This window comes from Balaenoptera physalus, assembly GCF_965194825.1.
Source record: "Balaenoptera physalus genome assembly, chromosome: 5".
Lineage (NCBI taxonomy): Eukaryota > Metazoa > Chordata > Mammalia > Artiodactyla > Balaenopteridae > Balaenoptera > Balaenoptera physalus.
The window spans coordinates 37528414-38022660 of NC_138884.1; the positions used below are offsets into that span (position 1 = coordinate 37528414).

General features: G+C 39.3%; 1 protein-coding gene, 4 long non-coding RNA genes and 1 pseudogene across 17 annotated transcripts; 4 read left to right on the plus strand and 2 right to left on the minus strand.

The window, feature by feature from the left end:
• Positions 1–15283: 15283 nt before the first annotated feature.
• LOC309661648 lies at positions 15284–53055 on the minus strand. Its single transcript, XR_014264136.1, has 2 exons — positions 44957–53055; positions 15284–44717 (listed from the first exon to the last, which is right to left on the minus strand). It is a non-coding gene; the product is annotated as an uncharacterized lncRNA (long non-coding RNA).
• A 162325-nt stretch (positions 53056–215380) lies between these two features.
• On the plus strand, positions 215381–220800 carry LOC309661652. Its single transcript, XR_014264140.1, has 2 exons — positions 215381–217004; positions 219195–220800. It is a non-coding gene; the product is annotated as an uncharacterized lncRNA (long non-coding RNA).
• On the minus strand, positions 219693–423615 carry FBXW7 (F-box and WD repeat domain containing 7). 12 transcript variants are annotated; one of them, XM_082463371.1, is made up of 15 exons: positions 422695–423597; positions 422512–422602; positions 363835–363874; positions 357070–357171; positions 308743–309315; positions 248830–248912; positions 245709–245850; positions 236760–236894; positions 231428–231551; positions 229517–229653; positions 228452–228565; positions 227020–227201; positions 224774–224999; positions 222385–222595; positions 219693–221615 (listed from the first exon to the last, which is right to left on the minus strand). In XM_082463371.1, the coding sequence occupies exons 4-15, from the start codon at positions 357118–357120 to the stop codon at positions 221347–221349; spliced, it is 2247 nt and encodes a 748-aa protein (XP_082319497.1). In that variant the 5' UTR covers positions 357121–357171; positions 363835–363874; positions 422512–422602; positions 422695–423597; the 3' UTR covers positions 219693–221346. The 12 variants fall into 12 exon arrangements, with proteins under 12 accessions (XP_082319497.1, XP_082319502.1, XP_082319505.1 ...); XM_082463376.1 differs by lacking the exon at positions 357070–357171 and adding an exon at positions 309964–310013 and having other exon boundaries at positions 422512–423597; XM_082463379.1 differs by lacking the exon at positions 236760–236894 and having other exon boundaries at positions 422512–423598.
• On the plus strand, positions 311313–315569 carry LOC309661613 (oxysterol-binding protein-related protein 9 pseudogene; annotated as a pseudogene). The gene has a single exon. The product of its transcript is annotated as an oxysterol-binding protein-related protein 9 pseudogene (transcript).
• Positions 422726–432522, plus strand: LOC309661617. The gene is made up of 6 exons (XR_014264100.1): positions 422726–422839; positions 422951–424062; positions 426162–426242; positions 427513–427688; positions 427936–430145; positions 430709–432522. It is a non-coding gene; the product is annotated as an uncharacterized lncRNA (long non-coding RNA).
• Positions 432523–449069: 16547 nt separating this feature from the next.
• On the plus strand, positions 449070–486488 carry LOC309661686. The gene is made up of 2 exons (XR_014264160.1): positions 449070–463934; positions 473767–486488. It is a non-coding gene; the product is annotated as an uncharacterized lncRNA (long non-coding RNA).
• Positions 486489–494247: the final 7759 nt, after the last annotated feature.

Here is a 494247-nt window from a genome sequence, read left to right on the forward strand (position 1 = left end):
GTGCTTCCTGGACTTGATTAACTATTTCCTTTCCCATATTAGGAAAGTTTTCAACTATAATCTCTTCAAATATTTTCTCAGTTCTTTTCTTTTTCTCTTCTTCTGGGACCCTTATAATTCAAATGTTGGTGCGTTTAATGTTGTCCCAGATGTCTCTGAGACTGTCCTCAATTCTTTTCATTCTTTTTTCTTTATTCTGCTCTGCAGTAGTTATTTCCACTATTTTATCTTCCAGGTCACTTATCCGTTCTTCTGCCTCAGTTATTCTGCTATTGATCCCTTGTAGAGAATTTTTAATTTCATTTATTGTGTTGTTCATCACTGTTTGTTTGCTCTTTAGTTCTTTTAGGTCCTTGTTAAACATTTCTTGTATTTTCTCCCTTTTATTTCCAAGATTTTGGATCATCTTTACTATCATTATTCTGAATTCTTTTTCAGGTAGACTGCCTATTTCCTCTTCATTTGTTAGGTGTAGTCGTTTTTTGCCTTGCTCCTTCATCTCCTGTGTGTTTCTCTGTCTTCTCATTTTACTTAACTTGCTGTGTATGAGGTCTCCTTTTCGCAGCCTGCAGGTTCGTATTTCCCATTGTTTTTGGTGTCTGCCCCCAGTGGCTAAGGTTGGTTCAGTGGGTTGTGTAGGCTTCCTGGTGGAGGGGACTAGTGCCTGTGTTCTGGTGGATGAGGCTGGATCTTGTCTTTCTGGTGGGCAGGTCCACGTCTGGTGGTGTGTTTTGAGGTTTCTGAGGCCTTATTATTATTTTAGGCAGCCTTTCTGCTAATGGATGGGGTTGTGTTCCTGTCTTGCTAGTTGTTTGGCATAGGGTGTCCAGCACTGTAGCTTGCTGGTCGTTGAGTGGAGCTGGGTCTTGGCGTTGACCTAGAGATCTCTGGGACATTTTTGCCGTTTGATATTATGTGGAGCTGGGAGGTCTCTTGTGGACCAATGTCCTGAACTTAGCTGTCCCACCTCAGAGGCACAGCCCTGATGCCTGGCTGGAGCACCAAGAGCCTGTCATCCACATGGCTCAGAATAAAAGGGAGAAAAATAAAGAAAGAAGAAGATAAAATAAAATTAAAAAGTTATTAAAATAAAAAATAATTATTAAAAAAATGTTTCAGTAATAAAAATAAAAAGAAAGAAAGAAGAGAGCAACCAAACCAAAAAACATATCCACCAATGATAACAAGCGCTAAAAACTATACTTAAAAAAAAAAAAAAAAGACAGACAGAACCCTAGGACAAATGGTAAAAGCGAAGCTATACAGACAAAATCACACACAGCAGCATACACATACACACTCACAAAAAAAGAAAAAGGGAAAAATACATATATATCGTTACGCCTAAAGTCCACCTCCTTGATTTGGGATGATCGTTGTCTATTCAGGTATTCCACAGATGCAGGGTACATCAAGTTGATTGTGGAAATTTAATCCGCTGCTCCTGAAAAAGCCTAGATTTTAAAACATTATTTTTAATTAAAAAAAAAAAAGTGAATGGATTTGTTCAAGATTACTAAGTCACCAAACTAAGTAAGTGTCAGGGCCAAGAATGGAGCCTGGGGCCTGTCCTGTACCGTGATGAGGAACATTATGTGCCAGTAATAGTTTTATTCTTTAGAATAGTGATGGGAATGTTGTAAAAGGACTTAGCAATGAGCCGGCCCAGGCCTGTGGGATGTGTCCAGACTGTCTCAGAGGCTGCTGGACATTTGCTGGGTTGACTATGGGCAACTTCTCCTTTTGTTTTGTGAAAGGATTTCAGGGGAGGAAAAATGGTTGGATAACCTGGGACCTCTTCCTAGCGACTGGGCAGTGGAATTTGTTCTGGCTGATTTGGAGGAGGTGAAATCCAAGCTGCAGCCACTCTAACAGGTAGCTCTGGCTGAGGCCACCTGGGAGGGCCTCTTCTCTCGAACAGGTGAGAGCAGTGCCTGGTTAACCCTCTTTGGGGCTCTGGAGGGGACCTCACACAGCAGGACTCTGCCAGCACACCTGGCCATATTCCCCTTCTGGTTTCCGGGGGAAGCTTTCCCAACGATATCCAATCCCAGCTCAGCGTGTTTCTGTCCAGGCAAGAAGTCAGGACATCTAAAGCTTGTTCCCCTGTCTCTGTCAATAAAACACATTAGAGTGGAGAAAATCAGTCAGACATGGGAGTAATTGTGGAAGGGACTAGGAGAGAACAAATAGGCAATGAAGGTGTGCATGAATCCATCTCTGTCACCTTTTTTGCCCTAGAAATGGCCTTTACATCCTTGAGGTGATGGCACTTTGAACATTCCATGGAATTCCAATACTGGAAAGAGGAAAAGAGACCTTAAAGGCTCAATAGAAAATGAGTTGTCACCAAAGTCCTGATGTCACCAGGGTCCATGGCTTCCTGGGCATTCTATGGGAACAAGGGACTAACCCCAGGAAAGGTCCCAGTAGTGTTCCTTCCAGGCACTGTTGCAAAAGGGGAACCCCTGACTGTGGGTTCCACAGTCTCAGATCAGCCCCCCAGCCCCAAATTTCACTGTGGTACTCTACCCCCCAGGGTCTTCTCTACATCCCTAGGATTTATCTCTGGCATCAGGGAGATGGGCCGCTTCTCTTTTCTTTCCCATTCTCCCAACTTTTTTTCCCGGAGCAGAGCGTGGGCTCAAGTGTCTGCAAGGCCAAGGCTTGACTTGAGGGGTCACAGTGAAGGGCTTCTTAGTGGAGGAGCTGTGCCGTGAATCTCGATTTTCTGGTTCCCAAATCAGATAAGCGTATCCATATGCTGGCATCTCTCTTTGGGTGTGAAATGGGCACCTCAAACATAAAATGTCCAAGTGAAATTCCTGATGCCCTGCCCTCCTCTACATCGGCTCCTCCTCTCCTGTTCAGGTCCCAAACCTAAAATCGTTCTCAGGTTCTCTTTTCTCAAACTCCTGCTTCCACCGACAGAATATATCTAGAAGCCCATCGTTTCCAAGCTGGGGCCCCAACACCTGAAAACTTACTCCCGGCCACCATCCCCTTTTACCTGGATTACTGCATTAGCCTTGTCATAGATCTTCCTGCTCCCACTCCTATTTCTGTATGTTTATTCTCTATGCAGGGAAATAATATGTTTAAAAATGTGGCTGGATCATGATTTGCCCCTGTTCACAGTGCTCCAATATTTCCTGCCGTACTTCCAGTAAAATTCAAACTCCTTACTGGGGTCCACCACCGGTTTCCTGGCACCTCACTGACTGAACCCCTCTCCCCCTCACTCTCTTGGCTCCATACACACTGGACTTATTGTTGCTCCTCAAACGTGCCAAGCTCGCTCTCTGCTTTGCATTCCCTGTGGCCCCTGCTTAGAACCACGGGTGTCCTTGACTTTGGATGGCTCACTTCCTCCCAGCAATCAAGTCATTGTCCAAATGACCCCTCAGGGAGGCTTCCCTCACCCACTGCCTTGCTCATACCCAAATAGAGATGCTGGCATATGGATATGCTTATCGGGAACGGGGAGATCTTTGTGAGATTTTTATTTGAAAATAAATTTAGTATTACTAAAATAACACACACACACAAACCCACTGTATCATACTGACCTGTCTACAGCTGAACTTTTACATGTTGTGGAAATTCAGCCAGAGATTCTATAGGAAAATAGTAAAAGTGCTCTCAGACCACTGACTCTAAGTTGGAAAGAGTGGCTGGTGGATAAACAAGGTCCTACTATATAGAACAGGGAATTATCAGCAATATCCTGTGATAAACCATAATGGAAAAGAATATGAAGATGAATATTTATGTATAACCAAATCACTTTGCTATAGAGCAGAAATTAACACATTATAAATCAACTATACTCCAATAAAATTTTTAAAAAAGAAAGAGGGGCTGGCCAGCTACTTCCAAGAAGTATTTCCATAGGGCAAGTCTGGGCTTTTTTTAAATTGAAGTATAGTTGATTTATAATATTATACTTATTTCAAGTGTACAACATAGTGATCCAATATTTTTATAGATTATACTCTATTTAAAGTTTTTATAAAATTTCGGCTATATCCCTCATGTTGTACAATATACCCTTGTAACTTATTTTATACATAATATTTTGTACCTCTTAATTCCCTACCCCAGTGTTGCCCCTTCCCCCTTTCTCTCTCCCCACTGGTAACCACTAGTTTGTTCTCTACATCTGTGAGTCTGTTTCTGTTTTGTTAGATTCATTCATTTGTTCATTTGTTAGATTTCACATGTAATAACGTACAGTATTTGTCTTTCTCTATCTGACTTATTTCATTTAGCCTAACGCCCTGCAAGTCCATCCATTTTGTTGCAAATGACAAAATTTCATTTTTTATGGCTGAGTAACATCCCATTGTATATATACACCACATCTTTATCAGTTCATTTGTTGATGGACAGTTAGGTTATTTTTATATCTTGGCTATTGTAAATAATGCTGCTATGAATATTGGGGTGTATGTATCTTTTCAAATTAGCATTTTGGTTTCTTTTGGATATATACCCAGGAGTAGAATTGCTGGTTCATATTGCTCGTGCTATTTTTGGTGTTTTGAGAAACCTCCATATTGTTTTCCACAATGGCTGCACCAATTTACATTCCCACCAATAGCGTCCTAGGGTTTTCTTTTCTCCACATCCTCACCAACATTTGTTATTTGTGTTCTTTTTGATAATAGCCATACTGAGAGGTGTGAAGTGATAGCTCATTGTGGTTTTGATTTGCGTTTCCCTGATGATTAGTGATGTTGAGCATCTTTTCATGTGCCTGTTGGCCGTGTGTGTGTCTTCTTTGGCATAATGTCTATTCAGGTCCTCTGCCCATTTTTAAATTGGTTGGTTTGTTTGTTTGTTTAATTGAGGCAGTTGACTTTGTTAACAAGCCAAGAGTGGATTTCTCTCACGGGGTGGATTCACATGATCAAGATCAATGTGATCAGGCTCCCAAGAGACTGATAAAACAGAAAGCCTATTAGTTTACCTTGAAAAACACATTAATCTTACAATCATGTAACCAGTCATACCCATTCTTTCCCTATAGGTAGAAGCATATGGGAAAACACATTCAAATCAAGTGATTTGCTTGGTCAGCTGGAATCAGAGAAAGAGAATGAATTGAACGATTCAAACATGTAAGCTATTAAAATAATTCTGAGCCGATCAGTAAATAGCTTCTGCCCTGAGCCTCTTATATGCTCTTACTCATTGCTCTTCCCACATGAGGGACTCCACAGATGTCCCAGCCACTAGAGGATAAATGATGGGCATAGTGGGGACACTAGGTCCCTGTTCCAGCTGTTGCTGAAGCCCTTAGTGTTTGGCTGGTGCCTGTACCATATGGGTTATTAATGATATGGACTATCATCTCACTTAGGGGTCCAGTCCTGAGGCCCTGAAGCCCCTACCCATCTCCACCACAGAGCCTTCTAACGTGTGGGTACCCAGCCCCTTGTACCCCAGCCTTGCCTTGGCCAAATCTGGAATAAATCCCGATGCACTCACATTCTCAGTCTCCTTTTTCTGTGTGCCCGTGATGCTCTGTCATGTCCTGACAGGCCAAGCTGTCCCTGGGGATGTTCCTGCTGTCACTCCAGACCGCTCTGGTCTGAATTCCATGCTGTCCATTTAAGGAGACTTTGAATATCTCTCCTTTGATCTGGTGCCGGCTGGCTTTGTAATTCTTCTCTCAGAGGAAAATTACATCCCCCATTTCCAACTTCTTGGGGGATGCCTCACAGTCAAGCCCCATAGACTACCTACCCCGAGGAGTTTAATTTTCATAGAATCCAACAGAGCTAGAGCTGAAAGAGACCTTAATAATCATTGAGTTCAACCCTCTTGTTTTGTAGACAAGGTAGTTGAGGACCAAAGAAAGAATGGCGGGTTGAATGATTGTTTATAATGAATATACTATTTACTGCCAGTACAAATCACAAAGACGTTAATAAACTGAACCATACCAAAGAGCCGTTCACCTGCTTTTTTATAGCTGTATAAGCCTAGTGACTTTCCTGAACAAACAGAGGCCAGCGCCTCCACTGGGGGAGACGCTGGGGAGCAGTCAAAGGCCAGTGCAGCTCCACAGGCAACAAAGAGTCAGGAGTGGAAGTACCAACACCCCCCTGACAAAGAAAGGGGAAGAACTCAAGAAAGAAGTGGTGGGGAGCTTTAGTAAATGTTTCATGAAGACAGAGTGTATAGATCATCTGATGTAACCCCTTTCTTCCAAGCAAGGAAATAAGTGATGTGATAGAAATTTGTATTGGTTTGGTCTCCCAGCCTCCGTTCCCTCTCTTGACAGCTGCTGCCCTTGAGGACTCACTCCCTCCAATTTGGCATGTGAATCCTGGTCCCCGACCCCCATGACTGAGGCCAAAGCTCTGGATCCCTCTTCCTCCTGCCCTAGGACAGCGGCAAACCCGGCAAGGGAGTGGTCCTCCTCCTCAGAAACTCAGCCCACCTGGTCCACCTAGCCCTGACTGGAGTGTTCCCAGCACAGCACAGTTCCTGGGTGCCCGCTTCCCATCACCCAAGGTGTCAGGGTGACTGCCTGGGTCTAGAGCCTTCCCATCTTGTTGGTGTCAACTGAAAAAAAAAAAAAGGCACTACCTAAAAGTTGAGAATTATGTTTCATTTGGTGGACTTGCTGAGGTCTTAAGCCTGGGAGGCAGCCTCTCAGAGAGCTCTGAGGGACTGTTATGAAGAGTTGAGGCAGGAACCGGGATGTACAGGAGATTTTTGCAACACAGAGAAGGCGGTCGCATCCTCAAAAGATCACTGTTAATTAAAGAAAACTAGACATCTCAAGTTAATGAATTTAGCACTTTTCTAGCTTTTCTATATATGGGAAGATGCAAGAGTCTAGGCTCATTGAATCATTCCTTTGATATCAACTTAACTACCTAGCACCAGTCTTACTTTTCTTCATCCTGAATCCCCTCAGGGTGCACAGTCCTGATGGCTGCAGTGGCTGATGCTTGCTGGCTGCAACATCCTTTGTTTACTGATACGGACCTTTTTCGTCCACACTGGTGTGCTCTCAACAGCATCTTGTCCAATTCCCTTGTTGCTCAAGTGAGCCTGCATTGCTTCTGTGGCTGACAACCTAAAACCTCCAACCAAAGTCACTTACCCAGAGGCAGAGTCAAACCCAAGTCTCTCCTGAATCTTAGACAGGGCGCTGTTATGGGCTGAGCTGTGTCCTCCCAAATCCACATGCTGACGTCCTAAACCCCAGTATCTCAGAATGCGACTGTATTTGGAGACAAGGTCTTTACAGAGGTAATGAAAGTTAAATGAGGTCACGTGGGTGGACCCTAATCCAATAGGACTGGTGTGTTTATAAGAGGAGGTTTGGATGAAGAATGTCACCTGCCCTATCAATAAACAAAGATGTTGCAGCCATCAAGCCCGCAGCCACTGCAGCCACCAGAACTGTGCACCCTGAAGGGATTCAGGATGTTTTCTCCAACACTGGCCCTAGATAGTTAAGGTGCATATCAGAGGAATGATTTCAGTGAGCCCAGACTCTTGCATCTTCCCATACATAGACAGGAGCTAAATTCATTAACTTAAGATGTCTGTTTTTCCTTAATGAACAGTAATCTTTAGATGTTCCAACTACCTGATTTGTGTTGCAAAAACTCCTATATATTCTGGCTCCTGAGAGCTATCCGAGATGAAGCCTCCCTGGCTTAAGTCCTCAGCAAATCCGCCAAATGAAACATAATTCTCAGCTTTTAGCTTGTGCATTTTTTTTCAGTCAACAGAGGTGATTAGGACACAGTCATGAACAAGAGGGAAGCCCATGTGAGCACATACTGAGAAGGCAGCTATCCACAAACCAAGGAGAGAGGCCAGGAGAACCCAACCCTGTCAACACCCTGATCTTAAATCAAACCTCTGTTGTTTAAGTCACCAGGGCCATGGTGCTTTGAAGGGGCAGCCCTAGCAGACTAAGAAAGGACTTCCCGCCACCGTGAGGCCACTCTTTTTGGCCATTATGCCAGATTCATCACACCAGATAGTCTTGAAGAAGCTCAGATTAGCAGGCTGTTCTTAGAACTAAATTTCCTGGACAGGCTTCAAAAAAGCATTCTCCCTGGTGATACAGAAACAGAGAGCCACCAAAAACAAAAACAAAAACAAAAACAAAAAACCACCCTGGCCTCAAAGTGGGTCTTTCGGTGCCTTCCTTTCCTTAGTAATGGACAGTGCCCAGGCAAGCAGGAGAGATGGCTCCTTGGAGAGGACTGCATCATTTCCTAATAAATAAATGAGAATTTAAGGCCCAAGCTGACAAGGAATTTTATCCTGTTCTCCCAGCATCTGCATGGAGGAGGGGAAGCAAGCAGAGGCTTGATTCTGACATTAGATTGGAGGGGGAGGGGGACGATCTGCAGGAAAGACCCCCTTTCTCCCTCCCACCCTCCCCTCCTTGAACACCACTCTAAGCAAAGCATCACCAGTGCCTCTGCGGCAGGCAGATACTTGCAGAAGGTTCTCAGGGAAGAGAGTCCTGCCGTTCCCTCTGGAGGGTCAGCGGGGAGTGCTTGGGGCTCAGGGGATGGAGGCCAAAGGGCTTAATATTAAAGGCGGCTATCATCACCCACTCCTCACGTAATGGAAGAGCCCATCGAGGGTCAGGCTGGGGCCACCTCCCCCAGCAAAGCCATCTCCCGGAACACAGAGTGGGCGGTGACAAGCAGTTTATCTTCCATTACCCTTAAATCATTATCCAACCCAAAGCCGGCAGAGGAACCAAACCACTGACTCCTGATGAGGAGGCTGCCTTATCTTCCTGGCAAATGCAAATATGCATGACTGGAGGCTCTGTGTTATGAGCTGGATTGGTTCCCCCCGTCCTCAAGAAAGATAGGTTGGAGGCCTAACTCTTGGTACGTCAGAACGTGACCTTATTTGGAAAGCAGGTCTTTACAGAGGTAATCAAGGTAAAATGAGGTCCTTAACGTAGACCCTAATCCAATATGACTTGTGTCTTTAAGGGAAGGGGACATTTGGACACAGAGACACACATAGGGAGATCGCCACGTGGAGATGAAGGCAGAGATGGGAGTGAGGCTTCCACAGATAAGGAACATCGAAGATTCCCAGCAAACACCAGAAGCTGGGTGGCAGCCTGGAACACATTCTCCCTCCCAGACCATCGAAGGAACCAAACCAGCCTACATCTTGATCTCAGACTTCCAGCCTCCACAAGTGGGAGACAGGACATTTCTTTTAAGCCACCCAGTTTGCGGTACTTGCTACAGCAGCTCTAAGAAACTAATATCCACAGGAAAACCCCAGCCCACTGAGGGGAGAAAAAGTGGTCCCATCTCATCGTAGAATAATCATTCACACTAATGGATAGAGGAGAGAGAGGCCGAGTCACTCCTTCCATTATGGGTTTGCCTGGTCACATGACCTCAACCTAGTGGAGGTCCCAAATCAAAGTTATTCTTCAAAGTGGCATTTCCTCTTTTGAAGAGGGCCTTCCAGCCCCAGGCCACAGGAGCAGCCCCGCTGGCTGAATGGGGATTATAGGTGGTGGCAGGAAGTAAGGAGTCTGCCTCCCAAGGTGGTCATGGCCTTCCTGGAAGGGTTGCCCGATTCAGCAAATAAACATATGAGATGCCCAGTCAAATATGAATCTCAGATGAATGAAGAATAATTTTTTTATTGTAAGTACATCCCAAATACTTGGGATGAAATCCCTCTGTATTTTTCCTGGCAGCCCTACCCGGGTCCCCCTGGTTCATCCTCCGTGTCTGTTCTCCTCTCATCCCTAGTGGAGGAGGGTGGTCCTTCGACACACCAGTGCACCAAGGTGAAGAAGGTGAGATGAAGTGTCAGCAAGAGGCAAGTTGGTGTGTCTCCTGGGTGCTCCCCAGCAGAGGCATGGCCTCTGCCTCCGACTGGAGGAGGGGAGGGGAAGGCTTCACCACCGTGAGGATCCACCAGCAAGGCCAGCAAGAACAGCCTTCACTAGATGGGGCTCCAGCCTGGGGGTGAGCGGAGGGCCAGGAAAGAAAAAAGAGAACAAAGCCAGAAGGAAAGGGGCTTCTGGGCACCTATCCAATGACTGTGGGATCACAAGGTCACCTTATCAGCCAACTTTTGAACTGTGCTCTGGACTTACAAGTTTGCATGATTATGTATTATCTGTAAGCGTGTGATCTTTCTGGTGAGCTCTGCACCTGTGCGTTTGGGGAAGCCCAGACTTGCCTGGGCTCTGTTTGTTCCTGAGCATGAGGTTGGGCAGCCTCCCAATAGACTTTGCACCCTGTGCTCTACCTGGCACGTGTGCTGATGGTCAGTGAACATCCATCAGGCAACGAAGGAACGATGGTCACTGCAAGAGAGAATTCAGCCACTCCCTCCCTAGAAATAAAAAGCCAGGGTTCAACCCCGAGGGTCTCCCTTATCCCAGGCACTTTGGAATCGTCAGCCTGCTGAGTGCCGAGAGCCTGGCTTACAGAGGTTGCAGATGACCTAGTAGGGATGTGAGCTGCAGGTGTGAGCAAGGCTCAGCGTGGGAAGCGGGCCTTATTCATGGTTAATTGAGGTTTTCGTGGACATCAATATCAGCGTAGCTGGAGGAGAGTCTGATTTGCAAGCCCAAATGTCCAAGACTTTTCTCATAGGCCAGAGAAAGCAAACTGGTGGGCTTCTGGTGGCCAGCCAAACCCCAGGAGGTTTGAAATCCAAACACACTGCCTAGGTGATCATTTCTCTTGTAATTTTTTAGAAGTTGAACTTGGAGCAATTGATCTGGTGCCCGCTGCCCATGACAGAGAATGTCCTGCTTCCGAGACAGTACACGTGCGGAGGGCAACAATTAGGAAGAAAGGGAGAAAGGAGGGAAGAAAGGAAACAAGGAAAAGAGAATTGAATGGAAATTTAATCTGGCAAATATCCAAATCTGGCTTCTTCCATGAAGTGCCCTGATTGGGTAAGGAATTCAGTGCAAGCCTTTTCAAACTGGCTAGTTTCTTTTCAGAGGAAGAAACTAGCTTAGTTGCCCATTAAAACATAGGGAAGGGGCTTGGGTGAGGAAGAGGATAGGACAGTTAGAGCTGGTAAAATGCGAATAGCTTCCCTTCTGAGGCTCACAGAGCTCTTTTTCTTTTTTTTTTTTTTTAAACTGACTCATAGATCCTGAGTTTTTTTTGTTTTTTGGGGTTTTTTTTAATTAATTAATTTATTTATTTATCTTTGGCTGTGTTGGGTCTTTGTTTCTGTGCGAGGGCTTTCTCTAGTTGTGGCAAGCGGAGGCCACTCTTCATCGCAGCGCGCTGGCCTCTCACTATCGTGGCCTCTCTTGTTGCGGAGCACAGGCTCCAGACGCGCAGGCTCAGTAGTTGTGGCTCACGGGCCTAGTTGCTCCGCGGCATGTGGGATCTTTCCGGACCAGGGCTCGAACCCGTGTCCCCTGCATTAGCAGGCAGATTCTCAACCACTGCGCCACCAGGGAAGCCCTCACAGGGCTCTTTGAACCCATTGTTCCCCTGTTCAAATCCCAGTGCCACAGAAACAGGTTTAATTACTAAATCCACATTGACTGGGTGGATGTAGTCCAAACACATTTATAGAGCACCTATTAGGTGTGAGCAGGCACCCTGCTAGGCCCCAGGGACACAGAGGCAAGTGCTGTAGAGACCCTCAAGGCCCTCCCAGCGCAGAGGGTTGCACATTTCATAAGACAGCATGTTCAGCTGTGCACAGGGACTGCTCTACGGGCACGTGAAGGGCACCTGACACAGCCTGGGGACAGGTGGGGAGGCTATGACACAATCCACAGAATCCACGTCCCTTCACCTCTTTGGCACTTACGGCAAAGATGTCAGCACCGTAAGCATCCTGCCCTTTCCAGCTTAATCTGCCATATCCCTCTGTTCTGGTTATGCCAGTGGTGAGGGGCCAATAGTGACTAATGGACATCAGGCTTCTCTTCACGCGGTGTGTGTTATTACACCACAAAACCCCTGTGCACTGTATGTGCTTGACCGTGTTAACAAAACATACAGTGTGAGGTTCCTGACCTCTCTTCACTTCCCATTTCCTTGATCCACTGTCATTGGTAAGTGAGGTGGGATTGTTCTTCCTTTTAATTTCCATAGAAACCTGTAACATGTCTCATGAAGTTTCAATCATTCATTCATCCAGTAGTCAATAACTATCCATCTGAAGCATCCATGTTCCTAACACTGTGCTGGCGCCAAGGATACGATGACGGGAAAGGTAGGTGTGGGCCTGCTTCCTGGGGTTTATAGCGGCTCTCAAACTCAGCCGTGCACGCAGTTACCTAAGTAAGGAACTTGTTCAAAAATGCTCATGCTTTTAGTTAAAACTGTCGAGACATGGAAACAACCTAACTGCCCATTGACAGATGGATGGATAAAGAAGATGTGGTACATATATACAATGGAATATTACTCAGCCATGAAAGAACAAAATTTTGCTATTTGTAGCCACATGGATGGACTTGGAGGGCATTATGATGAGTGAAATAAGTCAGACAGAGAAAGATAAATACTGTACGATATCACTTTTATGTGGAATCTAAAAAAACACAACAAACTAGTGAATATAACAAAAAAGAAGCAGACTCACAGATATAAAGAACAAACTAGTGGTTAGCACTGTGGGGGGAGTGGGAGGTACAAAGTTGGATGTAAGATAGGCTCAAGGATGTACTGTACAGCATGGGGAACATAGCCAATATTTTGTAATAACTGTAAATAGAAAATAACCTTTAAAAGTTGTATAAAAATAAAAAATTTAAAACAAACATAAAAAAATGCACATGCTCATCCTGATCTTGAGGGAAATTTGACAAAAATATCCCAAAGAAGGGATAGACCAGTGCACAGTGTGAGGGTGACGAGCCCTGCCGTCTAGCAAGGGTTGCATGAAGGTTCGGCGGTTGATTCCAGGGACCCCGAGTCTGCAGGAATGTGGTGATGGAGAGGAGCCACCAACTTCAGGCGCATCCCAGCAGGAAGGTCCGGGAAGGGAAAGGAGCGTGAGAAACACAGCCACCTATGTGAAAACTCCTTAGTACTTTTGCCTGATTATTATTCCATTTTGTCTAATTGCATTTTAAAATGCACAGTGGGGAAAAAAATGCCAAGTCTTTTAATAAATTAAAAGCAGGTCTGCTTTTTAACGTGTGGCAGGTTTTTTAAAGGTCCTGCTGAGGGCACGCTGCTCAGACAGACATGGTCTTTGCAGATGAAGGTAATTAGTGAACACCTTCACCTCTGGAGTTGGGAGGGAGAGTGCGGGCGCTTGCTTGCTGTAGTAACCTCTTCCTGATCAGGAGGCAACTGCACCTTACAAAGGATGCCTGACGATTCAGACACTATTTTCTCTGGCAGCTAATCAGGAGGCAGAGTGTGTTCAGGAACTAAAAGCTGGTGGGACCCCGGGATGCAGCTTTTCTTGGCTCTGAGACTGAGAGATTGTGTCTGATGTTTCCTCTGACGGGCCATGATCAGGGACACTTGGAGGCCCAGCGGAGCGGGATTCGGGGCAGAAGAGCTGGGCAGCTGTCCCAGTTGCCAATCTACGAAGGGCGCTGAAAGATCACGGGGATCAATCAGAAACACTGAGCCAATTAGCTCAGGCTTCCACGCGTGACGCCTGATACAATTGGCAAAATACAAACTTCAGTCAAATTACACCTCCTCCGGAGTGAAACCTAAAATACATTCTTATATATATTTATGTATATGTATAACTGAATCACTTTACTGTACACCTGAAACTAACACATTGTACATCACCTATATTTCAACAAAAATTAAAATTAAAAAAAAAAAATTCCTGAAGGGCACAGAAAGGTTTGGTGGCTTTAGAGCCTGGAATCTGGAGCCAACCTGCCTGGGTTCAAATCCAGATTCTGCTATTTACCCGTGTGAGACCCGAGGCAAGTTCTCCGTGTTCCTGTTTCCTCATCTATAAAATGAGGATTGCAATAGTGCCAGTTTTGAGGATTAAGTGGGCACACGTGAAGCACTTAGAACTCAGCCTGGCACGTAACAGTCACTATATAAGGATTAGCTCTTTCTGATTTTTATAACTAGCTCAAGCAAGTTGCCTGGTGCTCTTTGAGTCTGCACCTCTATCTGAGACCAGCCAGCTGAATGTTTCCTCAAGGCGGAGGCTCCATTAGCTGAAACTCTGAAAGTCAGTCCTGCATAAGGGGTATTTATTATGTATAAGCAATTAATTTTACTCTCTGAAAAATGTAATCCCCATAGTATGTTTCTAAAGAAACCATCTGATTTAGAAACTACAAAAGCAATCTGAACAAAATCAAACATTACTGAAAAGTTTTGCCCGTATGAAATCCCCACCCTACCACCACCCCATCCATAACCCCAGCAAAGAGTTATGTTAACCAGGACCACAGCTCAGCGTTAGACAAAGTGGGATTGAGAACAGTCAAGGCCTAGTTACAATTCACCCTGAGATGTTTATATTTCCTTTTAAATTACATTATCATACATTTAGTTAAAATCTATTGTCTGCAGTGTACTCGTGGGTAACTGATCTGTCATTATACTGTTATCGAGCAGTTAATTCTTCTACTTTATTTCAGTTTTAAAACGTAGGTTAATTTAAATTTTTTTCACTTTAACGGGGATACATGACTATTTTCAAGAATGTGCAAAATACAGAATTGTGTAAGACCAGAAAAATCACCTACAGTCTCACAACTCAGAGGCAAAGACAGTTAATCATTGGTATATTTCCTTCCAGTATGTTTTCCTTTTCTGAACATATTTATTTATGTACACAGTTGGAATTGTGCTGCTTTCTGGCCTGACTCAGCCCCTATCCTCATATATATAGCAAGCATCTTTTTTTCTGCACTGCATCAGTGCAGGTCCTCCAGGAAACAGGTTTCCCTCTAACCTCGTGGTTAACTGGTGAAGGGACCAGGAGGAGTGCTGACCTAGACCGAGCACCCAGAAGAGGTCCTCCTGCTAAGCCTGCAGGATGGGGAGCGGGGTGGGAGCGGCAGTCATGGACCTGGAGGGGAGAGGGTGGGAGAGGGAGCGGAGGTGCTGCCTGACACAGTCGATGCCTCAAGTAGAGAAGCAGCCCAGGAACCAAAACCCTGCCTTCATGTGCCTCCTGCTGTGTCTCCCACTGGACAAACCCAGAGGGAGGTCAAGGGCAGGCAGCCTGGATGCTGAAGAGTGATCTGGAAGGCAAAGGGAGAGAATCCATGATTCATATCATCATATATGTTTTAAGTACACTTTTTTTAAAAAATTAATTAATTTATTTATTTATTTATTTTTGGCTGTGTTGGGTCTTCGTTTCTGTGCGAGGGCTTTCTCTAGTTGTGGCAAGTGGGGGCCACTCTTCATCGCGGTGCGCGGGCCTCTCACTGTCGCGGCCTCTCTTGTTGCGGAGCACAGGCTCCAGACGCGCAGGCTCAGTAGCTGTGGCTCACGGGCCTAGTTGCTCCGCGGCATGTGGGATCTTCCCAGACCAGGGCTCGTACCCGTGTCCCCTGCATTGGCAGGCAGATTCTCAACCACTGTGCCACCAGGGAAGCCCCCTAAGTACACTTTTTAAAAAACGACTGCCTAGTATTCCTCTATAGGAAAGTACCATAAATTATTTAACACAGTCCCTGTGGATTCTTTCTGATTTTTTTACCATTATAACCAGCACTGCAGTAAACATTCTTATACATACATTTTTTGGCTGCATCTCTGATTATTTTCTCAGGATAAACCCCCAGGTGTGGAATTACTGAGTCAGGGGAATCTATATGTTTAAGGCTTTTTATGTATATTGCCAAATAGCCTTCCCAAAGGCCATTACACCAATTTAAATTCCCACATACAATGCAACTGGGAGAACCCGCTAGTTAGTCTAGGATGTGGTGTCTAAAAGCACCACCTTCGCCCGGAGACCTGGTGTTAGCTGCTCGGGTAGGAGGAGAAGCCAGGAGGAAGAAGCAGCCCCACCTGGCTGCCCTGGAGACCATGTTTGTGAAAGGTCATGCCTCCTGAGCTGGGAAAACTGACCTGTTGTCAAAACAGGAGAAGGCTTCAGAGTCAGTTCACTTGAGGGTCAGCTGGGTGTCTGAGAGAGGGAAGGGAGGTGATGGGCATTGACTTGGAGTTTTGTTTCATTCGACCTCATTTACCTCTGGCCAAATGTGTAGTAAACAATGTGGATGGTCATATAAGGCGCTATGAGGGGTTATCTCCTTGGGGAATAGTTCCACCCAGCCAACAGAAGGTCAAGTCTGGAGCGGGGTGCAAATGAGAAGCCAGGACATTTAGGACATGAGGGTGAGAGAAGGAAAAGGAGGGTGAACCAGGGCTGGGGCTGTGAACCCATGAAGCTCTTCTCCCATAATTACTGCCCCCATAAGGGTCCCTAACTTTAAGGGGCACAGAGCAGGGATGGTGGTCCCTCACTGAGGAAGCCCTGGGCTGGATTCTATTTTGCTTCCTCCAAAGGAATAAACAAGTGCCTGAGGGGCCAGAGACCACCCTCCCCTTCATGCATCAAGGAAAGGGGATGGAGGGACCTCCCTGGTGATCCAGTGGCTAAGACTTCGCCTTCCAGGGCAGGGGGTGAGGGTTCGATCCCTGGTCGGGTAGCTAAGATCCCACATGCCTCGCAGCCAAAAAACCGAAACATAAAACAAAAGCAACATTGTAACAAATTCAATAAAGACTTTAAAAAGTAGTCCACATCCAAAAAAAAAAAAAAAAATCTTAAAAAAAAAGAAAAGGAAAGGGTATCGAAGTTCAAGGGTCCCGCCAGATAAACAATAGGATCATAGCACTGTAAGTGAGGCTGCCTGTATTTGTTCCTTGGCAGATAAATAACATGAATATTTGATGGGTGATTTATAAATTAAATACAAAGAAACAATAGGCCAGGTCCAAGTGGGCATAGACGTATAGGTTTATGGTTTATTATTGATTGGGAAGAGCAGTGATATTAATAATGACCAACTTTTAGAGCATACTCTTCCCCGTGGTGCTAGGAAATTTACAGACAGTAAGTAATTTCATCCTCTTGACACCTGGAGATGACTAAGGTAACCTATCCTGTCCCCACCACGTCCCTCATCCTGAAGCTGCTCCTGACTGTTCCTTCCGATCTGACCCCTGCCCCCGACAGGAGGCACGTGGGAAGGGCTGCAGTGAAAAACAGGGCCCTGCCCTGACTGCCAGTCGGACGCTCGCTCATTCTCTCATTCAACTAGAGAATATTTGTGAGCCCAAACATGTTCTAGAAACACTGGGTACAGCAATAAACAAAACAGACAGAATCCCTGCTCTCAGGAAGCTATGCCAGTGGGAGGGATAGAGAGATGACATATTTTCTTTTGGCCTTAGGCTTTTGGTACTTGGGTTCCCTTGACTGCGAGGCTTTTTCCTGGGTATCTGACTCAGCAGCTCTCTTGCTGCGGTCAGACCTCTGGTCAGCGCTGCTGGTCCTCTGAGCAGGCTTCCTTGCTCACCCTGCCTGAAATAGAGCCCATTCAACTTTCTACCCCTTTGTTGTACTTTTCTCTTCTCACCATCTGATATATATACCTATGTGTATTTATGTATAAACATTTGTTTGTTTATTCTCTGTCGCTCCCACCAAAAGGATGACATTCTGAGTTCCTTGCAGGAGGGTGACTTTTACACAGTGTTTGCCTCTCGGGTCCAGTGAAGCCCATTTCCCAGGTCCTGAGTATCTCTTAACTGTACCACATTGGGTCAAGGTTCTTGGTTGCAAGCAACAGAAACTCTGTCCGACTAACTTGGGTGAAAGACCAATTCACTGCGAGATAAAAAGGCTAGAGGGCCAGGCCAGGCCAGGGAAATATACAGAAAGCAAAGGAGCCCAGGAAACTGGAACCAGAGCTGAGAAGCTCTTCTACGGGAAGAAGCGGTTAGGACACTGCATTAGGTATCACTACACTGGATATTTGATGCTTCCGCCTCTAGGCTTTCCATAACTGCCAATAATTTATAAATGGCACCCATTTCTTTCTGCCTCTCTTGCAAGATTCAGAGTCCCTGTGACTGACTGAGCCTGAGTCACCGCCCCACCCTTGCATCCGTCACCCCAGCTGCAGCTTTCATAGTGGGAGGCGGTGCATTGAGACCCTCTAAGATAACACATGTGGGAGAATTCCTCCAGAATGACAGAGGCACGGGCTGCTGGAAGGCCCGCACTCTCCATAAATAGCTACAACACTACTATGTATGAAGTAGATGGCTGGTGAGGGCCTACCGTATAGCACAGAGGTAAAAGAAAAAAAGAAGATACAATCTGTTTGCAGGACATACATTAAGCTAACCTTAAAAATGCATTCCAGTATACATTAGGTGCAGACAAATACTGTTTGATTCCACTTATACGAGGTACCTAGAATAGTCTAGGTACCTAGTCTAATTCATAGAATCAGGAAGTACACTGCTAGATGCCAGGGGCCCGGGGTGCGGGGTGGGGGGAGTAGGGTGGGGAGGGGGAATGGGGAGTTAGTGTTTAATGGGGACAGAGTTTCAGTTTAGGAAGGTGAAAAATTCGGGAGATGGATGATGGTGAGAGTTGCACAACAATGTGAATGTACTTAGTGCCACTGAACCGTACAGTTAAATATGGTTAAAATAGTATGTTTTCTGTTATGTGACTTTTACCACAATAAAAAAAATTTTTTTTAAAACATACCAAAAAAAAAAAAAAATAGCTACAACATGTATCAGGGGAAGTGGCCTCCCCCAGAACGGTGGTGGAGACTTGCTAACCTCCTCTGGTAACAAGTGACTTATCCACAGGCCCCAAATCCAGACTCTGGACGTTTCTCCTTCCAGGAGCTGGTCAAAGCCAGGGCGTATGTTTTTAAAACACACACAGGTGGCTCTGGCAGCATCTTGGCGGCTCGACTTGGGGGGTCAGGGGGGGCAGTCCTGGGAGGTGAGGCTGGGCTGGTCCGGGGAGACTTTCCCACCGCGGGCGGTCGAGTTCCTGCTGTCCCCAAACCAAGATAATCGGGCGTCCTAGGGCACTGTCACATCCCCTGTGGGACTTCTTTCTGTTTGACAGCCTCTCCTGAGGAAAGATCAATTAACCTCATCTGTCTTCGAAAGGACAGACTTTTTTCTTCTGAGGAACGTAAAAGGGACAGTGGAAACTGACACGTCCCTTTGTTTATTATTCATGTGCCTCTATCAGGGTCCCGGAAGAACAGTGCTTCCTGGTCACCCCAGGCTGGTGCCTAAAACCAGGCTCAAGAACAGTCTAGAAACCACCAAGCCAGTGCTTGCCCTCTGGGGTAAGCTGCGCTGGGCCGTGTTGAAGGCGGGCCTGGTTTCGGACTAACAAGTGCCTCTAGATGTACAAACTAGCGACTCCTCAGCTCCCCCAGCGAGGACACATGCCAGGATTTCTGGCTTCCGAGGGAAATCGTATTACTAACACCCACGAGAGATCTCAGGTTTGGGCTCCCCGTAGGCTCCAGAGTCCATTTCCTGCTTCCCAGAAAGGAGACCCTTTCCCCATCCCCACACAGGGGGCCTCCGTCCTATTTTTAAAAGCTCTCCAGAAAATACACTTGTGCCACACTTCCTCACCACCCACTCGCCTCCACCGGCTTCTGATCTGCCTTCTGCCCCGTCTCTCTCTTCTCCTGATGGAGCCGCAGGAAGCACCCGGGGACCTCCTCCTTGGCAGCCACGGCCCAGTCCTAATCCTCAACCGGTTCAGCATTTGTCAGGAAATCTCTTGGTTTCTGGGACAGGAAACCTTCCTCTCTTCTTAATGTGCCCATCTCCTCAGGGATCTGAGCTTCTGAGCTTAGCTGCCCACCCCCTGCTGTCCCTTTACTATCCCCCTTGCTCTGGGGCCTCACCTGACACCTCCACATGGATGGTCCTTACATCCAATCTCTCTTGTCAACACCCCCCGATGCCATTCCCCCGAGGGATGTCTCTTCCCAGGCGCCTCTCCTGGACGTCCAAATATTCCAGGCTGAACTGGTCATTTGCTGCTCCAGATCTGTTCCTCCCTTCACATCCCCCTCTCTCAATGGCACCACCACCCTTCCGGTATCTACTCTCCAACCTTAACATTATCTCTCACCTACCTATTGGCCTCACCTCCCAAATCCAACCAGTTGCCAGATTCTCTCTTTGCAATGTCTCTTTCCAGTCCCATCAAGTGTTTACTTTCTACTCTTTTCCAAACCATTGCCCAAATCCTCACTGATCCAGCTCTATCTTCTCCCCCTCCCACACCTCTCTCCACACAATCTACATAGTGTGCTTCTTCAAGGGTACTTTTCTTAAAGTCCAATCAAGAGGACAGAATCTTGTCACTCCCCTGCTCTAGAACCTTCAATGGCTCCCATTGCTGTTGCTGTATTTCTACCCAACTCCTAAGCCTGACATTCCACACTTCATAATTCAAGTCCCTCCAGATCCACTTCTCATCACTTCCTCTTTAGCATAAATTTTTGCAATTTAACTCAAATTCCCATTCATCTCCGAATACCTTGTGTCCTCTTATCTCTGGGCTTCTGCTCAAGCTGAACCTTTCTCATGTAATGCTTATTTTCTTCCTATTTGTTTTCACCAAAATCCTACCTTCCCTTCAAGGCTCATCTCAAGTGCTACTTCTTCCCAGAAGCCTTCCTGGGTTTCCCCAGCCAGGAGTGCTTTCCCTTCCCTGTGCTCCCTGGGTTCCCTGTGTTTCTCTCACCACACTCATCACACACGACCTCACATCACAGCATTTTGAGTATGTGCCTCATTGCTTCCACTACCCTTTGGGCAGGGATTGCATTCTTCCAAAAGAGTAATTTGCTCATGGTTGATGTTTGTTGAATTAAGTCATCAGGCTAGATAACCATACATTTGTTTACTTTTCACTGTTTGAAAACACACATCCAAAGGAGAGTCTACTTATCAAAGGCAGGAATATGGAAATACGTTCTGCTCACATCCATGAATGCAAATCAAAAAAGTAGATCAAAACCCAGTACTTGAGTGACTAGGACCATTGCTGGATAGATTTTAATTAATCTTATGGAAAATATTCAAGGGACTTAACAAGTCTGGGAAAGGAGGAGGAGGCAGGTGAGACGGAGCCAGAGCCATTGCTGTCAAGAAACGCTTTCTTCCTGTAACCGTATCCCCCGGGGCCGGGCCAGGAGCTCTGCTTAATCTCCCTCTCTGTGGTCACTCAGGATATGATTACTGGCATCAGATGCAAGCACATGTTTCTGTTCCATTAATCTGAGAGAGTCTAAGAGGCTGGAAGGGGAGCCTCAAGGGCATTGCTGTGTTGGTTAGTTACCACCTCAAAGAGGAGCATGAGAGAGGGGGAGAGGAAGGATCTAGCAGATGGGCTGGGAGGGAGGCCTGACGGAAGCAAAGGGAGATGAGAAAACCATGCAGAGAACAAGTTCCTGTAGTGGGGAGTCCGATCCCTTTCAGCTGTTACACCGTGGGGCCTGAAAGAGGGATGTACACACGTACACACACATGGGCACATACACATGCACACACAGTCACCCCCAAAGCAACCGATAGACGCAGAGCTTCTGCACCTTGAGGTCTGGCAATCGGCCTGACACCCCCTGGTGAGCGTCACTGCTCGGTGTGTACAGTAACCCACGCGACATAAGTCTGTCTCACACAAGGTAACCGCCTCAGTGGGTCCTGCAGCACAGTAATGAAGACGTGAACAGCTGAAACGCGATGTCAGATGGCAGTGGTGACATCTGAAAGCCATTCTTTGCGGCTCAGCATATTTTGTTCCAGGTACCAAAGCTGCACAAAGGCTCACCGCCTTGTCTCCCGTGTCTGCCACGCAGCATCTCTGCTCGGCTTGGCGGGGGGCCAGGTGATGTTTGCCTTGCCAGCAGGTTTCTGCTGTAGAAAGCTCGGGAAGCCTTTCCTCTGTCATCTGTTGGGGAAGTGGAGGACCATAGGAGCTTTAAGCACACACCTTATTCCTGCAGGGCGGGCTCTTAAAGGACCCCTTTCCCCTCTGTCCTACCAAGCTGTCTTGGCTAGACATTTTGAAGTGTGGCCAGAAAGGGCCAAATCGTTTTAGCCAAGTCAGGGCTTAGGGGCAGTTGGAAAGATTATCCGTGATAGAGACAGAAGCATCAGTTCAGGTCCTTCAGCTGTGACTCTCCTTTCTTTTAATCTGTGACTACTCCATCCTTCTTTTCTCTCTTCCTCCTTATTGCTACCTTCCTAGAACCTCAGCAGTACAAACACACAATTTCTCAAAGTACAGGGCTTCAAATTGCAGGTCCCACTTTCAGTTCTAGCTAGTTACCTAGCAGTTAAATGGAATCAGTGCATGAGGAAAAGTTTATAAATGCAAAGGAAGAGGGGCTTCACGGAGCAAGCAAGGTTATGCTTAACCCCAAGGAAGCAGGGCCGTTCAGCGCTGTGGGCAGACTGGCCTTCCCACTGCCTTCATCCTACCCGCTGGGCCTCCGCTCAGCAGCCTGTGTACATCTGTTGCCTGCTGCTCCAACTGCCTTCCTGCCAGGCTCCATGGCGTGGGCAGAGAGGATAAAGTGACTGTTAACAACAGGGTCTTAACTCCTGGCCTGGCCCCTGAAAGCACAGGCTGCGCAAAACGGTTTACGCTGATCAAAACACCCCTCTGGTGGCTTTGGGATGCTTTCACGTGCACTGAGGGTTTGCCTCCAGGAGCTAGGAGGAGAAGCTTGAACTTCACTTTGGGTTTGGAGACTGGTGGTGGTGTGGCACCCACAATGGCAGGTCACGAGTGTATCAGAAGGCTGCTCCGAATCCCCCAGATCGGCGTACTGCAGGAGCGGGCATGGGGGGATCTCAGCTCCCAATGGGCACCGGTCAGAAGGCAACTTGCAAGCATTAGCGAGGGGAGCAGTGCTGGGCCCAGAAACCTGCCCACCCCCAAGAAGCCCGTCCAATGTCTGCTCTGCAGGGAGGTTATCTGACCCTGAGCCCTTTGGATCCCACATTTTCCCACCCAGAAAACAGCACCCAATCTTCATCAGTGGTAGACATCAGATCACTTGGGGAACTAGTTTGGTTAACCATTTTACTTTATTTTATTTATTTAATTATTTATTTTGGCTGTGTTGGGTCTTTGTTGCTGCACGCGGGCTTTCTCTAGTTGCAGCGATTGGGGGCTACTCTTCATTCTGGTTCGCAGGCTTCTCATTGTGGTGGCTCTCTTGCTGTGGAGCACGGGCTCTAGGCACGCAGGCTTCAGTAGTTGTGGAACGTGGACTCAGTAGTTGTGGCTCGTGGGCTCTAGAGCGCAGGCTCAGTAGTTGTGGCACGCGGGCTTAGTTGCTCCGCAGCATGTGGGATCTTCCTGGACCAGGACTCGAACCCGTGTCCCCTGCAATGGCGGGCAGATTCTTAACCACTGCACCACCAGGGAAGCCCTGGTTAACCATTTTAGATTTCTTTCAGATTTACAATTTATTGGATGTAATTTATATACAGTGAAATTCGATCTTTTTAGTGTACAGCTCTATCTGTTTTAACAAAAGCATACGGCCATGTAACTACCACAATCAAGATATAAAACATTTCCATCATCCCCAAAATTTCCCTTAGGCCCCTTTGAGGTCAACCCTGTTGGCTCAGCCTCAGGCCCTGGCAACCACCAATCTGGTGTGTCTCCATAGTTTTGCCTTTTCCAGAATATCATAGAGTTGGAATCATACAGTATGTAGCCTTTTGGATCTGACTTCTTTCACTTAGCGTGATTCACTTTGAATAGACACAAGCTGCACACATCCGTAGCTTGTTCCTTTGTATTGCTGAAAAGTATTCAAGTGTGTGGATGTGCCACAGTTTATTTATCCATTAAATAAATGTAAGGACATTTTGGGTTATTTCCAATTTTTTGGTGATTACTAATAAAGTTGCTATAAACATTCAAATGTTGGTTTTTATGTGACCATGAGTTTTCATTTTTCTCTGATCAAGACCTAAGAGTGAGATTGTTGAGTCCTCTAGTAAGTGTATGCTTACCTTTATAAGAAACCACCACACTGTTTTGCAAAACGGCTCAATCATTTCACTCCTACCAGCCCTGTAGAAAATTCCAGGTTTTATAGACACACACACACCAGCACTTATTATCATTGGGTTTTCTTTTCTTTCAGCCATTCTAATAGATATGTAGTTGTAGCTCATTGTGCTTTTAATTTACATTTCCATAATGACCAATCTTTTTACGTGCTTATTGGCCATCCATATAGCTTCTTTTTTGACATGTCTATTAAAATTTTTTGCCCATTATTTTATGAAGTTATTTGTGTTCTTATAATTCAGTTGTGAGAATTCTATATTCTTTTTTTGATTGAGATACAATTAACAAATAACTTTATATTAGTTTCACATGCACAACATAATGATTCAATATATGTAAATATATAAATGATCACAATAAGTCTACTTGACATCCATATTCTAACATCTATATATTCTACATATAAGCCATTCATCAGATATCTGTTTTGCAAATATTTCTCCCAGTCTGTGGTTTTTTTCTTTTTCTTTAATTTTTGTAACACTGTCTTCCAAAGAGCAAAGTTTTCAATTTTGATAAAGTTCAATTTATCAGTTGGATGGTTTTTGGATTCTGTATCTAAGAAGTCATTGTTTAACTCAAGGTAACAAAGATTTTTCTCCAATGTTTTCCTCTAGAAGTTTAATAGAAGTATGGGTTGAAGTTATTATTACCATTATAGTTATTATTATTATTATTATTGTTATATAGGTGTCTTGATTCTTCCAGCATTAGTCACTGAAAGTCATCCTTTCTCCATCGGATTGCCTTTGTAATTTTGTTGAAAATCAACTTAAGATATATGTGTCGTTCTATTTTCAGACTCTCTATTCTGTTCAGTTGATCTATCCTTTCACCAATAAAAGAATATCTTGAGTATTGTATAATAAGCCTTGAAATAGGTAGCAAAGCTTCTCAAACCTTTTTTTTTTAATTGCCTTGGCTATTCTAGTTTTCATATACATTTTTTAAAAAATTATTTATTTTATTTTTGGCTGTGTTGGGTCTTCATTGCTGCACACGGGCTTTCTCTAGTTGTGTTGAGTGGGGGCTACTGTTCGTTGCAGTGCACGGGCTTCTCATTGCAGTGGCTCCTCTTGTTGTCGAGCAGGGGCTCTAGTAGTTGTGGAGCCCCTTCAGTAGTTGTGGTGTGTGGGTTTGGTAGTTGTGGCTCACAGGCTCTAGAGCGCAGGCTCAGTAGCTATGGCACATGGGCTTAGTTGCTCTGCGGCATAAGGGATTTTCCTGGACCAGGACTCAAACCCGTGTCCCCTGCATTAGGAGGCAGATTCTTAACCACTGTGCCACCATGGAAGCCATTTCATTTACAGTTTGGAAGCAGCTTGTTGATTTCTACTAAAATTCTTACTGGGATTTTACTTGGGATTGCACTGAATCTATAGATCAGTTTGGGGGAAATTATTGTGTTAACAATGTTGAAACTTCCAACCCATATGCATAGTCTATCTCTTCACTTATTTAGGTCTTATTTGATTTCTTTCATCAAAGTTTTATAGTTTTTAAAATATAGATCTTGCACATATTTGTTAGATGTTAACCTATGTAATGTTTTTAGGTGTTATTGTAAATGGCACTCTATTTTAAATGGTGTATATTTAATTTCAATTTACAAATATTCACTTCTAGTGTATAGAAATACAATCACTTTTGGTATATTGATGTTGTAGCCTTCATCCTTTACTTACTAATTCTAGTAGCTGTTTTGTAGATTCTTTGGGATTTTCTATATGGACTATTATGGTACTTACAAGTGGAGACAGTTTTATTTCTTCTTTTCTAACCTGTATGCCATTTTTGTTTGTTTGTTTTCTTGTCTTATTGTACTGTCTAGGACTTCTAGGACAATTTTGAATATAAGTGGTGAGAATGGATATCCTTACCTTGTTCCCAAATTATTGGGAAATTATTCAGTCACTTATCGAGTGTGATGTTAGCTGTATGCTGTTTGTAGATGCCCTTTATCAGATTGAGGAGTCTATTCTTAGTTTTCTGAGAATAGATAGATAAATGATAGATAGATAAATAGATAGACAGGTAGATAGATAGATAGATCATGAACAGACTTTGAATTTCATCAGTTGCTTTTTCTGTATCTGTTGAAGTAGTCATGTATTATAGTTTTTCTTCTTTAATCTGTTTATGTGGTAAATTACACTGAACAGTTTTTAAAGTGTTGAATGTATCTGCATTCCTGGAATAAACCCCACTTGATCATAATGTATTATCCTTTTTATGTATTGCTGTGTTCAATGTTTCTAATATTCAGTTGACAAATTTACATTTATATTCGTGAGGGATATTAGTTTGTAGTTTTCTTTGCATGCAATATCTTTATCTGGTTTTGGTATCAGAGTAATGCTGGCCTCATAAATGAGTTAAGAAATGGTTGCTTTTCTCCTATTTTCTGCAAAAGCTTGTGTAATATTTGTACTATTTTTTGCCAAAATCATCGGGTGGGATTTTGCAGTAAAGCCATCTTAGGCTTGATTTTTCTTTATAGAGAGGTTTTTAACTATAAATTTCTTTAACAAGATATATGATGATTCAGGTTATCTATGGCTTCTTAAGTATACCTTTTAAGAAATTTGCTCTTTCATCCAAGTTGTTGAATTCATGGACATAAAGTTTTTCATAGTATTCCCTTACTAGCCTTCTAATGTCTGTATGATTTGTAGTGATGTTCCCTATTTCATTCCTTATGTTGGTATTTGAGATTTTTTTTCTTAATCAATCTGGGTAGAAGGTTATCAGCCTTATTGATCTTAAGGAACCAACTTTTTGTCTCATTGCCTGTCTATATTGTTTTTCTGTTTGCAATGCTACTGATTTCTGCTCACATTTTTATTATTTCTTTCTCTGCTTATTTTAGGTTTAGTTTTTTCTTCTTTTTATAGTTTCTTAAAGTGAAAGTTTAGATTGATTTGATTGATTTTTAGACCTTCTTTTCTAATTAGATATTTATAGTGATGTATTCCTTTTAAGCACTGTTTCAACTCTACCTCACATATTTCGATATGCTGTGTTTTCATTCCGTTCAAAAATTTTTCTAATTTTCCTTGTGACTTTGACCATAGGTTAAATAGAAATATATTATTTAATTTCTAAATATTTGTGACTTTTCCAGATAATCTTTTTGTGGTTGATTTCTAGTTTAGTTCTATTGAACTAGAAATCTGATCAAAGAATATACTTTGTATTATTTCAATTCATTGAAATTTGTTCAGATTTTTTAATGATCCAAAATACGATCTATCCTGTGAATGTTCCATGTGCACTTGAAAAGAGAATGTTTATTATGCTGTTGCTAGGTGGAGTGTCTATGAATGTCAAGTAAGTTAAGCTGGTTGATAGTGTTCAATCTTCTATCTCCTTACTGATTTTCTGTCCACTTGTTCTACCTAGGAAATAGGAAATAAGAAAGCTGAAATCTCCAATTATAATTTTGGATTTATCTTTTCTCTTTTTATTTCTATCAGTTTTCATTTCATGTATTTTGAAGCACTGTTGTAGGTACACATCTCTTTAGGATTGTCATGCTTTCTTGATGAATCAACCCCTTTATTATTATGTTACATCCTTTCATAATCCTGGTAATATTCCTCGTTCTAAAGTCTACTTTGTTTGATATTAATATAGTCACTTTAGCTTTCTCTTGATTAACGTTTACATGGTATGTCCTTTTCTGTCCTTTCACTTTTAACCTCCCTAAATCTTCATATTTAAAGTGGATTTCTTGTAAAAAGTGTCTAGTTTGGATACTGCTTTTTTATACAATTCAATAATTTCTGTCTTTAATTGATGTATTTAGTCATTTAAATTTAATGCAATTATTAATATATTTGGACATAAATCTATCACTTTGATACTTTTTAAAATTTGCTCCATATGTTGTCTCTTTATTTCTCTTTTTGCCTGCTTTTAGATTGAATAATTGTATTCAATTTTATCTATAGTATTGGCTTATTATTTAGACCTCTTTAAAGAAATATTTAGTGGATACCCTTAAGTTTATAATATATACCTTAATTAATTACACTCTACCTTTAAATTATATTATAAGGCTTAACGTATAGTGTAAAGACCTTATAACAGTAAACGTCCAGTTCCTCCTTCCCATCTTTTGTTCTGTTATTGTCATATATTTTGCAGATGCAATAAAACCACAATACATTCCTATTACTTCTGTTTTAGAGAGTTAATTATTTTTTGTTTTAGAGAATGATTAAAAATAAGGAAAAAGTATTTTTATCTTCATTTTAACCATTTCCAGAGATCTTTACTGAGGGGAGGTAAATCTAAGTTTCTGTTGGATATCATAGTTCTTCTTCCCAAAGAGCTTACTTTAGTATTTCTTGAGGTACAGAATTGCTGGTAATGAATTCTCTCAGCTTTTGCCTGTCTAAATAAGTGTTTATTTCACCTTCATTTTGAAAAATATTCTCTCTAGGTATAGAATTCTGGATTGACAGGGGTTTTTTTTCTTTCAGTACTTTAAATTTTTCATTCCACTGTCTTCTGAATTGTGTTATTTTGGAATAGAAATCAGTTGTAATTCTTATCTTTTCCTTTATATTTGGTTTTCAGGTGTTTGCATGTGATGTGTCATGTGTATTGTTTACCCTCCTCCTCTTCTTCCTCCTTTTTCTCTCCTCCTTCCTCCTCCACCTTCTTCCTCACATCCTCCTCCTTCTTTTGTTTTTCCTGCTTGAGGTACTCTGAGCTTCTTGGATGTGTCAATTGATGTTTTTCTTTACTTTTGGAAAATTCTATGCCATTATCTCTTCAAATATTTCTTCTACCCTTTTCTCTTTCTTACCCTGTGAGATTTCAATTACAGGTACATTAGACCATTTTATATTGGCCCACAATTCTATTCTGTCTCTCTCACTTTTTTTTTCTTTTGGTGTTTCAGTTTGTGTAGTTTCTATTGACCTGTTTTCAAGTTCACTGACTCTCAGCTGTGTTAATTATATTTGTGTGCCCTCAAAGGCTTTCTTCATCTCTGTTATCTTGTTTTTTCATTTTTATTATTTTCATTTGACTTTCTTATGGTTTTCATCTCTCTACGCAAATTCTCCATCTGTTCATGCATGTTGTTCATTGGCCCACTAGAGCTTTTAAATATTAATCATAGTTTTTCCTGTCTGATAGTAACAACATCCAAATTGTCTCTGAGTTTTAGTCTGAGGATAAATTTGGCTCCTAACAATGAATTGGTTTTTCTTGCTTTTTTGTCTGTCTCAGTATTTTGTGGAGTGCTAGACATCATGTGTAGAATAATAGAGACTGAGGTAAATATTATCTAAGTCTGGAAACGGGTATGCCTTTTCTTCCAGACCTTTAGTGTGAGGTTGAGTCAATCTAGTCAGAAGTTAAGATGAGTTTGAGTTTTATTAAGCTTACGGCCATCTTCAGTACACTAACTTGAAATTTCTCTAATGCAGTGGTCCTCAACAAGGAGTTATTTTGCCTCCAGGGGAAATTTAACCATGTCTAGAGATGTTTTTGATTGTCATAACTGGAGGAGGTGGATGATACTGGAATCTAGCGAGTAGAGGCCAGGGATGCTGTTAAATACCCTACAATGTACAGGACAGCCTCTCACAGCCAAGAATTATGTGGCTCAAAAAGTCAATAGTGACACTGTTAAGAAACTCTGATCTAACTTTGCCTTAAGCTTAGGGTATCACGTACTCTAGCCTCATTTTTCAGCCTTCTTTATGCGCCTGTGCCTCAAAAAGTGTCTCTTTCAATGCTCTCGCCTCTCATCCAGAGGAAGATAACTGTTGTTGTTACTTGAGGTTTGCTACCCTGGTGGTGGAAGATGGGTGGGTGTGGGGGGTGGTTTCTTTGTTGTCCTGGCTCACCCTCGACCTTAGGCAGGCCTTATGTTTTCAGTTTCAGTTTGGGGGTTTTCTCAGTGATCCTGCTCCTCCTTTCTCTGGCAGCCAAACTCCACCTTGTATCTTTTGTATCACATCCTGTATGGGCAGGAGCTTTCTGCCCTCCTCCAGCAGTAGGAGACCTCTCCTGGTATTGGTGTAGGATCCTGGTCCCAGGAGTGCCTCCTGACTAGAGGTAGAGGTGCTCTTCTTTACCCCTTCCCTATGTCCTGAAGGTGTCAGGGGTTTGCTGCTCACCTTCAGGAGCTCAAGGCTTTTGCTCCATAGGAGAGAAGGCTTTGTACCTTCCCTGCAGTGGCCACTGCTCCTTCCTCCAGGTCTGCTTTCTCAGGTCTCCCACCCCATCCCCAATCTTACCCAAGAGATGAGCACCCAGAGAAGTTCATAAAGACATGGACGCAGTGTCCCTAATGTGTGTGGCTCCCTCGTTTCTATACCCTCACACTAGCCCACCTCATTTTTGGCAATTCTTTAACATTTTAGCTAAACTCTTCTTACCCAAGAGGACGGAACGTGAGACTTCTTCTTCCCGTGCTCTGCCAAGGGTGAACCAGTGTTCATGCTCATCTTTTTGGGAAAGAAGCCCATCTTTCCTTAGATTTTAGGCTTCTTGGCTTTTCCTGTATGGTTCAAGAAAAGTTTTAATTTTTTAGTTTTCCAGACTTTTCTTCTTACTGCTCTTTACAGCTCTCTACAGTCTAGGCACTGCAATGACCGGGCCTAGAATTTTTAAACACTCTGTTCTGTGGCCATGCATGTTTCTGTCATATAAATTAGCTCACAAGTGATCAACAAGTACGGAATGCAGTCAGTATAATGCAGAAATAGCGTTGGGTCTTATGCAATTTCCCCTGGCACATTAGCACTTTGAAGCAACCTCAGGCAAGCTTTCTCAAAAATTAAAGTCTTACAAATGTACGCCAAAATTCAGGAAAACACTGGAACTCTCCAGTCTTGACTTTTCTGTAGTACACATATTGTCTGGTTCAGTGACTCAGTACCTTATGTTTCCACTATCTTAAGCTATTCTGAGCAGGTTGAAAGTGAAGGTAAAGAAGCTGCCAAGATATTATGCTGTATGTTAAAACAATGAATTCATGAAGAAGGCTATACCTTAAATCCAAATTTTAATATTGATGAAAATGTTCTCTATCAGAAATGAATGTCCTCCAAGACATATATTGCAAAAGAGGAAGTATATGAACCCCAAGCTTCATATATTCACCTATGCCACTCTTTTTATTAGGATTGCTATTGATTTTTATAAATATTCTGGTTTCAGACTTCCATAGGTTTGAGTGATCTGCTCCAATCCTATTTTCCCCATAAACTCTGTTATTTTAGGTGCATGAATTTGCAGAATGGGAATTTTTAAGAATGCAAGAAGGTCATGTAGCAAAAAATACCTGTAATATGTATTTTTTTTCTGATCATGGAAGCCATACACACTCATTACTGAAAAATTGGAAGCTACAGAGGAAAAGGGAAATATTCAATACCCATTAATTATCCCATTCAGAGATAATTTTTAATTCACATATACTTATTTTAAACATAATTGGAATCAAGATGGTACATTTTTCAAAACTGAAGAAGGCAAATCATTTAAAAAAATAATTTCTGCACCAAAGAGGGAGAGCATACATGTAGAGAAACTTAACACACACATATATGTACTAAAAGTAACCCCCTCACCCCAAGAAAATAACTGTGGCAGAGAATGGGCACATTCATGCTTTAATCCGATTGAACTTAAAACAGATGGAATCTAGTTCATGATCATTTCAAAACACTTCTCTGTTCTCCTAACCAATGACCTTGAGATTTTGGACCTTTAAACTTTAAAAGATATTTTTCTGAATCAAGGGTATAAAAATTTATGATTTATTCAGAATCAATTAAAACTATTTTTGGCATGTACACCATGGGAAGTAATCCACACTGCCATTTTACAGCACAGTTCAAACACTAATTGTATAATTGTGTGTTAACACTGACCATCTTGCTGAATCTTCTTCAGAACGATCTTCTGCAATACCCTCTCCTCTCCAGTCTTGTACTCGGGAATTCTGCAAAGGACCAGGAAGAAACAAACAGGGCAAAGCATCTAGGGTAATTCAACAGGAACGTAATGTGAGGACCATGTAATGGTCCACACACTACAAATAGGCTTTTGAAAAATTTTTTTTGCCCACAGGGAAAGACCTTCCCTGTTCTATTTTTCCTCCCCTTCGAAGAGACAAGTGTCACAAAACAGAAGCAAATACTCTGGGAAATTCCCTCATCTCCAGATGAAGGCTGGTGATAGTTTCATTTCTTGTTAGCAAAATAAACTTCAGTCAACATGCTCACTTGGATGGACAAGCACAGGCACACACAGTTACTGCCAGAAAAAGGAAAGGTGCCATTGTGCATAAAAACAAACCACCCGACCACTAACCCAGAGGTCTAAGGGCAATGCCATGGGAGGTAAGTGAACACAATCACTGGGCTTAGAGAGTCTATTTTTGATTGGTTCCTAATTTAATTTGATTTGCTAGAACTAATTTGCAATAGCGACTGGCAGTCAGCCCTTGGAAAGGGTGCTTCTAAATTTAAAATTCAATTTTACTTCATTTCCAAAAATGCTTATTGGGCCCTTTCTAAGTGCCAGGTAATATGCTAGGGCCTGGGGATGGAGATGCAAACAAGAAATACGGTGGCTTTGCCTACAGTCCAGCAAAATGTCAGAATTAAGTTTATCTACTGATTTCCCTCATAATATGTTGACTCTAAAACACTTTCTGGGATTCCAACCCATGCCCTCCACTTGGCCAAACATCTGGGGCTACCTCATAGGTCTCTGGTAGTGGCAGGGTTTACAGAAAACTGGAGCTGCTGGACTGGCAGTGCTCATGCTGGTGGTGTGGGTAGGACTGGCCACTTCATCTCAGGCTCAGCAGCAACAGTGCCCTAGCCAGGCAAGCTCTGCAGCCTGATTGGGGATATTGTTCTGAATGCACAGGCCCTGTAGTGCCTCAACAACTCTGTGAGCTCAACGTTATCCCTTTTATATGTTTCTTTTCTGCTTAAGTCAGCCAGAATCTGTTTCTGTTGCTTGCAACTCAGAATCCTGACTGAGACACATGGTTAACCATCTGCCCTCTGAAAGTGTTCTGTTCCATTTCAAATCACATGTAGAAAAATACTTGGAAAAAAATTGTATTATGTTCTATATGACTGACATATTTTATCAAATTAAGACAGTCCTCTTAACCAATGGTTCTCAGCTGCAGTACTGGATCATACGGTACCAGCATCAACTGTAGGTCATGCCTCTATGAGTCTGTTACAAATAAAGAAATGAAGTTTGGGGATTTTATTTTATTTTTTGTATCAAATTAGAACAGATTTAATGGCACCACTGTCACTCACTTGCATTCATATATGTTTACTTGAGTTGGAGAAAAAGAGTGGAAACTAAGGTGCCAGAAATATTTTCAGAAACTACAGTTCATTCTATTTGGGCTGCAGCTTGAGAAGTATCTTAGGTGTAGGTGCCAGCCATATTAAACTACAGGTGTGGGAAAAACTGAACAGCCCCATCTCTCAGAGGCTGTATTTGCAGAACTGTGTCCACTCAGGATGCACGTGCTCCAGCAGGTGCCCACTGCCAGCTTTGGTGGCCACAGTCTCAACCCATCCATCAGCAGCCTTTCATATTAAGTTACAGAACACACATCACAAGGGCTGGATTTAACTCAAGGACAAGGAAATGTTTTAAATTCTAGAGCTGCTCCAAGCCATAGGAGACCGATCATGTTGTGTAACCTTTTTTGACTCTTTCTAGGCGTGTTCCAGGCACAGCTGTTGCAAGGTACGCTATTATAATTTGCCCAGACTTGGGCACCTGTTGTAGGCAATTTGAAATAAAAACAAGTCAGTGGGGAACATGATAAGAACACATTTCATTCACTCGGAATACCCCACAGACTATTCCATTTCAGTAAACTCTGCAACCATTCTTCTTTGTCATTATTTGCCAAGAGAAGAGGAAAAGAATAACACATCTCTTTTTATAAGAAACAAATCAGCGTTCCGCTGGTCCAGGGGCTACAGACACAGACTCCTTTTGCTTATTCTCCTGCAGCCTTCTCCCCTCTCTTGTCTGAGCTAGTATTTCCTCCACCCTTTCAATTTGTCACGGTTGCCTTTCCCAAAAGAGCTTTCATTTTCTCTTGTTTCCCTGGTCTGCACTTCCTGGCCCCTTGCTTTTTTATGAGAGGACATTGAGGCCCTGGCAGACCAGGGCAGGGAAACAAATGAATGTCATGGCCCCTCAGGGCAGACCTGTCTGGCTCCATGAACAGAGAGGAGGCCTGGCATCAGCGTCCACCTGGGGAACCCTGAGGCCTGGAGCTCACCCACGCTCCTCACACTTTGAAATTGTCTCCTTGATGGTAAGATTGCTTAGGACTGCTTTGAGAAAGCTTGGAGGTCAGCGATGTCTACCGGGATTGGGAAGGGAGATTTGGAAATCTCAAGAAAGTTCAGTCATACTGTGTACTTCTGACCCTGCTAGAGTCTTCCTGATTCCAAAGTCGGTGCCCAGACTGCTTTTTGATATTTTTGTTTCTGTTCTGAAAATGCGAGTGCTATACCTAAATTCTTTATCAGCTAACATCGTATTTTACAACCTGTTAGGAGGCTGGGATGTAGGGGCAAACAAAACCCGGAGCAGGACACAGAAAGAAGAGATTCGAGACAAGCAGGTGGCATCTAACAGAACGGGGCCTGGGGAAGGAGTAAGCAGTCTGCCAAGGAAGAAAGAGAACTGCGTTTTGATCTGGACACGTCAAGGTTCAGTCCCAGCAGCTCTACTTGCTAAGTACATGGTCTTGGGGGGTCACTCTGGTTCTCTGAGCTTCGGTTTTCTCATCTGTAGAATGCGGATCATAATGACTTCCTTGCTGGGCAGGTGTATGGATTTAAATAAATAATGTGTATAAGGTGCCTAACACAATGCCTGACTATTCATAGCTGCTCTATAAATTATAGCAAATATGTTCAATACATATAATTCCGGCCAATGGGAGGAGTGATTCTAACTGGAATTGTTCACCTCCTTGAGCACCAATGTCTGCCTACTGTTAAGGTATCATTTTGATAAGCCTTTGCCCTAATCCTACAGTCTAAGTAGGTCAGCTCTGGGTCCTGCATTGAGCCGATTGTTCCTGAGGATCTGCGCATCGTTATCACAAACACCACAGTGATGTCTTTTAATGGAAAATGCAGACAAGCGAAGATGAGGAGGAGGAGGGGGCCCCTGGGACCTCACCTCCACAAACCCTGCATCCCAGGGGCCCACGACAGGCAGAGATGGCGCCTTCTCTCCACAGGCTGCCCTCAGTTTCACCTCTCCCTGCTCTGATTTTTCCCTCTGCTTCTCTTCAGGGAAGATGTTTGGCCTCTGAGAACCGCTTCTTCCCAAGGGAGAAAATCTCCTCCCAGCACCTGAACTCCTGCTCAGCATCTCAATGCGCACAGCTGCCACTCACTTCATCAGAGCTCCCAGAGCACGAAGGAGAGAAAGGACAGCTGGACAGTGGCCAGCCCAGGCACAGAGGGAGGCTCCCGCCTTCAGCGCAGGCTGAGAGTTGGAATCCTTGAAATGACCAGGAGCTGCAAATGGGACCAAGCAAAACAGAAAAGACAAATTTTATGTCTTCACCAACCTGTGTCTCTACAAGTCTCCTTATGCCCAAGCGTCTGGAAAATAGAAAGGACTTACTGACATGACTTGTGGGGTTAGTATGGAAACATAAACCTGCAAAAATAGCTGTAAAATTATAAAGAACAAATTCCTTCAAGAATGATGATTAATCATCTTGTTTGAAAATTTTCAGCTGAGAAGGTTCAATCTCTCTTTTCTTCCTGTTGCTTTTTCTTTTTATAGCTTCATTTACATAGAATTGAGCCACAATAAATTGCACACATTTAAAGTGTAAATTTGATGAGATTTGACGTATGTATGCACTCGTGAAACTCTCACCACCGTCAAGATTCTCAATGGATCCATCACCCCTGAAAGTTTCCTTGTACACCTTGTACTTTGTCCTTCCCACACATCATCTCTAGACAACCACCATATTTTTGGTCATAGATTAGTTTGCATTTTATAAAAATGGAATCATATACAATATACATCCATTTTTCTGGTCTGGCTTCTTTTACTCAACAAAATTATTTTGAAATTCATCCATTTATTTGCATGCATCAATATCATAGTTTTGGTGCTGTTGTTGAGTAAAATTCTACTGGATAGATATACCACTTTTTAAAAATTGACTGTTTCAAAACTTCTTTAAAAATTTATTTTCTTGGAGTATAGTTGATTTACAATGTTGTGTTAATTTCTGCTGTACAGCAAATCGATTCAGTTATACATACATATATATTCTTTTTCATATTCTTTCCCATTATGGTTTATCATAGGATATTGAATATATTTCCCTGTGCTGTACAGTAGGACCTTGTTGTTTATCCATTCTATATATAATAGTTTGCATCTGCTAATCCCAAACTCCTAATTTATCCCTCTCCCTTGGCAACCACAAGTCTGTTCTCTATGTCTGTGAGTCTGTTTCATAGATAAGTTTATTTGTATCATATTTTAGATTCCACATATAAGTGATATCATATGGTATTTGTCTTTCTCTTTCTGACTCACTTCACTTAGTGTAATAATCTCTAGGTCCATCCGTGTTGCTGCAAATGGCATAATTTCATCAAACCTCTGTTTCTTTTTCAACCTTGTTCCCACTTGCTCTTCAGTGAATGAGATGGTGGACTTTCATTCACAAGAGTTCTTCACCCTTTCCACCCTTTTATATATGAAATGACTCCCTTTAATGTGTTTTATTTCAGTGGCAAAGAAGTGGGCTTCCTGTGTTCAACCAGGATATGTCAGCAACTGAACCATAAGCCAGGTTTCCAGGAAGCAAAGCAATGAGTGGGGACGTGTAGGGACTTTCAAACATGGAGGACAGCTACAGAGCCTGACTCAGCCTAGAAATCTTGGAAAGAATAGAAGTGGTCAGATTGGAGATGGTGCTCATAAAATATTGCCTAAAAACAAACAAACAGGTAAGTTTGTCAGAGCTTTTCCTGAATGTTTTTTTAAAGAATGTTTCTTAAATTCCTACTATTCATGAAATTCAAGGATTTTCATTTTAACCTTTCTGCTGTTCATTCATACGTTCTATTAGAGTTTCAGCAAAACATTAAAATTTATTTTATTTAGAATACAATGCAATAAAAATGAATACAAGCAAGCAATTTGAGAATTCAAATATCTTCTGGTTTAGTCCAGGCTCCTTAGTACGCACTTTTCTTTGTTTTCTTCATTTAAACATTAACATTTTATTTAAATCAAATTAGCCCCACATGGCCCCTCTCCTTATTTAGATTGTATATGGATGTTTCCTCTCCAGCTGACATGAAATGGATTTATTCCTTTTTCCTGCAGACAAAAACTATGGTGTGTAAGTTCAGTGGAAGCCTGGTTTTTTATGACTGTTCTTTTGTGATGACAGATGGTCAGGTGTGGGCAGAAGGGAGGGTTAGGAAACCATGAGCATAGACAATGCTGGAACATTCAGCTTTAGGAGGGACAGGGGGATTGGATAGGGAAGTTGTCTTCCTCAGCCAGAAAGCTAATGACAGAGAAGAGGGAGCTGTTGAGACAGAATCCTCCAAGCTAGACACTGGGGAGCCACTTCAGGTCTTTCTTTTAATTCAATTAGAAGACAAGCCCTGGGAACCCTCCTACACTGTTGGTGGGAATGTAAGTTGGTGCAGCCACTATGGAAAAATGGAATTACCATATGATTCAGCAATCCCACTCCTGGGTATTTATCCAGACAAAACTATAATTTAAAAAGATACATGCACCCCTATGTTCATGGCAGCACTATTCACAATAGCCAAGACATGGAAACAACCTAAATATTCATCGACAGATGAATGGATAAAGAAGATGTGGTATATATATATATATATATATATATATATATATATATATATATACAATGGAATACTACCTAGCCATCAAAAAAGAACAAAATAATGCCATTTGCAGCAACATGGATGAAACTAGAGATTATCATACTAAGTGAAGTAAGTCAGAAAGAGAAAGACAAATACCATATGATATCATTTACATGTGGAATCTAAAATACGGCACAAATGAACCTATCTGTGAAATAGAAACAGACTCACGAACATAGAGAACAGACTTGTGGTTGCCAAGGGGAGGGTGTTGGGGGAGGGATGGACTGGGAGTTTGGGATTAGCAGTTGTAAGCTATTATATATAGACTAGATAAACAACAAGGTCCTACTGTATAGCACCAGGAGCTATATTCAATATCCTGTGATAAACTAGAGTGGAAAAGAATATTTATAAAAGAAAGTATATATATGTATAACTGAGACACTTTGCTGTACAACAGAAATTAACACAACATTGTCAATCAACTATACTTCAATTTTTTTTAATTTTTAAAAAAAGAATCCAAGCCCTGTTGGCTTTGTATCCTTAGTCTCTTCCTGCCCTGTCTTGCTTTCTCTCTCCAATGCTGCTTTGACTTGACAGCCATCACCTGTCGGCCGTGTCCCACCTGATGGCGACTGCATAGGTGCTCATCTGATGTCCTACCGGACCAAGTCCAAGTCCTAAACTTGGAGCCCCAGCTTCACCCGACCGCTGCCCGTATCTGCAGCCTCTCATCCAGCTGCACCAACTCTCCAAACATGTCAAACCCCTTGCATTTTCCTGTAAGAGCTTTCTGAGAAAAATTAATTCCCAGGCCACTGTTCTGATTCAGTGGGTCCAAGGTGAGACCAACGACTCTCTTTAGTTCAAGGTGATCACCAGGTGATGGGGATAATGGAATGGTCAACTAGGTTTTGGAGCCCCTAGACTGCATCATCCTTTGGGGATTACCTAAGCCAATATATGTGAAACACCTTGTAAACTGTTACTCTCCATGCAGATGTCAGGCAGTGTGACTGAGGAGAGGAACCATGTTGAAGAGTGGGCCGCAGCCCTGAGGCTAATGAAGGCAGGAGCTCTCCCTTCCCTCCCCAGCAAAACTGGGGCAAGATCAGCAAAACTAACTTTCCACATAAACAGCCCCAAGGCCGGCCCAGGAAAAGTTCTCAATACTCCTAATTTGTCCAACAAATTTTTTTTTCAGTAGCAAAATTATGTTATCTAATGATTCATATAAGAAACCCAAATCCTAGAAGGCACTGCTAGTAAGGGTCCCAACAGCCTTTCTGTCCTACGTTCATGCTGGCAGGGCCCCAGTTTGGTTCAGGGTCCATGATTCAGGAAAGGCTAATGATGGCGGGCCTTCCCCTTGCCGTGACTGGTTTAGACAGGTTCTAGGCAATGAAATGCCAGGGGATACCTGTTCAGGGGCTTCTAAAAATTACTTGCTCCTAAGAGGAGACTCTTTGCCCCTTCCACCCATTGGATATTTCCATGTGTACATGGGATACTTAAAACTATGGCAACTATCTTGCCATTTTGAGGGGGGTTAGCCCAAAGTCAACACTCTGAGGAAGGCAGAACAGAAAATGGGAGGAACCTGGGTCCTCCACAATATTGCTGAGCCCTGAAATCCACCAACCCTGGAATTTCTTTTTATGTAAGATGACAAATCCTCTTATTGTTTTAAGCCATTTTGAGTTGGGTTTTCTGTAATTTTCAACGGCAAGCATTCTGAAATACTAATGTAGAAAACAGATTAAAATGGTCAAATTTTTATTAAACATTTATTTTATAGGCTTTAATTCATAACTTTTATTTATTAGAAGTCAATCAGGGAGATAATGGAGAACTTTTGCAACGCATAATTTAAAATGGGGAGTTAGGGTCATAAATCAAAGTCATACCAGTCTAAGCATCCAACTTATTTTAGCATTTTGTTTTGATTGTATAATCCTGAGGAAAGACTGATTCCCACAAATGAGGAGCTGCAAATGTTAACAGGTTTTGAAAAGAACTGTTTGCCTTGCAAACTCAAGACACTTTTTAGTTAACAGTGATAGCGGGAAAAGCTTTATTCCAATATCTGGGCTCAGACACATGAAGTTAGGTTGGCAGGCACGAGGTTATGTGGTGATTGTTAAAAGCTGGTATAGAATATATTATTTGTTTACAATTTAAAACATACAGTATTAAAAAATTTTCAATAAAACATTTGCAAAATTCCCCAAAGATCTTCATACAAGCTTAGGTTCCTTAGAACACACTTTGAAAACTTCTGTCCTAAGTGTAATTAAATTATGCTAATCATGTATAATTAACTTAAAATCCAGGTTTCAAATGTGGTAGACAAGATCCTTCCCTCCTGCTCTAATTCCAATTTCCAAGAGCTCAAGGCCAGACCCTGTATAATGTCATTCAAGTCTGGCAATAAGACAAACGCTCCATTAGCATAATAGGAGATGCGCTCCCAGGAGATTATGATTCACTGAGGGAAAGGGCTGCGTGTGGGGCCAGACCACAGAGAGGGCCTCTTTTCACTGACCTCCTCCTCCCTCCTGGTCCAAAGCATCCCTACCCTCATGACCATCCCCAGCAGCAGAACCACACTGAGAAGAGACTGACAATCCACACTGAGGCCAGACAAGAGAAAGCAGAAGCTGGACAGGGTAACTGTGGGGTTGCTGGGGCAAATGAGTCAAGGACCAGAATGAAAGAGAGAAGAAGGAAGGAAGCTGGACCAGGGGATACTGTCTTTGCTGGCTGTGCATTTGGCTTCATGATGCATCTCTGGAACCCAGGATGAAGGCCTCCATCTGGGAAAAAAGATGAGTAAAATGAGGAAAACCACTAATCTCCAATACCCACTGTGATGGTTTTAAAACAAGTCCATGAATTCTTTGTTCTCTCTCCCTTTAAAAGGTGGAATCTAATTCCCCTTGTCCTTAACTGTGGGCTGTATTTAGTGACTTACTTCTAACAAACAGAATGTGGTGGAAGTGATGGTATAAGACAACTAAGATTAAGACATAAAAGTCATGGTGGCTTTCTCCTTGTTCTGGCTCTTGGGTCACCCACTCCAGAAGAAGCCAGCTGCCATGTCAAGAGGACGCTCAAGCAGCCTTGTGGGAGGCCCACGTGGTGAGGAACTGAGGCCTCCTGCCTATAGCCACGCAAGGGAGTCATCTTGCCAGGGGATCCTGCAGCCTCTGCCAACATCTTGGCTACAACGTCATGAGAGACTGCAAGCCAGAACCACCCGTCTAAGCTGCTTCCACATTCCTGACCCACAGGAACTATGAGATAATAAATGTTGGCTGTTTTAAGTCACTAAGTATGGGGTAATTTGTTATGCAGTAACAGATAAGTAACACACCATGAATATCAGATGTGACTGAAAGTCCAAGTAAAGGACTCACGGAACCCACTCTGGGGGTTCATGTGTGAGCTGGCTGGCAGGGCCATTTTCTTATAGAAGCCCACCCGCCGCCTCCATAATAAGTTGTGGTGTGGCAATCAGAAGCCTACAGTGGAATCACACGAGAGCCTTTAAAAGCTGTACTGTTGGGGTCCCTCCCCCAGAGAGTCTGCTTTAATAGTTCAGGGAGTGGCCTGGACTTTGGGAGGCTTAAAATGTCTCAGGCGTGCAAGGTGCTGCCAAGGTAAGAGTCTCAGGCGCGGTGTGAACTGTTCCCTCGGCCAGTGCCCCACCGCCTCTGGTTTGCACCCCCCTACCCCTTTCCCCCACCCCCTTCGTTCAAGTTCAGGCATCTCATCGCTCACGTGGTCATGTTTCCCTTGACAGGGTTTGGACAAAGTTTGATGAGTTCTTCTTTGAAAGGTGCCTAGGACATTAAAAGAACTAACCATTAATGTTGTTTTTGTAGTGGAATGTTTTCTTCAATAAAGTAAGAACACAGGCAATAAAGAAAATAGGGAGGGAGAGAGCAGATTGAAAGACCCAGCATTCCTTTTAGCACTGGGCATTTTTCAGTGTCAGATGAATCAATAATCAGCAGATACTCGGTATGCAAAATGAGAAGCAGATCTTGGGTGACAGAGCCCGGAGCTTATGAGACAAGGTGAAAAGGAATCGTGCTTCTTAGGAGCAGAAGCATAACTCCTGCTGAGGTGCTAGTACAGGTTTTCCCACCACCAGCACCACCCCCAGAGGGATGATAAATCTGAAGACCCTCTCTTTTCCCTACTCAGTAAGTAAAAATGCAGGTGCCCATAGCTGAGCACCAGTGAAGATATCCAGGGATCCAGAAGGAGAAGTTTCTGCTCTCAGTGATCCCTGATAAAACTCTTAAATTGATTCTAAACAAACGTTTTATTGGAAAATGGCAAAGCAGGCTAGTGCCATGGGTGAGGGCTCAGGCTCTGGAGTCATACTCCTTGGGTTCAAATTCCTGTTCTCTTATGTCCCGTTGCCCTCAACTCTGCCTCAGTTTCCTCATCTGTACAATGGGGATAAAAGTGGCATCTACCTCATAGGCTGGCTATTAGAGGAGATCATTTTTCCCACCAATAGCAGCAGATGACAATGTGGAGCACAGGAGGTGACAAAGCCCAGCCTGACTGTGTCCTTGTTGGAGAACTGTGGCTAGTACTTAGGGAGAAGATCTTTACATAACTAGACTCACACTTGCCTAATTTACTGATCATTATGAGGTAAGTCAGCCGTATCTGCTTCCTAAATCTGGCTAGAGATTTCCTCCTATCGCATTACTGAGGAGAGCAACCACAGAGCGGGCCGGGAGTGTGCTTCCCACCGGCCTTACACCTCAGCTCTTCTCTTACTGAGCCAGATCTCCCCAGCTCCCACCGCTGTCGATATGCCCAACCCCCACCCTCTGCTCTGACTCTTTCAGAAGGAGACTTTTTTTTTTTTTTAACCACTGACTCTGCCTATTGAGATGGGCTTTTTAATTTACCTCCAAGGAGACCCTATGTTCAAGAGGGAAAGTTCTGGCTTGGGGCAGAGCCACCAAGAATACAGTCTACCCCAAGGAAGGAAACCGATGTCCCTGTGCCATCTCCTCCTCGGTTCCAAGAGAGCAGTCCCACTCCACGGGCTTTGGATGCCCAATCAGAGCAGACAGCAAGTGCCACCATGATGAGTGCCACATGGGGAGACGAGGGCTGCAGGGGGCTGTGGCTTGCTCCGGGCACCTTTCCAACCATTAACCTGTGACCATTAAAGATGGGGAAATGTGTTAGGGTGATATGTCGCTATGATCATTGTTAGAATAGGATAAACCAACCTCAGAGGAAGCAGTGAGCATTATGAGATGATTACCCTAGTGGCCAGACCGTTGGACAAGTGAAAAAGGGCTTCAAAGGGCAGAGCCACTTTTCTGTGCGGGTTCCCCCACCAGCCCCCAGCGTGGCCCTGCCCTCGGAGCTGAACCGCCCTCAGCCTCAGCCTCCCTCCCTTTGTGGTCAGAACCTGGCCGTCCCTCTGGTCCCCCTGTGTACATTCACTCATTTTCTACCCAGACAGAGCTAACAGAGCAGGCCCCTGGCCAATTATTGAAGGAGGTTGCCTTGGTCTTTAAGCTATTTTCTCTGCAACTTTCTCCACTTCCGTCTCACTCCTCCCTCCCTCCCCTCTGGGCAAAAGGATTTCCTCCTCTCTAGTCTCTTCAAATGATCCCAACAGGAGAAGATCTGGTCTCAATACTGTTCTCAAGTGAAAACACACCCAGACACTCCAAGGCATTTATTTATTGAGACAGTGAAAGATAGAGATGTCTATTGAGGGAGACCAAGACAAGAGCCACAAATGGGGAGACTTGAAAGGAAATTGGGAAGCCCTCTGGTCCTGGAAAACGTGTTACACTTGAGAACTTATGTCATTTTAGAGCCCTGGAGACAAGTTGAAGAGGGACAGAGAAGGCTCTGAGATGATCCTTTTCCCAAGCCCTAAGCTCCCCATCTTTCCAGCCTGATGTTAAGGATCCAGAACTGAGTCACAGCATACAGATGTGAGGTGCACAACCTATACAATTGTACAGGGCAGCCTGCCAGCACTCTTTCCGTACTGCCACCTCAAGGTGCCATTGTTCTCATTCAGCAAACCCCTTTTAAGTGTCTACTATGTGCCAGGCACTGTGCTAGGCTTAGGACAAATCAAGAGAAACAAAATTTGCCCTTCAGAGTCCACAGTCTAGTGGAGAAGACAGGCACCTGGAGATAAACATCCAGTGCTAATAAAGTTATATACAAAGTACTAGAGAGGCAAAGAAAGAAGATTTAATGTTACCAAAAAAGATTAGAAAACTTCAAAGAGGAGGTGACAGTTGGGGCAGAATCTTGAAGGAAGAAGACTAGTAACTCGCTAGGCCAACAAGAACGTTCTAGACATAAAGTACAGTCGAGGCCAAGATATGGAGACATGAGGCAGGGCGAGGTTTGCACAACAGTTTGGCTTCACTTCTACCCTAGGTCTCCCCACCACACCTAGAGTCCCTGTAGTTCCTCTTCCCCTAGATCTCCCCACCACACCTAGAGTCCCCATAATTCCTCTTCACTCACTGCCTCTCAGGCAACTCTGCCTCGCAGGCTTTCCTTCTCAAGGTCTTTTCTCTCCAAATCTGTGAAGTCAAAGAAGTGATTCCTTAAGTACACGCAAAGCTGGGAGCAGGGGGTGGGGATGGAGTCCCAGAAGAGAAAGGCTGTTTGCTTTTTTTTTTTTTTTTTTTTTTTTTAACTCAATAATGTTTTATTTTTTAAGAGAAGAAAAAATTGTACAATATATGTAGACATTTGAAAAGGGGCTTTCATCTAATTCATGAGAAAACTGTATTCTGTAGTTTCAAGTCAACTGGAAGCAGCATACACATTATTTTTTCATTAATTTAAAAAAAAAGATTATTTTTTAGAGCAATTTTTGGTTTAGGGCAAAATTGAGCAGGAAGTACAGAGCCTGAATATATCCAATGGTGTAGAGGAGCAGTAAGCTCTCAGCTTCTACATCAGACTTCCTCTGACTACATTCACTCATTCCATTAACAAATATCAGGTATCTTTTACTTCCCAGGGGCTGTGAGAGGAGATACATGGATAAACCAGGCCCACAGGAAGCTTCTTGGCATGTTCCCTGGTATGTTTTACATCTGTTCCATCTTCCTGGACCCAGAACAGTGACTGGCTTTGCTGAGTCTGCAAAGTGGAAAAACCATTCCTTCCCAATCCAGGAGCAAACCCCACCTTCTCTACCAGCTCTAAAACTTCAAGAGCACTTCCCAGAACTCCTTAATGTGGATTAGAGACCCCTAAGTGTTTGGGGGAGCCCTGATGGGACATCAGAGATAAAAGAAAGGAAGGAGAGATGGAAGGGAAGGAAGAATAATCACCATTTTGCATAATTCTGCCCAGCATCTGTTCAGAAGACAAAATAGGACTGAATTTGCAGCCATAGGCCCCTGTCTTCAACCACCACAGACTAATTCGTGTCTATTGGCACTGACTTTTATTTTTGTACATTCCTCCTTATTATGCTTTTTCTCTTTGACTTTAAAAATAGTCTCTTCTCTTAGGAGAGAAAAATATGTCCTTAATTCTTACAAATCAAATTTGACACATAGCTATCCAAAGTTTGTATTTTATTCAAATAAGAGATATCAATAAGTTCTAGGTCAATAAAAAGGGAAGATATGATTTATTAAAATCAAATATTTTTAGACTACGAAGGATTTCCCTAGATGGTATCATGGGCTGGCATTCCATAGGCCTATGGCAAATTAAATAAGGGTTCAAGCCAGTCCCAAGTGAAACAGTATTTAAAAGGGTTCATTTTTAGAAGGAAGAAGAAGAAGGAGTGGGGAGGAAGAGAAGGAGGAGGAGAAGAAAAAGGAGAAGCAGCAACAATTGCCAAGAGACAGTTGTTCAATCCAATAAAGTAATGATCTGTGTGAACTCTAATTATTGCATCTGCAAAACAGTACATGTATAATTTGTGGACATTCCCCACCCCAAAAATAAAAAAAGACTCATTTCATGAAAACCTTTTGTGTTTTCTTTAGAAGATTTGGACAAAAACAATACATCTTTAACTCTGAAAGCAGAATAATGGATCCTTGAAAGATTTATCTGGAATCCAGTGCAGTTATCTTTCTATATTGATTATCTTTGCTATTCATTATCATACTCAGCCCATCATTTATACGCAGATGACACTATCATTTATGGTAGTAGATTATGCTGGGAGAAAGCTTAATATTATCTTCAAGCTGAGTTAAATGAACTTTAAGATCATCTGGCACAATCTAAATTACTCTTAAATATTAATGAAACAAAAATCATGTTATTTGGCTCAAAACAAAAAGTTGGGAGAACTGAAAAACTGATATGTAGCATGATCTTGGAAAGAGTAGACAGGTGTTAAAGAAAGATTCAAGATTTGGGGATGCATTCTGCCTTCACCTGTGACTGATAATATAACTGATCAGCAGGAAAGGATAGAAACATCCCAACTCCTCATTCTCGTATGTATCATTCTTTTATTTTTTTTTAAAAAAAGATTGTTTTCCATCTCTCCAATGTTGCAATTATGTGCCTTGGGTTTGGTTGGTTTTATTTATCTGAATGCAGCTCAACATTTGTTAGCCAAGTTAAAGATGCTTTATCTTCTCTATCTGGACAGATTTGCCTTGAATTATACATCTCATAAACATTACCATCTGTCGTCTTTTAAACAATTGGCTAAAAATTAGAAGACTCTCAACATTTTGTTGGCATAATAGCTTCCCTCACACTCTATTCCCCCAAATCAGACCACTTATTTCTTCTTTCTCAGTCATCCACATTTTCTCAGTAAAATTTAGTGAATGGAGAGAAAAAGCGATAGCCGAGAGAAGCAATCCTCTGACAGCCCTTAGTATTCCAGCTCTGTGTGTGCATGCGTGGATGTGTGCCCATGCATGCACGTCAAGAGGAAAATGTCTTAAATTATGTAGATGACCTTTCTGGACCCCTTTTACTCTCAAATGTCTCACTAATGGATGGGAAATCCCTCAGCTGCCAACCCAAGGTATGATGGGGCTCATGAGATGCCACAGTTGAAGCAGAATATGGCCACATCCTTGGCTGGTTTCCCTGGAGAGGATGTAGATGAGCCCCAGGCCTGGCTGGTAGAGACAGCTCAGCACCTGACCAGTGATGGGATAGAGCCATCTTCAGGGTAGGAGCTGGGGGTGCTCAAGATGAAAATGATGAGAGTTGGGGCAGACCTCCATCTTTGCTATTATTATTGCTAATGGTTTTCCTTTACTACAACCTGCCTGACTGTTGAAAACTTCATCCAGTCATTGAGATACATCTCTACTGCCTCATCACACCCACTAGCAGCTATGGCTGCCTTTGGTGGGCAGAGATTTCATTTACCGGGGGTCTCCTGAAGGGGTGTGTTTGTGTGTCTCATGCTTATTCTGTACATTGCCTCTCATTTGCCAAATTTCCTCCATCTCTGATCTTCCAAGAGAAGGAAGTTGAATCAAAGAAGGATTGAGTGTGCAGGGAGGTAGATAAATGGATGGATAGATGGTGACCACATGGAGCAAGAAATTAGGGATGTGTTTTGCTACTGGTTCAAGAGACCCCCTCTCTATCTCCTTAGAGAAAAAAGAAATGAAAGAGGAGAAGAAGAATAGCTTGAGAAAGCCACAGGATGATGCCATCATTTCTCTGAAGAAATTTACATGTAGAGAAATGTGGACCACCCCCTCACCTACTGGCAGAGCTTAGCTCGTCCATGCTTGTGTCAAGTGACTATTTTTAATCTCATTTTTCAAGGCTCAGTTCAAAAGTTATCTTTTCTAAATCTCCTGGGAAGACTTTACCACTCCCTCCTTTGTATTCCCAGACCACTTTATTCATAGGTCATTTAGACCCTTTATTGTTTGTGTGTGTTAGAACTGCATACATGTTAGAATCTATGCTGGGCCAGCCCTTGCGATTTTCTACCCAACCCGTGTTCAGTGTCAGCAGCCCAGCCATGTGACTCCAAAGTGAACCCTGCTGCCTCCATCCAGTGATGGCCATTCAGTCATGTATCCATCTTAGAACCAACATGTGATAAATCTCATCAATGACACCAGAGGGGAAATGCTGGGGCAGTGGCAGCAGGGGCTTCTAAGAAGTGTTTATTCTTAGCAAGAGAAACACAGGAAGAAAACTCTCACACTGATGCTGTTGTGGGCAGAGATGTGGCAACTGTCTTGTGGCCATGAGGGAACAAATTGAGGACAAAGCCAACATGCTAAAGAAGGCAGAAAGGAAAGATGGAAGAAACCTGAATCCTTGATGCTGTTTGTATTGAATCAATCCAAGGACCACCCCATCTCTAGACTTCCTGTCCATTCTGATCTGTGTCTTCTGTGATTCACAGCCAAAGCATCCTAATCAATTTCTCCTCTAAACCTGCTCTGTCCGATACAGTAGCCACTCATGTGTGGCTACTTAAATTTAAATTTGAATTAAATAAAATTTAAAATTCAGTGCCTCCATTGCATTAGCCATATATCAAGTGCTCAATAGCCCACATGTGGCGAGTGGCTACCATATTGGATAGTGCAGAGTTAGAGAACATTTCCAGCACCTCAGGAAGGTGCACTGGACAGCACTGCTCTGAACTGCAAACTCCCTGAAGGCAGAAACCGGACTGTATATGTCTCCATTCCTAGTTCCTGGTGGATAATCATGCAAAATAAATAAAATTGCCGAATAAAAGAATGAATGGTCTAAGTATCATCTTTTCTGAAGGGACTGGCGCTACTGAGTTCTGACTAATGTTTGCCCCGGTGATTCTTGAGTTCACACAGGTGGCAACGTCTGTGGTCCGGTCAGCATCCCCACCCACTCCTCCCCCAAACAGCAGCTCCCTTCAAGCTGCTTCCTTTTCTCCTTCTGCTCCAGGAATCCGACTTTCTCCAGATTCACTCAAACTTCCTAAGCCCTCACCACCTTCCTCCTCTGAAAGATGCAGCTGCAAATAAAACAGTCATCGGACCCAGGCTTGCTCCACGCTTAAGGGTAGTGTAGACACTAGAAGTGTGCCCATGTAGACAGAAGCTGCCCACACACTGGCCAGAAAGGATGATGTTCCAGCCAAGCCTGTTAAGAGGCAGAGGCTCCACAGGGGTGGCGCTCCCCACCCCACCCCAGCCTGGTTGGTATTCATTCTGTTGCCAGATGCTTCCTCACCAAAGCCCAAGGCGTTCTCCTGCCTCTTGGGCAAGAGTGCTCTTGGAATAAAGCCCGGGTGAAGGTCAAGTTCACAGGTAACACGGAAACATCTGCAGAAGGGTCCTGCTGCTCCTTTAGAATCCCACAGTGGCCCTTGGCACAGTGGCCTGGATGAATGCCGCCCTCTCCTTCAGACTCTCCTTCAGGGAAGGGGCTCTGCCCTTCTCCCCTGGAGAAGTCCACCTTCTCTTGTTCAAATGGTGCTGGGAAGAGTCTCACCTGAGCCTGATCTGCCACAAATTAGAGTTTCTCCTGCCCTGTACACTCCCACGACCTCTCACCCCAGTGAGGTGTTACAATTCTGTACCCAATTTCAGTGTGTGTGTTTTTAACACACTGAGCAATACTCTGGGCACCAGTTAGATGTCCTGCAATTCAACTCAATTCTGACACTGTCTCCCCGGAGATGGCACCAGATCCCACAGGTTAAGTGCTCAGTCCTACAACACTGCCCCCTCTCCCACTTCAGATAACAATCACGAGTCCAGGTTGTCCCCTGGGCTTCTGACCAGTCAGCTACAGGTCAGGGGTTCCCATGCTTGGGTTCGATTAATTTGCTAGAGCAGCTCACAGAACTCAGATAAACATTTTACTCCTGATCACCGGTTTATTATGAAAGGATGTAACTCAGGAACAGACAGATGGAAGAGGTGTTTAGGGTAAGGTGTGGGAAAAGGGTGAGGAGCATTCCTGCCTTCTAGGCTCACCACTCTCCCTGAATCTGCACGTGTTCATCAACCCAGAAGCTCTCAGAACCTTATCCTTCTGGGTTTTTATGGAGATTTCATTACATAGGCATGATTGATTAAATCATTGGCCATTGGCAATTGATTCAACCTCCAGCCCCTCTTCCCTTCCCAGTCTTTGGGGAGGGACTAAAAGGTCCAACCATCTAATTACATGGTTGGGTCCCCTGGCACCCAGCCCCCATCCTCACGTTACCTGGGTGCTTTCCAAAGGTCGCCTTATTAACATAACAAAAGACATCTTAATTATTCTCCCTACTTAGGAAATTCCAGTGGTTTTAGGAACTCTGTGCCAGCAATGGGAACGAAGACCAAATACATACATCTTATTATAAATCACAATATCACAGGTGCAGAAGCACTTTAAATGTAATGAAGCTTTTGCTCTCATAATTGCTTAAAAGTCTTGGGTCACAGAGTCGCCCATCAGAAGAGGCTGCAAAATGAAGCCCTTTGAGTTTGTCCCAGCTCCTCACCACACCTTCCTCAGCACAACTGCTTTTTTCAAATTCTAACCCTCAACTCTCCCAGCCCTTATTTAAACACTCACCTCACAAGCACACACAAATGGCTCTATACGGGCCAAGCATCACTCAGTAGACCATGTTTTAGATTTAGAAGGGACCAGTTTAAGACCAGTTTAAGCCACTTGGAGAAGGATGCTGGGATACTATGAGAATCTGAGGCGTACCGAGAGACTTATGATCTGCCCTTCTTTCTGGAGTGCTAAGGAGGTCTCCCTCCCAAGCTGGGTCAGTCAGATAGGAACAGGGTGGGGGAGGGTGTCATATGTGTACCTCAGGGGCCTATTGACCCATAAGTTTCAAGAGGCATTCTATTAAGCAATGTTCACATGCTTGGCTTCAATCAGTGCCTTTGTGGTGAACCGACTTCATGGGCTTGGGCTTATGAGTATGAAATTTGAACTACAATGGGTCACATGTGAAGGAGAAAGATTTAAATTCAGTCAAGTAGGGGTGAAATGTCCTTCATGCAAAGACAGCACAAAGAGAACTGAGGTTGGGTCCCATTTTCACTTCCGGCATTGTGCTCTTCAGAATATGACCAACAAGGTGGCCGGAGGGGGCATGGAAGTCTAATGGGTTCAACTCATGGTGAGTCCATCCACAGCCTCCCCAAGGCACAAGGAGGTGGTCACGGGTTCTAGCTTTGGAGTCAGGAAGGCTGGGGTTCAACCAGCCCCCTTGACTTCTTAGCTAAGGCCATGTTTCTTAGTTCTCTAGTCTGTTTCCTCACTTCTTAAAGTTTAGATTATAATAATAGAATCTTGCCCTAAAAGTTGCCGTGAAGATTGGAAGAATAGTGCATGTAGAGTGTTTAGCATAATTCCTGGCACCATCCGAAGTGTTCAATAAATTAAAAGTGTGGTTCTCTCAAAATATAAGTCAGATGACATCATTTGTCTGTTCAAAAGCTGGCCATGGCTCCCCATCTCACTCAGAGTAAATGCCAAAGTTCTTATAAAGCCTACCACCCCCATGACCTGGGACTCTCCATGACCCGGGACCCCTGCCCATCCCTTTCTGATTAATCTCCCCTCAGGCATTCTGCTGCAGCCATTGGCTTCCTTGTTATCCTTGAATGCCTCAGGGCCTTTGCACTGGCCCCTCTAGAACCATCTGCCTAGAGCACCTGCCCCAATATCTGCATGAATTCTCCCCCTCACTTCCCTTAAGTCTTTGCTCAAATGTCACCTTCTCATTAAGGCCTTTACTGAACGCTCTTACTAAGAGCCTAGCTTGCAGGCTCCCCAGCGTGCCTCAATGCCCTTTCCTGCCCTCCTAATTCTCATTAGCACCTACCATCTTCCATCTGCTAATTAATTTGCTAATTTATTATGTTTAGGACCAGTCTCCCCCTCCCAGTAGAATAGAAGCCCCATGAGGATGGAGATTTTCCTCTGTTTAATCTACTGATATATCCCTAGGGCCTAGAAGTCATGGAACACAGCACATTGTTGGTGTTCAATAAATATTTATTCAGTGGAAGAAATATTTGTTATAGTTATGAATAGGGTCACATAACCTCAAAGAGCCTGTTGTTTTGCCTTTGCACAGTCCTTCCACCTTTTCTTCCTTTTCTAACTTATTTTAATTTTAATTTTTTTTTTTTTTTTTTTGCTGGAGTGATGATGCTTGTTTACTATACAAAGGACTTAGCAAATAGCTTCTAATAACATGGTTTCTGCACAGCATCCCTTCTAGACCTTCGAGAGTTTAAGGCTCTGTTCAGCAGTGTCCTGGGAGCCTGGATCGGAGCCTGGGGACAATTTTCTACAGCAGGGTCTTCCAGAGTGTCAAGGTTACAGGCCAGAGTTAGACAAGCCAGGGTTGGGTTGTCTTGTCCAAGAGAATCAGAGAGAAGGCCTACAAAGAGGCAAAACTAAAGGATCAGAGACAAACGGGAGCTGGTGGGCAGGAAACAGTTTTGGAAGCAGATGAAACCCAGAGGATCCTGTGCTTTGGGGCCACAGGAAGGGGTGTGGCCCTAAGTCAGGGTGCAGACTGAATGGAATAGTTACATTCTAATGCAATATCTGAGTGCAGCGTTCATTTGCCTTGGCCCCATCCAAAGGGGGAGAAGTGACTGACAAATGGGCCCCATAATGAGGCTGTTTTTTTAATCGGTAATGTAGCTGGGGGTGGAGGAGAAGGCTAGAGGCACTTGTGGGAGGGGGGCTTCACCGTCATCCATAAACAGCTGATCTCTCATGGACTGAAAGGACCAGATGGAGCATGGCCAAGGTGGCTGCAGCCCAGAGCTTTGAAGTCAGCCGTTCTGAGGTTTTCTCCTTCTTTCTTTCCCTTCTTTCTTTTTCTTTTTCCTTCCTTTTTTTTTTTCCTTCCTACTTTGCTTTCTTTTCTTTTTTTTTTTTTTTGGTTTCACTTTTTTGTTTCTGGTTCACGTGTATATGCATGTTAGTGGGTTTTTTGTGTGTTTTTTTTTTTCTTGGTGCATTTTCCTTTTGATTTCCCTTATTTTTGAAGTCAATTTCCCTTTGAGAATCCCAGTTTCCCTTTGAGAATCCCAGTTTGTCTGGCTTGAGTGAAAGCACCCAAGGCAAAAGAATTGTGGCTTTGGGCTTCCCTGGTGGTGCAGTGGTTGAGAATCTGCCTGCCAATGCAGGGGACACGGGTTCGAGCCCTGGTCTGGGAAGATCCCACATGCCGCGGAGCAACTAGGCCCATGAGCCACAACTACTGAGCCTGCGCGTCTGGAGCCTGTGCTCCGCAACAAGAGAGGCCGCGATAGTGAGAGACCCACGCACCACGATGAAGAGTGGACCCCGCTTGCCGCAACTAGAGAAAGCCCTCGCACAGAAACGAAGACCCAACACAGCCAAAAATTAATTAATTAATTAATTAATTTAAAAAAAAAAAAGAATTGTGGCTTTGTCAGTGTTGGACCCTAAAGAGTGGTCCTCTGGGGCTAGGGGTGGTGATGTCAGGGCCTCCCTCAGGGAATCAGCCTCCAAGTGTGGGAAAGAGCAGGCTCACTCACACAACAGCTTTCTGTCACCAGCAGATCCTTCTTCAGGGCCTCCACATGTCCAAACCTCAGAGGGCTTCTGTGTCCTCCAAAAGTACAGCCAATTCCCTAGGACCAAGCTATATTTTTAAATATAAGGGTTTATTATTATTATTATTCAGGTATGGCAAGACCAACGTATCAGGAAAGAACTGCCATTGAAAAGAGAATTTGTTACACTCACAGATCCCAAGAGGAGGGGGCCACGTGGAGAAGCACCAGGGTCACTAGGCAGAGGGAGGGAGGGAATCTGGGGCTGGAGCTTTTAATGTGGTTTCCATGGGAAAGAATGGGTGAGGCAAGTAATCAAGCTTAAGATTGACTGTTTGAATAATTTCAGCAGGCTCTAGGGTACAGGGGTGTCCCTAGTTGCCTGGGATATGGCTCTGGGGTATTAGGAATGTGGATAGTATCCTGGAGTATGAGAGTCTGATCTAGGATGTGGTTGGGCTGTGAGCTCTGGATTGGTTGGTTTACGAGGCATGTTTGCAAGACAGGTGAGTTGTTTGCTATCTCTAGGAATTAGCTAGCCCTGGGAGAGGCAGTCTCTCTGGGTTATCAAGGCCCCAAATGTCAAAGCATTAAAAATACAGAATAAAAAGTTCTGATTAATAAGTCCTGGGGGCAGCTTAGTTCAAGGAGAAAAAGCACTGGCCTGGGAGTCAGCAGCCACTAACATGTCGTTCACCCCTCTTCTTTCTCCTGAATTACGAAGCAAGTATGGATGAGCACGAGGACCCCTTGCATCACAAATATTCTATTATCTTCAACCAAACCATATCAGTGACCATCCAAACTGACCTGAGAAAGAAGGGGATGAGGAAGGGGAGACCAGGCAGAAAGCCAGAGAAGCCCACCTTTGCCCATACTGGGTGGGCTGGAGGACACAACAGATGGACAGAAAAGTCAGAATTTTGGTAATTGAGGAAACACAATAAGGAATAAATTGGAAGGTTGGTGAGGTGAGGTGGTTCAGGAGCCAGGTCTCCCCCATCCATCCCTTCCAATCACCACTTTCATGCAACCTGCCAGGCCAAGCCCAGGCAGATGGTCAGGATGAGATGGAAAGGAAGAGAGGGTCTTTGGGCAGCAAAAACCCAGAGTGCTTGGAAAGTAATTGGGCTAATTCTCCCTAAAGTGATCATGACTTGATATATATTTCCTTCCAGAAGTACTTCTTTATTTTTTACTGAAGTATAGTTGATTTACAATGTTGTGTTAATTTCTGCTGTACAGAAAAGTGATTCACTTATACATATATATATTCCTTTTCATACTCTTTTCCATTATGGTTTATCACAGGATATTGAATATAGCTCCCTATGCTATACAGTAGGACCTTGTTGTTTATCCATCCTATATATAATAGTTTGCATCTGCTAATCCCAAACTCCTAATCCATCCCCCTCCCACCCTCCCTCCCCCTTGGCAACCACAAGTCTGTTCTCTATGTCTGTAAGTCTCTGTTTCATAGATAGGTTCATTTGTGTCATATTTTAGATTCCACATATAATTGATACCATATGGTATTTTTATTTAGAAAGAAGACACCTAGAAAGAGAAAGAGATACAGAGACAGAGACAGAGATCACAAGAAAAAGTCAATCCCTAATCCAGCAATACGTTCCAGTCCCAAGCACTATGCCTCAAAAAAATGAGTTGATGATTACATAATATTGGGAAACTGCTTCACACTTTCTTTCTTGAAGGTTCACAGTTAACGTCAACACCTTAACAGCTCAGAGAAGATTTGGGGTGAAGGGAACCTGTCTAACCATGGTTAGCCCAATGTTTCCCAAATGATTTCATCATGAAACTCTTTCCCCCTCTCCAAGTAAAAACTGGTACCATCCCAAGCTCTATAACTTGGGCTAAAGCAATGTATCTTTAATGGCGAGATGTTAGCTATCTTCAAATAAACAAGGCAGATCATCTCCATCTGGGTACCTGCCCAGGTACATACACACATTAACTGGCCCAAGCAGAGCTACTGCACAGAGCCAGAATCCAGGAGAGCGTGGTCAGGGATGAGAGCATCAAATCTAGGGCAAAACGGCAGGTAACATGAGGGAGGTGCCAACTGTTCAGGCCGAGGATAAAACTTGAAGTCCAAGGACAGCAGCTGGGTATGGGAGACAGGCACAGGCCATAGGACCAAGAGCAGGAGATAAATTTGGACTGTTTGCTCACAGTCTGCAGTGAATTTTATTGTGCCGGTCCCATGGGTGGCATCCCTGGACTTGGGGTGTCTTAAAAACACCACATGGCCTTGGAGACAGGTGCCTCCCAAGGGGAACCATAAAGCCAGCCCACGTGTAATCACATATTTGGTTAGATGCCCACAGTTGCCAAGAGTAGTAAGAAGGTACTCAGTAATGATTGCTCCAGCATCACTATTCATAAACATGGTACGATGGCACTAATTCTAACCATATAGAAAATTGAGCTCCCAGATACCAGGGGAGCTGACTTTGCCACATGGGCAGAGCCACACTGTTTATTAGAGTGGGAGACAATCCGTCAGGATGAAATGACCCTGTGTGGACCCATTCTCACCACCAGCTTTGCAAGGGAGGATGAAGTCTCTAACTGGCCAGTCAAGATCAAGTGTATGCAATGCAAAATTGGGTTATCACAGACCTGTCCGAATGAGGAAATGAGTCAGCATGTGTGTGCAGAGTCACCACGGTCACCGGGAGAGTGGGTGAAGGAGTTTCACAAATTCTCCGATCATAGAGACCAACACTTATTGAATGCTCACCCTGTGACCAGCACTGAGCTAAGCACTTTACCCGGATTATCTCATTTAATCCTCACGGCAGCTCCATGAAGCTCAAGAAGGTTAAGAAGCTTGCCCCAGGTCAGGGGAGCTTTCAGGGCTGGAACCTGCCTTTAGTTCTGGCAGTCAAACATGTTCAAACACTGTGTTCTTTCTGTCCCCCCATTGGGCCCTCTGACACTTCCTCATCTCACGGCGTTTGCCAAGTCCCCCTTCCTTCCCCACACAGCATCCTCTCCCCAAAACCCCGGCTCATCTGTTTTTGCTGACAGTTATGCCCTTAAACCAGAACTCCCCAATGGATCTAACACCCAATGGGCTATAAATATGCTGAGATTTGATCCCCCACCCAGACAGACAGAAGGGTGGGACCTAGGGTAGCCAGACACCTTGGGCTACCAGACCTGGGAGCCCTGGATGTCTCCAGATTCCAAAGCCACCCTCCGTACTCTGCCCCATGACGCTGGTGCTGGGGAGCTGCAAATATGTGTCTCCTTTTACAGGTGACTGCCTGGAAGGTTCTAACCCCAAGGGGCATGAGAGGGAGACCCGAAGGCAGGGGGAGGAAGAGGACTTGCTCCTGCCTGTTTGCTGGCTGTTTGGCCAGTGATGACCTAGCATTGGCTTCTGACCTCCACCCTGGCAGTGGGAGCCAGCTTCTGCTTGCCCACCCGCCCAGACCGCGTCTTCCTGCCCACTCAGAAGGACCAGTGGCAGCAGCCAGGCACGGCCCCTCCAGGAAGCAGATTCCCAGCACCCTGGCATCCCTCCTCCGAGCTCCTCGGCTGCCAGCACCTGCTGATCTGCAGCCCCCTCCTCTGAAGACTGGTCCCAACGCTCGGGGACTCTCTTCCAAGCGCCAGGTCTGATCATCGCAGCATCTCTCCTCCTTTCCCCAGCCTGGAGGTAGCAGCAACAATTCCCCCATGTGGGTTCCCTTCTCAGTCCTAATGCCTGTTTAAGCAATTCCCTATATTGTAACAGAATAACTCTCTCTGTTACAGTAACTAGAGCAGTTTCTGATTTCCTGAACTGGACCCTGATTTACATACCTGGTTATCCCAGGGTGCCCTACAAGCATCATTCTCTCTATGTGTCCTGACAGTGAAAAGGTGTTGAAAGCACTACCCAACCCTCCACCCCCTGACCCATACGGGCCCAGGGAAAAGTGGCCAGTGGACAGCACAGAGTTCATCCACTCATAGACACACCCAAGAAAATAATTCCAAAATCAGAGTCGAAAGGGGTGCTCGTGAGCATTGAACTGTTCTAGACACATGGGTGAGTCCTCCTAGGACTGGACGTACAGACTAACCATGACTGTCATTAACTCTGAGTCCACAGGCTTTCTTGAGTGCCAGGGGGTGTCTTCCCTTTCCTGCTCTAAAATCAAGCTATTATGACACAGGAAGGTTTAGGTTCAGACTTCTTTAAATGTGAAAAGCAAAATGTCTCGGTTTGCAGCCCCATATCCAGTTTATCTTTTTCTATTAATCAATCACCCAGCATTTATCAAGCACAGTAGGTACCGGCCCCAGGCCCCAGGAAGACATGCACTTGCAGATGCAAGCAGAAGGTAGCCTCTCAATATACATTTATTTCCCTTCACAGCCCCACTAGCTTTCAATGAGGACTCAGTAGACACTTCTCATAATTTCCCATTGTTGTTGGGATATTTTTATCCTTCCTGTATGAATCGAAGTGTGACGTACTGTCCCACTGTTCAAATCCTGACTCTGGAAAAGCCATTATTACTTATTTGATATCTTCCAAAAAGATTTTATGACTTGTTCCCCCACTTCAAAATCAAATTTAAATGGTCTCATCACGAAATACCTTATGCTGGATGGACAGGTGTATGACATCAGTGCATGGAGAATTTACAAAACCAGCAACTTGCAAAGCCAGGTCATTATACTCTCGTGACCTGGACTCCTCTTACAAGGGAGGTGCTGACATGCTCTCCACTCCAGGCTTGGGCCAGAATTGGCTGGTTCTGTTCTGGAAACCTAGAGATCAGCATTCCAGATGGCCAGATTAGAAATTAATCATTTAGGACAAAATGCATCCTAATAATGGCAACCTTATAATAGTAATAATAACAATAATAATGCTTAGTAATTCTTCAGTATAACTCAAAGTTCTGTACTCATATTAACCCATTGTTATGGGCTGAATTGTGTCACCCTAAAATTCAGGTGTTGAAGCCATAACACCCAGTACCTCTGAATGTAACTATATTTGGAGCAGGGTCTTTAAAGAACTAATTAAGTTAATACAGGGTCATTAGAGTGTGCCCTAATCCAATCTGACTGATGTCATTATAAGAAGTGGAGATTGGGACACAGAGAGAGAGACCTCATGGGAACACAGTGGGAGAAAGGCCATCTGCAAGCCAAGGAGAGAGGTTCTAGAAAAAAACAACCATACCTATGCCTTGATCTTTGTCCTCTTGCCTCCAGAACTATGAGAAAGTAAATTTCTGTTCTTTAAGCCGCTCAATGTGTGGTCCTTTGTTATGGCAGCCCTAGCAGACTAACATACCCATGAACTTTCAAAAACATAAAAAACTCCCTATGGAGAAAACCATAATTCAAAAAGATACATGCACCCCCAATGTTCATTGCAGCACTATTTACAATAGCCAGGACATGGAAGCAACCTAAATGTCCATCAACAGATGAATGGATAAAGAAGATGTGGTACATACAATGGAATATTACTCAGCCATAAAAAAGAAAAAATAATGGCATTTGCAGCAACATGGATGGACCTAGAGATTGTCATACTGAGTGAAGTAAGTCAGACAAAGATAAATATCATATGATATGCTTATATGTGGAATCTAAAGAAACGGTACAAATGAACTTATTTACAAAACAGAAATAGAGTCACAGATGTAGAAAATAAACTTATGGTTACCAGGGGGGCAAGAGGGGGAAGGAATAAATTGGGAGATTGGGATTGACATATACACACTACTATATATAAAATAGATAACTAATAAGGATCTACTGTATAGCACAGGAAACTCTACTCAGTACTCTGTAATAGCCTATATGGGAAAAGAATCTTAAAAAGAGTGGATATATGTCTATATATAACTGATTCACTTTGCTGTACAGCAGAAACTAATACAACATTGTACTCCAATAAAAATTAAAAAAAAAAAAAAATACTCCCTAACACAAAGGAAGGAAGCTGCAAATATTTTCCCTATTTTTCAGTTGGTAAAAGTGAGGCAGGAAAAGACTGGTGGACTTTGCCTGGGTCTCTCAACTCACCTGTGGACAGATGGGATCTGGCCCAACTCTGTCTCTTGTCTGCTGGCCATGGCTCTGTTCTTCAGCCAGAGTGACTGGGGAAACAAGCATTAAGCAGATATTTTCAAAAAGCAATCAACTCCAGATTGCCCATTATTAATGTGGAATATAGCCTACATAGAAAATGAAAATACACATATATTTCAAAACCCAATATTAGCCATTAATGTCAACCCATACAAACATTCCAGATTTCATCAACCCCTGCTGTTTTCCTTTGAGGAAAATCCTAGCAGTGTTATGGATTCATCTATTACTTTAACTATTCATAAAATATCCTGGGCTTGGAAAAGCCCAAAATTCTCTTTGATAGAAACATTCTAAATTTTATCCGTATTCTTCTGGGAGAAATGGAACTTCTAGATCCTTGGCTTGTTTTTAAACTGCAAATGTTAAATTAACATTTTGTAAGATGGATCTGATGTGCAAAGTGGCTGGTGTAGTTTTTCCTAATCTTCTGTTTTAAAGAGAAGAAGACATATTTTCCTAGGTCAACCAACTGGGACCCAGTAAAACGTTTCCTTAAAATCATAGCGCAAGGGATCTTATAGATTATCTAGTCTAATAGTTTGCTTTTATCTTTTTTTAAAAAAGCAGCAGACCTCTTTTTTCAAAAACAACTTTTTAGTGGAAGTGTGATGTATAAAAAGATGAAAGCTGAGCTTCTCTGGTGGAAGAGAAGCTCTTGAACCTTGACCACTCAGGCTCCTTCTCGCCCCTTGATTTTCCTTGACTCTGAGGAAAATAGTATGAAAACCACAGACCTATTCCAATCCTTTCATTTTACAGATTTGGAAACTGAGGTCCTGATGGAAAATATGGCTGTCCCAAGATTGAGCATCTGATGACAACACAGCCAGACTGGGAACCCACATCTCCTGATTCCTGGTCCATGATTTTTGCTTGTATCACATTGTATTGGTAATACAGTTGCAGGAAGAGGGACCCCTTCCAGGGCCTGAGAGTGGGCTCTAACACTTGTAAATGAATTGCCCGAGGAAATACACGTACTGACAAAGTAAAAAGACTTTATTGGGAAGGGGCACCTGGGCGGAGAGCAGTAGGGTAAGGGAACCCAGGAGAACCTCTCTGCCACGTGGCTCACAGTCTCAGGTTTTATGGTGATGGGGTTAGTTTTCAGGTTGTCTCTGGCCAGTCATCTTACTTGGCCCATGTTTGGTCTGACTCAGGGTCCTTCCTGGTCATGCACTCATCTCTCAGCGAGAAAGATTCTGGGAGGTTGGTAGCACAATATTATGGGCTGGCATCTCTTCCTTTTGGCCCCTCCTGAATTCTCCCAGCTAGTTTTCGGCAGCAGAACCATGTTCCTTATCGGGACGTCCTGGTTGTGAGACAACTCATGCAAGAGGTTATCATCCCGCCTGGCCGAGGGTTCAGTCAATTGTTCCGTAACAATGCTGAATTTGTTTGTCAGGCTGGGTCCCAGGACAGCTTCAATGCTTCAACCAGATGCAGCTCTCACTGCCAAGAACACACACGTGTGGTGAGACACGTATGTCAGCATCAGTTACATTAAGCAAGTCTCTTAAGTGCCCAAAATCTGTAGGTAGATTTCCAGACATAGGGTCCCAAACCCTTAGGTTAGGGTTCTTTGCTTGATGAAATATTCCTATACTCTAATTCAGTGGTTCTTCAACTTTAGTGTGCCTTTAGAATAACCTGGGGGTGGGGGGAGGGTGTTAAAAAATACACATGCCAGAAATTCTGACTCAGTAGTTTCAGGGTAGGACCTCAGAATCTGTATTTAACAACAGTCCCAGGTGGCGCTGATGAAGCCGTCCACGGACCGTGCTTTGAGATATGTGAGCTTGTCTTTGGTCTTTGTCTTTCAAGCCTTCACCGGATAACTAAAATTTGCTCAAATTGCAGGAACCACAAAATTGTCAACACATTTTCAACGTGACAAGAGCATTATCCTCCCTCCCCAGATTCAGAGCATCGAACCCCAGGAGGTGACTTGCTTCCACTGTGGCATCCTGGTGAATTCCACAGCAACTGGACATCAGCTCAGGTGGTCACGTTGGGAGAAGAAGCAGGAGCAGATGTAAGAAGCAAAGCTCTGTTTTCATGCAAACGGTTTCCACAGAAAATTAAACAAGCAATAAAGCCCTACAAAAAGGTATTGTGCATAACCGCAACAACCACAAAAAAGTCATCCCTTAAGGGATAGCTCATCTAAATTTGAAAGTAGCATTAACTCTCAAAGGTCCTGTGCTCAAATAGTATGGTGGTCAATCTAAGGGGCTGAGAAACCAAGCAAAGGTTAAGAATTCATGGTAGAGATCAGACCTTGCACTGAGAAATCCCTGTGTTGAGCTGTGCCCAAACCAGATGTTTTTACTGGTAATTATTATGATGATAATTCATTTAACTAGGAATAAAATAGGGCATGATTGTTTACTTCTGCCTGTTTCCCCAGACAAGCAGAGAAATGAGAAGAAAAGTCTCAGAGGTTTTACTCTTGGCTAAATGAAATAATTTTCTCAAATAACCAGGAACAAACATAGCAAGAAAGTAATTTGCCTTTACATTATACAATAGTTGTAAATAGACTTCTTACACTTCCTTGCATGGGAAAGTCAAGGTGGAGACAGCCTGCCAAAGAATTAGAAACATCTTGAGTTTGGTTTCCATCTGAAAAGACACAGTCCTTAGAAACCTACTCACGTTGTCAGCCTTGTCATGAGACTTCCAAAAGCTATTCTTGGTTTCTCTCCTCCGTACTGAACCCATTCCAAGGCCAAGAGATTGCAGGTTGAATTGTGGTAAGATAAAAGATGACTCTGAGCGCTTAGGGAGAAAGCTTGCAGAGACTCAAGGAAGAGCAGAGTGCATATCTGAGAGGAGGTAGACAGTTTGGCTGGGTTTTTTGGTTAATCCTTAATATAAACTAAGAATTGCTGGTGGTCCATGAACATTCTCATGATCACGGCAAACCACACCCTCAGTAAGGGAGTTACTGTCACTGTGTCAGGCTGCTGGGGTCCAGGACCGGAGCATAGAAGGGTGTGACACCTCACACACATCCCAGAGGAAAAACAATTTGTAACTGTCAAATTTACATGAAATCACCCAGATATTATACAACATAAACCACCCTGTAAAGCATAAAGTACAGCCATGTTTCTTCAATAGCAGGACAGAAACTGATTTTTTTTCCCTTAAAGAGGATATTTTTAAAAACAAATTATCAACACTTTTGTTCAGATAAAATCTTTTTCTATCACTCTAAGTAAAAATCCTTTTTCCCACCCTATAGTTAAATCTCTTTGATGCCCTCTCTCATTCTGTGCTACCACTGCCTCTTCCTTGGCCTCACCCAGAATTTCTAGAAGAGGCTGCACAGGAGACATTAGCATCTCCAGGTTATGAAATGTGACCATGCCCGAACGTGGCACGAAGTTCATGTTCAGGACCAAGGACAGTGGTCCATGCGCGGTAGCTACCACTGCTCCTAGCCCCCCTTCCTCTCCCCAGCCCAGTATCTTAGCCACATCACACCTGTGAGCAGAGGAATGTCAACCACATGGTTAAGATTAGAAACCAAAATAGGGTTGAACTGCCATATAAGAAAAGGGGCTTTCTCCACCCAAGTTCCATTTTTATCAGTCAACAAACACATCCAAGTTCAAGGATGGAACCTGTAAAATTCAAAGTGTTTATTCACTGCTTCCTTGGGTAAGTCTCCCCTGATGACTTAGTTCTGAAGATGGCAGTTGCTGTGTTGGGAGAAGTGTTGGCTGAGAACCTTTGTTTGAGCCCCAAAGCCACAGTGGCTGCTGCGTGCTCCCTTTGTTCCTCATCCACTGCTGGGCCAGCTCTGCCCTGCCTCAGTGTGTCTCTGAGATCATGGCCTTTGAGAGAAGCTCAGTAATATGGACCTAACCAACAACCCCATTGGCCAAATCTGGGCCTACCAGTATCTTGGACTGAGAGGTTCAATTCTCAAGAAGCCATAAGTGGTAAGAAATTTGCTTCTTTTTGCACCTTCTGGAGTAATGTCAGAACACAGGCTACTCTGGGACTAATGTGCTTTTGCAAAATAGAACAGAAGGATGCAGAGGATATAACTACCCTACAATTCTGTTAAATACCTTTATTTACAGAGATGAAAGTTAGAAAGCAGGATTAATTGCTACAATATGAAGAAAGTAGAAACTAATTTAAAAAGAGCAATTTAGCATGCTAGCAAAGGGCTGGGGTTCTCTTTGAAGGTGCCCTTTACAAACCAAAAGAGGTTACAGCCTGGAGGAATTATTCTGATTTGGTTACAGAATCTCTCTCTCTCTCTCTCTTTCTCTCTCTCTCTCTCTCACACACACACACACCCCATACACCTCAGTATACTTAGAATATTGAGGTCAGAGGAGAAAGATAAAAAGATGGCAGATCCTAGCTAAGCCCAGCTTGCTACATACATTTTCTCTATTTTAAGGGTGAAACGAAACATGAGGGAGTTGAAGTGAGTCCCAGAACCTACATCAAACCTAACAGGGCTTCCAGGTGCCAAGGTTCATGTTCCAGGTCTTGACAGGGTCAGACAAATCCAACAGCAAATAGTCACTGCCCAGCAGATCGTGGGGGAGAGGGGCCCATTTGGAGGGGTTGAGGGAAGGGAGAGACAGTCATGGCAGCCCAGGGAGCTACCCCGGCTGGCTGAGCACAGCCTTCCTTCCCCCTGAACATGTCCATGGTTACCATTTGCTCCTTGGAAATCCTCCCAGTGAAGAATAGAGCATTTATTCTGCACTGCCCATGTATTATGCACCCTTGACACCCAGGTTATAGTGATACATAAGAATGGAGATAATAGGAAAGGAGGCAGACCCTAACCCTAACCCTAACCCTAACCTGCATGCCAGGATCTTTTTATTATTATTTGAATAAAGAAAACATTGATTTGATTAAACAAGATAAAAACATTTTTAGAAATAAAGCCCACACTTTATGGCTATTTTCATCATTGATAATAAAAATTGACCCATTATTTTGTGCCACCTAATTGCTCTTAAACTTACTTCTCTGTATTCCCAGGCAACTTTATTCTCTGCTCCCTTGGGTCTGCTTTATTGGATAATTTGGTCTCTTGGGTTGAGAAACACTGACATTCATTTTCCTCCCAAACAGAAAACATCTCTCACATTTTTCTTATCCCCATTGCACCAAATCTTTCACAAATCCTACATCTCTCTCCCCAAATTTGGTTCTTCCTGAAAAGATTACCCTCTAGCTAAACAAGACACTACACGGTCTGCTTGGGGGAAGTTGTCAGTTCTTTGCTTTTTCCAAACTTATTAACTTGGGCAGGACCTTAGGAAAAGGGAGAAGGGAGTGGGCCCAAGAATGAATATGCTCTGAGCGTGGTGGGTCTAGAGAGGGGACCTGGCACTTGGTTTGTTTAAACCCCTGCTATTTCCACCCCTTGGAGGGTCCATCTACTCTGGCCAAATCAACCACGCTAAACAGTTTTAGCAGCAAAATGCTTGCATCTACAGTACCTTTCTGCATGATAAGAATTTTGCTATCAATTCCCCCACGTACTGGGCGCATAAAGTTAGTTGGATTTCAATATTGTCTTGAAAAGCTGTGGTCTTCTGGAAATCCTTATGTATTGACAGATACCCTCGCCTAATGGCTCTTGGTCACTCCCACAGAGGAGACTGATTTCCTCCCCTAGGATTTGCTCTGAGGAATTTCTCTCCAGCTCTCTCCTTAGGAACTCAGCTCCTAGGGATGGGTTGAATCAAAGCCCAATCATAATTACTGTTCCCTTCCAAGGGAAGATGTCCCCCTTAGGTCTCAGAGGCACAATTAACAGGTATATCTTACAGGTATATTAGTTTCAGATGGTCATTTTTTTTCTCAGAGATGCAAAGCTGTTTTCAGCCTCTCAGAGTGTTCTAAATAGATATATATATAGACAGACACACACATATATATGCATGTATGTGTATGAAGTTTAAAAAGCAGGTCAGGAGGGGGCCTCTGACATCCGCTAACATAACACAATGATGCTGCTGAGGGCAGAAATCACAGAGAAGCACAATGGCTCTTCCCCTCAGACAAAGCCCCCATCTGACCACTCACAAAATCCATTTCCCTAAAGCCCCAGAATTCCCATGCCTGCCTTCTTCTCTGTCCTTGGAGGCATTCTCTCCACCACTGTCACACTCCCTTCACGAGGAGTTGGAGATAAATCATCGTCTTGGAGAAATGACTTTCAGTGGGGCTGGCTAAGCGCACAGAGGCTCTCAGTTGGTGGGAGCCCCTCCCAGCCTCAGAGGGAATTATATGAGGACCTGTGGAAATGTTAAAATCCTGGATGACAGCTATGGGGGCTGAAATGAACCAGCCTATTATCCAGCGCCTCTCTGACAGTGAGGGTTAATTTATCATACGGAATCCAATCACTTCTTATAAAACCAGTACAGGTTTCATTTAGTTTGATGAGGTATATTGCAAGATTTAAGAAAATCAATTTTACTGAGAGCCATATTAAGCCCCAGGGAATATAGCACTACATGTACCTCACATAAGTTTTTGTTATTACTCAGAGGATCGCTGGGGAAATTATATACTTAGCCCGATGAAGGGTAATGGCTACCTTCATTGTCTCGGGCAATTCCCACCCTGCTTACCTCTGTAAAATAACAAATAAAAATGGTAGAGTTCCAAATTGGTACTTACCTAAGCTCTGCAGAGCCAGATGCATGATAAGAGTGAGCAAAAGTGACTCGATTTCCCAGAGATGCTAACTCCCTACAGTATGGGATGTTACTAACCCACGCTCAGGCATTATGGGTACTATTTATTTTGACCAAAGCCCTATTCTGATTTGAGTTCTCAGAGCAGTATTTGCAAAGGAAGCCACAATGGGCTTAAAATTGCTTTCAACTGATCTGCCAGGTTAATATTTCCAGAGAGGTATATTTCTTAGTGAGAAACTTTCCAACAGTGGCTAAAGAACATTGCTATCTACAGTCATCTGGTCTCTTGGAGACTTTTGTTTGCAAAGCAATAAACCAAGCTAGCTTTTTATGGGGTCCCCAACTTGAAGCTGGGGTCAGGGAGTGAATACCCCAGCTGAATTTGGCAATAACTCCTTTCTTCAAAGGCCATTTGAATTGATAGCGAAGGGTATGGGGAGTGTGTGTGTTGTTGGGATGAGGTGGTGGCTTGCGATGCTTCAATCCTACTGCATCCCACAAACACCAGAGCTGCTCTTATTTATCCGTGTTGTCCAGTGTGGCTGGGATTATACCCATGTGGCTATTTAAATTAGATTACTTAAAACTAAATAAAATTAAAAATTCAATTCCTCAGCTGCAATCGCCACATTTCAAATGCTTAGTACTCATGGTGGTTAGTAGCTACTATAGTGGACAGCACAGATATAGAATATTTCCACCATTGCAGAAAGTTCCAGTGGACATTGCCGGGTAGCCCTTCAGTTCTCAGGACTTAGTAGCTATTACTTGGATCTGAGAGTTTAGTTCAGACTGAAGTCATTGCCCATATACCACGTGTCCTCCTTTTCCAGATCCTCTTTCACCAGCATAAATTGGGGCCATAAGTGACCTCTTGATGGTCTTTGAGTCAGAGAAACTCTCTTCCATCATACCAGAAACAGACTCAGGAAAAACTCAGAACTCGTTTTGGAAATTAAGGAATGAGGATGAAAAGTGTAAGCTGTAGGACAAAGCCGGTATTTAGGAATCTGGAAAAAAAGGTTTTTATCAGCTGAATGGATGCCCTGTCCCAAGAACAAAATTTCCCACCATCCCTTTGTGTCGTATTTTAGATTCCACATATAAGTGATATCATATGGTATTTGTCTTTCTCTTTCTGACTTACTTCACTTTGTATGATAATCTCTAGGTCCATCCATGTTGCTGCAAATGGCATTATTTCATTCTTTTTTATGGCTGAGTAATATTCCATTGTATATATGTACCAGCCATGCATCTGTCAATGGGTATTTAGGTTGTTTCCACGTCTTGGCTATTGTAAATAGTGCTGCTATGAACGTTGGGGTACATGTATCTTTTCAAATTATAGTTTTGTCTGGATATATGCCCAGGAGTGGGACTGCTGGATCATATGGCAACCCTATTTTTAGTTTTTTGAGGAACCTATCTATGAAACAGAAACAGACTCACAGATACAGAGGACAGACTCTTTCTGGTTGCGGGGGGGAGTGGGGCAGGGAAGGACTGGGAGTCTGGGGTGAGCAGATGCAAACTAGTATATAGGATGGATAAGCAACAAGGCCCTACTGTACAGCACAGGGGACTATGTTCAATATCCTGTGACAAACTATAATGGAATATGAAAAATATATATTTATATATATTTATATATATATATATATTTATATATAACTGAATCACTTTACTGTACACCAGAAACTAACACAACATTGTAAATCAACTTTATTTCAATAAAATTTTTTTAAAAAATCTCCACTGTCACGAGAGGAACTAGCTTCCTCTTAAATTCATATGTTGAAGTCCTAACCCCCAGTATCTCAGAATGTGACAGTATTTGGAGACAGGATGTTTAAAGAGATAATTAAGGTTAAATGAGACCATTAGGGTGAACCCTAATCCAATGTGACTGGTGTCCTTATAAGAAGAGATAAATAGGACACCAACACACACAGAAGGGAGACCATGGTGAAGACGCAGACAGATGACAGCCATCAACAAGCCAACGAGAGAGGCCTTGGAAGAAACCCACCCTACTGACACCTTGATCTCAGACTTCTGGCCTCCACAACTCCGAGGAAATACATCTCTGGTGTTCAGATGCCTCAGTCTGTGGTCCTGAGTTGTGGCAAGCTCAGCGAACGAAAGCAGCTACCATGCAGAGTCTTCTAGAGCAGACCAGAGGCCTATGCAACAGGGACCATCAAGATTTCTTCAAACCATTGGGAGCTCCCTGGTGGTCCAGTGGCTAGGACGTGGCACTTTCACTGCAGGGGCCTGGGTTCAATCCCTGGCCGGGGAACCAAGACGCTGCTACCTGCATGGTATGGCCAAAAAAAATTTTTTTAAAAAGATTTCTTCAAATCAAGCTGGAGATATTTTGAGGATATATTGCCCATCATCACCATTTTTACCTCAAGCGTAACAAAGCAGCTGTTTGAACAGAGGATTATTGTGCCTTTACCTGTAGGGAAATTCAGGCTTTGATGCTGCCCACAGAGCCAGTGGGGAACTGGAACTCAGGAGGTGACAGACAAATTACCCACAAAAAAGGGCGGAACATTTCAGAAGAGTGTTTAAAAAATCATTTTGCCTTCACTGATATTAGGCTGTGACATCCGTTATTGATTGCTACATGTCAACTCTAAATTAGATCTGTATGTGTGTTTACACACATCAGGTAGAGTTAAGCACATCCACAATATATAGATTTAGCAGCTGTTCATACAGTCACTTGTTTTCAAGGTGTTTAACAAAACTTAATTAATGCTACATGCAACCTACCATATGTTCAACATAACATGCAACAGCCCACAGGGAATACGATGCAAACTTTAAAACCCAGTGAAGTTCTGATGCTAATACTTTTTGTTTGGTAGGATGCCTGGGGGAAAGGCCCAGTCATCAACTCCTGGATGGAGATTGGAATACCTAGTTAACAGAAGGGTTTAGTATTATCCAATTAGTTAGCTGTATATCTTAGCTTTTATCTGTAATAGAAATTTTCCTCTTAATCTTTTTTGCCTATTTTTTTTCTGGCAGCATTGCAATTTTGCATTTTAAAAAAAATTTTCTGCCAGATGGAGCAAAAGAAACATCATTCAAATCACAGTTTGAAACAAATCATTTGCATGACATTTGAGAATTACAAAATGCTTTTAGAGTCAAATTTTTCATATGATGCCCACCATACTTCTTAAGGTTAGGTTATTACTCCCATTTTACAGATAAGGAAACTAAAGATCAGAAAGGTTAAGTGACCTTCCAAAACGTTCACAGTTAGTTCCATAGGGAGCCAAGCCAAAATTTTTAACTTGGGACTTTACCCAATCTCTCACGTGCCTCCAGGTACCCTGCTCCTTCTACCACGACACACTGCAAACTCTAGCAGAGCTACCCTGCTCCTTCTACCACAACACACTGCAAACTCTAGCAGAGCCATCCCAGAAAAATGTCCCAATGGTGCTTCTCCGTGAACCTGCCTTCGCCCTTCATCGGTGCTGTAGATAGTGTGCTTCTCTTGCCTGAGAAGGTGGTTCTAAAAACAGATGGGGGTACACAGGGTGAGACCCAAGTCATCTCAGCCGAGACCAGAACCTGCCCACAGCGAATCGCTGGCCTCAATTCTCCTGCCTCATCCCACTGACCTTCTCCTAATGAATGAGGTGGGGTCAGGAACAAGGGATCTAGAGTGGGGAGTGGGCTTCCAGAATCCATAGGTAGGAACAAAGAGGCCAAGGTGAGAAAAAGCTGGGATGAACTTCCTTCCCCTGCATCACCTGCAGTCTTTACCACCTGCCCCACCCGTCTGGAGTTAGCGATGATGATGTGTCTTTCACAATGCTCACCCACCCTGCGCCAGGGAAAATCGCAGAGCTCTTCTGGAGCTGGTCTATAATATAGTAAGGGCCTGCCCTGCCCTCAGCCCCCTTCTGAAGAATGCTCTTCTAGCACAACATTCCTGTGTCCCCAGCTTGGTACTTTCATTTAGTGGACCAATCATGCTACCTGAACCACATCTGATGCTACCCAGGATTGGTGTCCCAACCAATGCAGGCTGGTAAGGAGAATGATCAATCACCTCTGAGGAGGCTTGAAACAGATTCAGCCCAATAGAGCTCTTCTGTATTAGACAGTGACAGGCGGACCCAATCTTGGCGAATATGAATGCTGGGTGTGTGCTCAAACTATAACACAAATGACTCGGGTTCTCTACTCTCTAGTCCTGACAGAGCTGAGGCCCTGAGCATCTGTGGCTAATGAGGAAAAGGCGTCCTATTCTGTTCCTTTCCCTTGTATCCTAGAATCAGTCCCCATCACCCAAGGAGGCCTGTTAAATAACGGTAACATTAAATAACCCACCTGATGGAGAGTGACGCTGGTCTCTTAGAAGTAAGTCCCAGGGGCCCACATAGAAATGTGAGACACACAAAAATAGCATCACCAGCTCACCAGAGGGACACGGGCCCAAGATGCCAGTTTTTAAGTTATTCTTTCTCACGTTTTGATTTTCTGCTTCCTTGCATCATTGGGCTAAGAAAAAAAGGTCCTGAATATTCTCCCCAAAAGACTCCCGTGGAAAGTAGCTGAAAACTGTAAGAACAGATAAAGCAGAGATTATTGCTTTCTTTCGGGTCTGTTGCCTGATTTCCCTTAGGGCCCCTGCTGTGGACAGTGGGGATTGGCCTGGAAACCAGGCGTGTGTTAATTTGCATGATTGTGTTCACTAACCACTCCATCCCAGCCCCAGTATAACCTAAATTAATTCAACAGGAGCAGGTGGTTTAATTTGTACATTACTCATATTTGCTAATAAACAAGTAATTTGGGTTTTAGCTCAGATTTTCTCTTGGGGACAGAGCCAAATCTCTGCTGAGGATCTGGCCTGGGAAAATTCATACTGTGGTTTCCTCTCATCCCAGATACCAACTTTGACCCACCCTTCAAGCTTTTCATACTGAGACAGTCTGGTTGAACTTATCTCCAGCAACTCCACGCCCTTATTCCTCAGGCTCAGTCCTGACTGGAGAGGTAAACAGCCCTTTTTAACCCAGGTTACAGTTCGGGCTCACCTTTGCTACCAGTGGGGCCTGGCTGCACCTGACCTGTAAGACCTCGGCTTCCGCTGAGCTGAGACACGGAGCGCTGGAGCCCCAGTTCTCAGATGGGGCTTCTGCCTGGGTCCAATTCTTCTTGGTTTCTTTCTGGCTACCTGCCTGGTGGGTCATTTTTCTTCCCAAAATAGGGCCCATCCACTCTGGCCCTGATAGCCCCTCTTTCTGAGACTGACATCTCATCATGAACTTAGCCCAGGAGCTACCAGATGTTGTCACCCCTAAATGGACTCCAAAAAAAAGGATCCTTGGAGTCTCCACCACTGCATTTTTCCCACCTATTAAGTGTGACCACAATAACAATACTAGTGATAATAGGCAGAGTTTATTGTGCTATTTCGATGTGTCAGGAATTTTGCAGAAGTTAGTGTTCAGATAATTGGATAGTTGAGGAGACAGGCTCAGAAAAGTTAAGCGTCTTGCCCAAAGTCACACAGCAAGTCATGAAGAGCTGGAATTTAGCCCGCATCTGTCCTCAATCAGGGCCCACATCAAACCATGTTCATGTTACTCACCTCCCATACCCATCTGATTGTTGTCCAGTGTCGCCTCCTGAGCTCACTTCAGGGCGGGGAGAGCTGGCACAGCTGGCACAGCTGACTAGCTTAGTTTGGGTGTTAAGGACCAGGGCTGGGCGGCAGGAGACTCCCAGATGTAACTACAACTGTGCAGAGCCCAAGAGAGAATACCAAGTCCAGTCAGATAGAAGCCTGAGCGCCAAAGCCAGAGAAGCGTGCTGATCGACCGAAATACCTTACAAGACATTCGCCACCCTTATGTGAAAAGAGTATAAAAATCCAGTGAGTTCTGTAGCTATCCTCTTAGACACAGCACCCAAGGTACATCCCCTAAGTGGCCAGGACTGCCATTGAGTTGGGGGATCTGGTTGTCTGATGCCAACTAGAAAGACAGTAGCATCCTGCTTTCAGGTTATTCTCCCACTGCTTCAAATGAACTATCATCAAAGGTGACAGTTGAAGCACTTAAGGGGATGATTTCTGGACTATCACTCAGCTTTCAGAAAAGGTTGTATGGTCTGTTTCACGACAGTTGCTAATAAATGCAGGGAGGTCATGGGGCATTATGAGACTTACCCGCCTCAAACCTCTTAATTCTACCAAAAGGAACCTAAGAGTTGTGCGTGACCAGTTTCATTTGGGTCGCTTCTCTGCGTGCCTCCTTTGCAGCACCTTAGGTTGGTCCCTGGGCTATAACATCTTTCCTTGGGCATATCATACCATAGGAGAAAAGAGGCCAGTTCCATCCACGCAGCTCCTTGAGCTGCCCTTCTTTCCCTAATACCTCTTCTCTAAAAGGTCGTGGAGCCTCCACTGTGCAACACTCCCAGCCCTGCCCTTCACCCCAGTTCCCGGGGCCGGCAGTGGGCTCTTGACCTTGAGGAAAAGTCAGTGACAAGGAGAAAGTAGGAAGCTGTTAAGGACTGAATGTTTGTGTCCTCTGAAAATTCATATGTTGAAACCCTAACCCACAAGGTGATGGTAATTGGAGACAGGGCTTTGGGGAGATAATTAGATCATGAGGCTGGGCCCTGGTCTGTTGGGATTAGTGCCCTTATAAGAAGAGACACAGAGAGTTCTCTCTTTTTCTCTTTCTCTCTCTCTCTCTCTGCCATGTCAGGACACAGAGGGAAGCAGCTGTCTGAAAGATAGGAAGAGAGTCCTCACTAGAAACCGAATTGGCCAACAGCTTGATCTTGGACTTCCCAGCATTCAGGACCATGAGAAAATAAATTTCAGCCCCCCAGTCTATGCTATTTTGTTATGGCAGCCTGAGCAGACAGAAGCCATAGAAGGAGAGAAAACCCAGTAGGAAGGTTTAGTCAAAGTGGCCAGCCTACTCATGAGAAGGCAAAGCTCTGCTAGTCCCTCCTTTTCATGCCAAACTTCTTCAGGCCATTCCTGCCATGTTTACAGACAGAAGAAGCAGCTGCCTTCATTGGGTGACTTGAAGGACTCTGAGAGTTCCACGTGCCACATACGTCTCTGTGCCACAGTGCTGGGGCTACCTGCCCCTTGCCTGGCTGAGAAGTCTCCCCGCCAAATGTGCTAATGGGTTTGGAGAAAAGAAGGCCCTGGGGTACTGACCTTCTTAGTTGTTACAGGGATTCTCACCGTGCTTCTCTGTGGCTTCAAGGACTTTTCTTTAGAGTAATTCAAGCGAGGCAGGAGCTCATTGGCTGGCACCTTGACAAGATCACCAAGGTCTTCAGATCTTAGGGTTCAGGAGCTCAATTTTGTGAGTTCAACGAAGTTCTGGATGATTGGTTCAGGCTAATCAAACTCATGAGACTGGCTGACAGCTGCTGGGTACATTTTTTTCTAAAGTCGGAAGTATTTTTGAAAAACGAAATTACTAACTCAAGGCAAGGTCACAGAGGAGGGCATGGGAAGATTTTTAATGGTTGATGTCATCAAGCTCTAATGAGCCTCTGCCCTAATGAGTGGCACCCCCCAGTGGGCCAGAAGACCCCTGGAGCCAATCAAGGCACCCACCACTCTGGCCAGAGCCAGAGACAAGTGGTAACTCTTCAACTCATTGTTTATTTTTATGCTTTTAAATATCCCAAGCAGAGCAACTACTCGTTCCTATCATTAATACAGTACTGTTTCCATGATTACTATTTATCTCAGATCAATGACATTCAGATGTATCTGGGGAGCCTCTCTCAGCTAATCTGAGCACACTTCAAGTCATCTCTCCAGCAGATGGCTAGTCTCATCCATGGCATGGTAGGTTTTGGGGGCTTTTTTCAGATGGTGCCATTTCCCAACCCTGTCCCCATTCCATCCACTTTGGGTTACAGGATTGAAATAATGCAAAGTTTAATGAATATGAGATTGACCGGAAAGAAAATAATTGGAGAGATTCTGGTTGGACTTGAGGTAGGTCAGCCCAAATTCCTCTTGTCCCAGTTTGGAACTGGGCGCCAAGGTCTCTCATTGGTCAGGGTTGGGTCTTATTGCTGATCTGTCCTGCAAAACTACAGTTGTTTCCCCCCGCTGCCAGAGAGAAATGAAGCAGATACACATAGATGAAGAAGCAAGAAACTCTGCACATTCCTTGCAGACAGATGGCCACCCCCATTGGTGCTGCTACATGAACAGCCCCTGGGTGGGGGGATGAGAAGGTGACTTCTCTCCCAGGTCGTCCTGTTCTGGTTGCAGGGCCATGCAAGGCCCAGCTGTGCTGCCTGCTCTTGGGGACTATGAAATTATCTATCTCTCTCCACTTAGTTTCCCTCTTTTCTTTAACTAGTTTTGATGGATTTCTTTTTCCTGAAATCAAAGGGCTTGATTGGGATGCTTTGGGATTCCTCTGGGCCTCTCCTGTGACCAAGAAAACATCAGATTTGTTTGATGACACATTAAATAAGCATAAGATCCAGGTAGGGTGACTCACAAGGAAGTAAAATCATCTAAGGACCATGCAGGAATTGGAAGCCAGTGAAAAAGGATCTGGAGTGAAGGAGTCCATGGGATGAGCCCTGTGAGGTTCACAAACAACACTCAAGTTCACCTTTATGTAATTCATAACACACCTGGGTACCAGTCGGGTCTATAGGAAATGACCTATAAGGTCATTAAGGGCATCGAAAGTACTGACTATTTTACCCTCAAAGATTGGCAATTCCAGAAAAGTTTGACACTTTGGAGCCTGATCTAGACGGTCCCTTAGCACTGTTCACGACCTCTGTATCACTGCTCAGGCCCCTGCTTCACTGTACTTTGCATATTGCTTAAAGAGATGCTCAAATCTCCATCCTTCTGCCACTCCTGTATTGAATGAGAGCCGAAGTGATTTCTTTTTCACTCCAGTCCTCCGTTCCTGTAAATGCCTGTCTATTCTCTGAAAGTATAAGTGGATTCAGGGATTTTTTGACCCACCATAGCTCTGAGAAAAACTCAGTATTTGTTATTCTCAGTCTTAATGCCTGCTCATGGTGATTTTAATGCTGCGTTTTAAAACTACTGTGGTATTTTAATAATACAACATTCTTTCTGGTATTGTTGAAACATTACATTATTCAATGTATCCAATTGCAGTGCATTTTTCTTTGCCCTTGTGGTGCATTATTACTGTGTACTCTTCACAGAAGTATAATTTGGGGAGCAATTTTCTAGCAAACATTGAAGGTGTCGCATTACAAATGCAAGGTGATATGCCACTCTGCTCATGGAACCATATTGCAAGGCCAAGAGCCCTTTTTCAGGGTAAACTCTGTTGTAGTGCAGTCATCCCAGCAGGACCCCACCTCCCACCTTGCTCTCCTCAGTCACCCCCACTCCACCTCAGGGGTCTGACTTACAAATTCAGTTTCTGGTGCCCAAGATGCGTGGCCACGTACAGGGACCTGGCTGACTAATGCATTCACATTCTTCCTGAAGCTATTTTGTCTTTTGAGTGGGGTTTCTCCTTAGCAAGGTCAAGTTTGTTATTTCCGGAAACTGGGTTTGGCTTTCTCAATACAGAATTCACACACATGGTCAACAGATTGCCTTTGACCCACAGCTGTGGGTTGTTTTTTTTTTTTTCTAATTATGAAATTTTAAAACCATTTTAAAAATGATGGTCCAAATTCAAAACTCAGGCGTTTTCACATGAAAACCAGGACTTCCAGATGATCTTAGCAGTCATTGTGGCACTAAGTCAAGGTTTTCCTCTTTGAGGAAGCTGTGTCCTCCCCAGTTCCCCATAGACCCCCTAGTCCCTCCTAACAAACCCCAGGAGCTTCGTAGGTTATCATGCCTGACTATCTTTGTAGGGACTTGAGACTGCAACCTCGGCTTGAATAGCTGTGATAGGCAGAATTCTAAGATGCCCTCCGAATTCTTGCTCCTTTTCATACACACCCATCCCCTTGCAGAAAACTCTCTTCTAGAGTGTGGGCAGCACCTGTGAGAACAATGGTATATCCCTCTCTGATTGATGGCAAAGCAATTTTGCAGATGTAATTAAGGTCCCTAATCAGTTGACTTTGAGGTAATTAAAAGGGAGATTATTCTAGGTGAGCCTGTCCTAATCAGGTGAGCCCTTTGAGAGAAAGAAATGTCATCAGATGCTCTCGTACTGGCCTTGAAGAAGTTGGCTTCTGTGCAAGCACTTGAGGGCAGCCTTTAGGGGAGTGACCCCCAGCTGAGAGCCAGCAAGAAAATGGGACCACAGTCTTACAACCACAAAGGACTAAATACTGACAACAGCTTGAATTAGTTTAGAAGAGGACCCCAGCCTCAGATAAGATCACCACCCCAGCTGACAGATTGACTTCAGCTGGAGAGACCCCAAGCAGAGGATCCGGCAGAACTGTCCTAGACTCCCAGCCCACAAAAACTGCCAGATTTGTGTAATTTGTGTTGCTGTAAACCACTAACTTTGTGGCAATTGGTTATGCAGCAATGAAAAACTAATACAATAGCTTATATGTTAGATCATTTGCTTCCATACCTGTACTCATATCCTAACCAAGCCAGAATTATAGGAACTGCTTTCACTGAAGACCAGGAAACACATTATAGAGAATACTTTGTTGCCTCAACAGGAAAGCGGAGGAGTTGCAAACTCAAATGTCTGAGAAAATGCCTGGAGGACAAGCTTGATCTAAGAGAGACTCAGGGAATATCAGTGCTGTAAAATGTTCTTAGCTATCACCTGGTCTAGCTCCCATACCATTTTCAGATGAGGAAACTGAGGCGCAGAGAAGTTAAATGACGTATCCAAGGTCCCATGCCTTGATAAATCATACTCACATTTCCTATAGTTGGCATAAACCTTGTAAATTCTTGATTTATCAGAACTTGTGCACCTGGTGGTGGGTAAATACGGGGAGGTTGGTTAAAGAAGGTCACCCTTTTCTTGAGGAATCAATATGTAAATGGTTGACGCTGCATTACATCCAAATGGTTATTAATTTAACAAATATCTATTTCCCAAGCATTGTCAGGAGCAGCTGAGAAAGCAATGAAGAAGGATGCGCGATCACTGTGTTTAAGGCCTTTCTAATCTTCTCCAAGAGAAAGCTCACAGTTTAGACAATATACGGGCTGAACAGCAATGCAGGACAAGCAACACACATCTGGCATATCTTGTCTTCTGACTGCTTTGCTACAGGCTGGGACCCCTCAGTTACCCCCACTCCCAAACTCCCTCAGCCACTGCAGTGCCTAACAACCAAAGACACTTCCTGATCTGCGTTCTGCCGCCATGTTTTCAAACGCAGGATACAGCTCAGTAGTGGTCACGAAGTGCGTTGTGCCAGAGGTCTGAGAAGCACGGATCCAGCAAAGGGCAAGCTGTGGGTGGTGCTAAAGAAGACGTGGTGATAAGCCCGCGATGGACCCTCTGCAGATGCCCACGACCCGTGGAGAGAACTGAAACGTGGACATCGTGCCGGGAGCCTTGATGGTGAGAGAGATTCTCAGCACTCCCAGCCACCAGCTCCTGCTTTGTTTTACCTTTGAAACGCTCAACCGTCTGTTTAAGGAAAAGCTGTTTCACTTCGCTGCCTGGTTTCAGGCAGAGCCACACCCTAAACAACAGTGACAGCTGCCTCTATTATTAACCATCTCTAAGGATAGAGACTCTAAGTCTCCCTTGGCCACCTCTTCTGCCCACCCCGCCCCAGCACACCAGCTGTCCTGGTTTCCCCATTTCCATCCCGGCTCCACTGTTTGCTGACCTACCATCTCCAACAACTTGTAACCAATAACCAAATGCAGTTCTCTATAGCTCTGTCCCTAGGTCCAAACAGTGACACAGTTGGGTCAGTTCTGTCCCTAAATGACTGAGTCACGGCCGTCATGGATCCTGGGTCCCCGTGACCACCCCGGGGGTGGAGGCACCCCAACTCTTTCCAGCATCATTTTCCCACTGTACTCGGATAGACCCCCATTCTCCGGAATTTCAGCGGGTCACATGGCTTTTCAGCTCAGATCTGTAGTTCTCAGTCTTTTCCGTCACTTTGTGACCCAGTCTGGGCCTGTGGCATTTGACTAGTGATGTGTCCAATTCCAAGTCAGCTTCCACCTAAAGATGAGCCACCTGCCTTGGGTTTCCTCCACCCTCATCCCTCTTACTACGCAGCAGAGATGGAGGTACATGTTCACAATAGCTGACTGGCCACGAAACAGAACTGAACTACCCACCTCTGGACTATTATAGCAAAGAGAAATGAACGTCTATTTGTTGTTAACTGAGGTATAATTAATGCCCCCCACATGCACAGATATTAGGGGTTCTCTTCACTAAGTTTTGGCATTTGTATGTCCCCATGTAACCATCACACCAAACAGGATATAAGATACCACATCTGTGTTGTTTAAGCCACTGTGTTTTGGGATTTCATTATTACAGCAGCTAACCTCTAGCCTAAATAACACACCTCATAAATGGTCTCTCTGCCCCCAGTCCTCCAATGTGTCTTCAAGAAGATCTTCCTTAACAGCCAAGTTAGGTATTCTGATTCCTGCTCCAAAGCCCAGAGTCTTCCTCACTGCCACTCTCATAAAATCAATCCACCTGATCTTTAATAGAATTGTCCCTTTTTTCTCTTAGCTGGGAACTGTCCTTTCTTAGGCTGGACGGGATGGTTTCTAACTTGATCCCATCCGCAGTCAGATTTTGATAGCATTCCAGGAGGTCTTTGGTCAGTTATTCAGTGTGGTCTGATGCCCCTTTGATACCATACGTTTTAATTCCCTCTTGGGAAAAGATGGAAAGTGATGTAAGTAACTGACCGAAACTTTTAACTACTATTTTAGAGTCACACCAAAATTTGTGTGCTCTATCTCTGAAGGCTAAATTTTATTTTACTGCAATAAATGGTCTATATGGTGCTTACAAATTTAATGTGTGAAATCGCAGTTGGAAAATTGCTTACTGTTTAATGTCGTTACAAAAGAACAGGGAGTGACCTGCCCAGGAAACCCTTCATTGAAGTAATGGGTTGTGAGCAAATGCCACACCCACCAATTATTTCTGCCCTAAAGATGATAAAAGGGGTCAGATACTCTGAAACCAACGTCCCATTGTGACCAAAGCCTATGTGTCCACCTCCCAAACAGAAGGGGAGGGGTTAAAGCTTGCTGAGACCTATGAAAAAACTTTAACTCAGAAGTAGAAGGCAGAAACAAATAAGCTAAGTAATTGTATCATTTTGTTTTGCCTAGAGAATAAAGGAGAGGAAGGTCTGTTCCATATAAATCTCCTGGAGTCATGAAATTTTTAAATCATGGTTTACTACAAAAAGAACAAGCTACTAGGCCTGATGCAGAGGAGGGAGTCACCCCTGATTTTAGCAAGCGCCTCATCCAGTAGGGCTACAGGCCACCCAGAGCATGAATGTGTTCTGTCTCTTTGGTCCTGCCAGGCTCCCAGCTTGGGGCTTTCTCCCACACCTGCCTCTGCTTGCCTAAAGCAAACCCCACGCCTCCACTGTGACCAGAGTTGGTAACAGTTACATTGTTCCTGGATCCGATCTATCCCAGCCTCACTTCTCTGCCAGGCTGGCGCTCAGAGGAGGGCAGAAAGCTCGCTCCTGGCCTAGAAGGAGAAATGGAGCTACTGTTTGCCCAGATGTCCATAGGGACCAGCCAGGTCTGCTGTCGGCTACTCCCAGGGCAGAACTAGGGCATCTGCATAGATGGTCCCCAAAACACATTTCAGCTTAATATGGAAGAATTTCCCATCATTCTGAGTGATGAGTGAGCCCCTCATCCCCGGACGTGTCCAAGGAGAGTCTGCATGATCTTCTGCCAAGAGATTTACAGAAGGGATCGTCACACTGCATGGGAAGGTGGATTATAATTTCTAACACCTCTTCTTGCTGAGAGTGGGCTGCCTCTCTGCTCTGGAAGCCCTCCTCCCCTCAATCCTGTGGTGCTTTGACTGTCAACGAGGGGCCCACCCCAAGCTCAGTCCTGGCCCAGACTCAGGACAAACTGTGACCTCAGCCCCGTGATCATTCGGGAGCTGGAACTCACTGCACAGAGACTTGGAGCGAAGAAGCAGAGCTGCTGGTCCAGGCTAGACATCACAGTGGTGAGATCTGGGATGCGCCCTTGTTTCCACCCTCGTGAACTCTGGTCTTGAGTATGGAGTCCTGGTCTCGTCTCTATCCGATCACTGGGGAGGCCAGGAGGGGAGCCTGTGCAGGGAAGGGGGTGGGGCAGATACCTTCAACCTACTCCCATGATACAGGACGGGGCAGACAGGAACTAACACTGAGTCCACACGCCCACTTGTACACACACACACACACACACACACACACACACACACACACACGGAATCCATCCGCCAAGTCCAGGCCCTGGGTCATCACAACCTAGAAGAGGTTCCATGAACCCACCAAGATCATACTAGTACCCAACTCAAAAGTCCAACAGATAGAGGGAGGGGATATGGGGATATATGTATATGTATAGCTGATTCACTTTATTATAAAGCAGAAACTAACACACCACTCTAAAGCAATTATACTCCAATAAAGATGTTAAAAAAAAAAAGAAAAAAATGTCCAACAGTTGAGCCCACTGGCCAGAAGGTCAAGGTTGAGAGAGGCAGACAAAGCAAGCTGAGTTCCAACGGACCTGGCTGTAGAAGTGGTGTCATCTCAGGATCCACAGCAGGACACCAGCCAGGGGCTACCTAGAAATAGTTCTACACTGACAGTGACCATGGCCTCTCCCAGCAGGGAGATACCTGTCCCCAGCCACTAAAGGCCCAGCAGGGAGCAGACTTTTCTCTAACTGCTCTCAGGCCCCCGTTGTAATAACCTGTCTGCAATCCCAGACCCCTATGAAGCAAAAGTAAACACAGGATGAGGGGTTTGGACCAGGCTTTTCCTGACAACAAAGGGATAAAGATGCAAAATTTTATATTCGCTAATGTACACGTGCACAGGCAAAAAAAAAAAAAACCTAGAGGCATAACTACATCAATGTGGTTATTTTGGGTGGTGGGATTATGGGTAATTTTTATTTTTTGTCTGCTTTTCTGCACATCTCAAATTCACTGCAATGAATATGTATTACTGTTATAATCTGTAAAAGGTTAGTTTTAAAATTCATATGGAATTACAATTTTATGGTAGTCATTTTGCAATCAAAGCTATTTTGCTTACATGTAGAATTCTCGTTTTTACTGTTCTTCCTTTGTGCTTTTCCCCATCTCTATTTTTACTGCCCCGTATTCAGTGCTCTGATAGACCAGCTATCTTCTCCAGTCAGGCACTCTGGGTGTGCGGGTTTAAGTGACGTGTGCATAGAAAACGATTCGAACAGCACAAGACATGCAGGTGCCGTTTCCTGACCCCACACACACTCTGCTCCTTGGCCCCTTCATGCTGTTCCCGCGGGCAGCTTCCCCATTTTCCTCTGACAAACCCAATCTACATTTTCTTCCACTCTCTTTCAAAAATTCTGTTCCTGTAAGAAGCCTTACACAACTCAGTGCATCCATTCATTAATAAAATAATTATTAAGCATCGAGCCCATCCCAGGCGCCGCCATGCTCAGAACCAGAGACACAGCCACAAACCAGCCTGGCCCCTGCCCTTCCCCTTTAGAAGAGAGTCCCCCAAACAGCAGGCCGTGGGGAGTACGGGCAAGCTGGGTGTTTATCGCCAGCCCTTGGGAGTGGTTGCTGCAGCTTGCTCAATGGGGGAGCAGGGGTTTACAGTGCTGAGAGAGATACAAACCAGTAACTGTTGCAGTAATAGCTAAGATTGTTTTGCTATAACACAACATTCTATGTTATAGACATGTATGTGTACATATATGCATGTCTGTACATATATGTATACATATCGCAAATCATTGCAATTACCTTAATAAGCAAGCTTTATCTTAAAACAGCTAACGTTTATAGAGGACTGAGTACATGCCAGGCCCCAGTCTAAGTACTTTCACATGTACAATCTCATCTGTACATCACAGTAGCCCCTCACTGTAGATACCATAATTATCCCCATTTTACAGATGAAAGAATGGTGACACGGAGAACATAAGCAAATTACCTTAAGATTACAAAGCTAGTCACAGGGAATACAGCCAATATTTTTTTTTTTTTAATTTTATAGCTACTTTATTTATTTATTTTTGGCTGTGTTGGGTCTTCGGTTCGTGCGAGGGCTTTCTCTAGTTGCGGCAAGCGGGGGCCACTCTTCATCGCGGTGCGGGGACCGCTCTTCATCGCGGTGCGCGGGCCTTTCACTATCGCGGCCCCTCCCGTTGCGGGGCACAGGCTCCAGACGCGCAGGCTCAGTAGTTGTGGCTCACGGGCCCAGCTGCTCCGTGGCATGTGGGATCTTCCCAGACCAGGGCTCGAACCGGTGTCCCCTACATTAGCAGGCAGATTCTCAACCACTGCGCCACCAGGGAAGCCCCCAGCCAATATTTTATAATGACTTTAACTGGAGTATAATCTGTAAAAATATTGAATCACAATGTTGCACACCTGAAACGAACATAATATTGTAAATCAACTATATTGCAACAACAACAAAAAAGATTACAAAACGAGTCAATGATGGGTCTTGGTTTCAAACCCAGATGTCTGACTTCAGAGCTCTTCTCACTTTGTTGATTCCCAGTTACTGACTCTGAGGATGGTCTGTACAGAGTGTAGGCAGGGGGAAAGTTCCAGAGCCTGGGGTCAGTAGGGAGCATAGCCCAGTCTCAGGGAGTTAGAGGAGCCTTCCTAGAAGGGGGAAAGCCTTTGCTGAAATGGAAGAGGAATTGGAGGTTGGGGAGGAAGGGGGTGAGGACAGGGCAAGTGGAGAGAAGATCAGCTCTGAGTGGGGAGGAAGCAAGCCTGCTTTTTTGAGACAAAGGCAGGCCCTTCTGCCGGGGGGGTTGGACTTTGTACATGAAGCTACAGGGCTTTTTCTCAAGTTCAAGGGAAACAGCGTAGTCAGATTTGCCTTTACAGAGACCCTCTACTATTTCAATATGGAGAATGGGTTGGAAGGGGCCAGACTGCAAACACGGAGATGGGGGACCCACGTCACAGCGTGGGATCTGGGGGGAGGGGACAGGAGTGCAACCTGGGCAGGGCAATAAGGGTACAGAGAACAATCGTCTTCTCTTCTTGCATTTCTTCTGCATCTCCAGTGTGAGGGCTCAGCCGCACCAGCCTGTACTTGCTTAAACAATGCCTCCGAGCTGGTTGTTCTCTGGTTTTTCCTGTTTATATATCTTGTCTCAACTAAGCTGTGAGATGCCCCGGGGACAGGGACCACTTCTGCCAGATACACCCATCGGTGCTCGCACAGCACTGGACACAGAGATCAGTTATTAGTGCTCTGAGTAAATCAGTTATCATGTTTGTTATTGCGTCGGCCTTATGATCAAGGGATTTTATAATCTAAATGTACCTTGCTGAAATCGAAGACTAGTTCTGTAGCTCTTTCCTTTGAGTTCATAAGCAATCACATGCAGAATGGAACTAGGTGACTATATATGTAAAATGCCTGATAAAACAGCGCTAAGGATCAGTAGGAAGAATCATATAGGCAGATGGTGTGTGTGTGTGTGTGTGTGTGTGTATTGAGAACACAGGGCACTGCAGGATGAGTTCATCTTATCTATCTTTGCATCAAAGCTGGAGTTAGTTTCCTAAAGTCCGTTTTTCTCTTCTTTAGACCTTCTGAAGGATTCATGCACCAAATAACTAAATTATGTCTTGGTAGCTAAACAAATTATGCAAAATTATACGCCATGAATATTTTATCATTCTAAACCCCGAAGCCAGGCTCCAGACAGTTTTATGTCTGCAGCAACCCGTGTCATACCCAGATGAATTCGGCTAAAGACAAATGACTTCTTTCAAAAACTTAACTTTCTTTTTCTTGTTGCATTTCTCCTTAAGGATGTCTCAAAGGTATTACAGTACATAGGTCTTGAGAGTAAATGAACTTCACCCTCCTCTTAGCTGGCTAAAGCCCGAGATTGTGCCTAGCATAACTTAACTCTTGAAATATGCACAAAATTGATCAAGGTTAGCAGTGGTCTACCTCAGGCGTGCATTGAACAGCTATAATATGAATAAATAGCTGACAGTGGTCCAAGGTTCAACTGGTTCCACACACTTCCTTTTGTCTTAGAATGTTGAGATTGCCTACAAAACACATTTTTCTAAATAATGAGGTTTTAGTCACCCAGGAATAAAAGCTGCAGCTGGGCATGATGTCGGTGTGAAGGAAAATCAGAATTGCTAGGCACTTTCCTTCTCCTTTCTCAATTACCTTTGCTAGTTTTGAGCTGCCTTTTCTGGTTTTAAAAGAAAGAGCTACCTTACGAAGATTCATGGCTGCGTTCTCAAAGAGGCCAGCAGAAGAAAATGAGGAAGCTGTAAGTTAAGGCTCTGCTGGTCCCTGTCCTTGGCTCCTGGGATGCAGAGTCTTGCAGGTTAATGCTTCAGGTTGAGCAACTTGGCCGGGCATCGGAGGAGGAGGAGGAGGGCACATCTGTCTCTCCTCACTCCTTCCAACGGTTCTGTAGGCTCAGAGAGGAACCGAACAGAACTGGAAAACCAGCACGTGCCTCCAGCCAGGGGCTGACAAGGAACGCCGAAAAAAGGAGACTGCTGATTTTGTTGGGGTGATGGAATTTTGGGAGACTGCCTTTTAAAAAAAAAAAATGTCTGTTAGTCTTACAATTTCATTCGTGCAATAAACAAATACAATTTATTTTTCAAAATACGGCTGACTCACGGGAGCACCACGGAAGTCATAATCATCTTTGCTGTCTAATCAGCAGGCTGGGTTTCCAGAGAGAGCGTTCCCACCTTCTTTCCCAGGAAAGGGCGGGAAAAAAAAAAAAAAAGGAAGCAAAACAGTCTTGTTACTCAGAGGCCACTGGGCAGATCCCTGACTGCCCTCTGAGATGACCCAGCTCTGGGCACGAGCCCCAGAATGTGTCCAGGAACAGGCCACACCGGAGATGGGAAAGCACCCATGTTTGGGGGGGCCACCTCTCATCTCCCCTGTCAAGCCAGCCCAAAGCTGGAAGCAGGAATCCTCGGTGCTGCCTTTATGAGCCACATGACTTTAACCAGTTACTTAAGCCTGGCTGAGCCTCAGTGTTTTTATCTTTAAAATGGCTATAAATTCTACTCACTTCCCGGAGTTCTTATAAGACTGAAACAAAATAATTGCTTGAAAGCACTGAATAGGGTGTCCATAGCACAGTAAATGCTTCATAGCTGAGGCTGAGCCCCATTGTAACTGATTGTGTCCCGATAGTGATACCACCGTCCCCTGGATATGAAATGCACACCGCTGCCCATGTATTTTTCTCACCCACATCCCTCTCTCCTCCCTCACGTTCAGAAACTGGCTCAGAAAAGGACTTCATAAAAGCATTCATACTCAAGAATAAAAATCTAATTAAGTTTTCCCTTTTCTAGGAGTATTGTCTTTTAATTGGGAATTAAAACAAAATCATTTCTAGCAGCACAATTTTAGGTCTCAGCAAGCTAATAGGAGAGGCATATTGTTTTTGTTTGTTTTGCTTTGTTTGTTTGTTTGCAGAATGGGTAATAAAGAATTTTTCAGTGAGCTCTTAAAATTATGCAGAGATGTATATTTTTTTTTAAAGATTTATTATTTATTTTTATTTATTTTATTTATTTTTGGTTGCATCGGGTCTTAGCTGCAGCAGGGGGGAATCTTCGTTGAGGCGCATGGGCTTCTCTCTAGTTGTGACGCAAGGGCTTCTCTCCAGTTGGGGCGTGCAGGTTTTCTCTCTCTAGTTGTGGTGTGCAGGCTCCTGGGCGCATGGGCTCTGTAGTTTGCAGCATGCAGGCTCTCTAGTTGAGGCATGCGAGCTCAGTATTTGTGCCGTGCAGCATGTGGGATCTTAGTTCCCTGGCCAGGGATCGAACCCGCATCCCCTGCATTGGAAGGCAGATTCTCTACCACTGGACCACCAGGGAAGTCCCAACATGTCTCTTTAAATGGCCGGTTGAGCCTCTAAATGTAACTACCAACTTACAAAAAACACAGAGGATAGAAGAACATAATGAATGACACTGAGAGAATGCCACCAGCAAAATCCAGACTGTGAGAGCTTCCATAGGACAAATAATATATTTTTTTAATTAACTGCAAGGAAGAAAGAGAAATGTTAGGTGAACCTGTAGATTAAGAGATGTAAAATACATACTTAACCAATCACAAGGTTTAGATCTTAGTTGGATCCTAACTAAAATAAATTGTAAAAATAAAAAGTATGACGTGTATGAGACAACTGGAAAGTTAAACATTTGTTTAATTGAATGATTAATGATGATTTTAAGATAATGGTTAATTTTATCTTGTGTGATAATATTACGGTTGTTTAAAAAAAGAGTTCTTATTTTTGATATACATACTGAAATAGTTACTAATAAAATAGTTCGTGATAGTAAATTTTATGCATCAACTTTTCTAGGCTATGGTGCCCAGCAGTTCGGTTAAACACCAATATGGATGTCACTGTAAATCACATCTTTAGATGTGATTAACATTTCAATTAGTAGATTTTGAGTAAAACTGATTGCCTTCCGTAATGTGGGTGGGCCTCATCTAATCAGCTGAAGCCCTTAAAACCAAATACAGAGATTTCCAGAAGAAGCAATTCTGTCTCAAGCCTCCAATATAGAAGAAACCCTGCTTGAATTTCCACTCTGCAGACTTTAGGTTCAAGATTGCAATGTCAGCTCTAGCCCTCACAATTGGACAAGCCCATTTCTTAAAATATATCCAGATAGATAGATAGATGACAGATAGATAGATAGATATGGAAAGATATTAGATACAGATATCCTATTGGTTCTGTTTCTCTGGAGAACCTGGTCTTTTGTCTGAGATTTGTTTCAAAATGACATGAGAAGTCCTGGTGGGTGGGTCAGTAGATAGTCGGGGCAAGACTGACAATAAGTTTATGATTTTGGGTGCTGGCTGATGGGTACTTTTAAAAATAGGGGCAGTACAATCTAATTTTATGTATGCTCAAAATTCTCCAAAACAAAAGCAAAAAACAAAATAAAACAAACAAAAACCCTCTCTTGATCCATGTAATTATTCCCCAGGGTCATTTGCAAGGCACAAAGGGTTATGTAAGCAAATTATTAACTTAACTCTGTCCAGTATTTATAAGCCCACTCCGCCCACCCCCACCCTGTATCTTGAGCAGCCAACACCAGTGGGACTGACTCCCCACAAGGCTGCCTCACAGGACCTCCTGGGACGGCTTCCAACAACCAAAGACAGATAGAATTGGCAAGATCCATTCCAAAGGAGGGACCTGGGAAAGGCAAGGGCTCATTGCCCATCTCTCAGATCCTGAGAGAGACAGAACTGGTTCTAGAATCTTGTTCTCTGCACTTCCATCCAGAGCTACCCAGAAGCACTCTTGTTTTCCTAAAAGGGTACTTGACTACAGCTCAGTGAGGAGAAAAGCCATAGGCTCTCCTCTCCTGAGATGTTTCCTGTCACCCTACCCCATCCCCAACAAACAGAGGCCCCAACTCTCCTCTGAGACCCCCTGCATTTTTAATGAATGATTCCAGGCACACGAAAAAGTACAGCTAATAATACCATGGGAACTCCCCATGAATTTACCACCCAGCTGAAAAAAAGCAAACAGTACAGACTCAACAGAAGACTGTGAGCCCTGCCCAGACTGACTCTTTGTCCCCTCCCCAGAGGTGACCACTCTCCTGAACTTAATATGTGGGATTATCATGCATTTTCTTTCTTTCCTTTAAAAAGAAAAAAAAATGCATCTGTTGGGGTGTTTTTAAAATTTGATTTACTATGAATTTTTAAAATGCTGGTACTTTGTATAGGCTATTCATAAATAATACACAGTATAATTATCATTGATGTTTTAAATTTTTACTAATGTTTTCATATAGCAGGTATCCTTGTGCAAGTTGCTTTTTGCACTCAGCAATATGTTTTTGAGATTTACCCACATCCACACGCATAACTCTAGTGCATTCATTTTCACACAGCTGAATTGTATTCCCTTGTGTGAATGAATGTACCACAATAGATAGACCCGTTTTTCCTGTGATACACGCTCAGGTTATTTTCGATTTTTCTCTTTTACAAACAAGGGTGGAATGAACACTCTTGCAGTTTCCTGGTGCAGAGCTGAGAACATCTAGGCCCCTTCTTCACTCCGTCATTTCCGCTCTGTCCTCCATCCGCCAAGTTCACGGGTGAGACCCCTGCAGAGCTGGCCTGTAACCCTCCGTGGGTGAAGGGTTTGCTCTCTGCTTCCTTGGGCAAAGTGAAGGAAGGCGCGGAGCAGTTAACTAATTAATTCAACGAGGAATCACTGGATAACGGAACCGTTCCTTAGAGTGTCTTACTTTAAGAATAAGGTTTGGAGAACTTAGTTATCGGAACAATTGCCCTGTCTAGACTCAGCGGTCACCTCCCTCAAGTTCTTGGCAGTTTCCAAAAGGGGTCAGCGCTAACAGAGCACAGTTAAATATAGACATCTAGGAATAAAAGGCCTAATTAAGAACCAGGAAGTTGCTCTTGGGAAATTTTTAAAGTTTGCCAAGGCACCCTTAGCTGTGCCAAAGCCTAATTTGGCAGGAAAATGCTGACGAGAGCCCCATGTTGAGGTGGGGGGGAAGCAGATTTATCCCCCAGATCACCAGGACTTGCGGGCTAGCTGCTGCTTGTGTAGCACCCCCTGCCCCAAGTCACACTTTCCAGGACGGGGAAGAAGGAAAACCACCACAAGGCAACAGGATCAGATTCCCAACCATGTGGGAGATGCTCTTTCTAACGCTCTAAACTAGTAATTTACCAGAAGGAAGAATTCTGGACCCTCAGAAGTCTTTCTAATTCAAAATGCATTTCTGACCCTTCAGACTTGGGAAGGATGTTTACCTTTATGCTGTGTATGAGAGCAAAATTCAGCTCCCCATGTGAGGTCTCGGAGCAGAAACACCTTTTTCGTCCTGATCTAAGGGAGCAGGGGAAGAACAGTTCTCTAGGAATATTTATTCTGCATACAAATAGAAATGAGATTCTTAAGACTCTATAACATACCCTCGATACAGAATATAAAGTTGTCATTTTTATGTCTCCAGCAGCAGCCGACGCAGGCTATTTGGAGCAGCGCGGACCTGGTTCTGTACCGTCTTAGACGGAACGCTATCTGACCTCGCCTGTAAAATGGGGTTGTCTGTTTCCTAGGGTTCCGGGGTGGATCAATGGAGATAATGTACTGGAAAGCACTTTGAAAAATACAAAGTGCAATTCAAATGGATTACTGACAGCCCTTTGTTAAGTGTTCGTTTGATTGCCGAATGTCCTTGAACGCAATGAGGCATCATTCCTTATAAACCATTTTATAACTCAGACCTTTCCACTAATTCAGAATGACCTTCCCTCCAATCAGTTCGGCTCCTGTGGTTTTACTTCAAAGCCCTGGAAGCTGCTGCGTGGAATCTCATAGAGAAGAGAAAAGGGCTTTTAGAGGTCATCTCGCGTCACACCTCCTGCCCCAGTCCCCCAGCGGGGGTCTCCTCTATAACCTCCCGGAAAATCCCCGGACCTCTGCTTGGAAATCTCCCGTGAGAGCAGCTAGGACACGAGTAACCCCTCCTGTTGAGGGTGATGAGGCCGATCTGAACTCCATGGACTCAAAACTCACTTCTACCACGGGGTCCGGGCCTCTGTGCAGAGCAGGCGTTGGCAAACTATGGCCCGAAGGCCAAATTCACCCCAATGCCTGGTTTTTACAGTCTGCGGCCTAAGAATGGTTTTCACGTTTTTAAATAGTTTTTTTTTTTAATTTTAAATAGTATTTTATGACACGTGAAAATTATACAAAATTCAGACATCAATATCCACAAATAAAGTTTTATTGAGATATATGCATTCACTTTCATATTTTCTGTGGCTGCTTCCACATTATACGTCAGAGTTGAGTGGTTGCTACAGAAACCTCACAGCCTGCAAAGACTACGACAATATTTACTCTCTGTCTCTTTATAGACAAATTTTGCTGACCCCATACTTTTGGGTTAAGTCAGCAATCCCAACCCCTCTTAAAACGTGTGAACAATGTTTTCATATCATTGACTCACCCTAGCCAACCTTTTTAAGGACTTCTGATGGTCCAGCAGCTGTGCTGGGCACTGGGAAGGTTTTTTTTTTTTTTAAAAATAAGAGACTGGATCTTGAATGTTCTCACCACCAAGCAACAACAAAAAATACACAGAGACATGGTAGGAATTCAGAGGAAGGGAAGGAAGCATTTCAGAAAGATTTTACAAAAGGAAATTTGAACTTGAACTTAAAGAACGGGATAGGTTTGGGAGAGTTGGAGAGAATTAAGAGGGTTTTTTTTCTTTTCTTTAGCATTTTTTTTTTAAATTATTTATTTATTTATTTTTGGCTGTGTTAGGTCTTCGTTTCTGTGCGAGGGCTTTCCCCAGTTGCGGCGAGCGGGGACCACTCTTCATCGCGGTGCGCGGGCCTCTCACTGTCGCGGCCTCCCCCGTTGCGGAGCACAGGCTCCAGACGCGCAGGCTCAGCAGTCGTGGCTCACGGGCCCAGTTGCTCCGCGGCACGAGGGATCCTCCCAGACCAGGGCTCGAACCCATGTCCCCCGCATTGGCAGGCAGACTCCCAACCACTGCGCCACCAGGGAAGCCCCCCTTTAGCATTTTTTTAGCATGACTCCTGTTTACAGCCCTGGGGTCAGGAAAGCTCAGCAAATGTTCAGAAAACAGTGGCTCATCCAATACTTAGAGTGTAGATGATGCAGCAGGCTGATTTCAGGTGTCGGGATATATCAGTGGACAAAACAAGGATCTCCACCCTGATGTAGATTACATTCCAGTGCCCACGTGCCTGCACGAAAAGGTTCAGAGAGGAGAAGAAGGGACCCCAGGTTGAGGGCAGGTTACAGGCAGAGGGCAACACCCACCTGAGGAGGCCTCCCTGTGCCACTCACTCAAGCGCACTGGAATCATGATTAGAAACAGGTGGCACCTGGTCCTGCCCTTCAGCATCGCACTCACTCTGGCCTTGGGCATTTCACCTTTCAGGAGGTGCCTCAACTCCTCATCTTTAAAACTAGGGGGTAAGACCAGATCTAACTCAAGAATTCTATGATAGTAGTTACACCTTGATTTTCAAACAAACTTTGGGGGATTTGTAGGGGGGAGAAAAGATCTAGATAACTGCTCATTTTGTTTTGTTTATAAGTTGCAACTGTGTTTATTTTTCTTATTTTGTTAATTAAAGCTCTCAAAATGTGTTTCTTTAAAAAAGAAAAAGTACTATTACGTAGTTCCGAACTTCAAGGATCTACAATCCAGGGAAAAACAGTGGATGCACACAGTGGTTAAGAGCATGGACCCAGGAGCCAGATTGCCTGGGCTCTTGGATCCCAGCTCTGCCCGGACAAGCAGTGACCCGTTTGCTGGGGAAGTTACCAGACCTGCCTGTACCTCAGTTTCCCAGTGAACTGGAGGGGGTAATGGCGTTGACCATAAAGGTTGCCGTGAGGATTAAATGAGACAGTAGTTGTAAAGGGTGTAGAGCAGTGCCTGGCTGGCAGACTGCTCATGAGTACTCTTATTATTATAGGCAAACAAGTAAGTGTGGTTGAGGCAGTGATCAAAGTTTGCAAGGGACGAAATTGGGCTACAGAGTGGGGAGTGCGTCCGTCTGGAAAAGAGGACGGTTAAGACAGGCTTTGTGGGTGTTGGAGGAGAAGCAGGTGTTTCCCCAACAGACAAGTGGCATGGTGGTATTTTAAGGAGATGAAGCTACATGAGCAAAGATGCCCCCAACTGACCTCGTCTTCTCCCAGCCACGGCTCCGTCTCCCCTGCTCCCCATCTCCGTGAATAAGACTTCTTCCCTCCCCCACCCCACCATCACCACCAGCTGCTCAAGATGGAAACACAGGGGTCTTCCTTGTCTCCTCCTTCCAGCCCATCCTCACACCTGGTCGTGCTGATTCTACATCCCACACATCTCTCAAATCCATTGTCTCTCTCTCTCTCTATTCCTCCATCTCTCCATCTCTCTTTATATCTCTAGATCTCTCTGTATCTCTGTGTCCCTCTGTAGCTCCATACCACTCTCATGGTTTCCCTTTGCTCCCAAGATCAAATCCCACTTCTTGAACTTGTGGGGTCAGTTCCCCCCTCCCCCTCTGCATCCCGGCAGCCTAGATTTCTTTCATATCCAAGATGCTTGCTGTTCCCTTCCCAATCGTCCCTCTTGCTCTCCTTGTAACTAGCAATACTCACCATTCAGGTGGCAGTTCTAATGTCACTTCTTCAGGGATACATCCCTGACTCTTGCGCTTAGGTAGCACCCTTTCTGACTTCTCTGTACTTACCACAATCAGAATTGATTGATTATTTGTGTGCTTGTTGTGTACAATCTGTAAATTCCATGAGGGCAGGGATTTTTAAAATATATTTGCACCGATGCACTGACACATCCCCAGACCCTAAAGCAGTAACTGTCAGATAGGCACTCAAAAAATATATATTGAATGATCATCTCTTCCTCACTAGACAGTGAGCTCCTTTAGACCTGGGCTGTGTCAATCTTATATTCCCAGAGCCCAGTTCGGTGCTTGGCCTGTACTAGACACACCATAAATATTTGTTGGACAAATGAACAAATGAGTGAATAACTTCAAAAGTATATCTCCAAGTGAGATCCCAGACTGGTTCTGATACTCCGATTTGCAGTTTTAATAGCAGAGAGCAGTGCCTCCTTCACCTCCTGAGAGACGTACACCGTGCTTCTGTTAATGTGGCCTGAAACGGCAGGAACTCTTTAGCAGCCAATCCCAACTACGGCAACTATGGCACTCACTAATCCAACCACAGCATCTCAGACACAGAAAGGATCTGGCGGATGATTTAATTCAGTCCCCATTTGATGTTTGAGTCCTTTCTGCACTGCTCTCATCATGCCTTCATCCAGCCTAAGTTTGGATATTGTGAGATGACAAAACGTCATCTTTTGTCACCTCCGCCTGATAGAAGTTCTTTGTGATCCTGAAGCAATAACTAACACCTTGTAGCATCCATCTGTGGGCCCCAGCTCTAGTGCCTAAGACATGGACTTTTAAGCTATGAATTTCAACCCATTAATAAGTCAGGAAATCAATTTATAGGCTCAACAAACATTTTTTTATGAAAAGGAATAGACTAGACAAGACCAGACTAGAATAGAAAACACTGAAATAAGTTGAACATAGTAAGAGTACTAATGTTTTCTGGAATGATTATTTCAGTAACATATGTGGGTTGTGATATAAAATGTAATTCTTACTATAGGTAACAGCCAGGCAAGTTGAAAGTGAGTGAGTCCCGGAGAGTGAGTAGACAGGTACTCTTACCTGCCGGCCTTTCCAGTGTGGAGACCAGTCAAGGTGGCCTCTAACGTTTCATCTTGCCAGCCGAACAGTCCCTGCTTCTTTCTTCCCTTGTTCCCCGTATGATGTGGTAGTTGGCTGTGTGCCCTTGGAATTTTCTCTGCATCTCAGGAAGTGACAGTTACCGACATACTCTGTTGCCACGTTTCTCTCTCACCAGTTGATGTCTCAGGACTTTGGCCCAAGAATGCCAAAGGGAAATGGAGAAAGAGGAGGAGAAGGTGTGGGAGGAGGAGGAGGAGGAGGAGGAGATGAAGGAGGGGTGAAAGTGGGTGGGGAGGAGAAGAAGAAAGAGGAGGGGAAATGGGGGAGGAGGAGGAGGAGGTTGGGGGAGGGGGGAGCTCCTTGTCCGTCCCCCCCACCATGTTCCATTGATCACCACATTCTCTTCAAGGTGCTCACAAATTAACCCTTCCATAACCAAGTCCAAGATGGACAACATGCTGACCTGTCCATAGTCTGTAAAATCAACTTCCTCTCCATTTCGAAAAATGAATGCCTGTAGCTGGCCAGCATTTTTTTTCCTAACACATCTTCCTTTCTCTAAGATTCTTCTAATTTCAACCAGTCACAACTTCAGAGTCTCACGTGCAATTTGCCTCCGTAATTTGCAGCATAATTCGTTTATTCCTGAGATCTGAATTCAGAGTAGCTGCACGTTTCTTAAAAGCTCATCAGCTTCCACTGTCACTTAGCAGTGCTCATTCTTTCTCTGCATTGTTCCACCCTCCTCCTTGTCAGAGGAAGCAGACAGAAGCAGGTCTCTCCCAACTCTGCCTTCACTAGGCCGTCGAGCTTCGATTTCACCATCTACTCCAAGCTCTGGGTCTCTCTCTCCCTCCCTGATCTTGCCTGAGACAGCTGTAAGCCCTTTTTGTGGCTTTTGAAGTGTTTTGCACACCTCAGCTCCTCTCCCCGACATGCCTCTTGTAGTCACTCTGGGTAGTGTGCTTTTCCTCAATTTTCTGCAAGAGTCTTTTTTTTTTTTTCTTTTTTAGGCTGCGTTGGGTCTTCGTTGCTGCTTTCTCTAGTTGCAGCGAATGGGGGCTACTCTTTGTTGCGGTGCGCCACCCTCTCATTGCGGTGGCTTCTCTTATTACGGAGCACGGGCCCTAGGGCACACGGGCTTCACTAGTTGTGGCATGCGGGCTCAGTAGTTGTGGCGCACGGGCTTAGTTGCTCAGTGGCATGTGGGATCTTCCCGGACCAGGGCTCAAACCCCTTGTGCCCTGCATTGGCAGGCAGATTCTTAACCACTGCACCACCAGGGAAGTCCCTGCAAGAGTCTTTTTAAAGCTTGAGCTCATTCAGTCCACAGCTACCTTAGAGTCTTTAAATACTCCCCCACTCCCTCCCTCCTTGGAACCTGTTGTGATGGCAGGGACGAGTTTGTTTTGGAGAGCCTCTCACTGTCAGGAGTGGTCCTCCCTGGAAAGGTCACATGTCACAGAAACACAGTGGGCTGTTTTCTATCCAGGTTTCCTTACATGTGCCTTCCTCACAGTATGTGTCCAATCAGATCCAGGTTTTCATTTCTTGCTGATCAAGAACGCTGGGATGACACAACCCCTTTCTTTTTTGGACGGAATATCAGCTTTAAAAGTAATGATTTACCTTGTTGCCTCTTATTCCCCTGCGAGAGCAGTATCCAATCTAGTGAGCTTATCAGAAAATCGCTGAATACAGCTGGGCAAGCTATAAAATAAAAGTTTGAGATCTTCCTTTTTTGCTTTTTCTAAAAGAACCCTTTTTGAGTAATAATAATAGTTGTTAAATCCTACTGAGTGCTGATTTTTTGCCAGGCAAGTCTCCAAGCTCTTGAAATGTACGATTTCATTTAATCCTCCAACAACCTTTTCAGACAGAACCCATTATTACTTCCATTTTACAGAAGAGGACACTGAAGCAGAGAGGTGAAATCTGTCCACGATCATAGAAGAAGCAAATGGCAAAGGCAGGACTGGAACACAGGCCACTCAACTCGTGGTCTGTGCTCTAGCCCACCATGTCATATCAACAGATACCCTTGATCTTGAAATTTATTTATTTCCATTCAATATTATGCCTGCTGGTCTCACCTAGGACTTGGAGCATATAAATGTCTTCTTGAGTTTTGATTATCTCTAAACTCATGAACACTTCTACTTTTATGCCAGAAATGTCTGCTTTCTCTATCTACCTCTATTATGCTTCTTATGACCCCCTTGCACTTCAATCATCTGTGGCAATCACATGTCTGTGAGCTCCTGGGTTTTAAGGTCCATTACTTAATTCATTTTTGAGTCTGTTGAATGAATGAATGAGCAAATGAACTCTGTGTATTCATTCACATTAGCAACTTTAAACATGTTGGGTAAGTTGACTCTAAGGGGGAAAGAACAGCACCTGTGTTTTTCAAAAATGTTGCTATCTTTTCCTGATGGGGTTGACCTTTCCAAGTAGGCTGCCTGGTGGAATGTTGTAAAATTCCCTCTTCCCACAAATTCTCACACATGCCTGTAATTTCACAATTAGAGATTCATTCCTTGACCTATGTCTTACCAGCCATTTGTATCTTAGTGACCCCTCCTCCAAAGGAGAAGGATTTCATAGAGCCTGGAGGAGAGCACATGAAGGCCATGAAATCTAAGCAAAGGAACACAGGGGCCTCTGAGAAGGGCTGGGGGCTGGGCAGTGTACTGGGAGTGGAGACCCTGAGTTCCACAAGCAGAAGACCCTTGAATAATAAAAGAAAGGACCCAGAAGTGTCCTGTTAGGTGACTCTCAAAACACTTTTCGATAAGATGTTGGCTCATAATTTTAAAGCAGAGAAGAAACTTAAACCAAATCAGCTTCTTTAAAAATGAAAGTCTTTATCAAAGCAGTTCTTTACGAAAATGGCCTCAAGGGTCCGTGAGCCACAACTACTGAGCCTTCGCGTCTGGAGCCTGTGCTCCGCAACAAGAGAGGCCGCGATAGTGAGAGGCCTGCACTCCGCGATGAAGAGTGGCCCCCGCTTGCCGCAACTAGAGAGAGCCCTCGCACAGAAACGAAGACCCAACACAGCCAAAAATAAAATATATTTTAAAAAAAAAGAAAAGAAAAGAAAAGAAAATGGCCTTAAAGGCCTCAGTTAAAGATCTGAGGAATTAGACCAAATGAGGTCAATTTCGTATGTGCTGTGTGTATCTATAAAGACGTGGACCAAATTGCTGAGTCGGCAGAAGAGGCTAGCTACACTCCAAGTGCCCACTTCTGAGAGCCCGTCCCAGCTTTATCTCGGCTCAGTGCCCACTTCTGAGAGCCCGTCCCAGCTTTATCTCGGCTCAGTGCCCACCACTCCTCTCAGCACATTTCTGACTTTCCTGCCATTCACACCCAGTGCTGGTTTAGAAATAAAAGTTTGCTGTTATCTTGAGTGAGTGATTTAGCCCTTCTTTCTTCATTTCCTTAAAAAAAAAAACGGTTCCATTAGCTTGCTGGGTGGCAGCCTTCCATTCCCCACCCCCACCTCCGTCCCGCTTCTGCTGCCAACTCTCTCTGGGCATCTTGGGCCAGCAATTTCAGCTCCCTCTGCCTCAGTTTCTGCATCTGGGCTTGGGGATTGGGAGTGGGGCAAAGGAAGTGATTATTTCATTAGCAAAGTTCATTTCATTACCATTAGCATCTTCCTTCCCTTCTTCCTCACTGGGATATTTTGAGAACTAATGAGATAATGGTCTGCAACTGGTTGGAGCCCCTCAGAGGGAGTTAGATTGTACCCAGGACACTGGCCCCACTTCCTCCTAAGTACTTCTGGTCGTTAACAATGCTCATGAGTTTAGATCCAAGGAGTGATCTCAGCCACAGCCGCAAGGCGCACACATTGTCTCCCGGTCAATTACCACAAGAAACATCCATGTTATTCATCGGTTTCATTCTGATCTCCAAGCATATGAATAAAGTAAATCTATAGCAATCCTGCTTGAGACCAAGAATTTCGTATTTTAAAATGACAAGTAGTAAATAAATAAGAAACAAAAACCTACTCAATTCTGACCTGGAAGAAAGAGGTGGCACAATGTACTTGCAGTTAAGTGTGCTTAAAAAGAAAAATCCAAATTCACATTGAATAAAATCCATTTGTGTAAGGGATGCTCATCTTCCTGGATGCCTCTGAGAAGCACACCACGGTAAAGGGAGTTCACTGGGGCCACGGAACATGAAAGGAAAAGACATGGTTCTCTAACAAGCACACAGAGATCAACCTAATTAACCGATCAATTTGGAGTGGGGGCAGATTAGGAAATCTGTTCCAGTGTCTCTTTGATGAAATTGATAGGCAAGTTTGGCGTAAATAGGTGGGGAGAAAGAGAGGGGGAGAGAGAGAAAGAGAGAGAAAGAGAGAGAGAGGAATGAATCTCAAGCAAGCAATTCCTTCCATGTCTCTGGTTGGTAGATTTTGAGGACAGCCCCCTCTCCAGTTTCACAGCTTTGCAAAATTTAACTGTTTCTCTGTGTTCCGCTGAAATACTTCATTTTAGAATCCCACAAAATGATTTTGTCTCCTGTTCATTTGTATTTGGAATTTAGAATCTGACATCCATCCGAGCGGCGCAGGCTGTGGGAATTAGGGAAATAATGTTAGAGAGCTATTTAGATTTCTGCTTCTCATTCTACAAATATAAGGGGAAGATTTTAAATATTAGATAGAGAAAATAAAATATGGATAAAGAAGTATTCACACTCAGTCTTTATAGAATAATCATTGCAAACCTTTTCCAAATCTTTCTCCTAATTTTGCTTCAAATATTGTAGTAGCCTCTCTTTAGTTTCTATGGCTACATTCACTCTGTAGGGTTATGTTGGGCAAAGAATTTGAGCACAAACAGCTCCCACTATGGCTTTCAGCCCTGGGATCCTGACAGCTGGGAAGTGCGTGGCAAGTCATCTATTACAAATAATGAAGAATTGAAGTTTATCAATGATTTATTATATGGTATGTAAGCAGAATATTTCAAGATTATTACCATAACGGTATCTCTCACTCACCCAAGTTCCAATTTGATTTTACTTCCTTTTCTTCTCTTTCGTATCACAGAGTTGAATTAATTCTACTCAAGTTCTGATGCAATCATCAATCCCCAAAAGGCCCCTCTTTTATCTTATAATGGTTTTCTCTCCTACTTCCTGATCCCCACTCCAATCTCCCCCACTCCAGACCCCCTGACTCCTATTTTTATTTAGACATATGCATATACCTACTTGAATAATACATGGTATTGCTTTGTGTGTGTGTGTGTGTATTTAATTACAAAAGGCAATGTGCTAAAAATCTCATTCTCTTTCTTACTTTTATCCAACTTGATGCTTTTGCAATCCATCCTTGTTGTTGTATGTAAATCTAAGTATTACAGCTGACAGCTTACATATAACCACATCTGCCCTTGTCCTAGAGATGGACTCCTGGTTGACTCCAATTCTTTGCTGCTAGGAACACTCTCAGAGCTGTCCCCTCATGGATTATCCCCCCTCCAGTAGTTCGGGAGGTTTCCCATTTCCCTGCATCCCTTTCAGCACTTGATATTAATAAGATTTCCAATTTTTGATAATCTGATGATTTTAAAGTGGATTGCATTGTAATTGAAATTTGCATTTCTCTGATTACTAATGAAGTGAGTATCTCTTCATATGCTTATTAGCAATTTGGATTTCTCCTCTGAACTGCCTAAATCCTTTGCCTACATTTTCCCTATGTGGGTTTCCTCTATTTTTCTTGCCAACCTGCAAGACTTTCTTGGGGCTTTAATTTCTTATTGATTTTTGGACACTGCAAACATCTTTCCCCAGTGCTATCTGCCATGTAGGTTAACTGTTTTGAGCTGAAATCTTTACTTCTGATGTAGTCATACCCATCAATTTTCCTCTTATGGTTTATGTTGTTTGGGTCTTGCTTAAGAAATTTTCTTCAGACCCCAGAGCCACAAAGATATTCTCCTACATACTCCTGATAAAATATGTATCTCTTCCCTTCATTCTTAGGTCTTTAATCCATTTGGATTTTATTTTTGTATATGATGTAAGATGGGAATCCAACTTTTTTTCCCCATGGTGAGTCAGTTCTCCCAACACCATCCACTAGATGATCCATCTTCTCCCCACTGGTTTGGGAAGAAGTTTTATTATATACAAGTTTCCCATGGAAACATGGGTCAGTGGATAAGCTCTCTATACAATCTCTTTGGCCAGTTTGCATGTTCTTGCACCTCTACCCCACAGTTTTATTATGGTAGTTTTGAAATATGTCTTAGTCAATATGTTTTCTTCAATGGGAGAGAAGGGTAAGGCAGCAGGTGGTAGACTGGGAATTTTATATAATCCCACAATCTCTCTTATCCTTGTCCTAACCCATTATTCCTACACTAAGTCACCCATGGGAGGGTATCCTACATGTGAACGTCATCTGCAATGTACGTCAAAAGGGGGAAAAAAAGACTAAAACATCTAAGCGATCACCTGTTTGCCCTGCACAATTCTTTGGAATTCAAATCATATGTCCTTCGAAGATAAGAGAGTGAATATTTTTTACTCTTAATCTTGAAAGATATTACTTCAAAAACCTATAAAACAATTCTTCCATGGAAATGAAAGATCTTCAGGGATGATTTCACTGTGTCTCCAAAATTTACGAAGAGGGTAATATGTATGAAGCCACTGAGGGACAAAGTTGCTAGTAATTTGTTCGTTCCAACAGCCAATCTGTAGTAGAACTGAAAGTACGACCCAGATTTCCTGAGACTTCCTTGTCAGCTTTACAAATTGGTATCCAATGTCTCCTGTGTGCTTAACATCACTGCATGGAGTAGAAAAATGAATAAACAAACATGGTCTCTGCCTACATATTAATCAATCAGTGACTTGTCAGGAACCTGGGTTGTACCCTCACTCATAAAAGGATGGACCTATTATGAAGCTGGACAGTTTTTAGTCCATCCTATCAGCCAGAGGCCAATTCAAATACATTTTACACAGATCAGCTGGCAATCAGCTAAAAATTCTAACTAGATCCTGCCATGCTGGATTTACTGGCCAAATATAGACCTTGTCTCTAACTCAGATGAGACAAAATGGCATGCCAAGAATATCCTTCCAGAACAGGAATGAGATTGAAACTGCACTAAAGTTTCTGGATACTTGTAGTTGAAAAATTTCCAGATGAAGGAAAGCACAGAATATTCAGGCACAGAGGGGAAGGAAGGAAAGAAGGAGGGAAGGAAGGAAAGAAGGAAGGAAGGGAAAAAGGGAGGGAAAAGAAAAGAAAAGAAGAAAGAAAAAGAAAACAAAAAGAAAAAGCTGGTGCTCCGTCAAGAATAACTAGGAAAAGAAGACAGAATACAGCAGGAAGAGACACCACAAAAGAGCCTTGTCCCTTCAATGTCCCTGACTTCACCAGAACCTGAATTACGTGGAATAAATATCAGCACTTAAACAGCAAAAATAGGGGGCGGCTGACACACAGAAAGTGTTCAATAATTATTAGTGATTCTAAGAATTCTCTGGTGGCACAGTGGTTAAAAATCCGCCTGCCAATGCAGGGGACATGGGTTCGAGCCCTGGTCCGAGAAGATCCTACATGCCACGGAGCAACTAAGCCCGTGCACCGCAACTACTGAGCCTGCACTCTAGAGCCCGTGAGCCACAACTACTGAAGCCCACATGCCTAGAGCCCGTGCTCCACAACAAGAGAAGCCATCGCAATGAGAAGTCCACGCCTCAACTAAAGCCCGCACGTAGCAACGAAGACCCAACGCAGCCAAACATAAATAAATAAAATAAATAAATGTATTTTTAAAAAAGCTTCATTCTGAGGATTAACCAAGATGGTGGAGTAGAAGGACATGCTCTCACTCCCTCTTGCGAGAGCACCAGAATCAAAACTGGCTGCTGGACAATCATTGACAGGAAGACCCTGGACTTCACCAAGGAGGATACCCCACATCCAAGGACAGAGGAGAAGCCACAGTGAGACGGTAGGAGGGGTGCAATCAGAGTAAAATCAAATCCCATAACTGCTGGGTGGGTGACTCACAGACTGGCGAACACTTATACCCCAGAAGTCCACCCACTGGAGTGAAGGTTCTGAGCCCCACGTCAGGCTTCCCAACCTGGGGGTCCGGCTACGGGAGGAGGAATTCCTAGAGAATCAGACTTTGAAGCCTAGTGGGAATTGATTGCAGGACTTTGACAGGACTGGGGGAAACAGAGACCCCACTCTTGGAGGGCACACACAAAGTAGTGTGTGCATCGGGACCCAGGGGAAGGAGCAGTGACCCTGGGGGAGACTGAACCAGACCTACCTGCTGGTGTTGGGGGGTCTCCCGCAGAGGCGAGTGGTGGCTCTGTTTCACCGTGGGGATAAGGACACTGGCAGCCGAGGTTCTGGGAAGTTCTCCTTGGCGTGAGCCCTCCCAGAGTCTGCCATTAACCCCACCAAAGAGCACGGGTAGGCTCCAGTGTTGGGTTGCCTCAGGCAAAACAACCAACAGGGAGGGAACCCAGCCCCACCCATCAAGAGTCAAGTGGATTAAGGTTTTACTGAGCTCTGACCGCCACAGCAACAGTCAGCTCTACCCACCACCAGAGCCTCCCATCAAGCCTCTTAGATAGCCCCAACCACCAGAGGGCAGACAACAGAAGCAAGAAAAACTACAATCCTGCAGCCTGTGGACCAAAAACCACAGTTACAGAAAGATAGAGAAGATGAAAAGGCAGAGGGCTATGTACCAGATGAAGGAACAAGAAAAAACCCCAGAAAAACAATTAAATGAAGTGGAGATAGGCAACCTTCCAGAGAAAGAATTCAGAATAATGATAGTGAAGATGATCCAGGACCTCGGAATAAGAATGGAGGCAAAGATTGAGAAGATGCAAGAAATGATTAACAAAGACCTAGAAGAATTAAAGAACAAACAAACAGAGATGACCAATACAATAACTGAAATGAAAACTACACTAGAAGGAATCAATAGCAGAATAACTGAGGCAGAAGAACGGATAAGTGACCTGGAAGACAGAATGGTGGAATTCACTGCTGCGGAACAGACTAAAGAAAAAAGAATGAAAAGAAATGAAGACAGCCTAAGAGACCTCTGGGACAACATTAAACGCAACAACATTCGCATTATAGGGGTCCCAGAAGGAGAAGAGAGAGAGAAAGGACCAGAGAAAATATTTGAAGAGATTATAGTCGAAAACTTCCCTAACATGGGAAAGGAAATAGCCACTCAAGGCCAGGAAGCGCAGAGAGTCCCATACAGAATAAACCCAAGGAGAAACACGCCGAGACACATAGTAATCAAAGTGGCAAAAATTAAAGACAAAGAAAAATTATTGAAAGCAGCAAGGGAAAAACGACAAATAGCATACAAGGGAACTCCCATAAGGTTAACAGCTGATTTCTCAGCAGAAACTCTGCAAGCCAGAAGGGAGTGGCATGATATACTTAAAGTGATGAAAGGGAAGAACCTACAACCAAGATTACTCTACCCGGCAAGGATCTCATTTAGATTTGATGGAGAAATCAAAAGCTTTCCAGACAAGCAAAAGCTAAGAGAATTCAGCACCACCAAACCAGCTCTACAACAAATGCTAAAGGAACTTCTCTAAGTGGGAAACACAAGAGAAGAAAAGGACCTACAAAAACAAACCCAAAACAATTAAGAAAATGGTCATAGGAACATACATATCGATAATTACCTTAAACGTGAATGGATTAAATGCCCCAACCAAAAGACATAGACTGGCTGAATGGATACAAAAACAAGACCCATATATATGCTGTCTACAAGAGACCCACTTTAGACCTAAGAACACATACAGACTGAAAGTTAGGGGATGGAAAAAGATATTCCATGCAAATGGAAATCAAAAGAAAGCTGGAGTAGCTATACTCATATCAGATAAAATAGACTTTAAAATAAAGAATGTTACAAAAGACAAGGAAGGACACTACATAATGACCCAGGGATCAATCCAAGAAGAAGATATAACAATTATAAATATATATGCACCCAACATAGGAGCACCTCAATACATAAGGCAACTGCTAACAGCTATAAAAGAGGAAATCGACAGTAACACAGTAATAGTGGGGGACTTTAACACTTCACTTACACCAATGGACAGATCATCCAAAATGAAAATAAATAAGGAAACAGAAGCTTTAAATGACACAATAGACCAGATAGATTTAATTGATTTATATAGGACATTCCTTCCCAAAACAGCAGATTACACGTTCTTCTCAAGTGCGCACAGAACATTCTCCAGGATAGATCACATCTTGGGTCACAAATCAAGCCTCAATAAATTTAAGAAAATTGAAATCATACCAAGCATCTTTTCTGACCACAACGCTATGAGATTAGAAATGAATTACAGGGAAAAAAACGTAAAAAAGACAAACACATGGAGGCTAAACAATACGTTATTAAATAACCAAGAGATCACTGAAGAAATCAAAGAGGAAATAAAAAAATACCTAGAGACAAATGACAATGAAAACACGACGACCCAAAACCTATGGGATGCAGCAAAAGCAGTTCTAAGAGGGAAGTTTATAGCTATACAAGCCTACCTAAAGAAACAAGAAAAATCTCAAATAAACAATCTAACCTTACACCTAAAGAAACTAGAGAAAGAAGAACAAACAAAACCCAAAGTTAGCAGAAGGAAAGAAATCATAAAGATCAGAGCAGAAATAAATGAAATAGAAACAAAGAAAACAATAGCAAAGATCAATAAAACTAAAAGTTGGTTCTTTGAGAAGATAAACAAAATTGATAAGCCATTAGCCAGACTCATCAAGAAAAAGAGGGAGAGGACTCAAATCAATAAAATCAGAAATGAAAAAGGAGAAGTTACAACAGACACTGCAGAAATACAAAACATCCTAAGAGACTACATAAGCAACTTTATGCCAATAAAATGGACAACCTGGAAGAAATGGACAAATTCTTAGAAAGGTATAACCTTCCAAGACTGAATCAGGAAGAAACAGAAAATATGAACAGACCAATCACAAGTAATGAAATTGAAACTGTGATTAAAAATCTTCCAACAAACAAAAGTCCAGGACCAGATGGCTTCACAGGTGAATTCTATCAAACATTTAGAGAAGAGCTAACACCCATCCTTCTCAAACTCTTCCAAAAAATTGCAGAGGAAGGAACACTCCCAAACTCATTCTATGAGGCCACCATCACCCTGATACCAAAACCAGACAAAGACACTACAAAAAAAGAAAATTACAGACCAATATCAATGATGAATATAGATGCAAAAATCCTCAACAAAATACTAGCAAACAGAATCCAACAACACATTAAAAGGATCATACACCACAATCAAGTGGGATTTATCCCAGGGATGCAAGGATTCTTCAATATATGCAAATCAATCAATGTGATACACCATATTAACAAACTGAAGAATAAAAACCATATGATCATCTCAATAGATGCAGAAAAAGCTTTTGACAAAATTCAACACCCATTTCTGATAAAAACTCTCCAGAAAGTGGGCATAGAGGGAACCTACCTCAACATAATAAAGGCCATATATGACAAACCCACAGCAAACATCATTCTCAATGGTGAAAAACTGAAAGCATTTCCTCTAAGATCAGGAACGAGACAAGGATGTCCACTCTCACCACTATTATTCAACATAGTTCTGGAAGTCCTAGCCACGGCAATCAGAGAAGAAAAAGAAATAAAAGGAATACAAATTGGAAAAGAGGAAGTAAAACTGTCACTGTTTGCGGATGACATGATACTATACATAGAGAATCCTAAAACTGCCACCAGAAAACTGCTAGAGCCAATTAATGAATATGGTAAAGTTGCAGGATACAAAATTAATGCACAGAAATCTCTTGCATTCCTATACACTAATGATGAAAAATCTGAAAGAGAAATTATGGAAACACTCCCATTTACCATTGCAACAAAAAGAATAAAATACCTAGGAATAAACCTACCTAGGGAGACAAAAGACCTGTATGCAGAAAACTATAAGACACTGATGAAAGAAATTAAAGATGATACCAACAGATGGAGATATATACCATGTTCTTGGATTGGAAGCATCAACATTGTGAAAATGAGTATACTACCCAAAGCAATCTACAGATTCAATGCAATCCCTATCAAATTACCAATGGCATTTTTTACGGAGCTAGAACAAATCATCTTAAAATTTGTATGGAGACACAAAAGACCCCGAATAGCCAAAGAAGTCTTGAGGCAAAAAAATGGAGCTGGAGGAATCAGACTCCCTGACTTCAGACTATACTACAAAGCTACAGTAATCAAGACAATATGGTACTGGCACAAAAACAGAAACATAGATCAATGGAACAAGATAGAAAGCCCAGAGATTAACCCACGCACCTATGGTCAACTAATCTATGACAAAGGAGGCAAGGATATACAATGGAGAAAAGACAGTCTCTTCAATAAGTGGTGCTGGGAAAACTGGACAGCTACATGTAAAAGAATGAAATTAGAATACTCCCTAACACCATACACAAAAATAAACTCAAAATGGATTAGAGACCTAAATATAAGACTGGACACTATAAAACTCTTAGAGGAAAACATAGGAAGAACACTCTTTGACATAAATCACAGCAAGATCTTTTTTGATCCACCTCCTAGAGTAATGGAAATAAAAACAAAAATAAACAAGTGGGACCTAATGAAACTTCAAAGCTTTTGTACAGCAAAGGAAACCATAAACAAGACGAAAAGACAACCCTCAGAATGGGAGAAAATATTTGCAAATGAAACAACGGACAAAGGATTAATCTCCAAAATATATAAACAGCTCATTCAGCTCAATATCAAAGAAACAAACACCCCAATCCAAAAATGGGCAGAAGACCTAAATAGACATTTCTCCAAAGAAGACATACAGACGGCCACAAAGCACATGAAAAGCTGCTCAACATCACTAATTATTAGAGAAATGCAAATCAAAACTACAATGAGGTATCACCTCACTCCTGTTAGAATGGGCATCATCAGAAAATCTACAAACAACAAATGCTGGAGAGGGTGTGGAGAAAAGGGAACCCTCTTGCACTGTTGGTGGGAATGTAAATTGATACAGCCACTATGGAGAACAATATGGAGGTTCCTTAAAAAACTAAAAATAGAATTACCATATGACCCAGCAATCCCACTACTGGGCATATACCCAGAGAAAACCGTAATTCAAAAAGACACATGCACCCGAATGTTCATTGCAGCACTATTTACAATAGCCAGGTCATGGAAGCAACCTAAATGCCCATCAACAGACGAATGGATAAAGAAGTTGTGGTACATATATACAATGGAATATTACTCAGCCATAAAAAGGAAGGAAATTGAGTCATTTGTTGAGACGTGGATGGATCTAGAGACTGTCATACAGAGTGAAGTAAGTCAGAAAGAGAAAAACAAATATCATATATTAATGCATGTATGTGGAACCTAGAAAAATGGTACAGATGAGCCAGTTTGCAGGGCAGAAGTTGAGACACAGATGTAGAGAATGGACATATGGACACCAAGGGGGGAAAACTGCGGTGAGGTGGGGATGGTGGTGTGCTGAATTGGGCGATTGGGATTGACATGTATACACTGATGTGTATAAAATTGATGCCTAATAAGAACCTGCAGTATAAAAAAACAAACAAAACAACTAATACTAAACTTTCATTGGGTTATTTGTATGGAAATATGTTAATATAAATGTTTCAGACATTACATGAAATTTCTAAAAATCTTATATTTGTATTTGTATGGCAATATGTATGGAAATATGTTAATATAAATGTTTCAGACATTACATGAAATTTCTAAAAATCTTATATGTTCTGGTATAATGTTATAAGTAATAATCCTAGTTATTACTTTAAAATGTATATCTCAGAAATAACTAATTTTCTTGTCAACTGCATTATTATGAACTTTCATCAAATCTTTTACCATGGTCATTTTTAAGTCTTTTGTCATTTACAGACAGTTCTGGGTGTACTCTGATGATTTTGCAAATATGTTCCTATAAAAGGGTTTCATCTTCAAGAAATTCATGGAAAAGACTCTGACAAGTACAAGTTTCTGGTAACTGACTGCACTGCTGAACTGAATGAATAAGCATTTTCAGAACTCTGATGAAAAACTGATGAACTCATAAAAGTGCTAACAAAAGATCAAGATGAAAAAAAAACAATTAATTACATGGGACTGGGTGAACTGATGAGGATGAGTATAATTTTTGTGACTTTCTGTCTGAATTTAAAAAAAAAAAAAAATCCCACAAGGACTCAGAGGCAAAGAATATACAAATCAATTTTCACTGCAAAGTAAAGGAGCTGTTACAGTGGAGGATTACTGGACTGAATGTCAATATTATGACATAGTATGAGTGTGTTTCATGTTTGGTAATTGCAATCATTGTTGCTTTTGTTGTGGTCATCCATGTACAATGCTTGGTGTCAGTCTATTTATCTCTTGTAAAAATAAAATACAGTGTGTGTGTGTGTGTGAAAAATAAATAAATAAATAAATAAATAAATAATAATAATTATTAGTATTTTTTATAGTAGATAATTATCACTTAGAAATAATGGAACCAATGAGTGAGTCAAACTATCACTTACAATCATGAAATAAACTGAATATTGTTCACATTATTTGTTATTTTTTGTTTTCCCTTAAGTCATATTCCTGAAGGAATTATCCCATTTAAAAATAATCCATGTGTTGTCAATCAGAGCAAAAAATAAACCTAAAGCTAAGGAAAGGAAAACCACTCTATTGTTTGATTTTTTTAAATTTCAGCATATTCATATTTTGAATTCAAACTCAGTCTTCATAATTATTCAAAATTGTCTGGTGGACTAAGAGTAACAGGAAAGGATATTGATAGTTTATTAAAATTTAAAAGCAGGTTAGATAACAGAATAATGTATCACTTAAGATTTCAGAGCCTAGAGCCAGACTGCTTGGTTCAAATCCCACCTCTTCCACTGAAATAGCTATGTAGCTTTGGGCAATATTTTTAACCTCTCCATGCTTCAGTTTCCTCATCTGTAAAATGAGAATAGAAATTAAACCTACCGCATAGGATTCTTGAAGTTATTCAATGAATTAATACATGGAAAATCAATCTGAACAGTGTCTGTTACATAATAATAAGTCAAGAAATATTAGTTATGATTAACATCATAACAGTATCATCCCATACCTATCTGTCTGCATAGAAAAATCTGTAAAGGTAGACCATCAAATTTTAACAGTGTTATCTGTGAAAGGTGAGATTATAGATTTTTCTTTTCTTTCTATGTATCGGCATTTCTCTAATTTTTCCAACCATGAAAATACATTTATTTTGTAATAAGGAGAAACAAGTTCTTTTAAATTTTTGACAAAAGATCTGTGAGATGGGGAGAATGGCACATGCACATAATCAAGAGTTACCAGCAAATAAACAGTCTAGCAAGGAGGTAAAGTTTTGAGTTCTATCCCAAAATAATCAGGGGGTTAGGGGGCTGATGAGGTTAAAAAAAACAAAGTGGAGGAGAGTGACATTCTTCTCCAAATTTTTGTTTTGTGCTTAAGGTTAAGGTTCAATACAGCAGTAAAATGAACAAAGAAATGAAGTACTGTGAAGGGTCACAGGGACAAACAAGGGCTGGCTCTGGAGTTTTGAAAGGCATTGGATAATTTCATGACAATTAATAACATCTGCAGTCCTTCTGGGCAGGCTAATGGCAGGGGTAATTAGAGCCTGTGCTCCAAGACAGATGACTGCTTGTCAGAGGGAAGAGCAATTCCACCTGGGGCCACATTGCTCAGGCATAGGCAGGGCCAAGAGGGGGTGGGTCAAGGGGTGGGGCCTTGCCTGGAAGAACCCTACCTGATCACAGCAAAGGAATGACCTCCTCTGGCCTTTGTGGGCAGATTCTCATCTCACAAAGGAAACAGTGGATGCAGGTGCTGCTCAAGTCTTGGATCTGGATGTAAAACCGGCCCACCCTAATATCCTACAGTGAAATATTTCACACTACACATACCCAGGATTTAGGCTTAAAAAATACATTCAGTTCAAAGAAGTTGTGAAATCCACAAATTCTATTATTAACCCAGCAGTTACCCAGCAATGATTATGCACTGGGGGGATGATGTTCCAGTTACTAAATTAACAAGTGATCATTTCAAGACATAATCTTTCTTCAAGGACAAAGAGAACAATGGGTTTCATGTGAGTATTTTGGTCTCTCCTTGTCTCTAAACCAGCTTACGTTGTTCAGTTCTTTAATCAGGATGACTGATATATCTTTTCTAAAATCTTTATTATAAAATGAAAACATGTATTTTCAAAGTGATGGTTTCCATCTAGATAAGTCTCAGAATGAATCCTTCCATCCACAAGATGGTTCACCGTAAAGAATGTTAAAGGAGAACACTTGTAATGCCACTTAGGAGTTTGTCCCAATAATTTTACCTAAGCAAAAACTAAATTAAACAACTACATCAGTAGACTTCTTTTCTTTCTCAGAGAATGTTAGACCTCCTAGAGTAATGGAAATTAAAAAAAAAAAAAAAGGGACCAAATCAAACTTACAAGCTTTTGCATGGCAAAGGAAACCATAAACGAAATGAAAAGACAACCAACAGAATGGGAGAAAATAATTTGCAAATGATGCGACTGACAAAGGATTAATCTCCAAAATATATGAACAGCTCACACAGCTCAATATCACACACACACACAAAAACCAAACAACTCAATCAAAAAATGGGCAGAAGATCTAAAAGAACGTTGCTCCAAAGAAGACATACAGATGGTCAAAAGGCACATGAAAAGATGCTCAACATCACTAATTATTAAAGAAATATAAAAGAAAACTACAATGAGATATCACCTCACACCAGTCAGAATGGCCATCATCAAAAAATCTACAAATAATAAATTCTGGAGAGGGTGTGGAGAAAAAGGAACACTCCTACACTATTGGTGGGATGTAAATTGGTACATTCACTATGGAAAACAGTATGGAGGTTTTTAAAGAAAAAAAAAAACTAAAAATAGAACTACCACATGGTCCTGCAATCCCACTCCTGGGCATATATCCAGAGAAAAACATAATTTGAAAAGATACATGCACCCCAGTGTTCTAGCAGCACTATTTACAATAGCCAAGACATAGAAGCAACCTAAGTGTCCATCAACAGATGAATGGATAAAGAAGATGTGGTATATATATACAATGGAATATTACTCAGCCATTTAAAAAAATGCAATAATGTCATTTGCAGCAACATGGATTGACCTAGAGATTATCATACTAAGTGAAGTGATCCAGAGAGAGAAAGACAGGTATCATATGATATCGCTTATATGTGGAATCTAAAAAAACAAAAAGAAAATGATACGAATGAACTTATTTACAAAACAAAAACAGACTCACAGACATAGAAAACAAACTTATGGTTACCAAAGGGGAGGGAGGGAGGGATAAATTAGGAGCTTGGGATTAAAATATACACTACTATATATAAAATAGATAACCAACAAGGACCTAATGTATAGCACAGGGAACTTTACTCAACATCTTCTAATAATCTATAATGGAAGAGAATGTAAAAAAGGAACATACGTATATATCTGAATCACTTTGCTGTACACCTGAAACTAACACAACATTGTAAATCAACTACATTTCAATAAAAATTTTTAAAAAAGAATGTTAGACCTCTTCATGCAGTGCTACACAACTCTAAAAAAAGAATCCTAACCAACTTCAATTTAAACATTTTAGATCCAACAAAAGCATTTATCTCAAATTTCTCCTGGAACCCCTCTAAAATGACAGAAAAGGAATTGAAAATGTTTAAAAGCAAAAAACCAAGAAAGTTGATGACAGCCGACCAGTGATGTCAATGAACCATTACAGGAAAGAAAGCATACGTATGGGATCTGGGACTTCCTTTTCTAGCAATATGACAGACTAGACATTCTGACAAACTCTATAGCCAAAACACACTGATGTGCTAGGTAAATTACATGCAAGCAAGAGACAAGGAGATGGAAAATATGAAGACAGGTTAAGAAAAGTGGAAGACCAAGTGAGAAAAAAAGAAGAAGAAAATAGAGAAAGCAGAGGAAATGCAAATGTTATTGAACAAATATTGATGAAAAGCATGAATCTACTGATTCGGGAAAAAATCCATCTCAGAAGAAATTCACCAGGTTAATAATCTCCTACTTTTTTTAGTTGGGTGGTAAATTCATGGATGTTCATTGCATTATTGTGCTTTTAATATACATGTATGTTAAATAAATTCTTCAAAATGTATTCATAATGACATATGTTAGTAAGTTAAAGTATTTTGAGCAGCATGAACCACTTAGGTCTCAGCTTTCCAGTCTTTGCTAGGTTCCTTTAGAAGAGTGAGGAAGGTTGGGGAACCAACAAAAAGCAAGTCTACATATGTGCAGGCGCCTGGAAAGCCTCAGAGGCTGGATGCACAACATACATGTGAATGCAGGGGTGAAGGATAAGGCCGAAAACTCGAAGACTGGTTAAACGTCTGTACAATGAATAATTAGACCCAGATTCCAACCCTCCACATACATAGCCAGAAGCCTGTCCTTTCTTTACCCGAGAAGATTGGAGGATTTCTCTCTGGAAAAATTGAGTCAAAAGGGATGCCTTGGGGACACCAAACTTAGCTGAAAAACTTCTTGAAAGCCTCCTGGCTTTAACGAGTTCCTTCTCCCTCCCCCATAACCCCTCACCTTGTTTAGCTCCTATAATTCTAGCTTCCAGAGCTCTAATCACTCCCACTCTTACTCCAAGACCAGAGAAATGAAGAAATGAAATGACCCAAAAGAGAACATCTACATTCTCTTATTTCAATAGAAAGGATTGATGATAAACTTGAGGAACTCTTCCAAGAAGTAGAATAAACAAGGTGGAAAATTGCAGGGAAAAGATAAGAAAATGTGAATATCAATCAAGAGGTCCAACATAAAAGTAGCAGGAGCTCCAAAAGCAGAAAAGAGAAAAACAGGAAGGGGAGAAACTATTAAAGAAATAACACAAAAAATCCTGCAAATTAAAGGACACAAGTATATAGCTTGAAAGGGCCCATTGAGTACCCAGTAAAATGAATAATAAAAAAATCCACCCCAAGTCATTATGAGTGAAATTTCAATAAAGTAAGAATAAAAAGAAGATCCTAACAGCTTTGGTGCAGGGAGTAGGAGGAAGAGGTACATAGAAAAGAACCAGGAATATTATCAGACTTTTCAATGGCCCCGATAAAACCTCATTGACAGCAGAGTGATGCTTTCAAATACACGGAAGAAAAAATATTTCCTACTTAGAGTGTTATACCCAGCCAAGTTATCAATCAAATGTGAGCATAGAATAAAAGATAATTCAAGCACAGAAGTTTATTTTGCATGCACTCTTTGTTAGAGGTTGTGCTCCAGTAAAACAAGGAAGCAAACCAATATGGGAGCCAAGAAAAAGTGGAATCTAACACAGGAGAGAGATCAAAGGAACTCCTAAAATGATGGAAAGATCAAGCAATAAAAATAGAGGCATGTTATTTAGAAATTTGGGGATGAATACCAGAAAGAAAAAAAAAAGTACAAAAACCTGAAAGTGGTTGCCTCAGGAGAATGGAACCTGGGATTGAGTAAGTGTAGGGCATGATGGCTATTTTTCAATGTGTCTTTGAGTACTATTTGATTTCTGAAAATCTATATGCATATATTAAGTGAAATTTTAAAATATTTAAATAAAAAAAAATCTAGCCTAGGACACCTGGGAACCCAGTCCTTTTTTAAAAGTATCAGCTATAGCTTATTTTTATATATTCAGTTTTGCCATTTAAGCAATGAAGCACATTAGAGAAAAACTGGAAACAATAAAGAAATGGAAATAAAGAAATATATTACCCATAATCCCATAGTCCCACTTTAATCATTCCCTTAACAGGCTTTTCACATGTAAATTTATAGTTGCAGTTGTGGCTTCCACACAGCTATCCTGCTTCCCCCCTGCGACATTATATCATGATTAATTTCCAGCTTGCTGCATAGGCTCATAACCATCTTTCTTAATGGCTTGATGACTTTTTGATCTGAGTGTCCAATAACATGGATCACCACCCTCCCTCCCTACCTCATGTTGTTCTTTTCTCTGTTCTTTAGACTCTCCAAGCCCGTGTTCCTCTAAAGGCCTCAGCCCTGGGATGCTCTTCCTCAGGATGGCTGCTTGGCTGTCCCCCTTCGAAAATCAGCTTAAATCCAGCTCCCACAAGACCTTCCTTTACCCTCAAACTGAAATAAGTCTCTTTTTCTTTTCACATCCTGTTTTCATTGTGGCAGTTTTTACCCAGTCCTTTCCTTTTTTATTTCTTGGTTTATTTATTTATTTATGGCTTGTCTCTTCAATAAATTGTAAGGTCCATGAAATCAGGAATTATATATGTCCTTTTTCCCACTCCATGTCCAGCACAGAGAGCAGAGAATGGCACAAAGAAAGTACTCAGTACCTATGTGAGGGGATGAATGAATGAGTTAATAAGTGACTGACCAATGAACAGATGAAAAGCTAACTGCTTCAGGCCACAGAGAGAAACCTGAGGCCAAACAGGAATAAACAGTGAGTCTGGAGATCTGCTGCTAGGCCTGGCCACCACTAACCAGGTGCATGACTTGGAATAAGGCACACTTAACCTCTCTGTGCCTCGTCTTCTCACCTATGAAATGAGAGGTTGGAGAAAGTGGCCTCCATCATCTGTTTCAACAAGTACTGAGGTCTGCACCTTTGCAAGTCACTTTAGTAAAGATTTCTGTTGTGAGTTTTGGAAAATAACTTTTTGGTTCCATTTCCGAGGATGATGGATGAGTAGGAGTTTCAGTCAAACAACTATACTTTTTTCTGCATGACAACAAGCAATTAGTTTTAATAGTTCTTGTCTCTGTCTTTTCTCTCATGAGAGAGAGAAATGCACTCATTGATCAGGTAAATGAGGCAGCCTGCAATTGGAGAATGCCTTGACATACAGAAAGTTTCTTGATAGGCAATGATTCTTTAGGGAAACCGTATGGAATGGTGGTTGTCTTCATCCATTTGGGCTGCCATAAGAAAATACCACAGACTGGGGTGGCTTATAAACAATAGTTCAGGAGGCTGGGAAGTCCAAGCTCAAGGCACTGGCATATTCGGCATCTGGTGAGAGCCCACTTCCTGGTTCCTGTCTTTTTGCTGTGTGCTCACATAACGGAAGGGAATGAGAAAGCCTCTCTGGGGCCTCTTTTAAAAGGTCACTAATCCCATTCATGAGGGCTCCACCCTTTGATCTATCACCTCCCAAAGGACCTACCTCCTAATACAATCACAGTGGGGGTTAGGTTTCAACATATGAATTTTAGGGGGACACAAACATTCAGACCATAGCAGTGGTTAAGAGCACGTCTGATGTCAGGCAGACTAAGGTTCACGAACTTGGGCAGGTTACTTAGACAGAGAAGGTAGCATAGTGGTACTAAAAGCTAGAGCTAGACTGTTGGCGTTGAGTCCCAGCTCTGCCGCTTAGAGCTGTGAAACCCCTCATGTCTCAGGACCCCATCTGAAAATGGAGTTGAGAAAGTTCCTACTTCATAAGGTTGTTGTGAAGATCAACAAATATCAAATTTATAGGACACTTTGGACAGCAGGAACTGAGAACACACAGTCACCACTATTTGAGTTTGCTGCTGTTGTTGTCTTATTGTTGCTTAATCCCTCCAAGTCTGTTTCTTCATTCATTCATTCAATGAATATTTACCAAGTGCATTTGAAGAAGCATCGTATCACTTCATTAACTTAGGACAGAGCTTCTGAGCCTCAATTATATTGCCATTAGCGTATAGGACTGGGCTTAGGAGTGCTAATCTCTCTTGCAATAGTTCTCAAATACACCCCCAGCAGTATACTTGGGGGAGAATTGCCTTTTGAGTGCGCTGGTCATCCATGGGAGCACTCTCCTCCACCACTCTGCAGCACCCCCACCCCTCCATCGTCCTATCAGAGGTCAGCCCACTACGTGCTCAAGGTCAACTCTCCTGATTCCCATCTGGGCCGGAACAAGCAGGGGAGATAAATGATAGGGAGAAGGGAGACAGCAACTCAAAGGTGCGAAATACATTCAGACATTCAGAGAAAGAAAGAGGTGGGTGATAACATACCAGAAGATATGAATTTGGAATCTGGTGTTCATCTCAACTTTCACTCTGTTATTTCCCTCATCTCCATTCCTGATCATGTGACAATACTTCTGGAGCAAGGATTTGGACCAAGGATCAATGATCAGTGAGTGAAATATAAAATATTTAGAAGTAAATAATGTCAAATTTATAAGGAAAGTAGTATAAAAATTGCTAAGATGATATTTATTCACTTGCACATAGAAGAATTAAAAATTTAAGCTTATAATTAAATGAAAGTAGAGCTTGAGATTATAGCCATTGAATAATTCTTGGATCAATAACTAAAATTTATCATTGTGGACTATTTCTATTTCTCCTATTCCATATTCAGAATTAACATCAATGATTATGTTCTGTCCAACTGTTTGAAGTAGGATTTCAAAATTCAAACAGAACTCATAATTTTCTCCCACAAGCCTGGTATTTTTCCATGTTTCCTATCTCCATCTAAATAAGTCATAAAACCTAGAAGTTATTCTTCACACTTCACCAAATCCTATCAAACTGAGCACACAAATATCTCTCAAATTGGTTGATGTTTTTCTTAGTTCAAAACAGTTATGTTTAGGGACTTCCCTGGTGGTCAGTGGTTAAGACTGCACACTCCCAGTGCTGGGGGCCTGGGTTCGATCCCTGGTCAGGGAACTAGATCCTGCATGCATGCCACAACTAAGAGCCCACTTACTGCAACTAAAGATCCCGTCTCCTGCAACTAAGACCCAGTGCAGCCAAATAAATAAATAAATATTCTTTTTAAAAATATTTATGTTTAGGATATTAAAAGAAAAATATAAAAAATAAAATCTATAAAAATTAAGAAGGAATCATTAAACAAAAACGGGCAATGCTATAATAAGAATAGTAAGAATATGCTATAATAATGCTATAATAAGAATAGGTGGATGGGGAAACCAATTAGGAATCTCAGAAATAAACAAAAAGTCACTAAAATATAAAAAAATCAGTAGATGCAATTAAATTTAAATTGGATATAGTCACAAAGATATTTAGTGAGCGGGAAGACAGTCCTGCAGAAATCACCCAGGATACAACACAGACAAACAAAGAAATACTGAACGTGAAAAGAGGAGATAAGAGACGTGGTGTGGTAGCCTTTCTCCAAAGAGGGCCGCCATTGATGTCTTCTCCCCCTGGAAGCACATGCTACTCTCCTATCAAGAAGTGGGTTTTCCCCTTCCCTGGAATACCAGCTTTTCATTGCTTTAAAAACATAAAAGATCTCAAGCAAAATAATAAAATGTTAACAATTTGTTAAATTTGAATGGTGAGTTCTTTTGTGGTTTATTTGAAAATTTTAAACGTTAACAAAATGGATTTTTTCACCAATAATTTATGGAAATCAATTCCTTTGCTTTCCCTTTCAGTCACAACCCATATGTAACTCAGCCTGTGTGTGGGTCAGTGATAGTCCCTTGTTTGGTTTGGCCCTGTGGGAGGAGAAGTGAGATCCCACCACTCCCTGAATGTATGCATCAGCATTTGGGTCTCCGATGCTGCCAGATGGAGCTGGGCTGTGTCCCCCTCCTCACTCACAAATTTATGCAGGGCTGGAGAAGAGGTTCCCAAGTACCTGACTATGTTTGATGAACCAAGTTCCCAAATGAAACCAAATTGCACTTTTTAAAGAATGCAGTCCTGAGAGGAAATTTACTTAAGAAGGTGACCCATACTTGGAAGTTGAAGGGATGTGGGGGACCAGAGGCAGAGGAAGTTGATGCCGAGGAAAACGGGCAGAGATCTGTAGGAGTAACAAAGGAGCAACGTGCACATGAACATGAATCTGGGTCCGCCAGGGCTTCTCCTGACCATAAGCCTCACCTCAGAGCCAGCCTGCTAGGCCAGGGCAAAGGCCAAGAAGGTTGGCTGTTCCCAGCCCCCAGGGACCAGTGCTGGTCCCCTCTCCTGGCAGGTGGCAGCAGGCAGGCAAAACGGGGGCTGATTGATGGACAGATCTAATCCATCCCAGTGATTCTCAGGAATATTTGGGGAGGAAAACCCAAGAAAAATCTGCCCTTTCTGCTGACTTGGCAGGTAGGGTTTGGGCTTTTGTGATTTAGGGATTTGAGAGGAATCATGTCTTATTTTGGAGATACAGATAGATGATGGCTGGGCTTTAGGCTATTGACTTTATCTCCATCATTCGTACACTCAGCGAAGGGGAAGCAGAGGTGGAAATATTGCAACACAGCAACTTCCCCAAACTCCAGTGCAGTCAGTGAAGGCTCCCGGATCGCACTGTTTAATACCATCCCCCTCATCCTAGCGCTCCCCATCCCCCTCCTTGCCGTATGTCCTCAGTAGAACTAGTGCCTTCATTTTTAAAGTACTTAACTTTTTTTCTCTCTCCAACTAGAATATAACTCCATGACATCCAAAATTAACAGTTCTTTTCACTTCTGGTTCATAAGTTTTAGAGCAGCACCTGGTACAATGTAGGAGCTCAGTAAATATTTGAATGAATGACTGAAACTGTGCTAGGTTTAGGAGAGTCAGACATCACATATGTCACCAATACCCTCACACACACACACACACATACACACTCACACACATACACACACTCTCACACACATATACACACACAGACTCACACACATTACACACATACACATACACACACACACACTTCTTTCCCATGGCTCAGGTTCTTGGAAAGGAGGATATCCAATTGTGGACGATGGAAATTTGACCATAGGTAGTCATGTCAGGACGGCCTAGGTGAGAGTAAAAACCTGCCCAGTAGCCTCCCAATGCTCGCCCTTCCCAGGCCTCAGGGCCTCACACTTGCTGAATTTCAGGGGGATCTAGAGGGTAGGAGGGCCAGAAGGAATACGAATTGCCACCAACTTTCTGGTTTTAACAACAAGCTGTAACCCTGAGGGGGTTGGAGGGAAGCAGGGCCCTGCATCCACTCCCAACATTCCCTAAGGACCAGAAATGAGCCGAGCCGAGGTCAGCAGCAGGGGTGGCACCCGGAGCAGGGGGCTGGGTTGACTTTCCACTTTGCTCTCTGTGGCCCCTGGAGAAGTAGTCTCCCCTCCTGTCCAAATCCCAAACTTCCAGCAGCTTCTCTAGCTCCTTACACTAGTCCAGGAAAGAAAAGAGTTTGGGGAGGAAGAAAGGAGGGGCAAGGAAGTGGGGCAGGAAGACCGAGAGCATCTCGCCAGGTGCAGGCAGGGAGGGGCTGCGGCCGGGGGAGGAGCCGTGATGGGGAGGCAGGGCAGGACTTCACTAGAGCTTTGATGCCATGTCGAGTAAGCAAATTCACTTTTCTGCCCTTGGAGGGGCTAGGAGGGGGGATTCCCAGAACAATGTCCACGGTGGACTTCTGAAGCCTGGCTGGGCCCCGCTTCTGAAAGGATTTTGAGTCGTAACAGCGACAAGAACATGGTGGCTTTTTGCATGGTCCCTGGACCAGCTTATCTGACTTCCTGACCTTCAGGAGACGAGCCAGGTGACTTGTTCACCTTCTCTCCCCTTCCTTGACAGGCCCAGGTAACAGGAGAGGATCTGAGGGGGAGGTGTTCCCTCCCTTTGGTATTTCCTATTGTACAAGCTGCCAGAGGCGATTACACTGGCGGAACTAATAACTCTGTGTACAAGCTTCTCATTCTGGTACAACAAACATAGGTTATGAGTTTCTCTCCCTATTTTAATCCTTGCTTAAAGTCTTTTCCTCACCTGTGGAATTCGGCACTTGCCCTGCTAAAGGCCTCTGTCTTTGTTCAGGCCAAAGGCACAAACGTCAAGGCCAACTCCCCACTTCAGGCCTTCTTTCTCATGTTTTCTGTTTCTCCTTCCCTCCCCCTCTCCCCGCTTCCCTTCTCCCCACCCTACCCCCTGCCCCAAACCCACTTTATTCCTCTGAAATTACTGACGCGGCCTTCCCCACTGGCAGCCTGAGTTTCCAGGCCACTGCCCAAACAACTCACAGTGTTTATTCTACATGCCTCTTCCAGGCAGAAGAGGTGGCAACAAATCCTAAGTAAAATGCAAATTTGCTGCAGTGAGCTCATGCTTCTGCACAGACAGATTAGACCCACATCATTAAGTGCACGTGGACCTTCCGTGGTTAGGGGTGCTGGCCCCTGGTTTAGGGGCTGAAGGCAAGGCTGGCAGGCAGCAGAGAAGCAAGGAGGGCTGGCCAGTCAGCCATGCCCCTCTTCTCGGCCTCCCCCTATCAGGGATTTTTGCCACCTGCCGCCCGGGCTCTATTAGCCAGGCAGCCACGCCTCCGAGCATCTCATGCCCCGCAGAGGAGGAAGGTGGGAAGCAGAAATGATCACTGCCTAGTTCTGTGCCTCTTTCAGCAAAACTACCTTAGTTCCAAACTTAAAAAAATACTCCCATATGTAAGCAGGACATTTCAAGTACTGGTAAATTATCTCCTTCCCAGCCTTTATTCAGATGATCTTTTGACTTAAGATGTAAGAACCTACAGAAGAACCTTTAGATGCAGATTTCAATTAATTTTGCTCCAGATGGCTAAGGGATGGTGGGTGACCCGCAAGACTAATAATTCCTCAGTTTAAATTGAAACCACCAGAGAATAATGTGAGGACATATATTTGTCTCCAAGAGCTTACCTCTTTTTGCCGGTACCATAGTTGTATCTGTAGCTCTGTGGTCTCAGCCCTGGCTGGGCTTCAGCTCACCGCATGGGTGTGGCCAAGCCACTTTCCCTCTGGGCCCCAGTTTCCTCAGCTGTAAATTAGGAATTGAACTAAATTATTTCTAAGGTCTCTTTCAAGTTTAGAATTCTATGAATCTGAGATTCGATTTGACTAGTATTAATCCAAGTGCATTAATGATAATTAACCCTTAAACATCCCCACAAAGTTGTGAGTTATTGGTGACGTCAAATACTTTTGTTTAAAAAGAACATTTTTTGTTTTTGTTACTTTACTTTTTTTAATTGAAGTATAGTTGATTTACAATCGTGTTAGTTTCAGGTGTACAGCAAAGTGATTTAGTTTTATATATATGTATACATATATGTTCTTTTTCAGATTCTTTTCCATTATAGGTTATGACAACATATTGAATATAGTTCCCTGTGCTCTACAGTAGGTCCTTGTTTATTTTATATATAGTATTGTGTATCTGTTATATATAACAGATACACAGAGAGTGTGTATCTGGGAGATATATATATATAATGAATATTACTCAGCCATAAAAAGAATGAAATAATGCCATTTGCAACAACATGGATGGACCTAGAAATTATCATGCTAAGTGAAGTAAGACAGAGAAAGACAAATATCATATGATATCATTTATATGTGGAATCTAAAAAAATGATACTAATGAACTTATTTACAAAACAGAAATAGACTCACAGACATAGAAAACAAACTTGCGGTTACCAAAGGGGAAGGGAGTGGGATAAATTAAGAGTCTGGGATTAACAGATAAAAATAAAATTTTCATTGAAATATAACATACCTACAGAAAAGTGCACCTAGGGTACAGGTTGCTGAATTTTTCCCAGGCTGAACATACCTGTGTGACCAGCTTCCTGATGGGAACAGAACCTTTCCAGCTCCCACAGAAACCTGGCTCACGCCCCCTTCCACTCTGAGGGTCTCTCCCAGTGCCGCACAAATAACACATTTTGACTCTACAAGTAATCTGCCTCCAAATCTGTTACTTAGGCAAATTCATAAAGAGTTCACACCTGCATTGTAATGAAAATAGGAACAAAATAAGTGATTTCAGAGAGCTAGAAGTGGCCCTTTATTACCCAGAGAAAGAGGTTGTCAAACACAAAAGAGATACACAAGAGTGTGAACTAAAGGAGAAATGTCTTAAAATATGACAATTGCAGCGCTCAACAGTATCGACGGATTGTATGTTCCTGCCTAGATGTGGAAATTGGTCCATTACTGAAGGGAAAATTGCAGCAATCAGACACATTTCCACTACACACACACACGTATACACATGCTTACAGACACATACACACATACACACATGCACACACACATATACACACATACCCATACACATGAATACACACATATACAATACACACATACACACACACATACATACACACACACACACATACACACATGCACACAATACACATACACATACTCATACACGTATACAAATACACACAGAGACACATACGCATATGCATACATACACATATACACACATACACACATATACATACATTCATGCACAATACACACATACATGAAAATATACATACATACACACACACACACTGGCGTGGTTCATTTCAGTCACTGAATCTAACTCCTTTTAGAGAAAAACGAATTTTTATGCCTTCACAAGTCATGCAAATTCACGCAAACAACATTACAAGCACAGTGTAACTTCTACAAAACTGTGTTTGTAATTCCCATATCAGCTTGTTGAGGAGTCACGGCTGGATCTGCCTTATTTTCACCACCCCTGACAGCAAATGTGGAGCCTGACTCCACTCTTGGGAAAGGCTCAGAGGCGAGGGAAGGGAAGGGACAGCCTGTCCTCGGAGTTGCTGGGCTCCTGTCCCCCAGCAGGGTGGGAGGGGGGACAGCAGTTCCCGAGCTGGAAGGGTCTTCAGAAAACAGGCAGCGCAAAACCCTCCATTCACAGATGAGGAGACCAGGCCCAGGACGGGAAAGGAGTCGGCCGGGTCCCTCATCCTGTGCCCCCCACCCCACCCGAGCTGCTCCCTGTGCCCCTTTCAGAGCGCCCAAAGCAGGGGAGACAGAGGAAGCTGGGCCTGTGGCCACAGTGGTTCCCCCGGCCCGGCCTGGGCACAGCGTGCAGGTGGCCAAGACCGTCTTCTGCCCTTTCTCCTCGTTGGACGTGGGTGCAGGGGGCTGCGGCCACCCTCTCCCCAGCTCAAGCACACCAGCGTCATCCATCCGCTCCAGTCCCCTCTCTTGCTTGGGCGAGGTCTTGTCTGTTTTCTCCTGCATTCCAGCCCCATCTGCATTCCCGTCCTCCGCCCTCCACCAAATCCGATACATGCACATCCTTGAAAGCCTATGTCCTTGTAAAATGTGTGATTTGGCTTCGCGAGTGTATACATTTCTACACGACATAAATGCTGCTGTGCTTCTCTCTGCTTCTCCCCTTTTTTTACGCACTGTGGATGTTTCCGTTCTCTCCATGTAGCTGTATTCACACTCACTTCATTGCTTCTAGCTGCTGTAATGTACTCAAGGGCTGCATGCATCACATTTTCCTTGTGAACTCTGCTAGCAAAGGATGAAGTTGGTAGCTCCCCTCCCAATGGCCTCCTCTTGCCCAGAGCCATGCACGTGCCCTGGCCCTGTCCTCCCCTGCCCCAGACCGTGCTTCACCTTTGGGCTTCTCCTTACCTTCTCTATCCATCAGAGGCCAACATCCAGGGGCCTGGTCCTCAGGGGCCTGTGAGGTGAGACAAATCTGATGAATTGGGTCTCACGTGTTGAGGCTGCCTCTCTCCAGTTCTCATGGAGTTGCCGAGTCTGCCCACACATACCCACCGCCACCACCATCTCCTCACCCCCGGGACTGACTTACCTCTCTACCTCCGTTCTCTCCTCTCTGAGGGTTTGTTTCCTGCACCTCCACAGGACTAAAATTTCTAAATCTCTGCTTTCCACAGGTTCCTCCTCTAACCAGTAACTCTGCCCCGTGAGCAGGAACAGTTTCCCTGTCTGTATAGTTGTTAAGAGAATGAGCCAAAGCCAGAATCCCTGCGTGTAAACCGCAGCTCTACCATTGACTGGCCGTGTGACCTCTGGCAAATCAGTTAACCTTTTATACCTCGATGAGAATTAAAATGAGTTAAAACATGTCAAGCATTTAGATCGGTGTCTGGCACATATTAAGTGCTCAGTAAATGTTAGCTCTTTTTATTATTACTGTTCAACCTACTGCATCTCAACACAGACTCTGGTTTATCCCCACAGAGGCCATATTACCTTCTATGCATAGTCCCAACTTTTTTACTGGCAAAGTAAAAAAACTTTTAATCAGCTGGGTTTTAATCAACCCAATCCTCTGCGTTCCTCAGTATCAAATCCAGGTTTTTCCCACTCCCCACAGACCTCAGCTCCTAAACCACCAGAACACACTTTGTCCATATAATTTTCTTTCTTGGTTCTTGACTATACCACACTTCAATTTGTTATATACCCTGAGTAAAACCCAGAGCTCCACATGGCTCATTCTCAGCTCAGTGTCATGTTCAGAGAAACACAACAATTTAATTACTAATGCTTCAATTCTTTCCTTCCTCTCTCTAGCAAACGTTGAAGGAAAGACTAATGGCAAACATCATTGCAAACAATGCGAAGTCTCTCTCTATATATAACAGCCTCAGGGCTTCCCTGGTGACGCAGTGGTTGAGAATCTGCCTGCCAATGCAGGGGACACGGGTTCGAGCCCTGGTCTGGGAAGATCCCACATGCCACGGAGCAACTGGGCCCGTGAGCCACGATTACTGAGCCTGCACGTCTGGAGCCTGTACTCCGCGACAAGAGAGGCCGCGATAGTGAGAGGCCCGTGCACCGCGATGAAGAGTGGCCCCCGCTTGCCACAACTAGAGAAAGCCCTCGCACAGAAACGAAGACCCAATGCAGCCAAAAATAAATAAATAAATTAATTAAAAAAAAATAATAATCTGTTATATATAACAGCCTCTCTCAATATCTTCCAGGAGGAAGGCAAAAGTTCTCCACTTGGCTCTTTACCACCATCTCTCCAAACCAGAAATGACCACCATCACTTCCTGCTCTCTACTCAGCCACCAGGCCGGTCCGTCAGGATGGGTGAAGAGGGGCCTTCACATCTCCCGGTCCTTGTGCTCTGTGAATGGACGAGCATAGAGACCCCCGGTACGTCTGATTCTATCACGTCATTTCTCTGAGGAAATCTGATGAACATAATTCTCTGCTTTATAACAGTTATTTAACTGTGTAGCAGCCTTGTGGTTTGGGTAAGATTAACCACAGCCCCAGGCCCACAGTATAATCTCGTTCATGAGGCCATGGTTAAGGGATGGGCCTGAGCCACTCACCATAAGGCCTTCCCGTCCATGGTAATTGTTTAGTCCCATCCAAGAGAACTGCAGGACTTGCTTCTTAGTTGGGAAGACAGGAACTTTTCTTGCCCTGAATGGTATGTTATGCAGGTATGAGGCCTGTTGCTAGGAGGGTAGCCGGTCTGTGGAGGAAACTAGCATGAAGGAAAGCAAAATTTGGAGAATCGAGACACAAGAATCAAAACCGTGATAGAACTGTCCTTAAAATCTGCTGCATTTACCAAGGGGCTAAGCCAATAAATTTCTTTTGTTGTTTGAAAAGGTTTAAGCTTAGTTTGCTATTAATTTGCAGCCAAAGATATTCCAAGCTATATAGACCAGCAAGTTCATTAACTTCTCCAACCTCAATATCCTCCTTTGCAAAATGGGATTTTTAAAAATCACTTCACTTCACAGGATTTTAAAAATCTTACATCTCACAGGATTCCAGGGCATCCATATGTTAAGTGCCAGCTCTTTATCTAACACTTAATAAATAAATATTTAGTAAATGGTTTTCTTTCTCATTCCCCTACTCCCTTAAAGGATTGGCAATTTGTAGGGAGATAACAGTGCTACATATACAGCCCAATTTACAGAGAAGAAAGAAGAAAAGAAAGGAAAAAGAGTGTCGATGTAAACCAAGCTCAATGGTAGGAATGTGGCGTCTAATACAAGCAAATGGGGAAGAGGTCCCAGCGGGGCTCTGTGAGTTTCCTCAATTCATTGTGCAAGGACCCTACCCTGTATCTCCGCCTGCAGGAGCCCCGGCTCCTGTACCTTGGTCCACCCCCCTGCTGCCCGAGCAGGCTGTTGTGTCAGGGGGTTGATTCTCCTAGTCAGTGTGGCTGGAACAGAAAACCATGGGCTATACAACTAGACACAGAACCTGTAGGCGACCTGCTCTCACAAAGAGACAATAACTCCTGTACACTCACTCCTCTACTCCAGGAAATGGGTAGAGGATTCTTCAGTAAAGAATACAAAGACAGCTTTTTTTATTTTTTTAAAGAAAAACTTTCTGTTATGGAAAATTTCAAACATATGCAAAATAGACACTAGTATACTGAACTCCCAGCTTCCTGGCTGGTCTTACTTCACCCAGGTCCCTCCCCACTTACTCAGGTTCCACATTCTTTTTAAAGCAAATCCAAAACATATCATATTTATCAAGAAATATTTCATTATATATCTCTAAAGGACAAGGACTCTTTTTTTTTTAAGCATAACTTATTGCCATCATCACATCTAAAAACTAACAATATAAGGACCAGTTTTCTGTGCTTCAAACAGTGTCCAGACCTGGTCATTCTATGATGTCAAAATGCTTTATTGTCACCTTATAAGTAGACAATACATAATAGACTGACAAGGAATTTCATTAGATGAAGATAAATGATTCATCAACAAAAATATTATTTTAGGGACTTCCCGGTGTTCCAATGGTTAAGACTCAGAGTTTCCTGCAGGGGGAACAGGTTCAATCCCTGGCTGGGGAACTAAGATCCCACATGCGGCACAGCACAGCCAAAAAATAAAAATAAAAAGTTAAATAAAATTGATATATAGAACTTTAAAAAAAGAAAAAATATTATTTCATTGAATTTACTACTCTTGGAATAAAGCCTTTAAGAAAATTTCTTTACTGAGTTTTTAAACGTGGAAAAGGAATGTGTTAAAAATTAACCTGATTTAGGGGTCACAATGGCTGTTTGATAAACTGTCGATGAAAGACAATATTTGCCTCCAAACAACATATTAGAATTTTCCCCTTAAAGTGCCCATCTGATATTACATTTTCAAGGATCTCATAAGAGGTGAGGAACGTACCATCACTGGCTTTCGCCTGCACCTCCTGTCTTGGTGGGGGCATCACTGCTGCATCGCGGATGTTTCTGTACTCAGTCTAGAGCAGCTGCTTGAAGTGTGGTCGAGGGTAATGCACATTCCTTTCATTTCTCCCAGCCCTGGGCATCTGTGCTTAAAAAGACTTCCTATCATGGTTGTATTACCATTCTCCCAAATGGGTACTAATTTTAGGGGAAGGGAAAAGATCTTTGCTATCGTGTATCTTTTTGAACATATTTTTAAAAATTTATTTATTTATTTATTTTTTTATTTTTGGCTGTGTTGGGCCTTCGTTGCTGCCCGTGGGCTTTCTCTATTTGCGGCGAGCTGGGGGTTACTCTTCGTGACGGTGTGTGGGCTTCTCATTGCGGTGGCTTCTCTAGTTGTGGAGCATGGGCTCTAGAAGCACGGGCTTCAGTAGTTGTGGCACGTGGGGGCTCAGTAGTTGTGGCTCGTGGGCTCTAGAGTGCAGGCTCAGAGGCTGTGGCACACAGGCTTAGTTACTCTGCGGCATGTGGGATCTTCCCGGACCAGGGCATGAACCTGTGTCCCCTGCATTGGCAGGCGGATTCTTAACCACTGCGCCACCAAGGAAGCCCCTCTTGTACCTTTTTAAAATGTAAAGTTGAAGAGCTACTCATCTTTATTTCCTATTCCCAGGAAGCCTGCTTTATAAACTTGGGTATTTCACATTCTTTTCTACTAGAAAGTGTATTACTTTGCCTTGAAAAAATTTTCTGAAAAATCATTTGAGATTTTTATACAGCGATGATGTACTTCTCATTTCTTAATTTCCTTCTCGAACATGTACCTGTTTTGATCTCTGATTTTCTTTAAACTTACTGTGAGGCAAATGTAGTCTCCAACCATCACCTTTGATGCATCCCAAATTATACCCCTTGGAATTGCTTCAGTATTATTCATTTCAAAATGGTTTCTGAACATTTCTTGAATTTCATTTATACAGGTAAAGTCTTTAAGCAAAAGGTTATTTGGGGGCCAGCGCTCACAGAATCCCGAGCTTACCCAGTCTCCTGAGATGATTTCCTTTGGAACTAGCCCAGGGAAGAATTCAAGTTGAAAGCTACAAAGCACAGCAAAATGGGCAGAGAATTAAATATATATCTGGACGCATTTGCACTTAACAAAATCTGGAGTGGAATGCCTGATTCTTTCCAAAGATTTATTAGACTGATATGTTTGTTTATTTCATAATTTAATCTTTCAATTGCAGATTTAATCTCCAATTAAATCCCCCTTTTAAAACAAAGCTCGCTTCAGAGACTAATTAGCATTTTAAGAAAAGAAGTTTGCTCGTGATTTGGATTCTGTATAGAGCTCAAGCAACAGCAGCCGACCTCACTAAAAAGATGATTTCCAGTAGCCAAGTAGATGATTGTTGAAGCAATTATGTTATTTAAGGCCCTTCTCTAGCGCTGAAAGATGAATCACATTTGCATAGGTGAAAACAAAGCCTCATGTGGGAGAAAATAAAGCAAAGTTGTTCTGCAGAAACAAAGAAAAATAATGCTTCCGTGGTTTCTCTTTCTGAAACATTTTCCTGGTACTGCCAGTCTATGCAGGCTAGAAACCAAATCCTCAGTGGAGGACTGAGTGTGACCCGGGGAAGGTCCCTGTGGCTCCAGGCTCCACAGAGCAGCTGCAGCCTCATTGCAGTCTTATGTGCAGGTTTATTCAGTGATAAAGGAACCAAGTTTAAGAAGACAGTAAATGATACCCCCACATCACAGCAACAGTATTCATAATATCTGAAACGTGCAAGCAACCCAGCTGTCCATCAGCAGACGACTGGATAAACACAATGTGGTCTATACCTACAGCGGAGTATGATTCAGACTTAAAAAGGAAGGGGATTTTGACACGTTACAATATGGATGAATCTTGAGAACACTACGCTAAGTGAAATAAGCCAGTCACACAAGGGCAAATACGGCAAGATTTCACTTATGTGAGGTCCCTAGAGCAGTCAAATTCATAGAGACAGAAAATAGAATGATGGTTGCCAGGGGCTGCGGGAAGAGGGGGGTGGGGAGTTATCATCTAATGGGTACAGAGTTTGTTTCACAGGATGAAAAAGCTCTGGAGATGGATGGTGATGATGGTTGCACAGCGTGAATGTACTTAAGGTCACTGAATTGGGTAATACTTAAAAATGGTTACACTGGTAAATTTCATATTATGTATATTTTACCACAATAAAAAATGCATGTTCAAGAAAAAAAGTGTAGGATTTAAGCAGATGGACAGCCCCTCTTAGGTGTCATTCGGAGGGAGCACACATCTTCAGGGCTCTTCAAAGTATTTATATCCCCACCCATTCCCTTCAAGCTGGGGTGTTGACAGACATTCCCCAGCATCATGGTCAGTAGTTGAGAACAAGGCCAACGTCAAGGGCGTGCAAAGCTCTGAACTCGGGATTTAATGTTCTGCCGTTTTGACTTAATAGCCTTACTCATTTTATCTTTGAAGTTGTGATTTCTAAGTGATTTCTAATGGGACTATGGAGCGTGCGTCGGGGGCTTAGACCCTGGGCTGGCACACCGGTCTGTCCTCCTGCCGCCCCCGACGCCTCCCTGCGACAGGTTCTCAGCACTCAGACCCCCACCCCTTCTCAGTGACCACCACCCAACGCCCAGCAGGCTGGCGGTTCCGCGATGCTATGCCTTAGGGCGTGACTCTGGGGAGGTAACTCACCAGCCGCTGGTGGGCGGGCAACGGACAAGCCCCAAGAGCGCTGAAGTGTTCCCCCTGGTCTGTACTTGCTCCCGGCCCTGAGGGACCCTCTCTTCCTCCTCCCCACCTTTCTGAATCTGGCTTGTGTTTGTCACCTCTGGCCAATTGAAGGCACCCTCTAGGGATAAGCCAGGAAATACAAATTGCGTAATTTCAGTGATTCTGCATACAAGTTAAAAGCTCTTATATTTGAATTTAAAAGAGATACTGTACAATGTGAAGATGAAAGGTAAAATTCATGCTAATAATTTTAATTTTTAATTTTCCTTTTCTTAGAATGACATTAAATAGCATATAAAAATAACATGGCAAATCGAGACGCAAAAAGAAAAAGCTTTATATCTGAGTTCTTTTGACAGCACTTTTTTTCCTGCTTTTTGAACGAGAGGTCTGAACTTTCATTTTGCACTGGGCCCCGCAGTAGCAGGTCCCATTTAGGACATAGCATTATCTCTAGAAGACCTGTTAGGATGCCAGTGTGTTATCTCAAGGCAAGGGTCTGGAGACTTCTTCTGTAAAGTGCCAGAAATAGTATTTTAGGCTTTGCCAATCATACAGGATTTATCATCACCGTGACTCAACTCTCCCACTGTAGTGTGAAAGCAGCCACAGACAACATAGGTATATTTCAAGAAAACATTATTTACAAATGAATTTGGCGGTGGGCTGTAGTGTGCCGATTCCTGTATTAAGGCTCCCATCAATACCTTCCCTCAATCCCACTTACTAAATCAAATCAGTGAGGTGCCTTCTTAGAAAACAGGCTTAGGACCCTGAAAAGAGAAATAGAGGTAGGTACTCACTCAGAAGTTTTGTTTTAGCGAGAATAGCCTGGAAAACCCTGAAAACAAAGGGCGTATTGTAGAGCTTCCATAATTCAAACAGTGCAGTATTGGCACATGAATAGACAGAAAGATCAATGGTACAGGAAGAGGCTCAATCACATGTGGAAATTTAATATATGATAAAGGTGCCATCCCATATCAAGGGGAAAAAGATGGGCTTTTTAATAAGTAATGTTGGATTAAATGAAAAGTCATGTGGAAAAAAGATAAAATTGGATCTTTTCTTCATCCGGACACAATAAGATAAATTTCAAATGGATCAAAAATTTAAATGTAAATAAAAATGAAACTATGCATGTGTTAGAATAAAATATGGATGAATTCTCCTATAAATGGGAGTGGGGAAACCTTTTCTAACTATGACTCAAAACTCAGATGCCATAAGGAAAAGACTAACAAATCTGACTACTTAACAATTTAAAATAAAATAAAACACTTTTGTTTGGCAAAAAGCACCATAAGAAAAATATAAAAGAAAGAAGAGAAAAAATAAATGACAAACTGAAAAAAATATTTGCAATGAAATCACAGATAAAAATATACTATTGATTAAGTAAAAATCCTGTGGTCCTGAATTTTAATTGGATGTATCAGTATGAGCTCAAAATATATTTCATCTTAAAAAAAAATACATATTTACCCTGAAAAGGGCCAGAAATGAAAATCAATCCTGTACCAATGAACATCCTGAGCACCCAGTCTGTGGTCTTTAAATGTATTTTCTATTGAAAGGAACCAGGAGGAAAAGCTGACCCCGGATCTAGGGTAAGAACCTTGCACTATGATCCCGGAGCATCTTGTTATATAGGCAGCAGGGAAGACCTCAAAGACCACATGAGCCAGGTCAAAAACTCAGGAGCCAACTTGAAGACATTCCTAGGATCCAAAGGTAGAACATTATGATCATCCATAAGAATAATAACTGCAATGGATCAAAACATCTCAAATACATTTAAACCCACGCGTTCAGAATAACCCTTGACAAAGAAACTCATTGGTCACATCCAACGGATGCTAAGAAACAAACAATTTTGAATCAAACATTTACCTTGCCTTTCCTATGAACTATAGCTCAGGGTAAACAACCAGATGATGAGAAGTGAGAAGCAGTCTTGTTAATAAATGAAGAGGAATGATAAAATTAGGACCTCGCCACTTTGCAACCCCTAATGGTCTAATGGATCTAGGCAATGATCATCAATGGCTTCTGACATCAGAAAAACAGAGACAAAAAGACATTGCATGGCACCTGATGGAGGTGCACAATATTGCCTTTACAGTATTGCCAAAAAGTTGAACCTGAAACTGACTGTGTTTCTAGTCTAAAACTAAACAGCAATTTAAGGACAATAGAGTGGATAAAGGAACATTTTTAAATAACAACATAAAATGTGGTCAGCAAAATCCAGACTGTGGAAAACTACAGGACAATGACCCTCTTTCTTCAACAAATAAATTGCAGGAAAAGAGAGAGAAAGGGACTGAAAGAGGGAGAGGAGGAAAAAAAGGAGAAGGGGGAGGAGGAAGGGAGGGAGAAACTTACAAATTAAAAGAGACTTAGACGTATCAGCCATTTTAAGGTGTTAAGCTTATTGAATATGATTCGTATAAGGACATGATAAAAAAGTCATTGATAAGACAATTAGGGAAATTTGAGCACTGATTGAATACTTGATAGTATTAAAGAATAATTATTATTTTAGCTTAGTTGTAATGATGGTATTTTGGTTACTTTAAATTTTTTTCTTTTAGAAATATACACAGCAATATTTATGAAAAAAATAATATGATATTTTAGATTTGCTTCAAAATCAGGAGGAGAGGAGAGGAGACGGGGGAAATAAGTGAGTACAGAGATTGGTCCTGAGTTGATTACTCCTGAATCTGTGTCATGGATATATGGCAATTCATTGTATTATTCTCTCTACTTTTTATGTTTGGAATTTTCCATAGTAATATATATATTTTTTTTAAGTTGTGTTTTCTTGAGTGAGGAAATGGCTTTGAGGAGTTCTGGTTCATTCAGGTGTAGCAGAAGCATCCCACAAAGCACTTAATAAGCACTTACTGTATACATAGCATAGTGAGACCACCTAGGAGGATACTGCAGTAGTTCAGGTAAAGGACAAGGTCCAATTATGGTGGCAACAGTGGAAATATGGAAAAGAAAAGGACAGAAAGTTGTTTCCTTATTAGGAAAAATGTTAGCCACTGTGAAATCTCTGCAGACTGCAACAAAGGAACATTCATATGTGTTTTATTTAACGTCCTTGGAAGGACCCGATGAACAAGCCAATTGTCTAAAAAGATAATAGATTTCTCTATTTGAATGCAAGTTTAAAAGTCCTTTGAATTTCATTAGAATTAAATATCTTGAGAATTTACATCTTTTTATTCATTTACGTTCAGAAACCAAACATTCTATGACAATTTACAAGGTCTGCACTGTTATCTAAAAAATAAATGGATGACAAGACTCCTTGTAGAATAATGAACAATGCTCCATATTGTTGCTGCTATTTATCAATCCCTACCTTTATTTTACCTATTTATTCCGCCCTCTGCTTTCTTACAGCAGCCCACGCTGGGCTTGAGGTGGTCTCTTGTAAGTGCCCAGGAAGGGTCCATCCTCAAGTTGCCTCAAGGAACAGGGGGTCTGTTGAAATATGGGGGGACTGTGTCTGGAACTGGAAAACCATCATCTGACCCTGCGCTCCCTGTGCAGACTCCCTTCTCTACTCCCAACCGCTCCCTCTCCTTTCTCTTAGTTTCTGTGCAGTTTTTTTTTTTAATGTTGTTTTATTGTGGTAAAAGTCACATAATATAAAACATGATATTTTAACCATATTTAACTGTACTGTTCAGTAGAGCTAAGTACATTCACATTGTTGTGTGACTCCTACCATCATTCATCTCCGGAATTTTTCACCTTCCTATACTGCAAGTCTGTCCCCATTAAACACTAACTCCCCATTCCCCTTCCCCACCCACCACCCCCCGGCCCCTGGCATCTACCAGTGTACTTTCTGACTCTATGAATTTGACTATTCTAGGTACTTCGTGTAAGTGGAATCAAACAATATGTATCTGCACCTAATGTATATTGGAGTAAGTCTGTGCAGTTTTAACTTCAGATTACACAAAGCCCATTAGGGCCTCTTCAGCCCCATGCCTTTACATGATTTTTAGTTTCAATTACTGAGTGAAGAACTATAACTGGCCAACCCTGGGGGTTGGGCAGTCTGAGGACTGCCCTGGGCCAAGGCCATGTGCCTGTCCAATCAACTGTGGCCTGGGCAGGGGGTGGGCTGAGTCACAGGGCACAAAACATGGCTGCCTGAGACTGCCCCTTGAGCAGCGCCTGTGGAAAGGGCAGAGTTCCTTAGAAGGGGCCTTGGGAAGACTAGTACCATACAGATTTATAATGCATTCTGCCAACCCTGGGTCTACAGTTGCTAATTTCTTTTTAATTTTCATTTCATATTGGAGTATAGTTGATTAACAATGATGTGTTAGTTACAGATGTACAGCAAAGTGATTCAGTTATACCCATACAAGTATCCATTCTTTTTCAAATTCTTTTCCCATTTAGGTTATTACAGAATATTGAGATACAGCTGCTAATTTTGATATGAGTCTCAAAACCAATTTGGGCCAAACCAAATTTACCAAACCCCGAATTTTAACTCACCTCAGATGAAAGACCATTCATTTAGGGTTCAACAACCTACTCGGTACAACCCATCAAGAAATGACCTTGGGTGCCAGAAATAAAACCATTGTCAACTCCTGCCGCTCTCTCATCTCCTTAGAAGATACAAATGGAACAAACTACCATCTTGGCCACTGGAGAAAATGCTGGGGTGGGAGTGAGTATCAGTTTTGCCCCTTCTGATGTTTATCAATGTTTAAGGCTACCAGTAATTATTTGACTAAATGCAGATTGTTGTCCAATTGCTAGCCTGGCACACAAGCCACCTCATCATACATACATAAGCCACCTCATCTAAATGTCCCAAGAGTAGGCACTATCTCTACTTGACAGATGAGTAAACTGAGGCTTAGAGAGGCTGAGTAGTTTGTCTAAGGTCACACAGCTGCTAAGTGGCACATCCAGAATGTGAATCCAGAACCGACTCCTTAATCAATCTGTTATGTCGTCTTCTGTGCTGGATTCATTGGATTCATTGCTGCCCTGTGACCACTGGTCATGTCACTTAACTCATTGGTTCTCATCACTTCTTCAATGAAGAGGAACCAAATTTTGATGATTGAATGTCTTTCCCCAACTGGCTTGGACATTGCTAGGTGCCCAAGCTGCAGCATCAGAGAGTGACCTAGCTCATTCCAGGGACAAATGTCTCTGATTTGACAAACTCATTCAATGGCTACAAGATTTTCTGAGAGGGGGGTCTTGGCCTGCACAACATGCAAGTGCATTTCAGAATGAACTCATTTATGATCGCATTAGGAAAAACTCCAACATAATGAGTTTCTGGCCTTGTTTATGAAAAGGGAACATTTAGACTCTGCAGTTACCCAAAGCAGTAAAGCAGCAAAGAAAGTCAGCATGTTAAATAATAATTGCAAATGTTATATAAATGAGAGTGGTTTGATTGAATTTATTAGATATGTGTTGCTGGCATTTTAAGATAAAAAGCATTTATCACAAAACGATGATTTCCTCACTTACGCTCATTAGGAAATCACACATCAATTCACACATAACTACAGAGGAATTTCTGCTGCTCCCCACAAGTCATTACCACATTAGCTAAAGTTGAATTGGTTTTTACATAATTTGGAAAGGCGGGGTTCTCCACAAGAACGTATGGAGAGGAGTACACCTCACTGGGGGCCACATCTCCTTCAACCAAAGGAAAGAGTGGCCCAAGGACTGAGACATCCCTAAGCAAGACCTGAGGCTTCCTCTCTTCCCATCATAATCTCACTATGTGGATCATCCTGCTCCAGGTACTTACGAAGAGTCTGGAGATAACTATTTGCACCAAATAATCACTATTTGGAAATAAATTGGAAGGAAGAGTTAGAAGAAAAACAAAAAATAAGAGGGTAAGTTTAAGAAGTTTGTTGAATTTGAACATAAATTTACAGTCAATGAGCAAGATACAAGGTTACCAAGCATCCATCAATCAGTCTTCAAAGAGGAAGAGCAGTCTTTTATTTATTTATTTACTTTTTTAAATTGAAGTATAGTTGATTTACAATGTTGTGTTAGTTTCAGGTGTACAGCACAGTGATTCAGTTATACACTGAATTATAACTGAATAATTGTTTCAGTTAAAACAATAATGAGATACAACTTTTAACCTATCAGGTTGACAGAGATCAAAAAGTTTGGTAATACAGCATGTTGATAAGGATACCAAGGAACACTCATGTAATTGGTGAAGTTTAACATGCTACAACTTACTTGGGGAGCAAAATTTGCCAATGTATATCAAATTTTAATATGCACACATTAAAATATTCTTTGACCCAGCAACTCCACTTTTACAATTTATTCCATAAATAGACTTAAAACATGTTGACGATTTGTACAGGGATATTCATCATAGCATTATAATAGCAAAATACTCGAAATGCTAAATTGTCCAACAGTTAAGAACTAGTTAAAGAATGCCATGCCATAGTTAAAGAAGGATGAGATAGGTTTATTCCTATATATTGAAACATAAACTTGTATGTATTGATACAAATCCAAGAACTATCACAAAGTTTTAAAAGGGAAATACACTATATAATATGCTAACATTTACATAAAAACAAAATGATATATATGTATATGAATAAAGGACATTCTTATAAAGAATATTTATACCTGAAAATAACTATATATGAAAATATATATTTATATATGAAAATAGAAATAACGCTTTTCCCATTGAGAATGAGTAATAGAATTTATCATTGTCCATGCCAAATCAACAATAAAAATTATAATATTTTTTCAATATATCTCTGAAGCCTTTTTTTTCCTCTATGGGAAAAGCAGTCTTTAAAATGTAAACTCTGTGTGTGTGTATGTGTGTGTGTGTGTGTGTGTGTGTACATACAAACACATACGCTTGGAAATAGAATATTTCTAGAAGGACACTAAGGAAACTGTAGTAGCCTCTGGGAAAGGATGGGTCTGGGGGACTCGAATTGAGTATTTTATAGTAAATTCATTCACAGAATTTTTTTTTACCAAGTTCCTATATTACAGTTTTAATTAAAAACCAGACTTATGGGAGGAGCTCTTTATGATAGAAAGAGAAATGGCATCTATGAGAATGACTTAAACCAAGGAAAATCACAAGTTGGGTTCTTGGGAGCAGAGGGTCTTCATCTAGAGAAAACAGACAAGGTCAGATGGAGGGGGCAACCCTGAAGCTGGACACTTCCGATCATCACTGGACACAGGGGGATTCAATTTCCCTGCTTCTAAAAGCGAGCAAGTCTTGGAGGAGGAACGTACTCTCAGCTCCTCCCCCTACCTCTCAGGAGATATTTCCAGGGTGAAGGAACTATTATACGGAGTGCTTCCTAATGGCTTTTCTACAATATGTCTTCTCAGAAAAGATGTGGGAGATAAATGACAGACATCAGTATTAAAATTCCCCTTCGGAGGGCAAACCATCCTTAGGAGGGAAATTGCTTTGGAAAGTGAATGAACTTCTTCAGGGAATTAAAGTCAAAAATCTTCAAGAAAATCACTTAATTGAAACCTCAAGACCTTTTCCTGTGGGTGGTTCGGGGAGCTGGAATTCTCTTCAACTCGCCTTGGGCCTCGTAAGGCATTTGGTACCCAAGATCCCACATCTCCACCAGCAGAGCAGAGGCAGTGGCTAAAAGACCATGACCCATTTGCCCTTGGTCCCTCTGGGAAGTCACAGATACAACATTCCAGTGCTCTGAAGGTATACTCTGAATCAGGCCACCCCTCCTCCTGGACCTTACCTAATTCCTAGGTACCAGAACCGAGTCTCTCCCAGACCTCCTGGAAGCATTCAAGGTTTTGAATGATCTTACCCCAATACTAGTGGGGCCAGATACTGCCTGGAACATGCCATTTCAGAGCTGTAGGAGACCAGTTAAGAAAACAGAATCAGAGGTTTTTAAAAAACTCTCTCTGGGCTGAGACCCAGGCAGTTGAAGGCATTTTCTCCTGTGAGTGAGCTTTGCATAATGAACTCAGCATGCTGCTAGCTTGGGATCTGAGCAGTTCAAATCCAAAATTTGCTAACCTAATAGCCAATGAAAACAAACAAAAAGAGAGAGAGGGAAAAAACAAAAACAAAACCACCAACGTCTTCTTGAAGGATTAGTTGAAGAATCACACTCTGCTTATTTTTTTTTATTGAAGTGTAATTGATTTGCAACGTCCTGCCAATCTCTGCGTACAGCAAAGTGACTCAGTTATACACAAAAAGATATTCTTTTTTTATATTCTTTTCCATCATGGTTTATCACAGGATATTGAATATAGTTCTCTTTGCTATACAGTAGGACCTTGCTGTTTATCCATCCTATATGTAATAGTTTACATCTGCTAACCCCAAACTCCCTTTTTTTAATGCTCAGATTGCCAGATAAGTGAGAGCAGGAAAGAGATTCTCTGGTTAAGAATGAAAGGGGGTGGGGGGGTAATTCACCTCTCTTTTTAAGTGCTGGAGGAGAAAAGCCATGAATAGAAAAGTGAGATGATTTTCTCCTTTTTGGGAAAGAAGAGTTTTAACCTTCAAGTCACTGCAGAGGTTGTCGGAGCTTATACAAGGAAACTCTTCAGAAAGACAGGGACGTGAATCATGAGTCGTTTTATCTCCACTTTAAAGCACTCGAGCAATCAAATTCCCTAGAGAAAAGAGGTGGTGTGAACCATCCAATCTAACGGATTTATTAATATCCCCGGCACCAGCCCAGGAGGTTCCTTAGTTTTTTTGGTGATGCCAGCAGTGTTTTTTTCCTGCATTTGAGTAACAGCTTCCCCGGTCATGAGGCTGAGGTCACTGCAGAGGGGAAGTAGGTGTGCTTTTTATTTTTAACGTACTAGTAAGAAGTCGGTAGGACCTGGTTACAGGAAGTCACGTGCTGGAACATGGCTGCTTGATGTTGGGAGTTTGATGAATGTCTAAAGAGTGTTCTGTTAAGAGTATGAAGGCTCCAGATGGGAAGAAGCAATCCAACCAAGTGCATTTCAAAGGGCCATGTGCATGCTGCCCAGTGCAGTACCAGGCCCCCCCAGGTCAGCGAAGAAATAAGAATGGATGGGAAGTATCTGGCTCGCCTTTCCCAGTGATATATGAAGGATCACAGGGCAGAAGTCTTATGATAGGAATTTATTTGCTCTGGGAAAGGGCTGATGCATTTCCTTTTCCAGCAACATACATCAGGGCTGACATTTACTTGACACCCTCTCATCAGATATTCATGAGCACACACCCTGAGCTGAGGCTGATGCTTGGAATAACATGGTGACCACGACGGGTGAGACCCCTTCCCTCAGGATGCTGGCAGGTTTCTGGATGGTACCCATGGGAAAGAGGCAACTACACAGTGTGTGGTGAGGACCACGATGAAGGTAAGCATGGATGCCTGGGACACACAAGAGTGGGATTTGGGGGTCAGAAGAAGTGCTTTGGAAGTAGAGGCATTTGGCTCTAGCAAAATGTGACAAAATAGAAAATATATATATTGGTCTCTGCCACCAGTTTCTGATATAGAGCTCTTAAAACTCTTGCAACTTCCTAAGCCATAAGAACACTAGGAGCATATTTTGTTCTAATATTTGGTCCTTGATTCTGGCTCCTGACTCCCCTGGAATCTCCTGGGTGATAGTGTCTTCTGTTCTAATGAGGTGACTTCTCAATGGCTTCTGGATGGGGGCTGGCCACCAGAAAGACCAAGCCATGGTTAGCAGCTTGGAGGTGTCAGCCCTACCCCCATTCTCTCCCCAAAGGGGAGAGGGTCTGGAAATTGAGTTAATGACCAATCAAGCCTATATGATGAAGTGTCCATAAAAATTCCAAAAGTACAGTGTTTCGAGAGCTTCTGGGTTGGTGAACACATCTATATGAGGAGAGAGTGATGCACCTCAGCTCCACAGGGACAGAAGCTCCTGTACTCGGGACCCTTCTGGGGTCCCATGTATCTCTCCATCTGGCTGTTCATCTGTGTTCTTTATCACATCCTTTATTACATGATAAACTGGCAAATGTAAGTAAGTGTGTCCCTGAGTTCTGTGAGCTGTTCTAGCAAATAATTGGCTCCAAGGGGAGGGTCATGGGAATCTCCAGTTTGTAGCCAAGTCAGAAAGAGGTTGCGGGTCTCCTGGAAACTACTACCTGCAATTCGCAGCTAAAGTGGGGGGGCAGTCTCCTGGGACTGAGCCCTAAACCCGTGGGGTCTTCGCTAATTGCAGTCAGCGTCAGAACTGGGTTGAACTGTAGGACACCGAGCTGGCGCTGCAGAGAATTGCTTGGTGTGGGAGAAAACCCACACATCTGGCGTCAGAAATGTCGTGAGTGTGATAGTGGTGGGGGAATAAAGGAGACGCATTGGAGGAGTGTAGATTTTTCTTTACACAAAACAAAGAGGAAAGTGGCCCAGGTGGAGAAATTCGGGTGCGCAAGCACCAGCACCAAGAGGGAGCAAACAGAGACCCCTCCATCCCCTTGCCCACTCTGTATCTTTCTTCTCTCTCATTCGCTCCTTCTGGACTTTGGTCTCTATGCCCTTCAGAACCAATGCAGCCCCACCCATCTCTGCCCACACCTCACCCCACCTCACTGTACCTACATATGCGGGACTCCTGGTCCAGCAGTTCCCTCCGCAAGCAGCCCAGAGCCCACCTGATGCGCCATCCCCGCACCTGATGCCAGTCCCAGCTCAGCCCGGCTTGTGGTCCTGGCTTTTTGAGCTCCAGCCTCAGCTACTACTCAAAGCTTTCTCCACCTTCCCTCCCTTTCCCTCTCCTTCTCCCACTCCATGAAAATGATGGAGAAGAATGGGGGGAACACATAAGTAGAAAAAGACTAGGTGAAATAGAATCCACGAATGGTTTATACCAGGAACAGAAACAAAACCAAAAAGTCCCTCAATGAAATAAGTCCCTCACAAAGAAGCTTCTTGCCTTATCCCACCTACCTCAAGCCCTAGTGTGTGAGACCCCATGGAACTGACAGAAAAGGAAAAAATTCAATCTGACAACTAATTTTTCCACACACTGTTCAATGTCCCTTTTGAATGACTTGTCATTTGATTGTCCAAATATCTTTGTCTTCTATTATAGATCCTTGGACACGTGATATTTTCAACATCATAGTAGACTTTCATAATGGTTTGGTGCCTTTCTTTTTATTCCCATAGTGCCTAAGCTACTCAATAAATTAATTTTGAGGGAATGAATGATTTAAATTGCCCTTGGGTTAAGTTTGAAGTTGCTCAAAGGCAAAACCCAAAAAGAAAAGCTCTCGCATCCAGCCAAGGTTAATTTACTCTGTAGAAATCACAAGTGGTCTCCATCACCCAGGACATGGAAGAAGAGTGAGTCTTCACTTTTCTGTTTCTCAGTAATCAGATCAATACCCAGCTGCTCACTATGAACAGAATGCATCCAAATAATATCAGTAAAGCAAACTCTGCCCAGAGGTATTTCATCTGTTTAAACTTTCAAGGCCTTGTTTATATGTCGGAACAGAACCGTGGGAGAGAAAGAGAGAAGTACTTTCTGGAGCAAATGTCTGAGCTAATAATGTAGAATCATCTCACAGCTCACTCTTGGGACTTCGCCCCCTCCCTCTGCCTCCTGTTTGAGAGGCGCATCACTTTGCACAGATTTATAAATCAATCCACCGGATCCTCCCTACAGTCCGACTCACCATAATGTATATTTAATGGAATTTGGTTCTGGGACCCCATCCAAAGTCATTACCAGAGGACCAGAAAAATCTCATTAGGACATTTGCACCCGTGGTATGAGCCCATGCCAAGTGCCCCAAGACTCCCAATATTTTCTATTCAAGACCTCAGGTGTGGGTTGGGCATGGAGGGATGTGTTTGCTTGGTTGCGTATTTTTTGCAAAGACTGAGAAACAATACAGTAAACTTGTATGTTATGAGACTCTTAGGAATCCCCCAATTCATAATTTTCCCCAGAAACTCGGGAAGTAGACAGCAACATACGGGCTGCCATGTGGATGCCGGCTGGCTGGGCAGACTCGCCATCCTCACCAGTGCCTCAGTGACATTCGGTTTGGAACCTCAGCAAAATGGCAGTCTCTACGTGCAATGGACTTCAGGTTGGAAAACAGACAAACCAACCCTGAAAGTGAGAATGTTCATCTATGGATACCAAGACTCTGTCATAAAATAACCTCGGAGATTTAGGTGCCTCCCAGTTCAACAGGACTTCGCATCATTTTCCCTGATGATAATGAGATGGAGACAGAAAAGTATCCTAACGAGTCTGAGGAAGCGAGGTCTTTCACTGCATAAGCCGTTACAGAAAGAAACTAAACCATCAGGAAGAGACCTACCAGGCATGTTCTCTCTTTCTCTGAATTTTCTGGGGGAGAAGTAATGATACCTGGAGAAGGAAAGGGTGCACAAGAGAAGTGGCACCACAGGAAATTCCCCTTGCCGGTGCTGGAGACAGAGCTGGGCGGCTCACTCGCATCTGCTCCCCGGGATTTGGCTGAGGCTCCTGTGGACCAGCAGGTAGGAGGGGTCGGCTGAGCGCAGAAGGCAGAGAGAGCAGCGCTGGAGAGCCACTCTGCCATTTCACCCTCACATTTCCCTTTTTTCCCGGGAATGTTACTGCTGACGACACCGAGCCTCGCCTGATCCCGTAACTTCCATGAGAATTAGGGAGTGTGGAAAGGAGGAAAAAGCAACTGCGGCTCCAGTTGAGCATGTCATCAGTGTCCCAACACCCAGGCTCAGTAGGAGGCTTACTCACTCCTGGGTCTGAGGCTTCCCACTGGCATCGCTGGTTGGCATCTCACCAGACACACAGCCTTCCCCAGAGGGGCCTCGGCATCCCACACGTTATAGGGCTCAGGAAACGTAGGAGGGCCACCAGGGGCCCAAACAGGCCAGGAACTTGGGGTCCTTGGGCCAAGGCCCCGAGGGAAGCCAGGCCAGCTTGCAGCAGGGGACGCCTGACCCTCCTCCTCTGAAAATCAGAGCCACAAGGAGAGAGAGGGCCCCAGATGTGTCCTCTTTACTGCTTCCTGGCTAGTTCATCCAGTGGCCCTTTTCCCAAATATCCCCTTAAGCAAAGGCAGCGTCTCCCAGCTCAGAACACAGGAACAAGCCATTCACCTGCAGCCAAGGCCCCCGCAGCCCCGGGACCAGCCGGCCAACTTGAGTGGAAACTGCTCAGCCTGGCAGCATCTCTCCTGCATCCCAAGCCCAGAGCCAGAGCCTATTTGCAGAGGCAGCAGATGCTCTCCCTGGGGCCCCGGCTGGGCTGAGCGCTGTCTAGGACCAGGTTCCCTGAGACCATGGGCTCCCTTTCTGGCTGAATGAGGAAGAACAATCAAATGGGCCTCTGCCCATGGGCCACGCAGGAGGGGAGTTCTCATCCAGCGTCTGCCCTCAAGGTGCCAGGGGTGCTTGTACCAGCGCCGGGGTGCTGAGCCCCTTGGTTCTCAGCTGGGATTTCCTTCCAGCCTCCGGGAGCCAGTTTCTGGGAGCTCACTGTGCACCGCTCACATCGCAGAGAGCTGCGACCTACCAGGATGACTGAAGCTTTCAGGGGAAGGAGAGCAAAGAGATGGGGCGGTAAAAGGAAACCAAGAAAAGCAAAAAGCAAACACTTAAGTAGGGAACTATGTACATCTAAATGTATGTTTATATTTACATACTCAAATGAACCAACACAGAGGCAAAAGGAAGTGGTCTGTTTAGCAGATCCATTCATTGATTCAAGGATAATTTTTTGAGCCTTGTAACGTGCCAGACCCTGCTCTGATTTACCCTCACGTGATGGGCGTCAGACTGGAAGCCACACTGGGCGGGCATCTCGGGGATGTTCCTGTGAGTCTCGGATGCACATCCACCACCCGGCTCTGCCCTACAACCTCCAGAGGAGCAAGTCCACGGGAATCTCTGCGTGGAGGCTCCGTGTCTCCTACAAAGGCCACGGCAGTCACGATTGGACAGCAGAGGGACCTGTGCCAGGTCAGGGGCTGGGGACAAACCATGAAAGCTTTCTCAGTCCCCCTCGGGCTCTAGGTCATCTGCTCAGTTCAGTTTCCTCCATGTGGTTCATCAAATCCCCTCCGATCAACAGGGCCAGAGGCAAAGAACATGTTCCATGCTGGAGGCTGTGCAAGAGGGTAACTTCCAGCAGCCTTGTGAAGACAGCTGAGGTGGGACAGATCCCATGCAGATGAAAATGAAGGGATTTCATAATTCAGTAATATTTGCTGATATATTAAGGTGTTTTTATAGGGCTGTCTGTGCTGTTACTCATAAAGAATATTAACTGATTTTGTGCATATTTGAAGAGTAGGTGTAAAACAACCATTAACCATCATTTTCTTTTATTAACAAAAATCAAATAAGGTTCTGTGTGTACAGTGTATTCTATTTAGCTCTCACAGATGTACCTGCCTCTTTCGACTCCCAACCCCACTTAGCTACCCAGACCTTACAGATGGACTCAGAGGATCTCTCTGTAGGGTGGCTTGGGTCAGGAGAAGCCACTCTTAACAAAGAAGGATAATGACGAGGATGATGACAGTGGAGAGGTTGTGAAGGCGGCGATGGTAGTCCTGGGGAGGTGATGGTGGAGACGGTGGTGGAGATAGTGATGGTGTAATTGAAGCATGGAAGTAAGGAAGGTAAATCGGTTGCAACGAATGCCTATTTTAATATTTTAAAACAATATCCTACAAAGTTATAGAGTAGTAGTGTATATATGGACATATATACACTACCAAATGTAAAATAGATAGCTAGTGGGAAGCAGTCGTATAGCACAGGGAGATCAGCTCTGTGCTTTGTGACCACCTAGAGGGGTGGGATAGGGAGGGTGGGAGGGAGGGAGACGCAAGAGGGAAGAGATATGGGGATATATGTATATGTATAACTGATTCACTTTGTTATAAAGCAGAAACTAACACACCGTTGTAAAGCAATTATACTCCAATAAAAATGTTAAGAAAATAAATAAATAAATAAATAAAACAATATCCTATAGATAGTTTTAGGCACACAATGAAAGATTAAATTCCACCAGCAGGCCTCAGTCCTTCCAGGTTTTTCTCTCTTACACCTAGAGGATAACCAGTCTCTCAAAGTTCAATTCATAAAGGTAAATTATTTTATACCTCCAGGTGCCAGGGTCATTGCAGGATTTAAAGTAAGACTCACTCTGCTCCAGGCGCAGGAGATCGGCCACTCATTCTTTGAGGCGTTGCCCAGGAAAGCAACTTCTAAATTATTTATAAGTCTCCTATGTACTTGTTAAAGACACTCTCCTATTGATCGTGGCATTTCTTCTATTTTCTTCTAGTCCCCGAGATACTAAGTCACCAAGACCCAAAGCAAATATGCTAAAAAAAAAAAAAAGGGGGGTAAACAGAGTAGAAGCAGAGTCTAAGAATTGTGCCTTTGTTCCTTTGCACTTTTGATATGAGAGCTTCCACAACATTCATTCATTCATTCGTTTGTTCATTCATTCAACAAGCATTTACTCCTGGCCCTCTGGGCTAGGCCCTAAGAGAAAGTGAGAAACCAAAGATTCCCATCCTTCCCTCCAGTATTTTAGACTCCAGAAGATATTAGATAGAATTACTAAATAGAATTATTAATATAATTATTAAATAGAATATTCCAATTTGAAAGAATAGCCAGGGCTGGGAGGGTTTTAGACACCCAAAGAATATGGGAAGAAAAAATGAAACAGTTTTTGAAATATAACTTTCTAACTGCCCTGTGGCAATCTTTTTAAAATCTCCCTTAAGGGCTCTAGGACTCCATAACAACTAAGAAGCTAGAAGGATATTTCTTAAAATTGGCCCATGAACAAACAGCACTACAGTCACCAAGGGCTTGTTAAAAAGGCAGATCCTAGTGTTCCACGGTAGGCCTACGAAATCCCATATTTCTGGAAAGTGGGATCAGGGAACCTGCTTTATGAACGTGCTCCGTAGTGATTCTGATGCATACAAAATGATTAAGCAAAATATAAGGAAAGTGATTGAAAAACTGAGATGAAGATGGGCTTCCTACAACCGAGGTCTAAGATGCCAAGGAACAGTGAAAGGGACATTGCTTTTGAACAGCAGAACATTTGAGAACCTCTTTGGATTGGGAGCCAACTCTTTGGGCTGACAAGCTAAATGGTCTTTGCCATTTCATGTCTTTCCCTCTAGTATTCAGCCCCCTCATCTGTAAACTGGAGGGCATGGTCTAGATCCGCACTGTCTGATACAGTAGCCACCAGACATATGAGAATATTGGGAACTTGAACTGTGACTATTCTGAATTGAGATGTGCTTCAAGTGTGAAATACACACTGGGTTTGAAAGATTTAGTGTGAATAAAGAAGGTAAAATGCCCCAACATTTTTTATATTGACTACATGTTGAAATGGTGATATTTGGGACATACTGGATAAATAAAATTAGGTTAAATTAAAATTAATTTTACCAGTTTCTTTTACTTTTTTCAAGTGTGCCTACTAGAAAATTTTAAATTACATATGTGACTTGTCTGTGTGGCTTGTTGGAGATTTAGACATGCTATATGACCTAATGTTGGATCGTGCTGGGCTCGATGATCTCTAATCCAGCATTGAGATTCCGTGCAATTTTTAGATGGATTAATGGAGAATTAAGTGCCACTTGAATTGGTGCTGAGTCAAGGCTTTATCCCCAACCAAAAGCCAGCCAACCTCTAGCCGGAAGTCCTGCCCACCCAGAGCAGGAGGAAGCTGCCGAGAGAGGACATAAACTGTGAAGAGCTGGCCATATCACAACCTCCAACACTTTCTATGACAAATTCGGGCTGTGTTTAGCTATTTTTTTCATCTTCATTTTCCATCCCTGGGGCTGGTGTTAGATCTCTTCTGATCTCTGGCCAGCACACACAAACTGAAGGTTTTCTATGCCATTTGACATTCCTGGAATGATCCTTTTGAAGTGAGTTTTCTTTCTTCTGTGCAGACTATATCTTGGAGACCATATTTGACCATATTGAGTATCAGGGACCTTCTTTTGACTTGCCAATATTGAAAATAAAGTCTATTTTTATCTCTTCCTTAGGAGGGAAAGTAATTTTTTTTTTAAATTTCTGCTCTATCTTTGCTAATTGTACTGTGTTAAGTATGCCTAAAACAAATAGATCAGCTTCCTAAAAAGTTCTCATACACTCTTAAGTCCCCACGATTTTGCCTTTCACCTCCAGTACTGATACTTTTCAGGACCTCTCATTCATCTTGGCATTTCTCTCCCTCCTTCTAACCCCTGCTTATCACCTTGTTGATTCTCCTGTGACCTCACTGGCTGCTCCTTCTCAGTCTCCTTTGCTGGGTCCTCCTCATCCCCCCAATGTCCTCCTGCTGGGATGCCCCAAGCCCAGGACAGGCCTCTTCTCTTTTGTGTCAGCCCTTCCTCCCTAGGTGACCTCATGAGGTCTCACAGCTGCCATTACACCTGTGTGTAAATGACACCAAACTCCCATGTCCAGCTTGAATCTCTCCCCTCCCCTCCCCACTTGTCTATCTCACTGCCAACTCACTGCATGACTTGCATGCCTATAACACATCTCAAATTTAACGGTCCAGGCTGAACTCCTGGTCTTCCCACGGATCCGCTCATCCCAGAGTCTTCCCTCTCAGTCAATGGTAACTCCATCCTTCTGGTTGTTCAGGCCAAAATCCTTGAAGTCATCTTTGCCTCCTTTCTCTCACACACCCTATTTCTTATGCATTAGCAAAACCTGTTGGCTCTCCCGCCAACTACATCAAGTATCTCACCATTTTCCACTGTCCCCCACTGTTACATCCCAGTGCAAGATGCTGTCATTCCTAATCTCCTGACTGCTCTTCTGCTTCCACCCTTCCCCTCACAAACTGTGTTCAACACAGCAGCCAGACGGAGCCTTTTATTTGTTTGTTTGCTTATTTGTGTGTATATTTCACCAATGATTAACTTTTAATTTATGACTTTTAAGATGCAAAAGGAACCTTTTTTAAGGCTGTACATAGTTGTTTTTTTAATGATATTATAGTAGTTTCAGGTGTACAACATAGTGATTTGATATTTTGGACATTACAAAATGATCACCATGATAAGTCTAGTTACCATCTGTCACCATAAGAGAGATTGCAGTATTATTGACTATATTTTCTATGCTGTACCTTTAATCCCCTTGACTTAACTATTTTATAATTGGAAGTTTGTACCTCTTAATCTCCCTCACCTATTTTACTCATCCCCTCACCACTCCCCTCTGGCAACTACCAATTTGTTCTCTGTATCTATGAGTCTGTTTCTGTTTTGTTATGTTTGATCATTTGTTTTGTTTTTAAGATTCCACATATAAGTGAAATCATATGGTATTTGTCTTTCTTGGTCTAATTTATTTTGCTTAGCATAATACCCTCTAGGTTCATCCATGGTGTTGCAATGGCAAGATTTCATTCTTTTTATGACTAATATTCCATTGTGTTTGTGTGTGTGTGTGTGTGTGTGTGTGTGTGTGTGTGTGTATCATATCTTCTTTATCAAATCATCTATCAATGGACACTTAGGCTGCTTCCATTTCTTGGTTATTGTAAATAATGCTGCAATGAGCATAGGGGTGCATATAACTTTTCTAATTAGTATTTTTGTTTTCTCTGGAAAAATAGCCAGAGGTGGAATTGCTGGACCATATGGTAGCTCTATTTTTAATATTTTGAGGAAACTCCATACTGTTCTCCAGAGTGGCTGCACCAGTTTACATTCCCACCAACAGTGCACAAGGGTTCCCTTTTCTCCACATCCTCTCCAGCATTTATTGTTTGTTGTCTTCTCAATGATAGCCATTCTGATAGATGTGAGGTGATCTCATTGTGATTTTGATTTGTGTTTCCCTGATGATTATTGATGTTGAGCATCTTTTCATGTGCCTGTTGGCCATCTGTACGTCTTCTTTGGAAAAACATCTATTCAAGTTCTCTGCCCATTTTTTAATATGGTTGTGTTTTTTTGATGTTGAGTTCTGTAAGTTCTTTGGATATTAACCCCTTATCGAACATATCCTTTGTAAATATCTTCTCCCATTCAGTAGGTTGCCTTTTTATTTTGTTGTTGGTTTTCTTGATTGTGTGAAAGCTTTTTAGTTTGATATAGCCCCATTTGTTTATTTTAACATTTGTTTCCCTTGCCTGAAGAAACATATCCAAAAGAAATATTGCTAAGATTGATGTCAAAGTTTATGCTGTGTTTTCTCCTAAAAGTTTTATAATTTCAGGTCTTACGTTTAAGTCTCTAGTCCACTTTGAGTTTATTTTTATATATGGTGTGAGAAAGTAGTTCAGTTTGACATTTTTTATTTTTTTGCATGTAGCTTCCAACACCATTTATTGAAGAAGCTATCTTTTTCCAATATTCTTGTCTCCTTCGTCATACATTAATTGAACATATAAGCATGGGTTTATTTCTGGGCTCTCTATACTGTTCTATTGATCTATGTGTCTGTTTTTGTGCCAGTACCAGACTGTTTTGATGATTGTAGCTTTGTAATATAGTTTGAAATCAGGGAGCATGATAGAAAGTGAGCCTTTTAAATGTAAAAGAAATCAGACTATTCCTCTCCTCACTCAGTAACACCTAACAGTGGTGACCTAAGATGCCTAATGATCTGGCCTCTGACCTTGCTGTTTTTTCCCTGACAAACATATATCAAAATTTGACATAGCAAATATTTCCTTGATTATCTGTTTCTTCCTTTTGTCTGTTCAGGCTGAATTCTCAACAGCTAAGACAGTGCAAATTGTTTTGAATAAATTAATGAGTGAGTAGTAGTTGTTCCATAAGGATGAGTCAAAAGATGAGTCAAAAGATGAGTGATTTCATGAGATGAAATTAACTAGTACATGTATGCTTGAAGTTGTATCTACAACCTTGGGAACCCAGAACTTAACCTCTTTGCTTGGGCTAATGTGGAGGGGAGGGGGTATTTATGCAAGTATAGCATGATCATTCCCCTCCCCTTTTCTCTCATCCAGGCATATATTCATTCAATTGGCATTCACTGACGTGAGCTTATGCCACGCTACATATGGGGCATATACTCAGAGTCTTCCATGAGCTATTGTTTGCCCAGGAGACATGCAAACTTCTGGCCTTAGAATTGAGGCAGGTGGTGAGGCAGAGCTGATGTAGAGGGGCAGTGACATCACACAGGGAAGCCATGGGAGGCCAGCAAAGGCTCCTCCAAGGGGAGGCAATGGAACTGATTCGTGAAGGATAAAGAGGAATTCTTCATATGGACAAGGATAGAAACATTCCAGAAAACAGCATTCCAGGAAACAGAAACAAAAGACAGGGGACAGCGTGGCACTTGGAGGAACTACAAATTGTTGGACATGCCCACAGTCCAGACCAAAAATCAGAGAGTTATGAGTTGCAAATCAAGAAAGGTCAGCAAGGGTACGTCATGAAGGGCTTGTCAGCACATTGGGACTTTATTCTCCAAATAACATGAAGGCTTGTTAAATAGCAGATGAACACAATGAGGCCAGAAAACAGTGATACAGCATAGCCCGGTGAATGCAAACTCTGAGCTGTGTGGTGAGTTCTGTGGGCACAAGGAGCTGGGCAGAGCCTAAGTCAACAGTTTAGAGGATTGGGGCAGGAAGGACGAAGGAAGTGACAAAGCATCCCCTAGGAGGGGACACTAGGACAGCTCTGACAGAACAAGGAGGAATAAGGCAGGCAGGCAGGAAGGACGAGGTTGTGAGGGAGCGTGAGGCACAGCTGAACGCCCACATTAATACTCACTCCTTTTCAAACCTAAAAGTGTCGCCTAAATCCTTTTAGAGTTCACATAGTGATAATCCTCCTTCTCCTTGATCTTCATCGTAAAACCAAAGAATCATAATGCTAAGGAGCCGGAGGGCATCTCAGAGCATATCTGATCCAATGCTTTCCAACCCTCTCCACCCAAGTACCCTGAATAATAAGGGAAAGACCATGAACCAAGTTTGTTGACGTTGCTTATTGAATCCTTTTCTCTTTAAGTACCAATTTTGCATTCTGAGCCAAAACGTCTATATTTGTTTTAATATAAGAATAACATTATTTTCCTCAAAAAAGATTGATCCTCCACAGGAAGTTGCATCATCTTTATTCACAGACCTCCCTCACCATAGCCCCCAAGTGTGTGGACACCACTGGGGAAACCCTCATTTACAGATGAGGACACAGAAGCCAACAGAGAGGTTATATCATCTGCCTGAGGTCACACAGCGGGTTAGGTGCAGCGTGAGGCCTGGAACCAGCGCCAGAGCTCTCCTTGGACCCTCTTTCCTCAAGGGCCCTGCATTTGACACTGTGACACCCTCTTCCTTCCTGACTCTCGCCTTCCTTCCTCCTCTTCCTGTTTCAGTGATCCCATCTTGCCCCTCCCCCTCCAGAGGGCTCAGAGGGGAGAGGGGTGAAGGGGAGGCCCACCAGGAGAGGAGCTCACAGAACACAGTGCCTTGAGCAGCCCTGGCCTGATCCTCCTCAGCTACATCTTCTCATTCCTCCGGGATCAAAGGTTTAGGAGAACTTTTCTGTCTGTTCTTGATTAATTATACCTTTGCTTCCTGGAGGCGCTTAGAACATATTTCTGAGAGTTGGCTTAGAGCACAGAAGGGGAAACCGACAGTCCCGGTGCCTGTCTCTGAAAGCCTCCTGCCAGCCATGTCCACCTGTGTTGAAAGTTTTACGAGCATCTCCAGCAGGACAGTGCCCAGACCACCCCCCCCCCGCCACACACACACACACAAAGGCAGAGAATTGCTATTTGGAAAAAGCCAGAGTCACTGTACAGTCCCCTGAGTGAGCCAGTGCAGGAGAAGAAGCTGGGAAGCTTGTATGGTTTCTCTTCAAAACACAAATCTGATCTGGTCACTCCCTCTGCCTAAATCATGTCAACAGCTCTTTTCCCAGGATAAGGCCACCTCCCTGAGTGGCCTATAAGGAAGCGAGTCTGTCCCCTCCATATTGTTCCAGACTCTCCCTAAATCCCTCTCTTTCTTCTCTCTGCTCCAGCCACACTGATTTGCTCCCCCATCCATGCCCATCTCCCCACCACGAGGCTTTGTACCTGCATTTTCTGCCACAGGGCCTTTGCACTTGCCATTTCCTCAGCCTGGAAGGTTCTTTCACCCACTCTGTGCCTAGTTTGTGCCTCATCAGACTTCAGCAATCAGCTCAAATTTTTCTTCCTCCAAGAAGCCTACTCTGACCTCCAGATAGCCAAACCTCCCAATGTAGGTCCTCAGAGCACAAGGTGCCTTTCTTCACAGCACTTATCACAATCACACATTTACACTGATTTGTTTGATTGATTACTTGATTACTATTTGTTCTCCCATGAGGCTGTCTGATCCACAAGGGCAAGGATTTGCCCATTTTCACATCCTCATCTCTTAACATTATGCCTGATACATAGCAGATGCTTTAAAAATCTGTTTAAATAAAAATTAAATAATGAACAAATAAACAAGTAGTAGATTTGGTAAGTCCAAAATGTGAATTGGTGGATGAACGAATACCTGGAATTTTTTATAAAGGTCTTAGGAACCCAGGATTTAATCCTCGAACCTACATGTCTGTCAGGCAGTATTTATTGTGGTCAGCAGCAGTACCCTTCAATGTTTCACACTGCACCATCTGTAAGTGTCTTTTAGGGGCCTCTTTGCGGGAGTGCTCTGCTAGAACCTCTCCTGACTGTCTTGTTTCCCTCACCCTCTATACCAGCCATCTGCAAATCCTGCCAACTCCATTCCGAGGTATATCAGATTCCATCAGACACCTAAAAACTGAGTTTATCACCAACAAATTATTATAAAAGGAACTTTAAAAGATACATTTTTGAAAGAAAGAAAATTCTCTCTCAGGGAAGATCTAAGACGCAAGAAGAAATGTAAGCCAAGAATAGGCAAACATGCAAATAAATGTAAATGAATAGTTACTGTATCGAGCTACAATAATAGTACATAGTTTAGAGATTTTAAAAAAGCAGTCAACAATAGTATCTAAGATGTGAGGGAGTGGTCAGATTTAAATGTGCTAAAAGGTTCAGAAAAGAGTAAGAGATTCTATGTAACTCTAGGCTTTGTTAAGTACAGTTGACCCATGAACTTTGCAGGGGTTAATCCATGTATAATTTATGGTCAGCCCTCCATATCCATGGTTCTTCTGCATCCGCAGATTCAGCCAACCACAGACCATGTAGTACTGTACTATTTACTATTGAAAAGTATCCATGTATAAGTGGACCCATGTAGTTCAAACCTGTGTTGTTCAAAGGTCCACTGTACAATTAAACTTTTAAGGGTAACCACTAAAATAATGAAACTAGAGTTTATAATTTCCAAAAAGTAATAGAAAAATGTTTTATTAAAAAAATTATCAATCCAAAAAAGGTACAAAATAAAGAAAAAAGGTGTTCAAATATCAAACAAATAGCACAGGATGGTAAAAATAAGTATAAATCACAATAAGTGTAAATGGGCTAAAGTTGCCGATTAGAGACTATCAGATTATATTTTTAATATCCAGCTATATGCTGTTTATAAGAGGCATATCTAAAATATAAGGAATGGAAAGACTGAATTGAAAGTAACCAATTAGGTATGAATATTATACAAATATTAGCCAAAAGAATTCATATATAGTTATATTAATATAGATAAAATAGACTTTAAGTCTTTTAAATATTAGGGAGCCACTTCATAATGATAAAATGTTAAATTCACTAGGAAAAATAACAATTTAAATTTTGTATGAACTAATCACATAGCATCAAATATATAAATCACATCTGATAGAATTATAAGGTGTCATTGACAAATCCATAAACATGGTAGGAGAGTTTAACATACCTCTCTTTGAAACTAATAGATCTAGCAGGCAAAAAAATTAATTAAAGTATAAAAGGTTTGACCACACAATTAACAGTTTGATTTAATACACATGTAGAGAGTCCTGGATTAAAAATCAGAAAACACAAGTATGACTAAAGGTCAATAAGTAAGTCTCAATATATTTTGAAGAATCTATTCTATATGCAGACCATATTTTATAACTAAGTGCAATTAGCTTTAAAGTGAATAATAAAAAGATAAACTTTGTAAAACATTCATTTTAAACTAAAATCTTATCTCTACGTTATTAGTGTGTTAACAATGAAATAATGATGAAACTATAGTAAAATCATTATGAACTGTAACAATAATACTACATGTTAAAACTTATAGGATGTAGATAGCGGTACTTAGAGGGAATTTTGAAACCTCAGGGTTTAGCAAAGCTTTCCTTCATTTCTCCAATTATGCAGTTCATTGATTTATATATTTGTTCAATAAATGCTTAATCTGGCATTGTGGAAGTCATTCAGATGGAAGCTGCAGAGCCCTGGGCTCCTGTGAACAGCTGTAGTTGTTAATAGCTCCAACATGGAAATCCTGAGCCAGCCTGGTCTGTTCTCTAGTTGCTGATCTACAAGAGCTGCCCAGAACTTAGCTTCTCCTGCAATCAGGACATCACAGCCTATCCATTTCCCATGGTCATTCTGCTCAGAGTCAGAGGCATTGGGCATAATCTCATGCTCAGAGGGACGACAAACACTGCAATTCTTCAAACCAAAAGGTGATACAGAGCATCCCTGGGTATTTTCTTGTCTTCTTGACTTTCTACTTCATATACTGTATTTTCCATTCTCTCTTTTAATGGGAAAGGTCTCCTCCATATTCTCTCCACTCTAAAGTGAAAAGTCTCATAGGACTAAAGGACTGATTTTTTTTTCTTGTGTAGAAGATATTTCAAAGATCGTGTGGGAGATATAAGAGAAAACCAATAACATCCATGGGTTTCCCAGAAGCAAACTTCAAGTGGAAATGTAAGGACAATAGCCACCAAAGTTTCCTTGGAACTGCAGTGACAGAACAATATGATACAATTAGCAATGGTAGTAAAGTTGATTCTAAAGAGCTAAGCAAAGTATGTTTGTTCTGATTTTGATTTTGTTTTATTTTGATGTTGATGTATCGTTATTTTTTAAAAAGCATTATCAGATTCTACAGTAGAATCAGAATAGATTCAATCTCTAATCCATTTCATCTTTCCAGGTTGTCTCAGATGACCAGTTTTTGTCAAGTAAATTGTGTTCTCTATATCTCTCCAACAGTTGTCTAAACTCCATGTTGGAAAGATGTCCCTAATCTTGTTTTCTCTGCTATCAAAGGCTGGTCCTCATTTCTCAAATGCGGATTTTAAGGCAGCCTAAATCCCAGCATTTGTTTGTTCTGAAACATAATACGTGCTGTACTTTATTTATTAGATGTTCTCATTATGCAGGACATTTTAATTACAGCACTATATAGATTACATTAGATATGGCTCCTCTTCTTATAGTTAAAAATAGTGAGCATGATACAACTGACTTTATAGATGCTGTATCTGGGCGGATAACACGGAGTGTGTCACTGTAAATGCAATCCAGGAAAGATAAATTCTGCTGCTAATCATTGGAGCCCGCTGTGTAGCTATTATAGTTTGACTGTTCAAGTTAAAACAGTGGCTATGAGTCAGACTGTTCCTCCCTCAGGCTTTAGAAAACCCGTGTCTTTAACCAAGATGGGTTTACACAGGAGGTTGTGCATAACAAGTTTGCTCCAAATGACTGATCGGGGCACAGGTTCCAAGACGGGACTGGCAAGCAGGAGGATATAAGCAAAAGTAGGGTCCACAGGTCTCCTCCTCGTAAACCTCCTCTCCCCAGAGTTTTTCTGCTATTTACTTAAAGATGAGATTCCACAGGTTGGTCTTCATTCCTGGGCAGACGTGATAGATGACCAGCCTTGAGCAATGCACAGTTTATGGATATGGAAAGCACATGCGTTGCCTACACATGCCGGTTCTTTATAGACAGGCTTTAGGGCAAGTGAGAGATGCCTGGATAATGTACAAACCAGCATTAATAAATATCTGCAGAGAAGACACCACCTACCTTTTCCTTTTGAGATTAAATTAAAAGCAACCTTTTAAATGCCTACTTTAAAGACCATGACTGTACAGTTCCTCTTTTCCCTTTTTTCATCTCTATTAGCAGATGCCCTGAGCTAGTCTTTAATATAAACTTCAGATACAAAACCCCACCTGGAAACAACCAAAGGGACTATCCTTCAAAATAGCATATTTTTTTAGATACAGAAGTAATAAATGTTCATTGTAGAAATCTTGTTAAAAACAGAAAAGTCACTCATGATCTTCCCATTGAGAAATTACTCACTGTATCCTTTCAGTCTTTTTTTCCTAGGCATGCATAGTTTTTTATAAGATTAGATCATATATTTGTGTATGTATGTGTACGATCTGCAGGTTTTCACTTAATATATCATATCCACTTTCTCATATTATTAACTATTATCCTGAAATACACTTTTGATAGCTATAGAGTATTATATCATATGAATATATGATAATTTTCTAGACAAGGCCCCTATTGTTGAACATATAGGTTGTTTTCAAGTATTCACTATCATAAATTCTTTTTTTAACTTTATTTTTTATTGAAGTAGAGTCGATTTACAATGTTTCAGGTGTAGAGCAAAGTGACTCAGTTATACATACATATGTGTATATATGTATTCTTTTTCAGATATTTTTTCATTATAGGTTATTACAAGATATTGAGTATAGTTCCCTATGCTATTAGTAGGTCCTTGTTCTTTACCTATTTTATATATATATATATATATATATATATATATATATATATATATATATATATATATATATATATTAGTGTGTATCTGTTAATCCCAAAATCCTAATTTACCCCTTCCCCCCGCTTTCCCCTTTGGTACCATAAGATTGTTTTCTATGTCTGTGAGTCTATTTCTGTTTTGTAAATAAGTTCATTTGTAACATTTTTCTAGATTCTTCATATAAGTGATATCATATGGTATTTGTCTTTCTCTGTCTGACTTACTTCACTTACTGTGATAATTTCTAGGTCCATCCATGTTGCTGCAAATGGCATTATTTCATTCTTTTTTATACCTGAGTAATATTCCATTGTATAAATACACCACATCTTCCTTATCCATTCGTCTGTTGATGGACACTTAGGTTGCTTCCCTATCTTGGCTATTGTAAATAGTGCTGCTATGAACATTGGGGTGGACGTGTCTTTTCAAATTAGAATTTTTTCTAGATATATGCCCAGGAGTGGGATTGCAAGATCATATAATAACTCTATTTTTAGTTTTTTAAGGAACCTCCATACTGTTTTCCATAGTGTCTGCACCAATTTACATTCACACCAAGAGTGCAGAAGGGTTCCCTTTTCTCCACACCCTCTCCAGCATTTATTATTTGTAGACTTTTTGATGATGGCCATTCTGCCTGATGTGAGGTGATACCTCATTGTGGTTTTGATTTGCATTTCTCTAATAATTAGTGATATTGAGCATTTTTCATGTGCCTGTTGGCCATCTGTATGTCTTCTTTGGATAAATACCTATTTAGGTCTTCTGCCCATTTTTTGATTGGGTTGTTTGTTTGTTTGTTTGTTTTGATATGGAGCTGTTTGTATATTTTGTGTATTTGATATGGAGCTGTTTGTAAATTTGTTTTGTATGAGCTCTTTGTATATTTTGGAGATTAATCACTTGTCAGTTCCAACGTTTGCAAATATTTTCTCCCATTCTGTAGGTTGTCTTTTCGTTTTGTTTATGGTTTCCTTTGCTGTGCACTAGTATAAATTCTAAAATCCTGAATATTCTTGTACATAAGAACCATCTTTGCATTCTTGGCTATGTGTATTAATTATTTAATACACTATTAAATAATACATTTTCCAGCACTGTATTTTATAAAGTTTTGCATCTATGAATAGACTGTTCCTAAAACCTGTGGAATGCATGCAAACAATGTCACTATGTCCCATGTTTCAAAGAGAATTGTTTTGGGGAAGAGGGTCAGAATGGGTGGCAGCTGATGCTATATAGGAACCGTCCTGGTCCCACAGCTATTTAACACTGTGCTTGCTACAGGTCCTCCAAAGAATGCAAAGCCAAAGTAATTCAATTGGCATTGGAATTAGAGCAACTGTTCTATTATTGTTAGCAAACTCCTGCTATAAATAACCTGACAGTATCCATCTGCATGGGATGCAGAAAAACAAGAAACATGCAAAGAAAAGACCAAAATAGACCTCAAGTCCATCTGGTACACCCTCTCCATGGGGCCCCAAACAGATGGTGCAAATTCCCAAGGTACACCTGCCTAATGGCATTGTCCTATCTTGGGGAGGAGGGGGGATTCCTTCCAGCAAATGGCAAGGGAAATGAGCCACTGAGATTTATCCCTTGATTCAACAAATAATTTTTTGTATGCCTGATATGTTCCAGGTATTTTTCTTGACCCTAAGAATACAAAAATGAACAAGAGAGCCAAGTTCTCTGAACTCATGGTCCAGTGATGGTTACTATTTTCCAACCTTATTTTGTCAGATTTTCCTCCTCTCTCCCCAGTTCTCCCAGTTGGATGACCCGGGCTGAGTGTCCGCTTTCCACTGAGTCTTTTCTCTAGACCAGTTTGCGACAGCTGGTACCGACTCAGTCATTTGCAATGTCTTCAGCTTGATTCCTCACCCACTAGACTTATTGGTCAGTCCTGGAGGTCAGAAGCTATGGCCTGTTCATCTCTGAACCTCTGGCCCATCACAGTGCCCGCCACCTAAACAGTGCTCCGTAAGTAATGAACTTCAGAAGAGTTTTAGCCTTTCAGAAGAAGACGCTCTCCAGGAATGGGCATCATCTTCTCTCCCTGCCCTCCTCTCAAGGACTACAAAAGATAATAATCCTCTCCCAAGGAGGTGTGGTGGAGGATCCAGTGTGGGTTCAGGTCTACACTGAAGTGTATTTGCTGTACATTAAACTGGGAGGGGCTATTTCATTATGGGTCTTGCTGGCATTTGTCAACTCTGAACATAGAGATGGAGACACATAGAGAGAGAGACAGGTAGATATATATAACCAGGCCGGTAGATAGAGATAGATGGATGAGAGAGGAAGTGGGAGCTGGCAGGGAACACCATGTGTCACAGACAGGAAAGACATGAAAGGTGAAGAGTAAGACTGATTATAGCCCAAAGCACCAAAGCTCAGAGTGATCCACAAAGAGGCTAGAATCATCCGGACACTCAGGAATTAACACTTTCCTGTAGACAGTGGCAGGGCTTTAAAGGTTTTTAAATAGCAAGGACTCCTCACTTTTACTGCTTGCAGCCAGAGGGAATAAAGAAAAGAGGACAGTCTGTGAATGCCTTCAGCAAAGGGAAACGAAGACACGCACACATATACCCAGGCATTTGAGTCACACGTACTAAAACGTAAAGGGATGACTTCAGGTCATCCATTTCCAAACAAACCCAAGCCCTGGATGTGTCTCAGAATATGTTTCTTGCAGCAAAGTTGCCTCGATTCCTGTGGGAGAAAGAGAGCAGAGAGAGCAGACCTGCAATCCTTCCAAAGGCTGGGTGCTGGGGTTCCACAAGGCAAGTTCAGAGAATGATGACTTTGAAAACAGGGGGCCCTGTTTCCACCCCTACTTATTCACTGCCTGAGCCCCGCATAGCATTTTCCCACAGTGAAGGGATGCTACCAGCGGTGGTGAAGCTGCTATGTGACTTCCAAAGAGGTAAGCTAATGAGAAATTGAGGGCAGATCCAACAGGCCATGTGCTTGGTCCAGAATCTCTGAGCTTCCTGGCAAGCCATGACTCATGAGAAATCAAGCCAAGTAACTGAGAATGAACTCAAGTCTGAATGTGGTCCTTAATCCAACCCAACCGTCAGTGCCAAGAGTGATAAAATCAAGTAGAAAAACTTCTCACCTGCCAGGGGGAAAAAAAATTGCAAGAAATGTCCAGTTTGCCCTCTTGTAAAACAGCTTCATGTGGGCTCTCAGCTAGGCTACTTCTGTTGCCCCATCCTCCTTTTATGAAGTCCACATTCGAATATTCTGTGCTGCACATAGTGGGATTGAGAGTCTGGAGCACGTGGAACTGATTCCGTTCCAAACACCCACCTACTCATTTTTATTCCTAGGAAACTCTCCGGCCAACCACTGGGTCCATGGAAATCTCAAGCCTAAGTGAAAGCCTCCCTTTGGAGGCTAGTTCCCTCTAGTTCCCCCCTTTCTCTTTCTGAGATTAACAGGAGCCATGTCCTGCTATCAAGAGAAGAATAAGCCACTCAACAAGCCCAGAGAGACAGGCACAAAATGCTTATTAAATATGATCCATCGTCACCATGTTCAGAAGACATCAGAACCATTTCCATTCACCCCTCCACGAACACTGTTTCAATGGCCTTACTGTGGGGAATCACCGTAACTGTCAATCCTGCTATTTCACCTCCAAAATTAACAAGGCTTTCTGGAGGCTGCCTCCCCTCACCTGTCAAAACCATAACTCGGCCGAGCATGGAGCCCACAAATGCTGGGAAGGACGAGCCCTTCTCAGGTGGGAAAGCGATGGTATCAGACCTAGACCCCTTCTCGGCAAATACTGGGACTTGCTGTCAGGTCTAAATATATCCTTTTAAGAAAATAGCTTAGTCCTTTCCTTGGCAAGTAGATATTGGCCTATATTTTTAATCTACGTGGGGGTGTGTGTAGATCATATTTATGCAGTCGTTTTCTGGCTGCAGGTTGAGCCTTCTGGCAGTGTGACCGTGTGTGCACAAGTGTGAACACAGAATCCACTAAGCCCCTTGGCCATTCCCACGGGTATTTGAGGGAGCTCTCACGTGGGCAGCATGGCTGGGCTGTCTTGGAATATGTGGTCCCAGAATAGGAATCTTTGAGATTGACTTTGTGGGTTTCATTCAGTCTCTGCCAGCAAGGAGCTCACCTATTCATGAAGAATGGGGAAAAGAGATACAGTCCCTACCACAGGATTAAACTAGGATGACTTTTCCAGAGGGAATGATAAACTGTACCCTGTCCTACAAGATTCATGAATGTGATTAAAGACATATTGATTGAGTACTAGGTGTATTCATGTACAGCCTCTCATTTATTTCTCACATGTCAACCCCAGAGGAGGTATGAATTACTAGTTCCATCTTTGTGGATGGGAGAACTCAAGCTTGGAAAGGCTACATGCCTTGCTCAAAGTGACCCAGGGAGTAGATGGCATAGCTGAGATTTAAATCCAGCATTCTAGGGCTCCTAATCCCATTCTTATCACTACTGGCCATTGATTTATGCACGGCCCTAGCCACACAGTGTTCTGAGAGCTTCAGCTGGTGAAAAGGATGCAAGCTGAGGTCAAGCATGTGGCTAGCATGGGGCAGTGGTTGGAGGAAATCGACTAGGGCAGCTGGTCAGTCCTCTAAGGAAGGAACCAACAGTCTCCTACAATGAGTACAGTTCGAGGACCTACAATGTCCAAGGTTGACAGCAGAGCCCAGAGGACTTCTAGACAGTGTGGTTCTCCATGAACAATGGGATCCTGAGTCATCTGCAGGGTGGAGTCTTTTCAAGCTGCACACAAAGATAGCAGATGTCAGGGCCAGCTCTGGCTGGGGCTCACACTGGCTCAGCTCCCCCAGGGAAGACGGAGAGAGACAAGGCTCCATGGAATTAAGCCCTGGTGTCCTGTTTATTCCTCCCCAGGTGCACCCAAGCCACCTGTGACTGGTACCTGAAGTAGCAGCAGTACAATACCAGCTCCAGGCAATTGCTCTTGATGGCTTCCCAAGAGTTCCCCACCCCCCATGCTTCCTGCATTTTTGTCCTGAATTCCCCACCCCAGCGGCATTCTTGGGTCCCTTTGCCTCAGAACCCACTAGATCGCTCTTCTGCTTCTTAGACCTTAAATTCCCCCACCTGCTTTCTTGCTCTCTGCAACTCCTGACTTCAATCTCCTGTTGTAATCATCCATTTCGAGCTGGAGCCATTTAGAAGCAAAAATGGGAAAAAGAGAAATTATTTTCCTGGCCTGGTGCAAAAATATCAATATTACTAAAACTGCAGCCAGTGGGAATATTTGTGATCCCATGTCCTGTGGGAAATTCACTGGAATTGGAATTGTGGGACTTGGTAATAATGATGAGAGTTCTTCTCGTGGGTTTAAATGTTTGAGAGGATGGGGTTGGATGTTATAACTTACAATGTATGTCCAATTTCAGGGACACAATAAAGTGACATGGTGGGTATACTTTTATAGGAAGTTAAATCGAAGTTGATTGAATGAGGTTTAAGGTGAGGGAGCATGGTGTCAAACACTGCTCGATTGGTTCAAGAATGAGGTATTTAAACACTTGATTGCCTAAGGCTTCACATTGTTCTTTTTGACTCTTTGTATTGAGAACAACAGCTAAGTCAACTGAGCCAGACGTGTCAAAGGGAGATGGGGGCGTCTCCGTTCAGAGTGAGGTGGTCTTGATTTACAGACCCTCCTGGGCAAGAAACCTAGAAGAGCCTCTGCAGTCAGCGAGACCCTCCTGGAGACATCCGGAGAACGAGACACAGAATCCTCTCTTCCTGGGAGATGCCGCTCCAGCTAGTTCCGTAAGGAGCAATGATCAGACAAACAGTGAACAGAGGCAGGACAATAGGGGCACTGATACAGTCAGAGGAGCATTTGGAGGAGGGCCTTTTCGGGAAAGGGCCCTGGGAGGGGACATAACTGCTTGCACACAACCTTGTGAGCTCTAGTTGCATCTGGTCCAGTCCCAGACTGTCAATGTCAGTGCTAAATTCCAGACGAGCATTCATGAACTGGTCTTGTCCCTGTCTGCCCTGAGCTCCCACTGCTTTCTGGGCTGACAGACCGGAGCCTGGGGACTAGCTGCCTGGGTATTTCTACTGTCTTGGAGGGCCTGCTCCTCCCCACCCCTCCAACAGAACCCAGCAGGTGGGGAAGGGGGTTTCTGTGCTGTGCTGTGAGTGAAAGACTACTTGGAGACAAAGGGGAGAGATAACAGGACGCTATACACAGGAAGCTCATAGCTTAGTTTTCCAGAACTTTCTTTTATGGTCATTTTCTTCCAGAATAATTTTCCCAATAATTCTGTAAGGACTTTACTTGACGTTACATTAAGTCAATACTGTACATTATTCTGGGCAGAAGGGACAACTGTATGGTAGATACCAGTTGTCCCTCCAAAAACAAGGCACCTGGTCACTCCTTTTCAAGTTTTCTTTGACCTTTTGTAAAGTGTGTCATTTTTCTTCATATAGGGCACACACATTTCTCTAAAGAGAGACGTTTCCAAGGAATGTTCTGTCTTGTTAATTTTTTAATTCATTCAAGAATATTGTGCAAAGCCCTAGGAATTTAGCAGTAAGCAAGACCCCTCTGTCCTACCCTCAGGATACAGTCTAGTGGAGAAGCTTAGAGTCTAGAAGGAAAGAGACACTTAAGCAATAGTTGGTAATTCCAATGAACAAGATAAGTATGGGGTGCCCAGAAAGCACACTACAGGGGGGACCTAGCCAGTCTAAGGATCTGGGAAGCCCTTTCTCAGGGCATAACATCTACGATTCTATCTGATTAATAGGTAGGCGGTAGCTGGACAAAACCCCACAGAGAAGGAACAGGCCAAACACTTTTTGCTTGTTTGTCCTTTGTATTTTTCTGACTGAGTATTCCAAGTACACAGGAATGTTATTGAATATCATTGATTTTTGTATCCTCTTCTTTTACCTGACATTTATATGAAATTATTTTATTAATTCTAATATCTTTTTAGTTAATTTCTTTGGATTGCCCTGGTAAATAAGCATACTATGTGCAAACATAATCTTTTTAAAGGCTATTTATAACTTTAAATTTTCCACCACTTGGGGCAAGAAGTTTGAAAAGTTTATTTTCTGGTGAGCAATATGGCATTTCCTCCTTTTGTCCTAATGTACAAACTTTACATGTTACCTACCTACCTGGCATTCCAGAATATGATGAATAGGCCCATGGCCACCCCACTTCTACCTTTCATGGAAGGAACAATGCGTTCACAGACTAAAAGTGAAAATGCATGGAGTGAAATAAACTGGAAGCCCTCCCCCTCTTCTTTCATCTGGGGAATCCAAAAGAATATCATCCAAGCGGGTGCCATCCCTCCTGGGTACCACAGAGAGAGCCATTTTATTGTCAAAGTGAGGCTCTTGTAATGTAATACAATAGCAGATTCAAGAAAAACCCAAATGCTTCTTAGTACAATAAGGGCAAGGGCTAATGTTATGGAAAGGACAAGAAGAAAGCTCTTCTAATAGGAGCAATGTAATTTCCTTCATACACGTTAAGACTGGGTAGTCTCCAAGACAAGTTAAACCTTGCCTAGGTGAGGCTTGCTTACCTCTTAGGTGAACCACTGAGGAAGCAGCCACTGCAGACTGAATTAGCATCAACACACCCTCCATCACTCTCGCTGGTGCTTCTGGAATCTATTGTCTCTATTGTCTCCCCAGGGTCGGTCAGCGAGACTTGGGAAGGGATGGGGGAAGAACCTCTTGCTCCTGTGAGGAGGCATGGGGTCTCCCAAGTAAGAGGATGAAGACGGAAGACCAAGCGACTTGAAAGAGAGGACTTCATGGGCAAGGGGGTAACAAAGAGAGTGTTGGATGGGAAGGAACATCCATGGTAGATACCCTTTTTCCATGATTCAGGTCTGGTTCCCTTATGTTGGGCAAGGGTGTTGGTTGAGTTGATGAAGTTTCTCCGACTTCTGGTCCCCCATACTGCTTACTCATCTGAGAACTCTCCTGACAGTTCAGGAGAGAACTTCTTTTACCTCCCTGGTGTTCTTGCCTGTCTGGTCTGGAGGATAAGGAGCTGGAGTGGCTCCAAGACAGCCTGGGCTTCACCTCCATCACTCTTCCTAAAGATCATAAAGCAGACTCAACACTGGAATCAGGAATGAGCCGAGATTGCACCATTTGCTGGCTGGAGACACCGTTTGAGTCAGAAAACAAGGGGCCCTGCCATATTCCAGTTACATGATTCACGAACACATTAGAAAAAGTAAAAGGCCACAGGAGGCAAGTCTCCAGGCCACCTGGAGGACCCACCAAGGCCAGCCACGTATCTGGTGGGAGCATTCAGCACAAAGTTCCATCATTGGTAGAAGCCTGATTCTCTGGCCCTCTTGGGACTGAATAAGACGCAAACCCATGTCTACCAATGAGCCTCTTCGGGAGAAGATGGCCAACCTCAAATCAGCTCTCTATCCTGCTAACACTCTGCCTATGACAGAAAAGTCTGGTGTATTATTCATCTCTTTGAATCCCCACAACAGGATTTTTAAGGTAAATATTTATGATCCTAGTTTTACAGATGAAGAAACAGACTCAAACAGGTTGTGGCAGATACCATCAGTTGCCCACCCAACAACGTCACACCTCTCATCTTCTTTCCTAATAGAACCCTGGTTTTACTTAAGTATCCTGTCTTCTCTGCATGGCAGGCACTTCAGGGGTCCCATGACCAGCCTGGCAGGGAGGAGGAGGAAACTCTGATTCATCCGAGCCAATCATAATGATTCCCTTTCTTCCCTTTGCCAGTGATTGGTTTAGAAGTGGCATGAGACACACTTCTGGCCAATAGGATGTGAGGCTGTGTCTCCTACAGAGTTTCCAGGAAATGCTTTCTTGCTGATGAAAGAGACAGGCCCTCTGCTGCTGCTGCGCGCTGTTGGGTCTGCGTGGGATTCCTGGAAATGAGGCAGCCATCTTGCAAACATAGGGCGAGGTTAGGAGCCCGGGCCAATCCCTGGAGGAGGGCAGAGGAAAATGTTGGAAAGAATCTGGGCTCCTCATTTACATTGATAAGCTGCTGAATTCAACATCCCTGGAGTTACCTCAAATCAGAATTTCTTATTATAGGATCATAAACATTTTCTTTAATGATTTGGTCATTCTGGAAAGGGATTTTTCTTATTTCCAGCCACAAGCACCCTGACAGATACAGAAGTGAGCGACTGACCTGAGGTCCTACAGCTAAGCCGTTGAGCTTAGATAAAATTCCAGGTCTGTAGGTTTACAAATACCATACACGTTCTACTCTGCCGGGGTGGAGAGCAAAGTGAAGAGCAATTTCACAGGATTCTCTAGAATCCTTCCCCACACAAGGCTCTCGCTGTTAGTCAGGCATCTGTCAGCTTGTCAGTCCTAAAATAAGACTCCGTGAAAATGATTTTTCAAAAAATACAAAACAAATCTCCTTCTCTCTCTTCCCACAGTGTCTTTCCTCTCTGAAGCATCACAACTGCTTCTTATTCTGCCCATCGTGTCAAGATAACAGGATTTAATTACCAAATTTATACACCACCAGCATGGCATAAATGCACTGGCCTGAGCTAAAATGAATGCAGTTATTAAAAAAGGAAAAGAGTTGCCGCATCACACGGTGACAGCAGACACAGAGACGACAGTTTTATTTACTTTATCTCCATGCAGGAAGCAGTTAAGCCATTTCAAAGCGATTATTGGGTTTTAATGATCCAGGACATTAAAACACATTTCTCCTGGCGACAGTGACATGGTACCTCAGGTAAAGGAGGTGATAAATTCAAGAAATAATGGCCTGTTTTGGACAACCCCTCCCCACTCATTTGCGATGGGCTCCACGGTAGCCATTCTCCAGGTAGTGTGGACCGCTGGCTGGGGTCCTGGGAGAACGCTGGTTAATCTTCTCGGTAGGACTGGGAGATCTTTCCAGATTAAGATTTAGCAGCAGCTTTTAGGGTCCACAATGCAAACCACAGCTGGTGCTGAGCCCTGCCTCCAGGTGCCCAAGGGAGAAGGAAAAGAAGTGGGAAAGTGGGAGAAAAGGTGAAAGGAAAGAAAGGGAAAAGACCACCAAATGTCGTGCCATAAAATTCTATCCACAGTGCACTCCAACTGCTTCGCCCAAATGTCGTGCCATAAAATTCTATCCACAGTGCACTCCAACTGCTTCGCCCATCCAAGGCCAAGTCCAAGTTCTCTGGGCTAAGTCCAAGCTCCAGGAACCAGAGTCTCCTTTGTTTTCCCTGGAGCTGATGGGTACCTAGAGCTCAGGTAGGGAGAGGTTCCCAGACTGACCTGTCAGATTTCCTAGGGCCCTGAGGGAACCATCCCCAGAAAACTCAGCCAAAGCAGCTGCTCTTTGATCTGTCTTATACTTTGGACTTTCACAAGAGATTTTTTTTTAAAGAGAAGCCATTGCTGTTTTAAAAGTTTGGAAACTGAAGATATAGGCCTACCTCTTCATTTTGCAGAGACTGAGGACCAGAGAGGGGAAGTTGAAGAGAGAGAGGGAGCTGGAAGCAGGTCTCCATCATTCCCAAGCTGCTCCTGGAATTCTCCAGACAGAATACGGATGGCACTTGAATGGGCGATTTTTGAACTTCTAACCTCCCCATCAGCAACCTTGCTGACCAATAGCTATGCCCTGTCCAGGTAAATAAGAATATGAATATGTGGCCTCCTCTTCCCAGGTGCTGTCTCTTGGATTTTCAAAGAAAAATTCATCCATTCCTTGGGTCCTCACAATACAGTCAGAATCAACCGAGCCTCCTCATAGGTCACAAGCTCCTGACGTTTTGGGTAAGAGCCCTACTCTAGAGCTGTTTCCTTGGAGATAAGAGGAAAATAACAACTTTGTTCGCCATTTTCCTAACGATCTCCCCCCACTCCCCAAGCATGGCTGAAGTTTTGCAGAAATTTCTGGACCTTTCTTCTGAGCTTGGTGGGAACACCACACTTGGATGCAGTTCTAATAAGGTCATGGTCATCAGAGGTGATTTTATGACTTAAGTGGGGCCTTGATTCTTCATCCCTGGGGGAAAAAACTCACAGACTGCCAAGCCCAGAGTGCTCTCCAGAAATTGCATTTTTCTGGGAGGTCAGGGCCCCAGCATTGGGGCTGGTGAAAGGGGGCCTGGGGTGGAGCCTGTGTGAGCAGGTTTTATGACGGTAACATGGAAGGAGGAGGAGAAATCTGGGTTGGAGCTTATGAGAGGGGAATCGCTGTGCCCTTGGCTCAGAGGTGCTGAGATGCCTGGTGGGAGGGGTTGATTAGCCACCCCTATAGATAAGGGCGCCCCAAGGTCAACTCAAGGCCTCAGATCTATAAGCGAAGCCAAAAGAAATAAAGACCATTGCTCGCCACATACCCAAATCGTGCTTACAACACAGATATGGAGACAGGCAGATTCTAGAAGGATTCATCTCTTGAGCCAGTCACCTCTTACAGAAGAAAAAGAAAAGAAAACCCAGTTGTGAGAAAAATGCCTGTAGAGAAGTAGTCCAGCAGCTGGTAGCAGCCAGTGTCTGGAGCCAGCCTGTCTGCGTCACCACCAGGCTCCCCGGCGTAAAAGCTGAGCCACTGGGGGCAAATTCCTTAGCTTTTCTAAGCCTCACTTCCCACAGCCGTGAAATGGGAATAATAAGAGCACTTACCTCTTAGGGCAGCTGTGAGGATTAAAAGAGCGCGTGTACGTAGAGCACTGAGCACACTGCTTGGCGCGCTGGGCCGTGGGAGCCAGCCTCAGCCAGCCTCAGGCCGCTCTTCACGCTTCCCAGGGGGACGCTACGGACCCAGTCAGGTGCTGGAGGAGAAAACCTCAGAGAGCCCTGTGTCAGTGGCTCAGAGACACTCTGGTGCCCCACCTTGTTCTGGGGCAAGAGCAAGGTGCTTGGTCTAAGCAGCTTGGGTTGAGAAGGCGCAAGAAGGGAGCACATCCTGACATTTTTCCTGGGCTCTCGGAGAGAAGGGGAGCTGCGGGCTGCAGGACCCCAGACACCAGACTCGAGTGCACTTGCAGGGAGCTGAGGGGCCGCCCAAGGAAGTCCTTTCTCCAGATGAGAGCCGAGCACAGCGGCCAGCTCCTGGAAAAGCTCTGAGCTCCGTTCTAAGGGTCCTTTAATGGGGTTATCAGGTGTGTGCTGGGAACAGCCCTCAGGAGAACAGGAGTGAGCCTCCGTCTCAGGGAATGTTGGCGCCGAAGCCGAATGATGCCGTGCTGGCATGGGGATGCCCCGCACTGGGCAAGGCTGGGACCAGGTGACCCACACCTGGGGTGGGATGTCTGCAGCTCAGCGGCAGGGAGCACAGTCTGTGCCAGGCAGGCCCAGGGCCAAGGGCTCCACACGCAGTCGCTGGCCTCATCCCCACACCACAATGAGGCAGGCACTCTGGGTCACTCTGTTTCACAGAAGAGGACACTGAGGCACGAGGGTGGCCAGTCACTTGGCCAGAGTTGCAAAGTTACTTAGAATACAGAGCCCAGATCCCGATCCAGCACAGTCGGCCTCAGAGCCCGTGAGCTAAACGCTGCTCTGCACAGCCTCACCTTCCCCTGTCTCCATGCTGCGCGTGGCTGGGCCTCTGGTGACAGAGCGGGCAGGAGCTGGCAGATCTGGGAGGCAGGCGAGGGCTGGGGCGGGCAGGCTGGCAGGCAGCTGCTGAGTCTGGTACTGCCCCTCAGCCGGGGCTGGGGGCCACACGTCCCACATCACTACCAGAGAGGAGATCCTGCTGGGCCTGTGAGGAATCCGGAAGTTTCTTTAGCATCATTGGCTGGTTTGTTGCTTTGCATGCCTACTGCTTTCTGCACCTAGTAGATACCTGATCTTCCACACCTGGGCTGCTTCCCCGTTCTCACACACACACACACACACACACACACACACACACAAACACACACATATACACACACACACACACACACACACACACACATATACACACACACACACACACACACACACACACACACACACACACACACACAGAGATCGGAGTCATTGACAGCAAGTGGGTGAGAAGAAACAGAGAAAGCAGAACCAAGAAATGAAAACCCTAAGGGCAGCAACAATTAATATTTAAGTTGAAAATTGCCTGGGAACCGAAAGCGCAGGCTATTCATGTGCAAATCATATGCAAATCATATGCAAACAGGCTCCACACCTCCACACCAGGGCCCCTGTAATTATTCCGTAAACCTGTCCGGCCAGCTCTAAGGGCAGCTCGAGACCCTCTCCCTGTCCTGCCCCGGCTGCAGGAGGGCTCCCATGCCAGGAATGAGTGAGGCCTCTGGGTGGCACCCTCGGGTGAGCATGGTGGCCCTGGGTCTCCTCAGGTCAAAGCCCCTTCTGCTTCTGCGGTCTCCCTCCCACCTGCGAGAGTTCCTGACGGTGCGTCCCGGCTCCCCTCACCCCACCCCAGAAGGCATTCCTGAAGGTCTCCCTAGGCGGCAAATCTTGATGCCTCTGCGACGCTGCCCACCTCCGCCCCTGCTCCCTCCTCTCCGGCACCTGCTCTGGCCCTGTTGATACTAATTCCAGGGTCAGGGAGAGCCTGAGCAGCCCCCCATGAGCCTCCCTCTGATATGGGCTGGGTGGGCCATGGGGCTCCCCTGACAATGCAAGCAGGGCCTTCCTGAGCTTTCCATTGTTCTGCCATGGCAGGAAAACCGTTCAGGTCACCCAGGGCCAGCCCCAAATTGGGGAGCCAAGAGTCTAGAGTTCACCTGCATGGTTGGGTGACCTGGGCCTTCCAGGCATGAGACCACAGACTTGGGGTGAGGGGCAGGAAGTAGCCCCCTCAGGCCTGTGCTCGTCACTGCCCCCAGCCCCGCAGCTGTGACAAGAGAGGAGAAGTGCCTCAGACAAAGGCCCGGGAGCGGTTCCCAGCCAGCTGGCCCTGCAGCAGAACACTTTAGAACATGAACTTGCCTCTATCTCTGCCTGTATCCTTCACCCTGACTCTTCAAGTCCCAGGAGGGCAGGGACCGATCTTATTGATTCTCACCCTCAGCCTCCAGCATGGCAGACCATGACTCGCACAGATGGAGAGAAGAGCCTTGCAAGAGTCCCGCCCACGTGCGGCACCTCATCGGTGGTAACTGCCCTTGAGGATAAATGTTGACATGTCTTGTCCTCCGCTGGGTGCCCTGCTGGACAGCCAAGACAAGTTCTTTTTTATTTAATTGAAATATAGTTGATTTACAATGTCTTGTTAATTTCTGCTGTACAGCAAAGTGATTCAGTTATATATATATATATATATATATATATATATATATATATATATATATACACATTCTCTTTTATAATATCCTTTTCAATTATGGTTTATCACAGAGTATTGAATATAGTTCCCTGTGCTATAGAGTAGGACCTTGTTGTTTATCCATTCTATATATAATAGTTTGCATCTGCTAATCCCAAACTCCCACTCCATCCCTCTCCTACCCCACCCCCCTTGGCAACCGCAATCTGTTCTCTATGTTTGTGAATCTGTTTCTGTTTCATAAAAGTTAATTTGTGTTGTATTTTAGAGTCCACATATAAGTGATATCATATGGTATTTGTCTTTCTCTTTCTGATTTACTTCAGAAAGTAAGTCAGAAAGACTTAGCATGTCTTTAGTAGTATGATAGTATGAAAGTCTCTAGGTCCATCCATGTTGCTGCAAATGGCATTATTTTGTTCTTTTTTATGGCTGAGTAATATTCCATTGTGTATATGTACCACATTTTCTTTATCCATTCATCTGTCGATGGACATTTAGGTCATTTCAGTGTCTTGGCTATTGTAAATAGTACTGCTATGAACATTGGTGTGCATGTATCTTTTCGAATTAGAGTTTTCTCCAGATATATGCCCAGGAGTGGAATTGCTGGGTCATATGATAGTTATATTTTTAGTTTTTTAAGGGACCTCCATACTGTTCTCCAATGTGGCTGCACCAACTTACATTCCCACTAACAGCGAAGGAGGGTCCCTTTTCTCCACACCTCTCCAGCATTTCTTATTTGTAGACTTTTTAATGATGGCCATTCTGACCAGTGTGAGGTGGTACCTCATTGTAGTTTTGATTTGCATTTCTCTAATAATTAGCGCTGATGAGCATCTTTTCATGTGCCTATTGGCCGTCTCTGTGCCAAGACCAGTTCTGATCCTGCCCCCAAAGGGACTGATGATCCGCCTGGTGAAGTACACAAGGACCGGCCTTTCCTGGCCAGTGGTGGTGATATGGTGACCTCAGGGCGAGGGCAGCAATATTGTTAATGCACTGAGGGGTGGGTTTCTCTAAGAAAGCCCCCAGAGGAGGGCGAGCAGAGCAGAGATTTAAATGTTGGAGTGGGACTTTACAATAAAGGAAGAGAGAAGAAAGAACATGCTCAGGGTTTGGAAAGAGCTTGGGCCAAGATACCGACATGGCAGTAGAAAGTGCAAGGTCAGGTCTGGAGGGGAATGAGCTGGGGCTTGGGAGCTGAGTCCTGGGCGGCTCGTCCCGTGGCCCCCAGGTAATCATTTCTTGATTCAGCAACACCCGGGACTAACTGGGTCCCTTGCTCCACTGGACATTTACTGAGCATCTGTGTGCCCAGGACTGTGCTGGCCCTAAAACAAAGCCCTGCCCTTGGGCAGCTTCTGTACCAATAGAAGAGAGTGGTCACCAGACAAAGCCCTGATGGACCACCCGCTTTGAGAGGGAAAAATATAAAACATCTACCATACCAGACATAAATAATTAGGTAAAAAGTCAGATTAAAGTGCATACCATTTTCAGAAATATTAAATTGCTGGGGGAAAATGTGCATCTGAGATCTGAAGAACTATAATAATATAATTTATAGTAGTATAATAATAGTAATATAAAGTAATAGATACAGTAATATAAAAATAAAGGGCACTGTATTTTAATTACAATTCACCTGGTTGCAAAGAAGAGAAACTCAGTCTTAGTAGTGAAAGGACACAGGACAATTTTATGACATCGAACAGCAGGATACACCCGGAGCTCTGCAGGAACTGTGCCTGGGACTGGGGTGCGGGGCCTGGGGTGCCATCGAGAGGGCCAGCAGCCCCCTCCCTACCTTCTTTCTTCTCCACTCTTTTCTCACTGCACCTCGCTTCATGCTCCTCTCTCTAGCTTCCTCTGCTTATCCAGGGTCTCTGTTTAGGCTGGCCGTGGCTCTGACGGTGGCCATGACCTTTGGGCCCCGTGACAGCTAATTCCCAGGGTATCCATTCCAAATTCCTGGGAAAGAACCTTAGTGGGTTCAGTGCATTTGTTTGGGTATCAGCTGAACCACTGCAGCGAGGAGACCGCAAATCACAGTTATACAAGAGCATCTGTTTTCTCTCCTGAGAGTCTGCCATGGCAGCCCTTCTCTGCAAAGTTCTCCGAGATCCAGGCTCCTTGCATTTTTTTACTCCATCATCCTAGGGTGGTGACTTTGCCTAAATGGTCCAAGATTGCTCACCACCACACCCATACCGCAGGAGCCCTGGAATGGCATGCGTCACCTCCACTCCCAGGGCCAGAATTTATCCACATGACTAAGCCTGGCTTCAAAGTTGCCCAGGAAATGCCTCTTTGCTAGGCTGTCAATGGGTGGCAAGCAGCCGTCTCAGGTACACGGTACACGCAGGTGCCTTAGTCATGGTGGCGGGAGGGAGGGAGAGCCTAGGAGGCCCGCATGGTGGAAACAGGGCAGCCTGGGCACTCCCTGCAGCAGAGGCCAGTGAAGAGAGCTGGGACCCAGTGCTCAGCCAGGACAAGTCCACCCCCTGCTGAATCCATACCTGGCCCTACTCTACACATGGTGCGGTTATGCAGCCAGACCTCCCACCTGCTGAAGCACTGAGGATAAACCTTTAGGGAAGGGACCAGGAGAGAGGACAACCATGGGGCCAGGGGTGTGGGAGAGTCTTGGGAATTTCATCTCAAAGGAAACACTTTATCTATGTGTGCCAAGGTTTGAGAAGGAGAAGAGAAAACAGAAGATAGACAATGGACAGTTTACAGGGGTCAAGTTCAAATAAAAGGACTTCTATGTGAATTCCAGTAAACCCTCTTACTCTGTTTCCTCATCGAGATAAAAAGTGCCCTGGAAGGGTGGTAGAGAAGATTATTTGAGGTAATGGATATACAGCACCAGGGGTATGCCTAGCACACAGTAGGCACTCAATAAATGGCCGTTGTTTTAGATTGGAGTGCACAAAGATGGGGCGCCCACTCCAGGGGATGTGTCCCTCTGTACTTCTTAGTCCAGACCCTGGGGCATTTTTCTTCCCGGTTTCCAGTTCTTGGGGAGGCGGTTCTCCAATTCTAGGGCGCATAGAATTACTCCTGACTCCCAGAGATTCTGAGTTTGGTAGGTCTGGGGTGGACCCAGGAATGTGCATTTTCTAGCCAGGAAATTGGGGTCAGGTGGTTGAAGGGCTGAACTTTAAGAAATCCTGCAGAAAAGGAATGTCCATCTCTTAGGCTGACTTTTCTCATTGGCACCATCATAGTCTTATTGTACATGATGGTCCGCATTGCACTCCTAGGGATACAGCTTCTCTGATTACCTTTTATGTGGTGCTCCTGGGTCCCGGAAGATGGAAAGGGCATTGTGGGAGAGAGGGCGAGGTGATGGGTGGCTTATTTGGTCATAAAGCTTCATGTGACGCTTCCACAAGCCCAATAAAGCCCCCCAACACAAACCCACAAACTTCCATGAGAAAACTGTCTCCCGTTCGGGCACATCTGCCATCGTCTCTGGGACCAGAATGTGCAGACCAGTCAGAGACACTGAAACACTATTAACAGTGGGGCTGGGTAAAGCCAAGCTCAAGTGTGAAAGGCTTCCTCAGGGAGCTGACAGATCCTTTGAGAGCCCAGGTCATCTCAGACTTGAACCTAAGTCATCTCGGCTGACACCTCAGCCGTGACCTCTGGTGCCCTGAGGGAGGTGGGGGCCTGGCCACAGATGACCCAACTGCAGCACCCCCCCACCCCGCGAAGTCCTTCCTTCTCATGCCTCAGACACAGAGCAGGTCCTTGGTTCTCTGCATATGATATTCATTGGATATTTTCCCCTGATTACAGAAGAAATATGCAGTCATCATAAAAGGTGTTTTTTGAGAGAATGGCACAAAAGCAACGAAAAGCCACCTGTACTCCTATCATCCCAAAATAACCATTAACATTTTAGAGTAACACACTGCTAGTTTTTCCTATGCATATATTTGCATAAAATTGCATACATCGAATTCAGATTTTACCAGATCCTTGCTCTGTAACCTACTTGTTTCACTTAACAATGTATAATAATTTTCCACATCATCAAATGGTCTTTGACCATCTCATTTTTAATAGTTCATCATATTCTAACATAAGGATGCACAACAATTTAATTCAGACATTTAGCTTAGTTCTATTGTTTTTGTTTTCATTTCTTTTATTTTGCTATTATAAATCTGATTGCATGTCAGTTATGGTTTTTCTCAGGATTGGTTATGGGAAATTAAATTCTTAGATCAAAGTTTTTTGTTTTGTTTTGTTTTAAGTTTTAGATAGATACACATCACCAAATTGTGAATATTCGAGTAATGCTTAAAGAAGGGACCATGAGGGCCAGGGATCCACATTAGGCATCAGGGGATGAAGAAGGCAGTGTCACCTGAGGGCTGTCTCACCCTTGCTTCTGACACCACAAAGGGGACTTTTGTCAAGCTTGGAATGTTAGGTGGACCCCATCCCCCTCAACTCCCCCAGATCTGGAGTCCCTTAACGATCTATAGACGCTTTCTCTTCTGTGACTATACTCAACCCATCTTAGGGATTCTATGCAAATCTTTATCTGGCCTACAGCAATTATTTCTGAAAACCAGACTTTTGACAGAAGTGCCTTTAACTTTTTTAAAAATAGCATTTTTAGTGCATGCTGTTATCATTGTTACTTATTCAAATGTGTTGACGGGGGAGTGGGTGGAAGGTTTGCATTGGCATGGCAACCAGTGACTAACTGAACTCCCTTCACAGCCCAGGATGGCTTCCCTGACTTACCAGGGCCAGAAATGGATGTTTTTCCCTGTGTGTCCTTGGCTTAGGGTAGAGAAAATGTTATCCACTCCTGAGCTAACCTTTTTCTATTTTATTTATATTTTCAGTTTGTACCACCTTTGGGGCTAATAGGTTTAGCAAGTTTACTTCCCACCTGGGAAGTAAGCTTTCTTTTCATCTACAGTTACCTCGTTTAGACTGTACAACATGTTCCCTAATTAAAATAGCTAGTACCGTGGTACAATGGTACCAGGCCCTCTGCAAGGTGCTTTATATATGTCACTTCTTTTAATCCTTAAAGAAACTCTGTGATGTGGGTACTATCATTACCACCCTTTCTTAAACAGATGAGGAAACTGAGGCAGAGATCAAAGGGCTTGCTGAAGGGTAGACGTTCACAAGATGAGGATTTGAACCTGAGCAGTTGGAGTCCCAAGGCTAGAGTCCACCCCCTCCCTCACCCTGGTATCTTCTCTCTGTTGTGGGGACCTGGGATTGAGTGGACCAGTCCATGGTCAAGCACAAGCTTCTGTTTCATGTTCTAGCCCTTGAACACACTCTTCCTCAGAGTTTCTAGGCTGGAGACTGTGAGTGCATCAGTCTGTCTTCATGTATAAGTTCATTCTTTTATTTGCCTGGTTTAACAATCCCTGGAAATAAAACAAGATATCCCTCTCCTTTCTTTTAGTCACACAAATAGTACCCAAACCTCATTGACTCTCAGTTCCTTCAACTATAAAATGTAAAACCTAAAAGCTGTCTCACACGAGGACCATGAAGATGACATGGGAAGGGCCCAGCACACAGTAGGTGCTCAATAAAGCTTACTTCCTTCCCTCCCTTGTCAGACTTCCAGTGGTAACCTGACTCCATTGCTGAGCTTCTGGTGTACGGGAATCGCTGACATCTCTGTGCTCCTCCTAATGGCAGGGGGCAGATCTGACATTCTCCTTTGGAGGGCTCTGCCCAGGCCCCATCAGGACCCATGGTGGTGTGGATCCTGGCGTGGTTCTCCCATGAGCCATGAGGCCCAAAGTTGCCGGGTACAGGCAGGAAGCTCAGGCCCAGGAGAGAAGTGGACGTGGGTTCACGCCAGCATGAGGAGCCCTCCAGGGGCTACTGAAAGAGCAACTCTAACTCCTGGGCAATGGCCTGTTAGTCACCTGCTGGCTTCGTAGTATGAAAACAAAGAACACTAGTGACCAATGCCTGATGAAACCCTTGGGGAGAACTGTACAAATACAAAGCAGGAAATGATTGGACAAGAACAGTTATGAGTAAAGGGAAGTAAGAAGTCTGAATGAACCATGACCTGAACCTGGGCTGGTACTCTGTGCAACTCCGCTGAAACCGTGGGCAACACAAAACAGAAGGATATGTACCAAAATTTGACAGTATCTTCCTCTGGGTGATTCAACTGTGGGTTGTTTTTTACTTTTGTGTTTGACATAAAATTTTCTCCAATGAACATTTTCTTATTGTGTAATCAGGAAAAAAATTAGCATACTTTTTAAAGATCACAATCATTTTACTGGGATTATAAGGCTAGGAAGATCATTTTTCCACTTGAGCTGGTAGATTAGGTTCTGTCAAGAACACTGGACCATATATTCATTCAGCAGATCCATTGAAAACATGTCAAGCACTGTCCCAGGCTAAGCTCTGGATTCTGTGATAGGAGGGACATGAACAAGTTGGGAAAGTTTGAGAGAAGGGTCACCGGAGAATTAAAGTTTTATCAGTTAAGATAAGCCAGGTCAGTGCTACTCACACTCCTAGATGAGCCACATCAGCATAAGCTATTAGAAATGCAAATTCTCAGCCCACGCCCCCCCAAAAGCACTGAATCAGAATCTCAGGGGCAGGGCTCTGAAATCTGTGTTTTAACAAGCTCTCTAGATGGTTCCAGAGCGAGCTACAGAATCGGAGGAGCACTGGGCTAGGATGTGCCGCAGTAACAAATAACCCTCACATCTCAAAGGCTCATGGTGACGAAGATTGCTTTCTTGCTCACAAAACTTGTCCACCGTGGGCTGGTTGTGCTCTTCTCCAAGACCCAGGCTGGCCCAGCCGGCAACCTCTGTCTGAACCTTGCCAGTCCTCATGGCAGAGGGAGACGAGAACATGGCAAACAATGATCTCACTCTTAAAGCAGCAGCTCAGCGCTGTCTTTGCTCACATTTCATTGGCCGAAGCAAGACGTGACCAAGTCTGCCATCAATGGAATTGGGAAATAGAAATTTTTCCCAGGAAAGGGCAACAAATTTCTTTCAAAGCTTTTTATTCTGAGATAATTGTAGATGCACATGCATTGTAAGAAATAATACAAAAGAGAGCCTGTGTACCCTTCATGCAGTTTCCCTCAATGGTAACATCTTGCACGACCATCTGAACCACAACCAGGAAATTGACATTGAGACCATCCACCAGCCTTATTCAGATGTCACCAGTTTTACATGCTGTCATTTGTGTTTATGTGTGTGTTTACTTCTATGCAATTTTATCACACAGCAAATATTTTTGAAGATTAATCCAGTCAACTCCACCAGGTAAAGAGTTAGGACAGTTTAACTAGGAAGGTAAGGCAGATGATCTCTCTGCTTAATAGGATTCCTGTCTTTGAAAAAGTAGTTTATGGAGAATAATGGGACTAACCCGGAAAAAACAAGAGGTTTTTAATCTGTCCTGAGGAGTCTGTAAATGCAGTACATATGTGTAGATTTGGCCTCCCAGCAGCCATGCCCCCTTCTGGTGAACTTGTATTTCACTTTGGGAAACCATCTCTCCCCCACTCTCAGGCCACACGTGCAGGTGGTTGACCCCATTCTGAGCTCTGAGGGTGGGTACCTGGCTCAGCCCTGGCCTTGCCACATGTTCTAGCCCCCTATCTATCAATGCTGATTCAGGGACGGACACTGTATGGTCAGACCACTCAAGACGGCTGTTCTCTTGTTGTCCAACCAGTACATCCCCTGCCCAACCAGTGCCTGCTTCACCTACACCCTACTCACATGACTGACCTTCCGCCGTCCTTGCCCCAGGCCCCAGCTAGTGATTGTTCTTATCAAAGGGGTGGTGAGGGGCGTGCCCCTCTGCTGGTTTCCCTGGTAACTAATGAGCCCACCTGATGTCAGTTCCCCCTGTAACTGGTAACCCCCTTCTCCCTGGGAGCAAAGCTTGCCTGCCATGTCCTGCCCGCCATCCACCACACTTGGTAGGGTGTCACTCCAGAACCTTGCTCCAGACAGGTAAGCTCCCGCTTCCATTAAACCACTGATGTCTCTGTTCCTGACTCCGGGCTCTTTCTTCAATCTTGAAGCTGGGCAAGCACAGGTACTGTAGGCCTGTGGGGTGTAGCCCAACAGATACATAAACCAAGTTGACTGCTGACCCAGGACTTTATACCAAATCTATTGAGGAGGACCACCAGATAAAGAATGTCTGGCTGAGAATGAAATCAACACTAAAAGACCAAGAAAGGAGACCAAGTCCTGTGGCATTGTATGATTATGATCCCCTGGATCTAGCCATGCCTGAAGCTTCCCTACTTGTAGACTCTTCGGCTAAACGAGCTAAAGAAATCTAACTTTTTCTTTTCATTGTTGTTTAAACTGGTTTGAATTGGGTTTCCTGACACATGTTCCTAAAGTCTTTGAGTCCTGACTTACCTTATTCCCAATGCTAGACATGGTAGCCAAAGGAGGGTGGGGGTAGTTCTCCTCTTCCGGAGGGTTTCAATGAAATAGGTACATAGAGAGGGGCACTCACACACATACATACGTGTGTGTGTACATCTGTATTTTCCCCATCTACCTAAGCCCTGTTCAGAAACTACCTAAAAAAGTCAGACAACAAACCCAAGAAAATGGAATAAACCCTCTTTTCACCCTTTTTTTTCTTGGGTTTCCCCATACCTGTAAGAGAACTTTCAGATCCGAAAAAAACTGTGTAGAGGGACTCTACATTACTGGATGTTTATGATGGTAAGACTGATTTTACTGGGCAAATTTTGAGTCTAGTAACTAGGAAGGCTATAGAGCAGGCTCTAAAATGAACACTATTCTCAGGGTTTTGCAATGTTATTTTGCCTCCCAGGGGTTTCCAAACCAGTCTAAGTGTTCACATGGTGATGCAGGTAAGGGCCGCCAGATTGACGCTTTTTCTTTCTTGAAAGAAAGGTGCGTGGGATCAATAAAATATGCAAATGAAGCCTCAAACTTTGGCTCATGTTAGATGCAGGTGTTTTAACTTCCCTTGACGCGGACAAATGCAGCTCTGAGAGTTGCTTTGGGAGTTTTGTCGTGGGTCGTTTGCAGAAGGCGGGAAGTTGGGCAGGAATTCGTCAAGGAGGGGTAAGTATTAGCCACCAGCCCACGAAGACCTCTTCTCACAGTTCAAGGAGGCTGTAAAGTGCCAGAACGTGTCAGCACCAGCCACCCCCAAAATGCACAGATCCTCCCAGAAAGCTACTTGAAAAAATATAAAAAGTGAGCTCTAAATTGTGAAATTACACTTAGTTCTTCTGCTTACTCTAAAGGGCAGCCATTTGGCTGCTATTGTGTTTCTGAAACTCACAGTAAGGAACGTTTATGCCAATGGAAACTTAATTGTGGCCTGTATGGAAGCCTTATCCTTTTGTGGGAAATTACAGGTGAGATTTCTGAGTCCTGCTTTCAATGGTCTATCACTTCAGCAGTGCCTTTCTCCTCAACTGAGCTGTCAGAGCAGAGGCAGCGGTGCTGGTGCTGTCTCGGCAGCTGTGCGGGGGGAGCCCGTGGTCTGAGGACACCCGCGCCCAGCTCAGCTTTGCCACTTAACAGCTGTGTGAGCACGGCATGTTGCTTATCCTTTCTGAGCCTTGGTTTTCTTATGTGTAAAATATAATGCTAATACCTATCTCACAGCTTTGTGGTAAGATTAAAAGTAGATAATGGATTCATGATCCCTTTGTAAACAACAAAGCACCATAGACACATGAGATGTTATTTTCCAGACCCCTAAAGTCATGTTTTAGAAGGTGCATAGTAGGTTTTCATGCACACACACACACACACACACACACACACACACACACACACACACACACACACAACCATGAAAGCAGCCTTATGTGGGAGAATGTGATTCTCTATTATGGAATAAGTTTATTAAAAATATGATGGGTAAGCTTTTACACCTAAGGGCTTATCTATTGAAAATAATCAGAAGGGACCCAATTTTGAAGGAGGGTAAGAATGCAAAAAATTTTAAGTCCCTCCAAATGCTGAAAAGGACAAGAGGAAGTTTTGGCATTGACTCTTGTGTTCCTTGTTGTTGGCTAGCTGTAGCATAGTTGTGAGCACACAGTTTTTGGAGCCAGAACAACCAGAGCTTGAATCCTTGCCTATGTGGTCTTAGGTACATTTCCTTCTTTACGGCCTCTGAGCTGTTTTCTCATCTGTAACATTGGAATTCAAATACATACCAGGGAGGGTCAGTATGAGGATTAAATGAGATAATGCAGGGAAAGCTTTTAGCCCAGTGTTTGGCCAGAAGTAAATGCCAAGGATGGCTATTATGTGAGGAAATTTGGAATTCCAGGAGAGTTAAAGAAAAGTAGTTTTCTCAAGGCAATGGAGAAAATAGAGACACATAAAATCTATCCAAGGGTTGTCAACAGATTAGGCTGTATCTTTTCAGTAGCTTTCAAGCTACTGATTATTTTCTCTCTCCTTCATTGTCATCTCAACTGTGTTTTGCTCTGATTTTCTATAAACCCTGGATCCCAACAGGGAAACCCTATGGAAATGAAACACTTAATGATATGTCCAACTTTCAGAAAGATTCAGTAAGGGCAGCTCTGCTGTGGGTGATGCTCTGCATTAATCCACCCAGTGAAGAGTCTATTCCTAGCACTGAGACTGTTAGAGGAGAGGTTTGAACAGAGGCGCAGGCTAGGGAAGCTGGATGGATTCCCAGATCCAACCGAGTCAAGTTTTTCCAGTTCTGCTTCATCGTGCTGCTTGAAATAAATTCCCAGAACATAAGATTCTGCCATCTTTTAAAAAAAGAAATCCCATAGCCCCATATAAATGTTATTTGATTGATCAGCTTCTTGAAGATAGTCAAAGCTGTTTTCCTCGCCATCAGGGAGGAAATAATCAAGAGCTGATGCTGGTTAAATGGGGACTATTTTAGAAATTCCATAAACAGTATTTTTAGTGTTCAATCATACCTCATCTTAGGATGGGAAAATATCATCTCACTTGCTTTCTTTCTCACTCCAAGCATGAGCTACAAATCACATTTATATAGTAAAATGACAGATCTCTCCAATGGTTTGAGGGAGGAATGAAGACTGTATCTTATTCAACATTATATGCATAGCCCAACACAGTTGCTGGAATAGATAATAATCTGGATAAGCATATAAATATAAGATTTCTCAAAAGAATAGTTTTGCCTTCAACAAAAATACTGACTAGTTAGAAAGAGTTGTACACAGGTAAGCCTGTATAGATGACTAAAGCACTTCCATAAACATTTATTGAAACCCTACTCTGTGCCACAAATGTGCTATGTGCTAAGGATACAAAAACAAACATGGCTTGGTTCCTGCCTTCGTGAGGTTCAGTCTGATAGGAAAAAGGTCAAGGTTCTTGGTTGCAGACAACATGATCCACTCTAGCTAGTTTAAGCTGAAAGGGGTTAATTAAGGTTTATAAATATCTCACAAAATCATTGGGAAGAAACAAGCTCCAGGCTGGGCTTCCAAGACTACACCAAAATAGCTTTTACCAAAAGACAAGCTATCCTTGCCACAGACAAGAACCTCTGAATTGGAAAGCCATCGCCGCCACGGCTGGCTCTGTAACCACATCACATCTGCCATTATCAGAGCCAGCAGAAAGAATGGTCCATGTCCTGCTTCTTTTCCCATGAAAGTTAGATCTGAATCCAAGTCTTGCATGAGTGTATCCGACTGGCAGATTATAAATCAGTATTTGTACTCTAGCGCAAGAGTCTGGGAAACATAAGGCATTCTTTGATGGGAATTTGAGATTTATACCATGGGGAGCCAGCAGAATATGGAGAAGCAGTTCAAAAGATTTGAGGTCTCTGTGAACGACAGTTGTTCACTACGATAAAATAAACCACTACAGCATAAGGTGCGAGCATGAGACTGACGCATACCTAGAATGCTTCATGATTCCAGAGAAGTTGAAATAACCAAGTATGGTGGAGGCAGCATGGAAGTTAATCTGCTGAATTGGGCCTCAACTGAGTAGGACTTAGCCAAGCAAAGAAGTGCAGAACAAAAACCTTTCAGTGACACTCAATATTCCAAAAAATATTCTGATAAATGTGAACCAACTTTATACTATAAACTGAGGAGCAGCTGAGAGCTGGAGGACATCTGCCTGGTCCTGATGGACCTCAGTCCAGGATGGCAGGAGAAAGGCTAGGAGCATCTCCCTAGAAGCCCAGGTGTTCCTGACATGGACTTGCCGTCATGGTGCTGGGCTTAGGGAGATGCCAAAGATGGTCTTACTGTCTTCCGTCCTAGCTGTGGCGTGGGCACTGGCCAGAGGACAGCTAATCCATATGTTGTCCTGTGACCTCCGAGTTGGCACAGAGCAGCACGTGTCCCAGGCAGAGACAATGGTGATCAGCTGCTGAAATCTGAGTCTCTCTTTCTAAGGATCCAACTGGGGGGAAAATGAGATAATTCATCAGTGGAGTAATGGAACTGATGTCGAATCCGGCCTCTGTACCCCGACACTGAATTAAATCTAATCTCAGAGACAGAGTTTTGGGTGAAGTAGAAAAGAATAGCTTTACTGCTTTGCCAGGCAAACAGGGCCACGGCAGGCTAATGCCCTCAAAACTGTGTGTCCCAACCTGGAGGGGGTAGTGAGGAGTTTTATAGTAATGGTTCAAAGGGGCGTGATCAACTCGTGGCCATTCTCCTGATTGGTTGGTGGGGAGGTAAGCGGGAGTCAACATCATCAACCTTGTGGTTCCAACTGGTCAGGGGTCTACGTGCTTGTGGGCAGCATACAGTTAACTTCTCCCACCTGGTGAGGGTGTCAGTATCTGCAGAACAGCTCAAAGATATAGTTATGTGTATCCCTTGAGGGGGAACCAGGACCCTGCCCCAGGGCTGCACTGTTGTTTCTTGACTGCTCCTCCCTTGTCTCTGCATCCCCTCCCTTCCCCGATTAGCAACTGTTTGAACCTGCCCATTGGAACTCAGGGAAGGTCATGGAGGCTGAATGAAGCCTATTTCCTGTAATCAAGAAATGAGGGACACAGAAAGGCTTCTGTGCCCAGGAGCCCCACAGGGTCCTGCTCAGTTTCAGAACCAGAAGCAGAAAAGATTCATATGCACATCGAAGAGCAGGGGCTAAGAGAGGCCCAGGTAAAACCCACATTAGCACAAAGAAGAGACGCAGAATCTATGAGGTGTAGGCCCTCCTGGCCACAGGGTGTGGGAGTTCATGGTAAAGGCAGGAATAATAGAAGCCAAGGCAGAGTGGGGCTGCCAGTAAGGGCAAAGGAGCAAGAAACTCCTAAGGAAGCAGCGAGAGAACCCAGTCTGAAGAGCTGTGCTGGATCGTTCCATGTCCTGGGCTGTCTTCCAATCTCTGCAAGCCCTGGCTGTGTGGCTGGGCCTGTGCTCCTGGGAGGTCCTGTCTTTTTAATTCCCACCAGCATCCTTCCCTGGCCATCCTGGGAGGTCGCTTTCCGGCATCTCTGTTCCTTGCATCGATGAACACAGTGGAACTGTGGAAGTTGAAAGGTTTGAACTTGGTCCAACCAACATGGAAGTGTGAAAAGATTTTTGTTCAAATGAAAAAGGAAATCAGAGTTAAATATTAATTGACAACAGCTTACATTTAGTTTAAACTATATTGAATTGGTACCTCTATGTTTATTTTGTACCAAAATGCTGTATCATGTTTATTGACTTGAGTTGATATGAAAATGTTATTAACAGGAGTCAAATCCTGTGCTGTGATCACACTTTCCCACTCCAATATCCTTTGACCCCCTGGTTTCCTTCCTAGAGGTGAAGTTTGAGCGTATAAGGGAGCTGGGGTCACCAGTAAAGCAGAGAGCAGAAAGGCATGTTTTATTCTAAAATTGTAAGGGAAACCTTCTTGATATTCACAACAATACAGTTTGTCTTTCTTACTCTCTGCATGTAGTGAAATGTCAAACACGTATCTGGTGCTTTTAAATGCACATTGATTGATAATGTTTAAAATCGAAGGGCCTTCAAATAGAAGTTCTTCCTTCTGTGTGAAGTTAGATTGGGGAAGGACAGGCTCCGGGTTACCGTCCTAAACAGCACAGCCTTATCCCATTACTGGCTCTTTTTTCTTGGCAGAGGGCGTGCCTTGATCCTCTGCCACCGCTGAGCTCAGCCTGGCTACCTGGCGCCTAGTGTTCCCGAGAAGGGAGGGCATGCAGGTCTAGGCGGAAAGGGGAGAGGTGTGCATGGGCAACCAGGAGAGGAGAGAGCCCCCTCCCTGGAGGAACCAGAGCCCAAGGGACAGGGGAGAGCAGAGCAAGGGGTGACCCAGCAGGAGTTAGAGAGGATGGGGAGCTGGGCAAGGTCGCTTTTGTATTCATTCATTCATTCATTCAGCAAGAACTAAAAGGCATCGTCTCTGTTCTCGAGTTGTTAAAAGCCAGGAGTCTGGCCATCAGGCTGATCTATACAAGGTGACAGAGGGGAAGAGTCTGGCTTCACGAAATGGACTGAGGATTGTGTGATGTGATGAACACCCCTCCCCACAGCGGGACTGCTGTTTTCATGCACGGGCTTCAGCATCTCTGACAGGAGCAGGTTAGAGAGAGGTGACTGGCAAACAACAACAACAAATGGGTACCAGGGATCCTGGGCAGAATGTCAGTTACCGTTAGAATTATTAGCTAAAAGCTATCTTTTATTGAGTGCCTGCTATGTGCTAGCCACTGTGCCAGTCCTCACAACCACCCTTTGAGGTAGGGATTTTACAGGAGAGGCACCCTGAGCCAAGGGAGGTGAAGCTACAAGTCAGTGGCACACAGCCTGCAAATGCTCGGGCAGGAGCCAACCAGGTCAGACAGGCTCCCGTGGATCTCCAGAGTCCACAGGCATCCAGAGGCACAGCTGGTTCTGGTCCCCACTTGTCTGGTGGAGACAACTACAATTTGAATGTGCTATTTTCACAGAGCCTGGGATCAAGGGCAGCTGCAATTGGAGTGGACGGGAAGGATGGGACAGTTCTCTGACATCTCGCCTCCCACCAACATTCTGTGCGAGGTGTTTTGGATGTTCTGGCGTTGAACGAAGTTCAGCGGATCAACGCAAAACAGGGGGGATGAGGTGGAGCCTAAAACAAGGAAGGCTGATCTAGCTTTGCGGGATTCAGAGGCTGCCTTTCAATAGTTACATTCCTGAAATGAAAGGTCAAAGTGACCGAGAAGCTGGGGAAATAAGGACGCACCTTACTGAATGGTGCACGGTCAAGTGGCCGAACATTAAAGGGCTCACTGTTAATCACACAAGGGAGCAACCTGCAGTGGTAGCAGAAAGAAGCACGGGGATGACGCCCTTGGAGACGAGGGAAAAGAGTCTTAGAGAGAGATTTGTATGGATGCAGTTGGTTTTACCTTTAGTGATGCCCATCTTCACTGAGCCTTTCTTCTTTTCTCCTATATTCTGTTCCACAGGGATATTTTATTGAATGCCCACTGTGAAGAAATAGGCTCATTTAAATAAAATTTAACATTAATGTGATAATCGATCTTTAAACTGGAAACTAAGGGGCCAATTTGTCTTGGTCTTCATGTCAGCATTCAGATGCTAATTTATTTCTGTGCCTTTTCATTCTCCTTCCCTCAAGGTCCTCCACAACCCTCTATGCTACGATTTCTTATTTGCTGTTCCTGCATCCGAGGTGTGTTCATCCTTTCTGTGGCAGGCTCCACTGAGGGTGTGGCAAAGTGACTCCAGCTCACATCTCCTTTCGTGGTGGTCCAAGAGCTTAGAACAGGATTCAGACAGAATGTCGTGGGAGTTGAGCAAAGGGAGCAGGCCTTCCCACTGGGGAGAGTCAGGGAGGGCTTCCTGGAGGGGGAGCTGGTCATGAAGTCATGAAGGGGATTCTCCAGGGCAAGAAAAGAAAATGTTAGGGCGGGAGGAGAGGGATGGGAGAAGAGTGGGGAGTTGGGAGAGAGGGAGGCGGGAGCAAGAGTCCAGGGAAGGATGAGTTAGTTCTGCCAAGGTGAGCCTATTAAAGCAGCCATTTGCTCTGGCCATTGTATTCTGACTATGCCCTTGGGCCCCTGGGGACAGAGGGGTCAGCAAGGTCTTTCTACCAAGTCTTCCCCAAATGGAGCTCCGTCGGAATGCTTTTTGCTTTCAGTCACTCCTAGTCGCATCCACGTGGGTGTCTTCTAAGCAATGGCTCTCAAATCTTAGCAGACACCAGAATCGCAGACTGCTGGGACAGGACGTCTGATTTTCAGACTCAGTAGGTCTGGGGGAGCCGTGATTTCCACTTCTGACAGGTTGATGGTGCTAGTCTGGGACCACACTTTGAGAAACACTGCTCTAAAGTCTTCTTAAGGAGGTTAAAGGACCAATAAAGCATCTGAGTAAAAACTACCTTTGTTTTATCAGGATAACAACTTTATTATTCTTTTTTTTAATTCTTTTTTTTTTTTTTTTTTTAATTTTTTGGCTGCGCCGCACGGCATGTGGGATCTTAGTTCTCCAACCAGGGCTCAAACCTGCACCCCCTGCAGTGGAAGCATGGAGTCTTAACCACTGGACCACCAGGGAAGTCCCTGACAACTTTATTATTCTTTTTAAAGAAATCTCATCAAATTGGATGAGCCAACTGAAGTTCCAGAAGTCCCCCCTCCCAAAATTCTCCGGCTTCAAATGACCAAGTTGGACCCAGAGCTCATCTACCAAGTAGAGAATACCTATTGGCAGGAGCCTTTGAGCCACAGGGGTCAGGAGGTGAGGTGCCCTGGGATACAGCAGTTCTCAGCAGCCGCTATAGCTGGGACGTCCCCATCCGTCCTCAGGGCATCATCAGTAAACTTGCACTTAAACACCTCCAGCACCCAGGAGGCCAGAGCAAGGGGCACCAAAGAAGATACCAGAACCAGTGTTGCATCTGGGCTGCCAGGCTACACTGGGTCCTGAGCGAGGCCAGTGGAGGCCCCCTAAGCTTGTCTGAAAACCGCCCTGCCTGCTGCCCGCCAAGGGGGGGGACCCCTCCTCTCGGCTACCTGGCTCTCTGCTCCTGTCCACACCTCATTCTCCCAGGGATCGCTCAGCCTCGGGGACTACCCAGCTTGGAACTGATTTTCCATTTACGACTGTTAAAGAAAAGAAAGAATCTCTTTCACAATAACATTCTGGAAGCTTAGAAAGCAGGGGACATCTGACAGGTCATATTTGTAGAAAAGAAAATCTCTGAAATGTATGTTAAGCTGGTCATTTCCTTCATGTTTATCACAGGGAATGTTCTCTAAAGAGTCATGTTCTCTCTTTCTCCAATAAGCTCATGAGTCTGCTGCACACAGTTTATTCAGAGCAAATGGGTAAAGGATGGGGAGGGGGAGGACTCGGGAAGAAATTTCCTTTAGAAATCACATTTTGAAAAGATGATATTTATATGCTAAGGAAAACCACTAAATATGTGGATTATCCTATTAGTCGTCGTTATCTCTGGTGGTGGAATTATGTGCGGTTTTTATTTATTTATGGCTCTTGTGCTCGTGTGTATTTTGCAGTCAGTAAAAAAAAAAAAACATGTGTTTTTAAAATCAATCTTAGGTCCCAATGCCTTTGGGGTGTGGTGTGTGTAATAGCCCAAACCCACAGGCAAATGGTGACGAGAAAAAAAGTTTCAAATAGGAAAAGAGGGGCTGCCGGCCAGGGCAGAGCCGTCCAGGAGAAATGCATATCGGTATGTTCCTCAGATGAACGACAAAATGTATACACTTTTACTTCTGAAGTGAGAACTGGCCTTTAGTCCAGGAAAGGCAGGAGCAGAGTGTGACGTCTGGGGGGGGGCCGGGGGCAGTAGGCTGGAGACGCCCTCTGACCCACAGGCTGCCCTTTCCTCCTCTGGAAAGGACTGAGTTTTTTTTTCCTTTTCTCTCTCTCTTCCTCTTCTTCTGTCCTCTCCAGGTCTCTGTAAGGAGAAACTGCACCTGATGCTGATACATCCTGTAAAGTCTCCCCTCCTTTGTGTCCTGCCCTTTCCTCTTGGGCTCTTCCCTTGCACGTCCCAGGCCTGGCTCCAGACCCCTGGGAGGCGATGCTCTTACCTGACTCACCTTCTCAGCCCCCAGGTGCCCCTCACCACGGGCTTCAGGGTAGGGCTCATCTTCCTCTGTGTATTTGTACTCGGCGTCCTTTGGGGACCTTTCCTAATTCTTGGACTAGAGATAACCTATACAAGTCCATGTGGCCAATTAACAATAAAATGAAGGCACATTAAACAATGAGATCCTATCTCCTACCTATCAACTGGCAAAGATTTTTTTAAATTTTATTTGACTGAGGTATAGTTGATTGGCAAAAATTTTTAAATGGCCACGTGTGGACTCATGGGCATCTATCCTCTTATGTGTGTGTATTGGGCATGTAAATTAATGCAATGTTCCTGGAAGGCAATTGGCAATGGTATATAAAGATTTAAGACCACATCGTACCACCTGACCTAGCAATTCCATTTCTGGTAATTAATCATAAGAAAATAATCAGAGATAGACATGAACAATTATGCACAAGATGTTCATCATAGCATTATTATAATTATTTTTAAAAGGGACAAAAATAGGGGGCTGGTTAATTAAATGGATAATAAATGCATACAATGGAATACTATGCAGCAATCATAAATCATGTTGCAGAAGTATGTTTGATGACATAGGAAATAGTTCGTGGTAAATTGTCAGATAAAATACTTAGGAATACAGCCAGCCTGCCATGACCACAGCCCTCTCCTGAGCAAGTTGTCATCAGCCATCAGCAGCCACGTGCGTTTGTGACATGTGACACCTCCTCCCTCCTCCACCACCCTGGCCCAGGGGTCTGTGGTCTAGAAAACTAAGACAAAAATCAGCTTCTCCTAGTTGGCTTTTTAAAAAAAATTGTTGGTGAAAGAAAACCCAAACCAAACAGGCCTAGGAACAAAAGATATTTAGCTGGCAAATAACACAAGTCAGGGCTGGATTCAGCTGAGAAACCATCAGTGGTTCAACAAGGTCACCTGGTTTCTTTCTAGGGAAGTTATTTTCTCTCCCCCCATTTTTCCTTATGAATGGCCTCTGAGTTGATCGTTGATGGGGATAATTGCCGTTTTTTAATCTCTGCTGGGAGGTTGCTGAGTCATCCCTTATTTCATTACCCCTTAGATGGAGCAGGGCGCAGGTACTTTCTTCTCTGCCCTTTGGGGGAGCTGATGGCACCGTTAAGCTTATTTTCACTTTATGGCTGCAGTAATTTTGTCTTTACCTCATCTCTTCCAGAGGAGGAGAGAGAAAAATCTTTGGTAGCTTTTGTGCAAGTTCTGGGATCAATGCCCTCATTTGCCCCAGTTCTATCACGTGACCATCGCTGACCCAATCACTGAGTTCAAGGGGATGGGAAGGGATGCCCCAGTTGGCTGGAGCCAGGTTGCCAGGGGTAAAAGGAAGAATCCATGTGGAAAAGGAGTCCACCAAACACATATTACATACAGAAAAAATAGTCAAATGAATATGGAAAATGTTAAATAAAGTTACTCAGATTTCTTCTCAGCCTTTAATAGGCTAATGTGCTCTGTAAACCACCAAGAAAGAGGTAGGAAGAGGGAGTATATAATATGTAGTGTTTCACACACAGCACATTTGGAAAATGCTAGAGTAGGGTGACCATGCAGCCCAGTCTTCCCAGCCTAGTCTTGGTTTATACCTGTTACTCCAGCTCAATTATGATCAGCCCTCATGTTCACTCTCAAGAGTGTCCCAACTCGAATGACAAATCATACGGTCGCCTCCAGTGACCTGGATGGAGGATTCCATGTTGTTTCATGTTGAATTGTGAAACACCAATCAGATCTTCTCTTGGAGCATTGTGAATTTGTGACTTAGGAAAAGAGAGACATTAGGAAGAAATCCAAACAGAAGCAGAAGCAGAAGCAGAAACAGTAGTGGCAGAAACAGAGGGAGGCTGAATCCCAAGTCTGGTGGGTCACAAGAGGAGGAGTAACATGGGTGTGCTTTTCTAAGAATGACAAGAGCAGGAGGGTGGGGACGTGTGAGGGAGACCAGCACTTCACATGCCCTGACTCCCTTGACAGTTGGGCTCCTGGGATGCCGTCCTGGGACACTTACTCCCTGGGATGCTTGTACAACTCTCATCACCAGAGCTTATCTGAGCACATCTGCACAACCCATGATGGCCTTTCTTGGTGTGGTTCTCAACTCTGGCTGCACATCAGAATCACCCTCTACCCCCACCCCCAAGGTTTTTAATTTACAAGAAAAAATGCTTCAAATTTCAAAAATTTTGAAATCAGGTTTTGAAGATCTGGTTTGCTCTAGAGGATGAGATTTTAGCATGTTTTAATATAGTCTCTTTTGTTGTTGTTGTATTTTCCAAAACTTCTGCAATGAACAAATATTGTTTTTTGTAATAAGAAAATATGGTTATTAAAAAACAAGGAAGTAGAAATAAACCCTTACATTTATGGTCAGTTGATCATCAGTAAGAGTGGCAAGATAATTCAATAGGGAAAAGAATAGTCCTTTCAATGAAGGATGCTGGGGCAACTGGATATCCACATGCAAAAGAATGAAGTTGGATCCCTACCTCACACCATACACAAAAATGCATTTAACTTAAAATGGATCATAGACCTAAATGTAAGACATAAAACTATAAAATCCTTAGTAGAACACATAAGCATAACTCTTCATGACCTTGGGTTAAGCAATGATTTCTTAGACACAACACATATAGCACAAGAGATTAAATAACTAACTAAATAAATAGGACTTCATCAAAATTAAAAACTTTTGTGCTTTAAAGGACACCATTAAAAAAGTGAAAAGACAACCCATGGTATTGGAGAAAACATTTGCAAATTGTATGTCTGATAAGGGACTCATATCCAGAATATATAAAGAACTCTTATCACTCATCAATAAAAAATAAAAAGACAATACAATTTTTAATGGGTAAAGGATTTTAATAGACATTTCTATAAAGAAGATGAACAAATATCTAATAAGCACATGAAAAGGTGCTCAACATCTGGTATGATGGATGTGTAATTAGCTTGACCATGGTCATTATTTTACCATGTATACATAAATTAAAACATCAAGTTGTACATGTTACATATATATAATTTTTATTTGTCAATTATACCATGATAAAGCTGGGGAAAAAAGGTGTTCAACATTAATAGTTACTAAAGAAATGCAAATCAGAATCACAATATGATTCATATCCACTAGGATGGGTAAAATAAAAAAAGACAGACAATAACAAGTGTTGGTGAGGAGAAATTGGGACCCTAATACATTCCTGGCGGGATGAGAAAACAATGAAGCCACTTTAGAAAACAGTTTGGCAGTTTCTCAAAAAGTTAAACATAGACTTACCACATGACCAAGTAATTCCATTCTTAGGTATATACACAAGAGAAATGAAAACATATGTTCATACATAACTTGCACATGAATGCTCATAGTAACATTATTCACAATAGCCCAAAAGTGGGAACTACCCAAACATTCATCAACTGATGGATGGATACACAAAATATGGTATATCCATACAATGAGATATTATTCAGCCACAAAAAAGAATGAAGGGGACTTCCCTGGTAGTGCACTGGGTAAGACACCATGCTCCCAATGCAGGGGGCCCTGGTTTGATCCCTGGTCAGGGAACTAGATCCCATATGCATGCCTCAACTAAGAGTTCGCATGCCACAACTAAAGAGCCCACGTGCTGCAACTAAGAAGCCGGCGAGCCACAACTAAGGAGCCCACCTGCTGCAACTAAGAGCCGGTGCACACACACAAAAATAATTAATTAACTAATTTAAAAAATTTTTTCACATTAATAGGTTATTAATTTACTTTTATTAAATTGACTTTAAACCTCCGTCTAATGTGTGGCTCTACCTTCAACACCACACAAGATTACCAACACCATTTCTCAAATAAACTAAACTTACAGCATCCTACGCTTAGAGGTAAAGGTATACAGATTTCCAGTTAGTCTGATAGGATTTACATGTGTTACTCTGTAAGTAATGACACTCTCTATTGAAATTTTTTTGAATTTCTGAATTTTATTTATCTTTTATACAGCAGGTTGTTATCAGTTATCTATTTTATACATATTAGTGTATATATGTCAATCCCAATCTCCCAATTCATCACACCACCACCACCCCACCCCCGCGACTTTCCCCCCTCGGTATCCATACGTTTGTTCTCTGCATCTGTGTCTCAATTTCTGCCCTGCAAACTGGTTCATCTGTACCATTTTTCTAGGTTCCCCATATATTCGTTAATATATGATATTTGTTTTTCTCTTTCTGACTTACTTCACTCTGTATGACAGTCTCTAGATCCATCCACATCTCTACAAATGACCAAATTTTGTTCCTTTTATGGCTGAGTAATATTCCATTGCATATATGTACTACATTTTCTTTATCCATTCATCTGTCAATGGGCATTTAGGTTGCTTCCATGACCTGGCTATTGTAAATAGTGCTGCAATGAACATTGGGGTGCATATGTCTTTTTGAATTATGGTTTTCTCAGGGTATATGCCCAGTAGTGGGATTGCTGGGTCGTATGGTAGTTCTATTTTTGTTTTTTAAGGAACCTCCATAATGTTCTCCGCAGTGGCTGTATCAATTTACATTCTGACCAACAGTGCAAGAGGGTCCCCTTTTCTCCACAGCCTCTCCAGCATTTGATGTTGGTAGATTTTCTGATGATGCCCATTCTAACTGGTGTGAGGTGATACCTCACTGTAGTTTTGATTTGCATTTCTCTAATAATTAGTGATGTTGAGTAGCTTTTCACGTGCTTCTTGGCCATCTGTATGTCTTCTTTGGAGAAATGTCTATTTAGGTCTTCTGCCCATTTTTGATTTGGGTTGTTTGTTTTTTTAATATTGAGCTGCATGAGCTGTTTATATATTTTGGAGATTAATCCTTTGTTCGTTGATTCATTTGCAAATATTTTCTCCCATTCTGAGGGTGATCTTTTCGTCTTGTTTGTAGTGTCCTTTGCTTTGCAAAAGCTTTTAAGTTTCATTAGGTCCCATTTGTTTACTTTTGTTTTTATTTCCATTACTCTAGGAGGTGGATCAAAAAAGATCTCCCTGTGATTTATGTCAAAGAGTGTTCTGCCTATGTTTTCCTCTAAGAGTTTTATAGTGTCCAGTCTTACATTTAGGTCTCTAATCCATTTTGAGTTTATTTTTGTGTATGGTGCTTGGGAGTTTTCTAATTTTATTCTTTTACATCTAGCTGTCCAGTTTTCCCAGCACCACTAATTGAAGAGACTGTCTTTTCTCCATTGTATATCCTTGCCTCCTTTGTCATAGATTAGTTGACCATAGGTGTGTGAGTTTATCTCTGGGCTTTCTATCCTGTTCCATTGATCTATATTTCTGTTTTTGTGCCAGTACTATATTGTCTTGATTACTGTAGCTTTGTAGTATAGTCTGAAGTCAGGGAGTCTGATTCCTCCAGCTCCGTTTTTTTCCCTCAAGACTGCTTTGGCTATTCGGGGTCTTTTGTGTCTCCATACAAATTTTAAGATTTTTTTGTTCTAGTTCTGTAAAAAATGCCACAGGTAATTTGATAGGGATTGCATTGAATCTGTAGATTGCTTTGGGTAGTATAGTCATTTTCACAATGCTGATTCTTACAATCCAAGAACATGGTATATCTCTCCATCTGTTTGTGTCATCTTTGACTTCTTTCATCAGTGTCTTATAGTTTTCTGAGTACAGGTCTTTTACCTCCTTAGGTAGGTTTATTCCTAGGTATTTTATTCTTTTTGTTACAATGGTGAATGGGATTGTTTCCTTAATTTCTCTTTCTGATCTTTCATTGTTAGTGTATAGAAGTGCCAGATATTTCTGTGCATTAATTTTGTATCCTGCTACTTTACCAAATTCATTGATTAGCTCTAGTAGTTTTCTGGTGGCATCTTTAGGATTCTCTATGTATAGTATCATGTCATCTGCAAACAGTGACAGTTTTACTTCTTCTTTTCCAATTTGTATTCCTTTTATTTCTTTTTCTTCTCTGATTGCCGTGGCTAGGACTTCCAAAACTATGTTGAATAATAGTGGTGAGAGTGGACATCCTTGTCTTGTTCCTGATCTTAGAGGAAATGCTTTCAGTTTTTCACCACTGAGAGTGATGTTTGCTGTGGGTTTGTCATATATGGCCTTTATTACGTTGAGGTAGGTTCCCTCTGTGCCCACTTTCTGGAGAGGTTTTATCATAAATGGGTGTTGAATTTTGTCAGAAGATTTTCTGCATCTATTGAGATGACCATGTGGTTTTTATTCTTCAATTTTTTAATATGGTGTATCACATTGATTGATTTGCCTATTGAAGAATCCTTGCATCCCTGGGATAAATCCCACTTGATTATGGTGTATGATCCTTTTAATGTGGTGTTGGATTCTGTTTGCTAGTATTTTGTTGAGGATTTTTGCATCTATATTCATCAGTGATATTGGTCTGTAATTTTCTTTCTTGGTAGTATCTTTGTCTGGTTTTGGTATCAGGGTGATGGTGGCCTCATAGAATGAGTTTGGGAGTGTTCCTTCCTCTGCAATTTTTAGGAAGAGTTTGAGAAGAATAGGTGTTAGCTCTTCTCTAAATGTTTGATAGAATTCACCTGTGAAGCCATCTGGTCCTGGGCTTTTGTTTGTTGGAAGATTTTTCATCACAGTTTCAATTTCATTACTTGTGATTGGTCTGTTCATATTTTCTATTTCTTCCTGGTTCAGTCTTGGAAGGTTATACCTTTCTAAGAATTTGTCCATTTCTTCCAGGTTGTCCATTTTATTGGCATAGAGTTGCTTGTAGTAGTCTCTTATGATGCTTTGTATTTCTGTGGTGTCCGTTGCAACTTCTCCTTTTTCATTTCTAATTTTATTGATTTGGGTCCTCTCCCTCCTTTTCTTGATGAGCCTGGCTAAAGGTTTATCAGTTTTGTTTATCTTCTCAAAGCACCAGCGTTTAGTTTTATTGATCTTTGCTATTGTTTACTTTGTTTCTATTTCATTTATTTCTGCTCTGATCTTTATGATTTCTTTCCTTCTGCTAACTTTGGGTTTTGTTTGTTCTTCTTTCTATAGTTCCATTAGGTGTAAGGTTAGATTATTTGAGATTTTTCTTGTTTATTGAGGTAGGCTTTTATTGCTATAAACTTCCCTCTTAGAACTGCTTTTGCTGCATCCCATAGGTTTTGGATCATTGTGTTTTCATTGTAATTTGTCTCTAGGTATTTTTTAATTTCTTCTTTGATTTCTTCAGTGATCTCTTGGTTATTTAGTAACATATTGTTTAGCCTCCATGTGTTTGTGATTTCTAATCTCATAGCATTGTGGTCAGAAAAGATGCTTGATATGATTTCAATTTTCTTAAATTTACTGAGGCTTGATTTGTGACCCAAGATGTGATCTATCCTAGAGAATGTTCCGTGTGCACTTGAGAAGAAAGTGTAATCTGATGTTTTTGGATGGAATGTCCTATAAATATCAATTAAATCTATCTGGTCTATTGTGTCATTTAAAGCTTTTTTTCCTTATTAATTTTCTGTCTGGATGATCTGTCCATTGGTGTAAATGAGGTGTTAAAGTCCCTCACTATTATTGTGTTACTGTCGATTTCCTCTTTTATAGCTGTTAGCAGCTGCCTTATGTATTGAGATGTCCCTATGTTGGGTGCATATATATTTATAATTGTTATATCTTCTTCTTGGGTTGATCCTTTGATCATTATGTAGTGTCCTTCCTTGTCTCTTGCAATTTTAAAGTCTATTTTATCTGATATGAGAATTGCTACTCCAGCTTTCTTTTGATTTCCATTTGCATGGAATATCTTTTTCCATCCCCTCACTTTCAGTCTGTATGTGTCCCTAGGTCTGAAGTGGGTCTCTTGTAGACAGCATATATATGGGTCTTGTTTTTGTATCCATTCAGCTAGCCTGTGTCATTTGGTTGGAGCATTTAATCCATTCACGTTTAAGGCAATTATCGATATGTATGTTCCTATTACCATTTTCTTAATTGTTTTGGGTTTGTTTTTGTAGGTCCTTTTATTCTCTTGTGTTCCCACTTAGAGAAGTTCCTTTAGCATTTGTTGTAGAGCTGGTTTGGTGGTGCTGAATTCTCTTAGCTTTTGCTTGTCTGTAAAGCTTTTGATTTCTCTGTCGAATCTGAATGAGATCCTTGCCGGGTTGAGTAATCTTGGTTGTAGGTTCTTCCCTTTCATCACTTTAAATATATCATGCCACTCCCTTCTGGCTTGTAGAGTTTCTGCTGAGAAATCAGTTGTTAACTTTATGGGAGTTCCCTTGTATGTTATTTGTCGTTTTTCCCTTGTTGCTTTCAATAATTTTTCTTTGTCTTTAATTTTTGTCAATTTGATTACTATGTGTCTCAGCGTGTTTCTCCTTGGGTTTATCCTGCCTGAGAGTCTCTGTGCTTCCTGTCTTGGGTGGCTATTTCCTTTCTCATGTTAGTGAAGTTTTTTATTATAATCTCTTCAAATATTTTCTCGGGTCCTTTCTCTCTCTCTTCTCCTTCTGAGACCCCTATAATGCGAACGTTGTTGCGTTTAATGTTGTCCCAGAGTTCTCTTAGGCTGTCTTCATTTCTTTTCATTCTGTTTTCTTTATTCTGTTCTGCAGCAGTGAATTCCACCATTCTGTCTTCCAGGTCACTTATCCGTTCCTCTCCCTCAGTTATTCTGCTATTGATTCCTTCTAGTGTATTTTTCATTTCAGTTACTGTATTGTTCATCTCTGTTTGTTTGTTCTTTAATTCTTCTAGGTCTTTGTTAAACATTTCTTGCATCTTCTCGATCTTTGCCTCCATTCTTTTTCTGATGTCCTGGATCACCTTCACTATCATTATTCTAAATTCTTTTTCTGGAAGGTTGCCTATCTCCACTTCATTTAGTTGTTTTTCTGGGGGATTTATCTTGTTCCTTCATCTGGTACATAGTCCTCTGCCTTTTCATTTTGTCTATCTTTCTGTGAATGTGGTTTTCATTCCACAGGCTGCAGAATTGTAGTTCTTCTGGCTTCTGCTGTCTGCCCTCTCTATTAAAATTTTAAGAGCAACTTTATATTCATGTTCTAACAATGTTTTTTATATTCATAATGTTTATTATTTCCAACCATCAATTATCCTTCTGTTTCCACGTCTTGCTAGTGTTGGAGGGTCTCCTGCAGAGGCGGGGGGTGGCTGTGGCTCACCGCAACGACAAGGACACTGGCAGCAGAAGTTCTGGGAAGTACTCCTTGGTGTGAGCCCTCCTGGAGTCTCAAATTTTTTTTTTAAAAAAAACGGAATGGAGTTCTGATACACACTACAACATGTATGGACCTTGAAAACTTTATGCTAAGTAAAAAAAAAAGCCAATCACAAAAGATCATTTATGGTATGAGTTTGTGTTTATGAAATGTTCAGAATAGCCAAATCCATGGAGTCAGAAAGTAGATTAGTAGTTGCCCTGGGGTGGGGGTTGTAGGGGGTGACTGCTGATGCGTATGGGGATCTTTTTGGAGTGATGAAAATGTTTTAAAATGAGTGGTGATGGTTGTGTAACTCTGTGAATAAATTAAAAACAACTGAATTGTACATTTTTTAAAACAGTGAACTTTGGGTTACATGAATTATATGGCAATAAAGCTGTTACTAAAAAACAAACCATCCATCAAAAAGTCAGTTGTAAAAGATTGAACTGAGGGCATTTCCAGATGTGCTGAGGTTGTGAATGTGGGAAGGGCTGGGAATGGATAGAACTGACTGGAGGTAAGGGTGAAGGGGGATTCCATCCTGCCTCATGTGGTCCACTGGTCTGAATTCCTTTAACTGTCATAGTGCTCTGGGACACTTTTTAAAATCAAAAGATAATTGAGGGGCCAATTATATCTTGCTAATTCATCTGCTTCTATTTTTTTTAAAGTTTTTATTGGTGTATAGTTGATGTACAATGTTGTGTTAGTCTCAGGTGTTCAGCAAAGTGAATCAGTTTATATATATGAATATATATATATATATATATATATATATATATATATATATATATTCATTCTGTTTCAGATTCTTTTCCCATATAGGTCACCACAGAATACTGAGTAGAGTTCCCTGTGCTATACAGTAGGTATGTATAGTAGTGTGTATATGTTATATACTCTTATATATAACTAGTGTGTATATGTTAATCTCAGTCTCCCAATCCGTTACTTCTCCCCACGTTTCCCCTTTGGTAACCATAAATTTGATTTTAAGATCTGTGAGCCTGTTTCTGCTGTGCAAAAAAGTTCATTTGTATCATTTTTGTTTTATTAGGTTCCACATATAAGTGATATCATATGATATTTATCTTTTTTTGCCTGGCTTACTTCACTTAGTATGATAATCTCTAGGTCCATCCACGTTGCTGCAAATGGCATTATTTTTTTTGTGGCTGAGTAATATTCCATTGTGTATATGTACCATATCTTCTTTATCCATTCCTCTGTCAGTGGGCATTTAGGTTGCTTCCATATCTTGGCTATTGTAAATAGTGCTTCAATGAACATTGGGTGCTCCTATTTTTTAAAAATAAACTTTTTTTTTTAAGTGTTGTTAGATTTACAGAAAAGTTCTGAAGATGGTACAGAGAGTTCGCATCTACCCTGCACATCTTAGTAACACCTTAGATTATTGTGGTACATTTGTCACAATTAATGAGCCAATATTGATACACTACTATTATCTCAAGTCTGTACTTTATTCAGGTTTCCTTACCTGATGTCCTTTTTCCATTCCACGATCCCACACAGGATCCCACAGTTCATTTAGCCATCAACTCTCTTAGGCTCAGTTTCTCAGACTTTCCTTGTTTTTGATGACCTGGACAGTTCTAAGGAGCACTGGTCAGTTGTTTTGTAGACTGTTCCTCCGTTGGGATTTGTCCAATGTTTTTCTCATAATTAGACTGTGGTTATAGGATTTTTGAGGCAGATCACAGAGGTGAAGTGCTGTTTTTTATCATATATCAAGGGTACACAATTTCGGCATGATTTCTCACAGTTGATGTTGACCTTGATCACCACCAGGCTGAGGTATTACCTATTGGGTTTCTCCCCTTGTAGAGTACTCCTCTCCCCCTTTGCGTATGTGCCGTACTCATTGGAAGGTAGTCACTCTGGCAGCTCTCACTAAGGTGGAGGGTTATGCTCCACTCGTGGAGGACAGAGTAGACATTAACACGTGAATTACTTGGAATTCTTCTGCACAGAAGATTTGTCTCTTCTCTCCCATTTATTATTTATTCGATCATTTTTAATATCAGTATGGACTTAGGGATATTTATTTTATACTTTCTGTTATAATCTAGTGCTACTTTTTTTTTTCTTTGCTCAAATTGTTCCAACTTTGGCTACTGGGAGCTATTTCAGTTGGCCTGCTCCCATAATTGATGGTGTTTTGTTTTTCTGAGCCCTTCCTTACTTTCTGGCAGTACAAGATGAGATCCTATTTATTTTTTATTACAAAAAAATCTCAAACAGAAAAGTGAATAGTATAAAGAAACTTCAGATACTCACCTTTTAGACTTAACAACTGTTAACATTTTTTTGACATATCTACCCCATCTGGTATTTTTCTTTCTTTTTAATGTAATATTTATTTTTTAAATTAATTAAGTAATTTATTTATTTTTGGCTGCATTGGGTCTTTGTTGCTGTGTACAGGCTTTCTCTAGTTGTGGCGAGCGGGGGCTACTCTTTGTTGTGGTGCACGGGCTTCTCTTTGCAGTGGTTTCTCTTGTTGCAGAGCACGGGCTCTAGGCTTGTGAGCTTCATTAGTTGTGGCTCGCGGGCTCTAGAGTGCAGGCTCAGTAGTTGTGGCGCAAGGTTTCAGTTGCTCCATGGCATGTAGGATCTTCCTGGACCAGGGCTCGAACCTGTGTCCCCTGCCTTGGCAGGCGGATTCTTAACCACTGCGCCACCAGGGAAGTCCCCCCATCTGTTTTTCTATTTTTACGTCTAATAGATAAAGATTGAAAAAACATAACCATAGAATCACTATCACACCCAACAAAAGTGAATACTAATGCCCGAATGTCACCAATTACAAGTCAGTGTTTATTTTTCTCTGTTAAAAAAAAGTATTTTTACAGTTAGTTTGTTCAAACCAGGTTTACAGTGGATTTAGCTAGTTGTACCTTCATGTATTTAAGATGATCGATAAATCCATCTTCAGTGTTTCTTATAGAGTTAGATCTAGGAGTTTGATTATATTTCCCCCAAAGATGAAAACATTATTAAGGATGCCTTCACCCTGACTCAGACTTTTCATTTCGATGACACTTATCTCCAGTGGAAGCGAACACCCTCCAGGACCCGGGTTTAGAAGAAGGAAGTGAAAGCCCCGGGGGAAGGCTGCAAGGAATCACAGCCAGTGATGCTGTGCAAATGCCAGGAGATGTAGCTGGGCTCGTATTTTATGAGGGTTGTGATTGTTTTTGCTAATGTTCTGGTTACCAAGTTCCACAGATTTTTACAGACTGCCCCAACTCTATTTTTCCCATAAGACCTATCATTTTTTTAGTGTGCCACTTTGTAGAACTCAGGGTTTTTAGCAATGCATATATGACGATAGAGCAGAAATGCCGGCACATCTTTACTGAAAAGAATATAATAGTGAATCAAGACAGCCCTGGGTATCTCAGAAAGTTTGGCATCCGTATGACCAAGGTGCCTCCTATTTCATTTCCACCTCTGCAGCTCCTAACTGTCCTCTTGAGGGGACTCCTGGGCCAGTGGCTTTCCTTCTGGTCCCCAGGGAGGGGTCCAGGCTGGTGACGTTCCTTGGGTCCTTCTTGGGGCCTCTGTCCCTAGCTTCCCTGGTCCCTCCTGGTTCTGCATCGTGTATGCCCACAGATTCCCGCTTCTCCACCAGAGCTGCAGGACTGGTTTCTTTTACAAAATATGATGGATCAGCTGCCTGACGGATATGCAGGACAGCAAACTGAGCACCCTCATCGGTGCATTGAAGGGCTTTTCAGAAATGTTAGTTGATGTGATGAGGCCAGGCACTGACAGACCCAGCCCGCGAAGCAGCTCGTGCGTGTTAGGTGCACTCTTCCCAGGCCAAATGGCTGATCTATTGCTGCTTGGGGAATTTTTTTAATGATTCATGTATAGAGCTGGGAGAAAGGACTATTCTTTTCGTCTCCTCTCTCTGTGCTTCATTCCCCCACCCCCACCCCCATCAATGTTTCAATGAGTGATTCCAAAGTCTTGGTGCAAGGATCTTAAGAGCCACTGAGAAGATGAAATTTTTGTGTGTGTGTGTGTTTATAGTTTTTATATAATTATAAAGCTAACAGATTTACAAATTAAATACCAATCAAATTAAAATAATAAAGTTCAAATGAACATTAAATTAACGTGATAGATGGTGTGGTTTTGCTGAAAATAAATCCCTGGTATTTTTTTTTTTTTTCACACACACACACACTGTATTTTATTTTACTTATTTAAAATAAACACTTTATAAAACAAACAAACAAAAAAACACTTTATGGTGCTCTTAAGAAGACGGACATTGGGTGGAATCAAACCACCATTAACAGACAGAGCTCCAGAAAAAAACTGCTTTCTGTGATCTGGCCCTGGCATTACACACACTCTCCCACCTCATCTCCCCTCTGTTCCAAAGGCCAGTGTGGCCCCACCCCAGGGCCTCCTTTAGAGCAGGGAGTCAACAGGGACTGGTGTCAGGACCACTTCCTGCTGCTGTGGGAGAGTGTCGCCAGGGAGTGCCCTCCTGCCCTCTGGCCAAGAGAAATTCTGGGGAGGGGTCTCGGGCTCCAGCTGAGGTTGTTGCCAGGCCACTGGTTGCCCTACCGCCCCATATTCCATGATGGAGGAATTTCTGGGGTGGTTTGTGCCATGTCCCTCCAGATTCCATCCTGGCCACTGTCCCCACACTCAAGGCTCCAGGAAGTTTCTGAGGTTCTTGACTCAAGCAAGATGAGGAGCAGAAGTGGAAAGCCTCACTCCTCACTGCCCAGAACTTGGGACCATGAATTTCCTTCCATTCCTAACACCCTGCTCTCTCCTTCTTGGGATCCCTCTTTCTTTTTATTCCTTCCCTGCTTTCCTGAATCTCCACTTCCTCCATTTTTCTGGACATTCTACTCCCTCCCTCAGAAATCATGTCCCCAGGACTTCCCTGGTGGCTCAGTGGTTAAGAATCCGCCTGCCAAGGCAGGGGACAGAGGTTCGAGCCCTGGTCCGGGAAGATCCCACATGCCGCGGAGCAACTAAGCCTGTGCACCACAACTACCGAGCCTGCGCTCTAGAGCCCGCGAGCCACAACCACTGAGTCCGCGTCCTGCAACTACTGAAGCCCACGCGCCTAGAGCCCGTGCTCTGCAACAAAAGAAGCCACTGCAATGAGAAGCCTGCGCACCAAAATGAAGAGTAGCCCCTGCTCGCCGCAACTAGAGAGAAAAGACCGTGCACAGAAACGAAGACCCAACGCAGCCAAAAATAAATAAATCAATAAAAAAAAAAAAGACATTGAGTCTCTAAACAAGGAAAAATAGAAATCATGTTCCAAGTTTCTTCTTTTGTCTTACACATTTCCCAGATTTCAGAACTTTCTGGAACTGGGCGGGGGTGGGGGGGCCAGCTTTAGTTTCCTAGGTGGAGGCTACTCTTCAATCTCTCCCATCCTCTGTTTGGGTGACTTTAGGCAAATGGCAGGCGTGCACTTCGCTTCTGTTCCCTTACTGGTGAAACAGAGGTAAAACCAATTCACTTCTCAGACTCACTGTAAAAAGGGGCTCTGGGAGAGGCGGCTATGATGACTGACATTATCTTAGTTTCCAAAGCGGTGTTGCCGTTCCCAGCCCATTCAGTCACAGCAGCATCTTTCCTAGCAAGTCAGACCTGGAGGCGGCTGGTCAGGGATGGTCTGGATGCAGCACACCTGCTGAGCGAGCCCCAACTCCCCAGCCCGCTCAGGCTCCTCTCTCAGCCCCTGCAGGGAGCCGCCATGTTGCTGCTCCTCTTTCAAGGATGCATTTGGCTGCCGTTGCATCCACGGCTTTCCCTTTCAATCCAGACCCAGGGGTGCCCTTCCCCGCCCTGCAGACCCAGGGAATTGGGGTCCCAGTCCATGGCCTGCCCACCTGGCCTTGCTGATCTATGATTACCTTCCAGATCCAAGGGAGGGCCTTTCCCGAGCTCTTTCAACTCCCAGTACCTGGGGAGGGATGGTGGGAGGGGGTGTGGAGTGGGGCATGCTCTACAGACTCAAATGTGACTCCCTCAGAATTTCTAGTTCAGCTGCCTGACAATAAAGTGTTTCAGGATGGGGCGAGGGAGAACTGGGTATTTCATTCCTTACAAAACTCCTCTTGGAGCTGCAGAGTTGGTGCTACACTATGTCTGATGAGATTTATTTTCCTCTGGGAGTTCAGTTCCTTTGTCTGTTTCCCTCAAGTTGTGCCTGGGACCTAGGCCTGGTAGGGTAGCCCCCAGGGTGTGTCAGGAGTCCTTGAGAACCACATTACTTCAGGGTGCCCAGATTCGGGGGACGGGGAGCAATGCTTTTTTCCCCAAATCGATTTTGCTGAAGGATGGCATGCCTTCCCATCCTCTGACTCCCAGGAAGCTTCTGTCGTGTGCTGCAGCAATTCAGCGTCCACTTGGTAAAAATAGCTTTTTTATTTATTGACTGGCAAAATACTCTATTTATCAACCCATTCCTGGTTCCTCTAAAGATAAAATGGAGGTAAAACCCAAAAGGAAAATTAAAGCTTTAATGCCGTCTTGCCGGCTTCTGCTTCATTTCATTGTAAATTGAGTGCGATAAAACACAGCATCAGCAGCCTGCATAAAAGCAGCTGTATGATTTTCTTTTGTGCAAGGAACTAATTCCAAAGTATAAGATTCTCATCTAAGAGAAGTCAAACGATGGTGGATGGCTCCGGTACACTAATTATGTCTTCCTTTATACCTTTGGCTTGAACTCTAATTTGCTTACAGTTTCATGAACATCAGTTTCCCGCAGGGAAATATCTAAGTCCCTGGGAGATTGACTACTTGGGAGTCAAACGCTCTCACTGCCAACACTCATCTTCAAACCCTCTGCATTCTCAACAGACTTCTAAAGGAGAGTGGCTCTTCAAAGGCTGGCGACTCACTTTTGAGCAGCAACTGTACACTTAAATTAAAAGCCATGATCGGGCAGGAAACGGGCTTTGCTGAAAAAAATAATAATAATCATCATTACAAATGGCTTTCTTAGTTTAGGTGCTGGCAAGAGTTGCCAGCTGCCATCATTGCCGGTGCACAAGCTGCATGTTTTATGGCTGTTTCCCCGACTTTGGTTTCCCCAGAAAGTCTCCATTACTTTCTTCAGAGGTTTTCTTTTCATCGCTGAGAATTTAGAAAATGAGGAACAGTAGAGGCAGGGGAGGGGGTTTCCAACCTGGGCCTTGTGGCTCATTCCCGAGGTCCCGCCTGTCTAACACTTTCTTCCTGGAAGGGTGACGCTGAAGCCACTTGGATGGCAGATGATCTGACTTTATATAATTACAACTAATAGCGATCATGTGTTTCACTTCACTGACTTATCAGTCTTTAGTATTTGCGATGAAGGGCCCACCATTCAGGTGAATGGTCTGGGATGGGGCCTGAGAGCCTGCATCTCTGAGAAGCTCACCGGTGATGCTGCCGCGGCTGGTCTGAGGACCCCACTTTGAGTCTCTTTACCATGATTATCAGAGTTCATCTTCACGATAACCTATGAGGTAGATACTCTTTTACAGATGAGGCCACTGAGGTGCGAGATTAAGGAACACACCCCAAGTCACCTGGCTGTAAGCGGCAGAGACTGGGTTTGATTTAGTTCAGTCTGACCCTGCAGCCCGAACTCACAGCTGCTATACACACCTCCTCTCTTCTTTAGTGAAAAGAAAAACAGAAAGTGAATTTGGTACCTTGATCTTCATCCAGAGAATTCTGTGGTGAGCCCAATAAGTCCCTTCTTCATCATCCACGCTGTTGATCAGGGCCTGCATCCATGCAGCCCTGGCTCTGCTGCCCTGAGGACATAGGCCAGCCCAGGGCTCCAGGAAAGGCGGGAAGAGTCAGCCGGACATCAGATAGCTCTGGTCATATCTTGGTAATACTTTTGGCAGCCCCCAAAGAAACCAATGATCTTTTTGATTACTTTGGGTCAGATTACTCAGAAGTGATGGCATGCAGAAGAGGTTAACTTTTGCACCTCAATTTAAAGTTTACAAGCGACACAATATACCTTCTAGGTGTTGCTTCTCCATTTTGTTGAAATAACCCACTATCCTCTAATACTGCAAACCAGAGTTGGGGCCCAAAGGGAGAAACAATAGCACATGGTAGTTAAGTGTGGAGGCTCTGGGGCCAGATTGCCTGGGTTCAAATCCCGACTTAACTAGCTGCTAGGGGCTTGGCCAGTTTGCATAATCTCTCAATGCCTCCGTTTTCTCACCTGCAGAGGAGAGATGATGGGAATGATAGTATCTACTGTCTGGGAGAAAGACGTATTCCTCTACCCTTCTAGCATCTTCTGGCTGGTCTAAGAATTAAATTGACATGAGACAGATGAATAGGAGAAAATCACACCAAAGTTTAATAACATGTGTACATGGGAGAGACCCAGGAAAAACGGAGTCACTCGCCAAAATGACCGAAGCCCTTGCCTCAAATACCATCTTCAGCTAAAGACAAAAGAGAATGTTGGGGTTACAGGTTTGAGACCTCAAAGGGGGGGAAGGCAATTCGCATGGAGATAGAAAAGCAAATATTTGGTAAATAAATGTTTGCTGGGCCCTGCAGAGACTGGGACACAAAGCGGACTCTGATTTCTAGGCCATGCCCAAGTTTTCCCACCACACCTCGCCCATATTCCTAGCAGATCTCTCTGGAGATAGCTCTCTTCCGGGAACCGGCCCTCTGTGTAAATTCTTTTAGGCAGTTAGGGGAAAGGTCAGAGTTTCTTCCTCTCTTGGACGTTGATTGTTTTTAACTCGAAATAGTCAAGGTCCAAAGAGACATTTTGGGGTGGCAACTTTGGCTCCCCTACACTACCTCATAGGCTTATTGTAAAAACTACACAAATTAATTCATGTGAGGTGCCTGTCATGGGCCAATCATCTCTCAAAAAATGTAAGCTGTCATTATTCACAGAGACCTGGAACAGGCTTGCTAAGATTGTCCCCTGAAAATGTAGGTGACGTTTCTTTTTTCTGTACATATATTTAAGGCCAAGTAGCTAATTTTACTGATTCTTCCCAATAGGGAATAATGAGAAAAGACCTGCACTCTCCAATCTACAACATCTGGAAAGAATTGACAATACAAACAGTCTAAAGCAGAGAGAGGGGAAAAATGTATAGGTGGATGTTAGTACTTCTACGAATTACGTTTCTGTTTACACATCGAGTCTTGAGGCTAAGACCCTGTTAAAAAACAAAATTCAACTGAGTAAATTTTAAAGATCTTATTGGCTTTTGGATTTACTCAACAATTCATGAATTGGGCAGTACCCCATCTAGCAAATAGAAAGGAGCTCTGAAGAGCTGCAAAAATGAGACTTTTATAGGCAGAAGGAGGTGGGCGAGGAAGTTATTCTAGCAGAGTGGATTGTTCCAGGCAGGGTCTCCTTCCTCTGGGGGACAGCCAGGGTCTATCAGGTGAATTACCTCTCTAGGGCTGACCAGGAAATTCCAGACTGACTGGTTAAGATTACTTTGCTGGGAGAGGCTGAAACTGCAATTAGGTTAGCTATTAAGTCTCAGTTTGGTGACGTGGGCTTAGCACAAGTGACTCCATTTAGGGCCTGTTGTCTCTTTTTTTAACAGCCCTCTCCTTTGACTACAGTGGTGTGTACAGGTGATACTTACTAAGCTCAGTTCCTGTGCTTTCAATGCAGGACTGAAATGCAAACATTCTTGTAAAGTGGAAACACACTTTTATTTCCTAAGGGCCCTGTAATCAAGGCAAAAGCTATTACTTGATCGCATAATTAACTTTAGGACTAGAAGTGTAAACAACACAATTCATGAATTTGTTAATTGGTCTTCACTGCTACTGATATTAGGCCAAGTTGATCTGTTGTTCTCCTCTGTTGATTATCTTAAATAGGAAGTTTTCTAATTTGGATTTCTCCAACTTAGGGTAAGCAAGGGAAAAGAGTGAAGTAAGAGCTTTTCAACAATTTGAGTATATTCTGTAGGTAAGTGATTTTTTTTTTCTTAGAGATGGATACAACTTGAATTGCTGTATGCCACTCTCCATCTTAGCAGATTTGGACCTCTCTCCAGATTTCTGTTCTGTGCACTGATTAGCCAGATTGCCCGTTACTGATGTGGGAAGCCACCCCCCCCCCACCCCCCCACCCCCCCAGGCAGTGGAGAAAACAGTAAAACAACCAGTAATGTTCATCAGCAGTCATGCTTCCAGGACTCTGAATGTCCGTCTAATTTAGTTCTAATTTATTTTCCCCATTGCAATGACTCCTTAGCTCAGTGGAAATAAACAGAAACAGTAGGGTGTGTGTAGGCTCAGGCCCTGCGGATGGAGGGTGTGTGTGTGATCAGGGTGGGGAGGCTTTTGCAAGCAAAGTACCAGAATCCCTCTCCTAGGAGTTTTAAAGAATTGTACTCACCAAAGCAAAGGACTTGGGTTCTGAGAGAAGAGGAAATGTCACAGCATTTCTCTCCTTGGTGTTTCTTTTCCAACTAGAACTAGGTGTTCCCAACACCTGTGTGGGAACTTGGGCCAACTTCCAGAAGCAGCAAATCAATACTGAAGAGAGTCTTTCATTGGAGCCCTGGCCATGAAGCCGAGTTGCTTAATTAAATTAGACCCTGGGTCTCTGATGGCTGCTTTAAATTAAAAACAAAACAAAACAAAACCACAACACAAAACCTTCACTGAGGGTAATGATACTAGGCCTGATCTGTTCACACATCCTTAACATTCGAGGATACATCTTATGAAGTCACTGATGACTTCAGAAAACGAAGACACCGCCCTCTTCAACCAACAGCTGATTTCAGTTGTCAAGTGATGGTTATATAGTCCTCAAAAAAGACAAGCTTGCTATCGGTCCCTCTAGTTGCCTTGAAACCTACAGGAATCTTGTTGGGTGAGAGTCTAGATCGCCAACCAGAAAGCCACAGTGAAACGTACACGAATGACTAGTCTGGCACTCAGGACCCAGGCGCCACAAGGAAGGTCTGTGGTTGGGGGGCTTTCTGGCCATCTGGGATGTGTTCAAAAGGATCAGGTGGCTGCAGCCTGTCACATGGTTCTTAGAACTCAGCCTGGAGAGCTGAGCTGACAGCAGCAAGCCCACACCGACCCCCAGCCCCAGTCCCCAAATCCTGTGCACCTCTGAGGCTTCCACTGGTTCTAGAGCCTTTAGAGAGAGCAGCCAGGGCAGATGAAGAACTCACGGCACTGCTGCTGTCTGTTTTAGGCAGGCTTGGAAGGTCAGGAGTAACTCACAGTGACAGCACACCTGTCACAGCTGTGCTGTGCTGGGGACCAATACGCACCCAGACTAATTCATGCTGCACATTTCCCAGGTGGGAAAAAGCCTTTTGGCTTGGGAGGAATTGTGCACTCACCCTCAGTGCTCCATTTAGCAGGACCTAATGCAGACACAAAGGAAGTCCTTCCAATTCATCGCTTCTGCTCTTCTACTCACCCCTCTCTGGCCTTTTTGAAATTTTGATCTAGAATTTTAAGGGAAAGACAGAGTGTCCAAAAGAGATACTCTGGACTTCACATTACAAAAAGTTTAGTCATTTTCATTTGAGAAGTACTTCCAAGTAGAGGAAAAAGCTTAAGATAGCTTGTGGGAGAATTTGGAAGTAAAACCCAAAGCTAGTTAAAAAGAGATGATTGAATGGCCATCATCAAAAAGTCTACAAATAATAAATGCTGGAGAGGGCCTGGGGAAAAGGAAACCCTCCTATACTGTTGGTGGGAATGTAAATTGGTGCAACCACTGTGGAGAACAGTATGGAGGTTCCTTAAAATACTAAAAATAGAGCTAACATATGATCCAGCAACCCAACTCCTGGACATATATCCAGAGTAAACCATAATTCAAAAAAGATACATGCACCCCAATGTTCATTGCAGCACTATTTACAATAGCCAAGACGTAGAAACAACCCAAATGTCCATTGACAGATGAATGGATAAAGAATATGTGGTACATATATACAATGGAATATTATTCAACCATAAAAAAGAATGAAATAATGCCATTTGCAGCAACATGGAGGGACCTAGAGATTATCATACTACGTGAAGTCAGACAGAGAAAGACAAATATCATATGATATCCTTTATATATGGAATATAAAAAAATGATACAAATGAACTTATTTACAAAACAGAAACAGACTCACAGACTTTAAAAACAAACTTACGGTCACCAAAGGGTAAAGTTGTGGGGGAGGGATAAATTAGGAGTTTGGGATTGACATAGACATACTACTATATACAAAATAGATAACCAACAAGGACCTACTGTATAGCACAGGGAACTCTACTCTGTAATAACCTATATGGGAAAAGAATCTGAAAAAGAATAGATATATGTATATGTATAACTGAATCACTTTGCTGTACATCTGAAACTAACACAACATTGTAAATCAACTACACTCCAATACAAAATAAAAATTAAGTTAAAAAAAAAGAGATGGTGGCAAAACAGGTTGGGGAGGGCCTCATCATCCCGAGGCCTATATCCTTGGGGCTCCACAAGTGGCTAATCCTCCTGATATAAGATACATGAGGTTACAACTCAGTTTACCCATCTATCCATGCTCAAATCAGAACGTGAAGTCAAAAGTACTGGATCCTACTAGTTCCAGATCTTAATGTAAGTTAGCTTTCACCCTGAGACTGAGGGGTGGTGGTAAAAATAAAGCTCCCTTTATTAAAAACTCGTGAGCCAGAGACTATGCTGAGCACATCACATGCATCATGTATTAAGGAGGGGGCTTATCATTGGGCCCATTTTACAGATGAAAAATGGGGACAAAGAGAACCTAGGTCATTTGTGCCCACACGGCTCTCACCCTGTGGAGCTCCTCCAGAGGAGCACACCATGCCCCTCTTTTTTGCCATTAGACTAGTAACTCATGGTGACTAGCTTGATCAGTGCCTTGTTAATGGATGCTGGCTGGCATGGGTAAAGAAGTGCCATTAGTTCTGAAATTTGCCCTACTAATTTTTTTTTTTTTTTTTTTTTGGCTCCGTTGGGTCTTTGTTGCTGTGCATGGGATTTTCTCTCCAGTTGCGGCGAGCAGGGGCTACTCTTCATTGTGGTACGTGGGCTTCTCCTTGCGGTGGTTTCTCTTGTTGTGGAACATGGGCTCTAGGCATGCAGGCTCAGTAGTTGTGGTGCACGGGCTTAGTTGCTCCGCAGCATGTGGGCTCTTCCCGGACCAGGGATCGAACCCATGTCACCTGCATTGGCAGGCGGATTCTTAAGCACTGTGCCACCCGGGAAGTCCTGCCCTACTAATTTTTATTTGGCCTTCCTTTAAAATATATATTTTTAGCAAATTAATGCAAAAAAAGTAAAGCATATCAAAATGCTGCACCCCTCTCCTGTCTCCTTAAGCACAAAGGCAAACATTTCTAACTCTTTTAGCTAATTCTGTGATGGCTATCTATCTCCCATCTTTTCATAATGTGCTTATCCTCTTATTTTTAGCTTTTTTTTTTTCATTTTAAACATTAATAACTTCTAATTATGGTAGAGGAGGATTTAACTCTCCCACCATCCCACATCCCTCCCCTCCCTCACATACGTTTTAGCACAGTCTTTAATCAGTATTTACATTTTTATAGCTGCATGAATATGGTTTACTCCAGGGCTACACAGTGTACTAACTATGCTTAAGTTTTTTCACATACTATTTTGAATTAATAATTGCCTCATTTTGATGTGTTGCATAGCTTTTAATATATTGAAGCTTTTAAAAATTTTTCTGAATTTATCATCTGATGTCCTGAATTCTGAGAAGTGTTTTTCTCTAAATGTTGTACCATGACTGTGAGATGAATTATCATTTCCTTTGTATTCTTAGGGCCTTTCTCCTAAGGCCCTCCCTGCTCACACCTCGACTGGTAGTTCTTGAGTCCAAATGCCCATCCATCATCCTAGAACTCCCTCTCCTGTATTGAAATCTCAATTTTCTGTATACCATGTTTTCCTCTTCCGTGGTTTATTTCATTGTTCTGTTGGACCATATTGTCCACAGCCTCTTAAGAAAGAGTTTGTGAGAGGTAGTGTTTGGAGTCCTTTGTCTGGGAATGTTTTTAATTCTCCCTCTCACTTGGTCAATAATTTGGCTGGGTGTACAATTATAAATTAAAAATAATTTGCCTGTAGAATTTCAGAGACCTTCAGCTTCTAGCATCTGATGTTGCTATTGAGAAGTCCAGAATTCCATTTCTCATTTTTTTAATCCTGATTTTTCCCTCCACAAATTTTTAGGGACTTCTTTTTAGCCCAGGTGTTCCAAACTTTCATAATAATAAATCATGGTATGGATTTCTTTTCATCCATTTATTCAAAGGACACTGAGTGGCCCTTTCAATCTAGAGGTTTTCTGTCCTTCAATTCTGCTAAGTTTTCTTATATTAATTTTTGAATAATTTATTCTGTGCTATTTTCTTTTTTGACACTGTTATTAGGTATAAGATGTCTCAGACTGATCTTCTAAGTCTTTTATGTTTTCTCTGCTAATTTCCATCTCTTTTTTAAAATTTCTGTTTGATTTGTTCAATTTTTATTTTCTATTGAAGGTTTTTCTTTTTCTTTTTGAATTTCTACCACATTTTAGTTTCCACAAGGCCTTTAAAATAGTGCATCCTGGCCCTGTATTGTAAGATAGTATTTTATCTTTCTACTGTTCTTTTTCCAAGTTTATTTCATATGTTTTTGGCTTAGTCTTTCAAATTGGAGGTCTTTCTCAGATGTTTGGTGATTCTTGACTATCTGTTCATATTTAAGAGACAGACACTAAAAATCAGAGAGAAGGCTCTCTGTATTGGTTGGGGTTCACTGGAAGAGGAGTTTCTCCTTTGATTGGGAGGGAAGCCAACTTTCATTGGAGGAACTCTCGCCTCTCCCACCAACACCAGTACATGGAAACTTTTTTCCCTGTTGTTCGCTTCTCTGGGAAAGAATCCTCTGGTATATGCCAGACTGTTGGCCTTCTGCGACAGAGCTGGGGAGAACTGCAGACTGTAACTTAATCTCCATTTTCATTTCTGAGCCTCAACCCCTGCTGCCTCTGCCTAAGCCTGGGTATGCAGTTTGGGTCACATCCCTTCATAGTTCTTGTAAATGGCGAGTGTGTTGGGCCCAGAGAGGGGTGAGTTCAACACAGATGGTCCCCTGGCTGCAAGAAGATGAGAAAGAGAGGTAGGTCCCACTCACCCCTGCTCTTACTTTCAATCAGTCCCCAGCTCTGAGCCCTGTGTCTGGCCTCGCCATCCACATAGAGGGGTCAGCTCACTTCCCATTAGTGACCCCCTCTTTATGGGCACTTTAGGTTGTAGTTTCTCTAACCTACTCATCTAAAGGCCACCCCTCCATCTGTTTTCCTTCATCCAAAGCTGGTGACATCTTTGCTCTACTTGGCTCTCCTCTCCTGCTCCCCTTTTGGGATTATGCCTGTTTAATTTCTCTCCTATTATTTAATTAAGTCTTTGGAAAGAAAGAGAATTGTCATTTTAAACTGGATTACTTTCTAACAGGGGAGACTGCTCTCTGGCATATCTATTCCTGGCATAGTTTGGAAGGTAGTTGGGGCACTGTGTTCCAGAAGTCTTACAGGTCTGCTGTTCCAGATTTAGCTTGAAATGATGCCCTGAAACGCAGTCACCACTATCTCTGTTGTTAGTGGTGGTGATGATACTAAAGATGACTACCATTCATTGAGTATATAATTAGCCAAGACTGTACCAGGTGCTTTATGAGTTCTCTTATGTAACATTCACAACTTTCTCCTCTACAGATGATGACAGAGGTTCAGAAAGATTAAAAAAAAAGTCTTCCAGAGTCACACAAGTGGCTGAGATGGAATTTGACTACAGCTGTATTTCTTGATAATAATAACAACAACAAAGGCTGCTAACATTTATTGAGGATTCACCATGTATCAATCCTGAGAATGCAAAAGCTTGCTCCTCATTTGCCTAGTTGTTTTGGGGGCACAAGTGCATCAATGGGATTTATAAAAAAAAAAAAAAATTCTTGTATAACTAAAGCGTCCATCTTTTGTAGAAATAGCATATATTTTTCCCTAAATGATCTGGAAGCAAACTTTCTTTTAATAATACACTATTTTACCCATTATTCCTATATTTTCATTGCTATGCCTTTCTTTTTAGGCAACTCACTCTCTTTTGACTCTGCAACTGGAAAAAGTGATTCCAATTTTCCAACAAAAGAGGATTCATTACAGCCAAACCATAGCAGGAATCTACTACACACTGTTCTTCAGGGCTCCCTAGTTGAAATCCAGGCCCATGCCTGCTTCTGTGGCTTTGTCAGCTCCCAGGTCGGCAGGTTGGGACTGAGACTGCGTCATTTTCTGGTATGATCTACAACATACTACATGTTCCTATATTTGCAAGGCAGTTGTGAATCAATGCATAATAAAGTGGGTAAGAGCTTGGGCTCTGGGGCCACAAGCCCAGGTTTGAATCCCAGTTTCTACAAGTTTGTTTTTTTTTTCTTCTTAACTTCGTGGCCTTGAGCAAGTACCTTGACATCTCTGTACCTGTTTCCTCATCTGTAAAATAGGGCTAATAATAATATATCATGGGACAGTTGAGAAGATTAATGAGTAATAAATGATTTTAAAGTACTTGTCACCATGCTAAGTTATAATAAGTGTATGATAGCAGCTAGCTACCATTATTACTGTTGATATCTACAGCCCTTTAATGAATACTACTGCATACCAGGCACACTGCTAAATGCTCAACATACAGTGTCTCATGTAATCCCCATGACATGTTAGAGTTGGGAGAACAGAGGAGGATTTTCCCTGAAACTGATGAAGCTGAGCTTCAGGCCCCCTCCTTTAACAGATCCCTGTGAGAGCTGGGGGTGCTAAGAGGTGCAGGGGGGAGCAGAAGCCAGCCTTCAGTCAGAAGCACTTCTATTAAGCAACTCTGGTAATTGCCTAAAGAGATCTCAGAGAAAGGGATCTGAATTACCAAGGCCTCAGTAAGTTGTCATAATCTTTATCATTCTAAATGTTCACTTTGGGATCTAATTTTGTAAGTTTTTTCTTTTCTTTAAGAGGGTCCTTAAGTTTATGAGCTTCAGGTCTCCCAAACTCAGATCTGACTCTTAACAGAGGTGCACCCGGTTTTACTTTTAATCTCTACACCGTATTATGTCCTTGCTAGATTGATTTAAGATCATGAAGTCACTTTATAGGAATGGTGAGAATCCTCAAACTGAAAGGCTCATGGTAGCAGGGGACTAGACTGTCTTGCTGCCTGCGTTTAGTAAGGCATAATGGTTTGGTGAAGTCTTAATGGGCTTCATTAAAATATGTTTAAAAAGTCTTGCAAGTAACCTTCCTTCCTCTTATGGGGAATAGTGGTTTGATGTCTCTTTTATAATCTATGAATCTCCTAGAAAAGCAGTAAACTGGCAATATATTTCTGTGCTCTATTATGTTTGAACCTTTGATTTGCAAGAGTGATTCCAACATAATTTTCCTTTTGCAGAGCACGACCGCTGAAGCAAAGCAAAACCCAAAGATAAATAGCCTTGGTAAGTTTGGCCACGATAGATTTTCCAAAGCGAAGAATAAAACATCAAAATGTCTGCTCAGTGGTTCCTTGTCCTTAAGAATCCTGGGGAGAATCAGATCATCTGAAATAGAAACTCTGCTATTTTTATACCCAATTGCAAACTGGGAAGTCGCCAGGCTTTAATCTCAGCAATGAGTCTTCCTAGGAACTGGGTCTAGAATTTATTTACACTTTGGGGAAAGGTGCATTCTGAGTCATTTCAGCTTTTGGTGCTTTTCCTTTTTTTGAAGAACCTTTGAAATTACCTTTTAATATTTCTGATCTCCTCCACCTAGAAAGAGAAGGTGGTAGAGGAACGAAGTTGGCAAGAACCTCCCTCCTTTGGGCATCACTAGTATTAATCAAATGGACGAGACGTGTTGGCTAGTGAACTATGCCACGCTATGTTTGTTTGCAATTCAAATCGACGACTGGCACTCCCCAAAATGGGGAGCTGGGTGCAGCCACTTTGGACCAATTTAAAATCCATCTCCTTGGCAGGCCATGCCAAAATAAAAAACCGTGCACCCACTTTTCAAATTACCATATGGTAATTACCATTTGCTTAATGCAGAACATTGTGTGAAAACACACCCTGTTCACACAGAGGCCATTGATCTGTCACAGAAAAGACTTGGGAAGTCTCTTGGCCACCAACACCTTCCCTTCATATGGCCCATTCCTTTTTTCTTCATGGATGATGAGGGGAAAGGCTTAATGGAAATGTTATATAAACAGGTTCCAATATATTCTTGTATATGCACGTTGTGTACACATGCACACACATAACCTATCTCCAAAACGCAGTGAGTCAGGGAACATGAAAACAACCTGCGTCAGAAGCATTTATTCAAATTCATTCACCAGCAACACTAAACCACTTTGACTATCGGTAGAATTCCAAATGGCTTTACAAACTAGGAGTTTCTCCTCGAATTGCTGCAAGGGACGACAAGGTCGAATCCTCTGTTGCCGATGAATCTGATGGAGTAGAGGTTACAACGCTGACTCGTTTTCTTGGGGGTGAGGATGACTAATAGAAGGAAAATGAATAAAGTTGTACCTGAGGGAAGGAATCAGAATCAGTGTGATGTGAATCTAATCTACTTGTGCCAAGCAAGCCGCTTGTTTCTGGTTTCTATTAATATGGGATGTTAGGAGTTATAGGAGCCAGGATAGAGCTGGGCAGGCTCTGCCAGGTGGTTTCTCTGTCCACCCTGGTGTCTTTGTTTCACAGAGTGCAGTGAGTGCATCGGGGAAAAGTGTGCAGAAAACAAGGCACAACCTGGGTCTGGGGAAGCTGCCCTCTATCCTGTTTCACTTCAGGGAAGAGAAAGGCACAGAGGTCTTTGTTGTTATTTGATTGTAGCCTCCAATCAGTTCAGAGAAGTAGAAAGAAGACTTTATAACAGGCTAGCCCAAAAGGCATAGAGAAAATGGCTTAAAAACAGTTAATACACTTAACTAAATGTCAACTACCTTTTGAAATTAAACAGATAGGTAGGTTGAAACATTTACTTAACCATTTGGCATGTACTAGCTGTTGCAAATTAATGAAATAGCTATGCTTCTTAAACAGCAGGAAGGGAGTTTCCAAGTGGCAAAATTATGAACAATTCCAATTAAAAAAAAAGAGAGAGAGATAGTAAACTCTCTTTGCTCAGTTCAACAGGTATTTACTGAGCTTTTATGGGTTACTCTGTGTCCTAAGTTTAGTTTCAGGCAATGTTTGATCTTTGGGAAATTGTAACATCTAAATGTGGGGACTGCCTTTACTCCAGTATAAAGAGTTGAAAATTCACAGTTATATAAGGTGGTGAATTTCTTCATTAAGGAGGCCACAAAGCAGGGTTTCCCTTTGTGACCTTTCTTACTTCAATGACAATACGTTAATTCCTTTAGGATGAGGGTAATATTTTCCCTTTCAGGAACAGATCCACTGTAATAAAGATTATTCATTTATTCATAAATAATATTTAATGAACATATATAAAATCACTCCTAGGTGCTCCATATCTGTCTTTTACAAGGTTTCCATAAGACTCAAACGAGAAATCTATGTGACTCCACTTAAAAAATGTAAATTGCTACATATAGAGAAATACTATTTTTATTTCATACCTGAATGAGTCACAAATACATTCAATTGCTCCCAAATATAGCAAGTTACAATTATCTGGGTCTATTTTCTTAAAGTTGTAATAGCAGCTACCACTTAATTGAGCTACAAGAGCCAATAGTGTGCTATGTGCTTTATAACATTGCGTTTAATCCCTACAATAACCTTAGGAGGTGGGTATTCTCTACCTCCTAGAAGATGAGGAAACATGAGGTCAAGTAATCCGATGAAGGTCCCATAAATAGACAGAACTGGGATTTGGATTCAAGCGTATTTGTCTGTGAACTCATTCTATTCTATACTGTACATTTATTTTTATTGACGATGTTGTTCTTCACTTGTATTAGAGTCAAGCCACATTTACGTTATGAAAAATCAAGCAGTTTCAAGACTACCAAGTAGGACTACAACTTCTTCTTGATCCCTGAGTTGTCCGTGTGAACAGCAGTCATGGCTCCGGGCTTCGCCCCGGTTCTCCCCAAAGCAGGCCGGGCCGCTCACCTGCACTTCATTGCCTAATACGATTTTTGTCTTTAACCATGTGGTTTTTTCTGTCTTTTCCCTTAACCTGTCACTTCTTTCTGATGTTCTTGTGCCTGTAATGTGCTGTGGACTAAAAAACCAAATAACCAAACGTACTGGAAGGTCTCTAGGGCAGTGGTTCTCAAAGTCGTGTCCATACCTCACCTGGTGAGCTAGCTTAAATGCAGATTCTTGGGTCCCATCCCCAGATGTTCTCATTCAGCAGTTTTGGGAGAGTGAGGCCCAAGAATTGCTGCCTTAGGAGTAAAGAACACATGCTTTGTGACTTTCATTCTCTAAGTAGCATCAATATTTGTTAACTTTCCAACGTTCACCTCAGTCGGGCCTGGATAGTTGAGATTCCTGGAGATACACACACGGCAGGAACCTGCTACTTGAGAGGCTACCTAATTTGAGTAACTGAACTTCATTTTTTTCCCTTACTTTATAAAATGCTAGATTTATTCAATAAAACAGCGACAAAAGAGCCTGAAATTACCACAAAAATGATCCCCCCCCGCCCCAAATCTTGCTTTAGTCTGTCAAAATTCTAGGTTTCTTTCTCCTTAAAGGGCATGAGTGTGAATCCTGGTGCTTGGCCAGGTACCTGACTCCTGACAAACACCTAACCCGTGTGAGCCGCAGTCCTGCCCTCATCTTTAAAGTGGAGAGAATGGTGTCTACTTCTCAGGATGGTGGGAGCTTCAGAGAGAATGCATAGAAAGTTCCTGGTAAGTAGTCGACATGTGGTCACATTTTAAAAATGAACTTCCTATATGAATTCTAGTTGTAACTACCATAAAAGTCTGGTGGCTCTTTGAGGGACCAGATTTCACACATATATACCCCAGTGTAATAGAGATGAGCACAGTGCCACATCCTCCTGCACTGTCTAAATAGATACAATTTGCATCTTGCGGCCCACTGTTCTTACTCTGGCTGTGGACAATAGGCCTGGAAGCATCAATTTCTATGCCGCACTACAGGGGATGCGAAGATTAAAATATCAGAGACAAACCCTAAATATTGATAATGAAGTGTTATTACCTCAGTGGAAGAAACAGGCATACTAACATGAAAAAACACATTTTATTGCACTTAAGTTATAAGAAAATAAAATTTCTAAGTGAATCAAACCATAGACACAATCCCTTTAAAGGTTGTTTTCCTCCATCATGTCAGGTTGTTACATAACTAAAATTAACCAACTTGAATCTGATTGTTTTAAATCAGACTATAAATAAAACAAACAAAAAAAAATAAACAGGAGGAGGAAAAAAAGATCACCTAGGATACAGTGTTAAACCACTTTCACAGTTCAGCTTGAGTTGTGGCTCTTGGAGAATGAGGCAAACCATTTGACTTTTTCATTCATTTTGCTTGTTTGCATGTGACGCCTTTACTACAAAAACTGGATAGTTTCTGCTTTGTCAGTTACTCAGAGCAATAAAACTGTAACAGTTGTTTTCCCAAATACTGTAAAACACTAAGACTGACCAGCAACTTTATTTTAATTTTGTGTTTTATATATTTTTAAAATATTTTGTCAGTTTTATCATGTATGTTCATCCATTCACCACAGCCCTCAAAAAGAAAAGTTTCTCCGCAGAACAGGCGGCAACAGCTCTGTTCCAAGGAATGTGTTTTAATTTTTGCCCAGATAAAAGAAAATAAGCTTTGCACACACTCTCAATTCTTTACTTGCAGGCAAACTTCACTCTTTATTTTCTGAAACTCTCCCATTCTCAGCCTCTTAGAGGCACAGATGGTTCAAGTTTCAGTGGCAAAAAGTCTTTTTTTTTTCCGTAACCAAACTAGAGCAAATTTGGAATTCAGTCTGGGACTAAAACGTCACAGCAGAAAAAAAATAAAAAAAAATAATTTGCTTTTTTTTTTTTCTTTCTTTCATTTAGCAGCATAAATAAGTTTGGCCACTGGGAGTACAGTACAGGGGTGGGACACAATCCCATATTTGAAGACCTACTTCTAGCACCAGCATCAAGAATTAAATCCATCTCGGGACTCACAGAACCCAGGACAACTTGCCACCTTTGAGCAACACAGGCATTGCAGAGTGTATGTGGAAGCGACAGGAATAGATTAACAGAGGCTAATACTGTGATTGATTGACATTGGCAATGGTTGGCAAAAAAAAAAAAAAAAAAAAAAAAAGCTTTTCATGGTAACTGTACAAAAACAATTCACAGTAATTTTTTTCCTTTTTAGCTTTTCCGCTCCAGAAAAATGACTTTTTGTTGCAGATGCTCTCTGGTGAGAAAGTCCACCGGTACTGTGTGGATGTTACTGCAGCTTCTTTCTAGGTCTCAGTGGTAAAAGAACAGGCTAGCAGAATCTGTAACGACGTCTCTGCAGTAACGCTGCCCAGCGACCACTGGAGAAGAAAATAAAGAAATAATTGCACCTGGTTTGATTTCGAAAGTCTCGTTTTGCAAAGCTGCCCTCAGTCCAAAGTGAAGCTTTTTCCGGGACGAGCCGGCAGGCGCCTCTCTTGTCAGTTGCGGTTTGTCATCGCTTCCTCTTTTCCTTCTGAGTCTGTAGGTCTTTTCACTCTGTTGCCCCAAGCCAACATCCTGCACCACTGAGAACAAGGGATTTTTTTTCTTTTTCTTTTCTTTTTTCTTTTTTTCTTTTTTTTTCTTTTGCAGGGGGAAGGGCAGGGAGTATGTCGTCTACACATTGGGACGATGCCACCTTTCCTGCTCCTCACTTCATGTCCACATCAAAGTCCAGCACCAGCAGCTTGGTTTCCTCCGTCCCGTTGCGACTCCCGACTGCACACACCAGCTTTGTGTTTGAGGCTCTGATCCGCCACACGACTCCCCCGCTCCCCCCACTCTCCAATGTGACTAGGTTGCGAATAAATTCACCCGTTTTCAAGTCCCATAGTTTTACAGTTCCATCATCTGAGCTGGTAATTACAAAGTTCTTGTTGAACTGTAAACAGGTCACAGCACTCTGATGCTTGTTGGGACCTAGGCAAAACCAAAGGAATTTCGTTACTGGTTAGAAATCATGACTAAGGGTCAGTTATACTGTAATTTGTGGAATCTATATTGGAACACACAATAAATGAAATATTTAAAACGCTGCACATTTAGAAACTGTGTTCTGAGTATTTTAGGATCGGCAGGGATGTAAGAAAATCTGGTAGCTATTTGTAACTGAAACGTTAATCTCTGAGGGTTCTGTGTTCCAGGAAGCGTGGTTAGCTACCAGGCATACATTTTGTGTCCCGGTTGCATGAATGAGCACTTCTCTCGGTGGTGATGTAGATAGACCAGCATCACGTATTCTGCTCATGGACAATCTATTACCCTACCACTCTGAACTAACCAGTCAAAGGCAAAGGCTGAATGGACACTATTCCAAAACTCTGAAGAAGAGACAAAATCAATGAGTAAAAAAGCTGCAGTATAGCCCACCAGATGGCCTCAATGGAAAAAACACTTTCTAAGGGCTATGACTAATAAAAAGAAGTTAATCATGATATAAGGAGTTAACACTGCTGTGCCTCATTTAGTATTAGTGGCTTTCACATGTTTCTTCCTCTAGTTCAGTGGGCACTGTGAATCCTTCCCATCCTACTCAAGTCAGAGTGGAAAGGCTCATAAACTTATCCAAAATAAGTTTTCATTTTGTATGAGGTTAATTCTTTCTGTGACACAAAAGCTCCATATTTCTCTTTTGACCAACAATCTCATTTTTAAGGAACACAACTAAAGGTGGGTAGCCAATATTTACCTTGCAATGTTTGTAAACACTGTCCTGTTTTGATATCCCAGATTTTAACTGTAGAATCTGCATTCCCAGAGACAAGAATGTTGTCTTTGAGTTCCATGCCGCTTGTTAACGACTGGTGTCCTGTTAACGTGTGAATGCAATTCCCTGTCTCCACATCCCAAACTCGGATTGATGTATCAAGAGATCCACTCACCACATGGATGCCATCAAACTACAACAGACACAGTTTATTAGACTAGAAGTGTACATATTCTTGATATTATTTATTGACCTTAATCCTAAAAGGGGACGGGAGTAAAGCATGAGACACGGGTAATGCCAGGAACAAAATGAGGTACTAGGACAAAGTGCATGCAATCAAGCAACTCTACAGGGCATGTTCTCAGAAGCTTCTACCAGAAATGCTAGTTTTTTATGGACAGTGGCTTCAAACTAGATGCAGAAACAATTTTCAAAAAACCACCTAAAATGAAAATATTGTTTTCAGATCATCTGGCCACACTTACTAGTTACATATCATGAATGATTCAATATGGATTGCCATTTGAGTTTTACTTCCCAATAGGAAGCTGAAACTACTGACGTGGTTTATGAATAAAGGGTGTGCTTATCAACACCTATAGCATGAAAAGGGCTGGAGATAGCTTTCATGATACTTAAAAGTAAGTTCCATTAAAAATTGTATGTAAAATAAAAATTTCATTTACAAGAACCTAATGCTATTTAGGAAATGTGCCAACAGATAATTATATCTGGAATTAGAAGTGGTGGCATTTTGAGAACAAAAGCAAACTATATACAGCATCTCTTCTCCAGCTTCCCAGCTATACCCAAAGTCAACAAATATCTACCAATTCCCAGATCTATAATAATGTTACCACCTCTTTTCTCAATCTAATGGCTTATTTAAATAAGATTATTATACTCATTAAGGTTCGAACATATCACAAAACATACAAACAATTGCAGCCAATTCCCTCTCCTCCAAATTCATAACCTTTTCTAAGTTAACAGACATCTTTATTATATGTCAATATTTCATGACATAGACAGTATTCCATCAGTTAAGATACAAATACCCCAACGACAGAACTGTGAGCCCTGGGACTACATACTAATTTGCTGATTACTAATGGGCAGTAACTGGTAAACAAGCTATGTAAGTAATAGGAAATACAGCTGACCCTTGAACAACATGGGTTTGAACTGGGAGGGTCCACACCTATACTCGAATTTCTTTTGCTAAATACCTACTACACAATCCCAGGTTGGTTGAATTCTTGGATGTGGAACTGCAGATACTGAGGGCCAACTGTAAAGTTATTCAAGGATTTTCGACTGGAGTTGGGGGTTGGGGGTGGTGGTTGGTGCCCCTGACTCCTAAGTTGTTCAAGGGTCAACTGTATTTTTGAATTGAAAATGTTGTCTTTCACGAAACGAAACAAGATCTATTTTCTAAACTTGCTATTAATCTAGTTATTTATGTCAAAATATGGCAATCTATTCTAGGATATCAGGTTCAAATGAAAACAAACCAAAAATCAGTTTAAGTCAAATTTACTTCTTCATGACTACAAACCAGCAGCCCTGTGACGGCAGAGCAGCTTTGTGCAGAAAGTTCCACTTCCATTTTGGGGACGGAATCACAATTACATGGTCCATCAACTTCCAGCTATCAAGGCAAAGGGGCAGCCTTTGGCCAAATTAATCCTCTAAGGAATTTATTAAAATCCAGGTTATTCTCCTGTGAGACTATCTACCCATTAATTAACACAGCAAAATTTAGGGCCCCGAAGTCTCAGGTTCCAAGACAAATATTTGTATTTTAGAGGGAAATGAATCACAGAAAAATTGAAACAAATCATTTAAATAATTTCAAAATTTATGCTTTCTTCATGCCAATTTTAAAGTATATGTAGGGACTTCCCTGGTGGCACAGTGGTTATGAATCCACCTGCCAGTGCAGGGGACATGGATTCGCGCCCGGGTCTGGGAAGATCCCACATGCCACAGAGCAACTAAGCCCATGTGCCACAACTACTGAGCCTGCATTCTAGAGCCCACGAGCCACAACTACTGAGCCTGCACTCTAGAGCCCGCGAGCCACAACTACTGAAACCTGTGCCTAGAGCCCATGCTCCGCAACAAGAGAAGCCCGCGCACCGCAACGAAGAGTAGCCCCTGCTCGCTGCAACTAGAGAAAACATGCGCACAGCAACGAAGACCCAATGCAGCCAATAAATAAATAAAGTATATGTAAACAGCAGAATAATTTGATTCATCTTTTTTTGGACTGTGTTCGATCAGCAATCTGGCAGTGATTATGAGTAAGACAACCTTATGACTCATCAATAGAGCATCTCAAGAGCAGGAGAGATAGGTCTCTTACCTGTAACGAGTAGACCCTGTTGGTGTGCCCCTGCAATGTGTGCAGACAGGTCTCCGTCTCTGGGTCCCACACCTTCACCATAAAGTCATACGCTCCACTCACAACCCTTCTGCCATCATATTGAACACAGCGGACCGCTGCTACATGACCCATCAAAACATGTAAACACTGGCCTGTCTCAATATCCCAAACCCTAAGGGTGGCATCTCGAGAACCACTAACAACTCTGTAGGGGGGAAAACAGAAAAAAGAATGTATTAGAATTTTGATATTGTGAGAAAACATGATACATAAAAAGTCTGTGGTTATTAAAACTTTTTTTCCTTTTCTTAAGCAGGAATACCTGTTTTCAAAATAAATACATACTATGTAAAACCTTGATATATAAACATGCAAAAGTTGAGTTACTCTGATTGGGATGGGAAGTTGGAAAGCCTAGAATTCTGCCTGTTTGATTCCTCCACCTATGAGGGACGCAGGAGCACCTTGGGGTCCTGTGGAACAGTTTGAAGACTACTGTACTGTAATTAGAAATGACAAAGAGGAAGAAGAGGAAGACGAAGTCAAAGAAGATAAAGAAGCAGCAGCGGAAGCAGCCAGCTCTAAACACATACAATAAGATCTTGATTTTAGAAATAAAATGTTAGTGTGGGCAATATGTGTAAAATGCTAATGGGTGGTAGTATTTTGAAAAACTTAAATTTTCTTCTTTATTCTTTCTGTCATTTCCCCCAATTTTAATTATGAGCACAAAGTCCCTTTGTGACTAGGGAAAAAATTCAATAAAGGTTTTTCAACAAAACAAATCAAAATCTGGAATTTAAACAGCTAAACATATGTGCTTTACACCATATACTCTGGTTAAATTAACCAGTTCTAAACATGTCCTCAAACAAAGGTTGCTTATGCTTATATTTAAAAATATTCCGTAGGCTACCGGGGCATTAAGCCATACAGATTTTTAGAACATATACATGTAGGGGCAACAGAAATCCCTTAAAAATCTGACCCAACATTATTCTCTTCCGAAGACCTGAGTGATACAAATACGGCAATCACCTTTGGATTACAAAGGAGAGTTGAAAACTCAGATGTCTTTAATGTCATTCCTAAGAGATTAAGACAGGCCAGAGTTTCCACCTTTGGAACAGTAGAAAATGGAAGCATTGAGAGATTTAAGTCAGAACATAATGGAAACTGAAATGCAAGGTCTCTTGATACCAATCCCCCCCAATTTTAATAGTAGAGCACACTGTTCAAAGTAGATTCAAATTACAAGTGAGAAGGTACTTTTCTGCACATATTACAAATCTAAAGTGAAATCTGCTAAATGTAATGGTTCTTGATAAAGAAGATGCCATGGACAGAATGAATTAACGGTAAAAACTGGAGTGGATTCACTGCAAGGACCCTTCAGAGAGACCTTTTCTGACAAAGGAGGTAGAAATCACACCTGTTTAACAGGGGTACTGTGAAGACACGCCGATGGAAGATAGAAAGGACTTTAATAGGAGGGCTCTGTAGGAGGCGATAAAAGCAACAGCAAAGATGCTGAGAAGAAAAAGGCAAGCAGTCTGGTTTGGCTTAAACTATTTTGAAAACTGGATTGAGGGTTTCTTCCTTAATTCGGTAGGCAACAGTAGGCTCCCAAAGGGCAGTGGTACTACCGTAATTAGAGGAGGTTCTCTGCCAGCTGTGTAAAAGGTGACCAAGTTTGAAAGCTCTGTCAGTAGTTCAGGTGATAGGTAATGAGAGAGTAAGTTAAAACCCACAGGCCTCAGCTTTTGCCCAGACACAGGGGATATGATGGAGTGGGGGAAGGGTGGTGGATAATCAAAAAGACTCAGAGACTTGAAGCCTGAATTACTGAATTTGTCCCACTACTGGAAATATATGCCCCCTCCCAAATTTTTTTTGAAGATGATGAGTCATCAAAGATTTAGAACAATAAAGTAAGGCGTTAGTCAAGATCAGAGAACAGAGTTTCAAGGTGGAAGCCAACAACACATTAAATGAGGACGGAAATTTAAAGGCAATACCCTACTGCCCAATTTTAAGGCAATACACTACTGCTTTCCTAGCAGAGAAGTATCTGAAGTTGAATGATGAAAGTCTAATTTAGGAGCATATTATCAATATCTCTCTGTTAGACATAGTAAGTACTGTACAACTGAACTCTATACAAAAGGCCCCAAGTTCACAAGTAACAGAGGAAGAATTCCCAACCCCTACAGGGTTTCCCCTACCTTTTTTCATGGAGATGCATACAACGTACAGTGGAAGTATGCCCATATAAGGTGTGTATACATTCTCCCGTCTCCGCATTCCACACTTTGAGAGTCCGATCTGTAGATCCACTAATAATGATATTGTCTCTCATCTGTGATGACCATACTCCACCTGTGTGTCCCACTAATGTCCTCAGACACTGCAAAAACACTTAAGATGATTACTTTTGGGTAGAAAGAAAAACAATGTAAATAACATTTCAGTAGTTCATTAAAATCTGAAGTAAAGTTATTTACTCAGTTGGAATGTTTGGCATATTAGAAAATAATTTTTCACATCAATATAACATGATCCCATCACTGTGTATTTCTTTGTTTATTCAGCAGCACTGCATATTATACACACACACACAGTCGAGGAACAAGTATGTAGACAGTAAACCTTTCTCACTAAAGTATGACAACTCCGGCCTGGCCTCTTTGATAAAATAATACTAAAATTGCAACTTGGTTTCTTCCATGGGAATGAATTCAATGAAAGAATGCCAACAGAGTTGGGTGTGGCTACATTCCACATTTCATCTGAATCTGCCCCAAGGCAGTAGTTAGGGTACTTCTAGGCAAGGTACTTCTAGACAAGTAAAGACAGACACTAAAACCCTGAAATAAATCCAAAACTAATATTACACTACGGAAATACGAAGCAGTTTTAAAAAAACTTTTACATCTGACTTGGAATATTTAGAAGATTCTTGCCCAAGAATCAACATGTTATAAGACATTTTAAAAGACAGATCTCCCCCTCCCCACACACTTTCTTCTATTCATTTTTAGGTGGTCAATTACTTAATTCAAGAAAATATTTTCCATTGGACAGATAAAAATAAGTATTCAGTAGAGAACCATTATAGTATAATATTGTATGAAGTGAAACTGACTGCCTGGACTGCTTTGTTTCCTTCAAACTCCTATTTAAATAACTAGCCTGCTTAACTTCTATCTTACATGGTTTGAGATAAATCAAAATTAACATGATTTATTTAACTTTTAAACTATAGGTAGGTTATCAACAAAGTTTACAAGGAAAAAATATATCCCTCAGTCATATTTTTGAAAAAGATTAAAAAGGAAGGAGATATAACTTTGATGGTTAATAAAAGTGGGAAAAATTAAGCCAAAAAAAAGAAAAAAAAAGCACATCTGTAAAATCTTAAAATAGCTAAGTCACAAAGATAGACAAACTATTTAAATGAAGAAGAAACTAATGACATCCCTATCATGAGAAACATCATTTTCATGCCAAGAAAAAAGCTGAATTAGAAGCTCTGATATTTGCTATCAAAATAAGCTAGACTCAGAAATGAATCCTTGTTTTCCTTTCACTGGTTGATCCTTGTAAAGGTATGTACCAAATGGTGACTTTACGAAGTGTAGAGAGAAGTACACTTACTTTGCCTGTGACTGCTGACCAAACTTTTAAAGTGTTGTCATCAGAACCACTAACTATTCGGTTACCACAAAACTGTAAGCATGTGATCACATGATCATCATGTCCTTTCAGCACCTATAACATAGATGTACAGATCAGAAGTACGTTACTACATTATGTTTTTTAAAATACTGGTGAAAAGAAAAATGAGGCCATAAATAGCAACAGTAATCCATAGTCTATTTCCAGAGTAAAAATTTGTATAAAATATGAAGCATCCTTCCTGGCAGATGAATTAAGTATTAAACATTTTATTGTTTTCATATTCTATTATTTATACTTGAGACATCAACTATTAAAATTTTACTCAGTCAAGACCTCATAAATATGGTTCAAACACAAACATATTTTATAATCATCTATTTTATCTGCTCAAACCAAAAGAATATGCACTTAAGTTGTGCAATTTTGACACACAAAAACAAAAGTGCCTACTAAGTAGAAAGACAATAATCATCAACTTTTTCAACTTAAACAAAAAAGCCTGCCATAATGTATACGTTTTAATACAAAATGTCTCCCCAAATTGCTTTTTTTCCAGTTGAAAAAAATATAGTTAAGGATTTCAAGTATTTTTGCCATTCTTTATATAATTGAAATGTTATAAGGCAGAAAATCAGAATTATGCTTAAATTTATAAAATTAAAACACACAAAAGCCATCAAAAAACCCCCCAAACATGGGCACTCCTCAAAAAATCATGTTTAGTCAGAGAGGGAGCAAATTCTTAGGTAGTATGTATATGACACAAAATTCAACAGGATATTCAGAAATTTTCATTTACATGCAATAGACAGAACAACACGTAAGTCAATTCATCTTTTATTCAAGTACAATTAGTTGTCACACTAGAGATATTAGCAAAGAGGAATACTGTCAGTTACATTTTCAGTTATTTTAAAATATATTGTTTTCTTTCTATAGGACATGGGTTGTCAAGTTATACTGCTTGTCAGATATGGAAGAGTACACTACATACTAACACTGATTAATGGTTTCTGTTACATCATGCAAGAGTTCAGTTACCTTAGGAGACTTGAGTTCTCCTCGCCTCCAGTTAGTATCAATTCTGTGTTGCCTGATGTATGCACTTTTCCATGGACTGTGTATGAAACCTGGTTTTATTACTTTTCTTCTCTTGATGTGCAATGGTTCATCAATACCTAAGGTTTAGAAAATTTAGAGTATAATTGCCTTCACCAATAATACAAATTACACATTTTATAATGCATCTCATTTTCTCCTATGCTGAAAACCATTGAAACGCAGAACACTAATTTCTAACACTGTTATTACGAGACACTAATGTAAATTTGCAATCTGTATGGCATGTTTTCTATTGACTACTTCATTTCTCTCAGAATAATTCTATGAAATGTCGGTGAGGATGTGGAGAAACTGGAACCCTTGTGCAATGTTTGTGGGACTATAAAATAATGTAGCTGCTATGGAAAACAGTATGGCGGTTACTCAAAATAAATTAACCATAAAATTAACATATGATCCAGCAATTCCACTTCTGAACATACACCCAAAAGAACTGAAAGCAGGGACTTGAACAGGTATTTGTACATCCATGTTCGTAGCAGCATTATTTATAACAGCCAAGAGGTGGAAGCAACCCAAGTGTCCATTGATGGATAAATGGAGAAAAAAGTGTGGTATATACATACAATAGAATGTTTAGTCTTAAAAAAGGAAGGAATTCTGGTACATTTGGATGAACCTTGAAGACATTATGCTAAGTGAAATAAGACAGTCACAAAAAGACAAATACTGTATGATTCCACTTATATGAGGTCCCTAGAGTCATCAAATTTATAGAGACAGAAAACAAAATGGTGGTTGCCAGTGTTGCAGGGAAGAGGAATAGGGAGTTACTGTTAAATGGGTACGGAGTTGCAGCTGGGGAAGATGATAAACTTCTGGAGATGGATGGTGGTGATGGTTCCACAGCAAAGTCAGCGTACTTAATGCCGCTGAACTATACACTTAAAAATGGTGAAAGTGATAAACTCTATTTTATGTATAAATTATCACAATTAAAAAAAAGTCATTAAAATAATGATTATATGAGAAGGTAAGGCAGGGATAATTAATCCCACTTTATATATATCTGAGAAGAGAAGGTTTCACTAAGTAGTCCAAGCCACAGACAGGGCAGAGGCAGGATTAGAAACCAAGTATCCTGGATCTTTCTTTACCTCTCAGCTTTACTAAAGAGAACCTATAGTGCATCTGTCTTACACTCTATGATTCTTTCTTAAAAATTTTGCTTGTCGAAGGCAAATAATATTTTTGCATAATTTTTTTCAAAAGTAATATTTTTCTAGATGCCTGCTGGAAAGAAAAAAATGTCCTTTCTTAATATGGATGATACCTACTCCATTACTAGGAAAGGGGATTTTTTTTTTTTTTTTTTTTTTAAACAGGTCTCAGAACACAGGCTCCATGGTGGGAAGAAAATGGGACTTTACTACTACATCCCCAGGATTTAAGAATATCTAGCACATAAGAGGTGCTCAAGAAATATTTGTGGAAGAAATGAATAGAGTACAAATATTTGAGTATTTAATTGCTAATTTAATTTGGGGGTTCTCTTTAAATTGTCCTCATCTTGACTTTCTCATTGTTTATTAATTCTACTGGAGACTGGGAAGCAAATGAGATATATTCACTATTAGTTACAGTGCTCACTAAAGGGGTTAGTGGCAAGATTTGGCACATTTGAACATGTGGAATAACCTGTGGATTTTATATAAGTAGGTGAATGTAAATGAAGACGCAGTCTTGATTCTTTGATAGGCTGCCAAAGTTCTCTTTCTTTATTTATCCACCACTTTATTCTATGTGCACATTAAAACTTATTATTATTTTTCAGAATCACTTTGCTTTTTCGAACTACAAATATTTTCTCTCTGTGATTTTGAACCTTACCCTCTTCTTTACATTTCTCTCTCCAGAGAAGGTTGTCTTCAGCCAAAATTCTCCAGTAGCGACACGTCTGAGCCGCTTGTAGCAGGTCTTTGGGTTCCAGGAATGAAAGCACATAAAGTGCCAGCTATGAAAAGAAAAAGCATAGTATACCATGTGTCTCTTTTTAACTATAAAAAATAAGTTATTTATTCCCTATAGTATAAAGTACTTATAGAGAAATGTAATATAATTTTACATTCTAATTTCTAAAATTATGAAAGGCAGTACCTTCTAATATTCAATTTTAACAAATACATCCCAGATTTAAAAACACCCTGTTGGTTTTTATGAACTTCACCCACTAACTCCTCACCTCATCAAGGAACACTTATTAAACCTCTCTGCCTCTTCTCTTGTCTTTGCTCTGTGAACCTCATCTCAAGAATTCTACTATTTATTTATATATTTTTTACTTTATTAGGTGTTTAAATTTTGTCTTTTTCTGTCCTCACTACAATATACTTTCACTTAAGAAATGAGATTCCTGTATACTCTGTGTGGCATAATTTCAGAATCCTTCAGATAGTTAGATTTAATTAATAGTTCTTTAGCGTATCAAACTGTTTATATCACAGTGATGAACTTTTCAAACATTTAACCCTTTACTGTAAATGACAAAAGGGAACAATTATTAAACTGCTCCCTAGACCTATAAAAGTAATTGGATTCTAATTCCTTTATATTGCTTATGGAGATTTTCTGGATGGGCCAGATAGAGTTGTATATTTGAGCTAAGTCTTTGATATATCACTGATTTAAAAATTTTGTTTCCAATAGTTGCAAACCATCAATTTTTTTTCCAGCATGTAAAGTCAATTCAAATAAATAAAAGAAAAGGAAATAGAAGAAAAAGGAGAACGACAGCTTCCAACTATGCTCATTCAACTAGCCTCACAAATCACATAAAAATTTAAATTATGATATTAGGACAGAATGATCTAAACAGAGCAATAAAGTTTACTTTTCACATAAACTAAGTTACAAAGATTAAAACAAACTATCATTTAAAGGACCTAGGGTCATATAAGGAGTAAAAGCACAATCTGAATTATTTTTTGATGCTAAACAGGAATTACATGAAATAAATTATGCTTTCCCAATGACTTTGTATCAATATATATACAGAGTTCATCATTAATCACATATTTATTGAGTATATTCTATATAGGAAGTATTTCAACCAGTCAGTATTCAACTTAATACTACTATTGACAAATGACAGTGAAAAACTTTTTGTGGAATAATTATTTTTGGTCTATCAGAGAAGACCATTCAGTATTATATACAGAAACCGAGTCATTTAAAATGAAAAGGCATAACTATATTAAACAATCTATATATGCGTGTGTGTTCATACATACATACACATATACAAATATACACATACATACATAACTCAACAATATATTTTTTAAATGGATACCCCATAAACCAATTAATTTTGAAATTATCAATCAATCAAAGCCTAGGCAAGTTTGCTTAGTGTCAGTCTAACACCATACTATTAATCTTCTATGTGAAATTGATATTTAACATAGAAATTATCAGGCACAAAGTTATATTTGTGGAAAAGAGATGCTAGTTAATGCCCAAGATATTGAGAATGGTCATATGAAAAAGCCTACTCTTATTTTAGCTATCCAGCTGAAGCAGAAATCAGGTAATTTATAGAAACATTCAATGGATCCTAAATGCTAAGAAACAAATCCAGAGCAGGTTAGATTTATCCCCAAATCAACAGGTAAAATTTCCTTCATTACTGGTGATTAAGAGATCATCTAGTCCAGTGTCTGCATGCACTAAAAAGAAATGTAAAGAAACACTCAGGTGCTAAAGAAATTTGAAGTGCTAACTCCATAGGTAATTGGCACCCATTCCTTTAAAACAGCAAAGTCCCTAACTCAAACATAAACTTCAGCTTATTAAATGTTTGTCCATGCCATCAAAACATCCCGGTATTATAGAAAATACACATAGCATGGGACTTCCCTCGTGGTCCAGTGGTTGAGAATCTGCCTTCCAATACAGGGGACAAGGGTTCGATCCCTGGTGGGGGAACTAAAATCCCACATGCTGCGGGGCAACTAAGCCCACGCTCGGCAACTACTGAGCCCGTGCACTCTAGAGCCCACACGCCACTATAGAGCCCGCATGCCACTAGAGAGCCCGCACGTCGCCAACTACTGAGCCCGTGCACTCTGGAGCCCGCACATCACAACTAGAGAGAAGCCCACGTGCCACAACTAGAGAAGCCCGCATGCCGCAATGAAGATCCCGCATGCCGCAACTAAGACCTGATGCAGCCAAATAATAAAATTTTTTAAAAAAGAGAAAACATACATAGCAAAATAGAAAAATATGAATAAGAAAATTAGAACCAGGAAAAATATAAATAGAAAAGGTTTAAACTAGAGGAAAAGTAGAACACAAATGTACTGGCAACAGTATTTTACATGGTTTTTTAATTAGGCTGCCAAGCAAAAAGAAAACAGCAATTAGTTATACCAGTTCCTCAAAGGAAACAAAGTTTTGTCATGTAGGGTTCCTTATAGGGGACAGAGAGTGGGCATTGTCCCAAACTACATCTCTACAATACCACAGAGGGGGCTACAGGTTTCTTGGAGCCAAATCAAATGGTCTAGCTAATGCAGTTTTCTATTAATTTGTATTAAAGGTAAACTCTAGATTAGTAATTCTTCCTAAGGACTACTTCCACACAAGAAAAGCTCTTAAATTTATTTCAGATAATTATCTTTTCTTTGCCCAAACTTGTCATTTCAATGAGAGTTGCTGTTTTTTGTTTCTCACTATAACTTATATTGGGTTGGCCAAAAAGTTCATTCGGCTAGTGAATACATTGTTCAGTAAAATTCTTGGTGAAAATGAAAAAACGTGTCTTTTATTTTTACTTAAAACCGAACAAACTTTTTGGCCAACCCGGTATAAAAGACCACCATATTATATTTAAAAAGTTGCTAATACTTTCCCAGAATTGCTGTATTTCAGTGGATTGAAATAGTGAAAGAAAAAGAAAAGAAAAGAACAAAGAAAATGTTGGCCAATCCTATGTTAAGAATTTAGGTTTTGTTCTAGATCATCTACTATACCACTATGCTTTTCTTGGCATTTACTTACAAAATAAGGATAGTGCTCTTTATCACAAGTCTCCCATGTGAGACTAGTGAGATTTCTGTCAAGGTTTTTGAGATTAATAAGTAAATGTTGGTAAAGAGCTTTGAGATCTGTTGAAAGGAATTATGAGAAAATTACTATAAGTCCATTTCCTGACATGAAGGTAATACTGTTTTAAATAATGATAGTACTTAGTCTCTAATAAGATGTTAGTTTCCTTAAGGACTTAGATCTATACCATTATTTCTCTACATATAAAATAAAGCATTTTTCAAAAAAGAAAATGTTTTTTCTAGCAGTTAAAATTATATTCAATATCCTTTGATAAACCATAATGGAAAAGCATATGAAAAAGAATGTATATGTATGTATAACTGAGTCACTTTGCTGTACAGTAGTAATTAACATAACACTGTAATTCAACTATACTTCAATAAAAAACAAATTAAAAAGGGGGGGGGGACAGGTGCCATGCTAAGTCAGGCTCACTCATTCTATCTAGCAAAGCTTCTTTCCCCTCAGGAAATCTTCAAAGGAACACTTAATTCAAGAAAATCTTTACTGCCCTGGTTATGGATAATTTGTGCTTAATTTTTAGATTCTTAAGAATACTTTTATATTCTTCTGATTTCAAATCACGTTTTTTTGTGTTACAAAGCTACTATGGTAATCCAAATAAAGAAAAAACGAAACAAAACAAAAACCTCACAATCTTTAGACATAAGAGGACAAACTAGACTGAGAAAAAGTCTACATTTTAACAAAAATACTACCTTCTAAAATAGGAAGGATATCAAGGAAAACTATGAAAAATATATCAAAGGTAAATAAATTCAGTTTCAGTCAAATACTTATAAAAGTGCTTCCTATTATTACCACCCTTCTGGAAGCAAAGAGAGAGAGCTTATGCCACTTTCATAAGCGAAATCTATCCAAAGGGTTCAGTTTTAGAATGAGCCAGCAAGAATAAAGATTTTTTTTTCTGGGACAATGTCATTTTAAAAATCACTCCAAAGAAGCAACATCTCAGGAAAAAGGTATTTTTTTCCACTTTGCTTTTTCCTGTAGTTATGCTTAATTTTATCCATTAACTATGATGAAACCATTTTATTAATATCCATTGTGAAATTAGTATTGGGACTATCTTTAATGCCCTTAGGATATTTAGCATGGGTATCTGAAAAAAAAAAAAAATCAACTTCCTTTCTCTTCAAATTTGAAGTTGCAGGACCATTTGCATTTATATTTATATTAACATAAATGGTATTTTATATTGTCTTCTTAGCTGATCTATTATTAGTGGCATATACAAAAATTTTGTGAAAATATAAGTCATGGTAACATTGATTATTTAATGTTATCTTATTTCTGTTTGCTGACAAAAATGAAACTATGAAGGCTACAACATCAACAAAAGAACTACATCTAAACTATGCCTCATTTACATAGTCAAGAATGCACATGTGATCATAATCAATCTATGATAAAAAATCAAAGATGTTTTATTTTATATAAAGATATTAAAACAAATGGGCATAAATAATTCTAAAAGAAATACTATAAGAATATAACTGGTATGGGAAATCTGTGATTATATGTGTGTGTGTGTGATGCGGCAGGAAGGGGAATGATTAATAGAAGACGACGTACATGTGAAATTCCATATACTTCAAAATAATTACATAATATAAGTCACTGAGAACTACTATCCAATAGAATCATGAAACTATTAATCTTGAAGGGACTTAGGATAAACAAAAAACAAAATAAGAAAAAAAATATTGCTGTTTTAATAAAATCAGAATTAAAAAAAATCTACTACTATAAATGAACATACCAAGACAACTAAAGGTTGGACTTCAAATAACCTAGGAAAAAATCTTGGTAAAGAAACAGTCAAATTAACGAAACTCAATAGCTTAGTCTCATATATGACTTATTCCAGTGATGGAAAGAAGACACTTAGTCTGTAAGTATAATTTAATCTGAAAATTATATTAAGTCACAGCACCTTATAATTTACAGCCCCCTTTAATACTAATTAAGAGTGTTAAACTGACAATACTGAATACCATAATTAGCATGACAATGTCTAAAGATGGTAGCTGTTGATTTATATTTTCAAATAGCACTAATGAAGAATATAATTGATAATCCTTACCTCTTTAGGGAGCAAGGAAATGAAGTCTCGCTGAAACTGGGGTTCTATCACTTGCATCATATGTTTTACTTGTGTTGGTTCACAACTATCAATAAGTTCATCTAAAGCAAGCAATTTCTCTGGTCCACTCCAGCTCTATCAAAGAGGAATTAGAAATTTTTATCTATTATTTTAATAAATGTCTCAAATTATAAACTTATAAAGGAAAATCCACATCTACACACAACATAAAAAGTGGCTGCTTACAGTAGAAGGCACTGAAGTGACAATCATTTAGTCTCATCAAGTTTATTAGCTACCTTTATTTTGTAAAAGCTTTTTTTGGGTTTGATAGAAAAATATTTTTGCATTGTATTATTATAATTGTTATATGTTCGTCCATCTACCACCAAGATACTGGTTGAGAAACCAAAATTTTATTCAGAAACATTGGTTTGGGTCACTAAGTAAATGAATTTTGACAGATGATTTTCCTTTCTTCCCTTTCTTTCTAGTGGGCACCATAAAACTTGATGGTTTTAGTAAGGCACTCATCTGAGACTGGCAGCATCAACTAGAGAAAAGTTAATAAATGGATAGACTGCACATCTGACAAGTGTCTTCTACAAATTAAAAGGGCTTTGATTTGCTATATGAAAATAATTTCAAATAAAAAACAGCAAACAACAGAAAATGGTAGCTGACTTAATAGTAAAATTAGAATATGAACAAAGGCTAAAAGAAGGTAAGAAATAAAGTATATGCTATGGAAAAACAAAAACAATTATACCTCAAAAATATGAGCTCCTTTAAACCATACTAAGAGGGTTGTTTTAATTTTTTTCCCCCAGTGTGGAACACCTGCACAGAAATGCCGTAATTCTTAAAAGGAGAAACCAAAAAGCCACATGAATCATTTAAATTGTTAGGACCTCCCCTCACAAAAATCAAGTAAAACATTTAAATAACCTTGAAACACTTAGGTGAAAAAACATCCTTGAGCAAGCTGATATATAGTACCTTTGTGAATTATTATGTCCACTTTGGAAGTGGGAGAAGAGAGAACAATAGGTGAGGTTTGGAGCTAGAAAGATCTGGATTTGACATTCCATTTCTTGCTCCAACTAGGAACCTGGATTTTGTAACATGTGAAATAGATAATAGTTGAAAACTGAGATACACTGAGGATACTGGAAGCCTTATTCAGAATATCAATACTTTTTAAAGTATTTCTTAAAATATTTATCAGAATCTACAATGAAATCTCATCTCTTCTTTCCTATCATAAAGTGTAGACTACACTAATACTAGCAAACATTTCAGTAGTACTTCCACAGTACTACTATATAATAATGTCACAAACATTATCTCACTTAATCATCATAAAAACCCTGGAGAATATCTCCATTTTACCACCAAATATGAGGAAACAGAGGCTCTAATAAGCTGTGTCCTTTCCTTTTACTTTGACACATACATATACCCAGAACATTCTCCTTGAGTACTCACTGTGTATCCTTTTTGGTTAGGGTGAGGATTTATACATAGAAATTAAAAATACTCATATACATGTATATGCACACACATGACCAATTAAAAGCAGTTAATTTGGAGTTTATTTCACTCCATTTCCCTCACATAGCTTCAAATCCCGGTTCAAAACTTACTACCTCTTTGACAAAACTCATGCTGATAAATCGCCACTCATCCCTGACAGTACCAATACTATAAACTCTGAGTTATTGATTTATATTCCTCACAGGATTTGAGGTGGTTTTTTATAATATGCTGTTCCTCTCCATCTACATTATAAGAACTCACGGACACTAGTATAAAAACATGCCCATTTTGGGTGATGGATAACTATGCTGACTTGATTAAAATGCAGCTTTAATTAAGACACTTGATAGAATAATTTTAATGTAAACTTTTTAATCTCCTTTGCATATATGAATGCCAGCTTTAAAGATATTTTTGGAAATATTTGGAAATATTTATGGTTAAATAAAGATACGTGATCTTCTATGGTAAAAAGATAGTGAAACATCTTTTAACATATTACTATTTATATTACTAATTATAATTTATATTCTATATAATTTAATATATTACTATTCTATATAAATTACAACTATTATGAATATTTCTAATTAAAGGTTAATATACAAGTTTCATGTTTTGTTTTTTTTCAGTTAACATATTATTACTGTGTTTAAAAAAGGAAGGAACAGAAAAACAGTATCAATACATGGTATATAACTGCTAACAGATGAAAAAATATCCTTTCAAGGATTTTAGGGGCTGGAGTATAGAATGAAAAAAGCCAGAACAGAAGATAAATAATTCAGATCTTAGGTAAATGTTAGAAATTGTGTCAGAAACTTCTATATATTTAAGGCAAAGTCCATGATGAAAATTATGCCCATATAGCAAAATGCTTCTAAGACTTTAAACAATATTTTTATTTTGTTTTAAGATAATATTTAACAAGTTAAATAGAATTTAAATTATATTTCAATTTGAATTATACATATATTCAGCAGATGTTACTTTGTGACATTTTACTGAAAAGTATACAACTGACAAAGATTAGTAACAAGCTGTAATCTACAAAGTAAATGAGACTGTTTTCACTGACCATACATATTCGACAGTCCAATTACTTTAAGTCACATCTCTTAGATGGTTCCAGCAAAGGTCTGGACCACGTGGTCCCTAGCTTTCCTCTCTCCAGCCTGGATTTCTTTCCTGAACTCCAGACCTGTTTATAAAATTGCTTATTCAACATGTATTCTTGGGTATGTAATAGAAACTATATCCATGACCTTTCTCTTCAAATATGCATGTCCACAATCTTCCCTATTCCAGTAAGATGTAACTCTTATTATATTAGTCTGTTCAGGCCCAAAGCTCTGGAGTCATCCCCAACTCTCTTACTTTCACCATCAGATAGTTCTGATCCATCAGTGAATTCTAAGGCCTTAAAATTCAAAATATACCCAGAATCTGACTATTACTACATTGGTCTAAGCTACTATTGTCTCTCACCTGGGTTATTCCTATAACCTCTTACCCAGTCTCCCAGCTTCCCACCTTTGCCCTCCTCGTTCTGTTCTCCACAAAGCAGTCAGAGTGACCGTGCTAAAAGTAACTCACTCACTCTTCTGCTTGAAGCCCTCAAGGGGCTTCCCACTTCACTCCAAGTAAAAACCAAAGTCTTCAGGTTGGCCTACAAGGTTCTAATTTCCTATTCCTTTCCCTCGTTTACTCTACTTTAGCCACAGATACTCTTTCTGTGCCTCAAACACACCCAGCATGCTCTGCTTCAGAGCCTTTTCACTTGCTGATCCCTGGACTATTCTTTCCCTAGACACCCACATGCTTTACTTCCCTACCTCCTTCTCTGAGACCTTCTCTGTGCAATTTTCTAAAACTGCAAACCAGTTTGAAATCCCCCAACCCCCTCCCTTTCCTGACTAGAGTTAAGTTCTCCAAAAAAGGGTTTTTGTCTGTTTTGTTAATTACTGTATCCCAGATCCAAATTAGGGCCTAGCACCTGACAGATACTCAGTAAATATTTGTTGAATAAATGAATGAATCCCCAAAGAGTCAGGAAATACTGCACCAATGCTATCTTAAAACTCTTTCTTGACAAAGTTTCTATTCTATGTACCTGATGGTATCACTGGGACTTGCTTGCTTAGTCTGGTTCCAAGACTGGTTCCCAATTTTGATACATACATGGTTTAACAGCAAGGGAAGGATGTATTAACTTGAAAACCTTGCAGTTAATGACTATATTAAAATAAAATAATATTTTATTTTTATTGGTGTGGGTTGTTGAACCCACACCAATCTTTAATGAGGACTAGAGGAAAGAATACCGAATTGGGGATCAGGAAACCCAACTTTTGGAGAAGATAATTGCCACTAATTAGGTTATAATTTACCTCTGCAGGCTTTAGTTTCTTTATCTGAAAAAGTGTTGGAAATTCTGATAATAATTATTTTACTTCTGCTCTGAAAAGTAGTTCTTCTGGAAAAGAAAAAAGCACTTTCCTTTGGTCTTTCATGGTAAAGTTACTGGGAACACATTGAAAGGGATAGGAAAAACATTCCAAAATCAGAAAGAATCAAGATAAACAAAATTTAATTTGTGGACAAAATTGCAAATGCAAACTTGAAAATTCCCCATGAAAGTGGTATTTGATTTCAGGTAATCAGAGAATACCTGAAGGTGGTAGAGAAGAGTAGAAGGAGCACTGAACTGTAATCAGGGGCCTAGGTTTCACCAGTAAACTCACTGTGGAACTGCAGGGAAGCCCCTTAATTAGTCTGCATCTCAGAGACCCCACCCGTATAATGAGGGGCTTGGCCAGACCAGGGGTTCCCAAGTGCTGTTTGAGTGGTGCAAGAATCATGGAGTCCTCCAGCCCACCATCAAAGAGTCTGATTCAGTGGTCATGGTGGGGCTGAGGGCAGTTTATGCTTTAAATAACCAACTCATCCTGTACTGATGTGGGTAATTCACAAACCAGCAGTGGTTATTAGTCTGCATGATCCTTGGTGGTATCTCATTCAGATATATATATTTTATGACTTTAGGCAGTCTAGCACTTGAATTTCATGTGGTAAAGAACTCACTTCTCTAGTACCTCCAGAAGATGGTTACTTAGTCTGTTTGAACAGTTCCAGGAGTGGAGACTTACTAGCTCCCATTCTACTCTGGGTCAGTTCTAATTGTTAAGTTCAACTTACACCAAAATCTGACTCAAAGAATATGATCCAGGTTTTGTTTGCTGAAGAAACCAAGAATCAGTCTGATTCTACTTTTATACAAAAGTCTTTAAAATGTTAGACAGAAACAACATTTTTCCCTTAGTCTTCTCTGGCTAAATACATGACTTTCTTTAACTCTTCTTCACCCAACAGGGCTTCTTGATCATACTGTTTCAAATACAATGGCAAAGTAATACTGAATTCATTTTCTTTTGGCACTTTGCTGTTTTAATATGTCGTTGGCTAGCAAATAAAAGAGATCCAAGTAAGTTAGAAAACATGTACAATTTCTAAGTGTTACCATAAAACTTGATTAAGTCCTTCAAAGGAATAGTTTTTACCCCACTTTTAATTTCAAAACACAGAAGTATTTTCTACTTTATCATTCAAAAAAATATTATGGAGTGTAACAGGCATTTTCAAAGTACATTCATAGTTTTAATACAATACAAATATGTTTTGATTAAAATAATGCTAATAATGTTAATCTGATGACATTTGCATGAAGCTAGCGTTAATAGCTTCTTTTAACACCTGAGAAAACTGAGGTTCACAAAGGCTATTTCTTGACCAAGAGAGGAAACTAACATTTATTGAGTTTCCACTGTATTTCCAAGAACAGCTTTAAGCACATTTACATGTTTTCTCCCTTTCGACAACTTTTTAGTGTTATAACTATTTTACAGAGGATGAGAACACAGGCAAAAGTAGTTACATAATATCAATGAAATTACCCAGTTATTAAGAGGGAAAGCCAGAATTTGTACTAAGAGCTTTTTCTTCTAAGTCAAAGTGCTTCTCATTACATCAGGATACCTCTGAATATCAATTTCAACATCAGAGAATGTTAATGGTATTGGTGTCTTTACCTAGTCTACTATTTGCAAGTGAAAAACTATATATTAACACTCAAATGACATAAACAAAATAAAAAAGTGACCAATCCTCTTCCCCCAAATTAACAATCTGAAAGCATCAACCTGGGGTTGCCAAAAAAAGCAGAATCAAGGGCAACTGAAAATTCAAACACTACAAAATTTGTGTTTTTTTCTTAGTTTTGTTTTTAATTGGCACTTCTATTTTAGAGTGGCATTCTGTTTCAATTTCCCTTTTCCTAAAATGGTGTATCATTTGTTCTCATTCAATTTATAAATTGAGTACAGAGTACTTTGTCAGAATAGATGGAGCTGGACCAAAACAATGCTGTATCACCGTCTTAGGAGCAATAGCAGAACAGTAAGGGGACGAGCTCTCCCATTTTGCTTGTTATGCCACAGAAAAGTCATCATTAAATGCCCCCATAGCACATCTGTAGAAATCATGCCAGTTTAATTGTCCCTCAAGTATACCACATAGGTCAACTCATGACTCCCCCACTTTACTATGAAATTCTCTCTCTCTACAAGTTAAGCATTAAAGCACTGTAAGCCTTTAGGCAAGTGATTCATTTCTAGTTAGTTTGGCACCAGCCCTGAAAACTAAGGGCAGTGTACCACAATGAGGCCTTGGGTGTGTCAAGGCAGAAATGGTACTCAAAGGATTAAGGTCTTGATCTACCCGTCTAGCTGACCTTCTGTTGCTGGTAAACTTCTTTGCTACAGAATATTTATGTGAAAAAAAATATATAGTACTATTCCTGCAGGGATAATTCTATATGTTATTCCTATTAACTGAGAACAAGTTTTCTACTTCTCCTATGAAAAGTGATCAAATGGGCCTTTTTATAGGACAAAAGCTAGCCTAATATAGTTTATTGAATATCATTAATTCTAAAAAAACAAGTTTTTAAAATTACAATTAACATTTCTGAATTTGGGATGCATCCCATAATCTATGGTATCTCAGATCTGACAACATACAGTACGTGGGAACACGAGGACGTTTCATTAAGAAAAGCATGAGTGAGCTAAACAAGCCAACATTGTACAAAGGACTCCCTAAAACATCCTCACTGCAAAATAGAGCACAAATGCCCCCTACTATATATCAGTATTTGAGATAGTTCTCTTAAAACTGGTAAAAAAAACCTAAATGGCTAGCAAAGAATATTCTGAGACTCTGAAACATTGAAAAAAAACAGGTCCATACCACATACAAAAATAAATCTCAGTCTAGACTACCTTCTGATAAGAAATAAAGCTTTGCATATAAAATAAACATTTTGGAGGCTGTCTACAATGATGATAAAACTATTGCTAATAGTGTAATTTTCCATCATGTTGGTACTTCCCTATAAAAATGGTATGAAGTCAGTCTCTGCATACTCTCCAGTGCCGTGCTGCTCACACTACATGTGCGTGTAAGCATGACAATCCACACCCGTATTCCTGTCTCCTTGGCTTAATCAGAGATGATACAAGTCTTTAAAGCATTTTTTTTAGGCTTTGTAAGTGTCTGAGTTCTATTTTCACCTCTAATTGGCGGGATACATCTTTTTTTAAAAGGATGTGACAAATAATTTAGAATTCTGAGGGCATGTGTAGGAAAAAATTAAAATAAAATTAAAAAATCATGAACCTAAGATAAAAGAACTCAGATGAGGGGAGGGAATGATCTTTAAGGAAAGGTAAGTTTAATTAACAAATGACTGTGAAAACAAAACACAAAATCTTTGTAATTGTAGTGGTTCATAACATTATTGTAATAGTGAAGTATAACTTTTATGCCTCTAAGCCATAGATTCTCAACCTCAGCAATTGATATTTTGGGCTGGATAACTTTGTGTTGGGGGAGGCTGTCCCTTACATTGGCTCCACCCATCAGATGCCAGCAGTGTCCTACCCCCGACCCAGGCAGTTGTAAGAACTAAAAATGTTTCAACCAAGGGAAAATTTGCCCCCTGTCGAGAAGTGCTGCTCTAACCTTTCAGTTATCAACCGAAAAAAGAAGTTATCCTAGTTTCTCTGAAATCACCTGAAGGGTAGAAAACAATTTAAAAAATCCATTTTAAATAAACATTGCTTCAAGTGAGTTTTCCAGCTCCAGAAGAAAAAATCTGGGACATTTACTTAGTTATTGCCCAGGTATTTTAAATATTGGGATTTATATAAATGGACACCATAAAAATCTGAAATATCAAATAAAATCTATAAAGTATCTTCTTTTTCAACCATTATTCCCCTATGCATTCATAAAATACCATCAATCAAGTAGCCAGAGGTAAGGAAATATATTCATTTTACATTAGTACAGTGGCTAGTATCAGAGTTACCTTCACTTTACATACTTTATATTATTTACTATTTACAAGGAATAATTAACCAAGTGTTTAATCGATGCCAACTACTTTGCTAAATACTTGACTTCTATGTATTATCTCACTAGAAGAAGAGATAAATCAATTTATTATCACTATCATGAGTTTTAAAATTCATAAGATTCAAGGTTTGGTTGTAGCTGTACTTCCCGGTAAAATTCCCAAAACTTTAAATGCTAGTAAAATATAGTAATCAGAATTTTGAGCACAATAAGCCACACACAAGCATGGCACTGATGGAAAGAAGCTGAATCAACTCTTGGAGGCTACGAGGGTAACAGTGATGGATAAGTTACCACTAGTGACTAATTAGCAGAGTTCTTACAATGCTTAACTTCCAAACAGTGCAATTTAGAAAACAAGTACATTCAGTAATACCAGAAGCCCAAACATAAAGGAGAAAAAGAAAGGTCTTATTATCTAAAAAGCAATAAACAATGCAAATGCACACTTACACAAAATAAGCACTGGACCCTCTTGATTAATATACCTAAAAATTAAAGTGAGTTCCCTTATTTTTAATAGCATTTTTTAATTGAGATATACTTCACAAACATAAAATTCACCATTTAAGTGTACACTTCAATAGTTCCCAGCACACCCATCTTGCTGTGCAACCATCACCACTATCCAATTCCAGAAAACTTCCATCACCCTCAAAAGAAGCCCCATACCTATCGGCAGTTAGTCCTAACCTGCCCTCCCAACATCACCTAGCAATCACTAATCTCCTTTCTGTCTCTGTGGATTTTCCTGTTCTGGATATTTCATATAATCATACATTATGTGGCCTTCTGTGTCTGGCTTCTTTTACTTAGCATAAGGTTTTCAAGGTTCATCCATGGTGTAGCATGTTCCTTTTCAGGGCTGAATAATCCCTTATTTTTTGCAGCAAATAAGTGAAGCATTTCAAGTACTGTGTTTAGACATGTCACCTGAAACATTTTCAGCCACTCCTGGAGGCCTGTAGGTGGTTGGACAGATGTAATTCGGCGTCGTTGTTGCCCTTGGCCATTGGCTGCTCTCAGGTCTCCAAAAGTTGTCGGTGTTGCTGAACATGGTACGAGGCCAGCGGTACTACAAGACAAGAGTGGAGGCAAAGACAGATATTTATTAAGAATAATGGGTTCTAGTTTAATAAGAATGGGACGACACGGCATATTTCAAACATCAATCAAACTATTATTTTTATTTGCTTGTTCCCAGAGAGCAAGGATGCACAAAACCTATTCTGCTATTGTAGAGTAAGTTTCCTCCCTCCTACATAACCACCTGTTTTTATCCCGGCACAGCTAATTGCAACCAAATGACAGAATCTCTACGGCAAAACTGTAAGTTGTTGATAACATACAAATAATGTTAAAATATTTCCTGAGAAGATTCAGGTTCCACTTGCCTATGACTGGTATTCAGCATCATAATTAAACAAAAGTTTACATTTCTTTCATAAAAAGGGGTGTGAGATTATTAATGCTTTAAAAAATTCATATGTAAAAGTAGTCTGTTAAATGTATTAGACATTTCACTAGTCATATTATGCCTTAAGTTTGCTCCAGATGCCTTCTAAATTATTTATAATATTTGTCTATTCCTCTCTAATTTCTATTGCTATGATTAAGCTTAGTCTAAATAATATTTGACAGGAATAAGCCTTGATTAGAAATGTGTTTACTCAAACAGGTAGGTAGTAAGAACTTATTTTATTATATGCAAAATTAAATACTGTAAAATGAGATCATTTTGGCTAAATACTTTTAGTCAATAATTTAAATTTTGAGACAGTTAAAAAAAAAGAAACACCACAAACCTAAAATTCAATTAATTCTGCCACTAGTAAAATAAGAGATGATCTATCTCTAAAATTGTTCAACTCTCCTAAAAATGCCTAATAGCAGAAAAAGTAGTTAGAACTATGTTATTAGTATATTAAACTTTACTTTCTAATTTCAATGCCTAATTAAATTAGTTAAACTCGAGGTAAGTACTGAACATCTCTATCTTAGAGACACATGGAAAAAAAGGAGCAGAAAGATTCAGTTAACAAAACTGCATTTGTAAAATAATCTTCATTTTATTGAGCTATGACAGTAAAGCGTTTTAAATCCAAAGAACATATAAATTATATCCTAACAGTTAAGTATCAAGCTCTGAAAAATTACTAATGAAACAACTCCAATTCTTTTCTATCCAGCATATCTCACTATTTTGCTTAAAAATGCATCTCAGTCACCAGATTATACAGAAAAATCTTCATATCTACCACCTTTAAATCTTTTAGCATTATACATCTAAGATGGTCTCTAACATTCAACAACTAAATCTATTTTTCTTTTATCAAATTTCAGAGGTAAGCTCTATTTTCTTCTCTGAAATGAAACAGGGTGTGATTATAACTTAAATTTTCTAACAAAAATGATGAGAAATCATAGTTTCATCTTATTATTAGAAAATCTTTCAACAAAATTAAAGAACATCAAAAATACACTGATCAAGTCTCCAAAAAGACACAGCAATCAATATGCTGTCTGGTTTGCTTTAGTAAGACTGTGTGTTAAAAGGCTAAAAATAAAACTTTCACCTTTGCAGGTACTTTCTCAATAAAAAAGTCGGCAACTAAAGAAAAATTTTACTGAAATGTGTTCTGTGGTAAAAATTCAGCAGTCATTTATAAACTGCCTTAAAAACAACTGAACCATTTAATACTTCTGCCCTGGCATTAGCCATATTAATTGAAGACCAAAATTATATGGTTGACTGAAATCTATACATTAAAAAAACCAGCACATTTTAAACATTAAACTCAACTGTCTCATCCAAGAAACAGTTTATCAAGATTAGAAGAAAAAAAACAAAAATGAAGTGAATAGTTTCACTTGTCTATCACTCCACACCCTCTGGCGGAAGTGCCAAAACACAGTGAAATTGTCAAAAGGCAAAGCCTACGTAAGAGGGAGGAAGGGAACAGTTAACATGGGAAAATCACACAAAAAAGCATTTCCTGAGTAACCAAGAAATAGCTTTATTTTTCTCTTTTGTATCATTTTTGTATATAAAACTACTCTAATTATTATGATTTCTAAGTTTCACCAAAGAGCACCTGAAAGAAATATTTTCCACAACTGAATGAAGTAAAAGTATAAACTGGCTCCCTGGAAAAAAGAGATGCAGTCTGTAACAATGTTCAATCACATAAACTTATGTCTGAGCAATGTTAATTTTATTGTATCTTAAAGAGTAAAAATAAATCTAAATCAAAATATTGAGGGGAAAAAAAAGAAATGTCACCATCATGAAGTTCTTATGGTTTCTATAACTTTCAATCAGTTATTCGAAGAAGTGACAATTATGCAAAAAAGACCCCCAAAAAAACCCTTAAGATGCTTTTGTCATTTAAATTTTAAAATACCACATTCCAAATGACATCCAAAGCCATTTTTAATTAGCTGGGTAATAGATATTGTGCTTAAGTTAGCCTAATTAGCGTGAGAGTGGGAAAAGTTTTATACTGATGCAAAATCCAAAAATGATGGAATGGTGCAGGAAACAAGAGTACAGTTGTATTTAGTTGTTATGGAAACTATTCTACTGGTGTAGAAATGTATGTGTTAAAAACATAAGACGAAGCAAATAAAGGGGGTTTCTAACATAGTAATCTCATGAAATAAGATTTAGTTAGTAATTGTGCGGTCTATTTCACTGCTAACAAATGTATCTTCAGTTATGCATATATAACTATCCAGCCTAGAACAGCTGTTGCTATAGTAACAAGATACATTTGCTCATATCCATATTTTAGGATTTGCTTTTTAGAATTCCTTAAAAATTACGATTTAAAAATTTTGTTGATAAGAGAACTTCTGCATGTGTCTTACTTCAATGTATTAGTAATATAAAGCCACAGTGGTAGTCATTCTTCTCCTTATTTAAAATGTATGTTTCTCAACTTTCAGTGATCTCAAAATGTGTTAAACAGTCAACAGTATTAGTGACAGAATCATCAACTCTTTAAAGAAACATGAGAATCGTGAGAGAATGAATTATTATACTTAATATTACCTTGTATATTCTGAGACTTTGCATGGTTTCTTTCCCAAAGAAAAAGAGCGGACCTCAGAACCATGGTCCAACTTTCTTTTCATCTATAAGGTAAAACAAATGCGATAGGTTTAAAAAAAAATCACCTGTCCAACTATCAAACCTTAATGTTAGCATCAGTAACACTGAACAAATTCTTAAATTTTCATATGCCCGCAATGTTAATTAGGCATAGTTAATTCATATAGAAAATAAATGTTTCATACTTTCTTCTATTAGTTCTACTTTGTTTTACTCTTTACAAGACTGGAAAGGTGAATTTTCCCCCCTAATATTTGTCCAGAAGAACAGTGTATAGCGATTTAAAAATTGATATCCATCGTATATATTCCTTGAGAGTACTATACCTTTCACATTTTCTAGTTTAAGAACCAACACAGAGGAACATGTCATGTTAACCCACATAGAAAAGAACCATATTTAATATACTGTTCTTAATGATTTACATTTTCCTTTAAAAACATATTTTAAGAAAGATAAACAACAAATTCAAAATTTCAAAATCAGAATGGAAGTAATAGTCACTGAATTTAAAACACATTATTATAAAAGGGTAAGGAGAATAATGTAAATAAAATGCTCTTGAAAAGTAATTATGATAAGGCATAAAGCAATGAATATGGGCAATGAAGACAGTACAAAAAGTAAATCCATAATAAGAGGGAAATCTGGAGATGGTATAATAACGGTAGAAAAAAAGCCATCAATTGATATTTTACACAGAATACATAGCTCTACTGACAGATACTCACTCAGGACAAAATATTCTAACTTGAAAACCAACAAGAAAAACAGAAAGATTTAAAAAGAATGAGTTATGCATCTCTGTAAGGTATACCCAACATCTGTAGTTTTAAAGTATTTCATTATGCTATATAGGTATGTAATATTGTAAATATATTCAGAATTATATTTTATCATCAATATTGAAATATATATTTTTTTATATTTTACTATTGGTTAACTGAGGTCATCTTACTATAGATATGTTATAAAACTATAAAACAAGATCTGAGAAGATTCAACTTTCTCTATTTCAGCAACCCCTCTAAGATTTGTGTCTGCTAATTAATTACTGTATCATTGAAAACGATGGGAGCGGGGAAATCCCAGAGTGATAGAAAGTTACCCTCATTTTTGTAATAAGGTGAAAACCCTTGCTTTGCAGCAGCCTTATTTTCTTACCTATTCCTCACATGGGAACGTCATAACACAGCATGCCACACTGTAAATGCCAGAGAGAAGCAACAAGACTCTAAAAGCTTTTTGAACCACACTCTGGGTAATAAAGACTGTGTTTTTATCATCATGAAGAAAGTATTCTAAAACACAGGGATAATCTTATAACGTTAGCGGCAAGAGGCGAGCATACGACAAGCTCATCCACAATTTATACCTTAGTTCATGAAATACCGACAGAAATGGAATTGGTCTTATTTCAACCCTTCAGAAGTTTCTGTGCTCATAACATTGTTTTAAAGTGATTCCTCTCAAAACCCATTACTTTCTTTCTCCCAATAATTTTAATAAAAAGCAAAAATAAATACTTTAATACATTGGTAGCCACATGCTTGCATATATATAAATTATAGACACACATGTACACATACACACAAATGTATCCATCAGGAAGGTCAGTCAGTACAGATTACCTTAAAAATCTATTCCTTATAACTTCCACAAACCCTCATTTTCAAAGTTGTTATGATAAACTTTGATATTCACTGTAATTAAGTTTGTAATACTGGCTTTCGGAACTTCCCTGGATATCTTGTAAATATATTGGTGCAAATGCCATTTGCCACTAAAGCAAACTTTATTTCCATCTTAGAAATCCTTCAATGAATAAAAATGCCTGAAATTCATATCAAGGGAACTGCTGTGAAAGGATTTTTAAATTTAGAATATTTTATTAAAAAAGCACTTTCTGTATGACTATAATGAAAATACTGACTTTAGAACCAAAAATCAATTCTGCAATTTTGAAGGGGTACAGAAAGTAAATATAACCTCTTTAAATATAAATCCCCAATATTGCTAGCGATTCTACACTTTGAGAGGCAACTAAAGAAAAAAGAAAAACCTATATATAAGGTATAGAAAAATTAAAGGCAAAAGGTTCACTAAAAGCTAACTAAGGATAGAGTATTTCCAGGTCAGCATTTAACGGAGCCACATTTCTAAAGTCTGAATATATTTTTAGAGGAAAATTCTCAGATTAAAATGTACATTTTATTTTAAATGTAAAGCTTTTTCCAGTTCATGTTGTCTTTCCATTATTTGCTTACATTCATGATATAAAACAGAATACCAGACATTCAGCCACCCACCAAAATTAGAGGATACTGCAGCCATCTCTGATGATACAGATTTTCCTTCTCAGGCAGGCACACACACACAATCATACAACACAGGAAGAAAACAGCTTACTTACTTTGTAAAAAATCATTTTTAGTGTGCCGTAGAAACCCATATTTTCTGGATTTTTCCCCTTCAGTGATTCTGTGCCCCCGTGTGTCCGGCTGCTTGGCAGTCTCTGACAATATAAACCTTTTTCAGGTAGGTATGTCACAGATTCTAATGTGGACATGCTCAGGCACGTCAGAAAAGGAAGATTAGGGAGCAGAACCGGCAACAAAACTCCACAGTAGAGGCAAATGCAGCTCAGTATCAAACCGCTTCTTGGGACGCACATACATACATGCAGCTTGACTGAGGAGAACTCAAGGGAATAATGAGAGAGAACCGAGCAGATTATTGGAGGAGACTCTGCCCTGTCAAAGCCTGGCCTGAACAGATTCCTCCCTCAGCAGCAGAGGGATCAGATTACATCTTCCCTTGAACACAGAATGGTGCAGTCCAGGATTCAGCAATGCAGACTGCACATCAATTACATGGTGATCCGCTCCAGGGAACCCGTAAGCACACAGCGCGCTGAACAGAGGGAGGAGGTGGGCAACGAAGGAGACCGCCCCCATACCACAGCCCCCTCTCTCCCCTTTCAAACTTTCAGGAGGTTATTTTTGTATTTTGTAAAACCTGCATTTTTGAAGAGTTTTAAATGGCAAGCATCGTTTCCGCAAATAAGTCCTTTCAGAAACATTTTGAAAATGGAATGTATTTTCATATGGTCCTCCTAACGGAAGCAAAGCAGTCTATTTTCACTAACTGCTACCCTATTGCAGTCAGTCCTGGCAGAGACTGATCAGGTTTTTCAAGTAGCTTGGACGGTCCAAAATGGGCAATTCCAAAGGGAGGAATTAGATATTCTTTGGGGCGATTTACAAAAAGGTAAACCAGTTTGGAGCATACGGCATTTGCAGAAATTATGTAATAAGTTATACTTCAACCTGTATATTTCTTATATTAAGGTTTAATGTAAATATTCCCTTTGCTTTCCCATTCCATTCATTTAAAACATAGTCTTCAAGAAAATTACCACACACTGCCAATCCTTACTAATCATGAGAATATCTTTTTATGATTAACAAACTAAGTATATAAAGTCTGGCTGAAAGGTTCTGTTTCTCCCAAGAGAGCAAAAACTGTGCTCATTGGAGAGTCTTATAATTATTTGTTCATTTACTGTTGAGTAAACAGGAGGCACTGGACTTCTACCTCTAAACTTACTTTCACAATGTGTACTGCTTATCATTAAAAAGGTATTTTATAGAATAACAAAGGTACGAAAGTTTGCCTGAAGGCAACCTTTTTCTTAGAATGACTACTAGGCAAATCTAGATATTTCATTGCTCAACTTGCTACAAAACCAGCTTCGGAGGCAATTATAAGATTCCTTGGACTAGAAAGGCCCATTATTAAGGGTCTAGTTAATTAACTCCTACCCTCCCCATTAACTTTCTTTATTACAAGTAAACTGTGTGCCTATAGTTACTTAAGTACTTAAAAAGTTTCTTCAGGAAAAAAGAAATACTATTTTGACTTACTACATTTTAATACTCTCTGCTATGGTAATAAATGACTTTTGTTAGAAAAATGATTCTAAATACTGCATAAAGTAGTATCATAATTTTAAAAATAAATGTTTACCTTTTTAATTAAGACATTTAGTCAGTATAACATCTTTTACATTATTTTTTTTAAACATCTTTATTGGAGTATAATTGCTTTACAATGGTGTGTTAGTTTCTGCTTTATAACAAAGTGAATCAGCTATACATATACATGTATCCCCATATCTCCTCCCTCTTGCGTATCCCTCCCGTCTTTTACTTTAAAACATAAATAAGATAATCTAAAATTTTATGAAAGTGTACATCTTGGGTCTTCTCCTGGAAGTTATAGTCTACATATTATCTTTAAAAAAAAAAAAAAATCCCCTTCCTGGCTCTTAAACTAATTCTTACCCTCAGAAACAATATGTACATGTACCCAGCAAAAGTTAGTTTTCTAAATAAACAATTAGCTTACTTCAAAGGAAAGTTCCTTTTAAAAAGAAATCTCTTACTCTTAGGAAAAAAAAATCCCAAATGTTAGGAACAGACCCATAAACCCTTTTATTAGAGCTTCAGAGCACGCAGGATTTAAAAAAAAAAAAAAAAAAAAAAAAAAAGGATACACCCTCCCCCTATTCTGGGCTGTCTGAAGAAACTAATTGTAAAATGAACACCTGAAATTTCCTCTAAAGCTTGTCGGAGGACAAAGAGACTACCTACCAGTCACATACTGGTATATACCTTGACTTCAATTGAAATCATGTCCTACCTCTAGTTGAACTAACCTTTTCAAATTAAGTCTACTCAGTTGAGGACACAGACCAACTTTAATAAACCAGGAATGCTGTCTCAAAATCCAGGATAGTTAAAGGAGAAAATATCTTAACTTTGTACATTCAACGGAATGCTCTTCTGGTTACATGGCTCCTATGTATGGCTATGAAGTTACAGGAAAACCTGATTCCCACAAATGTATGTTTATATGTAGGTGTGTATATTCATATTTTATTTTTAAATAGGTAAAATATTTATCTGGCTCAAAAATCAAAATGATATGCAAAAAGTAAACACTGAGAAGACTCTCCAACACTCCCACCCACCCATCTACCATGGTTCCCACTTGGAAATGATTTTCATTAGTTTGTTTATCCTTTAAGTGAGAATGTGTATGCTTATAAATACTCACAAAGACTTAATTTTTCCAAATATTTAAACAATTCTCCCTAATATCTTGTTTATAATGTTAATTTGAACTGCGAAGAAAGAATTTTCAAGCAAAGCTAGTCAACCAAGTCTCTAGATTTCAAATTAACAGAATAAAATGAATGATTTTCAATATTCTCTAAAGTACTAGGAATGAAAATTGTGATCTATTATATTATTTTCATCATAATCTATATATGAGCAAAGCAAATGAAATCATTCTCAAATTCCTGTTTCTGGGAGTCTTGGCTAAAATACAAACATTTAAAACTTTATTCAGAGATTTAAGGTTTTTAGTAATATGACTGAAAAAGGCTTTGTGTGTGAATCTTTATCTATCTTACCCCTGTGGTAGACAGAAACATTGTAAAACTGAGATCAGTCCATAATCTATGTTAAATAAGTTTACCAAAAAAAGTATTTTATGCTTTATGCTAGAATGTTAGCTACTAAGTTCACTGAAAAAGCTAGCTAGTTAATCATTATAGCTAAGAAAATACTTGTGTTTGTCATCCACATTTTTAGAATTAATATCTCAGTGTATTCAATATCATTTTCACTACAATAAACTAAATCTTCATGTAATATCAGCTAAGCAATGAATTTCCCATTCTATAAAGAATTATTTCTTGTGCTGACGGACGTGCTATAAACCTTGCTGAAAATCTATTAGTAAGGGAGTGACTAACAATGAAGTCCTTAGATTATAGCCTATCTGCTAATTCAGACTCAGTGCTCATTTCATCACAACTCCATTGAGCTAGGTGTATGAGGAATGCATGAGAGCAGGAGCTTGAAAACTGAAAAACAGCACAAAGATATGAAGATGTACTGCCCCAGAGTGTAAGCCTCTGGGAAATAGTAGCAGTAGAATGATTAACTTGTGAGCTAGTATAAGAGAAACGGCTCTTTCTAAGCAATTGGTGGGGATGACTAAGTTTTCAGAAGAGCAAGCTGTGGTTATTATAGGCAGAAACAAAAAACAATCTACATGTAAATAGTGAGAAAAATACAAACAGTAAAACAGTCTTCATGTATCATGTATCTTCAGAGAAGTATGTATCTTTATACATGGTGCCGACAGAGGAAGGAGTCGTTAATAGAGTACTTTTCCTCACCTTGACTCTCAGAGTTCATTATTCCCATTTTAAATATATTCTTCCATTGCACTTATCATACCTCATTGTAATTTTTATACATCTCTCTCCCCTACCACTCGAAGGTTCACAGCTTTCTAAGGCAAAGCAGAAAAATGATATATAACAAATAATTAATAGTTTTGAATCACTGGCCATACAAGCAAGTAGTAGCCACCATGGCATCATTTTTCTAAAGCATAAATATATAACTAGTACTAAATTATACTTATACTTAGTGCTAAAAGTCCAACTGTTGTATTATAATTAGTTGATGATACTATAAATACTATTGGTTCTTTGCATTACTTTGCCAACATTTAAAATTTTATTTCCATTTTATAAGAGTAGGATAATGTGTTTATATTTGTACGTCAGTGATTTTCTTCATTACTATTATGACAACATTCTTTACTCTGATGTTACACTAAGAAAACCACCTAGCACAGTTAGCTGTCTTGCCCTGAGCACAGAATTTAGATTAGAGACAGTTTGGGATTTCAACATCAAAGAAAGGAATGGCAAGCATGTTGAGGTTGAAACAAACTTGAAATCTCACTAACCCACAGTCATCAGGTTTCTGGGGTGCAAGTTCTTATTAAAAGGTTCACGACTGAAATTGGCAAGTTAATAAACCTGTTCTATCACAGGTATTATCTATTAAAATAGGATGTATGCCCAGCACCTACATTTTCCCTAATACAAGTAGGTGGCAGTATTGATCAATGAGCTATTTTCACATTTATTCATTCGTTACGCATTTATTTACACCAACTATGTGTCAGGCACAGGATAGTACATAATTAAAAAAACTTTTTTTTTTCCCTCCATTGAATTTATGCTCAATTTAAGACAGAGAATAGGGTGATACATATACACATCTGATTCTCAGAACTCACACTGAAATTAGTTCAAAAAAATTTTTGAGAATATGTAAAACGAAACAAAGTAAGCCACATTTAGTTTGAAATTACCATCCAAGGAAACAAATATTAAAATACTACTGCATTAAAAAATATCCCAAACACTAAATATTGTAATATATAACAACTTTGTTTAAAATACACTTGTTGGGAAGTGAGGGGGATGCTTATAATAATATACAAAATCCTAACCTCAGTAAATCAAAATGCAAATCAAAGTATCACAGCTTAGACTGGTTTAAAAATTTTTTAAGATAACTATGATTGTAGGAGTGGTACTTAAACATTTTTTTCTTATTCCTGATGTTTAAAATATTTATAACTTTCTTTATAAAAATGCAGTCCCTGAGGATTTGACACAAATTACAATATTGATTCAAGATAAAAGTTCTTTTCATCCCTTAGTTTGGGCCAAATTACTGATCTGATAAACATGCACAAATATATGTCTCTACCAATATATAAATATAGACACATACAGAATTTCACACAATAATGCAAGTTAAGAGTTCTATTTATCACAGGCACAGAAGAAAATAATGAAGATGGGAGCTCTGCTTGTTTGCTCTTCTAAAATTTATATTGTTATAGAGCTGTCAGAGACTTACTACACATACCAAAACATTACTTACAATACTTCTTTGTAGACAAGCAACATCTGCAATAATTTGACAAAGTTGGTAAGTCACTCTGGAGTTTATCCTGAATTATCTAGAAAGCAATTAATCTTTAAATTTCATGCTTAGAATCCAAAATAAACTACCAGTAAGCATCTTGAATTCATACCTAGGAGTTTCCTCTCAAATTTTTATTATAAATTTTTTGTAGTAATCCCTTCAGTAAAGTAAGAAAAATATCATGGGAAACTATTTTTTAAAAGGTTAAGTTCAAGAAAAATAAAACAGCAAATATGACCCAGGAATGAATTTAATTAACATGGAGAAAGAATGAAATCAATTTTCCTTCCATGTACTGCTTAGAACCACATTTGCTCTTCTTTCTTTATCCAACTGGATATTTATGGCTGCTGTTTGTAATGTTCAAATATATTTACCTGGCTTGAGAAGAATTTCCTATAGATGTGGTATATCAACCTTGTATTTTAATATTAAAATAATCTTTCATTTTAAGCACTGCTTAAAATTCTGAAATTAATTTCTTATATTAGCTACGAGTCATGACTAAAAAGCTTTGAGAAAAGAGATAAAGGCTAAGAAGTAAAAAAGTTATATCCACTGAATCAACAAAAAAACCACTAATAGCAGGAAGCCATTGAGTGTAGAACTAGAAGGGATCTTGGAAATCATCTAATCTAATTCTCCTTCGTTCGTGGAATGAACCTAAGTTTTGGAATCGGAGAAATCTGAGTTTACGCCATTACTAGAGTGTAACCTCGGTAGGGGTTATTTGACCATGATGAGTTCCAGTTTTCTCTTAAATGTGGTGGTAATACCATTTACCTTACCAACCTAGGCCACACAGTCATTGTGAAAACACAGAGGTGCCCCTATAAAATAATAACTATTATTTACAGGTGAGAAAGGTGAGGTAGAGAATTGTCTTGCTCAGGGTCATACAGCTATTTTAGAGGCGTAGGCTCCAGTCCCAAGTTCACTACTTTTAACTGATTTCCATTAGCTATGTGATGGCTCAAGTTCAGCTAAAAAAATCAGACATTACTAAAGAAGGAAAAAAGTGTTATATTTTGCAAATAGCAATTAAATATGCAAACCACAACTAAATCTTGATTTATTCAGTTCATGGAATGAATATCTAGGTCTATGTAACTATGCTTCTGCTACACTTGGGAATCTGAGGCAAAGACATGGTAATTGGGGAAAAGATAACAGAAACTGACAGAAAGAGTTAGCTTAAATGAAATCAATCAAATTAAGAAAAAATCACCCACTATCTGCAAAATGCTACTGAAGTCAAATAAAAACATTGCAATAACCCTCCACCCCTAAGATACTTAAAATCCAACTAGCAAGACAAGAGACTAATAGAGAACAATATTTGACTGGATATCAGGTGCCAAATTGGGTAGTGTAAGAAGTCAGAAAATGGAGAAATCATTTAACTAGTCTGAGATTTCATAAAACATACGATCTTGCTTCTAAATTTAAAAGACAGAAGTTTGGTAGATGTTGAGGAGATAGAAGGAAATTATCATCTGTGGACCTAAGATATATGTGGAAATGCCACAATCATTAACTTGACGGATTGACAACATCTATAAGACTTCTAGCAGTCACTAGTCTTTATAAGGCTCATTAGGGAATAACCTTTTTAATACTATTATCTCCTAATTCAAACACTTAATACTACAGTTAAAATAGTCTTTAACTTACTAGTAATGGTTTCTTCAAAAGTACTTCCTGCCATGACTCATTCTTCCATTTTAGGGCTAGTATGTGTCTTTCTGTACAAGGAGAACTTTACTGTGTGGGTGTGAAGACTGTAGACCTTTTATTTTAGTTACAAACACTGACTATGAAGGGGTCCTTCTGTTTCCAAAGGTACTCATACAGAAATCATATATAAAAGCAGGTTGTACTCTTGAATATAGGGGGGAATGGTGCAGATATAAGAGAGTTCTTAAATAAACATTCAAATGTCATATTCACCAAAAAACTTTATGAAAAGACAATAAAAAATGTAACTCAGGGCCAAGGTGGATACCTGACTCATTCTCACCAACATGTGGCCAAAAGGGCCTCTACTATTCAAAAACACAGCTTGCTTGGAAAATGAAATACTTTGCCTTGTTCCACTCCCAGCCCTTTCTTCCCATGCCTTGCCCCTCCAGCCTCCAGACTCAAAGCCTCCTGCTAAGGAATAGATTTCAGTATAGAGCATTCTGAAGGCACAGAAACTGTTCACCATATACAAAACTAGGAGAAAGGTTACTGTAAAGTAGGAGTTGTGAGATTCAAACACATGATAAAAAGTATGGTCCTTTTGAAAATATATACACATATATTTAAGTATGTGTGTGTGTGTGTGTGTGCGCACGCACACATATGTATGGATGGGGAAAACCTACATAAATATATAAAAATGTGCACAGTGGTCATCTAAATGGCTTAATAAGAGATTTTCCTTCTTTTTCTTTTAACTTGTCAATAAACAAGTATTCCTTATTATGTGCTAACAACTGTTCTAAGCACTGGGTATAAGGTAGCAAACAATGCAGATGAGCTCCCTAGCCTCATACAGTTTGTATACTGGAGTGGGGGAAAACACACAATAAATAAACTAATAAATGAAAAAGATAATTTCATATAATGCTAAGCTCTAAGAGAGAAATAAAACAGGGTACTATGAAAGAAGTAAGTAGTTAACAGAGGGTAGTAGAGAACTGTAGCTAATTTTGAAAGGTATTACCCAGGAAACAACTTTTAAGTCAAAATGGAGTAGAGCCTAGACTCAGCAAGAATAAGGCCAATCTGGCTAGGTAAAGTGACTGGTACAACATGAAGACGGAGAGGTAACCAAGGGCCAGATCATGTAGGATCTTGGCCACGGTCAAGAGTTAGGATTTAAGGAATTCTAGTGCAATGCGAAGCCATTAGAGGATTCCGAGGATTTCTAGAATACACAATTTCTGTGTATATGTTTTAATATTATTTTTTATATTTTCAAAAATGTATATAAAATTGAAGACCACTCACAAAGTAATTCTCACTTGCTGAAACTAGACATATAGAGAAAATGCATAAAAATCTTCTCAACTCTTTCATGTCCAATTACTCTTCCATTTCCCTTATCACTTGCCACCACATACTAATTCTCAAACTTAGCACCCATTCCAAGATTCTTAAACTTGGAAAAGGAAGAGAATTGGAATAGTAGGTAATACTTAATTATTCTGTACCATGCACCAAGCACCATTCTAAAGCCTTTATATCTAGTAACTCCATTCTATAAGAATGATGGGGTAACTACCATATCATCTCTATTTCCTTGCTCTTCCACTTTCTATGCCCTGATTTTATCTGTCCATTTGATAATTTACTCTTTTAGAGAAAGAGAGAGATACTGGGCTCAGATCTCTGTAGATTGTTAATGCATCTGCCAGCCTTACTTTAGCAAATGTCTGCAATGGTGAAAGACATGGTCTCCCTTAGTTATTGGAGGTGAAATGATTTTACCCATGGTACACATTTTAAAACTGCTTCTCTGTGATCATAAAGGAATTCAGAACATAATCACTGAATCTTAAGGTTGGAAAAAGCCTTCAACTAAAGTTTAGCACAGCCTCCGTTACACTCTTAGGTATACTTTCACTAGCATGTTGTCATCCAGGACCTGGTTAACCTAAAATACGTAAATTATTCTCAACTCTGTGGTCTTCTATTAGTTGGCTTACTGATTTTGATAATTATGTTCAATTATAAATATTTGACTAGCAGACACATAAAGTCCAGATTCAAACTTATTGCACTTTTTAAAACATAACATCTCTTCCCAAATATCTTAAAAAATTTCCAGAAGAATTCAAAATGAGAAGGGATAGCTTAAACCAATCTCTTCAAACTCCAGTCATGAATCAAGGTCTGTGAACCTGAACTTATTTCCCTTACTTAAAAACATTTATTAAGTACCTATTCCATATTGGTGCTAGGCCAGTAAGAAACATAAATCACACCAGGTTCTTCCTCTAGAAAGTGTACATCATAGTGATCTTTAATCAATTCTTTACTTATTTTAGAGTAGCTTGCCTGCTCTTTAAGTATTCAAGTGTTTGATGTAGCTGTCAAGTGAGTAGGGAAGAACCTAGTAATCATGCCCCCACTACATATAAAAAGGAGGATTCTAAATATTCATTTGAGAAACATCAATTTACATTTTAAAGCAATTACTGTACCTATAATTTAACAAACTGCATTCTTTACTTTGAAACTATCAAGAATTATATGACTAGCATAACACTTACATGATCTCTTACCTTTTCAGGAGATTCCAAAAGACTGAAGATTCAGTAAATAAAATCTGAGTACAAAGAAATATTGCTGGAAATAGTCATGAGTAGGGTTTGACATAATTTTGTCTGTCATGGAAAGATTTTCAAAATAACTATTAATTTGAAAAAGTATCTGATCTACAGTAGTCTTTTATTTGCAATGAACTGTAAGATTGATGATTAGGAGTACTTTGATATCTTGGCAAGACTATTGTAATAGAAATATTTTATTTATAAGTTCATTTTCTTTATTAAAAGTTCTTTAATATTTAGCACATAACTTAAAAAATATTTACCTATAAATACTTGAGGCCTCCAAATGTTTACAAATTAACTTTGAAAGTTTGTCACACTTGAAACATGACTCTAAACAGTTCTTTGTGGAGGATGGATATCAGGGTTTCCCCACCAGTTGCATGAAAGCATGGTATGTAGTGACGGCATGCTGACTATTAAACAAATTTGCATACAACTTAATTAAGAACTGCTCTATGCACACAGCTGGTCTGTTGGAAACTGTTACATGGTGGTATGAGAGCACTTCAAAAAACTAAATCTAAATTTTATTTTTATTGAGTCAATGCATGTTCAAACTTCTGCAACATGAAAAAAAAATTCTATGAGGAACAGCTTAAATCTACCAAAGAATATAAAGTTAAAGCTAGCAAAAAGATGTTGAACTTTAGAATATTCTTAAAATTGTAATATTTTGTTAGCTCTTAGGATAAAGACAGACGGACACACACACACACACACAAACACACACACACACACACACCCCTCTTCATTTTAAGCCTTTCCTTTAAAGTTATTCTATCAGGAGACAAAAACAGCAAATTAAGAAGTTAGAATTTTTTCCAGAGATGTTGAATGAGGTGATATTAATCATCATGATCACAATGTAAAAAAGCAAAGACTAAAATTAGATGCTATTTTCTAAGATATTTTTACTCAACTAGCTTTTATTGAACAATTATAATAAACAGATTTTGTTAGGCCAAGGTGTAATTTACTCCCCACCAATTCATTTATTTCAAAGACCTTAACTTTGTGAAGTTCACTCTGTGTGTTTATATATAGGTAGCAAAGGAAAAGGAAATTACTGTGAGAAAAATTTATGGTGAGCTTCTAACCCCACATTTCATTTCAATATTATCAGTCTCATCCAAATGAATCCTGAGTCGTATAATGGTTCGCTATTTTCTGAACAATGAAACAAGAGGTGGAGAAAAACTAAACAGTGACTCAAACATTTTATTTTTATAGATCTAGACCTACCACATTCTAGAAATATTTAGCCAAGGTTACTGAAAGCCAGACGACTCCAAGCAAAAAAGGATGCAAAATTGAGCAAGATGTAGTCTCTATCCTGGAAGAACTCCCCAATTCAGAGGGAAGGACAGACAAATCAATAAAAAATGACAAAGCAATATAACTGATAAATAAAATTGCTCAATTTATACGACAATACACAGACCTAGAAAGAGGAAGAAATAAATGTTAATTGTTTAGAAATAAATGTCACACATGGCAATATATTAAACCAAAAGAATAAAGGAAAAATAAACACTAGATTTTATTCTGACTTGAGTGCTCCTTCAGTGCTCACTATCAAAGATACTATAAACTATTCAACTTTGAATAAGCAACTCTTAAAAAAAAAAATGGTCTCTTAAGAAAATGAAATATACAGGGAAGAGAACTTACTATACGCCAGGCACTCTTCTAGGTGCTTTACTTCTATTAACTCACTGAAACTGTGTTAACAATCCTGTGAAGTAGGTACTACTATTAACCCATTTTACAAATAAGGAACAGGCACGGTGAGTTTAAGTAACTTTCCCAAGGTCACACAACTATTGAGTTGGTAACAGCAATTTAACCACAGGGAGATCTTGGTCTCCAGTTTATAGAAAATGAAATAGGGTTTTCTACATATTATATAGCAAGAAGTATTGGTAGTTAAGAAATCTTTGGGATGCTTCCTGGGCTATTTCAGTGTGCAAATGTGTGATGTATGGATGAAATTTATGTTAGACTCACAGTAGACACAGAGAAAGAAAAGACAAACTAGGCAGCTAATTATGTACTCTGATACACTTTATTTGTGGGAATTTACTAAGAGCAACTTGACAAAGAGTTAACACACTACTGCCAATGCTTCCTTGGTGAAGAACTGCTCCAAGATGATGGCATCTTGGACATGTACTGAGGCTAGGCAGCCATCAGTAGGCAGAGTGGAAGAAAGTCTGATGGAAGGTGCTCACAACAACACATGGGTTTTGCCTCCTTTTCCCAAATACCCTGAGAACTTCTATCTCCTACCCTTATTTCTTCATGTTCCATGCTTTATTTCTCCAAAACGTGAAATAATGAAAAAGAGCTGAGAGCAGAATACACGAAAAGTGTCTTCACTGGAAGGTCCTTTCAAAGAGGCTACTGGGTCTCTCACCATTACCAAAATGATCTGAACGCTATAGTAGATAGGCAAAAGTTATTGTATACATTATAACACTTATTGAAGGAACTGCTTCAAGTGATCTTTATTGGTTACTCTAACCCAAATACACTTAACTGGGAATTATGACTTCTATTTGATTTTTAATTTAGTTTAGTTTAGTAGACAGCCTAAAAATACTTATTAACCAAGTACTGTGTACGTGTGTGTGCATATACATACACACACACACACAGCACTTTTCCATCTGAGTACATACAGAACATACTCTTCAATATGGGATTATCACTTTGGCCGTGTTTCTTAATTTCATCACATATGACCTTTTTCTAAGAGCCAATCCATCTTTAAGAAATGTCAGTTTGATCCATGTGTGGTTACCACTTTCTAGCAGTAAACACCATTGTCGATACATGCATATCTCTATGAGTCTACCCTACACTTTATGGTTTCAACTATCTCTAATTACCTTTATCCTAAGTAGGATACACAATTACAACAAATTTAGATTTATATGGTTATTTTAATCTCCCACAGACACTCATTCACTCAACATCTACTTGGTTGCCTATTATACACAAGCTAAATTAACTATGGTCTCAGCTTCATGACTGGAGTTCACAGTGTAGTAGGGGAGAAAGCATAAACAATTAAAACAGAGCAAAGCTGAAACTAGTAAATGCTACACAGTGTTAGAAAAATGCATAATGCTAAGGTTTTGACCTAGTTTGGGGGTTCAGAGAATGCTTCTCTTCTCTAAAGGAATGACTAAGCTGTGCTGTGGCGGGGGAGGGGCACCCGTAGGGCTGCAGTGCACAGAATAAAGGTATTATGGCAGGTGCAAGATGAGGCTAGAGAAGTAGAGAAGGGCCAGCTTATGCAAGACCTCATAAAGGATTTTGGTCTTTACCATAAGAGTAATGAAAAGTAAAGTCAGTCAAGGGAAGGGCATGACCCAGATATGCCTCTTGCAATATCATTCTGAATGTAATGTTAAGAACAGAATGGGGAGTAGAAATAGAGACAGATGCGGAGAACAGACATATGGATACCAAGGGGGAAGGGGGGTGGGATGAATTGGGAAATTGGATTGACATATATATATATTGATACTATGTATAAAATAGTTAACTAATGAGAACCTGCAGTATAGCTCAGGGAACTCTACTCAATGCTCTGTGGTGACCTAAATGGGAAGGAAATCCAAAAAAGAGGGGATATATGTATACGTATAGCTGATTCACTTTGCATATAGTAGAAACTAACACAGCATTGTAAAGCAATTATACTCCAATAAAAATTAAAAAGAAGAAAAGAAAAAAGAGCAGAATGGGGAAGTAAGTGAGAGTTGATGTGGAGAGACTGTGGCGGAAGCTATTCCGTTAGACCGTGAAAGAGATAATGTTGGCCTGGACTAGCTAGGTGCATAACAGATGGACAGAAGTGAAGAGTTAGGAGATATTTAGGACATAAAACTCAAAGGATTTGGTGACAGATTGGTCATGGGAAATAAAGGAGAGGGAGTTAGTTATTAACAATGACACCAAAGTTTCTTACTTATGCAACTGGATGGAAGATGACAGAGGACACTGAACAAGGTCAGTGTTTGTCTTTGTTTTCTAGAGCAGGGAGAATCATAAGTTCCATTTTTAGTCTTATTTGGTTTGAGGTGTCTTTGAGACATCCAGGTCTCAACTCCTATCATGCTCCAACTGGCTCTGGAGCTCAAAAAGAGGTCTAGATTGAAGATAAAAACATGGGAATTAACTGTGTATAGGCCATCTCCAATTTCCTTCGCAGAGGCACCTCCTCCCCATTTTAAAGCTGTGAATCACAGTGCTTGAACCCAACACCCTGTCACAACGTGTGCACATTAATTATTTGTCTCTCTTCCCCATTAGACTATAAGTTCCATAAAAGCAGTGACCACGTCTATTTTGATTCCTATTGTATCTCAGCTCCTCACACAGTTCTTGCACATATCAGGGTATCAATAAATAATATTTATATGAGATAATTAAGAATGTGAGATACACTCTAATCTACAATGACAGAAGTACAGAAATAATAACTGAAAAATATTAATAGGTAAACAATACATTTCACGTATTTATTATTTATTTAGTATTGCACTATACATATTATTACTTATAATATTTTATATGTTTTCCCCCTCAGGGAAAAGTAATAAAATTTTCTACATATTTATCAGTTACACAATTCAAGTATAAATTAAATTGGAAGAAAATATACAGTTTGATATGCAATGAAAATGCAATTATCTTTGTTGTTAAAAGCCACCCTGGTTTGGGACTTCCTGTACCTTTAAAAATGCCCAACAGAATATAAACTTTTACTGATAAAGGCAGTATACAGTTTTAACCACACTTAATGTACACCATTTCCTACAGATCTCACTTACCAAGTATTCTATTGATTCACAGGTATTAACCTAACAGATAGCATTTTTGTGCTTCAATTTTACTGACAGGAAACCTACAGCATGAAAGTTTTTGCGAGTTACCAAAAGCATTATAACTAAAAAAAAACTTCGGCAAATATGTATCTTAATCCCTATGAACAGAATAACAGGCTGAGTTCCATTTCCATTAAAATTAAATTGAAAACTGCATTTTTACATATAATTGCCTAGCTTTATTTTGCTTTACCTGCTTTTTATCACCATCTCCCATTGAGACAGGATGTATCAAGAAACATTACATTTAATGAAAAGGGTCAAAAGAACTAAGATCCCACTGAAATATCTTTAAAAAAAATATTGATAGATATTTCAATTACTACTTTATTCATTTTGGTTTTGTGAATATGAAACATATGCAAGTAATAATTTTAACAATAGATACACTTGGGGGCATACCATTCACTTCTAATTTTGAATGCAGATAGAACAAACATACCTCCTCTTAATCTTCAATGTAGTCAACACTACACATATGGATTTCCAAATCCTCTTTGGTTTTCATCTTCTGATAAATATTCTCATATATCAAAACTGAGGAATGTTATTATATCGCTCAAAGAATGTATACATGTATACATTTCAAAGCATGTATACAAAACACTTTTGTATATAAACATACTCTGGAATGTTAAGTAAATATATTTGAAGACTACAAAATATAGTGCAAGATGATGAGAAACACTAGCTAACAGTATCAGTGCTTTTTAAATTATATTAAAGAGAAACAAAATATACTAAAATAAAAAAGGAAAACTGATAAAAAAAATTTTGGAAGAGATTGTGGTTGGGCCATTTATTACTTATTTGCAGTTAATTAATATTCTAAAAAGGTCTACAAAAAGCTGAACAACCTCTCAAGCTCTGAATTCATGGCACTGACCTTAGACTTTCTCAGAATGATTTTTAGTGCACTCTGTTATTAGTAAAACCTGTTCAAACACATGCCCCATCTGCCAGCACCCCATCTGCAAGAGAGCTTCTTATTCTTGTAGACAGTACAACTTCTGCTTGCTTCCTTCTCTACATACCAGCTGTATGGTAATGAGTATGAGCAGCTGAAAATCCTGCATGATAACAAAGCTAATATGAAAACGGCAGAACAACAACTTCCCCTCAATGAAGCGGTTGTCGCATGAACATAGCAGATAAGCTGTTAAACGGGGGTTGGGGGTGGTGATGAGAATTTTATTTGTTTGTATGTGGGGGATGTGTGCTTGTGCCTGTGCACGCACGTGTGTGTTAAACATGGGTCTTCCACATAATTAAAAAATAAAAAGAACCAAGAGCAGTACAGGGTACCCAAGAAGGATCTAAATTTCTAAGTACTTTTGTTAAGACCTGTGAATCAATTCTTTAAATGTTTTAAGTCTCAACTCCTATATAGTAATAATATACCAGGTGTCATTTGGACAAGCTAGTTTTCAAAGATGTTAACAGGTTATGTTCCATTTCTTAATTAACTCATTTTGGGGCCTTTAGGGAAAGAAATGGCATCAAAACTTAAGAATCATAATGGAAACTATTTCCTAGACATTTTAGCTACTAACATAATATGTGACTCAACAAACTATGTTTTTAATTCTTATATAGCAATTTAATTTCTAAAAATTTAATGGTATTTGAAGCCAACACATTTATTCTGAACAGAGAAACTCCAAACAAAATACTAAGTGGCACATGTTACTTTCTTAATTCAGGAAGACATATTGGGGTTAATTTTTATATACATGAGAGTCACACTGAATGACCCTATATAATGTAAGAAGATCCAAATCACATTAATTTTTTATGTGCAGTATCTTTCCATTTAGAGATTAACAGTCATTCAGGAAACTTTAAGACAAATGACTATCAAAATTGGTGTTATACATTTTCTCTCACAATCTGAAGAAACTAAAAATGAAAAAATATTCAAAATACTAACCGTAAGTGAAAGAAATAAGTACTATTATATGAGGAGAATTAATTATATTTTTACCAACACATCTAAATAAGTCTTATGTGGACTTCATAACAGTTACTAAGTTCTTATTATATAACCATACTTTCTCTATGTTATTTCATTTTACCCATAAAACTATCCTGTGAAGTAGGTACTATTATTATTGCCATCCTACACAGGTGGCTTAGTAAGTGATGGAGCTAAAAACTTAACCCCAGGTCTAACTGACTCTATGTTCTTAAGCAGTCTGCCATACTGACATAAACTCCACAAGGGCAAAGATTTGGGTCTGTTTCATTCACTACTGTACTCCAAATGCCTAAAGTAGTCCTTGGTTCACAGAAGTTGTTGAATAGATTGAATGAATAGATGGAATGGATAGAAGAGATAACTGCTCAGTTGTTTTTTTATTAAGTGTACATCACTTTAAGTGAAAAAAAAAAGCTACCATAAATTTTGTAAAAACCCTTAATCATTTTGATACTAAAAAAAATTATTTACCAATAAAAGAATCTTAAAATAAGACTGTTTAGGAATCTCTTTACTTGTCAGGTTGAAAAATTAAGACTAAATTTTTAAAATTCTCATGATTAAACATTCATTTTGAAAGGTTGGTACAGAATGAATAAGAGCAAAATTGCACTGATTTTAGCATTTCCATGAATCCACTTGTCCTCGTTTATATTGTCTAACTATAAAAATGCATTTTCCCTGTTAACTAGCTTAACATATTCCTTGACTTCAAATATAAGTCAGGGCCATGAGCTTCTATAATATAAAAGCTTTTGTATAATATATATATATATATTATATAAAAGAACCTGAATTGAAAGAATAGTTCCAACTTAATAAAACAGCACCAATCATCCCTTAAAAAGTAAGATATAAGTTGTATTTCCTCAAAGAACACTTACAGATTTAAAAAACCCACAAATTCAGATGAGATTTACAAAAACAGTACTATACTGCCCCTACATGTTCAAACTAGTAGTAACAATGACATTTCAAAATCTAAAGTGATAATGTAGAGATTTCTGTGGATTATTGAAAATCTCTTTAAGCTTAAATTGTTCCCAAGTGAATTATATGAAATCACCCACACATAAAAAGGTAGTTAAAAACAGGAATAACCCAAAGTTTCAATTTTCACTTTCAATACTAACAAGGAGAAGAAATTTAAGATAAGAGAATTTCATCCAACATCATATTTTTTTCTCTCAAAACAGATTTCCCCAACCTTACATGAAGATATCATAAAATAACCATAAACAAATAGCTAATCACCTATGTGCTTCTGGGATCAATGTTTATATATTAATGTTTGAGAAATACTAACCGTTGAATTGTTTCCCCCAGACCTAAAAAAATTTCTATAAAGCTCATAAATGTATACATAAACACATATATACATAGGTACTACCAAAACCACAACAGAAACTTTTATTAATCTAATACCAGATTTACTTTTTAAAAATCTACTGTAATTATTTTACCTTTTATACATTGTAGGAATAAAGCACTATATATGCAAATAAAGAGATGTGCTGCATCAATAGGTTCTTGTAAAAGGAAATAAGAATGTCATTGCTTTTATCACAAATGGTAGTCCTTTCTGGTATTATTTCTATAGTAAAACTTACATCACATTTTAAAAATCCTACATTATATCTATCATTATTTGCATCTACCGTAATTAATCTACCATTATTTAACTGATTTATATGTGAGACACATTAATTTATGCAACTTTCCACAACAAGTCAGGGATAGGGCCAAGAACTCTAATTCTGACCCAGGTACGATCCAGAAAGAAATCACTATGGTGGACCTGATAGGATATTAAAGACTAAAGTTTTCTGGCAAGAACATGAAAAATGAAATAATATGGAATCATATTTAATCTTTCAGAGCCTCAAAATAATATAATATACTGGATACTACCTAACAGTATTTGAAAACTTGTAGATTTTACTATCAATACATTTCACTTAAGTTACCAAAGTAATCCTATCAAGTCAGGTAGAGTGTCTGCATATGCAGGCATGTGTACGGAGGTATCCTTATATACATACGGAGAAACTATAAACTACAAATGATCACCAGTTGACTTGGAAATGAAAAGTGTACAACTGAATAAAGGAGTCTGATGAAACACTGTATACTGGAGCAGATCAAACATGCTCTTCATGCCTAGGTAGAATTCTTAGGGTCACCAAAATGTTAAATTATTCAAAAGGTAGGATTTTTGTTTGTTTGTTTTGTTTAATAATGTATCTAGAACTGTGCCTGGCAATTAGTAGATGCTTATTTGTTGAATGGATTAATTAATCCATGTTCCTCTGACTGATATCATGAGGATATCATGGAACGGTGACAATAAGTCTCTCAGAGACAGAAAAGCATCAGTGGCCTCCTTAAGGGAAGGTCTCTGCCTTATTCATCTTTGTTACATTAGCATCACAAGCAGGGAGTATGTATACGCCTAATACATATTAGCAGAATTAAAATTAATTTAGCAGTGTTAATATTCCACGGAAATACTGAGAAAAATTTAAAAAGTTGTTGCGGTTCTCATTCCTCATTTAAAGTATCTATCTGATAGCATGAGTTGCCTTTAATCACTGAAGAAAAATAATATAGAAGCTCTGAACTATTATCATACTATATTGAGCTGCCTATAACTAGGTTAATAAAATTTAGGTATTCATTTATGTAATGTATGTTTTAAAGCCGTTAAATATGAATGTACTTAAGAGACTTAAGATAAGGCTTAGGTTACTTCGACATTTCAAAGTGTATTCCATTTCTGAATGTGGATGATACCTGTAAAACTCAAAGGTCTGCAGTTAGCTCCACAATTTTGGAGAAAGCTGTGTTCCTGACTTCAAAACTTTTGGAGTTTAGAAGGGTAATATGGTACATATACAGCGTATGGCAGAACACTTCCAGTACATCACGTACGAACATTTCTGCAGCAAAATATACAAATATTCAGATAAACAATAAAAGTGACTGTCTTAAGTTAATTAGGGTTAGGTTTGGCCAACTTGTTAAAACACTTTTTAGTTTTCAGGGCTTACTGGACTCCTGATTTGCAGACAAGGAACCGTGGATTTATTTCATACTTGTTTACCCAGCCAGAAGCTTTGTAACAAGTTTATTTTTAGCATATTTTTCATCTGTCTCCCATACTCCAAGTCTTAATATTTAGTTTCTGTAAAACATAACCTACAAATTTAACCTTGCCCTGTGATGTTAAAATTACTATACTATTTGTACAGATTAACTATCAACAAAAGGGATAACACTTCAGGGCAGTTATTTCTATGCTGCAGTTGTAGATTTACAAATCATGTTATAATTTGCTTTGCATTAATATCTGACAACTGAGGCACAACCTAATACTATGACATCACCTGATGACAAAAACATCTAGAAAGCAATGTTATCAGTAATTAGATATTGAGGTCTTCATAAATTGTGAAAACAAAGTATGAATTACGTATTTAAAAATCCAGGATTACATGGCAAAAGTTAACCTTGAAATATTTGGAAACTAAGGATCCATTCACTCAACAAACCCTTACCCAGGTCAGTATACCACACTGTTTATGATGCTGGAGCTAGACACCTGGGTTAGAATCTTAGCTCCATCATTTACTAGCTCTAGGGCAAGTTAGTTAAACTTCCTACACCTCTGATTCTACATCTATAAAATATGGATAATATAATGCAATCTACTTCATGAGGTTATTTTAAGGATTAAGTGAGTTCATATGTGGAAAATACTTAGAATAGTGTTTCCCCTGCATCCCAACCCAAGTTAGACTCTATTATATACTGCTACCCTGTTTTATCATCATCAAAACATTAGCATTAACAGTTACTTTTCTGTTTCCCTAAATTAGAATCTAAGCTCCATGAGAGCATGGCGTTTGTCCATCTACTTTACTGTTATACCTACAGGTTCTAGAAAAGTTCCCAACTCTGTTCTAAGTCCTTAACACATATTTTGGGTCTGTTACTACTATTAATAAACTTCATATCCAGATATAAGTGAATAATTTTGCAGCAGTATAATTAATGTGAAAAAACAAGATGTGAGACCAAGCAATAATACAAGTTTCTTCTGTCCATAACTTCTCTGATTATCTGCTTAGCAAACTTCCTTCACGTTTTCATTTAAAGTTACTGTGAAGCCTTTCCTGAGCCATTTGAATTGAGACTTGGGTGGCCCTCTCATGCTCCCACAGTACTTTGTATATGGGTCCATTTAAAGCAATTATCCTTTGGTCTAAGGGTTTGTTTGTGGTTTTACCACTACCTATTAAATGCTTAATGGATTGTAATTTTCATTTTTGTATGTTCACAGGCAGAGAGGAAGAATCATCACCTTTTTATTTACAGCCACCGCCTTGCACAGTATAGAAAATAAGACCAGAAGAAAATTTACAATTTATATTCTGTTTACTCATGTTTATGCATGATGTATGAAACATTCTTAAGAAGAAACTGATAGGATCAAAAATAGAATGACCTGATATGTGGTAACCAGTTAATTCCTTTATTGATAAAATAAGTAGTGACAATAAAAGATATCAGATGATCTGAAAATGCCAATTTTTTCCCAAGTTCCAATGGAATATATCTGTGGAAAAAAACTTTAGGAAGCCACATTTTAGTTTACTCAAAAAAAAAATCAGATAAAACTATTAAAATCTCTCTCCAAATTTGCTCATAGCACCACCCTGTTCTTCCTTCTCTCCAAAGTATTGTAATAATTTTTATTTTAGCATTTGCTGACTTGTCTGGCTACTGTAGACTCTCAAAAGTGCCATCTAAATGAGTACACCCTATGTTTGTTTCTCCTTCGTTTTCGGAACTGCTAAGTAGTAATTACTTTTAAAATTAAGTGTCAAACTGTATCTGAGTTTAGTTATATTTAGAAAATGAAATATTCAAAATCACAGCTGCACAGTCATTTAAAAACATTTAGTAAACAAAAACATGCCATATTCTAACAGTACAAAAACTCCTTAAAGAATTTTCCAAACTTAACAAAAGCTTCAACAAATTGGTCATACAAATATTTACACTAACTTTCTCTTGCACATCACTGGGAGCATGAAAAGATAGTAGAGATAATTTCTGAAGTCTAAGAGTTCATAGCCTCAACTGAGGAAACAAGATAACTAAATGAAGCTGTCAAATAACACCACTGAGCAGTACATATATGTCTAAGGGCCAAAGGTAATTGCAACAACTACAATACGTTCCACTAATGGATGAGGACAACGGTAGATGCAACCAGTGTCCAGGAGGAAGGTTCCAACCAGAGAGACAAGCTAGATTGTGAGGTCATGGAAAGGATTTGGAGAAAGAGGCACAAATGTAACTGGCAGATACTGAATAGATTAGTATGGGGGAGGGGAACACGATACTGGCTTTTTAAAGGTTTCATATTTCTATATGTTAAGGAAATATCCATCTATTTCCTCTTGGCTAAGAGTTCCATGAAACAAATGTTGAGTTTCATGAAATGCCTTTCAGGCATCAAGGTATTTTAGAAAAGGAGACTTGCTACAACTATTTTAAATGAGAATTAATCATAGCTAGACTAGAGTTAAAAAATAAAAATAAAAGGTAAACCTGGATTGGGGCAAAAGGCAAAGCTATGTCAGAAATGTAAGACTAAGTTGTAGTGCTTTAAGAAATAGGCAAGTATTTCTGGCAGCTGCTTTTGCTAGCATGAAAAGTACTCCTGTAGTAAAGATTATTAATAGCAATATACTTTGGGAGAGGCTGTCATTTAAACTGTACAAACAACACACTAAAACTCAGAAATGTAAAAGTATAAACTAAGATGACAAAAACTGAGATAACCATAAGACAGTAAAAATGTGTTAAATCAATGATAAATTATAAAACTATACACATGGATCATCTGTTTAGACAAAAACAGAGATAATAGTTTTAAAACTATGGGAAGAGTAGAAGAAAATTATAGTTGAAAATAATATTGGTGACAGGTTTATGGCAAACATTATTTTCCAGAAAGTATTATTTTAAAAAATCACCATGAACAACAAATAATTTCTTGATCTATTTATATATTTTCCTAATGAAGTTGTAAGTATGAACACATATCATTATTTTCTCAAAATGAAAAAAAAATTCCTTCAATAGAAAACCTAGAACAATAAACATAGAAATATAATGATATAGTATCAACTAAGTAAAATCCATAAAACTTTGCCATGGTAGGAATCAATTTGCTTAAAATATGATTTCTTTCTCTTGTTAAACAACATTAGAAGTCCCTAGTGCTGGTTTTTATTTGGTACAATCTTTCTGGAAAAGAATTTAGCAGTATTTATTAAGAATCTAAAAAAATTCACACTCCTTGACCCAGTAATTCTACGTCTGGAAAAATGTGTATAGAGATGTTAAAGATTTATGTATAAAAAAGTTCAAAGCAGGTCACTGACCAAATCAACAGCAGCCAGAAAATGATGACACATTCATTTGGCAGATTATACACTTTTGAATAACTACAGCCATGGGGAACTACTAGCAATATATGAAAAATGGATTAACGTATCGATTTTGTTTAAAGAGTTATTTAAATTTTTTACTGTGGTTATTTCTGAGCAGTGGAATTACTGATAATTTAGGAAAATGTAAAGAAACATTTCTTCTGCATTTTACATACTGAGCATGTCTAATTTTTATAAACAGAAGTAAAAGATATTAACTACTGGAAGAAAATAAAAATTCTCTATATCATAATTCAACTCAGGGAATTTAGGGGATTATCAAATTATTAAATTCAGGATGGTAATAACTCACAAATTTGCTTTACCAACAGAATTTATGATGGATTATAAAATCTTCCTACAAGTGAAAATTTTATTGTAAATAATTAGAGAGGCAGTTATTTGAAACAAAGGCAATACAACTGTTTGATAAAACTGGCAGACCTTTGCTGAAAAGTCTATTAAAGGAGCTTAATAGATTATAATTATATATAGCTTGAACTAACTGAAGATTATACACACAAAAACAACAGAATAGATTATGCCTGAATGAGATTAAAATTTTGAATATAGGTTTTTTTTAAATTAGTATCATCAATAGTTCAACAATAAAGAAAAAACTTGAATCCAAGACAGTATTGAAGCTAAGAGAGGTATAATGCTGTTTTTAATTTTTGTCATCATAGTCAAAAGTACTAAATGAACAAACTGATGAGAATGGTACTGCACTGCAGTTTGAGGATGGTTAATCTGTCAGACACTCTGTTCTGAGTTGCTTCCTACCAAACATAGACCCTGAGGTATGACAAACATTCTCTCCTTAACCAAACTCTAGTCAGGCTCCTGAGCTCTTTTTCAACTAGGACCTGTCCTTCGGCATGTTCTCAGGAACCAAATTTTAGCAAGAATCCTGCTACATCAGTCTAACCAGAATTCCCCGCCCTTGATGTCGATCACCTGTGGTATCTGGTCACCCTCTCCATATCTGTTGGGTTCGCCATCCTCCACCATCCCCCAGGGGATTTCTGACCACCTTGGTTAAGTTCATTTAACCAGAGCACCCCCCCCCCTTTACCCCTGATGCTTCCTCTTAGAAATTATCTACCCACTGAACCCCATGCTGCTCCTTGGCTATAAATTCTCACTTTTCTTTGTTCTATTAAGAATTGAGCCCAATCTATCTCCCCTACTGCAAACTCCCCTTGTAGTAGTCCCTATACATATCATGACAGTCCCCCTGAATAAAATCTGTCTTACGATTTTAATAAGGTTCATGAACAATTTTTTCTTTAACAGGTACCATCCCTCAGCTTACAGAAAGACTACAAACATGCATACTGTTTGAATATTTCTAGTTTTTTATCACTATAATCATTGCATCATCTGTGGGATAACTTTACAAATGAAACATCTTGAAAGAGATTACACAAAAAATCCTAAATTTATAAATGTAGCATGCTACCAAAAGTTATTTGTAGTTCAATTATTTGAATCTTTGAATGAATTTTCTCAAAGAAACAATTTCAACAATGATAGGCTCCCAGGTTTACCCACCAAAATATGAATATAATAGTAGTTGAAAAAAGTTGAGTTCATAAGAAAAAGGTCACAAAACATAGTAGAAAGAGAATGGCTACTACCTGCAGCATTAGAGAGTTCTGAGGTTAAATACCAGCTTTACTATTTACCAAGAAAACTGGGGAGAGGTAACTTGTTTGAGCCTCAGCTTCCTAGTCTACTGAGTGGAGATAAAACCTAACTTACAGTACTTAGCAAACGTTTAAGTCATATAAGAATTATTTAAAATATACAAAATAGCTGGACAATGCCTAGAATATATAGTAGGTCCTTTTAAAATAAGAGCAATTATTAATAGCATTATTATGCTACTACTGTACATAGAGAAGGAAAATTAAAAAGCAGTATGTTAAAATTCTAGTGATTATATACATAAAAATTTTTCTCTATATAGCTACAAAAGAATTAGAAGAGAGAATGAGGGTTTTTAAAGAAAATGAAAGGTTATGGCTCTAACAATCTCTTTCTAAAAATCTACTGTCAGCTGAAACTTATATTCAAGCAAAAAGATATATGCACAAGAAGATTCACTATAGTATTACTGTAATCATAAAAATCTGTATTTCACTGTTTCGTAAATACAGTTTTATTAAAACACAATCATGCTCATTCAACTACTCCTTTAAGTATTGCCTACAGCTGCTTTCATGCTACAATGGCAGAGCTGAATAGTTCTAACAGTGACTATCTGGTCCACAAAGCGTAAAATAGCTGCTGGCCCTTTGCAGAAAAAGTTTGTGGACCCCTGACTTAAACTAACCCTCAAAGATAACAATACACAGGAGTGATATTAACTCAAATATTTTCTCAAGTGACTCAAATATTCTATTTCAATTTTATTTCTATTTTCACTTTAAAGAAAGATTATTTTAAATATGGTACTTTAAACAGAACTGGATATGGAATAACCAGTACAAAACTGTTTTCAACTATCAGAAATCTAGTCATACATTTCATTGTTGCCTGAGCTCTTGGGTTGCAGGTGAACAAGTCCTTGTACCACATTGCTCCCGCCTCGCCTCCCTGCTGCTCCTACCAGCAGCTCTACCCCATTCTCTTAGCTCTGTTGCTGTTGCTGATGCTTATGCTACACAATCGGTCGGTGGTTCAAACCCAAGAATATAAAGGCACTCTAAAAACATTTTCCTTCTATAAACCAACACAGTCAACCAGATATCTTTAAAAGCCCTATATACATAACCAATTGCATGCCTTTTGGAAATTTCTACCAAAATAGTAACATTGAAGAATAACTTTAAGAGAATATTGTCAATGCTTGAAAGTCTCCAAACAGAAACGAGTTAATAAATGAAATTTAAACATTTTAATGACTTTTCTTTCAACATACTATTATTAATTGTAAGATATTATTTCTCTTATCACTAGAAAGAAAAAAATGCTGCCAGCTAAGCTATGAAATTCCATCCAGACGTACACTAATTTTACATATGTTTAAAACGTAGAAAAATAATGTATCTTAGGATTTAGGAAATACAGTATTACCATAACTAGGTATTCCAATTTCAAAGAAAAATAAAACAATTTTCCAGTGATTTTATAGACTTAAGTAAGTTTTTCCTGTAAATATTCTCTTCCTTTAAAGGACGATCAGTTCTTTTAGAATAAAAAGTTATATACTCAACTAATATTCTCAAATATTCCTGATGCTAAGAATTACCTATAGGACTTATATGAACTATGAGGACCTAAATACTAAAAACATTTTGATTGATGGTAACTGGTTAATAGCTAGATTGCTATTTCTTTACTGTCGTTAGTATTAAGTCCAAAGTATCTCTGATGAGGAGCTAGAATAATTTACATAATAATAAATTAGACTATCATTACTAATAGTACTTAACAATGAGGTAAATAAATTTCCTGAAAACATTTCGAGAGCTGTAAATTGAAGCTGTAGTTATGACAACTATTTTAAAGAATTTTTCACAATTTTCAAAATTATTTTATTGTGCAAACATTAAATGGATCAACACCTATGATGGATGGAGGCGCAATAACATGTTTTTCAACTTTTAATAGGCCAAGACTACATACAGTCTTGTAAGAGTTCACTATACATTAGCTCACTGCTTGGAAGGATAAAAATGGCCTACAAAATAGAGAAGTCTGTACACTTGTTGTCAGTGTATAACAATCTGATTGAAAGAGGCTAAACGTACCTAATAGAAAAGATATACTGGATGTTAGATACAAAATATGATTAATTACATATCACACCAAAAGTCTTTTTAAAATCTTTGATAAAAATATATTAAAAAGTATCTATCATTAACACTACCAAGGGAAAGTTAGTAAGTTAAAACAACAAAGAACATGTGAATCAATTTAAAGCTACCTAACTTAACCAGTTGCAAAAAGGAGGGGAGAGGATATAATTACTCGATCCCTCTAATATTTCTAGTAGTCAGAGTCAATGAGTTATACAATAGTAAATTATTGGCAGGCAGTCTAAAACTGAATGTGTTAATTTTGTTATCTATCTTCCCCCAAACTAGAACTATGTTCTAGTTTGAATTTTAGTTTTTGAAGTTAGTCCTCTTCTATAATTACAAACGCCAGGCTATAATTTAACATAACAGTAACCTAGAAAAGTCAAACTGAATAGTGACCCTAGGAAACCCTCAAGGAAAGCCCTGAAGTTCTCTATTAATTTTTCTTATAGAATCTGCTCCTGAGCCTTTTAAGTTTCATGCACTTGTAAAGAAGATACAGATAGAAAACATACAGTGTGACATAATGAATAATCTGCTATATACTGTACTTAAGTTTATTAGAAATATTCAACAAGAACAAAATTATCTTGTTAAGATCTTAACCCCTTAATTTTAAAAACTCACACTTCTTTTCCTTAATTTGAAAGTTTACTTGTATTGGTATTTTTTTACATAAGTATTAAAATAATAAATTAGTTTATTAATGACCTTAAAGCTACTAGAGGCCTCTGTGTAAATGTTTAAATCAGAGCAGTGACCTCATTCAGAAGTTATAAAAGTGACAAAGTGACAGAAGACAAAATAAAAGACACACTTTCTGAAAATATAGTTAAGAAGAAAATAAGAGGGTGACAGAGATATTTATATTCTATTTTCAACGTTTAAACTGTATTACATTTAAAACTTACTCAAAATGTTTTTCAACATGGCTACCATTTATTGGAGTAGAAGTAGAAACAATTCAAAAAGAACTAAGGTAATTAGAAAACATATTTTTACAAAGGCTATTTAAGTCCAAGCAAATAGAAGATTCTGTTCACTAAAGAGGAAAAATATGTTTCAGGTGTTGTAAGTTAACCTACTTGTTTAATAGAATGTTTCCCTTTCAGTAAAAAAAAAAAAAAAAAAAGGCGGTAGGGGGGAGTTGGTAAAAGGAACTAAAACACTAATAGCACTGATATATAAAAACACTCAATGAATCTCCAACAGGTATTTTTTGGTTTAATGTGTTCAGGATCCTAAACATATTTTAGATCTAAAAATATATCACTCTAGTTAATAATTCAAAATGGCAATACCAAGTAACACAGAAAATACAACAAAACTGTTAATATTAACAGGGTCAAAATTTGGCGAGGAGGAGAATGTCATCCCAAAAAACATTCAATAGATCATAACCTGATTATAGATTAGCACAAGTTCTACAAAATGTTAGTTCAGAATTGTCTATATATAAACTGTATCGTAACTGCCACACAATAGCATGCTATTTTTATTTCATATAACAGCAAAAAGTAACGTCTCTATTATGTTAGGTCTGAATTTAAGAAATAGTGATTTAAAAACAATCTAGCTTAAATTGGCAGATAAACTCTTTAAGAGAGCTAAATGCTTTAATTATCATGTATAAGGACCATACCCACCAGCTTTTTACTTTTCCCACAAAATAAAAACAACAAATTTGGGGTGTTAGTATTTGCCGACATATTTCAAAACATACTTTTTAAATTTACCAATTTTAAGTAAGTTTAAAGAATTCTAATACCATAAAAATAAATGAGAGACACAAAACAGTGAATTAGGTAACCTTGCCCTCAAGGCTCTCTATCATACTATTAAAACTATCACTTACAGAAGTTTTCACTGGCTACATAATGCACTGATAGTTTTAGTTATAAATACCAATTGAAATTTGAACCATTTCTTCACCAAAAGAGGCAGAAGTAGTTCATTTAAATAAATATTCCTATTTTTCAAATGTGTGAGACTTACCCGTCTTCGACAAAAGGGGAGGCCTTGGGCAATGATGCTAATGCTAAATATCTTCATCATGGTTTGATGTGGTAGAGGCTCTTTTGCACTTTTAAGATCAACAGGAACCAAGCCATGGTTTAGAGTAGCTTTTCCCGGTTTTGACATTTTAAAACTCCTCTTGGCTGATGAATACTCTCTACATGTAATACAGGCACATTACTAAAAACTCTAACCACCGAACTAAAATATAACTTTCTAATTTATAAAAAAGGCTGAGAACCCAAGGCCTGCTGCTTTTGTCTTTCAACCTTCTCCTACCAAATGTCCTGACCTGTCTGAGGCTTGGTGAAGTGCAAACTGTCCTAGAATAGCCAGGAGTTATAAACTACTGAAGTGAAAGCTCCTGCTCCTGCCAGTCAAACAGCTGGTGAACCTCCCGTACAAAGTCAGTAATGCGAAGACAACCAAAGCAGGGCTGTGCTACAGGGTCCCTTCGAAAACTTCTCCAGTGACTAACCTAGGTATTCCCTAGAAAGTGAAAGTAAACTTTTCTTTACAAAAATCCAAAAGATAAACATTGTATTTTCTCTTAAATATTTATTAAGTCTTCCTTACCCAAATATCAGCATTAATATTTTAGGAGTGTTTCGAATTGTGCTTCAAATTTAAGGACAGCATTTATGCATGCTCAAAAAATACAAACATATATTTGTTCTATTTTAGATATATTCAGAATGAGCACTATATCTTCAAGCATTTGTCTTAAGCATGCTCTCCTTTCCTCTTCCATATGTACCAGTCTTCATCTCAAACTAAGACATTAAATCAACTCTAGCTCTCAATAGCTATTAATATGCACTGCAGGTTAATTTTACCAGGAGACATTTTAGATGTTTGCAAATTTCAGTTCAATCTCTCTAATTCTGAAACACTTAGTGATTCCACTTGGAAGTATAACAGTAATGTGGCTGATTAAATATATTTAAAAACCCAAGTATTTATAAATGTAACCTGTGTTGGGAAGTAATTATAGTAAAATGAATAATAACTAACCAGTTCATCACAAATCCTTAGGGTTTAATTTCTCTAACATACCATAGTTAGATACATCTTCCTAAAACATGGAGACGGAATGTGGTGTACAATACACTCCTCAAGAACTTTCAATGGTTCCCCAAAGCCTAAGATAAAGTTTGGAGATGAAGACTCTCCTCAAAGTGGCCCCAAACTCACTTTTTCGGCATTATCTCAAATATTTCCCTAAATTAACTACTTATGCCATGCTAATTAATCTTTATGCTACATTTCATTTCCAAGCCCATGAACTAGAACATTATGATGATTTTAAAAAAGCCTAGTGTGAGAATTGATAGTAGTTTTAATAGACAGATAATAGATGTAAACTATCCATTCACAATGCTCAGCTAATGTTTGTTCTCTCCTTCCATTTTTTTCTTCCAACAGCCAGTCAACTCACTCATCTCTCCTTCCACCTGCTTTTATGGATTTTTATAGGTGGGAATTTAGAATGTGATATGGAGAGAGTTAGAAAGGAGAATGTCAGAAATGGGTGGTCTCTTCTTTGACTTGGGTGAGATCTGTCTTACTAAATACACAAAGTGGGTTGCTGGGAAGTCAATCCACACACAAGAAACACCCCTAGTCCTACCACGATGCTACTTTCTTAAAGTACACCCTTCTCTGATATCACAATTTAAAATGTAGTTGAAAATGCAAAATCATTAAGCAGAGATGACATTTTTAGTTACACAAAAGTAAACAACTGAATTCCTCCAAAGTAGATATGTAAATGACCAATAAGTACATGTAAAGATGCTCAATTTCACTAATAATTAGGCAAATGCAAATCAAAACCAGAACCACACTGCACACCCGTTATTACGGCTATTATTTAAACACAGACACACACAAATAAGTGTTGGCAACGATGTGGAGAAACTGGAACCCTTGTGTATTGTTGGTAAGAACGTAAAATGGACAGAGCTACTGTGGAAAATACGGAGAGTCCTCAAAATATTACTATGTGATCCAGCAATTCCACTTTTGGATATACACCCCCAAAGAATTGAAAGCAGGGCTCACACAGATATTTGTACAACCATGTTCATAGCAGCATTATTCACAACAGCCTAGAGGTGGAGACAACCTAAGTAACCAATAATGGATGAATGGGTAAAAAAATGTGGTACATACACATACAACGGAATATTATTCAGCCTAAAAAGAAAGAAGATTCTGACACAGCATGGATGAACCTTGAAGATACAATGCTAAGTTAAATAAGTCAGTCAAAAAAGGATACATATTGTATGATTCCACTTATCTGAGGTCCCTGGAGTAGTTAAATTTATAGATAGAAAGTAGAATGGTGGTTGCCAGGGGCTCAGGGGAGAAAGGAATGAGGTGTTAGTGTTTAATGGGTACAGAATTTTTGCTGGAAAAGATAAAACACTTCTGGAGATGGACAGTGGTAACGGCTGCACAACACTGTGAATGTACTTAATGCTACTGAATTGTACACTTAAACATGGTTAAAATCGTAAATTTTATGTTATGGGTATTTAATCACAATACAAAAATTGTTTTCGTAAAAAAAAGTAAATGACTAAGAATACAACCATAACCACTGAAAAAACCCAACAGAGATCTAGGGATAGGAGAGAGGGTACTGGAAATCTGTTAAGTTGATACGGTACAACAAGGTGAGACTGATACCTAAGATAAGGATGTCTACGGCCCCACTAGACTACTTACTACCTTGCAGAATGAATGTCTCTAGCCTCATTCTAATCTCAGCATCTCCTCTGGTGCTCATTTTATTCCTTAACACAAGTCTAATTTTTTTTTTTTTTTTTTTTAATAACATAACCTTCAGTCTTATTGTGTCTGTTTCTCCTTATTAGAAAAATCCCTTTGTTGAGGCAGCTCCCGTGGAATGCCCCCTCTCCAGGTTACTATCAGGGTCTACTTTGTTAGTATTACATATAGTTTTAGGTAGGCATTCTTTATTCTCAAAAAAATTCTGTCTCAGTGATATCTTTGAATCAGTTAATTAACCTCTCAAAATTCATTTCTTGATACCACATAGAAGATGTAATTTAAACTATGTGTTATTTCAATCCAGAAAAATTAGAAGAGTGTACTTCCTTCCGCAAATTTAACATATTCTGCAGAGAAAAATGAATCAAACAGATCAACTCCAATTTTGACTTTCACTTAATAAAGATCACCATACTGAAAATTAGTTTTCACTTTTATATTGAAATTTATAATCACATGTATTTACATGTAGGTAGTTTGAAGATAAGGATGATATGAACCTCTCTAATCTTCTTGGAGTCTGATCCTAAAGCAAGAGAGGGGGAGGAGATTGGAATTGAAACGAATTTGGATTAGGAAAATTAAAACTAAAATAAACATAAACTACTTATGAAAGGGCAGAAATTACTATGAAGTAAAACTAGTTTTTCATTTTTAAGAAATGATTTGTGGTAAAAATCGGAGTGAAAATTAAAGCAGTCTTGTATATTAAATGTTGTGTTTTACACTAGATACCAAGTTTTGGTAAATACAAAGTGGTGGCATTCTAATTCAACTCATTTTTTAAATTGGTAAGTAGCTGCCCTCAACTGGATAGTACAGAGCATTGCAACTCAAGCAAACGCTAAATCAAATTATCTGTCTTTAACAATACACTTTTGTGAAAGAGACATTATTAGTGATTGAGCAAAGTGAGTACTAATTTCCAAACTACCAAGTTTCACCTTTTTTCTGAGGATTCAAGTTAATAGTACTTCTAAAGCAATGCTCTAAATCAGCATGGAAACATTCAAACTACAAAATCTTCAAATACAGAAGAAAACCCTAGTCAGTGAGGGAAGTTGCAGACAATGCATAGGAGAACCTCAATTGCTAATATTTTAAAATGCAGCTAGTTCCATGCGTTCAAGAAAAAATAAAGTCTTAGTCTCAATTATCATTTTAAAAGCACTTAAGATAGTCTTAATTATTAACCCCCCCACCCAAACTGAGCCTTTTCAAAACAGACAAGCTCTTTTTAAGATGATATCAATAAATATTAAGGGAGTATAATACAGTAGGTAGGAATATATATGCTGGAGTCAAATTGCCATAGTTCAAAGCCTGGTTCTACCACTTATTAGTGGTATGCCCTTAAATCAATGCCTCTGTGCCTCAATTTCATCTATATAGAACCTACCTCATAGGACAGTTATGAGGATTACAACAGTTAATGTAAGTGAAACACAAAGAAGAATGCTTCACATTTAGTAAGTGCTCAATACTGTTAGCTGCCATTACTACTACTACTAGGATAAAAAAAAATCACGTAGAGCTTTGCAGATTACATTTCAATCTTAAAAATCACTAAGAAAGCAAGCAAAGATGCAAAATCCACCTATAATAACTTTGGAGTATAATATTTTAAAACACAATCATCTACAAGTTTTAGAAAGACTTCCTAAATTCTGTCAAGATTTTTATCTAAAAGTTAAGCTGTAGCATCTTAGTAGTTGTGTCTTGGCATTTTAAGACTTCAGGTATCACTATCCATCCAAGAAGAACTCAACATTGGGGAACTTGTGATAAAGAGAAGATCTTTATACAAGATATTGTGCCTGTTTATCACTCTCTGATTTTTCTTTCTTCTAAAAGTTTGTATTAGTCAAAGATGATTATATATAAATGTTGCATGTAACAAAATATCACCAATAAAGTATTTCTAAAATGTATTACAGTTCCATACACTCCAATTCTCTTACAACAACGACAAAAAGATTTATAGTAGTTTATTCTGGATTTCTACCATTTCTTTCATTCATTATTATACAGAAGGCTAGGATTTAACTGCTCCAGATCAAAGGCCACAGCATATGAGCAGCATAAAGATTTTCTGTTTTTCATAAACTATTTTTGAATCAGCTGAAACAAATCGCTTGGAAGATACAAGTTTACCTACAAGTATTTATGATTTTAACCAAAAGTTTTCAAAGTCTCACATCAAAAACTTTTGACAGGGAGACTATCAGCATACACCATTTAAATTCAGTATTATTTATTACTTCTGTGAATTTAAGCAACAAGTGACTTACTCTTTTGTAGAAACAAAAGAATTCCAGATTCTAAAAATTAACACCACTACTAAAGTGAAATAAATCAGAATCAATATCCTTTTGAGATGAAAATATGGTATTATAAAAAGCATACTCATTTACTCTGGGATATAGAGTGAGACAGATTATTCTCTGTATCTAAGTCATTGTTTTTAGTCTTTCCTAACACCTTAGATACCAGAGTGTTAAAAGTTATCTCCCTAGTCTAAGCAATTCATGTACAAAGATAGAGCAATTTAAAAACAGAGAAAAATGATGATGAATCAAGAAATTAAGTTCTTTGCTTAATGATGAACAGTCAAGCTTGTATTAGAAACAACTGCAAAAAAACAAAAAACAACTGCAAAAAAAAAAATCCAAATAACATACCATTACTTTAATTGTAGAAACTAAAAACACAATTAAATTCACTATGAAGGAAAAATTTGAATATATGGCATTCCTCTTAAAGTTTTATTATTCATAAAAGGCATAAGTCAAATGAACAGAAATGTTTTATAAAAATTAAAATCACATTCAAAACATTTCCTTAAAAAAATTCTGAAAGACATGCTCAAAGTGTTCACTAAGAAAGATTACAACTTCTAATTATAATGCATTTAAGATATTATATTCATGTAAATACTTAATGAGTCATAACTTATTACTGTACTTCCTTGCTAATTTTCTTTATCCAGGGACTTAGTGTAGCCCCTAAGTACTTAAGAGAAATTAGCTTGGGTTCTAAAAGAGCACATACAGTTTACATAAGTGTTATAAAAATGTGACCTGGTAATTAGACATTTGCAAAATAAAAGCGTTACATATATACATATATGTGTAGCATTTTCAAAATAAGAATGTTACAATATCAGGTTATATAAAGTATTGGAACTGCTTTGATTTGTATAATCAAGGTCTGATTGCTGGACATTTAGGTTATTTCCAAATTCTGCTGGAAAATTCCAGTTAATTTTTTTAAATTGGCTGAAAATAAAGTTACAAGGTAAAAACCATAAAAGAAAACCAAAAAAGTCCTTACAAATTAAATATAATGACACCATCGCATAGTGCACTAGAAATTCCATGACTTAAAAAACACCAACTATTTACTGACTTATTTACAACTAAATTCATTTACAATTAAATTACTCTTAATTACTGCCTCAATCAACTTTCAGCCAAATTAACTGAAATTAATACTCCAGGTAAACTTACCAGTATACAAAAAATATAGGGTGAACTTTAAGTTCTACTTCCAGCTCTACCACTAACCAGTGACCTTAGGTAAGTCTCTTAAGCTGTCTCAGATTTCAGATTTCTAGAATGAGGAATGAGGAGGCTGGACAAAATGATTAAGAATGAAGTCCCTTACAGCTTTAAGAATATATATATATTACAGTTCTAATAGCACCAAGTAAAGCACTTTTTTGTAATGTGTTGGACTGTCAATTTGGTGAGCCTTCCTTTATTATAGTTTAGTAAGTAGTTACAGTTCTACAAAATATATCCAAATAAAATTCACTGCTTCAATTCATTTGTGTGTATAGCTTCTAAAAACAGGCATCTATCCTTGTGTTGTGAATATATGTTAATGTTGCGTAACAATAAGAAAACATTTTCAATGGAAAAAAGTTACAGGCGTAAATGATTTTTTAAAACATGATTTTAAAAGATGAAATTCAAGAAAAGGATCTTAGAATTTTTCTGATTCCATATTATTCCATAATATTTTTAACATATTTTTCCCTTCCTATTTACCATAGTGGCATGAACAGTGACATTCTGAGTATATTTGATTTTTTTTAATGAGTAAACTTTGGATTTTATTCCCATATTTTGTCTTAGAACTTTAGTTGTTAATATCAAAATGATACTTTTCCTCACTCTTTCATTAAACATTTAAAGAAATATTTGTGATAAAACAAAAATCTAACTATTGGATTGAATTTTTTAAGTATTTCAGAAATGCCCAGTATGAAGTCCTCAACGACCATAACATAACTTGCCTCAAGATTAAGTTTAACTCTTGCAGTCTGTGCTGGGTTACCCCAGCTGTTAAATCGGTCTTATACAGCTGCTCTCCAGGAATTTAGCAGATGATTATTATAGTTACACCTTTAAGTCAACAATGACAAAAATGACATAGTAATTACAGGTATTTCAATCATGCAAAAGCCTCATGTGATGACAGAGTGATTTAAAAGCAACTTAATTTTTCACAATTCTCAAAATAAAATTTAAGTGTAAGAAAGAGGACAAAAACTTCTTTAATATCAGTTTTTTAAGGTTTATGATTTGTTACTTTTATGAACAAGTTTAAGCATAAAAAGTTTAACCTTTCAGTTAAACTAAATACAATTTATCAATCATTCATCTCTCTTGTAAAAATTCTGAAAAGTGTTATAGGCCAGGGAGTAATAAATAAGGACATAATACTATTAATTCCTTTAAAGCACAGTAAGTAATGTAGGTGGTTTTTTTCTGCACTTAAAATTAAACTAAGCTATAACACGCAGGAAGTTCACCAAATTGATGGCTTAACAAACTACAGGAATGTATCCTATGAAAAATAAATGGGAATGTAAGATATTTAACAGTGTTAACAATTTAAGAAAGTAAAACAGTAAGGAGGGGGGGAGATAATTATATTCCCTACGCTGTTGAGTTTTTTATGCAATTATAAGTAAAAATCAATTATTTTGAGTGAGGTAAACACAGTTCCACAACTTCAATTGTATAATTTTCAATAACATGCTATTAAAGCATATGAGCCTTAACAATATTCACTGAATAATTTATTCATTATAAACATTCATTTGTCAATATTCACTTCAGCATCAAATTTAAGTATAGAATTACTTTAAGCATAGAAAATACTTTAATATAGAATTAAGCTATAGAAAATACATATTTAGGTCTCATTCTTGGATGGGCTGACAGTTGACACCACTGGCCTTTTTATGTTGTCAAAATTACATATTCAGGGACTTCCCTGGTGCTCCAGTGGTTAAGAATCCACCTTCCAATGCAGGGGACATGGGTTCGATCCCTGGTTGGGGAACTAAGATCCCACATGTTGCAGGGCAACTAAGCCTGTGCACTCTAGAGCCCATGTGCCACAACTAGTGAGCCCGTGTGCCGCAACTACTGAGCCTGTGCACCATGACTGGAGAGCCCATGCACCACAACTAGAGAGCCCATGCACTTCAACTAAAGAGACCATGCACCACAACTAGAGAGGCTGCATGCCACAAGAAAAGATCCTGCATGCTGCAACAAAGATCCCGCGTGCTGCAACTAAGACCCGATGCAGACAAATAAATATAAAAAATTAAATAGTCAACAAAATACATCACCTGATAAACATCGACTGAAGTTTAAATTAAACTGACAGTCCAGGTTTTCATTCTTTCCAATAAATAAAACACTGTTTATCAAGAAACATTAAAAACAAAGAAAAAACAAAACTCAATCCTTATAATTCTTGATTATGCCTGAAAGAGAAAGATCTTGGGAAGGAAGGAGGAAGTCTACGGATAGTAGGAGACTATCAGAGATCAATAGGAGATATAAAGGAAGTTTGCAGCTACAGGGCTTAGAAAAAATATATATTATTTCAGATTGGTACAATGATATGAGGGAAGGATAAAAGACTGACAGAGTTCCTAGTAGATCATGCTTTCTTTCACTTAAATATCATGACAAGACTGTGCGGTATCATTAGTCTACATTTTAAGGAATTATATGATACATATATTATATATGAAATCTGTTTTAATGAGCCTGATTTTTATGAAGTACAAATGAAAAACAAAAACAGGAAGTTATAAGAGCAAAGATATTATGACCTTCTATTATACACTGTGTTTCTCAAAGATGGTCACAGCAATATCCCACATCTTTGCATGCTCTTCTTACAATGTACTGCGACACTCCTTCCATTGAGAAGTGAGTCTGTTTCAACCAAGACAGAATGCGATTTCCTAGACTAAGTCATACAAAGGAGATTCTATTTCCATCTTGCTTGTTGGAATACTCACATGGTAGCTCTGTTGTAAGTAGTCTGATTGCCCTGAGGTCACCATGCCATGAAGAAGCCCAAACTAACCCGGGTAAAAAGACCATATCTGGGCAAGTCCTGAGACTATATGAAGAGGAGATTTTTGGCTAGACCCCAGCTAGTTGTTCTAGCCCCCTGGTGTTCCACCTCCAGCCACCATCTGACCGTAACCCCGAATCAACAATGCCCAAGTGAGCCCTTCCTAAATTTATAACCTACAAGAATAATGAGAAATAATAAAATAATTGTTGCTTGTTATAATCATAAATCTTTGGGGTGACAGTTAGGTGGCAATAGATAACTGAAACATCTTACAAAACAAGAAGCTCCAAGAACATTGGTTTACTATTGTAATATGATAGTCATCCTAGTAGAGTTTTAACTTCAAAATTTAACAAGAATGGGAAAGATAACAGGTGAGCTAGAATGAAAATTTAAACGAGTAGGTATTTGGAGGTTGGTAAAAGCTTCGGTGACAAATTCCCACCTTGATAATACCCATTAGAAATGTGGTGTTTAGCAAATCTCTGTCTGTTTTAATAATAAACTTGACAAACCGTTACATATTACTTCGACCTGGATCTACATCCAAACTAGTCTGACATGTGACAAATAAAGAAAAAATCAACTTACTTTTGCATTTCCTACAGTCATGCTTTTGTCATCATTCTAAGCAAACTCAAATGACTAGAGGAGCACTCAGGTAAAATAAAGGAGAAAAACAGGTCAGGTTTAAGGCCTGGAAAGGCCATTTAAAAGGTGCCGTTGATTGTTGTCATGTAAGCACAGGAACCCAGTAAGGACAGAGAGTCCACATTTGCAAAAGAAGGTGAAGAATCAGTATTTTTATGTGAACTCTCCAGATTTTTAAGTGTTGGCAACATATTTAAATTTGTTAAAAAAGAAAAAACAACACTATATAAGACACTAGTTTGCAATCTCTGCTCTGTTCTTCTCTGGAGTAAAGAAGCATAAAAATATAATAAAGATTAAATATAAGATTACTGATATCTAAATGATATAGAATAATGATTCTAAACGTTTTAATCTTCTTTTCTATACCTGTTAACAGAGTGAAATTAAGAAATAAATCAGAAAACTGAAAATTTAAGTGATAAACATTACAGATGCACCTCAGCATATTTAATGTTTTCACTCATTAGACCGTAAGACAGATGGCAGTATATTGGTAAAGTACAAACAATTCATTCTTAACAATTAAATTTATAATGTTGACATATAAAACCAACACCTATAGCTAAGCAAATGAATGACTCTTGGCACTTAGCTCCCAAATTCACCAGTATTTTCTTCATACTTCCATTTCTCATTTGTATCTGATTTCAATAACTAGAAATTGCCATTTAAGACCAACCAGAAACACAGAAAAAAAGCATTTTTCACTTTGAAAGTAAAGTATCTTCTAAAAGCAATTGTTACTCTAAAGCACAGAAGCTACCTTTAATAATACCATCAGCAAAGACCACTGAACAGAAGAACATGGTACATTTCAACAAAATAAATCCTTTTCTAGACCCTCCCCCAATCTTATACATTATTTTTAGCCCTGGTGATCTATGAAAATAATCATCATCCTTTTATTTACATTTCATATAATTAGAGGTTAAGGTTTACATGCAAGGTGCTACTCTGACAATAATTCTTATTATTAGGAGCAATCGAGTTAATATTGAACATCAGATACATCTAGTAGCTTATACCAACATTTTACAAAATGTGTTTGCTAAAATATATCCTAAGTAGAGATCATTTTAACTTGACTGAAACTATTCTTCCATTTGTAAAGACTGCTTTCATTTGTTTACAATAATCTCTTAATTATGAAAATGTAGGTATTTCCTATAGTATCAAGCAGTAATTCTAGAATTTCTACAGAAGTACCAAAGAGAATTTTCCCTTGCATATATTCCAGTTCCCCAGCTATTCAGTTCAAGAACTAACATTATAGAATAGAACTAGTCCTCATGTGAGGACTCAAAGCCCCAGGACTACCAAATGTACTTTAGGTGTTCTTTCAAATTCCTTCTAGGTTCAACATTAACAATCAATTAGGAAAACAAACACCCATCAGAGAGCAAAAGTGCTTCATAGTTAGTACTAACAAAATTTACAGTATCAAACAGCTGAACACTACTCTAAAAGTCAAAATAATTTAGGCAAATATTAGTGGAATAGTTTCAACCCACCTAAGAGAGTTGGTATCTTTGAAACTAAATATATTTTGCATAGCATTATCTAGCCTGGACTAGTTTGTTAAGCTAGCTTTAGCATAGTTTTTTAACACTACAATAAATCTTACAAAATATAATACTTAACACTTATTAAGGACTTAACTATCTGCCAGTTACTTTCTAAGTACTTTACAAACATTATCTCATTGAATCCTCTCAATAATACTGTATTATTATGATACTACTATCATCCTTAAAATAACTATATAACAGCAGTTAACAGTGTGCCCAAGGTCAAAGTGCCATGAAGTGACAGACTGAAAACACAGTCTGACTTCAGAGATCACGATCTCTACTCACCAGTATTTATAAGCATTGATGCATTTGTTATAGATGTTATGCTTATTGAGGGAACTGTTTACTGAATCACTCATGAAGTCCCATGTGAGAAATTCCTTTTATATAATGTTAGGAAAAGGGGTGCGTGTGTGTGTGTGGGTGTGTGTGTGTTGTGTGTGTGACTGACATGTTTTCTCGTTAGAGGACTCAGCACTTTCTCCTCTTAATTTTATCACAAGGAAGCAGAGAGACTAACAGTCCAATGTTGTGCAAACTTTAGTCTACATTAGAATCATGTGGGAGCCTGTTAAAAATACATATCCCACCCTTAGAGATTTGGTTAAGTAGTTCTGGAGTGTAAGCCAGCAACTTGCACTTTTAGTAAGCATTCCAGATATTTCTGATGGGTCACACTTTAAAGAATACTGGTCCTTATGAGTGGCCAACCTGTAACCTATGAACAGCTTACTCCAACTCATCATAATTCATTCCTTACCTCTTCTCATGGCCTTGTCTTCATAGTCTACTCCACTATTTTCCCTGGCTCTGATTTTCACGTACACTTGATTATTTTATTATATGTGTTTCTCCTATATATAGGCCACCTCAAATTCCTTGTGAAAGTTAGGATACATATTTCTTTCAAACGAGGCTAATTCATTTGGCAGTTCAATACCTAAAACCAGTATATTAAATTCATAAAGCAAAAAGTCCGTAGGTCCCTGCTAAAACACTTAATGGGCTCTGCATACGGTGCTCTCCCACTCCAACCAACTCAATGCCCTTAATGGATCTGCACTAGATGCAAACTATTTTAATTCTGCAATGAGTGATAAACAGCACACTCTTCTTCCACATATAACGTCTAGTGGAAACGGGTGGTCTATAGGCCAAACCAGCCCACAGAAATGTATTTGAAAAATATGGATGCCAACATACAAAAAATTGAGAAATTATCATGGAAAAATCTGGAATTCCAGTGACTTTTAAAAATATGAAAATATGGCAATATCAGTATCCCAATTTTCAGTCATCCCCTTTATCTAGAGATGCTTTGGCTCCCCAGGTCTTATACTTAGTCTATTTCATTCGTTTAAATTACCTTTCTGGCCCCTATGCCTTGAGTTTGTGTCTCCTATAAATTGTGATGGGGGAAATGAGATTAAGAAGATTTTCTGGAAGAAAATCATTTCAGCATAGTCCAGGAATCACTGCTGGAAACTAGTTACAAGACAGGTGAATGGTATTCTAGAAACATTTCTAGTACTCATCATACTAACCAGATTTTCCCAAACCTTTGTGAAATACACCATACCCTCAAGCCTGCACTTGCCCCTCCCCCTTTAACCTTTGGAAACACAACACCCTTACGGTGGTTGTATGCATTTACAGTAGTACCGTGCCCCACGCCTTCCTCTCCCCACTCCCATAAAAGCTAGGATCAAATTGTGGCACATCTTAGAAGGAAAATGGCAATTCTTCTGGTGCTCAGTAATGTTGCTAAATTGAACAAAATTTTAACTAGTAAGCTAATGTTTCCTCCAGAAACATGTTACAGAGGCAGGATTTTAATGTCTGCAATCCATCAAGAGCATCTAATACCTCTCCTTCTCTAGGAAGGAGAAGTTCAGGTGTTTCTCACCATATCCAGATACTGATCTGGTTTTTTTCTGTGTTTTACACTATTGACCATTTAACATTCACCAAATAAATTATTCTATTAGTAGCTAATTTCGTTATCTGAGCAAAAAGATCAGAATTCTAGCTCAGTGTTTAATCACTTAGGCTAATGTTAGCTGTAAAAATACAGCAATAAATGCGGTTTTCAGAAAATGGTAATGATTCAAAAAAAAAGCAGTCATATACAAAATATAACTTTATCAGTTAGAGAATACTGTTTATCATAGCAGTGACTAAGTTGAAAAGAAGTTCATCAATATTCAAAAGGACTAACTCCTCAGTGTAATTTAGAATTAAAGATCGAAGTTTTGTCACTTCATTATATTGATAGTAACTAATGTGAGGAAATAATTTAAGACATTAAAATTAACAAATACAAGGAAGAGAAACTCAAAAGATAAGGTTCTTTGAAATCTTTAACTGTATTATTGCGCTTTCTCTCTGTCACATGATCAGGCCCTCCTCTAGGTATAAACAATGTGTTTCCGCTGAGTTCATTCTAATCTTCCTTCACAAAGAGGGAAGTATAAATAGTAGCTGAAGAGAAAATGCCCTTATTTTCCCTCCAAAACATAATATAGAAATTAATAACGAACAGTGCTCTCTAAAGTATGTCTGAGGGAGAAATGAAAATTTAACCAAGGCTATACTTAAGATGTTGAATTTCCTTTTCAGAAGCTATCAAAGATAAATAGTAATCCAGAGGTCAAACGTGGCTCAAAGTCAGTGTTTTTGGATCCTGCACAAACGTGCCCTGCGGTTCGTAAGAGCCTGAGCAATCTTACTGGCTCAGTCATGACTCTTTCTTCACTCATTCACACCGCCTGTTTGGGAATTGTAGATTATATTTCTCATTTCTTCACCCCAAGCAACTAAAAGAAATTGAGGAAGAAGAAACATCTGCTCAAATATTCTTTAGTTCAGGATGATCTGGCTCTATGCTGCAATATTACCTTCTATGTTAACAAAAGAGGAAATCAAAACAAGAAAGACCACGTCTTGGACGGATCATTCTTTTCTCACACCCATGATGAGGATGCCCAGAGCAACTAACAATGACAAGACTTTTGTTTTTAATGCACTTACGTGCATGTACTTGAGAAATTTTCAAAAAGCGTACACATATTCCCAAAGCACAGTAAGTTTGGGCACATATGTACTGTCACCCCAAGGCTCACTTTTTGTTCACTTTCTGTTGGCATTGTTGTTTTAAAATAGCAAAATGAATATATGCTAGCTGCTGGTTAAAAAAAAAGACAACACTAGGTATCTCACATATTATATGACAGGGCACATAACTATTCTAAATATTAATTTCTAATTCTGAGCAAGGAATAGTGTAGTAGAACACAAAGTATAAGAGAAAAAAGCACTTACTATTTAAACATGTTAAAAGCAACAATAAGGTACCATACGGCCCTCTAGTGTTCAATGAAGAAACAGATGAATTCTTAATTCTTATATACGACATTTCATAGTAAAAAATAATACTTTCTCTGATTTACTAAGTATGTTAAACATGTTCATGTATGACTTCTATAAAAACCCAAATAGGTTGTATCTTCTGTGGCTTTACTTCTACGTGCTTTCTTTTGAACTACCATCCATGTTTAGAGTATCCAAAAGATTCTGAAAGAATTCTTAAATGTTTTTAAAGATTTTCCATTAAAAAAAACCCCCAATTCTCAACAGAGAAGAAACAACATTTCTCAATTAAAACTAAACAGTATTAAATTTAAGGAAATTTTCAAAGAAGAAACAAAAATAATAGTGTCATGACTACAAATTAGGTAGGTATTTAGAACACAACTAATCCATATTCTCTAATCGTATTTTCCTTTCTCTGTATTCTACTTCTATAATTCATCCAACTTGGTTTTTCTCTTTATCATAATTTATAGATGACAGACATTCATTACAGCAACCAAAGCAATGAAATACATGAAAACTGTATTCCCCAGAAGAGAGGTCAAAGATGGGATTGAGATTTTAGGACAAGAGTCAGTGTAAAAAAGTAGACTCAGAGGAGATTTGATTATTATTTTTTATTACATAAAATTGATTATTACTGTCTAAATAAAGTTGGTGAAACACTAATTTCAAAATGGACCTAAGTTTATCACAGGTTTTAAAAATATGTATATACTGTTTATATATTGGAGTTTTGTAGGGGGAAGGTGGGGACTGGTATATGAGCAAGATCTAAATTATACTCCTAGCTCTGTCATTCACTTCCCATAACTTTAAGCAAATAATATTTCCGAGTTAAAACTTCAGAAACCACAGAAAGATCTGAAGTTCTTGTACTTGGTATCAAGATCAATCCTCCAAATGTCAAGGTAGTAAGTTGACTACAGCCTGGAAACTCTACAAATGACCCCTCAAAGTACTACTTAGCCATCAGTAAATCACTAGAAACAGACAGAATATAAACAAAGAAAATTTAAACAAATTTGCCCAATATTAACCCATATAGGTATGTGGAATATATTCCAATAGTCACCTAGAAAGGTTCTATAATTACTTCTAAAAATTCTGCCACTGTTCAAAAATGTTACAACTCCTCATTTTCATTTCTTTACAGCCTCCCAACACCAATTCCTATCCTATAGGTCTCAGCCTAGCTTTCATTTCCTCACTGAAGATATCACTGATTTAATTATTTGAATGTGGATACATATGTGTTGAGAACTACAAAAGTGGGAGGGACAATGAAAAAGCTGGAAGACAGAATTTTAATACAAAATAATCTTAGTAAACAAGAACTTGGGGACTTCCCTGGTGGCACAGTGGTTAGGAATCTGCCTGCTAATGCAGGGGACATGGGTTCGAGCCCTGGTCGGGGAAGATCCCACATGCCGTGGAGCAACTAAGCCTGTGCGCCACAACTACTGAGCCTGCACTCTAGAGCCCGCGAGCCACAACTACTGAAGCCCACGCACCTGAAGCCCATGCTCCACAACAAAAGACACCGCCATGAGAAGCCCACGCACTGCAATGAAGAGCAGCCCCCGCTTGCCACAACTAAAGAAAGCCCAAGCGTAGCAACAAAGATCCAACACAGCCAAAAATAAATAAATAAATAAATAAATAAATTTATTTAAAAAAAAATCCAAACAAACAGGAACTTGGTAAAGGAGCCAAAATGTGAACTCAGTGAGGATGGAGGCACGATGGCAAATAACAATAGAAAATCTAATAGGGACAAATTTAAAGTCTTGTACTTAGGTTCAAAAACCTATAAACATTCACATTAAGTGGAACAGGATTAAACCAGACTGTGTTTATAAAAATACATAAGATTTTGTTTTCTGAAAACTGAATTCAATTTTTAAGCATTTTCTACATGCAAAGTACAAAGTCCTGTAAGACACAGCAGAATCTTAGAGAATCTACAATCTGATGAATCAATCATCTAGAGAATCAACAATCTAAATATATATAAATTAAAAAAAAAAAGCTGACTACAACTATCACAATATAAGTTAAAAACAAAGACCTAATGGAGATACAGAATTTTGCTCGGAGTTCTGTGAAATATTCGTAAAGGAGGTAAGATTTGAAATGGATCTTAAAAAGAAGGACAGAAATTTGAAAGAGGCTACAGAGGGAAGAAGACATTTAAAAGAGAAGGAAAAAGCTTAAGCAAAGGTATCAAAGTAGTCTGAATTCCTCTGTTCTCAGAAATGTCAAATAAACTGCTGCTGCTGAGGTAGAGGGCAGGGCAGAAACAAGCTGAAGGAAATAAGATCGGGAGCAAGGCAAGGGTGTCTTCTCTCACTACTGCTTTTCAACATCATACTGGGAGTCCGAGCAAATGCAGTAAGACAAGAAAAGGAAATAAGGAACATGCAGATTAGGAAGGAAGACATACAACTTTCTTTATTCACATATGACATGATCATCTATGAAGAAAATCAGAAAGGATCAACAACAAGAAAAAAACTACTGGAACTAATAAGTGATCATAGCAAGGAATCACTTTCCTATATACCAGCAATAAACAAATAAATTTGAAATTAAAAATGCATTACCCTTTACATTAGCCCCCCCCAAAATGAAATACTTAGTCATAAATCTAACAAAACATGTCCAAGGTCTCTATGAGGAAAACTATAACTCTGATGAAAGATACCAAAGAACTAACTAAATGGAGAGATAGTCCATGATCTTAGATAGAAGACTCATTATCAAGATGCCAGTTTTTCACAACCTGATGTATAGATTCAATGCAATCCCAATCAAAATCCCAGCAAGTTATTTTGTGGATATTGATAAGCTGATTCTAAAGTTTATATAGAGAAGCAAAAGACCCAGAATAGCCAATTCAACATTGAAAGAAAACAACAAAGTCAGAGGCAGAGGACTGACTAATCAAGACAGTGCAGTACTGGTAGAAGAATAGACAAATCAATCAAAGGGACAAAATGTCCTCATTTTCCTTTCCAAACTTGCTTTCTTGATAATGCACAAGCATTTCTCCACAGTAAGTAGGTCTTAAAACTTGTAATAACGAGCTTATCATCATTTATATTCACCTCTTATCATGTTGGAAGGAATCCTTCACTGATCACAAGAGCAAAGATGCATGTTTCAACTGGGGAAGAAGAAACCCAGTAAGCAAATGAATAAGAAAAAATATGCAAGGGCAACACTGGATAATCCCTGCCTTGCTTATGATCATGTCACCAATGGAGATAATAAGGACAATAAAAATGACACATATGTTTGTACAGCTTTTTAACATTTGCAAAGCATTTCACATTCATCATGTCATTTCAACTCCACACAACCCTTTGCAATAAGGTCAGGTATCCTATTCCTGTTTAATGATGAAGAAACTGAGGCTCAAGGAGGTTAATGGATGAGAGAGAGCAGATAAGCCTTCTTACCTCCTATTCTTTTCAGCACACAAGTCTGTCTAATATTACCTGCCTAACCTATACACCAGGGTTGTGATTCAACAGAGGAAAGCTATCCAACAATGACTTCCACGGGTCATGCTGGGGAAAGACGTTGTGGATACAAAAAAAAAAGTAACAAAATAAAGAGCCCAGAAACAGACCTACATTACATTATAAATATAATCAACTGACTGATCTTTGACAAAGGAGCAAAGGCAATACAACGGGACAAAGATAGTCTATTCAACAAATGGTACTGGAACAACTGGACATGCACATGCAAAAACTAACTCAAAATAGATCATAGACCTAAATGTAAAACACAAAACCATAAAATTCCTAGAAAATAACATAGAAGAAAACCTAGATGACATTAGATATGCTGAAGACTTTCTAAATACAACACTAAAGGTACAATCTATGAAAGAAATAATTGATAACTGGACTTCATTAAAAACTGCTCTGTGAAAAACGATGTCAAGAGAATGAGAAGACAAGCCACTGATTAGGAGAAAATACTTGTAAGAAACAATATGATAGAGGCCTGTTATCCAAAATATATAAAGAACTCTTAAAACTAAACAATAAGACAACAAACAACCTGATTAAAAAACAGGCAAAAGATCTGTACAGACACCTCACTGAAGAAGATATACAAATGGCAAGTAAACATATGAAAAGATGTTGAATATCCTATGTCATAAGGGAATTTCAAATTAAAACAACAATGAAGTACTACTACATGCTTATTAGAGTGGCCAAAATCCAAAACACTGACAACATCAAATGCTGGCAACAGGAACTCTCATTCATTGCTGGTGGGAATGCTGAATGGTACAGCCACTCTGGAAGAGTCTGGCAATTTCTTACAAAATTAAACATACTCTTACCATACTATCCAGCAATCATGCTCATTGGTATTTACCCAAAGGAGATGAAAACTTCTGCCTACACAAAAACCTGCACATGGATGTTAGAAGCAGCAGAAATGCAAAACAGTATATACACTGACCCTAGCTATGCAAAATATGTATCCGTGTGGTTAAGGACTGGCAAGGAATACGTAAAAATTTATTCACTAATTATTTAGTGACAAATTATTAGGTATATGGGTGCCTTACACATGATAAATACTCTTAGGCAAGATAAGAAATCAAAGGGCTTGAATAGGAGGGAGATAGGAAAACAAATTTAATACAATATGAAATGAGTCATAATAAATATAGCATGGGAGTAGAGATTAAGATAGGGAAACTCTTGGGGGTGGGATAAAAACAGATACTAGCTGGTTTTATGGGTTATTTTACTGTCCCCCTCCTCCCAAAATTACTGTTTCATTGAATTTTCAAATTTTAACAAAGTGCAACTTGGACCCAGAATGAGATCTAGGTTCAAATTCCTAGCTCCACTACTTACCACATGACTGACCAATGATGAATTACTTAACTTCTCTTCACTTGTTTCTCACCTCTAATATGGAGATAAAACTCAGAACCAACATAACAGGACTGTTGAGATTAAATGAGGTTATATATGGAGAGCATTTAGCAGTGTCCTAGCACACAGTAAACAGTGTTCAATAAGTGGTTTATTAGTAGTAGTAGCATTGTTATCAGTGCAGCTTGCCATTGCACTGATGAGGTTCAGAGTAAGAACAGGGAATAGTCTGGCTCTGCTACACCTGAGCAGCACCTCCACTGACTATAGCATACAACACTTGAAGATCAATTTGTCTAGAGATGGGCAACCAGGATGGTGATCCTAGAAAACATGTTGAAGGCATTAAGTCTGGAGAGAAGATTATGGATGAATATGACAGCAGTCTTCTCCTATAAGAAAGGCTGTTACTGCTCTACATGGAAGAGGAAGGACCAAAGAAAGGTAATAGATGTCCACGTAAAGAACTGTCTAAAAATACAATGCTACTCCACACTGTAGCATTCCCTAGTGATGACTTCATTTTCAAGCCCAAGTCTCTTGATAAAGCTACTGGGCACAGGTTTGGACTTGGTGATCTCAAAGGTCCCCTTCGGATTCTATCTCAGGAGACTTTCTAGTAGATACAGCTTTTTCCCTAATAAATAATAGTAATATATGACTGTTATAACAAGCTTGGGAAATTTTGAAAAGTATATAAGAAAAAACAGAAATAACCACATTCAGAGATAATTTCTAACATTTGGTTTAATTCTTTCTGATCTTTTCCCATGCATATCCATATTGTATGTTTATTTCATATTTAGGATCATATTATATACATAGTTTTGAGTTCTATATTTTTAGTAATTGTTATATTTTTAAGGTTTTCCTGTTATTAAATTTCCTTTAAAAATATGACTTTTAATGACTGTATGAGTTACCTGCAATTGATTTCTGCATCTTAGCAACATAGTTCTTAAACTAGGGTTTTAACTTCTCCTCAGGGGAGTCAACGGCTAATTGTTATTATAATGTTCCTCAATGTAACTATCTTTATAATGAATATCTGAGTTTTAAACTAAACCTAAATGGCATGCTTATTTATAATTTATAGTCTAGCTTGGGTACATCTTAAGAGGTGAAATGAGAATTGCTCACATTGCAATCTGTGAAACTTCAATTCTCAACCTGAATCAGCACTAGAGACAAATACATCAAATTTCTACTGTTCAAAAAATAAAAGAATTAAATGTCAACTCAAGACAAAACTTAACGCAAGAGTCACAAAGTAACACCAAATGAACTGTAACATAGAGAACCAACAACGGGTTCAAGGAATTGAATTTTCTAATTCTAGGAAGGTGTAAAGATAGAGATGGAATTTGGCCTGGAATTTGAAGAATCTGGCTAGAGTTTATTAAAAGCAAGGGGAGAAATAGAGATGTAATCAGGTAGAAAAAAATTGGTAAGACTGTGAAAAACTTCAAGTGTCCACCTATGGATTTGGCTTCATCAGTGGGAAATGGAGCACCAGATACTTAAAATTGAGGTCTGATCCATACAGAACAAAAATTCATTTTTAAAATTTCATCCAATAATTCATACTGGCAACACATTGTCAAGGACATGGCATTATAGCCTGGTGCAAATAGAAACATTAAGCAAAGATGCTCTTAAGATTTTTAAACATGACTCTTCAGTTTTTATCTTACAAGTGCCTGGGGGTAAGAAAAAGGAAGATCAAGTGTTCATATGTGTTAAACTCTTCAGCAAACCCACAGACCTAGACGATAAGAAAAAGTCAAACCATTTTTTCACCAAATGAACAGAAGACTAGGGTATTAAGAGACTAGAAAATCTAAAGAGGAAAATTAAAAACTGGTAGGAAGAAATACATACAGTAGTAGTTTTAGCTTTCAGTGGACCACTCAGGTGACAATGCCCAAGAGACAGGTAGAAATGCAGGACTGAGAGCTGGGTGAATGATGGGCCCTTGAGACTTAATTTTGGAGCTACCTACCAAAGTAAAAACAGAACCCCTTTATCCTTTTCATACCCTCCTCCTTATCACCAACAAAAACAACATTAATAAACATCAGTTCATTTTAATTATATACATATGAAACAATCTGCCTCAGGAACATTTTGAGTATAACTATTTGTGGTATTTGTGGACACTTCAGAGAAGGTTATCATCTGTATGAAGTACAAATCAATGGAACACTATTAAAAAATTTTTTAAATTCTCCATTCTGTGGGAAAATTTGTTTTGGTCTATAATTAAAATCCATAATTAATTAATTATTTTCAGTGAACAGGATAATAGATTTAAACATGACCAACATTGAGAGCTGTTATGGTTTAAAATAACGTTAATAAGTATTTTTAAAACTGCACTAACAGGCATTAATTAGAAATTGACCATAAACTAAAGTTCATTTTGGCATCCAGTTGTAAAATTCACAAAGCATTTAAAGTATACAGATGTTTTAGAAGAAGAAAATTTAGAGAAACTGACAAATTCTAACAGAAGGAAATGATGCCTACCTATCAACTAGGAAGATCTGTGAAAAGCATCCCCTTGGAAATCTGTTCTATTCTTATTTTTATTAGCGATCAGCCCAGCTTATTATAGTACGCTCCCACTCCTCCTGAGCATCCTTTTAAGAGTATTTATCTATTTCTCTATTAATAGCTTTTTCCACTAGAGGGTGATACGATGACTGAACACTAAAGGTCATAAAAAGTATATAGACTGATATCTTCTGTGGGGAATGAAGTGTGTTCTGTGAGATTAGGGATGAAGGATAAGAGACAGACAAAATGAGGTCGCAGGCTTACATCTGCAAACTACTTGCGTGTCCCAGGTACTACACTACTTGCTTGACATAAATTATTTTACTCAATCCTTACAAAAACCCTGTGAAGTAGGTATTATAGTCTTATTTTACAGATAAGGAAACAGTTCAATGAGATTACATATTTATGGCCATATAATGAGTGGCAAAATCAGAATTCAAGTTCAAGTCTGAAAAGCTCTTTTCACTCTACTAAGTTAGGGGAAACCCATCTCCTCCAGTCTGTCCCCTTCCCTCCGCTTCCACCCTCTCCACATGTTTAAAATTGGGTTAAACTGGGCTGAGTGAATGTTTCCAGTCTGTCCTCCTTCACAAATGCAGGAGGCATGGCTATTTGTTGGGCTATGTTTCCTAGTGGATGTTATTCAAGATGACTGCTCTCTGGACCTCTCTCCACCTAACAGAATTTAAACTTTAGTTCTTTGTCTTACAAGAACAAGACAAGGCCAGGGACTTTGTGACATGGCCATCGTTCTCTAGAACTCTACCTAAATAAAGTAGAATTTAGAACCCTATTTGATTTCAGTTGTTACCCACATTGTTCTACAAAGTTTGCCAGTAGGTCTGGCTCAAGGGAGTAGCTGAAAGATGCTGGACTAGAAACAAAACTGTAATTTTGATCCCCTGACTGGTTAGTGATCCTTGTCCCTAGTTCCTCTATTGTTTAGAATCTAGAGACAAGAAAGTCTCAGGCCTCTTATACACTAACATACTGCTTCTTTGAATATATACATATTTTTACTAAACACTTATTTCTTATTTGAGGGAAAAAGGATTTAAAAAAAAACTGCTTAGGGACTTCCCTGGCAGTCCAGTGGTTAAGACTCTGCGCTTCCATGGCAGGGGGTGCGGGTTTGATCCCTGGTTGGGGAACTAAGATCCCACGTGCCGTGAGGCCCAGCTTAAAAAAAAAAAGCTTAGTTACTAGGAGAAATCTAACAATCAGGATGGCAAAAAAGATATATTAATTTGAGGTAAGGAATGAAGTTATGTGAGAACAAATAAAAGGCACTATGATAGACATGGAAGAAGCAGAAATCGGTGCTCAAACATGGTTCTCTTCATGAAAAGATCAGGAGGATACAAGATCTGGCCTGATGGTAATCTCATTTGTTTTTCATTTTAGTAGAAAATGAGTTGATACTCTACATTAAACATGGAAAAGAAGTCTTTAGTATGGGCTGGGCATCTCTTCAGGGAACAAGATTTAAAAAAAAAAAAAAATATATATATATATATATACATATATATATATATATATATATATATACACACATATATATGTGTGTGTGTATATATATATATATATATATATATATATATAAGACTGTTGACACAGGGAGTTAAAACTGAAGAGATGGGCATTTCTATCCGGGGAAGCAAGTTGAATTTCGAATCTGCAGGCAGACTAACCAAACTTACAGAAACAGCTGGCACACAACCACTAATTAAGAAGCACATCTGATGGAATCCAGAGAGAACTGATATCTGTTATCCAGTCTCCAATTTCATTGTCATTCTTCCTGTTATAACTTTAGCCTTGAGCCCTCATAACTTCAGTACTTGTTAAATATCACAAAGAAAAGCATTTAACTAAGCAATCTGTACTTTCTAAAGGATAGCTCTGTTGATTTCAAATGTGATATGGTATTAGAAAACCACCATACTCCAGAGCCTAGAACCTAGAGACTTATATAATTCTGCTGAAAATCTTGTTTAGTAATGTTTGCCAAACTCTACCATAGGGGGCAGCATAGCGCATGGAAAGAAAGGGTTTTTTTGAAATTAGGCAGATCTGTCTTAAAATCTCTTGCCACTTACAGTGAAATTTTGGGGTGTTGGCCTCTCTGCAAGCTCTGCTTACTTAAGTTTGTTTGCAAGTTCATAGGAACTTGCAAACAGTGTGGACTTAATAAGCACCAATTCTTGACTGCCACTGTCCTTAACTCTTAACATTAAGAAAGTCTGCAATTTCTAATTTATATAATTGCCATAGGCGCCCATTAGAATAAATCTTTGGTGACTAGGGGGAAAAAAGATTGTCCTATGAGTTTTGATAGTTTCCAATATGCTTTCAAAGAAAGGACCAATACAATGAAGGACCAAAAATGGTTTTTCTCATTAATATCATATTTGCATATATAGCATGTTCAGGAATGCCAAATAAGTCTAGCGGTCCAAAGGGTATGTTTAAGAAACTGCCCAAAAACAAACAAACAAACAAAAAACATTTGAAAGGTATGCTGGGTAAGACTGTAGAAGGCTAATCCCATATTAACATTAAAAAATGGGATTTTAAAAATAATTATTATACCTCTACTCTTCTCAAAAGTTATAGTTTAAGAGGATTTAAAAGAAATTGTGGCTTAGGGTAATACCTGTAGAAGTGTCTTATGTTTATAATGATCAAGAGTTTAAAGTGTCTTATGTTTATAATAATCAATAATTTAGAGCTGCTCCAAAATAAAGTAATTTTGAAACAGTGAGAGCTTTCCCCCTGTTTACTGTAGTTAAAAGATTTATACACATGGGTGACTGACATTTTCTTTTGAAGTAACACAGTACTAGGTGATTTTTTAAAATGTTGTTGAAAAAATAAAATGTTGTTGGGAATGATCCTGAAGAAGCGTTTCAAGAATGAACAAAAAGGAAAACGAGCCAATCTCAGATTGACATACTACTTTTTAGAAGGGCATCTCTGCCTTGGCAATCAAATAGTTTTATATTCTTCTTGCCGTATTTATTAAGGCAAATGACCTCAAGATAAATAGCATATCAAAAGTGCGTTTTACACACACACACACACACACTCACATAAACACATGAACACATCTAGCTCTGCTGCTGTTAGTACTCAGTCCACTCCTGTGGCCTTGTATGTATAACACAATAATTGTATTCACAACTCAAGAGTCACTAAGGGAAACAGACTTAAATTCAGTATGTTTGTTTTTAAGGAGGTAGCTAATCTGTATAAGACATATCTAAAAGTTCTGTTTATGGTTTCATCTTGAAGGGAAGGGAAATATAAAGCACCCGTCAAATCTGTACACTGGAAATTTTCCTACTGAACACTATGATGATTTCTCCTTTAGGGAAATGATATATTTCGTCTAGCTGGCTTTCTAGCTATTAATTTAAAATGCAGCAGGATTCATTGATAGCTTTGCATTGTTCTGAAAGGCTTAGTTTTGATTAAACTTCTTTCTTAAATAAGATAATGCAATTAAATACTAAATCCCTATTCCTACAACTGAATCCTCAGGAAAAAACAGGAGAGATATAATTTTCCTCTTTTGAGATAGGAACCTTGAGGGAGAGAAATTAAGAGATCAGGTATATGAGCTGGGCGAATTGCACTAAAAAAGGTTTGAGCTTTGCCACTGGTTGTGTTAGAGCCATCTGGCTGAGATCCAAAGCACCACTTGAACACCTTGAGACAGGGATGGTAAAAGGGATGAAAACCACCACTTGAAGCCACTTCCTTCTTAGATCAAACCAATTAAATAAAATCTAAAGTTGCAGACAGGCTAGGGAAATTAGGGATAAACATGTTTTAGAAAGAGTTTAAGGTTCACAAGCCGAAGCAAAACTGATACAGCAATGCAACTATTAAACCGAGTGTCTAAGCTATTTTATTGCACGTCAAGTTAAGAGGATGATGTTAAAATCTGTTTGTGTGTTGTTTATGGGCTAAATAAATGATTCACTGTAAAATTTAAAAGTAAGCAAATAAGATGATAAACTACCTCAGCCATTATTTATTTTAATGTCTGTAAAATAAGTAAGATATTATTTGAGTTAAAATGCTCCTTTCCAAAGAATTGTTTAACTCACAGTCTACTCTACATGGATATTCATGATTTTTATCTAATTTTTAAATGATAAAGAACCAGAAAGCATGCAAAGATAAAGATCTATGAGCGAAGAAGCCTGAAGGGAAAAAAAGGATAGAAGTTATGCTACATACCTCATTCATTCTGAGTATAATTCTTTTTACTTTCTCTCCTCTTTATATAGACCATTACTTAGCAACACTGCCTGAAATATTGATTAAGATAAATTCTAACTCCAGCGAAATGCACATGATGTCCTTATTGAATTTCCTTTTCAATAGCACCAAAATACAGAGAAAATAAAATTCAATGCAGAAGAGAAGTCAGCACTTAGATGACTGAGGAGCTAGTGAACAAGACCAAGGTATGTAAAGAAAACTCTCATTTCCAACTTTGGGTGGGGTGTGTGTGTGTGTGTGTGTATGTTCATTTTCTTTACATCTTAATTTTTTTTTTATTATGGAAAACTTTAAACATACTTGGAAAACTACACAGAATACCCACGAACCCCCGTGTCCCTATAACCCGGCTTCAACAATTAGCAACTCATGGCCAATCTGTACCCTCCTTCCTATTCTCCCCTTCGGTATTATTCTGAAGCAAAGCCCAGACACTATATCATTTCATTTTGACTGTAATTTGATGGGGGAAAGGGAATACAATAGAAAGACTAGGTAGTGAGAAATGCTTCCTCTTTCTCTCCACAATCCCTGCCCCTTGTTATGACCGCAATTTTAAGTGATACTTCCAGGAATGTTTTGAGGAAAGAAGCCCACATGCCACCCCACAGAATTAGCACTGGCAATTCCATATTTACTCAAACACTTCCCGCTTCCACCTCAGACAGCAGCTCCCTGCCTATCCAGCAAGGACAATTCTGGGAAGCAATGACAGTGTGTGATAGTGACAGTGTATCCAGTCCTTAACTCTGGCACAGCCTCCAAGGACTGTATAAAATGGAATTGTCTCTCAGCACTAGATTAGTCCCCAAGTCCCTGAATTGATAGGATCCCTCTAGTTTAGACAAGAGTCTAACTGTCCACCTTTTAAAACATGGCTATGGCTAGTTCCATGGGCTACCACCAGCTAAATGAGATAAGGAGGCAGATCCAACAGAGCCGTCTCCCAGGAGCAAAGAGAAAGGAAAACTGCAAGCAAGGGAAGTAGTGGCAGTAACTTGAGTGAAAGCTGGGAATCTAAGTGTATCTTCATATCACCTCCTACTTCTCACCAGTCAAATACCAACCAAAATGGTGTGGTTATCCTATACTTAATATTCAAATTACCTGGAGAAGCAAATGGAGTGTTCCACTAAAATGGAATCAGGAAAAAATACCCAATTCCTCTGGGGTTCCTAAATGTTTTAATTTTAATAAAATAACTAGAAGAAAACAAGCAGTGAAGACAGCACCATACATTCTTGTTGTTTTATAATGTAGGAAAAATGTTTCATAATCTTAAATATGTCAGTGTCTAGTATTTTAACTTTTAAAAATACCTACTCAGATTTCTCCAACAACCAAATACTAATATTCAAACTGTAATTTTACCTTGTTTACATAACAAAGAGAAAACTATTTACAAAGGATATATCTTATTCATCATAATAAGAAAACTAATTATGAGGTAACTTCCAGTAACTAGTGCCTTGGAGTAACACCTGTGAATACACAGCCCACCAGACCAGCTGCACTTGGTAAATAAGAAAAGAGCCTTCACTACTTGATCTACACAAACCATGTTTCACTCCAACCCTCTCCACTACACGCAACCTACTAACCCCTGTCGCAGGGACAAAATTGATAATGAAATTTGATATTAATGATTTTTCATAGTAATAGGATCAAATACCCTCTCTCCATGTGTAATAACATTGTCCCATTATCAGTATTTCTATTTCTAATACTTTCTAATACCTTCTGTAAAACAAAAATTAGTTCATTTTATTACTACACATCTGAAGATTAATTTTGCAATACTACAAAGGCTGTGAGGAAAGTTTCATTACAATTAATACGGATATGTAAAATTTCTCAGGTGAAGAGCAGACTAAATGTACTCACTTTTGTTGTCTTTGTATAGAACGGGGAGGAGAGTTGGTGAATAGGCAGGTCCACGATACTACTAGAGTTTGTGACACTGTTACCGTGTGTATGTTCATCTTCCCTGCTGCTGTCATCAGACTGATCAAAATCATCACTCTCCTGGTCCATTTCCTCTTCCTCTTCATCCTCCTCGTCTTGTTCACCAGCATGTTCTTCGTCTTCCTCTTGTTCCTCCTGGTTTCCCGAGGAGTCCTCATCTACTGCAATAAACCGGTTATTGTTTTCTTCCAGTTGTCCTTGCTGGGAATCACTTTGGTCTCCAGGTCTAGGTTCTGCTCCAACGACTTCCCCATTCCTTGCAGTGTGCTCCTCCTCTTGTTGTCTTAGCTGCTGCTGCTGCTGTTCCTCCTCCACCACGCGATTCATCTGCTCCTCATCTGCCTGGCTTGAGGAAGGGTTGCCTCTCAGAGAGCCTCCAGTTCGTCGTCTTTTGCTGCCCACAGAGAGCAGTTCCTGATTCATTTCCAAAAGCCAGCTTGCTACTTCTTGGACCTTGGCTAGACTATCAGAAGATGCAAAGGTTTTCACATTCTGTAGAGAAAAATGGGGGGAGGGAAAAAAGGTTTGTACAATCTACATTTTCTTCTACTTTTATGTTATATGTCTATATTCCAAATTTCATTAAAGACTGTAAAAAGTATTTGATGCCATGGAGACATTAAGATGTTCTTTTGGAGTCAGTATAGAAAGTTTAAATGATAAAAGTATGAGACTTTATAAAGACATACACAAAAATCATATGTTTACTACAGCTTTATTTTAATCTCCTTTTAAAAATAATTTTAGAACAAAGGTTTATAGTTTATTGCTTTGACCAATAAAACATAATCTAACCAATAAAACATTTTTAAATTTTAGATCAGTAGCTCATAAACTATACCCTTTGTCAAACTTCCACAAAATGTTAAGAAGTGTATCACAAAAAAACCTATTCAATGCTCAGTTAAGTTCAGGAAATGCTGAGATAAACCAAGATTAAAAGGCTTTTTTTTGAACTTTAGGAATTTTCCAAACTTTTCTGATCACAGAACCTTGCCTTTAGACACAGTTTTCTGACAGTTACCAAATATAATCACTATGATTTTCATTTTTCATAATGAATATAAATCAACTAGACATCAAATAAATAAAAAATTTTATTTCAAAAAAAGAAAAGAAAAAACGTTCGTAAGTTCATACCCTCTGACCCAGTCACTCCACTTCTGGCAATCTATCCTAAGGAAGTAATCCTAAAACAGAAAAAAAAATGATGCACAGGATGCTCACTGCAGCTTTATCCACAAAAACAAAAAATAAAAATAAATCTAAATGTAAATTAAAATAATCAAAACCCAAATGTTCAAGACAAAGGAACCCATGAGATGGGATATATTTAAACATAATGTTTAAACATAATGTTCATAAAAAACATAATGTTCATAAAAAAAATTTGTGAGAACATGGACGTTTTCACAAAATGAGGGACATTATATGATCATAGAATGATTTTTAAACTGCACTAGACTGAAGACAATATTTCAAAATACAAACTGCATTTAGGCAGTGGTATGATAGGTGTTTTCATTCATTTTTTTACCGTATTTCTCAGATTTTATGCATCAAGCATGTTTACTTTTATGTTTTTAACAGTGGCTCTAAAATTTGATCTGATATAGAATCTTTTCATAACGTTCCTTCTTTAATTTCATCTTTTGCAGATATCTATATGGACATGTTTGAGGTTACGGAAAATAATGCCAACACGTTACACAAGTTTATATAAAATTCCTTTTATAAATACCTTTAAGGTTTATGAGATAAGGAAATACAATATCCATTTTCTATCATGCCCTAAGAGTAACTACATTATATCACAATGATCTTTAAATAAAACAGCCTTATCCACCTCTCCAACCCCTGCCACTAGACGGTCACTCCCCCAAAGGTCCACAGTTCTCACAGCAAACTTTAAGATGGGGTCAAGAAAGTCCAAAAGATAGTTTTTAAATAGCAGTATTTTATTTTCTCTTCTATAATCAACAATTTCTAAGAAATAAGCTACAGTGTGGGGGGAAAAATTCTTAAATTCTAATTACACTAGAAGTATAAATGTAGAAAGAGATGAGTTCTAAAGATGGACGCCTGAGACCCTCCAACATTCTAAAAGAAAAGAAGTAGCCAGCAAAGGTGACTAAGTGGGAAAACCAAGAACGAGAGGTACCCGTAAAGCCAAGTTAAGAAAGCATATCCAGCAGGAGAAAGTAAATGATGACAACTACCGCCAAGAGATCAAGTAGGATGGAGACAAAGAACTGACCGACCACTGGATTCAGTAACATGGAAGTCACTAGTAATAGGAGCAGTTTTCGTTAGTTGAAGTCTGATAAAAGTAGACTTAAGAGACTGGGAAAAGAGAATAGAGATGGTGGGTATGGAAGAGTTTGGAGTTTGATGCAAAAGGGAACAAAAGAAAGGGAGTAGTAATTGGTAGGGAAAACAGGGTCAAGAGAAGATTTTTGATTCTTTTTTTTTTTTTTTTTTTTGATTTTTGATTCTTTAAGACTAGAGAACTAGCAGCATATCTGTACACTGACAAGATTGATCCAGCACAAAACAAAAAAGTTGATAATGTAATCAAGAGAGAGAAGAAATAGTGAAGTGATATCCTTAAGTAATTAAGAAGGGGATGATGAGAAAGCGTTCAAACGTTAGAAAAGGGGATAGTTAGAAAAGGGGATACTACATTTTTGGTAATAGATGGAAAAGCAGAATAGTATTATATAAATACTTTACTTCTTTTTAGCATATTTCTCAATGTGGGAACGGTTGGAAGTAGGTAGAGTTTTACAGTGGTCAGAGTCTTTGGAAGTTCCCTGCTCATTCCTTCAATTATTTTTTCCTTTTCTTTGTAAAATAGGAAGAAGCAAGGTTATCAGCTGAGAGTGATGTTACAAATTTGAAGAGAAAGATATGAAATAGCCCTCTAGGGAAAGAGGAAGGGAACCTTCTTTCACGCAAGAGATTTTGATGATCAAATGTAATCAATAAACTATGATGTAATATATATTAAACGTGGCTTTTAAAAGTCAAGTGGTTCTAACAGATAACCAACAAGAACCTACTGTATAGCACAGAGAACTCTGCCAAATATTCTGTAAAAACCTAAATGGGAAAAGAATTTGAAAAATAGATACATGTATAACTGAATCACTTTGCTGTACACCTGAAACTAAAACAACATCGTTAATCAACTATACTCCAGTGTAAAATAAAAATTAAAAATAAAATGTTATTATGCTTTTGAAGAAAAAAATAAAAATAAAAGTCAAGTGGTTCTTATTTACAACTCAGGCAAGCACTAGACAAACTTTATCTTTGAGGTAGCAGGTAGGGTTCCTTAGAAAAAGGAATATATATATCCATTATTTTCAGAAGATAAACTACAGAAAATAAAGGTCATCAGAATCTTGCTGGCTAGTATATGTCAAAGACAAACTATGAAAATATCACAGGAAATCAGGTTAAAAATAACATGCTGAAAAACAGTGACCTACACAAATGAAAAAATACACACACACACACACACACACACACACACACACACACAGTACCCCTGTATATATAAAAGTAAATCTGCTATACACAGGATTTCTTCAAGGCTAGAATCAAAATCTTGCTTTAGTAACTGTATCTAAAGTCTAGCTCTCGTAACACTAACAAGAACGTTTTTTCACTTGGATGTTTATTCACAGAATGGCATGAAATCAGGGACACTGCCTGGGATAATGCAGGCCCCCAGAAAATTGCCCTTTGTGTACCCAACCTAACAGGCATATTTTTACAAGACTGAAACAGGTTAAATGACATATTAAGAGCAACTTACCGAGTAAAAAAATGAGAGAACAAAGATCATAAAACAAAGCATAAAGAATGTGTGTAAAGGCAGGAGACTGTTGGTAAGCAGCCAGCCTATCAACAAATAGAAAGTTTATAACTCTGGCATTTCAAAAACAGTACCAGTACTGGTCACTGAAGAACACTTCTGTTACCAATTATGAATAATAAAAATACAAATCACTTTCATTGTATAACTTTAGTGTAATACTGAGGAGAACAGAGAAGAAATGTCTTAAGCCAATAAAGATAACTGACTCTTATATTTACATTGTGGCATGTAAATAGCTTTCAAAGTAATACAGATTCTTAAAGATAGACCTGGTCAATAATGGAAAATCCAAGTAGAAGAATCAGATATAAAGCACAGCCAATAAAAAATAAAAAATATTCAATGACACAACTGAAAGTCAAATTACAGGAATTCCAGAATATTTGAAGAGGTTGAAAATATCTAACTGATAGACTTACACAAAAATTGGATTTTTCTGACTCATTTTGGGAGTGGAAAATAGTAATAAATATATAGAAACTAAGAGGAAAATTTCATTTTCTGTTGGTATTAATTTAAAAAGCAGTATTTTTAGAAAATTTGTTCTTTCTAATAATCTATTAAATAAGCTAATGACTCAATTAAAATAATAAATATTTATCCAATAATTAATAGGAAATCAGAATCAACTACTAAACACTTTTAAGGGGGAAAAAAACATTCAAAAATTAGTTTACACAGGGGGCGAGGGGCTGTCCCGGGGGACCGGCTGAACCGGACCAGACCGACTGCGCAGCAGCCCGGTGGTCCGGCAGACGGTGGAGAAGAGGGGGTGCTCGGAAGCAGCCCTCGGCTCCCTCCCCTGGAGGCACAGAGGGCAGGGGCCTTGGCGAATGGCTTTCTCGATGGCTACTTGCGGAGTAGTTAGACCCGGAGGGCCTGGGAGAGGGGCCGGCTCCCACCCCTGAGTCCCCAGGGACCCTGCTGCTTGCCTGGGCCGTGGGCGCGAATGTCGTTCTCTCCCTGCCTTCTTCCCGCCGCCCCCTGGGGGGTTGATTCAGGATTTGTTCCTAGTGTCCCAAGCTTTGATAAGAAACTTACAGAGGCTGATGCTTGCCTACAAATCTTGATAGAACAGTTAAAGCTTTTTGATGACAAACTTCAAAACTGCAAAGATGATGAACAGAGAAAGAAAACTGCAACTCTCAAAAAGACAACAGCATGGTAGAATCAATTAAACACTGCATTGTGTTGCTGCAGATCGCTAAAAGTACTATTAATCCTGTAGAAGCAATATATCAACCTAGTCCCTTGGAACGTGTGATCAACACAATGCCTTCCCAGACTGTCTTACCTCCAGAACCTGCTCAGTTGTGTAAGTCAGAGCAGCATCCATCTCCTCTACCAGTTGGACCTGTATTAGCTACCTTGGGACATCATCAGACTCCAACACCAGACAGTACAGGCAGTGGGCACTCACCACCTAGAAGCAGTCTAACTTCTCCAAGCCATGTCAACTTGTCTCCAAACACAGTCCCAGAGTTCTCTTATTCTAGCAGTGAAGATGAATTCTATGATGCGGATGAATTCCATCAGAGTGGCTCATCCCCACAGCCCTTAATAGATTCCTCTGGATCTGCCTCAGTCTTGACACACAGCAGCTTAGGGAATAGTCTAAAGTGCCCAGATACCACGGAATCACTTAATTCTTCCATGTCCAATGGAACAAGTGACGCTGAACTTTTTGATTCACATGATGAGAGAGATGATGAAGGGGAGGCAGGGTCGGTGGAAGAGCACAAGAGTGTTATCATGCATCTGTTGTCACAGGTTAGGCTTGGAATGGATCTTACTAAGGTAGTTCTTCCAACATTTACTCTTGAAAGAAGATCTCTTTTAGAAATGTATGCAGACTTTTTTGCACATCTGGACCTGTTTGTGAGTATTAGTGACCAGAAGGATGCCAGAGACCAAACGGTTCAGGCTGTAAAATGGTACCTCATGATGAACATTACATTCTCACATTCTGCAATGGTTATGGAAGGTCTATCCTCACAGTGCCCTGCGTGGAACTAGGTGGAGAATGCAATATTAATTGTTCCAAAACTGGCTATAGTACCAATATCGTCTTCCACACTAAACCTTTCTATGGGGGCAAGAAGCACAGAATTACTGCTGAGATTCTTTTTCCAAATGACAAGAAATCTTTCTGCTCAATTGAAGGGGAATGGAATTGTGTAATGTATGCAAAATACTCAACAGGGGAAAATGTAGTTTTTATAGATACCAAGAAGTTGCCTATAATCAAGAAGAAAGTGAGGAAGTTGGAAGATCAGAATGAGTGTGAATCCCACTGCCTTTGGAAGGCTGTCACTTTCAACTTAAAAATCAGAGACATTGATGCAGCAACTGAAGCCAAGCACAGACTTGAAGAAAGACAAAGAGCAGAAGCCCGAGAAAGGAAACATAGGAAATTCAATGGGAGACAGGTTATTTCATGAAGATGGAGAACGCAGTGTTTATGATGAACCATTACTGAAACGTCTCGGTGCTGCCCAGCATTAGGTTGGGAAATGCAAAGTTCGCTCCTGGTGACCAGGGCAGAGGCATAATGAAGTAACAATCTTCCTTTGGGAGAGCCTATTCACTCCCTTCTTATTGCAGTGGTTCCTATCTCAGGGATACTGGACTTTCTGATGCAGATGAACAAGTAAAGCGAGAAAAGCTTCCCTTTTTCCTGTTCTGCGGCAGTTACAATGTTGACTTCGGTCTTGAGAAAAACTTCAGGTTTTGAAAACAAGATGTCTGCTCCTTTTCCAAATCCCACGTTATAAATCCCAGTCTCAAACTCTGCATTCTAGTATTGCTGTTGAGATATACAACATCTTTTTCCTAGTTCATATAATCTTGGGTCATATATATATATTATATATATATATATATATATAAAATATATATATATATATATAAAAAATAGGTGATGCCAAATTTTTCATAAATACGCCATCTACTGTAAATATTGGTTCCTCTGAGTTGTTTTAGAAAATTTAGGGCAAAGTATTAAAATCATGTGTTAGGAAATTTCATGGTCTCAACTACAGTAACTTTTATTTTGGAATTGAACTATTATTAAATTGTATCTAACTCTGGACTACAGTTTAATTATACTCAGTGCTTCTTAAGGCTTCATAAAGCAATTTTTCAAAAAAAAAAAAATTAGTTTATAAAGTCCCACAAAAAAAACTAAGCACCCATTATCTAAAACCTGAAACTGCCGTACAGGAAATATTAATAAATGAGGTATTAATAAGAGTACATTTTTGCTTTTTATAATTCTAATTTTAAACTTTTTTTAGAGAAAACTTTTTGTATGATTTAGGACACTATCATATGAAACACAAACATCAACAAACAGAATCCTATATCCTAAAAAAAAAATTATGTAAAATTTAAGGATGTTCTTTTATTTCTTCTTACCAGTATATAATGTCAAGATATATCATATACATAATTTACATTTTTATCAATAATCAGTGAGACTGAAGTTGAAGTCAGTAAAACAAAATCTGACAGCTAATATATTTTGACATTAAATTGTATGATTTCCTTGATGAGAATGGAAATGATTTAAGGTCAGGAATAATACTGATAAAGGAAAATGAAACTGAACAAATTGAAAATGTTCCTCACTTCACAGACAAAGCAATCGGGCTCAAAGAGATTAAGTATTTCTCAAGATTAGCTAGCTTAGAGCAAAGCAGGAACCAGAAATTGACATTCAACTGAGTTTTCTTTCATGTGCCTCAGTCTACATAACTACGTATGATAAAGTCTTAAAAGAATATTATTCTCTAACACTGATATTGCCTTCTTCTCCAAAACCAGAATCCTACAATGCTCAAAAATTATTACTCTAAAATAAATACTCACTGAGCACTCAATATGCCTCAGGCACATATTAATTTTGTAGAAGATAATGTTTAGAAATGTTTCTTTACAAGTTAATCAATGACTTTTAACCTGAACCCATAGCAAAATTACATTTTACATTACAACTCTTTATGCATGTATTTAAACAAATCTAAAACAACGGTTTCAGAGACAGGGAATGATGAAATGTTTATACCTAAAGTCTCTATAAATCACTACCCTTAATTAAACATAGTCCGTTTTCTTTTTTTTTTTTAATTTACGTATTTATTTTTGGCTGCATTGGGTCTTCGTTGCTGTGTGCGAGCTTTCTCTAGTTGCAGCGAGCAGGGGTTACTCTTCCTTGCGGTGCACAGGCTTCTCACTGCGGTGGCTTCTCTTGTTGCAGAGCACGGGCTCTAGGCGCACGGGCTTCAATAGTTGTGGCATGCAGGCTCAGTAGTTGTGGCTCGCGGGCTCTAGAGTGCAGGCTCAGTAGTTGTGGTGCACAGGCTTAGTTGCTCCGCGGCATGTGGGATCTTCCCTGACCAGGGCTCGAACCCGTGTCCCCCGCATTGGCAAGCGGATTCTTAACCACTGTGCCACCAGGGAAGTCCCAGTCCATTCTCATTTTTCACAGTAATTGTGTTCTATAAAGTTGCCACAAATACCAAACGAGTGTTCCTAAGGGAAATACACGGTTAAGTTCCTGCAAGCCTCTAGTCACATTTTTGCCAACTGATCAATACATAATCTTTTTATATGTGTATTTCTATTTAAAGACATGTTATTTAATATGTAGTTGACTCATTAACATTGAACTCATGGTCAACAGCACTATAAATTCATGCCTGAAAGCTTATCTAACATGTATGTTTTCCATAAGGCACATCACAACACTAGGCAGTACCTCAAAACTGCTTGGGAATCATTTTGAACAGCAAAACCACAAACAATAAGCACAAAAAGCTTTTAGTGAAAAATGTTTCAGTAAACAGACGATGAAAAGGACACTTGTGTAGAATACGAGAGCTGAAACAAGAAAGCAGAGTGTCACGTGGTTCAGACGGGAAAGTCCATGTCAGGTGACTCAAATTTTTTACCACCCTGTGCATGCGAACATCCACAAATGACTGTGAAAGTACCACAGTACTGATTTTTGGTGTTACAAATAAATTTTAGTGAGTAGGCAAATCCCATATTAAATAAAGTTGGACTTTGTATAAAGTAACGGCTGGAGAAAGAAAAGGGAAAAGGGGCACCACTTCTCCTTAGGTAAGTGGGGAGAATAGGCTTCTCCTGGCAGTGTGAAAGTCCAGAGAGGCCCAAACCTAAGGGTACCTAAAGGAAGAGACACCTACAGGCATCTCCATTCCAGGATGAAGGAGAAGTATTATAAGTATTATAATAATTGCTCTTCAAAAAAATTCAATAATAAGGTTATTGAGATAAAAGAGAACTACTCTGTGACTTTCCCCAAGTCCTAGAAAACACAGGGTAACTTTTAGTCATTATACCTGGTTAATTTAGCAGCACTTCAGACCTAATTTCAGTGCCTTTTTTTTTTTTAAGTTTCTCACAAACTTTTTAAATAGTTTCTTATGAACGTCGCTTCTCAAAAGACCTTTGATTATCCAAAACCATTTGAACAGCTTATTTTAGGTTGCCTAAAGGAGTTAAAGAGGGCATAGTATACATGTTAAAGTGAGCTCTGAAAGCCTATCTCAGAGTGAACCAGAATTGTGAGCCTCCAAAGAAGATTCCCAGGCAAAGATTAACCTTGAAATCATAGTAGACACTGAGGAATATTGGTTACACTAATGTACACGGGGTGACAAGCAAATTGTCAAAGCCTCCAAAGACTGTGCAATACTAACATTTTCAGAAGCCACTAGGCTTGATCTACAAAGTCAGTTAAGAAGCTTTAAGATACAGATGGTAGGAAAATCAACCAAATTGTACTGATCATCGAGAAGGATAACTCAAAGCTTGGAATCACCTTCTAAAAGCCCGTTAGGATTTTCAATGAATCCTAAAAGAACCTCACTAATCACCAGGATTCCTCTTCTGGATGCACCACTTAATAATACTCCAGCTGCATATTATGAACTCTCTATATGACAAATTAATAATTTATTATTAATCACTATGTTCAAACTGATTAAAAGTAAGTATCCGGAACACATACTAAGTATCACTTACTTAGTATCACTCTGCTACTCAAAATCCACCAAAAGCTTCTCATCTCACTCACAATAAAAGTCATTTTCTTTTAAATGGTTGTCTTTTAGGCCCTGTATAATCGACACACATCCCACCACTCTGAGCTCATATTCCACTCTTCTCTCTTTTTCACATTGCTCCACTCTTTCTGTCCTTGTTCTTTCTGGAAGAGGAAAATACATTGCTACCTCAGAGCCTTTGCACTGGATATACCTTCTGCCTGAATGTTCTCCCTCATATATCTGCATGGTTCTTCCCATTATTTCCTTCAGGACTCTTTTCAAACATCCTCTAAGAAATACACTTTCCCTAATAATCTTATTTAAAATAATCACTCCTTTGCATCACATTATTCCCCTTTGCCCTGCTTTATTCTGCTCCAAGCACTGTATAAAAGCACTGGAATAGTGTCTGTTATATAGAGTGCCTACCTATCTATCTATCCATCCATCCATCCATTCATTCATTTCTTCATGTATTATCTGCCTCTTCCCACTAGAATTTAAGCTCCATAAGGAAAGAGACTTTCCTTTTTCACCACTATCTTCAGCACCTACAAAAATGCTTGGCTCAGTAGGTCCTCAAAACTTTTAGTGAGTAAATAATTATTACATCTTTTTAAAGCCAGTCGTGTGCTGAGAATTCTTTCCTCATCAAAGAAGAGCTACAAGCCAGGTCACAAAAAAGTACCAGATATTTTAAACACATTTTTTTTAAGTTGTAGTCTGTACTGAACAAGTCACTTGTAGTACTCTTGAAACTCAGAGGGTATAAATCTAATATGTTAACATTTATTTATAAATTATCTTCCTCTAAGTCATAAAGATATTCTTCCCTTTATCAAATTTCTTGTTATTTTCAGCACATGCTATAAAAAATGTGTGACTAAAAAGATGAATACTTCAAAAGCACACAATTTGTGGAGTAATTCTTGTTTCACATCTCCCATACTGCAGCTAACTGGGAAATCATATATGTAGCTTAAGGTGAAAATCTTCCAGAGGCTGCAAAATTAGCTGAACAGATCCTTAGTACTGCAGATTAATGAAATCAACACAAAATGAACAATACGGGGCACATCATACAAGTATTCATACAAGCAGCAAGTATTCATCTGAAGTTTTATGGTTCTGAACTGAATATTTTAAATCCACATGCCTCATCAATCATGTATATCTTTACTAGAAAGGATGAAAAACACTATTTTTCAGTCCATATGTCAATACGTACTTTTTATGTTATTTAACTTACATATACATTTGTATATGTAAGTTAAACAACATACATATTTCTGGCCAAATTTAATTCCTCACTCCCATTCACCTCCACTCCCTCTGCAATCTGGGTTTACTCCATTATAACTAAATTTTAAACTGGTTGCTAAATCCCACTGGATCTTTTACCATTTTTGTAGCTTTTGACATTACTAAACAAGCACTCCCCTCTTTACAATTCTCACATCCCTTAGTTTCCCTTGATATAATCCTTTTCTTAGTATTGTCCCCCAGGCAGCACTATTGTTCTCCACTGACAGCTCCTTCCTTCTCTGCAGTTTCTTTGCAATCTTGGGTTTTAACTACCACATAGAAGCTAATGACAACAAATTCTATTCTCTCTAGCCAAACTCCTCCACTGAGCCTATTAGTTTTATCAAGATATCCCACAGTTGCCCCAAATTCATTATTTTAAAATGCAAATTCCTGTACACACACACACCTGCCTAAGTTTCTTCTTAGGTCCTCCTCCTATTTTCTTTACCTCGGTGAATGGAAGCATATTCTAGTCAGTTGCAGATTTGAGAAACCCAGATGGTTCTTCCTCTTCTACTTCCTTCGACTATCCTCTCCCCTCAACAATTCAGTCCTAAAGCCATTAAGTGGAGCCAGGTAAGTTAGGTGTGCGTGTGGGAGGTGGTGGCAGTCCAGCAGAGGGGTCAGTCCAAGCAGAAGGAGGAGGGCTTCCCAGTATGTGGGGGATGGTGGGAGGAAACAGCCTGACTATGAGCAAGGTGAGGAGTGATCCACACAGCAGAGAGGCCCAGCAGGGCAAAGGCAGAGCAGAATGAGAAGTTCTACTTGGGTGGGGGTGTCGAACGTCAGCAGGGTAAGAAACGCATCCACGAGACAGGATGGCGTCAGAGCCCAGATGGGATATCGCGGGTGTGGTGGCCACAGCGGTGCCCTGCTCAGATATCCCTTCAACAGAACCTGCTATGAGGAGCAGAGCTGCTTGACAGCCCCCAGCTACCTCACCTTGGAATCCACGGTAACATTCACACCTGGCCATGCTTCCTCTAGACTTCTCCCAGCAAAAGACTGAGCATGGTGGGAATGCTCCAATAGCCAACTCTGGATGGGACTCCCTGCACATCAAATCTTGTCTTGACATCTGTTTCTCTGGGGACCTGAACTGACACAGAAGGTATTCTTGTACTGGTGTCAAAAACACTCGGGATGAAATGAAACTGTTCTGGAAGACACCACAAAATGGTTAACTTCATTAAACACAGGTCATTTCACTCCAGAGTATTTAAAGAACATCTCCTACTACATAAAGAAATCCAGTGGCTTAGCAGAGGAAAAATTCTCAACAGGGTATTTGAGCTGAAAGGGGTCCTTTTAAGACAACAGAGGAAGAGATTTTGTTGAATACTTTGAAGATGAAGAACGGCTGCACATCTCACACTTGCTCTTCAGTCTCTAATGTTTTTGACTTCAAGGGACAAAATTCTTGGATTTAAAAGGAAAATGCGCTTTTGGAAAACATTGTGTTATAAAGAAGAAATCCTGAAATGTTTCCACTGCTGCTCGGGCCCAAGGGAAGAAGGTATCAGCAAGTCTCAAGTCTCACTGGAAACCACCTAGTGAAGCTGCAGAACAAACTGAACTGATTTTCCTTCCCTTTCAAAAACAAGTGTATCAATGAGTAAGTACTCTTTTTCTGGATCTTCTGATTGTGAGAATTTGACTTGAGAAAAAAGGAAGAAGCTGCAGTCTAATACATTCAAGATGAGTTTTACTGATCTGCCCAGATAAGTTCTGGATTTCTGAGAAGAAAAGAATATCCTGCTATCATAGGAAATAATGAACATTATGCTACAGTTTCCAACTTCTCACACATTTGAACAATCTTTTACTTATTCAATGAACATCAAGAGTAAGCTAAAAAATGGTCTCATTTCAGCTAAAAGAAAAATTTGTATGTGCTTGCTCATCCCATGTTTGACCCTGAATGGTATTTTAAAGCAAAAAACAAGCACACGAGATAAATACAATTTTTACATTAAAAAGGTAAATTCACTGTAAAGAGGTAAATATAATTTTTAAGATTCAAAAACAACACTTTTATGCGTATATGAGCCTATAAAAGAAGTAATTTTCTAACTGCTTGGTCTACATTTGAGCCTGATCATGTCACTGAATAAGGAAATGTTTTTTCAAAGTCTTGTATAAAATTGTGTCTAGGCAATATTTTTATTCATATTGCTTTGGCTTATGATTTTAGTTGCTCTACTATTCGACACTGTCAATAAATTTTCATGTTGTAAATAACATTAATTAAAATTAATTTATAACCTTTATTTAAATTAAATCTGCCAAGCCTACATTAAGAAAAATTGAGTCCCGTTTTGGTTTAAGTTAGTTACATGAAATTTATTACGTTTCTTATGAGTTTGCAAAATTTATGAAATGATAAAAGAGATTAATTTCTTTGTTCTTTTTTTCTGGCCGAGCCACATGGCTTGTGGGATCTTAGTCCCCCGACCAGGGATTGAACCTGGGCTCTCGGCAGTGAAAGCACGCAGTCCTAACCACTGGACCACCAGGGAATTCCCTAAAAGATTAATTTCAAGGAAAGTAAGTTAAGCTTAATCACCAGGGGGTTGTATTTTCCCCCAAGAAAAGCTGGCTAAAATGTTTAGTCTTAAATATTGGCGTGGGAAGGGGGACTGCTCTTGCATGTACCATATCTCATTTGGATCGCAAATAGTAAGAATTTGTGGTAAGGCCTATGTGGACAAGGTTAAGAAGGTAAAGTAGTAAAGTTAAAAAAAGAAAAAACTGGAGTTTCCTCTATCTGCTCCATTAACTTGTATTGGAGCTGACATCCTTTGTGGGAAGGGGGAACCACACAAAAAGAAGAGGCTAATAAATTTGCCAGTGTAAACATGTCCACAGGAAAAAAAAAAGCATTCTCTACTCAAAAGAGCACTGACAATTATCAATGAATCATTATATCTACAACTTCTGATCAAGCGAATGTACCATGAGCTGTAGATATAATAATTTTCATGTAGGGTTCTCAAGATCAGAAAACTATTTTAAGTGTTTCCCCAGTGTAAGAAGAGTGAGAAAGGCTGAAAGTGAACATCAGTAATGGGACAAACTGAAATTATGTTTACTTAATAGGAAGCAGTGGGAGTAACACAGCATCCCTTCTGTGATATTCCTGTCAACGATGCCTAACCTCACGAGGAAGCATGAGGAAACACAAGACAAACCCAAATTAAGGGTCCCGGTTCAAAATGACTGGCCTGTAATCTTCAAAAGTGTTAAAGGAATGAAAATAAAAGATCAAGGGACTGTTCTGGATATATGATAATAAATGCAACCCATGATTTTGAATGGAATCTTGTCCTTATACGAGATATTATTTGAACAACTGGTGAAATTCAAATGGGGTCTGAGGAATAGATAATCTAATATACCAGTGCCAATGTCCTGATTTTAATGGTTATATTGTGATTAGGCAGAAGAATGTCCTTGTTTATAAGAAATGCATACTCAAGTGTTTGGGAGTGATGGTGCATCATTTTGGCAACTTATCAAATGGCAAAATAAGTTCTTAGCACTGTACTTGGAACTTTTCTGAAGTAAGGGGGGAAAAGGAGAAATCTGGATGTCATTCTGGTTCCTATCATTTGTTACAAACTACCCTTGCCTGTCCCCACGCTTCTGTCACCCACTCACATCATCACTAAGTCCTCCTAAGTCCACTACAACCAACCCCACTTTTCTAGTACTGTTTAATAAGCGCATGCCATCTGCCTCTTGCCCAAACTACTTGAATAACATCCCTAGTAATCTCCCTATCTTTTGTCTCCCGCCCCTCTCATCTACCCTCTATACTGCTGCCAGAACAGGAAATGTCAACAACTCAGTGGCAGCTTTTAAACTTTTTACATGCTGAACCCTTTGCTCAAATGAGAGCAAAATATTAAAAAGGTGAAGCGAGAGCTTGTGAGAGCAGAGGAGAAGAGAGAATTAGCAACCCTCGAGTGACTCTGCAAAACTTCTGAAAACTACCATTATGTAGGATAAATCTAAAATCCTAAGCACAGTACTTAAGACATACCCAATCTGGTCTCACCTCTATTCATCTTCAATACACACTGCTTTGTCTTATATTCAATAACTTTTCTCATAGACTGTAAACTAAAAAGCTTAGTGATTATAGACTTTTAAAACAAAAATGTAAGTGTCCATCTTAAGTTGTTACCAGATATTTCTATTCTTTTGTGGTAGTTCAAGAAGTCTACTGAACTGAAGTCTACTGAAAAAGACCTTATGACTGAGCAAACTGATCCTTCCTAGAAGTCTTTTAGGTAGAGTGGTGCTGTCATCATGGCTTGGAGCAAGAGGGGTGTCAGGTTTGGATATGAAAGCTGAAATCTGGGTAAGTAAGGTAAATAATCACAGAATTCAGTCACGTAGTAATTCAGTCGTTCACCATTTAAACATTAAATGGGTCAAAAAAATGGGTGAAAGACAAACAGTTGACTAAAGAAGATATAAAAGGGTTGATAAACACATGAAAAGGTGCTCAATAACATCAGCCATCAAGGAAATGCAAATTAAAACCACAATGCAAAAGAACTTCTCATCCACAAGAATTACTAAAATTTAAAGAGACCAAACACCACCATATGTTGCTGAAAATAGGAAACAACTGAAACTCTCATATTTGGCTACTGGATTGTAAAATGGTACCACCACTGTAGAAAACCATTTGGCAGTTTCTTATAAAAACACACACTTACGCTGTGAGCTAGCATATACACTCCTAGGTACCTACCTAAGAGAAATGTCCATAAAAAAGGCTGGTACAAGAATGTTTATAGCAGCTTTATTCAGAATAGCTAAAACTGGAAACAACTCAAATATTCATCAACAGAAGAATGGATAAATTGAATTGTATTCATGCGATGGAATAGTACACAGAAATAAAAAAGAATGCACTTCTGATACACGCAACAACATGGATGGCAAAAACAGTACATTGAATGAAAGAAGTCAGACACAAAAAAGCAACACTATGTGATCCTATTTATATGATGTTTACAAATACACAGAACTAATCTACAGTGAGAGTAATCAGAACAGTAGTTGCCTAAGTGTGGACTGAATGGAATGGAGCATGAGGGAAATTTGGGGGGGTGGTGACAGAAATATTCTGTATATTGATTGAGGTGTTGGTTATGGTTACATAAGTGCATACATTTGTCAAAACTCATCTGTACCTTTCACTTTACATAAAAGTACCTCAATTAAAAATGTGTAATTAACTGAAGACAATGCAAAAACTTCTCTGCCTTCCTTGACTCTCCCATCATGCTGAAGACTGTTACATGCTGAAGAAGGCTTAGGTCTTCTTTGCTCTGGGCCCATAGATGAAGAGTCAGCAACACATGGTTCACTGTGAGACATTCTGTAGCAAGCAGACAGAATTTGGAATGAAGAATACAATAGGTACACATAAGCAACCGTACTAGAAGAAACAACATCTGAAGCCACTACCTAAAGAGCCAGTGATCACAGGACCAAAGAAAGCCAGAATCTGCTAAATTTCAGAAAAAACTCAGCATCTTTAAGGAAAGCCTCAATACCATCACAATGAGCAACTACTGACTTGAACAAATCCTGGAACTCTGGCCTCTACTCTGCCTCACTATGATTTTACAAGGTTTTGCACTTCAGAAAAAGCACACCACTGTAATACAGAAAATGTATTGTCTATAGAAAACCAGTGAGTCTGTTTTTTAAAAAGGGTTCCTATCTTGGTGAGCATAATTTTAGCTTGGCAACTACAGTAAACCACAAGTGGAAAAAAATGTCATCTTATTATTTGCTTTTTAAATTTAGGAATCCTATTCTCATTTGCTATTGCTTGATCCCCGCCATGCCTGGATCCCTAGGAAGTGTCAGTCAGTATGTGTGCAATTAGAACTCAGGTAACTCCTGCCTAGATTTTTTTTCTTGCTCTCTGAGGCAAAACAATGACCTCATTTAGATGAATATGCCAGAAAATCACTATTCACATGTAGACTCTCAGAAACAATCACTCCATCTTCCTCTTCAAATTCTTGGCAGGAAGGTTGAGTGGACATATTGGGGGAAGATAGTGCATGACTGCACTGCACACAATGTGCCTTCAGAAAATGTGTATTTGAACTGAAAAAGAGAAAAGATTTAAACTCTAACATGCGCCAGGCACTGGGGATACAATGCTGACCAAAGACATAAACCCTGCATCCAAAAAATAGAGTGCAATCGCTATAAAGATACTATTTTTTAAACATTATGAGACAAACATCTACCCTAGTTAGACCTTTGTAAGATATACGGACAAAAAAACTTCTAAAAGTTATATAATTATAGTAGAAACAAGGTAAAATAAACTTCATTCTAGCCCAGTTTCATCAGTGCCCACCAATGTCTACAGTGACTGAAAAAGAAAAAAGAAAAAAAAAAGGTAAAAACCATCACCACCACTAAGAAAATAACAAAACATGTAAAATACTAATTCCAATACCAAGGAACAATTATAATCCACTCAAAACTATTCTTTCTTTTTAGTAAAGACTACGAGCTATTATTTTTTAAATAGTAAGAAATATGATCTTCTTACAAAGACCTTTTCTATTTATGTAGAAATAAAGCAACACTGTCATAATGATTAAATCAGTAAACTAGATCCCTTATGTAATGATCTGTCATTTTTCAGACAAGAAATTTTTAAAATTTTTCAGGTTATAGAACAGTATTTCTGGACAAACCTAACAAGGCAGTAGTTGTACAACACTCTCAAACTTCCAAACACCCTCAATTTCAGTACAAACAATGCTGTGTTGTACACTCAATCTAAAACTAAGAGGAAGCATTGTGGGTTGGTCACAACTTGAATTCCTTATCACAATGAGGACGGCCTAAGGATTTTACCACTAAACTCAGCCACTCAAATAACTGGGAAGACAATAACGGTGGTCGCTGCTCTCCAAAACTACTGATTTCAGATTTGTTTGAAGGAATATTTCTTAGAACTTCCAAGTTTCTGGATAGGATTCCTTCATTCTGATGTTATGCCTCTCCCCTAGACAAAAGTAGAAGGTTAAGTCAAAAGAATAATAATAATAATTAATTGAAAGCCATAAAATAGGCCTTTGTTTTTCTACTGCAGCAATTCGATTCCTCTGGATATAGAAACCAAAATATTAGTAGGGAATCTTATAGGTTAAGAAGTCTGTTTTTATATTCAAATTAGTACAGATACTTCCAATGCATTCATGTAATCAACAAACATTTACAGAGTGTCCACTAGGGACCAACACGATGCTAGGTAGAGCACATTCATTTAATCTACAACCCTGAGATCATTACTTCCATTTTACAAAACAGGAAACAGCCTCGGATTAAGGTCACTTACTCAAAGATTTACAGTTAGTAAGATTTAGTAACATGTTTGAAACTCAGATATGTCTGAGCCATGGTTTATGTTCATTCCATTAGACCAGCCTGTCTTCCAACATGGCATAATAAAAATCTCGAAGCACCAAGAAAAACAATGGGCACAACTGACAGTAACATGACACCACTACAACTATCTCTTTCATATAAAAGCCCCTTAAGATAGGGCCCACTCTCCTTTCTCAGACCCCTAAACATCACCTTTCTTCCAATCAGGGTCAGGGACAGTGGGCTGGGGATCCATTTGGTCAAAGCCAAATTGATAGGGAAACAGCTGCATAAAATTGAGGTTATAAATCCCAGTGGTTAAGAGCCCATGTTCAGTAGTAGATGACAATACAGGTTCTAGTTCTACCACTACCTAGCTATGTAAACTTGGATATATCACTCAACACCTTTAAATCTCAGTTACCTCATCTGCAAAAGATTTAAAATGGTACCTCTATATCACAGGATTATTGTGAGGATTAGAGAGATAATACATGTAAAATGTTTAAAGATGTGTCTGACACATACTGAGTACTTAACATGTTATTAGCTATTAAACAACCTTCCATTACCAATTTTAAAAACACTTTAAAATAGGTTACCTCAGGGACTTTCCTGGTGGGCGCAGTGGTTAAGACTCCGTGCTCCCAATGCTGGGGGCCCAGTTTCAATCCCTGGTCAGGGAACTAGATCCCACATGCATGCTACAACTAAGAGTTCACATGCCACAACTAAGGAGCCCACGTGCCGCAACTAAGACCCAGCACAACCAAATAAATAAATAAATATTTTTAAAAATATATTTAAAAGAGGTTACCTCATCATGAATTAAATATGACACAGAAGAAAGGAGATTAGCAGTCATGAAAGACATCTAATTCAAACCTTAACTCAATTTGGGTACTACTTACAAGGTCAGAGTAACTACCTTCCAAACCAAAATATACCAAATATTCATGGGGAGTGTGTGGAGAAAAGAGAACTATTGTACTCTACTGGTGGGAATGCAAACTTGTATAGCCACTATGGAAAACAGTATAGATGTTCCTCAAAAAGTTAGAAATAGAAGTACCATATGATCCAGCAACCCCACTTCTGGGTATATATCCAAAGAAAATGGAAACAGGATATTGACGAGATATCTGCACTCCCACGATCACTGCAGCATTATTCACTGTAGCTAAGATATGGAATCAACCTATCTTTCCCCTTTTCTTTTCCCCTGGTAACCACCAGTTTGTTCTCTGCATCTGTGAGTCTGTTTCTGTTTTGTTATATTCATTCGTTTTATTTTTTAGATTCCACATATAATTGATAACATACAGTATTTGTCTTTCTCTGTTTTATTTCACTAAGCATAATACCCTCTAGGCCCATCTGTGATGTTGCAAATGGCAGAATTTCATTCCTTTTTATGGCTGAGTAATATTCCATTGTATATATGTATATGTATATACATCTTCTTTATCCATTCATCTGTTTATAGACACTTAGGTTGCTTCCATATCTTGGCAGTTGTAAATGCTGCTATGAACATTGGGGTGCATGTATCTGTTCGAATTAGTGTTTTTGTTTTTTTCGGATATACACCCAGGAGTGGAATTGCTGGGTCATATGGTAGTTCAACTTTTAGTTTTTTGAGGAACCTCCATACTATTTCCATAGTGGCTGCACCAGTTTACATTCCCACCAACAGTGTACTAGGGTTCCCTTTTCTATATGTCCTTGCCAATGTTTCATTATTCATAGACTTTTGATGATTGCCATTCTGACATATGTGAGCTGATATTTCATTGTGGTTTTGATTTGCATTTCTGATGATTAACGATGCTGAGCATTTTTTGTGTGTCTGTTAGCCATCTGTATGTCTTCTTTGGAAAAATGTCTATTCAGATCTTCTGCCCATTTTCTAATCAGATTTTTTTTTTATATTGATGGATATACATTCTTATAACTACCACACAGCTCAATATTTAGAAGTTTGCCAACTATCCCAGAAGTGCCTCCATGTGCCCTGACTCAATCATAGCCCCTTCCCTTCCTTTAAGTAACTCCTTTCCTCTAAGTTACTCTTGCAGAAATCACTTCCCTTTGTTTATGATTCTCTCACTCAAGTATGTCTCCCTAGATACTGTTTTTCAATCTTGACCATTTAAAAAAACAGTTGATGTTTCTTTTAAGTCTATTTCAATCTACAGATTTATTTTTTATACCTTTCTTAAAATTTATCTGTTTGATCTGTTTTTCATAGTCTGGATTTGACTAATTGCATACACGTGATACAGCTCAACACATGTATCTGTCCTTTGTATTTCCTCACTCAAACTGGCAGCTGGATCCAGAGGCTTTATTAGGCTTGGTTTGGTCCCTCTGTCACAGCGTGGTGAGTTATTTCATTAGGAGTCACCTAGCGTCTGGTGTCCTTCCTTTCATGATGTTAGCAGCTGTTGATATTCGGTGTCTCCATGCATTAATTTATTGGAGGCTGCAAAATGTTAGTATTATAACTAACATAGTTATAATAATTGAATCACATAGTGATTCAATATTTTTTTATACATTATACTCCATTTAAAGTTGTTATAAAATAATGGTTACATTTCCCTATGCTATACAATGTATCATTGTTGCTTATTTATTTTATACATAGTAGTAGGGATAGGAGATTAAGAGATACAATCTACTATTAAAACATAATCATATAGACACTCTTTTGAGGTGTATGTGCTACTTCTCTTTCCTACCATTTTAAACAAAGTTTAATCAAGAAATTACAATGAATTACCAAGTACATGATAGGAAATGAAGCAGATACATGACACGTAAAAACCAACAATCTTGCCCTAAGATAGCCTGAAACCTAGCTGGAGATACAAGTACTACTTTGTATTATCAATAACTTGGTTTTCTGTTATGCTCTGGATATGTAATAGAATTTCCAAGGAGGAAGAAATCTTATGTGGCCAGAAACATGACACACTTCTGCACATGAAAGACACTCGATAAATACTAAAGGAAGAACAAATGAACAAAAAGAATTGGTGTTGTACATATACAGAGAATTAAGTAGGGTCCTCAACAACTAGCGACACAAAATTTGCTCCTCGCCGAAAAAGAGCCCTAAAATCTGAATACACACCTGCAATATTTCATAGATTCTAAAAGGCACTTTTTTTCATATCTCGGCTTCTCTGAAATTGATGGCATGCCATAGTCTAAATAAGCAGCATTTTTCCTTTTCTAACAGTTAAAATAATTGCGTACCTCAAGCTTCGTAGATTTGATCAAATATATCAATTGATTCTAATATTGTATGTAACATGATTTCAAAATTAATCACTTACTACATGCAAATTTGGATATGTAATTATAATTTTTATTATGAGTAGCAGTTCAAAAATTTAATGAAAGCCAGACACAGTGCAATGTCAAATCCTATGAGTTCTGATTCTTAGAATTTCAAAACATAAAAGAACATAATAACAACCACTACAAACTCATATAACACATCCTCCATAAAATCTACAGCATGCATATTCTCTAACATTACTGCAAATGGTATTGTGAGGTAAATAACTGCAGGTAATGTAAACAAATCTCAGTTACAGAAATATAGGAAGATATTCCTTCTTTTTTATACTAAAACGTAGCAAGCTTGGGAAAAGAAAATAATCTTCTTTGTTGCTGTATTTTTATCTATAAATAGAAGAATAAAATAATGACCGTATTAAAGAATAGAAATTTTACTGAAAAACAAATAGAAAGGGGTTAATTTCATATTAACCGAATTAATTTCATATTCATTTATAAATTACTCCAAAGGAAAACTTGTATGATCAACATAATGCATTAGTATAAAACAAGTAAACTGGTATAGTTTATTTTGACTGGGGGAAGATGCCATGTTTTTTAAAAAAGTAAACAGTGAATTTGCCAATGCCTGTCTATTATCGTGTAACTAGGGAAACAGTTTACAGTCTATTGGAAAAGTGCAAACAGGCATGAATAAAACTGCTGACACAACCTTAAGTACAGCATCCTTCACTTGAAAGCAGCACTAGTCTAATTAGAATAGGAACTTCCATAAAGTAAAGAGTTTCCCTACCAATCTTTTACCATTATCAGCATCAATATCTGAATAGAAAAGAATACGAATTAGTGAGACATTAATCAACTAAGGGAAGAATAAACCTTAAATCAGTAGGAGAATCTCCATGTATGTATGCACCCACAAGTATGTATATGTGTACATACAGGAATTACAATAGGATAGGAATTAAGATAGGAATTATAGTAGTCAGTGAATCTGACTTTTGCTACATGCCCCTTTGCTTGCCGAGGGGTAACCTTGGGCAAGTCACTTAATCTTTGCAGTCTCAAACTTCATCATTAGAAAAGGAAGTACCATTTGTTATCTGCTATATGCCAATCACTGTGCTAGATGTTTTATGTACATTCTCTCCTAATCTTCAAAAGAATCCTACCAGATAATTAGTATTATCCTCACACAACCAAAACTCAGTCACCTAAATTTGATTCATTCCGACAAATCAGCCTAACTCCAAAGCCCCTTTCCTTTACTACATGGTAATATATAAATATAAACATGAATGTGCACAAATATAGTTCAATACATGATCGATGACAAAGCAATGGGACAACTAGAGACTACTATTTTTCTACAAAACACGTTTCTGTAGTGAGAATTAGTTCATTCATTCATCATTAAGGGATGAGGTCAGAATAATGTGAAAGTCACATTGGCCCAGAAAAAATATTCTCCAGCATAGTAATGTTTTAAAGCCATCAGGGACAAGCTTCCTCACAGAGAGAGCCTTAGCAATATATGATGATCTTAAGGAAAAAAAAAACTAAAAATTTTGTAGAAGAGGCCAAGCAGAGGCTGGTTAATGGTCAAGAACTGCTAGGATTTCCACAATGTTAAACTATCTGGCCAAGCTGTGAGTACAGATAAATAAGCCATGAAAATACCTTTCCCATGTTTCCTTTTTCTTAAGAAAAGGGGGGTTGGGGGTAGGGAGGACTACTAAAGGAGGCTATATCCTGGATCAGAATTTTTAAATTTGGACAATTTATCTTAAACAGAATTGAATGCCCTCATGGACCTACATTTCAAAGGAGAAGACTAACTGATGTTGGGTGCAAATGTTTAGCTATATTAATATTTTTATTAGAACTGTTATCAGTAAGGCAACTTGTTTTGCCTTACTATAAAGGTCCAATCTAAGACCTAGTACGTAAAGAAGGCATGAAAAACCTAGGCATGTAAAGAAGAAATATTTTAAATTATCTATAATCTCATCATCCAGAGATAATCATTTTATAAATTTGTTGTATTTGCTTCCAGTCTCCCTTACTACAATGTGTAACTAATACATATTTTCAAAATTGATGTCATGGTAGGTTAAACTCCATGAAAATGCCGATATTAAACCACCAGACTTACAAAAATGGCAATTTCATACGGTTCAACCTAATACCATATGCACTACATGTGTATGGACGTATAAAATTTGGTATGCATACGAATCACCTGAGTGGACTGTTTAAAAATGAAACTCCCTGGACCCAATTCTAGTGATTCTGTCAGTGGGTTCTGATGTGTATTTGTGCATTCAACTACCATCCTGAATGATACAGATATAAGTGATCTCTGAACCGCACTCTGAGAAACATCACTGCAAACATAGTACAAATGCTTTAAACGAATAATTATTGCAACAATGAAAAGTGTATTCCAAAAAGCTGAGTAAGAGGGGAATATATCACTTTCTTCTCATTCAAGACACAAAAATTAAGTAATCATATAATGTCTTCAGAGAAAAACTTGGCTTCATCTCTGCAGTCACTGCTTAATTGAAACTGCAAATACTTTAAAAGTATATTAAAGTACAGTATTTTACCACAATTAAAAAATATATATACATATACACACACATATGTGTGTGTGTGTGTGTATATATATATATTTTTTTTTAAGTATAAGTTTTAATATTGGCTCTGCTATTTCCTAGCTGTGTGATTTAAGGTAAGTTATATAACCTCTCAGAGCCTCAGTTTCCTCATATTTAAAAATGACAGTAAGAGTACCTATCTCATAAATGACATAATTAACATAGAAGTGCTTAGGATAGCATCTGGTCCAAGTTAAGGGTTCAATAAATCTTTGTTATAATTATTATGACATGATCATCATGGTGAATGTACCTAATTCAATCAACCCACAAACGACTTCGCCCAGGCAAAAACGAGGACTGTGTTCAGCTTATCTGACAGGCCCTATATGGGAAAAGCAGCAGCAACATAAAGGCTGCCTTTCAAAAAAAATGCTGACTAAAAAATATGCCAGGTGTGGAAACAAACTCTTTAACAACATTATCTTTGTTAGAGAGCATAGGAAAAAAACGGCAGCTCCAGAATTTAATCCCAAATTTGTTCCTTTATTTATTATCTAGAATAATTATCCTATTTAGAGAATACTGGATATCAAAAAGATAAGTGTTCTTAAGCAAAAACATGTGCCTCTCCGCCCTCCCGCCCCAAAACATGAAAAATGAAAGGAGACATTTCAATATCACCTAGAACCTGATTCTTTAAGAAATTTCATCCTTCCTCCTAACTTTAACTTGCTTCCAGGTCAAGTATTACCATACCTCACAGTGGTAAGAGTCAACTCATTTCTTTTTAATGGACATTTCAGAAGCATGCTTAAGGAACCTTGAAAATGTTCATATATAAATTGATCAAGGTCATCAAGTACAACAGATTAGTGGCAGAGTGTGATTAAATCCAGGTCTTTTAATGTTTGATCTAGAGCTCTTAAGAAAAAGCAGTTCCACTAGGGCTAGAACTTCACGGAGTGTTGAATTACAGGTCACAGTATCTCCTATCTTTTATAACCAATCTTTTTAAAAAGTAGTCAACACTTCTGATATTCACTTCCTTTCCTCCTATTTGCCCGCCCCACTGCAAAAAAGCTTTAAGGTACACCAATCCAGTGAAACTTACTAGTAATTTATTGGTAATCCACCACTTAACATTTCAATATATATGAAATTTCAACACATCCTTGACCAAATCTCTTATGGTATTAACATCCTTATGTTCATGTTATCAGTGTTCATAGAGGGTTTTTTTGGGGGGTGGGGGGTGGGCGGGGGGTTAATAAACTTGTTACCAATTGAATAATAAAAGATTACAAACACTAGCATTTAAATTATATTAGTCTTCCATAATTAAAGTTTTAAGTATCTGAATTCAGGATAAAGTGTAGAATGATATTGGAAATGTTTGCATCTTTCAAGAAACACAAATGCCTCAAATACTATGGGCAAGTATTTAAGTACATCACAAAGAGAAGCTGTCTTCACTTAGAGGTTTGACTATCATATACAATGGCAATTTTATGCCCAATTGCTTCTATAGCAAATTATTAACATTAATTAATGTAAATGTTTTAGATGTGGTTGAAAGAAATAGCACCTCTATCATGGCAAGAACATAACTATGATTTAAGAACGTAAATTAGGGAAGGACAGAGAATTCAGTATTTTTATGCATCAGGCTGTGTACAAAACACTTCACGTGTTAGATAGTTAGAGAGGTAAAGGAGTTGGTGAGGAATGTAGAGAGGGGAGATAATTTTCTTTCCTAATGCAAAGCCCTAAGCAGAACTTCAAAGTGGGCAAAATCTTGGGCACCTGAGTCTGATGGTCCTTTATATAACAGTAGTTCTATTCTGTTTTAAGCTTTGGTCTTCTACTTCTATATTTATAATCAATTATTTGTTTAAAATGCATAAAGGAAAGATGAAAACAAAGATTATTAAAATATAATCACTGAAAATTCATAATCTTGGATATTAAATTTTTAAATTGCTATACCCTTAAACACTACTTTAAAATAGCTACTATGTTTTCATCAACATTCCTTAGAATTGGTTCAACTCAGAGTTCCTAAATGTTGTTATATCTATGAGACCACTAAGAAAGCAAAAGACCAAAAAAGGATACAAAACAACTCTTAATACAACTCCTCACTAGTACAAGAATTTACCATAATCACATTATCATAATTATAGCTAGATGAAATTGATGAAATTTACAAATGTTAGGAATATTCTGTTTCATTTAGATGACATAGGATAGTTAACATAAATTGTTATAATTTAGAGATGTGCCCTCATGATCAATACCAAAGTATGTTGATACATATGTTGATGCTAAACTAGGAGCAGGGAGCAGAGATTATATTTCATTATATTCAAGACTACTAGTACCAATGAACTTTTTATGAATTGATGGATGAAATAACACATAATCTCTAAAATTTCATGGGGGCATTCAATTACCTGTAAAATTACTGAGGTTACCCAAAACTTACAGCAAAGAAAACAAAAAAGAGAAACTTACTATTCTAATTTTAAAAATACATGCTGCTGCTTTAAGTGGCCAGCAGCCTCACGGCAACTCGGGGCTGCAATCACAACATCCATTAGAGTCCTCCACAGCTCAGAGCAGGCAAGCAAGTGGTTGTCAGTGCAGCTAGTAAATCACCTGATCCTATTACAAAATCAATTACTGCAGTGCATTTCCATTGCTACACAATCTGATGATGACAAAATGATACTGGATAGCTACTGCAAGGTCAAGAAAACTGCTCAGAACATCTTTAATTGATCTTTTATTTTTAATCATTTGGTCTTAGTTATAATGCATCCATTTTAATTGTATATTTTTATTTGAAATAAATCTATGTAGTTACCTTTGGTTGCCTGGGACACTCGATGGATAATCTCTGCAACTGGTCTGATGTATGGCTACCAGGGAACAGGTCGGAGCAGCAGGTCGAACGGCTCAACCTCTTCATTAAAGAAGAAATAACGCTGCAGCCACAGCCACACATTGACTTGCTCATTTAACTTAAAAAATCAGAGAATTTACCTTAAAAAATCAAAACTGGTAATGTCCCATGTATACTCAAAATTGGCTAACTGCCTCATTCTGCAGCTCTCTGGCTGAAAGAAACACTGTTAAAAAAGAATAAAACAACAGCTTCCCTACAGAAGATACCAGCCACAAACTCATTGCCAAGAAAAACTCGATATTAAAAGCAGAAGTCTCCCGGCTACTCTTTAGAAAGAAGGTAGGGTGCTTTAATATTTTAAACTGTTTTATATTAAAGCCCAAGTACTGAATAAAGGAGCAAACTCAAGATAATATACCCCCAAATTATACTAACCACTCTTTCTGTCCTCCATCAGTTTAGATCTGCTTGCCTACTCCTCCGGCTCAGCCTATCCAACCTGTTCCCTCTGTAAATGCACACTGTCTCAACAACCAACAGGAATGAGCCCCACCCCTCCCTGTCCCCATACACTCTGTTCAAGAACCGCTCAATATCTGGAAAAGAACTGCTGCTGCATTGCTTTGAGAAACAACAGGGAGCAAATTACTGGACAGATTCTTTAACTTACCAATCAGAACTGCTGACCCTTTATGACTCTACGATTCAAGAAGCCAGCCAAACTCTCACAGTAAGAATAATCAACTGATTTTACTTCTTTATTACAGATTAATTTATAGGATTGTTTTCAATCTTGTTATTCAATCTAAAATACAAAAACATAGGCATAACTATTTTTTTAAACAAAATTTAGACAGTAGCTAGTAAAAATCTTCCTCTTTGCTGGAAGAGGGCAGGACGGTGGTTGACAGGCAAAGTAAAAAATTCCTTCTGAATATTGTACTTAAACTTGAGAAATATGGAGCAATAAAATTCTATAGCAAAAACAGTGGTGTTGATAATGACAGAATAACTATGAAAGAGAATCCAAGGAGACCCCTGTTATCATAAATGTGAGAAGAGTTTAAAATGAGAAGGAAAGGGCATGTGACTACATAGATAGGTATTGACAATAAGTGAAAAGCCAACAAAAACCTGGTTGTTTTGGTACTGAATCTTCTACCTGGTTACTGCATCTCATTAAAAAGATTCAAAAAATACAAACCACCCTGAAAACATAAACAATAGTATTAATTATGTTAGCCATACTCTAGTATCTTTTGCCAATAATGTATAAAGATATATATATATATGTATGTATACCACTTAATTATAATCCACATTATAATTTCCAGGACAAGAGAGGGTCACATTAATACAAATACTTTATAGTCTTCCCAAATAATCAGACTTCAAACAACTGTAACTTAATGAACATTCATAGACCTACGATTATCAGTCTGTTAACAGCACCGTTTTTGAGGAAGATAGTCTAAAAACTAAAAAGAAATACCTTGTATTAAAATGGATATTTTAAAGACTTCCTGTTTTCTGTGGCATTGAAAGGTTCTTTATTTGTGTATGTCTCATGTTCAATTTCTTCTTTGGTTGAAATCTAAAAAGAGCCAGTATTGCCTCTTCCTTCACCTTGCGCTGCCCTTTTGATATTCATGTTAAACTTAAATCAATTTCCAGAATATCTAAAAACAGGCATGCACTTCACATTGCATTTTTAAAAAACCGCTTGTAGATAAAGGCTACGGAAACAAACAAGCAAAATAATGCAGTAACCTTTTACTTGCCTGCTGGAGGTACTGTCTGCTGCACAGAATTTTAAATCCTCATCTGCAGATGCAATTGAGCTGGTATTGCCAAGAACTCTGCTTTTCCTGTGCTGCTGCTACCCAGCTATTCATCGAAAGAGCAAATTACGTGGAAAATGTGAAGTACTGTAAGTTTAAGTTTCTTACATGATTTAACAAAAGAACTTCTAAAATCTAGCTATAGCTTGCTCCATCACATTTTCAGAGGCTTGTCAGACACGTTGGAGAAAAAGATCTTTTTGCTTGCTAATGCACTCCTCCTAGCAAATGTGCGAGATTGGGAAGCTTAGAGAGGTAATGAAAAAATTAGTACATCATCCGAACGTAAGGACAATGTACTGAGCATTAAAACCTCATGCAATTTATATTGTCAACAAATATATAGCATGCCCATAATAATGTGAGGTTTTTATTAGCTTTATAATTAACACAGCCTTTAAATAAATCATTGTGTCTAATATTACAGACAAGCATCAACAACAATCCTCACCAAATGCTGTTAGTGAAAGTAAGTTATTTTACTAGCTACTCAGCATCAATGTTGTTTCTAAACAAAACCATGAAATAAAAGATGCAAAAGTATAGATTACTACTTGTGAAATAACTTGATGTGTAGTGCTTCATTTCCCTCATTCCCATCAATACCCTCTGGATCTTACACTAGTTCTAACTAAAATCGAATGTAAGCAATAAGTGCTATATTCATTACTTATTATTTTTCCTTCCATGTCAGCTAATTTAATGTACTATTGATTTTTAGGTTGCATACAGATGGAGGCAGAAGGCAAGCCAACAAAGAAAGAGCTTTAAAAACTACCAGAAAAAGAAACATAACATATTTAGGGGGAAAAAAACAGTTAACAGTTATCTTTGTATGGCTAGAGTTATATTTACCAAGAGGTGGAAACAACAGTAATATTTGCTCACTAATGACATTAAGCATCATGATTATTTTTTAATAAATTAACTGCATTTTAAAGTTGTGCTTTCCCCCTTAATTGCAAGTGACTCTGAATACCAAAAACTTGTTTTAAAAACGTTAACAATCTATTACTACTGAATAAATTTCTGCTTCTCTAAGAAATAAGGTGACCGTTCTATTACATGGTAGTCTAAAACATGTGAAATCTACAAACACAACCCTGCAGGTCAGGGCATCCTTCCTCAATGCCCAAATGTACTGATATATACATAAGTAAGCACAAGCTAACTTCAATAGTTCCCCTAAAGTAGAGCATATGGAACAGAAACACTCAATTGACACTATTATATATTTAAAACTTGTCTTTCATTTAAAAGACTTTAAGATATTGCCACATATAGTTTCCCAGTGAGAAATTATTCCAGCAGTTCTCAAAATATGGACTTGGGGGTAGTCTCTGAGACCTTGACATAAAGTCTATGAGATCAAAATTATTTTCATAATACTAAGATGTTATTTGTGTTTTTCACTCTCAATCTCTCATGAGTATACAATGAAGTTTTCCTCAGACTACATGATTTGTTATATCTTAACAGACTGAATGTAGAAGCATATAAGAGAATCCAACTATCTTTCATTAAGCCAGACTTTAAATACATTTGTAGAAACGTAAGACAATGTCATCTTTCTTATTGACCTTTTCTGTTTGGGGAAAATAAGGCTAATTCCCCCAAAATATATTAATTGCGTGAACATGTAATTACCAGTTATTTTTAAGTGTATTTAAAAGAATCAATACAGTACTTTTTAAACTTCTCAGTTTTACTTTCTAATAGGTTAAATATTGAGAAATATAACTCAAATAAATCAAAGGTCTTTGGGGTCCTAAATAATTTCTAAGAGTATAATACGGTCCTGAAACACAAAAAAGTTGAGACTCACTAGAAATTTTTGCTCACATTTTTCCTTCAGTCAAGACTTACAGTTTGGGGTTATAAAAATGACTTAAGCAATTTTAAAAGCAGTGATTCTAAAAACATTCATTTTAGAATATCAAACATAAAAAGTTTCTGAATTTTCACTGATGTCATTTTAATACTCAACTTGGTCACCTTAATTATTGAGTACAATTATTATCAGCTGTGTCTCACAGTAACGCTAAAAACTAAAATCTATTTTTTAAAAGTAGTAGATAACTGATAATTATGTTCATAAGCAAGATATTAAAATCTAGCTTGTAAACACATATACATTGAAAAAGAGAGAAAAGCAGTTGTTAGAAAAAGGAGAAATGTGAGATTACATATATTCTAACATTAAAATAAACCATAAGAACAGTTTCTCAAATTCATCTTGCCTGTACAAAATTACTAGTTTTTTTTTTAATTAATTAATTTATTTATTTATTTTTGGCTGTGTTGGGTCTTCGTTTCTGTGCGAGGGCTCTCTCTAGTTGCGGCAAGCGGGGGCCACTCTTCATCGCGGTGCGCGGGCCTCTCACTATCGCGGCCTCTCTTGTTGCGGAGCACAGGCTCCAGACGCGCAGGCTCAGTAATTGTGGCTCACGGGCCTAGTTGCTCCATGGCATGTGGGACCTTCCCAGACCAGGGCTCGAACCCGTGTCCCTTGCATTGTCAGGCAGATTCTCAACCACTGCGCCACCAGGGAAGCCCCAAAATTACTAGTTTTAAATCATTTTTTTTTTTCCCCTGAGAAGAAATACATAGCCTTTAAATAAAAGAGTCAGCCCTCCATATAGGCAGATGTGGAACCTACGGATACGGAGAGCCAACTGCACTACACCATTTACATGAGAGACTAGAGCATCTGCGAACTTTGGTGTCTGTGGGGGGTCCTGGAAACAACCTCCCGCAGACACCAAGGGATGGCTGTACATCTCAAGATGTGATAAATAGATGACTGGGGGGAGGAGAAACTTTAAAGACTATATGAAAGACAACTAGAGAAATTACAGTAAGATAACAATTACTTTATAGCAACTCCTATTACTGAGAATATGTTGAATATTTGATATATTATGACTTTATAGTCTAACACAGGAGAGACGGCTTCTTATCACCTTATATTTTAATGTACTAGGCCACGTTTTCCCCTGTAAGTTCCACATGGTTAATTTTCAAAGGGGTTCTCCTTAGTTCTGTCTTTCGCCAAACCCCATGTCCTCAGTATTCAAGAGCTTTAGTTCCCATTCGTTCATTCATTCAACTATTTACTAAGCACCAACCATGTGCTAGGCAGGGATAGGTAATGAAGAAGTTGCAATGCACAAAACAGATAAAAATCCCTCCTGCCTTCAATAAACTTATATTCCAGGAGAAGACACACAACAACAAAACAGATATTTACTATAGGAGATGGTGATAAATCATAAGGAGAAAAAAAAAAAAAGAAGAACGAAATGGCCGGGAAAAGCCTCATTTTTCTTATTAGAAACATAAATAATACTTTTAAAGATTTAGCAATATGATTCTAAGATATTATCGATATTTCTATATTTGCCTTTTATTCTTTTTGTTTTTGAGGTATTTTTAAAGTAAATCCCAGATATCATGTCACTCCATTCCCCCACCCACACACATCACATATCTTTAATTTTGCCATTGCCTTATATAATCATGAAATCACTATATCACACTTATCAAATTAAGCTTCCAAGGTATTAACTAATACCAGTCAATACTCAAATTTCTAAGACTGCCTCAAGAATGTCTATTTTTAGATAATGTGATCTACTAAACAGAATCCAAAAAGAACTACTCTTGGTATGTGATTCTTGTTTCTCACATCTCTTTCACTTGAGAGCAACTCCCCTGCCCCTCTTTTTCATGCCACTGACTTGAAGAAACCACTTTAGTTTTCTTATATCCTGAAACTGTCTATATGCTTCTTCACTATGTCATTTACCCTGTACCCCAATCTTTCCTATTTCCCGCAAATAATTTTTGATAATGACTATTCCAAATTCCAAACTTAACAGAAATACTAGACGTTTGAGGTGGCAGACACAGGAGTCCTTCTAACTCCAGAGAATTGAACAGCAATTTAAGTCTATTGGTAATTTTCAAACACTTGCTGAAATTAATTTGAAACATTTAACATGGTGCAATAGCTCTGAAAAGACAGAAGAGGGAACTATAATATTTAGGAATTCCACATTTAAATAGCACTAACTTTTGTTTCAAATTTAAACACTGAGTTTCAACGTAGCAATGGTTGAAAATATAGTAATGATTACTGCTTTATATATCCTCCTTCCAAAAACAAAACAAACAAAAACCCTAGAATACAGAAGAAAAAGATTTGCAAGAACAGGGTAAAGACTGAATGCACAGATATTTATAAGTTGTATCACACTAATAAATAATAACCATTAACAAAAGCTATCATTTAAAATTATTTTACCAAACAATGCACTTCTACTTTCTAAGTATTTATCTTCAATGAGCATATATACATTAAAACCAAGGTATGTGTTTTATAATAGCCATTTTAGTTCAAAATGATAAGTTAAAATTATGGTTTGAAAAATAGTTTTCTTGAAGTCATCAGGAAAATCCAGAAATTAAGGGTTTTACAGCAAGTTGTTTTTGCATATCCATTTATTCAAAGGGAAACTGCAAAAAGACTTCAGTAATAATGACATCTCAAGAATAAGCATAGTCTACTAAGATGTTTGCTCTGAAAAATCCTGACATTTTATTAAAATGTAAATTTAATTTATATAAAAATATAAATCTGTCACTTTAATTAAAACTGAAGTACTTTATGCAAGTACATAAAAGAAGAGCAAAATTTATACACACATGACTGCTACTCTACCAAGGCAAGACAGAAGAGAGTTAGCTAGGTAACTACAGGACAAAAGTCAGGCAAGCTTTCTGTTACTATCTAACAAGGATCCCCTTTACTCCAGTTTCCAATAACACGTGCATTTCCTTCGGAGTCCCTACCAGCAGCACCATTAATGTTCATGTTTCCACCAAATTCTGTTTATGACATTTTGGCATTTCTTTAAGAAGCTATAGGCTTTCTTTACCATGCTCCTTAACTTTCTTCTGAGTCCTCATCTTCAGGATCTTTACCGTCCATGTTTCTACCAACAGTACATTCAAGGCAATCTACGCTTTTCCTATCATGTTCCTCAAAATTCTATTCATTACCCAATCTCAAAGCCGCTTCTATATGTGCAGGTATTGGTTACAGCAGCACCGCCCACTTCTGTACTAGCTTCCTAGGGCTGCTATAACACATTACCACAAGGCTGCTGGCATATCACAACATGAATTTATTCTCTTACAGTTCTTGAGGTCAGAAGCCCAAAATCAGTTTCAGTGGGCTAAAAATCAAGGTGTTGGCAGGCCAGTGTTCTTTCTAAAGGCTCTAAAAGAGAATCTGTTTCCTTGCCTTTTCTAACTTTTAGAAAGCTGCCTCATTGCTTAGCTCCTGGCCCTTTCCTCAATCTTCAGAGTGTACCACTCTAACCTCTTACCTTCAGTCTCCCATCTCTTTCTTCTGCCCTGACCTTCTTACCTCCCTCTTATAAGGAGTCTGTGATTACACTGGGCCCACCAGGGTAATTCAGGATAAACTCCCCATCTCAAGATCCTTAACTTAATCACATATGAAAAGTTCCTTGAGCCACATAAGATAGTATAGTCACAGATTCTGTAAATTAGGACATGGACATTTTTGGGGCTGGGGATACTAGTCAACCTCCTACAATATATCAAAAAAGCATGAAATATAAAAGAAAAAGATATAAACTCAGCTTCATCAAAATGAAAAACTTCTAAACTTCAAAAGACATTGGTTAAAAAAAATGAAAGGCAAGCCACAAATAGGGAAAAACCTCAAACAGTTACACAAAGGACTAGTTTCTTATAAAGGTAAACATATACCTACTATATGATTCCACTATTGCACTCAGAGGAAAAAGGAAAGCACATGTCCACATGAAAAAATCCATGCAAATGTTTGTAGCCGATTTGCAATAGCCAAAAACTGTTAACAACCCAACGCAGCAACAGGTAAATGGAAAATAAATTGTGATGTATAAAACCAAATCAAAATTTTAGTATTCCATAATAAAAAGGGACAAAGTATTGATAGTCTATCCAACAATATGGATAAATCTCCAATTTATTAAGCTGGGGGAAAGAAGCCAGAGAAAAGAGGAGACATATTATATGATTCTACTTATATAACATTCAAGAAAATACAAACTAACCTGTAATGACAGAAAGGAAAATCAGTGTTTGCCTGGAAAGTGGGGGAGGGGAGGGAGGAATTACAGAGTTATAAGGAGGCTTTTGGGGGTGACGTATATATTCATCTTGAATGTGGTGATGGCTTCATGAGTACATACATGTGTCAAAACTCATCAAATTATGCATTAATTACATCTAAACAAAACTAAACTTTTTAAATTTAAAAATTAGAACATGGAAATGAAGCAGAGAAATTAAAATGTGAAACCTATTTTTTTGGTAGAATCTTAATAAACAGTCTGGAGACAAAGTAAAGAATCCCAAAGACAACTCGAAAGATTAAGGATGTTACACTGACACTGTAATACAATTTAAAACGCATTCAATATATGTATTTGGTCTTTGGCCCCAGTTTCTGGCAAAAGCCTGTGACTTCCCTGAGTGATAAAAGTGTCTTTTGTTATTCATTCTCCGATACCAACTAGGTGTCCTACAATTCAATTCAATTCTGATACTAACCAGAGTTAGTGTCAGAATGCACAAATTAAAGGTACAATCCTTCCATTCTGACACTACCTCTGTCAAAGCCCCTTTCAACCAATCCTGAGTTTATGCTCATAAGGTGACTCAAAGTGGTATTACAGAGCTTCAGGATGGGGGTTGGTCACTAGAAAAACTTTCAGCCCCACCTCTCAATCTCCAGGGACGGGAGAGGGGCTGGAGATTAAATTCGATCACACAAAACCAATGGTTTAATCAATTACCCCTACATAATAAGACCTTGATAAAAACACTAAACATTGTGGCTCAAGGGAGCTCCCTTGTTGGTGGATGCATTGATATGGTAGGAGGTGGCATTCACAGAGAGCATGAGGAGAGGACATGGAAGCTCTGTATGGCCCCTACCCTCACCCTAGACCTTGCCTATTCCTCTCTTCCATTTGGCTGTTTCTGAGCTGTATCCTTTAAAATAAAAGTATAATCGTAAGTACAGAGTTTTCAGCGAGTTCTGTGAATCATTCTAGGGAACCATCCAATCTTTCTAGTTGTAGAAACCTCTGAATTTGTAAACAGGTCAGACAAGAGCAGGTAGCTTGGGGAACACACTTGTGGCTGGCATCTCAAGTAAAGGCAGTTTTGTTGGAAACCTTGCCCTTTAACTTGTGGGATTTATCATTAACGATAGTTAGTTTCCAAACTGAGTTAAATTGAATTGTAGGACACCTGAGAATTGGAGCTGGAATATAGATATTAACTGTGGAATTTAGGAAAGATTTCTGGTTAGAAGGTAAAGGAAAAGGGTAGGAATATAGATATTAACTGTGGAATTCAGGAAAGATTTCTGGTTAGAAGGTAAAGGAAAAGGGTAGTGGTACTCAGTTTCCACTGGACTTCTCCACCACTCTTATCCTCCCCAACACCATAAAAAGGAGAAAGTTCAGGAGACTTTTGTAAGTTGACGTTTAAAATAAACTTTCTAAGCAGATTGACACAGTGGTCAAAAATAAACTTTACTAGTTTATGAGGCACATTTATTTTCACCTTCAGAGAGAGTGCCTAATAAATTTCTGACTTTTTTAATATTTTTAACTCTTAGAGATAAAAGATATGTATCAACTTAGTCAACTAAAAAGAATGATCCAGATGTGTATGATCCATCATAACTCTGAAACATTATTAGGAAATCAACACATCTGGGCTCTAGGTCAGACAAACCTCAGTAGGCAATATTATCTTAGGCAAACCACCATCTCATAAACAGCCATTTGCTCATTTTAAAATGACAGCATAATAATCTCATGTTGGATTGCTACCCTAGTCCCATCTCTGTATAAACCAGCTCTATTAAGAGTCAACTGACTTCTAACTGGAAAGAACTGCTTACAGGGTGGATATGACAAGAAACAAGTCCAAAAATCAAACAGAGAAAGAGGGAGAGAGAGACAGACAGAGAGAGACAGAGAGAGGAAGGTGGGAAGGTGGGAGCCTGTGATTGGAAAACCACCCCAGTTATGTTTGGTTTGCTATGTCACTTCTATGGGTCACTGGAAAGTCTTAGCGTGTGATGAGAGACTGATAAGCAATTCAGTCTTTTCCACTTTGTAGCACAGCTGAAAGCAAAACCAATACAGCCCTAACATAGCTAGACAACCACAATTAAAATGTTCCCCAACTGGTATGATCAACTTATGGAAATTAGGATCTAGTTACTCCTCTGCATATTCACTGCAAGGTGCAGTGAAACAGCCCCAAATGACAGGTGAGAAGTGGTGGTCCAGTGGTAAAGAATCCACCTTCCAATGCAGGGGACACGGGTTCAATCCCTGGTCGGGAACTAAGATCCCACATGCCGTGGGGCAACTAAAGCTGCGTGCCACAACTACTGAGCTCGCACGCCTCAACTAGAGAGCCCACGCTTTCTGGAACCCGCGCGCCACAACTACAGAGCCCACGTGCCACAACTAGAAAAGAAAAAAGAACGTGCATGCCACAACTAGAGAGAAGCCTGCACACCACTAAAAAAGTGGTATTCTCCGCTAAGTTACTAGCCAAAATAGTACAGCAAGTTCAGACTACAACATAACTTTACTACCTAAAATAGCATCCCATCTATCATTAATGCCATAAGAAAAATAGTCAAGCCAGAAAGATGACTTCAGGATCATCATATTTTCAAAACTATCAGCAGATCCACTTTTTTCAAACAAGCTTTGGGGCAAATCTCTTTGAGGCAAATAAGTTGCTACAATACCATAGCCAAGTTAACTACAAGAGTAGCCAAAACATGCAAAGAGCAAACCCAACAGTCATTCCTAAGATTCTTTTTATAGACAGCAGTTAATTCAGTTAACCCTGGTGATAAATGGGGAGTCATATCATAGGCAGACTGACCTTACATTCATACAGCGGTGATTCCAAACCATGGGGGAAGTGTGGTTTGAAAAAGCACAGTCAATACTACAATAAAAACACCAATTTTCTTTGTACTACAAAGTACAGAAAGTAATACTTTATAAATCCCTAATACTAACACCTTCCAACTGTGGATAATAATAGGTAAGGATGGGGGAGGGCAGAACCTTCTGCCATAACTATAAAATGGAGTGTAACAATGGTTTTAATAGGTATTAAGGGAGGGGGAAAGGAGGGAATGCAGGAAAGAAAAATGGCCTAGGGCACTGACTTGCCTATTTCGAAAAGTCAGGGATGAGTTAAACTGTAAACTCTCTCCAATGGCATCCCTGTATAATAACCGTGATTCAAATGGGAAACCCTAAGTTATCCAAAAATAAACTATGGTCATGATATGCTACTTTTTAAAAAAGCAAAGTGTATGACATATTATTAAAATAGTCATATCAAAAACATTAAAATTTTTTTTTTACTATCCAGAACAAATTCTGTGGAATTTATATTTTATCATAAAGTTTCTAATTATATTGGAGCTAAAATTGCTAATTTCCATAGCAAATAGATTCGGAAAAGTCAGAAATCCTCAAAAGCAAGATCTGGGGATGTAATACACATAAATATACATTACTATATAAATAAATATGTACTATACCTATTCTGAGTTAAAGAAGTAACAATACTAAACAAATTGAAAATGTTTACTTTATGCTATTCATAAGATAGTGATATTCAACCATTTCCTCCCAAAAGAACCTTCTGCAAATAAAATCTTAAATGGAACTATAATATTTGAAAGATATGAACAATGTTATTAGTGTAAAGTTATGTTGAGCTATATTTACTTACATAAAGAGAATTAATAAAACAATGTGGCTGTCTAATAAATGTAAAAATATGTAGTCATGAGTTTTTATCAGTTTCAGCAATTTATTTCTGTATTGTCTGGGTTAGACTATATTAAGAAAATCCTGATACATAAAGATAAGTACCTGAATAAGAAATTTCTAAAAGATACACTGGAACATTTCAATCCAAAGCTAAATCACTAACAGTTTCCAACAACTGTTAACTTATTATAAATGTATAAAACTAAACACTCCAAATTTAAAATGAGTACTAATATTATCTGTAATACAATATGCTCGAAATATTTACAGATTCATTAACTACACAACGACTATATACATTATTGACAAAGCACAAAAAGAACACAGGAGCTGTATACGCATCTGAGTCTCAGCCACGTTTAGCTGAGCCCACACCCTCCAGTCCCCTCACCTATGCAGTAGAGTCATCATTCTTAAACTTTACATACAGAATATATCCAGTTGGAAAACTTCCTTAAAAAACACTGGTGAGTTTAAAACTTTCTTTTAAATGACACTGAGAGATGGAAAAGAACTCCTAATATCCAGGAACTTGCCTAGTACCATCTGCCAGCCTTGATATTCTTCTGCTGAACATAAAACAATTTCAAAGAACATTCGCATTAGACATGGTCACTCTGATCAGGATGGACCGAGACTACAACAAGACCACTCAGGAATCAGATCTGAACACAGGCAAAATATGAACACTCTCCAAGCCTCAAAATACCAAACATCCCCCTCTTGCAAAAAGTATGAGTGAATGCTGCCTCTTTAACAATTACAGCTCTAGTCTCACTTTATTCTGCCATCCCTATAGATAAGACTTGTTGGGGTACGAAATCATAAAGCTGTTCCTGCTTTTCGACAGTACCCAATCCAGAGTGGACTTCTGCGACCTTGGACCATTCCCAAAATCACTCAACCAAAGCCCAAATCCTTTAAGTCCTGACACCCTCTTACTGGGACCCCATGGTCACCCATAGTGTGTGTTCTCCCTTGCTGCAATGAGTAATACACCCAACTTGTCCAACTGCAGCTGTGCTTCTGGTGCTCTTTGCTGGAGGGCATTGACAATACATTTAGAAGAAAGCAGGAAATGCTTTTAAAAAGCTGCTCTGACAGCACAAGTTAATATACTAGTGGTGTCTAACACTTTAAAATTTGATACACCACAACTGTTTTAAATTTGTGGTTAATTTAAAATTGTGTTTTTAAATACCGTAAACACTAAAACTAAGTGTAATAACTGATTCAAGCAAGAATCATCAACAGATGATAAAACTGTTGGATGAAAACTTGGGAGGAAACATATTCACATGGCCTCAAAGTATCACCCTCAGGTTACTTATAAGCAATAAGGGAGAAGTAGCTTTATAATAAAGAAATCTGGCCATCACCACCTTGAGAAAATAATCAAACTTATCATGAACAATAATGAACCAAACTGGTATGTGTGATACACTGAAAAGCATACACTATCACCTATGTTGTAGTTTTGCCAAAATGTTTTAACCTGAATCCAATCATAAGGAAATACTCAGAAAAATTTGAAAATGTAAAATTGCCTACAAGGCAACTAGCTGGGACTCTTTAAAATGTCAGTGTCATAAAATACAAAATAAAGGCAAGAGAGTGTTTCAGATTAAGAGAGACTAAAAAAAACCATTATAACCAAACACGAGTGATCCTGGATTAGATCCTAGATTGGGCAGGCAGCAGGTGGGGATGGGGATTATAAAAATCTTTAGAAAGCAATTAGGAAAATTTGAAAATGGACAGTATTATTAGATTTTATCAAATCAAGGCTAATTTTCATGGGTACAATAATGATACTGTTGTTATACATTTTCAAAAATCTTATTTTTATATCATACATGCTTAGTATTTAGCAGTTAAGTGTTAGAATGTATAAAACTTTTTTTTTCCAGCTTTGAGATATAATTGACATATAGCACTGTATAAGTTTAAGGTATACAGCAAAATGATCTGACTTACATACATCATGAAATGATTACCACAGTAAGTTTAGTGAGCATCCATCATCTCCTACAGATGCAGAATTAAAGAAACAGGAAAACAAATTTTCTTTGTGATGAGAACTCTTAGGATTTACTCTCTTAACAATTTTCATATATAACACACAGTGGTGTTAATTATATTTATCATGTTGTACATTATACCCCTAGTACTTGTCTTATAACTGGAAGCTTATACCTTTTGACTGCCTTCATCCAATTACCCTCCCCACATACCCCACCTCTGGTAACTACACATCTGTTCTCCTTTTCTATGTATGTATGTTTGTTAGTTCGTTTTTGAAGTATAACTGACCTCAAGCACTACGTTCGTTCCTGTTAACATAGTGAATCAGTTTTTCTATACATTTCAGGATGATCACCATGTTAAGTGTAGTTACAATATGTCACCGTACAAAGATATTACATAGTTAAAGACTATATTCCCCACAATGTTCATTTCGTACCCATGACTCATTTATTTTGCAAATGGAAGTTTGTACTTCTTAATTGCCCTCACCTAGTTCTTTCCTCCAACCCCCTCCTCCCTTCTGGCAACCACCTGCTTGCTCAAAACTTACTTTCTAAATGTGTAATCAAAAGAAGATTATATGTGTATATGTAAATGTAGATATGGATATGAATAGAAACAGAGATACAGACTGGAAAAAATGTGGCAAAATATTAACAAAACGTTAACAACTGGTTGAGTCTAAGTGAAGAGTATACAGGTGTTCACTGTACTATTTTCTCAACTGTAGGTTTGAAATTTTTTAAACAAAAAGGAGAAAATAAACATCAAACTTTTTTATCTAAAAAACTTTAGTCTATAGAATCTGTAAAATATTTGCTTCCACAGAGTAGTCTGGAAACCAGTAATATAATTTATCAATATTTTCCATTTCTATATTGAAACAATATAGAAATACCACGTACGATATAAAACACCATTTAAAAAAATTTTTTTTAACTGGCAACAAACTGGGACAATGTTTTTGAAAGAGATGTAAAATCCAAAGGATTAAAATGATAACCAGATTATATTTTTTAAAGACAATTTTAATAGAAAAAAATGGGAATATATAAGTAGACAACTCACAGTAGAAAGAATTACCAAAAACTTACAAAAAGGTGTTTAGCCTCACCAATAATTAAGAAAATGCAAACCAAAACAATGAGAATATATTTTTCAGTTAAAAGATTATCAAAAACAACATCAAGTATTAATGGGAAGGTAGTGAAATGGATATACCCATCCACTGATGACAGTAACACGTGAAGGACAATTTCACAGTATCTATTACATTTTTTTTAATGTTTATTATACAGCAGTTATACTTTTTGTTAGCTACCCTAATATTCAAGTAAACATAACAAGGTTGCTTGTTGCAGCCTTGCTTATGATACCAAGAACTTCAAAATTACGTTAATCTAGCAATAAGAGAATGGCTAAACATTAAACTATAGTACAACCTTCATATGGAATCCTAAGAAGAAGTCAGAATAAGTCAGATATTAGGTCCTAATACCTAAGTATTAATGTGGTAGTGACAACAAATTTTCTAACCAAAATTCATTCTCGCTTTCCATAGTAACGGCAATGTAGCAGGGCACTCTGCCTTACAATTACACCTAAATTCTCATCAAAGGAAAATGAATTTTAGAAACAATGTGTGCCCTTCTGCACTGGGCATTTTAAGAGAGTGGGTATGCAGATTATTTCTCCTTCCTAATACAGTTGGAACATGAAAATAAAGGACAAGGATGAAGGACCTAAAAGATGAAAGCAAACTGGGTCCCCAAATGAGCACTTGAAAAAGTTTCATTGCCAGTTTGAAAATGTGAAAAATTCTCCAATGGTAACCTCATTATAACTAGAATCAAAATCTAAATTCCTTAAATTTTTATCCAGCCCATATATAATTGCTTTAAGTATATAATTTGCTTTCCTTTTCAATCTCATCTCCAACCACTGGGCTCCAACCTCATTGCCTCCTCTTAATAAGCATACCAGACATTCCCACAACAGTGCCCCTACTTGAATTGCTCTTTCCGCCAAACCCTCATAAGGTTCTCTCCATGCCTTTAATCAGATCTTTGTTCAAGTGCCACCTCTTCAGAAAGACACAGTCTCTCTAAACCATCCCCCACCAAGCCCATCAGACTGCACTTGCATCTGTGCTCTATCCCTTTAATAGGGGCACATCTAAGTTTTAAGGGGCCTGAAGCTTCTGAAAACTGGAGGATTTAAAAGAAAGAATACAAAATTAGAAATGAAAGTGAATACATATTTGAAACGTGAAAAAATAACAAAATACTAATTTTTAAAAGACTGACAAATACCATAAATAAATCCAGAAAAATAACACGTTAATTAAATGTCTGAAACAATTCTGTTACGCCATAATTCCTTTATTTTTTGGTTGAGTACTCTTTGCTTGGCTTTTCATGTGACAAAATTTTATAATGTCTCCTATACAGAGATTAGGAGGATAATTTAGTCTTTCCTCTAGCATAGTTGATCATCACGTATTTTTTATTCTTCAAAGTTTACAAACTTCGAATTTCACAACCTGTTATTGCGAATGTCGTGTAAATTTTTGAGAGAGTTGACAAATATGAGGAACTCCTATCAAGCTTCTTTCATATATAAACTTGAGATTTCAATTCAAGTTTTCTTGTGCAGTAACTAATCTTACATACCCTAAATTTAAGACATTCATTGATGATAAGACAATCATCAATGTCATTCTTGGTGGGTTATGAGTTTTATGCTATGTTCACTGATCAGAGATTCTGGTTTCAAACAAGTAACTTATTTAAATATTTTTCCAATATTTTCATATGATTCATTCTTTTTCATTAATTGGATTATCAAAAAACCAAGAGCCTATTACTTCTGTTTATAATTTATTTTTTCCTCTTAAATGAATTACTGCTTTTGCATGATCGAAACATTTTTATGTCACAATTCACTTTGCAATGTCAGAATAACTTCTAATTACTTGTGGCACATCTTTAACCATTTTTGTTTCATATTCCATTAATTTAATCTAAATTTTATCTTAATTCTTAAATAAATGTAAATATGACAAAAGAATACACCTTTAACATACTTCCAAATCAGAAGTCTATTATTTCATACTTGCTTTACTAAAGTGTTCCAATAAGCAGATGAAATCACATATTTTAATTTTATTAAATATGCTATCTCAACTAAAATAGGAAAAACATTTGGTAAATATACAATTATACACATTACATTGTGGATTATTTTCTATACAAGAGTACAGACATTTTGAATGAGCAGGATGAAAACTTAATCTTACAGTTTTAGATACGTATCTGTAAACGTTTCCATAGACTTGATTCTGACTTTGTACATTTCAAACCTAGTTTCTCCTTTGCTGCTACTAGTAGTGTACTCATACTTCTAGTAATGACCATCGGAGGACACTTTCATGATGTATATGCGCTCTAGCCTTATACATTCCTGTCACAATGTCTAGAGACACTGGACATTAAGAACACATCCCTACAATAGGACAGCTAGCAATAATTTAATTATACATGGTCATGACTGATCTCCATATAAGTATATACCACTACACCCAAATTAAATGAAATATATCCCCAGCTCAGATTACTTTAGCCAAAACCAAACAAACTGTCTGCTACTTATACCTACAAAAATCTTTAAATCTGTGTTAAAAGATCTTTTCAGACATTTGCCAGGTAATAACTACATAACTGAATGAGAGAAAGAAGTGCTAATATTAAAAGAATTACCCACTGTTACCAGAGTTTTGTCCCAGGAATTCAAATCTTATGTAACATTAGGAGAAGAAAAAAAAATTACTAACAAATTTCAGGAAGTGCAACAGAAAATAAAAAATGGATCTCTAAGAAAGTACAAAGAATATAATCAAAGTATTACTAAATTCACAGTGAGAAAGGTAAGTGAGAGAAGCAGGATTAGAATGTGCCTCACATTAAAATTTAGGCTCAAATCACACTAGTTAGCTCAAAACACTATGCAATTTCAAAACAGGCAATAACAGGAATTTTTTTAACTTATTAAACTGCTATATGCTAAATGACCATCTGGGTATTTTTCAAATTTGCCTACCATGTATACTGTGAGTTAGGTTAAAACTATTATAGATCAAAAGTTCACATTCCAGTTTAGGAAAGAAATTTGTTTTTATTATATATAAGGTTGTGCTGGGGTAGCAGTAAATGCACAGGGGGAAAAACGGCATCCACCAGAGCTTAAATCAAACAAAATCAAGTTTTCCCTGGCAAGACTATACTACAACATATGACCACACACACATACACACAAAAAGCTATTATAAGAATCCTACAGTACAAAACTACAATGAACTAAAGTCCTCTTTAGCATCCAAGCAAAAGCATTAAAACAGGAAGGAAAAAGAAGTTCAAAACCTAGGTGACACATCGGTGAACCGAAGACAATTTATACATCTACATTTTTTTTTTTAAACATCTTTATTGGAGTATAACTGCTTTACAGTGTTGTGTTAGTTTCTGCTTTATAACAAAGTGAAACAGCCATACATATACATATATCCCCATATCTCCTCCCTCTTGCGTCTCCCTTCCACCCTCCCTACCCCACCCCTCTAAGTGGTCAAAAAGCACCGAGCTGATCTCCCTGTGCTATGTGGCTGCGTCCCACTAGCTATCTATTTTACATTTGGTAGTATATATAAGTCCATTTACATATTTTTAAATCACTAAATACTTAAGATGTAGCTCTCTTCATTAGTGTAACTAACCCAAGGAAACTAAATGAGGAATAAAACTACTATTTGAAAAGAGAGAAAAAAATCCAATCCAGTAACCAGATTACATAACAGAAAAATGGATTAACCAGGTAAGCACCAATTACTAAAACAGCTGACTTACCCATAAAAAAATAAAACCAGGAAGAATAAAAAATCCATAAATCCAAAACCTTCCTTCAAAAAATACTCTTGACCAAGATGATTTCACTGGTGAATTCTACCAAACAGTTAAGGAAAACATATGCCAGATTTACACAAACTATATATTTGGCATATAAACATATGCCAGTAGTATACAATAGTATACAAAATAGAGGAAAAGAGGACACTTTCCAGTTTTGACAAAATTTTCAGCAAATCAAATCCAGTGATACATAAAAACAGTAATACAGTCTGACAAAGTAAAGTTTATCTAGGAATGCAGGGTTGAGTTAACATGAAAAATAATTAATGTAATTCAACCACATTAATAGTTTAAGAGAAAATCTATATGATTGTGGCAATAGATGCAGAAGTCAGTGATAAAATCAAATACCATTAATGATTAAAAATAGACAAACAAACAAAACCATTCAGCAAAGAACTTTTTCAACCAGATGGAGTATCTATGAAAGTCCTATGGTTAACAACATACTTAATAATGAAATATCAAATATATTCTCCCTAAGTTTGGGAGCATGGCAAGAATGTCTGTTCTCATTACTTATATTCAATATTATACTGTAGAAATTCCAAATAAAAAGGTAAGAAAAAGAAAAGCAAAAAGATCAAAAAGGAAGTAAAACTGTCTCTGTTCACATGATTGTTTATGCAGAAAATCCTAAGGAATCTGCCCCACAAAGGTACTACAGACAGGAAATAACAAGCACTGATGAGGATGTGGAGAAACTATAACCCTTGTAAATCGCTGATGGTAATGTAAAATGGTGAAGCCACGATGGAAATCAGTTTAGCAGCTTCTCAAAAAGCTGAACATAGAACAACCATATGACCCAGCAATTCCACTCCTAGATATACACCCAAGAGAACTGAAAAGAGGACTCAGGTACTTGTACACCAAATTTCATTGCAGCATTATTCACAACAGCCAAAAAGTGAAAACAACCCAAGTGTCCGTCAATAGATGAAGAGATAAACAAAATGTGGAATACTGCAATGGAACATTATTCAGCCATAAAAAGGAAGGAAATTCTGATGCATGCTCCAACACAGATGTACTTTGAAAACATTATGCCAAGTGAAATAAGCCAGACACAAAAGAACAAATACTGGATGAGAGTCCACTTGTATGAAATATCTAAAATAGGCAAATTCATACACACAGAAAGTAAATTAGATACTACTAGGGCCTGGGAGAGGGGGAAATGAGAAATTATTGCTTAATGGGTACAGAGTTCAGTTTTTTTTATCACCTTAAGAAAAAAAAAAAAAACTACCACACATTACTGAGAGAAATGAAAAAACAACCTAAACAAATGAAAGATATACCATGTTCATAAGTTAGAAGACTAAGCATTGTTGGGAATTCCCCGGCAGCTCAGTGGTTAGGGCTGAGTGCTTTCACTGCCAAGGGCTCAGGTTCAATCCCTGGTCAGAGAACTAAGATCCCACAAGTGGCACAATGCAGCCAAAAAAAAAGATTAAATACTGCTTAGTATGTCAATTTGTCATAATAGGTCTTATTATGACATGTTATATTAAATACTGTGTAATACGTCAATTCTTAAAATCTTGATCAGATACTTCACCAAAGATATTCAAACAGTCAATAACACATGAAAAGATGCTCAACATTAACATCAGAGAAATACAAAAACACAACACCCCCAACTTTGTGCTGTTGTTCTCATATATACATTACAAACCCAAAAATACAGTATTATAAGTTTTGCTTTAATCAGTAATTTTTTTTTAATAATAAAAGTATACAGCGAACCCTTAAACAACACAGATTTGAACTGTTCAGGTCCCCTTATACATCGATTTTTTTCACTAAATATGTACTACACAATCCATGGTTGGTTGAATCCTCAGAGGCGGAACCCAGATACAGAGAGTCAACTGTAAAGTTATATTCAGATTATCAACAGTGTGGAGGGTCGGTGCTCCTAATGCCATAATGTTCAAGGGTCAACTGTATATAGTTTTTTATAATTACCCAATTACTCACTATTTTTGATGTTGGTTTCTTCCTGTTATAACACTTGAAATCTGGTGCCATTTCCCTTCAGACTGATGAACTTCCTTTAGAATTGCTTGTAATGGTGGTGGGCTGGCAAAAAATTCCATCAGTTTTTGTTTACTTTTCAGTGGTTCACTTGCTTCTATGATTTTCCTCAATAAATTTCCAGCTACTTGGCTAGATTTAACTTCTGTCCTGTACTACTGGAAATACAGGAGGCTGGCTGGGACGCACCCAAAAGCAAGAAAACCACAAATGTACAATTCTTACACATTGTAGTTTCAGGCTTTAAAGGATAACTTCTCAGCTGACTTCTGTCTCCTTTTGGTCATTTTCTGCTGCTTTTAAGTAGTTAGAGTTTTTCTTTCAATATTTTATCCAGATTTTATCATTGTTATCTGAGGGATCGTTCAATACTTTACCGGCATCACTGCATCATTACCAGATGTCAAAATTCTATTAATCTTGAGGGACAAACTTCTCACATCCTTGATTTTCATTCCTCCCACCAAATTAAGACTTCATCTCATCACATAACAATTTAAAGTATTCTCACCTTCCTGTTTTCTCTACCTTAACTCACATAGTACACTGACAATAATTTCTTGTCCATCACACTGCTTTTATCATTAGAATGTTTTCTGTGAAAACCAGAAAACATGTGATAAGAAATCAGATGTTAATTTTCAACTCCACCACTACCTGTGAAATTATATGCAAATCACAACCTCTGTGATCCTTATTTTTACCATCTGCAAATGGGAATATCATCTGCCTCATTAGTTAAGCTTAGGACCAAAATACGATAACTAATATTAACCAGCACAGACAAGAGTTGGTCAAAGATGTTATAAGGCTTGCAATATGAGAACAAGTGAATGGTTAAAATTGTTATCTAAAAAAAAAAAAGAACAGACTAAACAGATTGGGAGACTAAGATGAGTTATTCACTGATTCAACAAGTATTTACTGAGTTCCATGCATATATCGAGGCAATGTTTTCAGCTTGAGAAATATTAATTTTGGGGTGCTTAAGACCTAATGACTCAAGTAAAACAGGTAATGAAGGAAAATGTGGCATCTGTGAGTCATCACAAATTTGTGATAATTTACATAATAAAAGCAGAGACCACCTCCTAAAAATGATATATAATGAGAAGGAGCAAAGCTTCAACCCAGTTTATACGTAAGGGGTATGTAAAGGAAAAAAGCAATAACAAAGAGAGCAAGCATTTAGTTGGAGAGGTAGTAGAAAAACCATTAAAGTATTACAGAACACAAGGGAGAAGTGAATGTTAAGGAGAATCAAAATACCAAATGCTGAAAAAGGTAGGACAGGATGAGAAAAGAAAAGACACAGATTAGCAATTGGAACTCAGTCTTATTTTGGGGATGATACAGAACATTCTGTCATCAACCTAATCAATGTCTATCTGGGTAGGTAAGAAAAGTGGTTTACTTTCGAGGAAGCAGAACACTAGTAGAAACAATAGTCAAACTGCAGAAGTAGTTGAATAAAAGTTGAGAAATTGGACACCTAGAGTCAACAACTGTAAATCAAACAAGCTCAGTGATAACGGGAAGGATAGGAAAAGAGTAGAAGTAAGATATTTTTCAAGATTAAGTGTGATAAGGCAGAGAACCCGGCATGGAGCATAAAAGGGAGAATAACAAGGTTCCAGTGAAGGAAAGGAGGAATAAGACTGAGAATATAGATGTTAGCTTTCGAAAGAAATGAAAACATTTTATTCTTTGAGTAAACTTAGACTGGGGAAAGAAAGAGTATAAAATATGAAATGAAGAAAGAATAAGCAAAATAGGGACAGGACTGGTCATTTGAGGAGAGTGGAAAGGTTCCAAATAACTAATAATGTGGAATGAAATAGAAGATCAGAAAGAGATAAAGATGACCAAGAAGCACTGAGGCTATACTGGAGGCGTGGTGGGGGGGGGGGAATGTGAATTTATACTAGGAACCTCTCAAGACAGTAAACTGATATCACTCTAGCAAAATAAAGCAGTCCACGAACAGGGGATAAAACACAAGAAATGAACAGCTGTAACTCTTTAGATTAATACAGCAGTCCCCAACCTTTTTGGCACCAGGGACTGGTTTTGTGGAAAACAATTTTTCCATGGGGGTGGGGAGGGTGATTCAGGTGGTAACGCGAGCGATGGGGAGCCGCAGATGAAGCTTGCCCACTTGCCCACCGCTCACCTCCTGCTGTGCGGTCCGGTTCCTAACTGGCCCTGGAATTGGGGACCCCTGAATTAATAGACTGCGAAATTTCTGAAGAAAGATCAGGAGAATGGAAATCTTAGATATTAATAAGAATAAAATTAAGATGGCTACTAGACTGAATATGAGTTAATCTGGATTAAGTTTTTCATTTAAAAAGTAAGTTCTGCAAACGTACAGACACCAAGGGGGGAAAGCCGCGGGGGGGGTGGGGATGGTGGTGTGATGAATTGGGTGATTGGGATTGTCATGTATACACTGATGTGTATAAAATTGATGACTAATAAGAACCTACTGTATAAAAAAGTAAATAAAATAAAATTCAAAAATTCAAAAAAAAAAAAGTAAGTTCTGAAGGAAATAGCTTTTAGGAAAACTTCTCTGCATGATGTGGTTACTACAGTAAATGTATTGGGAGAAACAAAAAGTCATACTACTTGTGCTATAGCTTTCAGACATTTATGCAAAAAACAGTGTGACATTTAGAATAATTCAAGTCTAGCTGAGCTTTCCTGAGTAAGATTAGAAAGTAGTGAAAGAGGGACTTCCCTGGTGGCGCAGTGGCTAAGAATCCGCCTGCCAATGCAGGGGACACAGGTTCAAGCCCTGGTCCAGGAAGATCCCACATGCCATGGAGTAACTAATCCCGTGTGCCACAACTACTGAGCCTACACTCTAGAGCCTGCGAGCCACAACTACTGAGCCCACGTGCCACAACTACTGAAGCCCGCGTGCCTAGAGCCAGGGCTCTGCAACAAGAGAAGCCACCATAATGAAAAGCCCACCTGCTGCAATGAAGAGTAGCCCCCGCTCGCCGCAACTAGAGAAAGCCCGCTCGCCGCAACTAGAGAAAGCCCACGCGCAGCAATGAAGACCCAACGCAGCCAAAAATAAATAAATAAATTTAAAAAAAAAAGAAGAAAGTAGTCAAAGACCCCTCTGATGAAGAATAGTTTAATTGTTCTATCCATACAACCCTGACCAATATCTCCAAGGTATTATGGATCAGCGGAATGGCAAACTCTAGTACATGTGCTGAGAAGCTGCCCCCTGTAGAATAAGGCAGGCCTTACTGACTTTAGTGACAAATTAGTGGTTTAACTAAAGGGTAATCCTTCCTACCCTTGTAAGAAAAAGAGGTCTCTACTAATATTAAAACCTCATTTCAAATATAAATACTCAAAGAGAATTAATATATATTCAGTGATTATGTTAGTAAGCATTTAGAACAAGAGAAGGGAAGGGGGAAAGAACAGTGCACAAAAGCCATTTCACCTTAATTCAGCCATAAATAGATCATCAAAATCCTCTTAATCACCATATTTGACATATAACCATAGGAGGAGGTAACTCTCTCAGCTAAATCTTTTCCTTATTTTTATCACAATTAACACCACCATGAATGAGATGTCAGTTTTTATTTCCTTTTCCATTGCAATATGTCCACAGATAGTATAACACAAACTATAAACACATCAATGTAAAGAACAATATCACTCATCCAATGGGCACTTAAGGACTGTTCACCAACGGACACTATGATTTAAGATCAACTAACAAGAAGAATATCAGTGATCTTAGCTCTATAAAATTTCATTAAAATAGACTTTGGTTAACCTGAAGTTAACACAGAATACTATTAGATAATATGAAAGATACAAAAGTAAATTCCCCAAATAAAAATATATTTGTTATACTGTATTACAACCTCTTGCCCTTACACAGAAAGCCAATCTACTAACAGTAGTGACACTCCACTGTTACACACCATTTTTCTAAAAAACTAAATTAGACAACATTACAGGCCAATACATCCTGAAATATGCCTCCAGTTGATTTAAAAAACCACACAATGTAAAAAATAAGAAACTAAAATGGTCCCATAAAAATTAAAAGGCACATACTTAATAAAGCAGAAGAAAAATATATGTATTCCATATGTAGGTTTACAAAAACATCAAAATATCACTGCTACAAATAACCTGCACAAGATTAAAATCAATAAGATTCTCAAAATCTATTTTTTTCCTCACAGGAAAGCTAAAAAGAACCCTGATAATACTCTTAGCCTAAAAAGCGATGGTTTATTAAGGTATGAAATCAAATATGCAATAAACACCACGATAAACTAAATACTTAGTTCTTCTCCAATCTAAAAAACTAACTATGAATTCATGAGACCAATATCAATAAACATATCACACACAGCTAACGTTTTCATGGCAACACATGGGATCAAAACATAATGTTTTGCTTAAAACAATTAGCTGAGGAATTGAAGCACAAATACAAGGATAATTGCTTCCTTTGGGCTTTGGCTGTCAAACACAGGAAATGTCAATGCTTTACAGTCCTGTGATAATTAAAACCTTGTCACAGACCTAGACTATCAATGAATATTTATTTAAAGATAATTTTGCAATATGACACCAAAAGCATAAGCAACAAAAGAAAAAAAGAGATAAATTAGACTTCATCAAAATTAAAAACTTTTGTGCTTCAAAGGACACCAGAAAGAAAGTGAAAAGACAATCCACAGAATGGGAGAAAGTATTTGCAAATCATATTATCTCATAAGGGGCTAGTTTCCAGAATATATAAAGAACATGTATAGTTTAACAATAAAAAGACAATCTAATTAAAAAATGGGCAAAGGATGTGAACAGACATTTCTCCAAAGAACATATGTAAATGGTCAATAAGCACATGAAAAATAATGCTCATCATTAGTCAATACGGAAATGAAAATCAAAACCACAATGAAATACCATTTCACATCTATCTGGATGGCTAAAATACAAAAAAGATTGACAGTGTAACAATCAATGTCTGAAAGAGTGTGGAGAAATTGGAACCCTCATACACTGTGGTGAGCTTGTAACACAGTGCATCCATTTTGACAGTTCCTCAGAGTTATACACAGTTACTATACTAACCTGCAATTCTGCCCCTTATAAGTATACACCCAAAGGAAATGAAAACATAAGTGCACACAAAAACTTACGCAAGAATGATCACTGCAGAAGCATTCCTAATAGCCTAAACGTAGATACAACCCACCAACTGATGAATGGATAAACAAAATGTGGTATACAATGGAATATTTTTTAGCCATAAAAATAAATGATACACGCTACCACATCGGTGAACCTTGAAAATATTATGCTAAGTGAAAGAAGCCAGACACAAAATGACAAATATTGTATGATTCCATTTATAAGAAATGTCCAGAATAGGCAATTCACAGAAAAAGTATATTACTGGTTGCCTAGGGTGCTGGGGCGGGTGGGGGGGTGGGGGGGTCGATGTCTAAAACTAGATAGCAGTAATGATTACACAACTCTGAATATGGTTCACTCAAACTAACTCAAATATTTGCATCAATGGGGGAAAAAAAGGGCAGTAAATTGCTTTTTCCACTTAATACATCTCCAGAAATCAGTTACCACATTTTAAAGTAGTAAAATTTTGTTTAAGAGATTTTTATAACATCATTTGCTCCTAAAAATGTTACATTTATTATAAATATACAGTAAATAGAGTGGTATAATTTGTTGAATACTTACATCAACTATGATTATTACAGAATTTTAGAAATATCATTCAGTTGAATATTTATTGTTTCAAACACATAAAAAGTATAATAAAAGAAATTAATGCTTATTATTAAATATCTCTTCATGTATCTAGGAAATTTCCTTTAGCTAATCAAGTAAATGTATTCATCCTTAAAAAAATTTTATTGACTATATTAAAATAATCAAAATCTACATATGCCACTTGATACTTTCCCCTCATTGAAGTATATCCAATAATTTTTAAATCTATCATGACTAACCAACCAAAGCATTGTTACATCTATATAATCACCACAGCACAAAACTCTAAAATCCTATATAGTGAAGTAAAACACATTCTGAGATTAATTCTCCCACTTTCACTCAAAAATTTTAAAAAGTAAAAGCACTATCTAGTGAAATCAAAAGTTTATGAAATTCTTAATTACAGGCACTTATCAAATTTTCATATTATAATGTTATTACAAAGAAACCAGAGTGGCCCAGATAGGAAACAGCATAAGGTCTGATCGTAGTCTTCACCCTGGCTTATGGTGATGAACTGGACCTAATGTAAGGAGTAAAGTAAGGGATGGCTGAAGAATCTTGCTATCTGTACTAGTATCAACAGCTAATCAAAAACTGTTACAAAAATCTCAAGTGAGGAAAATCCTGTTTCATTCACAAAGTATTAGCGTTTCTGCCCATGAAGGCTACTGCTTTCTTTGAACTCTTTTAATACTTAGCCTGCATGCTAGAAGAATTTTCTTGATGCAATGTGTAGAAAGAATCAGAAGAGGATCAGAATATAAAGAGAAGAAATTCCAATACTGGGTAAAAATTAAAAGAAATATAAATTATAATTTACACAGGCTATTATTAAAAATGCCATTAATATAATATACATGTAAACTTAAGTAACATGCAAAGTATTTAACATGGAGAATATGTACTTACCAAATATTTGATAGCCTTTTAAAAATCTCGTTGAGACTCCCTAAATAATAAAAAAATAAATATATCAGGAATAATTTTTCAACTTCGGAGTTCTCTCTAATCTGTAAAGTCTATGCAGGAATCCCATTTTCATGACAGCAATTTGTTTTTTCATACTACTTTAAAACCCAAAGCACGTACTGAACTTTGGCAAATGATTAACAAAATTTTTCCTAATCTTATAAACAATTGAAAGTTTAAATGTAATATATGGAAAAGTTAATGAATTATCAGATATTGGCAGTTACTAGACTACAAAAAGAGTGAGCTCTATAACAAATCAGATAACAGCATGCTAACAATGTCTTAGAAAAGCATCCATATGTTAAATTATTCCTAACCATCAACATACAATGCCATGCTCTACATTCTAGTATCTAGTTACCACCTTTTAAGTAGCAGCTAGACAATGTAACTGTAGCATCTACAGAGTTAAAGTAGAGCCAATGAAATAAAAAGACATTTTATAATATTTATTAATATATATATTTATTCTATTTTATTAAAAAATTAACATAAGTATTTTAAAATCCACCTTATGTTGATACTAAAAAAAAATTAAGATTTTACCCATAATAAAAAGAAATGCATAAACTTACAAATTAATTTTACTACTTACAAAAGTTAGCTGTGAATAATTTTATAATAAACATAGTATGTGCCCTTTCAGTCAAGTCTCAGGTCAAAATAATCTTCAAAACGAAGTTCAAAAATTCAAGAAAAAAGCACTAAATATTACAGTGCTCTTATTGTTTGTCAGGCACATTGCCAAAGATTTGAAAAAACTTACATACACTTTTTTTAATCACCTTATTTACTCTCCATTTTATAGATTACAAAACCAAACCTTACAGAGATTCATTCATCTGCTTAAATGTATTAGCTGCCATTGACTGCACAACCCAATGTCTTTAAGGCATCACACTATGACTCCTCAAAAACAAAACAAATAAGACAGAACATGACATAGTGTATAGTAAAACTGACTGCCTCTTTTAGAGTCAGACAAAAAAAAAAGTTTTTAAATTCCTTTTAAAGAATCAACAAAATAAAAATCATCTATTTTAACTAGCAATAAAAGTTATCATACAGAAATTATAATGCCATATATAAAAATAAAATAAAAACATTTTCTTATGAGTAAGCCATACCAGTATATTTTCTATCACTACTACCATTAAAATCAAAATCAGTCCAATGAATCACATCCATCCACAGGCTATGAAACAGGAGGGAAGAAGAAAGTATGACCTAAACAATAAAGTTTAAAACAATAAAGCTGTGAGATGACAGGACAATACTGTCATGACTTTGAGGTGGGCAAAGATTTCTTAAACAAGACACAAAGATAAACACAGCAAATTGGATTTCATTAAAAAGTTGTGTTCTTAAAATGAAAAAGCTACAGGGTAGGAGAAGATCTTCTCAATGCACATGTCCAAAGGACTCATGTATGAAATATTAAAAAACAAAAACAAAACTTTAAATCACCAAGAAAAAGACAACCCAATTTTTAAGATAAGCTAAAGACCAAAAAAAACCTTCATAAAAAATAATTTCAAAAACCAATAAACATATGGAAAGGTACTCAACATCACTAATCCTCAGGAAAACACAGACAAACAACACAATAAGATCTACTACACACCAAAATGACTAGTTTTCAATCGAAAAATCAGAGAATACCAAATGTAAGTGAGCATGTGCAGCAAATGGCATTCTCATGCCCTGAAGGTAGAAAGGGAAATTGGTATAACCAGTATGGAAAACTATTTGGAAATATCTACTAAAGGTGAAAATACACATATCCAATGACTAAGTAATACAACTCCTGTGTATACAATCAATAGAAATGTATATGTTTGTGCACAGAAAGATATGTACAAGATTTATCATAGTAACATTATTTAATGAGCCCAAAACTCACAACCCAAATGTCCGTCAGCAGTAGGAGGGAGAAATAAACTGTAGTATATTCATACAATGGTATCCTACACCTCAGTGAAAATGAGAAAACTAATGCCATACACAAAATTAAGATACATCTCACAAACACAATGCTGTATGAAGCAGGTGGCGGGAAGGGGAGAAGAAGCCTATATATTATTCTATTGAATTCAAAAACAAACCAAACTAATCTCTGATCACAAAGTTAGAACAGTAGTTAACTTTGGGTGAATGGGTTATTTGACTGGGACAGGACAGAAGGAGGCTTCAGAGGAGTGGAAACCTTGATCTAGGTATGGTTACAAAGGTGTGTTCACCTTGTAAAAGTTCATCAGTATAGAAAAGTTCACCTATACTTTTCTGTATATAAACTGTACTTCAATTATTTTAAAAGTTTTTTTTTTTTTTTTTACTTTTTGGCCACGCCTTGCAGCATGTGGGATCTTAGTTCCATGACCAGGGATTGAACCCACACCCCCTGCACTGGAAGCACAGAGTCTTAACCACTGGACCGCCAGGGACGTCCCTAAAAGTTTAGTTAAAAAATATATATATATAGATGAAAAATCACTTCTCAGTTAAACAACTCCAGGTCATTGTACTAATGATCTGTAACTCACTCATTTGAAAATCTGGATCTCCTAACAATGTATTTCAATTTATTTCTATAGACTGCATAAAGGTAAAGTAAATATGTCTGGTTATTTTGTATTAATAAGTTTTAAGAATAGTTTCAATGTAAATATAAATTTTACCAGGAAGGGATTCCTTGTGATTTTCTATTAATAGCAGAGAAAGTTTTGCATGAAGTCTTGCCAATGCCTGCTCTACATAGGCTCAAGTTAGGTTCACAAATGTATAACTACACACATATTAAAAGTATTAAGAGCTAACTCAGAAGTTGATTTCAAAAGCAATTGTATGGCCAAGACAGGCATTCATAAAAACCTTAAGGCACAGTACTTGGCCCTGTTTCTCAGAAAAAATTTAAGACTGTTAAAAACCAATAACCGTTTGAAGAAAAGTCTTCCAAACAAATATTCTTACATATCTAAAAATTTTTACGTTGATACTTACAATGGTATACCTTCTTTATTGAAAATATAAACAGTTTCTTCTGTATATCCTTTTATTTTTCCATTATATTTACCCAATAACTATTTTTTTAACCTAACTTCTCTCTAAATTAAATGATACCATTATTAGATCAGATTTGAAAACTAAGACAGATTTGTCTTTAGCTGGGGGTGGGGGGGGTCTCTTAAGACAATGTTCAGAGGAACAGAATGGCATAGGGCCCCAACAGGTTAGTTCCCTGAACAATTCCCAGAGGCTGAGTATCCTTTGGACAAACTTTAGACGACTCATCAAAACCTTACAATAACTTTCCTCAGTCTTGGGTTGCCTTACCTACGAGTCTGGCCTGGTAGAGATCTCGCCAAACCTCCAAGCAGCCAGGATTTATCAGGTTTCTACTTGAAAGTAGCCAACCATTCAGTTGTGGTTCTACGACATAAGGTGCAAAAGCAACACTTGCACAAAACAGACTTTTTTCATCAGTCAACCCACTCCCAAGCCAGACACCTGCTTCTTCTAATTCAGGTACTTATCTTTCTAAATTGTATATTTTCACTAAGAACAACTTAAGACTTACAGTTCCCACTTTGGGCAACTTTTGAAATGAACAACAGTGTTCATTTGAGAGGCACTTTAGAACATACAGGCGAAAAAACTCTCCCTCAAGAGAAGTTTGGCTTATCTACCTAAAAGAGAAAGATCAACTTACTAAATGTAAGGAGACCTCCCCAGAGGTCACACATCTCACCAAAATAAGACAGACAAACACTATGAGAAGGACCAGGATCATCATTTAGGACCTATTTTGAAGCAGAGAGCCAACAGATCCATCCCAAATCTAAAGAACCTACAGGACTAGACAAAGGTTTGTTAGGAAAATTATCTAACTTCATGATTTCTAGTAATATACTAAAAATCCCAGAGAGGATGATAAGGATGTAAGCAGAGCAGTCTTCCCCTAAAACAAAAGATGCACAGTGAATTCAGTGACTACACACTGTTCAGTCAGCAATAAATCTAACAGATTGTTCATGAATGATAACTATGTAAAAACTGGTATAGGAAAAACTAGCATATTTGAATAATGCTAATGATATATTTTCTTAGGATTCTGTTATTCTTTGTTGCTGTTTTCTATTTTAATTTTAGAGGTGGAAAAGTTAGAGCCAGACTGGTGAAAAATATCTAAAAAGCAAGGTCTCAGCTAGTCAAGAGTTTTAAGTTGTTACACAGATATCAGATCTTGAATTATAAATTAAATAATTGCCCCATTCCAGTTAAGGAGCAGCATGCTGAAATCCTAGCATCTCTCACTCACCTATAAGGACAACATACAGGCTGAGAGAGAACGGAAGCAGGTGTAAGAGTCAGTGAGCTCAGTCCCCTTTCATCTGTTCTGCTGTTCTCCTTGCTCTCTGAGTAGACAGGGTGATGTTTCCTTTTTCCTTTTCCCAAAGAAGGAAAGGTAAGGGGGAAAATTTAGACCAGTCATCAATTTTCTGTCATTAATTTAGCACAGATCTGTTGTATACTAGAGCAACTGAGTATAATATGGAATAAGTTTGACTAGATCAAATTTTAGGATATACTTGAAGTTCTTAAATTTTTTTTCTATTTTATCTAAAATCTTTCTAATATATCTGAATCAGAATCTTGCTGCAGCAAATTCATATCACTGTTTACCAGCTAACTGACAGTATTTATCAGCATCACCATTTAGCATTTTATTTTATCATCTTTGAACTGATAGGCCTGATTTGGCTCATTCCAAAAACTATAGGTTAAAACCAGACTTACCTTTAGTTAAAATAAAGGCAAATAAAATTTAAAAACGTAAATGCGATGTTTCACAAGAAATCAGTTGCATATCATCAATTACATTTTTAGTTTTAAAGGAGAGGAAAATTACTACTAAATCACATGGTATTTGGGGGCATTGAAGGAATTTTTCTTTCTCTGAAGAGCATTGTACAATTATATTTTTATGAAAAATAAAGTATCTTCACCGGGGAAAAAAAAACCAACAAAGCATTAGCAATCACTTCTCAAACTGCCCATCACCCACCCAATTTACCCTAATTACAATATTTCACAAATCAACACAATCCAAATCGACAGTTTATCCCTACCTTATAGAGAACTAAATCCTATTTTATCCTTCACATATCTTCAAAAAACTTCATACTATCTTAATTTTTTGTAAAAGATGTAAAATTTTACTTTAAAAATCTCATGCTGCATTTCTATTTCTTGAACAAAGAAGACACAGCACTCAGCACTTATCCTTTCAAGCTTCTTGCCTGATTGCTACAAAACTGCAAAGGAATGCTTCCACAATGCCTCAAACAGTTTGAAAGGAATCCCTCAATGTTCTGATGACAGTCTCATAGAAACTACCAACAAATTTAAAAGGAAACTCATGATACTTTTAAAATATCTTATTTGCCCCAGTTATTAAAACATTACAAAACATAAGTTTCAGTACAACTTACCTGCATTTTTATAATCCTTTTCACTACACAATTACGCCTTTATAAAGTTATGCTCTCATCACTTTTCTTCAACATTTCCACAAACCTTAAAAGTACTTCTAAATTCCTCATAGTTCTTGTCAATTGCCAATTTTTACAACATACTTCTCATTAAGCCTGGGTCTTATATCTTTCACTACCACCTTCATACTCCTTAAATCAATACAAGTCTCAATTGATCACTTTATTGCAGTGACATATAACCACTGTGAGAACGTCCTCCTTTTGCAGTTCAATTGCACAGTAGCAATTATAGAATAAATATGGCAAAAAACACCTTTTTTGGTAATTACTTAGCTATACATATGGGGGAGCAGGCAAACAAAAATACTATCAACACTGTAAAGGCTCCACAAAAAGGAAAAATCAACTGTAGTACAATTTAGTTGTGGCACACTATTCATATAAAATAAATCCACTCACAATGGTAATTTGTTTAATTATTAAATGCTCAGATGCAAATTTACCTCAGGACACAAGATTTTTGCAAAGAAAAGTGTAAAGCCCAACTAAATGGACAGAAAAGAAGAAAATGTAGATTCTAGTTAACAAAATTAAACATAGTAATGACAATAAAAATACCAAAAAAGACTGTAACCACTATCTAAGGGCTAAGATTAAAATTCTAAAGATCTACAGAAAGGAAGACAAACTTCTGCGGATGATGTACCTCAAGACAAGAAAGCCTTTAGGTATTATACTACCAACCCAGAAACAGCCCTCGTCCTGATAAGCAGATGCTGGCAAACTGATTTCCTAGGAAGGTATCCTAGGCACCAAGAACGTATCCAGAGGCAGCTGAAGAGTTAGGGGTAAATACCTTAGGACAATACTTCTCACATTTCAGTTTAGCAAAAAACCACCAAAGGTAAAAGTAAAAAACATGTAACGATCTTATCCCCCCTACTCTTCAGCTCCATCTAACCTGTGACAATGAAAAGTACAGTCTGAAACAGCCTACATGAAAGCCAAATTGTTTGGAATACTTGACTCACATTAAAAATTAACACACATTTTGTATTCAACTTTGTATTATTTGTGAATTCATTCTATTATATAAATAACCTTCTAATTACCTAACAGTTAAATTGCCTAATGTTCTCTTTTTCCAACTCTTCAAGTAAAATTGATGCTCTAACAAATAGTATTTATCCTATCGGTACATGACTCTCCCTTCACACAGGCTAGACCATACTAGACCACACCACCAAATGCTAGGGAATTATACAGAAAAAGCAGACCTTAGAAAATCGAGAACAAGACAATATAAACAAAATACACATTAATATATTCCCTGATGGACAAATACTTTATGGTTAAACAGTCAAATATTTAAAGTTCCTATTTAAATCAGGTATAAAAGTAAGACCTCACAAATTTCTTTAAAAACAAGAAACTAACAGTAAAGGTGAGAAGTAAAATCAAATGATACTAGTTCATAAGGTATATTTTTCCTTTAAAGTTAAGTTCATAACGACAGAAAATATAAGTTCATAATAACTGAATAGAAACAAGCATATATAGAGGGGGGTGTGTGTGTGTGTGTGTATTTCTAATACTTTTAGCAAAATTTGTCAAAATAATAATTTTTAAATCAGGAACTAACTAAAAGTAGTGTTTGGTCTTCCTTTAAATATGACCACAGTGGACATTTATAATTACTAAACAATTATGTAGTTTTCATTCATAATTGAAAGAATTGTAACAATGATCTTTTTAACCTATCATTTAATTTGTCTTTAATGGTCATTTTACAAAAGTTTTGAATTGTCTTCTATTTTATCTTTAATAATAATCTTTACAAATGAGTAAAATCTGGAAACATACATTTTCTCAAGCACCAAAACCTGTTTTAACAAATTTTATCTAGCACAAAGAAAAGAAATAATATACACCAATGTACATAACCTTGGCATAATAATAAGCTTATGTATTTAAGAAAATATACAGCAGATTCCAAACTTTCCAATGGGATAACTAATAAGATGACTTGAACCCTTTCTATGCATAAATATTTGGGAATAGGCCACAGAAAGTAAAACTTGGCTGCACAGCTCTGTACTCAAAAATTTCTCAGTCTCTAGTCCCATGTGTCCTATCTCCAATTACTTCCATATGGAAAATATTCAGTTAACATTCAGGTCATGGATACCTCTTTAAAAAAGGCATTACAGTAAGCAAAATATCACAGCAAACAACCTAAATTACTTAATCAAGTTTCCAAGTGTAAATGAATTATTTTACAAAAGAGAAATTTGTACGTGCACTCCAAGTTTATCATTTTCTGTTCCTTTTATTCTTTTCCTTAAGAGTAGAATGATATCTACTCATTACATTATCAATATATTAGGATATATTATATTATTGGTGGAAACTGTCCAGCCCCACAGTAGCCCATCACATATGACTTCAGAGCAAAGTTAGAATGAAGATCCTTTTTCTATAAACAAGGATACAGATATAAACATAATCTCAATATAGATACTTTCCATCATGCAATATCATTAAGACCCAACCAAAAAGGTTCACTTTTATTTAATCTATTTACTACAACACAGCCATGTGGTATCTAAAAAAGATCTGCTTTACAATATGCAATACAACTACATTTTGTTTTGTACATAAAAAAGAAATTGTCATATGTCACTTAGACATATGATTGAAATAGTAAATAAACTTGTGGCAATAAATATTAGATGCCAAGTAACTATCAAGGAAGTAGATATGAATTATATTTTTTCAGGAAAGGATAGCAGATTATGCAGGTGATTTCTATTTTTTTGTCTATTTTGCAAATTCTGGTTAATGTGTTTCTTTAACCAAGCAATTCTACATTTTATAATTATCAAGATCATTATGTCTTTTTAAAAATCTCTGTATTAGTATCAGTTTTATTTATGACTCCACATTTAGCATATAGGAAACAACCTTAGATATAGTAGGCACTCAATGTTTATTGAATACAATTAATTAACTTTTCTAAGCTTCAGTTTCATCAAAGTAAAACAGGCATAGTAACACCTACATGTTACAACGGCTTAAGAACAAATCAGATAATAAGTACACACAACAGGTGTTAAAATGTTAGCCTGAACCCTTGTTTCAGTAAATACAAATAATTGTTGCTATCAGTGAATAGAAAATATTGAGAAAAGGCGTCTGAGACAAGGGTAGATCAGATCACTGGTTACTAAAGAATAGAAAAGGAGGACTTAAAGTATGCAGGATCAAAGATGGCAGTCCCAGGAAGGCAACAGTTCTGGGAGACAGTGAAATAATTTGGATTGGGTATCCCTTAGAGGATTGGTGGTGAAGGGAAAAGAAGGAAGCAAAGGGTAGAAATTAAGTATTCTGCAAGAACAAAAAAGAATTTCAAAAACTGTACAATATACCTACCCCTTCCCCCTCACAGACCAAAAAAACAAAAAACAAACAAAACAAAAAACTTGTAGATTAAAGAAATTCTACTTCACCATACCAACAAAAATGCGATCTCGTGAACTGAAAACCTTATAAACTAAGCAAATCCCTCACCCCATCTACATACCACTTGTAATGCTGAGCCATGAAATGAACAGAAATAGCAGACAACACTAATTTTAAAAGCTACTGTAAGAACACAGACATTCCAAGTCCAAACACTCCAGTTAACGAAAATTCTCACCAAAGGAAAAAAAATCCACAAACAGAAAACTGTAAAATATTATTCCAAAATGAATCTGTAACAGCCTTTTACATATTTTTTTTAAATCTTGAACCAAAAATCAAAAATAGAAATGGTCAAAACACAAGATATGAAACAAGAACTGAGCATGCTCAGGCAGGGGGGGAAAATGGAGAAAAAGACAAATCACTTTTAAAATATGTAATAAAGGGACTTCCCTGGTGGTCCAGTGGCTAAGACTCCATGCTTTCAATGCAAGGGGCGTGGGTTTGATCCCTGGTCGGGGAACTAAGATCTCACCCACGTGTTGCACTAAGATCCCACACATTGGCAGGGCCAAACAAAAAGTAATAAAAAGGAAGGTTGGATTCAAGTAAAAATATAAAGGAAAATAAGGAACAAGAGAAGGTCAGCCAAGAGAATAAAACTATAGAAGAAAAAAATGATTGGAGAAAAACATTATTAACATATACCTTTAAAGAAGCTATAACATATGTATAACTGAAAACTCTGAAGAATAAAAGCAAAATAAAGGAACAAATATTTAAAACTATAATTTATAGAGTATTTCCAAAACAAAAACAAATATGTATTTGTATGTTGTGGTGGGCAGGAGGAAGTACAAGATACATTAATTCTGGCAACAACCTACTATATACTTGGAAAAACTCAGAATAATAAACTCCAAAATATAGCCTAGTAAAACTTCAAAAGGAAGTAAGGAAAAAAATCTTTGGGTCCTCCAGACAAAAGACACTAAGCCTCTTACACAGGACAGAAAGTAAGGTTGGCATCAGATTTCCAAAGGGCAACAGTCAAAGTGATGTAACAGTGTAGCATCTTTTTCGAGAAACCCAAGGAATGAAAGTGTAAACTAAGGATTTTATATCCAGTCAAGTATCCTTATTACTACAAAGTCTATTACAGAAATAAACATGCAAGAACTCTGGGACTATACTATTCATAGCCCATTCTGAGCTATCTACAAAAGAATGAGATTCATCACATTAAAAAAAGACAGCGAAAACTTTGGCAAAAAACTTTACTAAACAGTGGGATAAACACTGACTATATTTAATTTTAGATATATTACTAAAACAAAGATATGGACAAAGACAGAAGAATAGTACTTAAATATTATATTCTCTGACAAATTATCATGCAATTTTTTTAATGTGAAGAAAACAAGTAAAAAACAGAAGAATCAGCTCATTGGAGTTGAATAGGTAATAAGTGAATGTCAAAGGATATTCATTTAATGCAGACAAAGTAATTATTAGCAGTCTAAGCCTTTGCCTAAAGGGACCCCAATGATATTATAAATGCATTACTATGAAGTTAGCCATTAAAACAAAATCATCAACCTTCCTAAATAAGAAAATAATCTTCAAAAAGAGTAAAGAAACAGCCCACAGAGAGAGAAGAAAAAAAGTAAGTACAGCATAAAACAGCAGTAAATGCAATGTATCAATGTATATATATATATATATAAAAAACAATGTGTATATATATATATATATAACAGCAGTAAATGCAATATATCAATTAGAAATGCAATGTATCAATTATATATCAAGATATATATAGGCTTAACTCTATTAAAAGGAAAGAAGTTTCAAACTGCTTATTTGAAGAGAAAACTGTATTTACAAAAACAACAAAAAAGATAAAAAATACTTAGGATTAAACGTAAATGTGTAAAATCTCTATAAGGAAAACTTTAAAACACTTCTGAAAGATACAGACCAAAGTAAACAAATGAAAAAACATCCCCTATTCTTTTGGAAGGGATGACTTAGCCTCATAAAGATACTGATTTCCCCAAGTTAATGAATAACAACATTATTCAAATAAAAATACCAACAACTGTTTTCCTAGAGCTCAATAAGCTGATGTTCAACTTCACTCATAGAAAATATGTACATATAGTATATTCTTGTTTGTATAAAATAAGAATATAAATAAAGATACAAACAGAAATGCATGAACACATAATATGCTTATTTTTATAAAAGGACACATAAGGATAAACAAGAAACTAATGAAATTGGTAACCTACAGAGAGTGAAAATAGAAAACAGGGAAGGAGAAGGGAGCAAGACTTGAGAATGCCTTTTTACATAGTTTTGACTTTTAGCCATTTTACTGTTTTACTAGTCTCAAATTTTTTTTTAATTAAATCAATAAAGGGGGCGCTGAAACTCAATACAAGCAAAAACAAATGAACCTAGTGTTTATCAAACTGGTGGCATAAAAATATATCATTAATTAAAATAATCTATGAGCATAGTACTCTGATGCATACCTTCATTGGGATATATTACATGAACAAAATGCACAGAAATCTTAAACTTTCTTTACTTACTGGGTTTATTGTTGGCAGTAGTATTGGTGTGGCAATTCCAATATTATATCATGTATATAATAGGTCAGAGAAAATTAATATATGTATATTGATGCTACTGTTAACCAAGATCCTCACTGTGGGAGAGGAGAGATCCAAATATGAAACAGGAGAAGAGAAGGACCCTGGGGAACTGGACTGGAATCACAAATATTAGTAGTTTTTTTAAGTATAACTCCTTGCTCCCTGTCCAATGAAAAGAACCCCTAGAAGCAATGACCACCAGTAATACAGAACACATTCAGAGCTCATGAGGTAGCTTGTAAGTACCCAACAAGAGGAATGGGGATTCCTGGAGAAATAGCTGTTTCCAGGTCTAGGGGCAGTGAAAGCATAAGGTAATAAGAATGGAACATTTTGTTATGCCAAAAAGTAAATAAGTGATCTAAAATGATGGTACATATCAAAGAGACATAAAAACCAGACTGAACCTTCAAAAGAAATGTAACAATAATGGATCTTAGCCCACTGAATAAAAAAAGAATCCATGAGCCCACAAGTGATAGTGAAAAAAGGAGGGCAGAAACTCTGCCAGCTAATAAATGTGGGAAGAATAATAAACTAGAAAATCATCATTTTTCAAGCATCAATATAATCAACGGTTCAGGCAAAAATCAACAAAGGATACTAAAATCATTAGGTCAAAGTTTATTGAGAAACAATATTAATTCAGCCTGAAGGCATGGATTAATTACCAAAGGGAAAAATACCTTTGTAATAACTTTACAACAGAGACATTTGGCAGCACCAGCTAAACCAAATAATCTAGCTTAACATCACAAATAATGGAACAAACTAATAATAATACAAAGGGTAAAATAAGCAAACTTTAAGTACATACATATATCAACATGGATAAATCTTGAACACTGAGTGAAAAAAAGCATGTTACAAATGTATGTAAACGATATGATACTACTTAATTTACATTTTAAAACCAAATCAATACTACTTATCTTTTTATATAAATGTGTGCATAAAAGTATAAAAAACTTAAAAGATACCTTGAGATTAGTAATTACCTCTTGGAAGCAAAAGAATGAGATTGGAAATCTTCAGCCATATTTTTAATTTATTTTAAAAGTTCTGAAACAATTATAGCAAAATATTAATATCTGTTAATTTGGTCAGTATGGATACATGAGCATTTTATATTCATACCTGTAATTTTTATACTTTTAAATATTCCATCATTTAGAAATTTAAAATTTTAAATGCATTGCTGCTATACAAAAACCTTAATTCTGTTATACACCTACATAATACTTAGTTCTGTAATTCCTGGTATTTAAAACTACTAATTTGAAGTTAGAAGCAGGCCCCCAGTGTCTCCTTCTGCTTTAATCTCTGATGTAAATTAACAGAAGCAAATCAGCCCTTTCAAAATGATTCTAAAAAGCAAAATGCATTTCATTTACCTAAATAAAAAACAACTTGGAAGGTACGCCATCTGAGTGGCATTGCACCATCTCTAAAGTTCAATACTTCCTGTATCTCATATTGCTCTTAATATGTATCACCATTTGGAGAACTGAAAGTTTATCCATTCTAATAATTCAGTTTCTTTTCAATCATTTTGACCTAATTTTACACAACCATCCTATTAAAGTTATAACTTTAAATACCAATTAATAAGTCTATAAAAAAACTACTACTGTTGTAAAAATGGTGCACAAAAAGATTTTGAAAACTCAAATTTTAAGTGATTTGATAATAAGTTAGTTCTTCATCACATTCCTTATAATGCTTTAATCTATTTGTAAAAACTTTCTATTTTCTGCTTAAGAGAAGGTCAACGGCTTTCACTTCACTACTCCAACATAATCATGAATTGAAATAAGAACTCTTAGCTCTTTGGACCGACAAAGCTACCAGTATGCCTAAGCCAATAAAGCGATTCCTTCATTAATGCTGCTAATAAAGCAACCTTTTGTTAGTCTATGAAACATCAGAAACCTCAGAGACTCTAACTTTGCAATTTTTCCCTGTTTTTGCCATACGAACTTGAAAGTTCTCTTACATGCCATTTGCTTTAACAACTAAAACATGATCATTCTAGAAATCTGACCTTCCACTCCAGGTAATTTAATAACATATTAGTTCCAACTTCAGAAAGCTGTTCCTAGATGAAACTACTTCTATTTTATTTAATTACTCTCTTCTGTTTTCCCATGGAGCCAAGTTGTGTAGAAATCTGTGCCATCTTCTCATTAACAACTAAAGGAACAACACCTATAATAGTCTCAAAATGAAGAACAAAAATGTTCATTTACCCAATCAGCATTAATCAATCAACTACAGTAAGCAAGGCATGGAAGATACTGCAAAGATTAAAACACAATCCTTGCCCTCGAGCAATTCACTTTAAGGAGTAAGACAGGCATCTAAAAAAATTACTATAAGGTAGCTTATAATAGTATTAACTACTAAATATATTAGCATGAAGTATATAATTAATTGAGCTTAAACAAGATAAGTCTTTAATGAGGAGATTCTTGAGGCTAAATAAAGGAAAGTATACCTTAGGCTTAGTGAATAACATATACAAAAACAGATACATGAAACACCACAATAAATTCAGACATTTTTAATTAATTTAGCAAGGCTAGAATGTATCATATGTGTAGGGAGTTAGTAGGAAACGTCTGTCAGTCCTTGAAAGGCCATGTTTTTATTGCTCTAGAATTTGGACTTTATTCTATGCAATGGGTAGTCATTAAAAGATTATAAGATATAGAAGATTGTAAGATATATGGTGTTCAGGTTTGTTTTTTTAGAAAGTTTACTCCTGAGATATGTGAACGCCCAAAAGCTTCTATTTTCAGTAACTTCAAAATACATAATGCTTTGGGGCATGCAGGGTACCCCAGGAATACATGAATGCTAGATTTTCAAATATGATTCGTGCTCAGTATAATTATATATCTATTATGTACTGCTAATTTAACGTTAGCGTTTTCTAAACTAATTGCTAATCAAAGAGAACTATCAATGAATAAATAAAATACTGGTTCTAATAATAATCAGGCATTTTAAACCCCTTCAAAGTATTAGAAAAACATCAGTTTTCATGTACTGTAAAGTCATATTATTGGTCAATTTTATGAGTTTCAGTTAAAGTCAACAGATTGCATTTAGAATCTATAAATTAAGCCATAAAATTCAGCTCACTGTAATCCTTAGTGCAAACCTCCAAGGTACTGTCTGCCTAGCACCCTTGCCTTCTTCCAAGCACCATCTCTTTTCCCTAACTCCCCACCTTTCACGCACATCCCAACAGCTACCTTGGGAACTCAGTGTTCTTACATGACCCTGGACTACAGTGAATTAGTCCAACTTGACCAAGCCATACCAGTGAGTCTATTAATGCTTTAACTTGGGGCTCAAAAATTAATCAGAACCTCTCTAAAGGGTGATGTGCTAAGATAAAAAATTCAGACTGACTCTTTCTACAGGTTTCCCACAATGTGGAAAAGCCAGTCTACACTGAAAAACATGAAGGAAAAAAGTTTATTTAATATACGATTCTGTTTATATTGTGTATGCTTGAAATTCTCCACATAAAGTTTTTTTTACCTGAAAGTTCTGAAGACACATAAACAGTACCTATGTTCTCACCACTAGCTTAATAAATAAAACCTTACCAATATAATTCTCTTCCCTGTGAACCACACCCTGATTCCATGTCCTATCCCCCACCAACCACTATCCTGAATCCCTCTTCACTTCTAAACATTCTCCAAATATCAGTCTAAATGTCACTTCCTTAGGGAAAGGTCTTTCCTGACTCAAAACACTCACTAGGTTAAGTGTCCCTGTTATGTGCTTTCATGGCTTTTATCACAGTTGTGATTAATTTGTTTCAGTACTTCATAACAATCTCTCCAGTAGACTTACTGCTTCCATGAATTCAAGGAAATCTCTGTCCAATTCTTAGCTGACTACTAAGCTAACTGAGCAAAGACTTCAGTGGCTTCACGACAAAGAACTCAGACTTTACAAAACTAGTTGAGAAAGATCACTTTAAAAAAAAAAAAAAGTAACAACAAAAGCAAGTCTTGAGAGGGAGAAGAAACTGATTTCCAGAGTTGCCACACTATATAATTTAAAAAGTCCAGTTTCCAACAAAAAATTACAAGACATGCAAAGAAACTTCAAAGTATGGCTCATGCACAGAGGAAAAAAAAGCAGTCAAAAGAAACTATCCCTGTGGAAGCCCTGACACTGGACTTACTAGACAAAGACTTTCAATCAGCTATTTTCAACATGTTCAAAGAACTAAAGGAAAGCATGCCAGAAGAACTAAAGGTAGGATAACAGTATCTCAACAAATAAAGAATATCGATAAGGAGAAAGACATTTTTAAAAGGACCAAATAAGAATTCTGGAATTAAAAAGTACAACAGCTAAAATGAAAAACTCACTGGAGGGGTTCAACAGCAGAATTCAGCAGGTAGGAGAAATAATCAGCAAATCTGAAGACAAGTCAATTGAAATTAACCAGTCTGAGGATCAGAAAGAAAAAAGAATGAAGAAACATGAATTGATTCTCAGAGAACCTCTGGGACACTATCAAGCTTACCAACATATACAAAATGGAAATTCCAGAAGGAAAGGAGAAAAGGAGGCAAAAAGAATATTACAAGAAATAGTAGCCAAAAACTTCCAAAATTTGATTTAAAAAGCTAATCTAAATGTATAAGAGATCCTGAATAAGATCAACAACAAATTTATCATCAGAAACCAAGGAGGTCAGAATGCCAAAAGAAAGATTGTCAACCAAGAATATCCAGCAAAATTATCTTTCAAAAATGAAAGAGAGATTAAGAAATTCCTAGATAAACAAAAACAGTGAATTCGTCACTAGCAGACCTGCCGTACAAGAAGTACTAAAAGAAATCATTCAGGTTGACATGAAAAGTACTGGTTCTCTTCATTTCTTCATGTGAATGAAAGTTGTGTCTTTTCATGTCAACCTGAAGTGATAGAACAGATATCTACAGAACATGTCACCCAAAAGCAGCAGAATATACATTCTTCCAAGAATTCTACGTATGTTAGACCAAAAAACAGGTCTCAAAAATTTCAAAGAGAATGAACTCATATAAAGTGTCTTCTCCAATCACAAGAGAATGAAAAGAAAAATCAATGGCTACAGTAACATGTTACAATATGGATGAACCTTGAAACCATTATGCCAAATGAAATAAGTCAGTCACAAAAGGACAAATATATGGTTCCACTTATATGTGGTACCTTGAATAGTCAAATTCATAGAGACAGAGAGTAGAATAGAGGGTATCAGGGACTATGGGGAGGGGAAGATGGAGAACTTTATTTAATGGGTAGAGAGCTTTTTTAGTGAGTTTCTGTTTGGGACAATGAAAAAGTTCTAGAAATGGATAGTGGTGACAGCTGCACAACACTGTGAATTTACTTAATGCCACTGAATTGTATACTTAAAGATGGTGAACATGGTTTCTATTTTATGTACATTTTACCACAGTAAAAAAAAAAAAAAAAGGAAAAGGTTTTATTAGGTTCCCTAGAACCCAAAAAGTAGTAAGTATCTAACATTTACTAAGTATCAGTCACTATACATACCACCTCATATGATCCCCACAACAACGCTGCCAGGTACTATTAATATCTGTTTTAATATCTGTTTTAATGATAAGGAAACTGAAACACAAAGCAGTTAAGTCATTTAGTCAATGTCACACAGTTAGGAAATAATGGAACCGGGACTCAAACCCTGGCGGTCTGAGTCTTCCAGAGAGAGCAAAAGTTTAAAAAACAAAAAACAATCATAGCAGAAATTTAACTACTGTGTTAAACTGCCTAAGTATTCCATGTAAATATAAAATGGCAAAACTCAAAATGCAATCCTTCCCCTTCAATACTTTTAATGTCTATTTGCATTAATGATAATATTTAATGGTACAATTATAAGCAAAGCATTTTTATTAATCTCTATTATTTATTAGTTCATACTGTCATTTGGCAGTAAGACATATCAAAGTTTAAATTATATAGTATCAGTATAAAAAATAAGAAAACAACAAGCCCTTAAAGATCATTATCCCTGATAAACACCAAGACTAATAAGCAAAGGAGGAAGCACATTAAAGAAGAGAAAAAGAAAAGGTATTTAGAAATAATCTTTGTAAATAGGAAAGGGGTCTTTCACTCACATGGCTTCCAAGTAAGAAAAAAGACAACATAATAAAGCTCAGGAGCATTTGGGAACCAAGTGGCAGGCCTTTTGGACATGGTTTCGATCTAAAGACACAGTATTATTGCTCCTTTTTTATCTGATGCCAATAAAATCAGAAAGAATTACTACCTATCAATCATTCTCTCACATTCATAACTTTTTATAACATACTGACCCATCAACCTAAGTATGCAATAATAGAATAGCTCTCCAATTTTTAAGATATCTTCATTAAAATAAAGAAAAAAACTACACCAACACAGTCATTTAATAAATTTATTATGCTACGCACTAAGACAGCAAAAATAAATATACGCTGCCCTCTGAAAACTCAGTCTACTGGAGAGATTAATATGGAGTACTCAAATAAATCACAACTGTGATAAAAGCCATGAAAGCACATAACAGGGACACTTAACCTAGTGAGTGTTGTGAATCAGGAAAGACCTTCCCCCAAGGAAGCGACATTTAGACTGAGATTTGGAAATGTTTAAGAGAGAAGAGGGATTCAGGACAGTGGTTGGTGGGAGATGGGACATGGAATCAGGGTGTGGTTCACAGGTAACAGAATTATACTGGTAAGGTTTTATTTATTAAGCTGGTGGTGAGAACATGGGTGCTGTTTGTGTCTTTGTAACTTTCAGATTAAAAAAAAACTTTTTATGTGGAAAATTTCAAACATACACAAAATAAACAGAATAGCATAATAAATTCCTATGTACTCATTACCCAACTTCAGCAACCATCAACATCCTGCCATTCTTGTTTCATCTATACCCTCCAAATCCTGCCACCAACTTGATTGCTGTTTTTATATTTTTAGGTAAAATTTACATACATTGAAATATACACTTCTTAACTATACAACTCTTGACAAGCAGATAAACTCGGGTAACCCACACCTCTATTAGATACTGAACGTGTTCATCACTTCAGGAACCTCCCGTCTGCCTCTTCCCAATGGAGCGCCAGCACTCCCCACAACCAAAAGAATTGAACCATTGTTCAATATATTTTTTTTTAACCACAGATTAGCTTTGCCTGTTCTAGATTCTAATATAAACAGAATCATACCATATTGTGCCCAGCATCTTCCACTGTGTTTGTGAGATTCATCCACCTTATTTGCATGCATGTTCCTTTCTATTACTGATTAGCATTCCAAGGTATGAATATACCAAAACCTTTTAATCCATTATCCTATTGACTGATATTTGGGTTTTTCCAGTTATTAGCTATAATGAATAAATCTACTACAAAAATTCTTGAAAAAGGCTTTTTGTGGACATATGTTTTCATTTCGCTTGGGAAAACACCCAGAAGCAGAATTGCTGGATTCAAAGGTAGATGTATGCTTAAACTGATAAATGGCAAATGGTTTTCTGAAGTGGCTCTTCCATTTTATACTCATGCCAGCAACTTATGAGAGTTCTGGGTATCTTACTGGAAAATTTGTTGTTACAGTCTTTTTTAATTTAGCCCTTCTAGTTGGTTTTAAGTGGCCACCTCATGGTTTCAACTTGCATTTCCTTAATGACTAATGTTTATAACTTTGATATATTTTAAAAATTGGGAATTTTTAAAATGAAGGTGAGGACTGTACTGACATAGAAAATAACAAGAGCAAATGCTCTGGAGTAAAAGATATATCACATTTGGATAAAGAAGCCAACGATGGCTATAGCAAGGAGCAGACTAGTTAAATCACATGGAAATTATCATGAGTTCAGATTCAGACTTTTTGTTTGAGGTGCCTCTGGGATAGCTAAGTAGAGTTATAAAATAGGTCTGGAACTTAGATAAGGAAGGGCTAGAGCAACAGACACATAAATCACTTCATTAGTGAAAATCGAAATGGTGAGACTGCCTGGGGAGAAAGAACAAAAAAGCAAGAGAAACCAGCCAGGACAAACACTCATGAAATTACAATTTTTAATAACCAAGCAGAAGAGAAGATTATTAAAAAAAGGCAGAAGAGTAATAGATCCAAAAGGTTTGAAGGAGTTGTCAACAATGCCAAAAGCTGGCAGGAGGTTGTTCTAAGCTGAATTGTGTTCCTTAAAATCCATATATTGAAGCTCTAACTTCCAGTACCTCAGAACATAACTGCATTTGGGAATAGGCCTTTAAAGAGGTGATTCTGTCATCACCTAGGTCTTAATCCCATCTGACTTGTGTCCTTATAAGAGGAAATGCAGAGACACCAAGGATGTGCATCCACAGAGGAAAAACCATGTGAGAAAGACACAGCAAGAAGGTGGCCATTTGCAAGCCAAGGAGAGATGTCTTAGAGGAAGCCAAACTTGTAGACACCTTGACTTTGGACTTCTAGCTTCCAGAATTGGGAGAAAATAAATTTTTGTTTCTTAAACCACCCAGTCTGTGGTATTTCGTTATGGCAACCCTAGCAAACTAACACAAAGGTCAAGTAAGAGCCAGTCTAAAAATATCCACTTAATTTATTAACACAGAGATCATTGGTATCATTAGCAAATACTATTTGGTGGAGTGAATAAATTGAAGAGGTGATTCAAAGGTGAGAAATGGAAACAAACTTAAGTAATGATTTCAAGCATCTGGCTAGGAAAGAGAACAAAAAGATCAGTAATGTAGTACCTATGAAGACATAGTTTTGGTTATTTAAATAGTGAGAACTGGGTATGCTTAAACACTGATGAGAAGAATCCAGTGTAAAGAAAGAAACTGAATATACAAAAGAAGGAGGAGATAATTAACAGTGTAAGGTACCTCAGAGGGAGGGAAGGAAACGGAGAGAGCCTTAGACAAAAAGCAGTATTGCCTGTATTTTAACATAAAAGAAGAAAAAATAGAAAAGATAGTGGGCAACTAACGGGTACTCCTATTTCACTGTAAAGTAATAGGAAAAGCATTCTGGAGAACGAGAAGGGCCATGGTGGAGGAAGTGTGAGGAGAGTGGAAGACTGAAACAGTTACAGTGACGACGAGACCAGCTGACAAGAGTAATGCAACAGATTTCCAAGCAGTAGTACGGCCTACTTATGGTTGAAGATCACAAATTTTTTTTTACTAACTTTTATTGAAGCATAGTTGAAAGCAGAATATTATATAACAGGTATAAAACAGTGATTCACAATTTTTTAAGGTTATACTCCATTTATAGTTATTATAAAATATTGAATATATTCCCTGTGTAGCTTATTTTACACATAATATTAACACATTCTTGTAGCTTATTTATTTTATACATAATAGCTTGTACCTCCTAATCCTCTACCCCATCTTGCCCCTCCCTGCTTTTCTCTCACCACTGGGAACCACTAGTTTGTTCTTCATATCTGTGAATGCGTTTTTTTGTTATACTCACTAGTTTAATTTTTAGATTCCACGTATAAGTGATATCATACAGTATTTGTCTTTCTCTGTCTGACCTAGCATAATACCCTCCCCAAGTCCATCCATGATGTTGCAAATGGCAAAATTTCCATTCTTTTCTATGGCTGAGTAATATTCCATTGTGCGTGTGTGTGTGTGTGTGTGTGTGTGTGTACACACACATACACCACATCTCCTTTATCCACTCATCTGCTGATGGACACTTAGGTTGCTTCCATATCTTGGCAACTGTAAATAATGCTGCGATGAACACTGGGGTGCATGTATCTTTTTGAATTAATGTTTTCATTTTTTTTCAGATATATACCCAGGAGCGAAATTGCTGGGTCATATGGTAGTTCTATGTCTAGTTTTTTGAGATACCTCCATACTGTTTTCCACAGTAGCTGCACCAATTTACATTCTCACAGTGTATGAGGGTTCCCTTTTCTCCACATCCTCGCCAACATTTGTTATTTGTGTTCTTTTTGATGACAGTCATTCTGACAGGTGTGAGATGATATCTCATTGTGGTTTTAATTATCATGAATTTATAATGAAAGAACTATGTCCTTTCAGATGATTCTGACTGCAGCATTCATGTGGTTTACAAAGGGAGGAAGCAGATAATTCTGAATTGGGATTTTGCCAGAGAGTTGGGACAAATACATGCAAGTAAAAGAAATTTAGGATATGGACAAGAAGTAGACAACAGACTCTTGGTTAACAAGGATATGAAAAAATGGAAAAGTATGATGATTGGAAAAATGAGAGGCCAAAAGACTGGACGTATAAATGAACTGGTAGAATAGTTATAATGGCTAATCAACAGTTATATAGCTAATCCAGCAACCCTAAGGGATACAAAGTGCTTATTAGTGATTTACTAGATGTAACAATTATTAATATAATAATTCCCATGAGAGTGAGGAATAGGGTAGACTGAAGGAGAAAGTCACTGGATTTGGTGAGGTCAGGGAAATGAGACTCAGGATGTTGATGCACCATCCATACAGATGCTGAAATCATCCAGAATCACTGTAGGACCTGGAATGTACAATGAGATAAGGAGCAATGAGCCATTGTCTTAGAGAAATAAGCAGAATCTACCAAGAAGGCAGAAGGTGGCAGCTAAAAGGAGGCTAAGAACAATAACTGACACTGTTTTAAAGCTTTATATGTATTAATTTACTTAATTCCTTCAATAACCTATAAGGAAAAAAATGATACTACTACTACTACAACAACAACAGATGAAGAAACAAACTCAGAGAAGTTTTAAGAGATTTAACAAAGGTTGTTCTCTTAAACCACTATGCAATACAATACTGCAATACATCAAAAACCAAGGTGAGAGCAGTACAGAACACAAAGAATCCCCAGAGTGAAATTTCAATTACAGAAATTTATAAAGCATAAGCTATCCTTTAGTCCCAACAATATATCAGATTAGATCACATGAAAAGCCTTCCCACAAAAATTTCATCCAGAAAGGATAAATCAAAATCATTCATTTAAATAAATCTTTTAGCTACCATGAAAGAAAAATCTTTAAGTGCCAGTAATACAGGAAAAACTAACAAGATTACAAGTTGACAGTGCTTCTGTCCTAGGATGGGTTACTAGTCTTAACCTATATATTTGGCCTTTAATTCATATGCAGGGATTGTAGATGAGAATTTTGGCCTTTGGTGAGAGACTTTAGAACTCAGATCCCCCTTCCTCTTCCGTACATTAACACTCATATAGAGCCAAGACCCAGGGAGGGCTGCAATTTTAGTAAGGGGTCCTGAACAGCTCAATAAGACAAGTAAAACAAAGAGGCTTAAGCCTAGAGAGCAACAAAAACATCATTATTCCCTGATTATATGGTTAACTACGTAGGGCACCCAAGAGAATCTATCATTAGAATTAGAGTTCAGCAAGGTTGCTGAATACAAAACCAATATACAAATAGCAATTTGTTTCCCATATTAATTGGTTACTGGTGGTTACTAGTATGTAACCACCATTTACAAAACGTATTTTTATAAAAATGTATCATTCACAATAACAAAAATCATAAAAAAACCTAAGAATAAGTCTAATAGAAGACTTTCATGAAAACAATACAACTGTATTGAAAAATATTAGAGAATACCTAAATAGAGATGTATACCACAGTCATCCAATAAGATGACAATTATCCCCACTGTAAACCCGTAAATTCAATGAAATTCCAATCACAATCCCAAACAGGGTTTCGGGTTTGTTTTTTTTTGGATTTTCTTTGAGGTGGGGTGAAATTTGACAAACTGACCTAAAATTCATTAAGAGAGAGAAGATACCTTATCAGACATCAAGACATATCAAAACGGCTGTAATTAACACAGTATGATAGTGACATGAAAGTAGACAAATCAAATGACATGAAAGTAGACCAATCAAATACTTTTAAACAAAGTTAAAAACAACCCACAGACTAGAAAGATATTTGCAATTCATATTACCAAAAACATTAATATCCAGATTATAAAAAGAATTGCCACAAATCAATAAAAGCCAATGCCTAAGAGGAAAGAAAAAAAAAAAAACTGCAAAGGACACTGAGAAAAGATTCACAGACTAGGAGACCAAAATGCAAAGATGTTCTACTCTACTAAAAATCAAAGTAATGAAAATGAAAACTATGAAATTCCATTTCTTATCTTTCAGAGAGGCAAAAATTAGGAGCTAGATAAAATAAAATGTCGTTAAGATGTGGGAAAACATGCTGGTGGCTACAAAGCAGTACCTCCACTTTGGACTGGACTTGGCTTTACCTGTTAAGATAAAGTGGCACCTATACCCTGTGATCCAGCAATTCTACTGCTGCGTGTCTAGCCTAGATAAATTTACACAGTGACTAGGTATCTATGTACAAGCCTAGTCATTACAATACTATTTGCCAAAAGGTAGAACCTAGTTATCTCTCAGTATAAAACTGAGTTTAACTCAACATGGAATACCAAACAGCAGTTAAAAAGAATGAACTAAACCTACATGTGAAAGGGGAATGGTGCACCAGGACTTTAGGATAATGGGTACCTCTGAAGGAGGGAAGAAAGGATGAGGAGGGGAGAATTTTAAAAGAAGAGAAAAAGCAAATGAGAAAAAAACTTAACATGTGCTTTATCTTGAGGTGAGGCACAAAAGTGTTTGTTATATTACTTCCTGTATGTTTTTTTATGTTTGAATTATTTCATTTTAAGAGATTGAAAACAGTAAGCTCATTGATTATGAACAGCAATTCCAGAGGGTACAATGCAAGTAACTAGAAAATAAGAGAGAAATACATAGAAAGCTTTTGTCAAGGCAAAAACTTATAAAACATTTTGAAGATGGTAGTTTAAAAGATATGGCCACCTAGTGATGAAAACAGGGATGAGAGGCAAGTCTCAGACCTCCTGAGGAAGACAGAAATTGGGCCTCGTGGCCAGACAATTTTGTCTCACTAGGACCGAGACAGAGTCTAATCAGTTTATTATCTCAGCTCACTTGGCCTGGCATCATGGTGATTCTCTAATCACCACATGTTATAAAAGTGACCGTGCTGGACCTTGAATCCAACAGGTGCTAGGCATTCTGCTAGATAATGCAAGGGACAGAAAGAGGTATACTACCAGTTCTCAGAAAGCTTATCCCTTAGTGTGAGAACTAAGATGCATACAGAAAGAAAAAAACTAGCACTTAACGCCTAAACAAGCGCTACTGGAATTCAGAGGAAGAAAAGAACCCATCAGGCTGCTGCGATGTAAAAGAAAGGTTTCACCACAGCACTGGAACTCATGCTGAGTAGTGAAGGACAGGAAGCAATTCAAAAGGTATAAAAATTGGCATTCTAGGTAGAAAAAAATGGTAGACCTCCAGGGAGGAAAAATAGAGTGCAAGTACTTGGTAATTTTTGGATCTTAGTTAGAAAAATAAAATACTTTGACAATAAACAAAGTCTTTACAATTAGTAGATCAATCAGGGTTTCTACCTACAAACAACAGAACCTATTTTCCGTAGTTTCATCAGAAAAGGAATTCATTAAAACACATTAGATGATGCACAGAATTCCCTGCAAAAAGGCAAAGAATCAGCTTGAGGGTATAACAGCCAGAAAAATACCTAAGTATCCTCACCAATTATTCCCACTCTTTGAGCCCCTGGTGCCATGAAAGTAGAGCCTCAGACTGTAAGGCTCACCAGAACATCTGCCACACTAAAAGCTCAATGTCTCAGCACCCAACATCCACGTTAAGAAGCAATCCAAGCACGAGCTGCTACCCTGCAATTCTCTCTTCTGAATTCATGTATTCCACAGATGCATCTGATCAACAGAATCTAGGTCATGTGCCCAGGTCCTAGCTGCAAGGGATGTTAGGAAACTGAGTTCTGCCTTCTGTAGGACTCCTAACATACCAATTTCTCCAACAGTGGGAGGTTATTTGAAATAAGACCAAATACGGACCAAGTCTTGGTTATTGAACAACATGCACATTTATTCCAGACTTCAAGCACCAAACAAGGTTCTCAAGCCTGACAGACTATAACCAAGCCTTGTACAAACAAAACTCTCTGTTCCTCAAAGGGCGATGAGAACCAGTCTCATCAGTTATTGCGCACAGCTCCAATATCAGAATCTCTGTGTCGTGTCCCCCTCCCTTCTGGTTTCTTCTATAACCTATGGACAAAACTGCAAAGAAGGTGGGGATGGAAAAACAAATGAAAATATTTTTTAAATGCATAAACACACAAAGAAGGAAAACTTAATAGGTTCTAGAGACCTGACCTGGGTCTAGGAACCGTGTGAAGAACTACAACTCACTCTCAGACCTTCCCCTTGTGAAACCTAGAATTTGGGGTTATACAGATCTAGTAGGACCTTAATGGTCCACCCATCTACTTTAGATCTAGAGATCCCATGATCATTTAGCCACAGCCAAAAAGAAGCATTCAGGTCACTGCATCTCTCATCATCATGCAGGTCATGCTACCTTATGGAAATGATGCCCACCTTGCCTCTGAAATTTAGAGGCACCATAGACTCCCACCATCTGAAATCAGAAAGACAATTTCAATGGAGTTAAATTAAATTAAATGCAGGTAGGTCTCCTACCTACAGACAATAGCAATTATACTGCTTTTCCACAGATGCTGGCACTGTCCTCAAAGTATTCCACACTACCTTGGTGAGTAAAGTGTCTTCTGGACCTCTTAGTGGATAATAGTGGAGACAGAATAAAAGAGGTGAGTGAATGGGCAAAATGAAAAATCCACTCCATCAGTCCTCTGACCCTTAATCTTTTGACTTCTTCCTCTACATTATACCATGAGTTCATAGGCATTCAAGTTCATTAGTATAGGCCAATGTTGAGATCAATCAAAGAAACAATTAGCTCTCTTAGCTGCTTGAGCTGGAATAATGAATTGAGAATCTCTGGTAATTGCACCATGCCAATACTCTGAGCCAAATGTAAAAGCATGTTTCCCTCTCATCATCAGAACCCACATCTACACATACTCCTGAAATTTTTTCTGATATGTTAGCAAAAAATTTTTTTAAGTTGATATATAATCCCTTCTTCTCATTTTGACTATCCAAAAGTACAGCATGCTACAATCTGACTCCAGTTACAGATCTGGAAACAATGAGAATTATGGGAAGAGGTATGAGGAAACTGGCTTCCCCTTGAATGGTAACTTTCATAAGCAACATTGTTACAAGTCTTCAAAAAAGACAGGGAAAGATGACTTCTGCCAGAAAGAGAAACTTTATGGTGTTTGGAGACTTGACTTGACTTGTGTCCATAATTCCCTAAATAAAGAAAATGTACTCAAAAGATTAGCAGCCATAAATATGGCATATGTCCAATAAAAAGAGAAACATATATTTTACATTGCTGTTCCATCTCCCCAAATTTTCTTAAAATTCGACAAAATAAGATTTTTCTATTTTATTTTGTTATGTATTTACTATTTATTGTTACAACTTGTACATACTAAGATGAGGCAGCATTATGGTACTCAAATTCAAGAGCAATTGAATTTATGCCTCTAGAGGGCAGCATTTCTCATAGGATAGACAGGTTTGACCAAAAAAAAAGGAGTTCCATTGTCCAAGAAGTTTAAGAAACACAGGATAAACAAGCTTTAGCAAGTTTCTCTCTTGTAAGATGTTCCAGAGTCTTTAATATATCACTGTGCATTGTGAATCTTCAATAGGCCATTATTATGGTATATAGTATTTCTTCAAACTTAATCACAGAAACCATTCTTCAAGGACCATCGCTAGTGACTACTTCTACAGAACAAATTTTGGAAACAATCTAGTGGGACAAATTCTATTAAGACAAGTTTCACTTCCCTTTTTATTAACAGACTTGCTCCTCTGATTTTTAAAACAGGTCTTTAGACATTCCCCTGTATTCACAGATCATGACTGAGAATGGAATAAACATTGCCATTCCTTTATTTTGGGAAAATCAGAAACTTTGGAGAACTTACTGCTTGTTCAGAAGACAACAGCAAAAAAAAAGAAAAGAAAAAGAAAAAAGAACAAAAGAGAAAAAGAAAGAAAGAAAGGAAGGAAGGAAGGAAGGAAGAAAGGAAGGAAAGAAAAAAAGAAAAGGAAAAAGGTTGGTGCTATAACTGAGATACGGCCCCTCCTAATTTAAGAACCACAAAAGGAGTTGAGGGTTACTTAATAAAACATTTTCATATTTACCCAAACTCAGAATATTAAATACTTAAGCTCCATTAACAATCTTTCCACAATCCACGTCAACTGAAATTAAATTTCATAATTTAAAGATCTGTTGTGAACCTGATGAGACCCCTATAGATCTCTATAGGTGAAATGTTCTTAATTTTTTGTGAGAGAGCACTTAAAAAAAATAATTCCCCTTATTTTGTTGTTGCTTGGTCTTTCACCGAAGTGATGAAATAGTTTTTAGAATATAGACATGTTCCCATTCTCCAAGTACTCCTGCAGAATACTTGAAGGATAAAAGGCAGGTGGGCCATGATTTCATATATAATACGTGTGTCCAAGTGTTTTATTACTAAATATCCTTTAACTCATAAACAATGTTTGAAATGTTTTTAATTTTTCATGACTATGAGGCATGCCACAAAGAAAAACGCAAATACAGGCATGCCTCGGAGATATTGCAGGCTTGGTTCCAGACCACCGCAGTAAAGCGAATATCACGATAAAGTGAGTCTCACGAATCTATGGGTTTCCCAGTACAAAGTCATGTTTATACTATACTATAGTCTATTAAGAGTGCGATAGCATTATGTCTAAAACAACAATGTACATACCGCAATCAAAAAATACTTTATTGCTGGACTTCCGTGGTGGCGCAGTGGTTAAGAATCCGCCTGCCAGTGCAGGGGACACGGGTTTGAGCCCTGGTCCAGGAAGATCCCACATGCCGTGGAGCAACTAAGCCCGTGCGCCACAACTACTGAGCCTGTGCTCTAGAGTCTGCAAGCCACAACTACTGAGCCTATGCTCTAGAGCCCGCGAGCCACAACTACTGAGCCCACGTGCCACAACCACTGAAGCCCGCCCACCTGTAGCCTGTGCTCTGCAACAAGAGAAGCCACCGCAATGAGAAGCCCACGCACCACAACGAAGAGTAGCCCCCGCTCGCCGCAACTAGAGAAAGCCTGTGCGCAGCAACGAAGACCCAATGCAGCCAAAAATAAATAAATGCATAAATAAATTTTTTTAAAAATACTTTATTGCTAAAAAATGTTAACCATCATCTGAGCCTACAGTGAGTTGTAATCTTGTTGCTGGTGGAAGCGCTTGCCTCCATGTTGGTCGCTGCTGACTGAATCAGGATGGTGGCTGCTGAAGGCTGGAGCAGCTGTGGCCATTTCTTAAAGCAGTGAAGTTTGCCACATCGACTGACTCTTCCTTTTACAAATGATTCCTCTGTAGCATGTGGTGCTGTTTGATAGCACTTTACCCACATAGAACTTCTTTCAAAATTGGAGTCAGTCCTCTCAAATTCTACCGCTGCTTTATCAACTAAGTTTATGTAATATTCTAAATCCTTTGTTGTCATTTCAACAATCTTCACAGCAGAAGTAGACTCCATCTCAATAAATCACTTTCTTTGCTTATCCATAAGGAGCAAACTCTTCGTTCAAGTTTTATCATGAGATGGCAGCAATTCAGTCACATCTTCAGGCTCCACTTCAAATTCTAGTTCTCTTGCTTTTTCTGTAGCGAGAGAAATCTGTAGTTCCTTCCTCCACTGAAGGCTTGAACCCCCTTAAAAAAGTCATCCATGAAGGTTAGAATCAACTTCTTTCAAACTCCTGTTAATGCTGATATTTTGACCTCTTCCCATGAATCACAAATGTTCTTAATGGCATTTAGAATTGTGAATCATTTCCAGAAGGTTTTCACTTTACTTTGCCCAGATTCACCTGAGGAATCACTATCTATGACAGCTTTAGCCTTATAAAATGCATTTCTTAAATAATAAGACTTGAAAGTTGTAATTACTCCTTGATCCATGGGCTGTGGAATGGATGTTGTTAGCAGGCACAGAAACATTAATCTTGTTGTACATTTCTATCAGAGCTCTTGGGTGACCAGGTGCATTGTCAATGAGCAATAATATTTTGAAAGGAATCTATTTTTCTGAGCAGTAGGTCTCAACAATGGATTTTAAATATTCAGTAAACCATGTTGTAAACAGATGTGCTGTCATCTAGGCTTTGTTGTTCCATCTACAGAGCACAGTAGAGTAGACTGAACATAATTCTTAAGGGCCTGATGATTTTCAGAATAGTAAATAAGTATTGGTTTCAACTTAAAGTCACCAGCTACATTAGACCCTAATAAGAGAGTCAGCCTGACTCTCTTGAAGCTTTCTGAAGCCAGACATTGACTTCTCCTCTCTAGCTATGAAAGTCCTAGATGGCATCTTCCAATATGTCTGTTTCATAGACACTGAACATCTGTTGTTTGGTGTAGTCACCATCATTAATTATCTTAGTTAGATCTTCTGGATAACTTGCTGAAACTTCTACATCAGCACTTGCTGCTTCACCTTACACTTTTATGGAGGCGCCTTCCTTCCTTAAACCTCATGAACCAACCTCTGCTAGCTTCAGACTTTTCTTCTGCAGCTTCCTCACCTCTCGCAGCCTTCAGGGAATTGAAGGGTTAGGTTCTTGCTCTGAATTAGGCTTTGGCTTAAAAGAATATTGTGGCTGGTTTGCTGTTCTATCCAGACCACTAAAATTTTCTCCATATCAGCAATAAGGTTGTTTTGCTTTCTTATCATTCGTGTATTCACTGGAGTAGCACTTTTAATTTCCTTCAAGCACTTTTCCTTTGCTCACAACTTGGCTCACTGGCACAAGAGGCCTAGTTTTCAGCCTATCTCGGCTTCAGCATGTCTTCCTTACTATGCTTAATTGTTTCTAGTTTTCAATTTAAAGTGAGAGACATGCAACTTTTCCTTTCACTTGCACACTGGGGCCATTGTAGGGTTATTAATTGGCCTGATTTCAATATTGTTGTGTCCCAGGGAATAGGGAGGCCTGAGAAGAGGGAGAGAGATGGGGGAATGACCAGTTGGTGGAACAGTCAGAACACACTGCGTTTATCAATTAAGTTTGCCATCTTACATGGGTGTGCCCCAAAACAATGACAATAGTAACATCAAAGATCACTGATCACAGATAACCATTACAAATATAATAATAATGAAAAAGTTTGAAATACTGCAAGAATTGCCAAAATGTGACACATAGACGTGAAGTGAGCAAACGCTGTTGGAAAACTGGCACCAACAGACTTGATTGACACAGGGTTGCCACAAACCTTCAATTTGTTTAAAAAAAAACACAATATATGCGAAGCTCAATAAAGCAAAGTGCAAAACAAAAACAAGGTATTCCTGTAGTTCTAAGCAACTCTTTCCAGGGTTCTTGATTCATAAGTCCTCTTGGTACTGCTCCTGTGACATTAGCATTATCAAAAAAAGACTGTAATTCTTGGTCTCAAGCCACCAAAATATTTTAAGCAAGTATATAACCAACTCTCAAGATTTTCATTTCCAGACCTGGAAGTATACAGTATATAACCAACTATCAAAGTTTAATTTCCAATACAATAGCCATTGGCTGCATGTGACTAGTGAACACTTGAAATGTGACTACCATCACCGAGGAATTGAATTTTTATTTAATTATAATTAATTTTATCTAAATTTAAAAGCTGAAGCCATGTAAAATGTCTTTCTATTAAAGAAAAATGTATTGTTGTGATCTAGGCGGCATCAATTAACTATTCAACTGAAATGACTTTTTTTCTACATACCAATGTAATGATAGTGTAAAGCATTTACTTAAATTTTTTTTGCAAAGAACACAAGTTGCAGTGATGCCTATGTAAATCATAATTGATAACCAAATGGAGATACTTTTCCATTTTAATTTTTACTTGAATTTTTTAATTTTAATATATTTTGAATATAATTAAGTTGTTTTCTTTAACTTTAAAAAAACAAATGGACAAAAGGGTGGTGGGGGTAAACAAAAATTTTAAATTAAAACAAAGGCATTCTACCCGTGCACAATCAAGGAGAGACACAGAAGTTAGTACTGTCACTAGAACAGTGAAGTGAGACTGGAAGAAGATAATCCACAAATTCTAATAGGAATAATAATCACAATTAGCTGTGGTAGAGCAAAATTAAAAAGTTGTTTCTTATGTAGAAAAATTTTCAAATAAAAAAGTTGACAATATCAAGAGACATTTTCAGCAAGTATGCAAAAAATTTTTGTAAGAAGTTTCCTAAGTCAAAAGAGAAGCAACAGGGGCTTTCCTGGTGGTGCAGTGGTTAAGAATCCACCTGCCAGTGCCGGGGACATAGGTTCAAGCCCTGGTCCGGGAAGATCCCACATGCCACGGAGCAACTAAGCCCGTGCGCCACGACTACTGAGCCTGCGCTCTAGAGCCCGCGAGCCACAACTAACGAGCCCACGTGCCACAACTACCGAAGCCCGGGTGCCTAGAACCCGTGCTCTGCAACAAGAGAAGCCACCACAATGAGAAGCCCACGCACCGCAACGAAGAGTAGCCCCTGCTCACTGCAACTAGAGAAAGCCCACACTCAGCAACAAAGACCCAATGCAGCCAAAAATAAATAAATAAATTTATATTAAAAAAAAGAGAAGCAACAAAGTTAGTCACCTGATACAAGAATTCAATGTCCCACAAACATTTTTAAAAGATTTTTAAGGGATCTGGGCTTATGACTCTGGCCAGCTATAAAATGGCAAAGGAACGAAGGGAGGGAGGAAGAGAGAGAGAGGGAGGGAGGGAAGGGGGGGAGGAAAGGAGGGAGGAAGGAAACCATATTTAAATGGAAAGATAGTAAAGATATTATTTCAATTATAGACATTTTGTTAGAAAATTATGAGGAATACTAAAAAGGATATTTTACAAAAAGTGGAAGGTCTTCATTTAAGCCACAAAACAATTGTCCATCATATGGAAGACCTTTCTAACAATATCAAAAATCAATAGATTTGAGAAATTACTTTTCTTTTAGCTTTAGATAGCCATGTGATAAGAGAGACACTGCCAAATTAAAACTTTAGACACATTTTGTTTGAAAGGACTTTGAAATTTAAGAAGAAATGTTGATATGTAGCTTTAAAAAATCCAAATTGTGGCATAGACCTTTTCTCATCTTTTACATCTGTCAAAGAATTTCAGCTATATATTAAAAAATTAGTTTCTATCTCAACAGACAGTTCCAGTCATGTTAGCTCAAACATCCACACTTATTGGAATTTTAAAAGAAGAAACTGATGTCTATCTTATTGTTTTGTTCCACTGTATGATATACACTGAAAATATTTGTGCTCAGCTTTCTATAGCTAACTATGAAAAGTGTAATGGATTAACTTGTTAAAATTGATAAGTATGTACATGCAAATAATACGAATCCTAGCCAGTTTACAAAGCTGTTGAAAGAACAGAAGATTTAATAATTTAATAATTTAATAATCTTGTATTCTTTGCTCAATGGCTGAGTAGTGGAAGAACTTCACAAAGATTTACTGTATTACTGTATTGACTCTGATTCAAGTAAGGATTGCTTTTCAATATTCAATAATCAAAAACAAAAATGGCAGTATTTGTTTTTTCACGGTATCTCACTACACGTAAACAAGCTTAATCTGAAGTATCAAAGAAAGAAAAAGTTTATTTATGACCTAGCTATAAGGTATGGAAATTTTTGTGTTGAAATTGAAAGTTTTCACAATACAAATCAATAATAAAGATTGATTAATACACTTTTCCCTAACATGAATCCATATACACAGTATTTTAATTACAATGGACAGTTTTATGAAAACTGGCTGAGAAAATGACAAGAAGTAGTTGAACACTGTGATACTGATTGAATTTCGTGTTGCTTTTCAACGTATGCAATATCCTTAAGGAATCTGAGGTTAATAATACTGAGTTGACACGAGTCAGTGAATTTGCTTAATTTGAGTAGCACAGTTTTGAAACTGTTAAGCTTTTGCTTCAAAGTCTAATGAAGTCTATTAAAAAAATATGAAACAGTTTTATCAATTTGGATGCAAATACTAAGAGAAATTTATTTTTTGGCACTTAATTCAGATATTGAAAAGCATAAGTTTATTTGGAACAACTTAGGTATGTGAATCTACTTTTTCAACCATAAATTTTTATGAAGTCAGAAAGATGAAGTATTTCTGATGAAAATTTGGTGATCAAATTGAGATATAAAATATCTACCAAGTTTCAAAGAATTGGTCCAAAAAAGAAATGTAAAATATCTCAATATTTTTATATTGTTTATATGTTAGAATGATAATATTTTGGATATGTCAGATTAACTAAAATATATTAAAATACATCTAATCTTTTTTTAACTTTTTAAAATGAGGCTACTAGAAAATTTTAAATTACTTATGTGGCTCAAATTATATTTCTATCACACAGTGCTATTCTAGGCAAGATTAACTAAAAATGAACATAATTATGTTCTTGCAAGAAGAGCACATTCTGTAGAACATCACTCACTATCAACTACTAAAAATTCACCCTGGGGCTTCCGTGGTGGTGCAGTGGTTGAGAATCCGCCTGCCAATGAAGGGGACACAGGTTCGAGTCCTGGTCTGGGAAGATCCCACATGCCGCGGAGCAACTGGGCCCGTGAGCCACAACTGCTGAGCCTGCATGTCTGGAGCCTGTGCTCAGCAACAAGAGAGGCCGCGATAGTGAGAGGCCCGCGCACCGCGATGAAGAGTGGCCCCCGCTTGCCGCAACTAGAGAAAGCCCTTGCACAGAAACGAAGACCCAACACACCCATAAATAAATAAATAAATAAATAAATAAATAAATAAATAAATAAATAAATAAATAAATAAATAAATAAAATTCACCCTGGAAGTTCACATTACAATAGCCCATCCCACTATATGCACAACACACAGTGAACAAGTCTCAGTATCAGACTATAAATTTGCCTAAGAAAGATTCAGTTGTTTGCAAATGGATAGGTAAAAAATACAGAAAGAGGCAAAGCTCAGTGTTATAACAGCCCAGTCTTTTATAAAACTAAAACAGGGGAGAACCATTCTCTATGAAACTAGTTGCAGAATATAACGGAAGCAAATTACAAAAAGATAAGGAGAGTAATAAAATTAGGTGCTTATTAAGGTAAAGACATAAACTATACAACAGCAAAAAAGAAAAAAAAAAAAGTAATACTATAACAGCTAAACATTCCAATTTTGCTGCAACAGGAATAAGCATCTCATATCCTAAAGACATCACAAGGTTGGACTCACACAAAAAACAGAATGACAAAGCAAAAAGCATAGTACTTTTTAAGTTAGTGAACTGAATTGCAAATTGTTAGAGAACAGAAACAAGTCTTGTCCATCCTCATGCTTCCCACAGAAGCTCAGGAGAGTATCTATCACATAATACTAAATTTATTTCTTTAGAATTTACTAAGTGTAGTATTTTTAATGTTTAAAGTTACTCATAATTTTAGTTTTATTGAGAACAAAAAGTTAAAACAGCAAAGTGCCAAAAGAGTTTTTTTAAGTAAATAAAACAGCATGAGAAATTTATATTCAAAATACCATAATACATAAGGACAGACAATATACACAAATGGAACAGAATTGAGAATCCAGACATTAAACCATGTATCTATGGCCAAGTGATTTTCAATAAGGGTGCCAAGTCCATTCAACGGAGAAAGAATGGTCTCTTCAACGAATTCTTCCACATGTAAAAGAATGAAGTTGATCCCTGCCTCACATTACACGCAAAAATTAACTCAAATGGATCAAAAATCTAAATGTAAAAGCTAAAACCAAAAAATTGTCACACAAAAACACAGGGTAAACCTACATGATCTTGGATTGCCACGATCATGGCAATGCATTCTTAGATATGACACCAGTATATGCAACAAAAGAAAAAAATAGATATATTGGACTTCATCAAATTTAAAACTTTCATACATCAAGATATCAAGAAAATTAAAAGATAACCTACCAAATGGGTGAAAATATTTGTAAGCCATATATCTGATAAGAGTTTAATGCCCAGAATATATAAAGAACTCCTATAACACAACAAAAAGGCAAAAAAAAAAATTTTTAAATGGGCAAAAGACTTGAACAGACATTTCTTCAAAGGAGAAATATAAATGGCAAATAAGCATATGAAAAAATGCTTACCATCATTAGTCATTAAGGAAATGCAAATCAAAATCACAATGAGACACCACTTCACACCTACTAGGATAGCTAGCTATAATTATTTTTAATTTTTAATAAATTTTTTAAAGAAAAAAATAATAAGTACTGGCAAGGATGTGGAGAAACTGTACATTGTTGGTGGGAATGTATAACAGTGCAGCCACTGTAGGAAATAGTTTGGCAGTTTCTCAAAAAGACAAACACAAAATTACCGTTATGACCTAAAATTCCATTTCTAGGTATATACCCAAGAGTTGAAAAAAGGGGCTCTAACACCAAGGTTCTTTGCAGCCTTATTCACAATAGCCAAAAGGTGAAAATAACCCAAGTATACATGAACAAATAAATGGATAATCAAAATATGATATATACATACAATAGACTACTATTCAACTATAAAAAGAAATGAAGTTATGACATATATGCTACAACATGGATGGACCCTGAAAACATTATGTTATGTGAAATAAGTCAGACACAAAGGACAAATATTGTATGAATCTTCACTTATGCGAAATATCTAGAATGGACAAATTCATAGAGACAGGAAGTAAATTTGAGGTTACCAGGTTCGGGGGCCGGGGGTGGGTAGAGCATAGAGAGTTAATCTTCAAAATATCTCACTACCCCTACAAGCTAGGTAAAACAGATAATATAACAAAGCAGATGGATAAACTGGCAATCTATTCTCTACCTCCACCAACAATCCACAACAATTTATAGGAAATGTATACTGCAATGTTTCTCCCGCATCAGGATCACCTGGAGGGCTTGTTAACACAGACTGCTTCCTCTGGGTGGATCCTAAGAAGTTTACATTTCTAACCAGTTCTGACATGAGGTTGACACTACTAATAGTAGGGGACCATCTTTGAGAAGCACTGGTAAGGACAATTTACAGATAAATTCAAGATAAAATCAAGATAAATTAATGGACAGTATGAATGAATTCTGTGGTGCCAAAACAACACAGTCTAAGAACATGAGGTTCTAATCCCTCCCTTAGTTAAAAGCTCAGATATCTAGGAGCTGATGGCTTGTAAACAATGCTTTACAATTTTTCTTTTCCGACCTTCTAGAAACTGCAAATTTAAAGTTATAGTCTGGGACAGAGATCTAATGTATATTGTATATTAAGAGCAAACACGTGTTTTAGAAGTTAAATGAGCAGAAAAGCCTGAAATCTTTTGTAGATATTGTAAAACCTAATTAAAAATGTACTCTGGATAGATGGCCAACCCACCTTTTGTTAAACGAACCAAGACAGTACTTAAGTCAAAGTCAAGATTTTTCTTCGGAAAAAAAATTGAGACCACTATACTAAATAAATACATGAAGGATAGAAACATTTCTATACCATAAGCATTAGAAGGAAGCTGTTAGAAAAGTTTTTAAAACTGTTAGTATCAAATACCCAATAAAACCAAGTAAAATTTTCAACCACATTTCCATGAAATAACATATTTGGCACAATGTAACTTATGAAGAAATCCTCCAGTTCTAATTAGTGCAAAATGTAAAAGGAATGATGGAAATAGAAAATCACCATTTGGCAAACGCCTTAGTAATAATAATTTCAGGTATGAATCATCAATGAAAGTAAAAAGTAGAGAGGTATGATGAAAAATAAGATAATTATCTGGTCACAGAGTATCTTCTTACAGAATACTTATTAATTACAAAGGAAAAACACAACTATGGGGGACAACTGTATCACCTTAACCAATAAAAAAAATTAACATCACTGGTAATTGTATAAATCAGTATCATGTTCCTCCTACTAAGCTTAATAATGTCACTTCTATAGTATTCTCAACCAAAATGTTCAACATTAATTGAATCATGGAGGGAACCACATAAATCCAAATTGTGGGACACGCTACAAAATTACTGGCTAGTACTCTTCACAGTGTAATAGTTATGAAAGACAAAGATTTTGGAATTGTTTCAGATTAAAGAAAACTAAGCGGAGACATGATAACTAAAATGCAACTGCATTAGATCCTGGACAGAGAAAGGACATTAGTGAGACAACTGGTGAAATCTAAATAAAGCTTGGAGATTAGATAACAGTATTATATCAACGTTAGTTCCCTGATTTTCATAACTGCACTGTCACTGTGTAAGATGTTAACACTTGGGGAACCTGGATGAAGGCTGTATGAAAATTTGTGGCAATATTTTTGCCACTTTTTTCCTCAGTTTGAAAAAAAAAAAAAAAGTAAAACCACCTATAAAACAAAGCTAATAAATCAGAATACAGTCTTGTTTTTATATTATACCAAATTATTAATGTATCTGTGAAGAAACTATTACTGTTGACTCAGTCTTTCATGGGGATAATAAACAAAATGACATGTTCTAGGGTAGATACTGAGATTAAATAACTTAAACTACCACTGCTTCTTGCTAAAAGAATGCGATAAAGAAAAGCCAATAAAAATCAGAAATAATCTTATATAAATTCCTGCCAAAAGTTTTTACAATAGTAGTTTTCAACTGGGAGCAGTACTATCCCCTTAATAATTGCTGAAGTTGCTTTTTGAATCAGTAATTATACACAATTGGAGCACAATGACATCACAATGGAGGAGGAGACCAGAAAAGCATGGGACTATCTCACCAATGGATTGTCTTATCCAAAATACTAACAGCACCCCTATTGACACATACCCCCTACAGGATGGTGAAGAATGTGATAGTGGGCAACAATGAAGAGTGCATTTGTTACAGCTGTTAAATGTCAGCCTGAGACGCCCAGATTTGCAGAACCTCCTGCTCAGGAAGGTTAAAGTGCCGCCATAAAGTCCCACACCCATTTAGACAATTAGCTGTGATTTAAACTGAGGTCTCCTGTGCTCCTTGAAGTATGAGAGGGGGGACAAAATATAAAGCAGAAGACTTTTCTAAATACGGCCATTAAGAAACATTCTCAATACTCGTGAATGAGTAGCATATACACAAAGATGTTCACTGCAGCATTTTTTTATACTTATTAAAAAAACTGGGAACAACTTAAATGTCCAGTAGTTAAATTATAACATATCTCACCATTTTTCTGGAAGAGTTAGAATAAGTTTAACAGCTCTCTTGTTAATAAACATTAAGTTACAGAGTATAGCTTTTCTGAATTTCTATCAGAACTAACAAAGAATTTTCATCTCTAATGGACTCACCTTTCAAATAAAGTTGTGTGAGTATATCTGTAGTACTAAATTCCTGGAAGTATAACTCCTGAGTCAAAGGGCATATGCACTTTATTTCCACAGATATTGTCAAACTGCTCTCCAAAAAGGCTGCATAAATTTACACTCCCAATAATGGGGGAAGGAGCCTGAAAGAGTACTATAGATCCCTCCAGTCACAGGTCAAGCCTAATAAGGGACAAGAGCAGAATTAGACTTTTTGTAACTGAAAAAAAATACTGGGAAAGCTATGAGCTTGAACCAAGATGATGTTAAGGGGCAATTGAAGAAAATTCAAAAGATAGTGACTGGAAAAAAAAAAATGAAACTTTCATGACTATACTCACTGACTGAGTTCAGTCCCTTTAGTAAAAAGGTTAACCTCACTAAGTCTTTTTATATTATCTTTTGTTTTAATTTTTAATTATTTTTATGTAAAAAGTAAAGCAATGAACAGTTGATTTTTGTTGTTGTTGCCAAATGATTAGAAAGTTGTTGCAACATAAATTACCAAATCAGCCAACTTTTCCCTCATCAATTTGAAACGCTGCCTGTGATAAATACCTATGTATATTGGGATCTCTTTTTTAAGTACTTTCCTCAAATTCATCCTAGAGCGTTTCATTTACTATCATTTCAGGATACTTCTTAATATCAGAAATAGTTCTTCTGAAAACTGAAAAGCACCCCTATAGGCTTCAGAATGCACAGCTTCTTAAAGGACTGATCCCAAAAATAAAGTCTGGAATTCTATTATTTTTCTCCAAAAAGAAGTTGGCATGACTTATCTCCCCTTTTGTTCATCAAATGCAATATGGATATAACAGAAAGGCCAGGAGGTTAGTTAAAATCAGGCACACCTAGATTAGCATCCTGACCCTGCACTGGCTGCATGACCATGGGCAATTACTTAAAATTTCTGATCCTCCATTTTTTCATTTGTAAACAAAGCCCAAAAGTCCATTCATAGTGTCCTTTTTCCCATTTATATTCCCTTATCTCTTTTTCTAAGTATAGGTAATCAAAATTCAAGTGGATACACTTTTTAAGCCAGTAATTTGAAGAAATTATTCTACAGGAAAAAAAATGAGAAAGTTCTCAATGTACTATTATGAAAAGATTTCTAGGATACACTGTGAAATTTTTTTTAAAGTCTGTATACTATGCTCTTTTTTCTGTAAATTAGGAGAGAATACCACTATACATCTGTGTTTGTATCTCTGCGTGTGTATGTATGCACACATGCACATAAATACATTCTATAATTTTTAAATAGATGTAAAAATATTTTATTTTTACTATTTCAGACATGTCAAAAGCAGAAAAAGACGGATTCTATCTAGATAAGTAAAAAAAAAAAAAAAAAAAAAAAGAGGCCCCAGAAAAAACAAACTGCTAATAGTGTTAACTAGAAAATGAATGATTTTGAGTTCATGTATCAGAGGCTGATTCAAATGAGGTTGACTGACATTATATTTCTATTGGACAATGTTGTGTTAAATGGCAGCTAAATGAGCTTTTCAGAGCTTCATGAGTCCTCCTTCAATTCCCTTTGTCTTATGCTCAGGAAGTAAGACTTTTCCCAGAGTGTTTCTTATACTGGAAAACACTGCACACACCAAGCAACATGAAACAAGCAATAATCCTAAGAAGTGACTAGGAGGGAAATCTCTTACATTTCCTAAAATTCAAATTGTACTACGAATCTTAACAAGAAAAACTGAGATGAGTACATTTTGAGATTCTCTTGAGGGTTAGGACTATCTTAAGTAACAAGTGAAAAGCTTCAGACAATAACAAAGTGAAATATTTTAGGAGCTTAGACCTTCTAGCTGAAAACTGCTTCTGTTTATGGCCCTTACAAAGACAAGTAAGTAGAAAAGTGGACCAGGAAGCCATGCAAGCACAAGTATGGTTTAGCAGAGCCAACCCTGATCATGCTGGAAAAAAATACCTAGGCAAAGAAGAAGTCAAGAACATCCCAGAACTGAGTTCAGAAAGGTTCGAAGAGAATCATTTTACCCCCACAATGAAGGAATAAACCTAGGACCTAATAAAGAAACTATTTCTTTAAGAATGAGGGGCGTCTGAAGAAAACACAAAAATTAAGAACACTGTCTTAATTTTTTTCTCACCACTTAAAATACCAGAAAATGCTAACTAATCTACACTGACAAAAAAACAGATCAGTGACTGCCTGGGGCTGACTCTTCTCAGGCTGATGGAAACGTCTTGATTGTGGTAATGGTTTCATGTATACACTTGTCAAAACTCATCAAATGAAACTCTTTAAATGGATGCAGTTTACTGTACATATTATACCTCAATAAAGCTGAATGAAAATAAATAGGAAACAAACAAACAAAAAAAGCAATCACCATTTGCCCTGTGGCAGTCACAATGTAGCTGCCATTCCCTGTGCATGTGGGAATTTGGTCATGGCAGTTTATATCACCATAATTTTTACTGAATTCCGTGTACTTTTGGTACACACATGTCGAGTTTACTTCCCAATCTTAAATGTCCCCTAAAAGACTACACTATGATTCAGCATTGAAACAAAAAATTATGCTTGCAAAAAAGCACAGAAAAGCAGCAATGGGGAATAAGTTTGATATTCGTGAAGCAAGTATTTGTGCTTAGAAGAATGACCACAATTCCGCTTTTTTTTTTTTTAAACAAGGCAACATCCAAGTACTAATAATGTATTGTATCATACTTTAAGCCAGCATTTTCTTCCTTAGTGATAAATAAAATAACAATTTGTCTTAAAATTGATGATGTGGTAGACAGCATTCTAAGATGGCCTCCAAGATTCTAACACCTTGGTGTACACATCTTCTCAAAGTTATTCAACCAAATATTAATCTAAATGCTGTTGTGAAGGGATTTTACAGATGTAATTAAAATCTCTAATCAGTTGACTTTAAATTACTGAGATTATTGTAGTAGGCCTGACCTAAAGAGACCAGTTCTTAAAAGAATGCAGAGTGTCTCCTATTGTCCTTAAAGTAGCAAACCACCATGTTGTAAACTGCCCATAGGGAAGACCACATGGCAAGAACCCAAAGGTAGCCTCTAGAAGCCTCTAGGGGGCTGAGTGGTCCATGACAGAGAGGCAGCAAGAAAACAGGGATGCCATTCCTACAAACGCAAAGAACTGAATTCTGCGAACCACCAGTGAGCCTAGAAGAGAACCATGAGCCTCAGATAAGATCACAGCTCTGGCTGACACCTTGATTTCACTCTGGTAAGACCCTGAGGACAGGATCCAGCTAAACCACGGCCCGACTCCTGACCAACAGAAAGTGTGAGATAAACTGCTAAAGTTGTGGTAATCTGCAATGCAGCAATGGAAAACTAACACAGATGCCTTCTTAGATTTGAGGAAATATGGTTTATATTATTTCTCTTAAACGCTGCTAATCTGCTCTATCATCAGAACAATTTCTTATACTTCACATTATTATGAGTGTTATTATTCAATTTCACAAATCAGTAGGATGAGGTGATACCACTCTCAAAACTTTATAGGCAAACAAAAACACTTTATAACATCTAAGAATTTATTTCCTCCATCAACTGGGCACACAAATTTAGTATATTTGCTTCTGTCTTTCTAAACCAGTGACATACCAAAACTAAATAAATAAGTAAATATCTCAGTCCTTATCCATTTCTAAAGGAATGAAAGTAAAGGTGAATGTGTGATAAAAAAAGCTAATTTTTAGATCTAGCAAGGCCATATAATTTGGGACAACCATCTAGTTTCTAAGACCTCAAGGAACTCAGCTATTTAAAAAAAAAAAAAAAAAAAGACTAATAGAAAACAATAAAGTCTGGAGTCTAATTACTAGAAGAAAAATATACATACATAAATGGATAATAACACTTGCTCTGCCAACCTTATGTAGTATACAATTAAATGCCACTGAAAAACAGCCTGCACTTCTATAGATCTTATTGTGTGCCAGGCACTGTCCTATAAATAATATATAAGAAATAAATGTATAGATGATAAATATAGTACAGAATAGTGATTAGGAGCCCAGGCTGTAGAACCAGACTGCCTGGATACAATCCCAGGTCCACTACTAACTAAAGGTGAGATCTTGAGCATGTTTAACTTCTCTGGGCCAAATTTTCAACTATAAAATAGTGACATTAACAATACTTACCTCACAGGGTTACAGTGAGGATTGAATGAGTTAATATATACAAAGGACATAGAAGAGTGCCTGGCACATATTAAGCACTCAAATGATGACATCAGTATTATTTTTATAATAATACCATATTAACAGTTACCTCTAACAAAGGCAAACTGTGTATTTGCTGAGGATCCTGCTGGACTGTCCCCCTGGGTGGCTTTTAGTTTTATTTAATTGTATGAATCTGCCAGGGCACAGTTAAAAATTATTACTGTACTTTTTAACCTTAATGCTATGTTCACGGGTTTGAGTATTATGTCTGTTCCTATGTTAAATACTAATTGAAACTTATATGGAAACATTAAAAACTGACATTCTAGGGCTTTGCTATACAAAATATAGTTTTGAGGGCCACCAAATCAGCATCACCTAGATGCCTGTTAGAAATGCACAATCCCGAAAGACACAGTGCATTTGGCCAATATAGTTTATGTTTCTTTTCCATGGAGGGATAATATTTCAGGCTTTTTTCTTCTTCTCTTAATACTCATTACTTCCTTTTCTGTGCCTTTAAGGCTCCTGGATGCTATTCAGTCTTTTCACAGCAGGTGAAACACTATTTTTCAGGATATTTTAAGGAGAAAATAACATTATTTAGGCCATAGAAGCCTTTCGAAAATATTATTTTATGCAAATCAAATACTAAAATGCAATATTCAAATTCAAATAAATATTGGTTTACAGCTAATGTTGTTGCTTTATAACCAAAAATGGCACAAGCCACCAAGAAGTGGGATTAGGTCACAACTGCAACATGAAAAACTGATGACTACGACGGGGTACTGCTAATTAAGGTTACAAATTCAAGGTCTTAATCTTTATATGCAAGTACTTGAACTTTTGAAATAAGTGATTTGATATCACCTCATTAGTATAATACAGTGGTTCTCAAAGTTTGGTCCCTCGATCAACAGTATCACTTGTGAAATTGTAAGAATTATTACATTTTTGGGTCTCACCCCACACCTACTGAATCAAATACTAGGTTTGTGGACCAGCAATTTATGGTTTAACAAGGTTTCCAGATGATCCTGATGCATGCTAAAGTTCAGGAACTACTGGAACAGTGGTTCTGGTATAGTAAGTTTATACTAAGTTTTCCATCACTAGATTGAATGCAATTCCACCTGATCAAGTTTGAAAATGTATGAATGCTGGAAACAGGACACTAAAATACTGAAACCCAACCTTTACGCCTGGAGACAAGTGCACCTATGACCAAGCCCGTGAATTACAAAGAAATTATGTGATTTACGGCTGATGTAGTTCAAAGTTATTGCACATTTACTTGATTGTCTACTATGTATGGTTGCAGGATTATTTATCAACTTTGTATAACCTTAAACTTTTTACAAAACTACATTTTTTTATAAGTATGCAAGCTTGCAAGGTGAAAATAAAACTTGTTTGCCTGGAAGAAAAAAAGAAAGGCAGGGCTTCCCTGGTGGCGCAGTGGTTGAGAATCCGCCTGCTAATGCAGGGGACACGGGTTCGAGCCCTGGTCTGGGAAGATCCCACATGCCGCGGAGCAACTAAGCCCGTGAGCCACGACTACTGAGCCTGCGCGTCTGGAGCCTGTGCCCCGCAACAAGAGAGGCCGCGACAGTGAAAGGCCCGCGCACCGCGATGAAGAGTGGCCCCCGCTTGCCGCAACTAGAGAAAGCCCTCGCACAGAAACGAAGACCCAACACAGCCAAAAATTAATTAATTAATTAATTAATTTAAAAAAAAAAAAAAGAAAGAAAGGCAACCTGTGGCAGATAATGTGAAAGCACTAACGAGCCTAAGACTTAGAATCCGAAAATCTTGACGTGATTATCTCATTCCCTGTACCCCAACCCTAAATTCTTATTTACCAGAACTCAATTTCATTCAGGCATCTTTAGTCTTTAATAGAACATCATTCAGCACACTGCTCTTAGTGTTTGCATGTAACTTTTGATAAAATCTTACAAAAGCACTGAATTATAATACTGAAAGGAGCAAAGTTCAAATGCATATAACTATGGCTACAAATACAATATTAAAACAGAACCAAGAGGAAACAGAAAATCTTTCAGGAAACTTTTTTAAGACCAATATTCAGGTTTAGCTCTTTTTAAGGTAACAAAATAAAATTTAAAACTATTTAAATCTCCTAATGAATAAAAATAATAGTGCACAGATGTCAAAACTACGTTCTCACTTTATTTATTAAATGTACAGCACCCATAAGTAAACTAGCTGTGTAAGAAGTAGTCCAGTACAAAGTATGGGAAGGAAGGAAAAAGTAATTTTTTTTAATGACAAACACCGTCTGAGCAAACATACTCCACAGATATCCACTGACTTAAATAATTTATATCTTAGAGACTAACAAGTGTCAATTATCAAATTTTCTGCTATACCTTCCAAGCATAACAAATCATAGGTTTTTAAGTCCTAAATAATATAATTCTGAGGCTCATCCCCTAAACGAGAATCTCTTTCAAAAGATTTAACTCTAACTACAAAACACATTTTACATATAGAAAAAAGTTATTTATAAAAATCACTTTGCTTCATGATCTTTTAGATTTTACCTAGAAAGATTTCTTCTACTGCTAAAGATGTATCTGGGACACCTGTCCTGATGTTGATACCAAGAGCAAGACTAAATTTAATAAAAAATGCAGGTTAGTGTAAGTTAGTTAAATCACAGGTTTAAATTTCATAATTATTTTGTATAAGGACATAAACTTGGGAATTGCTTCTCCATGAGTCTGTTAATCTTCTTCCTTCTAACATCTGTACAGGATGAAATCCTATTATTTTCCCCTCCTACCTCAGTACTACCACTTTCAATACAAAACTCCTCCACTGAAGGATTACTGGACTGAATGTCAATATTATGACATAGTATGAGTGTGTTTCATGTTTGGTAATTGCAATCATTGTTGCTTTTGTTGTGGTCATCCATGTACAATGCTTGGTGTCAGTCTATTTATCTCTTGTAAAAATAAAATACAGTGTGTGTGTGTGTGTGTGTGTGTGTGTGTGTGTGTGTGTGTGTGTGAAAATAAATAAATAAATAAATTACTTTTAAAAACCCATGGGGAAAAAAAAAAAAACTCCTCCACTGAAACTTAGGAGGCAGCAGCACAGTAATTAAAACATAGACCACAGAGTCAATGGATCTGGATTTGAATCTCAGGTCTGCGAGTTCAAATTCCTAGCTATATGTTCTTAGAAAATTCTGTGAATCTGTTTCTTCTGCCATAAAACAGGCTTATTAGTACGTATTTCATAGGCACTGCTGTGAAGAATAAATTTAAAAAGCATGTAAAATTCCTTAGCACAGTGCCTGACATATATCAAACATTCAATAAGTGATAACAATGATAATCAAAACAGTGACTGTCAACAGAAAGAGAAAGACAAATACCACATGATATCACTTATATGTGGAATCTAAAACAGGACACAAATGAACTTATCTACAAAAGAGAAACAGACTCACAGACATAGAGAACAGACTTGTGGTTGCCAAGGGGCAGGGTGGGAGGGGGTGGAGGAGGGATAGGTTGGGAGTTTGGGATTAGCAGATGTAAATTATTGTATATAGAATGGATAAGCAACAAGGCCCTACTGTACAGCACAGGGAACTATATTCAATATCCTATGATAAACCATAATGGAAAAGAATATGAAAAAGAATGTATATATATGTATAACTGAATCACTGCTATACAGTAGAAATTAACACACATTGTAAAACACCTATACTTCAACAAAATAAATTTAAAAAACCATGACCTGTCAAATTACTAATTGATTTTATCAAATTATCAAACCTATATTCTCATCCTCTAGATTCACAACCCTCTCCTAGCTAATTCTTTATAACTAGCTGGGGGCAGCTCTGAGGTAAAAAGCAGTCATCATCAAGAAAAAGAGACCTAGTAGGCAACTTCCTCACCCTCCTTTTCTCCCATGCTTCACTAGCCTCAGTCATTATCCATACTTGAGAGTAAATACATACTCACTCAGTTTGGGCCCAAATGTAAAGGAGATCAAAAGCCTTATTTAACACTTGTACTTAATGACAGCTCATCCATAATGTAAGACTGATACCACACGTTCATCTTTCCAACAAGCTCAACACTAGAATGGACACAGAGGTGAAAAAGAAATCAACCAAAAACATCTTTCAGGAAGCACCTGTTGGATCAAGTCTCATTCAGTGAGTCAAGGAAAGAAAGGTCGACTTAATGCATCACATGCACCAAGTATCTAGGCTGTTTTACTTCTAGGATACACTTTCTAGAAATGAAGAAAAAAGGTCACATGAAATATCTATCAACTTTTGCAACTGGCCTCTAATTCATTCAATAAATATTCACTGAACACCTATGGACATGGTACTACACTAAGCACTCACTTGGAAACAAAGGTGACAAGATAATATCCTTCTCTTGTAGAGCCTATTAAAAAATATTTCCAGTTTGTTTTTCTCTCTTCCATTCATTTGTTAACTTAATATATGCCTACTCTGTGGCAGCAAATGTTAGGTATTTGGCAGAAGGAGATATTTACTGAAAAGATGAATAAGATAGAACTCTTGTTCTCAAAAAACTGACAGACCAGTAAAAGAGAAAAATACAAATAACTATGTTAAGTGCTATAAAAGTCACATAGATACTGTGGGTAACCAGCAGAAAGAACAACTAACTCTACTCACATTAACCAGGACAGGCTTCCTAGAGGAGATGATATTTAAGTACAGTCTTTAAGAAATAAATGTTTCACAGATGAAAGGGAAATAATACTCCAGGCAGAGAAAATAGCAAGGTACAGAGACATACGTAAAAGCATATACATACACACACACACAAATATGCATTAAATAGATATACTGCATACAAATGGATATACAGTCAGTTTTTAGATACAAGTGAAGGAAGTCAGTATTTATACAGAATCTGACTGGCAAAGTACCTTATACTACAAAGATAACCAAATGAGAAACAGCTTAATGATAAAGCAAGGTTTCCTAATCTTGGCACCACTGACCTTTTGAACCAGATAATCCCTCGTCACGGGGTGCTGTCCTGTGTACAATGATTATACCTGGCCTCTACCCACAAACTACTAGTAGCACCCTCACACATACCTCTCCCCCAGCTGTGACCATCAAAAACATCTCTGGATATTGCCAAATGTTCCCAGAGGCTACTGCTATATGCCAGGCAATGTTCTGTGCTTCTCATTTATTCTCACTTAATCTAACAACATAGTATCCATGAGGTAGTTATTATTTTCCCCATCTTACAAATAAAGAAACTGAGGCCAAGAGTAAAACAACCTGCCAAAAGTCACACAACCAGCCCAAACTGAACCCACACAACAGGGATTCAATCCCTACTCTAAGCACCGTTCTGTTGTCTCTTATTCATGCCTCAGCTTTTTTCATCAGATACTTGGAAAGTTAATATTTTGAATCTTATCTGGAAGTATAAACTAAAATTATCCACACAAGTGGAAGTTAAATTAAAAGACTCCCAACCTCAATTCAGGATAAATTAACAAGTATTTTTTTAAGCACTGACTGTATGTATGCCCTGTACCAACTTTGGGAACTAGAGTGGTTCAAAGAAAAGAAAACTTCATTTATTAAGGATTTGGTATTATCTTTTCCATACATTATCTCTCTGAAATCTCACAACATCCCTGTGAGGTAGGTATTATCTTTTTTTCACGTGAGGAAGCTAAGGTTCAGAATAGAAAAGTGGTCCCTGACCTAAAAAGGCTTACAATTTAGTTGAAGATAAAAGAAAAGTATTTTTTTAAAAAGACAGAGAATAGGCAAGTTAAATATCTCCGTTAACAACACATAGAAGGTGAGAAATTAAAAAAGAGCAGAAGGAAAGTATATAGTTAGATTAGTCAGGAATACTTCTCAAAAGAGGTTTCTATTATCCCCTTTTGGAAATGAAATGGATGAGTAAACCATGATAAGCTGGGGAGGAGCAACACTTCTGTAAACAATGTGAAACAGAAGTATGAGGACTGAAAGGAAAGATTTGTGATGGCCAACTTAAACAGTAAGCCAAGGAAATGATGGAGTAATAAGTCTGCCTTAAAATTAAGATCGCCCAATAGCTTGAGACAATGACACTAGTTGTGTGCTTTTAGGGTGTTCCTGCCACAAACACTCTCAGGCACAGCAACAGGAACGAATGCAAAAGACCTAAAGGTGAATACTGGTAGGGTTGGTTAATGGAGGCTGAGACATATGAGTCAAACACCAAATTTCATAAGAAGAGTGATGGGTCATCTACTTTGCTTTATGTATTTTGTCTCCTTCAGCCAAAATGTAAGTTTCAAGAGGGCAGGGATTATAATGTTCACTTAGATCAATGCCTGGCACAGTAAGTGTTCAGTAAATATCTGCTGCTGAATAAAGGCAGTATTCAAAATAGTGACATATTCAGAAACAAAGGTCACAAAGACCTTCAGCAACCACAAAAAAATAACAATAATATCGTAATATTTATTATTATTGCAACAACTAACATTTATTGAGCACTAACTCTGAGCCAGACACTGTGATCCATTATCTCAATCCCCTTAACTACCTTTTCAGAGAGGTAGGTACTATTATTATCATCCCAGTTTTACAGGTTCACACACAGAATAAACAACTTGACCAAGGTCACAAAGCAGCAGAGCTGGAACCTGGGTCTATCAACTCCAAGGCTTGCCTCTCAACTACTATGTCACATATATAGAATTACAAGTATCCTACTAAGGCAAAGCTAGGGAAATGTGGCCAATGAGGAAAGACAACAAACCAAAACCAAAAAGAAACTCCAATGTAGTCAAAAACCATATGTCCACCCCCTCTCCTAGCAGGTACTGTGGGTATTTTCCCACCCTAGAATACACTGATTATCCCATACAGATTAAAACTTCAATGGTTTAAAGAATCCAGATGTTGAAAAACTAGGAACTAGAGTCAATCATCTAATCAACATTTCAAAGGGTGGTAGATAACGAGTGGTAACACCCCATGTCCACAACCCAAAGAAATAACAGGGTGTGACCTCTGACTAAGGCTGACCTCAAAACTTCCTGACCCATTCTCCCCGAATCTGCCACTTCCCTCCCTCCTTCTCTCTGCGTCTCTCCCCTCCTCTGTACATCCCATCTCTCCTCTCCTACTAAAAGGCCTTTACAAAAACTCAGAAATATTGTGTTTCCTACTCTCAATTTCTAATCTAGTAAGTTAAAACTTTTATATTTCTCTAAGGAAAAAAAGTCTACCTGTGTAATACTCAGGTAGAAAAAAGGTTCCCCACTCGTTAGAGCAGCATTCCAAAAGTTATGTTAGTCAATGAAGAGACCACCAATCATGCAAAAGAAAGCTAATGACCCGCATATTTATTTATATAACCTGGTATTACAGACATAATAAATAAACAGGAAGAAATTAAACTCACTAGAGAGATTATGCTCTTCTTCCATCTATCCAGTAACCTATTCATAATTATAATTCTTTCTGAAAATCTCTAAAATGGAAAGAAGCATAACTCCAGAATTATAACTCCAATCACTACCAACAGAAATATTTAAAATACTGACTTTGTTTAAAAACTAGAATATCCATTAAATTAACTACTTAACCAGAGATCCACTAATATATGTCAATGTGATTTCTGCATTTACACCAAAATCTAAAGCAAATCTGCCTTAAAAGAAAAGTTAAAGAATGAGAACAAGAGTTGGCAAGACAAACAGTGCTAAGGAACATATCTCAATCTTTTCTTTCTGCCTTTGGATTTTTTTCATACACTTATCTTAAATATACAGTTCTATTAAATAAACAAACTATGAAGGCATAGACAAATTGTTCTCAAAGTAGAAATACTTTCCAAATACAAAAAACTATCAAGAAGTATTTATTTCTTGAATTGGCCAATAGAACATTGATTATGCCAAGTTTGAAGGGTAAGTTATTTCTGAAAACTGATCCTATATTTAACAAATATTAAGCATGAAAAGGGAATATCCAACTCTCCCTCCCTCGCTCTCATCATTTTAAGAAAAGGAGAAAACTAAAAATTTAGTTAAAACAAAATCCTTCAATAAAATCCTTCAAATAAAATTCCTTCAATCTTAATTTGAGATGTAATGATACAAATAAAACTTATTAAACTTCATGACTTTTTTTTTAAGTTTCTTATTCCCAGTGTTAAAGAGATGGATAGTTAAAAGACTGGATAATCCAATTACATCCTGATATTTCTAAATGGACAATTTAAACCACAGTCATTTTCAGAGATAATCAATAAATTATTCAAAAAAGAGTCCTTTCTGATCTAAGTACTATTGAAGTCTTTAGGGATGAATCCAAATTCCAGTTATGTTCAAATCAGTCTCTTTTCTATAAATAATAAGCACAGCAGTTCTGCCATTTCTTTACTTTTTAAGATTTTTTTAAAAATAAAAACGTTAATGAATGATACACTGTTTCAGAGGCTTTTGAAAACATGGCAGAATTACTTCAGTATTATTTGTCAAACTCAATGGCTGAATTTAAGTGTTCGACAATATAAAGCCTGACTTTAGCCTTCTGTCTATGTCACACTTTAAAAGATCTTTAACTTAATAAGTTAACAGTGATGGGTCACCTTACTATATGCCAGGCACTGGAAGAGCTTTGTGTATGTTTTACATTATCTCATTTAATCCTAACAACAACCCTGTGTAAGACATGTCCCCATCAACAGGTGATGAAGTCGACAGTAAAAGGATAAGTAGCTTGTCCCATGCCACAAAGCCAAGAAAGGTACTGCCTAACTAATGAGTCTTCTGCCTCCAGAGTATCAATGTATTTTATGAGGGAAATGAGAAATTAATTAGCAACTGTTGCTGGCTCCATGTATGCATATTTTCAACCATTAGATCGTTATAAATTACCCACCATTATTAGTGGGACAAGTCCTTCTCAGACCTAGAGGATGTCATGCAAAGGTCTATTACTACCCCTTACACTACCCTGAAAAGCATGCCATCCTAAAAGTCTCATTAAAATATATACATTCTTCCAAAAACAAACCAGCAATCTGTCTTGACACTTCACATTTGGCCTAACATATATTGATGGGTTCAGTATCTTCTCCTATGGTGATCCTCTCAGAGGAAAGGCTAAGTGATTATAAAAATATTTTGTACCACTGTCTTTTAATATTTCCTAAATTCCACAGCAGTCATGAAGGAGCATCTAGCATGATACATGTACACACAGACACACAAACAGCACATGCTACCTCCTGCCTAAAGCCACCCAGATTTCCAGTAGCTAACCTGCAGCTGGAAAAAAAGGGCAGAGGTGAAACAGCAGAGTAACAGAAACTGCACAATACCTGACTGATCTACCAGCTACCCCTTAGATGAGGGGAAAGAGCAAAAATTAAGATACCAAACAATAACGTCTCTTGCCCATTTTTTATTATTTTTCAACTACCTGTATTGCAGGATAATACAACACAAACATAATATTTTCTTAGTTTTAGAGAAATCAATTGTTACTCAAAACTTTTTAAGGGACCATTTTAGAAAAACTGTTATACATTGGTTTGTCACTCAATATCCAGATCTAGTACAGATGTTCCCTCAAATATTTCACAATTCTGAAGGTAGAACAGGAGGAAATTTTAAATATACATGTGTGTAAAAGTATAATTATTAGAAAATATATATCCCATAGTGTTCAGGAAATGTCATGTAGATTTAGGAAACACACTCTAAACACATTGTGAAAGGGATCATGACACAGTATCAATGAGGTATCATAAAAAAGTAGCAAAAATCTAAACTACACTAAGGCATAAGACAGACTGGTTTGACACTCAGTGGGGAAAAATCTCAAAGTAGAAATGTTTAACAGCAAGAGTTCATTACTTGAAAACAACTTTACTCATCTGTAATGACAATTCAGCTACACTAAAATAAATAAATAAATAAAACCTAATACACCACTCTTTTCCCTGGTCCACTGAAAGTGTCACCAATATAGAATATTTCTATTCGGAATATTTGCAGATAGGAGATGGACACCTCGTATCTTTTAAATTGCCACTCAACCTTAAGCTTGAAATAAAAGCAAGATTTTTTTAAAAAGCAAGGAAAGAATCCTCTCCTAATGAATAAAAAAGCAACTTTACAGTGACCTTCTTCCTAAAAGGTATACTAAAATTGTCAGGTTATGTAAAATTGTCAGACCCCTTTTTTAAAGGAAGAGGAATTGAAGTATCAATTATATATGTAGAAACATTATGTAAAGTAAAAGCAGGTTTGAAACTAAAAAGTGGTCACTATTGCAAGAGTAACCCCTCCCCCTGCCATAAACAGGGGAATCCTGAGATAAATAAGATTTATGAAACCAGGGTAAAAATATACCACCATCCAATGTTGACATATGAAACAGATGTTTTGATATTAGCTATGACATAAAATTGCACAAAGTGAATTATCCTTTCTAAACAACACATTTGAGATTTATTTTTTGGGTGAATCTATTAACCCATGCTACATTTACCCTTAAGAACACAGCAAAACTTTTTAAAGTACACAGTTAAATGATTTAAGTGATCTGGTAAGATATAATACTTGAAATTAACAAAACAAAAATTGTGGAGCCAATAATTCTACACAATGACTTGGTCATTGCAAAAGATCAAAGCTTTAAGAAACAGAAGTATCAAACCTTAATGTTCTTATAGTTTGACTAATATTTTCAGCTGATTCAAACAAACCATCAACACTTCTAATTTTACATCTAAAGTAAATGCTTTACAACTTATTTTCAGAACCTTTCAAAATTATACTCACAAGTTTCTTCAAAGATACTTCTGGCCATGATACCCAGCCAGTGTATCACTATGTGGTATCTTATATGGTATGGTATCTTTGAATAAGAAATACAAGTAGTCCTACTTTTTAGCTTCATCACTTTATAGATGGCATTGCCCTTGCTCCTCAGTCCATAGTTTTCATCACTGTGGAGGCAAAAGTACCTTGAATAGTAGACTCTGTGCTTTATGCAGAATTATTTTAAGACTGCCTCCAAGGAACACATCTCATTTAGAAAACAGAGACCAGCTAAAAGAGCCAGTCCCAGCTTTGTAGTGGAATGAAGCTCATACTGCATGTTGGTGGACTTGGCAGTCAGTGTTCTATACCAGGGGTCCATAAACAACGAGCCAAACCCAACCTACCTCCTGTTTTTATGTATAAGGTTTTATTAGAACACATTCGCATTCATTCACTTACATATTGTCTGTGGCTGCGTTCACGAGCACTTCAGGAGCAGAACTGCATTGTTGCAACAGAGACCATATGGTCCACAAAATCTAAACTATTTACTATTCAATAACTGGCCCTTCACCAGAAAAAAGTTTGCCAACCCCTCCTCTACACAATGAGATGCCGGAGGCAACACAAGACTTCTCCAAAAACCATCTCCAAGTACACGAATTGGGCTGCTGCTAGCCTAGGTGTGGGCTTTCAGATCATCCGGTGATAAAACACACAAACACAAACACACACCCTCAAGGCTCTTTAATCATCCCATATCAGTCCCAAAGTTGCCAAGGCAGAGCACACGAGGTGATCACTCCCTACCACCAGGGTCCCACCTTCCCCACTGTCTTTACTAGTAAATCAAGTTAACCCAAAAAGGCTGCCCTTTAAAGTTCATCGAAACATGATTTCGCCTGCATAAAAACTGTTGTGGAAAATAGAGGGTTGAGGAGAGAAGGCACTCATATGGCATATATTCCAGATCCTAGAACCACCATAGATCTAGCTCCCTGTCTAAATAGCTGTGGCCCGGAAGGTCCTGCCATTTGAATTATCACTCTTAAGAAGAGGCCAAAGAGGCTACTAAGAAGGTGAATTAGAACTAAGGAACACAAAAAAGTGTGGATATACATATTCCCTACCTCACAATCCTTAATCCTTGTTAGTGTCAACACTAAATGCAAGTTTCACCACAAAAATTTTAAATTTTAATTTTTAAAAAAATCAGTCTTCCAGTGTCCATAAATGCTTCGAAGATGTCTGAATTTTTTTAAGTGCCAAGTTGGTTTTTGTTTGTTTGTTTTTTAATAAAAAGATTTTTTAAGGCATTTTCAGCACTGCAGTGCCAACACAGGGATATCCCCTCCATTGTATGGGACACAAAGACACACACCAACTGCGAGCAGGGGAAGCAGCGTTCTTTGCCAGCTATTTTTAGCCCCACTTCGTCATGTTAGAGACCAAACTTAGGATAATAATGAAAGGCAAACTTTAAAAACATGAATTTGATGAAATAGATCTGTCCTTTTATGTATAAGTTCCTTAACACTGAAATTTTATATATTCTTCTGAACTTAATCTCAAGGGACCTATATACCTTACAAAAAGCTTGTTAGTGTTTCAGAAATAATCATCTGCCCTAAGACTGAACTGGTGGCCATGTTTAAAGGTTGTTCCTCCTTTTTCAATTTCAACCCTTATTCACTTTTAAAACAGGAGAGTCTCATCCATTCTCCTCTTCCTGTATCTTTGCTAACTTTAACACATTCCCCTCCCCCCAAATACCCATTTTTCAGCTCTCTACTCTCCATCAGCGCTATACAGAAACCTTAGTACTTTGATAATGACTCCCAATTCTACATTTTCAGCATATCACTCATTATTTTACTGTCTTAAGATTGCATTGGTATCCAACTTTAACCCTAAAATTTAATGTCCAAAGTCCACTGCCTCATTTCCGAATTACTTTTTATAAGAAACCACTAGCACCATACTAACATACTGGAAGCACCTTCTTTTTCACCCCTCCATCTGTACAGCTCTTCAATGACTGTGGTGTAAAAATGTTAGTTCTCTAGAAAAACAAAATCCTAATCCAAGTATAATGCTTCTTGGCTTAAAATACGATTTCTTCTCAATGGTCTAAAACTACCCTCTCAGAAACATTGTTCTCAATTCATTCTTTAGGCTGCAAACATGTATCCACACAAACACAAATTGGCCCTAAGCCTACTCAACAATCTCCCTCTGTATTCCCATAAGCTAACTTCCTAATTACATTTGTCCCTCACCCCCTCCAATTCCAAAAGTCTTAAACACTTTATCTCCACCTGTTCTTTTCTTCCTAAAAAACTTTCTCCTGGCTCAGACACTCCAATAAGTTCTGTATAGTCCAACATCAACATTTCCCTAGTGAAAAATGTACGAATACATTTACATCTATAAGGTACCAAACAGTAGCTGACGTACAGTGGTCGCAGATAAAAACTGGTCCATTCCCCCTTTTCTATAATTTTGTGCAATCTGTGTTTCACTGCCTCTGCCACCCATAAGCAAAAGCATCTCAAAGGCAGGGACCCACAAATGCTCTGTTGTTTCTTTGTTACCCAAATATACGATAAAACATTACCATGATTTTTAACCAATCTATAGTCAAAACAATACAAGTCAAAGTTGTAAGCAACTTTGATGGAGTATAATCTACGCTCAAACTAGTTTGTTGGTCTGTCCTCCTTTGCTCCCCCAAAAAACAGCCTATGCAAGACTAGATTTTTCTTCCTATCTTTGTGAAGTATGGGATACATGACTTCCTCAGGGTCACAAAATAACAGATTTAGAGACATTTGTTTTTGATTCCATGTCTAACATTACATCCACTACTCAATATTTTGATGCCAGTACTTATTTAAAGTAGAATTTAAGGTTCCTAACAAAAGCATAACAAGGAAAAGGCATATAAAGAGAAACAAAACAGCTGGTGAAGTTCCAGAGGAGTGCAAAGTGATCAAAAGGATGGAAGAAATTATTCTAAGACAGACAAAAAGTCAGGAAAGATGATAGTAAAGAGGGGCAATCAAAATCTACAAACCAGGAAAAGATGAACTCCAGCTTGTTCTAGCAATTCTCAAAACACGAACTTGGGATGTGTCTTGAAACTTTATAAAGAGACAGGTTTGGGATAAATAAATGAACTGTTACATAATTCAGGGGCTAATAAACCTGTAGAATTCATCTCTTCAAAAGAGAAAAAGTACAGGATGAAAAGTTTGAGAAAGTTTTAAAGAAGTTTAATCAAGATCCTGAATGGAAAAGTTAGCATGGATAATCCCAGGCTTACATTCATTCCCACAAAGTTCCTCTCAGCAGTGGCTTCAGAGAGTGTGAGCTCACACAGTTGTCTGGAGGGGCCATAATTCTTAGTACTGCCTATGTTCTGTTATATAAAATTCCACCCTATGCTTAACCCTAAGGTCTGTATAAACATATGAAATGTCAATTACTTTCCTGCATCTTAATTTGGCACTCTGAGGGGATACCTAAATTACAAATCAAAGACTTTATAGACTTCACCTTTAAAATAAAGGAAGAGGAAAAACATCATTCTTCAAAGAATTAAACATCAGAAGTTTCTCCTCATTTGATAGAGAAGCATGAGATAACTCAAATAAGCAAAGCTTCAAGTCATTCCAACAAATAAAAAACTGCTAGCAATTAGGACATACGCTACTCAAGAAAAAAAAGCATTTGCGTAAGGAAAAAATTTAATACCTTTTATAAACTGGTTAAAGTACTAAATGCTCTCCCCCAAATCAGTTGTGATCATAAGAACTCAGAATTTCCTGAGTAACTGAAATCTGTTGCAGTGTCTTCCTGATACGCAGGAACTGCACCCAGGAAATGAGAAGGTAAAAAAAATTCCTGTACCACTAGGTACTGAAATGAAATCTCTCAAGGAAGACTGGCAAAAAAGAAAGCAATTTTACTTTCAGGGGTTCAAAGAGTCAGGGGTCCCCACTTGGGAACCAAATAAGAGTTGCCCAGAGACAAAAACTACTGCGCTGTTTCCCACCGGGTGTACCAGGAAAAGGTGTATTACAGAGATGTCCCTTGTGCGCACATAGGCTCTGGCTTCCTCAATTTCCTTTTGCCAATTACTGGCCAGAAAGATACCAAGTATCCACCCTGGAGAAAGACAGAACTCCTCGAAGAGAAACCTGTGGGCTTGCGTATCACACGTACAGAGCGCTAAAAGGGTACAAAACACAGGACCAGCCCGGATGCCTCTCCCCGCAGTGAGGACTAAGGTACCCCTCTCGTCTATACAGTCCCAACACTCCTGGAAAACACCGGCAAAACTCCGGAGGACGCCCCAGCATCCTCCCCCTTTCTATCCCTCCATTCCCTTTCCCGGGGCCACTCACACTTTAGAGAAGAGCCGGGCGCTGAGAAAGTGGGGTGCTTCCCTTCCTCCTCGGGACTCAGGCGGCAGCTGCGGCAGGCTCCGGCGCGTTACTGAGGAAGAAGCGGGGCTGGGATCGCTAAGCCGGCGGCCACCCGGGTCTCTTCCGCGCCGCCGGAGCAGACGAGGCGGCGGCCCCGCTTACCTCCTCTTTTCCTCTTCCTGGGTCTCTTCAGGCTGGGTCTTCTGCCCGTCCCGGGCCACTTCTCCCCAGACAGTCACGTTTGGGAGGCTCCGGATTTTGTTTTTGAAAAGTTTCTTCTGGGCGGAGGCTGCGGCCGGCCCCCCGGGTCCCCCCCGGCCCCGCCGCCCTCGGGGCTGGGGCGGGGGAGGGGGCTCTAAGAACTCCTCCCGGAGTCCTGCCGAGGAGCCGGGGGGCCGGCGACTGGCCGAGAAAGAAGACCCCCGAGGGGGCGGAGGGGAGGGGGCAGGGAAGGAAAGGACGGCGGCGCCGGTCCTGCTGTCCCCGCCGCCCCGGCCTCCGCTTCACATCGGGGTCCCCGCCCCCCCGGTCGGGGGGTGGTTGCCGGGCTTGGGGTCCCGGCTCATACACTCCGGGGCAAGATGCTACGGCCCCGGGCGGGTGGTCGAGGCGGCGGCGAGGTGGGGGACCCGGCCGGCTCCGCTCGGCGCCGCCCCCGCTCCCGGCTCCAGCATGTGTCGCTGCGGCTGGGACCCCCTCCCTCCACCTTGGGGGTCCCTCGCCCCGCGCCCCGGAACGGACAGAAGCTCCGGCCCCTCCTCAGCGTCCTCTCACCGCGGAGCAGCCGACTAGTCCCGACCCGAGGTAGCCGCCTCCCTGCCCCCAAGCCGCCGGCTCCGGCTCGGGCTCGGGCTCCGGCGTGTGCAGCCGCCGCTGCCGGCCGGGAAGGCGAGGGGGGGAGAAGAGGGGTGGCCGCGGCTCCCGCTGGCCCAGGTTAGGGCGGAGGTCTCGGCGGCGGCCAGTGCACGGGCGCTGGGTCTCTCGGATGCTCCCTCGCTCTCACGCTCTCCGCGGCGGCGGCGGTAGCGCCCCGAGCTCAGCTCGCTGTCTCCCTCGCTCAGTGCGGGGCTCTCGCCTCACTCCAGAGAGAGGGGCGGGAGGAAAACGGCGCGGACCGATGACGCAAGTCACCTAGCAACCGCTCTCTTCCCCCCTCCCTTTTCTCTCCGCTCGGAGGCTTCCTCCGCGGGCCTTTTTTCCCCTTTCCAACCACCCCGCCCTGGGCTCCTCTGGCGCGCGCGATGACGCTCCAAGGGAAGAGGAAGTCGGGCTCGGCGAGCGGGTGGGTGCGCCTCGGGCCGCGGGACTCGCCGCCGCTGCCGCCGCCTCTACGGCCGCGTCAGAACTGAGGAGAGGAAGGGGAGGAGCCGCGTGGAGCCTAAGCTGCCGCCTAAGCTTACCCCTGACCCGAGGGCAGTGGAGAGAGCCTGCTCCGTAGCGGTTTCCCTCAGAGCAGGTGGTGACTGCTCCTTGGGGAGCAAGGAGGAGGCCCAGGCCGCGCGGCCATGGTCGGGCGCGCATCACCCGAAGGTGAGGCATTTGGCCCCAACGGGCCTTCGAAAAGCCCGGCTGAGCGAGAAGTTATCTTACAGCCTGATCCGCTGCACCTGCTCGAGGGAGCGAGCGCCCCACCCTTGCCGCCGTGTGGGGCGAGACCCAGCGCCCGGTAACGCGTGGTCGGGCCGAGCAAATGTTTGATGAATGAATGAATGAATGCCTCCCTCCCTCGCGGAGCTCAGAGGAGTTTTACGGAAGTGCAAGCGCTTTGTAAGCTGCGTAGCATTGTAAAGATGAGAGTTGTAACACATCCCTCTCCCCCCTGTCCCCCTCCCCGCAAGGAAATAGGGGTGCGGCTTGAGTGAGGAGTCACAACCTGAGTATTTAGTGAAAAAAGAGGCGAATTGCTGGGACGAGGGAAGGGAGCCATCCTCCCGGAGATTGTGGAAGGATTTTTGACTCTTTAAGGAGGAGAATTTAGCAGTGCCTCTCTTTCAGGAATCATTCTTGCTTGTGGTTTGGAGCTTTGGAGAGCTGGTATTGGTTGTTAATCAGTGTCCATTACCGTCATCAAGAAATATTGGCCTGTGTTTCAGGTCTGACTCAAAGGCTATTTCCTTTCTAAAATAAATATCATTACCATTTAGGCAGGTCTTCCTACGGGTGTCATCCTGGAAAGTAAATCAAAGTAAAAAACTCATGAGGTTGAAAGGGTAGTTCTCTAGGACAAGAAATTTTAAGATAAAAGGATTTCAGAATCCTCAGAAATCTGTCTTGAACCTGTCCTGGTGAATAGTGTGAGAACGAGATAAAAGCAGCAGTGATGAAAGGAAGCAGATTCCACAGTTGGGTCTCCGGACTCTGGCGTTCCTTACCTCTTCTGGAAGCAGCAGTAGTGGCTGTTACAGGTCTTTCCACCTCAGGGGATGAGGAGCAAGTGTTTATAGGCAGATCTGGGGAGCTCAGAGTTCCTGCCGCTACTGCCACCACCATATGCAAATAGGCCAAGGAAACTTGTAACTGGGTAAAATCCAAGGGCTCATTTTTATTAAAATACTGCAGTAAAAGTGATGGGAGGAGGGAGATGGATATTGCCAAAGCAAGAAGAGACTCACAAAGTAGCGTCTGCCCAGCTGCCCTTCATCCAAAGTTCTAAGAGCCAGGTTAACTCTCCTACTTTTCAGCTACCCTGGATTCGACTCTCTTCTCATGACCAGTCCTTAACAGGTCCTTCCAAATAAGACTCACAGGAAATCAAACCAGAAAGTGATGGCCTCACACGGCTACAAAGTAAATCTCTTTGGATTTTGCTCCTCTTCCTAATTTTTTGATGAAAATGGCAGGAGTGAAATACACAGATTGAGGGGATTTTGTAAAGCCAAGCACCTCAGATTTTAGGTTCTGAGAGCTTTGGATAAAAAGAATGCAAACATCAGAGCTCTGCAACCCAGCAGAGGACGCCTCCAGAAAAGTGTGTAACCACGTGGAGATTTTCAGCAGCCTGATCTGTTTTCGTTGTCAGTGGCTCCACCAGAGAACTTTGGTGCTGAGAGGCAGAATGGCACTCAGCCACCTACTGATGAAGTTACAGCTGCACTAGCTTACTAGGCAAGATCCACCCACTTCACCCAGTATGATAACTGGAGGAAACAGCTGGAAGTGGTGACGGCAGAGAAGGAAGTTCATACATTTCCAACTTGGTCTGCATCTCTTTAGTTCTTTTACTTCTTATTAATCCAGAGGAGAAAACAGCTGGTTCATTCGCAATTCCAAAAAAAATCCGAAGTTTTAGGTAACAGCGTTCTTTGCCTGGTACATCAGTTTGTATGATAAAGATCTGCATACTATGTTAAAATATAACAATGGGATATTTGTATAAGGTTCTTTTCTGCTACACTTGAAAGTGAGCTCGTCTGAGAAACTATTTTATCAGTTTTATTATCCCACATCGGTAGCTCTTGCTGTCAAAGATTTCATAAGCTAAATTTTCTAGCAAAATTTCTTTCTAGAAATTCCATCTACAATATTCAGTTACTTTTAGCGGTTTTATTGTGACATATGCATTAAAATGCTTACATCAGTTATTCAGTGTAGTGAGTAATTGTAAAAGAAACCTCCATGTAACCAACCAGGTCAAGAACTGGAACACTGCCAGCACCCCAGAAGTCCCCCGGTGACCTTCCTGAATACAACTCTTTCCCTCCCTTTTAGAGGTAACCATTATTCTAACTTTGGTGATAACCATTTCCTTGCTTTTCTCTATTGTTTTATCACAAGCATGCATGCATCCCTAAACAATATATTGTTTGGTTTTGCCCTTTCTTGGAACAAAATAATATGTAACCTGTTGTGCTTACGGCTTTTCGCTCAACATCGTTTTTAATCCATATGTTGTTCTATAACTGTAACTCGTTCATTTTAATTGTTGCATATTACAGTGTTCTATTGTAGCAATATGCCGTCATTTATTAGGCATTCTATTGTTGATGGATATCTAGGTTGTTTCCAGTTTGGAACTCTTATAAATGCTGCTGTAAATATTCCTCATGTATGTATTCCATCACATCTATGTGAGTTTCTGTATGGTGTATACCTGGGAGGGGTTATGTGTATTATAAATTTGAACGAATCATGCCGCACTGTTTTCTAAAGTGTTACACTCACGCCCACTGTGTATGAGCCTCATGGCTCCACACCCTCAACCACATTCGGTATAGTCAGTCCTTTTCAGCTTTGCCAGCTTGGTTGGGATGTATACTTATCATTGTGGTTTTAACTTGCATTTCCCTGATTGCTGATGCTATTGAGGACCTTTTCATATATCAACTAGCCATTTGTATTTCTTCTTTTGTGAAATGTGTTATCGTTTTCATGCCTAATCACTGAGATACCCGATTTTCCAATATCCTTTTATAGTCCACTCTTGAATAATATAGTTCAGGTAAGGTAATACTACCAAATGAGTTACATTTGGGACAAGTTTTTTCCAAAATAAGGATAATTATAGTTTGCCTAATTATCTCTTATGAATTTGATGATAAACTTCTTAAAAGTAGGACTATAAGGCTGTATTTTTTACATTCCAAAATAATGCCATGCTTTCAGCTACTAAATTGTTGCTGGAATCCATCATGGTGGTTTCCAGTTTTGTTGTGACTTAGTTTCCCTCAAGTATGTAAAGCCAGATGTTTATTCTCTTGAATCTATGTAACTAAACTCTGTTCTTTGTTGCTTTGTATTTTATAGGCAACTGTGTAACAAATCGTTTAACCAGCACAAATTTTTTTTCGTCTCCAATGTTCATTCATTTTATAAAAGTCACAATGGCTTTTTCTTTCCTCCTAAAGTTCCTGCTAAAATACATACTTTGTTTGTTTTTTCATTTTACTCATTAATATCAAATACATACCATCCATGTCACTCCCTGGCAAATTTTCCCAGAATATTCTATTTGACTGTGTTTATCATTTTCTTTTCTGTCAGTTCTTTGTTTAGAGTCAGTGATATTATAAGACTGGAAGAAGACCCTGAGAAATTAAATGACTTACCCAGGGTCAGAAGAGCAAGTAAAAAGGAAGCCTGGACTTGGCCCCAAGTCTTCAAAATAGAGTATGCTCGCTGTTATATCACACTGGCCCTCAGGCTCCTGGAACAGTAAGGTAAATTAATTCTCCTGGTCTATAGAGTATTTTTCACTTCCACATGGCAAACCTCCTATTCTACCGTTGGATAAGGTTACTTTATTTTAAGCCTAACAGCTTTAGGATCAGATTAAGATTGGTCTGAATAAAAATAAAAGAATAAAATTTTTAGAGATTAATATAAATAATAGTGCTAAAAAGGGGTTACATGGAAACCTGCTTTTTAAAAAGAAGTTTTCTCCACTCTTGCCTTCATCCCTTATAGCCAGTCTGTCACTAGGCCCCATCGCCTCTCCAGAGAATTACCATACTTCCTCAACATCTGAAAAAAGAACTGAAAGAAAGCAGTGGTTGGTAGTGTCAAAATGATGCAGCAAACGCCCTCGGATTTGGTGATCAGCTCCCTAATAATATCATAATGCTGTTAAAAATGTTGAAAAATATCAGAACTTAAAGACATTTTTAAATACAAGAACAAATCAATCTAGAAAACTTATCAACTGTTTGGTAAGATTGTCCCTGTGTGGCCTTTATCATCATCTAGGTTTGCATAAAGATTGATTCTAAAAATGAATGATAGATGACTACTAGTTTTAATGGAAAATAAATTAATAAAATAATTTTGAAATAATTTTATGTTTGATAATTTACCTTTAAAGTTTCAGAAGAATCCTTCATTTGATTTTGTCATTAATAGTCACTATTTTTATCCAGTAAAATCTAGCTGTTATTTTTAAAGTAAAATATCGAGTGAAAACAGCCTTAAAGAAAATAACTTCATAAAAATATTAAGGTAGGCTTACACGTAACTTAGCTCTGAAAAGCACAGGTTTCTAAATGTTTTGGCTTGAAATTCAAAACTGAGTTATTGAATTAACGGTAGGGAGTTGCCAAAGGTACCAGATGCATAAATATTATTTGTATATTTTTGTCTTCCAAAAAGCAGTGGTACGTAGAAAACACAAAAGGGTTGGAATATCTATCCTAAGCATAGAACTTTCATATTTACTTCACCATTCAATGAACAGAAATTTACTTATCACCTACTATTTCCTAGCACTTGACTAAGTGCTGGACGTATAACAGTGAAAACAATGGTGTCCTGGCTTCATGGAGTTCACGGTCTGGTGCCAATATGTCCCAGGCTTGATACTTGACCCCAGCCAGGTCCATCTAAAACTATTTGAGCTATATTATCATCTGATGATATATTTTATGAATAATTGGGTGACTGCTTTGTTCTCTTGATAAGCAAATAAATGATCACAGGCTAGAAACCTTCAGTCGTATTGTCATTTTTCAGATTTTCATTGACAATTTTTAAAAATACAGAAACATTGAAAGAACAGTATAATTTCTGTTCATACACCTTCCACCTAGATTTAGTCATTGTTAACATTTTGCTATATTTGCTTTATGTACGTTTTCTGAAACGCTTGAAACTAAATTGCCGGCATCATGATGCTTCATCCTTTTTCTTAGGTGATGCTTCAGCAGGTATCACTTAAGGAAAAGGATATACCTAACCCCAACCTTTAGTCAGATCTAAGAAAATGAACAAAAATCTATATCTAAATTTAGTTCACATTTAAATTTTCCTGATTGTCCCAACAATATTTTTTTCCAGCTTTAATGGGATATAATTGACCAATAACATTGTATAAGTTTAAGGTGTACAACGTGATGATTTGATATGCCCACATATTGTGAAATGGATTACCACAATAAGGTTAGTTAACAAATCCATTACCTCACATAGTTACCTTTGTGTGTTTGTTAGGGGGTGGGGGGTGGAGGACATTTAAGATCTACTCTCTTAGCAAATTTCAAGCATAAAATACCAACATTATTTTTGATAGCTTGTGTCCTGCCCCCCAACCTGATCCAATCAAGGTTCACACATTGCATTCTTCAATCATATTTAAATGTAAATATTTTTAGGGAAACTAAAAACTGGGCTGTCCAATACTGTTTGGAAGTAATTGCTTTACATTATATCATTTCCTTTTTTTAATGTTATATTTTTAGGTCTACTAAGAACATTATATATTTTCACTAAAGGGTGATCTCCTTTCCTTCAGTGGCTTTTTCACTCACCTTTGACTCCGTGCAGCTTCAGTGGTTGGGGGAGGTGCTGAGCAGTCCTCTGTTTTCCGAAAGCAACCTGTCCATTTCTCACACGCTGCTTCCTTCTGCCTTTGCCCCACCATGTCTTCCCTGGAAGGCTCTCATCTTCCAGCCAAAACCCTTATTCCCTCTTTCTCCTCTCCTTGAATTTGTCCTAAATTTCTAGGAGCCCTTTCAAGGGCATCTACCTCACAGTTCCTATGTTCTCATTCTCTACCTGTCTTTCAGGCTACCACAACCTCTGCTTAACTAACTCGACCAGAATCTGCATCTGATTTTCGTTACCAAAACCCTTTCACTAGGAGTCCTTTGCACCAGAACCCACCACCACTGCAGCCTGCCACCACAGTATGTACTTAGCTGATTCCATATGAAGGAAAAGACATACTTGACAAGAACCTAGAATGTGCAGTTATTTCATTTAATCTTCACAAAACCTTGCAAAGTAGGTGCAAGATGCCCACGTTCCTTTTTCCTCTTCCCTGGCCACAAAAGAGGACTGTGTTTCCCTGCCTCCCTTGCAGTTAGGCTAGAGCCCAGTGATTAGTCTGTCCAGCAGAATGTGGGCAAGAGTAATGTGTGTCATGCCCAGGCTTGATCCCTAAAGTTTCCCATGAGATAATCAGCTCCTCTGTCTACAGGCTTAGAAGCAAAGGATGTGCAGATATTGGATCACATGCTAGAAGGAGTCCAGATTCCTTAGTTGCTGCTTGGAGAAGTGCTATCTAACTTAAATCAAACAGTGAACAGAGCAAAACATATAAAGTTATGTTAAGTTGCTGAGTTTAATAACAAGTCTGCATTTAAAACATAAAGAATGTTAGTATTCTACTCTAGTGAGGTTAAGTGATATAAGTAAGCTTTTGTGACCTGATGAGAAAATGCAACCCCCTTTTGTTATATTTTTATAGAAATATGAGTTCTGAGTTCCAATTCAAGCTATAAAAGGACATTTATGGAAAAGAAAACAACAATCCTAGGGACTGACTCTTATGTGAAAGAATCACATGGTATAACATCAGCACTCTCCAGATATTTGTTGAAGGCTTCCTTGTCAACCAGTAGGCTTCCACTTCGAGGATGAGAAGATATCCTTAGGTTCTCCAGCCTGTCGTTGCAGGATTGACATTTCTTTCAATAACCAAACAAAATGTTATGACCTACCATCTTATATGTTATGAAAAGTTCAGAGCCAGCTCTCTCCACTGTGGCTGGTGTCCTCAAATTATTTCAGTACCTTGCCCCTCACTGGACACGAGTATTTCATTTCATCAGCATAAGACTGTTCTATGTAGCAGACTTTTAGGTTGAGGGGTAACAAATGGTTATTATAGTATAAGAACCAACTTAGCAACACAGGAAACAATTTCAAAATTGATGTCAGATATAACTTTTCCTAAAACTGTTGGTCAGTTGCAACCTTAGGGAATTTCTCACTGATTATGTCTTTCCTTAGGTCTCTCCCAGTCACCCTGGATTTGCTACTCTAACCCCATATCCCCTTCACATCTTTCCAGAACAGTCTCTTTAAATACAAGATTCCTTTTACTTTATTACAAGCAATTCAACTGTCTTAGGTCTCCACCTTTGATTTAAAAAGCCCATCAAACTCGTTAATAATTTATGCAGATGCAAATAACAGAAAACCCAACTGGCATAAACATGTAGAGAGTTTGCTGTTTCTCTTAATAAAAAATCCACTGGTAGGGAGTTCAAGATTGGCACAGCAGCTCAGTAATGCCATCAAGTACCCAGGCTGTTTTTCTTTCCTTGCCGTCCTCATTGCCATCCATGTCATGTTGACTTTTATCATCAAGCCTGTTGTTTAATGAGTCACAAATAGGCTGCTGTTCCTCAGGAGCTACATCCAAATTGCAGACTGGAAGGAAGGAGAACGGGTGGTGCCTGTATGAGGGAAAGCCGATTCTTCTCCCAACATTTCCAGCACACTTCCGTTTAGGTCTAATTGATAGAGTGGTGCCTTGGGGCACACCTAGATCTAAAGAAGGCTGAGTAGTATTTTAGCTGGGCATTGTTGCCCAACAAGAGGTTGGATTTCTATAACTAAGGAAAGCGGGAAGAATAGACAAGGAGTAGGAAATTAGCAGTGTCTGACACACTTTGTCTTAGTCTGTTCTGACTGCTATAAAAAATTACCATAGACTAGGTGGCTTATGAGTAACAGAAATTTATTCCCCGCAGTTCTGGAGGCTCTAAGTCTGAGATGAGGCTGCCAGCATGGTGGGGAGAGGGCCTTCTTCCAGGTTGCAGACTGCTGACTTCTTGCATCCTCACATGATGGAGAGCAGCGGGCAGCAACCTCTCTCCTAACTCTTAAAAGGGCACTGATCCCATTCATGAGGCTCCTCCTTCATGACCTCATCTAATCCCAATCACCTCCCAAAGGCCTCACCTCTTGGTACCATCACAAGGGGGGAAGGAGAGGAGGGTGGCAGGGCAGAATAAGATTTTAACATACGAACATTCAGTCCATAGCTCCCTTAAAGATGTTTTTTGTAAAAAGACCATCAACCCCAGAGATGAAATGCCAAGGTCTAAACCCCAGAAACAGCTACCATGGTTTTTGTTTTAAATGGCAATTTCCCCAATGCTTGGCATACAAACATCAGTAATATGTAGAATTTTCTTTTTGGCTTCTTGTAGTTTAAAAATTCCAGCAATATAGTTTCAGGAGCATTTTTAATAAATGAATTTGTGACTTCCATATGGTTCATTTTTAATCTCTTACATCATCATGGCAAAACACTGCTTATTAGTGGCATTTTAAGCTCTTGTTTTAGACCCATGTGTAAGAATGATTAAATATTCATTTCCCTTTTAAAACCAAACATAAGCATTACTTTTATTTAGTTTAAAACAATCTGAAACTTACAAAAAATTACAAGTACAGTAGGAAGAACTTTTTTATCTTGAACTCCCATTTGGGAGCAAGTTGCCAGCCTGATGCCCCAGCATCCCCAAATACTTAAGGGAGTGCAATCAGTTATTCTCCCACATAATCACAATATAACCATCAAAATAAACATGGATCATTTATATTAAACAATCCTAAGACCTTCATTAAATTTCATCAATCATCCCAGTAATATCTTTTATAGCAAAAAAAGGATACACTTCAGAATGTGTATTGCATTTAATTGTCACATCTCTTTAGTGTCCTTTAGTTAAAAATGTTTCCTCACTCTTTGTTTGACTTTCATGACCTTGATACTTTTGAAGACTCAGTTAGTTATTTTGTGGAATATCCCTCAATTTGGGTGTGTTTGTGTTTGGCAGGAATATCACCAAAGTGATGCTGTGTTCAGGTGACACTCAGTTTTGATTTGTCCTATTACTGGTGATGTTCACTTTAATCGCTTGATTAAAATGGTGTCTACCAGGCTTCTTCACAAGGAGATAACTCCAAAATGAAGTTACTATTTTTTCCATTTGGAATTATCAAGTATTAATTTTGCAAAGAGATACTTTAGGTCTAAATAAATATCCTATTCCTTATCACGCCTTTACTTTTATTCACATCAGTATCAGCCCCTGGTTTCCTATTTTGTTCATTGGGTTATAATTTGTTACTATTATTATTTATTTTGATGCTCACATTGTCCCATATTTGGGAACCCCTTCAAATTGGCTTCTTTGTCATTTTGCCCCATCCTTCTGTGAGTATTTTCTTTTTTTTCTGACACAACAAAATGGTCCTGGCTCATGTTGTCCTTTCCCTGCCCCAGTATTGCAAGTGGCCATTTCTCCAAGGAATAGGGTTACCAGATAAAACAGAGGTTAATCAGTTAAATTTGAAAGTCAGATAAATAATGAATAAATATTTAGTGTAGGTATGTCCCATGCAATAATTTCTTGTTTGCTAAATATTTGCTGTATTTTTATATACTAAATCTGACACCCTACCAAGGAGCCCTGGTTCCCTTACGTAGCAAATGGTATTTAGAATCCACAATCTGGATAGGGCTGCTTGTTGCAATTTGAGTTCGCAGCTTTTAGGCTCTCTTGATGGTCAGAGCTAGAGAACATGTATACACACACACGCAGACATTTACATCTATATTTATATATCAACATGGATGCCATAAAGATACAGATACGTTGCAGTCCGTGATTTCACACTGATAACTTCTAATTCCAATTCTGAAGGTGTATTCTGGTTTTCTCCCTTTCCGTGTTTATGACTTCATTCTCTGAGGGCGAGAATCCTGGCCCTCATTACCATTAGTATTTTTACTTATTTGATCAATCTCTTGATATATGACCAAACTCCCATCACTGTCCCTGCCCCCTCCCCTGTGAGGATGCCCCGCATGTGCTCAGATCCCATGCTTGGACATCCCCGCAGGTGGACACCCTCTCACCCACCTCACCACAGGCCGCCCCACAGTGTGGGTGACCTCTTTGTTTGGCCGGGACCTGTCCCACCCCGACTCCGCCCCTGCACAGATCCTCACCTCTCTCCCTGCACAGGCTTTGTCACCACACACTGGGCCAGCCTCCGTGGGACTCCACACCAGCCCTTTGTCCTGTGTGTACACCCTCCTCACCTTGCTCTGAGCACAGACGTCTTCAGGTATAAGTGATACTTAAGTAAGAAATTTCTTATTATTCTTCTTATTCGTGACACTCATAACTCATAACACAAGGTTTTCAAAGTAAAAGAGGCTTTGACAAAGGCAACTGAAAAAATAGGGATATTTTTATTCATTTGCATTGAGCTGATACTAACCATTGCTTATTGACTAATAGTAAAAACCCAAGAGAAGTCAAAATTAGAAATGTAGGCTTCTGTTTAAAAGCCTGTGTTTGTCTCTACTCTCAAAAACCCCTAAAATAACAGTTAAGGAATAAAAAGGCATAAAAAGTACAAAGAGCACAGGAGATGAAATGACAGCAGAGAGGAGATGTCAGGAAATTCTAGAAGATAGAAAGATAGACAATGAACAACTAACTTAGAGAAAATGAAGTTAAAACCTAAGTTCCTGCAGAGTGTCCAGCAATAACCAGCCAATCTCTGATGTGAAACCCTAGAAAATGTCAAAAATGGAAGTCACTAGTCACCTTTGAAGGAAGGGAGCAGGGTAAAGTGGAAAAAAGCTTTTTCTTAAATGTGAATGGATAGCCAAGGATCACCAGACATTTGAGGAAAGTCTAATATGAAAGCAAAAAAGAAAATTAACCTGGAGAAAACTAGGACAATACAGAAGAAGAAAAATTATCAAAGGTCGTGATAAAACTTTGAGATGAAAGGCGAAGGATAGTGATTATGTGTGTGTCTCTGTGTGTGTGTGGAGATAATTAAGACTCATCTTTAATAACAGAACTCATAGCTGATATCTTGGTTTGAAAAATCATCACATGTTTTGTATCAGCATGTTATTTAGACACGTATACCAAACGTACAAACACCTAAAGTGCTCAAAGGGGTTGCCTCTGAGGAAGCCACGTTAGATGAGGGAAAGGCAGGTAAATCTTGTTATTTTCAGAAACCCATATATTAACTTTGATAAAAATAAGAATTTGATTTAAAAATCGTTTGTATAGATTGAAGCATCTTTAATGTCAGAATCTGACACCTAGATTCAATTCAATGAGCAATTCTACCCTTTTACTGCTTACATAAGTCTGTACAAGTCTTAACCCCTGAAACTCAGTTTATACATTTATAACTTGGGGATAGTAATATTGCCCCACTCTATTGACTTGCTAGGGCTGCCATAACAAAATACCACAGACCAAGTGGCTTAAACAACAGAAATGTATTCCTCACAGTTTTGGAGGCTGGAAGTCCGAGATCAAGGTGTCGGCAGGGTTGGTTTCTCTTCGGGCCTCTCTCTTTGGCCTTCTCCCTGTTTCCTCACATGGCCTTCCCCTGTGGGAGCGCATCTGTAGGGTCTCTTACCCTTCTTTTTTTTAAGATTTATGTATTTATTTATTTATTTATTGGGCTGCATTAGGTCTTCATTGCTGTGCGCGGGCTTTCTCTAGTTGTGGCAAGTGGGGGCTACTCTTCGTTGTGGTGCGCCTGCTTCTCATTGCAGTGGCTTCTCTTGTTGCAGACACAGGCTCTGGTTGCACGGGCTTCAGTAGTTGCATCACGCAGGCTCAGTAGTTGTGGCTCATGGGCTCTAGAACGCAGGCTCAGTGGTTGTGGCGCACAGGCTTTGTTGCTCTGCGACATGTGGGATCTTCCTGGACCAGGGATTGAACCCGTGTCCCCTGCATTGGCAAGCGGATTCTTAACCATTGTGCCACCAGGAAAGTCCCCTCTTACTCTTCTTATAAGGACAATAGTCATATTGGATTAGGGCCATACCCTAATGGCCTCTTTTGAACTTAATCACCTCTTTAAAGACCTTATCTCCAAATACAGTTACATTCTGAAAGTACTGGAGATTGGGATTTCAATATATGAATCTGGGCAGGGGAACACAATTCAGCCTGTTATACCTACCTGCTACATTCATTCATTTGCTAAGATTTATTGGGGCTCCTTTCGTGTTCCAACCTGTGCTAGGCACTGAGGATTAAAAAAGAGGGTCAAATGAGATAATGGTATTTTGAAACTAACTTAAAAAAAAATTTTTAAATAAGACATAGCCCACCCAACATAAAGCTGTGCTTTCAGGAAATAATTAAGGTGAATGCAGTCAAATTCAAGTGAGGAACATGGAAAATTCCTAAAAGGGAAAAAAATGGGAAGCATGGACAAACTTTTTGAATAGCAACTGCTATGTCTTAAGCACCTGATATGTGCCAGGTGCTGACTATAAGATTTATGTGAATTATCTCGTTTAATCCTTACCACTACTCTGCTGGATAGTTATTATCAAAATCGTTTTGCTGATGAGAAACCTATCGCCCAGAGACTCAGTAACTTCTCTAAAGTTGTGCAGCCAGTAAGTGGCTTGAATTTGGCTCTATCTGATGCCAAAGCCCAATACCTGCATTCCTTTCACTACTCTCTACTGTGTCACAACCAGCCAGAAACTGTGGTTAGGCTTTATTTCTTTAAATTATTTTTGTTAAATATTGAATACATTCAAGACTTCCCTGGTGGTCCAGTGGTAAAGAATCCGCCTTCCAAAGCAGGGGACGTGGGTTTGATCCCTGGTCAGGGAACTAACATCCTACATGCCACGGGGCAGCTAAGCCCGTGCGCCACAACTACTGAGCTCCTGCACCTCAACTAGAGAGCCCACGTGCCGCAAACTACAGAGCCCACGTGCCCTGGAGCCTGTACACCACAACTAGAAAACAGAAAAACCCACATGCAACAACTAGAGAGAAGCCCACGCACCACAACCAAAGAGCCCATGCGCTGCAACAAAGAGCCCGCGCGCCACAATGAAAAGATCCCACGTGCCGCAACTAAGACCTGACACAGCCAAAAATAAATAAATAAATAAATAAATACATACATACATAAATAAATAAATAAATAAATCTTTTTTAAAATATTGAATACATTCAAAAAGTATAACTTATGTGTATAGAGAGTGACAGTAAAGCGATCGCCTGTGTGCTCGGCATCTGGCTTGACAGAATGAATATTCCCAAGACCTTAGAAGTCTTGTTATAACCTCCCCAACCCTTCTCTCATTCCCCTTCCTCCCAGAACCGTTCTAGTTTTGTGTTTACTGACCTCTCATCACAAACACACACACACACACACACACACACACACACACACACTTACATTTTCATTTTGTGTGTTTTTAAAATCTAAATAACTCACATGTTCTTCTGGGATTCACTTCCCCCCATCAATATTAGGCCCCTAAGATTTATTCAGGTTGATATATGTGGTCATAATTACATCCCTGTTGCCTCTGATGGTATAGTGCTGCCAGCCTGACCCCTAGAATCCTGTTATTCCCATTGATTCTGGGGCAACAAGCTTAATGTAGAGGACAAACAATTCTGAGCTTCTCAGAATGTACTAGCACATTCCTTATTTTAGTGAAGGGAGTGCCCTCTGAACCCCCCTCCCCACCCAGGGAACATTGTTAGCAGGTAGGTTATCTGGTATTATGTAATAAATGCATTCATAAATCTAGTCTGTTGGAATATTTTTACCCCTTCCTCAGCTTTCTTCTAAGAAATTCAAGCATCTCCATCTCATCATTGTTTTCATGTTTCGAAGAGCTATTCCTGCAATGTACTAGGGACAGTTCTAGGCATCCTACCAAGACAGTAAGTCTTGAGTCACTGAATAATGCACCCGTATTAATAAACTCTCTTTTTTTATCCAGCCTCATAGCCTGTCCCCCATGATTCCACCACCTTTAATATCCATTTCCAGGCAAATTCTCCCAGTTCCTGGTGGTACATAACACTGCCAGGTCTGCAGTGCTTTTAGTGAATAATCTCTTTCTTCACATAGCAGTATTTCTCTGCTGGGCTCATAGTAAGACTTCTAATTATTGGTCTAGGAGCAATAAAGAGAGGGAAGGAAAGATCTTACAGACAAGCATATCTTGCAAGGCATCTGCCCTAGGTAAGACCTTTGTACAATCTCCAGGCAGTTAGAGACTAGTTTCATCTAGCAAGAGGTATGGCTCCAGAGATTTCTGGCTCAGATTATTCAGAGGAATCTAGAGAGTTAAATCCTCAATCCCATCTACACAAATGGGCTCTTCTCCTTCCCTTTCAGTTTCCTGACTTTAGCATAAGAACACTTCTGGGCTGTGAACTCAACCTCCTTTTTTAGCTCTGCTGTATTTAAGATCAAATTTGAGGTCTTATTTTTCAGCTCAGTCTACCCTCTGTCTACAGGAAATGAGACCCCCTTTAAAAGATGACATGGAAGACTTCTGGCTTTCTTTCAACCCAAATTCTAAATTAATATTTACCTGACCTGAGCCTGTTATTTTCTTCTTTCATGGCTCCTCTAGCAGTTGACAACAACAAACCAATTCCAAAATTCTAATAATTGCCGCTGCCCCCCATTCTGTTCATGAGCTACTCTATAGGTCAGAACATTGTCTTACCCCTGCACACCAGCCCCATTCACCACAGGTAAGACTCTTAGTGATAGTGATGCTACAGTAGCCAGACATCATCGTGGCCTCACTTCCTAACAGTAGCAGGGTCTTAGTTGCCATCTGACCAGCAAGTGATCCAATTCTAGAATCCTATTCTGAGGGTCTCCTTCCTTGCATCACTTCTAGGACCTACTGACTTAGGCTGTGTTCCTCCAAAACTTAAGGATTTGAGTGCAAGTGGTATGTTTGAAGAGTACAATGTGATACCAGGAAGCAGTGGTAGAGGAGTGGAGACGTGAGACGCAAAGGGAAAGAAACAATCCAGAGCACTTTAATGAGCAGGGTACTACCAATGACAGCTGGGGCTCAGCCCACAGGGATCCTCTGGGAAACGTGGACCACACATCAAAGATGTCCCACTCAAGGGGGCAGGGAAACAGGATGTTTGTCCTTCCACTCCTGTTGGCCATTGGCTGAGAGCTGTTCCTCAAGCATGAACCTGTCACACAAACAGATAGAGAGAAGCCCTCAGGCCACGGACAGAGAGTCACAAGCGCTGCCAGTAAGATTGGCTTGAACTGGATCATTCCAGAGTGCCTAGGGAATGGGAATGTGGGCTGGGCGCTGATGGCTGTCAGCTATGCCTTCCTTGACTTCCTATCTAAAATAACACACACCCCATCATTACCCTTCCCTCCTCCATTGCTTTCTTTTTCTTTACAGTGGTATTTCTATTATGGCATTCTGTTATGTTTATATTTATTTACTCATAGTCACACACACACCCACACACACACTAGAGTATAAGCCAGAAACTTCATCTGATTTATTCACTACTATGTGTCCCATGCCTAGAACAGTGCCTAAAACATGGCATGGACACAATAAGTATTTCTGAATGAGTGAGTGAATGAAAAAAAAGGTACTGTTTGCAACATGGCTTGAAAACACTTAGCTTCTGTGGTTAGGAAGTTAGGAAGGAGGAGGTTAGGGTTTCAGAAGAGGGGCTCATTGAAGGATGAGCATGATTTGTCAAGGGAAACAAACATGAGAAATTTGTTCTGCTCAAAAACTTTTCAGTCTCAGTTGATTAAGAAGAAAGCCAGCTAATTCACTGAGGAAGAATAATGGAAAATTTTAAATTAATGCTTTAAAAAACCTAATAAAATAATCAGTCCATGCAAGGATTATCCATGAACGCAGATGAGATATTCACTTGTTGTTAATGCATAGTCCATAGATCACTTGCTAATTGCAAACAAAAAAATAGACCTTCATGGAGGAGAGATCTAGCAATCACCACCTTAAGCAAATGATCAAACTGAGTATCACACAGTGGAACAATCTATTTACCTCCTCATGTTATGTAATAAGAAGTACACAGCATGACCTATGAAATATTCTTACCCAAAATAAATCAAGCCTTTAGACTTAACTTCCAAAGCATTGAGGTATAAATTAAACACCACCGCAAGGAGATAATCAAAGAAGTCTTTTTTTGTCTGGCTTCTTTCACTTACCATAATTTTCTTTATTCAGCTTTATTTTTTGGAGCAGTTTTAGGTTCACAGCACAATTCAAAGGAAGATACAGAGATTTCCCATATCCCCCCTGCCCTCACACATGCACAGCCTCCCCCAGAATCAACATCTCCCACCAGAGTAGTACACATTTTACAACTGATGGATCTACATTGACACATCATAGTCACCTACGGTCCATAGATTACATTAGGGTTCACTCTTGGTGTCATATATTCTATAGGTTTGGACAAATGTATAATGACATGTATGCCCTATTATAATATACAGAATCATTTCACTGCCCTAAAAGTCTTCTGTGCTCCACCTATTCATCCCTCTCTCCCTGCTAAATCCTAGTAACCACCAATCTTTTTACTGTCGCCATAGTTTTGCCTTTTCTGGAATAGTTGGAATCATACAGTAGGTAGCCTTTTCAGACTGGCTTCTTTTACTTCGTAATAAGCATTTAAGGTTCTTCCATGTGTTTTCATGGCTTGATAGATCATTTCTTTTTAGCACTGAGTTATATCCCATTGTTTGGATTACTGCAGTATATTTATCCATTCACCTACTGAAGGACATCTTGGTTGATTTCAGATTTTGGCAATTATGAATAAAGCTGCTGTAAATATTTGTGTGCAGGTTTTTGTGTGAACGTAAATTTTCAACTCCTTTGGGTAAATACCAAGGAACACAATCGCTGGATCTTATGGTAAAAAACCCACCAAACTGCCTTCCACAGTAGCTGTACCATTTTGCTTTCCTACCAGCAATGAATGAGAGTTCCTGTTGCTCCACAGCCTCGCCAGCATATGGTGTTGTCAGTGTTCCAGATTTTGGCATTCTAATAGGTGTGTAGTGGTATCTCATTGTTGTTTCAATTTGCAGTTCCCTGATGACATATGATGTGGAGCATCTTTTCATATGCTTATTTGCCATTTGTATATCTCTCTTGGTGAGGTGTCTGTTAGGTCTTTGGACCATTTTTTAACCTGGTTGTTTGTTTTCTTATTGTTGAAATTTGTGAGTCCTTTTATATTTTGGATAAGAGTCCTTTATCAGTGTGTCTTTTGCAAATATTTTCTTACAGTCTGTTGCTTGTCTTTTCATTCTCTTGACTTTGTCTTTCATAAAACAGAAGTTTTTAATTTTGATGAAGTATAGTTTATTAATTATTTCTTTCATTGATCATGCCCAAGGTTATGTAGGTTTTCTGCTGCATAATTATTTTGAGGATTTTTTTTCCTTCTTTTTCTTTTCTGAGTTCCATTGTTGTGGGTATACCACAATTTGTTTATCTATTTACTGGTTGATGGATATTTGAGTTGTTTTCAGTTTTGGCTATTACAAATAAAGCTACTATGAACATTTATGAACAAGTTTTTGTTTGGACAAATGCTTTCATTTCTCTTGGGTCAATATCTAAGAATTGAATGGCTGAGTTATTTGGTTTGTACATATCTAAATTTTTAAGAAGTGGTTCAACTGTTTTCCAAAGTGGTTTTCTCATCTAGCATTCTCACAGCAGTACAGGACAGTTCCTGTTGCTCCACATCCTTCCCAACACTTGGTATCATCAGTGTTTTTAATCTCATCCATTCTATCAGGTGTGTGGTAGTATCTCATTGTGATTTTAATTTGCATTTTAATTTTTATAAAGTCCAATTTATTGACTTTTTCTTTTATAATTTATGCTTCTTATGTTGTATTTAAGAAATCTTTGCCAAACTCAAGATCACTATGAGATACTTCTCTGTTTTCTTCCAGAAATTTTATAATTTTAGCCTTTACATTTAGGTCTATGATCAAATTTAAGTTAATTTTTATATATGATGTGAGGTGAAGGTTAAGATTCACTGTTGCTCTTGGTTAAGATGTATGCTTATTTCAAATCAGGTGTAGGGTGATAAGATTGAATATAGAGAGAAATATCTATATCTCTCTGTGAGAGATTTAGAAGTAGGAAAAAGACTTGGTGATTTTTTATAGCTTAGATTTTCCAGGAGAATCTCAATTTTTAATTTTATGTCCTTCTCTCCTTCCCAGTTTTTATTATTAAAAAAGTTCAAACATACAGAGAAGTTGAAAAGAACCTTTATAAACACCCCTGTACCACAATGTAGATTCAACTGTTGTTAACGTGTTTCCATATAGCTTTATTTATCTTTCTGAACCATTTGAACGTAAATTGCAGAAACCATGACACTTTACACTTAAATGCAATGTTAGGATATTCCCCTACAAAAAGATATGACTTCACACCTAAGAGAATTAATAGTTATTCCCTATTGTCATGTAGCAGCCAGTCCTATTCAGATTTTCCCTAGTGTTGTCACTAGTGTTCTCAAATCAACATCCAGTCAGGTTTCACCCATTGCATTTGGTTGATATGGCTCTTCAGTCTCTTTTAATCTAGAACATTCCTCCACCTTTTAAAAATGCATCTTGTAGAATAAATCATATTCAGTACATATTGCATAATTTCATATGGCGCAGTGGTTAAGAATCCACCTGCCAATGCAGGGGACACGGGTTTGAGCCCTGGTCCGGGAAGATCCCACATGCTGCGGAGCAACTAAGCCCATGCGCCACAACTGCCGAGCCTGCGCTCTAGAGCCTGAGAGCCACAACTACTGAGCCCACGTGCTACAACTACTGAAGCCTGCTCGCCTAGAGCCCATGCTCCGCAACGAGAGGCCACCGGAATGAGAAGCCCACACACCGCAACGAAGAGTAGCCCCTGCTCACCGCAACTAGAGAGATCCTTCTCGCAGCAACGAAGACCCAAAATGCAGCCAAAAATAAATTTAAAAAACCAAACAAAAAAAACCAAAACAAAAAAAGTGCAAACTAATCTATGGTGACAGAAAGCAGACCAGTGGTGCCCTGCGAATGGGGCAGAGGGTGAAAGGAAGGAGGGATGGATTGCAAAGGATTCTGAGGAAACTTTTGATGTGATGGTATGTGCATTATTTGTTTGTGGTGATGGTTTCACAATTGTATGCACATATCAGAACTGATATACTGTACATTTTAAATATGTGCCATTTATTGTACATAAATTACAATGTAACAAAACTGTTAAAAAGTTGGGGGGTAGAATATACTAGTAAAGATAATAGGACAAAAAATTTTAAATTGGGAAATTTTTAAATTCAGCCTACATAGAAATCATGCTTATAATCAATCACCAAGGCTTTATCCTCCTTGTTTCTAAATTTCTCTCTGATATCCTATTTTCACTCACATTACTTTACACTAGATTTAGAAGAGGCCTATATCTTGAACATTAGTAAAAATACATTTTAAGTTTTAAGCTACTTCTATGAAAGTGCTTGAAAATAATTTAAGAAAACATTTAAGATACATTTTAATTTCAAAACCAAAAGAAAAATATTGTCAGTTGCTCCCCCTTGCCTCCTGAATTAAACATAGAGGCAGTTCACTGAAGGATCTAAATTTCTGCTTTCAGTTTTTTCTCTCGTTACTGCCTTATCCATGACCCACTCCCAGGTTGATTGGCCTGCCTGCTATTTGCAGCCCTCGTGCCTGCACTGCTGGTACCCTTGTCCATATTGTTCTTTCTGCATGAGATGCCTCTGCTCACATGTGCCCTCCTCTCCCTTCACCTGTGTCTGGCAGGCAGAAATTCTATTCACCCTTTAAGGCTTCTTCTGAAAACTTTGCTGATGACACTCAGCAAAGATGTGTCTTCTTCCCCTTTAGATCGTTTAGCCTGTGGTTTACACTGCCCTTGTTGTCCACTCCAGGGCTGGCATGAGGGTGAGGCAAGGGAGGCACTCACTTGAAATACAAATTTTAAGAGGACAGCAAAAAACTCGGTAATCAAGTATTTTCAAATCAGTACCCAATCAAATTTCACTCTTTGCGTTCGGTTATCTCTTTTGTCTTTTTTAATCTAGAACGTTCCCATCACCTTTAAAACATGTATCTTGCAGAATGTACCATATCTAGTACATATTAACTAGCTCCACTTTATAATATTTATTTATATTATATAACACTTTATGTAAACATTTTAAAAATCAAAATTAATGCAAAACATGGATGATGATATTTGATGATATCAGAATTTTAAATAAAGACAGGATCAGTATGACTGATTTTTCCTGAGTCTCAGGCTCCAACATGGCTCCAGGCAGCACTGGCTCATCCACCTCTGCATGAATGAAAGGCTCATAACCCTGATCCCCTCAGCACATCTGCTAGGGCCTGGCAGATCCCAGGTACCCGTTCATCTGACCACAGTTTTCTCTCCTTCCATGTATTACTTCCCTCATTAAAGGAAGGAAAGAAAACAGCAGCTGTGATTAAGACATCTAAGGATAGAAAACTAATGAAGGAAAAAAATATAACAGGTCTGTAAGCAAAAGAATACAGATTGTCTCCAAGACAAAGAACTTCAGCTGCATCCTGCATGTGACAATAGAACACAAGGGAAAAAACAAGCAATTATCTTAAATATTTCTCATTTTAAAATGCTCTTTTTTTATACTAATAATAATCATCCTGAATAATTGAAATCATCATGTCCCCTTCTTATCTTGGTGTAGAATGTTTTGGTCATAAACAGATACACATTCTTGATATAAAATTAATGTATTATTTAAAGCCCCTTTCCAGGGTTTCTCATATTTCAGTTAAAGATTTCTTTCTTGCAGTAGGGATGAAAAGAATTGTCTGTTTGTGGGCGTTCATGTTCTTTGTGATTGAATAACCATTTTGACAGTCCTCTTTTGTGGGCCTAAGACTTTAAAATAAAATCCATGAAAGTATTGAGTGACAAGTAGGGTACCTCAGTATTACCATTGTGTTCGTGTATTAATCAGAGATTTAATTATTCAATTTATTTCTTCAGACATCATGATATCATCATATGCAGTCTATTTTCTAATCTGGTTAAAACTGGTTTGGTTCTCATGGCTCTGTAAATATACCTTATAGTACAGAAAACCTCAATGTTTAAAGAGAAAAAAAAAAACACCTAACATAACTCACTGATCTGCTTGCTGTACATTTTCAGGTTCTTAGTAGTATTGTTTATAATTGTATATGTAATACTGCTTTGTTTGGTAATATATTCTTACTTTTAGCATTTTTTTTGGTCTTAACAGAAGATAAATATCTTAAATTAGGGTAAGTTATGCCCTACATTCACTGGAAACTTAAACTACTATGAATTATAATGGAGATCCATCTCTTTAGTTCCATCTTTTAAGAGTGAACAATAATAAACAAACAAAAACCTTAAAATATGAAATAGAACTGACTTGAGCCTGGGACTAGATTCCTTATTTTGTTAACCCAATGAAATCTAGTACATACAAGATGCCTCTTGCCTATCTCAGGGGGAGGAAGCTGCTAATGACTTGGAAGATGCCTTATATTTTCATTTACATCAATATTATTGGTGATTCATAAATTATCTTTGAAAGTTTAACTACAAATGTAGATTTTATCACTGACCGTAGGCAGAAATAAATTTATATATGTAGGAAGACAGATCCAGATGTATTCCAGGCTAAGGAAACAGGTGGAGACCACCTTCTGGGGCAGTTGCATATCTCTTGCTTCATCAAGTTACCTAGACAAGAATTAGAACAGGATCTACATTGTGAACCAGAAGGCACATGCCTGTTACACTATGGAGAGAGAACTGGTGAGTCGGGAATACGGTAAATCATTTGTGGGCACCACTGGTCTCCTTATGTTGATGATGTAAGCAAATGATTTCCTTAGGGAAGAGAGAGAAGACCTTTAATGTAACAGGTGCAGTACTCATGGTCTTGGAAAACCTACTGTTGCTGAGTGCTGAATATCTGACAGTTTTGAAGTTTAGGTCAAGAACAGCAATCTTGCTTGTCTTGTGTACTGCAGTATACTTAGCACCTATCACTCTGCCTGCTGTTTAATACATATTGTTGATAAATTTTTAAAAGTCTATAGCCTTGAAAATACATGGAGGAACCTTAAAAGCATGTTGCTAAGTGAAAGAAGCCAGTTTGAAAAGGGTACCTACTGTATGAGTTCATCTATACGATGTTCTGAAAAAGGGAAAACTACAGAGACAGTAAAAGATCAGTGGTTTGCCTGGGGTTTGGGGGAAGGAGGGAAAGAGGGATGAATAGGCGGAACACAGGATTTTTAGGGCAGTGAAACTATTCTGTATGATACTCTAATAGTGGATATATGTCATTATGTATTTGCCAAAACCCACAGAACCTACAGTACAAAGATTGAAGCCTAATGTAAACTATGGACTTTAGTTAATAAAAATGTATTACTATTGGCTTATCAATTATAACAAATATATCAAACTAATGAAAGATATTAATAATAGGGGAAACCAGGGAGAGGGAAGGTGGTATATGGGAACGCTTTGTACTTTCCCCTCGTTTTTCTGTAAATCGAAAACTGCTCTAAAATAATGAAATCTATTAATTAAAAAAAAAGTCTATGAAGCTTTATTGTGCTCCTGACTTGCACTCCAGCATAATATAAAAGGAGCTAACAGGAACTAGATGAATGAATGAATGTGACATTTGAGGTAATATTCTTTAGAATATATTTTATTTTGAGTAAATAAATATCTATTGAGTGCCAACTAAAGCACTGCTAGGCAGTACACAGTAAAGAAAGAAAAGAAACTGCTCCTTATTCTGAGAACTACAAAGAGGTTTTTATTCTCTTGACCACAAGGTTCTTCAGGAGAGCATATGTTTACCTGCCAAAGGAGGAAGAAGAAAAACTTTAGGGAGTGTGACAATTAAGTAGGGATTTAAATTAAATGGATCGGGACAAAAACAAAAGTTCAAAGACTAAGTAAATATATAAAGTCAGGGAAAGCACCTCAATAAAAGTGAAGGTGAAACAGTCCATGTTGCATATAAATGGATGGAAGAATTACGATCTCCTGAAGCAGTCAGAAAGCTTGTGTATATGATTTTGTAAGTCACTGGAGGAGACACGTTATAGTCACCCAGACACACACACACACACAGGCTGTATTCTTTCTAAGGATCTCCAAGTTATAGCCGGTTGAACACAGCCACGGGAAGGAGAGGAGAAGGAGGTGTCTTATTTGACGCTTAAAACAAAACAAAGCAAAACAAGGGCTTATACAATTAGGACATCTTTCTCATCACCAAAAAGGCAGAGAGGTAGTGCTACCCCTTCCTGCTTCCACACGCACTCCTCTGGCTGACCTTTTGTTACTTCCTTTATTCTTCATATCTGGCCTGGGTGTATATTTTAAGCCGGTTTTATCTGTCCACCAACTGCAATGCATCAAGTGATAAAGAAATACGATGCAAGGAAAGCAGTACGATTTTCCCTAAATCCCACTACACACACGGAGAGCCCAAAGTTGAATATAGAGTTTGAGAGCTATAACCTACTCAAGATAGATTTTGAAAGAAACCCACGCACAATCCCCCAAGATTCCAAACATTAGGAAAGTGTCTTAAAGGGTTGGACTACTACAGGTGGGGGACAGTCCTTGACTATCTCTAAAGGAGGAAATAGTGTGGAGGTAGAGCTTTACAGTCAGAAGGCTCAGTTCTACTACTTCCTAGCCTGAAAGTCACATAGTCTGCCTGAACCTCATTTTCCACATCTCTAATATAGGGGTTTAATAACAGTTGTCCTTCACAACAGGCAGTTATAATGAAGATAAGATAATGAAAACAAAAGTTATTGGTACACCATCACCATCATTTCTTTCCTCCCTCAAAAAATGCAGGTTGTCCAAGAGGTACACAGGAAAGAACCTAAGTAATTTTAGGGTATAGTGCAACACTTGATGTGACCTTGGAAGACTGGAAATATATAGATTTGCTTTCAAGTTCAGCAGATGGTTATCACCAAGGCTATAGCGCATGGCCATGTGGGTTATACACCCCAGCTCTAGGGGGCACCATTCATATAATTTGGGATCTGCAGCAGAAAACTAAGGATTAGTGACTGGTAAAAATTTCAGATCTTACTTTCTATAATAAACTCACAACTGATTAAGCAAACCAGATATCTAGCTATCCAAACAAGTGGTACATGACCCTCATATTTTCAAATAAATTTGAGAAGTACAATAAATTTAATGAGTAAAATTTCCATCCTGAATCTCTAAGTCTTTTTTTTTAAGTGCCAAAAGATATATATATATATATATAAATACTAAAACTAAAAAAAAGACAACAAAAAGTGTAGAATTTTAGTTAATAAAACCCACTGATTAAGTCCTACCTTGAATTCTGAGATTGATGCCGAAAACTCGGCCTCTGTGTAACAGTGCCGAATCAAATCTTGGAGACAGAGTTTTGGGTGAAGTAGAAAAGAATAGCGGGCTGGTACCCTCAAAACTGTGTGTCCCCCTTTGCCTGGCAAAGCAATAAAGCAATAAAGCTTTAAATAATAATAATAATAAGCAATGATAAGCAATATTCTTATTAAATAATAATAAGCAATAAAGCTTTATTAATTAAAGCTATTGCTTTATTAATAGCAAAGTCTTTTAATAGCAAAGTTTAAATAATAACTCCACAAGAATAGGAAGTTTCTTCTTTGTGCAAATGAATTTTATTTTCAAAAAGAGGGAGCGAACTGGACAGAGGAGAACAATGTCTACTTGATGACAGGGAACTCTGATTCTAGTAATTGGGTCTGTTCCAGTTTTCTCCCTTAAGGGTCATGCAGTTCCAATCAACGGCTCAATAGGATTTTTTTTTTTAACTTGGAAGTTATCCTAACCTTCATCTGGAAGAATGAACAAATGAAAACAACATGGATATTCTAAAGAAAAATGAGGTAGAGAACTAGCTTTATCCATCACTAAAACATAAGCAATAAGAATTAAAACTTTGTGGTGCTGGTATGAAGATTGATTTGACAAATCTCTCACTGGAACACAATGGCCTGTAAATAGATTCTAGTATGTATAAAGTACATATTAAATATTGTATCACAAATCAATTGGGAAGGAAAGCTCATTCCATAAGCTGTAATGGTCTGAACAGCTAGCAATTGGGAGAAAAATCAACTCATATCTTCACCTCACATAATAAATTAAAAATAAATTTCAGAATATGTAAAGAGATGAAAAAGAAAAATTAAGCTTTAGATACACTAAAAGAAAATAGTTTTTTAGATACACTAAAAGAAAATATTTTTCAAGCCTCTGGAAAAGGATGAATTTCTAAGCTTGAAAAAAATAGAAGAAATAAAAACCTAACAACATGAAAACAAACATACTTTTGAAAGTTAAAAAGGCAAACAGCTAACTAGAAATCATTTATGGGAAGAGACTAATAACTTTAAATAATTCAGATAAATAGATATAAAAATTACTAAGGTTCTAATAGATAATCCAGCAAAGAGCATGGGCAGAACATTTACAGAAGAGCTACTACAACTACTTTTAAACAAAAAATGTTCACTGACATTTGTGATTTTAAAAAGCAAAAAATAAAACAAATTTATGTCATTTTCACTTATTAAACTGGCAAAATTAAAAGGTGATGATACTCATTACTGTAGAAGGGACAGAAAAATGGATATGCTTATGCATTTCTAGTGACATTTCACATGGATACAACCTTTTAGACAGTAATAAATTTGACAAAATGTATCAAGAAGAAAAAAAGATCTCATTCCCTTTTATCCAGGGTCCCTTTTCTGGAGATGAAGAAGATAAAGGTATGGAAAAGCCATATGCACCAGGACAATCATAAAATATTGTTTATGAGTATAAAAGATTGGAAGCAACCAAATTACATAACAACCAGGAATTAGTTCAGTTAAGCATAGAACTTGGCAAATGATAGCTCGAAGAAAAAAATTTGAATGGCTGAAATATACATATGGTAGAATATTATTCAGCAAGAAAAGAGATCATTATGTAAATTGAATGACCATGCAATGCAGCTATTGTTTTGGGTTTTTCCCCTCCTCTGCTTACCAATCTCCTTCTGCTAACAGCACCCCTTTTCTTTGGAGAATCTTTCTCAACCTTGCGTGATCCTGGTGGGAATGTGCCTTATGATGGACCAACCTCATCTCTGCCAACTGGTGAGCATAGGACCCAGGTTGGATGAGTGATAATGTAACATGACCCTGGACATGGTAATTGGTCAAAGGAAGGATACATTCTTCTTGTCTGACCAATTTGAGTCCTTTCCCAGGTTTTTCCAAAGTGAAGGTAGACAGAGGATCTCTTCCTTTTGGATGATCTTGGGTTATTGGCACCTCTACCCTCCACTGACTGGATTTAGAAGGGCAGAGGAGAGGATGGAGGCAATATACAAACAGAAACAGAATTTTTTTAAAATTTATTTATTTAATTTATTTATTTTTGGCTGTGTTGGGTCTTCTTTGCTGCCTGCGGGCTTCCTCTAGTTGTGGCGAGCGGGGGCTACTCTTGGTTGTGGCACGCGGGCTTCTCATTGTGGTGGCTTCTCTTGTTGCAGAGCACGGGCTCTAGGTGCACGGGCTTCAGTAGCTGTGGCACGTGGGCTCAGTAGTTGTGGCTCATGGACTCTAGAGCGCAGTCTCAGTAGTTGTGGCGCACGGGTTTAGTTGCTCTGCAGCATGTGGGATCTTCCCAGACCAGGGCTCGAACCGTGTCCCCTGCACTGGCAGGCGGATTCTTAACCACTGTGCCACCAGGGAAGTCCCAAGAGAAATAGAATTAATTAAAGAGAAAAGAAAGATGTGAGGACATCCTCCAGACCGCTGGATATAGCCCTACCTAAACCCCCTATACTTCTCACTTACATGAGTATTCCTGACACTTGGTTTACAATGGTTACGCTGATTTGAGTTGGGATTCAGTCCTTAACATTTGTGTCCTCATTCATGCAGAAATAATTTCTGTACAGTATTTTTGGTGACCAGAGTACTCTTTAAAATCTAGATCAGACATGTCACTTCCCTGTTGAACATCTTACAATAGCTTCACGTTGCTCTGAGACCGATCCCTCAACTCATCTCCCTCTATGCTCCTCTGGCTCATCTACTCTATCCACGCTGGCCACCTTTCTGTTCCTCAAAGTCCATTCCTGTCCTGGGTCCTTTCCCTTGCTGTCCCATGTGTGAGGATTGCACTGGCCCAGACCTGCACAAGGCTGGTTCCTTCTTGTCAATCAGGTCCCACCTCAAATGACACTTTTGTGATCCTTTTCCTAACTACTCACTCTACATTACTCTCTTTTGTTTATTTCACATTTTCAATGTCCGATTTAAATTATCTTATTTATTGTATTTGCCTTCTGTTTTAGAATGAAGGAAAATTTTAGAATAAAAACTTGTATGTGCACTGATTACAACTAGGAAACAATAAATATATGAGAAAATATATCACATTTATAACACTGGGGTGATGAGACCTGATTATGTCTGATTTCCTTCACCTTTTTTTGATTTTCCAGACTTTCTGTAATGTATTTATATTGTTTGATTAATTAGGGCACAGATAGAAAAAAGTCATATGCTCTTCAGAACCCACTAGTTTCCTGGCATTTTTATGAAGAATTTCAGTTACCCTAGTCTTAATTTTCAGAAATTCTAATGACAGGTTTCACCAACAACTAACCTCAGAAAATCTCTTGGTTGAAAAAAGAAAGAAAAAACATTTAAAAGAGTGCTTGGTATGATAGTACTCCTAATCATAAAGGATAAACTTGCACCGGGTCATTGTTAAAGCTGCCAAATCACAAAACATAACCATGATGGGTTTTCCGTACATACACGTAAGCTTACTTTAAGACATATCAATGATCAGATACAATCTAAAAAGTTCTTAGAATTATTAGTCTCAATGCCACACCCAAGTGCATAGTGAAAAGGGTCCATTATTTATTATCTGTAACATGGGAAAAGTTAATTGAGAATAAAAGTCTAAGGCCCAGGAATTCTACAATTTTTATTTTTAAAGTAGTATTTACAATTTTTAAAAATTAAGCACACCACAAAAGCCTAAGGTAATCCTACCTGGTTTTTAAACACAGAAAAATCACACTTCTGTATATTCCCAGTCCTCTCCTGGCTCTTTCATATGTGTGGACCTTGGCACTTCTGCCCTCTCAGAGCTCTCACAATCACCCTCCATGATTTAATTGAGAGTTTCACCTATTTTTCAGCCACCTAGCCTCATCTTGATGGATAACTTCATTCACTTTTTCCACAAATAGTTATGTCATGCCTGTATGTTGTAGGTCCTGGGCAGAAACAAGGCATTCTTCCCCTCTTGAAACTTACAATTTACTGGGAGGAACAAGCAAAAACAAGTGAACAAACAAAATAAATTAAAAGTTGGTAAGTTCTAGGGGGGAAACAAATAGGATTTCTTGCTAAAATGGTCAGGGAAGGTCCTTCTGAATAGGTAAGTTGAGATCTGAAGCATGAGGAGTCAGCCTAGGATAGGAAAAAACAGAGTTTATTTGAGGGTTATTATGGCTGGAACTTCATAATCAAGAAGTTAAGTAGCACAAAATAAGATGAGTGTGGTTAGAAGATGGCAGATCAAGCACAACATTTACAGGTTGTTTTTTATTTAAAGTGCAATTTGAGGGACTTCCCTGGTGGTCCAGTGGTTAGGACTCCACACTTTCACTGCAAGGGTGTGTGTTCAATCCCTGGGTGGGGAACTAAGATCCTGCAAGCCACATGGTGGCCAAGAAAAAAAAAAGTTAAATTAAATAAAAATTCTAAAAAATAAATAAGTAAGTGCAATTTGAAACAGCTGAAAGGTTTTAATCTGAAAAGTGACATATCTTATTTACTTTTATTTTTGCTTTACTCTTTCCCTTTATTTACCAGTTTTCAAAATAATGAGTGGGTTCCTTAGCATCAAAAAGACATAAACTTTATAATCAGTTTGTTGATATTCACAAAACAACTGGCAGAGATTTTGACTGGGATTGTGTTGAATCTATAGATTAAGCTGAGAAGAACTGACATCTTGAGTCTTCTTGACAATATTGGGTCTTCCTGTCCATGAATGTGAACTATCTTTCCATTTATTTAGATCTTTCATTTCTTTCATCAGAGTTTTGTAGTTTTCCTTATATATAGATGTTGAACATATTTTGTTAAATTTATACCTAAGTATTTCTTTTGGTGTTAATGTACATGGCATTGTGTTTTTAATTTCAAACTCATTGCTGGTATATAAGAAAGCAGTTGACTTTTGTATATTAACCTTGTATACTGCAACTTCACTAACATCACGAATTAGTTTCAAGAGTTTTAAAAATGATTTTTGGGATTTTCTACATAAGTTATCATTTAGTATCCTTCAAAGGTTGTTTTTTTTTTTTTAATATATCATTGTGAGTTTTACCTTAATCTGTTTCAATCTCTTGCAATTATTATTTTTACCAGTATATGATTATCCCATGTGGGGCCAGTGGGCATCTTTTCCCATTGATTCTTGAATCCTTTTGACATGTTCTCAGTAGTCTTAGATGGCTTCACTGTTATCTTACAGCAAGATGTTCCAGGCTAGTTTTTCACATTTCTTGCCCCAGACTTGTAAGCAGCTTATTCTCCAAGGAACCCTGATTCCTTTTATTGGTAGTTCAAGTAGATTACCACACCACCTCCTAACCAGTTTCTCCAATTCCACTCAACTTGCTTTTATTCCATCCTCTATTTAAAAGCAAGGATGTGAAATAAATAAATAAATAAAAGCAAGGATAATTTTAAAATCACACCCAGAATTGTGACTTCGAAATACCATTTCCCAATAAAAGGTTCCTTGGAGAAAAGAAAGACTGAAGAACAACTTCTGTATTTTAGGCGAAGACTGATGGGAAGTATCGGTATTAGAATAATGAATATGCTGGGAAAGATTTGAGGATACTATTAAATCACTATTTCAAAATGTCGGTGGTCTAGGGCTTCCCTGGTGGAGCAATGGTTAAGAATCCACCTGCCAATGCAGGGGACATGGGTGTGAGCCCTGGTCCGGGAAGATCCCATGTGCCACAGAGCAACTAAGCCATGCGCCACAACTAAGTTGTGCGCCACAACTACTGAACCTGCGCTCTAGAACCCACGAGCCACAACTACTGAGCCCGCATGCCTAGAGCCCATGCTGCACAACAAGAGAAGCCACCGCAATGAGAAGCCTGCGCACTGCAACGAAGAGTAGCCCCCACTCGATGCAACTAGAGAAAGCCCGTGCCCAGCAACAAACACCCAACTCAGCCATAAATAAATAAATAAATTTTTAAAAAAATGTCAGTGGTCTAAATTTTATTTTAAAGATATTGTATAAACAGTGTTTCAAAAAATCCCATACACTTAGTAGGTGTTTACATTTCTTTTTATACTCTTCCAGTCCTTGTTGGCTAAATCTACAATTTAAAAGTTGCAAACAATATGTTCATTTTGCTTTATGGCCTGCATTTTTCTCATGTAAACAATTTGAAACCTCATCACTTTAAAAAATACTCAATTATGTTAACAGATAGTAATTCATTTAATAATTTTCTTATTTGGGGTTGAGTTGCTTTTGATTTGTTTATTGTTGTGTCTCAGTTAAGACTCTGGTTATAAGCAACAAAAAAGTGATTGAAGTTACTTTAAGTTGAAAGGGTTATTACAGAGATAGAGGGGTGTATCTTGGAGTCAAAGGGAAAAAATGCAGTTTGGGCATCTGGAAGAAGCCAGAAAGTTGTCAGTCCATCCTTTATTTATCTCCATATTTCTTGGTGAATCTGCTTCATTCTTCTTCTCTTACCCTAATTATCTCTCCGGCCTGGTTCACTTTACCACCCTGACCATCCACTACAGAGACTGACCTGCAGTTTTGCGTTCCAGTTCCATATCCTAGCTTGCATTAAATCTGTTCCTGGTTGAATTGTAGATCAGGAGGTGGGATTATCCACCACAGACATGGATGCCAGGGCCCCTGAGGGTGGGGAATGGGAGGAGTTCCTAGAGAAGAGGGATTATGGATTGGACTCACCCCTAAAAGATATCACAACCTTTGAAGGATATGAATAATGCTGCTATGAACGAGTTTGTGGAAGTTACTTTTTTCTTTGTCCTTGGAGTATGTTCTTCAAAGTGGACTTACTGGGCCTCAGAGTGGGAACAGTCCGTTACTTATCCTTAGACAACGTGACCTGGGCCATGCTGATGACAGGAGAGGAAATAAGGGTGCTGGGAAATACTGGTCTGGCGACTCTCAAGAAGATCTTCCTTATCTTCGTGATATGGCTTTTAAGCCACTGCCTGTCCCACCCTCAGTAAGCACTAGAATGAATACATTCTCTTCACATTCCTTTACTGGGGGGTGGGTCAGTAGAATTCATTGAACAGAAGAAATGAGAGGACAATAGGACAATACAATCCAATGCTCATGTAATAACATCACATTCTTAAAGGGAGTCAAGTAGTTGCAAAATAATTTCTTCTCAGAAATAAATCCATCCTTTCATCTTTCCCATTGGTCCCATTTTCCAACCCTTTTCACATTTTTCACTTTGCTACCCTCTCTCTACTTTCCCCTCAAACTGAAGATCTGAACGCTTTCCCTCCAGAACACGGTACTAAGAAATACTTATTGGCTTAAACTATCAATTCCTCTGAGTAAATGATAAATTTTGAGAATATTGATTACCTAAGTACTTTACATTTTTCACATTTTTAACAAAATTACATTTTTTTTTTAGTTGGGGCCAGAATTTTAATCTACTTTTGGATTCCTTAATTCATGAATTTGGGAACTGGAGTGGAGTCAGTGCAAGATTGCAGGAGGCGTGGGGAAGCATAGACTACAGAGAACCAGGATCGAGGATGTCCCAGGGTGATGCTGTCTTGGCTGATCTGGCTTAGTAGACCGTGAAGGGGCCACACACAGAAGGAAGCAGAGTGAGGGCTCTGACTGACCTAGAGGGAAGGACAAAATGGGGCCTCTGGGCAGGCAAATAGCTACTGAAACTAAAGGTCTTGAGTGGGCAAGAAGGCAGAGCTTGGAGTCCAAGTGTCCAGATAAAGGTCCAAAGAGTGGATGGAAAGCATGTCCAATTCAGGGGACCAGAAGGATAAGCAGAGAGGTTTGATTCCATACATTGGCATTGAGGGAAGTTTTTGCCATATGTTTTCAACACATTATAATGCCCCAAACTACCTTTCTTCTTCACTCTATTGTAATGTCCCCATGTTGCTTACTTAAAATTACACAGTTCACAAGGGCACTGTCGGAGCATGATTCTTGATTCCAAATCAGGAGTCTCCTCTGTCTTGTTTTTAAATGCAAGTGACGAAGAGGGCTGACATAGCCTAGCAAGTGTGTTCTCCTCCACAGCAAGGTGGGACTCTGCAGGTGCCATTGGCTGGGGCTGCAGCCCAGGCAGGGGCAGTGCCCCTGGAAGTTCCCTCAGTTCCTAAAGAAGTTCTTCCACGGGTGCAATGGGGAGGGATGGGGCCCTTCATCATTTTACACACTCCCACCTCATTTTAAGGGTATAAAGGAAATGGCAGCTGGTTTCTGAGTTTACAGGGAAAAGTGCTAAAACCAAATAAGCAGCTGGGACATTGTCTTGAAGTTCGTGGAATGAACTAGGCATTGATGTGTAATAGAGGGCCTAATAACTGTTCCGGGAACACTCCACCAGCACGTTAGAGAGATGGTTGGCCATTTGTTTTTTAAAATTCCAAGAACAACAAAAGGCACTCTAGCAGTTTTAGGAGAATGCTGTGGGCAAAAATTACAAGAGAGGAGGGGGAGTGGGAGTGCATGCGGGCCATTAAGAAGCTGTCTGTTAGGGAAGATTTAATTTAAAATAAGATAAACATCCATTGTACTATAAAACAAATATTTTTGCAACATTTCCATCCCTACCTCCTTACACTGCTTTTTTCAGACTTTGTTAGAATGTAGGATGGAAAAACAATGTGAAGATCAGATAGAATATGGCTTGATCCCATTCATCAGTATTGAGGGAAGTATTTGGCATGTGTTTTCAATACATTATAATTCCCGAAAATTGCCTCTTTTCTTCATTCTATTGTAATTTCCCCCCATGTTGCTTTATTTTAAATTGTACTATTCATAAAAGATTAAGGCTTGCTCCAATGAATATGCTCAAATTTCTCACTCGACATAGAATTGCATGTGTTTCTGTCTTTGTTAGTGACTAACACCCTGAATACTTAATTCTTAATAAATATTAAGTGGTGTATTTCCCTTTATGTTCTTGGCTAGAAATTACATAATCAGGCATACTCTCAAACTTTGCACCTTTTTGGATAATGTGCTTTTGGTGATAACAAATTAAAATAGATTTATACTCAAATGCTTCCTTCAATTCAAAATAGAAAGGAAGGGATTCTAGGATCTTCAAAACACTAGAGAAATGTGACTCTACAATGGAGTTATGTCAAATGAAACCCTGAGAATAAACTGAGGAATGTTCTTCGGACCATAACCTCCGGAAGTGGAAAGAGAACTTTTTAAAAAGAGGAATACCTCAAAGGAGATATTATTAACCCTTATAACAATCATTTCAATTACTTCAGTTATGTATCATAACCTGAATCCATCAAAATGAACATAATGGACTCTGATTTAACTAGACGGGACTACAATCTTTCAAAGCAGTGAACTTCAACTTGTATTTAGTAGGATTTTTTTTTATTATGCTACTGACCTACTTTCAGACGTGGACTCGCAAATCCCAGGCCCCTAGGAGAGTAGGAAGAAAAGTTACTTGCTTATATTCTACAATTTATTACACTAATTTATGGTCCTTCAAGTCTGGGCAGGGGATGGGCTGTTCTTGTTTTATAGAAGAACCTTTTTGTCCTTCGTTGGGGACATTTCCAGCAATTTAACAATTGACTCTAATAGAATCTTATGAATAAAACTAATGAAAACATGAAGAAATGAACTGTAGAGACCAAACATACAGTGGCTTATTGTTCACTCTCTGGAGAATAGAAATACCTTCCCTCACAAGGTTCAATGGTGCAAACAGGAACTAACACTTGGGTTTCAATGAACAAGGCATTCAGGGTCAGGAGGAGGCCAGTATTGCTGACCTGAATCTGATCAGTAAGAATAAACTCCATCAACAGGTATAAGCAAAGAGGGAAACGTGTTTCAGCTTTTGCTGTGTTCAGATGGTTTTTAAAGTTGTTTTAAGAGAAACAAGTTACAGATCTAATTCTCTGTCGTTTGACCCATCTCCATGCTTTTTTTGAAGGGGCTACATACAATAAGTAGTGTTTTCTCTGTCAACAAGGTTAATCCTTATTTTGCCTATTCTCTTGGATCTTGGAGAGTAGATGGGAAATATGGAAAGGGAGAGTTGGTCCAAATGAAATACCTAGATGGTTTTTAATTACCAAATTCTTCATTGTACCAAGACTCTTATTGGAGTTGCCATCACAGAGAGACACAGGGCAAATCACTCCCCTGCCTTGGGTCTCAGTGTTCTCATCTATAAAGTGAGGGGCGCATGGAATCAGTCTTTACCCAAGTGTGCTACCCATGGCATTGGTTGTAGAGGAGATGATTTTAGGTGGTATGTGGATAATTGCTTGAAGTTATGTATTTACTAGCTTATAAAACCTGTGATGTTTATGAATATTACTGCTTAGAAGTAAAGTAGGTATTAAGTTTTATTAAAAACCAGTCAACATAAAGAAAAATATTAAGTAAATGCTATGAGGATATGCCATAAAATAGTGACATGTTATTTTTGAATGAGTAACATCTGGAAAATACTACACTGGATAATCCCCAAGGTATGTTTTAGCTCTGAGTCTAAAATGTCTATAATTGTTAAGCCCTTGTTCCAAACCTTGCTCACATTAACCATACTAGAGAAGCCAAAATTAAATAAAACAGACGGAGGTTACACAGCAGAAGTGGAAAGGAAGAAAAGCAAAGTGCTTAGATAATTCTTAGACTTGAGACTCATTCAAGAATTAAAACTGGATATGTTTCCTTTTATTTTGACATGGGATTTTAACGTAACTGTCTAAACAACTTCATGCAACACTCTCATGAAAGCCTTTAAAAAGACCCCATCTTGAATTATAATTCTGTAAATGTGCCCCAAATGTTTATATTATGATCAACACTGGTGCTCTAAAAGAGTCACAGATTCTGTTGTGGTTGTCCTTTAACTGCTTCCTGGAATGGAAAGATAATAACATACATACCCACTTCATTTACTGAATGCCCAGCAACGGCCTTGCACTTTATACACTTTATCTTATGTAATCCTTACAACAATCCTACAAAAGAGGTATTATTTCCCTTATTTTCAGGTTAAGAAACTGCAGCTCTTTGAGTTGACTAACTTGCTAACTATCTTACCCAAGGGCTCAGAGCTAGTCTGAGGTGAGAATTTTAAACAGTGCTACCCAGGTCTGTCTCATTCCCAGGCACACACATTTTCTACAACATAAAAGCTTATGTTAGCGTTTTAAAGACACGTCTCTCTCCCTCTCTCTCTCTCCACGTGTGAAGTAAATAGGCCTTCAGACTTGACCAAGGAAAGCTTGTGGAAGAACTCACATTCTTGAAGAGTAGGTCAGAGACTTAGGCTGAAGTAGCAAGTATCGGGTAGGTCATTTCCAAGAAATGTGATCTTCAGATGTAGAAAACAAACTTATGGTTACGAGAGGGGAAAGGGGAGGGGATGGGATAGATTGGGAGATCAGGATTGACATATACACACTACTATATATAAAACAGATAACTAATAAGGACCTCCTGTATAGCACAGGGAACTCTACTCAATAGTCTGTAATGACCTATATGGGAAAAGAATCTTAAAAAGAGTGGATGTATGTATATGTACAAATGATTCACTTTGCAGTACAGCAGAAACTAACATAACATTGTAAATCAACTATACACCAATAAAATTTTTTAAAAAGAGAAAAGAAAAGGATGGTGATCCTTGAGATCTGCCATCTCCGTCTTGACGGTTTCCGCCACATTCTGGGTCCCTGGATGGAGACTCTCCTTCCTCTCTGAGCCTCTGTAGATAACCAGCCCTGCCCCTCAGCACTCACACCTGTCGTGAAAGTTGGCATCTTTCATGGCTACAGTAGTTTTTCTTCTTCCGTGGCTTATCTGTCCATATCCCAGGGACAAGCCTATTCTCTCCCCCGCTCTCCACCAGCTGATAACTTTCAGCAGAAAGTGACCACACAGTCATACAAAGTCACGCCTTGACTTTCCTCCCCTTTTGTCCTCAAGGAGTCCTCTTTGGAATGCTCTAAGAACTCTACGGAAGACCAATTATCCGTTCCTTTTTCTTCGAGAATTCTCTCTGTCACCCCAAAACAATGTGGGATCATATGGCCACTCTATTTTTAGTTTTTTAAGGAACCTCCATACTGTTCTCCACAGTGGCTGCACCAATTTACATTCCTGCCAACAGTGTAGGAGGGTTCCCTTTTCTCCACACCCTCTCCAGCATTTATTGTTTGTAGACTTTTTGATGATGGCCATTCTGACTGGTGTGAAGTGATACCTCATTGTAGTTTTGATCTGCATTTCTCTAATAATTAGCAATGTTGAACATCTTTTCATGTACCTCTTGGCCATCTGTATGTCTTCTTTGGAGAAATGTCTATTTAGGTCTTCTGCCCATTTTTTAATTGGGTTGTTTGTTTTGATGATATTAAGCCACATGAGCTGTTTGTAAATTTTGGAGACTAATCCCTTGTCGGTCACATTGTTTGCAAATATTTACTCCCATTCTGTGGGTTGCCTTTTTGTTTTCTATCTGGAGAGAAACATGGTCCAAAAGGATACATGCAGCCCAGTGCTCATCGCAGCACTGTTTACAATAGCCAAGATATGGAAGCAACCTAAATGCCCATCCACAGAGGAATGGGTGAAGAAGATGTGGTACATATATACAATGGAATATTGCTCAGCCATTAAAAAGAATGAAATAATGCCATTTGCAGCAACATGGATGGACCTAGGGATTGTCATACTGAGTGAAGTAAGTCAGACAGAGAAAGAGAAATATTGTATAATATTGCTTTTATGCAGAATCTAAAAAAAAAAATGAACTTATCTACAAAACAGAAACAGTCTCACAGACTTAGAGAATGAACTTATGGTTACCAGGGGGGAAGGGTGGGAGGGATGGATAGTTAGGGAGTTTGGGATTGACATGTACACACTGCTATATTTAAAATGGATAACCACCAAGGACCTACTGTATAGCACAGGGAACTCTGCTCAATATTATGTAACAACCTAAATGGGAAAAGAATTTGAAAAAGTATAGACACATGTATATGTATAACTGGAAAAAAATGTCTTACAGTCCTAGGGGGAAAAAAATCACTGAATTGAACACTTTAAAACGGGGGAATTTTATGGTATGTGAATTATATCTCAATAAAGCTGTTATTTTAAAAAAAACACAACAATGTGGGAAGATCTGAAGTTAGAAACTATGTCCCCTTTATCCTTCTGGGAAAAGTTCTTACATAAATTAACTTAATTTTTTTAACTACGGTAAAAGAAGTGTCTTATCAAGTGGGGAAATAAAACTGAAAACACTTACAGTATTTGGAAAGCAGTCTTAGTCATAAAGGTGCTAAGGAGAGAAGGAAGCTCCCTCTAAGCCTACTTTGTTTAAAACACAAAGGCTTCAGTTACAGGCAGCTGACAGGTGCCGTGCCCAGAGCAGTTGCTCAGGGGCAAAGAACCCAGCAAAGAAAATATGGATGTAAGCCCTCAGTTTAATCCTACTCCCAATTGTCTCTGCTATCAGCACCTTTCCCACTCAAGGTGAAATCCTAAAGGAGGCCGTGTCCTCAGGAGACCTCTCTAAGTCCTGGCCAACCCACCTATTAGTCTTGTCTATGAGACTGCCAGATTTGCAGGTCAAAATGGCCAAATATCAGCAATTCCAACCTATGCCTTTCCTTCCCATCTGGGGAGGTGACAGCTTTGCCTTGTACCTGGTCTCTACCTCATTCACTTTCAAGGGATGTCTCTCCTAGATTGTTCCTTTGCAGGCCAGCCCCACATCCAGACACCATCTTTAGCTCGAACTGATCCCTGCACTTGGCCTGGGCAGGAGCTCTGCACTGCGGCCCCTGTCTCTGCCCAGCTTGCTTGGGAGAGGGTTTGAACTTAACAAGGACCATATCCTGAGAAAAGTAGGGGGCAGGATGTTCCTCAGAGAACTCCCACTACTGAATAGGCTCTGAGCTCCAGAGCCCACTTAGTACACACATACACCCCAAAACACAGAACCCCTCACCCTTACTACAGAGAGAGCACACTGACATTTTCTACCTTAATTTTTTCTATTTCATTTTTTAAAATGCCGGTAAGTACCCACTAAGTTTATTCTGTGCCCCACGAATGGGTCATGACCTACTCTTAGACAAATACTCAGAGAAGGAAGGCCTTCTGGATAAATTCTTTGAATACAAATGAAAACTCATAAAAAGGGGCACCACTGGAGGCTTGCTTTCCTGAGTGCCATGACCTAGTCCTTCTGGTCTTGCCCCACTCCTTTTGTCGCTCTGACTCAGGGTTTCCTGATCGAGGGGGCTCAATAGCTGCTTTGGGAACCTTGACCTTCCTTGCTCATGCCTCCACTCCCCGGCTCTGTGCCAGGCTTCCTGTCTGGAGTTTCTTGCCCCTTGAAAATGTGTGCATGGCCATGACATGAAATTGAAGCTTCAGAGAGTCATCCATTTGTCATTTTAATGATTCCATGTTTTAATCCAATTTTGAAAATTCAAGCTGTAATTGGTACAGTTTTTCTTAACAAACACGCACACAAACAAGGAAGCCCAAGTACTAACATCATAACTGTCAATTTTGAAAGAGATTGAAATTGAGAAATGGCAAAATTACACTTCCAAAGTATCTTTTTCAACAACTGTTCTATTCTCCAAGATTTAAAAAATCAGAATTTTTCTTCATAGCTTTTATTATAGACTGTGTTATTTATTGGTAGTTATTTGATTAATCACAGTCTCCTCCATGAGTCCAAGTTCAATGAAATTAGAAACTATTTAGCTCACTCCCTAGTACCTAGCCCAATGCTTGCTTTATAGCAGGTTTCAATAAATATTTGCTGAATTAATAAATGAATGTTTCTTTTAAGAAGACTTCGATAAGATTTCTTTCTCTACAAAGGCTTTGAAATTTCTCTCATGTCTTATAAACTGGGATATCTAATGTGAATTTGTCACAGAATCAAAAAATACACGTACGGCCCTACAGGTTCGAGTTATCCTTATACTCCCAATTGGGGTATCATCCTCCCAAAGTAAACTCATCAGGATCAAATGCCAAATACAACTTTCTGATAATGATAGCTGCATCTATCACACACCTCATGATAACTCTAGGAGGTGGGTACTGTTATTATCCCCATTATACAGAAGAGGAAACTGAGGCTCAGAAGGGCTTAATCTAGGTCTCTAGATTCTAAGCCATTTTGCTTTTATACCACCCTTTTATGTAACATCTTATCTTTTTTTTTAAGTGTTTTTTCTCTCCATCCTTTTGAGAACATTTTGTGCAAAGGGAGCATTAAAAGATGTCATGGAAAAGGAATGAGCTTTAAAATCAGGTTATTAAAGAGAATTGTAATGTCATAATGGAGTGGCTTCTTAAAGATGCTTACATACATTCTGAAGATGCCATTTGAAAAAAATTTGTCTTTTCTCAATGCAAGTAAATGACCCACCTTTCAAATAATATCATTACTGCCTGATCTTAGGTTATATTCTTTCAAATATAAACGGATGTCACAGTAACTGAGAGGAGAAGTAGCCGGTTCTAAAATAAAACAAATTTAAAAATAAGGAATAAGAAATAATAATTTGACTACAGTGGGGAAAAAGGTGCTTTAAACAGTTTTGTAAAGTTAAAAGGGGGAGATTTTATTTATCTAGAAGTCTACCTTGGAGCATGGAAAAACTTCTTGAGATAAATTTTAATCTGAAAGCTCTATGCCTCTCACCTTGTCAGTTTCCTCTAATTGAGTGGGTAGATGTGTAAAAGGTGTTAAATGGGGCTCAGAGGAGCAGGGTATAAGTTTTCTGAATTTTACAAAAGCAGTGGCAATTCTTATTACTTTTCTCCAGGTTATTTGTATTTCAAAAAGACACATATCCTGATACTGTTTCGTCTCTCATAATTGATCATCGTAGTGGCTTGCTTTAAGAATTTGGCCAGCAACAAACAGTGTGACCACCCAAAGATCACAACAAATGCTTAGTAAGCAAAAGCTGATGTTGAGATTGACCTCAGCGAGCCCTGGGCTGAGAGGCTGGCGAAGATTGATCCATGTTCCTTCTGCCCCTTCTCTTCCCTTGCTCCATCCCACCTTCGACCTCAGGAACTAAATTGAGATTTTTCTGCTGGCTCATGCCAGGAAGGTGCCAATAATGAAGTAACAAAGTATTAGCTGATAACATTAAGGCAACTGCTTCCCTGGATTTCTGCCCAAAGCCAGTACAGCTGGGGTTTGGACAGCTGCCAGGGAAGCCATGGTGGTCCAGCCACCCGGAGAAACAAACCCCCGGAATCATGTTTAGGTTCAAAAATCACAGTGGGAAATGAGGCAGATAAATAACGTGGCCTTGATAGCCAGTTCTGATCTTGTCACTAAGAAGAAGTTAGGGAATAAAATGAGAAATGGATTTTAGAGTGATGGGTTGGTTATCTGGTAATATTGAAGGAACAGTGGAAAAAGAATTGCACACGCTAATGAAGAATACCTGTTACTGACTCTCCCACACTGCCTCTCTGTGTGGCTTGGGGGCCTGGGGAGTGCTCGTCTGCCCAAAAAATATATACCTGTTGAGCAGAAACTACAGAAACCTGAGTTCCTTTCTTTCCATGTCACATGAAATAGATTTTTTTCATTCTTTTAGAAAATGATAAGAAAATAGCAATATAAACATTATAATTTTTAAAAAACCATGTAAATATCACAACTCGAACAAAACTTCATTTTTGCATGTGAAGTCCCACATGAATAGTTCAAATATAGTTACACTCATAGTGTATTTATACAGAAATATTATGCAGACATATTTAACAGCAAATAAATCCACCCACTTGAACAAAAACCTGTTCTTTGATCTGTTGACTGAAATTTACTATAGACGTTGCCAAATCTTTTACGTCGCAAGTTCTGCCTAAGTTCTTCTATTCCTCTTTACTTCCAGGAATGAAGGATCCTGCGGGACCTTAGACATTTTGCTTGACTTTTGGACTTGTGCTGTCCGTGGAATTTTAGTCTGTAACCCAAACTTTATACACAGCTGGACTAAACAGAGCATTTAAAACCAGTGATCTTTGGGTTGTCCCAACTTTCCATGTGGCTTCAGCTTCTACCACTTCATTAAAATTTCTCCTCTTGAAATGAATGATCAACTCCACCTTCTCAAAATACTCTCCTGACTTCACATCCTCCTGGTGCCCCTCCTACTTCTCCAGCCTCCCTTTCTCAGGTTTCTTTGATGACTTCTCCTCTTTAATTTAATTTAATTTAATTTTTAATTTTTATTTTATATTGGAGTCTACTTGATTGACAATGTTGTGTTAGTTTCAGGTGTACAGCAAAGTGATTTAGTTATACGTATACATGTATCTATTCTTTTTCAAATGCTTTTCCCATTTAGGTTATTACAGAGTACTGAGCAGAGTTCCCTGTGCTATACAGTAGGTCCTTGTTGGTTATCCATTTTAAATATAGCAGTATGTACATGTCAATCTCAAACTCCCAATCTGTCTCTCTCTCTCCTCCTCTTTAAATGCTAGAGTTTTCCAGGGTTCAGTCTGGAGCCCTAATTTCATCAATATCCTCTCCCTAGGGCAGGTCATCTATTTCCATGATTTAAATACTTCTCCAAGCCTCTCCTTTAAGCTCATATATCCCATACATTCACCTGACTTATCAAACTGCCTCCTTGCCGTTTCCCTTGTTTAACTGAAGATTGAAGATGCTGGTGGAAACAATCACAGAAGAATCTTATAGCATGACCGTACTTTAGAATTCAGAACTCTCCTCACAGGCACCTCCGACTCAGTGTCTCCCAAATAAAACTCTTGACTCAACCCAATGCCCACCTCAGAATGTTCCCTCTCCTGGTTTTCCTTCATCTCATTGAGTTGTACCATCCTCCATCCAGTTGCTAAATCGGAAAGGCCCTGTCATACTCAATCCCTCCCTCCCTCTTTCTCTCACTTTCAATGAATCCTGCCATTTCTCCTTCCTTGATTATTTCTCATCTTCAGCAGTTTCTCTCCACCTATAAGCCATTCTCCACTCTTTCCTGGATCACTGCAGTAGTGTACTGACTTCCATGTTCCCACCCTTGCTTCCTGCCAAAAGATAGCCAGAGTAATTTCTTAAAAACACAAATTGAATCATGATACACTACCGTTTGACAACCTTAAATGAATTACGTTTCCAATAAAATCTTGACTTCTTTCATGGTCTATGTGATCTGGCCTCTTCCCCTTTTCCTATCTTGTCCCACCTGTTTCCTTGCTCTCAGCCTCACTGAAGTCCTTTCTCTAACTGAATATACCAATCCCTTTTCTGCTTCAAGGCCTTGTACTTACTCTTCCTTCTGTTTGGGACCCTGCTCCCCTACTCTGCTTGTCTACCTTCTGTTCATTCTTCAAGCCTCAGCTTCAGTATGACCTCTTCCGAGAGGCCTCCCTCTACCTAAATAGACACACACACACACACACACACCCCATTAGTATCGCATTGCATCTTTTCATTTATACCATATTTAATTGTGCATTTTCTCTTTATCTGTTTATTGACCATCAACTGCTTCTGCCACTTGTCTTTTCACTAGTTGATCGAATATTAATATTTGTTGAATGAATAATTTACAAAATGTGAACACAAGATACTTGGCTTTAAAAAGGAGGGGAGGACTATTTAAACTTTAAAAAATTTTTGAAAATTTCCATTGTTTGGAATCTTTAGGTTTATAATCATTTGATACTATAAGCCATTAAAATAATTTTAAGTAACAGTGCTGTCCATAAATTGACCTACAAGGCAAGAAAGGCATTGATTTGTATATTTGTTGGGAATGTTTAACTGAAGATCAAGAATGCTGGTGGAAATAATCACAGAAGAGTCAGTCAAAGAACATGACCATCCTTAAGGATTCAGAACTTTCCTCTACTGGTGTTTATGGGAAGAGATAATGTCAAGAAAGGGGTTAGCCAAGGCTGCTCTTGTTCAATTATCAGTCACAATAAAGAAGTCATTTGATCTGACAAAATGAGTGACAAGAAGGTTTTATAATCATGGTTATCATCACAGGTTCAGATAAAACACTCAAACATCTGAGATTCTCTCAGAGTTAGGGATCCTTTCCTGGTTTGTGAAGAATGCATGTTCTAAAAACATCTGTTTTGAATTCCTTCCATTTTGATAAATTGGTAAGCAGTTTAGAAGATCACATAGCGTGAATTAGCCAGTCTATTCAAATACTCTGTAGGAAAGGAGTCTTTGGTGAGTGACATTATGGAACTAGAGAGCAAGTTACCTGTATACTGTTCTTTTATTTAATAAAGAGTAAGTGTGCAAATTTTTGATTGTCCACTATGAGAGGAGAAATGGACAGGAATATTCACTGCTTGAATGAATTAGGTGTCTATAGTAATAGCAGTATATTAGCATGTATCTACTGATGAAGGAAGGAAATAGTTCAGGTACAAAATCAAGGCTGGGGAGAGGTGGGCTGAGAGGTCAGGAGGGCCCTCCCAGAGACGCTCAGCTTTTCCTTTATTTATTTTTTAATTTATTGGAGTATAGTTGATTTACAATGTTGCATTAGTTTCAGGTTCAAGTGAATCAGTTATACATATACAAATATCCACTTTTTTTTTAGTTTCTTTTCCCATGGGTCATTACAGAGTATTGAGTAGAGTTCCCTGTGCTATACAGTAAGTCCTTATTAGTTATCTACTATATATATAGTAGTGTGTATATGTCAATCCCAATCTCCTAATTCATCCCTTCCCCACCTCACCCCCGCCCCCCTGGTAACCATAAGTTTGTTTTCTACGTCTGTGACTCTATTTCTGTTTTGTAAATAAGTTCATTTGTACCATTTTTTTTTTTAGATTCCACATATAAGTGATAGCATATGATATTTGTCTTTCTCAGCTTTTCCTTTAAATGGAATAATCCCCACAGCAGAAGTGGCACATGTGCCTGCGTCTGTGGTGCATGTAAGTCTACCACCCCAGGGAGCAAAGATGCGCATACCAAGAGCAGAAGCTGAGCAGAGCCTACACAGAGCAGGTTCAACAGCAAACACCAAGGATTTCTGAGCAGGATAGGAGATTTGTTTTAAGGTAGCACTAAAACTAGAAGTTGTAAACATCCTCTCCACTTCTCTGAGAGCTTACGGGGACAGCTCAGCACAGAGCAAAGACTCAGCTGAGAGAGAGGGCGGAGGGAGAATTTCCTGGATAACAGGGGGCCGCCGCAGTAAGTGAGCCCCGGGAGGAAACGCTTGCCTTCGGCTCCCCACGTAGACTTACTGGCCCAAGGCAGAAACGCGGCTGACAAAGGCTCTGTTCTTAAAAGGAGCACTTCGGGCAACTGCAGATGGAGACGGAGAATTAACGAAATGCCTTCGTGCACGGAAATAACCATTCTGATGACGAGGAGCATGGCTAAAGAACAGCATGCAATCTAGTAGGGGATTACTTAATGAAAACATCCAGGGCAAGAAAAGGAGAAGATGCTGACAGGCCAACACAGACACAGTGACCTCAGTGAAATCCCCCGTGAGGAGGGATTAAAAGTTAACTCTCGAACTGTTCGGAATATTTTTATAGGTTTAGTACAAACACATTTTGATTGGATCAACTATTTGGGTCAACCATTGGGTTAACTGGTTACCTCTATATTGTTAGTTGCCAGAGTATGGATTCAATCAATCTCTACTTATTTGAGGGTCTTTATAAAGACCTGAATTTTTTTAAAAATCTGAGGCTTTGTTAAAGAAAGAAAGCTGTCCTCCATGAAGCCAATTTTAATTGCAATCAAGGTTCCAGAGTGGGCAGACCATGTCAGCAGCATCCCTTAGAGAACAGGGGTGGGAGGGGACTTTTTCCTGCCAAGGTGGGTTTTACTCCACACTTGCAGGAGTGGATGTTAATGGAACATGAGTGCTTCTGATCCTAAAGGGAGAGGTTGAAGAAGTAAGGAAAAGGACCAATGGCAGGTTCTTACTTTGCCATCTCCTTGACTTTTGTCTTTCATCCTTCCAAAGACTGTGTTTGTCCACTGGGCTGCAGTCTCCCAAGACCACTGGCGGCCATTGCTGGGGACGGCACCAAAGGTATTATGCCATTCATTTCCGAGGAGTGATGACTGAACCGAGAGTTAGGAAACTGGATTTGAGTTCATGATCTGTCTCAGCAACCAGCTGAGTGACCCTGCTCAACTCTCCTGATCCTTTCACATCGCTTCATGATCTATTCCTGCTGACAGCATTCTCCCCCTCAGACCGAGAACCTTCTCTGGATCGACTCTACGTGCCCTCATGCTCTTCGGCTCATCGATTCCTAAACTCAGCCCAGAGAAGCTCTCAGTGGGTCCTCTTTCCAAGAAAGTCTCTCTCAGCTGCAAAGGATCTGAGACATTTTTCTGCTCCACATATGTTCCCCGTCCCCTCCCCCCATACCTACCTATCAAAGTCAAATCCGGAGCTCACCCACAAAGATCCTCGGAGTCTTTCAGAATATTTCCTCTGTCCTCCGGAGTTATTTATGTGTCTCTCTCCTGCCCCTCCTTCATTGTGGGTTCCTCAAAGGGGAGATCAGCTCTTCTTTCCCACAGCCCGTAACAGTTTGCTTTGTTGAGTCTGTCAAATTGCTTTGAACAAAATAATTCTAAGCTTTTATTAAATAAATATCACTGGGATAAATGTAAAAGAACTTCTGTTTAGGTTAATATACACACAGCACATTCTCTTAAGTGTTTTTAAATTTTTCTTTCTTGAAGGACCTACTGTATAGCACAGGGAACTATACTCAATATTTTGTAATAATCTATATGTGAAAAGAATCTGGAAAATTCTTTGGAAATCTGGAAAATTCTGGATCACTTTGCTGTACACCTGAAACTAATACAACATTATGAATCAACTATACTTCAATAAAAATTCCTTTGTTGAGATATAATTCGTATACTATACAATTCACTCATTTAAAGTGTACAATTCAATGTTTTTAGTATATTTACAGGGTTGTGCAATCATCACCACAATCTAATTTTAGAACACTTTTGTCTCTCCAAAAAGTAACCCTGTACCCATTAACTATCACTCCTGCTCCCCCCTCCCCTCAGCCCCTGGCAACTACTAATTGACTTTCTGTCTCTATAGATTTTCCTATTCTGGACATTTTATATAAATGAAATCATACAATATGTGGTGTTTTGTGATCTAAGCTTTATGCTGTTGAAACATTCAGAGATTTTTCTTTTTAAAAGTTTGGCTCGTTTAAATAAACCTCTGGCAAAATCTACCCTAGAAGGGAGAAATCATTAATCAGGCAGGAAGAACACTGAGTGACCTTTCTAAGGGTATTTGTATTTTCACAGCAAATAGCAATGCCATCACACAAATAAATGACTCTTACTTAAGGGGAAAACACTTTCAGCAAATGTAAAACACATCACAAGAGCAGTTGTCCTCTCCCAAGGCTGACTCTCACCTCTGGAATCTTCTGATCCTCCAGCATACCCTGACTGGAGAAAGTGTCAAGTTTTTGAGAAAGGCCAAAAATTCACTATATACCTTCTCACTAATAGGATGAAGAACAGTTTTTCAATAATCCATGAAAAGTTTCCTGGGAATGTAACCCATCCTCTTAAGAGTAAATCTTTATTGCCAATTTCATGGATCCTAAGATGCACATTTTTTCACATTTCAAGGTTCTTTCAGTTGGGATGCACCTTGCAGTTGCTGCTGGCCTGGTGGCAGTCGTGAAGGAGTACTTGTCGTTGCTGGCACAAGTACAGACCTGTCACAGCTGTTCATGGGGCATTTCGATTGTGATACGTGCCTGGTTGTCACCACCTGTGCTACGTCCCCAGGCCACTTACAATGTCTTCAGAAATTTACTCTATGATTTGACTGTTGTTCTACATAAACAGGGCTCCCGACCACACAGAGGATGACATTACGTGAAGAAACACAGATATTGTTGATTGAGGATTAAAAAGTGATTCAGAAGACAGACTCTGCATGCAAAAAGTTTTAGGAACACCCCAACCTGCTATTTTTCTTTTTATGTGTGCACAAGAGTGATATGTGACTTTTTAAAAAGTCTGAGTATGTCTGAAAGAGCATTTTCAAACTGATTTTTTAAAGCTTGTGTCTGAGTTTAATTAGCAGGTATTTGTTTCTTGCTTAGTGGTACATAAAATAACAATACATTTTATGATCTGAAATCCTGCATCTTAAATTCGATCTATCCCTGCTGTGTTAGCCCATTCCCTGCCCTTTGTGAACGAGAGAAGAGGCTGAGAAACAGAGCCGAATTCTCAGTGAGCCAGGGGGCTAGAAAAGTGAGTCTTTCATAAGGAACCCCGGAGGTTGCTTCTCATGCCCCCGTGCTTGTACAGAGAGCAACAACCACAAAGATCTGCTAGACACAAGCAAGCCAGGATGCACAAGATCCAAATGGGATTTAGTTTTCAGAGTGCTGGCTGGCAGCCTGGAGATGCTCTGTAAGCTCCCGGAATCCTCCAGAGGATTGCAGAACTCCATGAACTGTAGGCTGACATCATCCCTGTCTGGGCAAAGACAGGACCAGCAGCCACCCAAGAACGGGCTTTCAGAATCCCTAATGAATTAATCACCATAAAGCAGAGCAGGAGAGGAGCTAGCTCATGCTGTCACCCCGCCTCTGCCCAGAGGTTCCACCTCCCAGTCACCAATTAACTTTACTGTCGCACCTGCCTCTTCTGCCAAGCTCTCCCATAAAGGCATTTACCACCTTCTGTTCTGCTTTTCTTCCTAAATGTGATTCAGAAACCAACAGTATCATTTTAAAAGGCACTTTCAGCCAATCCAATTATGCTCCCAAGCACCTTTACACGGAATGAGTGAGCTCCTCTGCGTTTCCTTCTGTGGCTTTAACGATGCTGGCCCAGAAGCTCACTGCTAACTGGGGCCAAGGATAATAAGAAACATTTGTTTCTGTGCTGGGCACTGTTTTGAGGGCTTTGTACATATTACCTCATCTAATTCTCACGAGAATCCTGTGAGGCAAGTACTGTTATTACACACACGTCACCGATGAGGAAACTGAGGCACGGGGAAGTTAAGAAACTTTTCCAGGGTCACCTAGCTCCAGACAGAAGGCATGAGGGTTTGACCCCAGGCAAGTGGCTCCAGAGTCCCTGCTTCTAACCACCGTTATGCTTGGCCACGAAGAAAGATGATCAGATTCCTCACTTTGCCTTTTTGTAAGTAAGGAATGTGAAGCTTAGCTAGTCCTGTGGTTTCACACCTTTAAAATCTGTCTTACTTAGAACTCAATATATATAAAGGATCCGATCAGAGATGCCCTGCTTGAAATGGGGGCAAGGGTCTGTAGGCAATGCCCCTGTCTGGCCGTCCTGCGACCCCTGAGGTAGCCTTGGCATTTCCTGGGACCCCAGGGGCTTCTGGAAAACCTCTACCTAAAGGCCTCTGCTTATTGACAAGTTACCCAAGATCTCAGGGAAGCAGCTAACTTCCCCAGGCGGCAAAGCTTGTCTCGGGCAGACCGTGGGCCGGGCCCCCCTCTCCTGCCCAGCTCCTGGCTCGCTGGCCCGGCCCCAGCACGCTGCCTCTGCATGTCCGTTAGAGCTGGCCACGCTGCACTTAATGAGGACAAACAAATGTGCTCATCGCATCGAGTTCAAGTGGGAACGATGTGATCATCCTGCTCCTGCTTAGCAATCCTTTCTCTGGAAAGATCTAGGGGAGATGCCGCAGAGATTTAAACATAAACTCCCAGACAACAGCAGCAGGTTTGCAGGGCAGTCCCCCAAATCGGGGCGGCAGGGTGGTTCTTCTTTTGACCTCATCTCAGATAGTGTCATCTTCAAGGGAATTTCTTCTCCGGCTATTACTATTGTTTCTTCCCAGATATTGTTTGGAAGTCTATCCTCCTAACCTATCCCTAATTAAGATAGGGGACAGAAATCCGAAACCACCGGAGACATTGTGAAGGGCTCGTTCTGTTGGTAACATCTCTTTTTCTGGGACTATAAACCCCCAACTTCTTCTGTATGGATCACTTGGTAATTGCAGAGAACCCACAAAGCGTCATTGTTTTTGAAAGCGTTGCCGCTTGAAAATGAATCTGTGTCCTTTCCTTGAAAATGAATCTGGGTCTTTCCTTCGCAGCAGGCGCTATCAAGACCTTTCCCGAGGGCTCAACCCAGACAGATGGAATCATTGGCTATGAAGTAATAGTAACATACAATTACCACTCTGTATTTTTAAGTTCATAGAGGAATGATTCTTTGATTGCAACACTTTCCTTTGTGTTCACTGAACGTTTGCCACCTGACCTGGTCATATAACAACTTTTTCAGAACTCAATCACATGCATAAAAAACCTTGGCAACCCTGCATCCCTTTCTGGCCTTCTCTGATACTGTTTCGATAACTTCAACGGTGTGATACATTTACGTAGGACAGAAGAAAAAAAAAAGGAATTCAGTTTTTGCTCAATACAGATTTAAAAAATTCCATTTTCCTCTCTGAATAGATACATTATGTTTAGTCAAATGCAACCACAGCATTACATTCTGCATCTTGAGGCCTCTTCAGATATGTCTGTCTTCATCTTTCGTACGCTCAGCCAAGTTACTTATGCTCACACTTGATTTCTCTCTGGAAAGAATGCCATATTAATCATTAAGAAATATGAATTCCCTCTCATTCTGGCTTGAGATCAGGGAGCTTTCAGCCGTAACTTGGAAAATCGTGGGGAAAGTAAGCTGCTCAGTTATGAAAGACATTATTAATGTCGGAGGATAATCCCTCTGCTTTATGTCAAGGTGGCTATCTCCTTGGCCCTCACTCAAACCTTAAGTCAGTAATCTGGGGTCGAGAATAAGCAGTGGGTAAACATTGTTTTGTCCGGATACAACCAAGTGTAAAAGAAAAAAAACATATTTTTCAGAAGATATTCTACTAACAATAAATGCTATTAAAATTGCCTCATTGCTTCCAGTCATTTTTAATGCAATTGCTCTTAAGTGGAGCATTTTCAATATACAGACAGGCAGTTTCCACCCAAGACTTACTAGGTTGGAATCTTTTGGGATGTGACCCAAGCAGTGTGTCAAAAAAGCTTCACAAGGACTTCCCTGGCGGTCCAGTGGTTAAGACTCCGTGCTTCCAATGCAGGGGGTGCGGGTTCCATCCCTGGTTGGGGAACTAAAATCCCACATGCCTCACAGCGTGGCCAAAAGAACCCCCCCAAAAAACAAAAAAAAATTGTAAATCAACTACACTTCTTTAAAAAAACAAAAAGTTTCAAAATTTTTTTTTTTTTTTTTTTTGCTGTACCTACCCTAATTGGCTAAGAGCGATTCTCTCAAATGGTTTATTTTTTAGTTTTTATTTTTTAAAATTAATTAATTAATTAATTAATTTTTGGCTGTGTTGGTTCTTCGTTTCTGTGCGAGGGCTTTCTCCAGTTGCGGCAAGTGGGGGCCACTCTTCATCGCGGTGCGCGGGCCTCTCACTGTCTCGGCCTCTCATTGCGGAGCACAGGCTCCAGACGCGCAGGCTCAGTAGTTGTGGCGCACGGGCTTAGTTGCTCCGCGGCATGTGGGATCTTCCCGGACCAGGGCTCGAACCCGTCTCCCCTGCATCAGCAGGCAGACTCTCAACCACTGCGCCACCAGGGAAGCCCTCAAATGGTTTATTTTTGTATTGAAAAATTTAAAAATGTGTAATGTACAACATGATGACTATAACACTGCTGTGTGATATATAGGAAAGCTGTTAAGCAAGTAAATCCTATGAGTTCTCACCACAAGGAGAAACTTTTTTTCCCTTCTTCTGTCTTTTCTTTTTAGTGTATCTATATGAGAAGATGGATGTTAGCCAAACCTATGGTGGTAATCATTTCACAGTATATGTAAATCAAACCATCATGCTGTACACCTTAAACTTATACAGTGATGCATGTCAATTATTTCTCAATAAAACTGGAAAAAACATTTAAAGCTCTCTTGGAACTTTTTGCAATGTTTTATTGATTTCACTGATGGCAAAATTAATTTTGCTGGTTAAAATACCACAAGTCCAGAAGATGATTTGAAGTGTAAAGTTGACAGCAAATGATACTTGGGACTAGGCAGATGGGATGGAAATTTTGGGGACTTCACCAAGTTTCAGTTTGAAGGTAGCACCGTTTGTGGGGATTAAAAATTCTTGCCATCTGCTGCTGACCCCGTGCAAGGACTTGATGCCAAGCCAGCAGCAGACCGGTGCCTTCCCACCACCAAATACTGGCGCGGCCACTGTCACTAACAGGAAGTCTTAAGTATAGAGGTCGAGCACTGAGCAGACTCAGCAGGGCATCTGACCTGCGTAGGTGTCCTCTTTCCTGGAGAGGATCCCTGAAGCCTTGGGGTCCACTGACCATCCATGGAGTGGACCTTCCAAAGCTGCCCTCCCCATAGTATGAGAGGTGCAAGGATAAGAAATGCTTAAACAAAGTATAAAAGGTAGACTAGGATGTACCAAGTTTAGGTTAATATATTGTAATTTCATATCTCTGAAGTCATTTTACACAAAGCGCATTTACTCCTGGGTAAAATGACACCCTTTCAAAATGGCAAAACCTAAAATAAGGAGGAATCACAATAGGCTAAATCTACTCTGAGTTATGGTTTTCTGTGTGCAGATTCCTGTCGTGAGCAGCTTGTAAAATCAACCACTATGACCGTTCATGCCCAGGCTCTGCTGATTTTACAAATACATAGTAATGCAGCCGCCTCTCCAAGGGCAGGCTCCAGCCTGATGTTTGCACAGCCAGCAGAAATAATTTCTTGCAGGAGATAGAATTTCATTCTTTAGCAATATTCCATCAAAGGAAGCTGCACCCTCAGCCACGCACGCTGTCTATTTCAGAGGACATGGTTGCCCTCCCCCTGGCTGCTTCCCTTCAAGTTAATAGGCAGCCAGCAGGTAATCAATGCCTTCTATACAGAATGGCAGAGGAGATTCTGTAGGTCTCTATATTGGGAATATTTATCATGTGAGGCAGACATGAGGTTTAAAAAAATAACACGTGTTGTTTTTTCTTGTTTATCCAAGTAAATCGCCTTCAATACAGAAATGTTGAAAAATACGAAAAAAAAATCATTCTTAATTCAATCATTCCAAGATAACCATACTAATATTTTAGTGTACTCTGCAGCCTCTTATGCAATCGGCATTACAGTCTATATTCAGTTAGTAGCCTGCTTTCTCATCTAATATTATATTGTGCATGCTGGACATTTAGTTGCTCCTTTTTTTGTGAAATTTTTTATGAAAAAATTTTCAGTGAATCTCCTTGTGTGTAATTTTCAGTCTATGTTTCTGATTATTTCCTTAAGGTAGATTCCTAGAAGTGGGATTTCTAGATCAAATGATAGAAATGAACATCATGGCATTTAAACAAAGATTTTCTAGGTTAACTGGAAAACACACCACTGTGTTTACTTGTTGTGTGTGGCTGTTTCTGGATCAGGAGAAACACCTGCCACCAGCTTTTCTCATTCCAACCCTTTTTTGATGCTGAGTTAGGGTTAAGGTTAGGGTAGGAGGTTTGCTGCTTCCTCTAGAGAACAGTTGATTGAATGGCAGGACCCAGCTAATTAGCTTCTGTAAGTCCCTTCAGACTTCTTCTCATGAACAATATAAACGGGATCTCTTGTTCTGTGCATTCCAGTAGGATCAACAGATGAGAGACTGGCCACAACTGGAGGGTGAAAGGACAAACAATTTTCATCTTTATCCCCGAGCCTGCCCCCTGAAGAATTGCTGCAGGTTGGCTGCATCCTCTTTTTTTATCTTAATCTGCATTTTTAAAAATTGTGATAATAAAAAACACATAACATTTACAGTTTTAACCATTTTTTTAACATCTTTATTGGAGTATAATTGCTTTACAATGGTGTGTTAGTTTCTGCATTATAACAAAGTGAATCAGTTATACATATACATATGTCCCCATATCTCTTCCCTCTTGCATCTCCCTCCCTCCCACCCTCCCTATCCCACCCCTCTAGGTGGTCACAAAGCACCGAGCTGATCTCCCTGTGCTATGCGGCTGCCTCCCACTAGTTATCTATTTTATGTTTGGTAGTGTATATATGTCCGTGCCACTCTCTCACTTTGTCGCAGCTTACCCTTCCCCCTCCCCATATCCTCAAGTCCATTCTCTAGTAGGTCTGCATCTTTATTCCCATCTTACCCCTAGGTTCTTCTGACCAATTTTTTTTCTTTTTTTCTTTTTAGATTCCATATATATGTGTTAGCATACGGTATTTGTTTTTCTCTTTCTGACTTACTTCACTCTGTATGACAGTCTCTAGGTCCATCCACCTCACTACAAATAACTCAGTTTTGTTCCTTTATATGGCTGAGTAATATTCCACTGTATATATGTGCCACATCTTCTTTATCCATTCATCTGTTTATGGGCACTTAGGTTGCTTCCATGTCCTAGCTATTGTAAATAGAGCTGCAATGAACATTTCGGTACATGACTCTTTTTGAATTATGGTTTTCTCAGGGTATATGCCTAGTAGTGGGATTGCTGGGTCATATGGTAGTTCTATTTTTAGTTTTTTAAGGAACCTCCATACTGTTGTCCATAGTGGCTGTATCAATTTACATTCCCACCCATAGTGCAAGAGGGTTCCCTTTTCTCCACACCCTCTCCAGCATTTATTGTTTGTAGATTTTTTGATGATGGCCATTCTGACTGGTGTGAGATGTTATCTCATTGTAGTTTTGATTTGCATTTCTCTAATGATTAATAATGTTGATCATTCTTTCATGTGTTTGTTGGCAATCTGTATATCTTCTTTGGAGAAATGTCTATTTAGGTCTTCTGCCCATTGTTGGATTGGGTTGTTTGTTTTTTTGATATTGAGTTGCATGAGTTGTTTGTATGTTTTGGAGATTAATCCTTTGTCAGTTGCTTCATTTGCAAATATTTTCTCCCATTCTGAGGGTTGTCTTTTGGTCTTGATTATGGTTTCCTTTGCTGTGCAAAAGCTTTTAAGTTTCATTAGGTCCCATTTGTTTATTTTTGCTTTTATGTCCATTTCTCTAGGAGGTGGGTCAAAAAGGATCTTGCTGTGATTTATGTCATAGAGTGTTCTGCCTATATTTTTCTCTAAGAGTATAATAATGCCTGGCCTTACATTTAGGTCTTTAATCCATTTTGAGTTTATTTTTGTGTATGGTGTTAGGGAGTGTTCTAATTTCATTCTTTTACATGCAGCTGTCCAGTTTTCCCAGCACCACTTATTGAAGAGGCTGTCTTTTCTCCACTGTATATTCTTGCCTCCTTTATCAAAGATAAGATGACCATATGTGCATGGGTTTATCTCTGGGCTTTCTATCCTGTTCCATTGATCTATATTTCTGTTTTTGTGCCAGTACCATACTGTCTTGATTACTGTTGCTTTGTAGGATAGTCTGAAGTCAGGGAGCCTGATTCCTCCAGCTCCGTTTTTCTTTCTCAAGATTGCTTTGGCTATTCGGGGTCTTTTGTGTTTCCATACAAATCGTGAAATTTTCTGTTCTAGTTCTGTGAAAACTACCATTGGTAGTTTGATAGGGATCGCACTGAATCTGTAGATTGCTTTGGGTAGTAGAGTCATTCTCACAATGTTGATTCTTCCAATCCAAGAACATGGTATATATCTCCATCTATTTGTATCATCTTTAATTTCTTTCATCAGTGTCTTATAATTTTCTGCATACAGGTCTTTTGTCTCCTTAGGTAGGTTTATTCCTAGATATTTTATTCTTTTTGTTGCAATGGTAAATGAGAGTGTTTTCTTAATTTCACTTTCAGATTTTTCATCATTAGTGTATAAGAATGCAAGAGATTTCTGTGCATTAATTTTGTATCCTGCTACTTTACCAAATTCATTGATTAGCTCTAGTAGTTTTCTGGTAGTATCTTTAGGATTCTCTATGTATAGTATCATGTCATCTGCAAACAGTCACAGCTTTACTTCTTCCTTTCTGATTTGCATTCCTTTTATTTCTTTTTCTTCTCTGATTGCTGTGGCTAAAACTTCCAAAACTATGTTGAATAATAGTGGTGAGAGTGGGCAACCTTGTCTTGTTCCTGATCTTAGTGGAAATGGTTTCAGTTTTTCACCATTAAGGACAATGTTGGCTGTGGGTTTGTCATATATGGCCTCTATTATGTTGAGGAAAGTTCCCTCTATGCCTACTTTCTGGAGGGTTTTTATCATAAATGGGTGTTGAATTTTGTCGAAAGCTTTCTCTGCATCTATTGAGATGATCATATGATTTTTCTCCTTCAATTTGTTAATATGGTGTATCACGTTGATTGATTTGCATATATTGAAGAATCCTTGCATTCCTGGGATAAACCCCACTTGATCATAGTGTATGATCCTTTTAATGTGCTGTTGGATTCTATTTGCTAGTATTTTGTTGAGGATTTTTCATCAGTGATATTGGCCTGTAGTTTTCTTTCTTTGTGACATCTTTGTCTGGCTTTGGTATGAGAGTGATGGTGACCTTGTAGAATGAGTTTGGGAGTGTTCCTCCCTCTGCTATATTTTGGAAGCGTTTGAGAAGGATAGGTGTTAGCTCTTCTCTAAATGTTTGATAGAATTAGCCTGTGAAGCCATCTGGTCCTGGGCTTATGTTTGTTGGAAGATTTTTAATCACAGTTTCAATTTCAGTGCTTAGTTTTAACCATTTTTAGTTGCACAATTCAGTGGTATTAAGTACATTCATAGTGCAATCATCACTACTATCCATTTCAAGAACTTTTTCATCACCCCAAACAGAAATTCCATACCCATTAAATGACAGCTCTTCACCCTCCCCGCCCCCCACCCCAGCTCCTGGTAATCTCTATTCTACTTTTAGTGTCTATGAATTTTCTTCTTCTAGGAACCTCTTATAAGGAGAATCATTCAATATTTGTCCTTTTGTGTCTGGCTTATTTCACACAGCAAATTGTTCTCAAGGTTCGTGCATGCCATAGCACGTATCAGAATTTCATTCCTTTTTAAGGCTGAATAATATTCCATTGTCTGGATATACCACATTTTGTTGATCCACTCATCTGTTGGTGGACATTTTAGTTGTTTCCACCTTTCGGCTGTAGTGAATAATGCTTCTATGAACATGGCTGTATAATGACTGCATCTTTTTTCAGGGCTATACATCCTGTCCAGTGGTCCTGTCCATATAGCTATCCTGTGTTTGTTCCAATAACACTCCCTTTCCCTTGGCCCTTTGGGCTTAGGGTGGTGAGGACTCCCTACTCTTGCTAGTCTTGGGGCTCTGCACCATGACTTGTGGGCTTCCCTATACACTAGTCATGCTTTGGTAATTCTTCCCTTGATTAATCTTTGTTCGAGTTACCCAGTTTGAGTGTGACATCTATTCCTGGCCAGGTCTGACTTTCACTAAACTTTTGCTACAAACTCTCCCCACTTTAGTCCTGAAACAACTGAACACCTCTCAAAGAATTCCTGGGCATATGACTGCTCAATACTGACAAGCACCTGGACATTTAAAATAACACTGATGCCCAGGCTCCTTTCCATTTCAGTCAATTCAAAAAATCTAGTTCTAAGACCTGGAAAATCTTCATTTTAAAGAAGTATCCCAGTGATTCTAATGCTATTGGTCCAAAGTCCAACATGAACCCCCAGCAACTGGGACCAATGGTTTGTAGCCCTGAACCAATGCAGTTCTAGGTCCACTTTAGGAACTTAGGCCCACATTTCTGAACCACAATAGCCAAAGTATATGGAAGTGAAGATATTTGAAAATTAATCACATTTCATTCATGTGCACTTTCTAAATTAACTTTGTTTTATATTGTGTTGCCTTCCAAATGGTCAGCTTTTAGGAAAGAAGAACAGAACGGTTTTCATACCCAGAAATTTTCTTCTAAGCTGCCAACATCTTGTCCACTTTTCTCCAGGCGCTGTCTCCTTGCGCCCTAATCTTTTTACGTTCAAGATTCTGTAGCAGCCATAAAAGGCTAAGATTGACAAACTACCAGCATCCAACCTTCACACTTCCAAAAGCTGCTTCATTCTCAATATTCCTCGTGGTATATTTTCCGAGGTATACAAATCCAGCGGTCCTGAAGCGTAAGGTTAAAAGCCACACCAGACAGCTACAACTACGTTACCAGTTCCCCCGGCCCTCCTGGCAAACGATGGCTGCAAAGTTAAATGGTGCTCAGAGAGAAGTCAGGGCAGAAAGGCAGCTCAGAAAACAAGCCTTATCTACCTCAATATTTTGCCAAAGACAACTACAAATTCAGAGTATTAAATAAGTTATATATTCTTTGCTTATTACCTCATTTTCATTCTCAATCCTTTGAGGTGGTAGTTTTAGGCAATTCATTTAACTTCCCTCATTTTCAATTTCTTCATCTACCAAAAAGAGAGAAAAAATATTTTGCTCTACTAAAAAGCATCTAAGATCTCAGCAAATTAAAAATTATTCAGTTTGCATTCCATATTACACAGGAGGAAATGCGGTGCAGAGGAGTTTAAATGATAGCTCTAAATTCAAACCGCTCTATAATAGCAGAGTTAAGCTTCAGATCCAGACCTTCTGGTGTTTTGCTTTGTTTTGTTTTGTTTTTGATGTCCAAATTTCATTTTATTTTTAATAATAGGTAGGTATTACATTTACATTAAAAATTTCCTATTTTGAAAAATAGCTTTAGAAATAGAGTGCTAGTTTGAATTTTATGTTGATATAAACGATGTACAAGGATCTCTTTACACAAGGGCCTTCCCATTTTGATCACTGCCTTAGCCTTGCTCTGGGTCCTAACAGTATAACCACTTTTTGTTTGTTTTGTATTGCTTACTAATGTATGAAAGTAGATTTCTGCTCTACTTTTTTTTAATTTGGTCTCAAATAACTGCCCCACTTTCTTTTGCCTAAGTGAATACAAGATCAATTCTTTTTTCTGCCCATATTAGTCTCTTTTAAAGCATGATCCAGAGAAGGGACAGAGGAAATGTTTAACTATGATTTGGTTAAGGTTGTCTTCTGGGTAGCTTTTGGCAAAATTAAGAGCCTTTTTATATTCACAAACTTGATGGTAAGCCCTCCCAGTTCTTGCTTAGTTGATGGGCCAAAATGAAGCCAGTCAGAGGTGCAGAGGAATTTAATTAGCTATAAAACAGAACAAAAACAAAAAAGAGAGAGAAATCAAGCAAACAAGAACAGATGCTGTGAGTACTAACCTTCCGCTCTGGCTGGTGAGACAGTGGGAGCGTGGTTGATTTGGTTAGTGCAGCCTGTCAGCCCTGAGGTTTTAAAAGACGAAATACCTCCAACCTTAAGTGAGCTGGACAGGAGCTAAGTGCCAGGGAGGCGTGAAGAACGGCGAGGAGGCCCCCGTCTGGTTCACTGTGGCATTCGGTTCAGGTTAGACACCAAAATAGCCTGCAGTTCTGTGCACAGCACCGGTGGCCAGATGTGAATGCTCTGCAGGGCTGAAAAACGGTCCTTTCTGGGGGCGGGTGACTTCTTCCAAACTTATCTGCACACCTTTTTTTCCCCTTCATCTTTGAGATAAGAAGTTGAATCACTAAGTTTCCTTCCTGCTCTTTAACTCAAAAAACCAATAATCTTCATTTTCTAAGCATCTTTCTAGATTCTGCTGGAAGCTGCCCTATAACTGACTCAGTGCTTTCCTAATATCCTATGAACTGTTGATAAATTGAGATTTTAATGTTTAGTATTTCAATGTGACAACATTCGGGAATATCCTATTTGTCTTTTGAAGAACTTAATCCTAAAGCACTATCATAATCTCTTATAGCAAGCTGCTTTTTTGAACCAGAAGTGGTTAAAGATAGATATCTTTATTTTCAGTACATAACATACAACTTCTCTTTACTTCAAAATCAGAAATAGGTTTCTACTGGGGGGGAAAAAAAAACCCTCTCTTTCTCATCAGGCAGTGGTTTAAGAAAGTGTTCTGCAGATTTTCCCAAAGCAAAAACCATACTTTCACTTCTGCAGTGAGCACAGCCTTTGACCAGCACTGAGATGTCACTAAATTTGCAATAATTTTCAAACACGCCACACCCTGGCATCGAGTTAACAGTTGGAGTCATTGGCACAGGCAGAAATCAGACACCAGTTTTTGGCAGTAAGGAATGGGTGGAATGAAGCACGTAGGACAGCTTGCTGGAAGCCAGGTGTTGTTTCAGTGCAGTGTCATTGTCAGTTTCATTTCCTAAGGGTTTGGGGCTGATTGGACAGCACGGGGAGTCCACTGCAGCCACAACACCTTCACGTTGCCATGAATACCTGAAACAAGAAACAAATGTTCCTTATACTCCTCAGTAGATTCTTTAAAGGAATGTCATTTTGATTATAGCAAGGAGTAAATAAATGACTAGTAGAGGTAAGAGTGAGTCTGTATTGACAGGTTATGCGGGAGGAAGTGACAGTTCCGATGGCCAGAACCTGCCCCCTGTGTTGAACAGGGGATGTAAGGGACACTCCCACCTTTTGGCCCTGGACCTGCAGGTCTCAGGGTGTGATGCCAGGTTTGCTGTGTTGTGTCAGGACAGGGGTCTTGTTGAGAGCACAGGGTAAGACCGGATCCCCGTGGGTGAAGAGAGGAATTTTCCTGGCATGGAGTAGGGAGGGGGAGGGGATTGGTCATTCCCAGGGAAGGAGGCTGGTCCTCAGGAAGGAGCTAGAAGTGGGAGGGCAGGGCACGTGGGCAGGAAGGGCAGCCCCTTCTTCTCATGGCCTCCCCCTGGCCTAGGGCCAGGATTTAGACGTAATTCTGCAGCCTGTCCCTCTGGGGGAGAGAGTGAGGTGGCCTCCACTGTGGAGACCTCCTGGGAGCAGGGTGGCGAGGCTCGTCCAGGGCCCCGTGGATGTTGGAGCACACTGTTACCCTCTGCGGCTCGCGTTTAGGCTTTGCTTTAATGATTTTAGCTCAGTTGCGGCTGTGGCTGTGAGGAGTTAAAGGTAGGGTCGTTCACCTTCTCCTGGGTCAAGGGGGAGCTTGTGTTACAAGGGGGTACTCCAGTCTCAAGTGGGACAGTCCCAAAAGGATGGTGAGCATGGGAAGCGGAAGATGGCATCTGGCCACCAGCCCCAGTGGCGCTTTTTCCTCTGCTGCCACCTTGGAAGCAGTTTACATGGTAGTTACCCATCGGACTCTTGAGCAAGACTTTGTGGGTTTATGTCTCCGTCTGTCGCTTACTGGTTGTTGACCTTGGGCAAGTTAACCTCTCTTGGCCTCAATTTCATTGTCTGTGAAAGGGGGATGCAACAGGTTGATTGTAAGGATTAAATGAGTTTATTGAGTAACATGTAAATACTACTTAGGTGTTAGCTTTTCTTGTAAGATTAAGGATGCTGATGGATTTCCTTATAACAAGGTTTCTCAGGATCACTGGTGAAATGCGTGAGCAGCTACAGAAGGCAAGGCCAGGGGGAAAAGGAGTATGGGAAGACGATCGAAGAAGAGGACGATGTGGCCGCCACATGGCAATGAACAGGAAATGGTTTAAAAGGACACCCTGCACTGTCACCTCCAGGAGAAGTAGTCATGGCACCCCTGTTTCCGCCCAGTGCAGGGGGTGGCGGGGAGAAGGACAGGGGTGAGCTTTCAGCCTAGACTTAGGGTCCTTGATGGTAACAAAAGGAGTTGATCCAAGGAAATCAACCCCCGGCCAGTCCCTGCCATGAGATGAAAACTCTATATTTTATGACACAGTCTTAAGCCCAGACTCCAAGCATATTTGGTGTGGCCGCTCACGGAGGAGCTGATGGAAACCCTCAGTCACAAGGGGAGTCTCTTTTGCTCTGGTCTGCTGGCTGCTTCTCGTGACACGTAAGGTCTGCTGATCCCCTGCTGGATGAGTTTCCCAGGGCTGCCATAACAAACTATCACAAACTGAGTGTGGCATAGAACAACAGAGGGTGTTCTCTCACAGTTCCGGAGGTTGGAAGTCCCAGATCAAGGGCTTGCCAGAGCTGATTCCTTCTGGAGTCAACAGTTAAGGTTCAGGATGAGCTCAGTGACCCCCCACTCCGAGCCTCCAGCTGCCGATGGAACTTTCCACAGGGCCCGACTGTGACAGTAATAGGGTGCCTCTGGTGAGGTCAGGGTTTGCACAGAACAGCACGACGGCAAATGCTGGAGGGAGGGTGTTGGGTGAAAAACCTTATCCACGTCTGTTTGTGCAGCTCTCTCCACACCAAACTGCTAAGCCCCCATCAGGGGATTGCTCCGTCTCCTCAGGGCACAGGTGGCCACAGAGAAGAAGGACATGTCCTCTGCCCATAGCCCCAGCCCAAGCTCCTGAAGTCTGGTCTGGATCCTGGCATGAAGGATGGCCCGTTATTAGATGCAACTGAGAAGGACATTCCAAGCCACTTTATTTTCAAATGGGCAAGAGCAAATCAACAGCCTTTCCTTTTCATCTGGCAGGGTATTTTCTTCATGCAGCAGCACTTAGCAACGGCTTCATCCCTCCTGATTAGAGCTGCCATTAGTGAAATGATTCCTCAGCGCCATGAGTCAGCTCAGATCCTGACAACTGTAACCATTCCAGATGGTGAGAACATCAGCGACGATAACGGTCCTACCTGTCGGTGTCTGCGGTACATTATTCTCGGAACCACGGGAGACAGATGCAAGCTTGTAGCCTGCAGAGATTTACAAGGTGTGGCTGCAAAGTCACAACACCGATTGCACTAGCCACAGGTGGAAATCAGTAGTTTTTTGGGTTTTTTTCAGAGTCACAGCTCACCAGAGGGGCCCGAACACAGCACCAACTGTGAGAATCAGAGAACAAAAAGACTCGTGTGACCCAGCAAAATGCCAAGTAAGAAGTAAGAAACAGGTGCTCAGACTGTCTCGGGGACCGTGCCGGTGACAGGAAGGCTGTTTGTGGGATTCTTTCCTACTGTCACCTCAATAGACTCGTAGACCTTTGAGGAAAACACAGGCGTCCAATATGTACGTCTTTCGGTGTGAAGAAAAAAAGGCCCACTGCAGTTGCTCACGGGGGCAGCAAAAAGCCCAACATCCTGGCATATCGGTTTTTCAGGGGAAGATATGCTGAGTCAAAGAGAAAGAAAATCAGTTTTTAGAATGTGTGCAAATGACTTCACGAAGCTGTTTGAGTGAAGCAGTTCCCGCCTCCCCGCCCCCACCCCCACCCCGAATATCTGGTTTCTTTGGAGAGCTGTGAGCGTGTACTAAGCACAGCTAAATTCACTTTAACAATTTTCAAGCTTACATTATAAAACATAGTCCTGGGCGAAGCCCCATCATCGTTACGGCAGAGCCAAGCGTTCATTTCACAATCGGTTGTTTAAAGTCAATAATAGATCAAGTGAGCAACTGCTAAAAAGATGATGCATTGGCTTCATTCCGTGTTGTTACAGAGCCCAGCATCCGGAGTTAATATACACACGGAGATGTTGGCAGACGGCTCCTTTTGGTAATAATCTTCATTTTTATGAATGGCTCATTTATTTTTTACATGTTCCTCTTTAGCCCTGCCCTCATTTCTTCCCTCTGTACCAAGCCCGGCTCCCAGGACTCAAAGGTAGAAGAGGAGACATAGATCTATCTGCATTTTAATGGAGACAGTGAGCAGGCTGCTGCTGACTGCAGCTCCACAGCAGTGAAAGACGATGAGAAAAAACATCAGGAAAACGAATCTGAAATTGGTCTCAGAAGCGCCAGTCAGCTGGTTATTTCCTGAGTCTACACCCTATGCATCTTTGTAGGTGTTTGTTTCAAATCCAGTCGGTGACTCATCATTACAGCGCATCTCTCCCAGCTGCTCACCTCCTGCAGAGGAAACTTTCTATGCACAAGGCGTTTTATCTTTTTCTTCTAATCACCCGAAGACTAAGAGGAGCATACTTACTTGGTCAGAAAAAAAAAGTACAACCCTCAAAGGAAAATGCATTAGACCTTTGCCTTGGAGGTGATTGGGGCCGGGTGTAGAGGGGCTTGCAGTGGCTCCAGCTTTTCTTGCAATTGCCTGTGTGTTTATATCAGAGCCCCCAAGGGTCTGATCATCGCTGTTGAGCTGTCCTGTATTTTTTCTGCCCATCAGGCTCTCTGCTTTCCCCAGATTTCTGAATGTTTACCGCCAAGGAGGGCATGAGGCTACCCTCTGTTATTCTCCAGAGCGCGGATTCCTCTTTAACTGGTCCCCCCCTCTGCACAGCCCTCCTGCAGAACAAAGATGCAGATGGGCAAATTGAGAAAGGGATGGCCAAGCAGCTCTTTGGGGTCATGAGCTACAGCCAAGGGAGAGTTGAGACTCCTCAAAACATACAAGAAGTGGTAGAGCCAAGTGTAGAACTTTGGCTGCAGAGTCGGACTGCCCTGCCTGGAATCCTGGGCCTTCTGCTTAGTAGCTGTGTGAGCCTCAGTCTCTAGAAAGTGAACACAATCATAGTTCCTCTTGCAGGGGGCTGCTGAGAGGCTTAAATGAGTTAGTGCGGGTAGATTACTTAGACTGTCGCCTGGCACAAAGTGAGTTCTAGCCACGGTTGTTATTTCAACTATTGTACTAAGCAGTTCCCGCTTTAAATGCCCCAAAGTGCCCAGTGGTGCCCATCACCCTAGATCAGCAATAAGAAGACCTCGTCAGGGGAAATTAAGCCTCTCCCCCCGCCTCTCAGATCCTTAGTGAAGGGAGCTGGTCTCTGATTGCTCCTGGGTGCTGATGGAGTCGTGCTTGCGTTTTCCTCCGGGTGGAAAACTGAAAAGACCTCCTCTCCCAGGACTCACAGTTGGTCATGCCTCACTTGTGTTGGTATCTCATCAAGTCGGCGGGCTCACTTGACACTGTGGGGGGCTGTCAAAGCAGACCTGCAACCGGAGCACTCACACTTTGAAGCAGTGTGGGAAAAGTTGGATAATATAAAAGGCAGCCTCTGATCAGGCCTCCCCATTGCGTGGTGGGGATGGCAGCACTCGGGCGCTCTGGGCAGAAAAAGATCAGAGCAAACAGCTCAGCCCTGGAACCGTAACACCTGCGCTACAGACGTCTCTTCTCAGTGCTAACAGGTTCTTCTCTTCCCTTTTCTTTTTCTTCCTCCTCCTCCTCCTCCTCATTCTTTGAGAATTTATTTGAAATACGTTTCCGAGGAAGACCCAGCATATTGAGGTGGTATCCAGTATGATCTTACAGTGGATTTCACAGTGGGGTCCTCAGATTCCCTGCTGGAAAATGATCTGGTGTGCTCATTAAAGCTGCTGATTCCCAGGCCAACCCTCCTCAGGGGTGATGACCCAGGACTACGAATTTTTAAGAAACTGCTCAGATGCTTTCTATGCACAGTTTAGTGTGAGAACTGGTGACTTGGAAATGGTTTAATCTAGTGTCTTGATATTGCAGATGGGGAAACTGAGGCCAGGGAAGTGAAGCAGCTGTCCCAAAGTCACCCAGCTAGTTAGTGGTAGTTGCAGAAGCCCGTAGGAGAGGAAACTCGGGAGTGTTCTCAACACAGAGAGGACTTCAGGCTCTCCGGATGAGAGACCTTCCCAGACAAGCAAATACAGAGTTCTGTTTCCTCTCCAGCTGGCATACAGTCCTGGCCACAGCCATAGGAGACTTATTGCCATATTTTACAATAGACGTAAGTTCTGTGTTTCCAAATAAAACTCAAATCCAGTATATGCCCAATAAAAATAAATTAATTTTAATGAGGATCTCACAGTGTTTATGGATTTTGCATGTTTCATTTGGTAGTTTTATGCTATTTTACCTTGAGTGTTGATATTGAATTGATGAAGTGGTTTTTTTTTTTTTTTTAAGATAGGAAAGAAAAGACCATAAATATATTTCCCAGCCTTTTATATTTGACAAGAATTACTAACGCTAACACAAAACTATGTAAAGTAGCAAAGAGTAGATCATGACACAGTTGGGAAATGTCAGGGATAAAGGCTGAAGGTGGGGAAAACATAGCTACAATACAGGTGTCTGTATCTTACCTCCAAGTCATGATGTTTTAGAGACTCGTGCATTTGTCATCATATTGGAAGTAATTCAAGGCCAGAGTCTGTGACTGTTGTCTTCTTTATACTGTCCTGCAACACTAAGCTCAGCCTCATGGAAACACTCAAAATATGTTGCCCGATGAATGGAAGAGGGAGTTGAGGTGAAGGTGAAATAGTGGGAGAGGAGATACGTGAAGGTGAGAAAGGAAAATGAAATCAAGGTGTGGAGGAAGCCTTTATAGGATTGGTGTGTTTGGAAGGGGATCGGTGTCACAGAGGAGAGTGGCATGGTTTGGCAGGCAGGCCACAATGATTCCAAGGAAACAGAGATGCTAGTAGGACAGATGCGGAGAACTGGAGTGATGGAATTTAAAGCTGAGGCACATGAGAAGCTACCTATCCAGCTTTACACTGAAAGCATCTCAGAGGGATGGGTGAACCATCTATCTAATTTCATTCATTCATGAGAAGCTACCTATCCAGTTTTACATTGAAACCATCTCAGGTGGCTGGCTGGCTGGCTGTTCTCATTTCATTCATTCATGTTTTATTTATTCACCAATTCATTCAATGATTCCAAAAAAGATTTGTTGCTTTCTAATAATACCGATAATAATGACTACCAATTATGGACTGCCTACTTTGTGCCATTCCCCCTTCACACAACAGAGGAGCTGGGGCTCAGAGAAGCTGGGTGACTAGCCCGAGGTCACACAGCTGGGATTCAAATCCAAGCCTGCTCCCTGCCAGCTCCCCTTTGAGTCACTATAAAGTTGTTTAAAGTGAGCCTTTATTCAGGCAGGTTCAGGTGCAGCTGCTACGAACTCTTCCCGCTGACTCTTCCCTCACTTCCTCCAGGGGCTCTGGTTCTGCCCAGCTCTGCCTCCTACTTGCTGTGTGATATTGGCCAAGTCCCTTCATCTCTAGGGGTCAAGTCTCTTCATCAGCAAAATGCGGGGACTGACTAGGTGATTCCCGAACTTCCCTGTTGCTCTAGCATTCCACGCGTCCGTTACTGGACACTCATGCCTCTCAGCTGGGCGAACGTTTATGAAACCTCACTTTCCTCTCATGACCTCGACGGTCTCCTCTAGGCTGTTGCTCTGTGTGGTAGAATCAGTCCCACCCACCTGATATACATTATTCTTAGTAGAAGAATCCTTGACTTTCTTCAATGTAGCAGTGCGCGCATCTCAAAGGCTACATTCCCAGCTTTACTTAAAGCAAGAGGCACCTCTTGTCTAAGCTTTGGCCGATGAGATGGAAGTGGATCGGGCTTTCAGGAGAGTCCATTTCACCTCCCTCTTCTTCTTTCCTGCTGCCAGAAAGGCAGCTTTGATGACTGGAGCCCCAGCAGCCACCTGGGGACAAAGGCGACTCTGAGGATTGAATGGTGGCACAGAAAAGAGAGGGAGAGTGTGGGTTCAGGGGACCATGGACCCACCAGACCAGCCCTGGACTTCCTACCTCCAGACTTCTTTTAGGGGAGAGAAAAATAAGCCTTTACAAATTTAAGTCTCTGTCTTTAGATTTTTTTTTTTGCTATATGCAGGCAAACTAACTCTCACAGATATACCTACAAACTCTTCATTCTTTCTCTCTTTCCCTCTAGCTGTAATATTTCCCTTAAGTTGTAGTGTTAAATTTGCTACATCCTGCTGGACAAATTCATGACCTGCTGGCCCCTCCAAATAAATATGTACAATGCCGGATGCATAATCATCCCTAGAAACTTTTTCTCCTGTTCCCTTTTGCAGTAAATGGCAGGGCCACTTTTTCTGTCACTAGTGTTCAAAAACCTCCATTCCTCTTAATCAGTTATCAAATCCTATAGTTTCTCCACTCATTGATCTAATGTTTTGAGGGCATATTATCTCAAGAGATGCTTGGCACCGGGGTACGATGGTAAGCCAAACAGATATTAATCTATTCTCGTGACACTTATAATCAAGGGCAAACATTTATCTGTTCTCATGACACTTATAATCAAGGCAGGCATTAGTTGGAAAAAACACACACAAACAAGCAAGTGTTACACACACAAAAAAAGGTGCTGAGGACACACAGTGAGGGCCAGGGAAGGCTTCGACTGAGCTGAAACCCAAAGGATGAGTGGGACCTTGGATATGGGGGCCCAAGGAAGGAAGGGCAGAGGACAGTCCATGAGCTGAAAGAAGGCTGTTGGCTGAAGCACTAGGAGCCTTGAGGGATCCAAGAGGCAAAGGCAGGGTGCAGGCACATCAAGGACTTTGAGCTTCATTCTAAGATCAACAGGAAGCCATTTGCAGGGTTTTAAGTGGCAAAGAGACGGTGGGCAGTGACCTGACCATATTTGCGGTGTCATTCCTAGTTCTTTCCTCCTCTTTTCGTAATTCCGTCTGCTGTTACACTCGTTCCCTCTTGCCCGCTTCTCTTCCTGAAGCGCTCCCTCCACGGACTGAGCATCACTATCCCAAATCCCAGGGCTGAGTATCTTGCCCCCATTCTCAAAAGTCTTCACGAGCTCCTCATTTCCTGCCAAATGAAATCCAACTTGAACTGTGCAGCCTTTGTCACCGGCCGGTCTCCCTCCCATCCCTGTGCGCTCCAGCCCGACTGCACCTCGCTGTGCCTCCATCTCCCTGCCCTTCCCCCCGCCCTTCCCTGGGAACTGCAATGTCATTTTCTTCCTATTTTTTTTTTTTGAACTTCTTTTATTAATTGATTCTGCCAGCATTTATTAAACACCCATTGTGTCTAAGTTGTTACATATTCCAAAGGCTACCTGTATGATGATGTATGAGATGTATAATAATACACTGAAGATGCAAAAAATACTTTTAAACAAAAATGAAAAATAATTTGATAAATAGAAATGAGGACTTTACTAGGACATTTTAAAAATTATGGAATTAGTATAGATATTATTGTCTGATAGGTAAAATTGTGTGATGTTAATTTAGCAAGATAGTAGTCATAAATTCAAAGTCATAGTTTGCTATATGTTGATTAAAATGTTATAGTACAGACATAATCTTGGCACTGCCCTGCAGTAAATAAATGTATCCTGTGGAGATTCAATATCTCATGTGTAAATATTATTCGATCTATACTTAATGTCTCCAAAACTTATTATAGATTTTCATATTCACTGCTATTACTTTTTTAATAAACTTTTTTTTTTTTAGTTTGGAATAAACTTCAATTTCCAGAAAAGTTGCAAAGATAGTACAAAGAGTTTCCATAGGTACTTCATCTAGTGATATTGCCATAACCATGATATATTTGTCAAACCAAGAAATTATCATTGACTGCAATGTCATTTTCTTGAATGACCATCTGTAAAAACCTTCTGTCCTTCAATACTCTGCTCCAAGTCAACTCTTTCCTTGAGGTGTTGCCGGCTTTCCCATCCCAAAGCCATCTTTGCTTCTGTGTCTCTGAGCTCTGTACCTGCTCCTCACCAGGAACTTGTCACTCTCTGCATTTGGGCACAAGCCTTATCGCCCGAAACACCTTGATGGGAGGATCCTAGCTTCCCTTCTGCACCCAACAGGTCTCACTGTGCCCCACTGAGAGCAAGGGGCTCAGCAAATGGCAACTGAAGGAACAGATGAATGAAACTCAAATAAGCATGCAAACAGCATCCAGGGTCACACTTTGCAAACTTTCTCTGAAGTCAATAAAAATGGCACATCTGCATGGTGACCCTGGTGAGATGCAGGCTGATTTCGGAAACAGACGATCTGGGTTCAAATCCCAGCTCTACCACATACTACCTGTATGACCATGAGCAAGTTACCTCACCTCTCCATGCCTCAGTTGCCTCATCTGTAAAATGGGGGTAATAATATACCTATCTGGGAGGTAAATGAGTTACCTCACATGGACACTTAGGAAAGTGCCTATTACAGAGGAATTACTCAATAAAATCTTCATCATCACCCTGTCATGCTGACTTAGAAGGACTCTACCTTTGTGAGAAATGCCTTCTGTGACCCAGTGACCTACAAAATGGCGCCTGGGGCCAGAGCCCTGGGCAGCACGACTCCCCACAAGCTGTTCATCGGGGGAGCCTCCCAGCAACTCTGTAACTTGACGAAATGAACCTGGCAGGCCTTTCGTCTTGTTTCATAGACTTCCAGTTTGTGCTGTTTCGGCCTGTGGACTGAACTCCTTAAGGGCAGAGACCATAAGAGTACCAGCCAGTACTGTACAATCGTTAACATACACCAGGCGCTCTCTATTCACAGCATTCACCAGAAAAATCTCATGAGGCAACTAGGACACAGAGAGGTCAGGTGACCTGTCCAGGGGCACACAGCCAGCATTTCAACCCAGGCCATCTGGCTCCAGGGGCTCTGGGCTTTACCAGACTCCTCCACCCCCCCTCTGCGTCTCTAACAGCTGGAGCATAATAGGCACTCAATACATGTTTGCTGAATGAAGGAATCCCAGTGGAAGGGAAGCCTTCCAGTATTTTCTCTATACAGGATTTCTGACTGGCTTCCTCTCTCACTGACCCTTTTTTTAAACTCTCCACTAGCAGCTGGTAAGTGAGCCTGCCCTTTTCAGGAAACCCTGCTCCTGCTAGGCTGCTCTAGGGAGTCACCCCGTGAACGCCCCAC

Coding starts and splice junctions, on each gene's coding strand:
- FBXW7 (XM_082463371.1), bottom strand. CDS start 357,120: ATGGCACCAGATTTCAAGTGTTATAACAGGAAGAAACCAACATCAAAA. Junction 248,913..308,742: donor TCTATACAAAGACAACAAAA/GTGAGTACATTT, acceptor TTTACCTTATAG/ATGAAAAGAAAGTTGGACCA. Junction 225,000..227,019: donor ATGCATCTCCATGAAAAAAG/GTAGGGGAAACC, acceptor TCCCCCCTACAG/AGTTGTTAGTGGTTCTCGAG.